At 41.7% G+C, this 576,716-nt stretch overlaps 17 protein-coding genes, 3 long non-coding RNA genes and 3 pseudogenes across 34 annotated transcripts in view; 8 read left to right on the top strand and 15 right to left on the bottom strand.

Annotated features, from left to right (window-relative positions):
* LOC117504538 overlaps nucleotides 1–21,473 on the top strand; it is a 38,711-nt gene extending 17,238 nt beyond the window's left edge. The window contains exon 2 of the long non-coding RNA XR_004558817.1: nucleotides 20,619–21,473. This is a non-coding gene — a long non-coding RNA (uncharacterized LOC117504538). The remainder of the gene's footprint in view (nucleotides 1–20,618) is intronic.
* The window catches only part of efnb3b (ephrin-B3b), a 126,450-nt gene extending 73,043 nt beyond the window's left edge, over nucleotides 1–53,407 (bottom strand). Inside the window, exon 1 of the mRNA XM_034163984.1 lies at nucleotides 52,336–53,407. Coding sequence (XP_034019875.1) covers nucleotides 52,336–52,484 — 149 coding nt within the window. The 5' untranslated portion in view covers nucleotides 52,485–53,407. The remainder of the gene's footprint in view (nucleotides 1–52,335) is intronic.
* Nucleotides 53,408–65,665: 12,258 nt separating this feature from the next.
* On the bottom strand, nucleotides 65,666–82,835 carry wrap53 (WD repeat containing, antisense to TP53). Of its 2 annotated transcripts, XR_004559008.1 has the most exons (12): nucleotides 82,654–82,835; nucleotides 77,468–77,927; nucleotides 77,164–77,335; nucleotides 76,664–76,759; nucleotides 75,045–75,153; nucleotides 73,676–73,764; nucleotides 71,299–71,522; nucleotides 69,911–70,122; nucleotides 69,703–69,806; nucleotides 69,404–69,547; nucleotides 68,087–68,729; nucleotides 65,666–65,688 (listed from the first exon to the last, which is right to left on the bottom strand). XR_004559008.1 is itself a non-coding variant. In XM_034164559.1 (11 exons), exons 2-11 carry the CDS (start codon nucleotides 77,745–77,747, stop codon nucleotides 68,510–68,512), a joined length of 1,650 nt encoding a protein of 549 aa, XP_034020450.1. In that variant the 5' UTR covers nucleotides 77,748–77,927; nucleotides 82,654–82,835; the 3' UTR covers nucleotides 66,060–68,509. The 2 variants fall into 2 exon arrangements, 1 of the variants encoding a protein (XP_034020450.1); XM_034164559.1 differs by lacking the exon at nucleotides 65,666–65,688 and having other exon boundaries at nucleotides 66,060–68,729.
* Nucleotides 82,836–84,284: 1,449 nt separating this feature from the next.
* LOC117505458 lies at nucleotides 84,285–86,666 on the bottom strand. The gene is made up of 2 exons (XR_004559084.1): nucleotides 85,660–86,666; nucleotides 84,285–85,550 (listed from the first exon to the last, which is right to left on the bottom strand). It is a non-coding gene; the product is annotated as an uncharacterized LOC117505458 (long non-coding RNA).
* Nucleotides 86,667–87,948: 1,282 nt separating this feature from the next.
* On the bottom strand, nucleotides 87,949–117,683 carry gigyf1a (GRB10 interacting GYF protein 1a). Of its 4 annotated transcripts, none has more exons than XM_034165115.1 (25): nucleotides 117,465–117,683; nucleotides 110,598–111,205; nucleotides 110,417–110,480; nucleotides 104,929–105,058; nucleotides 104,640–104,735; nucleotides 104,377–104,494; nucleotides 103,227–103,335; nucleotides 102,463–102,662; nucleotides 99,660–99,889; nucleotides 99,450–99,576; nucleotides 99,074–99,262; nucleotides 98,604–98,758; nucleotides 96,230–96,398; nucleotides 95,889–96,112; nucleotides 94,634–94,734; nucleotides 93,421–93,521; nucleotides 93,270–93,340; nucleotides 92,784–92,921; nucleotides 92,371–92,583; nucleotides 92,067–92,284; nucleotides 91,806–91,963; nucleotides 90,170–90,333; nucleotides 89,806–89,850; nucleotides 89,162–89,174; nucleotides 87,949–88,667 (listed from the first exon to the last, which is right to left on the bottom strand). In XM_034165115.1, the coding sequence occupies exons 3-25, from the start codon at nucleotides 110,449–110,451 to the stop codon at nucleotides 88,606–88,608; spliced, it is 3,066 nt and encodes a 1,021-aa protein (XP_034021006.1). In that variant the 5' UTR covers nucleotides 110,452–110,480; nucleotides 110,598–111,205; nucleotides 117,465–117,683; the 3' UTR covers nucleotides 87,949–88,605. The 4 variants fall into 4 exon arrangements, with proteins under 4 accessions (XP_034021006.1, XP_034021003.1, XP_034021005.1 ...); XM_034165112.1 differs by having other exon boundaries at nucleotides 89,030–89,174; nucleotides 117,465–117,682; XM_034165114.1 differs by having other exon boundaries at nucleotides 89,030–89,174; nucleotides 95,946–96,112; nucleotides 117,465–117,682.
* A 3,674-nt stretch (nucleotides 117,684–121,357) lies between these two features.
* Nucleotides 121,358–122,328, bottom strand: ufsp1 (UFM1-specific peptidase 1 (non-functional)). The gene has a single exon (XM_034164471.1). The coding sequence runs from the start codon at nucleotides 122,161–122,163 to the stop codon at nucleotides 121,438–121,440; it is 726 nt and encodes a 241-aa protein (XP_034020362.1). The 5' UTR covers nucleotides 122,164–122,328; the 3' UTR covers nucleotides 121,358–121,437.
* Nucleotides 122,329–133,393: 11,065 nt separating this feature from the next.
* On the bottom strand, nucleotides 133,394–140,397 carry LOC117504592. The gene is made up of 3 exons (XR_004558834.1): nucleotides 140,278–140,397; nucleotides 135,127–135,214; nucleotides 133,394–133,632 (listed from the first exon to the last, which is right to left on the bottom strand). It is a non-coding gene; the product is annotated as an uncharacterized LOC117504592 (long non-coding RNA).
* On the top strand, nucleotides 140,171–149,830 carry epoa (erythropoietin a). Of its 3 annotated transcripts, XM_034164074.1 has the most exons (6): nucleotides 140,474–140,481; nucleotides 140,675–140,758; nucleotides 146,617–146,747; nucleotides 146,884–146,970; nucleotides 147,143–147,307; nucleotides 149,258–149,830. In XM_034164074.1, the coding sequence occupies exons 2-6, from the start codon at nucleotides 140,737–140,739 to the stop codon at nucleotides 149,408–149,410; spliced, it is 558 nt and encodes a 185-aa protein (XP_034019965.1). In that variant the 5' UTR covers nucleotides 140,474–140,481; nucleotides 140,675–140,736; the 3' UTR covers nucleotides 149,411–149,830. The 3 variants fall into 3 exon arrangements, with proteins under 3 accessions (XP_034019967.1, XP_034019965.1, XP_034019966.1); XM_034164076.1 differs by lacking the exons at nucleotides 140,474–140,481; nucleotides 140,675–140,758 and adding an exon at nucleotides 140,171–140,392; XM_034164075.1 differs by lacking the exon at nucleotides 140,474–140,481 and having other exon boundaries at nucleotides 140,642–140,758.
* A 1,215-nt stretch (nucleotides 149,831–151,045) lies between these two features.
* Nucleotides 151,046–169,736, bottom strand: pop7 (POP7 homolog, ribonuclease P/MRP subunit). 2 transcript variants are annotated; one of them, XM_034164078.1, is made up of 2 exons: nucleotides 169,730–169,736; nucleotides 151,046–151,614 (listed from the first exon to the last, which is right to left on the bottom strand). In XM_034164078.1, exon 2 carries the CDS (start codon nucleotides 151,597–151,599, stop codon nucleotides 151,144–151,146), a length of 456 nt encoding a protein of 151 aa, XP_034019969.1. In that variant the 5' UTR covers nucleotides 151,600–151,614; nucleotides 169,730–169,736; the 3' UTR covers nucleotides 151,046–151,143. The 2 variants fall into 2 exon arrangements, with proteins under 2 accessions (XP_034019969.1, XP_034019968.1); XM_034164077.1 differs by lacking the exon at nucleotides 169,730–169,736 and adding an exon at nucleotides 152,937–152,995.
* Nucleotides 157,593–171,138, top strand: LOC117504589 (dynactin subunit 1-like). 5 transcript variants are annotated; one of them, XM_034164073.1, is made up of 32 exons: nucleotides 157,593–157,722; nucleotides 159,851–159,916; nucleotides 160,199–160,393; nucleotides 160,802–160,883; nucleotides 160,986–161,017; nucleotides 161,365–161,385; nucleotides 161,948–161,971; nucleotides 162,314–162,400; nucleotides 162,823–162,969; nucleotides 163,738–163,761; nucleotides 164,162–164,359; nucleotides 164,482–164,686; nucleotides 164,758–164,836; nucleotides 164,912–165,071; nucleotides 165,158–165,262; nucleotides 165,355–165,546; nucleotides 165,655–165,771; nucleotides 166,328–166,480; nucleotides 166,572–166,732; nucleotides 166,845–167,013; nucleotides 167,107–167,175; nucleotides 167,271–167,483; nucleotides 167,619–167,780; nucleotides 168,577–168,708; nucleotides 168,818–168,943; nucleotides 169,095–169,237; nucleotides 169,326–169,492; nucleotides 169,638–169,756; nucleotides 169,832–170,027; nucleotides 170,111–170,184; nucleotides 170,258–170,347; nucleotides 170,415–171,138. In XM_034164073.1, exons 2-32 carry the CDS (start codon nucleotides 159,875–159,877, stop codon nucleotides 170,550–170,552), a joined length of 3,822 nt encoding a protein of 1,273 aa, XP_034019964.1. In that variant the 5' UTR covers nucleotides 157,593–157,722; nucleotides 159,851–159,874; the 3' UTR covers nucleotides 170,553–171,138. The 5 variants fall into 5 exon arrangements, with proteins under 5 accessions (XP_034019964.1, XP_034019960.1, XP_034019962.1 ...); XM_034164069.1 differs by lacking the exon at nucleotides 162,314–162,400; XM_034164071.1 differs by lacking the exons at nucleotides 161,948–161,971; nucleotides 162,314–162,400.
* Nucleotides 171,139–172,140: 1,002 nt separating this feature from the next.
* On the bottom strand, nucleotides 172,141–176,380 carry fam113 (family with sequence similarity 113). Its single transcript, XM_034165051.1, has 7 exons — nucleotides 176,304–176,380; nucleotides 176,097–176,176; nucleotides 174,457–174,689; nucleotides 173,941–174,091; nucleotides 173,620–173,866; nucleotides 173,480–173,536; nucleotides 172,141–172,364 (listed from the first exon to the last, which is right to left on the bottom strand). The coding sequence occupies exons 1-7, from the start codon at nucleotides 176,374–176,376 to the stop codon at nucleotides 172,141–172,143; spliced, it is 1,065 nt and encodes a 354-aa protein (XP_034020942.1). The 5' UTR covers nucleotides 176,377–176,380.
* Nucleotides 176,381–183,258: 6,878 nt separating this feature from the next.
* Nucleotides 183,259–215,041, bottom strand: rpgrip1 (RPGR interacting protein 1). Its single transcript, XM_034165050.1, has 30 exons — nucleotides 214,944–215,041; nucleotides 210,749–210,880; nucleotides 208,413–208,466; nucleotides 208,210–208,327; nucleotides 207,893–208,098; nucleotides 206,073–206,175; nucleotides 204,573–204,710; nucleotides 204,242–204,347; nucleotides 204,098–204,121; nucleotides 203,869–204,015; nucleotides 202,414–202,487; nucleotides 201,923–202,143; nucleotides 201,098–201,174; nucleotides 200,965–201,015; nucleotides 200,683–200,862; nucleotides 200,490–200,607; nucleotides 200,223–200,386; nucleotides 199,792–200,137; nucleotides 199,003–199,163; nucleotides 198,538–198,773; nucleotides 197,681–197,796; nucleotides 197,253–197,467; nucleotides 196,534–196,646; nucleotides 189,783–189,849; nucleotides 189,596–189,653; nucleotides 185,916–186,001; nucleotides 185,626–185,815; nucleotides 185,460–185,544; nucleotides 184,095–184,222; nucleotides 183,259–183,726 (listed from the first exon to the last, which is right to left on the bottom strand). The coding sequence occupies exons 2-30, from the start codon at nucleotides 210,834–210,836 to the stop codon at nucleotides 183,533–183,535; spliced, it is 3,864 nt and encodes a 1,287-aa protein (XP_034020941.1). The 5' UTR covers nucleotides 210,837–210,880; nucleotides 214,944–215,041; the 3' UTR covers nucleotides 183,259–183,532.
* LOC117505192 (E3 ubiquitin-protein ligase TRIM39-like) lies at nucleotides 214,100–219,383 on the bottom strand. The gene is made up of 7 exons (XM_034164761.1): nucleotides 218,603–219,383; nucleotides 218,422–218,517; nucleotides 218,074–218,307; nucleotides 217,408–217,549; nucleotides 217,273–217,299; nucleotides 215,150–215,295; nucleotides 214,100–215,064 (listed from the first exon to the last, which is right to left on the bottom strand). Exons 1-7 carry the CDS (start codon nucleotides 219,158–219,160, stop codon nucleotides 214,633–214,635), a joined length of 1,635 nt encoding a protein of 544 aa, XP_034020652.1. The 5' UTR covers nucleotides 219,161–219,383; the 3' UTR covers nucleotides 214,100–214,632.
* Nucleotides 219,384–227,263: 7,880 nt separating this feature from the next.
* On the bottom strand, nucleotides 227,264–299,572 carry LOC117505404 (tenascin-X-like). Its single transcript, XM_034165049.1, has 59 exons — nucleotides 299,445–299,572; nucleotides 298,743–299,000; nucleotides 297,984–298,241; nucleotides 297,235–297,492; nucleotides 295,080–295,337; nucleotides 294,327–294,584; nucleotides 293,625–293,882; nucleotides 290,658–290,915; nucleotides 289,909–290,166; nucleotides 289,208–289,465; nucleotides 287,001–287,258; nucleotides 286,246–286,503; nucleotides 285,497–285,754; nucleotides 284,796–285,053; nucleotides 284,049–284,306; nucleotides 283,291–283,548; nucleotides 282,587–282,844; nucleotides 281,838–282,095; nucleotides 281,137–281,394; nucleotides 280,391–280,648; nucleotides 279,642–279,899; nucleotides 278,940–279,197; nucleotides 278,182–278,439; nucleotides 277,433–277,690; nucleotides 276,502–276,759; nucleotides 275,743–276,000; nucleotides 275,007–275,264; nucleotides 274,257–274,514; nucleotides 273,773–274,012; nucleotides 271,694–271,951; nucleotides 270,245–270,502; nucleotides 265,270–265,527; nucleotides 262,531–262,788; nucleotides 261,776–262,033; nucleotides 261,013–261,270; nucleotides 260,188–260,439; nucleotides 259,440–259,697; nucleotides 258,679–258,936; nucleotides 257,990–258,241; nucleotides 257,243–257,500; nucleotides 256,482–256,739; nucleotides 255,672–255,923; nucleotides 253,775–254,032; nucleotides 252,953–253,204; nucleotides 252,205–252,462; nucleotides 251,444–251,701; nucleotides 250,751–251,002; nucleotides 250,004–250,261; nucleotides 249,193–249,444; nucleotides 242,688–242,945; nucleotides 238,321–238,572; nucleotides 237,560–237,817; nucleotides 235,491–235,748; nucleotides 234,742–234,999; nucleotides 234,094–234,351; nucleotides 230,167–230,424; nucleotides 228,417–228,431; nucleotides 227,572–227,648; nucleotides 227,264–227,433 (listed from the first exon to the last, which is right to left on the bottom strand). The coding sequence occupies exons 2-59, from the start codon at nucleotides 298,918–298,920 to the stop codon at nucleotides 227,365–227,367; spliced, it is 14,211 nt and encodes a 4,736-aa protein (XP_034020940.1). The 5' UTR covers nucleotides 298,921–299,000; nucleotides 299,445–299,572; the 3' UTR covers nucleotides 227,264–227,364.
* A 650-nt stretch (nucleotides 299,573–300,222) lies between these two features.
* Nucleotides 300,223–310,365, bottom strand: LOC117505403 (C-type mannose receptor 2-like). Its single transcript, XM_034165048.1, has 8 exons — nucleotides 310,285–310,365; nucleotides 307,378–307,420; nucleotides 303,683–303,853; nucleotides 303,312–303,542; nucleotides 303,122–303,221; nucleotides 301,241–301,485; nucleotides 300,347–300,454; nucleotides 300,223–300,236 (listed from the first exon to the last, which is right to left on the bottom strand). Exons 2-8 carry the CDS (start codon nucleotides 307,409–307,411, stop codon nucleotides 300,223–300,225), a joined length of 903 nt encoding a protein of 300 aa, XP_034020939.1. The 5' UTR covers nucleotides 307,412–307,420; nucleotides 310,285–310,365.
* A 4,397-nt stretch (nucleotides 310,366–314,762) lies between these two features.
* On the top strand, nucleotides 314,763–344,830 carry si:dkey-183c6.8 (protein O-GlcNAcase). 4 transcript variants are annotated; one of them, XM_034164467.1, is made up of 18 exons: nucleotides 314,763–314,960; nucleotides 322,369–322,420; nucleotides 323,717–323,814; nucleotides 323,943–324,073; nucleotides 324,164–324,335; nucleotides 324,433–324,531; nucleotides 333,774–334,043; nucleotides 336,111–336,197; nucleotides 336,314–336,783; nucleotides 336,890–337,064; nucleotides 337,225–337,281; nucleotides 338,496–338,581; nucleotides 338,668–338,772; nucleotides 340,183–340,274; nucleotides 340,819–341,008; nucleotides 343,683–343,842; nucleotides 343,938–344,077; nucleotides 344,159–344,830. In XM_034164467.1, exons 1-17 carry the CDS (start codon nucleotides 314,921–314,923, stop codon nucleotides 344,072–344,074), a joined length of 2,421 nt encoding a protein of 806 aa, XP_034020358.1. In that variant the 5' UTR covers nucleotides 314,763–314,920; the 3' UTR covers nucleotides 344,075–344,077; nucleotides 344,159–344,830. The 4 variants fall into 4 exon arrangements, with proteins under 4 accessions (XP_034020358.1, XP_034020359.1, XP_034020357.1 ...); XM_034164468.1 differs by having other exon boundaries at nucleotides 343,938–344,083; nucleotides 344,161–344,830; XM_034164466.1 differs by having other exon boundaries at nucleotides 344,155–344,263.
* Nucleotides 344,831–349,022: 4,192 nt separating this feature from the next.
* Nucleotides 349,023–367,976, bottom strand: LOC117505402 (annotated as a pseudogene).
* A 15,971-nt stretch (nucleotides 367,977–383,947) lies between these two features.
* LOC117505401 (urea transporter 2-like) lies at nucleotides 383,948–388,368 on the bottom strand. The gene is made up of 4 exons (XM_034165047.1): nucleotides 388,111–388,368; nucleotides 387,627–387,816; nucleotides 386,547–386,675; nucleotides 383,948–384,131 (listed from the first exon to the last, which is right to left on the bottom strand). Exons 1-4 carry the CDS (start codon nucleotides 388,235–388,237, stop codon nucleotides 383,948–383,950), a joined length of 630 nt encoding a protein of 209 aa, XP_034020938.1. The 5' UTR covers nucleotides 388,238–388,368.
* A 37,748-nt stretch (nucleotides 388,369–426,116) lies between these two features.
* syt4 (synaptotagmin IV) lies at nucleotides 426,117–434,546 on the bottom strand. The gene is made up of 5 exons (XM_034164476.1): nucleotides 434,406–434,546; nucleotides 430,854–431,473; nucleotides 430,432–430,755; nucleotides 428,154–428,274; nucleotides 426,117–426,779 (listed from the first exon to the last, which is right to left on the bottom strand). The coding sequence occupies exons 1-5, from the start codon at nucleotides 434,437–434,439 to the stop codon at nucleotides 426,460–426,462; spliced, it is 1,419 nt and encodes a 472-aa protein (XP_034020367.1). The 5' UTR covers nucleotides 434,440–434,546; the 3' UTR covers nucleotides 426,117–426,459.
* A 17,816-nt stretch (nucleotides 434,547–452,362) lies between these two features.
* On the top strand, nucleotides 452,363–457,370 carry LOC117505400 (annotated as a pseudogene).
* Nucleotides 457,371–487,759: 30,389 nt separating this feature from the next.
* Nucleotides 487,760–499,756, top strand: LOC117505399 (carbohydrate sulfotransferase 12-like). Its single transcript, XM_034165045.1, has 4 exons — nucleotides 487,760–487,859; nucleotides 488,249–488,385; nucleotides 499,174–499,387; nucleotides 499,509–499,756. Exons 1-4 carry the CDS (start codon nucleotides 487,760–487,762, stop codon nucleotides 499,754–499,756), a joined length of 699 nt encoding a protein of 232 aa, XP_034020936.1.
* Nucleotides 499,757–506,098: 6,342 nt separating this feature from the next.
* Nucleotides 506,099–518,908, top strand: LOC117504661 (annotated as a pseudogene).
* Nucleotides 518,909–539,904: 20,996 nt separating this feature from the next.
* Nucleotides 539,905–565,460, top strand: LOC117504660 (carbohydrate sulfotransferase 12-like). Its single transcript, XM_034164155.1, has 6 exons — nucleotides 539,905–539,959; nucleotides 545,260–545,376; nucleotides 545,771–545,943; nucleotides 559,337–559,477; nucleotides 564,190–564,497; nucleotides 564,619–565,460. Exons 1-6 carry the CDS (start codon nucleotides 539,947–539,949, stop codon nucleotides 564,857–564,859), a joined length of 993 nt encoding a protein of 330 aa, XP_034020046.1. The 5' UTR covers nucleotides 539,905–539,946; the 3' UTR covers nucleotides 564,860–565,460.
* The last annotated feature ends 11,256 nt before the right edge of the window (nucleotides 565,461–576,716 follow it).

Below are 576,716 nucleotides of genomic sequence, written 5' to 3'. Positions count from 1 at the left end.
ATCCACTGACAGATTTTCTTGGTTCTTCTTCTTTCAAGTTTATTGGCGGATTGCAACCCAACACGGTGCATTACCGCCACCTACTGTGGCGGACTTTGTTCGAAAGTGATGCATTTTTTTTTAAATATATTCTTAAACCAAGCTGTTCTTAAACTAAGGTTCCAGTGTATTTAGAGAGCAGCAGATTTGTGCTTGTGCTTTGAACGACTGTACATAAAGTGAGTGGATCCAGAGTATCTTTGCTAGCCAACATAGTTGTTGTTTGAAAAAGGAAATACAGTCTGGCAATATTGACAAAATAAAAGGAACAATTTTAAGGAAGCACTGAAACACCACCAAAAGAAATTTAATCAAATTTTGCAGGACTGAAGGACTACTTTCCGACTAAATTCCTGAAGTAGAATTTCAGCTGTGATCACTCAACCTTGATGGTCTGAATCATGCAGATGTTTTTAAATTTTAATAATGGAGTATGACCTCATTATTCAAAGGGAACAAATCTGTACAATTTTTTCACCAGTTCTCAGGGCGAGGCAAATGTAACTCATCAAGCATCGGCAATGAAAAGTTTAATTTCATCAGGGCCGTTTTGTACCGTCATCTTTGCAACCAAATCCTCGTGTGTCAGTTACGTGTCTCAGCTGTGTGAGCTTACAGCCACAAACCTGCTGGGAACTAAGATGTGAGTTTTATCTGTTGCCGTGTTGCTGCTGGCACACACCGGAGGGGGAAGTGGAGAAAGCAGAAGGAACAGTGTAGGAACTTTAGCCGAGGTGGGCCCAGAGGCCTGTTGGAACTCCGCTGTTCCATTTCTCATTACCGAGGTCAGCCGGGGTTATCAGGCACTACTTAGGCTTGGGAAGCAGGCACTCAGCTTCACTCAACAGGTCCACGCACGAATGCTTCCCCTTCCTGCCAGCCGCAGACAAGCAAGCACATGTGCTCGCGCCGTTTATAGAGCAGGAACTATAAACACGCAGGTGGTTCCTCAGGCGTCTCCAGCAACACCTAAACAGGGAAAATCTATTCAGACGCTCACATGAATGCCCTCCCGCAAAACACAAAAAAGGTTTCCCTAAACACATCCACCCACATCCAAAGTAACAGGCCTGCTTCTGCCAAAGTGCCAACGCCGGAGCGCACCTGCTTTTAAAAACACACACCTTTTGCTTCCTGCGTGACGCATTCATGAACACAATCTGATGGTACTCTGAGTCACAGCTGAGCCGCACTGCAGAATGGCTAAACTAACACACACACACACACACACACACACACACACACACACACAGTGTAGAGATATGGTGTGCGATATAACGCCACTGGGCAGGGGTTCTGAAAAAACAAAAACAAAAAACAAAAATGCTAAAAGAAAGGAAAAAAGTGGAAAATACTGAACACGTCAAAGCAAGAGATGTAGCAGCAACAAAAAATTAGAACGTGCTGAAAGAAACATGAAACAAAGAAAAAACAATCAGGAAACAAAGAGAAAACAGTCCACTGCTTTCAAAACAAATACTGTGAAAAAGAGCACAACACCATAAGAAAAGTAAAACAGAGATCGAAGGATAACACTCCAGAACAGTAATGTAGAAAGAGTTAATTCCAGCTCCTTCATGGAGAACAACTCAGACCCTGAGCAAGTCTATACTCTTGAAAGGAATGGGTCGAGTGTTCCCTGATCTCATCATGGGGTTGAAAAGAAATATAGTGTGGGATACCAAAATCCACACTTTCCTTCTCCTCTGCGGGGCACCTTCTTTGCTGACAAACTACTAGACTCAGACAGCCACCAGTCGCGTTCATGCAAATATTAATGTGATTTATGGAGATATACAATCAACCCGTGTGTATTCTCTGCACTGAATATCCCATTCAATTGAATGGGAAAATGTCCAAACTTTAACATAAAGCATCTTTTTTTGCACAGTAAATTTTTAAGAGGCATTTGTGATTGTAAGTCTGTATTGCAGTTCTTACCAAAGGTTTCCCAAAGTAATCCCTTGCCCATATGATTATATCAGCTATTGATGAATGACAGTTCTTGAAGCACTGCTGTCTGAGGGATCGAGTGTTCAGTTTAGTCTTGTGTCCTTGCGCTTTACGCACTGAATTTCGTCCAGATTCCTTAAATCGTTTCATGAAATTCTGCAATGCAGATAAACAAATGTATAAATGCAGATACCTTCCACATCGTGATGATTTACACATTGTGCTTTGTGTGAAGGATTAGTTTAGAGCTTACTACACGGATTTTGACCAAACTTTACAACCACAAATCCCAAATGTACATTCAGCCAACAGTTAAGGAAAATGTGAAATCACTTTGGTAAGGATCAGTCAACGATTAAGGTCAGAACTCAAAGGTGAAATTTGTTGCCCCGTGTTAATCTATAGGGACATGGCTAATTTCACAGAAATGAGCTGAAACTGTGCCGGACACTTTGTGAATCCGGCAAACACGGCAATGCTCTGAAACTCACTTTCACGAGAGACGTGGAGAACAAAGGAGGGAGCAAGGGGGCACAGCAGGGAAAATTGAAGTGAGGCTTACTTACAAACGACTTTATACACTTCATCTGTGACCACATCTAAATAAATCATCCTGTTCAGAAACAGCCCTGAGCAACATTTTCACTGCAGAAACCCGCCCCGTCTCTGTGCGTCTGTCTGTTTTTAGTCCTCCTCACTCCTCTATCTCCTTCCCTTTTTCTCAGTCCTTGACAATAGAGCCATTCATGTGGCCACACTTTGAAACATGCCATGGTGGGGGGGACTGGAGGAGGCCAGAGGTGACACTGTTTGGGGAGAAGGGGAGGAGGAGGAGGAGATAGAGAAAGTAAGAAGGGGGGAAGCTTTCCTCGTCTTTCTTTCACCGCAGCTCTTTTATGAGCACAGAAACATCATTTTCTCAACCCAAGCGCCACCCTGCCGCGACCTCTGAGCTGTGCTGAAAAGACTCAAGTGTCAGTCTCGCTGACCTCCTCTCTGACCTCTTACACCTTCCATTTCTCGCCCTTGATTCCTCCTCCCAAAGCCCCTTCCAGCCAACCTCTTCCCCAGTCTTGTAATCTACTGACAAGCATCTTAATATTTTGTGATTAGAGTGCAATTTAGAATAAATTGTTAAAACCTAGATCCTCTCTGGGTTAATGCTGCTCTGTCCTTGGAGATGGCCGGTCCACTAGCATGTCGTCTGCATATTTACCGGGTTTTGCCAGCATGTGAGACAGCTCAAACATTTCCCAGATTCCACAGCAGAAACCGGAGTCGTGTCCAGACCAAAGTCGGGCACGCAGGTGTAGCCGGCAGGGAGACAAGAGAGAGAGTGTGTGGACACAAGAACACAAAGACGAGGGAGGGCAAAGGAGCGAAGTACAGACTCCATGAGAGCGGGAAAGGAAAGAACAAAAAGATGGAGGTACATTAGGGAAAAAACAATGTAAAGACGACAAAAAGGTTTCTAGAACATCGCCAGTAATCAAACCTCTGGGAGGTCTACTTTCCTTTTATGAATGCGTCACATCACAGAAATCCCCTAAAAATACCCAAAAAATAAACATGGGTACCGAACTGATCTAAAGGTTTGCATGATGATGATGATGATGTCTTTAAGTCGAGTCACGCTGTCTCAATGTAAATTCCTGTTAGCGTTGGGCTTTCTCTTGGCTTTGAGCAGATCCATTACCGTGATTTTTACAATCTGGTTCACTCCTTGAGGTTTTTGTACCCACAGTTGAATTTTGTTTATCCAGTCTAGTCTTCTTCTACAGTCTTTTCTTCCTCTTCTTCCATAGCGTTTATTAGGGGTTAGTAACCTGCTGGTGCTTTACCACCACTAACTGGAAGGGAGTGTGCGCAAGTAACCGTCTCTTCCATCTTACCACACATTTAACTGACACCTCGTGGTCGGAAGTAAAACACAATCACGCCACCCCCCTTTCTTTGAAGTGTACAAAACTACAATGCCACACAAAGTGGAATTAATGAGAGCTATATAAAAAGTACTGTTTGTTTATTTTGGAAAAAGGAAATGAATACATAAATAAAGAAATAGCAGCACTCTTGATTGCAGGTAGGTTTTTTTTTTTTTAAACTTGATGCGTTGCAAAGATGTTCAACTGTCAAGCATATATACTGGATTGACTTTAATGTACTTGAAGTGTACCACACGCCAGTGCATTATCTTGGGAAATACAAGTATCAGATCAGGATTCTGCAGATACTGCTTTGGAACAGGGGGAAAAAATACTTTAAAAAAATTGATATGGGCCTCTAAAGTGTTTGTTAATAAGGCATCTTTAGCAGAACTTTAAATAAAATAAATATCATGCTTTTTTGAAACGCCCCAAAATGTTTAGTGGAGCTAACTTGTTGCATTTTATTATTATTACATTATTAAATTAACATTGACACAATTTACGTACGATATCAACATAAGTCATACCAGTCTAAAACTGGCACGGGGGTGATTTAGACTGGTGTATTACAAGAAAGCTGGCCATATTTCTTCAGGCTTTTTTTTTTTTTTGGACTAACGCATCAACAATTTAAAAAGTTGTCCCATTAACTGTTGTGCATTATTTCCAAAACAAATTTTTCAAAAATGGATTTCTCAAAAATGAAGCAACTGTTAAACATAAGTGAAGCACTTGATCACCAACAGTGTTTTAGAAGGACTTGGTTTGTAAAAGTTGAACCTATCAACAACATATTGCAGAACACAAACTCCAGTAAAAATGCAGCTGGAAATAACTCTGTTAATGAAACATCGAACAATTTTGGAAAATGTCGTAATGTCGCTGGGTTCTTTAGAAGTACTGCCTCCGCCCTGCTGCAGTCCGCCTTCACAGTTAAAAAATAAGTTACAATTGTCATGGAAGAGACACGGTGACAAAACAAATACATAAAGGTAACGCGAAGAGAACATAGAGGCTGTACAGACTGTAAGAACACCAACTGGTGAAAACGTGTGAAAGATAGAAGGCCGCCAAGGGAAGGACGCTACCGAGGATGGAGCACAAAATGAAATCATCCGCTGTGGGGGTTTTGCCCTTGAGCTAACCACATCCCAGCGTGAGCAAGAAGCCAAAGAGAAACAGACAGCAAAGGACCAATCTATTAGGGAATAATAAATGACGGCAGTGTTTGGTGCCGCGGCGAGGAGATTTACGGCGAGCCGCGTGCATAAAGCTGTCTGTGCTAATCTCATGGTATACGCACTGTAATCACACACAGGGGCCCCCCGAGTGCTCCCCCACTTTCAATGTACACAAGCTGTCACGCGCACACACTACAGAGCGCCAAACCGATCTGCTATGGGAGGCGTATGCGCGCTGTAAGACAAGCGTGCACCCACTGAGCTGCAGCACCTGCAGGCGGTCTAGTAGCTGTCTAAACCAAATCTGCTGGGGCTCATTTGGCGGACAGGTGCTTTCCAACGAATGCCAGAAGAAAATGCCCCTTTTAAACACATCATCATTTGAGCTCCTCCACCAATGTTCAAACCTCATTCCCGTTCAAACCCGTCAAATGCAGACGAATATCTGAATTTGGTGCCTTCCCTTTAATGGTTTTTCCAGCATGTGCGCCTTTGAGTGATTAAAAAAACAAAAATGAAGCCACTCAACATCTTGACATGTAAACTTATCTCACTTCTGACAGACATTTTTTACTCTTTTCAGGAAAAATATTATTTCAAGCTTCAGCTTTGGATTAAATCACTCGTTACTCTGTAGATTTGTTACAGTGGACCCACGCTGCAAAGGGACTGCAGCGGTGATCGTTTTCCACTGTTGTTCTGCAGCAATCACAACGTACTCCACTAAACGCTGTGCAGCCGAGACACATCAATGACATCCACAATATAAAACATATGGCTGGGTATTTTTTAAAAGACACAAACAGGAATTCGCCTCATGGATCCATCTGTCTTCAACACAGGATTGGAAATGCACAACCCCAAATCAGAAAAACTTGCAAAAGAAAAAAAGTTACAAGTTACTAAAAAAAGGTGTGCCAGCTTTTTTTTTTTTCCAAAATGACCCCAAACAATTTTGATGATGGACAGTATTTTGCACCTAAATGATACTGTCCCCGAAAACTGTGTGCTGATATAATTTGTCTAACCAATTTTGTGTGACTATTTTCAGGTGAAATCGACAAAAGTTTTGTTGCAGCTGAAAAATATTGTATCTTTATCAGATAACTGAATTTTCCAGATATTATTACTAATTTCCTTTTAATGTTGACAAATGATGCCATCCTAAATATCTTTTCAGAAGTATTCCAGTGAGCAGAGTCCTTCGAGTTTTGGACACGACTGCATAGGAGACCAATTTCAACATTTTCTCTTATATATTATGATAAAATGCTATGAGACTACAACTCCATTGATGACACACACAAACTGCCCGAAATATTCTGTTGTGTCCATATAGAAGTACTGTTGAAAGTAAGTGTTTGCTGTTCTGATATGTTCTGGGTGGTCTCTCTCAAAATACATAGGGGTCCTTTAAAAAAAAAAAATCTGAATGCTGAGCCGCCTGACCACAATACAGTGTGTGATGCCTCTGAGCCCAGAAACATTGATGCTACCTCTGGAGAGGTTAACATAAGGCTTCTTTTTTGCATACCAAATTTTTTAAGCAGCATTTGTGACTGTAACACTGTATTGTTGTGCTTGACAAAGGTTTCCCACTATTATGTCCATATGGTTATATCAGCTATTGATGAAAACTGTTCTTGATGCAGTGTCATCTGAGGGATCAGAGATCATGGGTGGTCAGCATACACCCTTTTCCTTTATGCACTAAAATTCCTCTATAATCCTTGAATCATTTAAAGATAATATGCCCTCTAGGTTGAGAAATATGCAAATGTCTTCCAATTTTTGTTGAGGAACATTGTTCTAAACATTGCAATAATTTTTTCACATATTTGTTAACAAAATGGGGAGTCTTTGTCCACCTTTGCTCCTGTAAGACTTAGCCTTTTTCGGATACTGCTTTTGTGCCAGACCACGATTACAATCACCTGTTGGCATCACCTGTTTGAAATAACATCATTATGTAATGTTTACCTCCACTTTTACCTCATTCCTAGCACTAAATTGCCCGTGTCCCAACCTTTGCTGGAATGTTTTGCATGTCTGAATACAGGATTGAATGTACTAACCACCATTATCACAATCAAGTGTTCATCTATTTTGCACATGTCATTTTTAGAATGTAATACGAGGGCTGTCAATAAAGTTACGGTCCTTTTAATTTTTTTCAAAAACTATATGGATTTCATTCATATGTTTTTACGTCAGACATGCTTGAACCCTCGTGCGCATGCGTGAGTTTTTCCACGCCTGTCGGTGACGTCATTCGCCTGTGAGCACTCCTTGTGGGAGGAGTCGTCCAGCCCCTCGTCGGAATTCCTTTGTCTGAGAAGTTGCTGAGAGACTGGCGCGTTGTTTGATCAAAATTTTTTCTAAACCTGTGAGACACATCGAAGTGGACACGGTTCAAAAAATTAAGCTGGTTTTCAGTGAAAATTTTAACGGCTGATGAGAGATTTTGAGGTGATTCTGTCGCTTTAAGGACTTTTCACGGTGCGAGACGTCGCGCAGCGCTCTCAGGCGGCGTCGTCAGCCTGTTCAAGCTGAAAACCTCCACATTTCAGGTTCTATTGATCCAGGACGTCGTGAGAGAACAGAGAAGTTTCAGAAAAAGTCGGTTTCAGCATTTTATCCGGATATTCCACTGTTAAAGGAGATTTTTTTAATGAAAGACGTGCGGACGGGTCCGCGCGTCAGGACGCAGCCGCCGCAACGCTCCGCCACAGGAAAAACACCTCTGTTGAAAGCCTTAAGGACAAGTTGGAACATGTCCTGCCTGTTAAACAATTTCTCATATACTCACTCCACTGAAAGCCATCAAAAGCCGCCTGGATTTTACAAATGGTTATCAACACGGAGGTGTTTTTCCTGTGCCGCCGCACCGCGTCGGCTGCGTCCCGACGCGCGGATCCGTCCGCACTTCTTTCATTAAAAAAATCTCCTTTAACAGTGGAATATCCGGATAAAATGCTGAAACCGACTTCTTCTGAAACTTATCTGTTCTCTCACGACGTCCTGGATCAATAGAGCCTGAAATGTGGAGGTTTTCAGCTTGAACAGGCTGATGACGCTGCCTGAGAGCGCAGCGCGACGTCTCACACTGTGAAAAGTCCTTAAAGCGACAGAATCACCTCAAAATCTCTCATCAGCTGTTAAAATTTTCACTGAAAACCAGCTTAATTTTTCGAACCATGTCCACTTCGATGTGTCTCACAGGTTTAGAAAAAATTTTGATCAAACAAAGCGCCAGTCTCTCAGCAACTTCTCAGACAAAGGAATTCCGACGAGGGGCTGGACGACTCCTCCCACAAGGAGTGCTCACAGGCGAATGACGTCACCGACAGGCGTGGAAAAACTCACGCATGCGCACGAGGGTTCAAGCATGTCTGACGTAAAAACATATGAATGAAATCCATATAGTTTTTGAAAAAAATAAAAAGGACCGTTACTTTATTGACAGCCCTCGTATATCCATGTAAATATGACATTTTCTTGTTATACTCTGTTTAACCAGCTTTAAGAGGGTTAACGCACAGTTGGGGGTGGTGTTTCAAAAAATATAAATAACATGAAAGTCACCTTGAGCTATTAAAAAAGTTCTGGATATGCATCCAACACAGGATCTAATCAACTCTTTCCTTAGCCCAGGGTCTATATTTTGGTCTCTGGAGTAAAGCTACAAATTTCCTATACATTTTAAACAAACTCTGCAATATCTTAAACTATCCTTGTAGTGAATAAGACATGGCCATAATTTGTTTAATTTTCAACTTCAAACATAGTTTGAGGTTAATCACCGTGGACTTTTTCCATGCAGACACTGCACTGCTCCACATCTATCCCACAGATAGCTTTAAAATATCCATAACCATTATTACGCCTTCATTAAAGAACCATATACCCCAGAGAAGTGCTGCAGAAGTGGTCTTTGACTGTGTGTATCGAGCTTGAGGGTGATAGAGACACATTTCCAAGAGAGAGAGAGAGAAAGCCATAATGTAAATTGATGAGTGTTTGAGTTTCTGTTGAAGGCAGGGCCCAGGAAGCTCTGAACACTTTACTGCAGTTGAAACAGTGAGTGGATGTGAGATTGATGATGGTGATTGGGGGGGGGGGATTCTTGGATACAGAGTTTTTTTGTGGTAAGTTTTTGCTCAGATTGGGTAATATTGTAACAGCTCAGAGGGAGAGGTAAGCAACTGTGAAGAGGAGCAGTGAGAACAAGAAGAGAGGGGTGCAAGGTTGATGTCAAGTCAGGGAACGCTGGAAAACCCTCCGGAATGTTGTCGGCAAGGAATGACGACGACGATAATAGTTTCCATATGGTGTGAGAGGGAGGGCGGAGGGAAACGAGGTGTTGGAGAGAACTTCAGAGCCACAAAGGCATTGATAAAGCAGAGAGAACAAGAACAAAATGGGACGTGGGAGTCGGTAGATAAGGATAGAGTTTGAGACTTTGAAGGTGTCCCTATGTTCCTGCGCCTAGAATGTCATATCCAGCACATCTCAAGCCTGGTGTCACCATGGAGACGAGGTGTGGTGGCATGCTGGATGCTTGGCATTTGCAAATAAGGCGTGTGCAATCCCGCAGCCAACTATGGAGATGCTCTTGCTGCGTTCCGCACGCGACAGTACAGCACAAGCCAGATGCTGCACAAAGCCAAAACCCGTCGTGGCGCATTACCGCCGTAAAGCAAAACTACAGCGAACGAAGAAGACTTCCCCCTTTGAATAATACTGAACAACGCTGACAAATTCAGGTCAACAGAAACTTTTCTCAAGCAAACATCCAACTCTCTCTCCTTTCTGTCATCTCTTCCTCATTTGCATTCCTGTTCTATTTTTTCATGTTTCTCAAGCTTAGAACACTTGCTCGCAGGTTCTTTTGACTCCTCAAAACATTGCTCGAATTCACTTCAGTATTCAACCTCCAGCTCCTGCTCTCTTGTGTCTCACAAGCTCCTTTGCTCCATTTCTAATTCCTTCACTTTTCTGCACCTTAATGTTCCTCATACCCCAGCCTACCATATGCCGCCTCAGTCATTCACTGGGGTTTTTGCTGATCTTAGTTAACTTGTGCAAAAGTAGACTACAAACAAAAGTACTAATTACAGGCAAAACGTTGCATTAAACAAGAAATGGTTCAATGTTAACGTACAAATAAGCAGAGTTTGTGGGAGTATTTAGTGCAGAACAAAATAGCATATATCACCATCCTTGTATGAGCAGCATTGGTGCCTATGTCAGGTTTCAGTGCAACATTACCAGAAAACTATATTATTTACATACACACACACACACACACACACACACACACACACACACACACACACACGCACGCACAAAAACACTTCCTCCATTAACATCATGTGTTTTAAAACTGATGATAAAACACACAAAAAAATATTATGACAGAGTACAATGTCTGCCATTAGGTCAATTTAAGTGTTAGCTAAATGCTACATAGCCAAGCTCATTCCACTCGACTTTGTAAAGAAAGGTTATTTGCCCAGGAGACAAACATTTTATGCATTTAAAAAATGTTAAACACATGTATGTGTATTTATATTTATGATGTTATCTGGTGAATGCTGCCACACATAATTAGCTCCATTTTCAGGGTAGCTATATGCTATCCAGCTAAGCTAGCCGGGCTAATGTTAATCCCCCCCAAAATGAATTAAATTCCAGTTTTGCTGAGGTCACACTGGATATTAAAATGACATATCTTCAAAAATGTTAATAATGGCATTTTCTCAAAAATGATCTGCTTATGATATTAAGAATATTTTAACTGGATAACTGGATCAGTAGTATCAGAGCAGCGAAAGTTTGTTGTAACAGTTATGTTCACTTAATAACATAGACCTTTGTACAGTGTACAACCAGTAATTATAGTGTATATTTAGTATAAAACTGCACTGGAACTAGTTAGATTACGCATGTTTTTTAAATTTTATTTAACCTTAATTTAACCAGGTTAGTCCCACTGAGATTGAGATCTCTTTTACAAGGGAGACCTGGACAATTCTAAAGTTTCCAATCCACCTAACTTTACTTGCAAGTGACATTCAGCGGAAACTTGCTCTGCAAGTACTGTCTTGAACAAGCAATCCTTCTCATTTGAATATATAGAGTATGGAATACTATTTCTGAAATTACCATAGTTTTGCAGTCTTTGTATGCTTTTTCACTTTTTGGTATCTGGTAACACCAATGCGGTTTCATTATCAATGTGGACCCAATCATCACACCTGTAAATCAATGGTCACATGATGAACACCTTATTTGCTACAAATTAATTGTATTTTAATAATGTTTGACCTGCAGTGAAACTGAACCTGAACTAAGGTTGCGGCCGATCCGGTATGGGGATCGGCTTCCGATACCGACGTAATTCAACTATCGTAAAATGCCGATCCAACCCACAACATTTTCCGATACGTGAGGAGCCACTGTGAATCCTCACAACTGCTGCAGTTTCCTCTCTGCTTTGTTTGCTTTGCATCGGCAGATATCCAAATTCAGGTATTGGGATCGGAAGCGAAAAATTGTGGATTGGTGCATCTCTAACCTGAACCCCTCATTTTGGTGTTCTACCTCACACCTATTGCCCCATCTCTTTATCTTATTGTCCTCACTCCAAAACCACTGTAAAAATTCCATTTCCTCTTGCTTCTGTATCTACTTTTCCTGCCACCCTCCCACTTTCCCAGTTGTCAGCATGGGCTCTGGATGATTTGCGGCAGTCTGGATTGGTCCCATTAAGGTGGTGTAGTGGAGGTGTGTGGTGATGGAGCACTGCAGGTCCTGACAATTCTGTGTGAGCGAGGGAGAGATTTAGTGGGCCCCCCAGTCCACAAATGAGTACACTCACGCTTGTGCCCCTCCCAGCAGAGGCTGAAGGGGACCCTTGAGACATGCATACAATATAGACCCCCAATAACTCCCAGTGAGGTCTTTAGTCACTAAATGCGTGGTGCTTACGACGACATACATGCACGCACACATGCATGGACAATGTCAGTTCGCATTTATGCTTAACGCCTGAAGAGTCTTTGAGCTTTAACTCATTCGCTCCAACTAGCTCGCTAATTTAATTAGGTCATGGCAGGCTCAAGAGGAAGGGAGGTTGTAATGCATGAAGTGGCGCTCTTTCCCATACCATCGTCCAACGGTTGTCCCTGTGGGAGGGAAAGCGAGAGGTGAGACGCTGACCTCCCATGGTGTGGGTCGCCCACATTTTCAAAACCCAGCTTTTCTCTCTGAGTGCATCCACATGCGTTCATGCGTATAGGTGTTCGCCGACAGTCCAACTTCCCCCAGTCTGTGACATGTGCAGGCCTGTTCTGTGTGTGAAGCTGAGACTGTGCGTGAAGCTGAGACTGTGCTCAGGAGGGGCCAAAGGGTGCGCGGAGCCTGAAATTTTAGCTAAAGGTGACTAAACATAAGCTCATTCAGGCCACAGTGTCAGGAGAGCAGTGTAATCCATAGGAGGTCCCAAGGGGCCGTAGAGTATGCACAAGGTCAATGCCATTCGCTTGTTTTCTTAGCCATCATATTCTCAAATTAAAGCTTCTAAAACATAAGTTTTAAAGCTTTTCCCCCTTTTACAAACCAACCTTAATTCACAGAAGGATAATTTCAAAGTTTCGTCCGATTTTCCTTTTTGGGATAGTGTGACATTCGCAACACTTTCACACATATTTCAGCCCATGTAGAAAGTGCAAATCCTTCAAGTACTGAGAGTACCTTCAAGAAAGCCAAAGTGATAATAGCTACAATAAGAATGGAATAAAATCAAGTGGAGCTGGTGAAGTCAGCTTTGGACTTCAGGAAACGGTAATAGCATTTTCTTTCCCCAACATTTTATTGAATTTAACTGAATAAGCAAATGTGGCTAACAATGACACATTAAATTTACTTATAGTTTATAAAGTCACTTACATTTTCAGTTGGCTCTTTATTCTGTGTACTTCATAGTAGTTTACTTTTATGTCCAATTAACTTTAAAAACTATTAATTTTATGTTTGCTTCGCAATGTTAAGTTGCCCCCGCAACCTGATCCCGGATAAGTGGTTGAAGATGATGATGATTACAATGATGTTAAGTTGCTGTAGCATTTACAGCATTTTAGCTATATGTCTATTTGACTTTATGGGAACTGGACATAAGCATCAGCCCAATTGGCCTCTTAAGCCTATAAGGAGTCACTTTACAATTAACTTTATCGTACTTTACCTTTATGTCCAGTTAGCTTTATATTTGGTTAATTTTATACTGGCTTACATATATTACATATGTTAAGTTGCTGTAGCTTTAGATTCTGTTTATAGCACTTTATTAACTTTATAACAGTTTACCAATATGTCCAATTAACTTTATAGTTAGTATATATCAGTTTAGATTTATATCCAGTTAGTTTCATATTAGCTTATCTATGTCAAACTGGCTGTGATACATTGGCGGCCTGTCCGGGGTGTACCCCGTTAAGTTGGTGAAGCTTCATTGTTCTGTTAACAATGAAGTTAGTGCTGCTTTTGATACTGTTGACCATAAAATTTTATTACAGAGATTAGAGCATGCCATAGGTATTAAAGTGGTTTGAATCATATTTATCTAATAGATTACAATTTGTTCATGTAAATGGGGAATCTTCTTCACAGACTAAGGTTAATTATGGAGTTCCACAAGGTTCTGTGCTAGGACCAATTTTATTCACTTTATACATGTTTCCCTTAGGCAGTATTATTAGACAGCATTGCTTACATTTTCATTGTTACGCAGATGATACCCAGCTTTATCTATCCATGAAGCCAGAGGACACACACCAATTAGCTAAACTGCAGGATTGTCTTACAGACATAAAGACATGGATGACCTCTAATTTCCTGCTTTTAAACTCAGATAAAACTGAAGTTATTGTACTTGGCCCCACAAATCTTAGAAACATGGTGTCTAACCAGATCCTTACTCTGGATGGCATTACCCTGACCTCTAGTAATACTGTGAGAAATCTTGGAGTCATTTTTGATCAGGATATGTCATTCAATGTGCATATTAAACAAATATGTAGGACTGCTTTTTTGCATTTGCGCAATATCTCTAAAATTAGAAAGGTTTTGTCTCAGAGTGATGCTGAAAAACTAATTCATGCATTTATTTCCTCTAGGCTGGACTATTGTAATTCATTATTATCAGGTTGTCCTAAAAGTTCCCTGAAAAGCCTTCAGTTAATTCAAAATGCTGCAGCTAGAGTACTAACGGGGACTAGAAGGAGAGAGCATATCTCACCCATATTGGCCTCTCTTCATTGGGTTCCTGTTAATTCTAGAATAGAATTTAAAATTCTTCTTCTTACTTATAAGGTTTTGAATAATCAGGTCCCAGCTTATCTTAGGGACCTCATAGTACCATATCACCCCAATAGAGCGCTTCGCTCTCAGACTGCAGGCTTACTTGTAGTTCCTAGGGTTTGTAAGAGTAGAATGGGAGGCAGAGCCTTCAGCTTTCAGGCTCCTCTCCTGTGGAACCAGCTCCCAATTCAGATCAGGGAGACAGACACCCTCTCTACTTTTAAGATTAGGCTTAAAACTTTCCTTTTTGCTAAAACTTATAGTTAGGGCTGGATCAGGTGACCCTGAACCATCCCTTAGTTATGCTGCTATAGACTTAGACTGCTGGGGGGTTCCCATGATGCACTGTTTCTTTCTCTTTTTGCTCTGTATGCACCACTCTGCATTTAATCATTAGTGATTGATCTCTGCTCCCCTCCACAGCATGTCTTTTTCCTGGTTCTCTCCCTCAGCCCCAACCAGTCCCAGCAGAAGACTGCCCCTCTCTGAGCCTGGTTCTGCTGGAGGTTTCTTCCTGTTAAAAGGGAGTTTTTCCTTCCCACTGTCGCCAAGTGCTTGTTCACAGGGGGTCGTTTTGACCGTTGGGGTTTTTACGTAATTATTGTATGGCCTTGCCTTACAATATAAAGCGCCTTGGGGCAACTGTTTGTTGTGATTTGGCGCTATATAAATAAAATTGATTTGATTTGATTTAATTTTGTAGCAGCTTACTCAACTCAACCTTCGCTTCTAAAGCACGGTTAAAATGACAACAGTTGACCAAAGTGCTGTACATAATAAAAAAAATGGGCACCAAGTTACCCCAATCGTAAATATATTAATTAAAAATAACAAAATTACAACAGGCAATAAATCAGACAAAAGACAAAGTAAGATAAAGAGCAAAAAGTAGTAGGAAATAATTTAATTTGATTTAATTTTATTCACAAAGCACCAAATAACAACAAAGCTGCCTCAGGTGCTATGCATAAATAAGTAAGTTCTAACCTTACCAACCCCTAGAGCAAGCACACAGGTGACAGTTGTAAGGAAAAACTCCCTCTGATGATACTGCGGAAGAAACCTCAAGCAGACCAGACTCAAAGGTGCTACCGAAAGACTACAAATAAGGTAAATTTGTCAGCATTAAGCAACAGAAAAAACAGAAGAAATACTAAGGTGAAACAGAGATGTAACTGCTCATTTAGGAAACGCCAGAGAAAAGAAATAGGTTTTCAGAGAGGCTTTAAAAGTCTCTAGGGACAGGGATGATCTAATATTAAAGGGGAGACTATTCCAGAGCCTGGGGGCAGCCGCTGCAAAGGCTCGGCCACTACCAGTATGTAAATTTAGAGGTGTTTAACTTTATGTCCAATTAATTTTATATTCAGTTAAGTTTATATTAGCTTATATGTCAAGTTGCTGTCGCTTTATATTCTGTTTATAGCAGTTTACCAACATGTCCAGTTAACTTCATGGCAGTTTATCTTTACGTCAAATTAGCATTATATTCTGTTTATTTTTGATAGTTTACCTTTAAGGTCAGTTACGTTTATATTCAGGTTATGTTCAGTCCTGCTTACATACTGTTACCATTAGAGTCAGTTTGGCAAATAGCTACTTACAGATTCCGTTAGCTTTGCAGCCATTTAGCTTTAGATGCTCAGTTAGCTTGAGTTTGACTAAGATTGTTCGTTTTACATTCAGTTCATTTGTAGATTAGCGTTGCCAGTTAGCTTCACTGCTTTACTGCTCAGATTTAGTTTGTAATTCTCAATTCAGTTAACTTCATATTCACTTTGCTTTTTTGTGAGCTTTACTGTTATGTGCTGAGTTTTAGAAATGTAATTTTTGATTCAGTTAACTTTTCAGTGAGCTCTGCATTAGTTTCGTGGGCAACACAGTGGTGTAGCGCAGTGATTGTCAACTGGGGTGCCGCGGCACCCTAGGGTGCCGTGATCGATCATCAGGGGTGCTGTGGGCAATTATCAAATATCACCATTATCAGGTGTATGTGCTGTAAAAGTGTGGCAGATGATGTAATGCTCTTTTATTCCAGTAGATGGTAGCAAAGCGCTGTACTATAGTATAACAGACATACTTGCGCACATAGCGTTGTGCGTCTCCATGGTTATGGGTTGCTGACTACAGCGTGAATCTCAGCTGCTCACGGAGCATGGCTCCTCTGGGGAAGGAGAAACCGCGTTGGCTGTGGAGGTGTGCTGGGAAGGCGGCCTGACCTCCGTTGATGTCACCGTGGTCAATCTTGGGCCTTTTCGCTCACAACTGGGTTCGCTGAAGGCAGCCTCTGCGCTCCGTGAATATTAGAGTGGCAGATTATTGTGAATAAAAGTGTCGACACGTCTAAAAAAAACTCTTGAGATCAGAGCACAAAATGCTTGAGGATTTTCGAAATGTGGTGTTTTCTGTATCGATTTTCTACTGCGATAATTGGGTTTTGCGCAAAACCAGAGGTAATAGAATTATAATATTATTTTGGTTGGTGGTGTGCCGCAGGATTTTGTAAATATAAAAAGGGTGCTGCGGCTCAAAAAAGGTTGAAAATCACTGGTGTAGCGGTTAGCTCGCTTGCCTCACAGCAACATGCCTGTGGGTTTGATACCGCAAAAGACCAGTTCTCTTGTATGCGTGTTCTTCCCATGTCTACATAAGCTATTTCCCACCAATAAAACATGCAAGTTGGGGTCATGTGCAACAGGATGGTGGCAGGACTGACACTCAAGTCACTGTAACAACATTCACCAAACCGACACCACATGATGGTGTCATCACTATTAAGATGAGTAAACATGCAAGTGAGCGTGCACAATTCGATCTGATCTTATCCATAAACAAAACTATAATTCCAGCATGAGCCACATTTTGTTTACAGTATTCCTAGTAATGGTTTGCTATAGCAGAAACAGAAATGCTAAGGATGACGCTAGCACATGGTAATAAGGTGAATATTCTACTCTAAAGAAGGTCTTCCTAAGAGTATCACCTCAAAAATGTGTGTGTCTGTCAGCAGGGGCCTTGTGTATCTGCTGCAAGGCTTAATCTGCCATTCTAAATGGAAGCCTGGCTTCCATTCAGTTTCCACACAGGCTCAGAGCCGCGCTACCCGATTCCCAGAATCTCAGCTCCGCCAACTCCAGTGGAACACATCTTGAAGCGATTTGGGACTGAAACCCCCCCCCCCCCTCTCTTTTTTCCCTTCCTCTTTCCCCCTCTAACCCTAACACCCCCTCTCCCTCCCGTTCTTGGATGAAGGAAGGTTTAAAGGCTTAGGGAAACGCGCTGGAGCGGCAGTCCCGGCTCGACCCAGGGGCTGTGGAGCCCTGCGGTAAAAATCAACAGTTACCCTGCCGCAAGAGGTGAGAATGTGGAACGCGGAGGGAGGAAAACGGCCGTGAAAGTAGGACAGACGGGGTGCAGGGGATGCTGGAGGCGGTTTCGATTGCAAACAGACACATATAAGTGCAATCACGTGCATGTGCGTATACGGGCAGACATTCCCGCACACAAACACATTGAAAGAGAAAGCCTCCGGGTCATCAGAAATCCGCTTCACTCCCGTCAGGATATTGAAGTGTGTCATGCCAATACTGCAGCGCTGATAGCTTCGCCAGAACGTGTGCACACATTATGCGTGCACGTGTGTGTGTGTGTGTGTGTGTGTGTGTGTGTGTGTGTGTGTGTGTGTGTGACAGAGGTGTGTGGGTGTGTGCTTGAGCACACCCACTCGCCACTTCACTCCCACTTTATTTTCAAAAGAGTGTCTTTTTCAAAAGTCGCCCGGGTATTTTCAAGGGGCCGGTCTAATTCATGCAGGTGAAGTGTTTTAAAGTTCCACACCCGTGGACCCGTGAGGCTCCAAGAATACACAACAGAGGTGTTGAAACAGCCCCCTCCCTGCCCGCCTCTCGCTTTTATCACAAATTCCATCTTTTTGTCCTTCACTTTCCACCCAGTCCCTCAGCTGCTTCTTCTGGCTGCACTGTGTCTTTTCTACCTCTCATCTGTTGTTTGCTCCTTCCACAAAGAAAATAGTTGATTAACTGAACAGGGAAAATAATAGTCAACTACTGAAGCAACAATGCCAAATTTTGCCTTGTGACAGCTTCTCAAATGTGGCTGATGATGTAAATTTGCTCTTTTGTTTCACAGACCGGTTTTACACAAAAAGGATAAACGGCATACGACACTTTTAAATGTGTTAGAATCACTCAAGTTATAAAGATGTGGTTTTAAACTCGAAAACAAAGAAACAGAAACAGAAGAAACAAAGGTTGATCATGTTTTTAGGTTAATATCTCCATAGATGTTTCCTTTTTGACTTGTAAGAGCAAAGGAGAGCACATTTGAACTGTTTAATTGCATTAAATTAGCAATTATCTGATTTTCAACTGTTTTTAGACAATGCTTTAAAGCTACAGTTTGCAGAATTTGGCGTCATCTTGTGGTGAGGTTGCAGATTGCATTGTGTCATCATCACCTGTCACCCCTTGCTTCATTTCACATTTTCACTTCTTTGGTGATGGGGATTAATGCCTCCCTCCCTCTCGTAATAAACAATGAGAGTTCTTAAACACGCTAGTCTGCACTAGCAACCAGTAGGCCACGTAGAGGGAGCAACCACTGACACTGCATCTTTTTTCTTCAGTTTTCCATCTGCACCGCAAAATACAAAAGGCAGCGCAAATACGCCCCTTTAGGGCTACTGTACCAACATGGCAGTGCAACACGGCAACCTCCATGAGGGGGCGCACTCCCATGCACTAATGAAGGGCTCATTCTAAGCTTATAAAAATACATTGAGTCGTTGTTGCTATGTTCCCTTTATGCAAATAGACGCCCATAAATCCTGCACACGGCCGCTTTAAATCTGATTAAAAGGGATCTGACACCCGACACTTGCTAGTTTTAAAAGCCATAAAACCAAGAGTTCACTGGTTTAAACAGAGCATGTTTACAGTCAATAAGGTAAACATTTTAAAAGAAAGAAAAGTAATTTGAAGTTGTCTCCTTGTGATCTAAGAAAATGTGGGAAGCACTTTTCTTTTGCCATCTTCTAACCCATTATAAACACTTAATATTAAAAAGTGAAGCGGTGGGTGGATGAAAGCTCCGAGTGCAACCGAGTTCAAATGAAGCTGATTTATGTGACTGTACAACACAAGCAACAATCAAATAAGCACCGCAGCTCATGTGCTCAATATTCTTTTATATATTAAAATCAAGATTAAGCGTAGATTTAAGGCATAAGCGTACAAAAACATCAGAAGTTCAACAGGTATTTTAGTTTTTCCAAAATATGACGTATTATTTGATAAGTATTATAATGCTCCTTTGAGACGGGGCCTTGACAGATATTTCTGCGTGTTTTAGATCCACTGGCTTTTTGACAGTAACTTGAAGACGTCTCTTTGTGATGTGTGATAAATGTGATCGGTATTTATTTACAAGGACACTATTTTCTAACATTTTGTAGTCTTTAATTACAAAAATAATAGAGATTAATCAGCAATGAAACCAATCGTTAACTGCAGGCACACCGCTGCCACTCTACCTTCCTCCCACTCTTTTTCTCACCTCTGAGTGTGTGTGTGTGTGTGTGTGTGTGTGTGTGTGTGTGTGTGTGTGTGTGTGTGTGTGTGTGTGTGTGTGTGTGTGTGTGTGTGTGTGTGTGTGTGTGTGTTTGAAGCAGAGTGTTTGTCTCTAGGGCTGGATGATTGACAGTTGAGAGAGCCAGGCTGCTCTCTGGTGACAGATAAGGACTTTGACTCTATTACTCACTGGGTCTCTCTCTCTCACACACACACACACACACACACACACACACAAGGTCCCATGTTGCTCCCGCAGTTCGGCAGGAAGCAAACAAACTTATTTGCATTAGGAATTGGTGTGTAAAATAAATTTAAAAAATCGGATGAATCGAGGAATAAATAGACAGCGGGCACAGCTGGGGATGAGGATGACTGATCTGCTGTGGATGCGTGCGCGTGCACCCCGCCTCCCCCGCCCAACCAAGAAACGCCCCACGCACCCTGTTGAACACAGAATCACACAGTCAAATATACATGAAAAGACTCTACAAAGCACAAATCATTATGGTAATCAAAAATGAAAGCCTCTAAAAATACCGCATTGTCCCTCCCTTTTGTTTCAGAGGTACTCTGGAGAGACACCCCCCACCCCCACCCCACTACCACCACCACCACCACGCTGACAGCAAGAAGAAACACAAAGTTTCCATCTGAACGTCTCCCTTTACAGCCACCTAAATCTCTGGACACAACACGTCTCCTTTCATCAAAGAGAGAAATTGGACTGGTTTGAATTGGCTGCATGTTTATGCTAAATGGGAGAGGAAAAAAAAAAATCTGAGTGATTCCCTCACTGACAGCTCAAGATGAGAACAAGAGAGACGGAAGACACAATAAACAGGTGCAACATCAGATATGAAGAAGCAAAAAACAGGAAACGAAAAACAAAGAACATCCAACCCTTGTGTAAGCTGGTGCAAGAGTGAAAAATCAGATGGAAACTTGGGAGGGAATGACAAAACAGATGCAGATTAGTGAGGGGGGATGAAAGAGTGCGAGCTGTCCCGCTGTGTTACAGGTGTACGTGCAGCACGGAGATGGAGAAACGAAGAGAGAGGAATAATTAGTCCCCCCGTCCCCTGGCAGAGGAGCGCAGCAGGTGAAAGGACGAATAAAAGGGGGGAAAAACAGGGGAGAGATGGAGAGATGGAAAGCGAGGAGTGTTGGAAGCAAGGACACGGTGACATTGTAGGCAAAAAAGAAAGGTTCAAGAATGACTAAATGGATGGCGGGCTCAGCGTGAGAGACGAAGAGAAGAAAGGAGAGGAGGGCAGCCTGGAGGACAGAGGTTTAAAAATGAGGAGGAGGAGCAGAAAACATCCTTTGTCATCTCTTCTCAACAACAAGAGTGAAAAGGAAAGATGCTTTTACCGGCACCTCTCGGCTAACAATAGCACCATGCCTCCTAATCAGAGTGGGAAAAAGAACACCACACGCCTTCATTTCTTATTTCTTACATTTAACTCCATATACAAGTTATGACTTTATTTGTTCTCTGTGCAGCGTATATCTACAGCAAAAATGCAGACAAGTGAATGAGTGAATGAGTCAGTCAGTCCATCCCAGCCAGCTTGTGTTATTAACTACAAAAATAAAAAATAAAAACAGTAACTGCAGTCATCTTAGAAGTCATCAAATCATGACCAGATTTGACAGTGATTGACATTGATGCCCCGCATCAAACAAACAAAACAACTTTGTTTTGCCTACGGAATATCTTATAGAATTCTCTGTCAGTTTCTTTCATTTTCAAAGCCTCGGTCTACTGGCCACCCATCAACAGTCATCAACACGCCATGTCAACGCAACAGTGTTCGGTATGAATTGAAGCATGGAATTCCAGCAATTCCCAGAAAGCATTTATCTCTGAAAAAAGGAGTGTTTCCTTGGCAGTATTACTAAGTGCCTTGCCTTAAAGAAAGAACCCAAGGTATATAAATTACCCTTAGATGTTAGGTCTAGTCAGTTTGTTTACTATACTAGTACCACATAGTAAATAACTCCTCCTAATTGAAATGTAGTATCATCAACAGAAATAAACAGTGAAAGTAGTATAAAAAGGCATGAATAACAATAATTATGCTGAGGTTCAGGAAAATACAGTTTGATTTATTTTATCACCACACTACTGACTATTAGACCACTCAGAGGATTGGTTGCTAACAAGGTTTTAAATATGGCTACAAAAAACAATCCTGTCCATCAACAATGGCTCCACTCCATTTTTCACGATACAAAAATATCACACTTTCTCTCTGCCTTCACATGCCATGGATCTAAATTGCTTTAACTGTGCTAATGATGGTCTAGCTTGATGTGGGAGGGACCCTCTCCTCCTCCCACTTGAGGTTAGAGGTCAAGGGTCATGCTTGAGTGCTGATGGTGCATCCAGCCAGACAAAGCGGATTAACACACATATGGAGTGAGCGATGGTATGTCACCTCCCACCTCCCAGTTTGTTCCCAAGACTCCCTCTCATTGGATGAGACAGGATCATGTGTTGCAAGCTGTAGCAACGGGAGGTCAAGGCCTCCAATGTGCACGCGGTCAGTGGTCAAACCGCCTGTTGTTGCGGGCGCGGTGGAGTCAGTATTCATCACGAACAAATTGCAGATAAACACCAGGTGTTGTTTGATGATGTTGATTTTTTTCATTCTTCCTCTTGTGTCCCTTAAATCAACATTATCTTATCCATAAACTACTGCATAATCCCTCATCCTGACACCGCCAAAGCCATTGATCTATGAGAGCAAATCAATTTATTCTCCAATACGACTCATAAGAATCTCATCTGTGACAATTCATTTTAGCACATTTAAAGACATGATTAAATCCAGCTTTGAATGCAAACTGCATCTGCCATCATTAAATAATGTAACAGCTCTTAACGTGGAAATTGTCCACTGACTTTCCCAACATGCTGTGCTACCTACAGCACAGGATTAAGGTTTTCAAGATTTGTTTAATCTATGGGCCATAGTATGCTACATGCTAAACACCAAATATCCAGTTACTGGAGGCCCAAAAATTGCTCTAATCTCTCCATCTTCAGCACTGTGTGATTCAATCTAACCATTTATTGGCAATCGTGTTAAGACCTTTATCCTAACTTTATAGAAAGTACATCCCACACAACAGTAACAACCCATCTTTTATCTCCCTGATGTCAATCTTCAGCTGTGTGAGGTCTTTCTTCTGATCTGGTGTCAGTGGGCAGCACTGCCAGGTTGTTTAGAAGTGCTATCTGCCCCCTGATGTGCTGCAGTCTGTCATTAGGCCTACTGACTGCCAGGCCTGCAAACTCGCACTGGCATCAACGCCCGCGCATCACTTACAAAAAACAACTTCCACATGCAAACACTTACAGGCACAGATACATCCAACAGGAATCTGGAAGACGGTGAAGAGCTAGCGATGATCCTCCTGCCACCCTTATCGGCACGTTGCGTTCTGCCGTAGCCATGCACAATGTACGGTCATTAATCATGATTCTCATTAATTATCTAGCCACACGGCTGGCTAATTAACACATCAGCTCAAGCTGAACTAATTCAAAGTGCTAGCTCACCTCCCACTCACAGACAAGGCTCCCCATCCCACGCAAGAAAACAACTCCAACCAGTCACTGCCCAAAGTTCAGTTCCTGTCAGCTACAAGGCGCACATTGAAGAGGGCTTCAAGATAAAGAAAAATCAAGATACTCTTGTACTGCAACACATTATAGTCAGTGATGTTTAGTGTTTAGATCACCAGTTACATAGTTACTTTTTTGCCATTCCATCTCCTCAAAGAGGGTTTTTGTGGTCAACTTTGTGCACATAAGGAAGAGGCAGATTTGTCCTTTTTTGGGGGGGGGGACAAGTGACTACATCATTGGGGTGATGTCCATTGACAAATGCATGGGATGGAGCAGCAACTGATTAGCACGATTCCCTGGAAGGCCCCTGGTTTACGGTGGCCCATACCCGATTCTCATTGACCTTTAGGAGTTGCATGGGAAAAGCATCTGCCATAAAACTTATAGCAAATCAACATGCAGATCTATAATAGCTCCTCTGTAGTCATCCTGAGCAAAATGGGAAAGCCCAAAGGAAATTAGTTTAGCTTCTACTGCTGGTAATATGAATATGACCCTCAACTGGACTAAGTGAGTTTAGCAAATGGGTGGATGACGCTTATAATACGCCACAGAATATCTTCTGTCAATACAGAAGGAAATTAAGCATCTGCTGGTTAATTGAGCCAAAACAAAAATCTCCACCAAGGACATTATAGTTGCCCCCCTCCTCCGCCTCATTTGTGTGGTTGCCTCTAACAGGGCTTTACAGGACTGAAAACTTAAATTTTAATAAGAATATTCAATTTTATTGCTAATGTGGCTAATAACATGTGACTCTGCCTTAAAGTGAAGGGGATGGAGGGCAGTTTTGGCAAACAGATTCTTCTTTTCTAGTTAATTTCTATGGATGAATAATTGGGCTAAAAACCAAATATTACAATTTGATAGACTGGGATCTTCAAAGCACAAACGCCACAATTAATCACATTAATTCAAGCCAAATTCTAAGCTCTAAACATTACACTCCGGTGTGCTCTCCATTTGCATGCTACTGATGATGAACAAATGTGGCTATTACAAAATTATACAAAACTGTTGTAGTGTTGGGGGAAAAAAAGACAGAACATTGAAGGTTTCCATTCAATTCAGTTAAATTTACATAAATAGAACACCCCCGAAGGGTCTCTTTCTGCTGTTAGTCATCTGTACCTCTTGCTTTCCATAAATGAACGATGTTAACCTTGTGAGCAATGAGCTACGTTTTCAGATAGAGAAACTGGGCTCTGTATTTTTGTGGTACAAGAGCTCATGGAGCATGACTTGCAGTACAGACCAAGACAGAGAACAATGGTAAGGCCTCTGACCAGACTCCAACGAGGGCTGATAAGAAAATTGCTTGAGCAGTAAACAGGGATCTGTAACATTCCTACAGTATGACATCAAGGGATGCAACCAATCTGCCATCAGCAGTGTACTCGCTGGGCCGCTGTAGTCCCGCTGGTCCTCTCTGTTGTTCCGCCTCCCGTCTTTGCATCACCACTTCGAAGACATACAGCATTTGTGGTCTCCATACACTCTTGTAACCTTTCCCCTTTGACTCTTCCAGATACTCCTCGATCACAAGACACACCACCCACTCCGCCCTGCCTGTGTTCCTTTCTTCACCTCTCTAACAAACATCGGTTCAAATATTTCTACCTTCACCATCTCTACTCCTTGCAACCATATAATTCTGCAGTGCTCCCTCTCATTCATGTCATGCACGTCCTCCATCGTGTACCAAGTTTTATTCACCTTCTCTCCCGTGCATACCTCAACCTCTTCATGTTTGAATCAAGCTGCTCCCTTCATATCTACAGACAAGGTCTATGGGCACTGATTTCTTCTGTCAATCTGTCCATCACCACTGCAAAAAAGAAAAGGTTCAAATCCCATCATTGATGCAATCCCACCTCTACCCTGAAGTCATCCTTCATTCCTACTGTATACCTCCCTGTCACACTATCCTCATATATATCCTGCACCATCCTCACATACTTCTCTGCCACTCCCAACCTCCTCACAAAATACCACAAAGCTCTTTGCACTTTTTAACCAGACAGAAAAATCACGTCAACTGAACTTGCCGATTGTGATTTGTCAGGGAATTTCTTCCACTTAAAGTAAATGTGATGCCACCCAGAGCACAAGGTAGGTGTCGCATCCTACTGAGACCTGCGGTCAACTCAAGTGGTTTACATGTGGTATTTAGCTCCTTTAAGATCCCACAAGGGCTGGGGATGGAGGGAGAAATGTGCCTGAGGGCAAAATGAAGTGGAATTCACACTCCAATGTGGAATTATGATGTTTCCACACATGAAGCCTTTGAATAATTTACAGCATTCGATGGTTTAAAATTACTCATCCCAGGAAAGTGTGTGCATCGCCTGGACTCCGGTGCACATTTAGTCATCGCCTTCCCCAATCTCTTGATTAGTGCATCACTAAATACAGCCCTCCCCATTTCATTCCTTCTGACAGGCAGTACGCTGTGTAATTACGTCCCCTCCTGAAACCAGGGCAGTAATCTCACACACTTGTCTGGCCATTATTATAGAGGATCTGGCTTTTCTCTGCCCGCACACCCTGGCCCCTCCCGACCCCCCGCACCACACTCTCTTCAACTGCTTGTTCTTTCAGCTGGACTCTCAATTCTTTATCTCAACTTCTTCATATCTCACTCTCTCTGTGGGCCTGGTCAGGCAAAAAAAAAGACAAAAGCAGAGAGAAAGAAGTGTTCTGACATTAACGAGATTGCCCGTTAAGAAAGGGAGGGAGGTGGAAAATGGAGTGGCTGTAATTGGGAGGTATCTGAAAAGGGGAGAAAGAAAAGACAGAATTAGGTTGCCATCCAGCGCATGTGTGTGTGTAGGTGTGTGTGTGTGTTTTCGTGCAAAGCTGAAGCAGATGGGACTAAATACAAAGTGAGAGAATGACTTTTTGAATTTCTCGAAAGGTGTTAAAGGTCAGACACACTTATCAATCAGGTCCAAACAAAGACTCCTCTCGCTCTTTCTTGGTCTCTCTTTAGAGGCAGAAACATCTTTACAGTAATCTCTGGAGACGTCTCCTCCTGGCACATGTTGCTGGTTTACTGTCACAGAAAGGCATTTCAGTGCTTGTTGTGCGCACCGTAAGACGCATCCTGCCTCAACAGTCTGGGCCTTTTCCAACATAATCACCTTTTGCATCCATGCAGATAAAAATATTTACCATTAACCCTTTCTTTAAGACTCAAGAAGTGGCGTTTCCGTTTCAGTGTGGATACCAAGAGTTTGCATTTACTAATGTACAACCATGTCCCAATACATGCACGCCTGTGTGTAAATCATAACCCTGGCGTGAGATGGTCTCCGTTTCATTATTATGCCAGATGAGAATACATTTTGCCAGATTTGATGACCCAGTGAGCTGCCAACTGTAAGATACCATTTGAAGCATGTTTGTAATCCACAAGCCATACAATTAGGTTTAAACACATGAACTAAAACAATAGTAAATGCCTTTTAAAACTGAAGGAATACAGTCACAAGTGCACACAACTCTAGAGAAAGTACTTTTTCAGTGCACCAGAAGCAGGCGCTTCTTATTTCTCTCTCCATTTCTTTCCACAGACGTGACGTTTTGCTCAATTTTATGATCATTAATATCAACCAAAATCAGACTTTGAACCAGAATTTTATTTTTTGGTGGAAATGTGCCGAGCATGAAATGAACCCAATTAGACTTCAGAAAAGGAGGAAGACATTCTAACTTTTCTGTTTTGTGTTTTGACAATGTTCAGTGATATTACACGCACGCTAACGCTTTAGACCAAGCTCAAGCCTCAAAGTGGAGACACACACACACAGACACACACGGCTGGGTGTGGGCAGGTTTATTCCAGTCTATAACTCTGGAAGAAATGTTGGAGGGATTACGTCGGAAGCCCACAGAGAGGTAGATGGAGGAGCAACGGGTGGGATGGAATGATGGAGATGAGGTGGAGAGGAGGAGGAGCTGGGGAGCAAATGGCGAAGACGATAGCGAGGCGGAGTTAGGCTGAAATTAGATAGAGGAGCATGATGACAGATGAATAAAAGCAGGCCAAGCTGGTGCTATGAAACAGTTAATACCACGGTTTATACAGCGGGATGGATTATCTCTACCTCCAACCCCGCTTCACTCTCTCCATTGTGTGCCACTATAGACCACTATGGAAGCACCAGTGTAGGGAGGAATTGACAGAATCTCCCTCTTTCTCTCACTAAATTAATAATATGAAGCTCTCTATCCCCCTCAGTCTGCTTTATCCTTTTATTTGCCCCCATCTCAGAGTCTTCCTTGATTCCATTATTCCCCTGGCTGTGTGCTATAGGCGTGTGATGGTATTCAAAGCCAGCACACCAAACTGAGCATGAGAACTTTCTGCTGGGGAGAGGCTGCAGGGTATAAAAGAGAGCGAAACGGTGCGCGTTTGACAAAGGAGAAACAGGGGGTGCGAGACACAGGTGAGGAGGAGAGCGAGCGAGGGTAAGAGGCTCGCACAAAAACGTGAGACGGAGCCGAACGCAGCGCCTGAGCTGTGAGGCAAGACCAGAAAAATCTGACTTTTCTAAAAAGAGCAATGACACATTCTCCTCTTTATTCCTCCCCTTCACCAGCTCCCTCACTCCTGCCAGTGGATGCCTTTAATCAGACTGTCAGTCAGCGGAAGATGAGCGTAAGAGAATGGGGCTTAATCCAGTATGAGATACACAAGATAACACAGCTGTTAAAACCATCAGCCGCCTGCCAGATAACAACCCCATCACCCGCACTACGTTTGCTGCTTCTTTTCCTTGTTGCTCACTTGGCAGCTAATCTCAGGCCTTTAATGGCAAAACGAACGCTTGTTAAAATCACAGCATCTCTCCATCGGTACGACTCTCGATTTCTATTTATTTCTGAAGACCGTTATCCTTTTGCATCATCCTCTCGTTCAGGGGTATTACGGATAAGCACAACTGTAAAACTAACCGTGAAAAACGTTTTCTGATCAACTGGGATGAAATTTGAAATTGATACAGGGGAAGTCAAATTAATCGAGACCTCAGCCGGTGACAATGACAAATAAAGCTAGAGGGGCACTCAGAGTGTATATACACACACACACCTCTGAATTCTTTTCCGTTATATCACCTTTATGATGTCATAATGCAGGCATCAACGGAAAACATCTCAGACGTTAAAAAGCAAAGCAGAGAAGCAATAGCTGAATAAACAAACAGGCCAACCCAAATGGCCTGTTTAGATGTGTAACTGATGCATTAAAATAATAAATCCAATCATCTCCCATTCAAAACATCAGACTGAAATTATTTTTCTTCATACACATCTTCATATAGTGGGCTGTGATTGTGTAACGTTTCATTCAAGCCCACTAACCGGTATATGGGGTGTTGAAAACAAAAACAAAACAAAAGTGGGTAATACCTATAACCCCACTACCTGTAACCACCCCTGCCCTCCAAATTCTATAGAAGCATAGAAATACTTAAAAACGTGGGGTCACCCCCAAAATTTAGTCAACTCTTCTTGGACCCAAGGGGCACTTCACCACAAATTGCAAACACCTTTTGATTTATTGTTAACACATCCATCAAAAGTCCAAAACTTTCAATGACATATGACCTCAAGCCTCACTTTAATGTATGTTTAATGTATAAAAAACCCGACAGAATTGTGGGGAAAAAATATTTTGATACTCAGCCGTACAGACTCGTTTGCTCAGCCTGACTGCAAAAACACAGGGGACAGTGAAAAGTAGTGAAAATGCAAATGTTGAAAAATTAAAATCTTGCACTGTAAAAGGATCCTAATCAACACCATAATTTTAATAATTTTTCCTCTTGATTAGACTGAAGAATCCAGTGTTTCTTGGAGGTGAGCTGAAAGCATTTTGAGAAATTAATTAAAATGTCATTAAGTGTTCCATCTCGCCAAAGTATGCAACCAAAGTCCACATCCAATCAGCATCAAGTTTTAATGGCTTGTTCTTCTTGATGAGGCTGATAGTTCAAAACTCAAATGGAATTAAAGTTAGAACTTTAATTAAAGTTGTGAAACAAATTCACCTGTAACTTTAAATATTACAGATGTATTTCTTCCATGCAGAATTTACTGATGATTTCAAATTATATATATAGGATTAGGGCAAAACAACCATATGACATCATGGAAGCAACAATGGCCGACCCTCCAAACCGGTCTGATTATTGGTGAGAGGAGAAAGAGAGTGTGAAGTGAATACTGAAACAAAAAGAGTGATAAAACGGCACTCAAGGTGGGCTGACCGGTTTAATGGAGGTGAAGAGTGAACGCTTGTCTGAGCACTGACAGACGTTTAAACTAAACAGACGTTTAACAGACAGATAGACGGAGCGATAAATGGTGAGAAAACCAGGAACTAATGGAGGGTGACTGAGGGAGCAGGGCTTCTGTCACCACCTGCAGAAGGCGATGGAAACAGCGGCCGGGTTTGAGACGGCGCGGCTAAGGACTGAAAGATAAGATAGGGATGCCCGCCATTCATCACACTCACGGAGAGCTGACATTTAGCTCGGCGCGCGTCTTTTTAAGGACTGGAGATCACAAACAGTGACCGAAAAGAAATTTTGTCTTTTGTAATGTCTGCAGCTCTTTGTCCTGACTTGTTGTTGTCATGTCCATCTTTATATTTTGTTTTCTTGGCCCGACCTCCCTCGAAGAAAAAAATGAATATCTCAAAGCGACTTCTGAGGTTGGACTGTGATTGTTGCTGGATTGCGTTGCTGACTGAAGTATTTTGACACTTGTGTACATGGCCGAAAACACGCCTGCTGTCCCCCGGTGAGAAACAACGCGACGCGATAGAGAGAAGACGTAGAAGGGTTTTGGAAAGAAAGGGGGCTTATTGGGGACAAATGGAAGGCTGAAGATAAGCATGGGAGCACAAAATACATTTTGGGGAGAAAGCTGCACTGTCCACTTTGCTGTAATAGGACAGGCGGGCAGGGTGACTGACAGGCAGGTGGCAGAATGAGGGTGATGAAAAAAAAGAGAGAGGTAAGGAAAGAGGAACAGGAGAGAAGACGATAAGAGGAGAAAGAGAGAGGGTCTGTAATCCCCTTACAGACAGCTTTGTTGAGTGATTGACAGCTCAGCGCGTGACAGAGTCCAAACACAGGGGTGGCGGTGTGGGGAAGGGGGTGTGGCCGTCGTGACTGGAGGGATTATCTCTCTCCAGGGTGGCAACTCCCCTACCCGCCCGCCCCCATCCTGCGATAGGGTCAAGTGGTCCAGGCTGGTTTGTGTTGTTCCTGCACTCTCTTTTCATGCTCGCAACGAGACTTCGCTTTGTCTCGCATAATTGTGTTGTTTTCGAAATAACGCTCAATGCGATGACGGGGGAAGGCAGGGGGGCGCACACACAAACCCACGCAGGGCATACACACAAGAAGCGTGCACCCACGCATGACGCATGCCTGACAGGCGCAGACAAAAATCACACTTGCACGCCAGCACATCACACATAAAACGCTCTCTATTAAGCATGAAAGGGCATCATCAGGGTACAGAAGCACTTAAACAAGACCTTGAGTGAATTCTTTTGTTCTAGTTAAGTACCACCATAATGGAGTTAGCTCGCCCGTCGCAAGAGTGATTCAATTTAAGAGGAACCATAAAGAGAAACAAAGAAGAATTTGATTAAAAGAGATAACGCACAAAAAAAAGAAACAATGTTGAATTGCGACACTTATACAGTTTGGATGATAACAGCATTACTGGCCATTTTGCAGCTACTTTAATCCATTTAAGAAATCAAATAAAAATGAAGCGGTAATATGATTTAACACACAGCTCCAGAGTGGGTTTGCTGCAAAGCTCAGGTGTGGATACAAACAGTCATGTTGGACTGTCAAAAAGCCACTGTGTCTCCAACAAAAGTCATAACTTTCTGACTCACAACAGCTTGCATCACTTTTGCACACTGATTAGTGATCTGATAACATGGTTGTTTCTTATTCACTCGATTATTTCCTTGGATGGAGTGGAGAAATAGGCTCAAATGACAAATGGATCACAAATATGACAACAGCGGCGCGATCTTTTCTTGAAGGACACGTCAGTTCATTGTTGAAAACATACTAATAGAGGCTATAACAGGCTGGTCCAACATCATCACCACATACATAAGACACAGTTAATTTTCCACCTTAAGCTACCTGCCCTTCCACACGGCTTGAAAAGACATTTATACCTGACATACTAAGTTTTTGTAGAGCAGCTGGATGAGTGGATAAGGAGCTGGCCTGCCAATACGTATACCTGGTTTCCAATCCTGCTCACGATACATGTCTTCGTCCTTATGTTTTCAACCCTGTTTGTTTGTTTGTGAACAACCTGTAACCCACAATTTTTCATATATTATGATTTTTTTAACAGAGGATTCATATCCTGATAGGCAAGAAATGATTCAATTTTCAAGTTCTTAAGTCAGGAAAAATCTTGGAAAACTGGAAAAAAAAAAAATCCCTATCCTTTAACATTGAAGGAATTTTCAAAAATTCATAACTCTGACAAAAAAGATCAAATTCCTTTCATATTTGAGAGCATTATGCAGGATGGTATCCTTTATGGACTAACAAGGTTTGATCCAGATCTGATCTGGACCAGTGGTGAGCACAGTTCCGCTAATCCGCTAAGCGCTAATTAGCAAAGCTAACTTTTTCTTTAGTGATCGTTGGTCGCTATTCGCTTCACAAACAGAATTTTCAGTTTTGCAAATGCCTTTTTTTTTTTTACAAATGAAAAATTACACATTTACAAATACATTATTTGTAAAAACCAACACACAAGTTACTGTAACTTGTGTGTTGGTTTGTATGATGGCAGCGTTCTATGACAGGGGAGGGGGAAGTGATTGAGAGGAGACTCATTTCCAATAATGCCTTTTAGTGTGAGTGTCTGTTAAAGCTCAAACCTTCAGACTTAGTGCATTACTTTAAAAGATATGTGCAATATTTGTAAAATTGACAGAGTTGCCATTAATGTTGATAAACTGCCCAGAATTAGTTTTGTTTATAAATGAAACCATGAGTGAAAAGTGCTTGCATTTGATGTCTCCTGCGCACTGTCTGTGTTGTTGTATGTTAAAAGTAAATGATACTTCTTTTGACAGCAGCGGGCCGGGTGCATAAAGAGAAAACCTGTAGCTTATTGTTTGTTTTGGGTTTGTGATCGCCTTTGATTTTACGCCCCTGCAGTGCTTAAACTCAAAACTGGCTCATCAGTAGCCTACAATGTTCTGAGTCAACACTAAAAGTTAGCGGTTACCTGTAACTTCTGCTAAAATCTTTAGTGGTTTATTGGTTTGGCATTATAAATGTTAACTTTTCAGTTAGTGGATTAGCGGTTATCGAAGCAAATTTTTCAGTTACCTGTGCCCACCACTGATCTTTGTGGCCATTTAAATTTAACATTAAAACCCCATTTAATGTATATTTACATTATGTCTTAATCAAAAGTGCCTCAATCACACTCATTTTTGTGGTATGGATTTACCTACACCACCAAAATTAGATGGTGGTTCCAATTTTATGCCTTTTTGTCTATCTTCCAGTCATCAGTTGGAAACCAAGTGCCAAAAAGCAATGACAAATTGTGCACAGCAGAGATAACCAATGTATCTAAAAACAAAACAAAACAAAAAGAAGAGTTCAGAAACCAAAAATGTTGAAAGGAAAAACCCTGACAACACCACAAAAAAACTTTGATTCAAGTACAAGAACTAAATGCATACTCCTGACATTTGATCACATCTAATTTAGCTTATGAAAAGTCACTTCTAACAGGAATTTGACCTTGAAAATTTTTTCCAAGATAAAAAAAATTGTGCAATTGGAAACTAGTGTAGGCAGAGGTTTATGCACTACGAGCACGGCGCTCTAGTCTACATTGTCTCAGTCCACTGAGCTGTAAATGTGTACCGGCCTTGTCTGGGGAAGTAACCTGCATTGGACCGGTATTCCATTCAAGGCGAGCCGTAGGCTCTCATCCACTTGACACAATTTGGAGATAAGCAGTGGCACTAACAGGCCTCAGGGGCTATTTCGGACGTACTTCTTCTTCTTCTTAGCTCACACTCTGTCACAGTGTTGGATATGTCATCAAGGAATGTAATAAGAGCGGGTGCATACTGCATAACTCAAATTGGCTGCCTGAACTCGCCCTTGTAGACCAGCTAGGTAGATGGAGCGTAGCCCCCTTATGGCGTTACGGGATTAGCAAGTTCAAAACAAGCTTTACACGCCAAATGAAATGAAGCCGACAGCAGCAGTTTTGGCAAAAGACACACAAAGTAAGGAATCAATTGAACACTACAGCTGTGAATGCAATGAACTGACACAAACGTAAAACCATAAACCCAAATGGTTCTCAATGCACAATTCATGCCATGGCAACAAGTGTCTCACATACATAAATACTTAAAAAAAAAAAAAAAAAAAAAAACATGTCTACTTACAAAACACACACACACGATATAGGATTGGACACATGCAGCACAGTGACCTAAAGTCATGCTGTCCATCCATCAAAAATACAGACACAGAAAGACTATCAAAAAGGCCACTTTTTCTCATGTCTCCCTCTTTCCCCCATGGACCAGCAGTCTTCTGGCTTGCTGTTTTTTGTGAGGCGAGAACAGAGAACACAGAGGTAAGAATAGAAGGATGAAAGAAAGGGAGAGAAAGATAGGAAGGAAGGGCTCTCCATCTGATTTCCCCCTTCCTGTGGTGGGGGACCTGCAATACAGCCACACTCCAATGGAGAGAGAGAGAGAAAAAAAAAAAAGGCGGCCAGAAAGGGAAAGTTGCTGCAAAGGAGGCCCGCTGGACCAGCTAATGAGGATCGGAATTGATTTCTCCATATCTGTAAAGGAGTGACATATCTGCTCTCAGGTGCAACGAACAGCTTTTGTCATTGATTAATCTGCCGCTCATTTATTTTCATATTTTATTGTACAATTGTCAAATATAGCCAGCAATAAAACACATTTCCTCAGAACCTAAGGAATCCAGAAGCCAGACACTCAGTTGGTCTTTAAACAATCAATCAAAACAACTCTTAAATTTAGTGAGATTAATCTCATGAAGTAAGAGTTTAAAATTTGGTTAATTTGGTTTAATTCCACCCTCCCCGGGTTCGATCTTATGGTGTAAAAATCTGCCCCACAACAGTGACTCCAAACTTCCTGATCGTGGACAATGTGTTGACAGCACAGACCTTTTCAAAACAGCTCCTCGAGACAAAGCACAGCACTGAAATTCTTGCAGCAACGACATGTTCCATTTACCTCGGAAGCCGTAAATCAAGGCTGGGTATGGCATCACACCCGAGGTAAATGCGTTCCAGTTTCCACACAAACACCACAAGTTGGAAAAGAAGCCAGACACCTCCAATAATCTGGAGCATAGAATACAACAGAAATATGCCGTCCATCAAAGAGACCTCATGGAAAAGGACAGATGGTGCAGAAGTTACATTCACGTTTCAATGTCCTGCTCGATTTGTAGCGCGGTTTAGCCGCTCTACCAGGTTAGCCAATATTAGCTGCACCAGTTGATAGCACATTATGCGGCATTTCATGCATTAAAAATGTAGCAACATGTCCACACACAGGTGTAGGACAGTACTTTACGCACAATTTATTGAACTGGACACAAACAACACAAAAACAAAAAAACCTTACAGCGAAAACTACGGCTCTCGGTACTGTTGAATCTCAGCGCTAGAGCCCGACCGACATATCGGCCGATATAAGCCCTTTTCAAAGTACTCACTATTGGCCGAAATTTTGCCGATAGAATGCCAATATTTTCTCATAAACAGAACAGTTATTGAAATAATGTTTGTGTCGGCAATGTAAAATGTCCTTGCACCGTTTGTCCAGTAGATGGAGCGCTGACTCCATTCAACTGAGAGCTGCTTACACCCCTGCTTAAATGTGTTCATCACCGGCACCCGTAGTCGCCATCACACTGCATTGATCAGCTGACAAATGCATACAAGTAAGTTTATAAGGATCTATATCCTTATCCTGAACCTATATCTAAGCTGCAGCAACAAGAGGAAGATCAAATGTATTTCACAACTCTTTTTAAGGATATGTATTTGCTTATTTCACAAAGGTTTAATTCTTGATTGCATTTTTTTAACTTGAAAATTCTTCTGTTATTAAGTTAATCAATATGAGGACAAAGCTTCAGCTTTTAGCTCATACCTTTTTTTGTTAAGGGTCCAAAAAAGAACGTTTTATTCATAAAAAAAAAAAATATAATAATATCGGCTGATTTATCGGCTATCGGCAAATCAGCCAATTTATCAATTATCAGCATTTTTTTCACGCAAATATCGTCATCGGCATCGGCCTCAAAAAAATCCATATTGGTCAGGCTCTACTCAGAAATATATATATATAAAATCTTTAACAGCAGCCATCTTGGATTGTGAACAAGTTAGCGAGTCTGAACATTGACTGTGGTGGGCATTCTGGAGGGGTGCAATTGGAAAGACAACCTCGAAATATAACTGGGACGCAACATAACACAGTAAGGAACAGTGATCACCTAAATATTATTAAAACAAGAGGACAGGAAGCAATGACACCATACCGCAAATCCCCAAAGTAACAGAATTTTTGAAAAAGGCTGCTTTTTAAATTTTGTATGCTCGCTTATAGCTGGTGTACTCAAGTTTAAAATTAACTTATCTCAAATAAAGCAAAAGTTGCAAATCTTTAGGCTGGCCACTAGCTACACAATGACGTTAGGGGCGACTGAGAACTTCTGAGCCTCACCCACAAAAAGTAGGGCGTGGTTGGCCATCTTTTGTATTCTGAGAAACCAACATTCCTCGAGAATATGTGATTTTCGACTCACTGGGTGCAATGTTGGGAACTGCTGTTTTCTCTGAATGGAAAAGATGAAGATCCACACCCTACCGTTTCTGGGTCGGGCTCAAAATTTCTCAATCCCCCCTCGTATGATGCGACTGTGATGCTCATTAATTCAATGTAGAAATATATTTCAGAAGAACTGCAGCAAGCAGCAAACACATTACTATGTGCGTCTGTGTCTGCAAGCAGGAGCTGTGGACTGTGCACAGTCCTCCCCAGGTTTGCCTATCAGTGCCTGATGCAGCGCTCTGCTGTGGCAGGAATTTAAAAAATTCCGGTCACACAAAAGATGCAATTATTTCCCATGTCAGATGAGTTTCTGTACACATGATAAGTGCCTGCAGTGTGCCAAATTGTAATAGAGATTACTGGGTGTTTTCGTGGATAATAACAAACTGCCATACAGTGAGTGGCATCTGGAGAATTTTTTTTTATTCCTTGAACGATGACCAAACCTTACGCAATGAGCGGCAATCTGCTCATTCATACGTGTGCGTGGAATGAAACCAGGATGCAGGCCAGGCTCCGGCTGCTGGTTGTCCCCGAATTATGATGAGACCATGGTGACAGGTAATCATGTTTCACCACCCCGGCTTCACGACAGACAACCTGTTTACTGTCGGACACCGATTACAGGTAAGAGACCAAAAAAAAAAAAAGCCACGAGAGGGGAAAGAGACAAACGATGAGCACAAATAAAAAACAGGAATAAAGTTTACTAGCTCTAACCATCTTGGATATGGAGTGAATAAAATTTACAAGGCGAGGGAGAAAGTGAGCAAAAAAGGGATGAAGGGGTAGTGCTGAGAAGTGAACCGGTTCTGCAGACGGTGAGGGTAAAGCTAGAGAGCGCGAGTGCGCGTGAGGGCTTTTAGTAGAAGCGCTGGGAGGGGCGCACTTTCCTTCATTGGGAACAGAGGGAGGGAGACGAAGTGGGGAGCAGTGAAGGAGGAGTGCATGGAAGGAAGGAGTGAGCAAGCGAAATGTTACTGAAGGAGAAAGACGCAGTGGGGGGGGGGGGGGGGTGTTACCTCTGAGGAAATTTGAGACCTCTGCTTGGATTTCTTCCAACACTGCCAGCAATAACATTTTTCATCTGTACACGCGTGATTATATGTGCGCGTACATACGGGCGCTCGTGTGTATGCATGCCTGTCTGTCAGTATGTGCATGGCAGCGCGAGAGAGTGAAACCGCTACAAAGCCGCTCTGCCGCGCGGTCTGAATCGCGCTTTATACCCGGAGCTGAGGTATCAGATGATGGCATGTCGATGGGGCAACAATCCACTTCACTGCTCCTTCCATGCAACATGGATCTTGTTAGAGAGACTCGTCCGCAAGAACAAAGAGCGCTGCACTCCACATGCTGCACAAAATGTTTGCAGGCAGACGGCTGGTTGTACTCGGCCATAAATCATTACTTCGGGATGTTTTATCTCCAAAACATCCAGATCTGGAAAAAGTACAACAACAGCCTTGTTTTAGTGGGACAGTCCAACAGGGGAGTTCACCCATTCTGGGTTCGAGGCTTACATTTTCCACTTCAGACTGAAATATTTATTAATCCTTCAATTAGGTTTCAAACATGAAAATCGTCCAAATGTGATGATGCCTTCAGGGTTTTTTTTTCTTCTTTCCACTTTTAACTGCGGAAAGAATAAAAACCTGCATACTTTTGGCATAAAGTATTGAGGAACTTTCGGCCAAATGTCAAAACCAACCAATATATGGATTTCAGATTCCTTCACCATGTACTCACAAACTCAAGAACTTTTTTTCACACCTACAATGTGCTCCTTCCACTAAAATGTACTGGTTGGCTACTGTTCATGTATTGTTTGCTGGTGCTTTCCAAAATTCCTCCAAGAAACACCCAGTGCAGGGACTCTGTGTGTTCTCAAAGGTTTTCCTCGCCTTTGGGAAACCGTAGGCGTGTACTTTGTAAAATACAGTGTCAATAGAGACAAATAGATGATAAATACATCCGCTCTTGCTTCTGCAAGCAAAAACTACCAAACAGTACATGCTACCATGTTGTAACTTATCTAATCAAAAGGGCATATAATTAAGACAGACTCATTCAAATTTGGTCAACCTTGATGCACCAAACACAATTATGTGATATCCTAAAGGTGTATCTGACAATTGCTGGACGGTTTGTGGGTGCTGGATTGTTGATGAATTAGGAGCAAGTGTGGTCGTCAGTGGGACAGTTTCTACACAAACATTTATCAAATGAGAGGAAAAACAAACCATAAGAAGTCACAAACCCACACAACCCTCCAGAAAGGATTTTGTATGAATGGAGCTGAAGCTGACACTTCCTCCTTCTCTGTCTCGCTCTCTCTCGTAGCTTGAAATGAGCTTTCTAATTTATTTCATTTCCTAGGTCTTTCAAACCTATGTCTGGTGACCACCAAGGGCACAGCCTGAAAGTTTTCTCATTACTAGTTCTAATATAACCAGTATTCATTGCATAGAGTGATGTTCAAGGCCAGGCTTCAGCACACCACCACAAGCTACTAGAAAAATAGAATTCTTTGGAGTGAGTAGAGGTTAAAGTTTAAGTAGAAATTAAGTAGAAATTCATTTAAGCAGAAATTTTTTGTTTTACAAACTCTGTATTCATTCATGCTGTTTAAGTCATCATTTTTTGGGGGGGATAAATTCTACTTCTACCTCATGGATCATGAGCTCACTTAATAGAAATGTTTAGAATGATGATACTTTTGCAGAAGAAAGAAGAAGGTCCGTGTCTTTAGAGTTGAGGTACTTTCTATTTTACCATATGGCTCTGAGACTTGGACAATAACCAGTGACCAAATGGATCTTTTGTACTACATCTCTTCAGATGATACCTGGTTTACCACTGGAAGGACTTTGTATCAAATGAGCTGAATAGATGTTTCTTTCAAGAGTTTGGTATAGACCTGTTGACTGACTGGGGAGTTGGCATCCAGTACCCGAAATAGTTCTGTAGGGTGGTGGATGTGGTGACCCATAGAATGAGGGCATACTCCCAGACCTGACCTACTTCTTCTTGACTAATGTCCATTGGCAAGCTAGAATTTGGTGCACTAAGTAAGGCAGGCATTGCATTCAGAGTTTGGAGACAAGTCCCCCTACCCCATTCCCCAAAAAACACTCACACTTTACAACTTAGATTTTTTGATGGGGGGAGGGCACAAATGCTTTCAGTGCATCTGCTCAATACACACCTGAACAAGTGTTCTACACCACCAACATGTAGCGCAAAACCAATTTCTCCATGATGACAATGAGGTGTGATTGTTACCTTTGAAACACAGATTTTTGTCAATACTCTGGCACAAATAAAAGATTTTAATCGCAAAACCAATTTGGCATGATGCATTTCAACCCAGGAAAAGGGCTCAACCCCAACAACTTTCAAAACCAGAGCCATCCAAAACAAAAGAATTAATCTTAATCATATATTCCCATCTTAATCATGCATTTCCAACATCCAACCTACTTAAATTATATTTAATGCGGGTCTGGGAAATGGGGCATGATTTTCCCTACTTAGCTAGCCAAGGTCAGTTTCCCTATAGACTGAAATAGCTATGGTCTAATGCCAAAGCCAGATGGACTACGCTCACAGAACGGTCTTTTAACTCCTAATTAGAAATATGCGTGCGCACACATGCACTTACAAGCATCCGAGGAAAAAGTGTGAGGCCTGGAAAAACAATCAAGGTGCCAAGAGTAAAGAGTGGAGAATATTACAAAGATGTGAGGTGGAGAAATGTGCTCTCACACATGGTAATAAATGTCATTAATTATTATTAAGCCACGTTTTAGGGGTGACTGGCTCGGCACACTGGCTGGGACAGGGCTGAACAAAGCCCTTCCAAACCCTCTCAGCATTAGAATCGCCTTAAAACCAAAATATTTCGGAGCAACAGGTCTCCACATCACTCACGAGAGAGCCCAAGCCTCCACAGGAACCCCCCCACCCCCAAAAGCCCACACAAATCAAAGCTGTGTACTGCTTTGTAGTTTAGCAGTGAATAGTTGCTCTACTTTGTTCCCAGGCTCCTTGCAGGCAGGGTGATTCATATGTGCTTACTTTTGCAGCTCCGCACTTCTGTAAATCTCTGGGCAACAGCTTCTCATGCCAAAAATATAAATGCAAAATGAGATATTTAAAGAAAGCGCCACCTGTAGCCGATTCATCCTTTGTAAAGCAGCTACTGGCTGTGTACATTCAATTTCTGGGGGCGTATCTTTTGTTTGAAGGCGTGGTTTTGCTATTTTTCCAATGTAAGCGGGAGGCAGGCCCCCTAGGGGCATGCAAAGGCACTGCAGGGTGGTTGCGACAAATTGCAGCAGAAAAACAACAAAAAGGTGAACTCAAAACAAATTCAAGAGTAATTTATCTCACAAAGATAGCATGACTCCGCTTCAAGTGGGACATCAGAGATGTAAATATTATGGGAGGTGTCAGTAATGAGGAATGAGAGGTCGGCTCGACTGTACGCGAGCAGGAAGAAGGCAGTCGCGGCGGTGACCTACAGATCATTAGTCACTGGCTCGCTGTCTGGGCTGCGTCACATCAGCCGGCCCAATTGTCAAACCCGACTGCACTCCCAAACCATCCATCTCTCTCTTCACTCGGCCTCCCTCACCGTGTTCCCCGTCTGACCCTGTCAGCTCCCCGGTCGCCTCCATCCCGTCTTCAGACTCACCCCGACAACACCCACTTCTTCTGTTTCTGCCCTACTGCTCGGATTGCTCTGAAATGTTTGCCAAACTTCAGCTGTGACATGGTGCAGCTGTCTGCCAAAAAAGTGGACTTAAGTGTATATACACACACACACACTTCTCCTTAACATTCTGCGACAAAACCCATCACGGGCCGGCATCCAATCAAAGTAGCGAGTCGACGTCGGTGCGCAGACAGCGAGTGCGGAATGATGGAGTTTGCGTGTTGACAAAAGTGACAAGAACGCTAATGCTGATACTGGAATGAATTGTGCTTCTCCGAGGAAGTGACAGCGATAAGAGAACAATACGCCGGCCTTCTGTTTTGCATTTTACAAGCCGTGTGTCACCGCGAGCCGGTCAACATGCAAAGAAGAGCTCCGCCTTAGTGTAGCAGAAAAGGGAGTGCAGGGTCGAAAACGTGCACACGCCTGATTCTGTGCAGAATCACCACAGCACCTGGACAATGCCACATTTAACTTTATACCCAATCCTTGTTGTACTTAAAGGGGCCATATATTATAATCATATCATTTAAGAAGTGTGCGCATGTGTGTGCATGCACATGTTCCACTACTCTTGCCACAAAGCTTGGGCCAATTTCCTCCAAACTTGCTGTGTGCATGTCTCTTGACCCCAGCATTGCTCTTAAAGGGATCGTTTTGGTGAAAGTCAAAGTCTTTGGGGTCAAAGATCAAAATTTGGGTTTATGTGTACATATGTTCCCCTGCACCTTCCAGGTCCTTTGGCTGATTTCCAACAAACCCGATTTTTGGATGACCTCAGAATTGGCCTTAAAGGGTTTGTTCTGGCAACAGCAAATTTGCACCCTGAAATGCGCCATTAGTTGATATTTGGAACTTGGCTAGCATGCAATTTCTTACACGTTCCGCTTGCTATCATCCCATTAGTGTGGAATTTTGTTGGCGCCTCTGTAGTCACTGCAGTATAAACCCAACCACAGGAGGGAAGCATGGAGAGATGACGGAGGAAGAGCTGCGATTGTGTACACCCAATCCGGCTTGCCATCCAATGCGTGTTCTCACCTGGGAGGGAGTCGACCTGGCCCGGTCCAAGGGCTGCCAGAAGGACTGACTGGATGATCCTGCTTTGGCGGGGTGGTGTGCTGTGAAGCAAGCTAATGAGGGGCCCATGAGCATCTCTCTCTCGCTCTCTCTCTCAATCTCTCTCTCTCTCTCTCTGTGTGTGTGTGTTGGCAGACTTTGTCAAAGGGCTGAGCTACGGGTTCACTGACACCAGGACATGTGACCCCTTCAGACCTTTTGCCTGGATTAGCGATGCACTACCAATGCCTGTGCCTGCGTTAATTTCCAGGAAAGCAAGTTGCTCATTTCTGCTTGTGTCCCAACATTCTGAATTAGCGCAGTCAGCCGCACACTAATCTCTTTCACGCTAATCATCAGCACTTTTAACAATTACCAAAAGCCCAAAGTCACTTCTTAAGCCCAAAGGGACTGTTGGAATAAATTAGTTCTTTAGCTAGCCCCAGCATATTTACAGCAGCGCTTTATAGCCTTTATGATGTTGATGAATGTACACTGCCCCAGCCAAATAAACTTATAATCGAGTGATAAAATAATGAATGAATTCCGAGTGGAACAACAGACTGTGACGCCTGCCAATTTCCTTGCCTGCACATTATGTGTGTGCATGTGGACATCTTCCAGCCTGTTTTTAGCATCTAGCGGCTGCTGTCTCCAAAGTCACTTGAGAACCTCAGCAAAAATAAATTAATAAAACCCCACTATTTTTAGACAGTTTTCCAGAAAAGCTCAAAGCTGGTGGAAAGGTAACTTGTACATTTTAGGTTTCCACCATTTTCTTCACAGCACATCCTCTTAATTACTGTGTTAATGTACTGCAGCAGTTTTTTTCTATTATTTTTAATCATTCTAGTGCTGTACTGTGTTTCTCCCCATCATAGATGCAACATCTGGCGTACACCCAGAGACAACACTGGCCAGATTTACAGATGTATACTGACATGGAGTGTTTGACTACCGGCAAACTGTAACTGCAATTAGCATTACCATATGTTGCTATGCTAACGCTGGTTAACAGTAAGTGTGAAGGTCAACCACAGATATCTTAACCACATATACTAATCCCAACACATGGCTACACCAACGCCAGTTAGTATTAGCATATGGAGTAACACCAACAGTGGTTAACAGTAAAGGTGCCCTGACACTTGCACGACTTTGATCCTTGCACTTGCACACACTCTGCCATGCAGGAGAGTAAACTCATTGCAAACCATTGTAAACTGTGTGCGGCTTCGTGCAGGTGTGCAAAGAAAATTTTGAAATGTTCAAAATCTCCATCATGTATTAATCACGCGAACTTCACAAGAACATTGCGCAAGTGAGTGTGAGTACGAGTGATTGCGTCAGCGCACCACATCACAGTTCATTACAACTCGTCCTAACAATTACGACAAGATGTTAATTCTGTCATAAACATAATTTTACAGCTGCTCATAAGAAGGAATGAACATGCAACTGTTTTACCAAGCCATTACAATGTAAACATTACAAATAATTACCTTTTAGACGGTTCCAAATGCTTTCTCCACCTCATTAAGCGCACGAGAGAAAGAGAGCGAAAAGGATGAAATGGTCCTCTGTGATTCCGGAAGCGATTAGAGGCATTTTCAACAGCCAAACTCTGAGAGAAAATGATTAATCTGATATGAAATAATTATTTTATATACGCAGCATCCAGCGCACAAAGCGCAGCGTCCAGTGGAACAAAGCACGGCATCCAGCTGGGAACACAGCAGGTGGGATCGTCACGATGAAGTACGTGCAAGTGAGTCGTGCTTAACAGTGCTATTCCACAGAGCGCCATTGTACTATGATCACCTACGATCCAAAAAAAGTGCAAAACAGGATGAAATGGCTTACTCTAGTTTAGCTCTTAACAGGCTGCCTCATAAAATGCAGACCTGGCAAAACATGTCCGAAAACAAAAGAAAAGGAGCTGTGTCCTCAGCAAGAACCACGACAAATGCTGCTTGAGCTTAAAATTTATACCCCCGATGAGCATAATCAAACAAGTTTCAAGCTGTAGTCACTACGAATACCTGCTTAAAGAAGTTCGAACATGAGTGAATTGACCTGTTAAAACTACATATACTAGGGCTTTCTTGACAAAAACGTCTTTATTCACAGTGAGCTTTTTTCTTCCGTCTGCTCGGCGTCCTCCCTCTCGACTATGGTGGGTGAGGGCAGCATTGTGGGGGTTCTGACAGTTCTCTGTTTCACAGACGGTAGGTAACGCCGTAGACGGCACAAAAAAAACCAACAAGATAGTCCTCTGATCTGCAGGCATTGTTTCCCACTTGTGCTTCCTCACGATTCACGGGAGCAGTCAGCTAAAGGTGTTTTGAAATTTCCCCTGTTGACATGGTGCTCTAAAAACTTCTGCTTGAAGACGGATATTCCACAAATCGCAATGCTTTATTTTTTGTGCAATGGTTAACCAGAACAATGACATGCGAGTCTTGCACATCGAATCATCGGGAGATGCCTGCTTTACAAGCTTACACAGAAAACCAATGGAGACGAGGGAAATCACTCTGCATGGCTGCAAACCGACAAATTTCAATAAATTTAAGCAAAATTGTCCCAGAAAACAGAGAGTGAACACCCTAAACTTGAAAATCGGCATGCTGACACCGAGACTGCAACAACCTGGCGTTGTGTCATGTTTCCATTGTTCAGGGAGAGCCCAGAATACCCGGAGGTTACCATGTATTATCAACAATTTCCATAATTGGGATGAATTTTTTGATCAGTTCAAAAACTGCATCCGGATTTCAAAGATGGTGCCGATTATGCCCGTAACTCTTATGTATGCCAAGTTTGCTCAAGATTGACAAAGACGGATCAAGAAGTTACTATGATGCTTCAAAACGTGACCGGATTTGCTTTTGGGATTAAAAGGGAAGGAACGGCGCTTTGTAGAATAGCCCCATAACAGTGGTTAACACTAACGGCTGGGGTTGAACACAGATTACATAACTACTTACACGAACCATAACACATGACTGCATATGCCACACCAACTGGCATTAGCATATGGGGTTGCAGTTAATGGGTCAACCATGGATAGCATAACCACAAATGCTAACCCTAACGCACAACCACGTGCGCTAATGCTAACTTCTCATTTTCTTTTATACAGCACGTTGGAAGACAAAACACACCACGTCAACATAGTGTCTAATATAAACCGCTCGACATCTGTAGATATGGTAATTTACAAGAAAACTTTCAGACTGGAAGACGTTAGAGTTTTATTTGACAGACATACCATTAATAGGACCAAAAATGCCAGAGACATTTAATCAGTGAGTGAATTTTTCATTGAAAATATGGGTAGAAGTTGCACAACATCTTCAACTCCAGAGAGAGGTCAAACTACTCAAACGCCCGGCATATGACCCTGACTATAACGCGGCACTGTATGACTCTATACACAGACAATGAGTTTTTTGCTGGTATCACCTCTTTATGCACAATAAGTAAAAAATGGACACTAGCCAGCTTTGATCACTTGTGTCAGCTTTGATCACTTGTAAACAGGACTTTTTTGGATACCTACAGCTCTGTGTTTTTGTAAAGGGGTTAAAGGTTCCGAGCAGAGAACTGTCAATTATTATTCAGCTGTTTGTTGATGCATGTAATTCCAGCCGTATCAAAGGACTGATAGGCAAGTTGTACAATGACATTACATCTTTAAACAAACATTCCACTGTCTACACTGGGCAAAAGAACTGGACATTGAAATAACAGAGGACATGTGGCTGAACGCCTGGATGACAGTCATCCACTAATTCCTTGGTTTGTAGAGACTTCTACTGGAAAAATATCATACGCTTTTTTTATTACACCAAAACAAAAAACTAAAAAGACTGATACTCAGTTAGGGTGCTGGAGGGAATGTGGAGAAACCGTTGATCACACCCATGTGTTTTGGTTGTAGCCTCTTAATCAGAGTTTTTGGAAGGATGTGGCAACAATAATGACAAAGGTTCTGGGTTTTCATTTTGGTATTACATTCACTCTTTTATACCTGGGAAATTACTCTGAGGGATTAGGTAAAGATGATGAGTACCTCCTTAAAAATTCCATTAGTTGCGGGTAAAAAGCCTGTCACAAAGTACTGGCTTCAAGAAGAGATTCCTACTTTAGGAGTTTTTATTGGTATTGTTAAATATTTACATCTTCTTGACCAGATGACTAAGAGCTAGGGGAGAAAAAGTGGGGGAAATGGTCCATTTACAAAGCTGAAAGCAGTGATTTTCCATAACTGCTTAATATACATACTGTATATTCCATGACCTCGCACTACTTCTCTCTTTTCTTTCTCTCTTTTTTTTTGCAATGTGAAAATGTTTCATAAATAAAAAGTGGGGAAGAAGAAAGCATGAATATGAAATTTTAAGAGCAGCGCTTGCTGACTATGGTATGAACTCATGTGACGTATGTCACAAAGTGGGAAACAACCTACGTATTTGAGGCCTAATTTTGTTTAGAGGAACGTTATATTTACATGCACTGCTGTAGAGTTGTAGAAATGAGGATTTTCAACATAAAGGCACAATCATGTTTAACTACAGAAGGCAAATATAAACTGCCGCTGCACAACACGGCCCCTTTAATGCTCCTTTACACTTGCAATAAAGGGCCACATGCATCTGTCAGAGGTAGGAGGGGCGGGAAGAGCTGCCCAAGGACCATGTCAGTGCGTGACGCGTCGGCATCTGCCAGCAGGAATTCTGTCCGTGTGCACATTTATATTTTCATTGTCACGGACAAAATGCGTTTCTCCCTGTCCATCTGCTGGCGTACTACGCTGGAGGATTTGGGAAGAGAAAGCGAGCAAGTAATTCCAGCCTCTGGCCGTTTTGGCGTCCTCCTCCTCGCCTTCATTCTGCCACATCAGCTGAAACCTCGTTTCACAGCTCCTGTTGCTCTCAGCTCGTAAACGTGGACGTGCTCCTCTCTTTCGTTGAAAAGGAGAAGGAGAGAGGGGAGGTGGAAGGAAAGAAAGACGACGTGAGGCTTTCGCCTACTGCTGGCTAGCTCAAGCAATACGGTTTATTCTCCCTGCTTCTTTTCTTCGATGCGTTCTTCTGAAGATGCGTGTGGGCTTGTCCACACAGTTTAGAAGAACCTAGGAGCTGCATGCATTATTCATAAACAGGAAACCTGTGAGTTGACTTCAACGGAAGAAAGCGGGTTTGGAGTTTGAAACACGCAAACAGTCGCTAAACGCTTTGATACGGCGCCCCGTTTGACCTACTAACACTTATTCCGCCGCTCCTCGTCGAGAAGACTTCCAGCAGAGGCTTTTCTTTTCTTCTTCTTCTTTTTTTTTTGGAGGCAAAACACTTAGCCTAGTTAGCTAGTCTTTTATCTGGTGCCAATTAATGAATTACTGAGGAACAGGAAAAGGGGGGGATTAAATTTTAATGTGGATCTTAGAGAGAATAGTTGTATTACAAGTCACCGCTAGCGGCGAGCGAGGAGACGCCCACCCTCAGAAGACATTTACAATAATCTACAGGCGCTTATTAAAGAATTAAGAGAGAGAAAGAGAGAGGCTGCGTTAAAGGCAGGCACTGGACTCATGCACTTTAAAAAACAAACAAAAAAGCCCAAACCTCCTATCCTGTATGTGTTGGGGGTCACCTGCTTCCACCTGAAACTCCGGAGCAGTAATGCGAGATTTGATCTTTCATTAGGGCTGCCGTGTAAGGCCGATAATCGGAGGTGCTGAGATAAGGATAATGCATGTCCATGGTGGGGGGGTGGTGGGAGAATCTCTTCCCAAGGTGATCGTTCCGGTTCACTCTCTCTCTTCCACAAGCACAACCCGAATTGGCACTTGAGACCTAACCAGTATTGATTTACTGAGAGTTGGGACTGTGTCTACTGATCGCTTCTGGTTATCTTTCACCTGTCGGCACATTGCTTTGTTTGCCCCCCCCGTCACTGTTCTTCCTGTCGGGCCAAACTCATTTCAGTCCAATGGTGGTGCAGAAGGGATCATCTGAAGGAAAATATTTGTAATATTTGGTGGAGGCATTCCAAGTCCTTTGGAAGAGAGAGATGGTGGACAGTAAGACCCTTCGGCTGCTCCTTTGTTTGCAGGCAGCAAATCCGAGGTGGATCTGCATGATGAACAGGCACAAGGTTTTACACCGGATGCCCTTCCTGTCGCAACTCCACATTACATGGAAAAATGTGGCAGGGGTAGGATTTGAACCAGGAACCTTCCGCGCTGAAACCAAGTGCAGTAACCACTTGGCTACTATCTCTGCTGCCAAAATCACCAACAATTCTCAGCAAGACCAAAAGACAAAAACAGCCACGTGGGCGTGCTCACTGGTCAAAAATATTGGTTTTATAATCCAGGGGCTTCGTCATTGCGGTAAATTCTGAATCTAATGAGCAACAGCTAGCCAAACTAGTCTTTTTCTCAACTTTTACATTCCCCCCCCCCCCCCCCCCCCCCCCCAGTGCAATAACAGTATTAGTTTCTGTAAGTAATTTGCTCAAGAATTTCAAGTTTTGTGGGTTTTTGCGCCAACAATTAAATGATTGTTACTCAACAACAAAATTACTTGACAACTATTTTGATAATTGATTCATCTTTTTTTTTTTTTTTGAGTTATTGTTAATGTACAAATTCTCTGAATTTAGATTTTTAAAATGTGGACATTTTCTGGCTTATTTCACTTTTTATTTTTGTTTTTTTACTCCTATCTGACAGTAAACTGAAAAACTCAAGAGTTGTAGACAAAACAAGCCACTTGAAGGCATCACCTTGGACTCTTTAAAAGCATTTTCTGACATCTTATCTTACATCTAACAACCAATTAATTAATTAACTGAAAAGATAATCACGATTAATATATTTGGTAGCTGTAGCTCTAGGGTTCACAAACTGCACAGAGTTGGAGATCATGAAAAATAAAATAACTAAATCCACAAAGGTCCGTCTTTTTGTCTTTTCACAGCAAAAACTTTACAACATGCAGAATTTACATTTGGGTCGACTATTTACTCTGCTGGTTCACGTACATTCTCATCACAAGTACCAACGGCCACTTGGAACCAGACTGGGTCTCGCCTTTTCAGGTGGACCATGGTCTGTACCAGAGACTGCGTGTGTGTTCCCACCTCGCTACATGAACTAAACTCTAAATAAATGGAACAAACACAGTAGGTGTGAAAGCACCCAAATTTTAGTGGTGGCATTCTCTGGCGATGCCACTCGAAGTGTGTAACCTTGTAACCTTGTGTCTGCCTTGATCTCGAGGTAACTATGTCTGTACGTTAGCAACATCACCTTGAGTACACTGGGCTCATGGATGGGAAAAAGTGACTCAATTTTGATTTAGATCAAATTTAGGACAAATTTTATGAAAATTCAGATATTTTATTATCAGTGCACACAACTCTTTAAAAGCCCTTTTTTTCTAAATGTGGGTCTTGCTTTATGACATCACAAAGATGTGATGTGCAAAACAGAATTCTAACCGCCCTCCTTTGTCTGGTTCATCGACTAACCATTGAGTTGCAGTTGGAATGAGGAGCTGTTAAGTAGTGCATCAGGCAGGTGAATCCTTCACTGCTCCCACGGGTGCCTCCTTTACCACTCCACCTGTCACTCCTAACGTATTTGGGCGCCTCAGTATCACCGCTGTAATGCTATAATTAGTAGATGAATGTGACACATGTTTCCAATTTGCTACATCTGGCCACTGCACCGGGGACGTGACGGAGCGAGATAGAGATGGAGACAGACGGAGAACGGCAGGGAGGGAGAAAAGGATGGAGGAGGAAGCGGGGACAGACAGGAGCAGGAAACGGAGGCGGCGCCGGAGACGCAGAAGAGGCCGATGAGGACCTGAAGATTGCTTACAGATGCACGGGGGGGAGCAAGCGCGCAGGTGGATGGGGAAACATCAAAAGCGGTACATACGGCAGCGGCATAAAGGTTAAAAATGTGACAGTCCATTTGCTGCATGGACGTGAACCATGCACTGCACTGATACACACTACTGCATCTGCTTGCTTTTTTTTTTCGTTGCCTCATTTCAGAAGTACAAACCAGATGCGTGTGGCCTCGGGATTATGTCCTTGGAAGGCATGTACTATTTGGACACGCGTGGGCTCGTACCATGTTTTAGCCTACAGCCAAATACAAGTTCTGCCCCGAGGCCGAATCTAAAGTACTACTGAGCAGAAACAAGTGCATGGAAATGTGTGAGAAAATAAACACAAGGAATGCCTAATCTGACTAGCAAAGCTTCATGAATAAGCACGCACATCAGTGTGGAGGGGGCGTGGCTGCTGTCTGTGGAACGGAGCAAAGCGGGCACACCAAAACAGACAGCACACCAATCTGTTTAAAAAACAGTGGGTGGCTGCTTTATCTTTTTTTTCCTGATTAACACACAAAACAATACAACTTGCTGGCTAATTTGTGAAGCAGGGGTGGCAAACCGGTGGACAGGGGGTTGGATAAAGCCTGCAAACCTGGTGTATACAGCTCATGGCATACCTTTAATGACCTGTATGAAAATATACCTTCTGAACATAAAACTGGAAAATGTACTGGTATACTGGTTGTTTATCTTGGTCAAATCCTCAGGTGCATTTTCGGAACATTATGGTAAACCAATAAGGATCTCACACACACACAAAATGTAGTTAGCAATTGTAAATCAATATTCGGTCATTCCGACTGCATACAAAGGCTGCAGTTCAATGCCAGAACTTTCAGAGGCACAATCAGACAAAACTGTTCCTGAAACCATTTCCAAAACAGGAGAAGAAACATCATCTGCTTTGATAGTTACTCAAAGTAGCTTGCGCCTTTTTTTTTTAAATCATTCTGTTTGACTTCAGCTTTGACAAGCTCACACTCAAATCCTAGCAGCCAGGAAAACAACAGAAAAATGTTTTTGTATGACTGCTGGAAAACCATTCTACTTGCTTCCATCTCCATCTCTTTGTTTGACCAGTTGAATTAGCGTCATAGTGGTTGAAATGACCAAATTCTCCCCAAGAAGCTAAGTCCATCCATGGGGGCTTCACCATATGCATGTTTCCAATTTTGTCAAATCTACCAGCCTCTGTATTGGCAGCAGGAAAAGTCCTTCAACTCCAGATTGTCTGGGGAAACTTGTCAGAAAACTGAAGCACGGTGTGAGTAGAAGCCCCCCCACTCACTGCCATACAAGCTGCCTTGTTATTCCATGGCTCCCCCCTGACCCTTCCACCACCAGGGCCCCTATTCAGACACAGGGAAATTGGCAGAGGTGTGAGGAAAGCGGTGTAGACCATTAAGGCCTGGCGACCAAGGGGTGTTTAAAATGTCATTTCCTCAGCTAATGCTTGACACCTCCTCCAGAGAAAAGCAGGAAAAAGAAAAACATGCAAATGAGTGCAGCACAGTGAACAGACATGGAGGGGACTTGAGGCCTGGACTTAAATCAAGGTCATCCAGCAACACAAGTCTGTATTATCAGCGTGCACAACATGTGCCTTACAAGTAAAACAGCTGGATTATCTACAAAAATATGCACCACAAAAAAAAAAAAAAAAATCCCCAAAAGAACAGCTGCAGGGAGCAAAGGTCCATCTAATTACAGAGTATATATATATATATATATATATATATATATATATATATATATATATATATATATATATTGCATTGCACTATGAAAAACTGGTTATTTTGGGGAGAAATCAGTAATCATGAAAAACCAGAAACTCTCAGAGGAAGACCTGCAGGAAATATTGAACTTTATGGTGTTTTGCATGAACACTTTGTGGTGCACACAGTGTTGCACTGATCACATAATATTAATAAAAAGTATTTCTCTTTTTTTTTTTTTTTTGCAAAGAGGTCATTAAAACCTGCAACCAGGCAGATAGTAAAAGCGTTTCTACCTTTCGTTCTGGGAGTTCCAGTAGATGGGCTCCATATTGCTGGCTGTTGTACCCAGTAAATCCAGTAAGAATACCAGCAGGATCCACAATCCGTTCCCACTCCCTCGCCACGCCATCTCAACCCTGACCAACACAATATTCAGTCCCATTTAAAAGAAATGGGGGTGTTTTTGTTTCCTCTAATGCGCTTGGGTGTGAACAAATTTCTTAAAAACAACCGCAGTCAGAAGGTGAAGCTGGACGTGATCATCGATTCGGAGCTCCAAAAATTCAACAGATAACCGAGCGCAAAGGAGAAACTTGTCCAAATCCGTGCGTCTGGATCGACGTCTCCAACAAACACACAAATGGCTTCTGCGCGCGTCCACGCTCCGACTATTTCGCCGTCAATCCCATAGCTCTCCTGATTATTTTGTCCTTTCTTGTCCAAGCAGAAGTCCAGCAGGTCGGGTTTGGAAGTTCTCTCTCGCCACCCAGCCAGCAGCAGCTACCCGGTGCGCGCTAATTGTCTTTCTCCGAACAATGTTCCCTTGTTGTCTGCGCCGAATCCGCGTGCGTCCTCTCTCCCATTACCCAAGATCTACCTTCCCGACATGTGCGTGAAAGAAAAGAAAGAAAGAAAGGAGGAGGAAAGACACACACACACAAAAAGTCAGCGTGATGGAGATCTGGCGTTTAAAGAGACGTCAGAGGTGTCACTCGTGCCCACGGCTCCATCCTGGTGAGGGACGTGTTGGTGTAAATCCACGCACGCATCCCGCAGCGGAGGAACGATCCTCCTCCCCATTAAAAAATATATATATCAATAAATCCTCAAAAAAAAAGAAAGAAAGAAAGAAACAGCGCATGCGACGATGTCATGAAAACACCACGTAGGTTCAAACTTATTAAGTTGATAAAATAATAATCAAAAGAAAAAACAAATAAAACAAAGCGTTGCGCGCGTCAGTCCCTCCTGGCGGTGCGCGTCATTTGGACTCGCTGGATCTCGTCCGTCTCTGAATCAAAATCCCGCAGGTTTGAGCGCTGACAGACCGACCGGCTTCTTTCGCAGGAGGAGGAGAGAAAAAAAATCCCCATCCTCCGAGTGGCAGCAGGAGCGCACTGACGGAGCGCTGCGCTTCCAGGCTGATCCGGGAAGGGGGGGACGGAGGCGGAATGTGCGTCCCTTTCAGCGCCTCCTCTCTCCTCCTCCTCTGAGTTTTAGAGCCCCCCCGCCGGACTCGGCCCTCTGGACCTCCTAGCGCTCCGATCTTCCTCCTTTCAGATGCTAAAGGAGAAGCTCCCGCCTTCTCCACGCGCTTACAAGCGGTGCGTCCTCGTCCGCGCCATGCGGCGGTTGAGCAACAGCGCCCTCTGGCGGGCCTCGCGTGTGGCTGCACTGTATAAAGGAGCTGAACTGGCGGGCAGTGGGCCGGATATGGTCCTCACTTTCAATCAAAGCGGCCCACAGTTAAAAACTGCATATAGTAAAATTGACGGCCCTAAAATCTGTCCGATTTGAACCCTGTTGTAAATCCAAGGCTTAAAATGGTGCATTTTCCTGCTTCCGAGTGCACCTCTTAGTTTCGCTCATATTGGAACCATTGCGACCAAGCAATGAAGATGCAACCACCAATGACTGACTCTTCACCACCTTTAGCAAGTTTCTATTGCACAATGATGATGTCAGAGTGTCCATGATGCATATTACAAAATGGCTGACGCACATCCAAAATGTCCTTGTATTTGGCATGACTATATGATCTTTTTATAGCTGTCTAATTGATAAAACCATCTTAGCTTTTTTTTACAGCTGTCTAATTGATAAAACCAAAGTATTTGCATCTATTTGGACAGCAAGACAGAACACTGATTTGTTGTGTGACACACAGACATACACCATAAGATTTTTACATACCGCCTTGAACGCAACGTGAGCACAACACCCGCTTCTCACTTCACTTTGCAGCCAATCACATAACCACTGATTCACGACAGGCTAAGACTGCCCATATGGAGCCGGCCTCTACTCAGAAATAAAAGTTTGAGCAGTAAGAAAATCTAGGCTCTTTGTTTCAGATGTTGCATGTGATCTGGTCGAAGATCCCAGCACTGCTAGATGACACTCTGTTTCAGTGTAGGCACCTTTCAATACAACATCTAAACTTTGAAGTCCCGTTTCCTGTCCAATTCTTTTTGAGATCACTCACCACATAAAAGAACCTAACAATGACCATACATAGCTAGCTCGCTGCATTTAGCACCATCATCGTTACACTTCGCCGCAGTGAACACAGCTGGATAACGTCAAGCATACGATGATAATTATAATGGTCACTGGATCTCCCACACAGCAATTTTAATCTAAGTATATTTTTGGGATATACCTTGTAGCACCCCTAGATCAATAACAAACTCCTTTTTAATTCATAACCTGGTGCACCCATTGGAATCCAATAAGTACACCCCTTCGGCTGCTTCCTTGTGTCACCACATCAAATCCGAGATAGACCTGCATGTTGAATTGGCACAGGTTTTACGCCAGCTGCCCTTCCTGATGCACCTCCACATTACATGGACAAATGTGGCATGGGTGCGGTTTGAACCAGAAACCTTCTGCACTGAAACCAAGCACACAAACCACTTGGCCACAACCCCTGCTGGCCTATTGCAAACCAAGTAGTTGGTAAAAATGCAGGCACTGACCTTTGTTTTTGTGCAGGTGTGAGGGCAAGTCAAAGAACCTCCATGGTCGCCTTCGGGGAACAAGTAGCTGACCTGAAAGAAAAAGCACAACGTCAACAAAAAGGCATCACATGTGAATTCAACAATGCAATAAACAACGCTGGCAGCATGAAACAGTCTGTCTGGTTTAGGACTGAACCAGCACTCACAAGGCCAGTTCTCTAACCTTCAGGCCATCACTTGCCCAAATCACTGTGCACCTCAGTAGTCTACATCCTACAGTCTAAACAAAAAGAAATGGCCACGCTCTCCTCACAATCAGACCCTCACTGCTTGTTTGACAGATCAGAAGAGTCCTGGCATCAACTTCAAAGTGACCTCAGCTGCCTGACAAAGTACAGGACGACCCCAGTGACAAGCCCGCTGAGGGCCTCATGCACCCCAGTGTTTATGCTGGGGCCCCAATCACCAAAAGTCATACCCACACAGGACATTACCAAGAGGGCTGGAGATGGATATAACTTTGGCTGTACTGCCCCCATGTGACAGACTGCGTGCACAAACGAGTCAGAAGACAGCAGTGCAAAAATCATCATGCAAATCAAAAACATGATCCATGCAAAAGCTACACTCTGACATTGACATGCTGTGAGCCCCCCCCCCCCCCCACCCAAAAAAAACCTGCACTCAGCAAAATACAAAATGTTGCTATGCTTCCTCCTTACAAACAGTGCATTCGTCTGCTGATAGCTTCAAGTATGAGGTTTCATTTGGAGATTTTACAAGACTGAAACACCAAAAAACATTGTTTCAAAAGGATGAGTGACAGAAAATTGTGCAGTGTTAAATTAACACTGCAGTGAGTGGATATGGTGCCATTCACAACTTTAAAATCAACTCTTTGCATTAAATCAAGTTCACCAAAACAAATAGTTAATTTACACAAGAGTCAATTTAAAATGATGCTAAAGTTGAGAAAGTAAACAACACTTACTGTCTGAGGTAAAAAAAAAAAAAAAAAACCAGGAATACAAGTTTCAGTTTCCATAGGAGAGCGGTTTAACTGCCAAATTAATGACCGGGGTTCAAGCCCAGGTGTGTCAGATTGAGGCTGCCCATGTTCTTGGACAAGACACTTCATCTGCATTGTCCCAGCTATAAATGGGTACTGCCATTGGCTGGGAAATAACATGTGCTGGAATATCATATCTCATCTAGAGACAGTAGCAGACTCATCTGCTTCCTGCGACAGAAAGTGTAGAGAAAAGCCAGGCCTACCTGAACATTTAGTCAGTTTTAAACACGGCACAAGAACAGAGCAGAAAATTGCGGCATGAAGAAGCAGCAGCATGATATACCATGGGTGAGGCTCAAAAATATTGAATTAAACCAGAGAATCTGTAATATACAATGATCCAAACATATTTAATGAAACTGGAGAATTTGTAACAAAAGCAAGAGAATGTTGAATGAAACCCAACCATGTTTAAGGACACTGGAGAATTTGAAAGAAATACTTGGTAATATCAATAGAAAATAAAGTACATTTCATTAAACTGAAACATGTGGAATGAAAACCTGAAAATATTGAATGAAAGTCCATCCTATTTCACAAAACTAGAATATTCTAAATGAAAACATGAGAATATTGAATTAAACAAGTACTAGAGTGTTGCTCATGAAGCTCCATGGGTTCTAGATTGGGTAGTGTTGATAAAATACATAGGTAACATTGTTCAAGGGTGGTAATAAATTATGCACAGTTTCTCTAATGACTTTAACTGACAGTGCAGGAAATTAACATGAGAAAATTTTGTGAATAATTGTATTTATTATTTGGCACATTTTGTCAATGTAATGTTTTACAACTGGGAAAGTTGACATATTTCCTTTGTTCCAAGGTTATCTGGTTATCAGGGACTGATTGATGGTGATATCAACATCCATTGTTCACTGTTGTCACCTAATATCCATAATTACTCCAAAAATATTAGTCAGGCAGAAAGCTGGTAGGCTGGTGCCTTGCTCAGAACACTTCAGTAGACACAGAGTGACCATCTTAAACAAGCATCTGTAATCCAAAAGCCAGTCTGTATAGTAAGACAAAAAGCCTAAAACATTTCCTTTGTAACGCAAAATTACTATACTTCTGAGAAGATAATTGCAGTTCTCGAAATCTGAGGGATAACAAATGCAACAGAGAGAATTTACCAGACTGGTTGGAACAGGAAAAGATTCTGTTGACTTGTAGAGGCCTTGGCAGGGCACATGATTGAGTTTCTCAATCCCGGCAGGATGATGATACCCCCTACAGCTGAGCTGCCAAAATGCAGGCAATTGTTTGAAGTTGGCATGTCCGTATTATTTCTTCATTTGTTAGACCAGAAAAATGTTTTGCAAGACTTTCCCACTTATACATGCTAGTTAACTAACATGCATGTATGCATGTGCAATACGTCCAAAACACAAACCTGGGTGTCACACGGTTAAAACGCCACAAAGGTGACGGTGCATAATCACAAAGGGCCATAGATTCCCGTGGTGGTGCCAATACAAAGACCTCAGTCAGGCAAACATGCACCCTGATGGGAATGAAATTTGCACCGAGTGCACTACAGAAATGAGAGGCGATGTCGGTGCACGGCAACCTTGATCGCATGGTGGCTGATAGATCTCTGCAGCACGCCTTTATCCTTCAAGATCTGTCTGTTGCTATGAGCTCCCTTCTCTCACACTGTGGCAGCAAAGGCGAGTCCTCATATCTCCCCACAATAGAAGAGGCAGCGACACCATGATTGGGGAAGGCGCGGGAAACGAAGAGATGAAGGTTGTACAACTTAGGATGAGAAGCTGACACATGGAACTTGCAGAGTAACTCGCCGATTCTGCATCAGTTGACATCTGTATGTGATATTTACACATCATCTGTGGGTGCTCCACGAGCTACAAAAATCGCAGCTAATTTTTATGTTAAACCTTTGAAGTCTCGCACAGTAGCAGGTGGAAACAGCACGATGGGCTCAGTTTCTTCACAATGTCCGAAACACAGGTGTTTCTAACATTACAGGACTAGTGTTTCGAGTTTGCTGTGAGTAATATCATTAAGAATCTTCTGCAAAAGGAGGCAATTTCACTTCCACTTTCCCATAACCACAGGCAAGTGTGAACAGACCAATCACAAGGTGCGGTTCATGGTTTAACACGTTTCTGCTTCAAACTGCACTCCAGTCATCATCTATCGCAGCGACAGATATCTGAAGCTTTAGTACAACAATCATTTCCACATAAATTCAGCATTATTTCATCATATTAGGCAGCAGAAGCAATCAGAGCGCCGCAGCTTAACAAGCTGCTAGCTGATGCGTTCACTGTGCATTGGACATTTTAAAGTGTCACGGAATTTCATGTCATTTCTGCTTAAAACTAACTTTAGAATGATTTAAGAGGTTTTACCTTTATCATCTGATGGTTAATAATCCCATTAATCCATTTGATTGCGTTGGGTGAAGAGACTCCGTCTCAGACGTGCTGCTGCAGTCCAAAATGACGCATGTGCAGATGCAAAAGGCGGACCGATTTTTAGGGGCGGACTGTTCAGTCTGCAACACTGGCCATGGCTGGGAATGTAATCTCTGATGGACTGGCATTCTATCCTGTAGGCCTGTATCGGATTTGCTTTGCCTACTGGTCTGAAGGCAGGAGATATATTGTTCAATCTAAAGAGTTAACAAATTTAGTCACATCAACTGTACTTCACTTTAAATAATTTCATAACCTGGTAGAGATGGTTAGGATGCTTTGTTAATAGCCAACCATATACAGTCAACAAAAATATAAATGCAACACTTTTGGTTTTGCTCCCATTTTGTATGAGATGAACTCAAAGAGCTAAAACTTTTCCACATACACAATATCACCATTTCCCTCAAATATTGTTCACAAACCAGTCTAAATCTGTGATAGTGAGCACTTCTCCTTTGCTGAGATAATCCATCCCACCTCACAGGTGTGCCATACCAAGATGCTGATTAGACACCATGATTAGTGCACAGGTGTGCCTTAGACTGTCCACAATAAAAGGCCACTCTGAAAGGTGCAGTTTTGTTTTATTGGGGGGGGATACCAGTCAGTATCTGGTGTGACCACCATTTGCCTCATGCAGTGCAACACATCTCCTTCGTATAGAGTTGATCAGGTTGTCAATTGTGGCCTGTGGAATGTTGGTCCACTCCTCTTCAATGGCTGTGCGAAGTTGCTGGATATTGGCAGGAACTGGTACACGCTGTCGTATACACCGGTCCAGAGCATCCCAAACATGCTCAATGGGTGACATGTCCGGTGAGTATGCCGGCCATGCAAGAACTGGGACATTTTCAGCTTCCAAGAATTGTGTACAGATCCTTGCAACATGGGGCCGTGCATTATAGTGCTGCAACATGAGGTGATGTTCTTGGATGTATAGCACAACAATGGGCCTCAGGATCTCGTCACGGTATCTCTGTGCATTCAAAATGCCATCAATAAAATGCACCTGTGTTCTTCGTCCATAACAGACGCCTGCCCATACCATAACCCCACCGCCACCATGGGCCACTCAATCCACAACATTGACATCAGAAAACCGCTCACCCACACGACGCCACACACGCTGTCTGCCATCTGCCCTGGACAGTGTGAACTGGGATTCATCCATGAAGAGAACACCTCTCCAACGTGCCAAACACCAGCAGATGTGAGCATTTGCCCACTCAAGCCGGTTACGACGATGAACTGGAGTCAGGTCGAGACCCCGATGAGGACGACAAGCATGCAGATGAGCTTCCCTGAGATGGTTTCTAACAGTTTGTGCAGAAATTCTTTGGTTATGCAAACCAATTGTTTCAGCAGCTGTCCGAATGGCTGGTCTCAGACAATCTTGGAGGTGAACATGCTGGATGTGGAGGTCCTGGGCTGGTGTGGTTACACGTGGTCCGCGGTTGTGAGGCTGGTTGGATGTACTGCCAAATTCTCTGAAACGCCTTTGGAGACGGCTTATGGTAGAGAAATGAACATTCAATACACGAGCAACAGCTCTGGTTGACATTCCTGCTGTCAGCATGCCAATTGCACGCTCCCTCAAATCTTGCGACATCTGTGGCATTGTGCTGTGTGATAAAACTGCACCTTTCAGAGTGGCCTTTTATTGTGGGCAGTCTAAGGCACACCTGTGCACTAATCATGGTGTCTAATCAGCATCTTGATATGGCACACCTGTGAGGTGGGATGGATTATCTCAGCAAAGGAGAAGTGCTCACTCTCACAGATTTAGACTGGTTTGTGAACAATATTTGAGGGAAATGGTGATATTGTGTATGTGGAAAAAGTTTTAGATCTTTGAGTTCATCTCATACGAAATGGGAGCAAAACCAAAAGTGTTGCGTTTATATTTTTGTTGAGTGTATATATCATTATTACCAATAGTTTAAAACACTTAGAAACTGTTTTCTATGACCAATGCACAAAAATCACCAAGTTTCTTCAACACAGCCTACCATGAAAAGAAAGAAAGAAAGAAAGAAAGAAAGAAAGAAAGAAAGAAAGAAAGAAAGAAAGAAAGAAAGAAAAAACTTGGAAACATCACAAGTTGACTAGAATGACTAGAATGAGGACCGTGAGGTCTAAGCCCTGAATCAAAACCCAGTCCTCTCAAGTAGATCAAGTCAATATTCTTTTGGAAAACACCTGGAATGCATCTTTCCCCCACTTTGGCTTTGGTTTTCATATCCTGTGTGTGTTTTCATTGCTTCTCCTTTGTCTCCTGGTTTATATGATCAACATAGTGCCTCTGTGCACCTCCTAATCTCCTTCTTGAGCTCCATACACAGCTCCTCAAACTCCTCTTTCCCCCCAGACATCAATCCGCTTCCAGCTTTCCCGACCCCTGATACCACTACCCCCACTGCGGTGTGGTTGGTTACAGAAAGGTGGAAGTAACAGACAGATGTGGTCCACTCAGGACAAGACCTGCCCATAATGCCCGAGGACAGGTAGAAGAAGCGGTTAAGCCTTACTGCTCGATCTTTCCCTGGAGTAAAATTATACAAGCAATTACTCTTTCAGGGCCTCACGTACCCCGCTAACCCGCCAAGATTGCATCCAATCTGTCAGGGACAGCTGTGATAGTGGATGCCTAAAATACTTCAATAGGATCACCTTCATAATAACTAGGTATTGCAATCGCTGGAGGGAATGTGTGTGCCGCAAGAAGAGGTGAAGAGTTGAAGGATGTCAGAAGCACGCAACTACATATCTTGAAGTCATACATATATATAACTGTGAGAGAAATATTAATGCAAATGTACGAGTCAGCAATGACATCAGATGGAAATATGCAACATTGTGTGCGTCTCCACATCTGGAGTAAATAGAAGGAGATCTGACTCCAGAGTAGAGTGAAACCTCGGCGGAGCACGTGGAGGAATGCGGGTGCCAATTATTTTTGCTTCTAATGTAAACCAGAGAACAAGGACGCGTCAATCAAAACCGCTGCAGCGCCTTTTGGAATGGAAATGGGATGTATTCATAAGCGCACGGCTATTTTGGCAGCTGATGAAATGTGCTGGATAGGACTTACAAATATATCCCTGCAGATTCAGGCTTTGTGCGCGGAACAAGTCAAACAAGTCAACTGAACTTCAGTCTGGTCCGTCTTTGGAAACATTGTGATAAGGACGTAATGCCTGTGAATAATACGAGTTTAAATTGTGACACATACAGACTGACAGTTATATTCACACTTTCTGGATTCAGCGCCAATTCTCTTATTACTAAAACAAAAACTCAAAAAGCCTGTCTGGCTTAATGCCAAAAACTACATTATTTGTTTTAAAAGGAAGCCTGGTCAACTCTTCAATGCATACTCACAAACAGGAGATTCAGTAAATTGGGAGCCTGGAGACTACTCTTTTCTGTCCAATAAAGGAAGTTCTCCATCTTCTCATGCTCCTTATTCTACACCAACTAGGGCTGGACATTTCAAAAACCTATCATAGCTTCTAGTAGGAGCTTTTCTTCATTCACTGCTTAAAAAAAAAAAGCAGAAAATTAAGATGACTTTAGTGCTGGATAAATATTCCTTAAATTTGGATATGCCTATACCTTTGCAAGAGAATGAGGGGTCTAAAACCCAATCCCAATACTCTCCCTTCACCCTAGACCCTCTCCCTTCACCTTTGGGAAAGGGCAAATGGTAGGGCGAAGAGACAGTATTGGGATTGGGCCTACGTCTTTATGGTCCTGGTGCTTGGATGGTTGTAAGAGTTGTATGCTAACCAGTGAGCAAAGGCAACTGCTGGATGTCTTTGGTACTAGGGGTCTTTAGAGGATCCTTGTGTACCACTGGATCGGTTGCTTATGGAAACACAGAAGAAATGAATCACTTGCATTGTGAAGGACCGTCACATATGACATCTTGGCCAAGGTGGGTATTTCTCAGGGCGTGATCCACCAGGCAGATGCCTTCATGATATTAAAACTTTATATGATTTCATTTAAGACTGTTCAGTTGATGCATAAAGCAAAAAAATAAATTACCTTTCAGAATTCAAGAATATTTTATGCAGAGAGAAGGAATGTGTAATTTAAGACAGGGCTGGGCAACTTGTTCCAGAAAGGGCCAAGAGGGTGCAGGCTTTCTTGATGACTGATTAACTGATTCAATCTGCTCAAAGTGATATTAATCAGTGAAATCACCTGGTGGAGTCAGTGGCTGCAAAGAAAACCTGCACCCTCTTGGCCCTTTCTGGAACAAGTTGCCCACCCCTGATTTAAGAGGTTTGTATTATTTTTAAATTGCTGGCGCTAGGAGGACTAGGAGGTGCTTCTGTGTATCCATTTGTGCCCCCCCCCCCAAAAAATAATTTACCATAGAAACTCAAGCAAAGTCCAGATATCAACCGGTTCAAATATTTATACAAAATGGTATTTTCTAGATATGTATTAGATGAATGTGGGTGAGTTGTGTTATATGTAGATGCTGTTATATTGGAACCTTGTTTTTTTGTTTTAGTTTGGTTAGGGAGCTATTTGGAGAAATATTTGACTTCTTTTATCTGTACCTGTGTGCTGCTATTGATCAGATTTGGATATAAATGTCTATGATCAGGCATATATGCCTGGTTTGATTTGACTTTATACAGGGTGCTGCTTCTGCCTATGCCTTTAGGCACCATGTATTTTCTTTATTTTCTTATTTCTTTTCACCTTTGACTATTCTGTTATGAGTTTGGTTGTTTGTATACGAGTGAATTTCTGCATGGGTGTTTAATAAATTCAAATTCATGTTGAGGACCTCAGTGGCTGGGGAAGGCGAAGTGTATACCCGCATTCTCCAAATGCCTACTTTCAAGGTGGGAATATACCAATTCTGTGCCTGGATGGTTGCCATCCAAGACAGTACCGTAGTGTTGTGGATGTGGCAATAAACAGAAAGTCAGTAGCTTTGTACCAACATGTAGGAAAGCATTCTTGTGTTCATGAATTATGCACTGAAAGAGAACTGCTGGATGGGTGTGTTTAATTTTAATTAACACAGCTGAGTATTTTTCACAAGAATATCCAAGTCAAGAGATGTATCAAATAAAGTGGCAGTTGTGTATATAACGTATATAATCTATTAAGTCTAGATAAAGCCAGATGTAACGCCCCTCACACGCTGGTGTGCCAGAGGTGGGTCAGAGTGAAGACCTGCGCTAAGCAGCTGTCAAACAGATTCACAGGGTCTCCAAGATAAAGGAGCCGTGTCCCTTTGACATTTTGCAAAATGCCATGTATAACATTCCCTAAAAGCTACAGGAAATCTTTTCCCTTCACACCGTCTTCTGTAAAGCCTTTTCCTTTCAAAATCAGCATGAGAGTGCCAAACCAAAGAGCAGTCTAGACATTTTAACATCAGAGCTGTGGACTTGTCTTTTACTCCATGCTAATTTACTTCGGGGGTGTCACAGTTCCGAGCGTTTGCTTGAGTGCTTCCCTGTGGGATGAGGAGATTCAACAGGCAGCCAGGCATTTGAATAATTGTTTTCAAATGTCTTTCTTAATATCAACATCTCTCGTTGTTGGCATTCTACACTCCTGTGATGAGCATCAAAAGTGTCGAGTGTTTGTCTAATGGAAAGCACTTATGCAAGGCCATGGAGACTCGGTCAGATTGCGACACAAATGGAAGAACAGAACGCAGAAACACTAAACACTTCACGGACATTTGCATATTAATTGCAGAAGCAGCAAAGCTCGACTGCAGCCACGTCGGGATAATGGCTTTACTGTCTGTGTGCCAGCAGTAATGTTTGATTTTACATGGTTTTAATCAAGGTTGGCTGTTTTGTTTTTGACAGATACAGATGTGCAAACTGTAAGTCAGCATGTAGCATTTTGTCTTTGGCAGGTTTGATACACCTCAGAAGTAAAAACTACACCAAGCAAGACTTCTTTTTTAAAATGTGTAGGGCAAACTATCAATAATAATGTAACATGAACCAACAATGAAAAATTTATTTGGCTCTTTTAAACTGACTACAGTAGCAAAGAGGGCGTGAACATCTGGAACATCTCGTAGTGGGACATTAAGTTTTATTGTGTGATCATTGAGTATTTGACATCGCAAGAGTTAATTCATGCATGAGTCCATGTCAATATGACAGAATTTAAGAGAGAGAAAGTGACCTTCAACTACAACCCCCAAGAAAACATTGAGTTACAACAGCAGAGATTTGGGAGCATTCTAAATAAAACAAAATGGAAAAGGCTTTTGTGAGGCAGAGGTCATGCTTTCATTTGCTGACCAGAAGGACCAGTAGACTAAAGGTGCCTTGACACTTGCACGCATTTTGGCTTCGCACTCCCACGCACTTCGTCGTGACAATGCCACCTTCTTTGTTACCAGCTGGATGCTGTGTATATAAAATAATTACTGCGTAGCGGTTTAATAATTTTCTCAGAGTTTGGCTGATGAAATCACCTCTAATCACTTTCGGAATCACAGAGGACAATTTCAGTTGCAATTTGTGCAGCTGAAACGCACACTGGAGTCAGAATCTTGCTTGGACTGGGAGTTGGCTGCTCACATCCAACGTTTGTCCAGAGTATTTTATTAAAAATATCTCAAATATGATGACTTGCTGTGCAGTTAATTGTACTGTCAATATGCACTGTACCATAGGTCAATCCTACTGTATTTCTGTTGAGTGAAATATTTAGTATTATTAACGTTAGCACATGGCTTGGTAACATTAAATCCACTAATGTGCACCGGTTACTAAAGCAAAATGCAGGTCATACTTTTTCAAATCCGCATCCAAGTGATCAATTATGAAACCCATCCAGTCCCCAAAAATATGCTTTAATTCAACAACCAAAGCAGTTAGCGTGTAAGCCCTAGCTTAGCAGTTTGGGAAATTGGAGACAGGTGGGCATGTCGGGGCTTTGTCCTGCTGACCAAGCCCATTCTCCACCTCTTTATCCAATTATGGGTTGATCGGGAGTGAGGCGGAGTCAGGCACTGCCAAGATGTCGACAACTGGAGCCGCCCCATTTGAGCTTTAAAACAGCTATTAAGAAAACCTGTGGGTGAAGTCAATGAGGGTTTGTCTAACACACACACACACACACACACACACACACACACACACACACACACACACACACACACTAAAATCAACCAAAATTATTTCACCTTCTGGTGTTTTTTGTAGGAGGGGAAACAGAGATAGCATTTCTGGACAAAAGGCTCAGCCCAAAACCTGAGTACGACAGCGCCCTCTCAAGGGTAAATGCCCAGAACAGTTGACAAAATGGGTTGTTTCATCCTGTTAACACCCACCCTCACAAGTCAGTAATTACTACGGCTTCCGAGTCATTGAATACCAGTCGTATTTAGCACCACCAGAATTATATTCCGAAGAAAGAACCCACCCGAATAATTTTCAAGAATATCACAAAAAACATCTGAGAACACTTTCTGCTAAAAGAGACTATACTGAAAATTAAATAGAAAAAGAAAGGGGGGGGGGGGGTATTAATTCCAGAAAGGCATCTTTCCATTGGGCCCTCAAAATGAGAATACAAATTCTGTTGACTCTGCAGGACAACTGTATAAACACACATACACAAACAAACCTCACACCGAGACAAAGAAAGTCTAGACAACCATACGGCCAAGTAACAATCACAACACCGTTGGATTATTTATGACCCATGTTTGGCATTTTCTCACTTGCCTGCAATTTCCCCCTTTGTCTTTGTGCCTAGTTTCTTCTCCCAATGCACGGATGGTTGCTAAGCAACCACGCACAACACAACAGTGCAGCTCTCCAACTTGGCACTCTGCGTGATGTGCCCCTGTGGTTTCAGACAATCAAATACATGAGTGTGCATTCATGCAAAATGTGCACAGAAGGGAAAAGAAAAAAGTAGTGAACGCTATGAATAGTTTCCATGTCATAAGCGAAAGCCAACAGTCCCTTTTAGCTTTAAAGAGCTGCCTCTTGACTCGAGTGCAACAGCGTCTGGGATTTATTACAGGGCATCGAACTGTGAACTGCCTTCAGCAGAGCAAAAATGAGGAAGGCTACGAACCTGTGGGGAGATTCTTTTAATGGGCTCCATCTTGAATAAAGACCATCATAAAGCCACCTGTTGCAGACACCGCTGCACATAAATGTGACGTTATGAAAAGGCATCAATGGCTGCGAATGAGTCATGGTAAACCGTTTAAGGCCTGGTCACACGGCACTAATGAAGGGCAACGGAGCCCAAATGAAACAAGAAATCTGGACTTTCGTTGACATCGTTTAACCTTTGCTCAGCTTCATTCCTGCAGCTAGCACTTTATCAGGATTTTAAATTGTCGAAAAATTTGAAGGAATGCCGCCGAAAACCTCAATTCGTCTGTATTTCATTTTGCTGTAGCTCTTGATGGTTTCTTATTGTTTGCTTAGTTTTTGTAACATTGGCGTTTTGGTCGACTTCGTTTACACTTTGTTCAGCCTCACAAGTCCGACATATTGAATGAACACAAGGACATCTGAACAAATCAATAACTAAAGCCTCAACCAGCTGAATGTTTTCATACAGTAACAATAGCGTTAACATTTTATCAACTATGTGCCGATGTTTCAAATGTTTATGGCTAACCTGCATGTGGGTGTGGCCTTCGTTTCAATGGTGGACAGCACCATCTTAAGGTGCATTTACTGCCACCTACCGGCCCGGTGAGTGATCGCTGAGATTTTACAAACTTTTAGCCATCAGTCACATGAACATGAATGTTTCATTTAAAGCATCGATGGCAACGTTAGCTTCAGATTAATTTTGTTCCTCTTTTGTGCTCTTGATTCCCAAGCTATTCGGTGATGGGAAAAGTAAAAGCTCATTTGTCCACCTTTTCTCAATGATTTGTGATTTTGTGCCTTTTTTTTTTTTTACTTCATTCAGGAATCTTCGTATACCGCGTGACCGGGCCCTTAGGAAAAAATTTGTGCAGCTTACGAATAACAGCTACCACGCAGTAAGTACTATGGCTTGGCAACAAAATGTTAGGTCCAAGAAGGAAAAACCTGAATCGGTGGAGACTTCTCAAATGTGTCTTTCCACACAAGACTTTGGCTGGAGCATGTTGAGCTCCTTCTGATCAATCCACCCTACCTGTAAAGAAATCCAAAACAGACTCCATAAATGGTAATGCTAGCATTGAGCAAATCACCATCATACATTATTGCAAAGGTGTGCTGCAATGGGACTGCGCTAACAGGTTCAAATGCAATCTGAATGCAAACCGCAGGACAAACAAGATATCAGTCCTCACTCATGCCATCACACCAATTACAAGATTTTGAGGCGACAGTAATAAAGTCAGCTGCTCATATGTTCAACAGTGACAAACATCATGGCTTTACAAAAATATACATTATGTAGGCATGCACACTGGTTAGAAAAATAAGGTTTAAAAAAAAAAGTCAGGAGATCCTGTCGTTTACAAAAGTGAAGCTCAGGAACAAATGGCACTTATTGCAACAATGGCAATTAGGAATCTCGGATTCGTGTTTACACACAACACCAACGCTTTTCAGTCAACCAAGCTCAAATGTGGGTGCATTCTCAGCTAAATTAAAATGATGAAATATTAAGTATATATGACAAAGAAAATTAACGATCTGTTAATCAAATGAAAACTAAGAAAGACAGGACACAAAACCTTCCCTCTGCAACCCCCTTAAGGTCCTAACCTGAATAAAATAGGACACAAAGTGTCCTTGTTGCATTAAAACATTGTTCCAACTAATTTTCAAACCTCAGAGGTTGAATTTGTACTTGACTATGTACGCTTTGGGTTTATAACTTCAAAGTAAACTGGCATAAAAAAAACAAAAACGAACTGTTTGACATCTACAAACTTCACATAACACACTCCTGAAATAAATATCACATGGCAGGGATAATTCAACTGTCAGCTGGTTGGACTAACAGGGTTTTAGGTGTCCACCGCTGCCATGCCGGGCTCCTTGTTTGCCCCTGCAGCAGAGCTCAGCGGGCCGGCCCACCACAGCATCAAGGCGTTGTCCTGTCGGACCTCCTGCAGTGACATCACAGCTTCATCTCCCTCAGTGTCGGAGGCTGAGTCCCCGTCACTGGGCCACGGAAACTGCCGCTGCCCGCTGGATGTAGCCAACAATGGCATGAAGGGGTGAATACTGAACAAGTGATGGATGGAAACACACACAAAAAAGGGAAAGAGGCAATTAAGACTCAGCACCAGATAACGCCATGTTTTCTGTCAATTCTGTGACTATTAAGAGGAAATCTTGGAGGCAGCGCCACATTATTGCTCATCAAATAGAGGTCAAGCTATCAAAATTAATCATGCCAAGCCAATACATTGGAGCTGTAGAAATTTTCACTTTCAGTGTGTGAAATTTTGTCTTATGTAATGCGTGATTAAGTCTGTTCTAGCTGTGCCACAAAGATACTGTTCAATAGAAGGCTCAAGCCGAAATGAAAGTCTCCTCCAAGAGCACTTAGACTGATTTATTTAAACTTTATTAACAATTAAGTTAGTTTACCAGCATTATTTCATTGCTATTTTGAGCATATGGCAGATTGTTGAAATTCCTGTAGCTGCTGCCCTATTCACTCTCATTCAATACTTCAACTAATGTAAAATCAATCACCAAAGGTGAGAATAAAACAATGTTTTGATATTGCCAGGGTTGCAAAAAATATAATTGATAATATTCAAGATGATGTTTTGCAGGCAAAAAATTACAAAGCTGTTTTCAAACATATACATAATTATCATCTACTATGGCTTCTTATCACTGCAACACACCAATTAAGTGACACAGAACTGTCGTATAATTCGTAATACCTGATGCCGTTGGTGCAGTCCCAATGGGCCTTGAACCTGAGTCGAGGCTGCAGTGGCTCCTCACTTCCATTGGGAGGAGCTGTTTTGGTGTCCCAAACAGACACCACTCCCTCCGTGTCTCCGCTCAACAGGTACCTGCCCGAGCTACAGGCGCACAAGGCAACACCCGCAGAAAATTAGAACACAAGTGTTGAAGAGAAGGCCAAGGAATAACTGACTGTATGATTTGACATTATGCCTCCTTTACAGTCATGTCACCATTCACACACACTAGGGTTTCTGTTTGGAGACAAACTTACAGGTCCAAATCAAAGTAGATGCGCTGATTTGTGGCCACATTCCTCTTGAGGGAAAACAAAACCTCGCCTGGCTCTCTGAGGTCCCAGCACAAGATCTCTGGATCCTACACACGCACAAATCACAATCGATGTATGTCTTACACCACTGTGTTGTTTAGAAATATTACCCACATTATCTTCTCTGTAGTGTGTGAGTGCGCGTGTTCACCTTGCGCCCTCCAGTGTACAGGTAGTGGCCGTCGGGAGAAAAGAGCAGATGGGTGAGTCCTCCATGGTGACGGGTCGGCAGCAGTGCCAGCAAGGTGCCGTCCTGGCAGGAGTAGAGGCCGGCACAGCGGGAGTAAGAGCCACAAGCATAAACCGAGTGGCAGGGGCTGAAGCCAAAGCAGGAGATGATGCCGCTTTGGCCCTGCTTCTTCACTGCAGTCAAGACAAGGGACAGGAATTTGGAAGCAGTTTTAGCCTTTTACAGGTTAAATAAAAAAATAAAAATACACAAGTAGGTCATGTCGACTCAACAGTTGATTTTGTCCAGCTTGTGGATTCCTAAATATCAACAGAAGGAATACAGTCATATTTAAGATGCAGTGTTCAGCCCCTCTTCTGGCTGCTAAAAAAATAAGTTAATTTATTTTAGATTTTTTTTTTTTTTTTACACTGACCAGAAACACTGACCAAAAAAACAACATGTGCCTGAAACGATTCTGTGATATGTGACCAGGAGGAGGAAGACAAGAGGGGCAAAAAAGAAAAAGAAAAAAGAGCAAAGGTCTGCTCATTTATCAAGAGGCATGCACACATGCACACACACACTTAAAATAAACACACAGATGACTGGCACAGTAACTTTCACTCAGTAATGAAACAGTATCATTATTATCCCTCTCTAAGGGTGTACTTACACTATGCATTCTGGAGTGCACACAAGCGCGCTGCAACCCCCAAAGTCCAGTTTGTTTGACTAATGTGTGCTGTGGGTTGTGGTCTGGGTCACTGTGCCCCTTTGCAGAGCGCATGCATCCAATTAAAAACAAAAACAAAAAAAACTTAGCTGACAAATAACTATAAGCCACAGAAGAAAAAGTGACTGCAGTAATGAATCTGTTGTTTCAGAGCTGATGGTAACATTCATTATTATTCTCTTGTGCTATTTGGTCATAATAAATGTTACTTTAATCCTTATATAAAACTTAGCTTGACCCCGTGACGCCCACTCCCCCGCTCGGGCACAGTCACCTGGGCCAAGTGTGTGCACACCTGAAGCATCATACCTGTAGTGCTCAGCCTGTATGTGTATTCAGGGCATAACCACAAGGGTGTGCTTAGTGCTTACACTGCTAAAGACTGAAGCACTGTTGGATTACTGAACACCTTGAAGTGAAATTCATATTTCTTTAAATGTAATTTTAGAAATATTAATCTCCCCAAACATGGTTAAAGAAGCTGAACCCAAACTTTGTGGTCAACAACTTGCAAAGGGACACCAGTGAATCATGAGGGTGACTGACGAACCACACAATCAGATGAAACAAATGTAAATAATCTTGTGCTTTAAAAGGAAAGTAAAGTGGACTTTGTCCGTGGCTGAATTCTGACCTACAGTGGGTCGATCCTCGCAGTCTCTCCCGGGCCGCTCGGTGTAGAAGACTCTGACAGTTTTGTCGAAGCCGCAGTAGAGCTGTGTGCCATCAGGGGAGAAGCACAGGGAGTGGGCTGCGGTCAGCTCGTCCAAGTGATTGTACGGCCGGAAACTGGCTCTCACCTCCCCGTAAAATGCATCCCACACATGGACTGGGTTGTCCCGGCTGCTGCTGGCTATACTACGGATGATTGACAAAGCTTATATTGTAGGCAGGAGGGAGAGGTCAGGGAAAAATGATGGCTAAAAATAAGGTGGACAGAGTTAGCAGCAATAAGGACATCCTGACTATGAAAAAGGCTGAGAAAAAGCGAGGAGAAAATACAATGAACTGATGCAGTGAATGCTGAGGCTCTTGATTAATTCATTTTCTAAACTCAACACACACCACAGTGCATCAACACGCCAAAACAAAACACACAGCAACATGCTATGCCTCATTATAGAGACAAGACCGCGGCCTAGTACATGATTATTGATTTAAACCAGAGCCAAAAACAGAGGCAAGTCTTTTAAACTGTAATTATTGAGTGCTGAGCAAATGCCGAAATATCACTGCAGCTCAATTAGACAAAGGAAATTGGTCCTTGCTACTGCTGCCGTGTTCTTTCGTGGCCCCTCCGAGCCACTGTTTTATTCCAGAGCAGGGTGATGGCCAATTATAATGCTAGCCTGCTGCTATCTTGGCACAGTGCCGGGAACTCGGCGCAACTTAAACAAACCGTAACAGGGGCCCTTATTCCCTCACTGCAGGAGGGGCATCGGCAACACATGGCGTTTGGCAGATGGAGGATTCAAGGAGCAGAGGGTAAGAGTGAGAAACAGAACACGGGAAACGAAGAGGAGGAGGGAGGGCTAACAGGAAAACAGGTTTAAAGTAGATGCCTTTAATGATCGCACCTTAACCTTTCATCTGGATGAAGTGCCAGCTGCAGCCGTTAACAGCGTGCAGCCCAGATTTGTCCAGCCACCTGCCTTCATCCGTTTTATGAAACAATGATCTGAAGAAGACCTTCTGTTTGCTCCAAAGGGTGTCCTTATCGTCTTAACAGACAGCTCCTTTACCTCCCGCAGAAGGAAACACAGCAACCTCTCCCTGGTTCTTTGTACACATCAGTCAGTCAGCAGTGTATCGAATATCATGTTGTTTACACAACTCCACACCCGCATCTGGACCCCATCCTTCCTACTGTAGCTTGATCAGAGGGATCTCTCAGAGTGGACGATGATGGGAGCTTGGGGTATTCAAAAAGGAAACTACTGGCAACTTGACTCCAAGCTCATTAACAGGTCCCTACCTCTCAGCACGACACGTAAACCATAATCCACACATTTTATGCCAAACTGCGCACACAGTGAAAGAAATTAAAAAGAGATAAAGCAGTAAGACCTGAGTCAGGGAATTACATGGCCCTTTAGGTGTTGTTTGAACACTGGGGTGCTGTTAGATGTCTGATTTGTGATGAAAAGCGCTGTGGCCAGCCAACAGTGGTGGATTGAGGCAGAAAAAGAAAGCTTCAAAATGAGACCTGAGAAAAAAAGCTTTAGCGTTGTCTTCCGCCACCAGCAGCGGCCTCCTGCGAGTGTAAATCCCACAGCGATCAAAGAATGAGCCCGACAAACGAACAAAACATCATCTATGGGTGATTCTTTAACTACGGGCACTATTGGCCTTGTAAATGTAATTTCCACCACACCATTGCCTTACAATATAAAGCGCCTTGGGGCAACTGTTTGTTGTGATTTGGCGCTATATACATGTGCTATGATGTCACTGTTTCTCTCCATAGAAACTACCCAAACAATCTTTCATACAAACTGTTTAAAGGGACATTACAGTGTTGTGGTGGAAATTACGGCAATAGTGTGGGACAACTACATTTTGTTTAAAAAAAAATCACAACAGTTGTATGACATTGAATATCCCAATTATGTTTTGATTATTTTATTCAGAGATATTTTAAAACATTAGAAAAAACATTTCTTTACCATTCATTTTTATCATTGAAGATCAAAAGTCTGGGTGTGGGACAAGCACAAAACGGCAATATTTGCATATAATGATGCTGAAAAAAGGTGAAAAAGTCATCATAGACTACTAGAACAAATTTCTTAACACACTTTCATTGTAAAGATAACTATAAAAAAGTGTGAAATTTCCCCTTTTTTCTGTTTTTCATACAATATGATCAAAGGACATAATAAGTGCCGTAGTCTAAGAATCACCCCTATATTCTAAAAGTCCAGCAACGGGCAAGTTGACATGCAATGCTCATGTGAGGTTTAGATTTGGAACAATGTCATAACATTTCTCCAGCAGTTCACTGAACTCACAAACAGGTGTGAGGATCCAGAGAGCTCATCTTTGGGTACCAGCAGTAGTCATAGATGGTATCACCCTCTGCCATCCTCAGAGCTGGACTCTGCAAGGAGGAGAAACAGGACACAGTCATGCATGCAAGGACTGAAGCACACAGTATTAAAACAGAACACATCACATAATCAACGGGAGCTGCCACTGCAGCCTTGCTACTCAATCTCAAACTAATAGCTAAGTAGTCCATATTAAAGCCCCGTTGTTGCAGTAAAATTCCATTTTAAAAACTTAGTGACACCATGTCAGAAATAAAACCAAAAAAGCACAATTTTATGTCCTTTTCATAAAAGCTGTGAGGGCTCACTAAGAAAGATGGATTATATTTCAATTATGGCTGTTCAGTGATCCCATTCCGACAGTCTATTATGTTATTAAGCAATTGGACTGGCACTTGATATTTAAAAAAAAAAAAAAAAATGTGAACAGACACTAAGACTCTGCACCCTATTTTTCCTGAAGCATTACTTACGATCTCAACAAGGCAGACTTGACTCTTTTGTGCAAAAATTAAGGAAGCTAGACTCCTGTGTTGTTAAAATGATCTTTTTTTGGGTCGCCATAGGAGGTCAAGAGTATCCATCTCATCTTGTCCTCTGCATCTTCCTCTGTCACTCCAACCACCCGCATGTCCATAAACTTGCTCTTTGGGGTGCTTTCGGTCCTGTGTTTGTCCATTAGCAAAAAAAAAAAAACACAACACCTGGAAAAAGCAATAAAAAATAAACTGTCCTGATTTGGACCAATCTTGAAATTGAGTGTCAACTACAACCAAAGTGATTTGATTTTGAAGGGAGAGAGAAGATATATATATAAAAAAAAGTTAAAACTCAAGGTCACATGCCAAAGACAAATCTTTGACCCAGTGCTTTAAAAAAAAAAAAAAAAAAAAAAATATATATATATATATATATATATATATATATATATATATATAGCTGACATTTCGAATCAGGGATTCAGCCGGTAAAAATTGTGCTCAGCACAATGGGTCTTGTTTTTCCATTTCCACGGGCCATTTGCCACTCGATTCACAGTTTGTTTAATTATATGTGATGAATCATCATCATGGGTTGGGGTAACATACAAACCTTGGTATATGTACTTAAGACGGGCCCTCACCACCCCCCACCCATAACACATTTTTTAGACTTACGTAACCAATACTAAAGGTGTGACTTACAGTTCAGAGAACACTGTAATATGTCACGAATAACCCTTAGTCTGCTGTGCTTTTATCATCTGATTAATGATGATTATTGTATCCTTGCACAAATAATGACTCAAAAACATTAGGAATCCCTCATGTGAAGTCATTTTTATGCTTACCATCTCAGGAAGTAGGTCCCACTTGGAGCCATAGACTTCTGGCGGGACATTGTAGACACGCAGCACGTTGTCGGCACTGTTGGTCAGGATACAAGAACCATCGGGAGCCCTGTGTTAGGAGAACGGGATGGATGACAGCGCATTAACAGCTGTGAACTAAAAATCAGCATGTACCGAGAGCAAATCTAAATCAACTTCACAGAAACTATTTTTATTTAACACGGCTCTCCAAGTCTGAATTATTAGCACAATGGTTCCAAACTTTTTCTGCACCCCCCCAAACACACACACACATAAATGCAAATCTTTTCCATCAAAACCCCACTGGAATTTATTTCCAACATTGTAATTTATACAAAACTACAACTTCTCTTTGAACAAAGCAAAATTAAATGACAAATCACCTTCACAGTGGAAATTAGCAGCGACATGCATCTTGAATAGAGCAGCGCAGTCTCATTTGAACCACTACATAATTATCGCAGGATTTGACCACATATGGGGAGAGCTGACATGAACACGGCAGAGAATCCCCGGGCAGAATGTGGGAGTTTCAGCCCAAGCCATTCAGCCCGCTCGATAAACTTAAAAGCATACTCGCTGTCACCTAGCAGACCTGCTGGTTTAAAATGTTATCGCTGAAACCCCCATCCTCCAAATGGTTTGTGCTGACACTCCCACACTCTGCCTGGGGATTAGTCTCTTCCCATAAACAGCGTCAATTCTAACGGGAAAATGGTGTACTGTTTTGTTTTTGGCTGCAATCACTGAAGCAGTCATAAAAAGTGCCATTTTTTTTGGTTCCCAGTGGAGAAGGGAAGATGAGACAAATGGGAGATGTTTTGTCAGTAAGTGTTAGCCTATACAGCTAACCAGAGTAGCTGTGTTCTCTTGCCTGTACAACCAACCGCCTTAAGAAATTTGAGCTCCAGATCATAAATAAACTGCAACACATGTCCACTTTCCACTGCACATTTTCTTTGCATTTTCACTTTGTTTGTATGTAATTTGCCCAAAAACTCAGAAAGTGTCGTGTTTCTGTCCCTGGAAGTTGAGAAATTACAACATATGCATCATATTTTACCCCTTTAGCGCCTGCCCTCAAACAAGACTGTGCTGCCCAATTACATACACAAAATATGTCCACGTTATGCGAGCAGTACTCAAGCATGACCATCATCAGTGTTGCCAGATACAGCTGGTGATTTCCAGTCTAAAAGCTCTGTAAAAAAAAACTACCAATATGTACACACAACTACAAATTATAAAATATTAGTTATTCTGTATAACTATATATATTTACAATATTGTAACTAAACACGCATAAATATTTTAACTGTCCCGGCTGCTTAGTGTATCAATAAAAAGCAACGCAGCCAAAGCATGCATAAAAATCCTACGGCAACAAATTGTCCCTCATTTATTTGCCTTGCCATACCCCCACTGTAATACCGCTGCACCCCTCCACTTTGAAAACCACTACATTAGCATATTACTAGAGACTCTGGATTAAATGTACCATTTAATGTTACTTTTAAACTTCGACTATCACATTTATGGAATAAACAGTTTTTCTAAATGTGACTAAAGACTGGACATTAAATATAAAAAGTGATCACCATTTGCAGCCTTTAAGGTAATTTTCTTCAAATCTGGAGAACTCAGTCCAAGAACCAGTCAACATGAAGGGGTTTTGGGTAAAATCAAGGCCAAGTCTGCAAGTACAAGAAGGACATGCTAAGAAACCATTCTCAATCCTCGGTTTGATTTGTGCAATACTTTGTGGTAGCTATAAACTTCAAAGCTCTGAATGTGCTGGTTTATTGAGTGGTAAAAAAAATATTAACTTACATATTTATAGGCTCAGCAATAAATAGATAAGTAAATTCATAATACTGGACCAATTTTGTAGAAGAAATCCAATGTCGCTCTTGCTACGTTGCACAGCCTTCACGTGAATTGAAGCAACATGGAACTTTCAAGTTCAATATTTATGAAGACAAAAATTTCAAAAGCGACACCTAAGCTTAAAAATAAATAATCACACCCCAGACAGACACCAGCTTTACATTTGCTCTGTGGATTCAATGATTAAAAATTAGCGGCTTCCTTCACTTACTGCTGCCGCTCACTGTCTGAAGAAGTGTTGTTGTTGTGATGATCCTCTTCTGGTTGCGTTTCTTCTTCTAAAGGTGCATCATGGCCTCCATTCTGATGGCATTCTAATTCACACTGCAAACTCCCACTTGCCTCCTCCCCTCGATTTTCCTCTTCACACTGCAGGAGCGCTCCTGTTCCAGTAATTTATACAAAATTTGTACAGGATTCTGACTTGCACAGACCAAGCACAATTCATTCTTTACTCTTCAAATGGATTATGAACTGCAATCTTGAAAACAATGAAAACAAATGTGGACTGGCACCTTGTGTTGGTGAGGATGGGTCTTGCTGCTGCAAGCCCACCTGCGTTACTGCTTCTCTGTGGATTTTGATGGGCTCAGCATCCTGTTCTATTCCAAGTTCCTCTTCATCAGGTCTGGATCGCTTGGCCAATGGAGGGCCCCACTGCTCCGACGTCTCTCCCAACACTCCATCAACCTCAGCTAAAGGTACCACAGTTTGCGGTGGCTCATTATCAGCTTCTGTATCCTGTCCTGTACCGGTCACCCCCACTCCTTCAGCACTTCCAACTGAGTCAGACATGTGTCCCTCAGTCTCTTCTGTCAAACCTTCTGCCCGTTGTCCAAGTGCTGATTCTGTGCCCTGTGTCGGATGATTCGCTGTCAAACGTGGGTGAGGTAAGTGCTACTAGGATAGTGCTTCTTCCTGCAGTGTAGGCGTTTGAGTCTGCTGGAGGGTGAGGACATTACAGCACCAAGCTTACTGATGGGAAAAAAGGGAGACAAGACAAAATGAGTGACTGAAGGAAGCAAGGATACAGGCAGAACAGAAAAACACCGAAGAAGTCAGCATGTCATCACACCTGCATCGCCTCCTAAGCAATTCAGTACAACCACCTTTACAAAAGGTAAAACAAGTAGTTCACAAGCACACAGTACAGGCAGCTTTGGAAATCTCAGACTTTCAGTCCATTCTGTGACACAAGTGAGTCATCCTATTTTTTCCCCAGCACCTTGAGTAAGAAATAAGGTAAACATAAGATCACCAGCAACAGCAGAGTCAAAATTGGCACTGTGGGACTGGATGCACTCTAAGAATGACTATAGGAGAAAATGTCTGAGAGGAAAAAATAAATTCACACAAGATTTTTGCTAGCAAAAGTGACCTTTAGAGTATAATTTTAAGTTAACCGAGATGTAATGCATGCAGAGGATATGCAGTGATAATCCAAATGTGACCATTACGATTTAGGATCACTTTATTTTCAGCCATTTCTCCCTCCTTTACACCAGGTATACACGGGGTCCAAGCCCCCTACATGGACCGGGAGCTCCAGTGAGGACCATGTGACTCAAAAGATGCAGCTGAAAGACGTGGGCCCGACCCGCATAGCCACATGGGCAATACTGCTGTCATGCCAACTTTGCCTTTAAGAGGACTAAATTTAACTAAAATGGCCATACTTTTCCAGTATGTACAACCCCTGGCAAAAATTATGGAATCACCGGCCTTGAAGGATGTTCATTTAGTTGTTTAATTTTGTAGAAAAAAAGCAGATCACAGACATGACACAAAACTAAAGTCATTTCAAATGGCAACTTTCTGGCTTTAAGAAACACTATAAGAAATCAGGAAAAAAAGATTGTGGCAGTCAGTAACTGTTACTTTTTTAGACCAAGCAGAGGGAAAAAAAAAATATGGAATCACTCAATTCTGAGGAATAAATTATGGAATCACCCTGTAAATTTTCATCCCCAAAACTAACACCTGCATCAAATCAGATCTGCTCGTTAGTCTGCATCTAAAAAGGAGTGATCACACCTTGGAGAGCTGTTGCACCAAGTGGATTGACATGAATCATGGCTCCAACATGAGATGTCAATTGAAACAAAGGAGTGGATTATCAAGCTCTTAAAAGAGAGTAAATCATCACGCAGTGTTGCAAAAGATGTTGGTTATTCACAGTCAGCTGTGTCTAAACTCTGGACCAAATAAAAACAACATGGGAAGGTTGTTAAAGGCAAACATACTGGTAGACCAAGGAACACATCAAAGTGTCAAGACAGAAAACTTAAAGCAATATGTCTCAAAAATTGAAAATGCACAACAAAGCAAATGAGGAACGAATGGGAGGAAACTGGAGTCAACATCTGTGACTGAACTGTAAGAAACCGCCTAAAGAAAATGGGATTTACATACAGAAAAGCTCAACGAAAGCCATCATTAACACCTAAACAGAAAAAAACAAGGTTACAATGGGCTAAGGAAAAGCAATTGTGGACTGTGGATGACTGGATGAAAGTCATAGTCAGTGATGAATCTCGAATCTGCATTGGGCAAGGTGATGATGCTGGAACTTTTTTTTGGTGCCGTTCCAATGAGCATTCTTTTGTTTTTCATGATTCCATAATTTTTTCCTCAGAATTGAGTGAGTCCATATTTTTTTCCTCTGCTTGGTCTAAAAAAGTAACCGTTACTGACTGCCACAATTTTTTTTTCTGATTTCTTATAGTGTTTCTTAAAGCCAGAAAGTTGCCATTTGAAATGACTTTAGTTTTGTGTCATGTCTGTGATCTGCTTTTTTTCTACAAAATTAAACAACTGAATGAACATCCTCCGAGACCGGTGATTCCATAATTTTTGCCAGGGGTTGTATACTGAATAACAGCCTTTGCTCCCTAAATGTATGCATGCATGTATTTTAAGTCAATTCTTTCCTTCTACCCCCATTTGTGGCACCCTCTAGCAACCTGCATCTATCAAACTTAGCAAACAGCCATGGCTTGCTATGTATCATTGTGCAAAGTTTCATATTTATCATGTAATGCAGGGAAAATATCCAAGATTTTCTGTTTTGACTGCTCCTCGCAGTAGGTTCTCCTTTATAAAGTTGGTAGCTTTTGACCTACCAAGCTCATTTTAATAACTTAAGCTCCTAATGGTCTATAGATTCCACTAGCAAAGACTGATGTCGACTGAAGCGACGACTTGGGATGAGATAGATTTTAAAGGTTTTACATATTTTACAATACTGCGTAAAAATGGAAAAGCATAAGTTGGTGTGGCCTATATCATTTGTCACACTTTAGAAAATTTATGGATATATGAATTTTGATTGTGCAATGATTTTTTGGGGGGGGAGTTGTGGTCAAAAAAAGTTAAGAAAATGCATTTTTCTTCATTACAGCACCACCTGAAGGCACAAAAAAAGCAATTTTGCTGTGGCCCTACCTTGTGCTGGTGTGTATCATTCCTGAGAATTACAACTTGATAAGTTGAATGTGTGCACCACACCCACTTTTCTAATTAAAAAGGCAATAGGCCACACCCCTTTCAACAATCATGATGTACTTACACATTTCAAGTAAGACCTGTAGCCATTTTTTTATATAAACTGTAGCGACTGATGGCACCCCCTAGTGTCAAATCAAAACTATTTTAATCAGGTTCCCTCTGTCTTATTCTGCAGCAGCCACATGAGATTGTGCAGATACCATTACAATGCGAAGTCCAACTTCCTGTGTCACGTGTTTGTAACAGGACGTTAATCCTTTGTCAGGTAGGTTAAGGGCCATCAAGCTCATTTTAAGTCAGTACTTTAATGTTTCCCATAATTCCCCTGGCAGCCCCCTGCGCTTCTCAGAATGCACCGTGGTGCCAGAAGAGTTCCAGTGTCCCACAGCGCATATAAACAATGGCTAGCAAGGACGTGGATGGCAGTGATCCAATGAGTTCACAGGCGATTATGATGATGACCCATTCTCCCACGCTGAGAGTGTTATCTAGAGGAAGTGTAGCACCTATGATGGACTTCTGCTGTGCCCCGATGTTGTCTTGTTGTCCATACTTTACAAGGTTTGTTTACATTGTGCCCTGAAACAGAACTCTGCTGAAACTGACCTCTCGCATGAGTCACGAACCGAGAGATGGTGTGAGAATCACAACTGCAAAGCAGCGAATAAAGTAAGCTGAGGTCCAGTAGACTCTGTGTGCAAAGTTTAGTGTTGATGAGAGTAGACTGGGTTGCGTCTCTAAAAGTCAGTTTTGCAAATTTTGCTGATTTGTGGAAAAACTATCTTGGTGCAAATGGGGGTGGTCTAACTCAGGAGAGCCAGCCTGAGCCAGTAAACGCATCCACATAAACCACTTGAAAGTACGATCTACGGTTTGAGAGTTATAGCGCAAAATGTAAATGTGAGGCTATAGCGCCTCCATAAGTGGATTTATTTAATTGTTGGCCGTGGCTACGGGTACGGACCCATATCTACAGAGACCGTTCTAAAGATACGGAGCAATAAAGCAATAAAAGTCATTACATACCCGTAAACAAGTCAGCTGGTCTGAAGATTGTAAAAGTCCAAGTGTAGAAAGTCTTACTTTGCTGTAAACAGGTCAAGATGTCCAGTTATTACTGTTGTTCCAAGGGTTGTTTTATCGCATCCATGATACGCATGCGGTCAGGGTTAGGGGAAATCTCTTGACCGTATTTCTCTTGGGTCCGTACCTTTAGAGGTCCCGCAGAAGATACAGATGCACGTATCCTTAGCCACTTCATTAATTTTTTGTGTCCCGAGTTACAAGCAGGGTTTTAAACCAGTTCTGAAAGTGACACCTCTCCAGCTTGTATGGTCTGGGCTCTATGAAAATACATAAATAAATAAATAACCAAACGAAAACAATAGGGTTCCCGAGCTAACAAATATTTTGCTGAAGTTACTGTCGTCGCCGCTGTTCATCTGGAAAGGTGCCGTTTGCTTTTCATATATCGTTTTGAGCACTGAGCACATTTCCAAAATGACACAAGAAATCACCAAAAAATAAAAGTACTTCTTTTACTCATATTTGGAGTCAGTCTGGGTTATCTTGGGTAAATTGCCGCCTGCTGGGACAGGGAACAGCTGTGCTTTGCAACCGCTGTCTCCAGCCTGAATACACATCCTACAGTAGAGCAACTTTCAACCTTCTTTTGGTTGTTTTAAAAGGAGCACTGAAACGTTAAAAACTCAAGATATACTGCAAGGACAACGTAAGCTCGATGGCGAAGCACGGTATTTTCCACCAACTTCCAGATCCAACCACAGTTGTGAAAGTTCCCAGATGTCCCCTTTCCATAATTCTTTAGCATCTGTTGCCTTTGGCTCACTTGAGATCAAGTGAGAAAAGAGAAATCCTCTCTTTTAGCACTACTGTTAGTCCAAGCAATGTCAAGTTTTGAGTTTTATGAATAAATGGCAAATATCACATATCTGTTTTACCCTTCGAGCTTGTTGATATGGCGCGCAATGCAATGTGGGAAGTAAGTCCGTCTTTTTCGAGTAGTTTAGCATAACTTCAAAATATCGGTAAATACATGTCAAAATATCTACACAACAATCCAAATTGCTCATGAAAATACGGACAAAACGGCTAAAATGTTTACTCGAACTGAGAAAAATATTCGCGTTAGCTCGTCAGCTAATGCTAACAGCCTGTGCTTCGGCTAGCTTACCGTTCGGTAGTATTTGTAACTGTTCGTACTTTTCTGTTGAGTGACGAAAAACTTTCGCCTCACCGCGAAGACCTCGAATCATCAACTCTTCGCCGTCTTTGGGCTTAAACTTTTTTTCTTTCCAACTAGCTCACACTGAGAAAACACAACACACAGCGAGCAGCCGTGCGTTTAGAAGTATCGCGAGTCTTCATCTGCGGGTTTATTGATATGTATCGCGAGATTTGTTAAAATCACTTTCACTGAATTTTGTCAACACGTAGCTTTACTAATAAGTGCATTATTCACGTCATGCCTGCTAGTTAAAATTTTTTTAAAATAATTTAAAGCACTATTCCAACTATTCCACTTTGGTAAGTCCTGAGTCTTAAAAAGATTGTAGTTAAAATATGACATAGTGGTGTTGTCATTAAAAAATAAAGATTACAAATTTAACATTCAAATTGTTAAACTTTTAAATTTGTAATAAGTGAGCTATTGCTTTAAGTGGAAAGACAGCTGCAGTTAGCCCCACCTCCTCTAAACACCAAATTATTTTTTTAAATTGCAGTATAATCCAGGCAGATTTCTCTTGTGTTCATGCCTTTAACATGAACTCTACTGGCCCTGCACTTGGCCACCTCCCCTTTGTGTAATGTCAATGTGTTTTTTCTATACCAGAAATAAGAATTCAGGAGTTGGGGAATTAACTTGCCACTTGTTCTTGAATCCCCCATATTATTCTATTTACATTTTCTAATTACAGCAATTTCTTTCTTGTGCATCCAGCTGTGATAACAGTTTTTGCAAAATAAAAGTCACTCCCATCATCAATCAATCAAGATGGAAAAATTCAATACAGTCAACTGCTGCTAAATACAATTTTATTTAGTACTTTTTGTTCTTCAAACAAAACCAAACGTATTTACATATTTGCCAACTGCTCAATTTTCCATAAGCGGTTTGATTACATGTACACTGTTAACATTCAAAGATGTAATTAAAGCAAAGGACCTCAGCTGACGGGGTAGAATTTGCATTTGGTAACATCTGTTTGGGCACAAATGCTCCAATGACTGGAGCTGGCAGCATTGCCACAACTTGAAAATCAACTTTATACCAGAGGACAGACCATGACAAGACCTTTTTGCAAGCAATCATCAGACGTTTGGGCAAAGGAAGAAAAAAAAAAACAACAAAAAAAAAAACATCACCATAAAAGGCCATGTCATACAGTAAAAAAAAGAACTGCACACAATTGTGGTTTATTATTTAAGACAGAAAGCTATCAGATATACTATATATCAAATATACTTTGAAAATCATTTGAAAAACCTTGAGTCAGAGACTTGACAGCATACACTTGGTTCAAGTACAGCTCTCTATTTCAGCTACTCATTTAAATGCAGTTAACCATTTAACAATCAACACTCAGGCTAATCACATTTACACTGCTTTAGCAGAAAATCCTCCTAAAACCTCAATCTAAACCTATACAGAAACAATCAAGTGCAAGTGAAACTTTAAAACCTGCATACTTTGTTATTGTGGCTGCAAAATGAAAATAAGTTTTTTTGTTTTTTTTTTTAAAAAAAAAGCACCTACCACACAAGTAAAAATGTTCAAAATTAGATACAATTTTCTTGATAAGGTTTTTCTTCCCCTCCTCTTCCAAGTAACATGCAACTGACTGGTTGATGTTGAATGTATTCAGTGCAATCGACCAGGTCACAGTTCATATACAAGCCAAAGTCATTATCTCAAAAGTATAAAAACATCAAAGTCTACCAAAGAGGAATTTGAAGGAAAATGTCCATCTTTGTTCAATCTGTCACTCCGGCTTATGTGATTACTTCAATATATGCCAATAATGGTCAATGTTAACCAAACGCCAACAAGTATGCACATTCCACCCAGTCAGCTCAGCTCCATGCAGCACAGACTTCAGCCCTTTATGGAGCCTGCACCTTCAGCAATCATCAAAACAGGAAATATGAACAAATCCACTCATTTTAATAAAGAAAAAGAAAAAAAAAAAAAAAAACTCCCCCCACCACAAGGCCTGTTTGCCAGCAATTCTGTTGCTACGGTTCTTCGCAAACAGGAAGTGGAGAGTTCGACTAGGTGGTTTACAACTTACAATTCTTCAAAACTAAAAAAAAAAATTCCACTTTGTCATCCAGGAGTGGCTGAATAACACAATTTAAGGCATATTGAACAAAGAAACAACACAAAACTCACAGACAGAAATCAAAGCAAAACTTTTACATTATCTACAATGCACTCAAAGTTTGTGTTAATGAGCGTTGATGCTCGAGCGCATCTTGCCCTATTTGATTCAGACGTTGTTGGTTCAGAGCAAAGCCGATTGGAAACATGTTTGTATTGCTGTGGGTGTGCATCGTAGCGTGTCTGCAACTCTTGTTAATCTGTCGTGCGCGTATTTGAGTCAGTTAGAGTTCATCCAGTTTCAGGATTTTTATTTTTCTTCTTCTTCATTGGCTTAGTTGTAACTCAGCCATGTCCGCCAACACTTTTGGCAGGTTTCTTGTCCAGCTGGCACAACAACCTTCGCACAGCTTCCTCCCGTCAGGTTAACGCTGAAGCGGATGATGACATCCTGGCTGACATCGTGCCACATTAATGCTGCAGAAGGGTTTATCTCTGAGAAAAAAAAAAAAGAAAGTCTGACCAAAATCCCAATTGAACACTTCCACCACAGGTTGGGTCCACAGGTGATGAACCCGTACGGTCGTCTGACAACTGTCCGACTGATAATGCCGAGGGTCTGCCAACCCAGAGTCCAAAATGAAGTTTCTTCAGGATGAAGTTCAAAAGTGGGCATTAAGGTCATCTGGTGCGTTGGTTGGCTGTTGATCCTCTTGGTAGAGGGCAGCAAATAAAGCACAGCCAGACACCTAAAACAAAAACCACACAAAATTTGCCATCACCACATGATTGAACACTCACCACAGCACCCCAAAACGACCAAAACTCATGCAACAACACAGCATTTAAACATCCTACCAAAGCCAATGTTCCTCTTCAGCTGTCATTCTGCTGCTCCAGAGTCCAAGTGTCCTTTCCAACACTTCAAAGCCTTTATGTGTTGATCACACACTCATGACATGGCAACGTCCACTTGGTTGCCCCTCCATCAGTCCCTTTATTGAGTTCAACACCTCAGTCCACTTATTTTTCCCTTCCATCCCAATAACTCCAGGTTTACTGGCAAGCAGTCACAAAGAGTTCATCTCAAAAAAATAGAACATTTTCTCAAAGAACATTCACTCCGTTTCATCAATGTCTATTTTCCTTCATGTTTGCAAATTTTTCTGCTTTGAAAAGTAATACAAAAATATGTTTATATACAGGAGGAGCGAGAAGATGAGCTTCTCTATAGTTTATTTTTTTCAGTTTGGGAATCTTTTCGGTGACGTTGCCACAGTCGCAGCAATCCTCCTGTTGTAATTGTGCTCCCATCCCCGAAATGGTACCTCACAGCTTGAATGAACAAAAGTGCATAGGTGAGTTGGAGAGGGCAGGTTGTGAGTGCTTCCGAGGGCCTGTAGTCGCTCCCTCAAGAGTTCCCTTCGGGGTTTCGCTTAGCCCCCCACCCAAGCATTCCATTGGCCACGAAACAGAGCTGCTCCTCTGTGTTTCTGCCTCAGCAATGTGGCTGATCACTAAGTCCTCTGGATTCACAAAAAGTACAGTCCGTGAATCTTGTCTATGTTGCCCGCCACTCTTCATTTAAAAAAAAAAAAAAAAAAAAAATTTCAATGTCCATATGGCAGAAGCGCACTTGCAAACCCCACCCAACTTCTGTGGGAATCATAAGAAAGAACAAAAAAAAATGCGCCCACAAATATCCATGTGGTTTGTAAACAACCAAAACTCCATTGTGGAATAGAAAGTCCTTTCTTTTAATTCTTAGTCACCATTTGTACAACCAGGATTGTAGAGGCAGTGTTCATCTGTATCCATCCAAAGTTTTTTTTTTTTTTCCTTCTCCATCTTTTCTTATTTAAAAAAAAAAAAAAAAAAAAAAAAAAAAAAGACCTTGCTAAACTCAAGCTTTTTTTTTTTTTTTTTTTTTTTCCATTTTGAAATCCGAGGGGGAAAAAAAAAAATCTGTTATCAGCATGTTTTTTTCTTTTTTCTTTTTTTTGGAATACATTCAATATTTTCTTAAGAAACAATACACACTTCACATGACGATAATGAAACAAAAACGAAAAATTCAGGAAAAAATACACAACAAAAATAGCAGCCCAAGTGCTCATCATCTCAGTCGAAATACTTTAAACTTTGTATATATTGTATATATTCATATATATTTTTCATAAAAAACAAAACAAACTCGTCATTATCAAATTGCAACAACGAATAAGTAACAATATGCTAACATCATGCACCCTTTTGTGCAATAGCACATTAAGATGCTGTAAAATGTTTGTTTGTTTTTTTTGTTTTTCCAGAGTCAGAAATGCGACACCTTTCATTCACAAGTTTTGAGAGCTGACAAAAAGGCAACGTGATCACACCTCAGGAAATGAGCTGGACTAACCTTCCGATGGACTGCCCCCAAAACCGAACTAGAAATATGAACTATATAAAATTACATACACTGTGCTGAGCACAAATGTACGTCACACCCACTCTCAAACAAACAACAAAGTCTCAATGGCCACGCACCCGATCCAAATTCTTAGGCACAAGTGTGCATTCACACGTATATTTAAAAAAAAAAGCACATTTATGTAAATGAGTACCTGTAATCTAACACATGAATACACAGTCGCATTTAGATGATGATCTGCCGCGTGCATTCTCACCCCTACAGGTCACGATGTGGCCAACCAGATGGAGGCGCTAAAAGAAATTAACTGGTGGCGGTGGTCACGCGATGAGCGCAAAGCTTTTACAAACTGATGCATTTGTTTCATCGGTATGGGGATGATGAGCTGGTGAGAGAAAGGATGTGTTGTGCGATTGCCCTCTCTCTCTCTCATTCATTCATAACATACATGCATACATACAGATGGAGTCCCTGTTTGGAGAAGGGACTCGTATCAAAATATGAGAACAATTACTACCATCTGAACAATGAGGGAAAAAAAAAAAAAAAAAAAAAAAAAAAAAAAAATGGCCTCTTACGTTTCATACATCTTGGTAAGCAAAAAAAAAAAAATCATTGTGCAGACTGGTATATTACTTAAACATCCATCACTCACACTCATTCATACACATTCACAAAAATATTCACTTCTATAAACTAACCCCACTTCTTTGATTTTTTTGTCATTTTTCTTATTTTTTTTAGGCAAGTGCAAATCTTCAAGTTTCTTATAATCCATTTTCAATAGCTTTACTTTATATATGTATATATAAACGTAAAAAAAAATGCTAAACAAGAGAAATATCAACAGTGTTTGTCTTTCGAGAAAGGATTTGCTCTGTGATAAGGTTTCAAACTAAAGGTCCCCCTGACGTTGAAAACTTAACATGTCGGACATTCGCCCCTCACGCATTCTTTCGGCGCCCGCTTCCAGTTTCCACACGTGCACGCAATTAACATGCAAGTACATGTTCCATTCACACGCGCGCTCACATACACACACACACACAGAAAAAATTATTCAAATCCCCTCTCAATAAAGTGCATTAGTTCAGTGTAAGGTGCTTAATCTTGAGTGCCAGAGGATACCCATCTAGAGTCTAAGCTCACCCATCCTCCCCTGCTCGAGTGATCCACTGGTGCAGCAGGGAGCCCTTTTTGCTATCTGGAGGGAAGGAAAGGGCTGGTTTCCGCCCTGCACTACCCCTCACGTTCTCGTGCTCCCTTCCTAACACCCCCCAATCCCCCTGCCCCATTCACCCCCCTGTTCCCCTAACAGTGCACATTCGTCATCAGGTTTGTCTGATTAAAAGACAGAAGGCCTCAGGTAGCTATTGCTGCGCTGCGTAACATCAGTAATCCTCCACCATCTCCATCTCATTCAGGCAGTCGCCCACATTGTGGAATGAATACCCTGCAGGTAGAACGAGGGTGGGGGTCAAGGAGGGCAGAAAGAGTACAGTAAGATCGGATGAGAGTGAAAATGCAATACAAATCATTTGTTCCTTTTTTTTCTCCTGGGAAGAGCCATTCCATTCTGGAATTGTTGAGCACACACCACTCCACAGAGACGGCACTCACTAAAGTGGTGAATGATTACATTTAGCATATGTTTTTGTTTTTCAAAATGTTGGTTTTTATGATCTGTTTGCTTTTGGTGTTCCGACATACCTGACTGATCGGAATTTTTTTAATTGCTAATTATTTTATTACTAATCCCTGTTACAGATTAAATAAATACATAAATAAATAAATAAATGTGGTGAGGTTGCATACCTAAGATGCTGGGGTCAGAGTGCAGCATCATGGGCTGTTTTTTCTTCATCTTTCCCCCCTGGTTGTCATAGAGACCAGCCTTGCTCAAGTGGCTGGCCTGGAACATGGACTGCAGGGTGTTTGGGTTCATACCTCGCATTGAATCCTAAGAAAATCAACAAGACAAGAACATTTACAAAAGAGATAATAAAAGTGTCGGAGCCTAAACAATTTCACTGTCATCACTGGCTGTTGGCTCACTGTGGCTCTACAGCGTACGTACCACACTGATTCCAGAAAGAGCCAAGAGGGTTCAGCTTTTCTTTACAACCCCCCACTCCACCAGGTAAAGTTCACTGAACATCACTTTCAGCAGATAGGTTAGGTTTATCGGTCTTTTCTGGAATTCCTTTGACACCATTGCAGTGTCCAACAGGTAGAATGCACAAGGATTCATGCTCTTTGCTTTATTTTGTGATAAGCAAAATGCATATTCAACCATTTCACAAAAATGGGAATAGTTCTTAAACTAAATGAGTAGACAGTATACTGTGAAGCAACCACAGATTCTTCTTGAAATGTAGTTGCGTGATGCGATGCAGCAGTTTATACAAAATATATGGTGATCCACTGAGAACAGATTTACATCAACACAGTTAAGAATATCCCCACACTACCTACAGAGTATCTACTCAACAAGCAGCAGTGACAATTTCTATAGAGTCAATCAAGAAAGAAAGGAGAAAAAAAAAAAAACACTTTTTTTACTCATAGTAGGTGTTCTTGTTACAACTAACCTGCAGAGGGAAGTTCATGTTCAAGCCAGCCACTTCTTTTGACAACTGCAACACATTTAGAAAGAAGGATGTTACACTGTTAATAAAACACAGATATTAAGGCCACTGATAGTATTTTTAAACATAATCATCACTCATTATTGCAAGCCACACCTGTGTATAACCAACAGAATATTAATTCTATAGACCGTAAATTAAGGAACAATATTTTCAAACACTGACTGGAAGAATGCCCAGGATTTATGAAGAAGGGAAGGAAAATATACGAGTTTTATTTTTATGCACCTCCATCTTAACACAATCACATCATGATAAGTACTGAGAGGTTCTTACCAACACCCAGTCCGTGTGGACATGACCTCACCTGCTGCTGCTGTCTCTGTTGGTTGGCTTTCTGTTTGGCACGTCGCTCCAGGAACTGTTTGGCGAACTCTTTGGCTTCCACTGTGTCTCCTAGGTAGGACCGGATGAAATCCAGCACTGCATAGGGAGACTCCACCTCCTTCAGGTAAGCCACAATTGTGGCAACTTAATAAAGACAAACAGTTTAAATTAACAGTTCTGCCAAGTATACAAACTGAGATTGAGAGAGACTTTAAATAAAATATGTTTGGATTACTATATTTTTCAGACTAAGTTGCAGGGGAGTATTTGTCCCATCTGTCCAAAAATGCATCATGAAGAGGAAAGAAAAAGTTACAATGCTCTAAGTTGCATTTTTTGATGAAATGTGATTCCATCTCATGTAAAAAGAATCTAAATATATTTAAGTGGAGCATTATTTATTACACAAACACTGTGCTAGCAATCAGAAGCTAATGATCTTAATGTTATTGCAAAGACATGCTAAAATGTGAGTAAACTGCTTTTTGTCACCACTTGAACAGACTATAACGGCTGAGGTGAACATGCAATGTAATTAAATATCTGAAAACTTGCCGCATTAATCATTTGTAACCAAAGTCACTTTAGATTTGGCTTGCTAACCTGCCGGTGCTGTTTTTGTCTGAGTCCGACCAAGTGTTGTGTCTAGAAGTATGAAAGTTATATTCCGTCTTTTTAAGCATGTTTCTTTCAGTTTGAGAGCAAGATTTCTTAAATTTTATTAATTCTCCAAGACACAGGCTGTGTCCCATTTCAGCAGCTGAAACCTCAGGATACATTCCTCAGCAGCATAAGTCACGTGGCACGACAAGGCTCTCTTATTTTGAAGGCTGCGTGGAATGTGGCCAATGTATACATTAATTTCCCCAGAAATGAATGCCATCTCAGATGCATCCATTGTGGGCCAAATAATCCCATGAATCATTGCGCAATCAAACACAAAACAGCTGGTAAATTTAAAAGACACCTTAAGGCTCCATGTGTACAATGTAAATAAGTACAAATACGTGCTGAAAAAGATTACTAAACTATGGGTTACGCTCACTCTGCTAGTTTGTCACGTGCAGCTGTCAAGGTCTGCAAGGGATGGAGATGTACAAATACTTACAGACCTTTGTGTGCATCAAAGCAGATTGTCTGGAACAGTGGAAGAGGGCAATGTCCAAAAACCCATAGACTAGAGCTTATATCAAAGCAAAGTGAGATAAGGCAATGTCCAAATCATTTATGGAGCTGCATGCATGTCAGAACCCCCCACCCCCCCACAACCAAACACTGTCGCACTTTAGTATATGCACCCTTATTTCCTTCCTTCCTTCCTTTCCCATCTTTGATGATATTGATGCCTTTAATCAAAGACAAAGCACTGGTTACCTAGCAACTATTCACCAAAAACAGAGTGGGACTGGGGATTGCCTAGCAACTGTACTGTCAATAAATAAATCAAAATGCAACATATAGTCTGGAAAATATAACACTCAAAAGAACAGTTCTAAGGTCAGAATAAGTCAAAAGAATTTTTTGTTTCCTCTCCATGTTGCACCAACATCTATGCTAATTTGAGGTAGTTTTCACACCCTTTGTAACACTAAATACATCAATTTTAAGCAGCCTACCGTCCAGTGAGGAGGAGGAGTTGTTGGCAGAGGTGTTGAGAGCGTGCAGCATCTGTTCACACCAGGTGGTGAAGCCGTCCTGAGGCTTCATGCCCTGCAGAAGCTTCAGCAGCTTCTCCTCATCCTCTGTGCGCTTACGACGCAGCATGTACTGATCACTGCGGAGAACGCGACAAGATTAAGGAAAACATTTATTAAGTCCATCAAACAAATGCCCCCGGCACCTTTAAGATAATGAATGCTGCCTGGAGGGCAGGTCACCTGAGTGATGGGCTGCTCCGACTGCTCTTCAAGCCCAAGTTGTTGTTGCTGCCACGGAGGCTGGCCTGGGTTTTTATGGCTTCGTCCCACATGCCCATGCTCCCTCCAGAGCCTCCACTGCCAGCCTTACCATCCATACTACCAGGCCCGCCCCATATGCCAACACCATCCACCCACTGGCCTCCCATAGAGGAACCCCCTACTGACATGCCAGAGTGCTAGAAAGGAAGAGCGAAATCAGACAACACATCACTGTATTCTACAACTTGTGGGCAACATCAAATTTTAAAGTGCTTAAACTCACGCGGTCTCTCTGTTGCTGGGCTCTCTGTTGCTGCTGCTTCAGAAGCCTCTCCGCCTCCTGCTGCATTTCCAGCAGAGCCAAAGTGGAGGGCTTCCCTGCCTTCGTAAGCCCAGAAGAGGGCGCTCCGCTCCATCCAGAGCCACCTGCACCAGGACCCTGCTGTTGGGGCGTCTGCTGCAGCAACTTCATGATCAGATCCTGCTGTTGACGACACTGCAGGAAGGCAGACGTAACAAGTTGAAAATTTAACAGGCGGCAGGCTTCTATTACTTCTGGTTGAAATGTATAACAACACAGCACCTGATGAGCTAATTTACTATTCAAATATGCATTTTTATACCCCATATATCATAACACCAGGAAGTGGAGGCTCGCTACCCAAAGCAACAAGTACAAGTGAACAGTCGTCTCACCTGCTTGCGCCTGAAGAGTTCCTCCTCTTCTCTCCGCTTTTGTTCCTCCTGCTGCCTGCGCTTCTCCTCCCTCCTCTTCCGCTGCTCCTCCTCCTCACGTTTCGCCCTGAGTTCAGCGTCTCGCCTCTCCTGCTGGAGCTGAACGGGAAGCAGTGCGCACACAATATCAAATCAAAAGCACAAACAGATTACAATGAGTAAACCGGTCACTTCAAACACAACACATTTACCACATCTGTTAGCAATCTGTATTTTTGTCTGGGAGTAACAGAGTGCTTCAACTGATTTCAGTTTAAATATTTAATGTTAAACTCAGTCGATTCCAACACAATGGACCAGAACAACACTAACACAGGGCATCAAACAAAATAAATACGCACAGGATTTAAATTAAATCAAAAGAATTCTGTGTAAAATGTAAGCGATGATTCTGCACCATGAAGTGAAAAACTGCAGGATACCAGAGAGGGAAATTATTAAACTCACCTTTTGAAGCTGTTCGAGAGTTGGACCCTGAGTTGAAGGATTCATTAAGTCCCAAAGACTGGCTTCACCGCCTGAAATCAAAATTAAGTTATAATACTGGTTTATGTGAGGCACACTCGGTACCATGTGTGTGTGTCTCCAGAGTCTGTACCTGTCGGCTGTGAAGCTGAGGTATGCATGTCCCACATGGACCCTGTATCTGGCACTGACATCGACCTGTTCACCGAAGGCATCATACCCGGCTCACTGCACCTAAAATGAACAACATCAAGATCCAACACATAAAAACAGCCCATTGAGAACTAAACAGATGTGCAATTCACAGTTCTACAATGAAGGTAGAGATGCTTGTGGTTCCCAACTTGGACCAGCATTTGTAGTTTCACAGTCAAATCACAGTACAATTATTTTGAGATACATCTAGGAAGCTACTGCGTGAAATAAGCTGGCGTCAGAAGGGTTGAACCGAGCGCACACATCGTGATCGGATTGCATCCGGTTGGTTCCTATCAATCATGTTCATCTTTATATATTGAACGATAAACGGACACTGTAACCCTAAGTGGTATGTCATCAAAGGCCTGTTTCCACTGCAGGAACTTGTGGGCCATTTCAGAGATCCAACACCTTTGCGCATCTACTCCGCAAGGGCTACTCCTGAAAATGTTTTCTGAACTTTTGCAGGATGAGGCAAGTCCTTGCAGGGTTTGTAATTCTGAGCAGCCCTGAAATGCCATTGTGCGTTCCCCAATGTTGAATGATCCGACTCACACACAAGAAGACACCAACAACACCAAGTGGAATTTTTGAAGGTAAAAGTAAGCAGAAACACAATGGAGAGAAAAGGCAACAGATTGACTGATGAGGAGGTATGTAGCATGAATGAGGTTCAGCAAATACTCAAATCCTCCAGGAAGAATGTGAAAATTTACATGAGCACACCTCGACACCCGTGGAATTAAACACCCTGTGAAACCGTGCCAAGAGAAAAGCTGAAGCAGGATGACGAGAGTCTGAATGACCGGAAGAACCAAAGCGGCTCAGACCACAAATCCAACGGAACATTGTGCCACAGACCCTCATGTACAAAAAAACTCACTGCTTTTTGTTCATAACAGCCATTTCATTGGAATGGATGTTGCAGTCAACCAACATTCTCACTTCAATTGCGTCCTTTACTGAATTAAAGCAGTGCTGCAATTCTGCCCGGTTTCATCCAGCAACTGAATATGAATTATATCTATTCTGGATTTGTTTTGGGGGTTTTTTAATGATTACTGCATCAGAATATTCATTATCATGATATTGTGAACATTGATATCCCTCCACCCACCTCTACAAGTAGAGACCCAACCCCAAAATACCTGTTTATGAGCTGGAATATCTGCTGCTGCTGTAGCTGCTGATAAAGAGCTGCTGCTGCCATCTCCTGTTGCTTCTTCAAGCGCTCCTGGTCCATGTTTCCCTGTGGGGGGGAAATCAAGAATTCAAGGACTTCGAGCTCAAGATTCCAAAACAAAGCTTTAAATGTAAAATGGACAATAACTGAGTTGCACATCTTAGGCTATTCCGTTACCCTACAGAGTTAATGAACCATTTTTTTTTTTTTATTTATTTATTTGTTGGGGGGGGGGGGGGGGGGGGGGGATTTTAAGACCTATACAGAATGGAGGTGAGGGCTGCAGTTTCTGTGGCTCCTGCTGACACATTAACTGGATCCCTAGTGACCTAATCCACTCAGAAGGGCAAAACAAGATTCTGCCACATTTGTAAGCTATAAAAAAGAAAACAAAAGAAAAACATAAATTAACAGCCCAATCAGTGTTACTCGATTTCACCACAACAGACTATACCTGAAATTAATACCCCAGCTCTCTACATCAGCTTAGCTTAAATGTTACAAAATTGCTCCAAACATTACAGGTTCTTGAAAAATTCCTTGTTGTGCGCAAAGAGGTACTTTGACAATCTTACTCTTATCTATTCAAATTTAAAAGATAATTGCGTGGGAAGGGGCCGTTTCATTGACAGGATTCCTCTCATGTAACTCCACAAAGCTGGAGATATATATTACACAGCATAAGCTAAAGTCGACAACATATTAAGAAGTCCGCCTGCCCAAAGCCTGTTCAAGAAATTAAATTGACAATAAGATCAACTTTCAATATTATAAAAGAAGCAGGCATTATGGGACAAAACCTGTAACTTCTACAGTTACAGCAGTCTAGTGTGTTCTTTGGTAATCTCCTCCATGCATGTGTTCAATTATATATTTATACTATTTCTTTTCCAGTCAGAAATAGCTCCAATATCTTCATGCTGAAATGGATCTAAAGACAATGACATCAATGTAGGTTTGTCAAAACCAAAAATAGCAGCCAGCAGCAGGTAGTGGCAATTTGTCTTTAAATCCAACATTTAACAATTTCCTACATTTAAGAGCACAAAACAAGTGCTGAAAAATACACAAATATAAATAAAATCTGTTATTTTCTGAAACAAAATCAGCATGAATTGTTGAAAGTAATCCCCAAGCACAGCAGTCTGACATGTTTGTAGATATTCCCTCTCCTCTGTATCCTCCCCTCCCCATCCTCTATGTTGGCTGAGCTGACTCACAGTCCCGGCGGGCCCCCTGGTGGGCTGCGGGCGCTGCGGTGGTGGCGGCTGTCTCACCAGCAGGGGCGGCGGGGATGGCCCTGGGGCAAAAGGTACACGGCCCCACATCTTGATGACATCCCCCAGGGGCTGAAAGCCCTCGTCACAGCCCCGCTTCACCAGCAGGGTCATGATGAAGTAGCCAGCCTGGAACCACTCGCACATCTCAACCGTGGTGAATGGACCTGGAAGAAAGTGAGCAAGACAAATCATGTACCCAAACAGGTACAAACTGGGTGCGAGGGGGAGATTGCATGTGAACATATACTTTAAAATTAATAAAAAATAATACACAAGTGTACCTTGGATCTCTCCCTGTGGGTCTTTGTAGAACCACTTCATAGCAGCCTCATGTGACAGCGGGAGAGCAGCAGCAGTGTTCCTGGTCTCCTGCTGCTGCTGAAGAGCCTGGGTAAAATGCTCCTCCTCCAAAGAGGTGTCCTGCAGAGAGGCCACCAGCTTCTCTGCCTCCTACAGAGAACAGGAAAAATAGGACTATGTAGTAAACTTAGAAAATAAAAGGCAAAAATGTCTCATGAAATCAAAACAAAATGAAATGAAAAATGTTGAATGGACAAAGCATACCCATAATAGTTAGCTATGGAATATTTTCAGATATTTTCACATCATGCACACCACTGATTAATATAAGCTTCAGAGCCTCTCTCATCCTGCTGGGAGATATCCTGGAAAATGTGGTTCTGAACTACAGTTTCATCAAATTTCATGGTCAGCAGCATGCAAAAGGGGAGCTGTGTCATAAGTGTTCCAGTCAGGGCTGTGAAATGAAAATTGTGAAATCCGAGGAAAATTTGCAGGGGGTCTGGGGGCATAGGCTCCCAGGAGCTGAGGTCTCGGGCCCTGTGGGATCCCAGAAACCAAATTAATTTTTCATCTAATGATACATTTTCATCATCTCCTGGAACAAAAAAAAAAAAAAAAACCACAATCTCAAAATTCGTGCATATTTAAATGACCCTGTATTCAACCTTTCAATTGAACAGTCAATGATCATGTTGAAATAACAGAATATGATGTGGAAGTAGGACCTGGAATAATTTTCCTTTTAATTTTAAACAAACTCAGAACAATTAAACTACATGAAATTCATCAAGACTGAAAAGACTTTAAAGCATTTCAAAAACCACAGCTAAAACTTGGAGAATATTTTGAAAATCATGGTAAAGTATCAATAACATACCTTATAGTAAAAAAGCCACAAATTCTTGTGTAAATTCCTGTAAATCCACTCAAAGCCAGCGTCTTTTTCCCATGAAAAAAGTCTACATTAATAAAAACTCACATTCTTGTGTAAATTCATGAAAATCCATTCAAAGCCACAGTCTTTTTTCCAATGAAAAAGTCTAGATTAATGGAAAAAAAAAGTCACAATCTTGTCTAAAATCCAGTTTGAACAGCACAATGTTTATTTTCCAGAGAGAAAAATTCTTAGTGTTTACAGTTCGCTTTTCCCATTTCTTTTATCTTTCAGGTGTGTTGATGAAGCCAACGACAATTCCACGGATTCTTGTCCTTATCAGACTTTTTCCAAACAGTGTTTCTTGCCATCTTATCTCCATGTTGTCAGTCCTTGTTCATGTACATCTTGTTCCAGTAACCCATTTCCCCATCAGTGTATCCTGGTTCCTCAACAACTTACGCGGCTCCTGTTAACCCGGGTGACGTCCAAGTCGGTATGGCTTTATTTATTTGTCTCATGCTAATGATTTCAAGGTAGGCTGGGGGAGTAGCATAGGGGTACAGCCTGGGGACCCTTACTGGATGTGTGTCCTGACGGGGGTTTGAACCCACAACATGTTGTTCCAAAGGCAGGAATTCTACCACTACACTATCCAGCTGCTACAAATGTGCACCAGAGAGGCCAGCACATGGTAGCAAGAGGCAAGCTGGGGCAGCGTACACAGAGACACAACCACGTGTCGGGAATCATGTAAGAACATCCCCAAGTCCTGACGGGAGACGCTGCCAAAGGTGGTTGAGAACCTGTGGAACCTTCAAATTCTAGACAAAACATATGCTGGCCAACCAAACAGACATAGTTGTGGTTGACAAGGGAAAGAAGACCACAGTTGTGATCGATGTGGCAATCCCAGCTGGCAGCAACATCAGAAAGAAGAAGCATGAGAAAACAGAGAAGTACCAAGGTCTGAAGGAGCAACTGGAGCAGGTAAGTGTTCCCAGTGGTAATAAGAGCACTAGGAGCTGTAACCCCCAAATTGGAAGAGTGGCTCCAGCAGATCCAGGCACAACATCAGAGATCTTCTGTCCAGAAGAGTGCAGTCCTAGAACAACTAAGATACCGCACTGAACTGTCAAACTCCCAGGCCTCTGGTAGAGGACCCCAGCTTGAGGAACACACACCAGCTTGAGGAACACACATACCACCCTCCCCAGGGGGGGTGAGAGGGAGATTTATACACACATATACATATATATATATACATACACACATATACATATATATATACATACACACATATACATATATATATATACATACACACATATACATATATATATATACATACACACACACACACACACGTTCCAGCTTTCGCCTCAAAATATTCGTACCACTGAACTCATAAACATTCATTATTTGTATAATGTTACACAGTCCACACACTTTGACAATGAGCATGCTGTTTCTCTAACCTGCTGCAGGTGTTTCATGCCCTCATCATCCTCGGGGTCTCCTCCAGATGGAGGGTGGAGAGAAGGAGCAGAGGAGGGAGGTGGGGGAGGCAGGTTGGAGGAGACGGGGGCACTGGGGTTCTGCTGGGCCTTGGGCCCCCCGACTGGAGCCAGGTCTGGCAGAAAATCAACAGCAAAACTTCAGTGAAACAATAGCAGTATTTTTAGCCTTTCTATTTGAAAGACTTCATTGCTTGAAGTGAGCAGCAGAGTCTCCGGCTGGCTCTGTGCCTTGATACACCAAGACCAGCAGGTCAGTAAACAAGATATTAAATGACTCAGAGCTAAACATATTGCATGACTAAATTTCCTCTATCGTACACTCTGTGTCCTGAGACTGAAAGCACTTGGCTGAAGGTGAGAGGCCACCAAATTATAAAGTCACAGTGCTGCTGACGAAGTAAAACACAGAGACATTAAATTACAAAAACCTTCACTTGGCGTACTGCTGGCTTTAACCGAGTGGCTGTTGCAGAGCTGAGGGCTGTCCACCACCGGGCCGGCGGCAGTGGGCTGGGGTTCCACGGCTGCAGAGGTACAGTGGGAGGGAGGCGAGGATGATGGTGATGCTGGCTTTGCCTCATCGTCTCCCACAACTGAGCCAGAGTCTTTACTTTCTAATAAGACAAAAGGAAGGACTTAAAATTATTATTTTTTTAATTCACTTTATTAATCCTCACTTTGCATAATTTGAAAGCTAAAAATGCATATCTGGGATCCGTTTCATGAGAACACATCTCATATTTAATAACAGGGAATTCACCACAAGACTTCAATGTTAAAATATAGTCCTAAAACTGGACTCGCCTTTGACTTTATCACCTGCAGTGTTGCTCCCTTCTGTGTCTGCAAGGCTCTCCTCTTCCTCCTCCTCCTCCTCCTCAATCCCCTGGAAGTCCAACTCCTCCTCCAGGATTGTCTCCTTGCCACCCTTCTGAGAGAAATACAGAGTGGAGAACAAACCTCAATTTCGGCACTTGTGGTTTATAAGATGTCTGAGGTCACAGAAATACACACCTTGATCGGCATGAAAGCCCCAGAGGAGTCAAAAGTGCCCATCCCCCCATCCTCCTCATCCGTACACCACTCTGGGAGACCGTCCCTGTCATCCTCCAATCCATCGCTGCCTGCACGCCGGCGACCACTGCCGTGACCCTCCGAGTCTCTAAAGTCAAAATCAAATTTTCTGCGACGACTCTCACCGGGACCACTGTGATCCCGCCAGCCTGCTGAGCGCGGACCACCATCTGGCCAAAACAATGATTAGAAGAATAATCAGAGACTTTACAGACGGTACGGTTAAAGTACAGAAAGAAATGGTCATAAACAGGGTTGTTACAACTGCTTAATCAGACGCATAAGCCTTAAGATCTCGTCCTCACAAAGGTCGACAAATTCTAAGAAAGCAAAGAACAAGTAGTCGTATTAATATCTTGAGCACCCAGGCCTTTGAGCGCGCTACTCATCTTTGGCAACTGGGTCATATGACAGAAATTTTTAAAGCACTCAAAGGAAATGCATGTGTATCAATCAGACACCCAACAGCATAGATCTTAACTGAAAACCACATCTGCCCCCGACCCAAAAAAAAAAAAAAAAACACATTCTTGCATTTTATGATCACTTTCAACATAAACTGTTGGTGGTATTACTCAAACAGGGATTATTTACCACGCGCTACATCTGCCACACACACAGCTGTACCAATGTCAAAACGAATACGTTAATACAAACCGGTATTTTTAGTATTATTTTTTTAAGTATTAAATACTGTTGATGGAGTACAAGTAAGTAAGCAAAGTTTATTTGTATAGCACCTTTCAAGATAAAAATCACAAAGTGCTTTACAGGAAATTTGTTGAAAAATGATATAACAGTGGCTAAAAAGCTACTTAGAAAATAGAAAACAGTTTGTTCAGATAAATAATACTAAATCAGAATTGTGTAATATTATGTGTGGAGTACCACAAGGGTCGGTACTTGGACCCAAACTGTTTATTTTGTATATCAATGATTTTGTGAATATATCTAATGTACTTGGTAGCATTTTATTTGCTGACGATACAACATTATTTTACTCTGGATCACATATACAGGAAGTAGCACAAGTGATAAATACAAAGTTGGAAAAAGTGAAATATTGGTTTGATATAAACAGAGTGTCACTTAATCTTAATAAAACAAATTTCATATTGTTTAATGACTGAGTTTAAAAAACTGATGTGTCATTAAAAATAGATGGAATGGACATTCAAAGGGTAAAAGACAGGAAATTTTTAGGAGTTATGATTGATGAAGATTTTACATGGAAGTCACACATAAATTACATAAAAGGAGAGATAGCGAAAGCCATTGCTGTTTTGCATAAAGTTAAATATTCATTAAATAGTTACGGATTATTAACATTGTACAATTCATTGATTGGTCCATATTTGACTTATTGTGTAGAAATCTGGGGATCAACATGTACAACTTTTACACAACCTTTATTTATTTTGCAGAAAAGAGCTTTAAAAGTGATTGGCAACAGTCGATTTAGAGATCCATCTAATCCATTGTTCATAAAGTATAGGGTACTTAAATTTCATGATTTAGTTGATTTGAAATTACTACAAATAATGTACCAAGCGAATAACAATACCTTACCAATAAACATTCAAAATATGTTTGAAAAAAGAGTAAGTAGTTATGATTTGAAGGGCATAGAAGTCTTTAAAAAAAAACAAGATTCAGAACCAAGATAAAGGAACGGAGTATTGCAGTGAATGGTGTAATATTATGGAACAACCTCAACAAAGAAATCAAAGAATCAAGGTCGCTTAAATTATTTAAAAAACATATTAAACTTGATGTATTTCGTAAGTATGAAACTATGAAATAAGTCAGTAGGCTGTGAAAAGCCAAAAATGTAATATGTTAATAATGTTTAGAATGTAATCTATTAGGGATGTAGTCTTTTAAATAATGACTAAAATTAGGAAAGAAGTCGGTGGCATGTGACAAAGTCATAGAAATGCAATGATGTCGATTGATGATGCTTTGCAAGATTGTATTGTAAAAAAGGGGCAGAATATATAAGACTTGTTCTTCCAAACTGCTCCTTTTTGTTTAATGGTTTGTAATGTTTTGTTAATTTTGCTTTTCTATTTTTCTTTTAAATGAATGAAATAAATCCTCAATAATAATAATAATAAAAAAAAAAATAATAATAATAATAACAGGTGGTTTCAATCCTCTTCACAAACGTCGGCGTCTGTCTTTCTCAGAAACAGCAACCTCTATGTAGGATGTGGCTATTACGTGCACTAATATGCGCCGCTTGCAGTAATTCTACAATTAGCTCACACTAAATTTGCTTAGAATGGAAGCACCCAACCTTTGATATTTCCATGATGATATTTTAATATGCCACAGACTTGAAGCTTGTGAAACATTGTCAATATGTATACACATTACACTAGCACCGTGTTATTCCCCACTAACCTTTAACCGGAAGAGCTTGTGGGACTTTTAGCTACACTGCACATGCTCTTGCTGAGATTGCGCCTTTGCTAATTCTTACATTCTTTGTGACAGGAGAATACAGACTATTAAAAATGTAATACTATAAACAAGAACAGTTGCTGTGTTGCATTTACTGCTACAAGATCACTCTTGGGTAAATTTTAGCTGCAGTTGGATCAATCACAGTTTAGGCTCAGCAGCGATCCTCAAATAACCAGTTTCAGACAACCAGAAATAATGCAGTCAATTCAAAGCACTTGGCTCCCTGTCTGTAAAATACGGTTCAGTTCAATATAAGTGGACGTATTTGACATACCATCCCTGCGGGATCCAGCGAGTCTCCAGTTGTTGCCTGGCTCTCCTTCATCCTCCTCCTGCTCCTCTCGGAGAGTACGCCAGTTATCACTGTCGGCCCGTGTGTACTCTTTCCTCCCCGGCCCCCCTGGACCGGCCGACTCCTCAAAGCCAGGACGCCCTACCTCCCGACGTAGCGGTTTCTCAAAACGTCGCTCACCCCTGAAGAATCAAGGGAAATGGAGAAAATCAAGTGTGTGGCATGATAAACAGCAAATCCTCTCAAACACAATGGCATACTTTGGGATCAAGCAACTTGCAACTTGATTTTCAACTGTTTTGAAGGTGGGGGAGGGGAGACTTGAGTAATCTGGCTAATAAACCACATTTCATTTTGAAAGAACTCAGAATCAAATGAAGTGAAATTGAAGACAACTACATAGATGAAAACATAACATTTCAGCTAATAAGTATAATGGTTCATAATATATATTAGTACAAATCTCTATAAGAACTGACAAGAATTCATTTCTGATAATGGGTACTGTTCTTAGACAGCCCCGTCAAGTCCAAATTCTAGTGCTACAATGCTGCGTTTCACCCACAGCAGCAGGAATAGTAAATCATCTCAAATCAGTGAAGCCACACCCAATCCTGAAATAGTCTGACTATCAGCAGTGGGAGGGATCAGATCAGTTTTACATTTTAAGTATACTTGTGACATTATGTAAGAAGGCCTGCAGTGTCTGTGGTGCTGAAGAGTCATTATTATACTGCTTTCATTACCGGTCGTCCCAGCTCTGGCTGCGGTGTATTTCTCGGACACTGCGGCCAAATCCCACCTCTGCATCTTCAATACTTCTTTGGTAGAATCCACCTTCGCCGCGGCCTCGGCCTGTTCACAAACACAAAAGCAGACAGCATGTGTCTGCACTCAATGCATTCTTCATTAGCATACAAAACAGTAGTGTACAACATATGGCTACACTCGTATGCTAAGGTGGTGTATGATTTTATATTTGCAGCGATAATGAAATCTGCAAATCACTTCTACTGTGAGAGACTGGTGTTTTGAAGATGGCACATGGACTATTTGCATAGCAAAAGGCTGACACTTCACAACTGCTATGTGGTGTATTGTCACCCCCCATTTTCAAAAGGAAGCTTCCTCCAGCCCCCCCCCCCCAGTACACAAACAAGAAATTGTTTCAATCAGACAAGGTGTTCTTTAGCTATAGTGTAAAACAAAGCATTTACTGACCAACACCCACCCAGACAGATGGGGTGAAAACAGAATAACACCCCACCACCATCCCCCACCCCCAGGTTTGTTGAGCAGAGTCATAAAAAAGTATGCAATAAGCCAATCAGGATGTTGATTTTGTTTATACATTTATGTAGTTGAACACGTTTTACCTCCAAACTTTGAATTTCACTGAAGTCACCAAAATGTCTTAATTTAACTCCTCTCTAATTCTATCAAACAAATGACACGTAGCCTCACATAAACGTGCACAGGCAAGTCAGACCTACACACACTGTTCTTCTTCTTCCAGCTTGTTTCCTCGGCTGTTCTAAACCGGATGGCTGGTGTTTACTTTGGCCACTTAGGGGCGCACAGCGCTATGTGCACAAGGTGAGTGCATAAATCCAGTGGTTTTAGTCAGGTGTGGCCACACAAAAGGACGACTATTTAGACAGGCCAAGGGGAAGAGTGTTCCATTAAGATGGTGGAAGAAAGAGAGGAAACAAACACTTCTGTGGTTGGTTTGACTAAACTGTTTTACTTTCCCTGGAAATGGTCCACTGGAATTTCAGCCAAGGGCTTCACGCAGCATTTTTTTTTTTTTTTTTTGGGCTGCAGTTGGACTTGTCTGTTTTAGTAACCGTGGATTAAATCAATGCTGTGTCTAAACTCTTTGTTCTGCAGCTTTACCTCGACCACCTCGAGCAGCCCCTCGTCCTCGGACCACTCCGCTCGGGGCAGCGCCGCACGCCCCTTTTCCCATGAGCCGCATAACTGCCACACTGTTCACAGACATTGAGAAGTTCCTCTGCAGGAGGAGAAAGCAAAGAGCATGAGGAAGGAATGTAAGGAATGCCATCTTATTGCCATATTTGTCACATGACCAAATAGCTTGCTTGAGGACAGACAGCAATGGAATACAAGTTGAAATTTGCATGCACATGTCAGAAGACCTGCTCATCCTCGGTGAGCGGCACCAGTGCCAGTGGCTGCATGGGCTCATCTTGCAGAATAGCAGTAAACTCCTTATCCTGCATGTCCTCTGGGACCTAAAAACAGCAGCAACAACAGCTCAGTAGGAAACGCTGGCTTTTCAATCTTGCACAAGGGCAGCTACAAGAATGAGCAACAAATGCCTGAAAAGTGTTTTTGTTTTTTGTTTTTTTAAGTAGAGATGTTGCCGATGCAAACAACTCAGTGGAATTAAAGACAATACAATGCACTGCACATTTCCACACCAACCTTGTTGTCTTTGATATAAAGTGCTAACATCTCCTCTCGGCCGTAGCGGTACTCGGCCAGCTTGTACTTTGGCATGGCGGGGGAAGGAGGGGGGGAAGTGACACTCCCCCCACTGGACAGTGCACGGAGCCTGAAGAAAAAGTAATGCACCAATAAGCATTTAGATTTATTCACTTTTTTATGTATATAAAAAAATAATAATACAAGAGCGGTAGAATCAGTTGCATCATTTCCGCAGCAGGTGCCGTTCTGGAATTAGGCTCTTCTGAGAGCCCTCTAGTGGGTTCCCAACAGCCTTATTAAAAAAACAAAACATTACCTACAGTTGGTTTCTCGCATTCAGTGGAGACTACCAATTTTCCACCTACACATCATTATAACGACTTGACAGCAGATTAAAATACTTTTATTTTCTCAATATGACACAGACAAACTCCCCCCCCCCCAAAAACAAAGCATGTTTGGTAATGCGTTGACATGTTGGCAGTACGTGGCAGACTGAATGCTCCATAGAACGTTACACCGATACTGCCATACTGGATTTGACACAGTGCACGCTGGGATCATCTGGGAACAAACAAAGCATTGTCTGCCTACTCTAACATGTTGTAGACATTGTGATCCTCTGGTATGATCAAGTCATCAAGTCGTAAAACCCAGTTGAACCTAATCAATGCACTCATTTGTCATGCCAGTGTGTGCTTGAGGCTTAGAGTGAAATGCGTGGTGTTGTTTGTTTGTTTTTTTTTATTTTTTCCTTTTACACAATGTACCATAACTTCAGCTTGCCAGTGAGCTGGTAACAGCAACATTTGGAGAACGATGGTTGTAATCAGTCAAGCCCCACAACAACACGGAGGATATTATATATATATATATATATATATATATATATATATATATATATATATATATATATATATATATATATATATATATATATATATATATATATAATAACTTCTTGCCGGCGAGCCGATGTCGCAGACTGAACAGCCCCCCCCTAAAAATCGGTCCGCCCTGCCTTCACTGCACATGCGTCATTAGTGGTCATCACCGATTCTGCTCGTTTCTGCTTAAAACCACACTCCAGTCATCCAGTCACGCCACTGTTTACACGTGCTGTGAGACAGTAGAACTCTGCTGGCACCGCGGTGCATTCTGGGAAGTGCAGGCAGCTGCCAGAGGCATTATGGGAAACTATAACACTGAATTTAAGGATTACCAGTGCTATGTGGATTAGTGTTTGTCCAAACGTCTTGTAAGGAATCTTTTTTTTTTACCTCCACCATTAAAGAAACAGGGATATTAGAAAAGGTGAATTGTAGCCTGAGCCTATAAACTACAAGTGTATAGTTTTCCAACATACTGTTTAAAAAAAAAAAAAGAAATAAATAAAGAAATCTTGACTTGAGTCTCCCTCTAGCCACTGTATAAGAACAAAGGTCAGAAATAATGATAGAATACTTCTCAAATGAATGTTGGTAGAGGTGATGGGGGCAGCATCTAATAACATAGGTTTTGCGGGGTGGGGGTTCTGTAATAACTCAGCTATCCAGTTCAGTAATAACTCAGTCATCCTGCCACACAGGTCTCCTTGAAAGCATTTTGGCTCAACACAAATGTCATTTAGTGTTCCAATCTCAAAATTTCATTTTAAAAAGCTATTACGAGCGGGCTAGCTTCCAAGCCCTGCTGCTTAACAATGGCCCCATTCACTTGCCTCCACATAAAGTGTCACAAGCCTTCCATCAAAACCATATGTAACACAAGGATGTGTATGAGACCGTGGCATGTAACATGTAGAGGTAATAAAGACAGAAAGTCATATCATTAAAGACAAGCTGGCAGCATGAGGAATATCAAACCAAAAATTAAAAAACATTAAATAAATAGATAAAATGAAAACAGTGGAGTTGATCACTGAAATACACTGAATAAGACTGGAGTTGAGGAAACATGACAGTGAGGTGGGAGAAAGTGTTATTTGCATAGTACTATCCACTCCCCTCATATTTATCTCAATCCTACCTTCATGCAATGTAAAAAGCACCAGCTTTGCAGCACAAGGTTTGGCCTGACAAATAGTTGCAAAAAGACTTTCTGCAAGTCTTTGTGAATGGAACAAGTCATTACATGTCTGCCACATCTGTTACCAACCCTGCCCTTGGAGATCACGTACCCTTCCAGCTTTCAATACACCTGATTAGTCAGGTATTCTATCTGTCAGCTCTGGTCTGGATAAACATACTCCACTGAGGTCTCAGTAATTAAGGTAAGCCACAACATATGCAGGACAAATGATGTCCATGACCAGTTGGGTGACAACACCATGCATTTACAAGATGAAATAAGGTCAGAAAGTTACTTTAAGAATGCCTTCAGGTATACTCCATGAGCCACAAAATTAATAAAGGATAATCCATAGTATTGTGCATAATGCCTAGATTTTCTGTAGATACAGTATGTGGTTTTTCTTGTATGTCAAGCAAGTACCACTTTGAATGATAAGCCATTTCAATAACTAAATTAAAGTGACAAATAAATACAAGTATAAGACTTGGCACACTTCTACTTTTCTTGGGCCGGGCTGATCTGTCCGTAGTGGGCAATAATCAGCTTGAATTGTTTAGTAGGAATCAGCACGTGTAGTGGCTGCAGAACGATGAAGTAGAGTAGCCAGTTCCTTCTTTGTTACCTTACAGCTCTCAAACTGAAATGTTAGGTACCTTGAGAGGCAAAAGTTACAAGTTCTCGCTGAGACTTGAACCAATGACCTCCCCCACAGGTCAGTGCTCCAACCACTACTCCTCTACTTTTGCAAAGTACATTTACATGACAGCAAATCTATACGCTGTGGTGATTATCACAAAAGTACTGCAAAATGATACTTTTATATTTAATATTATAGATAATGAAGAACACGAATGAATGATTAAAGGCCCCCGGACACTTGCACGACTTTGATCTTGCACGCACTTCGTCGTGACAATCCCACCCGCTGTGTTTCGTTCCACTGGCTGCCACGTGTTGTGTGCTGGATGCTGCATATATAAAATAATTATTTGGTAATTAATCATTTTCTGTCTGAGTTAGCTGTTGAAAACGCCTCTAATCGCTTCCAGAATCTCAGAGGAGCACTCCAGTAGGTCTGCTTTTCTCACGTGTGCTGAAAGAGGTGGAGAAGGCATTTGGAGCAGTCTAAAAAGATAGTTATTTGTCATGTTTATATTGCCATGGCTTGGTAAAACAGTTGCATGTTCTTTCCTTCTTGTGTGCAGCTGTAAAAGTACATTTGTGATAGATTTAACATCTCGTTATAATCGTTCAGACAAGCTGCGATGCACTGACGCAATCACTCACACTGTTCCCTTCTTTACTTGAAGTGACGAGCTGCACGTAGTGCTGGTGAGTTGATCACACAACGTTCACTACCACTTAACATTTGTTGCACGACATTTATGCGTCAAAGATATTTTAAAAATTTCAAAATTCTCTCTGCGCAACTGCCCGTGCCGGCGCCCCTCTCACGTTCAGTCTACACCAGTCAACAACAACTTTACTCTCCTGCATGACAATGCACCCAAGTGCGTGAATCAAAGTCATGCAAGTGTCAAGGGGCCTTAACTTTGGGTCAATGCACCAATGTTTCAAACAAACAGAACTCGGGTCTTCGTGGAAGGTGTGGGTGAAGATGAAGGCATATATATATATTATATATATATATATATATATATATATATATATATATATATATATATATATAAATAAAAACATCTGGAAGTACCCAAAACACCTATTGGTTGATCAAAAGAGTTGACAAAAATAACTTTTCATTAGATTTTTGGAATTTGATACTGTAGTCCTTTTATTTTGGGCATATTTTTTTCCATCCCACAGTGTCCATCCATAATGCTACATGTTGTTCCTCACTGTGGGAAGGTAAAAAACATGTTGACCTAAGTGTGATGAAGACCTACCCACAAGCATACTCTATAATGACATACGGCCTTTTCAATTGCATGTAAATCCTTAAAATTTGTTGGCAATTTACCCTTAATAAAGTTATTACTGTAAAATATGTGGTCTATAATTTCACTGATCATTTTTGATGGTCTGTATGTCCCACAGTGTCTGTCCGTCACATGCACATTGTCCCACAGTGTCCTTCCATCACATTCTCTACGTAAAACTATACCCCTTCCAGAAAAACCTCTTGCATGAGGCTTGGGCACTACACAAGGCATGTTTCAAACACAGTTAGCTTCTTTCTTCTGTTTTTGTTTTTACAGCAAGTGAAATAATGGACCTGTTTTTTAAAAATCACATTGTTTCCCACAATGCTGCATGGTGCAACAACTGGCATCAATGAAACTGTGCAGGTAGTTTGCATAGTTCCATACCTATTTGGAAATGTGTCTTTTGATCATCTGTGAATAAAAACAGTTTTGTGGGGCAGGGATCAGCATTTTGGCAAAATATTCCAGTTTTTGGGCCTTTTCATGCAAAAGAGCAACCAGAATTTTATTCAGAGAATAAAGATTGTTTAAAAAAAAAAAAAAAAAAACTACATTATCAAGACCCGAGTGGTCCAGACTTAAAAACAAATACATGTTCCACTTGTTTTGAAGATTTTTTTTTTCACTGTTGCTGTTACATTTTGATGCCCAGCTTGGTGAACACGCTCATACTCAAGTTCACATACAGTATTGTTCTAAATATAAGACCTTTTAAGTACAGTACATCTGAATAAAAATGGGCCTTCTTACATGTATGGTCTAGACTTGTACATGTTAATACATCAGCAACACTAGGTAGCACCATATACCTGTGAAACAAGTGTACCATCCTGACAGACTAAAGAATATTGCTAGCAAGTGTTGTGTTTTTATGACCATATGCAATGTATGCTTCCTGTTCACTGGTTATTGCAAAGAAATCTTCTATACCAACCCCTCCTTTTTGATTTGATGAAAACACTCAGATTACACACTCAACAGCATGCAACCTTCAATATTAGGGGAATGCACGCAGCAGGCATCATATAACTCTCAAGCAGTCAAGAAATACAGCGCAAGTGTAATGTTTGGGCATACACACTCTAGGCCCCGTTGCCTTGTACCATGCCTATGATCATGATTCCCCTCCCCCTCTCCCCTGCTGGCTGCACTCACATTGCACAACATACTTAGGGCCTGAGCACATGTACTTCATCACAACGTGACTTGTTTTGAGAAAGAGCACTCCCTGACACCCCAATGGCCAAACTGTTAGTGCACTTGCTTCCAAAGCAGAAGGTTCTCATTTCAAGACAAGTCATACACATTTTACATGTAATGTGGACTTGCCTCAGGGACGGCATCTAGCATAAAATATTTGTCAAATCAACATGCAAATCCATATCGGATGTGTTGTGGCAACCACAATTGAAAAAGTGAGAAGATGAAAGAAATTACTACTCTGCTTAAATAATACAAAAATTGCTTACCATTCTGGGCCGAAGTTAAGAGTCTCAGCAGTCATTATCCTTATGTCCACACAGAATTGAATATCTGAGGATATAAAACAGACAAAAATAATCCCATAGATTTACTTTTGTTTTGTTTTTTACTGAATAGCAAAGTGTTGGAACATGACCATCCATCCACCAAAGACTCAACATTCCTTACCCTGTCCAGGTGATCGGAGCAGGCTGGACTGGGCTGGACCAGGTGAGAGCTGGCTGGCTTTAGTTAGGCTTGGGTGACTAGAAGGCTGAGTGGTGCTTAAGCTGTGGTCACAGAGCTCCCCAAACACACAGACACAAAGAGAGTAGCTGCCAGTTTCAGGTGTTTGAGGAATATCAGGTTTTCAGGCCCTAATTACGTAAAGGAGGAGGTCGGTGATTGTTTGGAGAACAGAAGCTCCTGCTACTCACAGCCGAAAAAAGGTTGTCAAACATAAAAAAAAAAGAAACTAAACGAACCTCAGAAATTGACAATGAAAGAAAATAAAATACTCTTGCTAGTAATGTTTTTGTTGTTTTTTTGTTTGTTTTTTTTTAAACAGCAGTTATTTCTCACATTAATGTTAAAAATATAAACCAACTCATCAAAAAAGTAATACAGGAAAGAAACGACAGCATAAACAATGAAATGGGCTGCTGGAACAGCTGCGACGCGCGATCCTCTTCTCCCTTCTCTCCCTCTGTGCCTTTTTTGTCTCGCTCCGGCTGAAATGTGGATTGACGGAGACCCGCTAGGTAACTCCTATTTCCTGTCCTCCTCACTTTGCACCCCTGTGGGGGAGGAAAACACAGTTGGAGAGACGCAATCAGAGAAATACAGCAAGACTGAAAAAGTATGGTAGTAGCGTGAGCTTGATTAATGAACTAACAACGAGGCGGACGTTCGCAGCTTGGCAGTCTGCCTGTGTTGTCATAGGAAATTCAGAGCCATTCCACTTTCCGCTGTGGAGGCTTAAAAGCGTATTTAAAGCAATGTGCTTCTGAACCAAACAAATCTGCTGAATATGATTTACCATAATGTGCTTATCAAGAACACTGTTGTATTCCTTCACTGAAATAAAGCCAGTACTCCTTCCAACGTTCGTGAATTTAATCACCTTCCAGAAATCTACAGTCAACTTCAGTGATTTTGTGAACCAGCATCTTCTCTTGACATGCATCTGGTGGTGGATTGCCCCTGACAATGTCATGGAAACGAATCCAATATCCAGGCAACAGAATGCCATAGGGGATATTTTTAAAGCCTCTCTGAAACACAATCACTCACCAATATTTTTTTTCTCCGCTGGAAACCGAATGACATAAATTACATACAAAAGCCTTTAAATGACAATTACAGATGTGCAACTCATTAAAGAAGAATTATGGAGTCATTTATTCCTTGAAATAAATTCAACAATCATTCAGTACCTATTCTTGGGCTATGCAACTGATTGAGTGAATGACTGAATAACAGAAGGTGTGTGTGTGTGTATATATATATATATATATATATATATATATTACATTTTGTAGTATATTTTACTGAAGTAGTGCAAAAACAAAACAAAAAAATGTATAACTTTAGGTTGTCTCAGGTAGTGCCACAAACAAAACAAAAAACATTCCTTTATGTGTTCCTTGTAAAGATAACAAAGCTCAAGTATGTTACTATGTGCATCTACATAAATTAGCACAGTTTTGTAAGATTCCAACTTGTGATAGTATATGGCACAGTGCAATCCCATCACATCTAATGCTGCTCAATTACATTTTCCTTTGGCCAGCTTTCATTTTTATTACCAATAGTAATGTTGCATCATGGTAGGCTTTCTATGGCTCGATCCTAGTGAGATGCTATGAAGCGGTGGTTCTTCATCCGCTTCAAAGCAAAAACCAGTCAGGCATTGGGTGTATGTGGCGGCTTGGAGTTTAACAACAGTTAAATGAATATGGGAAGGGCCTGTGTGCAGTGGTAGTGTGCGTTTATGTGTTAACTGTATGACACAAAGACAGCACTGTTGGCACGGATACTGTTGCAAAGGAGTATCTAGTCTGATCTCATTTTTAAGAATGAGGACCTTTATTACTATGATTTTTATTTATTGCATGAATACATACAAAAAATTTTGTCCTCTATATTTAATCCATCACAATAATGGTTTGACATAATGCAACCACTGGAAGCAGTGGGCAGCCACAGCCCAGCACCTGGGGACCAACTACAGATGTAGAGTCATAAAAATTAGCATTAAAGTCTCAATTTTTTTTTTTTTTTTTTTGGACAATCCAATTTATGAGATATCCTTGCTACACAGTAGGCGTTGGTATGTGATATCATAAGTTGTATTCATTCGTTCATTTTCAACCACTTATCTGGGTTGAGGTGACATCAAAGTAAGAAGCTTATCCCACACTTTCCCTATCCTCAGCCAAGTCCTGTAACTCTTCCCGGGGGATCCCAAGGCATTCCAAGTCAGCTGGGAAATATAATCTCTCCAGCATGCCCTAGGTCTTTCCCACGGTGTCCTTATGGGTGGACATACCTGGGATATGACCGGAAGGCATTCTCATCAGGGACCGATCCACCTCAACAGGCTCCTTTCGATGCGATGAAGAAGCAGCTGCACAGCTCTACTCTGAGCCCCACCGTGTGGGCTCACCACCTGCAGGGAGTCTGCAGAGGGTCTAGTGTGCTGCTTTTCGGGCAGTGGACAGGGGTAAATGCCCACACGGACTGACCACAAGCTGTAGCACTGATAAAATATTTCTCACGCAACATATTCACTGTGGTTGTTGTGTTCCAGTATTAAGCTGTTCCTGTTCCTTGTACAGTGATTGGTAAGGGAAAGGAAGTCAATGACACACTGCCATAAAGAAATTCTCCCATTAATGTTCAGTCACCTAAATGATGCCAGATGGACCCTCTTCTTCAAGAAATATTTTGACAAACTCATCTGAAATAGAAATAAGGATTAATAGCTATTATGATTATGACCAATTATACCGACTGAACTAATGTTATGATTCTGCGCTCACCAACGTGAACATTAAAGGAGAATTCTGGAACACTTGTTACCACTAAATTATTATTATCGTGATGCGCTCATTATGTAATCCTACCACACTCATGCAAAGCTTGATCACTAGTGACTTAAAAAAAAAAACAACTTAAAAATACTTTTCACTGAAAAATACCCAAGTATTTTTCTTAACAATACCCAAAGACAGGATAACTCAGTTTCAGCATTACTAACCTCCAAAGCACCAACTGTATAGTTCCAAACAATATTTTTGGGTATAAGCAAAAATTTTATTTGCCTATTTAATGTCAGAATCCCTCCCATTCATCACTGACAGATCTCTGGGTGCATGTGGACATACTTTTTTTTTTCCTTTTTTCAAAATAAATAAAAAGAATAAATAAATAAAATAAAAATATATTGGAAGGTAGAGGCTAATGTCAGACTCATTTTTTATGGCAGTCAAAATCTGTGGAGCAGTTGTCACATTCTGACGTCTTCTGGAGAAAGCTTTGTCTGCTAACTTTAACTGAAGCGGACAGCAAGACTTTTTGACATCATGCTGTTGTGAGATGACCGTCAGTAAGATATTCAAAACTGACATCTACATAAATTGATGTTTAGTTGTATTTCCATCTAAGTTATTAACAAAATATTTCTGGCCCGGTGGTTGCTGTGTCCATGTTACAGAGAAATGAAAAGCTACAAACCCAGTTATAATGTGTGGCTGCCCTTCTGAACTGAATCAACAATCGGCTATATTTTTGTAGTATATGATGAGGAAACACGGGCATAATAGATCGTGCCTGTGACACCAAGCTGAAAAACCGATCGGACATTTTTCAGTTGAATGCAACAATGTTGCAAGGGCTTTGCCCTTCCCCATCTATGAATGTATTTCACAAAAATATGAGGAGAAAGTCATGAATTTGGACTGGGTATGTGCGCAAGGATCCTTGAAGTTATAGTAACTATAAACAACTTGAAAACAGCGGGTATTTCTTTGCTTATTACACAAGTACAACAGATAAATTAGAAACAAGAAACTGGCACCAGTGTTCAGCGGGTTTTCATTCAGACAGTCACAGAAGTCTAAAACTCCTTCAGAATTGTCTTGGTGGCTTTTCTCATTTGTGCCTTTCATGTACTTTCACTCAGTTTTTGAGAAGTGCGTACTGCAGACAGATTTACATACAGTACCATATTGTATGTATTAATGAGTGAGATAAAGTGGCATCCAAAACATATTCTGTGTCTTGGAAATGTTCATGTATATATCCCGATTGCCTAAAGAAAACTGACTGCAAAAATTATGATTTGTGTTTCACAATCAGTCTGTCCAATTATTTATGGGCTCTGAAAATTATGGGACTGTGTATAAAAGTGAATGTAATGTTGAAATGTTAAATCCCAGGAATTAAATTTAAAATTCTACTAGCAAATCTTGATTAATTTTAAATCCACTGTGGTGTATACAGGAAAAATGATAAACATTATGTCACAACCCAAATGCTCATGCACATGACTGCAGTATTACAAGACATATTTTTTTTTTAACCATATCACAGTTTTTCCTCACAATAATTGCAATGTCAATTTCTTCAAATTGTATAGCCCTAATTTGAGTTATTGGTTACACAAATTATAAGCAGATGTGGTTGAAGTTACACACAGCTCAAAATGAACTTGTTTGACGGTTTATGTCATTTTCCAAGCCTAGGTCTGGGGGCAACCGTGGCCAGCGCTGCTTGTTGATACCAAGAATGGTTTTCAACTGTTTCATGAAAAGGTGTGTGCAAACCTTGCTCCCAAGAGATTATATAATGCCGTGGTACATACAGTGAAGTAATAAGTGCAGCTACACAATCTTGAAAAGAGACACAGTAAGTGACAAATACGGGTTACCAATTGCACTGGCTGTGCATGTTTGCACACCATTTCTGTGGAGCCACATCACTAAGACCTGAAGGTACAATCAATGGTTAAAATGGGTAAAACAGGAAAAAAAAAGCCAATAAAGAAGGACTAGTCTCATCTATGTAAAATTTGGAGGCTTTAGAACTGCTAGTACATTTTGGGAGGTGGAAATAATGTCATGACATTTAAAGACTGTGCGACTTCCGGTGACTGACAACAAACAAGTGTGACTTGATAGGATGGGAGCTTTCAACGGATCATCAAATCTCCCTTTGATAAATAAATGTCTGAGCTCCTTAGGGCAGGGTGCATTACAAAAATAGCTGAAAGGGGTCATGTTGTATAGGAAGCGGCTATTCGCACGTAGCCATATTAATAATTCAAAATTGTATTGTACGTATCGCAACCTTGTTACGGTTAGCAATTGCAGACGCTTAATATAGTTTAGTAATATTCATAAATAGCAAATACATGTACAAATATATAGCCTCATGATAACGTGACCTTAATGACCAATGAGACAGATGCTAAGCACCAACAGAATTTCACTACACACAAATGGCTATGTACAGGATAACCACCACCTACTGTATACCATTTTACCAAGCTAATTATACAATCTCAACAAATGCCAAACTTGAGACTGGAAACAGACACTTTACCAACAGGCCGTGGCTACAGGTACAGACCCGTATCTAGAGAGACCGTTCTAAAGATACAGAGGGTACTCCCCGGTGACGTCATGTTTTACCGACCAATCAGAATGCGCAAATATGTCCGTACCCGTGCGCACCTGTCATTATTGTATGTGTCGCCTAAGGCTTAAAGCCTATGAAACAATCCCTGTAAGCCTTAACTTTCACAGTCCACTAATGCTACTGTATACAAAATTCAATGGGAGCGGTGCGAGTTTGGTAGTTGGAATTTTTTGCCCCCATTTGACCCATGCATGCGCAGATGCATTGCGCACTTCGCTTGTTCTCCTCGGTCCGTACCTTTAGCAGTCCCAAAGATGATACGGATGTACATATCCTTAGCCACTTCGTTACCGATACGAGTTGCCATCAGTTGATTGATATTAACAAACCAATGGCTAAATAACAGCTACAATCTCAAAATATACAGTACTGTGCAAAAGTCTCAAGCTCCACTTTTCTCCATTACTGCAGACAGATCTGTTTGTTTTTGGACGGTGACATATTTGTAGTCTGTACACAATGGAATTGAAATTAAACAAAGTAGAAAAGGATTTTAATAAGGAAACAAATCAAAGCAAGGCTCGAGTTTCCCATGTACCATATTAATAAATTAAAACACACACACTTTAAAAAATGTTTCCTGTTTCTATATAGAAACAGGACAAACTATTACTTCTTGTTCATACTCATTTAGAATTGCCACAACTGAACCTCAGGCTGTGCAAAGACCTGTCATGTTTACTAATCTGGGCCAAGGTCATTTTTTTGCAGATTGAAGTTTATTACACATTCCAATGTGCACTTCAAAACACAGCAACGTGTTCATATATATATATTAGGTGCACAAGCAAAACCCGATAAAGACGGGAATGGATGGCTATCAATTTCAAGGAATATATCGAAGCACTCCAAGTTGTTTTAGCATCGACTCTGCTAACAGCTGGTGTGGATGAACACGCCACCTGCACAGCGTCTCGCTTCGAAGTTAAATGCAGCCAATCGTGCGAAAATATACCCGACAGCAGTGTTTAAAACAGAACAGCAACTTCGGATTCTATAAGAAAAGGATGTAGTTGGCCGATCGCAGAGGCCTGGTCGGTTCGAATGACAGCAGATATGATGGCGGAGGGGGCGGAGTGTTGTGCCTGGCCTGCTCCGCCAGTGTGCCAACGACCACCTCGGTCACAAACCAGGGCTAACGCAGCGTCAACAAAGCACAAACACAACCAACCACCATTGGCTGTTTTCTCAAAAAATCCGACACAATTTAGCGAAAAAGGTGTTTTGTTTTTTAACCACTTCTACAGGGCCTCGCCACAAACCAACTCAATCGGGGGCTGCAGTTTAGCACGTTAGCTAACATTAGCCTGATAGCTTAAAAAAGGCGAGCAGCAAAGAGGAACCACGACTTACCTTCACTGTTTAAGAGCTACCACACCATCGCATGCATTGGTCTCTTAAAACACTGTAAACTTTGTTTTAATTCGACAGACTCGTACTCTTCACAAAGTGGCGCTTTGTGTTTTATTTATTAATTTTCCTCTCCCCCTGTGCCTCCAACGGTCGCTGCTGCGTATCAGTGTGTGTCTGCTGCTGCTGCTGCTGCTGCTCTTGTTTGTGTTTTAGAAACATGGCTGTCCGTGTCCACACCACGTGACTGCACACTGACAGGAGCAGAACAAACACACCCCTATTTACTGACACAGGCCCACTTAAAAAAATAGAAAAAGAAATCCTCCAATGCTACAACGACAGCTATCGAAGGATTAACTATAAAGAAGCATTGATTGGAACTTTATCTTGCCTCGTGACGATGATGTTTGAACAATCCTCCAAATCCGCTCATTTCATCCAGGGGCGTAGGCTGATTTTTTTTTTTTTTGGGGGGGGGGGGCTGTTTTCTGAAGCAGATTCTTCATGACAAACACAAATCTTAAAAGAATATGGCTAAATAATAATTAATATCATTCACCATTGGTTCAATTTTTGAATTACCCACAGCCATCCTCACCACATCACCAAGGCAGCAGTTAATTCTACATTATTATTTGGCAGTGGCTATTTTGCCGAATCCGGCAAACACGCACCTAGCGCTATTTGACCGGCTCTCCTCACCGATTGGCTATAGTTCAAATGACATCGCAGAGTTTATTTCAACAGTGTGGACTTCTGTATTTTCGTCTTTATTCTGTCTTGAATTTGCAGGTTTTATTTATCATCCCCACCCAACACAGAAAATTACACAGACTGCAAAAAAATTATTTCCACCGTGTGGCGAAAAGCACTGGTGGAAATATTTTTCGCCACACAGTGGAAATAATTTCGGCCACAGCTATGCTACATTTTTGAGCTGCTTTTAGCATCCGAGAATCCCTCAAGCTATTTCCACTGCGTGGCGAAAAGCGCCGGTGGAAATCATTTTGGGTGCATTGGTGGAAATAATTTTCGCAGCACAGTGGAAATAATTTTGGGCATGGCTATTCCACGCTTTTGAGCTGCTTTTAGTGTCCCAGAATCCCTCCACCAGTAGGTGACTTTCTACTCCGATTCAAATGACTTTATGGCGCCCAAAAGGACATGTAAAGATGAAAAATTTGCACCAACACTCAATGCCGAGGGCGCCGCAACACGCCGCCATGTTGAAATACCCTCTGCGATGACGTCATTTGAACTAGCTAATCAGCAAGGAGATCCGGTCAAATAGCGTGAGGTGCATGTTTGCCGTATCCAGCAAAATATCCACTTTGTTATTATTTTATTGTTTGTGTCATCATAGCCATATACAATTATTAACATCAGTATTACATCAATGGCAGCACTGTTGCCTCACAGCAAGGAGGTCATGTGTTCACTTCCCACCTGTGGCCTCACTGTGTGGAGTTTGCATGTTCTCCCCGTGTTTGTGCAGGTTCTCTCCAGGTGCTCCCGCTTCCTCCCACATCCAAAGGCACACAGTGTAGGTGGATTGGACACTTTAAATTGTCCGTAGGTGTACATGCGGGTGTGAGTATGTTTGTTTGTTTATATGTGGCCCTGTGACAGACTGGCGACCTGTCCAGGTTGTACCCACCTTATGCCCTAAGACTGCTGGGATAGGCTCCAGTGCCCCACGACCCTTAATTGGAGTAAGCAGTTGAAGATGAGTATTACATCAACACCAGACAAATGATCCAACCAACCTGTCTTCTTTTGCATCTTATCCTTTGACCTCACATTTTTATGTTATTACCCATGGTGCTTCTCCATGATTTTTAATGCAACTGCATTTCCCTCCAGAGATTGATAGTCATCTATCTGTGACAAGAGGCCCTTGTTTTTATTTGTTAAGTATTCTTATTAATATGCCATTATATGTTATAAATAAGAAAACTAGTGGGAGAGGCTGCACATAGTTTCATTGATGTTTCGAGTGTTTCAAACCAGTGAACCACTTTCTAAAAGTTTTATTTAGGGTTTCAAGAGAATAATTCCTTAAAATTTTTCCCCCTTTAGTTTGTCCAAGCATTTCTAATTATTAATTTTATAAAGTAATCATTACATTTTTTTTTTTTAATGTTTTGAACTATTGAATCAATTTCATTTCTGGCAAAACAGTGAATTGATATATATATATATATATATATATATATATATATATATATATATATATACACACACACACACACATGCATTTCGAAGGTTTCTTAGTGTGTCAAGTGACTTGGTTCAACAAGTTCATTTAGTTGTCTAAATAAACATTCAAAAAATGTTTTTCATTATATTTTGAAATTGTTATTGCTTTAGATGTTTTCTTAAATACTCAAAGTTCTTTTAACATATTTTGTTTCTAAGCCAACTTTCTTCATTTTTGCTCATATGCCATTTTAATAGTTCTTTGTTATGTCTTGTACTATTATGCACTTTGTAAAAGTTGTTTGTTCGGAGCTATACCAACAAATCTGATTCATTACTTCCAGAAGCAATTGTGCCATTTCATTTTTCAAAGGTGTGGTAGAGAATAATTTGCAGAAGCAGTTGTTACATTTAGCTTTTTTGTTTTTTTGCAATGTGAACCAATGAATCATTTTCCAAAGCAATTTAATTTACAAGTATTTCAAAACTGAATTACATTTCCAAACCAATTTTTTTTTAGCATTACGAGCATTTCAAAAGTGTCATTTACCGTATGAAAATGGAGTATTTCCTGAAACAACCATTTCATTATTTCAGCATTTTGAAACGGTAACTCGTTTTCAGATGCAATTGCTACATTTAGTTGCAAAACACCAAATCATTTTCTCCCTCAATTATTTTAAATAGTATTTCAAAACAATGAATTACCTGAGCAATTTAGTTTACTTCAGCATTTTGAAAGCACCAACCTACTGTCCACTAGATGTCAACAACGTAACTTTTCAAGTGTTCTGAAATGACAAGTCCTAATAAATTGTTTTAATTTTGAACATTTTAAAAGTATTTCAAACCCAACCCTCCATCAGCAACATCATTCATATCTGAACATGAGCTACTACATGTGTATGTTCATCAAAGTTTCTGATCATGTCTTGCATATGTTTTAGGATGCTCACTTTGATATTTAAGGGTTACCCAAGGTCATGAATCATAGTACTAACAGACTGATCACACAGGACACAAGTGTCATATTATATATATATATATATATATCAAACAGTTATCAAATATGAACATTATAAACATTCCCTAATAAGCTTTAGAAAATGGAACCGTGCACCATGTCCTTTCTCTATTTATCTTTGTCTAACCTGATTATTTTTATTCATTCTGCCCATCTTTGTAACTTCACATATTGATCTCGATGTTCTCATTTCTGCCAGATCCACCTTCTCCAGCACTCCTTCACTGCCCACATCTCAGCTCCAATACAGCCAAGCTGGTAGACACAGTGACATCTTCAAATAACATTTTTTTCCCCCACATAAAATCTTAAAATTATTCAACATAAATCAGAGAAAAAAAACATGTTAATCTCACCACAGAGAAGTATTAAAATTTAACTTGATAAATATGTAACTTAAAACTGGCAAACATGATTTATTATTTTGTAATTTACCATCAGCAATTCGTCAAATACTTTGTCAAAACAGTTTATCCACAACATGGCAGTAAAGTTGGCTTTGAAAAGGATTGAACCTGTACTGGATGAACTGTGCAAGTGGAAATGCTGGGAAAAAAACAAAACAAAAAAAGTTGCCAATAATACAACAATCTGGACCTTTAGCAACAACCACTACTGTAATGCAGATGTCACATTTTATAATACACAACAAAGCATTCAGCATTTTGTAAGCTTGTGGCTTGTGGACTGTATTTGGCCCCCAAGCTGCTCATTTGAAGCCACTGATTGAGGCTATTTGAAGTATCTTTGTCAATTCATTCTCATTTTTCCAGCAGTTTGGGGCAGACATAGGTTGTAAAATGAAGACTGGTCCAGAGAAGACAACCGTTTCCACGTCACCCACTGCTGTCTCTGCAGATCTGTCTTCTCCAGCGGATGGCCGTAGTAGTGAGGGTCAACGACCAGCAGGTAGCTCCCCTCGCCCCCACTGCACACCCCTAATACCGCCTTGGACGAGTTGTCTCTATCCCCTCCCATCATGGCAGGAGACCCATGCTTCTGAAAGTGTTGATGGAGTTCTGCCACAGCCACGTGCTCCAGCTCGGCTCCTCCGCCCCGGACATGGACTATCCTACAGGGGACATCATAGAAGTAGTCAAGAACTAGGGAGGCTTCAAATGTGCCGATCCACTCCTTGGAACCAGAAAAAGAGGCTGGCTTGTCACCCATTGTGACCAAGGCTTGTTGGACTTGGTGCAGGCTCGGTGGAGGCCTGTCCCGCTCCTCCTGTGGACAACAGTTAGACCTGATCCAGGAGGCCAGAGTCTGAACAGTCCGGTACCCACACCCCCAACCTCTGTCGTCAAGGCCATCGCACCCATAATGAAAGTACACATATTCTCCTGTTACAAAAGAACACTTCACTGGATCTGGAACTGGATTAGGAAGGCCAGTGTGGACAGTCTTTGATAAGGACTTGGACCAGTTCCCACCTTCAGCTGGATCTCCTCCCCGGTCAGCCACATTCCTCTCCATTCTTCAAATCAGCTTTCAAGACAAGAAAACATTTTCGGATTTAAATGTCTTTTAATAATTAAAATGTTTCCAACAGCTGAGTTGAAATCAGACAAACGCGAGTCTACTTGTCCGACTCCAATAAACGTCCCTCCACACACGAACACAACACTAGAGTTCCGCATTATTACATTTTTACTAAAATGAACTTATTACAGTTGAAATTAGTTTAAACGGTTTACGAATAAATATAGTATTGTTTGGTTGTGTGAGTGTAATATATATATATATATATATATATATATATATATATATATATATATATATATATATATATATATATATATATATATATATCGATTAAAAAAAAGCGGGGGTGTGGGGTGGAAGAAGCAGCACACTCTCAGGAGCGCCACTAGCTTAGCTTAGCTTATGACAAGCTAAACGTGGACGCTCTCGTTATGGCCGAACAACTGTCCAGTTTCTGGGTATTCTGTGTTAGTACGCGCCCGTGGCCGACGTGCTTGATGAATTGCTGCGCAAAAAGTAGTTCAAAGAAATTAAGATAACTGAAGCTTAGAGTGCCCGTAATAAATATTTAAGAAGTTTATGAGCAACTGCACATTGTAAACATCGACACGATGGCGCTTGATGCGGAGAGTTCAGAAAGATACGATTGGAATGGTCTGACCATTTACAGTTGGCGATGAAAGACTTGGGTGTTAACTTTGTGTTAAAGTCGTTACAAGAAGCTGCACTGAGAGAGATCTATCTGGGAAGAGACACGGTCTCTGTGTTGTCGCTCCAACGAGAGCGGCACGCTGAGCAGGGTGGTGAAAATAGTCCGGCGAGCTCAATCTGTGAGCGCGAGCTGTCCCAGTTCCATAATGGCAGAAATGTCGGTCCAATGAGAGCAGCACTCTGAGCAAGGCGGAAGCAGCAGTCAGTGTGTCAACAGCGCCGCCATATTAGGAAGGTCGAACGGTCCTGTGAAATCATATAACTTGTAGATGTTTGATTAGTTATGCAAATAAATATACAATCAATTTTTGTCGCAAAACGAATATTTATAAATTTCATAATTTGTTTTCGACACACTGAAAGAATAAAATTTTTTATTATTATTATTATTATTTATGTAACCTTGAACAGAATTCTATGGTGACAACTTCTGGACATCATGGTTTTAGCTTTTACTGACTTTTTTTTTTTAAACATCTTGTTTTGTGCATTGATTGGTATGTTGGCAAACCAGCCTCTGCTAGCATGTACAAAAACATGATTAAATACAAAATCAAATTTCTTGTACTCAGCAACTCACCTAAAATGTATTACGTATTTTCAAAAGAGAAAAATAGGCAAGTTTTTCTTTATGAATATTAGGTACTTACCAACTTGTCATCAGTATTAAGAGTTCCAGGCACTTTTGTACACGGTGAAGCGTCAACAACAAAAAGCAATTCACTACCATTTAGTTTCAGCTATGCAACAAAGGTGGAAAGATGACAAAGAACTAAATAAATAAATAATACATGGATCAAGATACAAACGTTTATAAAACTTAATTTAGTGTAGACACGCACACATCCAAGAAATCATACTCAAATCAACAACAGTTGGGAAATCCAGAAATACATTTTCTTAGCCTTTTTGTTGAATTTTACACATTTCAGTTCCTCATCAACTGAAAATTATATTTTGACACCATCTATAAAATAAATATAATTGCACATTTGATTTTGATTTACACAAATTAATGTGACAGTTTTAGTGACAGTTATAAAACGCATGTCTATACAGTAAAAGAAAGGGAAAAACATAAATTAATGATTTAAGGAAAAGACAACCAAATTCATGTATCTGTCAAGAGTAAAAAAAAAAAAAAAATGACAGTTTAATTCAAAGTGGACAAGGACAAACTGGTTTCTTGGAGTTTAGGAATGACCATAGACATACATATACACACACACGCATGACAACATGACAGCTTTTTGAAATACATCTTTATCTAGTTTCAACAGATAAAACAGAGGACTAACAATAAGACGTGCTCATTGTTGTGACTGAATTAAACAGAAATGTTTTATGGCGCTAGGTTGTGCATGTTGGAATGTCGGAGGATATTTTCAACCACTTATTTAGTTGAAGTTCCTGATGTGGACAGTAGGTAGCTCCATTGTAGCACAAATTGGCTTGGCAGAGCTGAAAAAAGAAACAAAATTAAACGTCGTAGATGGGCTCCTGTGGAAAATCCAATCATCTGTAGATTATAATTTTGAACATTTACTGTTTTATGAACAATATGATTGAATATATTTGTTGAATATAGTTTAATGACACATTTACTGCTTAATTATCCAGGTTTAGGAGCAGTCCATTGAAATTTATTCCAAGAAGCTGGTACCATTTTTTTTTTTAACTGAAGTTCCCATTCGCATCTTTACAAGGAATGTGACAGTGAGAGTGCATCTGCAGAATGTTATGACAAAAGGTAAATCAAATGTATGAACTCATCTAAAAAGCCCTATAGAAGTTGCGCTTAACTATGTTTTACATTCACTACATTTCATGGCAACAGCGCCTGGTATCACTTTAAGATAGAAGAGTGAAAGAAATTGTCTAGCATGGTTTTGACCTGTAAAGTAATTTGAGGATATTGCAATCATATTTCAAAACAGCTGATCAAACTGCAAAATTGCACTTTCTTGTATGAAACTGAAAAGTGGTCCTGAAATAGGGTGTATCAAGCTGTACGTTGGAGGTTTTGCCTCCTGATGTACGGTGCATCCAGAAAGTATTCACAGCACTTCTCTATTTCCACATATTTGTTTTTATGTTATAGCTTTATTCCAAAATGGATTAAATTATTTTTTTTTTCTTCAAAATTCTGCACATAATACCCATAACAACACTATTAAAAAAAAGTTGTTGGGTTTTTTGTTGTTGTTTAGATTTTTGCAAATTTCTTAAAAGCCAAAATAAAATAAAAACCCAATAAAACTAAAAAATCGCATGTAGGTAAGTACTCACAGCCTTTGCATTAAGCTCAAAATTGAGCTCAGGTACACCCTGTTTCCACTGATCATACTTGAGATGTTTCTACAGCTTAATTGGAGTCCACCTGGGGTAAATTCAGTTGATTGGACATGATTTGGAAAGGCACACATATGTCTACATATAAGGTCTCACAATTGACAGTGTATGTCAGAACATAAACCAAACATGAAGTCAAAGGAATTGTCTGTAGACCTCCGAGACAGGATTGGCTCGAGGCACAATTCTGAGGAAGGGCACAGAAACATTTCTGCTGCTTTGAAGGTCCCAATGGGCACAGTGGCCTCCATCGTCCATAAATGGAAAAAGTTCAGATCCACCATGACTCTTCCTAGAGCTGGCTGCCCATCCAAACTGAGCAATCAATGGAAAAGGGCCTTAGTCAGGGAGGTGACCAAGAACCCGATGGTCACTCTGTCAGAGCTTCAGCATTCCTCTGTGGAAAGAGGAGAACCTTCCAGAAAGACAACCATCTCTGCAGCAATCCACCAGTCAGGCCTGTATGGTAGAGTGGCCAGACGGAAGCCACTCCTTAGTAAAAGACACGCGGCAGCCCACCTGGAGTTTGACAAAAGGCACCTGAAGGACTCTCAGATAATGAGACACAAAATTCTCTGGTCAGATGAGACAAAGATTGAACTCTTTGGTGTGAATGCCAGGCGTTATGATTGGAGGAAACCAGGCACCATCCCTACAGTCAAGCATGGTGGTGACAGCATCATGCTGTGGAGATGTTTTTCAGCAGCAGGAACTGGGAGACTAGTCAGGACTGAGGAAAAGATGAATGCAGCAATGTACAGAGACATCCTGGATGAAAACCTGCTCTTGACCTCAGACTGGGGCGATGGTTCATCTTTTAGCAGGACAACAATCCTAAGCTCCCAGCCAAGATATCAAAGGAGTGGCTTCAGGACAACTCTGTGAATGTCCTTGAGTGGTCCAGCCAGAGCCCAGACCTGAATCTGATTGAACATCTCCGGAGAGATCTGAAAACGGCTGTGCACCGACACTCCCCATCCAACCTGATGGAGCTTGAGAGGTGTTGCAAAGAGGAACTGACAAAACTGCCCAAAGATAGGTGCACCAAGCTTGTGGCATCATATTCAAAAAGACTTGAGACTGTAATTGCTGCCAATGGTGCATTATCAAATTACTGAGCAAAGGGTGTGAATACTTATGTACATGTGAGTGCTTATTTTTTTTAATTTTGAATACATTTGCACTGTTGTTCCACCAGCAACATGAAATACTATGTCAAGACCTCTGCACCCTTTTTTCGCATCACATGGTTGAATGCATTGCGTGGCTCCACTATTTGCGTAATAATGTTGATTTTTTGGGAACATATACCTAGTGGAGAATGTAATGTAAGGTCTAGTTTGGAGTCCAGGCCTTCTGCTTCAACCAGGGTTACAAACACGAGTAGTTTTGAGTCGCTAAATAGGTCTTGGATTTCATTTACACCAATTATTAAGAAATACAAACACTATGGTACTTGTGGTAAAACTACAGTATCTGGCATAGGAAATTCTCAAAAACTCGCTGATCGTCTAAGAAAGATACTTTTGAGGGAAGCCACCAAGACACCCAAGGCAAATGTGAAGTTGTTACAAGCTTCTTTGGGTGTGATTAGAGAAACTGTGCATTGTGCAACTTTTGATTGTTGCATCACCACTGAAGAAAATATCAACCTTTGCATGGGTGCTCATGTGTCCAATTAATTCAACTCAGTTCGACATTACATTGAAATGCATTGAATGAGATAAGAAAAAAAGTCTCTCAGCAATGGAGTCCTACAGATATTTAAAACTATAGCAATATAAATCTGCTTTTGGTCCTTGGGGAAAAAAAAGAAGCAAAAACTGCTTTCATTACTACATTGTTCATACCATTTGGATGTAAAGAACCTCAAATTAATAGCAACAAGTTGCACTTTGTCCTCACATTTAAGGAGTTTTCAGATTTATGCATTGCCTCTTCTGCCCTTTTGAATATCCAAAAACTCAAAAAGCAACTTAATTATGATGGCATTTTCCTAAAGATCCATGAAAATTTGCTGGTTGTGTTCATGTTGCTTTTTTGTAAACTCTTGGAGTATTGATTGTGAATGTAGTTTTGCATCTCGAGTTGGCTGCCTCAACTAGCTTGAAATCCTACATGTATTCTCTACAGTAGGGTGACCAAATGTCCTGTTTTCGTGTCCTGTCCTGGCTGTCCTGAGTTTTTTTTTTTTTTTTTTTTTTTTTAGAAAGTGATGAAAATGTCCTGGTTTTCATTGTTTTTCACTGGGCCATTAAATTGACCAGCATTCGAGTATCATTTGAGTATCTCATTGCCAAGCCGAGTATACTAGTTTTCGGTAATCAAAATTTGGTCACCTTACTCTACAGGCACTTTTCAGATGGCTTTCCCCTTAGCATGTGCCTCCTCGTATCTAACCGTAACCAGGCATCAAAATTTTTCCACTATTATGGAAAGTGCTCGATGTCCCAGTAATAGCCACAACAGTCATATCTACACCACATGTTCCATTAGCTCTCTTTGCACCTCACCATGATCTTCTGATGTGTTGGCTCTTAGGTCTGTCAGATCTCTTTACTGAGGAACATCAGCCCAGGGACTCACACCAGATGCTCAGTTATCCAGTTATCCCAGGTATTGGTATTTTCTTGAGCATCTGATATGGGTGGAGAAGAGGTATAAGTATGTTGGCATAGAAAAATGATAAAGTGGTGTATATATATATATATATATATATATATATATATATATATATATATATATATATACATACACACACACACACACAGAGAAAATATGGGTCAATACATTGTATTGTGACTGGAGACGGAATGAAGTGTAAGTTTGCTGTTTGAATGGCAATGTAGCCAAAAAGAGGTGTTGTGTTCCATAACAGTCCATCCAATGAGACAGCTAGTAAGGCAATTAAGGTAAACTTGAGATTCATGTAAGGAAAACAAATGCAGTTTAACTTGTGCACAAATCAGGAATTGCTTCTGCTGTAATGTCCGGGTTACATTTGAATACATTTTGTTTATGTAATTGGAGATGGGCAACATAGACCAAAATTTCAAAAGCATTATTTCTTTTTTTGCAACAACTGTCATATTGTTGGTTGAATAAGTATTATTATCATTTAAATGTATTTGATAAAGGATTAGTAACTCAGGCAAATGAGTAATGTCAAAAATATGCAGACTCCCTTTCCACCTGTCCAAACGTGCATGCCTGCTTTTGTGGATATTATGTTTCAAGAGCTTTTGGTGAAATTCTGTTGTACCTGCATTAATTCTTTTGTAACTGCATTAATGATAAATTCCACCAGGTGGCGATATTGCTCCATTTCAAGAACCTTGGGACACAATGTTGACCAAGCTGTTCCTGATAGCAGTAGATATCTCAGGAACATTTATGTGGTCTTAAATTTGTTTCTCTTGGCTCTAATGTAACATTTTGTCAGAAACTAAAGCACTGCCATAGAAACAGACAAAAACAACAAAATTCACCCATTTGAGATCTCAGGCACCAAAGAAGCTACAGAGCATATTTTGGGTTCAAATAACTCTATTTATATCACTAACATTCTCAAATTTGGATAGATTGACTCTCTTCATCTTCGCGGGTAATACTGTGATCTTTGGAGAATCAATGGATGCTCGGATGGCAGCACTTGAGAAGATAAGTGAGGAGTCAGAGTGCATGGGTTTGCAACTGTCCTAAAATATGACAAAGACTCTCCAGACTCTCAATGACTTCCTGGACGTGACCCTTAGAAGTTAATCTGTATATGGTGAAAGTGTCGACCTTGTTGAGAGTTTCATTTATCTCTTCAGTGACATTCGTGTCTCCGGGTCCCTGACCTTAGAGACAGAGCGACGCCTGGAAAGAGATGGACAGATAGTCTTTATTGTCATTGCACACAATTGTGCAACAAACTTTGCAGTGCAGTTCCTGATCAACAGTAAAACCATCCATCCACATACATCAGAGAAGGAAAAGAAAAAGAAATAAAAGCATAACAGAATTATAACCCCAATTCCAATGAAGTTGGGACGTTGTGTAAAATGTAAATAAAAACAGAATACAATGATTTGCAAATCTTCTTCAACCTATATTCAATTGAATACACCACAAAGACAAGATATTTAATGTTCAAACTGATAAACTTCATTGTTTTTGTCCAAATATTTGCTCATTTTGAAATGGATGCCTGCAACACATTTCAAAAAAGCTGGGACAGTGGTATGTTTACCACTGTGTTACATCACTTTTCCTTCTAACAACACTCAATAAGCATTTGGGAACTGAAAACACTAATTGTTGAAGCTTTGGAGGTGGAATTCTTTCCCATTCTTGCTTGATGTATGACTTCAGTTGTTCAACAGTCCAGGGTCTCCGTTGTCGTATTTTGTGCTTCATAATGCACCACACATTTTCAATGGGCAAGAGGTCTGGACTGCAAACAGGCCAGTCTAGAACCCGCAGTCTTTTACTACAAAGCCACACTGTTGTAACACGTGCAGAGTGTGGCTTGGCATTGTCTTGCTGAAATAAGCAGGGACGTCCCTGAAAAAGACGTTGCTTGGATGGCAACATGTGTTGCTCCAAAACCTGGATGTACCTTTCAGCATTGATGGTGCCATCACAGATGTGTAAGTTGCCCATGTCATGGGCACTAACACACCCGCAAACCATCACAGATGCTGGCTTTGAACTTAGCTCTGGTAACAATCTGGATGGTCTTTTTCCACTTTTATCCAGAGGACATGACATCCATGATGTTGGGAAAGTGTAGGGACACGGACCCACAACAGGGGCGCAAAGGAACCGGACAATGGATGAGCCAATAAATAACAATTTACTGTTGTAAATGTGCACAACGGAATACAGACAGAACCAGAATTTGGATTACAGACAATTACACAAAGATGACGTGTGGGCAGGCTCAAGGATAGGAGAGCACCGTCCAGAGAAGAGCCGGACCCCACACGATTTCCACTGCCACCGGATCTGGAAACACACTGGAGACGCCAAGTCCTGAGTCCCCAGGTGGCCACCGTCTTCAGCTGCCGGATCTGGTACTGCAGGCAGGATACAGAGAAAACAGCTTGAGGTGAGTGTGTGAAGACACACCCAGTAAACAGTCTTTAGTTTCCAACGGAGGGAAAACCTCCACCTCCAATCCAGAAACCCGGCACGTGCAGTATTAGTGAGTACTTATCGAAGTTTGGCGTGTGGAGCCAAACCCAGCCTCCAGCTGCAAGCACTCACAGAAACGACTGCAAACACTACAGAAGCAAAAACTGTATGTGAAAGACAAAAAACGGCTGAGCAGTTTACCTATAGGTAGACGATATCTCGGCAGTGAGGTGGAGATGTCTGGCTTTTATGGGATGGTTGATGATGATGAGTGGTGATGAGTGACAGCTGGTAAGGGTGATGAGTGACAGCTGTCACTCCGGTGGCTCCTGCGTGGCGGCAGCGCCCTCTCGTGCCCAAAGCCCGCACTTCGGACAGGGCGCCCTCTGGTGGTGGGCCAGCAGTATCTCCTTTTCTGGCGGCCAACACAACACATGATTTCCAAAAACAATTTTAAATGTGGACTCATCAGACCACAGCACACTTTTCCACTTTGCATCTGTTCATTTCAAATGAGCTCGGACCCAGAGAAGGCAACAGCATTTCTGGATGTTGTTGATGTATGGCAGAGGTGCCCAAGTTCAGTCCTCGAGATCTACCTTCCTGACACTCTTAGGTGTCTCCCTGCTCCAACACACCTGAATCCAATGAAAGGCTCATTAAAAGCCTGCTAACGAGTCTTTCATTAGATTCAGGTGTGTTGGAGCAGGGAGACACCTAAGAGTGTCAGGAAGGTAGATCTCGAGGACCGAACTTGGGCACCCCTGAGTATGGCTTTTGCTTTGCATGGTAGAGTTTTAACTTGCACTTGTAGATGTAGTGATGAGCTGTGTTAACTGACAATGGTTTTCTGAAGTGTTCCTGAGCCCACACGTTAAGATCCTTCACACAATGATGTCGGTTTTTAATACAGTGCCGCCTGAGGGATCGAAGGTCACGGGCATTCAATGTTGGTTTTTGGCCTTGCCGTTTACGTGTAGAAAGTTCTCCAGATTCTCTGAATCTTCTGATTATATTATGGACTGTAGATGATGGAATCCCTAAATTCATTGCTATTAAACATTGAGAAACATTGTTCTTAAACTGTTGGACTGTTTTTTCATGCAGCTGTTCACACAGTGGTGATCCTCATCCCATCTTTGCTTGTGAATAGCTGAGCCTTTTGGGGATGCTCCTTTTATACCCAATCATGACACTCACCTGTTTCCAATTAACCTGTTCACCTGTGGAATGTTCCAAACAGGTGTTCTTTGAGCATTCATCAACTTTCCCAGTCTTTTGTTACCCCGTCCCAGCTTTTTTGAAACGTGTTGCAGGCATCCATTTCAAAATGAGCAAATATTTGGACAAAAACAAAGTTTATCAGTTTGAACATTAAATATCTTGTCTTTGAGGTGTATTCAATTGAATATAGGTTGAAGAGGATTTGCAAATCATTGTATTCTGTTTTTATTTACATATTACACAACATCCCAACTTCACTGGAATTGGGGTTGTACAAAGAGGTAGAAAGAGGCATTCTAGATATAAACCGTTTCACAGTACTGCAACAATTCCTGCTCAGTTTTGTTAAATATGATTTGACAAGTTGGGGGGGAGCAGAGTTCAGGTCAATGATCACGTTGAGGACTCCAGTGAGTAGACAAGGCCAAGAGGATGCTGACGCGTCAAAGGCTGAGGCTCACTGATGGTTAATTTCGAGAGGTGGGGGTGAACCTGTTGTCCCCATGAAAGAGAGGTGAAAAGTTGAAATGGAACATTCAGCCTGCCAGCTGAAGCAGTAAGAGATGTGACATGACAGTGAAAATAGACAGAGCAGCCAAATGTGTGGAGAGGAGAGTAAAGTAGGCAATACAAGTGATGAGAATTCCACTGGATAACAGAAGGCACGAGGCAACTTGGACAGAAAAAAAGGGGAGCAGAGTCAGGAATTCAATTTCCATTTTCAAACAAAATCATTTTCCAGAGAAACTGTTTCATTTTGAGTGTTACCAAGGGAGACTTTTTGAGTCACATGTTGTGATTCACTCGTTTGACACAGTGTTCCAAGTATTTTGAAACAGTGGCTCATTTTGTCAATAAGGATTTCATTTAGACTTCTGGCTACAAGGGACCGTGTGTGAGTGCCGCACTTCACCACATCCACAACACCACAGAACTGCCTTAGGTCTTGCATGGCAACAGCCAAGGTAAACAATCCTCCCTCCTCACCTCTCAAAAAGTACCCATCTATCTATTAGGTGTCCCCTTGGCTTTCTCTAGTCGTTTGGGTCCTCAGCATTTGGGTCCTGAGACACTTATGTACTGGATCTTGCATAGACAAACACAATGCGCCATGTTGCCAAAATGTCAAAGCTGATGCTCTCTCACAATGCAAGTGATACTCCTCATCTTAGTCTCCCTAAGTAACTGAGTATTTGGCATAAAGTTATCACAGCGGTACACAAGGATCCTCCAAAGAGACCCAGTGCCAAACACATTCCATTATCACCTGAGGTTACTGGTTCGTGTCCAACTGTATTGGCTTCACTAAACACTTATCACAACAGCAACATCATAGCTCCTAGCAGTCTGATCAGCAGAGTCTAACACTTTTGTTTTTGTTTTTTTTTTTTACAAAAATCAACATAGGCTGCAAAGACGCACAGCCAATATTCATGATACTGCTCTGTGAGTACTCACAGGTCGAGATTGTGTTCTGTGTTTGACTTGTTTGATGCCAAGACAGACTGGCCTGGGACTGATCGTAAAGCAGCTAGAGCTGAATGTGATGAAGAATAATCCTTGCAAGCACCTTCCCCGGCACAGTGAGCACTGTCATACCCCTATACAGTAGTTGTTACAATCTATGTGGTCACCTTTTCCTTTCCAAATTGGGGAAACAATTCTTTTCTTCCAGTCCGTAGGGATGACTTTTAAGAACAAACGCACTTGTGGATACACTAAAGTGCAGCATTTTCAGAAAGGCTAATGGCTGCCTTTCCAAGAAATACCAACTAAACATTGTTGTATTGTTGGCCAGTAAGTAGGTCCTCTTGAGTAAATTGTGAGACCCCAGTGATGAGGTTCCTGTGGTCATCATGAAGGATTGCAGTAATTATCATCAAAGTGATAAGGCTCTCGTCACTGGGTGCCTGTAAACTCTGAAACAATGATCCCATCCTCGGCAGTGGCTCCTGCCTCGGCTTCCTCACAGTTGGTCACCCATTCTTTCATGACAACTTCCTGTCTTGTGTCGCGCCAGAGCAGTAGACCTAGCTGGCTGTAGTCCCAAAACTACGGGACGAGAATGAGAAACACATACACATCCATATAAAAGATGTTTGTCAACAATAACAGCCATCTTGTTTTGGATTAAAAAAAAAGACCTGTTGGGTCATTTATGGCCCCCCTTAGATTTATTTAGGGAGTTGTGTTCATGGGGTCAATGAGGTTAGGTATTTCGGATATCCCCCATATCTCCTGTCATAAATCAGCCTGTAGTCAATGATAGCGTCCGAATCCAACCAAGGAGTCACTGTGACTGGACTCTCCTTCCCCCACACTCCGCACGTCCCTCACCTCCCACCCCAGTCCCCCTGTTCTGGCCATGAAGCATGGCTCACAGCACGTACCTCGTCTCCCGTCTTTCATGTTGGCTCAGACATAAGCAAACAGCCCTTTGAGCAAACAGTGCTACAATCTGTCAACATTTTCCTCACCTAAGCACTGGATTAGCTGTGTAGTTTTAAAGCAGATTTATAGTGAACCGTATGTTGATATGTGCACATGTGGATATACATGCAGTAATGTGCAAAAAAGTTTGACACATCCTATATTTGTAGTACCCACCACGTGCACACCCCCCCCCCCCCCAGAGTGCCCAACCAAAGCCCATGTTATGTATACCAGCAAATTTTCTTATAAACTGCAGAAGACCACCTCAAATAATCTTTTTTATCACTTATGTTTTGTTAAAGATAAAAGTTGGTTATGTATTTGACATATTTCTTGTTCTTTGCAAACATCAGATGGCCATTTTTTAATGATGAGGCAGAATAAACACACTAAAAAAATTGCTGAGTACTACACACAAACTGACTTACATTAAATCTCTATAAATTAGTATATTTTCAAGCTAATGTCATTGTTATTTACAGTAATCTAAACTTTCTGTAAGAGGTCCACCCATTTAATATTTAATAATACTAAAATACCAAATAGTACCAAAATTATTTAGAATAATAAAGAGTAAGAAACATAAAAGAATATCCAAATAATCACAGTGGGTCAAGCCCCTCTGACAGGCATCAATTTTATTTCCCAAAACCTTGTTCCTGTTCAGACTCAGGTCAAATGAATTTTGAGTCAACCATACTATAATTTTACAAAAATATAATTCCAAATGTTCATCAGATCATTTTTCACTGATGGTGAAGAACATACTTTGTAAATCTACAAAGTAACTAGTTTTTTTTTTTTATCTGAAAACATCTGTTCCTTTCTTTAATACATTACATTTGTTTTGTTTCAGATAAACACATTTAGCAATCAAAACACTCCAGGAATAAGGAAATGGTCGGCACCTTTTTTAAAACTGTAAATAATAATATCAGCTATAACTGTCATTTATGATGAAATAGGCCCATGAGAAATTGTAATATACATAATACAAACTAATGCACATATCCATATTGTAAACACAAGCATTGTAACAATGTGAACTTCTGAATTTAACATGTCAGTTCATTGGGTGCACGTTGGCTGATGATAATGCACGTGCAAACATACCTTGACTTCTTTTGAAGAAACCTCGGCTTTTCATGGGACGGCCTTCCAGGAAATTTCAATACATTTCCTTTACTGTGGCTCCACCGGGCTGTGGGACTGCAAACATACAGAACATAAATATGTCTGCCTGAAGAGGTCAGCTCAGGTGTGGTAGCATGTGCCGATACCTCATCCCGCTGCATCCATGGCAGAGGAGCAACTGCCAAAAAAAAAAAACCTGTTGCTGTGAATATACAACACAGAAACAATGGCTACTTCTGCAGCGTATAATTATTTAAAGTTTGACCACAATACTACAAACCGGAACAACAAAATGAATAAAATATTGTGTGCAACCAACGGTACTGTCGACTAGCTATAGTCATACAAGCTAATATTTGAAGCGAAACTCGACTGTCCCCTTCCTTAAAAAAAAAAAAAAACTTTAGTTAGTTAGTTAGTTACATAGGTAGGCAAGTACATAGGTAGGTAGGTCAGTGGATCAATCAACAGCTAGATTGAAAGGTTGCCTACTGAGAGATCTAAAAAGGACATCCTCTATTTATTTCAAGACTTCCCCAGATAACAAATGCTATGTTTTTTAAAGTATCCTGACGCAGAACTTAGCCGTGCCTTTGAGATTTATCCAAATTGCTGTCTTGAACTTCTTTTACGAGACGTTGAGCGGTCATTGTCACAAAAGGATTTTGTGTACTATAAACAGCGGTAAAGTCTGTCAGCACCAACAACAGCCTTCGAAGGTTTGATGACATAAAATCTAGGTTATTTTTCAGTCATGAAAGAGAAAATGAGATAATTCAGAAATTGCATTACTCAAAACGGTAAACATAGTAAATTTATTAAAGAAAATTGCTTGTTTCGGAACATCAGAAAGAAAAACGTTCAAGGGTCTCAGAAGTCCACTGGACAAAGAAAGACTGACCCAAAAAGACTGTCTAAACCAGATTTCAGAGAAATTTATTGAATAGATTTTTTTTTTTTTTTTTGTTAAATCAGGATAACAAGGACAACAATTTTTATCCTTCTGGGGGGCCAGGGGTTTTTTTTACAGTCAATAAAGGTCAATGAAAAACTTTATGTAGGTAGACAGTAATTCAAGGAATCTATATGTAGTGTCAAGGAAAAAGCTACTGAGCAGTTTTTCAGCTATAAATTGAGGTGTGCAAAATGTCATTTTTGGGCTTATGGGGGCCTCTTGGAATGGCTGAAAGACAATGAGATTGTTTTTGTTTGTTTGGTTTTTGTCTGCCAGCGACCTCACATAGGGATTGAATAAGAAAGTCCAACTTACCACGACTGGATATTGACCGAAGGAATGTCTGTACCAAACGTCAGAAAAATTAATTGAAACGTTTTTGAGAAAAATCAGCGGACGTCAATTTTTAACCTTTACAGAGGGTCATGGGGGTCTTTATAAAGAGTCAAGGTAAATAAAAATCTTTGTGTAGGTTGACTGTGATTCAAGTAATCTATATGTGGACTTATTAAAAAAAAGTTACTACTGTAGTTTTATAGCCAATAAATAAATAAATAGACACATTCAAAATGTCATTTTTGGCCTTTTTAGGGGAGCATGTGGGCGCTTGGAATGATTCAAAGGCAATGTCATTTTTCTTATCTGTTGGCGGTCTGAGGGAATCTTCATACAAAATTAAAGTTAATAAACTTTTTTTTCAGCAAATAAAACAAATAGTGGAAAATTTGCCTCATTTCTTTTTCTTTGCCTTTCTTGGGGTGGGGTGGGGGGGGGGCAGATAGATTCAATCAAAAATCAAGCTTACTGTGATCAGACAGTCCCCCAAGGACTGTTTGTGCCAAATGTCAGAGAAATTCTATGAATAGTTTTTCAGGAAATTATGAGACAGCTCATTGCCTTGAATATTGATGGCATTAGCCCTATGGACCTTGGTACGAAGGACTAATAAATGAAATTATGACTTAATTTAGTGAGTCACCGTTTTGAAATAGCAAAATGGTAAATTAACCACTTGCTTCATAATTTTTTTCTTTAAATTTGACACAAATAATTGTTGATTCACACTGAAATGCTCAAAATATTAAAGGAACCAGTTGCTTCATAAAACACTCCTTTTTTTTCAAAACAGCTCATGAACCAATTGTGGTTTTACTTGCTCAACATAATCATTAAGGAACTATTTGCTTCAAAAGCACTTGATTCAGTTGATCAGACTGTTCTCTGGGACACCCTGAGAATTTGTTGGATCCTCGAGAACTTACTGAACATCCTAGCCAGCCTACACACAGACACTGTGAGTCCTGTGTGGAGTGAGCTTTTTTGCCAGTGCAAACTGGTGTTTCTCAGGGATGTGTTCTGGTTCCTACACTGTTCAATGTTTGCATGGACTGGGTGTTGAGTAGAAGCAAATCTGTATGTGGTGAAAGTGAAAGTGTTGAACTTGTAGAGACATTCGGTTATCTCGGCAGTGACGTTCATGTCTCTGGGTCCTCAGCCTTTGAGAAGAGCTCATGAAGTCATGAGGTCACTGGGCAGAGGTGTTAGACCAAGCTGATATATCTGCAGGGAGACGAAGGTCCAAGTCTTTAGGGATCTGGTTCAAACAGTCTTGCTGAATGGTTGTGACACCTGTACACTAACTGCAAATGAAATCATTACGGTACTGTCAATAAAAGTGATTATTTCAAAATGCTTGAAACACTGAATGAAACAGTTGTTTTAACACATTATTATTCAGTGTTCAAAATTCTGGGTCAAACCCAAATGGCTATGTACCTGCAGTTGTCTGCAAATACTTTCCAGTATTGCCAAAGATTTGTCAATTTTAGCTGTGGTCGTACGGTGCATCTGTAAAGTATTCACAGCTCTTCACTCTTTCCACTGTTATGTCACAGCCTTATTCCAAAATGGAGTAAATTAATTTTTACCAAAAAAAATTCTACTTACAACACCCTCAAAATAACAAAATTATTATTATTTTTTTTTTTTTATGTTTACAAATTTATAAACCTGAATCTGACTGAACATTTCTGGAGAGACCTGAAAATGGCTGTGACAGACACTCCTCATCCAACCTGATGGAGCTTGACAGATGCTTCAAAGAGGAATGGGCAAAGCTGCCCAAAGATAGGTGCACCAAACTTGTGGCATCATATTCAAGAAGGCTTGAGGCTGTAAATGCTACCAAAGATCCATCAACAAAGTATTGAGCAAAGGGTGTGAATACTTACGTACATGTGATTTTGTCATTATGGGGTGTTGTGTGTAGAATTTTGAGGGAAAAATTAATTTAATCCATTTTGGAATAAAGCTGCACCATAACAAAATGTGGAAAAAGTGAAGCATTGTGAATATTTTTGGGATGCACTGTATTTTAGAGTTGAAACTTTTACAACTGCAAGTTTTAAGGCTCCAAAACACAATGGATTATTAGCAAATGCGTTATTTTTCCAATGACAAGTCTGCAGATAAAAGCTCTAGAGTGTTGTTTCAACTGTTATGTATCACCTGAAGCTCAGTTAAATCAATCACATAAAGAATGGAGTGAGTGACTGAGCACAATGGAAATGGGTGATGGAGGCCAACTGTGGTAACATACAAATGAAATGCATAAAGATCACTCACTGGATTTACTGGATTTTTGTGGAGCCAACCTCAAGGACATGCAGATCATGGCTCTTTGGCATTGGCTTTACTTTTTTCTGACAGTTATTCTGAGGCCAAAATCTTAGGAGCCCTAATAGTCTGTGGGCTACATAGGTTATTCACTACCACCTGTGGTGACAAAAAAATTGGTCACCTATCTATATAGACTTGAAAAAAGTATGATAGCTATCCCAGGGTTGTAGGTGTACCCAAGTGGAGGTCAATGAAGGATGACACAGAGCCAAAATTTACAAATGCCCCAATCATGGTAAGAAGTATACCACATTATTTGTCTGATCATAGGGATTCCAAAAAGTCATTCTTTAGAGGACTATCTTTGACTGAATGTTGTGGAGTTACGGGGTAAAAACAGCAAAAATGTGAAAGGTCCGTTTAATTTGGTACAGTTGCTCAAATTTTGTTAAAAAGTCATTCAAGTTATTGTTTGAGCTAATAGGATTAATCAATGGAATAGTTTTGAGCATGTTGAAGGCTTGGTCTAGGAATCTAAAGGTCAACGTCCATTAGATTCTTTGACGTATGTTACCCCGTAAAGTGATAACTACAAAACACAGATTGTGCAGACCATTCAATTTGAGAACCCTGTGAACTCAACCAATAATTTGTATCACTTTTTTTTGTAACCAAAACTGGAGCAACTTTAACTCCTGAACCCTGTAGAAACTGTAATTGAACTTTGGTTCCATTTTTACCCTACCATTTTTCCATAACCTAACAACATTCTATGATCTGACAAATCATGTGATATCGTCCTCAGTATGAATGGAGCGTTACTACAGCTACTACCCTGGAATGGCTATTGTACTTTTTTAACCCAAGCCCAATAGATAGGTGACCAAAATGCCATATCAGAAGTTTTGTCACCCTAGGTGGTAGTGACAGTCATTTTCAAGAGTCTGGCCCAAGGCCTACAAATGCCCCAATTTATCCAGAGCTCCTTCTAAAGCTGCTTGTTAAGATGTAGGAGTATATTCCATTTTTGCTTTGCTATGTATACTTCCTCACATTGATGTGGGGTCAAAAAGTGTTCACTGTTGTGTCTCGCTCAAGCGCAATCAAAGACGGATCCTGCTGACCTTTCGTTCAAAGCGAACTGTGCCACTTGATGTCGGGATTCTGAAGGTTTGCAGAGGTAATTAAGCGGGCAGGGGTATGCACTCTGAGTTCCTGTCTAGTTATCACTGCAAAATGGTCTACAGTCATTCTGAACATTATATAAACATGCAGTCAAGCACAATTAATTTTCCCTCCCTCCATTTGTTGGGAACACGTTTCTGAAAATGATCCCAACAATACATGAGAAGATGAGACATTATTTAGGGACAAATGTTTCATAAACAGGGATGTTCTGTTTTTCGGACAACAATGAAAGAAAAACTTTTTTTGACTTAAGGGAGGAGGAGGTGCAGATTGTCATCTAGGAAACAATGCCAACTTTAATTTCAGTCATAGATTAAAAGAAAGGAAAAAAAAAATATCAAACGGGATCAGATTTGAGAAACACCTACCGGATAAGTGCAGGAGATCCACAAAAGAGCTTCGTTTCCAATTAATAGACGGACCTGAGGGGTCAAACCGCGAGGACCCCGGGGGGCTCTGCGGACACCGCCATGGAATTAACCCGTGAGTTCCGCTTTTTTTCCCCTTTAACCTCGCTTTACTTTTAGTTGTGTTAGCGGGGCTGTATTTAGGGGGGCAGGTGAGGGAGAGAGGTTGATGTTTAATCGCGCGGCGCCGCGCGTAAAAAGGCGCGTGCTTCACCCTGATCACGTTGCCGCGCGCGCTCTCTTTAGGGGAGGCGATCGCGAAACGCTGCGTGGCCGCACTTTTGTTCCACGCGGACTGCGCACACATCAGACGAGCTTTTTTTTTTTTTTTTTCTGCGTGTGTGTCACACACACACAGTCGGATTTGGACTGGAGAAGTTTTCCCACCATGCTTTTAAAACATGCGGCACCTGTTTGCGAATGTTGCAGAAAACGGGCAGAGGTAAGAGCGCGCGCACCGCTTATGCCATGCTTTCCTGCAGGGTCTGATTTGTGCTCGGTTCGAAATCCAAAATCCACGTGAGGATCGCTCATGTGCGAATGCAACTTTGTAGACAGCTGCACAAACTGCGAGCCCTCCTTTGATCTCTTTGAGTGGAAAAGCAGGGAGCGCTTTATTAACACTGCTTTGATGCCGAAGGCACTAAATCACGTGGAGTTGGGGGTTTGACTCCCATGCTAATTTGTATTTGCTCCAATGTAAACAATGCACTTTCCAAATTACATTGTGGCAATCAAGATTGTGTGTTTGACAGCAATTACAACTTGCTGAAAAGTGTGACCACACTTTTGACTGGTAGTGTATATACACTACATGTATATATGCTATATGTACTACATGTTAAATATTACTGAACATATTTTTTCAAACAGGTATGCATACTTTTTTTCAAACACAAGTTGAAAAAAGTATGCAACTGAAGCATCCAACTGAAATTTTCAAAAACTGAGGCAGGGTTTGTCTCCTCCAGTCTTTGTACCACTACCATGCCTATGACTACAAAGAGTTTTTGTAGTAAATAGGCTGCCCCATTCACTCGTTCATTGTTTGCTAACTTCAGCAATTTGCAAACAAAGCAAACTGATAAGTACAGCACTCAAGAGGTCTGATTTCTAACCATGTTTACTAGGGTTGTTTAAAAAAAAAAGGTGAAAAATCTTTTTAAAAATTTTAAAGCAAATATGTGAAAATATATGTTTTCATGAAACTGAAGAATTTGTTTTAATTGTAGAATTAACTAAATCTGGTAGTTTCTGGTTATTTTTAAACAGGTTTGAATTTAAACAAGTTTAAACAATAATTTTATTATTAATGGTGTAGTGCCCTTTGATTTTCCACAAAATTGTAAAAATTTTACTTTGCTTAGAAAGCTAGCGGTTAATAAAAATCACCTTTTACTTCTGTGCTATATGCCTATATCATAAAATTACACTTAATATTATGGCCGGGAAAGGTGTATTTCTATTTATGTATGTGTTTTGTTTTTTTGGGGTTTTTTTTTTGGGGGGGGGGGGGGGGTATAGATATACATATTGGGCAAATGAGTTTATTCCATCTGTTCTTTAACCCATATGGGCCAAAATCTTAAATTGTTTCCAGGTGAGGTGTATTTTGATCTTTATTGGAATACTAAGGAACAAAAATATAGTGGCGCTGGTAAAGATAAAAATAGTTAAAAAAAAATTCCAAAGGGACTTCACCTTTAAATAACCATCAGAAAATGCCTGTTGTCATGGACAGGCTTGTGCAAATATAAAGCATTATTATTATTACTTCAATGAGGTTTGTACCTCGATAATGGTTTAGTTTCTTGTAATAAAGCAAAAATATAAAATTTTTCTTGCAATGTTTAGAAATTTTAAATTTTACACGTGATATTTAAAAGTAACACTGCATTTATCAAAATCAAAAGTAAATTCATCTTTTGCATAGTGCTATAATCCTATGGAGGAAGTGTTCTGGGGTTTCTTTTCTTTTTTTAACACGTTTGCAGGGAAAATGTGTCCCGTCATTCTCTTGCAGCGTGATACAGCAGAGTGAGATGTTTTAGGACCATGGAATGTGAAAGCTGAATCTGCAGTTTCTGGCACACTGATGCACACTTTAGTCAGCAGCAAAGAGCAAGAGGTTATCTCAGGCTGACAGCGATGAGGGAATCCAGTCAACCTAGGCAGGAAGTTATGTCACACTTAGCTTTACTACCCCTCATGCTTTTGTGGGAACACGGCGGAAAAGCACGTAAAAAGCCTTCCGTGACGTATCTACTTCAAATCCTCGATGGTCGTGCTCCAGTTTAACACCAGCTGTAGCACATGACACAGGCTTTTCACACGAGCGTCCCAACACCTTCTCAAAGTCACATGCTGACAGTGGAGCGTGGTGTTATCCAAATGCCAGCCACTCAAGGGCTTCTACTTTAAAATAGCAGCGTGACTGATGGTGGCAGACAAAGCTTTTGCTTGGACCACAGTCCTGGAGGAGAAGTTCCATCGCTGTGGTGAGAATGTGGTATGTGTTGAGGTGTATAGACACTCCAAACTGTTGCTGTCATGTCAGCGGTTGGCAGCGAGAGGGGTAAGGTCACCAATGACCCTTGAGCTGAGTCACGTATACTTTTTTAAAGAGGACGTGTTCTGCAATATGGGAAAAGCAAATGCACAGAAACAAAATCCATAGGTGCTGCCACTTGTTAGCCATTTTTAAACAGGTAAAAACTTGATACACCATGGTATGGGTACCAGCTGGGATGAGCCAATTACATTTAAGGTTGCTTGGTACATATAGTTGCATATCCCCCCCAGCAAATCCCTTCCAGTCTTTCTTCGAGGAACATTGCTTTTAGACATTTCTATAATTATCTTCTGCATTTGTCATTATTAGCTCTAAACTGCCACGTCCCAAATTTTCTTGGAATTCGTTGCACGTCTGAAATGCAGGAATGAATGTACATTAACAAATGAAATGAAGATGACCACATAAAACATGAAATATCTTTGGTACTGACTGCAATGGAATAGCAGTCAAAGTAAATGTGGGAATCAATGTATTTTTTATTTGTATTTTCCATATCATTCCAACTTGTTTTGATTTGGGGTTGTAGTAAATAGCTCACTTTATGTTAGTTGTCTCTCCCACACATTTGTTTTGGATGTTTGGCCAAATTTAGATTTTTTTTTTTTTTTTTTTTCTTTGGCAGTGACTGATATTTGCACTTTATATTGACACTTAACAGCACACACTGCACTGCGATTCCAACTGCAATCACGTGATTTGGATGAAAGTCTGCACTTTTTCACCTTTTGCTCACATTCAGTTCTAAAATTACTGCAGTTGAAAGTAAATAATCTAAATAGCCCAAAATATAGTTCTTATACACAGTAGCTGGTACTTGGCATGGAGAACAGTGTGAAATGTGTACGTAAATCTCTTTGATTTTAAGTATTTCTGTTGTGCGACAATGTCAAACTACATCACCTCCACTGTGTCTATGTCCAACATCGTGTTTTGAAAAAGACTATGAAATATGTAATTTTTAAATTCTACTGAAGGTATTTGGACAGTGACAATTTTTGCTATTCTGTTAAGGAAGTAAATATGTGCCATCAGAGTTTTTATTTGAATTTTTAAGGTTGAATGTTTTTAGCATCAAAATCAGTTTGAAGTTGAATATCTAAGGTTGAATTTCTTTACCATCAAAATATTCAGCCTCAAAAATTCAACCTCGAAAAACCTCAACCAAAAAAAATAAATAAATAAATAAAATAATAAAATAAAAAAATTCAACCTCAAAAATTACAAAAGCAGGGAGAAGCAATCGATACCTGTCTCAATCATCCAATGTTTATGGAAGTAAATCTGTGATGTTGGATTATTGAGACGGATCGATTGCTTCTCCCTGCTTTTCTATTTTTTGAGGTTTAATTTTTTTTTTTTTTTTTTTTTTGATGAATTTTTTTGAGGCTGAAGTTTTTAAGGCTGAATAATTTGATGCTAAACAAATTCAACCTCAGAAATTCAACTTCAAACTCTGATTTTGATGTGAAAAACATTCAACCTTAAAAATTCAAATTCAAACTCTGATGGCACAGATTTACTTCCATATTCTGTCTCTGCACACCACCACAGTGGAGCTGAAATGAAACCATCAAGATGCACTACGAGTGATGTTTGCTGGTTTAAATTCATATATCGGATTCAAAATTTTGGAACTACAGCCATTTTTATACAGCGTGTCTCTGTTTTCAGAGACCATAAGTAATTGGACAAACCAAATATAAGGATTTTTATACAAATTTCACTCCAACAACCCAGTTTTCTTTGGCCAAATCACTGAATCTCTCCTGGACTTCATTTACATCAGTCATTCAGAAACACAGACAGTCTGATACTGCATGGGAAATCTGCCTGGAGGAGGCAAATCTCAAAAACCGAGTCACTACACACCAAGGAGACAAGTGAGGGAAGCCATCAAGACTCCCAGACAACTCTGATGGAGTTACAGTAACCGTAGCTGCAGTGGGACAAACTGTGCACACAGTGCAACTTTTGACTGTCATGCCACCCATCAGAGATTCCTGAAGGAGTGGCACAGATCATTTTTACACAACAGATCAAATCTCATCTTTTGTTTCCCATGTGCCTTTTGGCAAGCTGTAACTGTCATTTCTCTGTGCCACTCTACTGTTATGCTGTGTGACTGGTGACGCAACACACAGAAGCTGCACCTTGCACAGTTCAGAGCTCCCACTCTTTTTAAGAAATCATTTTCCAAGAGTTTATCCTGGCAATTCAGGACAGCAGTTGCTCACTAACAGTCATTATTTAGCGGTAGGCCCAGTCCTGACGCATTCAATTCTATTTCCACTGATGAAGTGTGTCAGGTTAATTCCAGGTAATAGTAACATCCATCACTCCAGCGGGATCATCTGCCCTCTTTCTGTTTGTCAGGAATAGCTCTGGTATGCTGTAAAAATCTGAGCCTGTACATTTTCTGCATATCATGAGCGCGTGGGCCTAAAAAGTTTTATTAAGTTTATCCCAGTAACTACGTCATCCAGAATTAAATGAAACATAATATATTTTAAAAAAATATTATAATAATCAAGTGTCATACTTTTCAGTCATCTTTCATTTGGTTATTTTATTTATGGTCCTGTAGAAATTACATAAACTTAGAAACGCTCTTTGTTTGTCCATCCTGGTAAAGAGCACTTGTAAATGTGATGATTTGTATGAACAACAGTCCTGATATTTATTTATAACCTCTGAAATTGGAATCATTACAGATACAAATATTATTCATCGTTTCGCCACTTCATAAGCTTGTATTAGTAGCTGTTGCGCAATGAGTGTACAGAGAGAGACAACAAAACTTTTCTTCCAGTGTTTTGGGACGATACTTGTCTACTAAATGTGAGCAGACACTGTTTACACTGCCAGTACAACAGTATCATCTTTTGCCTGAAGAGCTTCAGCACCACAACCTGCAATGACAATAATGACGGTTCTTCTTCTTCTTCTTCTTCTGTAGTTTCACCACTTTTGCAGTCTTAGTGGGATTTGTGCTGGAGATGCCCAACATCCTTGCAAGAAGTTAAGCCTTATACAACTACTCAAATTAGCCGGCCCACCGAGACAATGTTGTGCCCATAAATCCTCAGAAAAGACCAAGCACCAAAGACATCTAGTCACTGAAGGGTGGTGCCCACGTCCAAACCTGTGGGTGGGAACCTGGAATATCCTTTCCCTTAGCAAGGATGTCCTACCACAGCCCTCAGATACATTGGGATTCAGCAAAACACTTCCTTTTACTCTCTATTGGTCAGATCCCTTCAAATCTTCACCACAGCTTCACCTCTGCTTGAATCAATACATGCTACGGGTTTCTCCAAGATACTGACTAGTATAATAGCCTGAACAAGTGAAAGATAATGTCAACATCAAACCTTGCTACATAGGGCTGAGGTCGCAGTAGCCAGTGGACACAAAGTTATGAGAAAAAAGCATTCAATTTAGGACTACAAGGACATAGTAGGGGGTGTCAGTCTTGGGTAGCAAATCTGCCATACTGAGTACGAGATCATACTCAATATCAACCATAGTATACTGACAATTATCAAGTGTTAGGACAACAGGTCAACCCTTGACATCATAGCACAACATATGGTTTGGAACTACTTTCATGACTTGTATCACATTGTCTCAACTTTTGTGTCCAATCTCATTCTTTCACTGTCACAACCTATTGTGTTAATGCTGATCTGTTCTGATGCTGTTTATCGACATTTGTGCAATGGCAGGACTACTTACCTTGCTGTTGATGCTGTTGGAGTGGACCCGGCCAGGCCTCCTGTCCCCGCTGAGGCCCATCTGTGACCTGAGGGTCCTGGACCATTTTATTAAAGAAGCACGAGACGCAGAAATCGCTATGGTAAGACGCAAATAAAAAAAGCACAGAGATGGTCTTTGACCGGAGTAGTTCAGTGATAAGAACTTGACGTGTACAAATATGCATAATGAGAATCCTTTTGACATTCCTAACACGAGTTTCTGCCTTACTTACGCAGAGGTCATGTAGGGAAGGATGTAGCCTGTCAGAGTCAGTCACTGTGCCTCAAACCACAGTCGATTTTGATGTCTGGGAGAACAAAAATGTAAGTTACAATTGATATTAAACATATATTCAATGCTTTTCAGGGTATAAAATGTGCAGTTTCAATCAACTTTGGTTTTTAACTTCTGATTATTTCTAACAGTGTACTAATTACGAGCTGTTCCATATTCTGATTAAAAAAAACTCTTGCCCTCTTTTTTGGGGGGGACAAGGCGTTGGATCAAGCCCAGGAGGTGCAGTCGGGGTTGTGGTTTTTAAACCAGGCCCTCAGCTTGCTCCGCACCTCAGTCACCAACACAGCACTGCACAGTCACATAGACAACTCCATCAGAAACCTGCAGAGCCTCAGTGGTGTGCTGCGGAGCCTCAACATCCAGGTGAGTCGCAACAAGTTCAGAAGTACAGGGTTAGAATTCTAATAGTTAAAGTACCTGAGTTTCTAACATGATAAAGTGTCTCAGTATAGAAACAGAGTTGCATCAGGTAGAATATCCAGCATAAAACTTGCACAAAAGTCCAACATTTATCAGTCCAGGACCTGCTGAAGGGATCCTGAGTAACTGGGAGCAACCGAAGGACAGGTCAAGTCTAGGAGCATGCGGTGATGCCTTGCACAGTGGTATCCACCAAACGGTGGAGTCGTGCGTTTCTCAGACAGCAAGTAGACAGGCAGACAACTGGTTCATCCACACATCTCGAATATAGCATCCGTCTGTTGGAGCTAGGTGAAATGGGTGCGTCACCTTTCCTTTTTGAGTTGCTGGGTTCCTCAGTGTGAAGATATCCGTGTGCTGGACCACACCCACATGACCAAAACATAGCTAACATTTCTTCATGATGCAAGATACTTTTCATCTGAGCCTCCCAAAGTAACCCCTCAACTGACACAAAGTCATTCCAGTGGGACCCAAGAATCCTGTGTAGAGTCCTGGTACCAATGGCATCCAGTGAATGCCTTAGATCAGGGGTAGGCAACCTGTTCCAGAAAGAGCCATGAGGGTGCAGGTTTTCTTTGCAGCCACTGACTCCACCAGGTGATTTTACTGATTAATATCACTTTGAGCAGATGGAACCACTTAATCAGTGAAATCACCTGGTGGAGTCAGTGGTTGCAAAGAAAACCTGCACCCTCATGGCTCTTTCTGGAACAGGTTGCCTACCCCTGCCTTAGATCAATGGTTAGTGTCCAAATCTTACAAACTTACACAAATACAGGAGGAACCAGGACCCAAAAGACTTGTACCTTCCTTCTCCAAAGGTATAGGCATCACCAAACAATTCAGAGATAAGTGAATGTCTCTGCGAGTTTGACACTTTTACCGCACACAGATACCCCACTAATGGACGACTGCAGGAAGTCACTGAAAGCCTGGATTTTTATCTTGATCTAGGACAGTTGCAAAACTATAAGCTCCACCCCCTCAGTGCTGCAATAAGGGTATCCACTGATTCCACAGAGACAAAAGCAAACAAATAAAACAGGTCAAACTGTCCCAGTACCACCATAGTTTAAGATTCCAATCAGAACTCATTCAGCATTCATTGGTCCTAGAGCCACCCAGTCTCACAAGATCCTGATCTTCCTGAAAATTACAGTACATGGTATGGCAGGCCAAAAACTTTCATCAGATTTTGAGGATACCAAAATTCATACCACATCTGAATTTTGTTTAAATGTTCTTGAATATCTTGGCTCCACCTCTTCTTTAATAAATCTTTTGCTCCATTAATATTAGGTTACCCAAAAGTGGACATATAGGCACTTTTGTCATCTTATGTTAAAACTGAAAGTAGTTGCACATCTTTTCTAATTAAAAATGTTCAGAAATGTATGCTGTCCTACTGCCATCCTCTTTTTGCTGATCTTATTTCACCACATCAACTTTGGGGCAAATAGCCTCTTTAAAACTTTGGAAAATCTACCCCAAGGACAATGCTGGCAGTTGTCGATTTTTGTGATAACTAAAAGTAGACCACCACCAAATCTCACAATTTAAAGTTTTTTTGGAAATGTCCTGGCTCTGGCTGTTTGCTTCAGTCTTTTTTCTTTCTGTATCAACACAACCACTCAACCTTTTCATTGGATTTTGTGAAAACTGCTAATCATAAGATCCTATGGTCACTTAAGATTTTTTTTAACTGGATAAAACATTTAATGAATTAAACAATTTTCCCCAACCTTGAAAACGTTGTGGTTGACTGGAAGTGGAACTATGGCATTAACTTTTCAGACTTAATCTGAATAAAAGGGTTGGGGCCAGGAGCATTTTGTGTATTTAAATTAAACCTGAGTTTACCTCTAAGTAAACCTGAGTGCTTTCTTTCAGGAATATACCCTGCCAGCAAGTGCAGCCGGGGGCGAGGGCACATGGAAGGTTTCCTCTGCCACAGACTTGCTTCAAGTCCACAACAACTTCCTCCGAGGCAAAGTGCGCCTCCTCCTTTCGGGTGCACCAGCTTGTCAACAAGAGGTCAGCTGATGGTCCAACATCCCGACCGTTGGTGAGGCGGATTTGTGTTTCCGAAAGCAAGAGGAAAGACTCGACACTGTTTGCCTGCTCTTTGTCGGATGTAAGCGCTTGCAATGTGAAGATTCAGCTGTCCTTGTAGAAGTGAAGGAAGTTGAAGGGTAACGACAGTTCCGGCTAGGCCTTGAAATGGATACGAGAAGACTGCACCTTAGAATGGACAAGTAAAACATGGACGTTGTGAAGACACGCCGACCAAACACGAGGCCTTTGAGAAACACTGCTTCAATAGCTGTTTTACTGGCACTCTTTCGCACTTTGTGTGTGCATGTTGTTTGTATGTGAGTAAGGTTTGTATGTCCCCCAAGTTTGACCCTACACCTTTTGTTGCAGACATTTGTTGAATGGGCCACCAACTGCACCTGAACATAAGAAAAGTGAAATATCCACGACACACATTTCCAATTTCAAATTCTTATTTACAAGATGCAGATACTATTTATATAAATGTTCTACTTTTATGCTTTTTTGAGATTTTTAGTTGCCGCTTTCACTTTTAACACTGAACATTTGGTGTCTTCTGATGACGTTTGTAATGGCATGCTGCTATTTCCTTTATATGTACAGACAGTGTCCTTAATCAAGATAGACTATTTACACTTTTAATTTGCTTTCCCCCTCCGGAATAAAAGAGCAACAGAGTAAGGGGGACTAACAAATATCTGACGCAGGTCTTGACATCCGGTGAAAAATTGCCCACAACTTCACATGAGCACCAAATCAGTTTCGTGATCACTTTTGACGAGTTACTGCCGCAAACATTACCTTCACAGTTCACATCCTGTACAGCATAATTACAAACACTGACATGAACAAAAACAGCGTATGCCCCCTTCCTCTGTTGTTCCGTCATCAACCAGCATGCACGCAATCAGTCCTGGGAACTTGGGTCTCTGTCTAAATGGATATGCGACAATTTCATTTGAGTTAATTGTTCTTCCTTGTTGTTTCCCCATGTTTTTGTCACATCACTGAATGTGCAAGATGTTTTTAGTTTGTTTGTACATCTTCTTTCCTGTTTTTTTTTTTCAATCTTGATATAATTTGCTATTTAAGTACAAACTATTATTCTCAGATAAAGAAAGTGTAGATGTTTGTTCACTTTGTGCTCTCTGTTCGATTGTGACACTACTGTAACAGATGTGTTTTGTCGTAAATGACTTCCAAAGCAATTCTTGGGTCTCTGGCACAAAACATTTCTCATGCTGAACAAGTTTTATTTTATGGACAAAATCAAATTTTTGCCAGAGGAAAAACCTGACATAGCCGTGTGCAACTAAATACAGACATCTAGTGGACATTCACATGAAAGTAGAAACTTAAAACTTGGCATTTGTAGTTAACTTTTTGTTTTACAGAGGTAAAAATGAAAAAATATAAACAATTGCACACAAACCATTACAAGACATAATTCAAACATCGAGAAGTTCTATATTAGTTTATGGTAACATTTTTCAAACTTGTTGTGTCAACATGCAAATACAAGACAACACAGATACACCAGTTTCGACAAAATGGTCAAGATAACTGCCCAACTGTGAAAACAGTTCACCAACAGTTGTACAGCCAACACACTGGAAACTTTTGTACTTCTCTCAACAGCCATCTACTACTGTCAGGTTTCCAATCACCCAAAAAAGGTGGGAAAATGTTTGTCCACTGCACCACCCAACAAGGAAGCCACATTACTGTATGTCTGGGTAGAAAACCTTGATGTGAATGGCTGAGTTGTTCCGCGTACGTGTCATGGGTTCCCTTGCCTCATCGGGGTCTTCTGGCTCCAGATCGTCCACAAGCTCCACTGTGGAAGTGTTGGCTGCCAGCTGAAGCGCCCCCTGGCTGCTGGCCTGAAGCTGAAGGGCGATGTTGATGGCTCTGTTAATAGCCAGGCCCAGGCCGTGCACACAGATCTCCCTGTGGCCACCACCTTCCAGCAGCTTCTGGCAGCGTGCAAGCTGGGCTCTGAAATCCGTCTTCATGTTAACATAGACGTCATTTCGTCTCTTTGGAAGTTTACGTGGGAGGCGTTTTCTCAACGTGTATTCAACTGGGTCCATCTCTGTAGCCGAGGAGGTCGTGTCAGTGTGCGCCGGGGCCACCTGCGGGATGACAGCCATCACTGGGTTGCGTGATTCTGTCATGGTATCGTGTGCACGCTAGTAGCTTGCAGCAAAAGGAAAAACAAATGTTACTCTTGATAACCTACAGATAATAGTGAGTATGCACCATTATAAAGACATTACTTTAACTGATGCATTGTTAAATTTTTGAAGATCCCGGTGACACGCTGTGTTAATAGCTGGCTGGTTAATATTTCTCCTGACACTGACAATGTCGCTCTCTTTCAGCATTTTTTATACAAGCACCTGTTTGACAAACCAGCACACAAGATCACATTAAGTATTCCAAAGTTTTACATGGTTTTCAATAACACTATGAATTTACCAACAAAGATGACTGCTGTACAATGAGTTACTGAGAACAAGTTTTAACAGCACCAATGGTGAGAGACCCTTTCATAAAAACAAAACATCAGTAGCACAAAAATATATACCAGGAGAGTGGAGGTGGAGGACAATGTCCGACTTTTGTTATAGTGACAGAAGTCACAATCTGTAGGTAGATTTCAGATTCTGTAGTCTGCTGCCTTGTGTGGAAATCTCATGGTAATTTTATTTGAAGTGCACAGCAGCGGGAGTTTTAAACGCTACACTGCTGTCAGCTAACCACCATTAAAATGACAATAACTGCTTGTGTGAGAGAATAACAGCATCAAAGTGCTGCAAATGCACTGAAATGACAATTGCCATCCAAATTAAAGGAGATTTAGCAGTATTTTTCATTAATGTTAAAATATTACTGGCTTGGTGGAATTTCTTGGCCTAGCAGCCTGCAAAGCCTGTACTATCGTAAGGGAAACACTGAACTGTCTGAGTACACCTGACTTCATTAATAACAGTGGCTGGAGCAGAAATGGCGGTTAGATTGGGCAGTGCAGAAACATTCAGGCATAATTCAACAATGATTGCAGATTTTCCAGATACTAATATGCATCAGGTATCAGGAAGAGCATCCAGCGTAAAACTTGTGCCAATTCATCATGCAGATCCACCTTGGATTTGCTGTGGCGACCCTGAGTGCAAACAAGGGAGCAGCCGAAGGGACATATATACATATATATATATATATATATATTGATGTTCCCAAACGATTTAACCTCAGACCAACCTCAGGCTTCTTTGCGATGTATTTTCTGCAAAATTTTTGATTGTGTTTTTTTAATCTTATACTTATTGACTTCATGGTCCAAACCAGACCATGTAAACGCCGTTCATATGCAATAAACATCTACAGTATGAGGCTACGCAAACATCAGCTAGCAATCGTGACTAAGTCAGCATCGGCGGATTTCTTGTTCCTAATATGTCCCGTAAATGTAACTTTTTTAAAACGACACACCTATGATGAAGATTCTTACCTCAAAGTGATAAATATATTTGACGAATTCAGCCTACTTTCCTTTTCGCCAATTCATTCATTCTTCTTCCTTCACTTCAAATGTCCGATGAACGTGAGCGTCTCGTTGTACAATGCATACTGCCACCTACTGTTTCGGAGTGTGGCGAAATACTTTGGAAAACTCGGCAGAAACACAATGGATTCAAGGATGAAAACAATGAATGTGCCACATTAAACAATACTTTTTTTAAAAGGTTAACTGGATTGAGTAGTTATATACCCCAACTCTGATTTAGAAAGGATTCCAAGCTCAGATGAAGTCATTACCAGTGGGAGGGGATATTGGGTTTGATTGTCTTGGGGCATATTTATGATGTAAGGATGGCTCTTGTTAATGTATACACCCCTAATTGGGATGATGAATCCTTTTTCAGATTTTTTTTTTCCATGTTGCCAGATCTGTCTGTATATGATCTGATCATGAGAGGGCATTTTAACCATTGAATGGATTCTTCTTAAGGCCTTTCCTCCTCTAACTCAGCCCTCAATCAAAATCAACCAAAGTGATTGTAGCCTTTATCAACAAGTTTAGCACTGTCGACCCATTATGGGTTTTTTTTTAATCCAGATGTGAGACAATATTCTTTTTTTTCGCGTGTACATTGTTCCTATACTCGCATAGACTCCTTCTTAGTGCCTAACAACAACCTACTTTCATCTATTTCAGGTTGTAAATATGATTCCATCTTTGTGTCGGCCCATGCCTCCGTCTTAGTGAACGTTCCTTTCCAAAAATGTATTAAAGCAAGACCACCACAGTGCCTCAACACACACCTGCTCCTAGATAATGACTTTAACTTTGCCTCTAAGTAGATAGACTTTTTTCGTGGTTAGTAAGACTCCAGAAGTCACGTTATGAGAAACAATGAAGGCTTTTATAAGGGGAGAAATAATCTCTTATAAAGCCTATCAGAGAAAATCTAGGAGAGAGAAATTAGCCAGGCTATCTCGCCATATTGCGCTTCTGAGGGCTCATGTATAAAGACTTGCACGGATTTCCTACTGAAACGTGGCGTACGCCAAGACACAGAAAATGGCATAAGCACAAATACATCCAGATGTATCAAAGTGTGCATACCCATGTATCCAAGCAAGTTCCATTTGTACATCGCAGTAAACATGGAATTGAGTGTACATGCGCACGCATTAAGCTCCTCCCTTTCCACGCCCCAATTTAAATATGTAAATGTATTTAAGCAGTTTGATTGTGTTATTTGCCAGTACCATAAGTGTGGAGTGTAGTGTGTTTGATGACTTCCGCCATCATCTCTGTGTTGTTGTAGGTAAAAATTGAAGCACTCTGTATGTACAAAGTGTGCACATGCACAAAAATGTGGCGTACTGCTGTCTCCATGCTCCTGTTCAGATATATCAAAAGTAAAATGACTGTGGAAATGTGTGGTGCGTCATGCAAAAATCCTGGTTGGTGTACGTATGTTTCTACAGCTACTGTGCCATCTGGGAACCATTTATAGTGTGAAAACAAGAAGTCATCAGAGTGATGTGCAGATCAGAGACACTGATGAACATTTAACACACCCACATGTTTGCAGTAATATGGATGGATATAAAAGCACGTGCAAAGTGATGAATAAAATAGCACTAACAATGACTGCGTTAGCATTGTTGTAGGACCTTGCAAATGGTGCAATCCAATGTGAGCGTGTACTTTGGGAACGCAAGGATTTACTTGCAAACGCAAATGATGGTAACAGGCTCATAAACCAATTTAAATTACCAAGGCCACTGTTACTGGGGTTGCACACAGAACTGCAGCCAGCCCAGAGCACAATACGGTGAGGACCCAGGAGTTGTCTGTGCCCACACAGGTGCTGACCACGCTGGGCATCCTGGCATCAGGGGCATTCCACCGTGAGCTGGCTGACTGGTCGGGCGTGTGCCAGTCAACATTGAGCCAAGCCATGCCAGCTGTATGGAACACAATTATCGAAATGTCATCCAGGTACATCACATTCCAACATTACAGCACATTTTGCAGTGAGAGCCGGTTTCCTGAATGTAATCGGAGCTATTGACTGCACACATATTGCCATAAAGGTGCCATCACATGATGAATTTGTTTTTGTAAATAAGAAACATTGTCATTCCATCGATGTTCAAATCATATGTGGTGCAGAAATGCGCATCAGGTTGGAGGCTGGCACGGTGCATGATGGTGAGCTGCTTGGTCGTTAAATAGTGGATTTGTGCAATTGTTCTGAACAAAAACCAGCGCGGGAACATTTGGGCATGTGCGCATTCAAATGTTTTTTGTTATTGTTATTATGATTATCAATGTCTTTTTTTTTCTTGATAGTGGAACTAGAGAGCTTCTTAACAGGCCCCCAACTGTGTTCAGTATTTGTCAATAAAAGTGTGTGTAATGTTAATGTCACATACTGTCAGCCAGCATGCATCTAATATCTTTTACCTTCAGTGTATGCGCTGCACTGAGCTCAGCATTTACTTTTTACATTGCAGTGAGCTGCATTAGAGAACAACGGCCGAGCCACGGCTGTCATTTTTGCATAATGTCTCTAAAACTTCTTTAATTTTTACACAAAACAACACAAAGACAGTGGCGGACATCATCAAACACACTACACATCACACTTATGGTACCGTCAGCACGACACAACCAAACTATTTAAATAAATTTGCATATTCAGATGGAGGCAAGGAGCCAGGGGTCGTCTGTGCCCACACAGGTGCTGACCATGCTGGCTATCCTGGCATCATGGGCATTCTAGCGTGAGCTGGCTGATCAGTTGGGCATGTGCCAGTCAACTTTGTGTCGAGCCATGCCAGCTGTGTGGAACACAATCATCCGAATGTCATCCAGGAACATCACATTCCAACATTACAACGCATTTTGCAGCGAGAACCAGTTTTCTGAATGTAATCAGAGCTATTCACTGTACACATATTGCTATGAAGGCACCATCACATGATGATTTTGTTTTTGTTAATAGGAAACATTTTCATTCTATCAATGTTCAAATCATGTGGTGCGCAAATGCGTGTTAGGCTGGAGGCTGCACGGTGCACGATGGGGGGGATTGCTTGGTGGCTGAATAATTTATCCGTGTAACTGGTCCTAACAAAAACCAGCACGGACACATTTGGGCGTGTGCACATTCAAATATGTTTGGTTTTCACTATTATCATTAATATGTTTTCTTTTTCTTGATGGTGGAACCAGAGAGCCTCTTAACAAACCCCGACTGTGTTCAGTATTTGTTAATAAAAGCTTGTGTAAGTTAATGCCACATACTGTCACACGCCATGCACCTAAGATCTTTTTACTTCAGTGTGTGTGTGCAGCTCAGATAAGCATTTACACACACAAACATACTTACGCCGGGGCCACAGCCAGGGACAGACACAGACTGCAGCGCATTGTGGCCTCTGCTGAGAAGGTGATCGGCTGTAGCCTTCCATCTCTCCACGACCTGCACGTCTCCAGGACTCTGGGCTGAGCAGGTCGGATCACAGCTGACCCTTCTCACCCTGCACACGGTCTGTTCAAACCACTCCCCTCGGGCAGGAGGCTACGGTCCATCCGGGCCAGAACCTCCCGCCATAAGAACAGTTTCTTCCCCTCTGCCGTTAGACTCATGAACTCCTCATAACTCAGTCACCTTAAGCTTAACTCTGTCACTTTATCATTTTATCACGGGTCACTTTAGACAGTGTACTTTGGTTTTTAATTGCACTCCTCCCACTGCACTGTTTTTTCTGTTTCTCTGTTTTTCTGTTGCACACAGCCTTTCATATTTCTTTTTTTTATCTTATATTTTATCTTATTTTGACACATATGTTATATTTTATCTTAGCATTTTATCTCTTCTTAATGTTGCACCATTGTACCGAAGCAAATTCCTAGTCTGTGAATCCTGTTCACTGGCAATGGCAATAAACTTCTTCTGATTCTGATTTAATTTCCATTTTACATTACAGTGAGCTGAGAGAACAGCAATTTAACCACAGCATTCATTGTCTTTGCACCCTATCTCTGACAGTTCTTTCATTTGTATACACAACAACAACACAGAGACGATGGCGGAAGGCACCAAACACACAATACTCCACACTTATGGTGCTGTCAACATGACACAACCAAACTATTTGAATAAATTTGCATATTCAGATAGAAGCGTGGCCAGGGAGGAGTTTGGTGCATGTGCGCTAAATTCCACATTCAATAGGATGTACAAACTGAACGTGCGTGGATTCATGCATGCGCACACTTTGATACATCCGAATATATTTGTGCTTACGCCTGATACAGGGTTTTGGCATACTCCAACTTTTAGTAGAAAGTCAATGCAAGTCTTTGTACATGAGGCCCCTGGCCTAGATGGCTTTCCAGCAGAATTCTATAAATTTTGTGGAAGCAGCTGGCCCCATTTATACTAGAGACATTTACTGAATCTTTTAGCACTGGTATACTCCCCGAACCATGAATCAGGCTTGGATCTCACTGCTTTAAAAAAAGGGTTAAAGATCATATCATCCCATTAGCTTGTTAAATGTTGACTTCAAACTTCTGTCAAAGTTGCTGTACAGCAATGACACGCATTTCCACTCCCATACAACAGGCGGCAGTGTGTAGTACTAGGTTAGGTTTTAAACTGTTTTTTAGCAGGAGAAAGAAGATTATTCATCTGTCAAAACTAAGTGATATAAACAGCTGGAACAAAAATATTCTTGATTGTTCGGATTTGTGTGTCTGTCTGTTCCAGGTACGTGACAAAACATCGCTGGTTGTTGGTAGAATGTTGTCGAAGCTTTTCTGTAAAACTTTCGGTTATTTGCTAACACCATAATAGCATTAGCTATCAGAGTAACGCTGTATTACTTCATTTAAATCGGCTTCTTTAGCGTCGTTAATGTCACTGCAACAACTCTGTCACCGAATACCATAAGTGTCACTTATTAAGGGTAAGAAATAATGTAGTTTTACACGTCCACGCAGCATTACGTATGTTGTTAGCTAGCTGTATAATCAGCTAGTTTGCTAATTCAAATATCGCACTCTTAAACACACTCTTTCCTTTTACTTTTTGTTTCTAAATAACGTCTGTGTCACATCTTGATAATGTCTGCATAGCAGGCAGCTCAGTAGGAGACGGGTTACTAATATGTGGACGTGGGTTCGATTCCCGGCCATGTCCGCGGGTCTGTGTCGTCTTATTTACGCAGACCTTTAAAAGTTATGATTGTGTCCTGCAGGGTTTAATCCACCATTTGTGGTTGCTGATTCAGCCAAATCTCACAAGTCTTTGACTTCATGCGAAAGGCCAAACAGCTTGTTTTAATCTTTTGTGACATATGAAAGGAACCTTCGCCCTCTAAAAGAAGGTCCAGATCCACTCACATTAAGTAGCTGGCCACTGGTTGAAAAAATTGGTTGAGAAAAGAAAAGATTGATTGAGAGTTCCTGATGTCTGAGGACAAAGTTATTTTGTGGGTTGAGAAAGCAAGGCTACCACCTCCTGTATTTTAAATGTCAGAATATCAACTGTGGGTTTTGATCATATGTACAAGTCTGACCAAAAGCATCCAAATGAATGACAAATGAATCCAAATTGAAATAATACAGTATGTGGGAGAAACGGCAACACTGCAGCTTCCAAGCAGGGGTGTTACAGAAAGCATTTGCATGCAGCTTCTAAACTCTAGAGGATCTTTTTTTCTTGCAATAAGGAACGGTCTAAAAAAACGTAACTTCTGACTAACCTGTTGTGAATGAAGCCAAGTGTCGACCACATGTACCTCCCTTTCACAGCTCAGATTGGCTTACATTTTGCTATGTCTCAGTGGGATCACAGTCTTCTTGGTTCCTTCAAAGTGATGAAAGCAAGAAGCATTAGTGCTTGATTGCATTATATATGTATTTTTTATAGAAAGTCTAATTCTCAGATCTTCTTAATTATGGCTATGAACAGCCGGCATTCTTACACCCTGCGGGTGAGTAGTGTGAATGTTAATTTATCACTTTATAATAGTGGGAAAAAATTATGAAATAAGAAAGTTGTGTGCCACTCACCATGCTGTTTTGCATAATTTCTTCAAACTGGTTTAAATGCAGTTCTGGCACATTCCGGACATCTCACAGATGATACAAAGTCATCACCCTGATGTTTATCCAATAGAGATGTGTCTGTTCCTTTTCATCTGAAGAAATATGTCATCAATTTCATAAATCGGCTGCTTGGCTCACTTTATTCAATAAAGTTCTGTGTTGGGATGACCTATGTTTTAATAGAGTGGGGAATCAGGTTCTCGCAGTCCCAGTTCACCCTGAGTGAGCATCTTTGTATGAGCAACAAAGACTTTTTTTGTTGTGGGAAGACTGTTATGCTCCATGCCATGTGACTGAGGTCAGGAGTTATTTTGTGAAAATACCACTGCCTCATATTTTTAATATGTAACACTTTATAGCTGGAGTTGGAGACACTGTGGCACAAACACATTGCTGTCTTTCTCCAGTTAAGTCATGTGCAGTTTGCTATTTGTGACAAATATGATGTCATCTTCACAATAAATTTGGTACTAATGACCTGTTGAAGATTACAGAGCTCTGCTGGATATCATAGTCAAATCCTCAGCCTTTGAGATTGAGAGACTCCTGGCTGGATAGTTGCCAGTTCTGTGGTGGATGCAGCAATGTGCTGCTCCAGCACATGCTGTCAGACTCAACCCCACCTGTTAAATATCAAAGATAAAAAACGACGATGACCCATAGTGTAATAAACAAAGATAATGACCTCTTCTGTTGACTTAATGTAATTGATAACTGTCCTTTTATTTCTCATCTTATTTTTTCTTCTTTCGCACTCCTGTTCCTGCATTCCCCAAATCAAACAGCTGACAAGCCCAATAATCAGCAAAATGAGCAGTGGAGGAGTGGCAGAGAGCGGCAAGCCTCCAAAGGTATATCATTTATTTATCTGTTCACAGAAAATGAACACAAAAAGAAAAGCTAGACACTCTGTGTTAAATCCTGTGATTTGTAAAATTGTCCTGAATCTATCTTGGAGGTTAAAATTGTCATCTCATCTCTCATTTTCACCTTCTTTCATCTCCCCTGAACAATCAACCAAGAAGCACATTACCACCTCCATTTTGGAGGCAATCTTGAATCTGTTCCTAAAAGAATACACAGAGAAATTATGATCACCTTGCTGTCTTTTATTCCCTTTATTCCTCTTGCAGATTGGTTCCATCGTGGAGGTGACAGGGAAGGGTCAGCGTGGTACTGTCGCGTACATTGGTGCCACCCTCTTTGCCACAGGGAAATGGGTGGGCGTCATACTGGACGAGCCCAAAGGCAAGAACGACGGCACTGTGCAGGGCAAACGATACTTCACCTGTGAGGAAAACCATGGCATATTTGTCAGACAGTCACAGGTTAGTGAAACAAAGGTTGGTGTGTGTGTGGTTAAGATGTGTGCACTCAGGTATAATTGTATGCATTGCTAATAATTAAATCCAAGTACATGCTGGGATGAAGGTGAAATTTTTGGTTTTTGCCTGCTTTGCTGAAGGCAGAGGAGGTCGAGGAAATGCTTTACTGTGTCCATGTGTATGCGATGTCTGGACAACTTATATCTAGATAAAACTTGGTACGCAAGGTCACCTCACTAATATCTCACCCAAGTTGGACTGTAGTCATATTTTGATTGTAATTGTGGCAAACTGCAGATTACAACTTGGACAAGTTTTCAGTTGGGCTTAGTGAGCAGGTTAGGGTCAGTATCACCCTTGTTCCTTTTATTCCATGTGAATCCTGATGGCACCTGGTGCGTCTATTGCTAGATCCAGGTGGTGGAGGAGGGCTCCAGTGCCCCATCACCAGACACGCCAGAGACTGGCACTGCCAAGATCCCCAAATTAAAAGGTGAGCGTGCACAATGAGCTGTGGCAGAGGCTTAAAAAAATGACTGTACTGAGTTACCTACACGACACACTGTAGTAATAATTCTTCTTTGATTTCCTCCAGATATGTCTGAGACTCCTAAAACAGGCAAACAGGTAAACAACCATGATTTACCACTCCTATTTTGGAAAATTTGTGCCATCGATATGATCATTGTAGGTTTGTGTGCATGATGCTCTGTGGATTTGAATAATGTGGTTTGTCCTTATTCAGCCTGACACAGGATGGGGAACTGGGATAAGAACTTGGCTAAAGTCAGACAATAGAAAAGCTGTTAAATCAGTTTGACCTTTACTTTGTGCTGCTGCATAGAGGCTTTTTATTATTATATTTTATAAGTCCACTCTCCTCCTTTCCAGTCAGCAGTTTTCTTTTTCATATGTCATCTTCTGGGCTTGATGTGTGATTTTTATTTTTTTTTTCTCTGAATACCCTTTTACAGACACCCGTGACCCTTAAGAAGGTAGAAACATTTAAATTGAGCACTTTTGCTGTAATTCACCCCACCACCGGAGTAGCAGTCTATTTTCTGTTCTAACTTTTAGGCTTTTTTTTCCCCCACTTTTGCATGCCATATAAATGACACTGTTCTTACTGAGACACAATTTTCACTTTTTCTCTCCTGGTCTTCTTTTGTAATCACTTTTTTTATTATCATTTTGCTTAAGACATCACCACAGTCAGGTGGCAGAGTCCTAAATCTTATACAACGTGGTACTTGTGTTGTTTCTCTTGTGTGTGTCAGTGCAGTTTTGCCACTGTTTGTGTTGTTGCATGGGTTTATGATTCCATTTTTAAGACTCGAGTCACCAAAAATCGCCCAATGATGCTGCAGATATGGTTGTGAAGGAGGCAACAATGCATGCTGTTGTCCATACTGTGATCACCTGATTTAACCAAACAGTGGGTGGGCTATTTTTATGTGCTTAACTCCTGCCTCACTTTCCTACTGGATGCATGCATGTGTGTGTGTGTGTTTGTCCTTGTATGACCTCTGCAACTCTCTTCCTCCTCCTCTTCTGCAGTCCTCTACCCGCAGATCTGCAAAGGTGAGCTTATCTGTGGGAGACAGGGTGGGGTCAAAGGGCATCAAGATGGATAAATCTAATTAATGTTATAAACCAAAAGTGAGGAGCTGCTGAATACAGTCAGCATTGCATAGACTAAAAAAAACAACTTGTTTTGAGAACTGGTGTCACTTTTTGTTTACTTTAGATTTTCATATGAAAATATTGATAGTGGGATGGTTAAAAGTGAATGAGAAAACTTTACCTTCCAGGTTTCTGTGACTTCAGATCAACTTTGCTGCTGATACATTTGGGTTTTTTTTTTTTTTTTTTTTTTCGGATGAGGCCTGAGTCCTAACACTCTCTGTGCTCACACTGTGACAGTGGGACACACCGCAGCGTCTGGCGTCAGCTACTTCCCTCCCCTCTCTCTTGCTCCGCCCTTCCAGTCGCATCGGTTTGTTGCTCAGGGTACGCTCGGCTGTATTGGTGTACTGCCTTTGTGCCGTTTCACAGCAAGTGGTGAAAGGTTTGGTCACTGGGAGCTGGTGAATTTGTTGCCTTTGGCAGCAACGTCTGGTTTCCAACAGAAGATCTTAAGTTGGTGTTCAACATGTGGGTCACTCACCTTTAAAAGACACTGGGGAGAACAAATGTTAGAAAAGCACAAGTCAAGAGGATTAAACAGAAAGTGGAGTGTTGACTTTTCCATTAGTCTAGTAACATCTTAATACGTAATTAATGTGTATGTGAATGCTCACTTATTGTATTTAACGTGACTGCATGAATACGTCTCACTCACATTTTTACTGTTTCCTTTCCTCCAGCTCTTCTGGCCTCCTGTCCGTTCACTTCTCCTGTGTGAAAAAGCAAACATATGTTTTTGTTAACAGGCGTCTCGTGAAAACCTCTCATCCTCTGTGTCCGGCGACATCAGTGAGGCCGGCCTGTCCTCCCACCAGGGAGCTCTAGGGGGCCCCGTGGTGCCACAGCCAGGCGGCTCGCCTGCAGCAGTAGCAGTTGTGGCTGGTCCGAGCAAGGCAAGTCTCCAACAGCAAACTTTATTTAGCTTAGTTTGAAAAATCTACTCCTTTTTTTTTTAAATGATCAAACATTTTTGATTTTATGAATACAAATAGTGAAAAAAAAAAAGTGACAGGGAGGCAGTTCAAAAAAAGTTTGACAGCTCGAGAGCATCAAGTTTATCAATGAAAATGATTGTTTTTAAAGTGTGATTTGCATTCTAAATTTGGATTTTGTGCACCTCCTGGCAAAATCCTGCATGTCCGTGGTGCTATCTTCAAAATGCAAAAAGCAGTTTCAGTCAGTCTTGGTTGATGAAATCAGTGCGTCACCCTCCTGCAAGACAAGTCAGATATCAAGGTCAAATCAGAAATGATCATCTGAATGACATTTGTGACCATATGTCTGTAACTAGATTGAGTGCTAAAGGGTTTTCTATCTGCTTTCCTGAAAAAAGTGCCGCCCCTCTGTCAGTGACGTCAGGCCAAGCTGAAGCGTTAGCTTGTAACAGTGAGGTGCTGCACTCACCTGGATGCCTTGTTGTTTGTTTTGTCCAAAGTCAGAGTTGTAGTCCTCTGAAAATCAAATATCAGACATGGTTTTGCTCTTTACGCCTCCAGATTTGAGCTTCCAGTCTGGAATTCCTGTAACAATACAGAGAGTCATATCTGTCTCCTTTATAGACTTGAACAAATCCCCTCAGCTTTCTGATCTTTGTCACTATTTTATTATTATTATTATTATTGTTAACATTTCGGTCACATTTGTTGTTTATGTTCGACTAGGAGGATCCTGGAATTGCCAAGCAGGTAGTTTTCTGACGCTGCATTGCGTGCTGGTGACATCTGGCACAAGTTCACTAACAAACTTAAAACACCAGAGAGGAAAATGACTTTTGCACAACTTCGGTTTTTGTGGCACTTTTATGTTGTATTTCTTGATGATGATGCATGATTTAACTTCCCAAAATATGGAATGCAGTATTTTCAGGGCTTCATGCTTTCAAGTGTTTCTGGCTGAATTTCCACTTGTGGTTAATTCAGAGGTTTAATCTACTTCATTAAGTAATTGTAACTAATTTTTTGGTGGTGGGCCATGCTTACTATCCTCACAGCTTGTAAAGAAAATCGAATGTATTTAAACTGCAGATTCATTCACCGTCCAGTACTCTCTTGCTCATCTTCTCCTCCAACCATTCACCTCTCCCAGGAGGAGGAGTCGCTGCGAGCTCAGGTGAAGGACCTGGAGGAGAAGCTCGAGACGCTGAAGATGAAGCGGGCCGAGGACAAGGCCAAGCTGAAGGAGCTGGAGAAGCACAAGATCCAGCTGGAGCAGCTTCAGGAGTGGAAGACCAAAATGCAGGAACAGCAGGCTGAGTTGCAGAAACAACTCAAAGAAGCCAAGAAGGTACTTTGAAACTTCATGCAATGTTTGATAGTTTTACTTAAAACAACAAAATAAAACACCATATTCATGAGATTGAAAAGAGCACCTGGACAGTTTTATGTTCTATCTCCTTCTCATCCCAGGAAGCACGTGAGGCACAGGAATCCAAGGACCGCTACATGGAAGAGATGGCGGACACGGCAGATGCCATAGAGATGGCCACGCTGGACAAGGAGATGGCTGAGGAGCGAGCAGAATCCCTTCAAGTGGAGGTGGACTCGTTGAAGGAGAAGGTGGAGGAGCTGTCCATGGACCTGGAAATCCTGAGACACGAGATAACAGAGAAAGGTGTGTGGAAAAAGAACAGACGCATCGTCTGAACACGCTACATGTTATTCACTTCCTTTTCTGTCCTGTAGGTTCAGATGGAGCAGCCTCGAGTTACCACGTCAAACAGCTGGAGGAGCAGAACAGCAGACTAAAGGAGGCGCTGGTCCGGTCAGTCGCATGCTTGGGGGTTAATGCTTGCTAAAATTTAAAGGACACTTCTCAAATTTTTCTCTTCATCCTCAGGATGCGCGACTTGTCGACCTCAGAGAAACAAGAGCATGTGAAGCTTCAGAAGCAGATGGAGAAGAAGAATTCAGAACTGGAGACGCTGAGGACTCAGAAGGAAAAGCTGCAGGAGGAAGTCACACAGGCCGAGACTATGATAGATGAACTTAAAGAGCAGGTACATGGCACCTGACAGAGGGGAAAAAGGACGACGGCTGGGAGTTTGAAGAGTGTAATGTAGGTGTGTGTCTGTACGTGTGCCAGGTGGATGCGGCTCTGGGGGCAGAGGAGATGGTGGAGACCTTGACTGAGAGGAACCTTGACCTGGAGGAGAAAGTCAGGGAGCTCAGAGAAACAGTCACTGATCTGGTGTGTGTGTGTGTCAGCATTTAACATGGTACAGAAAAAGCTTTTCATTTTTAATCTAACCGGCCTGTTTGGGTGGTGTTGGGGGCCTGTAGGAGGCCATCAATGAGATGAATGATGAGCTCCAGGAGAATGCCAGGGAGACAGAAATGGAGCTGAGGGAGCAGCTGGACCTGAGTGCGGGAAAGGTGAGAGAAGCAGACAAAAGGGTGGAGGCTGCCCAGGAGACGGTGGCCGACTACCAGCAGACCATCAGCAAATACCGAGATCTGACAGCCAGGCTGCAGGTGAGTCAGCAGACAGAGTGCACTGGAATCTGATGTGCACATTTACATTTTGGTTTCAAATCAAACTTGTGGATCCCCTGAGAATGCTTCCCCCTCCCCCCACGTTAGGAAGCCAACAGGGAGCTGACGAGCCAACAGAATGCAAACGTTGAACAAGTGCAGCAACCTCCTCCAGAACTGTTCGACTTCAAAATCAAGTTTGCAGAGACGAAAGCTCACGCGAAGGTAAGACACCTGCAGGTCATCCCGCCCAGACCGCGACGGCATTTTCACACCAATAGACAGGTGTAAGGAGATTTTTTTTTTTTTTTAATGCCAGTTATCAGATTTTACTTAGTGTTTTACAAAATGGAACTCAGGATTTTAAAACATGAGTGTAGGTGTCTTATTATTAATCTTTTCTTGACTGAGAAATTGTTTGCAACACCACAATAAATAAATGATCATGCAGGTCCACACTTTAAGAGAATGAAAGATGACTCTCCTGTAGTTTCTGCAGGCATCCATCAACAGATTTATACCACACGATTTTTGTATTTATTAATTCATTCTTTTTTTGTTATACGGCTGCATTTTAATTCTAGATAGCTCTTTGATTTAAAGCGTGTGCGTATATCCATCTATATAACCAAAACTGAGTTTTTATTATTTATTTTGTATGTGGTCTGAGAGTTACTTTTTTTTTTTTGCATTTTAACATTGAGAACCGTAAATTCAGTTCTCTTAAAATGTGGCAGAAGTTGTTGCATTTACAGTTTTTTGTTTTTGTTCCCCTCCTCAGGCCATTGAGATGGAGCTGAGGAAAATGGAGGTGGCTCAGGCCAACAGGCAGGTGTCTCTGCTCACCTCCTTCATGCCAGACTCTTTCCTCCGTCATGGCGGAGACCACGACTGCATCCTGGTGCTGCTGCTCATCCCCAGGCTCATCTGTAAGGTGTGTGTGTTTGTCAGAAGCCTAAAAACTGCTTTACAAATGTATATATTTTTTACCTTTTTATTTGAATTTGGTCTTGTGTCCTCTGCAGGCCGAGCTGATCAGCAAACAGGCACAGGAGAAGTTCGACTTGAACGGGAACTTGGTCCAGGGGCCGGTGCTCAGAGGGCCGGCAGGAGAACAGCGCAGCTTTGCTTCGGGGCTGGTTTACTCCCTCTCACTGCTGCAGGCCACTCTGCACAAATACGAACAGTAAGCTGCTTCGTCCCGACTGACACGTAAAATACACATCAGAAGGCTTTTGCCAATGAAAGCAGAGGAACTTGACATATCTGATTTGTTGCTCCTCCCTCTACACTCTCAGGGCTCTGAATACATGTAGAGTGGAGGTTTTCAAACGCATGGGTACGCTGTACTCCGAAATGAGCTTCCACGAGCGCTCTCTGGATTATTTAATTGACCTGCTCCACAAAGATCAGTTAGATGAAACTGTGCAGGTGGAACCTCTGACCAAAGCCATCAAGTACTATCAGGTATCACTTTTTACACAGGAGGGTCAAATCTGTTATTTAAAAGGTGCAGTTTGGCAGCATCCAGTTATAATAATACTCACTGCTGTTTTCCAGCAATTATACAGCGTTCACCTGGCGGAACACACTGAGGACTGCACCGTGCAGCTTGCTGATCACATTAAGGTGCATGGAGCTTGGGCAGCTTTTCTTTTTTTTTTTTTTTTTTTTGTAATATGACATGAACATTATCCTGACCATCTGCATCATCTCGCCCACAGTTTACCCAGGGTACTCTGGACTGCATGGGAGTGGAGGTCGGCCGCCTGCGAGCTTTCCTGATGGCGGGCCAGGAGAGCTCCAGTCTGGCTGTCCTCCTCAAAGACCTGGAGACTTCCTGCTCTGATGTAAGACAGTTCTGTAAGAAGGTTCGCCGTCGCATGCCCGGAACAGATGTGGTCGGAGTGCCGGCGGCTGTCAGTTTTGGACCGCAGGTTTGCACATGTACACACTTGCTGTGTGACTGTAGAATAATGAATGTTTTGTTGCGGCGCCCCCTGCCTTTGCATGTAGAATATTTGCAGTAGTTTAACTGTGACATTTCCCCGACTCCCCGCCTGACCCTGCAGGTGTCGGAGATGCTGACTGAGTGCAGGCGCCAGCTGACCCGCGTGGTGGCGGTGCTTCAGGAGGTGGCTGCAGCTGGCGCTCAGATGGTGGCTCCTCTGGCTGAACAGGAGGGGCTCAGCGCCCTCAGACTGGAAGATTGTGCCTCAAAGGCAGCAGAGCAGGTCGAGTCACAAGCCGAGTTATATGTCTGAACCGCCGCAGATAAACACTGGGTCACTGTGATAGACTCTCTCATTGTTAGATTAATTTGATATTTAAATTCAGAATTAATAAGCATAGATGGTTGTTATTATTAGTGTAAACACCTTTGAAATCAACATGCAGGTTGTGGCTTTTAAAGGATTAATCCCATAACTCCGACATGACAGGAGCTTTTAGCCACATTGTAATTATTTTTATCAAATTCCTTGACAGTCTGGGATGTTACATAGTGCTTACACTGACACCTATTAGTATGTTATAGTCTAGGTAAAGGCCTGCCAAGGGAGCATACGCAGTCAATCAATAACCAACAGTTGTCCCTCATCTGAGGGAGTGTTCCCAGCACTAGAGGCCATTGATTACAAGCAGATGAAGTACAATGTGACTTGATCATGATTAATATGTTGTTGAAAGTAAACCTTAAAACTATTAATGTAATCTTATAGGTCGCAACTGTAAATACTGCTGCCAAATAGTCTTCCGGGTCAACAATTTTAGATACCGGAGTTCTTGGCGGTATCTGCATTATGGTAAATGTCCACCAGGTGGAAATATTGCTCCATTTCAAAAACCTCAAGTATAGGCTGCTGTAGGACAGCGCCATCGACAACCATCCTGCTGCTTATATTAGTAGATGACTGTATGAAATTTAAACAAAGTCGAGGGTTGTGCATCGAACACACATGCACCAGTAAAAACATGGTTACATTGAGAATGCCATTTTTGAAATTCAACACGATTTTTATTTTTTGTCAGGTTTATGGGTCAAGTGACGTGAATGCTCCAGAGTGTCTGCGTCAGTCCTGCAGCTCTATCATTGCCACCATGAATAAGATGGCCACAGCAATGCAGGAAGGAGAGTATGATGCAGACAAACCGCAGGGAAAGGTATTTCTGTTTTTATGCCATGTTTTTCAAATAGCTATCAGTTTTAGATTTAGGGGGTAAAAAGCAGAGTTACAGGTTACCTAATATTTTGGATATATCCTGTGGTTAGATACCTCCAGTGGAAATACGAGCAGCCACGCTCAGGGCTGAGATGACCGATGCCGAGGGTCTCGGAGTGAAACTGGAAGACAGAGAAACTGTCATCAAAGAACTCAAAAAGTCACTCAAGATAAAGGTAAAGTGCAAATGCCTGGAACACTTCAGAAGCTTTGATGCATTTATCCCGAGTCTCTCAGACAGACATGAATTACGGAATTCATTGTAAAGACTGAAGACTCACCCCGTCCTTCCTGTCTTCTGTCCAACCGTGCACCTCTCGATCTCAGGGCGAGGAGCTGAGTGAGGCAAACGTTCGGCTGAGTCTGCTGGAGAAGAAGCTGGACACTTCCACAAAAGATGCTGATGAACGTGTGGAGAAGATCCAAACCAAACTGGACCACAGCCTCGTCCTGCTGAAAAAGAAAGAAAAGTTAAAGAAAAAAACAAAAAAAAAAACCACCACTTTTCACATTTTCTTCAAACTGCTGCCTTCATTCTGTCTTCTCTCTCAAATTCAGAGAATTCGAGGAGACGATGGATGCTCTGCAGGCTGATATTGACCAGCTGGAGGCGGAGAAGGCTGAGCTCAAACAGCGCATCAGTAACCAGTCGAAGATGACCATTGAAGGCCTGCGAGGACCAGCCACTTCTGGAATTGCCTCCATCGTTCAGGGATGTGCAGGAGGTACGTTTTTCTTTACTTTGCAGTTCTGGAAATTCCACACATCAGGGTGTGTATTAACGTTGGTTTGGAGCTCCTCTTGATTATTGCAGCGATTGTTTGTCGCCAGGTTAGCATGTGAGGTGGTGTTGTCCTGTCTTCCCTCCAGGTGGCTTATCTTCTGTAGCAGGACCAGTGCAGGTGGTGGACTCTCCTCTCCTCAGGCAGCAGCTGGACGCTCAGAGGCTGGGCATCAAACACCTCAAGAATGAAAACAACAGGCTCAAGGCATGACGTTTGGTTAAATCCCACCACCGTTGTTTGTACCTGCTTCCTGTATTTACTGTGATATTTCGTGAACAGGCGGAGAAGATGAGAGCCCAGCTGGCCTCGCTACCTCCGCTCTGTCCCCCAAAACTGCCACCCATGTCCAAAGAAAGTTCTCTGCCTCCAGCGGGACTGAACACGGGTCTGTACCGGAGGACTGACCAGCTGCTAGCCACCCTGCTCAAGCTGAGTGCAGAGGTGAAAGTGGTGGACATAACCGGGAGGACAGCAGGTGGGCGCACACTTGTCCCACAGAGTCAAGACACCGCCCCACTTTATAGGTCTCATTTTGTTTCCCTCTCTTTAAACGACTAGTTAGCGCCAGTGCCCAGCTGTTGGAGCAGACGGCTCGACTGCAGTGTCTCAGCGACGCTCTGGACAAACTCCAGGTGAAACCACAAGTTTGAGCTCAGGTGGTTTTTGTCACAACAGTTGTGTTCTAACAGTCTTAATTATTTTCAGGGAGAAATAGCTGAAAACATCGTCTCCCATCAGCCTGGTGCAAAGGCTTCGTCCGACTTCGCCACCTTCCCATCGTCTTTCTTCCTTAAGGTACTTCACACCTGTTCATCTTCAAACTGGTGTAAAAACAGCACTTTTTAACTGCGCTGTTCCTCAGGCCAAAGAAGAGAATTGGAGCGGTACAGTGTTTGTGGGCCGTGTTGCCATCCCCTGCACCCGCGGCCAGGAGCAGCTGCACCGCCTCGTCCTATCACAGCAGCAGCTCCAGCAAGTGCACCGCCTTCTGTCAGCCTAACGCAGTGCCTCCAACACATCATGGCGCTTCTTCTTCCACGATTCCAAACTTATTCCCATCGGAGCGTTTGACGTTCTCAGGAAGATTTGTCCCAACATTTCCTACTGTTAAAACAGCAGCACAAACACAAGCCTGCTCATAAAACTACTTTGAAGAGTCTAGCTAGTTTGGGGTTCATCACTTATGTTTGCACGAGTCTGAGACAAGTGGGATCTCCCCCCCCCACCCCCAATCTTTACTTTCAAGTTTCTATTATGTATATTTGCTGTAATTCTTGTTCCTGCATGGAATTCCACTACATTAAGTTCGTGTTACTTCTAATTCTGATGTCTTAGCATGTAGCGCCATGTGTCAAGCTAATAGTATCTTGTCTCTTTTTTGCTTTTCTGTCTCAAGTTAATCCAACATCAGTCAGTGCTTTATGTACCAACGCTGGACACACTGCTGAAATCTGTCACTTTTGTACTACAATTCGATAATTTATGCTAGCACCAGCGTCTTTGATCTCAATGCCTTTTTGCTCCCTTTTGCTTTTCATTTCCACAGTTCTGGTGTATTTAAATAAAAACATTGAAAATGTATTGATCATTACTGCCCTGCTGCTGTCATAAAATCTGGTCATTTCACAATAAAGTGGATGCTGGGGATCTGCTAATTGACTAGCGATCACTCAAGTCAACAGTTGCCTAAACTGACTGTTACAATTATAATCTTTACTTTGCCCAAAATGCATCAGCGAGGAAAACTAACTTCATAGCTTTGGACAATTTTTTTCCCCAACTTCTAAGAAATGCCAAGGTCCTACTGCCATCAAATTCAACATTAACATTAAAACTGGGAGGCGTGCTTCCTCAATCTCTTGTACAGCTAATATTTGCACCCCCCCACATAAAAGTAAAACCAGAAATTAGCTGTAATTTTGTGATCCCACAGAAATTGCAGAAACTTGCACTTCAACACAAAATAAGCTTTGTGGTACAGAATTGAATAAATGTCTTGTGTAAAGTTTGGGAGCATTATACTTTGAGTTTGTTTTATTCATGTCCCTTTCAAAACCGCTGCATCACTTGTACATTTATTACATAAGTTTCAAACATTTTGGTCTCTGGAAACTTGATATTTCATTGTTCCAACACTAACTCTCCAAGTTATGCATGAAGTGGGCTAAACCAGAATAATGTGAACAGGACCTTTTATTTGCATCATATCACTAAACAACCCAAGACTAGATTAAAACCATTTGAACCATTTTCACTTAAACAGGCTCCAGCCACAAGAATGTGCAACATTGTAGTCATAGTGACTGGGCCTGTTAACACTGTATGGCTCGCGATGACGTCTGCGGTGGTGGCGGCGGCTTCTCATCACGTACTGCTGCTGATTCATGTAGGACATTTTTCTGGGAGCAGGTCTGCAGTCAAAACCTGAAAAGCATCAACTCTGGTTTACTTAAAGCTCTTCAGGGAATAAACAAAAAAAAAAAATACTCAAAATTCAAACCAACAGCAAGTTTTGGTGGACGGTTTATCTGCCAGAAAACTAAAAGTGTGTCAGATCAGAACCACGTGAAGCATTTTCAAAGTGAAGGTCACGTATCAGCACTCAGCCTGTTCTTACCGCTGCTAACCCAGCTGTCGTCGTGGAACGATGGGTGGCGCTGCGGGTGGTAGATAGGCGGGTAAGCTGGTGCAGTCTGAGGGTGACGGTGCCACGGCTGCTGCTGCTGCTCCTCCTCAAAGCTCAGATACCCAAAGGCTGGAAAACCATCTCTGCTGAACTCGTCCCTGTTGTCATCCTCTGAGGGGTACCACCCTGTCAGAGGACATGCATCAGGATCAGACAACAGTGACCACTATACACACACACACAAAACAAACAAACCCTGAAATCCAATTTTAAAGGGAGAAACATATTAAATAATCCTATGATGGGGCGAGAAATGATTAAACACCCATCACCTGTGAACCAAGAAATAAGTGTATTTTTACAGACAGCATGTGTTATAGACTAGTTAGGTGGGAGGCAACTGTCATTCATGTGCATATCTCGAAATGCTCCTGCAAAAGGAGACACGAAGATGTTTCTGTGTAGGCTCTTAGTTGTCCAGGTGGTTTCCATAGTAGAGAAGCTTGAATCTTCGACTGGACTGGGTTGCTTGAAGCGAGGACGTTTTGCTTCAAATCGCAGAAGCTTCCTCAGCTAAAATTCTTGCTCTGGTAGTCTGACTTCTGTCTTGACTCTTGTAGAGAAGAATAAACAGAAGCCACAAAAGCTGGAGTTTTAAACCTAACCAGACCCCTCCTTCCGAGAGGTAGACTGCTATAGTGACTAAACAATAGTTCTAATTAGCACCTATTGTGCTCTAGTTAGCACTCTCCTAATGACAGGGCAGCTGTTCCTCCTAATGATGGGATGGACGCCTCTCATTCACGTCATCAGGAGGGTCGTCTGTCCCATCATTAGGAGGGACAGCTGCCCTGTCATTAGGAGGGTGGACATAACCACCAACCCAGTCCAGTCAAAGATTCAAGCTTCTCTACTATGAAACACAAAGACTGTAGACACTGTATGAAGTTACCTGCCCCCTCTTAAAAAAATCCCACATACACTTTAGGTGTGTTTAAAGCCCAAAATAAAGAAAGATATGAACTTAAATGGGAACTCAGAGCTGCACCTGATTATTTTCAGTAAATGAATTGCCAACTATTTGGATGGGAAGAAGAAAAAAAAAAAAAATCACCATAGAATTTTAGAAAAGTTGATTTCCACCTCCCAATTAACTTAATGAATTGAGAAAAATAACTGAGATTACTCAATAATAGTTGCAGCATTCATGGCTTGTAACATTTATTCATTCACTCCTTTCCTGTACCCACTCACTCTAACTGAGGGTCGGGCCAAATGTCTTTGATTAGTTCATGTCTCACCTGCATGTCTGTTGGCGTTTCTGTAGGCCGGCTGATGATCAGAAACATTGATACATTCTGAGAAACACAAATCATCATCAGCTTACATTCAAGTCACCCATCAGTGACGTATGAGATCAGCAGAAACGTCTCCTCCTTACCAACAGTGGTCACCGAACAGTGCATTACCACGCCCCAGGCCTCTGCAACATGCTGCAGGAGGAGGGACGTTATTTTGCGGTGAGCAAAGGCGTTCCAGTGGACCCCATCATTGGACCGATGCTGCAGCGAGAAGCGAAAATGAAAGTGGGAGTCTAACACATCTACGCCATAAGCGGCAGCCAGAATGCCGCTGTCAAAGTTGGCCTCGATGACGTCGTTACGGAGGCGGGGAACCATATACTCAATCTGACATGGAGGAGAAACATGAGAATGGAAAAGGAAAAAAAAAAAAGAAGCAAAAACATTTCCAGTTGACATACCTCAGGCACCAGGAAGCCCCCTCTGATCCTTTCACCCAACGGCATGGCGAGGCTCCATATAACCAGTGTTTCCTCAGGTAAAACCTCTTGCAGCTCACAGAAGAACTTATGGAGGTTTTCCTTGTAATCGTCATTCCAGCTGGAATTGTACCTACAAAAATCCACCGTACGGACTCAGAATTACTATCATAGGGCAAGAGAAGGTACGGGGTTTGTCTGTTTTGCAATCAAAGGACATGTGAGTGTAAAGTCACTCAAAATTTAATCTGTCTTAGAAATTCTGTGTGTGCAACATAAATTACATTTTATAACAAAATATAACGAGTGTTCAGATTTTATTAGTGAGTGTGGAAAACTTTCTGGACCGGATACTGCATGAAGTCAAGTTTTTGTCAACATCTTTGTGACTTAACTCAGTTAGCAAACAACCTGACAACCTGTTGACCAGACTTTCCAACTCCAACTGGTATATCTTCACTTTAGTTTTTAGAACACAGTCCTTGTGAACTCACCCACCTGGAAATATCCCAAACACAGGAGTTGATAATGAGCACGTCTGGTTTCAAACCCTGGCGGAAGTCTTCCATGACGCTTTGCATGTACTCAGAATAGACTCGGGTGAGAAAGTAAAATCGGACTAGGTGGTGGTCAGACTGGTACTGGCGCACCTCCTGGTATTTTGTCCCATTGTGCATCTGATTCAGACAGCCGCCTTCCACCAGGCAGTCCTGCTCAAAATTCATCTCACCCTGAAAGACGATGACATGAGGTATGTCTCACTTAGGTGACAACAACAACAAAAATTTTAAGCCTATGACAGTTTTTTTTTTAAGTTTCCTTGGCAAGGACCAATTCAATGTCCGTCTGTCAAAGATTCCATTATACGTATGACAAAATTATAGAATCTATCATCTTGAAAGGACTCGGTGAAGATACGCCAATTAACTGACCCAACCTTCAATCGGACAGGACAGCAGTCTGTCGCAGGGCCACATATGGACAAACAAACATTCATATCCGCACATACCTACAGACAATTTAAAGTTTCCAATCCACCTAACCTGCAAACCTGCATGTCTTTGGATGCAGGAGAAAGCTGGAGCACCCGGACAGAACCCACACGAACACAGGGAGAACATGCAAACTCTACACAGAAAGACCACAGGTGGGAATCAATCTTATGACCTTGCTGTGAGGCAACAGTGCTAACCACTAAGACACCATGCTGCCCCCTGATCCAACATATCAATCCAAAAATCAAACTTTTGCAGGTCATGCTGAACACTGCCATCTGTTGGACATGTTGAGGAAAAAGTCTTACTACCACATGCATGATGGAAATTTGGAGCAAGTTGGCTGGATGTTTTGAGCACCCACTTTGCTTTGATTAGGATTGAGGATGGCAGGTCATTTGGGGTGAGGCACCTGGTCAAACATTCAAAAGCTTTGAGAAAAATAGTTGATTTCAAGCAGGCCAAAGTTTCACAGAGTGGAGCGCTATTGATGATGTGCAGGGACAATGACCAGATGGAAAAACTGTGCAAGTGACTAAAATTTTGTCAGAGCGCAGGTTGAAAAACTTCACAGGAGGCCTCGAATCAGGGCAGTGATATCTGGCGTTTCTGTTGGTGTACCCACAGATGAGATGTTACAGGAGGTGTGTGGAGCAAATGTGATGTCTGCCAAATGGATGGAGAGGTGGTTGACAATACTTCTGTCATGCTGACATTTGAAGTAAAGGTTCCACCCTCCACTCAGATGCTATAATTGTCAGCACTTTGGTCTTGGAGCAGTTGTATGTAAGCGCAAACAGCGACATGGACGGTGTGCAAACCAGCATGAATATGGGAAATGTGAGGAGGGTGCAGCAATAAATTGCTGCAACTGTAGAAGCCGTGAAGCCAGCAAGACAACAGAAAAGGTGCAAGCTGTCAAACATGAACAGAGTATTACATACGCAGAGGCTGTGAAGAACACGGCGAGCACTGCAGCACCACAAGAAATTTAAGAATGACTTTTACTTTTGTAGTGCATTAGGTGGCTATCTGCACCCAAATCATGACTGTACAATCACAAAATAAAAAAGAAGATGGAAATTGGCATAAAAAGGAGGTTGTCAATTTTCTTTCATTTCCTCGTCTGGGTGTTGCTCGTACCTTTCTCTTGAGTTGTTTCACAGAGAGATACTTCTCCTTCTGCAACAGAAGCACAAGATCCTTGTACACCGATCGTTGAACTGAGTACAAGATAGAAACCAGATCCACTTTAACAATCGGACATGAATCCGTCAAGACTTTTGGAAAGTATCTGGTAAATCTCTGCATGACAAAACTTTAAAACTTTTAAAAAGTAGTAATACTCACTGGAGTCTCCCAGCACCACAACAAACTTGTTATGTAGCAGCATTCTGGCCTGCTGGTGGGTGACACATTTCATATTTTCCCTCTGGTCATAAGGAAGAAAAACAAACAAACAAAAAAACAAAACAAAAACGGACGTTTATAAGTGAAGGAATCAATTACGTCACTTTCAGGAGGAAGAGGGGAAAAACGAGTTAACACAAAACTGCAGAAATTGAATAATTAAATAGTTTTTAAAAATGTGTTCTTCACGAATTAACGTTACAGATACTTACCATTTTAGGTTTCAGTGACAACTTGTAACTTCTTTAAAAAAAATAGCTAACACCAGCTTTGCTAATATTCGCAAACACAAACTAGCGCAATATAATTTTATTTTAAGTCGGTCTTACTTAACTCGGCTAACTCGTGGCTCCACTTTACTAAATCTAATATTAGGCTAAAACAACAACAACAAAAAAAATCAAACTACAATCTTAATTTTGTACGTAACGATAATTGATCTTTGCCGCTTCTCGTCGGAAAAAGGTGTCGCTCATCAACTGACGCTTTTAAAGACTTTAGTAAATTGCAAAGTTGTTGGAAAATTTCTGGCTGCAACGTTCAGATTTAATTAAGATTTTAGTTTCTGTTATCACGGGAGATTGTGGATATTTACATTTAACGTATGACGTGCAACCAGAGCGTTGGATAATTACTGTGCAAAAAAAAACAACAACAAAAAAAACATTTAAATATTGAGACATTCGTTTTTTGACCGTAGAATTTATGAGGACCTGAATGCAGCATTTTCTAATTTGTCCATAAGATGGCAGCAGAAACATCTGAGAAAAAAAAAAAAAACTGCGTGAAGAAAGAACGAAAAAGCAAAATAGAAAATATATTTAAAAAATAATGTATATATATCAGTTATCACCTTTTACAGTTTTTACGGTAGGTTTTCTATTGTATTCAACTAATTACAATCGTTTTATGATTGAGTGATTTTTAATTTCGAAAATAAGAATGTTCTGTAAATCGATAATTGTTTATTTTGACATATTAGCTTTTTGTTGGACTGGGAAATTTTGGGCATATTTCAGATTGTACTGTTTGGTTGACTCGCTGATGTATAAAACTCAAACACAAAACTGAAACACAAATTCTTACCGTGCATAAATGTTTTGGATAGCACTATGTGTTGGTAATATTTAGCAAAAAAGTGCTACAATAAAGTATACATTAATTAAAAATGTCCTGTAGAAAAATATCTTAATCAAAAAAATGAAAATGGACAGGGGAATAAGAAATTTAAAAAGAATAAATACAGTGTTAGAATGACTATAAACACTCATTTTTACATTGTTTCAGTTCTGTATATTTTCATTCACCCCCCCCCCCCACACACACATTTATTTTTAATATTAAAAAATTTAATTTAATTAAATTTTGATTTAAAATTTAATTTAAATCTAATTTATATAAACAAATACATTCGATAGCTATCAAATATTAATCACTCAATTTTTTCCCGCATAATATTTTTTATTGTTGCAAAACCTAAAAATTACTTATGAACGACCTGTAATACCAAATCTTAACCAGAAGGTGCCACCAAAACCATTCTGCAAATACTGTAAATAAACGCACAAGGTTAAAGTGAATTACAGTTTTAGCGTTCAGCTAGCGTTTAGCTTGTGATGAACTACACAGATTTAAATAAACTTAAATATTGTGGTCAGTGTGGGTAAAATACATATTAAAATCTTATTATGAAACCACAGTGATGGAGAATATTCGACTTTTATGTTTACGAAGACTACTTGAATGCAACATCTCGGCTCCACGACTGCTTTGTTCTGATTCGGCCAATAACAGGAAGTCTGAAGCTGTGACGTCCACCCGAGGCAAACCACTAGTGTGGAGTTCAGTGAGGCAAACTTACCGTTTTAGTCAATTTGCACTGTGATTGGTGAAAACATTGTCACATGACAGACGTTTGCAATCATGACCATAGACATTATACACATAGACGCCTCATGACTTGCTGCAACGTAATCCGGCGTCGCCGCCATATTGGATTGGTCTCTTCACAAGAGGCCAGCACTAGAGTCAAACGGAGCTGAGGGTGGGATTACCTTTGAACAATAATTTTGGTTATTTTACCATCTGTAATATTATGTCATGGTAGCAAACGGTAAAAAATGTTCATTTTGTAACAAAACCTGGTAAGCGAAGTACAGGAAATTAAAGTGATGTTCTCTCTCTCTCTCTCTCTGTGTGTGTGCGTGTGTGTGTGTGTGTGTGTGTGTGTGTGTGTGTGTGTGTGTGTGTGTGTGAGAGAGAGAGAGAGAGAGAGAGAGAGAAATAAATTCAAATTAACATTTAACATTAACAAAATAACATTTACATTTACTCTGATGGACTACCCTGCAGTGGGGAATAAGTTTCATTACACTAGAAGTCTTTCAGAAAGCGCTGTAACTAGGTTTAAGGATATGATTCCTTCTTTATGTTCTCTAATGTCATATACCAACACAGAGCAGAGTAGCTACCTAAACTCTGTAAGGGAGTTAGAGTATCTTGTCAATAGTTTTACATCCTCATTGAAGACAACTTTGGATGCTGTAGCTCCTCTGAAAAAGAGAGCTTTAAATCAGAAGTGTCTGACTCCGTGGTATAACTCACAAACTCGTAGCTTAAAGCAGATAACCCGTAAGTTGGAGAGGAAATGGCGTCTCACTAATTTAGAAGAGCTTCACTTAGCCTGGAAAAAGAGTTTGTTGCTCTATAAGAAAGCCCTCCGTGAAGCTAGGACATCTTTCTACTCATCACTAATTGAAGAAAATAAGAACAACCCCAGGTTTCTTTTCAGCACTGTAGCCAGGCTGACAAAGAGTCAGAGCTCTATTGAGCTGAGTATTCCATTAACTTTAACTAGTGATGACTTCATGACTTTCTTTGCTAACAAAATTTTGACTATTAGAGAAAAAATTACTCATAACCATCCCAAAGATGTATCGTTATCTTTGGCTGCTTTCAGTGATGCCGGTATTTGGTTAGACTCTTTCTCTCCGATTGTTCTGTCTGAGTTATTTTCATTAGTTACTTCATCCAAACCATCAACATGCTTATTAGACCCCATTCCTGCCAGGCTGCTCAAGGAAGTCCTACCATTATTTAATGCTTCAATCTTAAATATGATCAATCTATCTTTGTTAGTTGGTTATGTACCACAGGCCTTTAAGGTGGCAGTAATTAAACCATTACTTAAAAAGCCATCACTTGACCCAGCTATCTTAGCTAATTATAGGCCAATCTCCAACCTTCCTTTTCTCTTAAAGATTCTTGAGAGGGTAGTTGTAAAACAGCTAACTGATCACCTGCAGAGGAATGGTCTATTTGAAGAGTTTCAGTCAGGTTTTAGAATTCATCATAGTACAGAAACAGCATTAGTGAAGGTTACAAATGATCTTCTTATGGCTTCGGACAGTGGACTTATCTCTGTGCTTGTTCTGTTGGACCTCAGTGCTGCTTTTGATACTGTTGACCATAAAATTTTATTACAGAGATTAGAGCATGTCATAGGTATTAAAGGCACTGCGCTGCGGTGGTTTGAATCATATTTGTCTAATAGATTACAGTTTGTTCATGTAAATGGGGAATCTTCTTCACAGACTAAAGTTAATTATGGAGTTCCACAAGGTTCTGTGCTAGGACCAATTTTATTCACTTTATACATGCTTCCCTTGGGCAGTATTATTAGACGGTATTGCTTAAATTTTCATTGTTACGCAGATGATACCCAGCTTTATCTATCCATGAAGCCAGAGGATACACACCAATTAGCTAAACTGCAGGATTGTCTTACAGACATAAAGACATGGATGACCTCTAATTTCCTGCTTTTAAACTCAGATAAAACTGAAGTTATTGTACTTGGCCCCACAAATCTTAGAAGCATGGTGTCTAACCAGATCGTTACTCTGGATGGCATTTCCCTGATCTCTAGTAATACTGTGAGAAATCTTGGAGTTATTTTTGATCAGGATATGTCATTCAAAGCGCATATTAAACAAATATGTAGGACTGCCTTTTTGCATTTACGCAATATCTCTAAAATCAGAAAGGTCTTGTCTCAGAGTGATGCTGAAAAACTAATTCATGCATTTATTTCCTCTAGGCTGGACTATTGTAATTCATTATTATCAGGTTGTCCTAAAAGTTCCCTAAAAAGCCTTCAGTAGGTTCAGAATGCTGCAGCTAGAGTACTGACGGGGACTAGCAGGAGAGAGCATATCTCACCCGTGTTGGCCTCTCTTCATTGGCTTCCTGTTAATTCTAGAATAGAATTTAAAATTCTTCTTCTTACTTATAAGGTTTTGAATAATCAGGTCCCATCTTATCTTAGGGACCTCGTAGTACCATATTACCCCATTAGAGCGCTTCGCTCTCAGACTGCGGGCTTACTTGTAGTTCCTAGGGTTTGTAAGAGTAGAATGGGAGGCAGAGCCTTCAGCTTTCAGGCTCCTCTCCTGTGGAACCAGCTCCCAATTCAGATCAGGGAGACAGATACCCTCTCTACTTTTAAGATTAGGCTTAAAACTTTCCTTTTCGCTAAGGCTTATAGTTAGGGCTGGATCGGGTGACCCTGGACCATCCCTTGGTTATGTTGCTTTAGACGTAGACTGTGGGGGGTTCCCATGATGCACTATTTCTTTCTTTCTTTTTTTGCTCCGTATGCATCACTCTGCATTTAATCATTAGTGATCGATCTCTGCCCCCCTTCTCGGCATGTCTTTTTCCTGGTTCTTTCCCTCAGCCCCAACCAGTCTCAGCAGAAGACTGCCCCTCCCTGAGCCTGGTTCTGCTGGAGGTTTCTTCCTGTTAAAAGGGAGTTTTTCCTTCCCACTGTGGCCAAGTGCTTGCTCATAGGGGGTCGTTTTGACCGTTGGGGTTTTTCATGGTTATTGTATGGCCTTGCCTTGCAATATGGAGCGCCTTGGGGCAACTGTTTGTTGTGATTTGGCGCTATATAAGAAAAAAGTTGATTGATTGATTGATTAACATTCCAAACGTGTTCCTTGACTAAATTATAAAATTCATTTATACATTTATCTATATGCCATACCACTTTGTTAAAGAGCATAAGACAAAGTATTTTAGCATGAAAGTACATATTTGTAATGTATGACAGGATCCTGTATCGTAACTGAATCTTTGCTGTTTCCAACAAACCAAACCGTAGGAAAGTCGGGTAAAAATTCGGGGAGTTACGGTTTATTGTACTTGGGGATACACCTTCTGCAATACAAATAAATACACTGGGGGCGCAATAGGGACCCATCCAAGATGGCGGCCGTACTGATACGCCAGCTCCAATTAGTAGCTGCAATCCATGAGGCGTTTATGGATATAATGTCTATTATCTTGACAGCCAACGCCATTTAACTTCTTTCCTTTTTGTCTAAAATCCACAGAATTAATGTTTGAAAATCATTTCAAACCTTTAAATGCCATTTTTATGAGATGTTTGGTGAGATATGCATCGTTTTGAACAGAGTATCAATACTTCATTTGTTTTTAAATAAACCCCCAGAAACACCACTCGTTTTTGTTTTTTTGTTTTGTTTTTTACATATTTGTTCCCAAAACCACAGTAAAAATGGAAGGAATGATACACTGATTCATAGATTTTTTTTTTTTTCCTTTCTTTTCATATTTGTATTAAAGACTTACAGCAAAAATGTGTAAATAGTGGCCACCCGTTAACTATGCTCACTACCTGGAAAATAAACCGTGCACATGCATGTTTCTGTCGTATCAATGACACTTGAGATAAAACACTTCAGTGTCGGCCATTGCACAGCTGCATCATAGAGACACTGAAACACGTGGCTTATACTACAACTCATACCACCATTTTCTTTTCAGGAAGTAGCATTTTTGAGTCGAAGTTGGTATCCAATCTTTTTGGATGGAATAAACTCTGCCGAATCCTGGAAAATGGATACCAATCTCAAAAAAAAAAAAAAAAGAAAAAAAAAGAATTGGAAAAACTTACTTAGGAATGTATCCTAAATTGGCAAAATTTCATAGTATTTTAGTGTTTCAGCTACTGCCCTTTGCTAATGATGTTGTCCTGCATGTGCAATCTGATCTTATACTGCTCTCAGTTAATGTTTCCACATATCAAGTTTATCATGTTTAAGAAAAGCAAAAGCAGCAGGACATGATTGATGTTTGTTTAGTACATAAAAATCTGTGTTCTCTCAGCAACGAACATGCATGTTGTTATTATGTGGATGCTGAATATTTGTCTTTAAATCTTATTTTGATCAAATTTGTCTTTTGGTCTAATGTTCATTTATGTGTTGGTCATAATTTTAGAAACATAATCTGGACATCAGATTACATGCACCGTTTGTTAGTAGTTTGTTCCTCATAAGAGGTATTTCATGACAACTGTCAAATATATAAATTACAAACATTCGTTATAACTTCTTAATTAAATGGCATACAACATGTAGACGTGACAAATTAAGATGTTCATTGTGTATACTCAACATTTTAAGAGTAATAGGATTTTTGTCATGATGTTATTCAGGAAACTACAGAGAAATGTTGAATGCTTTACCTAAAACATGTCGTTTATCTACCGTATATGTTTCTTGTCCATTGAGAAGCTAAAAATTAAACTGTTAGTTTGGTATCCTATTTTTCCATAAACTGAACCATTTGAACAAGTTAAAAACAATACTGATATACTTCTACTCAAAAATGTTGGTTAACCTTTTATGAAGCCACTTTTCATGACTTCTGTTTAGACTATATAACGTGGCGATCATGTGGTACAAGATTTACTGTGAACAGAAACTTGACATTTCAACATTTCAACCATACTATTCGGGTGCAGGTCCCGTCTTTTGCAGTAAAGGTCTAAACTGTAATCCAACAGTTCCATCCTGTTCTGTAGTCAACAATGGTCCTATACTGACCCTAAGCATGGGGGAAAGATCCATCTCTTCCCATGGGAGGAAGGGAGCCGAGCATTAAGATCTAAATACCCTGTGGGACATGTTGGGTATTGAGGGGAAGTGTGAACCCTGTATCCTTGAGGGGATGGTACCAAACTGGGAGGTGGCTACTGACAGAGTCAGCAATCATTATGAGTACAATATTTAGATCCATTATGCATGTTCAAAAAATATGTGAAATAAATAACTTTAAACCATAATATATTATTTCATTCATTAGAAGTCATCCTCATAATCTATCGCTTGTATGTCGTCTTTCTTCTCATCTTGCTCCTCTTCCTCCAGCTTGTCCTCCTTCCTGGTTTGGGTTTTCTTGTGAAACTCTCTGTATATCCCCGTCAGAGCTCGCGCTGCCTCAAGAGACACTTTCAGATTTCCAATCACATTCTTCTCTTCGTCCACACTTACAACTGGAAGAGACACCACACACACAGTCGGAAACAATTCAATTGTACTCATGTACAAACGATCATTTCATGACCATATGGTGCATCCAGAAAGTATTACCAGTGCTGCATTTTTTCCACATTTTTTATGTTACAGTCTTATTCCAAAATGGATGAAACTCATTTTTCCCCTCAAAATTCTACTCACAATGCCCCATAATGACAATGTGAAAAAAGTTGTTTTTTTAGATTTTGCAAATTTATTTTAAAAAAATTTCACATTGTCATTATGGGGTGTTAGGGTTAGGGTTAGAAAACTGACACACAGAGACAGACTTCACAAATAAAATGTGTTCCACAAACTATTGCACAGTCTAACGTGCAACACCTACCGTCAATTTGTCGCTCGATGACATCATTTCCTGTAAGAAGTAGCTCCTGCAGGTTGAGGAACGCTTGACCGACATCCACGCACTCCTCGTCATCGTCCATTGGCTCACTGACGACTGTGAACTTCAACCTGTCGCACATGCAAGACTTAAATTGTATGGTAATGCTATTGCTCTTAATCTCTTAAGCCCCATTTACAAGATACTATTGTGTGCCATCATGTAAAATGGGTCATCTCCCTCAGATTAAATATGTTACATTAAAATCATTCTAAGTCGAACTCCCCCAAACACGCAGTTTAAGATTCCATAGAGAAATCCTTATCTGGACTTCAATATCTAGAGGTGTGCGCAATACCCTGACCTACGCTCTGTGTGATGCCCACATAGATGGGACAGCATCACAAGAGTTACTAAACTCCACAGTACATTTTTAGCAGGTGTGAGGAAATATGGCCAGATATGTAGATGTTTGTTTATTTTTTGTCGATATAGCATAAAATGTGCTCGTAATATCTGTTTGTCTTTATTTGGGATTTGAATACGAGACTTCTCACTCAACTGGAAAATGCTCGACCAGGCGAGCCAAATGGGAATCCCAACTAGCCAAGCTTGTAGGAACACATTATAATCTGGATTTCACCTTGCTACGTAAGCATCTCTGGTAAACTATGGAGCTATGGCACAATGATACTTGTTGGTAAATAACTGATTTAGCAAACTTACTGGGTGTTTATATATATATATATATATATATATATATATATATATATATATGTGTGTGTGTGTGTGTGTTTATTTGAAATGCATATTAATGAACATAGTTACATGTAAATATGCCACACTATAGCAAGATGCTAATTTCCATCCGTAGTCCCAGTAACATAGAAACAGACTAGACCACACAACATACCAAAATAAATTAATCATGACAGAAAAACAATTAAAACAGAATACACATACAAATATCTACAACTCAAAGTAACAATAATTGATAGATAATAAGTAGCCGACAGGTGGAGGAACCAAAACTGTATTGAACAATGAACCATATTGAACAATGAGGGTGTTAAATCAACAGCAGACGTGTACAGTAGTACCACCACCAGTGGGTAAATTGTCACCAAAAGCACCAGAAATATATATTAAGTAATTATAAAATAGAAGAATGTGTTAACAGTCGCACCGTGAAATTTTAAGTCGTACCTATATTAACTTGCGGAAAATTTGTACAAAGAAAACCTCTTTAATGTGGATGAAATTATTAAAATTTTTGAAGTTAGTGTGGTGGTCCAACTCTGCTGGCTAAAATAGCTAATTGCTGTTGAATATCTGCACATAATGCAGAAATGGCAGAAATGACAGTACCTGCCCTGGTTGGGATCGGTGCCCTCTAACATGGTGTAAAGATAATGTCTGAGAGGAGCCGAGTGGGAACTATCGACATAGATCACTAACAGAGAGGGGGAGAGAATTTCAAATCAGCATTCAAGTGTGAAGTCTGTGTACAATCATGAAGCTGGTCTGTTCTCACCTCGTGTGAAGTTGTAATAAATCTGCTCCCCCTTGGCAGGTTTGCGCAGGGACATGGGCGTTTCTGTCGTTTCCATCGGCACGCCCAGCAGCCGATATTCTACAAAGACACGCTGCACTGACTCGTCAAGCGCCACCCGTGAGGATGGTTCAAACGTCAATGACAGGATTTCGACTGTCAGCTTGTCTCCCTGAAACACAAATTAGATCATCAAAGTGAAAACGGATTCACGATGGGAACATTATAACAGCGCAGTGTTGTTAACATTCACAGATTTTTTTATTTTTTACCTTTCTTGTTTTTGGCTTTGGAGGAATTACGACAATATCGCTTTGCGAGGAGCTGGACTCTAAAACATCACTGCCATCTGCTGCCGCTAAATAGATAAGTAAATAAATAGGAATTCCATTTATAAAAACACAGGTTTTGATTTAATTCAAAATTGCTTTGTTGAACCCAAAATGAAATGAAAATGAAAATGAAAATCTTGCAACACTGTAGAACAACAAAATATTTAACACAAGATATGTTATTATACTCAACAAAAATATAAACGCAACACTTAGTTTTGCTCCCATTATGTATGAGATGAACTCAAAGATCTAAAACTTTTTCCACATACGCAATATCACCATTTCCCTCAAATATTATTCACAAACCAGACTAAATCTGTGATAGTGAGCACTTCTCCTTTGCTGAGATAATCCATCCCACCTCACAGGTGTGCCATACCAAGATGCTGATTAGACACCATGATTAGTGCACAGGTGTGACTTAGACTGCCCACAATAAAAGGCCACTCTGAAAGGTGCAGTTTTGTTTTATTGGGGGGGGATACCAGTCAGTATCTGGTGTGACCACCATTTGCCTCATGCAGTGCAACACATCTCCTTCGCATAGAGTTGATCAGGTTGTCAATTGTGGCCTGTGGAATGTTGGTCCACTCCTCTTCAATGGCTGTGCGAAGTTGCTGGATATTGGCAGGAACTGGTACACGCTGTCGTATACGCCGGTCCAGAGCTTCCCAAACATGCTCAATGGGTGACATGTCCGGTGAGTATGCCGGCCATGCAAGAACTGGGACATTTTCAGCTTCCAAGAATTGTGTACAATTGTGTTTTTCTTTCAAAAATTCTTGAAAGGGTAGTTGTAAAACAGCTAACTGATCATCTGCAGAGGAATGGTCTATTTGAAGAGTTTCAGTCAGGTTTTAGAATTCATCATAGTACAGAAACAGCATTAGTGAAGGTTACAAATGATCTTCTTATGGCCTCAGACAGTGGACTCATCTCTGTGCTTGTTCTGTTAGACCTCAGTGCTGCTTTTGATACTGTTGACCATAAAATTTTATTACAGAGATTAGAGCATGCCATAGGTATTAAAGGCACTGCGCTGCGGTGGTTTGAATCATATTTATCTAATAGATTACAATTTGTTCATGTAAATGGGGAATCTTCTTCACAGACTAAGGTTAATTATGGAGTTCCACAAGGTTCTGTGCTAGGACCAATTTTATTCACTTTATACATGCTTCCCTTAGGCAGTATTATTAGACGGCATTGCTTAAATTTTCATTGTTACGCAGATGATACCCAGCTTTATCTATCCATGAAGCCAGAGGACACACACCAATTAGCTAAACTGCAGGATTGTCTTACAGACATAAAGACATGGATGACCTCTAATTTCCTGCTTTTAAACTCAGATAAAACTGAAGTTATTGTACTTGGCCCCACAAATCTTAGAAACATGGTGTCTAACCAGATCCTTACTCTGGATGGCATTACCCTGACCTCTAGTAATACTGTGAGAAATCTTGGAGTCATTTTTGATCAGGATATGTCATTCAAAGCGCATATTAAACAAATATGTAGGACTGCTTTTTTGCATTTACGCAATATCTCTAAAATTAGAAAGGTCTTGTCTCAGAGTGATGCTGAAAAACTAATTCATGCATTTATTTCCTCTAGGCTGGACTATTGTAATTCATTATTATCAGGTTGTCCTAAAAGTTCCCTGAAAAGCCTTCAGTTAATTCAAAACGCTGTAGCTAGAGTACTAACGGGGACTAGAAGGAGAGAGCATATCTCACCCATATTGGCCTCTCTTCACTGGCTTCCTGTTAATTCTAGAATAGAATTTAAAATTCTTCTTCTTACTTATAAGGTTTTGAATAATCAGGTCACATCTTATCTTAGGGACCTCATAGTACCATATCACCCCAATAGAGCGCTTCGCTCTCAGACTGCAGGCTTACTTGTAGTTCCTAGGGTTTGTAAGAGTAGAATGGGAGGCAGAGCCTTCAGCTTTCAGGCTCCTCTCCTGTGGAACCAGCTCCCAATTCAGATCAGGGAGACAGACACCCTCTCTACTTTTAAGATTAGGCTTAAAACTTTCCTTTTTGCTAAAGCTTATAGTTAGGGCTGGATCAGGTGACCCTGAACCATCCCTTAGTTATGCTGCTATAGACTTAGACTGCTGGGGGGTTCCCATGATGCACTGAGTGTTTCTTTCTCTTTTTGCTCTGTATGCACCACTCTGCATTTAATCATTAGTGATTGATCTCTGCTCCCCTCCACAGCATGTCTTTTTCCTGGTTCTCTCCCTCAGCCCCAACCAGTCCCAGCAGAAGACTGCCCCTCCCTGAGCCTGGTTCTGCTGGAGGTTTCTTCCTGTTAAAAGGGAGTTTTTCCTTCCCACTGTCGCCAAGTGCTTGCTCACAGGGGGTCGTTTTGACCGTTGGGGTTTTTACGTAATTATTGTATGGCCTTGCCTTACAATATAAAGCGCCTTGGGGCAACTGTTTGTTGTGATTTGGTGCTATATAAATAAAATTGATTGATTGATCGATTGATCCTTGCAACATGGGGCCGTGCATTATCCTGCTGCAACATGAGGTGATGTTCTTGGATGTTGGCACAACAATGGGCCTCAGGATCTCGTCACGGTATCTCTGTGCATTCAAAATGCCATCAATAAAATGCACCTGTGTTCTTCGTCCATAACAGACGCCTGCCCATACCATAACCCCACCGCCACCATGGGCCACTCGATCCACAACATTGACATCAGAAAACCTCTCACCCACACAACGCCACACACACTGCCATCTGCCCTGAACAGTGTGAACCAGGATTCATCCGTGAAGAGAACACCTCTCCAACGTGCCAAACGCCAGCGAATGTGAGCATTTGCCCACTCAAGTCGGTTACGACGACGAACTGGAGTCAGGTCGAGACCCCAATGAGGACGACGAGCATGCAGATGAGCTTCCCTGAGACGGTTTCTGACAGTTTGTGCAGAAATTCTTTGGTTATGCAAACCGATTGTTTCAGCAGCTGTCCGAGTGGCTGGTCTCAGACGATCTTGGAGGTGAACATGCTGGATGTGGAGGTCCTGGGCTGGTGTGGTTACGCGTGGTCTGCGGTTGTGAGGCTGGTTGGATGTACTGCCAAATTCTCTGAAACGCCTTTGGAGACGGCTTATGGTAGAGAAATGAACATTCAATACACGAGCAACAGCTCTGGTTGACATTCCTGCTGTCAGCATGCCAATTGCACGCTCCCTCAAATCTTGCGACATCTGTAGCATTGTGCTGTGTGATAAAACTGCACTTTTCAGAGTGGCCTTTTATTGTGGGCAGTCTAAGGCACATCTGTGCACTAATCATGGTGTCTAATCAGCATCTTGATATGGCACACCTGTGAGGTGGGATGGATTATCTCAGCAAAGGAGAAGTGCTCACTATCACAGATTTAGACTGGTTTGTGAACAATATTTGAGGGAAATGGTGATATTGTGTATGTGGAAAAAGTTTTAGATCTTTGAGTTCATCTCATACAAAATGGGAGCAAAACCAAAAGTGTTGCGTTTATATTTTTGTTGAGTGTATGTGATCAAGATACAGCAAAATTCACTGATACTTGAAATTATTTTGATGACCTGAATGTTGACGTTACTGAATAATTACCATCTTTTATCATCTCTTCCTCTCCATCCATCGACATTTGATCTTCAGAAAGAAGGACCTGAGATAAACAAACAAAAAGATTTAAGGCTTTCCAAAACACTACATCACTAATTCATTGTAATTGTATTATAATTTGTTGTTTATAAAAATGCAAAATGAATAAAATGGATATTAAATGAATGCCGACCTGAGGCTTGGAGTCACTGACAGAGCTTCTTGTATCAGGTGATTGGCAGACAGATCTTTCTGAAGAACTAAATAAGAAAATAACTGTTGACTACATTCACATTACTTAGAATTTTGTATGTAAATGTCAGATTAAGACGAAATTAAGCTATCACAAAAGTGATGAAGCAGCCAAGTAATAGTTGATGTGTTTTCTGGTGACCATCCGTCAAAGTGGATTAGCATGTAGCCGGTGAAGACGTTTGTGAGTAAATAGCTCATTTGTATTCACTGGGTGAGGTGACTACCCAGTTAGTCTTGTAATTTTAAAGTACACATTTTTGTATGATTAGCAACTGAGGCACCAAGCTAGCGCCTCTCATTTCAATAAAATCTTAATTTAAAATGCGCCCACAGCATTAATCAAATACTGAAAGCAGTAAACAAAGATGTTTGGAAATGAGAAGAAAAAAATCAAAAATTCCTAATTTGCTCACAAATTGTAATTGGACTTAAATGCATCTAAATCATTGTTTAGAATCCAAAATGTGAGCCAATCCTCATAAACACCTTTAAAAATCATGATAAATTATGAGATCACTTAAATGGACCAGGAACTACAGAAGAACCAGAGTCAAACCTGATTTCCTATCTGTGACATCTTACTGTATGGAGTGTTGTGTGGGCCGCTGAAGAGGAGGTACTGCTGGCCCACCACCACAAGATGGCGCCCTGCTTGAAGTGCGGGCTTCAAGCACGAGAGGGCGTCGGAGCGACCGGGAGTGACAGCTGTCACTCATCATCCGTACCAGCTGTCACTCATCCACTACTCAACACCAGCACCATAAAGGCTGGACTGCAACTCCACCTCCCTGCCGAGAAATCCGCTACCTTGGAGGTAATCGTTCTCTGCGGTAATTATCTGAGTGTTTGAACACTGTTCTGTGTGCAGCCGTTTTTCCTGTGGATACAGTCTGAAGCTGGGTTGGTGGATTGTGTGAGCGCGACGTCTTCGCCTCTCACTCCTTCCAGGGAAGTGACTGACAGGAGCTGCACGGGTGATTCTGTATTGGAGGTGGAGGTTCTCCCTCCCTACTGAACACAGTCTGTGGGATTACTGAGTGTGCGTACTCAAACTCACCTGTGCTGTTTCTGTTCTCTGCCAGCAGTACCAGGTCTGACAGCTGGAGACGGTGACCACCTGGGGACCCAGGACTTGGCGGCTCCGGTGTTCTTCAGGTCCGTTGGCGGTGAGGGCCGTGTGGGATCCGGCTCGGTTCTGGACGGGCGTCTCCTATCCTCAAGCCTGCCCACACGTCACCCAACGTGTAATTGACTATAGGCCCAAAGTGATTGTTGTCTGTATTCCGTTGTGCACAATTTACAACATTAAATTGTTACTGTTTGGCTTATCCATTGCCCGTTCTTTTACGCCCCTTGTTGCGGGTCCGTGTTCCTACACTTTCACAACAGGATTTCTCGGCCAGCGTCATGGATCCCGAGGGGCGTCAACCATCGCTTGAACGGCCAATGGAAGAGCGAGGTGCACAGGCGCCAGCAGGAGCCGTGTTAGGTGAGCTGCAGCACTTTTACTGCTCGGTTGGACTTAGTTACCGAGCAGAGCATTATTCTCAATCGAAGGATGGAGGCTCTCACCGCCCAGGTGGAAGCGCATGCTCAGGGCGCTGCTGCAGCACCTCCTCCTGCTGACCGAATGCCAGAGACAGACATTCCACTTGTCGTTCAACGAACCCCCCCACCTTCCCCTGAAGCATACATAAGCCCTCCGGAGCCGTACGGAGGCTGTGTGGAGACGTGCGCGGACTTCTTGGTGCAGTGCTCGCTCGTCTTTTCACAGCGTCCCGTCATGTACGCGTCAGACGCTAGCTGGGTGGTTACGTTATAAATTTGCTTCGAGGAGAGGCACACGCCTGGGCTACGGTGCTCTGGGAGCAGAATTCACGGCTCCTAACGATTTACACTGAGTTTGTGAGGGAGTTCCGACAGGTGTTCGACCACCCTCATAGAGGCGAGACCACTTCAAGCGTGCTGCTGTCGATAAGACAGGGGTGTCGAAGCGCAGCGAAGTATGCAGTCGACTTCCGCATCGCGGCAGCGCGAGCCGGCTGGAATGCTGTTGCGCTCCGCGCCGCCTTTGTAAACGGACTGTCGCTGGTCCTTAAGGAGCACCTGGTGGCGAAGGACGAGCCGCGGGATTTAGATGGGCTTATCGACCTGGTTATACGGTTAGACAACCGATTAACAGCACACCGACGGGAGCGAGACGAAGGGCGTGTTCAGGCACAAGCCGTCCCTCTTCCTCCCGGGTCCGAAAGGGAGCCGACTTCCCCACGCTCCACAGCCAGGGCTCTCCACGTGACGACAGCTCCCCCTGCTGACGTTGCTATGGAGACGAGCAGGGCCAAAAAGCGATCAGATCAGAGAAAAAGGAGGCTGATCCGTGGAGAGTGTTTTCTCTGCAGCTCAACCGAGCACACACAGAGAGAATGCCCCAAACGGTCAAAACAGCAGCACTCGTCCTTAGAGACTGGGCTAAGGGTGGGTCACAATACCCACGCGGGGAGACCCCGAAAATCGGCACGTATCCCAGTCACGATCCTGAGTGGGGATCTAACCCTTCACGCCCCAGCACTGGTGGACACGGGGTCGGAGGGGAATCTGCTGGATAGCAGATGGGCAAAGGAGGTTGGGCTCCCTCTAGTGGCCTTACCATCACCATTGTCGGTGCGGGCACTAGATGGCACCCTTCTTCCACTAATCACACACCAGACACAGCCCGTGACTTTGGTTGTATCTGGGAATCACAGGGAGGAGATTGTATTTTATGTAACACCTTCTACCTCCCGAGTGATTTTGGGTTTTCCATGGGTGTTAAAACACAATCCCCGGATTGACTGGCCGTCTGGGGTTGTGGTTCAGTGGAGCGAAACCTGCCACCGGGAGTGTTTAGGATCCTTGGTTCCACCCGGTGTGACAGCTAAGGAGGAGGTTTTAGTCCCCCCCAATCTGGCGGCGGTGCCAGCTGAGTACCATGACCTTGCTGACGTCTTCAGCAAGGATCTGGCACTCACGCTGCCCCCACACCGTCCGTACGATTGTGCCATTGATTTGATACTGGGCGCTGAGTACCCGTCCAGCAGGCTGTACAACCTCTCACGTCCGGAACGCGAATCAATGGAGACCTACATGCGGGACTCGTTAGCTGCTGGGTTGATCCGGAACTCCACCTCACCGATGGGTGCTGGTTTCTTTTTTGTGGGCAAGGAGGACAGCGGACTCCATCCATGCATTGATTACAGAGGGCTGAACGAGATCACGGTTCGCAACCGATACCCGTTACCTCTGTTGGATTCAGTGTTCACGCCCTTGCATGGAGCCCAAATTTTCACAAAATTGGATCTTAGGAATGCTTATCACCTGGTTCGGATCCGGGAGGGAGACGAGTGGAAGACGGCATTTAACACCCCGTTAGGTCACTTTGAGTACCTGGTCATGCCGTTCAGCCTCACCAACGCGCCCGCAACGTTCCAAGCGTTGGTTAATGACGTCTTGCGGAACTTCCTGCATCGGTTTGTCTTTGTATATCTAGACAATATACTCATCTTTTCTCCGGATCCTGAGACCCATGTCAAGCATGTACGTCAGGTCCTACAGCGGTTGTTGGAGAACCGGCTGTTTGTGAAGGGCGAGAAGTGCGAGTTCCACCGCACTTCTTTGTCCTTCCTGGGGTTCATAATCTCCTCCAACTCCGTCGCCCCTGATCCGGCCAAGGTTGCGGCGGTGAGAGATTGGCCCCAACCAACAAACCGTAGGAAACTGCAACAGTTCCTCGGTTTTGCAAATTTCTACCGGAGGTTCATCAAGGGCTACAGTCAGGTAGTTAGCCCCCTGACAGCCCTGACCTCCACAAAAGTCCCCTTCACCTGGTCGGATTGGTGCGAAGCCGCGTTTACGGAGTTGAAACGCCGGTTCTCGACTGTACCGGTTCTGGTGCAGCCCGATCCCAATCGCCAGTTTGTAGTTGAAGTGGACGCCTCTGACTCAGGGACAGGAGCCGTGCTATCCCAGAGCGGGGAGTCCGACAAGGTTCTCCATCCATGTGCCTACTTTTCCCGCAGGTTGACCCCGGCTGAAAGGAACTATGACGTCAGCAATAGGGAACTTCTTGCGGTGAAGGAGGCTCTGGAGGAGTGGAGACACCTGTTGGAGGGAGCATCGGTACCATTTACAGTATTCACGGACCATCGGAACCTGGAGTACATTCGGACCACCAGGCGTCTGAACCCCAGGCAAGCCCGCTGGTCGCTGTTCTTCGGGCGTTTTGACTTCCGGATCACCTACCGCCCCGGTACGAAAAACCAACGATCTGACGCCCTGTCCTGGGTGCATGAAGAGGAGGTCAAGACCGAGCTGTCAGACCCGACGGAAACCATCATCCCCGAGTCCACTGTCGTGGCCACCCTCACCTGGGACGTGGGGAAGACCGTCCGGGAGGCCCTGACACGGAGCCCGGACCCGGGGACAGGTCCGAAGGACAAAATGTACGTCCCACCAGAGGCCAGGGCTGCGGTCCTAGACTTCTGTCACAGTTCCAAGCTCTCCTGTCATCCAGGGGTGCGAAGGACCGTGGCAGTGGTCCGGCAGCGCTTCTGGTGGGCATCTCTGGAAGCCGACATCCAGGAATATGTCCAGGCCTGCACCACCTGTGCCAGGGGCAAAGCTGACCACCACAAGGCCTCCTCCAGCCTCTGCCCGTGCCTCATCGCCCCTGGTCTCACATCGGCCTGGACTTTGTCACGGGCCTCCCGCCGTCCCAGGGCATGACTACCATCCTCACGATAGTGGACCGGTTCTCCAAGGTGGCCCACTTCGTGGCCCTCCCGAAGCTCCCGACGGCCCAGGAGACTGCAGACCTCCTGGTTCACCATGTCGTGCGTCTGCATGGGATTCCATCGGACATTGTCTCGGATCGTGGTCCTCAGTTCTCCTCCCAGGTCTGGAGGAGTTTCTGCAGGGAACTGGGGGCCACCGTAAGTCTCTCATCTGTGTACCACCCCCAGACGAACGGGCAGGCAGAGCGGACGAACTAGGAACTGGAGCAGGCCCTCCGCTGCGTGACCTCCGCGCACCCGACGGCCTGGAGTGACCATCTTGCCTGGATCGAGTACGCTCATAATAGCCAAGTTTCATCTGCCACCGGCCTCTCCCCGTTTGAGGTGTGTTTGGGGTACCAGCCCCCATTATTTCCGCTAGTGGAGGGAGAGGTCGGGGTGCCCTCGGTCCAGGCCCATCTGAGGAAGTGCCATCGGGTGTGGCGTACTGCCCGCTCTGCCCTGCTCAGAGCCCGGACGAGGGCTAAGACCCATGCAGACCGCCGGCATTCCCCGGCCCCTGCATACCAGCCCGGGCAGGAGGTTTGGCTATCCACAAAGGACATCCCCCTGCAGGTGGAATCCCAGAAGCTAAAGGACAGGTACATAGGACCTTTTACCATACTCAAAGTCCTCAGTCCGGCCGCAGTGAAGCTGAAGCTCCCAGCTTCACTGCGGATACACCCCGTTTTTCATGTGTCAAGACTCAAGCCCTGCCATACCTCACCACTGTGTGCCCCTGGACCGGCGCCGCCTCCTGCCCGGATCATCGACGGGGAGCCCGCGTGGACAGTACGCCGGCTCCTGGACGTCCGTCGAAAGGGCCGGGGGTTCCAGTATCTGGTGGACTGGGAGGGTTATGGACCCGAAGAGCGCTCCTGGGTGAAGAGGAGCTTCATCCTGGACCCGGCCCTCCTGGCCAACTTCTACACCCGTCACCCGGACAAGCCTGGTCGGGCGCCAGGAGGCGCCCGTTGAGGGGGGGGTCCTGTTGTGTGGGCCGCTGAAGAGGAGGTACTGCTGGCCCACCACCACAAGATGGCGCCCTGCTTGAAGTGCGGGCTTCAAGCACGAGAGGGCGTCGGAGCGACCGGGAGTGACAGCTGTCACTCATCATCCGTACCAGCTGTCACTCATCCACTACTCAACACCAGCACCATAAAGGCCGGACTGCAACTCCACCTCCCCGCCGAGAAATCCGCTACCTTGGAGGTAATCGTTCTCTGCGGTAATTATCTGAGTGTTTGAACATTGTTCTGTGTGCAGCCGTTTTTCCTGTGGATACAGTCTGAAGCTGGATTGGTGGATTGTGTGAGCGCGACGTCTTCGCCTCTCACTCCTTCCAGGGAAGTGACTGACAGGAGCTGCACGGGTGATTCTGTACTGGAGGTGGAGGTTCTCCCTCCCTACTGAACACAGACTGTGGGTTTACTGAGTGTGCGTACTCACACTCACCTGTGCTGTTTCTGTTCTCTGCCAGCAGTACCAGGTCTGACAGCTGGAGAAGGTGACCACCTGGGGACCCAGGACTTGGCGGCTCCGGTGTTCTTCAGGTCTGTTGGCGGTGAGGGCCGTGTGGGATCCGGCTCGGTTCTGGACGGGCGTCTCCTATCCTCAAGCCTGCCCACACGTCACCCAACGTGTAATTGACTATAGGCCCAAAGTGATTGCTGTCTGTATTCCGTTGTGCACAATTTACAACATTAAATTGTTACTGTTTGGCTTATCCATTGCCCGTTCTTTTACGCCCCCTGTTGTGGGTCCGTGTTCCTACACTTTCACAACATGGAGATCCTTTCCTTGATTCACTTTATTAATAAACAGCAACTTACTCGCTCTCAGGCGGGCCAGACAGTTTACTCAGTCTTAGTTCAGGTTTCATGTTTTTTTCCGGCCCGATGATGGTCAGGCGACCTCTTGTGGGCTCTTCTTGAGGTATTTAGCTCCGCCTGGACATCCTGGGAGCTTTTCTGTTTGACAGGTGGAGGCCGAGGCTGTAAATAGATCAAATATAATATAAAATGGACCTTGTGATTGGGGGAAAAACATTTATCTGTGAATATATTACTTTGAATTACATAAAACTGCAGTTTAGCTTTAGCCTTCTTCTTGACCAATTTGGTTCCTCTTGGTTCATTTAGCAATTTCTATGTTAAAATCATGAATAAGTGTTACATTTTTGAACAACTGGTATTTAAAAAAAAAAACTGTACCCTTTAACACATACATCAAGATTCTGCAAACTGATATTTGCAACTAACTCAGTAAAATTGACACACGTTGGTAATACATGGCTTTTTTGAGATACCTGAGTCACCTGCTTCCTTTTACTTTCCTTAGACTGATAAAGAGACAACTTAATAATTTGTTTCAATTGGTAATACCTCAATTAATTAAGTTCTTTGAAATTAAGTTAGCAAGTTAGAGTTGATCTAACTTACAAACTTAAGTTCTTTGAAATTAAGTTAGTTTTAAAGTACTTAATTCATTCAGGTGTTACCAGTTGAAACAATTCAATTAAGTTGGTTCAACTATTGCCTTTTCTAATTTAGGATACATTCACCAGAACATTAATTTCCATCATCGTTCAATAATTTCACCTTTATTCTGGGCTTGGCCACAGGCCTCTGTGTTGCTTCCATGTCCTCTTGCCTCTCCATCATCTCACGGCTTTCCATTATCCTTTCTCGCGTTTCCAAACCTCTTCCCTGACCCATTAGTTCATCTGGTGGTGGTTGGAAAGGGTATTTCCATTTTATAATCACTCTGACCATACCCCGAGGTCCACCAGCTGGATCCCTCAGGACATAGTCACCTGGTGGGACACAAGTCCGCTGATTAAAACATTTTCTAATTGGGTCATTTCTAACACTAAGGTAATGCTAAATGTAAAACAGACAATATTTTAGTAGAATGCAGTCTGATGTGTTCTAAATACTCCACTATCTTAGAAAGTTCTTATTTTAAGATTAAATACATTTAACTACTATAAATGTATGTTTTAACCTATTTGTATTTTCTGTCCTACCTCTGATCTCACGTCCTGTAGCGAGGGCTCGGAGTGGTATTGGGGTCTTGGCCAGGTAGGCTAGTGGTATCTGGTCATCACTGTCGTCAATCACGTACACCCACAAACTGCTGGACCTGGGTGAACGTGTGGTTAAATATCATAATCATACTTTGAATTATATGACTCTAGAGTTGATAAAATCAATATGAAGATCTTTTTGACAGGGATTTCATCTGCACTGTCCCAGTCCACAAATCTATTTATATCTATTTATTTATAATTGGTACCAGGCTTTGCTAGGGAAAAAACCTTTGCCAGACTGGCGTACCATGAAGCCACGGAATCTGGGGCTAAGCATTGCCACCACGTACTTCTTCCTTCCTACCCAGATAATTGTTTATTACAGATAATGGAACAATAAAAACTTACAGCTGAGAACAGTAAAGAAACAACTACAAAGTCCACTGTGGTTTGACTATTCTATCTGACCTATCAAAAAGCATGATTAGGATTAATAATTTAGCGCAGCATGGGGGATACGGCACACACAGATAAATCACCAGACTTATCATATAGGGTTGAAGGTTTTACTGTCATTAAATTAAAATACGACAGAACAATATCTTTCCATAAATCTGCTCTTCTCTGTCAGATTTACCCATCTTCTTTATTGGTCCCACTGTCCATTTTGTAGTATGTCTCCCTTCCTTGACCCATAGTCCACCCCACCATCATGAGAAATAATTCATAACTTTTGCAAACTCTTTGCTAAACAGACAAAGTTACGCCAGGGTTCACATAATCTCCATGGTGGGGCTAAGAATCAGGTATAACAAGTACATTAGCAGAAATGTCTGTTTGCTAGGCTAATATACCTCAGGTAGTGCAGCACATCCGTTGTTATCGCCAGTAGGTAGCTGGTGGCATCGTTGAATACCGGGTTGGCACTGGAATGGATTGTTTGGGAAACATGAGGTGGCAGGTCGTACAATCTGTAAGTCAGGTAGGCATCAGGAAGTAGTCCTGGATAGCGTGAACTCAGGCTCATGCAACGCTCCAACACGACCACCAGTTCATTTGGTATCCCTCCACCGTAGTCATGAATCCTTTGCTGTAAATCATGTCACAAAAACATACACAAGTCAGAGGCATCCTGTGAATAATAACTTGAAATGATCTCTGACAGATTGTACAATTGCTTTGGGGAGGCCCAGCAGGATTCTGATGGGTAATGCTAAAATAGGTTTGTTATACAAAGGACAGTTGACACTTATCAAAAATGAAAACCTACAATGTAGAATGAGATGAAGGTTACTCCATCTGTTATTTATTATTATTACCTCATGTCCATTGTCCTGCCACCCGAGAGAAATCGGCACATGACTGCTCTGTTTCATGGTTGTCCTGTCCACTTTTCTCTCCACTACAGTGACCAGGGGGTCTGCAGGTGGGAACAGACGTGCCCAGAAATCCACAACACCAATCATTTCACCCACTGAACCTTTGGGAGAGGGATGCAAAAATTTGTGAAGCTGCCATAGCTGCCACTCAGCCATCTCGTGGGATCTTCCGTACTTTAATTTGGACAAGACTGGACCACAAGCATATAGGCAGCACACCATGACGCCACAACAGAGCAACAGCAGTAGCAATACCGGCCCAACAGTGTGCTCACAACTTATGTTTCCAGCATGAATCTCAGCCGCCCTTCAACAGATATGTCTCATATTAGACGTGATGGTCCTGTATAGGCTGGGCCAGTATATACTTAATTTTTGTTAAGATTGGACAACAACCCTAAAAGTTATTGGAGTTAAAAAAAAACTCAAAGCATTAGCTGTGACTGGGAAGTGATTTGAGAGTGATGACAGAAAACGCAAAAGTTGACAATTCCCACTTTTCTAATCACAGCCACAGAAGCTGATATACACCTCCTTCAGGGTGTGTCTTGGTGGCTTCCCTCACAGTAATTCAGTTTTTGAGAACACATTTACTACAGACTACCATATTGTTTTCATTTCTTAATTATTTATATAAATCAAGTCAGAGACATATCCAGTGACGTAGTAATGTTTGTGTATCTATCCCCTCACTTATCTGAAAAAAAGCTAGCTGTAAAAATGTCTCACCTATGATTTTGACACTTCCATTGATGCATTGTCCTCTCTTCTCAATTGCAGGCATAAGTGACATCATCCCACTCCCGTGGGTCACAAAGCTGACCCCTCCTGAGGCCTGGTGGAGTTCCACATGGAGCCCTGACCCCTGACCTCCCAGCCTGGCCACATCGCTGGCTGTCAGAACGTAGCGGGATGTGAAACTGTAGCTAGGTTGACAGCCTGACGCGAGAGGAGTGGAGTGCACCTCAAAATCAAGGAGGGTGTAAGTGCAAAAAGTCACAAGGTCTTTGCTTCCAGCATCTTGTGAACAGATGCAGCCCATAGCCCTGAGACCTACTGGGGTGAACGTGGCTGCCTTGAAGTACAAAAAGCAACATGCTAATTTAAGGAGCGGTTACATTTTGAAAACTTGGAGATCAAGTGTCTGCTTTGTCTCGAACCTTAAGGTGGATCTCCAACAGCGATTCTCCAGCTCTCAGCTGTGAAAAAGTCATGTCGTCATCAGTGGGTTCTGCCACGTCCTGACCTCCACCGGACCAGATGTACTGCATTGGTATGGTCCGTTTATAGTTAATCGGTCTGTATGCTAGGTCTTGCAACTTGGCTGTTGAGTATAAATAGAAAAAAAAAGGGTGGCTGGATGAAAATTCCATTGTTCAGCTTGTAAATGCTTTACGTAATTACACGAGTAAACATATTGTCCGTACTTTGCAAAGTGTTAATCTCAAGAGCTCTTTTTGACAAAAGCTTGTCTTTCTCTGCCATCCTTTTCCCGCTCTCCTCCCTCTCTCGCTTCAACTTCCAGGTAACTGTTTTCAGTTCTTCCTTGAGGAGGAAACTGAATTAGAACGAACTATCAAAAGATGCAATTCAGTGCTTGACGTAAATTCGTTGGCGTACTCGCAGGTCTTCACTGATTCGGTGCTCCAGCAGCAAAAGGTTTCTGGTCTTCTGTAATTCCAGCACCATCTCAGCCAGCGATGCCTGAGTGTTTTCCAGATCTGGAGATGAGTTGTCCACCTTCCCGTCAGCAGAGAGAAATCGTAGTCTCTCCCTACTCTCCTGCTGCAGCCTGAATGCCTGTAATTGGCGGAAGAGCGTGGAAAAACCCCCATAATGAAGCAGTTGCATAAAGCTGAAGCAATGCATGAATATGCAATGAAGTCTTATGGTAGTCCAGACCTTTATCTGCAGAAGGGTTTCACTCAGATCCTCAACACTCATATCAAAAGCCTAAAAAAAGAGATTACAGAAAGGCTGACAAACTGCCTTTCATTTTAACATGATTAAATTTGGTTAATTCTTTGTGTCGTACCTCTGTGACAGAGTCCAGTTGCTGCTGCAGAGAAGAAACCTGCTCTCGGTGTTGGAGGATCTCCTTTTGTAGATGATCTTGTTTGTCAAACAAGTAAATAAAAACAAACCCAAAACATAAAAACAAAGCACAAGCTATCGAGTTTAAGCGTTTCCATTTTTTCCACAGTTTTATCATAAATTTTGATTTGATAATGGATTTTAAACTCTAAATTGGGGCTGTTTAGCATCCTAGCACAACAGCTACGCCACTGGGGGGCTATTGTAGTACATATTATCATGGTTGGTTGTATTGTTCAGAGAGCATGAGTTTTAAATTGGCCTTGGTGTGTTTTGTTGCAGCAGGAATATTTGTGTATTGATTTTCAGACGGCTAAAAGTTTAGCAATAATAATATTTTTTTTTATCGGACACATATATTTTGTTTGTGTCATTTTAACTTCATTGTGGTGGGGGACAAAATCATGTCCCTTTCCAAATGCTTATGGACCTGAGTGTATCTTTAGCGAGCAGTTTGTCAAAGTCGTTATACAACATCCTGGCCACAAACAAGATCAAATGTACCTACAAGGTTGGTAATCACGTACATAAAACTGGTATCTTGTTTTAAATCTCTGACCAGCACTATTTGTTGTCATCAGATCCAAAATGGCCGCTTACTGCAATGTCATGCTAATCCTGAGAATGGATAGATGGGTAGTGATACAACATATATTAGTTTTTGTTTGGTTGGTTGGTAAATTTACATTTGCTCAATTTGTCAAAATCTAAATTATGAAAAACAAAAAAAAAAACAAAAAAAAAAACAACAACCTGGGACTCCTACCGCTTTCTCGCTTCCTCTCCTTCTCAAGTAGATCCATCTCTTGTCTCAGGTTTGCCTCCTGCTGTTCCACCTTGCGTCTTTCCTCCCTCTCCACTTTCAACATTTCCTCCAGTCTCTGGATGTCCATCTGACAATTTTGTTCTCTTCCATTCCCCCTCTGTTGGTAGGGTCCACTGTCCTTGCACAACTGGCCATTGGGGATTCTTTGGACAGAAAAGGTACTAGAAAAGCCGAAACATGGAAAGAAATAAAGACAATGCTGTAAGACATTGCAGTCATAATTTGCATTGCCAATATTGGCCTATTAAAATTTTATATATCCTGATAATTGTATTTAAATCTGGTTTGCATTTTCATACAGATCATGTGTGATGCCACATTACATTATGGGTAAATGACAAAATACCAAATGGTACTGTGATCTTGTTTCAACTATAGTGGAATTTTAAAGATATTCATTCTATCTTATTGGTTTGTTTTGGAGCCCTTACCTCTCCAGTAGAGTGTTGTAGTTTTCTTTTAGAAGGTCCCTCTCTCCCTCCAGGTCTGAGATTCTGTCCTGGAGCTGAGAGAGGTGTTACCACATTTCTGTATGTTCTCATATTTGTGAAATATCTACCATGTATAGAAAATGCATTATGATGTTCACAAATGTATTTGCCAATAATATGCAGATATTTCATTCAAACTCTAAAATTGAAATAACACATCAACTCAACAGGGAGTATGGTTCAGGTTATGGGGGTGACGACGACCCCTAATTAAGAGTTGAAGAGTTGGACCCCTCCAAAAGAGGTAAAGGCAACAGTTTGAAACATTTTGGTGTCCTGCTTGCCTATAATTGCTGTAAATGTGTATTACAATCTTGCAATATTTATTAATGTTCTCATATTCATTCATATTCTTGTAACATGTTTTCAGACAACCTATCATGGACCATAATATTTCTTTGTGTTAGTTTAACATCTTGTCTGTCTTTCTCATCATTCCAATGGCAAATTTAAGTTCATGGTCCAGCTAAAATTTGCCTTATCCGAGTTTCTGAATGTTAGGTAACTTTAACTAATGCTTCGTAAGGCACCTCTTTTACTTCTCTGTGGTAAAATATGGGGTAAGTATCAAGTGTCCACAAATACTGTTAATGAGTTATCTGTACAAAGGAAATAACAGCACTTGAGACTTCTATCATAGGTACCCCAGAGGACTAAAGACCTGCTTAAATTTAGGGTTGTGTCATTTACATTAATATGCAAATATATGCAACATACAACACTGAAATTTCAGCAGGTCTTCTAGTTCTTTGGGGAAATCTATGGTGTAAGCATCAAGTGTCTGTCATATACTGTTAATGAGTTCATAAACTGTTAATTTTACAGTATTTGCATTTATATACAAACATTTGCAACAAACAACCCTAAGGAGCTCTTTTAGTTCTCTATGGTACCTGTGGTGAAAGTATCATGTACCCACATGCACTGTTAATGAGTTATGTGTCCAAAGGAAATAATTTGCCTTCATGTGTAAAAATGTGCAAAAAACAACCCTAAAATTTAAGCAGGTCTTCTACTTCTCCGGGGTTACCTATAGTGTAAGATTCAAGTGTCCACATATACTGTTAATGAGTTATGTGTCCAAAGGAAATATTTGCATTCATGTGTAAAAATATGCAAAAAACAACCCCAAAATGTAAGCAGCTCTTCTACTTCTCCGGGGTACCTATACTGTAAGATTCAAGTGTCCACATATACTGTTAATGAATTATGTGTACAAAGGAAATAACTTAAATTTTAATCAATATGCAAATATATGCAACAAACAACCCTAAAATAGTAGTAAGTATTTTAGTCCTCTGGGGGATACCTATGATATAAGTCTCAAGTGTTGTTATTGATCACACGGTGTCGCTGCTTTTGAGTGTGTAAAATGTGTGCAGAAAGGTTCCACACCTTCTCCTGTGTCTGCACGGACACAGCGGTGGTGCTCAGCCGTCCCTCCAGCACCAGCACCCGCTGTCTCTCCTGCTTCAGTTCTTCAGTGAGCTCCTCCACCTTCTCCAGCAGAGCTCCTTGACTCTCCCTCAGTGACCTCTGACTCTGGGGAGGAAACGAAGGAGCTGTGATTAATCACACAGCCCAATCTTTGCAATGGTGATGTGTGCTTTCTCCTGACTTTTACCTCCTGCAGCTGATTTTCATACGCCTGCAGAAAAAAGTCAAGCAAACATTACAGCTGCACAGAATATGTAAAAAAAAAAAAAAAAAAAAAAAAAAAAAAAAAAAAGCAGAAGAAGAAGCAGCAGCAACAGGGAATGCGTTTGACCTGCTGGAGGGCGTTGAACTTCTCCTGGGACACCCTCAGGGCAATGCTCTTTTCTGAAAGCTGCTTTTGCAGATGGATCAGATCAACATTCTCTCTGATAGTTATTCTGAAAATAAAATGTTTTCAATCAGGTTATTATTATATGCAATTAAAAAAAATTTAACCAACCTTTGCGCAGTGCTTTACATTCAACAGACATGGGTGAGTTTTAATTGCACTTGAATTATGTACCATTATTCAATTATGCTCATTTAAAAGTATACCTGCACAAATAATGTTTGACCAGTGTAACCCTACCATAGTAGAGTAATATTTGCAGATGTATTTCCACCTGTGTCCGTCAACCTGTTGCCTTCTCATCTCCCTCACAGTTCCTTCCATTTCTCGCTCTCTTTCTTTCAGTGTTTCTCCAAGGGCTTTGACAGTCAGCTCCAGCTCCGCCACCCTCGTCTGTTGACCGTCTGTCACACTGAGGACATGTGCAGGTGGCGCAGGAGGACGGGTGGACGCGGTGCAGAAGGTTCAAAGTGCAGAATGGGAGTTCGGGAGAAAAATGTGTCCAAGGTCAAGAAAAAGAGAATGAGAATATGGCAAAAAAGGCCAAAAAGAAAGAAGATGACACACGTTCAAAAAATTATTCCTTTATATAAAATACTGAGCATCAAGTATGAATATGGATATCATTGTGAAAAAAAAATACATAAACTATTTTAGAATAGTTTAATACCAGTTCAGGATAAATAATAGAAGTTGACTTCATAGTATACATTAATTAAACACAATTAATTAGTAACCATTATATTTATTAGTATTATTTCACTTTTAGTGTAATCTTAAACACTTTGTCTTTCAACTGAAAATCTAATTACATGTAAAAAATATAAAGCTAGTATACTTTTCTGAAGTATACACATATACCAGATAAAAGTATATTCAATAGTACAAATGTTTTTGAAGCACCATATTGGCCCAAATGTAAAACAACCTAGATCTTAAGATGACTTCATATTTTTCAGATGTGTTTTAAAGAAAAAAAAAATACCATCCTATATTTGGGCAACTGGTTCTTTTCATGTTGAACATCAAGTATCTACTGTCATATAAACCCATACTTTCCCAAAACTACCCCAAGTACATATAACATGTACATTAGAATTTTCACTTTAAAAGCATCTAATTTTGAAATAGATGAAACTGAAATAAACTTGTTTTGTACCCTGCAGTAACACTAGAATGCAAGATACTGTATTTATGTTGTGTGCCTGTGTGTGTGTGTGTGTACACATTAACTCAGAAAGAGGTGAGTAAATTTTACCACACAAGGAAGGAGTGTTACTTGGGTGAATGTGTCTGGATGATTATCATTGAGAGCATATCGGTCAAAGGTCAAGGTACGCAAAGACTGCTCGGCTATTTCCCAGGTATTTCTGCAACCAACAGGACTGCAAGTCGACACAAAGCTCATATTAATCACAAAATAATTTGTAATCAAATGGTCACGCTGAGATCATGAAATAACACATCACTATACACAAAAAACTAAAAAATATTCAGTGGATATCTGCCACTAATCAGGCTGGATTAATAAAGTCTGGTGTATAGTTCTTGATAGTACTCCTCCTGTATTTTGAAATAACTGTCACACTCTGCAGTGCAGTATTATGAGCATGCGAAGATTATGCATCACTCCTCCCGTGTGTTTTATTGTGAAGGTTTTGGTTAACTGAGAGATTGTATTTAAGACAGCGGAGTGGAAAAGGACAGCGTGCGAGTGTCAGATCGCCAATTAACGAAGTTTCAGTTTGACTTGCACGAAACAGTTGCCACTTACAGTTTTTCCATTTCTGTTCTGGTGTCTTCCAGTGTAGAGCTGCATTGCGGCGGCGCTGTTTGGGGCGCCCTTCTAACCCCGCCCTCTCCTTCCATACTTTTACCTAACAACCAAAAGATGAGTATTTTTTTCCTTTCTAAAAAGTAGACTTGCATAACTTGCAAAACAGCATTACGCTCTAGTCTGACTGCACACCATTTTAGCATATAAACGCTTGCACATAATTATATTCGAGGTATATCGACAAATGCATTTAATGTGTCATAAATGCACTGCAATGTGAATCATTTAGTCAGCAATTATGAGATGACTTGGGAGAACTATAATTAGGATCACAATAACAGTATTTGTACAGCAATTTCAAAGTGATTGTTAGAAAGTGCATCAATAGAAGAATCATTTAAAATGATTCAAATGAAGAAAAAATTAGTTTTAACTTATAAATATATTAACTGATTTTAGTAGACATAGAATTAAGTTATAGAATGTGCTTAAAACACCATTAACATAGAAATATAATTCATTATTTGCACATGTCTAGTTCAGAAAGAAAACTATGAAGGCCCTATCTTGACAATGTCCAAAGTGTGTATTACAAGTTCATTTGGGCGTGGCCAACTCCGGTTTGGAATAGTGGTTGGTGCCCAGGGGTTTGAATTTGTGTTTATTCTCCCTGTGTCAATGTCACTTTAGTGGATTTAATTAAATTGTGGCATATTCGAAATGGCAATTTGAATATTTCAAATTGTAAGCTATAAATAACGGCACTAATTTCAAATTATGATTCCTCACAACTGAAATAAAGGTCATTTATCAGGACACAGAAGAGATTTACATTTTTGACCGTCAAAATTGAATACTACCTACAACTGACTGTGGCATGCTTGGCACCTTTCTCCGTTGAGGATGTCGAGGATTTATTCATTTTTAGTCTTATGGTAGCAGGGCTGGTACTTTTTGGCTTATGTGCTGCCCTGATCTACCTTAAAATTGGCAAGACGGCAGCATCAAGAACCACAGCCCCTCGCTTGTCCGTGATGATTAACGAGGTTGGCAAGGCTGCGATGACTCTTGAACTCAGACGCAAATTGGATGACCTCTTGGAGCAAATGCGTGCCTTGCAGTTGAAGTTGAAGATTTCAGAGGCCGGTGAATATTCTTAATTCATAATTGGGATTTGGTTGTGCAAGTGGAACTGTTAAAAAGTGCTTTTCACTGCTCAAACCATAACATTACAGGCTTATCAAGCCTGAAGGTCAAATTGCCCGACTGCTTTCCTCCAGAGGAATTGTTTTCGGCCAGGGGAACATTGGCTGTTTCTTATCTCAACTCACAAAGACAATAAACTGCTTCTCACAGGACTGAAGCATGCTCCATTCCCTCTCCCCACCTGCCTCCTATCCCCCATCAACACTCCCCTCTCCGGTGCCTGCTAACGTCACTCCTTTCCCCTTTGGCGGGGGTGGTGCAGTTGTAGCTGCAGCCCCCGTTCTTCCCCCCAAGTTGATGGCGGCGCATCTCAGGGTTGCTGCGTGGCCTTCACCCACTTGCCTCAATTCGGATAACGGACTTCTTCAAACTTAGTGCACATAAACAATGTCAAATGTGTATGTGCTGTCTTTAATTCTGATGTGTGCCATTATTACGGTAAACAAGTAATAATTGTGGACTAATTGTTGTCTGAGGTAACTGGAGTGTAAACATAATTTCTCCACTGTGAGATCAATAAAGTATATCTCATTTCATATCTCAACTAACTGTGGCATCATGACAGCAGCAAACACACACACACACACACACACACACACACACACACACACCTTTGCAAATCTTGCAGTGTGTGCGTCCTCCCAGGTCCACAATGTGCTGCTTAGCCAGGCTAAGTTTGTTTTGCAGCATTTCCTTTTGGCTCTCGAGCTTGGACACGTGGGCTTCCAGCTCCTCAATGGTGTCCTCCATTTCCCTGTCTTTAGCTCCACCTGATCCAGGACTGGCTTGTCGCAGACGCATCAGTCTGGTGCACATCCTGGGGTGTTGGGACAGGTTACACAGTTTACACGTGTTCGTGACACGTACCCATTTCTCACCGAATGGCCAAACGTTGCAGAGGTGTGACTGCGACATGTTGACCTGTCACCTGCGTAGCTTCTGCTCCTGCACACGTGCGTGCTGTCTGAGCATGCTGTTCTCCTCCTGCAACCGGAGACAATGGTCTTCCAGGTGCCCCCTGGGAAAACGAAATATGCGCTGTGGATCTGCGGGATACAAAAATATACTGACTGAGAACATACCTAGGTGAGACCAAATGAATTTGTACAATGTTCAGAAATGTGTGTTTACCTTTTATTTTCATGACCTGGTTCTTCTTCCATGGTTTTGTATCATGCAGAGTATCTAAGGAGACGACAGGAACATTACATACGCCCTGATTTTATCAACAGCTGTCCTTTCAGACAGCTGCTGACGAGCAGATCCATATGTAGATCAAACTACAACGTCCATAATGGTACATTAAACACACATAAAGTACAAAAATACATTACAATATACTGTAAGTGTGTACATCCTGAGCAAAAATCACAATGCAGCCGCTCTGCCCCAGAACTACACTTTGCCAGCTTTTTATATACAACCCCTGTCAAAAATTATGGAATCACCGGCCTCAGAGGATGTTCATTCAGTTGTTTAATTTTGTAGAAAAAAAGCAGATGAAATGGGATTTACATACAGAAAAGCTAAACAAAAGCCATCATTAACACCTAAACAGAAAAAAACAAGGTTACAATGGGCTAAGGAAAAGCATTCGTGGACTGTGGATGACTGGATGAAAGTCATATTCAGTGATGAATCTCGAATCTGCATTGGGCAAGGTGATGATGCTGGAACTTTTGTTTGGTGCCGTTCCAATGAGATTTATAAAGTTGACTGCCTGAAGAGAACATGTAATTTTCCACAGTCATTGATGATATGGGGCTGCATGTCAGGTAAAGGCACTGGGGAGATGCCTGTTATTACATCATCAATAAATGCACAAGTTTCCATTGATTTTTTGGACACTTTTCTTATCCCATCAATTGAAAGGATGTTTGGGGATGATGAAATAATTTTTCAAGATGATAATGCATCTTGCCATAGAGCAAAAACTGTAAAAACATTCCTTGCAAAAAGACACATAGGGTCAATGTCATAGCCTGCAAATAGTCTGGATCTTAATCCAATTGAAAATCTTTGGTGGAAGTTGAAGAAAATGGTCCATGACAAGGCTCCAACCCGCAAAGCTGATCTGGCAACAGCAATCAGAGAAAGCTGGAGCCAGATTGATGAAAAGTACTGTTTGTCACTCATTAAGTCCATGCCTCAGAGACTGCAAGCTGTTATAAAAGCCAGAGGTGGTGCAACAAAATACTAGTGATGTGTTGGAGCGTTCTTTTGTTTTTCATGATTCCATAATTTTTTCCTCAGAATTGAGTAATTCCATATTTTTTTCCCTCTGCTTGGTCTAAAAAAGTAACTGTTACTGACTGTCACAATTATTTTTCCTGATTTCCTATAGTGTTTCTTAAAGCCAGAAAGTTGCCATTTGAAATGACTTTAGTTTTGTGTCATGTCTGTGATCTGCTTTTTTTCTACAAAATTAAACAACTGAATGAACATCCTCCGAGGCCGGTGATTCCATAATTTTTGCCAGGGGTTGTAACCGAGACAACCCCAAAACACAAGCAGGACATTCCCAAAATATGAATATGGAATCCAAAATGGCCACCAAATGACAGTGTTCCATTAAAATGTTCAAAGGTTGCATCATAGACACAAATAATGGAATATTAACAAAACATAATTTATTTGCTGCCATTTTTTAATGTTATTTGGACTATCTGGCTTGAAGCCAGTTCTTACTTTTTTGGCAACATCCTAGTTGTGTTTTGGGGTTGTTTAAAGAACCTAAAAAAGCAGTTTGGTTATCTTCTAGAGGGGTTCAAAGTGCGTGGTCCAATCCCAGACTATGTTTCCGTAGCAGCTTGCTCTGCTCTGCATTGTGTTGTGTGTTTGACTCCTCCCACTCGATACGATTCATGATCTATGGCATGGGAGGGGGACGCTCTGACCAGTCTGGCCTGAGTGGCCAGAGCATCCTTTGGCTGTCAGGGGAGCAAGTTGTATTGTTGTTTTGCAGATATTTATTTCCATTTTGATTACCAGTTTCCAAGTTATTCTCCTCTAAATGTGTCAGAGCATGATGCCCATACTGATCCTCCATCCAAAGCTATTTTGACTAAATCTGAGTGAAGATGAGTGAATGTAATCCACAAACGTTTGGGGGGCATGTGGTTAAACAGGAGATTGTAAAATTTGATCTGATGAATATTTTCTAAGTTCATGATACACAGACATCAACCCCTACCAAGCTGAACATACGCTGTTTTTCTGAGCAACATTAAAAACAAAATCACATTCAACATCTTTAGTTTCTACAGAAAATGTAGTGAAATTGAAATCACTCCACAACAGATTGCTGATCACCTCAGATCAGGAAATAAACTTGCCTATATTGGTTATTGTGTTTATGTAATTTCATGATTAAACTATCTATATCATGATAAAAAACCAATGGTAACATTCAAAGTACAAAAACACATTTTAAACTAAAGCACATGCAGCAATATCTGCCAACAGACCTGGCACCGTGGGCATCAGCCCTCCCCTCATCTGTCCCACATCTCTGACTGGGAGATCCCCGGCTGTCCCGTCCACCACTGGTGACATCACACTGCTTGCTTAGACTCAGTCAGTCAGGACACTCCAGTTTTCTAGGGTGAATAAAACAAAAACATAATTTATAGCAGTGCATCATCTGCAAATAAATGAATCTCATAGAACTAAAAAGATTTTTTTCTGTTAACAGTTCCTTTGACACTAAATTAAATCAAACAAACCTTTAAATTTCCTATTTATTCAGTGCTGAAACACTAGCACACTACATGAAGCAAGCCATTCAGCTCCATTCACAAGCAGATGTGAATTGTGGCAACCCTTTTTGAAACAAGAAATCAAGTAAACCAAGAGCAGGAAGTCCTAATAAACAAAGAACTACTGTAAACATCCTTCTAACAGTGGAAAGTCACATTATAGAGTGAGCAGAATTAACTGGTAAGGTTAGACCATACTTGTGTAAAGCACCATGAGGCAACTTTGCTGTGATTTGGTGCTATACAAATGAAAATAATTGCAGGATGCTGCAAAGCAGGAATCAAAAGTGAGTCAAATTTGCAAAATGCAGTGAATATGCATTGTTCCTTGAGGACATAGCGATGAATTTGTTGAATGTAAGCATGTGTAAGGACAACTTGGAAATGTAAATGAACAAAAAACTCCCAAGTGGAGTACCTCGTAATATTAAACTGGTTCATCATCAGAACAGGAGCAAGTGACATTTCATGCATAGTACAGAGAGTAAAGGGTTTTATAGAGAGCTCTTTTATGCATACGGGAATAGACCGTTGTAACACTGTTTGGTACATGCGCACAGAGTACTTCGCAAGTCACTCATGTCAAATGCCATGGGTAGCAGTGCCTTTTAATGTGGGCATGCATCTTCTGTGTAAATACATGGACATGACTGAATCTATGGATAACATTGCGACAAATGCCTGTAACTCACCCAGATGAAGCCGTTTCATCCTGTTGTAGCCGTTTTTTTGGACTGTGAGTGATCATAGTGCAAAGTGCCCTGTGGAATAAGCTGGGAGATCTGCTCCTTGTATGTGTTTTCGACGAATATGGCCCCCCAAAAAATTCATGCCCCCTATGCCGACAGCGGAGGTGGGAGCTCACGCTTAGTCACGTGAGATTTACACACTACTGAACATGGGCAATGAGAATGTAACAACAGTCTACTGGTGTGCAGAAAAAGTCTACGCGATAAGTCCAATTTAGTGGCTCAAGAGACATTTTTTAAAAGGTCAGTTTTTATGGAGTAAAGTACAAAATCAAATATAAATGTATATTTGACAAACATTTGTTACATTTGGTGCTTTATTTTCTGTTTTCTGTGATTTTGACGATATCATTGTCTGTCATTTTTATTTTTTGTATTTTATATATGTCATTTTATGGACATATTTATTTGGTATCACTTTGTGGTTTCCTCTGTAACTTGAGTATTTTACATGCATGATTTTTTTTTTTTTACCAAATAAAAATCAAACCAAACTTTGGAAGTTGGTGGTTTTTAATTGTTATTGTTCAAATTTACAAATTATGAACAAGTAATAAATGGAAGCAACAGTTTTGTATTTACTAACATAATAGACTGATTAAGATAAACCAAATTCTGAGAGGAATGCGATTAGCCTCAGATGTTCACCCTTCATAGACACAGTCACAAACCATATCCATAAAATATTTAACTTACCGCTATCTTCTGAACATCTAATTATTCATCAGGTTCTTCATTCTTCCTTTGCAGTCGACATTAGACATTAATTTGAATTCATCTTTATCCAGCTGTTTTCCCCAACTCATATTAGCTTGTCTGTTATCAGGTGTGCTAGTTGAATTTTTAGCAAAACAGTAATAAGTGGATACTTCAAAAGTAATAAATATGTTTGCTCCTTCCCTTCAATGGCGTGTTTGTCAGTGTACAGTTTGTAAGACTCCAAGTCTTTTTCAGAGCTCCATCTGCCACAACGCTAATCCCAACTGTGTGCTAATCTGATTAGCATTAAGAAAACGGTACTGTCTGAACAGGCGTCTGCAAATGTGACCGAGTTCGACTTTTTCAAATTCACAACCTACAGATTACAGTTTTCAGTCATTTTAAACCAGTTTGCTGGAAGATGTAATTTTGACATAATCTGTGGCTAATTTTGGTAGTCTATTCCCTTTCAGGAAAATTTCAGGAAATCATGACTTATGTCATGTTGTATCTAATAAATGATTGTATACTGTGATTCTCTAAGAGGTATTCCATCATCAAGGGCCTTGTTTGCTAAGAACTTGTAGAGGGGGAACATTCTACTGTAGGTCTACCTCTACATACAGTATGTCAAGTGATCGTCTCATCACTCAGTGATCCGTGGTCATGGTAATGTACAACATGGCTTTGTACAATTGCAAAATTATTTTATTATACCTTTTAAATAAAAACAAGAAAAATCAAAAGTAATCTTGATTAGCATGCAACAGAACTGTTTTGAAATATTAAAACTAGACTTTCACATTGTTTAGCATAGTACTGAAAAGAAAATAAAATCACGTCACTGATATCTTAATACTTTACAGTCACAGCTACGATGAATTGGGTTAACACATTCCTTTGTAATTTCTTTTTGAACATGACACAAGACTGAGTTACTGCTCAGAAAAATAATAAATGAATCACAAAGATGAGGGAAAATGTTGACTGTTTCCACCAGTTATTCAAGGAATATGATTTTTTTTTTTTCATCCCACAAGCATGACGGCGGCAAGTTGGAGTGCTGTGCATACAATGAAGTCAGGAAAAACCTCACTCCCCAGTGCCAAAAGACACTCGAGATATACACTGGAGCCTGTGGGTTTTAGCCTCATGTTAGAGCGGCTGCCCCAGGATGAAGTCACAGGACAAAAAAAAACACATTCTGACTGGATGACAAAGCTGGAATTCATTTTGAACTGCAGTACTGTCACAGGGAGGTCCAATCCTGTCTTTATGTTTACCACATGGCTATGTAAAGTTTTAATACAACACTTACATCATAAATAAATCATTTAAAGATCTAGTTTCATGAGGATTAAGTTTTACTTCTGTTGCAATGCGAAACCCAGATCCTAACTTGGTGAATGGTCTTGTGATTGGGATGAGCTCAAAGGTGTTGGGAGATAAACATGAAATCTCCCAAGGTGAAATCCATATTGAAATATGCAAGTAGGAGCTGACCTTATTGCGCATTGGTCTTGTGAGCGAGAAGTCTGGTGTTTGACTCCCACTGGAAGACACCAAGATGTATTACACAACACTGATATAAGACGCTAACCTACCTTGTTAGTGTGTCATTGTGAAGAATGCAACTCTTAATTACTGGCCAAATGGCATATTTCAGACATTTATGTCAGTAGCCATGTAAGCACAACTTTCTGGGTCCCATGGTGCCCATATTGGACCAGCGACGCATGTGTTCCATGCAGCATCGAAAGGTGGACAAACTTGAAAGATGTTCTTGGAGGATGTTCCCAAAACTGACCACCACAGGGTGCTGTGAAGTTGAAATTTCTGCTGTCTAGCGACCCTGCAAATTACAGTCTCCTAAATGGTTTAGCCCTAGGGGAACGGTTTAACTTCTCTGAAAAGCATAAAAAGTTTGTAAATCTGAACAATACCTCAAGAGGCACGTGACGGCTTTACACACACATCCAGCTGATCTTGGTCCAGTTCTTAAACATTCCTCCTTCTCATACTGCGTGGACCACAGACATGAATTTGCACAGCATTCCTGACAAACTGAACATGCATTTTCAATTGTTGCATTTGAAGACCTGGACACTGGACTACATGAGTGGTAAGAAGACTAAAGATGCACTTTTATATTGTAACATTATCTAACTCCATATCTCCATCTATGCTATTTACAGGACGGATGACGAGTGGTGATTTGTTGTTGCCGTGGTCGCTCATTTCTGGATTAAAATAGGGAAACATTGTGTCGGTGAATTGAAACTGTGTAAAGGAATAGATATATGACTTGGTCTTTGCATTGTAGAAGGACACTGTCCCATCTTCATAATCCAAAAAGATACCAATAATCTGAGGCCTCTCTGAGAGACACAGTAGCTCTGCCTGTGAAGCACATGCCCGGTATTCATGACCACTCCTCAAGCAAATAGCCCAATAACCTTCTTCCGGGCACAGTGTGACCAGACCCTTCCTGTTGACCGACTCTCGAGCCACACCCAAGTCCCACGCTGTCTTCTCACCAACGTCAACCTCCCAGTAGTGCCTCCCTGTGGTGAAGCCCTGTGTAACAAAAGACATCCATCTCACAACTTGATCTTTAGAAACAACAAGAGAATTTTCTAACACATAGTAGATCTTTACGAACTGTGGTGGCAAGCACACATGGTGCTGTATCAAAGCGTTCCACAAGGTCCAGCAGTTTCTGCTCAACTTCTCCATCTGAGACTTGTTGCAAATCCTCCGACAGAACAAGCCAAGGATTTGCAGTTCTGGGGTCCAGATGAATATCAACTGGCAGATGGATACAGAGTTTGTATCATTTCATGTCATACATGGTTGAAGTTTCACTAACTGAAGCTGGGGTTACCCACCTCTGTATAAGCATTAACAACTGAACCAACGTTAGCTTGTTGTTAGCTTGGTAACTATGGGATAGGTGGGCATGCTCAGCCTTCATTCATTCAGGTCATGGGTCTTGTCCACACTTCACTGCTTTACCCATTTAGAAAGCATCCAGAAAGAATTCAGAGTGCTGCACTTTTTCCACATTTTTTGTTATGTTACAGCCTTATTCCAAAATGGATTAAATTATTTTTTTCCTCAAAATTCTACGCACAACACCCCATAATGACAAGGTAATTTTTTTTATTTTTGCTAATTTATTATTAATAATAATAATAATAATAATAATTTAAAAAAACTAAAAAATCACATGTACATAAGTATTCACAGCCTTTGCCATGTACATCCTGTTTCCACTGATGATCCTTGAGATGTTTCTACAGCTTAATTGGAGTCCACCTGGGCTAAATTCAGTTGATTGGACATGATTTGGAAAAGCACACACCTGTCTACATATAAGGTCCCACAGTTGACAATCAGAACACAAACCAAGCATGAAGTCAAAGGAATTGTCTGGAGACCTCCAAGACAGGATTGTCTTGAGTCACAAATCTGAGGAAGGGTACAGAAACATTTCTGCTGCTTTGAAGGTCCCAATGAGCACAATGGCCTCCATCATCCATAAATGGAAAAATATGGATCAACCAGGACTCTTCCTACAACTGGCTGCCCGTCTAAACTGAGTGATTGTGGGAGTAGGGCCTTCACCAGGGGGGTGTCCAAGGATCCAATGGTCACTCTCTCAGAGTTCCAACATTCCTCTATGGAGAGAGGAGAACCTTCCAGAAGGACAACCATCTCTGCAGAAATCCACCAATCAGGCCTGTATGGTAGAGTGAACAGACGAAAGCCACTCCTTAGTAAAAGGTACATGGCAGTCCGTCTGGAGTTTGCCAAAAGGCACCTGAAGGACTCTCAGGCCATGAGAAACAAAATTCGCTGGTCTGATGAGATAAAGAATGAACTCTTTGGCATGAATGCCAGGCATCATGTTTGGAGTTAACCAGGCACCATCCCTACAGCGAAGCATGGTGGTGACAGTATCATGCTGTGGGGATGTTTTTCAGCAGCAGGAACTGGGAGACTAGTCAGGATTGAGGGAAAGATGAATGCAGCAATGTACAGAGACATCCTGGAAGAAAACCAGAGCACTCTTGACCTCAGACTGGGGTGACAGTTCATCTTTCAACAGGACAATGACCCTAAGCACACAGCCAAGATATCAAAGGAGTGGCTTCAGGACAACTCTGAATGTCCTTGAGTGGCCCAGCCAGAGCCCAGACCTGAAACTGATCGAACCTCTCTGGAGAGATCTGAAAATGGCTGTGCACCAACACTCCACATCCAATCTGATGGAGTTTGAGAGGTGCTGTAAAGAGGAGTGGACAAAACTGCCCAAAGACAGGTGCACCAAGCTTGTGGCATCATATTCAAGAAGACTTGAGGCTGTAATTGCTGCCAAAAGTGCATCAACAAAGTAATGAACAAAGGGCGTGACACTTATGTACATCTGATTTCTTAATTTTGTTTTTTTATTAAATTTGCAAAAATGTAAAACGTTTTTCACATTGTTATTATGGAGTGTTGTGAGTAGAATTTTTGAGGTGAAAAATGAATTTACTCCATTTTGTTATAAGGCTGCAACGTAACAAAATGTGGAAAAAGTGAAGCGGTGTGAATACTTTTCAGATGCACCGTATAAGTTGACTAGGAGTTCGGTGAAGTCAAGCATTGCTAAAATGGCAAAATCTGTAGTGCCCACGCTATCAGAGTGCTAATCGTGGTCTTCAGAAAACCTATGGGTGATGTGGTGGAGGGTTTGTCTAGTATATATGCAGTCAACGGCAATATCAAGCCAGACTATACCTGCATAATTCTGCATTTTCTCATGCTCTGTAAGACAAAACATACAAACATCAAACAAGCTCCTGATACAGTTTAACACAAAGACTTATGAATAAGAGATGTTGAAGAAGATAATATTGAAGAAAATGACTTGACCTTGGAAGGAAAGCTGTTTCAAAACTGACTGCAGCTCTTGCTCAGTGTTGGCCACTGCCCTCCTTATAGTCCCCACACATGTAAGTGAATGCACATCAGCGTGGGCCGCAGTGGGCGGAGGAGAACTCAGTGAGGGAAACCTCTAATAAAAACAAGTCGCAAAAGAATAAGAAAAATGTAGAAGTGGCTGAGATATGATACAAGAGTCAAAGATGGGAGAAGGTGAGAATAGATTTATGACAAGAAAGAAAGGGAACAAAAAGGATCCGAACACAGATGTAAGCTTTGCATTTCGGCAGACAGTTTGGTGTAAATTTGAAATATATGCTGTAGATTTGTCCACAATTTTCCCAAAAGGTGACATTCCCAAAAGTAGTTCACGCAAGGATTTGATGACCAATCTGGTACTACTTTCCTATTAGGTATGGATGAAAGCAACAGCCACCATATATACATCATATAGTTTGCAGTCAGTTCTAACTCAAGATTTAATCATCATAAAATATATTCTTTGATTAATATTAGGCAGAGGTTGAGCTAGGTAATTTACACTCACCCAGTTGATAAAATGGCATATCAAGCAGGGTAACATGGCTATCTAGCAGGTAGCCAGCTCAAAAACAGACTTTTGAGTATGTTTTAAACAAATATATATTCTGTTGTAACCTGCAGTATACAGAGGTGGTCGTCTGTGTGACAAAGCTTCTCCATTTCGCTCTTTCTCCTTTCAAGCTCAGTGACTTCCAGCTGCAGCTCGGCAATGATCTTCTCTGCTCGTTGCTCCGCTGCCTTCTGCTGCCTCTGTATCATCTCAACCAGCTCAGCTTGGCTTCTCTCCATGAGCCGAATCAGTGTGGAGAAGACTTTCCTACTCTGGTTAATGTCCCTCTTGGAGGATTCCTGATCATGTTGGGAATAATCACAAAACGCAATTAAAAGTCAAATATTTGCAAAGCGGCAACCAAGACCCAGAACTCCAAAGACCCAGAACTCCAAAGCAGAGGAACCACTTACTTTGCTGAGCTCCACACAACATTTAATCTGCCCCACTTTCTGCAGTCTCTCCTGGATCATCTGCTTAACTTCACTTTGCATCCTTTTCATCTGAGCCTGCACACATCACACATCAGTAGCGCAACTTGTACTACACTGTAAATCACCAATCTGATTTTTTAATTGGCGTTTGGGACGTTACCTTCTTCTGCTCGCTCTCCCTCTCTACGGCGACGGTGTCGTGGCAGCGATGGTCACTTTCAGTACACAGCACACATACGCATCTCTGGTCGCTCCTGCAGAACAGCTCCAGCAGCCTTTGGTGCATTTTACACATCCGGCTCTCCAATGACGTCACAGGGTCAGTTAGCTTGTGGGTCTTCAAAGTAGCCACCCTGGTGTGAGGCTCCAGGTGGCTCTCGCAGTAAGATGTCAAACACATGAGGCAGGACTTCACGGCTTCTGCGCTCTTTCCAACACACACGTCGCAGTACACGCTGCCAGATTTTGCTGCGTTTTGCTTCCTTGCTTGGATCTGCTCCGCCATTTCCTTGGCGAAAGAGTTCTCGCAAAGCTCCGGCCGCCTCTCGAAGGGTCGCTGGCATTTGGGGCAGTTGATTGCAAGACCACTATCCCAGTGCGACGCAATACATGCCGAGCAGAAGCTGTGACCGCAGGGGATGGAGACGGGTTCGGAGAACACATTCTGACATATATAACAGTGAAACTGCACATCTGACAGGAGAACGCCGGAAGCCATGACCTCAGAAACAACCAGAACACATCAGTCAAAGTAAAGTACAAACTGACTACAATGACACACAAAACTGGAGATCATGATACTAACAGTTCCAGCTCAGCTTCAAAGATTTCTTCCTGACAGTTTTAGTAGATTCAGCTGAACTTCCTTGTCGGCGTCTTTGCATGTGACAGTTTACTGACCAAAGTCCAAAAGGTCACACGGCAGGAACTCTGCAATGTGAAAGTCACTCTGCACATTTGCCTACAAAGAAACACACTAAACACCAAACAATAACTTCACATTTCTCTGTAATACAACACACACATACCCACAGTGTTAAAATATGTTGCATTCCAGCTCCAAAATACCTCACAAGTAGAAGTGCCAATCAAGTTATTGTAGCTGTGCAGTTAACCTGCAGTGAAGTGAATGGCTTGACTTTGGTCTTACCTTGTCGGAAAACATGACCTGTTGATCAAAGGCTTTAGTGGTTGTGAAGCCAAAACTCCTCCCATTTTTTTTTTCTTTTAACCGCATCCTGTCCAGAACTGACTCATAACGTTTCAACTGCATTTTCACAAGTGTTTTTCCAAAGAAGAAAGTCAGTATCGCATGCAAAATAAAACGGGTTCATTTGCATTGTATTTGGTTATATAACAGTTGTTTTTGTTACAATTTCTGAAAAGACTAAATTTCAAGGTTCTGCTTTTTATCCAATACACCATTCACCACTTACAGGGGTTGGAGCCTCCCTGGTAGAGCACAACCTGGACAGAGCGGTCATTGATTCGCCAAAGCCGCGTGTCTCTCGAAGTGGTAGGAAGCCGGATAACCCGGCAGGAGTGCATGCAAACACTGGAAGAACATGCAAACTCCATGTAAACCGAGGACCTGCTTGATGTGAGGCACCAATGCAAACCACTGTACTACCGTGCTGCCCACGGTAAACAAACTTTTTGTATTACAGTGGAAAATACGTGATCAATCAGCCAATCATACATGACTGATATTGATTTAAGCAAAAGGGGTCGAGGATGATGCCTCAATAACCGTAAATAAAAATAAGTTCTATCAGCTTCCACCTTTTCTCATGAGGGGTTGGGACCCCTCATGAGAAAAGCAGATGTGAGATGGATCTGCATGGTGAGGTTACATGGAGAATGGACAGGGGTGGACTTGAACTGCTTGGCCACCAGACCTGCCTGTGCACCAAACAAAAATGACAATGTGGAAATAGGAGGGAAAAAATTCAATATACAATAGCAAAACTAAAAAAAAAAAAAAATACAACAAAACCCCCCCACAATCATCACCAATTACTGAGCAAATATCCATTTAACAAAGAAAAACAGCATAGCTGCTAAGTCAACTTGTAAAACAAGATTTTTTTTAAGCTGCTTGGAAAAATCATGATTCATGAGTCGATCGTTAAAGCCGAACAAAACATGAACGTCGGTAAAAGCACAAACTCCCACATTTGAGATTTAACAATTACACTTATTAAAGCAAGTTAACTTTGGTATGAAAAATATTTTACATATATTTTACTGACATGTGTCATAGAGCAGCAGGAAATATTAACATGGGAGAACAACAAAGATAATCCGTGCACTGTGGATGTGCTGGCAGCGTTACTCTCACTCTCTGGCCACGCAGATGATGCCATACGATCTTCACCACCAATTGACTGAACCCATACTCTGGATTTCTTTCTTTGTTGGTGTAGTACTTTACTCTCACAGTGCACAACAAATGCTACTAGGGATGGTGTACAAAGTAAAAGAAAACCACTAACAGTATGTACTCTGAGGATATCCATATGTGCTTTAGCCGGCACATCTTCTGGTATCATGACCCATATTAGCACACACTAAAGTAAGTCCCTTTGGCGTCTCCCTTGTTTCACTTGGGGTTGCCACAGCAGATCCGAGGAGGATCTGCATGTTGATTTGGCACAGCTTCTACACAAGATGTCCTTCCTGACACAACTCCATATTACATTGAGACAAGGCATAGGTGGTTTTGAACCTAGAATCTTCTGCAATGGAAACAAGTGCACTTAACCAAACCTTGCCTGGGTTAACAAGGTCCACGTCAGTTGTTGGAGAACCAGGACATCTTCTTCTTCTTCTTTGTCTTTCGGCTGTTCCCGTTAGGGGTCGCCACAGCAGATCAATCGTTTCCATCTCACCCTGTCCTCTGTATCTTCCTCTGTCACACCAACCACCTGCATGTCCTCTCTCAGCACATCCATGAACCTCCTCTTTGGTCTCCCTCTTCTCCTCCTGCCTGGTGGCTCCATCCTCAGCATCCTTCTCCCTATATACCCTGGGTCCCTCCTCTGCACATGTCCAAACCATCTCGTCTCGCCTCTCTGACTTTGTCTCCAAACCGTCCCACCTGAGCTGTCCCTCTGATATGTTCTTTCCTAATCTAATGATTCCTTCTTTATGTTCTCTAATGCCATATACCAACACAGTGCAGAGTAGCTACCTAAACTCTGTAAGTGAGATAGAGTATCTCGTCAATAGTTTTACATCCTCATTGAAGACAACTTTGGATGCTGTAGCTCCTCTGAAAAAGAGAGCTTTAAATGAGAAGTGCCTGACTCCGTGGTATAACTCACAAACTCGCAGCTTAAAGCAGATAACCCGTAAGTTGGAGAGGAAATGGCGTCTCTAATTTAGAAGATCTTCACTTAGCCTGGAAAAAGAGTCTGTTGCTCTATAAAAAAAAGCCCTCCGTAAAGCTAGGACATCTTACTACTCATCACTAATTGAAGAAAATAAGAACAACCCCAGGTTTCTTTTCAGCACTGTAGCCAGGCTGACAAAGAGTCAGAGCTCTATTGAGCCGAGTATTCCTTTAACTTTAACTAGTAATGACTTCATGACTTTCTTTGCTAATAAAATTTTAACTATTAGAGAAAAAATTACTCATAACCATCCCAAAGACGTATCGTTATCTTTGGCTGCTTTCAGTGATGCCGGTATTTGGTTAGACTCTTTCTCTCAGATTGTTCTGTCTGAGTTATTTTCATTAGTTACTTCATCCAAACCATCAACATGTCTATTAGACCCCATTCCTACCAGGCTGCTCAAGGAAGCCCTACCATTATTTAATGCTTCGATCTTAAATATGATCAATCTATCTTTATTAGTTGGCTATGTACCACAGGCTTTTAAGGTGGCAGTAATTAAACCATTACTTAAAAAGCCATCACTTGACCCAGCTATCTTAGCTAACTATAGGCCAATCTCCAACCTTCCTTTTCTCTCAAAAATTCTTGAAAGGGTAGTTGTAAAACAGCTAACTGATCATCTGCAGAGGAATGGTCTATTTGAAGAGTTTCAGTCAGGTTTTAGAATTCATCATAGTACAGAAACAGCATTAGTGAAGGTTACAAATGATCTTCTTATGGCCTCGGACAGTGGACTCATCTCTGTGCTTGTTCTGTTAGACCTCAGTGCTGCTTTTGATACTGTTGACCATAAAATTTTATTACAGAGATTAGAGCATGCCATAGGTATTAAAGGCACTGCGCTGCGGTGGTTTGAATCATATTTATCTAATAGATTACAATTTGTTCATGTAAATGGGGAATTTTCTTCACAGACTAAAGTTAATTATGGAGTTCCACAAGGTTCTGTGCTAGGACCAATTTTATTCACTTTATACATGCTTCCCTTAGGCAGTATTATTAGACGGCATTGCTTAAATTTTCATTGTTACGCAGATGATACCCAGCTTTATCTATCCATGAAGCCAGAGGACACACACCAATTAGCTAAACTGCAGGATTGTCTTACAGACATAAAGACATGGATGACCTCTAATTTTCTGCTTTTAAACTCAGATAAAACTGAAGTTATTGTACTTGGCCCCACAAATCTTAGAAACATGGTGTCTAACCAGATCCTTACTCTGGATGGCATTACCCTGACCTCCAGTAATACTGTGAGAAATCTTGGAGTCATTTTTGATCAGGATATGTCATTCAAAGCGCATATTAAACAAATATGTGGGACTGCTTTTCTGCATTTATGAAATATCTCTAAAATTAGAAAGGTCTTGTCTCAGAGTGATGCTGAAAAACTAAGTCATGCATTTATTTCCTCTAGGCTGGACTATTGTAATTCATTATTATCAGGTTGTCCTAAAAGTTCCCTGAAAAGCCTTCAGTTAATTCAAAATGCTGCAGCTAGAGTACTAACGGGGACTAGAAGGAGAGAGCATATCTCACCCATATTGGCCTCTCTTTATTGGCTTCCTGTTAATTCTAGAATAGAATTTAAAATTTTTCTTCTTACTTATAAGGTTTTGAATAATCAGGTCCCATCTTATCTTAGGGACCTCATAGTACCATATCACCCCAATAGAGCGCTTCGCTCTCAGACTGCAGGCTTACTTGTAGTTCCTAGGGTTTGTAAGAGTAGAATGGGAGGCAGAGCCTTCAACTTTCAGGCTCCTCTCCTGTGGAACCAGCTCCCAATTCAGATCAGGGAGACAGACACCCTCTCTACTTTTAAGATTAGGCTTAAAACTTTCCTTTTTGCTAAAGCTTATAGTTAGGGCTGGATCAGGTGACCCTGAACCATCCCTTAGTTATGCTGCTATAGACTTAGACTGCTGGGGGGTTCCCATGATGCACTGAGTGTTTCTTTCTCTTTTTGCTCTGTATGCACCACTCTGCATTTAATCATTAGTGATTGATCTCTGCTCCCCTCCACAGCATGTCTTTTTCCTGGTTCTCTCCCTCAGCCCCAACCAGTCCCAGCAGAAGACTGCCCCTCCCTGAGCCTGGTTCTGCTGGAGGTTTCTTCCTGTTAAAAGGGAGTTTTTCCTTCCCACTGCCGCCAAGTGCTTGCTCACAGGGGGTCGTTTTGACTGTTGGGGTTTTTAGGTAATTATTGTATGGCCTTGCCTTACAATATAAAGTGCCTTGGGGCAACTGTTTGTTGTGATTTGGCGCTATATAAATAAAATTGATTGATTGATTGATTAATCTTGTCCATTCTTGTCACTCCCAAAGAGAATCTCAACATCTTCAGCTCTGGGAAATGCACCACTGGAACAAGACATACATGGACAAGGACTGGACAGGCGTGACCAAGTGGTTAGTGCACTTGGTTTCAGTGTGGAAGGTTCCTGGTTCAAACCTCATCCCTGCCACATTTCTCCATGTCATGTTTATTGCATCAGGAAGGGCATCCGCTATAACACGTGCCAATTCAACATGCAGATCGACCTTGGATCTGCTGTGGCAACTCCAAGTGAACACAAGGGAGCAGCCAAAGGGGCATACTTATATAAAAATGTGGTAAATTCTTTGTGTTCATATCACCACACAAACTAATGCAAGTTTGTCATCATTTATTGTCAGATACAAGATAGTGCGACACTGTACATTTACAATGAATTAAGATTAAGGGTCAACACAAAATAAAAGACTACACAATTACCTGAATAATAGCAGTAATATTCAATACTTCAAGTTGTACAACCTTACAAAGAAATATACTATATATATATATATATATATATATATATATATATATATATATAGTGAGGAAAATAAGTATTTGAACACCCTGCGATTTTGCAAGTTCTCCCACTTAGAAATCATGGAGGGGTCTGAAATTTTCATCTTAGGTGCATGTCCACTTTGTTTTTAATCATTTATTTGTATGTTACTGCTGCAAATAGGTATTTGAACCCCTACCAACCAGCAAGAATTCTGGTTCTCACAGACCTGTTCATTTTTTCTTTAAGAAGCTCTCTTATTCTGCACTCTTTACCTGGATTAATTACACCTGTTTGAACTTGTTACCTGTATAAAAGACACCTGTTCACACACTTAATCAATCACACTCCAACCTGTCCACCATAGCCAAAACCAAAGAGCTGTCTAAGGACACCAGGGACAAAACTGTAGACCTGCACAAGGCTGGGATGGACTACAGGACAACAGGCAAGCAGCTTGGTAGAAGACAACTGTTATTATTTATTAGAAAGTGGAAGAAATACAAGATGACTGTCAATCTCCCTCGGTCTGGGATTCCATGCAAGATCTCACTTTGTGGGGTAAGGATGATTCTGAGAAAGCTCAGAACGACACAGGAGGACCTGGTCAATGACCTGAAGAGAGCTGGGACCACAGTCACAAAGATTACATTAGTAACACATGATGCTCTCATGGTTTAAAATCCTGCAGGGCAGCAAGGTCCCCCTGCTCAAGCCAGCACATGTCCAGACCCGTGTGAAGTTCACCAGTGACCATCTGGATGATCCAGAGGAGGAATGGGAGAAGGTCATGTGGTCAGATGAGACCAGAATAGAGCTTTTTGGAATCAACTCCACTTACCATGTTTAGAGGATGAGAACAACTCCAAGAAAACCATCCCAACCGTGAAGAATGGGGGTGGAAACATCATACTCTGGGGGTGCTCTTCTGCAAAGGGGTCAGGATGACTGCACCGTATTGAAGGGAGGATGGATGGGGTCATGTATTACGATATTTTGGCAAACAACCTCCTTCCCTCAGTAAGAGCATTGAACATGGGTCATGGCTGGGTCTTCCAGCATAACAATGACCCCAAACACACAGTCAGGGCAACTAAGGAGGGGGTCCATAAGAAGCATTTCAAGGTCCTGGAGTGGCCTGGCCAGTCTCCAGACCTGAACTCAATAGAAAATCTTTGGAGGGAGCTGAAACTCCAAACCTGAAAGATCTAGAGAAGATCTGTATGGAGGAGTGGACCAAAATCCCTGCTGCAGTGTGTGAAAACCTGGTGAAAAACTACAGGAAACTTTTGACCTCTGTAATTGCAAACAAAGGCTACTGTACCAAATATTAACATTGATTTTCACAGGAGTTCAAATACTTATTTGCAGCAGTAACATTCAAATAAATTATTAAAAAATCGTACATTGTGATTTCTGGATTTTATTTTATTTTGTTAGATTATGTCTCTCACAGTGGACATGCACCTAAGATGAAAATTTCAGACCCCTCCATGATTTCTAAGTGGGAGAACTTGCAAAATCGCAGGATGTTCAAAAACTTATTTTCCTCACTGTATATATATATATATATATATATATATATATATATGAATGAATGAATGAAAACCGTTTATTTCGAACATTTGATACAACAACAATTACAAGATAGATCAGTAAAGACAACAACAAAAAAGTTCCTACTGTGTACCCAACATGTCCGAAAAGGGGTAGGGTGAAGCATCAGCTTATTTATCCCTACCCCTTCTTCCCCTCAACCAGTAATACCCTTTGCCACATATACACATAGATTCCTACACACCTAAACCGATATCAATATATATATATATATATATACATATATATACACATACACATACATATATACATACACACATCAACATACATACACATATACATATATACACATATATATACACAAACATAAATATACACCTACACATACCTACTGACATACAAAATACTATATATTTACAAGCCGAAGCAAAAAACAAAAACACCCTAACCCTCATTACCCTTCCTCCTCCCTATACCCAGAAAAAAACATATTTTTGTACCGCTGTTTGAACTGGTTCATGCTTGGACATTGCTTGAGCCCCACTCCCAATCTGTTCCACATCCTCACCCCACAGACAGAAATACAGAAACCTTTTAATGTTGTTCGTGCCCACTGATGCTTTAAATTAAATTTCCCCCTCAGACTGTAATCCCCTGATCTGTTAAAAAACATATTTTTAATATTTGCTGGAAGTAAATTGTTTATTGCTTTATACACAATTTGTACTGTTTGAAAATGAACCAAGTCTGTGAATTTTAAGAATTTGGATTGTAAAAATAGTGGATTTGTATGATCTCTATAGCCAGTATTATGAATAATTCTTATAGCTCTTTTCTGCATTACTGATAGTGATTGTGTTGTACCTTTATAAGTATTACCCCATACCATACCCCATATATATATATATATATATATACACACGTATATATATACACACGTATATATATATATATATATATATATATATAAATAAATAAATAAATGTACAAACAATTTACAATTTACTTTGTGAAAAATAAAATCCTTGAGGTTTTTTTTTTAACATATTTCAAGTAAAACTATTCAATAGTGACCATAGAAAAAGAACATTTTGTCATTGCACCTTCAGTCTCTGGTTCCATTTTACCCCGTCTGTGATCATCTAGTCTTCAGTCTTAACAGACTCAACCTTCAGCAACACCAGCTGTGACAAGCCATACCGTCTTAAGAACTAGAGTTAAAAACAGAACAGAAATGTGACCTCTGAAGACTGAAAATAAACCCACTTTGTACCGTTTGTGTATGAATAAGAACAAAAAAAAATAAGAAAACATGACATGCAAACAGCTGAAAGAGTGGGAATTGTTACCTCCTTGACCAAAAACTGGATGTCTGAATTTGAGACGTGATGGAATGTCTTCAGGTTGATACGCAGAGCAATGACATCTGTTGACATATATCCAAAATATGGGAAAACACCCACACAGCTTATTTTCATTTTGTATCCATGCAGTTAGTCTGAGTATATACAATTTTTGATGCTTTATTAGCAATTTCATATTATATAGTTCATTGGCAAGTGGGCTTTTGGTACCACTTAAGGGTATTTAACAGCACCTATAATCCAGCCTCAGTATACCACAGCCTATGAAAATAAATTAACAAAGCAGATGGTGATCTTCCCATAGGGGGAGCTATAGCTAGATAAGGACCAATTAAAGATTACATAGGACAGTCAAAATTTAACCATCCTCTAATCATGTTAAAATGTGTGCCAGATTGTCTGATCACAAGGATTTCAAAAAGATATAGTCAGCACTAATTTCCATTTCAAGAATGATCAAAAATTATATTATTGCTCCAATTTTTGTAAAAAGTGATGCAGGTATTATTGGTTGAGCCAACAGGGTTGAAGCAGGAATAGTTTGCACTGTTCGTTACGCTTAGTTATCATGTTATGTGGTCATGTGATGTATGTCACATGTTTTTGAGGTATCACACTGGGAAGTCTATCATATGTTTTCATGGTGGGTGTGTTATATTGAGGGTGCTTTCAGTAATGTTTAGTCTAATTTGGTTGTACCGATGAGGTCAAAAATGACTGTGGACCCATGGACAAACTTATCTCAGTAATCACTACTGAAATTTGTTTTTCTGTCAAAACACACAACAGATAATGCACAAGTGTAGAACAATCCATCTGGAATCACTTACGCATTTCTGAAGATGCTGTTGTGTTTAGAAAGGATGCCGTTGTTCACATGAAATAAGCAAAAGATAGTTTTAGAAACACTAGTGTATGATGAAAACATACACTCAACAAAAATATAAACGCAACACTTTTGGTTTTGCTCCCATTTTGTATGAGATGAACTCAAAGAGCTAAAACTTTTTCCACATACACAATATCACCATGTCCCTCAAATATTGTTCACAAACCAGTCTAAATCTGTGATAGTGAGCACTTCTCCTTTGCTGAGATAATCCATCCCACCTCACAGGTGTGCCATACCAAGATGCTGATTAGACACCATGATTAGTGCACAGGTGTGCCTTAGACTGCCCACAATAAAAGGCCACTCTGAAAGGTGCAGTTTTGTTTTATTGGGGGGGGGATACCAGTCAGTATCTGGTGTGACCACCATTTGCCTCATGCAGTGCAACACATCTCCTTCGCATAGAGTTGATCAGGTTGTCAATTGTGGCCTGTGGAATGTTGGTCTACTCCTCTTCATTGGCTGTGCGAAGTTGCTGGATATTGGCAGGAACTGGTACACGCTGTCGTATACGCCGGTCCAGAGCATCCCAAACATGCTCAATGGGTGACATGTCCGGTGAGTATGCCGGCCATGCAAGAACTGGGACATTTTCAGCTTCCAAGAATTGTGTACAGATCCTTGCAACATGGGGCCGTGCATTATCCTGCTGCAACATGAGGTGATGTTCTTGGATGTATGGCACAACAATGGGCCTCAGGATCTCGTCACGGTATCTCTGTGTATTCAAAATGCCATCAATAAAATGCACCTGTGTTTCCTTGTACATAACAGACGCCTGCCCATACCATAACCCCACCGCCACCATGGGCCACTCGATCCACAACATTGACATCAGAAAACCGCTCACCCACACGACGCCACACACGCTGTCTGCCATCTGCCCTGGACAGTGTGAACCGGGATTCATCCGTGAAGAGAACACCTCTCCAACGTGCCAAATGCCAGCGAATGTGAGCATTTGCCCACTCAAGTCGGTTACGACGACGAACTGGAGTCAGGTCGAGACCCTGATGAGGACGACGAGCATGCAGATGAGCTTCCCTGAGACGGTTTCTGACAGTTTGTGCAGAAATTCTTTGGTTATGCAAACCGATTGTTTCAGCAGCTGTCCGAGTGGCTGGTCTCAGACGATCTTGGAGGTGAACATGCTGGATGTGGAGGTCCTGGGCTGGTGTGGTTACACGTGGTCTGCGGTTGTGAGGCTGGTTGGATGTACTGCCAAATTCTCTGAAACGCCTTTGAAGATGGCTTATGGTAGAGAAATGAACATTCAATACACGAGCAACAGCTCTGGTTGACATTCCTGCTGTCAGCATACCAATTGCACGCTCCCTCAAATCTTGCGACATCTGTGGCATTGTGCTGTGTGATAAAACTGCACCTTTCAGCGTGGCCTTTTAGTGTGGGCAGTCTAAGGCACACCTGTACATTAATCATGGTGTCTAATCAGCATCTTGATATGGCACACCTGTGAGGTGGGATGGATTATCTCAGCAAAGGAGAAGTGCTCACTATCACAGATTGAAACTGGTTTGTGAACAATATTTGAGGGAAATGGTGATATTGTGTATGTGGAAAAAGTTTTAGATCTTTGAGTTCATCTCATACAAAATGGGAGCAAAACCAAGTGTTGCGTTTATATTTTTGAGTGTATATTACTAGAACCAAACAATAAAATTACACACCAGTTTTTGTAGTGAGGGTGACTCCACTGCTGCTGAGATTCCCAAAGAGCGTGTAGAGAGTGAATGTGTATTCGGTTGAAGGAGCGAGCTCAGAAACTGAGATATTTACAGATCCAGCTCCATCGGGTGCTCTGATCTTTGTCTTGATATCACCATACTGGAGGAGAAAGGTCGTGGCCCCGTGGCTTTTTTCCCACTGCAGGGTGATGCTGGTGTCATTTCGCTGAAGCATTATAAAGTTTTGTGGATTTACGGGAGCTGAAACAGAAAACAAGAAGAGTGCATACACTCCTGTTGAATGCCAGCAAACTTAAGATTGCCTGTTGACAATGTCACAGTCCTGTGTTCGTTTAGACATGGAAAAAATGAAGAGTGGGTCAGATCAGACGTTGAATTCATCTTATAATTGTTGTGAAGGCTAAATTGACTCAGTTTAAAACATTTGATAAATTCAGACAAAAAAACAAAATGAAGTAGCTGCGACATCATCTGGCTCCAGTAAGCTCTCCCACAAGGCTTCTGATTTTATAAACTTTTGCCCCACTGAAGAACAAACTCTTACAAAACAAAATTGATTTTTCAGTTATCAGAAAATACTGGGTCGTATAAATACATCCATCCATCCATCCATTTTCTTCCGCTTTATCCGGAGTCGGGTCGTGGGGGCAGCAGCTCAAGCAAAGCCGCCCAGACCTCCCGATCCACACACACCTCCCCCAGCTCCTCCAGGGGAACCCCAAGGCGTTCCCAAGCCAGCCGAGAGATGTAATCCCTCCAGCGTGTCCTGGGTCTTCCCCGGGGCCTCCTCCCAGTGGGACGTGCCCGGAACACCTCTCCAGCGAGGCGTCCAGGGGGCATCCGAAAAAGATGCCCGAGCCACCTCAACTGACTCCTTTCGACGTGGAGGAGCAGCGGCTCGACTCCGAGCTCCTCCCGAGTGACCGAGCTCCTCACCCTATCTCTAAGAGAGCACCCAGCCACCCTGCGGAGGAAACTCATCTCGACCGCTTGTACTCGCGATCTCGTTCTTTCGGTCATGAGCCAAATCTCATGACCATAGGTGAGGATTGGAACGTAGATCGATCGGTAAATCGAGAGCTTTGCCCCCCTACTCAGATCTCTCTTCACCACGACAGTCCGATACAGCGGCCGCATCACTGCAGATGCTGCACCGATCCATCTATCGATCTCACGTTCCACCTTTTTCCGGTGGAGAACCATGGCCTCGGATTTGGAGGTGCTGATTTTCATCGTATAAATACAGCCCCTTCTTATTTTCAACACATCTTCAGTGAGGTGACCACACAATCTACATTTTGTTTTTACAAAAATTTAAACATGTAAAACCTTGTAAAATTAACAAATCAGAAGCCAATCATTGAAATCTTATGAAATTTGGTGAGCAGTGTCTGCCATCCACAGTGAGGCAAATAAGTATTTGATCCACCTACAAAGAATGGAGAGGTCTGTAATTGTTTTTTATCATAGGTACACTTGAAATGTGAGAGAATCTAAAAAAAAAAAAAATTCTGTAAATCACATTGTATGATTTTTAAATAATTATTTTGCATTTTATTGCATAAAATAAGTATTTGATCACCTACCAACCAGCAAGAATTCTGGCTCTCACAGACCTGTAAGCTTTTCTTTAAGAAGTCCTCCTATTCTGCACTCTTTACCTATATAAATGGCACCTGTTTGAAGCCGTTATCTCAATAAAATGCACCTGTTCACACACTCAATCGTCACACTCCAACCTATCCACCATGGCCAAGACAAAGAATTGTCTAAGGACACCAGGGACAAAATTATAGACCTGCACAATGCTGGGATGGGCTACAGGACAATAGACAAGCAGCTTGGTGAGAAGGCAACAACCTTTGGCGTAATTATTATCAAATAGAAGAAACACAAGATGACTGTCAGTTGTCCTCAGTTTGGGGCTCCATGCAAAATCTCGCCTTGTGAGGTAAGGATGATTCTGAGAAAGGTCAGGAATCAGCCCAGAACTACACTGGAGGACATGGTCAGTGACCTGAAGAGAGCTGGGACCACAGTCGCAAAGATTACATTCGTATCACACAGTGCAGTCATGTTTTAAAATCCTGCAGGGCACACAAGGTCCCCCCGCTCAAGCCAGCACATGTCAAGGCCCCTTTTGAAGTTTGCCAGTGACCATCTGGATGATCCAGAGAAGGCATGGGAGAAGGTCATGTGGTCAGATGAGACCAAAATTAAGCTTTTTGGAATCAGCTCCACTTGCCGTGTTTGGATGATGAGAACAACCCCAAGAACACCGTCCTAACAATGAATCACGGGGGTGGGAACATCATTTTTGGGTGTGTTTTCGAAGGGAGGATGGATGGGGTCATGTATCGTGAGATTTTGGCAAACAACCTCCTTCCCTCTGGAAGAGCATTGAAGATGGGTCATGGCTGGGTCTTCCAGCATGATACACAAGACAAACAAGCATGACAAACATACAGCCAGGGCAACTAAGGAGTGGTTCCAAAACAAGCATTTCAAGGTCCTGGAGTGGCCTCGCCAGTCTGCAGACCTGAACTCAACAGAAAATCTTTGGAGGGAGCTGAAACTCGAAACCTGAAAGATCTGGGGCCTCATGTGCAAAGCGTGTGTATGCACAAAAACATGGCATACGTCTGTCTCCACACTTGTGTTCAGATGTATCAATAGTGAAATGACCGTGGAAATGTGTGGTGTGTCAAACAAAAATCCTGGCTGGCATACGCACATTTCTACACCTATTGTGCCACCACTGACAAATGGAGGTGATGCTGGGAACCGTTAATAGTGTGAAAACAAGACGTCATCAGCGTGATGTACACATCAGGGACACACTGATGAACATTTAACATACCCACGTGTTTGGAGTTATCTGGATGGATATAAAAGCATGCGCAAAGTGATGCGTAAAATGGCACTAACAATGATTGTGTTAGCGTTGTTGTAGGACATTGCAAATGGTGCAATCCAACGTGAGCGTGTACTCAAGGAACGAGAGGATTTACTTGCAAATGGCGATAATTGGCTCATAAACCAATTTCGATTACCCAGGCCACTGATAGTGGAGTTGTGCACAGAACTACAGCTGGCCCAGACCGCAATACGGTGAGGAGCCAGGCGGTGCTCACACAAGTGCTGACTATGCTGGGCATCCTGGCATCAGGGGCATTCCAATGGGAGTTGGCTGATCGGTCAGGCATGTGCCAGTCAACCTTGCGCCGAGTCATGCCAGATATGTGGAACGCAATCATCCGAATGTCATTCAGCTACATCACATTCCAACATTACAGCGCATTTGCAGTGAGAGCCGGTTTCCTGAATGTTATTGGAGTTATTGACTGCACACATATTGCTGTGAAGGCACCATCACATGATGAATTTGTTTTTGTTAACAGGAATCATTTTCAGTCCATCAATGTTTACGTATTATAAATATATTGAGGGATTTTTGGTATCATAACACCATCCCATTTCCCAGCAATTTCATAAATTCAAAAGTAGTAAAATGAACCAGTCAGATGTGTCAACCCCAAACAATATTGACATACAAATTTTTGCTGTATGATGATGATGCATTTTGATTCAACAATCAATTTACGCAAAATAGCTTTTAATAGTTCGTAGTGCTATGAAATTTTTGCTTTTATGTGACTTTTTTATTTTATGTTCTGTTCTTATTCGTGTTAATTTCATTGCTTGTTTTTAGTCTTAGGCACTTTGGTCACCTTTTCGTTGTTGTAAAGGGCAACAAAAATTAATGTTGACTGATTGATTTATTATTGATTGATAGACATAGAAGATGCTCATTACATTCTTCAGTGACTTTGTTTTGAACTTTGTGCAGGAAAATCTTGTCAAAAACTACAATGTGCACCACCATTTTAATGAAATACCCCAACTTACCAGTGAGTGCAGTGATGTTTACTCCACTGCTTCTGATGTTCTCAAACACACTGAAGAGGGTGAATGAGTGTGTAGTTCCAGGACTCAGATGTGAAACAGTGAGATTTACTGGTCCGGTTTCGTCTGGTGCCCTGATGTTTATCTCAGTGCCATCATACTGGACAATATAGGTGACATTTCTGTTTGTGTGAAGCCACTGCAGAGTGATGCTGGTCTCATTTTGGCCTGTTGACCTGAAGCCTTCTGGAGTCAGAGGAGCTGAGAAAGAAACAAAACAGCACTTTAATTTATCTTACAACATTGAAGCTTTGTAAGTACTTTTTGCCCGTTTCCCTGCTCTTCATCGACTAATCATTGACATCTATAATAAAGATTACACACTGATGAAATACATTTTACCTATCATTGCTTGGAAAAAAAACAGTTTTTGAGTGAAAATAGCTCGAGCCGATGTGACTGCCCACACCACCAAAATCATTTCCATTGGTGTACCACAGGGTTTACTGGTCAGACCACACAAAGTAATCACATTCACAATTTATCTCTGGGTTTTTCCTTTTTATGTAGGTGATATTCATGTGCTGTTTCTCAGCTACAAGATCACTTTAATCATCTTCACCACTGTTTAGTATGAAGCATAGAACTTACCAGTCACTGCAGTAATACTTTGTCCACTGCTTTTGATTTTCTCAAACACAGTGAACAGAGTGAATGAGTATTTAGTCTCAGGATTGAGAGATGGAACTGTGAGAGTTATGAGTCCAGGTCCATCTGGTACAATTATGTTTGTCTCTGAAGCGTAATAGTGGACAATATAGGTGACATTTCTGTTTGTGTGGATCCACTGCAAAGTGATGCTTGTTTCATTTTGTCCTGTCAATCTGAAGCCATCTGCATTCAGTGGAGCTGAGACAGAAACAAAGCAGGAGTTCTGAAACATTGTCTGCAAAAAGAACCACTGTTTTTTTCATATTTTATTGTTGTTTTGGTTGCCTGCTGTTCACCACATATTTAAATGCCACTGATTTTATGGCTGATGTCATTAAAAATTATCACATATTTACAAAATAAAGCTTATGGAGCGCTGGACTCCTAGAAAATCACATGGCCAATTTGCACGTTATTTATTGATTAGAGTAAAATGTGTCCAAGCACATGGTATTGCCCAGAGCCTCTTAAGAGATTTCAGTGGTGTACCTCAAGGTTTAGTTCTTGGACCTCAAAGTCTTAGTCAAAATGGATCATCTTTGTCCATTTGCTGCAGATCATAAATTTTAATGCAGTGCTACTCACACGAACAATAAAAGTCTTGTTCATTCCTTAGCAATATTCTATGAATTTGATGCAGGAAAATGTGTATCTGCAATGTGCATGTTCATATTAATGAAACAGCTTACCAGTAACTGCGGCAATGTTTACGCCATTACTTCGGGTGCTCCCAAAAACACTGAATAAAATGAATAAGTATTTTGTTCCAGGACTGAGAGATGAAATGGTGAGATTTAGTAGTCCAATTCCCTTTGGTGCACTGACGTCTCTCTCTGTCCCATCATACTGGACAATATAGGTGACATTTCTGTTTGTGTGAAGCCACTGGAGTGTGACGCTGGTCTCATTTTGTCCTGTTGATCTGAAGCCTTCTGGATTCAGAGGAGCTGAGATGGAAACAAAGGAGTACTTTAATTTATCATTCAAACTGAACTTTGATGAAGTCAGATGAAGCCCTTCTGGAAATGCAGTTCCTCGACTGACCGTATGAGGCTGGCTCCAAAACAGAGAAACTACCCATAGGACTGGAAATAGTCTGGAAAGTCTGGAAAGATAGTTACCTTCTCCATGACAAATGTACAAGGGGTGAATTTTCTTCTAACCAACTTTCTGATATATCCAAAATATGAAAAAACACCCAGATAGCTTGTTTTCATTTTGTATATTTGTATATTTAACTATCCATGCAGTTAGTCTGAATACATACAATTTTTTATGCTTTATTAGCAATTTGATATTATATAGTTGTTCCACTGGTAAGTGGGCTGTTGGTACCAATTAATGGTATTTAACAGCACCTATAATCTAGACTCAGTATGCCATAACTTATAAAAATAAATTAAAAAATAAATAAATAAATAAAGCATGTGGTGGTCATCTCAGAGGGGGAGCTATAGCCAGATAATGGTCAATTAAAGATTACGCAGGCGGGTCAAAATTTAACCATCCTCTAATGATGTTAAAAAGTGTACCAGATTGTCTAATCACAGTCTGGACCAATTTCCATTTCAACAATGATCGAAAATTATATTATTCCTCCAATTTTTATAAAAAAAAAGTGATGCAAGTATTATTGGTTGAGCCAACAGGGTTGAAGCAGGAATACTTTGCACAGGTCGTTATGCTGAGTTATCATGTTATGTGATCATGTATGTCACATGTTTTTGAGGTACCACGCTGGGAAGTCTATCATACGTTTTCATGGTGGGTGTGTTATACTGAGGGTGCTTTCAGTAATGTTTAGTCTAATTTGGTTGTACTGATGAACAACTAGAACCTTGGTCATTATTAATTGCTGAAATATTTTGATAGGCAGATCTTTGTCGCAGCTGGTGTGCAAGCAGACATCCCACCTTTTCCCCATGTTCATAATATCCACATTTTGACTTGGAGATCAGATATTCAGCCTGCTGAGTAGATAAAGTATTGTATTCAGTTTGTAAAAGAACATGTTTCTTCACCAGTTCTGGCAGAGGAGTATGACTAAGTTCCCTGTCCAGAAGCAAAATTGCTTCATTTAGACCTTTTGATAGAGTGTCTGGAATTATCATTTTAATACTTAACGGGGCGTGATCTGAAAAGACAGAACAGATTAAGAAAAACACATATTGTCTTAGTTGTTTTACCAACCGAACTAAGAACTATTAATATAATACTAGACTAAGTATACACTTTACTGCACAATGCAAGATTTCACCTGCTTTGAGAGAGAAACCCCCATCCTGATAAATATATTTTACTTTGAGAAACTAAATTCTGAAATATCAAAATTATCTCTCAATTTACTCTCGAAGTACAGCTCTTCAAAGCTTAGTAACAAAATTGCGTTGATGACTGAAATGCTAAATTTAAGATCCCAAGAAAGAAAAAATAAGCTCAGTAATCTGTCTTTCAAAGTTGATCCATTATTTTGGTGTGCCAAATATTGTAAATACCAAATTTGAGATGATTATGCAGATGCAGTGTTCTACCACAGGCCATGCTTCTTGGACCACGTATAGTAGCTGTTGTAAAAATGCAAGTCAGGTTTGTTTCTTTTTATGGAGATGATGCAAGCGGCATTTGCTATTTGCACAATGTTTCCCTTTCTCTGTAAGAAGAGGCCTACTGCATTATTCAGTGATCCTATTTTGAACTTGAAGGAAAATGTTAAAATCTACAATGTGCATGACTGTTTTCATGAAACTCTACGACGTACCAGTGATTGCAATGATGCTTTCTCCCCTGCTTCTTATGTTCTCAAATACAGTAAAGAGAGTGAATGAGTATGCAGTTCCAGGAGTGAGAGATGAAACTGTGAGATTTACTGGTCCAACTCCCTCTGGTGCACGGACGTTTTTCTCTGTACCATCGAAATGGACAATATAGCTGACCGTGCTGTTTCTGTGAAGCCACTGCAGAGTGATGCTCGTCTCATTTTGTCCTGTTAATCTGAAGCCTTCTGCATTCAGAGGAGCTGAGATGGAAACAAAGCAGGACTTTATTATACAACAATGTTGGGAAACTAATGTTATTCTAAGTCCTGTTGTTTTCAACTTATCATTAGCTTTTCCACTGTCACAGGCCTGGTTTAATTATTGATATCTAGGAGAAGGAAGATATTCATGAAATAATGCTCATGGAGTAAAAACATGAGATGGCTGAGTTGTAAAATGAATGAATGAATGAATGAAATTATTCCATGCACACAGAATCATCCACACCATCATAAAACATTGCAGTGGTATGCCACAGAGCATGCTTCTTGGACCACATACAATAAGTGTTGTCAAAATTTAAGTCAGGCTTTATCATTTTTAAGGAGATGATACAGTTGTCATTTACTATCTGCATAATACATTACTGTCTTTGTGAGAAGTTGCCCATTACATTCTTTAGTGACCTTGTGTCGAACGTAGGGAAGGAAAATGACAAAAACTACAATGTACATGACTATTTTCATAAAATGCCACAACTTACCAGTGACTGCGATGATGCTCACTCCCTTGCTTCTTATGTTCTCAAATACAGCGAAGAGAGTCAAAAAGTATGCAGTTCCAGGACTGAGAGATGAAATGGTGAGATTTACTGGTCCAATTCCCTCTGGTGCACTGACATTTTTCTCTGTACCATCGTACTGGACAATGTAGCTGACCATGCCATTTGTGTTAAGCCACTGCAGAGTGATGCTGGTCTCATTTTGTCCGATTGATTTGAAATCTGCATTTAGAGCTGAGAAGGAAACAAAGCAGCACTTTAGTTTACCGATCAACCCTATTTGGAACACAAGCAATGCTGTTGTGTGGGCCGCTGAAGAGGAGGTACTGCTGGCCCACCACCACCAGATGGCGCCCTGCTTGGAGTGCGGGCTTCAAGCACGAGAGGGCGTCGGAACTATTGGAGTGACAGCTGTCACACATCATCAACACCAGCTGTCACTCATCAACTCCATCCTCCATAAAAGCCGGACTGCAACTCCACCTCCCTGCCGAGAAATCAGCTACCATTCAGGTAATTTCTCTGCTATACTTAACTCTGACTTAGAGTCTGAACTTCTTTGCAGCCGTTTTCCTGTGGTGTGCCTTATCTGAGGGATTGCCGTTTGGTGTGATCAGCGACGGCTTCGCTTCACACCCCAACCAGATAAGTGGTTAGACAGGAGCTGCACGAGTGTGTGATTGGAGGTGGAGGTTTTCCCTCCTGGAGGATTCAAACACCGGAGGATTGCTGGGTGTGTATTCACACACCCACCACTAACTTTCTGTTTCTGCCAGCAGTACTGAGTCTGACTGCTGAAGACAGTGGCCACCTGGGGCACAGGGCTTGGCGGCTCCGGTGTTCTTCAGATCCGTTGGTGGTGGAAGCTGTGTGGGATCCGGCTCTTCTCTCGCCAGACGTCTTCTATCTTCGAGCCTGCCCACACGTCACCTTGTGTATAATTGACAATCCACAATATTGTTATTGTCTGTAATTCGTTGTGCGATTCACAACATTAAATTGTTACTTTTTGGCTTATCCATTGTCTGTTCATTAACGCCCCTTGTTGTGTGTCCGTGTCATGACACCTTCCCAACAGGATTTCTCGGCCAATGTCATGGATCCCGAGGGGCGTCAACCAGAACTTGAACAGCCAATGGAAGAGCGAGGTGCACAGGCGCCAGCAGGAGGCGTGTTAGGTGAGCTGCAGCAAATTCTAACCGCTTTCACTGCTCGGTTGGATTTGGTAACCGAGCAGAACGTTATTCTCAATCGGAGGATGGAGGCTCTCACCGCCAGGGTGGAGGCGCACGATCAAAGCGCTGCTGCAGCACCTCCTCCTGCTGGTCCCATGTCAGACACAGACGTTCCACTGGTCGTTCAACGACCACCCCCCCACCGTCCCCTGAAGCATACATAAGCCCTCCGGAGCCGTACGGAGGTTGTGTCGAGACGTGCGCGGACTTCCTAATGCAGTGTTCGCTCGTCTTTGCACAGCGTCCCGTCATGTACGCGTCAGACGCTAGCCGGATGGCTTATGTCATTAATCTGCTTCGAGGAGAGGCACGCGCCTGGGCTACGGCGCTCTGGGAGCAGAACTCACGGCTCCTGACGTCATACGCTGGGTTTGTAAGGGAGTTCAAACAGGTTTTTGATCATCCCAACAGAGGCGAGACCGCTTCGAGCGTGCTACTGTCAATGAGACAGGGGCGCCGGAGTGCAGCCGAGTATGCAGCCGACTTCTGCATCGCGGCTGCGAGGTCCGGCTGGAATACCGTTGCACTCCGCGCCGCCTTCATAAACGGACTGTCTCCGGTCCTGAAGGAGCATCTGCTGGCTAAGGAGGAACCGCGGGATTTTGACATGCTTGTCGACCTGGTTATACGCTTAGACAACCGCTTAGAGGAACACCGTCGGGAGCAGGGCGGGGGGCGTGACCGGGCACGAGCCGTCCCTCTTCCTTCCGGGTCCGAAAGGGTGCCGTCGTCCCCATGCTCCACAGCCAGAGGGCCCCGTGTGGCAACAGCTCCCGCTGCTGATGAAGCTATGGACACAAGCAGGGCCAAAGTGAAACCAAATGACAGACAAAGGAGGCTGGCCCGCGGGGAGTGTTTTTTCTGTGGCTCTAGTGGTCATATACAGAGAAACTGCCCCAAACGGTCAAACTACAACACTCGTCCTTAGAAACTGGGCTAAGGGTGGGCCATAACAGGCACGGGGGGAAGCCCCGTAGATCCGCACGAATCCCAGTCACGATCCTTAGTGAGGAGTTAACCCTTCACGCCCCAGCACTCGTAGACACAGGGTCGGAAGGGAATCTGCTGGACAGCAGATGGGCAAAGGAAGTAGGGCTCCCTCTGGTGGCTCTGCCTTCACCTCTGAAGGTACGGGCACGAGATGGCACCCTTCTTCCATTACTCACACACCAGACACAGCCCGTGACATTGGTTGTGTCTGGGAATCACAGGGAGGAGATTGTGTTTTATGTAACACCTTCTACCTCCCGAGTGATTTTGGGTTTTCCATGGGTGTTGAAACACAATCCCCGGATTGATTGGCCATCTGGGGTTGTGATGCAGTGGAGCGAAACCTGCCACCGGGAATGTTTAGGATCCTCGGTTTCACCCGGTGTGACAGCTAAGGAGGAGGTCAAAGTCCCCCCAATCTGACGGCAGTACCGGAGGAGTACCACGATCTTGCTGACGTCTTCAGCAAAGATCTGGCACTCGCCCTTCCCCCGCACCGACTGTACGATTGTGCCATCGATTTCATCCCGGGCGCTGAGTATCCGTCCAGCAGGCTGTACAACCTCTCACGTCCGGAACGCGAATCAATGGAGACCTACATCCGGGACTCCTTAGCTGCAGGGTTGATCCGCAACTCCACCTCACCGATGGGCGCGGGTTTCTTTTTTGTGGGTAAGAAGGACGGCGGACTCCGTCCATGCATCGATTACAGAGGGCTGAACGAGATTACGGTTCGCAATCAATACCCATTACCCCTGTTGGATTCGGTGTTCACGCCCCTGCATGGAGCCCAAATATTCACCAAACTCGATCTTAGGAATGCGTACCACCTAGTTCGGATCTGGAAGGGAGACTAGTGGAAGACGGCATTTAACACCCCCTTAGGTCACTTTGAGTACCTGGTCATGCCGTTCGGCCTCACAAACGCCCCCGCGACGTTCCAAGCGTTGGTTAATGACGTCTTGCAGGACTTCCTGCATCGGTTTGTCTTCGTATATCTAGACGACATACTCATCTTTTCTCCGGACCCTGAGACTCATGTCCAGCATGTACGTCAGGTCCTGCAGCGGTTATTGGAGAACCGGCTGTTTGTGAAGGGCGAGAAGTGCGAGTTCCACCGCACTTCTTTGTCCTTCCTGGGGTTCATCATCTCCTCCAACTCTCGTTCAACGACCCCCCCCCCCACCGTCCCCTGAAGCATACATAAGCCCTCCGGAGCCGTACGGAGGTTGTGTCGAGACGTGCGCGGACTTCCTAATGCAGTGTTCGCTCGTCTTTGCACAGCGTCCCGTCATGTACGCGTCAGACACTAGCCGGGTGGCTTATGTCATTAATCTGCTTCGAGGAGAGGCACGCGCCTGGGCTACGCCGCTCTGGGAGCAGAACGCACGGCTCAGTGAATGTTATCAATCTGATTTTTGGCTCCTGTGCTATTTTTGGTTCTTAGCTCTTGCACACTGCCACCCTCATACTGTTTCTCCATCTCTGTAGTGACACCTCCCTCCATCAGCTCGACTGGAGGCCACCTGGACCCCGGACCTCGCACCATTCCACACCTGGGAACCCTATTTGCATACCGGATCCACTTGGGGCTGCGACCTCCAGTTTCCACCGCAACGCGGACCGGGTCATCACTCGGCTAACCTCCAAGACTGAACTCACCATTCCCACAGCATTTGTTCCTGTACAATAAATCTGGATTTCTTTTTCCATTCAGCCTCCCTGCTTTGGAGTCTAACCCAGGCTTTTGGGGATCAAATCCATAACAGTTTTCATGAAACGCCACAACTTACCAGTGACTGTAAATGATTCAAAACTACAGTGTTCTTGTTTTAAAGCTGAATAAAATATATATATATATATATATATATAAAAAAAAAAAATTCTCGTGACGTACCACAGGCCATGCTTCTTGGACCACATATAGTAACTGTTGTAAAAATGCAAGTCAGGTTTGTTTCTTTTTATGCAGATGATGCAGGTGCCATTTGCTATTTGCATAATGTTTCCCTTTCTCTGGAAGAAGATGCCTACTGCATTCTTCAGTGATCCTATTTTGAACTTGAAGGAAAATGTTACAATCTATAATGTGCATGATTGTTTTCATGAAACTCCACGACGTACCAGTGACTGCAATGATGCTTTCTCCCCTGCTTCTTATGTTCTCAAATACAGTAAAGAGAGTGAATGAGTATGCAGTTCCAGGAGTGAGAGATGAAACTGTGAGGTTTACTGGTCCAACTCCCTCTGGTGCACTAACGTTTTTCTCTGTACCATCGTACTGGACAATATAGCTGACCCTGCTGTTTGTGTGAAGCCACTGCAGAGTGATGCTCGTCTCATTTTGTCCTGTTGATCTGAAGCCTTCTGCATTCAGAGGAGCTGAGATGGAAACAAAGCAGGACTTTATTATACAACATTGTTGGGAAACTAATGTTATTCTAAGTCCTGTTGTTTTCAACTTTTCATTAGCTTTTCCACTGTCACAGGCCTGGTTTAATTATTGATATCTAGGAGAAAGTGTTGTGTGGGCCGCCAGAAGAGGAGGTACTGCTGGCCCACCACCAGAGGGCGCCCTGCCTGAAGTGCGGGCTTCAGGCACGAGAGGGAGCTGCCGCCACGGACACAGCCGGGGGTGACAGCTGTCACTCATTATTTCTTGACAGCTGTCACCCATCTACACTTCATCATCCCACTCCATAAAGACCGGACGTCATCTCCACCTCGTTGCCGAGATATCGTCTACCTTAGGAGGTAACCTTCTCAGCCTGCATATCCAGATAAGTGGTTACTCAGACACTGCACGAGTGTGTGTTAGAGGTGGAGGTGGAATTCCCACCGTTGTTGTTACTGGGTGTTCACACACCCACATCTGATTGTCTCTGCTCCTCGCCAGCAGTACCAGATCCGACACGCGGAGACAGTGGCCACCTGGGGTGTTTGGGATTTGGCGGCTCCAGTATTCTCCAGGTTCGGTGGCGGAGGAAATCGTGTGGTTCCGGTTCTTCTCAGGACAGACGTCCTCTATCCTCAAGCCTGCCCACACGTCACCTTTGCTAATTGACTATTGTACATATTCTGTAATCTGCTGTGTTTGGTTGTGCTTTTCACAACAGTAAAGTGTTCATATTTGACTCTTTCATTGTCCGTTCATTTACGCCCCCTGTTGTGGGTCCGTGTTGCTACACTTTCACAACAGGATATCTCGGCCAGCATCATGGACTCCGAGGGGCGTCACCCAGCCATTGAACGGCCAATGGGAGAGCAGGGTGCACAGGCATCTGCAGGAGGCGTGATTGGTGAGTTGCAGCACATCCTCACCGCCTTTACAGCTCGGTTGGATCAGATGACCAAGCAAAACATCCTCCTGAACCGCAGGGTGGAGGCTCTCTCCGCACAGGTGGCAGCGAGCGCTCAGGGCGCTGCTGCAGCTCCTCCTCCTGCCGACCCTGTGCAGGATATGAATGTTCCAGTGGTCGTTCAACAACCCCTCCCACCATCCCCTGAAGCATACATAAGCCCCCCAGAGCCGTACGGAGGTTGTGTGGAGACGTGCGCGGACTTTCTCATGTAGTGTTCGCTCGTCTTTGCACAACGTCCCGTCATGTACGCGTCTGATGCTAGTAAAGTAGCTTATGTAATTAATCTGCTTCGAGGAGAGGCACGCGCTTGGGCTACGGTGCTTTGGGAGCAAAATTCACGGCTCCTTCATACGTACACTGGGTTTGTGAGGGAGTTCAAAACCGTGTTTGACCACCCTAACAGAGGAGAGACCGCTTCAACTGTGCTGCTGTCAATGAGACAGGGACGCCGGCGCGCAGCCGCTTATGCAGTCGACTTCCGCATTGCGGCTGCGAGGTCCGGCTGGAATAGCGCTGCGCTCTGCGCCACCTTCGTAAACGGACTGTCGTCGGTCCTGAAGGAGCACCTGGTGGCCAAGGACGAACCGCGGGATTTGGATGGACTTATTGATCTTGTTATACGGTTAGACAATCGGTTAGAGGAACGCCGTCGGGAGCGAGACGAAGGACGTGGCCGGGCACGCGCCGTCCCTCTCCCTTCCGGGTCTGAAAAGGTTCCACCCTCCCCACGCTCCACAGCCGCAGCGCTCTGTGGGGCAACAGCACCCCCTGCTGGTGTTGCTAGGGAAACGCGCAGGGCCAATATAAGATCAAATGACAGAATGAGGAGGCTGGTGCACGGGGAGTGTTTTTTCTGCAGCTCAAAGGAGCATATACAGAGAAACTGCCCCAAACGGCCTAAACAACAACACTCGCCTTTAGAGACTGGGCTAAAGGGGGGTCATAACATGCACGTGGGACACACCCGTATTGCCACATGACTCCCAGTTACAATCCTAAGTGGGGATATAACCCTTCAAGCCCCAGCACTGGTGGACACGGGGTCAGAAGGGAATCTGCTGGATAGCAGATGGGCTAGGGAAGCAGGGCTCCCTCTGATGGCGCTTCCTTCACCATTGCAGGTGCGGGCACTAGATGGCACCCATCTCTCCCTTTAATCATGCACAAGACACAACCAGTAACTCTGGTAGTGTCTGGGAATCATCGGGAGGAGATCGAGTTTTTTGTGACTCCTCCTACCTCCCGAGTGATTTTGGGCTTCCCTTGGATGTTGAAACACAATCCCCGGATTGATTGGCCGTCTGGGGTGGTGGTTCAGTGGAGCGAAACCTGCCATCGGGTGTGTTTAGGATCCTCGGTTCCTCCTGGTTTACAGGCTAAGGAGGAGGTCAAAGTCCCTCCCAATCTGACAGCGGTGCCGGTTGAGTACCACGATCTTGCTGATGTCTTCAGCAAGGATCTGGCCCTCACCCTTCCTCCGCACCGTCCGTACGATTGTGCCATTGATTTGATACCAGGCGTGGAGTTCCCGTCCAGCAGGCTGTACAACCTCTCACGACCTGAACGCGAATCAATGGAGACCTACATCCGGGACTCATTAGCTGCCGGGTTGATCCGAAATTCCACCTCCCCGATGGGTGCAGGTTTCTTTTTTGTGGGCAAGAAAGATGGCGGACTCCGTCCATGCATCGATTACAGGGGGCTGAATGAGATTACGGTTCGCAATCGATACCCGTTGCCCTTGTTGGATTCCGTGTTCACCCCCCTGCATGGAGCCAAAATCTTTACAAAATTGGATCTTCGGAATGCGTATCACCTGGTTCGGGTCCGGAAGGGAGACGAATGGAAGACGGCATTTAACACCCCCTTAGGTCACTTTGAGTACCTGGTCATGCCGTTCGGCCTCACTAACGCCCCCGCAATGTTCCAAGCTTTGGTAAACGATGTCTTGTGGGACTTCCTGCACCGATTCGTCTTCGTATATCTGGACGATATTCTCATCTTTTCCCCGGACCCTGAGACTCATGTCCAGCATGTACGTCAGGTCCTGCAGCGGTTGTTGGAGAACCGGCTGTTTGTGAAGGGCGAGAAGTGTGAGTTTCACCGCACTTCTTTGTCCTTCCTGGGGTTTATCATCTCCTCTAACTCCGTCGCCCCTTATCCGGCCAAGGTTGCGGCGGTGAGAGATTGGCCCCAACCTACAAGCCGGAGGAAGCTGCAACAGTTCCTCGGCTTTGCAAATTTCTACAGGAGGTTCATAAAGGGCTATAGCCAGGTAGTTAGCCCCCTGACAGCCCTGACCTCTTCTAAAGTCCCCTTCACCTGGTCGGATCGGTGCAAAGCCGCATTCAAGGAGTTGAAATGACGGTTCTCGACTGCACCAGTGCTGGTGCAGCCCGACCTTAGCCGCCAGTTTGTGGTCGAAGTGGACACCTCTGACTCAGGGATAGGACCCGTGCTATCCCAGAGCGGAGAGACCGATAAGGTCCTTCACCCGTGTGCCTATTTTTCCCGCAGCTTGACCCCAGTTGAACGGAACTATGATGTTGGCAATCGAGAACTCCTTGCGGTGAAAGAGGCTCTTGAGGAGTGGAGACACCTGTTGGAGGGAGCGTCTGTGCCGTTCACGGTTTTCACTGACCATCGGAACCTGGAGTATATCAGGACCGCAGGCGGCTGAACCCCAGGCAAGCCCGCTGGTCACTGTTCTTCGGGCGTTTTGACTTCCAGATCACCTACCGCCCCGGGACCAAGAACCAGAGATCGGATGCCTTGTCCCGGTGCATGAAGATGAAGTCAAGACTGAGCTGTCGGATCCACCGGAGCCCATCATTCCGGAGTCCACTATCGTGGCCACCCTCACCTGGGACGTGGAGAAGACCATCCGGGAGGCCCTGGCACGGAGCCCGGACCCCGGAACAGGGCCAAAGAACAGACTCTACGTCCCACCAGAGGCAAGAGCTGCTGTCTTGGATTTCTGTCGCGGTTCTAAGCTCTCCTGTCATCCGGGGGTGCGAAGGACCGTGGCAGTGCTTCTGGTGGGCGTCCCTGGAGGTACGACGTCCGGGAATATATCCAGGCCTGCACCACCTGTGCCAGGGGCAAGGCAGACCACCAGAAGGCACAGGGACTTCTTCAGCCACTTCCTGTGCCTCATCGCCCCTGGTCCCACATCGGTCTGGATTTTGTCACGGGCCTCCCGCCGTCCCAGGGCATGACAACTATCTTCACGATAGTGGACCGATTCTCCAAGGCGGCCCACTTCGTGGCCCTCCCGAAGCTCCCCACAGCCCAGGAGACTGCAAACCTCCTGGTCCACCACGTCATCCGTCTGCATGGGATACCTACCGACATCGTCTCTGATCGTGGTCCCCAGTTTTCCTCACACGTCTGGAGGAGCTTCTGCCGGGAACTGGGGGCCACTGTGAGCCTCTCGTTCGGGTATCACCCGCAGACCAATGGACAGGCAGAACGGGCCAATCAGGAATTGGAGCAAGCCCTGCGCTGTGTGACGTCCGCCCACCCGATGCCCTGGAGTGAACATCTGGCCTGGATCGAGTACGCACATAACAGCCAGGTGTCCTCTGCCACCGGCCTCTCCCCATTTGAGGTGTGTTTGGGGTATCAGCCCCCGTTGTTTCCCGTGGTGGAGGGAGAGGTCGGTGTGCCCTCGGTCCAGGCCCACCTGCGGAAGTGCCGTCGGGTGTGGCGCTCCGCCCGTTCTGCCTTGTTAAAGGCCCGGACGAGGGCGAAGACCCATGCAGACCGCCGGCGGTCCCCGGCCCCTGCTTACCAGCCCGGGCAGGAGGTGTGGCTATCCACAAAGGACATCCCCCTCCAGGTGGACTCTCCAAAGCTCAAGGACAGGTACATTGGACCGTATGAAATCCTCAAAATCCTCAGTCCGGCCGCAGTGAAGCTCCGACTCCCAGCTTCACTGCGGATCCACCCGGTTTTTCACGTGTCAAGAATAAAACCCCACCACACCTCGCCCCTCTGTGCTCCCGGACCGGCGCCGCCTCCTGCCCGGATCATCGATGGGGAGCCGGCTTGGACCGTGCGCCGGCTCCTGGACGTCCGTCGGATGGGCCGGGGGTTCCAGTATTTGGTGGACTGGGAGGGGTATGGACCCGAAGAACGCTCCTGGGTGAAGAGGAGCTTCATCCTGGACCCGGCCCTCCTGGCCGATTTCTACCGCCGTCACCCGGACAAGCCTGGTCGGGCGCCAGGAGGCGCCCGTTGAGGGGGGGGTCCTGTTGTGTGGGCCGCCAGAAGAGGGCGCCCTGCCTAAAGTGCGGGCTTCAGGCACGAGAGGGCGCTGCCGCCACGGACACAGCCGGGGGTGACAGCTGTCACTCATTATCTCTTGACAGCTGTCACCCATCTACACTTCATCATCCCACTCCATAAAGACCGGACGTCATCTCCACCTCGTTGCCGAGATATCGTCTACCTTAGGAGGTAACCTTCTCAGCCTGCATATCCAGATAAGTGGTTACTCAGACACTGCACGAGTGTGTGTTAGAGGTGGAGGTGGAATTCCCACCGTTGTTGTTACTGGGTGTTCACACACCCACATCTGATTGTCTCTGCTCCTCGCCAGCAGTACCAGATCTGACACGCGGAGACAGTGGCCACCTGGGGTGTTTGGGATTTGGCGGCTCCAGTATTCTCCAGGTTCGGTGGCGGAGGAAATCGTGTGGTTCCGGTTCTTCTCAGGACAGACGTCCTCTATCCTCAAGCCTGCCCACACGTCACCTTTGCTAATTGACTATTGTACATATTCTGTAATCTGCTGTGTTTGGTTGTGCTTTTCACAACAGTAAAGTGTTTATATTTGACTCTTTCATTGTCCGTTCATTTACGCCCCCTGTTGTGGGTCCATGTCACTACACTTTCACAACTGAAAGAAGATATTCATGAAATAATGCTCATGGAGTAAAAACATTAGATGGCTGAGTTGTAAAATGAATGAATGAATGAAATTATTCCATGCACACAGAATCACCCACACCATCATAAAACATCGCAGTGGTATGCCACAGAGCATCCTTCTTGGACCACATACAGTAAGTGTTTTCAAAATTTAAGTCAGGCTTTATCATTTTTAAGCAGATGATACAGCTGTCATTTACTATCTGCATAATACATTGTCTTTGTAAGAAGGTGCCCATTACATTCTTCCGTGACCTTGTTTCGAACTTAGGGAAGGAAAATGGCAAAAACTACAATGTACATGACTATTTTCATAAAATGCCACAACTTACCAGTGACTGCGATGATGCTCACTCCCTTGCTTCTTATGTTCTCAAATACAGCAAAGAGAGTGAATAAGTATGCAGTTCCAGGACTGAGAGATGAAATGGTGAGATTTACTGCTCCAATTCCCTCTGGTGCACTGACATTTTTCTCTGTACCATCGTATTGGACAATGTAGCTGACCGTGCTGTTTGTGTTAAGCCACTGCAGAGTGATGCTGGTCTCATTTTGTCCGATTGATCTGAAATCTGCATTTAGAGCTGAGAAGGAAACAAACCAGCACTTTAGTTTACAGATCAACCCTATTTGGAACACAAGCAATGCCTTTTTGTGATGGAATTAACTAATTAATTTGTTTGTTGAGTCTTCGTCAGCTATCGAATCACCATTATTGTGGTTTCATGAACTATGTCAGTTAAAAAGAATCCATTATCATAAAGCTCACAGAACACTGATCTCAGAAAAACTACAATGTGTATGACAGGTTTCATGAAACACCACAACTTCCCAGTGACTGTGAATGGTTCAAAACTACAGTGTTCTTGTTTTAAGGCTGAAAAAAAAAAAAAAAAAAAACATTCTCTTGACGTACCACAGGCCATGCTTCTTAGACCACATATAGTAACTGTTGTAAAAATGCAAGTCAGATTTTTTTTGTTTTATGCAGATGATGCAGGTGTCATTTGCTATTTACACAATGTTTCTCTTTCTCTGTAAGAAGATGCCTACTGCATTCTTCAGTGATCCTATTTTGAACTTGAAGGAAAATGTTACAATCTATAATGTGCATGATTGTTTTCATGAAACTCCACGACGTACCAGTGATTGCAATGATGCTTTCTCCTCTGCTTCTTATGTTCTCAAATACAGTAAAGAGAGTGAATGAGTATGCAGTTCCAGGAGTGAGAGATGAAACTGTGAGATTTACTGGTCCAACTCCCTCTGGTGCACTGACAATTTTCTCTGTACCATCGTACTGGACAATATAGCTGACCATGCTGTTTGTGTGAAGCCACTGCAGAGTGATGCTCGTCTCATTTTGTCCTGTTAATCTGAAGCCTTCTGCATTCAGAGGAGCTGAGATGGAAACAAAGCAGGACTTTATTATACAACATTGTTGGGAAACTAATGTTATTCTAAGTCCTGTTGTTTTCAACTTTTCATTAGCTTTTCCAATGTCACAGGCCTGGTTTAATTCTTGATATCTCGGAGAAAGAAGATATTCATGAAATAATGTTGCCTAATAATGAGATGCCTGAGTTGTAAAATGAATGAATGAAATTATTCCATGCACACAAAATCACCCACACCATCATAAAACATTGCAGTGGTATGCCACAGAGCATCCTTCTTGGACCACATACAATAAGTGTTATCAAAATTTAAGTCAGGCTTTATCATTTTTAAGCAGATGATACAGTTGTCATTTACTATATGCATAATGCATTACTGTCTTTGTGAGAAGGTGCCCATTACATTCTTCAGTGACCTTGTTTAGAACTTAGGGAAGGAAAATGTCAAAAACTACAATGTGCATGACTATTTTCATAAAATGCCATAACTTACCAGTGACTGCGATGATGCTCACTCCCTTGCTTCTTATGTTCTCAAATACAGCGAAGAGAGTCAAAAAGTATGCAGTTCCAGGACTGAGAGATGAAATGGTGAGATTTACTGGTCCAATTCCCTCTGGTGCACTGACATTTTTCTCTGTACCATCGTACTGGACAATGTAGCTGACCGTGCTGTTTGTGTTAAGCCACTGCAGAGTGATGCTCGTCTCATTTTGTCTGATTGATCTGAAATCTGCATTTAGAGCTGAGAAGGAAACAAAGCAGCACTTTAGTTTACAGATCAACCCTATTTGGAACACAAGCAATGACTTTTTGTGATGAAATTAACTAATTCATTTGTTTGTTGAGTCTTTGTCAGCTATCGAATCACCATTATTGTGGTTTCATGAAATATGTCAGTTAAAAAGAATCCATTATCATAAAGCTGAAAAAAAAAAAAAAAAATTCTCGTGACGTACCACAGGCCATCCTTATTGGACCACATATAGTAACTGTTGTAAAAATGCAAATCAGGTTTGTTTCTTTTTATGCAGATGATGCAGGTGTCATTTGCTATTTGCACAATATTTCCCTTTCTCTGGAAGAAGATGCCTACTGCATTCTTCAGTGATCCTATTTTGAACTTGAAGGAAAATGTTAAAATTTACAATGTGCATGACTGTTTTCATGAAATACCACAACTTACCAGTGACTGCGATGATGCTGACTCCACTGCTTCTTATGTTCTCAAATACAGCAAAGAGAGTGAATAAGTATGCAGTTCCAGGACTGAGAGCTGAAATGGTGAGATTTACTGGTCCAACTCCCTCTGGTCCACTGACGATTTTCTCTGTACCATCGTACTGGACAATATAGCTGACTGTGCTGTTTGTGTTATGCCACTGCAGAGTGATGCTCGTCTCATTTTGTCTTATTGATCTAAAGCCTTCTGGATTCCCAGGAGCTACGATGGACACAGGCAGTACTTTACTATGCAATAGTGTTGGGAAAATTCCACATTTTCTGGAAATACATGTGTTCTTTTATTGCATTTCATCTGCTATTTCAATGTGACAGCTCTGGTTTAATTATTGATGTCTGTGAGTCAGATAATATTCATGATATAATGTACATGGAATAAAAATATACCATGGCTGATTTGTAAATTAACGACAGAGATTAGTGAAATGATTCCATCCAAACAGAACCACCAACACCCATATAAAACATTCTCGTACCACAGGCCATCCTTATTGGACCACATATAGTAACTGTTGTAAAAATGCAAATCAGGTTTTCTTTTCTTTTTATGCAGATGATGCAAGTCTCATTTGCTATTTACACAATGTTTCCGTTTCTCTGGAAGAAGAGGCCTACTGCATTCTTCAGTGATCCTATTTTGAACTTGAAGGAAAATGTCAAAATCTATAATGTGCATGACTGTTTTCATGAAACTCCACAACGTACCAGTGACTGCAATGATGCTTTCTCCCCTGCTTCTTATGTTCTCAAATACAGTAAAGAGAGTGAATGAGTATGCAGTTCCAGGAGTGAGAGATGAAACTGTGAGATTTACTGGTCCAATTCCCTCTGGTGCACTGACGTTTTTCTCTGTACCATCGTACTGGACAATATAGCTGACCATGCTGTTTGTGTGAAGCCACTGCAGAGTGATGCTCGTCTCATTTTGTCCTGTTAATCTGAAGCCTTCTGCATTCAGAGGAGCTGAGATGGAAACAAAGCAGGACTTTATTATACAACATTGTTGGGAAACGAATGTTATTCTAAGTCCTGTTGTTTTCAACTTTTCATTAGCTTTTCCAATGTCACAGGCCTGGTTTAATTCTTGATATCTCGGAGAAAGAAGATATTCATGAAATAATGCTCATGGAGTAAAAACATTAGATGTAAAATCAGTGAATGAATGAAATTATTCCATGTACACAGAATCACCCACACCATCATAAAACATTGCAGTGGTATACCACAGGGCATGCTTCTTGGACCACATACAATAAGTGTTATCAAAATTTAAGTCAGGCTTTATCATTTTTAAGCAGATGATACAGTTGTCATTTACTATATGCATAATGCATTACTGTCTTTGTGAGAAGGTGCCCATTACATTCTTCAGTGTCCTTGTTTAGAACTTAGGGAAGGAAAATGTCAAAAACTACAATGTGCATGACTGTTTTCATGAAATGTCACAACTTACCAGTGACTGCGATGATGCTCACTCCCTTGCTTCTTATGTTCTCAAATACAGCGAAGAGAGTGAATGAGTATGCAGTTCCAGGACTGAGAGATGAAATGGTGTGATTTACTGGTCCAATTCCCTCTGGTGCACTGACATTTTTCTCTGTACCATCGTACTGGACAATGTAGCTGACCGTGCTGTTTGTGTTAAGCCACTGCAGAGTGATGCTCGTCTCATTTTGTCTGATTGATCTGAAATCTGCATTTAGAGCTGAGAAGGAAACAAAGCAGCATTTTAGTTTACAGATCAACCCTATTTGGAACACAAGCAATGACTTTTTGTGCTGAAATTAACTAATTAATTTGTTTGTTGAGTCTTTGTCAGCTATCGAATCACCATTATTGTGGTTTCATGAAATATGTCAGTTAAAAAGAATCCATTATCATAAAGCTCACAAAACACTGATCTTAGAAAAACTACAATGTGTATGACAGTTTTCATGAAACGCCACAACTTCCCAGTGACTGTGAATGGTTCGAAACTACAGTGTTCTTGTTTTAAGGCTTAATAAAATATAAATTAAAAAAAAACCCAAAACATTCTCGTGACGTACCACAGGCCATGCTTCTTGGACCACATATAGTAACTGTTGTAAAAATGCAAATCAGGTTTGTTTCTTTTTATGCAGATGATGCAGGTGTCATTTGCTGTTTGCACAATATTTCCCTTTCTCTGGAAGAAGATGCCTACTGCATTCTTCAGTGATCCTATTTTGAACTTGAAGGAAAATGTCAAAAACTACAATGTACATGACTATTTTCATAAAATGCAACAACTTACCAGTGACTGCGATGATGCTGACTCCCCTGCTTCTTATGTTCTCAAATACAGCGAACAGAGTGAATAAGTATGCAGTTCCAGGACTGAGAGCTGAAATGGTGAGATTTACTGGTCCAACTCCCTCTGGTCCACTGATGATTTTCTCTGTACCATCGTACTGGACAATATAGCTGACTGTGCTGTTTGTGTTATGCCACTGCAGAGTGATGCTCGTTTCATTTTGTCCTATTGATCTAAAGCCTTCTGGATTCCCAGGAGCTGCGATGGACACAGGCAGTACTTTACTATGCAATATTGTTGGGAAAATTCCACATTTTCTGGAAATACATGTGTTGTTTTACTGCATTTCATCTGCTATTTCAATGTGACAGCTCTGGTTTAATTATTGATGTCTGTGAGTCAGATGATATTCATGATATAATGTACATGGAATAAAAATATACCATGGCTGATTTGTAAATTAAATGACAGAGCACTGGACCGTATGAAATCCTCAAAATCCTCAGTCCGGCCGCAGTGAAGCTCCGACTCCCAGCTTCACTGCGGATCCACCCGGTTTTTCACGTGTCAAGAATAAAACCCCACCACACCTCGCCCCTCTGTGCTCCCGGACCGGCGCCGCCTCCTGCCCGGATCATCGACGGGGAGCCGGCTTGGACCGTGCGCCGGCTCCTGGACGTCCGTCGGATGGGCCGGGGGTTCCAGTATTTGGTGGACTGGGAGGGGTATGGACCCGAAGAACGCTCCTGGGTGAAGAGGAGCTTCATCCTGGACCCGGCCCTCCTGGCCGATTTCTACCGCCGTCACCCGGACAAGCCTGGTTGGGCGCCAGGAGGCGCCCGTTGAGGGGGGGGGTCCTGTTGTGTGGGCCGCCAGAAGAGGAGGTACTGCTGGCCCACCACCAGAGGGCGCCCTGCCTGAAGTGCGGGCTTCAGGCACGAGAGGGCGCTGCCGCCACGGACACAGCCGGGGGTGACAGCTGTCACTCATTATCTCTTGACAGCTGTCACCCATCTACACTTCATCATCCCACTCCATAAAGACCGGACGTCATCTCCACCTCGTTGCCGAGATATCGTCTACCTTAGGAGGTAACCTTCTCAGCCTGCATATCCAGATAAGTGGTTACTCAGACACTGCACGAGTGTGTGTTAGAGGTGGAGGTGGAATTCCCACCGTTGTTGTTACTGGGTGTTCACACACCCACATCTGATTGTCTCTGCTCCTCGCCAGCAGTACCAGATCTGACACGCGGAGACAGTGGCCACCTGGGGTGTTTGGGATTTGGCGGCTCCAGTATTCTCCAGGTTCGGTGGCGGAGGAAATCGTGTGGTTCTGGTTCTTCTCAGGACAGACGTCCTCTATCCTCAAGCCTGCCCACACGTCACCTTTGCTAATTGACTATTGTACATATTCTGTAATCTGCTGTGTTTGGTTGTGCTTTTCACAACAGTAAAGTGTTCATATTTGACTCTTTCATTGTCCGTTCATTTACGCCCCCTGTTGTGGGTCCGTGTCACTACACTTTCACAACTGAAAGAAGATATTCATGAAATAATGCTCATGGAGTAAAAACATTAGATGGCTGAGTTGTAAAATGAATGAATGAATGAAATTATTCCATGCACACAGAATCACCCACACCATCATAAAACATTGCAGTGGTATGCCACAGAGCATCCTTCTTGGACCACATACAGTAAGTGTTTTCAAAATTTAAGTCAGGCTTTATCATTTTTAAGCAGATGATACAGCTGTCATTTACTATCTGCATAATACATTGTCTTTGTAAGAAGGTGCCCATTACATTCTTCCGTGACCTTGTTTCGAACTCAGGGAAGGAAAATGGCAAAAACTACAATGTACATGACTATTTTCATAAAATGCCACAACTTACCAGTGACTGCGATGATGCTCACTCCCTTGCTTCTTATGTTCTCAAATACAGCAAAGAGAGTGAATAAGTATGCAGTTCCAGGACTGAGAGATGAAATGGTGAGATTTACTGCTCCAATTCCTTCTGGTGCACTGACATTTTTCTCTGTACCATCGTATTGGACAATGTAGCTGACCGTGCTGTTTGTGTTAAGCCACTGCAGAGTGATGCTGGTCTCATTTTGTCCGATTGATCTGAAATCTGCATTTAGAGCTGAGAAGGAAACAAAGCAGCACTTTAGTTTACAGATCAACCCTATTTGGAACACAAGCAATGCCTTTTTGTGATGGAATTAACTAATTAATTTGTTTGTTGAGTCTTCGTCAGCTATCGAATCACCATTATTGTGGTTTCATGAACTATGTCAGTTAAAAAGAATCCATTATCATAAAGCTCACAGAACACTGATCTCAGAAAAACTACAATGTGTATGACAGGTTTCATGAAACACCACAACTTCCCAGTGACTGTGAATGGTTCGAAACTACAGTGTTCTTGTTTTAAGGCTGAAAAAAAAAAAAAAAAAAACATTCTCTTGACGTACCACAGGCCATGCTTCTTAGACCACATATAGTAACTGTTGTAAAAATGCAAGTCAGATTTTTTTTGTTTTATGCAGATGATGCAGGTGTCATTTGCTATTTACACAATGTTTCTCTTTCTCTGTAAGAAGATGCCTACTGCATTCTTCAGTGATCCTATTTTGAACTTGAAGGAAAATGTTACAATCTATAATGTGCATGATTGTTTTCATGAAACTCCACGACGTACCAGTGATTGCAATGATGCTTTCTCCTCTGCTTCTTATGTTCTCAAATACAGTAAAGAGAGTGAATAAGTATGCAGTTCCAGGACTGAGAGCTGAAATGGTGAGATTTACTGGTCCAACTCCCTCTGGTCCACTGACGATTTTCTCTGTACCATCGTACTGGACAATATAGCTGACTGTGCTGTTTGTGTTATGCCACTGCAGAGTGATGCTCGTCTCATTTTGTCCTATTGATCTAAAGCCTTCTGGATTCCCAGGAGCTACGATGGACACAGGCAGTACTTTACTATGCAATAGTGTTGGGAAAATTCCACATTTTCTGGAAATACATGTGTTCTTTTATTGCATTTCATCTGCTATTTCAATGTGACAGCTCTGGTTTAATTATTGATGTCTGTGAGTCAGATAATATTCATGATATAATGTACATGGAATAAAAATATACCATGGCTGATTTGTAAATTAACGACAGAGATTAGTGAAATGATTCCATCCAAACAGAACCACCAACACCCATATAAAACATTCTCGTACCACAGGCCATCCTTATTGGACCACATATAGTAACTGTTGTAAAAATGCAAATCAGGTTTTCTTTTCTTTTTATGCAGATGATGCAAGTCTCATTTGCTATTTACACAATGTTTCCGTTTCTCTGGAAGAAGAGGCCTACTGCATTCTTCAGTGATCCTATTTTGAACTTGAAGGAAAATGTCAAAATCTATAATGTGCATGACTGTTTTCATGAAACTCCACGACGCACCAGTGACTGCAATGATGCTTTCTCCCCTGCTTCTTATGTTCTCAAATACAGTAAAGAGAGTGAATGAGTATGCAGTTCCAGGAGTGAGAGATGAAACTGTGAGATTTACTGGTCCAACTCCCTCTGGTGCACTGACGTTTTTCTCTGTACCATCGTACTGGACAATATAGCTGACCATGCTGTTTGTGTGAAGCCACTGCAGAGTGATGCTCGTCTCATTTTGTCCTGTTAATCTGAAGCCTTCTGCATTCAGAGGAGCTGAGATGGAAACAAAGCAGGACTTTATTATACAACATTGTTGGGAAACGAATGTTATTCTAAGTCCTGTTGTTTTCAACTTTTCATTAGCTTTTCCAATGTCACAGGCCTGGTTTAATTCTTGATATCTCGGAGAAATAAGATATTCATGAAATAATGTTGCCTAACAATGAGATGCCTGAGTTGTAAAATGAATGAATGAAATTATTCCATGCACACAAAATCACCCACACCATCATAAAACATTGCAGTGGTATACCACAGAGCATCCTTCTTGGACCACATACAATAAGTGTTATCAAAATTTAAGTCAGGCTTTATCATTTTTAAGCAGATGATACAGTTGTCATTTACTATATGCATAATGCATTACTGTCTTTGTGAGAAGGTGCCCATTACATTCTTCAGTGACCTTGTTTAGAACTTAGGGAAGGAAAATGTCAAAAACTACAATGTACATGACTATTTTCATAAAATGCCATAACTTACCAGTGACTGCGATGATGCTCACTCCCTTGCTTCTTATGTTCTCAAATACAGCGAAGAGAGTCAAAAAGTATGCAGTTCCAGGACTAAGAGATGAAATGGTGAGATTTACTGGTCCAATTCCCTCTGGTGCACTGACATTTTTCTCTGTACCATCGTACTGGACAATGTAGCTGACCGTGCTGTTTGTGTTAAGCCACTGCAGAGTGATGCTCGTCTCATTTTGTCTGACTGATCTGAAATCTGCATTTAGAGCTGAGAAGGAAACAAAGCAGCACTTTAGTTTACAGATCAACCCTATTTGGAACACAAGCAATGACTTTTTGTGATGAAATTAACTAATTCATTTGTTTGTTGAGTCTTTGTCAGCTATCGAATCACCATTATTGTGGTTTCATGAAATATGTCAGTTAAAAAGAATCCATTATCATAAAGCTGAAAAAAAAAAAAATTCTCGTGACGTACCACAGGCCATGCTTCTTGGACCACATATAGTAACTGTTGTAAAAATGCAAATCAGGTTTGTTTCTTTTTATGCAGATGATGCAGGTGTCATTTGCTATTTGCACAATATTTCCCTTTCTCTGGAAGAAGATGCCTACTGCATTCTTCAGTGATCCTATTTTGAACTTGAAGGAAAATGTTAAAATTTACAATGTGCATGACTGTTTTCATGAAATACCACAACTTACCAGTGACTGCGATGATGCTGACTCCACTGCTTCTTATGTTCTCAAATACAGCAAAGAGAGTGAATAAGTATGCAGTTCCAGGACTGAGAGCTGAAATGGTGAGATTTACTGGTCCAACTCCCTCTGGTCCACTGACGATTTTCTCTGTACCATCGTACTGGACAATATAGCTGACTGTGCTGTTTGTGTTATGCCACTGCAGAGTGATGCTCGTCTCATTTTGTCCTATTGATCTAAAGCCTTCTGGATTCCCAGGAGCTACGATGGACACAGGCAGTACTTTACTATGCAATAGTGTTGGGAAAATTCCACATTTTCTGGAAATACATGTGTTCTTTTATTGCATTTCATCTGCTATTTCAATGTGACAGCTCTGGTTTAATTATTGATGTCTGTGAGTCAGATAATATTCATGATATAATGTACATGGAATAAAAATATACCATGGCTGATTTGTAAATTAACGACAGAGATTAGTGAAATGATTCCATCCAAACAGAACCACCAACACCCATATAAAACATTCTCGTACCACAGGCCATCCTTATTGGACCACATATAGTAACTGTTGTAAAAATGCAAATCAGGTTTTCTTTTCTTTTTATGCAGATGATGCAAGTCTCATTTGCTATTTACACAATGTTTCCGTTTCTCTGGAAGAAGAGGCCTACTGCATTCTTCAGTGATCCTATTTTGAACTTGAAGGAAAATGTCAAAATCTATAATGTGCATGACTGTTTTCATGAAACTCCACGACGCACCAGTGACTGCAATGATGCTTTCTCCCCTGCTTCTTATGTTCTCAAATACAGTAAAGAGAGTGAATGAGTATGCAGTTCCAGGAGTGAGAGATGAAACTGTGAGATTTACTGGTCCAATTCCCTCTGGTGCACTGACGTTTTTCTCTGTACCATCGTACTGGACAATATAGCTGACCATGCTGTTTGTGTGAAGCCACTGCAGAGTGATGCTCGTCTCATTTTGTCCTGTTAATCTGAAGCCTTCTGCATTCAGAGGAGCTGAGATGGAAACAAAGCAGGACTTTATTATACAACATTGTTGGGAAACGAATGTTATTCTAAGTCCTGTTGTTTTCAACTTTTCATTAGCTTTTCCAATGTCACAGGCCTGGTTTAATTCTTGATATCTCGGAGAAAGAAGATATTCATGAAATAATGCTCATGGAGTAAAAACATTAGATGTAAAATCAGTGAATGAATGAAATTATTCCATGTACACAGAATCACCCACACCATCATAAAACATTGCAGTGGTATACCACAGGGCATGCTTCTTGGACCACATACAATAAGTGTTATCAAAATTTAAGTCAGGCTTTATCATTTTTAAGCAGATGATACAGTTGTCATTTACTATATGCATAATGCATTACTGTCTTTGTGAGAAGGTGCCCATTACATTCTTCAGTGTCCTTGTTTAGAACTTAGGGAAGGAAAATGTCAAAAACTACAATGTGCATGACTGTTTTCATGAAATGTCACAACTTACCAGTGACTGCGATGATGCTCACTCCCTTGCTTCTTATGTTCTCAAATACAGCGAAGAGAGTGAATGAGTATGCAGTTCCAGGACTGAGAGATGAAATGGTGAGATTTACTGGTCCAATTCCCTCTGGTGCACTGACATTTTTCTCTGTACCATCGTACTGGACAATGTAGCTGACCGTGCTGTTTGTGTTAAGCCACTGCAGAGTGATGCTCGTCTCATTTTGTCTGATTGATCTGAAATCTGCATTTAGAGCTGAGAAGGAAACAAAGCAGCATTTTAGTTTACAGATCAACCCTATTTGGAACACAAGCAATGACTTTTTGTGCTGAAATTAACTAATTAATTTGTTTGTTGAGTCTTTGTCAGCTATTGAATCACCATTATTGTGGTTTCATGAAATATGTCAGTTAAAAAGAATCCATTATCATAAAGCTCACAAAACACTGATCTTAGAAAAACTACAATGTGTATGACAGTTTTCATGAAACGCCACAACTTCCCAGTGACTGTGAATGGTTCGAAACTACAGTGTTCTTGTTTTAAGGCTTAATAAAATATAAATAAAAAAAAAACCCCAAAACATTCTCGTGACGTACCACAGGCCATCCTTATTGGACCACATATAGTAACTGTTGTAAAAATGCAAATCAGGTTTTCTTTTCTTTTTATGCAGATGATGCAAGTGTCATTTGCTATTTGCACAATGTTTCTCTTTCTCTGTAAGAAGAGGCCTACTGCATTCTTCAGTGATTCTATTTTGAACTTGAAGGAAAATGTTAAAATTTACAATGTGCAGGACTGTTTTCATGAAACTCCACGACATACCAGTGACTGCAATGATGCTTTCTCCACTACTTCGTCTGTTCTCAAATACAGCTAAGAGAGTGAATAAGTATGCAGTTCCAGGACTGAGAGATGAAACTGTGAGATTTACTGGTCCAACTCCCTCTGGTGCACTAACGTTTTTCTCTGTACCGTCGTACTGGACAATATAGCTGACCGTGCTGTTGCTGTGAAGCCACTGCAGAGTGATGCTCGTCTCATTTTGTCCAGTTGATCTAAAGCCTTTTGGATTTACAGGAGCTGCAATGGACACAGGTAGTACTTTACTATACAATATTGTTGGGAAAAATTACATATTTTTTGGAAATATATGCAGTTTTATTGCTTTTCATTAGCTATTTCAAAGTGACAGTCCTGGTTTAATTATTGATGCCACTGAGAAAGATGATATTCATGAAATAATGTTCATGGAATAAAAATATAACATGGCTGATTTGTAAATTAACAACAGAGATTACAGAAATGATTTCATTCACACAGAACCACCCACACTGACATAAAACATTCTCGTGATGTACCACAGGCCATGCTTCTTGGGCCACATATAGTAACTGTTGTAAAAATGCAAATCAGGTTTTCTTCTTTAAATGCAGATGATGCAAGTGTCATTTGCTATTTGCATGTTTCCCTTTCTCTGTAAGAAGATGCCTACTGCATTCTTCAGTGATCCTAGTTTGAACTTGGTGAAAGAAAATGTCAAAATCGACAATGTGCATGACTATTTTCATGAAACTCCACAACGTACCAGTGACTGCAATGATGCTTTCTCCTCTGCTTCTTATGTTCTCAAATACAGTGAAGAGAGTGAATAAGTATGCAGTTCCAGGACTGAGAGATGAAACGGTGAGATTTACTGGTTCAACTCCCTCTGGTGCACTGATGTTTTTCTCTGTACCATCATACTGGACAATGTAGTTGACAGTGCCGTTTGTGTGAAGCCACTGCAGAGTGATGCTCGTCTCATTCTGTCCTCTTGATCTGAAGCCTTCTGGATTTAGAGGAGCTGAGATGGAAACAAAGCAGGACTTTATGATGCAATATTGTAGGGAAAATAATGTTTTTTCTAAGTCCTGTTGTTTTTCAACTTTTCATTAGCTTTTCCAATGTGACAGGCCTGGTTTAATTATTGATATCTAGGAGGAAGAAGGTATTCATGAAATAATGCTCATGGAGTAAAAACATGAGATGCCTGAGTTGTAAAATGAATGAATGAAATTATTCCATGCACACAGAATCACCAAGACCATCATAAAACATTCCAGTGGTATACCACAAAGCATGCTTCTTGGACCACATACATTAAGTGTTGTCAAAATTTAAGTCGGGTTTTACCATTTTTAAGCAGATGATACAGTTGTCATTTGCTATATGCATAATGCATTACTGTCTTTGTGAGAAGGTGCCCATTACATTCTTCAGTGACCTTGTTTTGAACTTAGGGAAGGAAAATGTCAAAAATTACAATGTGCATGACTATTTTCATGAAATGCCACAACTTACTGGTGACTACAGTAATGCTTGTTCCACTGCTTCTGATGTTCTCAGACACAGTGAAGAGGGTGATTGAGTATTTAGTCCCAGGACGGAGAGATGAAACGGTGAGATTTAGTGGTCCAGTTCCATCTCGTGCACTGATGTTTTTCTCTGTCCCATCATACTGAACAATATAGCTGACAGTTCTTTTTGTGTGAAGCCACTGCAGAGTGATGCTGGTTTCATTTTCTCGTGTTGATCTGAAGCCTTCTGCATTCAGAGGAGCTGAGATGGAAACAATGCACCACTTTAATTTACCATTCAAACCAAACTTTGATGGAGTCAGATGAAGCCCGTCTGGAAATGCAGTTCCTCAACTGACCGCATGAGGCTGGATCCAAAACAGAGCAATTCCCCATCGGACTCCATGTTAAAATGTCCAACTTTCCAGCAGAAACAACATGTTTACAGCGTGGTACAAAAACTGTTTTGGTCTCAAAAGACATTTACCTCCTTTATGATAACTGTAGAAGCGGTGAATTTTTTTTCTAAATTGTCAGTTTAGCACATTTTAAGCCATAAAGCTCTGTAAATTTGGGAGTGTGGTCTCTGAGTGACAGGGGGTCAGCGTCTTTAACTCAGTGTCTGGTCAATGTGGCTGTTTGTGGAGGATTGTGTCTGTTTGTTCTGAATATTTTTTAGCGAACACTGGGTATAATCTGGCTTGTTCTGTAGTAAAACTAGGATCATCTAGGAGGTCTTTGTTGCAATTCTTGTGCTGAGTGAAATTCTCATCGGATTTAATGTTGAACGCTTTTAACAGATGTTGGTAACTTCATCCGTTACGTAAACTTGATGCATGATGTCTGAGAAAATAAGCGGCTCATAACTTTTAATGTAGACATCAAAGTAAATCGTTAGGAGAACCACCGCAATGTCCACAAAAATATGATTTAATAAACACTCAAACCCAGGTGAGGTGGTTCAGACTCAAAGAGGGGGGTGTGTTCAGGTGTCTTTCATCACACATGGATCTACACACGATCAACCCTTTTACGCATTAGTGAGTACATCATAACGCTGCTCTGAACATGGTGATCCCCAGAACATGGCCCAGATATGAGCTACATATGGGCTGTTTTGGGTCTCTCTCGACAACCTATGAGTGATGTTATACAGGTTTTACCCAATATACGAGGTCTGTGAGAAAAGTATAGGATCTTTTTATTTTTTTCAAAAACTATATGGATTTGAATCACGTGCGATTACATCAGACATGCTTGAACCCTCGTGGGCATGCGTGAGTTTTGTCACGCCTGTCGGTTACGTCATTCGCCTGTGGGCAGGCTTTGAGTGAGGAGTGGTCCACCACCCTCTTCGGAATTCCTTTGTCTGAGTTCTTCCTGAGAGACTGGGGCTTTGCTTTATCAAAATGTTTTCAGAACCTGTGAGGCAGATCGAAGTGGACACCATTCGAGAAATTCAGCTGGTTTTCGGTGAAAATTTTAACGGCTGATGAGAGATTATGGAGTCTTACTGTTGCTTTAAGGACTTCCCACAGAGCGGGACGTCGCGCCGCACTCTGAGGTACCATCGTCAGCCTGTTTCGAGCTGAAAACCTCCAAATTTAAGCCTCTGCTGACCCAGGACGTCGTGAGAGAACAGGGAACTTTCAGAAGAGGTCGGGATCAGCAGTTTATCCGGACATTCCACTGTTAAAGGAGATTTTGTAATGAAAGACGTGCGGACGGATTGGCGTGTCGGCAGGCAGCCGGCGCGGCGCACCGCCACAGGAAAAACACCTCTGTTGGAAGCCTTAAGGACAAGTTGGAACATGTCCAGCTGTTAAACAATTTCTCAGATACTCGCTCTACTGAAAGCCATCAAAAGCCGCCTGGTTTTTACAAATGATTATCAACACGGAGTTGTTTTTCCTGTGGCGGCGGGCCACGCCGGCTGCCTGCTGACACGCCAATCCGTCCGCACGTCTTTCATTACAAAATCTCCTTTAACAGTGGAATGTCCGGTAAACTGCTGATCCCGAGCTCTTCTGAAACTTCTCTGTTCTCTCACGACGTCCTGGGTCAACAGAGGCTTAAATTTGGAGGTTTTCAGCTCGAAACAGGCTGACAATGGCGCCTCAGAGCGCGGTGCGATGTCCCGCTCCGTGGGAAGCCCTTAAAGTGACAGTAAGACTCCATAATCTCTCATCAGCCGTTAAAACTTTCACCGAAAACCAGCTGAATTTCTCGAATGGTGTCCACTTCGATCTGCCTCACAGGTTCTGAAAAATTTTGATAAAGCAAAGCGCCAGTCTCTCAGGAAGAAGTCAGACAAAGGAATTCCGACGAGGGGGGTGGACCACTCCTCACTCAAAGCCTGCCCACAGGCGAATGACGTAACCGACAGGTGTGAAAAAACTCACGCATGCGCACGAGGGTTCCAGGTTGGCTGATGTAATCGCACATGATTCAAATCCATATAGTTTTTGAAAAAAAATAAAAAGGTACATTATTTTCCTCGCAGACCTCGTATATAGTACATGATTCAAAACCGTTTGGAATGCAAGGAATGTATTTTGTCATAGATTTAATTCATTAATTAAATTGTTTTCCGAGCATTCGCTGGATATCTGACATCACTATCCAGAAAGAATGAATTATGTCAATTAATAAGAACCCAAAGTTATAAAATCAAGTTCATAAAACACTGGTCTCAGAGAAACTACAGTGTGCATGACAACCTTTCTAAAATGCCACAACTCACCTGTGATTGCAGTGATGCTTACTCCACTGCTGCTGATGTTTTCAAACACAGCAAAGACAGTGAATGAGTATTTAGTCTCAGGACTGAGAGATGGAACTGTGAGAGTTATGGGTCCAGTTCCATCTGTTACATTTATGTTTTTTTCTGAACCATCGTACTGGATGATGTAGCTGACATTTCTGTTTGTGTGAAGCCACTGCAGAGTGATGCTGGTGTCATTTTGTCCAATTGATCTGAAGTCTTCTGGATTCAGAGGAACTGAGAAGGAAACAAATTATTATACAACACTGATTTAAAAACAAGCAATGGATTGTTTTTCTTTTTTTTTTTCTTTTTTATTCTTCGTTTGTGTTTGCACATTCTTCGACAGGCATTTTACCATCACTGTGCTGGCGAAATGATTTATGTCAATGATCAAGATGACTTTTGTGAAATACATTTCATGGAGCTTTGGCCTGATGAAAAAAAAAACAAACAGTTTGATCTGTAAACTAATTTGTGAGATGAATGTAATTGGTTCAAGCAGATGGCATCACTGTCACCAGTAGAAGAATGTCCATTGGTGATCCTTGTCAATATGTATGTCAGGCTTGTTCATTTTATACAGATGACATTTGTTTTCTGGATAAAGTCAGGCTGTTCACCAACTAAAGATGGCTTCACCCATCTTGGATTTGATCTTAGGGCCCTGTCCCACTGGGGAGAGGATTAATTGCGCATGAATTGAGTACACAAATTGTGGGTGTTCGTTATCGTCCGCGATAAAAATGGCCAAAAATGACAAATGTCTCAGTATGAATTATGGATATATTAATAATATATAGCGAATATATGATGAACAATCACGGTTATATAACGCATGTAGTGAGGAAACTGATCCGACACATTGAGATTATCATGGCAGTATTACGGGTGTATTATGAATGCATTGCGCACGTGTTGCGCGTGCACAGCATCTACATTGCGGTCATAAAAGAAGCTCACTCGGGCCGTCGGCATCAATATTCACACCAACAATACAGCCTCTGGAGCATTTCCTGGACTTTACAAGTTGATCACAGAGTTAATGTTCATGTTGTCATGTGAAGGTTAACTGTTCATGAGTTTGGGGAGCGGGAGGGGGGGAAGCCGCTAGGGGTGTGAGACGGTGTTTTTTTTTTTTTTGAGATTGTCACAGTTGTGGCTAAACAGCAACTCTTCCTTTTGTTGGTGTTAAATAAAAGTCCTGGATTGCAGCAGCTATTACGTCTTTGTGGATCTACACAGCCGGACCGGCACTGACTGGCAGGTATGTCGCTTTCTGCAACACTTAGGGTTTACGTGACGTGTTTGTTATGCATTCACAGATTGCCCGCAAATCAGCTGCAAAGCAGATGTAATAAAAACGCTTTATTCGTGGCCAATCTGTATGCATTTGCTACAACATATTTTAGTTTGTGATGTGGACATGATGGGCACGATATATATCTGTTTTACACACTGTCCCGGTCCGCTGCCAAGCCGCAAATCCCTGTCAGTTGCGGATATCAGCGGTTAACGGCAGATATACAGCGCATAGAGTGAGTATGTATTGTGTATGAATTGAGTATATATGGAGTATGTGAAGCGGATATCGTCCGCATTCAGATTTTTGAACAGCTCAAAAATCTTGGCTGCGGACATGCGTGCCTCTGCGGATGATTACGGACGTGTTCGGATGACGGCCGACTCATACAGGCATGTTACACGGATATTGCGGATGTTTGGCGAATATGGGCCAATTTTGTGCTCAATCCATACGCAAATCCTCCTAAACGCCAGTGGGACAGGGCCCTTAGACTAAACTGCTGTCAGAAAACATATTTACACAATTATTTGATGCAACTGTTGGCAGATAAGAATCCCCCATCACACACTGCAAGAAAGTGCAGGAACCAGCCTGACACAGCAAATATTATCATAATCGGTCAGCAGTGTCAGAAGGCAGCCAGATTACCTCGTCCACACCTGTACGATGGCATCCAAAGTGCATATAGACAACAGGTAGATGACACAGACTGCTGTCGGACAGCCATAAAAGGCGCTGAAGACTGCCTGATGTCCAAACGTCTGAATGGCAAACATGGGCCAGAGTGGGAGGGAGCACTGTGTTCCTCACGAGCACAGTCCCTGCTGGTACTGAACATCGGAGTACAACCAACATATGGACTGGACTCACGCCATATGTGTCAAAGCCGGCATAGTGCGGTCACTCACTCAGTCACGCAATCACATCTGCGCTCATCCTCTCCATCAAAGTGCTACAGACCTCACGTGCATGTGCGTGTGTGTGTAGAGCAGAGCTGGACTGATGACGTAATCCTAGCAAGCTGCTGGTCACTGCTGGCAAGGGGCCATGCTGTCCCATGCTTCAGACGCAGCTTTTCCAGGGAACTTGAATTTCTTTTTTTGTGTTTTGGCTCACTTCAGCAACACAACGCAACTCTGTACACTGCAATAGTTGGATTATCACATGGGAGTTATTTTTGCGTGGCTGATTGTAGCACACAGCAGCCGGGTGAGAGGATTTTAACGACAGGCTGCGCTCTCGGCTCCACGTTAACCCTGCGCTGTGAAACACTCATCAGCCATTTTTGGAGGTGAGATTCATGTTTAATAATGCTGTCATGGCCTTGCAAAATAGTTCCATGTCATATTTCCGACAGAGTTAGAGGGTGATGATATATTACAGCGGTGAGATCTGTTCAGCTCCAAGCCTAACGTGTGCAATGACGCGTTACTGCGCATGAGACGACGGAGAGGCGGAGCTGCCCATGTTATATTCAGATGTGATGGAGACAATAGTTCACATTCTTTACGTCACCCATGGTAAGGAACAGACAAATATCTGTACTGTAAGGTCTATTGTGGATGTAACAGCCTGTTCAGATTTGCAGCGGCATGCGCACAGTAGCGCAGGTTGCTTTCGGTTTGATAGCCGCTTTTCACAATCACTGTGCATGTTAATAATTCATAACTATTATAATGAAGAAGTGTGCCACATACATTTTAACAGTTCCTTTGTGAGTGTGTGTGGGGGGCATGGACAATATTATACGTGGCACGTGCAGATCATACCGGCAGGCTTTGCCATGCCAGATCCATCTTGAGGTTCCCTCGTACGCGCTCAAATCATTTCAGATCCAGTTTTGCCGACATATGAATATGTCAATTGTGGCATCACACTTGGGGCTCCCACCTCCCAAAATAACATGGAAATTTGTACATTTTTTTTTTAAGTCTGGTAGATTATTTATATCTCATTTCAACCAGAAAAACAGACACTGTAAATAAATACAAATGTTTATTATAAATGCAACAGGAAATAATTTAATAATGACTGCAGTGATTGTAAAGTAGGCTTTCTGTGACATAAACCTCCTTAATGGTCATTTCAACTTGTAATTTTGCCAAAATATGTAATTGCCTTTAATGTTGTTATCAGGACAGAGTCATTTCTAAAATATGAATGTGAGCACAATAAGTGGAGAGCTTCTACTTGTGCAAATGTCTTTTGACTTTGATTTGTGGACATTTTTAATGATCCGTTCATTTATTGTTAAAATATAAAATGAAGCAGCTTTTTAAAAAATAATAGAGTTTTGCCGGTAATCTACAGATGTCTCTTGAGCTTGAGTACCGTTGGCTGTTGGATAGTGTAGTTTTAAAATGACTGGAATTGGTAAGTGGCATACTCTCCGGTATTAGTTGCATGGTTGTCTTCATGCTATACTTTTGTGCCACTGATTTGGCCTACAGTGTTTTTGTCATGGGTTGAAAAGGTTTCTGCAAAGTAAAGCATCTACCATATTTTCATTGTTGCATGTGAATTTTCTGGGAGCTAGCTTCTGTCCTTCAGCCTAGCTGCTGTTTTAATGTAACTTCACGTATACTAATACGAGCTTGTTTATACTGGGTAGGTTTCCTTATGGACCGCAAAGCCTACAGGTTCCACTCCCCCGTCTGGACCTGATGATGGACTGTCAACTTCAACAGAGATTGTGGTAGGAGGCGTGAGGCTATGCAGCCAGTGCATGCTCATGTAGACTGCTGTGTTCTGTTTTGGTTTTGTTTATGCGTCTAAACTGTACACAAACAACATGGGGGCATGCGGATTATATGAAGGGTGAATCTTGCAGCTGCTGAATTTGGCAGTACAGGCTCATATCCGATACTAAATAGAGGGAGGAAAAGTGAACTCTTGCAATATACTTGGGAGTTGGGAGGCAATAATCTGCTCCTTATTATTGTTAAGAGAACTTTTCTTTCTTAATAACAAGGAGTCACAATCACTTTTTTTTTTTTTTTTTTTGAGTGACTGTGACTTAAAGTTGTCTTATTTACTGTTAAACAATACACAGTAGCTTGCATATGATACTTTTGGCTGGATTTAAACATTGTTTATTCCTGGTTTATGACCTGATTAAATTTCTTTGTTAAATTAGGTTTTCAGATGCCAAAAAAGAAATATCTTTGATCTTTGTATTTTTTAATCACTCTTTTAAATTTACTGTTGTATAGTGTATTTTGCAATTGGTGCAAATTACTTACTTACATTCTGACACATTTCTCACATTTATAGTGGCAAATATAGAATATAAATGATCAGATGGAAAGAATAGATCTATTTGTTGTTATGGTGTTAAAAATGTTAATAATAATATGGTGTTAAAAATGTTAATAATAACATAATAACCGGGGTGCAACGCACGGGGCTGATGACGGGCAAAAAACACAGTCTACCCACTTCAAAAATGTAGACTACACCACTGTTTTACAAGCGTCCTTATATCTTCAATTAGGACGTCCTACTTGGCGGATGCCATTGTTCAACTTACCATACAGATGACGAGTGAGGACTTCATTATTTACTTTGTCCCGAAGAGAAACCACAATGTCTTATCACGGCCAGTAACAGCAATGGTCATTTTAATTTTAATAAAGTGCAACAACTCACCAGTAACTGCAGTAATGCTTGTTCCACTGCTTCTGATATTCTCAGACACAGTGAAGAGGGTGATTGAGTATTTAGTCCCAGGACGGAGAGATGAAATAGTGAGATTTACTGGTCCAGTTTCATCTGGTGCACTGACATTTTTCTCCATCCCATCATACTGGACAATATAGCTGACAGTTCTTTTTGTGTGAAGCCACTGCAGAGTGATGCTGGTCTCATTTTCTCGTGTTGATCTGAAGCCTTCTGCATTCAGAGGAGCTGAGATGGAAACAAAGCAGTACTTTAATTTATCATTCAAACCAAACTTTGATGGAGTCAGATGAAGCCCGTCTGGAAACGCGGTTCACTGACTGATCGCATGAGGCTGGTTCCAAAACAGAGCAATTACCCATCGGACTCCATGTTAAAATGTCCAACTTTCCAGCAGAAACAAACATGTTTACACTCTGTTATAAAAAACTGTTTTGGTCTGAAAAGACAGTTACCTCCTCCGTGATAACTGTACAAGGGGTGAATTTTTTTCTAACTTGCGAGTTTAGCACATTTTAAGCCATAAAGCTCTGTAAATTTGGGAGCGTGGTCTCTGAGTGACAGGGGGTAAGCGTCTTTAACTCAGTGTCTGCTCAGTGTGGTTGTTTGTGGAGGACTGTGTCTGTTTGTTCTGAATATTTTCAAGCAAACACCTGGTATAATCTGCCTTGGTCTGTAATGAAATGTCTTCGTGGATCATCTAGGTCTTTGTTTCAATTCTTGTGCTGAGTGAAATTCTCATCTTATTTAATGTTGTACACTTTTAACAGCCCCCGCGACCCGACTCCGGATAAAGCGGATCAAAATGGATGGATGTAAACTTCATCCATTAAGCAAACTTAATGCATTATGATTGAGAAAATAAGCGGCTCATAACTTTTTATGTAGACATCAAAGTAAATCGTTAGGAGAACCACCGCATTGTCCACAAAAATATGATTTAATAAACACCCAAACACAGGTGAGGTGGTTCAGACTTGAAGAGGGGGGCGTGTTCAGGTGTCTTTCATCACACATGGATCTACGCACGATCAACCCTTTTACGCATTAGTGAGTACATCATAACGTTGCTCTGAACATGGTGATGCCCAGAACATGGCCCAGATATGAGCTACATATGGGCTGTTTCGGGTTTCTCTCGGCAACCTATGAGTGATGTCACACAAGCTTTACCCAGCACATATACAGTACATGATTCAAAATCATTTGGAATACAAGGACTGTATTTTGTCATAGATTTAATTAATTAATTAATTAATTTGTTTGCCGAGTATTCATTGGCTATCTGACATCACTATCCAGAATGAATGAATTATGTCAATTAATAAGAACCCAAAGTCATAAAATCAAGTTCATAAAACACTGGCCTCAGGGAAACTACAGTGTGCATGACAACTTTTCTAAAATGCCACAACTCACCTGTGATTGCAGTGATGTTTACTCCACTGCTTCTGATGTTCTCAAACACAGCAAAGATCGTGAATGAGTATTTATTCTCAGGAGTGAGAGATGGAACTGTGAGAATTATAGGTCCAGTTCCATCTGGTACATTTATGTTTTTCTCTGAACCATCGTACTGGATTATGTAGCTGACAGTTCTGTTTCTGTTAAGCCACTGCAGAGTGATGCTGGTCTCATTTTGTCCAACTGATCTGAAGTCTTCTGCATTCAGAGGCACTGAGATGGAAACAAAGCAGCACTTTAGTTTATCAATCAACCCCATTTGGAAGACAAGCAATGTAATTTTGTCATGGAATTAATTAATTTGTTTGTTGAGTATTCATCAGCGATCTGAGCATCATTATTCTGGTTTCTGAAATATATCATTTAAGAAGAATCCATTGAACATTGAGGTTTTGTAATTACTGTTTGTCTGATCTTCATTGACTAATCATTAATGCCAATAGCAAAGATTACATGTTGACATCACATAATTTTTGTGAGGAAAAAACAGCAGTTCTTCAGTGGAAATAGTTCAAGCAGATGGGACTGCCCACACCACCAAAAGAACTTCCCTTGGTGTGCCACAGGGTTTACTGGTCAGATCACATTGTAATCGCATTCAAAATGTACAATGTATGTAAATGTTTGGGCACCACTGATGATTTCCATGGTTTTCCTTTATAAATCATTGGTTGTTTGGATCAGAAATTTCAGTTACATATATCATATAGCACACAAACATAAGCATAAATTTGGGCACCCCAACAGAAAAAAAAATACATCAATATTTAGTAGATCCTCCTTTTGCAGAAATAACAGCCTGTAAAGGCTTCCTATAGCTTCCAATGACAGTTTGGATTCTGGCTGAAGGTATTTTGGACGATTCTTTACAAAACATCTCAGGTTTGTTGGTTTGTTGCTGATTCATGAGCATTGCCAATATTCACTGGAATCCATGTGACCCTCAACTTTAACAAGATTCCCAGTGCCTGCACTGGCCACACAGCCACACAGCATGATGGAACAACCTCCAAATTTTACTGTAGGTAGCACGTGTTTTTCTTGGAATGCTGTTTTCTTTTTCAGCCATGCATACCACCCTTTCTTATGTCCAAATAACTCAATTTTAGTTTCATCAGTCAACAGCACCTTATTCCAAAATGAAGCTGGCTTGTCAAAATGTGCTTTAGCATACCTCAAGCAACACTGTTTGTGGCATGTACGCAGAAAAGGCTTCCACTGCATTACTCTCCTTTACAGCGTCTCCTTGTGAAAAGTGCACTGTATAGTTGAATGATGCAGAGACACTATCTGCAACAAGATAATGTTGTTGTTCTTTGGAGGAGGGCTGTGGGTTGACTATGACTGTTCTCACCATCCTTCGCTTCAGCATATCTGAGATTTTTTTTACCTGCCACTTCGGATGGTCTTCCAATTTAGCTTTTTGTATCCTTCCCCTAAACCATGATGTTGAACAATATTATTTTCAAGTCATTTGAGAGTCGTTTAGAGGCTCTGATGTTGCCACTCATTAGAAGAGATGCAAAGAGGAAAAACATTTGCAAATGGCCACCTTAAATACACTTTCTCATGATTGGATTCACTTGTGTAAGGAGGTCAAGGGTCAGTGAGCTTACCAAACCAATTTGGTGTTCCAATAATTAGTGCCAAATGTATTGAAATCAATAAAAGGACAAGGGTGCCCAAATTTATGCACATGCCTAATTTTGTTTAAATAATTATTGCACACTTTCTGAAAATGCCAGAAACTTCATTTCACTTCTCAAATATCAGTGTGTTCGTCTGCTATATGATATATTTAACTGAAATTTATGATCCAGACAACCAATGATTTATAAAGGGAAATCATGAGAATTATCAGGGGTGCCCAATCTTTTACATACAACTGTATCTCTGGGTTCTTCTTTTTGATGCAGATGACATTCATTTGGTGTTTCTCAGCAACAATCAGCACCACTCTTTAGTAAGAGCTTGATGAAGGACGAGGTTATTTATAATCAAAATATACATTTTTAATGAAAGCATATAACTTACCAGTCACTGCAGTAATACTTCGTCCACAGCTTTTGATGTTCTCAAATACAGTACAGAGAGTGAATGAGTATTTAGTCTCAGGAGTGAGAGCTGAAATTGTGACATTTATGAGTCCAGTTCCGCCTGATAAAATTATGGTCCTCTGTCTACCATCGTACTGGACAACATAGGTGACAGGTTTGTTTATGAGACACCACTGCAGTGTGATGCTGGTCTCATTTTGTCTGATTAATCTGAAATCTACATTCAGAGACGGAAAGAAAGCAGCACTTTAGTTTATCAATCAAACCTATTTGGAAGACAAGCAAAGGATTTTAGTCATGGAATTAATGCATTAATGTGGTTGTTTGTTGAGTATTCATCAGCTAACTGGTTTCATGAAATATGTCAGATAAGAAGAATTCATAGTCATAAAGCTCACAGAACACTGGTCTCAGAAAAATGACATTGTGCATGACAGTTTTCATGAAACACCACAACTTACCAGTGACTGCGATGATGCTCACTCCACTGCTTCTGATATTCTCAAATACAGTAAAGAGAGTGAATGAGTATGGAGTTCCAGGACTGAGAGATGAAATAGTGAGATTTACTGGTCCAACTACATCTGGTGCACTGACGTTTTTCTCTGTACCATCGTACTGGACAATATAGCTGACGGTGCTGTTTGTGTTAAACCACTGCAGAGTGATGCTCGTCTCATTTTGTCCTGTTGATCTGAAGCCTTCTGCATTCAGAGGAGCTGAGATGTAAACAAAGCAGGACTTTATTATAAAACATTGTAGAGAAAATAATATTTTTCTAAGAATTGTGGTCTTATAGCTTTTCATTAGCTTTTCCAATGGGACAGGCCTGATTTAATTATTTATGTCTATGAGGAAGAAGAGGCAAATAATGCTCATGGAGTAAAACATGAGATGCTTGAGGTGTAAAATGAATGAATGAAATTATTCCATGCACACAGAATCACCTACACCACCACAACACATTCCAGTGGTATACCACAGGACATGCTTCTTGGTCCGCATACAGTAAGTGTTGTCAAAATTTAAGTCAGATTTTATCATTTTGATGCAGATGATACAGTTGTCATTTACTATATAAATAATGCATTACTTTCTTTCTAAGAAGGTGCCCATTAAATTTTTTTCAGTGACCTTGTTTAGAAATCAGTGAAGGAAAATGTCAAAAGCTACAATGTGTATGACTATTTACATGAAATGCCACAACGTACCAGTGACTGCAATGATGCTGACTCCACCGATTCTTATGTTCTCAAATACAGTAAAGAGAGTGAATAAGTATGCAGTTCCAGGACTGAGAGATGAAACAGTGAGATTTACTGGTCCAAATCCCTCTGGTGCGCTGACATTTTTCTCTGTACCATCGTACTGGACAATATAGCTGACCAAGCCATTCGTGTGAAGCCACTGCAGAGTGATGCTCATCTCATTTTGTCCTTTTGGTCTGAAGCCTTGTAGATCCCCAGGAGCTGAGATGGACACAGGCAGTAATTTACTATACAGTTTTTTGGAAATAAATGTGATATTATGTAACTTTTCATCAGCTATTTCAATGTAGCAGTCCTGGTTTAATTATTTATTGGCTGTGAGAAAGATGATATTCATGAAATAATGTTGATGGAATAAAAATATAAGATGGCTGCAAATTAAAAACAAAGTTTAGTGAAATGATTCCATGCACACAAAGCCACCCACACCTACTTTAAACATTCTTGTGACGTACCACAGGGCATGCTTCTTGGACCACAAAAAGTAAATGTTGAAATAATTTGTCAGGTTTTTTCTTTTTATGCAGATGATGCAGGTGCCATTTGCTATTTGCACAATGTTTCCCTTTCTCTGGAAGAAGATGCCTACTGCATTCTTCAGTGATCCTACTTTGAACTTGAAGGAAAATGTCAAAATCTACAATGTGCATGACTGTTTTCATGAAACTCCACGACGTACCAGTGACTGCAATGATGCTTTCGCCCCTGCTTCTTATGTTCTCAAATACAGTAAAGAGAGTGAATGAGTATGCAGTTCCAGGAGTGAGAGATGAAACGGTGAGATTTACTGGTCCAACTCCGTCTGGTGCACTGACGTTTTTCTCTGTACCATCATACTGGACAATGAAGCTGACCGTGCTGTTTGTGTGAAGCCACTGCAGAGTGATGCTCGTCTCATTTTGTCTTGTTGATCTGAAGCCTTCTGCATTCAGAGGAGCTGAGATGGAAACAAAGCAGGACTTTATTATACAACATTGCAGGGAAAATAATGTTATTCTAAGTCCTGTTGTTTTTCAACTTTTCATTAGCTTTTCCATTGTCACAGGCCTGGTTTAATGATTGATATCAAGGAGGAGGAAGGCATTCATGAAATAATGCTCATGGAGTAAAAACATGAGATGGCTGAGTTGTAAAATGAATGAATGAATGAAATTATTCCATGCACACAGAATCACCCACACCATCATAAAACATTCCAGTGGTATGCCACAGAGTATGCTTCTTGGACCACATGCAGTTAGTGTTGTCACAATTTAAGTCAGGTTTTATCATTTTTAAGCAGATGATACAGTTGTCATTTACTATATGCATAATGCATTACTGTCTTTGTAAGAAGGTGCCCATTACATTCTTCAGTGACCTTGTCTGGAGCTTAGGGAAAGGAAAATGTCAAAAACTACAATGTGCATGACTATTTTCATGAAATGCCACAACTTACCAGTGATTGCAATGATGCTTACTCCACTACTACTTATGTTCTCAAATACAGCAAAGAGAGTGAATACGTATGCAGTTCCAGGACTGAGAGATGAAACGGTGAGATTTACTGGTCCAATTCCCTCTGGTGCACTGACGATTTTCTCTGTACCATCGTACTGGACAATGTAGCTGACCATGCTGTTGCTGTGAAGCCACTGCAGAGTGACGCTCGTCTCATTTTGTCCTGTTGATCTGAATTCTTCTGCATTCAGAGGAGCTGAGATGGAAACAAAGCAGGACTTTATTATACAACATTGTAGGGAAAATAATGTTATTCTAAGTCCTGTTGTTTTCAGCTTTTCATAAGCTTTTCCAATGTGACAGGCCTGGTTTAATTATTATTATTATTATTATTATTATTAAGAAAATGCCTACTACATTCTTCAGTGATCCTATTTTGAACTGGAAAATGTTAAAATCCACAATGTGCATGACTGTTTTCATGAAACTCCACGACGTACCAGTGACTGCAATGATGCTTTCTCCCCTGCTTCTTATGTTCTCAAATACAGTAAAGAGAGTGAATGAGTATGCAGTTCATGCAGAAGATATTCATGAAATAATGCTCATGGAGTATAAACATGAGATGCCTTAGTTGTAAAATGAATGAATGAAATTATTCCATGCACATAGAATCACCCACACCATCTTAAAACATTCTAGTGGTATACCACAGGGCATGCTTCTAAGTAAGTGTTGTCAAAATTTAAGTCAGGTTTTATCATTTTTAAGCAGATGATACAGTTGTCATTTACTATATGCATAATGCATTACTGTCTTTGTGAGAAGGTGCCCATTACATTCTTCAGTGACCTTGTTTAGAACTGAGGGAAGGAAAATCTCAAAAACTACAATGTGCATGACTATTTTCATGAAACGTCACAACGTACCAGTGACTGCAATGATGCTTTGTCCCCTGCTTCTTATGTTCTTAAATACAGTGAAGAGAGTGAATGAGTATGCAGTTCCAGGAGTGAGAGATGAAACTGTGAGATTTACTGGTCCAACTCCCTCTGGTGCACTGACGCTTTTCTCTGTACCATCGTACTGGACAATGTAGTTGACTGTGATGTTTGTGTGAAGCCACTGCAGAGTGATGCTGGTCTCATTTTGTCCTGTTGATCTGAAGCCTTCTGCATTCAGAGGAGCTGAGAGTGAAACAAAGCAGGACTTTATTATACAAAATTGTCGAGAAAATAATGTTATTCTAAGTCGTGTTGTTTTCAACTTTTCATTAACTTTTCCATTGTCACAGGCCTGGTTTAATTCTTGATATCTAGGAGAAAGAAGATATTCATGAAATAATGCTCATGGAGTAAAAACATGAGATGGCTTAGTTGTAAAATGAATGAATGAAATTATTCCATGCACACAGAATCACCCACACCATCATAAAACATTCCAGTAGTATACCACAGGGCATGCTTCTTGGACCACATACAGTGTTGTCAAAATTTAAGTCAGGTTTTATCATTTTTAAGGAGATGATACAGTTGTCATTTACTATATGCATAATGCATTACTGTCTTTGTGAGAAGGTGCCCATTACATTCTTCAGTGACCTTGTTTAAAACTTAGGGAAGGAAAATGTCAAAAACTACAATGTGCATGACTATTTTCATGAAATGTCACAACTTACCAGTGACTGCAATGATGCTTACTCCTCTACTTCTTATGTTCTCAAATACAGTGAAGAGAGTGAATAAGTATGCAGTTCCAGGACTGAGAGATGAAACGGTGAGATTTACTGGTCCAATTCCCTCTGGTGCACTGACGATTTTCTCTGTACCATCGTACTGGACAATGTAGCTGACCATGCTGTTTGTGTTAAGCCACTGCAGAATGATGCTCGCCTCATTTTGTCCTGTTGATCTAAAGCCTTCTGGATTCCCAGGAGCTGTGATGGACGCAGGCAGTATTTTACAATATTGTTGGGAAAATTCCACATTTTTTGGAAATACGCATGTTGTTTTACTGCTTTTCATTGGCTATTTCAATGTGACAGCTCTGGTTTAATTATTGATGCCTGTGAGTCAGATGATATTCATGATATAATGTTCACAGAATAAAACATAACATGGCTGATTTGTAAATTAACGACAGAGATTACAGAAATCATTTCATGCACACAGAACCACCAACACCCACATAAAACATTCTTGTGATGTACCACAGGCCATCCTTCTTGGACCACATATATTAACTGTTGTAAAAATGCAAGTCAGATTTTTTTTGTTTTATGCAGATGATGCAGGTGTCATTTGCTATTTACACAATGTTTCTCTTTCTCTGTAAGAAGATGCCTACTGCATTCTTTAATGATCCTATTTTGAACTTGAAAGAAAATGTCAAAATCTACAATGTGCATGACTGTTTTCATGAAACTCCACGACGTACCAGTGACTGCAATGATGCTTTCTCCCCTGCTTCTTATGTTCTCAAATACAGTAAAGAGAGTGAATGAGTATGCAGTTCCAGGAGTGAGAGATGAAACTGTGAGATTTACTGGTCCAACTCCCTCTGGTGCACTGACGATTTTCTCTGTACCATCGTACTGGACAATGTAGCTGACCATGCTGTTGCTGTGAAGCCACTGCAGAGTGACGCTCGTCTCATTTTGTCCTGTTGATCTGAATTCTTCTGCATTCACAGGAGCTGAGATGGAAACAAAGCAGGACTTTATTATACAACATTGTAGGGAAAATAATGTTATTCTAAGTCCTGTTGTTTTCAGCTTTTCATAAGCTTTTCCAATGTGACAGGCCTGGTTTAATTATTGATATCTAGGAGTAAGAAGATATTCATGAAATAAAGCTCATGGAGTAAAAAAAAATCACCCACACCATCATAAAACATTCCAGTGGTATACTACAGGGCATGCTTCTTGGACCACATACAGTAAGTGTTGTTGAAATTTAAGTCAGGTTTTATCATTTTTAAGCAGATGATACAGTTGTCATTTACTATATGCATAATGCATTACTGTCTTTGTGAGAAGGTGCCCATTACATTCTTCAGTGACCTTGTTTAAAACTTAGGGAAGGAAAATGTCAAAAACTACAATGTGCATGACTATTTTCATGAAATTCCAGAACTTACCAGTGACTGCAATGATGCTTTCTCCACTACTTTGTCTGTTCTTAAATACAGCTAAGAGAGTGAATGAGTATGCAGTTCCAGGACTGAGAGATGAAACGGTGAGATTTACTGGTCCAACTCCCTCTGGTGCACTGACGTTTTTCTCTGTACCATCGTACTGGACAGTGTAGCTGTCCGTGCTGTTGCTGTGAAGCCACTGCAGAGTGACGCTCGTCTCAGTTTGTCCTGTTGATCTGAAGCCTTCTGCATTCAGAGGAGCTGAGATGGAAACAAAGCAGGACTTGATTATACAACATTGTAGGGAAAATAATGTTATTCTAAGTCCTGTTGTTTTCAGCTTTTCATTAGCTTTTCCAATGTGACAGGCCTGGTTTAATTATTGATATCTAGGAGAAAGAAGATATTCATGAAATAATGCTCATGGAGTAAAAACATGAGATGGCTTAGTTGTAAAATGAATGAATGAAATTATTCCATGCACACAGAATCACCCACACCATCATAAAACATTCCAGTAGTATACCACAGGGCATGCTTCTTGGACCACATACAGTGTTGTCAAAATTTAAGTCAGGTTTTATCATTTTTAAGGAGATGATACAGTTGTCATTTACTATATGCATAATGCATTACTGTCTTTGTGAGAAGGTGCCCATTACATTCTTCAGTGACCTTGTTTAAAACTTAGGGAAGGAAAATGTCAAAAACTACAATGTGCATGCCTATTTTCATGAAACTCCACGACATACCAGTGACTGTAATGATGCTTTCTCCCCTGCTTCTTATGTTCTCAAATACAGTAAAGAGACTGAATGAGTATGCAGTTCCAGGAGTGAGAGATGAAACTGTGAGATTTACTGGTCCAACTCCCTCTGGTGCACTGACAATTTTCTCTGTACCATCGTACTGGACAATATAGCTGACCGTGCTGTTGCTGTGAAGCCACTGCAGAGTGATGCTCGTCTCATTTTGTCCTGTTGATCTGAAGCCTTCTGCATTCAGAGGAGCTGAGATGGAAACAAAGCAGGACTTTATTATACAACATTGTAGGGAAAATATTGTTATTCTAAGTCCTGTTGTTTTCAACTTTTCATTAGCTTTTCCAATGTGACAGGCCTGGTTTAATTCTTGATATCTCGGAGAAAGAAGATATTCATGAAATAATGTTGCCTAATAATGAGATGCCTGAGTTGTAAAATTAATGAATGAAATTATTCCATGCACACAGAATCACCCACACCATCATAAAACATTCCAGTGGTATACCACAGGGCATGCTTCTTGGATCACATACAGTAAGTGTTGTCAAAATTTAATCAGGTTTATCATTTTTAAGCAGATGATACAGTTGTCATTTACTATATGCATAATGCATTACTGTCTTTGTAAGAAGGTGCCCATTACATTCTTCAGTGACCTTGTCTGGAGCTTAGGGAAAGGAAAATGTCAAAAACTACAATGTGCATGACTATTTTCATGAAATGCCACAACTTACCAGTGATTGCAATGATGCTTACTCCACTACTACTTATGTTCTCAAATACAGCAAAGAGAGTGAATACGTATGCAGTTCCAGGACTGAGAGATGAAACGGTGAGATTTACTGGTCCAATTCCCTCTGGTGCACTGACGATTTTCTCTGTACCATCGTACTGGACAATGTAGCTGACCATGCTGTTGCTGTGAAGCCACTGCAGAGTGACGCTCGTCTCATTTTGTCCTGTTGATCTGAATTCTTCTGCATTCAGAGGAGCTGAGATGGAAACAAAGCAGGACTTTATTATACAACATTGTAGGGAAAATAATGTTATTCTAAGTCCTGTTGTTTTCAGCTTTTCATAAGCTTTTCCAATGTGACAGGCCTGGTTTAATTATTGATATCTAGGAGAAAGAAGATATTCATGAAATAAAGCTCATGGAGTAAAAAAAATCACCCACACCATCATAAAACATTCCAGTGGTATACTACAGGGCATGCTTCTTGGACCACATACAGTAAGTGTTGTTGAAATTTAAGTCAGGTTTTATCATTTTTAAGCAGATGATACAGTTGTCATTTACTATATGCATAATGCATTACTGTCTTTGTGAGAAGGTGCCCATTACATTCTTCAGTGACCTTGTTTAAAACTTAGGGAAGGAAAATGTCAAAAACTACAATGTGCATGACTATTTTCATGAAATGCCACAACTTACCAGTGACTGCAATGATGCTTTCTGCACTACTTCGTCTGTTCTCAAATACAGCTAAGAGAGTGAATGAGTATGCAGTTCCAGGACTGAGAGATGAAATGATGAGATTTACTGGTCCAACTCCCTCTGGTGCACTGACGTTTTTCTCTGTACCATCGTACTGGACAATGTAGCTGAAAGTGTTGTTGCTGTGAAGCCACTGCAGAGTGACGCTCGTCTCATTTTGTCCTGTTGATCTGAAGCCTTCTGCATTCAGAGGAGCTGAGATGGAAACAAAGCAGGACTTGACTATACAACATTGTAGGGAAAATAATGTTATTCTAAGTCCTGTTGTTTTCAGCTTTTCATTAGCTTTTCCAATGTGACAGGCCTGGTTTAATTATTGATATCTAGGAGAAAGAAGATATTCATGAAATAATGCTCATGGAGTAAAAACATGAGATGGCTTAGTTGTAAAATGAATGAATGAAATTATTCCATGCACACAGAATCACCCACACCATCATAAAACATTCCAGTAGTATACCACAGGGCATGCTTCTTGGACCACATACAGTGTTGTCAAAATTTAAGTCAGGTTTTATCATTTTTAAGGAGATGATACAGTTGTCATTTACTATATGCATAATGCATTACTGTCTTTGTGAGAAGGTGCCCATTACATTCTTCAGTGACCTTGTTTAAAACTTAGGGAAGGAAAATGTCAAAAACTACAATGTGCATGCCTATTTTCATGAAATGCCACAACTTACCAGTGACTGCAATGATGCTTACTCCACTACTTCTTATGTTCTCAAATACAGCAAAGAGAGTGTATAAGTATGCAGTTCCAGGACTGAGAGATGAAACTGTGAGATTTACTGGTCCAATTCCCTCTGGTGCACTGACGATTTTCTCTGTACCATCGTACTGGACAATGTAGCTGACCATGCTGTTGCTGTGAAGCCACTGCAGAGTGACACTCGTCTCATTTTGTCCTGTTGATCTGAATTCTTCTGCATTCAGAGGAGCTGAGATGGAAACAAAGCAGGACTTTATTATACAACATTGTAGGGAAAATAATGTTATTCTAAGTCCTGTTGTTTTCAGCTTTTCATAAGCTTTTCCAATGTGACAGGCCTGGTTTAATTATTGATATCTAGGAGAAAGAAGATATTCATGAAATAAAGCTCATGGAGTAAAAAAAAAAAATCACCCACACCATCATAAAACATTCCAGTAGTATACCACAGGGCATGCTTCTTGGACCACATACAGTAAGTGTTGTCAAAATTTAAGTCAGGTTTTATCATTTTAAGCAGATGATACAATTGTCATTTACAATATGCATAATGCATTACTGTCTTTGTGAGAAGGTGCCCATTACATTCTTCAGTGACCTTGTTTAAAACTTATGGAAGGAAAATGTCAAAAACTACAATGTGCATGACTATTTTCATGAAATGTCACAACTTACCAGTGACTGCAATGATGCTTACTCCTCTACTTCTTATGTTCTCAAATACAGTGAAGAGAGTGAATAAGTATGCAGTTCCAGGACTGAGAGATGAAACGGTGAGATTTACTGGTCCAATTCCCTCTGGTGCACTGACGATTTTCTCTGTACCATCATACTGGACAATGTAGCTGACCGTGCTGTTTGTGTTAAGCCACTGCAGAATGATGCTCGTCTCATTTTGTCCTGTTGATCTAAAGCCTTCTGGATTCCCAGGAGCTGTGATGGATGCAGGCAGTATTTTACAATATTGTTGGGAAAATTCCACATTTTTTGGAAATACGCATGTTGTTTTACTGCTTTTCATTGGCTATTTCAATGTGACAGCTCTGGTTTAATTATTGATGCCTGTGAGTCAGATGATATTCATGATATAATGTTCACGGAATAAAAATATAACATGGCTGATTTGTAAATTAATGACAGATTATAGAAATGATTTCATGCACACAGAACCACCAACACCCACATAAAACATTCTTGTGATGTACCACAGGCCATCCTTCTTGAACCACATATATTAACTGTTGTAAAAATGCAAGTCAGATTTTTTTTTGTTTTATGCAGATGATGCAGGTATCATTTGCTATTTACACAATGTTTCTCTTTCTCTGTAAGAAGACGCCTACTGGATTCTTTAATGATCCTATTTTGAGCTTGAACGAAAATGTTAAAATCTATAATGTGCATGACTGTTTTCATGAAACTCCACGACATACCAGTGACTGTAATGATGCTTTCTCCCCTGCTTCTTATGTTCTCAAATACAGTAAAGAGAGTGAATGAGTATGCAGTTCCAGGAGTGAGAGATGAAACTGTGAGATTTACTGGTCCAACTCCCTCTGGTGCACTGACAATTTTCTCTGTACCATCGTACTGGACAATATAGCTGACCGTGCTGTTGCTGTGAAGCCACTGCAGAGTGATGCTCGTCTCATTTTGTCCTGTTGATCTGAAGCCTTCTGCATTCAGAGGAGCTGAGATGGAAACAAAGCAGGACTTTATTATACAACATTGTAGGGAAAATATTGTTATTCTAAGTCCTGTTGTTTTCAACTTTTCATTAGCTTTTCCAATGTGACAGGCCTGGTTTAATTCTTGATATCTCGGAGAAAGAAGATATTCATGAAATAATGTTGCCTAATAATGAGATGCCTGAGTTGTAAAATTAATGAATGAAATTATTCCATGCACACAGAATCACCCACACCATCATAAAACATTCCAGTGGTATACCACAGGGCATGCTTCTTGGATCACATACAGTAAGTGTTGTCAAAATTTAATCAGGTTTTATCATTTTTAAGCAGATGATACAGTTGTCATTTACTATATACATAATGCATTACTGTCTTTGTAAGAAGGTGCCCATTACATTCTTCAGTGACCTTGTCTGGAGCTTAGGGAAAGGAAAATGTCAAAAACTACAATGTGCATGACTATTTTCATGAAATGCCACAACTTACCAGTGATTGCAATGATGCTTACTCCACTACTACTTATGTTCTCAAATACAGCAAAGAGAGTGAATACGTATGCAGTTCCAGAACTGAGAGATGAAACGGTGAGATTTACTGGTCCAATTCCCTCTGGTGCACTGACGATTTTCTCTGTACCATCGTACTGGACAATGTAGCTGACCATGCTGTTGCTGTGAAGCCACTGCAGAGTGACGCTCGTCTCATTTTGTCCTGTTGATCTGAATTCTTCTGCATTCAGAGGAGCTGAGATGGAAACAAAGCAGGACTTTATTATACAACATTGTAGGGAAAATAATGTTATTCTAAGTCCTGTTGTTTTCAGCTTTTCATAAGCTTTTCCAATGTGACAGGCCTGGTATAATGATTGATATCTAGGAGAAAGAAGATATTCATGAAATAAAGCTCATGGAGTAAAAAAAATCACCCACACCATCATAAAACATTCCAGTGGTATACTACAGGGCATGCTTCTTGGACCACATACAGTAAGTGTTGTTGAAATTTAAGTCAGGTTTTATCATTTTTAAGCAGATGATACAGTTGTCATTTACTATATGCATAATGCATTACTGTCTTTGTGAGAAGGTGCCCATTACATTCTTCAGTGACCTTGTTTAAAACTTAGGGAAGGAAAATGTCAAAAACTACAATGTGCATGACTATTTTCATGAAATGCCACAACTTACCAGTGACTGCAATGATGCTTTCTGCACTACTTCGTCTGTTCTCAAATACAGCTAAGAGAGTGAATGAGTATGCAGTTCCAGGACTGAGAGATGAAATGATGAGATTTACTGGTCCAACTCCCTCTGGTGCACTGACGTTTTTCTCTGTACCATCGTACTGGACAATGTAGCTGAAAGTGTTGTTGCTGTGAAGCCACTGCAGAGTGACGCTCGTCTCATTTTGTCCTGTTGATCTGAAGCCTTCTGCATTCAAAGGAGCTGAGATGGAAACAAAGCAGGACTTGACTATACAACATTGTAGGGAAAATAATGTTATTCTAAGTCCTGTTGTTTTCAGCTTTTCATTAGCTTTTCCAATGTGACAGGCCTGGTTTAATTATTGATATCTAGGAGAAAGAAGATATTCATGAAATAATGCTCATGGAGTAAAAACATGAGATGGCTTAGTTGTAAAATGAATGAATGAAATTATTCCATGCACACAGAATCACCCACACCATCATAAAACATTCCAGTAGTATACCACAGGGCATGCTTCTTGGACCACATACAGTGTTGTCAAAATTTAAGTCAGGTTTTATCATTTTTAAGGAGATGATACAGTTGTCATTTACTATATGCATAATGCATTACTGTCTTTGTGAGAAGGTGCCCATTACATTCTTCAGTGACCTTGTTTAAAACTTAGGGAAGGAAAATGTCAAAAACTACAATGTGCATGACTATTTTCATGAAATGTCACAACTTACCAGTGACTGCAATGATGCTTACTCCTCTACTTCTTATGTTCTCAAATACAGTGAAGAGAGTGAATAAGTATGCAGTTCCAGGACTGAGAGATGAAACGGTGAGATTTACTGGTCCAATTCCCTCTGGTGCACTGACGATTTTCTCTGTACCATCGTACTGGACAATGTAGCTGACCGTGCTGTTTGTGTTAAGCCACTGCAGAATGATGCTCGCCTCATTTTGTCCTGTTGATCTAAAGCCTTCTGGATTCCCAGGAGCTGTGATGGACGCAGGCAGTATTTTACAATATTGTTGGGAAAATTCCACATTTTTTGGAAATACGCATGTTGTTTTACTGCTTTTCATTGGCTATTTCAATGTGACAGCTCTGGTTTAATTATTGATGCCTGTGAGTCAGATGATATTCATGATATAATGTTCACAGAATAAAACATAACATGGCTGATTTGTAAATTAACGACAGAGATTACAGAAATCATTTCATGCACACAGAACCACCAACACCCACATAAAACATTCTTGTGATGTACCACAGGCCATCCTTCTTGGACCACATATATAACTGTTGTAAAAATGCAAGCCAGATTTTTTTTTGTTTTATGCAGATGATGCAGGTGTCATTTGCTATTTACACAATGTTTCTCTTTCTCTGTAAGATGCCTACTGCATTCTTTAATGATCCTATTTTGAACTTGAAAGAAAATGTCAAAATCTACAATGTGCATGACTGTTTTCATGAAACTCCACGACATACCAGTGACTGCAATGATGCTTTCTCCCCTGCTTCTTATGTTCTCAAATACAGTAAAGAGAGTGAATGAGTATGCAGTTCCAGGAGTGAGAGATGAAACTGTGAGATTTACTGGTCCAACTCCCTCTGGTGCACTGACGATTTTCTCTGTACCATCGTACTGGACAATGTAGCTGACCATGCTGTTGCTGTGAAGCCACTGCAGAGTGACGCTCGTCTCATTTTGTCCTGTTGATCTGAATTCTTCTGCATTCACAGGAGCTGAGATGGAAACAAAGCAGGACTTTATTATACAACATTGTAGGGAAAATAATGTTATTCTAAGTCCTGTTGTTTTCAGCTTTTCATAAGCTTTTCCAATGTGACAGGCCTGGTTTAATTATTGATATCTAGGAGTAAGAAGATATTCATGAAATAAAGCTCATGGAGTAAAAAAAAATCACCCACACCATCATAAAACATTCCAGTGGTATACTACAGGGCATGCTTCTTGGACCACATACAGTAAGTGTTGTTGAAATTTAAGTCAGGTTTTATCATTTTTAAGCAGATGATACAATTGTCATTTACAATATGCATAATGCATTACTGTCTTTGTGAGAAGGTGCCCATTACATTCTTCAGTGACCTTGTTTAAAACTTAGGGAAGGAAAATGTCAAAAACTACAATGTGCATGACTATTTTCATGAAATGTCACAACTTACCAGTGACTGCAATGATGCTTACTCCTCTACTTCTTATGTTCTCAAATACAGTGAAGAGAGTGAATAAGTATGCAGTTCCAGGACTGAGAGATGAAACGGTGAGATTTACTGGTCCAATTCCCTCTGGTGCACTGACGATTTTCTCTGTACCATCATACTGGACAATGTAGCTGACCGTGCTGTTTGTGTTAAGCCACTGCAGAATGATGCTCGTCTCATTTTGTCCTGTTGATCTAAAGCCTTCTGGATTCCCAGGAGCTGTGATGGATGCAGGCAGTATTTTACAATATTGTTGGGAAAATTCCACATTTTTTGGAAATACGCATGTTGTTTTACTGCTTTTCATTGGCTATTTCAATGTGACAGCTCTGGTTTAATTATTGATGCCTGTGAGTCAGATGATATTCATGATATAATGTTCACGGAATAAAAATATAACATGGCTGATTTGTAAATTAATGACAGATTATAGAAATGATTTCATGCACACAGAACCACCAACACCCACATAAAACATTCTTGTGATGTACCACAGGCCATCCTTCTTGAACCACATATATTAACTGTTGTAAAAATGCAAGTCAGATTTTTTTTTGTTTTATGCAGATGATGCAGGTATCATTTGCTATTTACACAATGTTTCTCTTTCTCTGTAAGAAGATGCCTACTGGATTCTTTAATGATCCTATTTTGAGCTTGAACGAAAATGTTAAAATCTATAATGTGCATGACTGTTTTCATGAAACTCCATGACATACCAGTGACTGTAATGATGCTTTCTCCCCTGCTTCTTATGTTCTCAAATACAGTAAAGAGACTGAATGAGTATGCAGTTCCAGGAGTGAGAGATGAAACTGTGAGATTTACTGGTCCAACTCCCTCTGGTGCACTGACAATTTTCTCTGTACCATCGTACTGGACAATATAGCTGACCGTGCTGTTGCTGTGAAGCCACTGCAGAGTGATGCTCGTCTCATTTTGTCCTGTTGATCTGAAGCCTTCTGCATTCAGAGGAGCTGAGATGGAAACAAAGCAGGACTTTATTATACAACATTGTAGGGAAAATATTGTTATTCTAAGTCCTGTTGTTTTCAACTTTTCATTAGCTTTTCCAATGTGACAGGCCTGGTTTAATTCTTGATATCTCGGAGAAAGAAGATATTCATGAAATAATGTTGCCTAATAATGAGATGCCTGAGTTGTAAAATTAATGAATGAAATTATTCCATGCACACAGAATCACCCACACCATCATAAAACATTCCAGTGGTATACCACAGGGCATGCTTCTTGGATCACATACAGTAAGTGTTGTCAAAATTTAATCAGGTTTTATCATTTTTAAGCAGATGATACAGTTGTCATTTACTATATGCATAATGCATTACTGTCTTTGTAAGAAGGTGCCCATTACATTCTTCAGTGACCTTGTCTGGAGCTTAGGGAAAGGAAAATGTCAAAAACTACAATGTGCATGACTATTTTCATGAAATGCCACAACTTACCAGTGATTGCAATGATGCTTACTCCACTACTACTTATGTTCTCAAATACAGCAAAGAGAGTGAATACGTATGCAGTTCCAGGACTGAGAGATGAAACGGTGAGATTTACTGGTCCAATTCCCTCTGGTGCACTGACGATTTTCTCTGTACCATCGTACTGGACAATGTAGCTGACCATGCTGTTGCTGTGAAGCCACTGCAGAGTGACGCTCGTCTCATTTTGTCCTGTTGATCTGAATTCTTCTGCATTCAGAGGAGCTGAGATGGAAACAAAGCAGGACTTTATTATACAACATTGTAGGGAAAATAATGTTATTCTAAGTCCTGTTGTTTTCAGCTTTTCATAAGCTTTTCCAATGTGACAGGCCTGGTTTAATTATTGATATCTAGGAGAAAGAAGATATTCATGAAATAAAGCTCATGGAGTAAAAAAAATCACCCACACCATCATAAAACATTCCAGTGGTATACTACAGGGCATGCTTCTTGGACCACATACAGTAAGTGTTGTTGAAATTTAAGTCAGGTTTTATCATTTTTAAGCAGATGATACAGTTGTCATTTACTATATGCATAATGCATTACTGTCTTTGTGAGAAGGTGCCCATTACATTCTTCAGTGACCTTGTTTAAAACTTAGGGAAGGAAAATGTCAAAAACTACAATGTGCATGACTATTTTCATGAAATGCCACAACTTACCAGTGACTGCAATGATGCTTTCTGCACTACTTCGTCTGTTCTCAAATACAGCTAAGAGAGTGAATGAGTATGCAGTTCCAGGACTGAGAGATGAAATGATGAGATTTACTGGTCCAACTCCCTCTGGTGCACTGACGTTTTTCTCTGTACCATCGTACTGGACAATGTAGCTGAAAGTGTTGTTGCTGTGAAGCCACTGCAGAGTGACGCTCGTCTCATTTTGTCCTGTTGATCTGAAGCCTTCTGCATTCAGAGGAGCTGAGATGGAAACAAAGCAGGACTTGACTATACAACATTGTAGGGAAAATAATGTTATTCTAAGTCCTGTTGTTTTCAGCTTTTCATTAGCTTTTCCAATGTGACAGGCCTGGTTTAATTATTGATATCTAGGAGAAAGAAGATATTCATGAAATAATGCTCATGGAGTAAAAACATGAGATGGCTTAGTTGTAAAATGAATGAATGAAATTATTCCATGCACACAGAATCACCCACACCATCATAAAACATTCCAGTAGTATACCACAGGGCATGCTTCTTGGACCACATACAGTGTTGTCAAAATTTAAGTCAGGTTTTATCATTTTTAAGGAGATGATACAGTTGTCATTTACTATATGCATAATGCATTACTGTCTTTGTGAGAAGGTGCCCATTACATTCTTCAGTGACCTTGTTTAAAACTTAGGGAAGGAAAATGTCAAAAACTACAATGTGCATGCCTATTTTCATGAAATGCCACAACTTACCAGTGACTGCAATGATGCTTACTCCACTACTTCTTATGTTCTCAAATACAGCAAAGAGAGTGTATAAGTATGCAGTTCCAGGACTGAGAGATGAAACGGTGAGATTTACTGGTCCAATTCCCTCTGGTGCACTGACGATTTTCTCTGTACCATCGTACTGGACAATGTAGCTGACCATGCTGTTGCTGTGAAGCCACTGCAGAGTGACACTCGTCTCATTTTGTCCTGTTGATCTGAATTCTTCTGCATTCAGAGGAGCTGAGATGGAAACAAAGCAGGACTTTATTATACAACATTGTAGGGAAAATAATGTTATTCTAAGTCCTGTTGTTTTCAGCTTTTCATAAGCTTTTCCAATGTGACAGGCCTGGTTTAATTATTGATATCTAGGAGAAAGAAGATATTCATGAAATAAAGCTCATGGAGTAAAAAAAAAAATCACCCACACCATCATAAAACATTCCAGTAGTATACCACAGGGCATGCTTCTTGGACCACATACAGTAAGTGTTGTCAAAATTTAAGTCAGGTTTTATCATTTTTAAGCAGATGATACAATTGTCATTTACAATATGCATAATGCATTACTGTCTTTGTGAGAAGGTGCCCATTACATTCTTCAGTGACCTTGTTTAAAACTTAGGGAAGGAAAATGTCAAAAACTACAATGTGCATGACTATTTTCATGAAATGTCACAACTTACCAGTGACTGCAATGATGCTTACTCCTCTACTTCTTATGTTCTCAAATACAGTGAAGAGAGTGAATAAGTATGCAGTTCCAGGACTGAGAGATGAAACGGTGAGATTTACTGGTCCAATTCCCTCTGGTGCACTGACGATTTTCTCTGTACCATCATACTGGACAATGTAGCTGACCGTGCTGTTTGTGTTAAGCCACTGCAGAATGATGCTCGTCTCATTTTGTCCTGTTGATCTAAAGCCTTCTGGATTCCCAGGAGCTGTGATGGATGCAGGCAGTATTTTACAATATTGTTGGGAAAATTCCACATTTTTTGGAAATATGCATGTTGTTTTACTGCTTTTCATTGGCTATTTCAATGTGACAGCTCTGGTTTAATTATTGATGCCTGTGAGTCAGATGATATTCATGATATAATGTTCACGGAATAAAAATATAACATGGCTGATTTGTAAATTAATGACAGATTATAGAAATGATTTCATGCACACAGAACCACCAACACCCACATAAAACATTCTTGTGATGTACCACAGGCCATCCTTCTTGAACCACATATATTAACTGTTGTAAAAATGCAAGTCAGATTTTTTTTTGTTTTATGCAGATGATGCAGGTATCATTTGCTATTTACACAATGTTTCTCTTTCTCTGTAAGAAGACGCCTACTGGATTCTTTAATGATCCTATTTTGAGCTTGAACGAAAATGTTAAAATCTATAATGTGCATGACTGTTTTCATGAAACTCCACGACATACCAGTGACTGTAATGATGCTTTCTCCCCTGCTTCTTATGTTCTCAAATACAGTAAAGAGAGTGAATGAGTATGCAGTTCCAGGAGTGAGAGATGAAACTGTGAGATTTACTGGTCCAACTCCCTCTGGTGCACTGACAATTTTCTCTGTACCATCGTACTGGACAATATAGCTGACCGTGCTGTTGCTGTGAAGCCACTGCAGAGTGATGCTCGTCTCATTTTGTCCTGTTGATCTGAAGCCTTCTGCATTCAGAGGAGCTGAGATGGAAACAAAGCAGGACTTTATTATACAACATTGTAGGGAAAATATTGTTATTCTAAGTCCTGTTGTTTTCAACTTTTCATTAGCTTTTCCAATGTGACAGGCCTGGTTTAATTCTTGATATCTCAGAGAAAGAAGATATTCATGAAATAATGTTGCCTAATAATGAGATGCCTGAGTTGTAAAATTAATGAATGAAATTATTCCATGCACACAGAATCACCCACACCATCATAAAACATTCCAGTGGTATACCACAGGGCATGCTTCTTGGATCACATACAGTAAGTGTTGTCAAAATTTAATCAGGTTTTATCATTTTTAAGCAGATGATACAGTTGTCATTTACTATATGCATAATGCATTACTGTCTTTGTAAGAAGGTGCCCATTACATTCTTCAGTGACCTTGTTTAAAACTTAGGGAAGGAAAATGTCAAAAACTACAATGTGCATGACTATTTTCATGAAATGTCACAACTTACCAGTGACTGCAATGATGCTTACTCCTCTACTTCTTATGTTCTCAAATACAGTGAAGAGAGTGAATAAGTATGCAGTTCCAGGACTGAGAGATGAAACGGTGAGATTTACTGGTCCAATTCCCTCTGGTGCACTGACGATTTTCTCTGTACCATCGTACTGGACAATGTAGCTGACCGTGCTGTTTGTGTTAAGCCACTGCAGAATGATGCTCGCCTCATTTTGTCCTGTTGATCTAAAGCCTTCTGGATTCCCAGGAGCTGTGATGGACGCAGGCAGTATTTTACAATATTGTTGGGAAAATTCCACATTTTTTGGAAATACGCATGTTGTTTTACTGCTTTTCATTGGCTATTTCAATGTGACAGCTCTGGTTTAATTATTGATGCCTGTGAGTCAGATGATATTCATGATATAATGTTCACAGAATAAAACATAACATGGCTGATTTGTAAATTAACGACAGAGATTACAGAAATCATTTCATGCACACAGAACCACCAACACCCACATAAAACATTCTTGTGATGTACCACAGGCCATCCTTCTTGGACCACATATATTAACTGTTGTAAAAATGCAAGCCAGATTTTTTTTTGTTTTATGCAGATGATGCAGGTGTCATTTGCTATTTACACAATGTTTCTCTTTCTCTGTAAGAAGATGCCTACTGCATTCTTTAATGATCCTATTTTGAACTTGAAAGAAAATGTCAAAATCTACAATGTGCATGACTGTTTTCATGAAACTCCACGACATACCAGTGACTGCAATGATGCTTTCTCCCCTGCTTCTTATGTTCTCAAATACAATAAAGAGAGTGAATGAGTATGCAGTTCCAGGAGTGAGAGATGAAACTGTGAGATTTACTGGTCCAACTCCCTCTGGTGCACTGACGATTTTCTCTGTACCATCGTACTGGACAATGTAGCTGACCATGCTGTTGCTGTGAAGCCACTGCAGAGTGACGCTCGTCTCATTTTGTCCTGTTGATCTGAATTCTTCTGCATTCACAGGAGCTGAGATGGAAACAAAGCAGGACTTTATTATACAACATTGTAGGGAAAATAATGTTATTCTAAGTCCTGTTGTTTTCAGCTTTTCATAAGCTTTTCCAATGTGACAGGCCTGGTTTAATTATTGATATCTAGGAGTAAGAAGATATTCATGAAATAAAGCTCATGGAGTAAAAAAAAATCACCCACACCATCATAAAACATTCCAGTGGTATACTACAGGGCATGCTTCTTGGACCACATACAGTAAGTGTTGTTGAAATTTAAGTCAGGTTTTATCATTTTTAAGCAGATGATACAGTTGTCATTTACTATATGCATAATGCATTACTGTCTTTGTGAGAAGGTGCCCATTACATTCTTCAGTGACCTTGTTTAAAACTTAGGGAAGGAAAATGTCAAAAACTACAATGTGCATGACTATTTTCATGAAATTCCAGAACTTACCAGTGACTGCAATGATGCTTTCTCCACTACTTCGTCTGTTCTTAAATACAGCTAAGAGAGTGAATGAGTATGCAGTTCCAGGACTGAGAGATGAAACGGTGAGATTTACTGGTCCAACTCCCTCTGGTGCACTGACGTTTTTCTCTGTACCATCGTACTGGACAGTGTAGCTGTCCATGCTGTTGCTGTGAAGCCACTGCAGAGTGACGCTCGTCTCAGTTTGTCCTGTTGATCTGAAACCTTCTGCATTCAGAGGAGCTGAGATGGAAACAAAGCAGGACTTGATTATACAACATTGTAGGGAAAATAATGTTATTCTAAGTCCTGTTGTTTTCAGCTTTTCATTAGCTTTTCCAATGTGACAGGCCTGGTTTAATTATTGATATCTAGGAGAAAGAAGATATTCATGAAATAATGCTCATGGAGTAAAAACATGAGATGGCTTAGTTGTAAAATGAATGAATGAAATTATTCCATGCACACAGAATCACCCACACCATCATAAAACATTCCAGTAGTATACCACAGGGCATGCTTCTTGGACCACATACAGTAAGTGTTGTCAAAATTTAAGTCAGGTTTTATCATTTTTAAGGAGATGATACAGTTGTCATTTACTATATGCATAATGCATTACTGCCTTTGTGAGAAGGTGCCCATTACATTCTTCAGTGACCTTGTTTAAAACTTAGGGAAGGAAAATGTCAAAAACTACAATGTGCATGCCTATTTTCATGAAATGCCACAACTTACCAGTGACTGCAATGATGCTTACTCCACTACTTCTTATGTTCTCAAATACAGCAAAGAGAGTGTATAAGTATGCAGTTCCAGGACTGAGAGATGAAACGGTGAGATTTACTGGTCCAATTCCCTCTGGTGCACTGACGATTTTCTCTGTACCATCGTACTGGACAATGTAGCTGACCATGCTGTTGCTGTGAAGCCACTGCAGAGTGACACTCGTCTCATTTTGTCCTGTTGATCTGAATTCTTCTGCATTCAGAGGAGCTGAGATGGAAACAAAGCAGGACTTTATTATACAACATTGTAGGGAAAATAATGTTATTCTAAGTCCTGTTGTTTTCAGCTTTTCATAAGCTTTTCCAATGTGACAGGCCTGGTTTAATTATTGATATCTAGGAGAAAGAAGATATTCATGAAATAAAGCTCATGGAGTAAAAAAAAAAAATCACCCACACCATCATAAAACATTCCAGTAGTATACCACAGGCCATCCTTCTTGAACCACATATATTAACTGTTGTAAAAATGCAAGTCAGATTTTTTTTGTTTTATGCAGATGATGCAGGTGTCATTTGCTATTTACACAATGTTTCTCTTTCTCTGTAAGAAGATGCCTACTGCAATCTTTAATGATCCTATTTTGAACTTGAAAGAAAATGTCAAAATCTACAATGTGCATGACTGTTTTCATGAAACTCCACGACGTACCAGTGACTGCAATGATGCTTTCTCCCCTGCTTCTTATGTTCTCAAATACAGTAAAGAGAGTGAATGAGTATGCAGTTCCAGGAGTGAGAGATGAAACTGTGAGATTTACTGGTCCAACTCCCTCTGGTGCACTGACGATTTTCTCTGTACCATCGTACTGGACAATGTAGCTGACCATGCTGTTGCTGTGAAGCCACTGCAGAGTGACGCTCGTCTCATTTTGTCCTGTTGATCTGAATTCTTCTGCATTCACAGGAGCTGAGATGGAAACAAAGCAGGACTTTATTATACAACATTGTAGGGAAAATAATGTTATTCTAAGTCCTGTTGTTTTCAGCTTTTCATAAGCTTTTCCAATGTGACAGGCCTGGTTTAATTATTGATATCTAGGAGAAAGAAGATATTCATGAAATAATGCTCATGGAGTAAAAACATGAGACGGCTTATTTGTAAAATGAATGAATGAAATTATTCCATGCACACAGAATCACCCACACCATCATAAAACATTCCAGTGGTATACCACAGGGCATGCTTCTTGGACCACATACAGTAAGTGTTGTCAAAATTTAATCAGGTTTTATCATTTTTAAGCAGATGATACAGTTGTCATTTACTATATGCATAATGCATTACTGTCTTTGTGAGAAGGTGCCCATTACATTATTCAGTGACCTTGTTTAGAACTTAGGGAAGGAAAATGTCAAAAACTACAATGTGCATGCCTATTTTCATGAAATGCCACAACTTACCAGTGACTGCGATGATGCTTACTCCACTACTTCTTATGTTCTCAAATACAGCGAAGAGAGTGAATGAGTATGCAGTTCCAGGACTAAGAGATGAAACTGTGAGATTTACTGGTCCAATTCCCTCTGGTGCACTGACGATTTTCTCTGTACCATCGTACTGGACAATGTAGCTGACCATGCTGTTGCTGTGAAGCCACTGCAGAGTGACGCTCGTCTCATTTTGTCCTGTTGATCTGAATTCTTCTGCATTCACAGGAGCTGAGATGGAAACAAAGCAGGACTTTATTATACAACATTGTAGGGAAAATAATGTTATTCTAAGTCCTGTTGTTTTCAGCTTTTCATAAGCTTTTCCAATGTGACAGGCCTGGTTTAATTATTGATATCTAGGAGAAAGAAGATATTCATGAAATAAAGCTCATGGAGTAAAAAAAATCACCCACACCATCATAAAACATTCCAGTAGTATACTACAGGGCATGCTTCTTGGACCACATACAGTAAGTGTTGTTGAAATTTAAGTCAGGTTTTATCATTTTTAAGCAGATGATACAGTTGTCATTTACTATATGCATAATGCATTACTGTCTTTGTGAGAAGGTGCCCATTACATTCTTCAGTGACCTTGTTTAAAACTTAGGGAAGGAAAATGTCAAAAACTACAATGTGCATGACTATTTTCATGAAATGCCACAACTTACCAGTGACTGCAATGATGCTTTCTGCACTACTTCGTCTGTTCTCAAATACAGCTAAGAGAGTGAATGAGTATGCAGTTCCAGGACTGAGAGATGAAATGATGAGATTTACTGGTCCAACTCCCTCTGGTGCACTGACGTTTTTCTCTGTACCATCGTACTGGACAATGTAGCTGAAAGTGTTGTTGCTGTGAAGCCACTGCAGAGTGACGCTCGTCTCATTTTGTCCTGTTGATCTGAAGCCTTCTGCATTCAAAGGAGCTGAGATGGAAACAAAGCAGGACTTGACTATACAACATTGTAGGGAAAATAATGTTATTCTAAGTCCTGTTGTTTTCAGCTTTTCATTAGCTTTTCCAATGTGACAGGCCTGGTTTAATTATTGATATCTAGGAGAAAGAAGATATTCATGAAATAATGCTCATGGAGTAAAAACATGAGATGGCTTAGTTGTAAAATGAATGAATGAAATTATTCCATGCACACAGAATCACCCACACCATCATAAAACATTCCAGTAGTATACCACAGGGCATGCTTCTTGGACCACATACAGTGTTGTCAAAATTTAAGTCAGGTTTTATCATTTTTAAGGAGATGATACAGTTGTCATTTACTATATGCATAATGCATTACTGTCTTTGTGAGAAGGTGCCCATTACATTCTTCAGTGACCTTGTTTAAAACTTAGGGAAGGAAAATGTCAAAAACTACAATGTGCATGACTATTTTCATGAAATGTCACAACTTACCAGTGACTGCAATGATGCTTACTCCTCTACTTCTTATGTTCTCAAATACAGTGAAGAGAGTGAATAAGTATGCAGTTCCAGGACTGAGAGATGAAACGGTGAGATTTACTGGTCCAATTCCCTCTGGTGCACTGACGATTTTCTCTGTACCATCGTACTGGACAATGTAGCTGACCGTGCTGTTTGTGTTAAGCCACTGCAGAATGATGCTCGCCTCATTTTGTCCTGTTGATCTAAAGCCTTCTGGATTCCCAGGAGCTGTGATGGACGCAGGCAGTATTTTACAATATTGTTGGGAAAATTCCACATTTTTTGGAAATACGCATGTTGTTTTACTGCTTTTCATTGGCTATTTCAATGTGACAGCTCTGGTTTAATTATTGATGCCTGTGAGTCAGATGATATTCATGATATAATGTTCACAGAATAAAACATAACATGGCTGATTTGTAAATTAACGACAGAGATTACAGAAATCATTTCATGCACACAGAACCACCAACACCCACATAAAACATTCTTGTGATGTACCACAGGCCATCCTTCTTGGACCACATATATTAACTGTTGTAAAAATGCAAGCCAGATTTTTTTTTGTTTTATGCAGATGATGCAGGTGTCATTTGCTATTTACACAATGTTTCTCTTTCTCTGTAAGAAGATGCCTACTGCATTCTTTAATGATCCTATTTTGAACTTGAAAGAAAATGTCAAAAACTACAATGTGCATGACTGTTTTCATGAAACTCCACGACATACCAGTGACTGCAATGATGCTTTCTCCCCTGCTTCTTATGTTCTCAAATACAGTAAAGAGAGTGAATGAGTATGCAGTTCCAGGAGTGAGAGATGAAACTGTGAGATTTACTGGTCCAACTCCCTCTGGTGCACTGACGATTTTCTCTGTACCATCGTACTGGACAATGTAGCTGACCATGCTGTTGCTGTGAAGCCACTGCAGAGTGACGCTCGTCTCATTTTGTCCTGTTGATCTGAATTCTTCTGCATTCACAGGAGCTGAGATGGAAACAAAGCAGGACTTTATTATACAACATTGTAGGGAAAATAATGTTATTCTAAGTCCTGTTGTTTTCAGCTTTTCATAAGCTTTTCCAATGTGACAGGCCTGGTTTAATTATTGATATCTAGGAGTAAGAAGATATTCATGAAATAAAGCTCATGGAGTAAAAAAAAATCACCCACACCATCATAAAACATTCCAGTGGTATACTACAGGGCATGCTTCTTGGACCACATACAGTAAGTGTTGTTGAAATTTAAGTCAGGTTTTATCATTTTTAAGCAGATGATACAGTTGTCATTTACTATATGCATAATGCATTACTGTCTTTGTGAGAAGGTGCCCATTACATTCTTCAGTGACCTTGTTTAAAACTTAGGGAAGGAAAATGTCAAAAACTACAATGTGCATGACTATTTTCATGAAATTCCAGAACTTACCAGTGACTGCAATGATGCTTTCTCCACTACTTCGTCTGTTCTTAAATACAGCTAAGAGAGTGAATGAGTATGCAGTTCCAGGACTGAGAGATGAAACGGTGAGATTTACTGGTCCAACTCCCTCTGGTGCACTGACGATTTTCTCTGTACCATCGTACTGGACAATGTAGCTGTCCGTGCTGTTGCTGTGAAGCCACTGCAGAGTGACGCTCGTCTCATTTTGTCCTGTTGATCTGAATTCTTCTGCATTCACAGGAGCTGAGATGGAAACAAAGCAGGACTTGATTATACAACATTGTAGGGAAAATAATGTTATTCTAAGTCCTGTTGTTTTCAGCTTTTCATAAGCTTTTCCAATGTGACAGGCCTGGTTTAATTATTGATATCTAGGAGAAAGAAGATATTCATGAAATAATGCTCATGGAGTAAAAACATGAGACGGCTTATTTGTAAAATGAATGAATGAAATTATTCCATGCACACAGAATCACCCACACCATCATAAAACATTCCAGTGGTATACCACAGGGCATGCTTCTTGGACCACATACAGTAAGTGTTGTCAAAATTTAATCAGGTTTTATCATTTTTAAGCAGATGATACAGTTGTCATTTACTATATGCATAATGCATTACTGTCTTTGTGAGAAGGTGCCCATTACATTATTCAGTGACCTTGTTTAGAACTTAGGGAAGGAAAATGTCAAAAACTACAATGTGCATGCCTATTTTCATGAAATGCCACAACTTACCAGTGACTGCGATGATGCTTACTCCACTACTTCTTATGTTCTCAAATACAGCGAAGAGAGTGAATGAGTATGCAGTTCCAGGACTAAGAGATGAAACTGTGAGATTTACTGGTCCAATTCCCTCTGGTGCACTGACGATTTTCTCTGTACCATCGTACTGGACAATATAGCTGACTGTGCTGTTTGTGTTAAGCCACTGCAGCATGATGCTCGTCTCATTTTGTCCAATTGATCTGAAGCCTTCAGCTTTTGGTGGAACTGTGAAAACAAGAAAAATATATCAGCATAGCATTGTTTCAGTAAGTATATTTGTTTATGTAATCAACATCCATTACATTTAATATGTGATTGCTTCCATCATAAATACTAATTTTCTGAGCTTCTTTTAAGGTTTTTACCTCTTCACGATGATGTGATATGTGCATGTTTTGTCAACAATCTAACTCAAAAATTTATGGACTGATTTTAATGAGGTTTGATGGGGAGGTGTGACACAAATTGTAGGTCGAATTTTGAGGTTGAATAGGAAGTGAATCTGGATGCATTCTTTTAACTACTCTGCATTGCCTCACATTTTATTTTTAATTTTGTCAAACGGCATTTTACTGATACATCAGACTGTTTGGTGTTGAAAGTGCTCTTGTTGGGTTTGTTGTTTGTCCATGTGATGACAACATTGTTCAAAATTGATTTTCATTTTTAAAAAATGTGTAAGGGTTTTTCATTTATTAAGCAAGAGGTTGAAAATGTTTTGATTTGACTCTGGATTACGTTTCTGAATCAGTCCGTAATTATGTCATATTATACCACCCACTGGTGCTGTTACCATCTTGTTTGTAGTTTGGTTAAACAGCACAGTTAAGGATGGGCAAACAGTTCGAGGGACAGTATTCCTCATCACAAACCCAGCAGAAATTAGATTTTATTTTGATGTGGCTGTCGGGATGTTTTTCTTTTCAAGCAAGTAACAGCACTGTTATTTTTAAGTATTTACATGAGGGATTCCTAAAGCTACTATGGGTATTACAGGTAAACAGGTATTACTTGTGATGTAACAGATGAATGGAAAACTCAGCGAGCAGTTATCATCTGACCACCGTCCCGAGTCGGCGAATGATGATGTGACACACGTCTCTTCAACTGTTGCATGGTCTGGTTGGCCCTTATTCCAGTAGCAGAACAGAGAGGTGCTCCCATCAGACCACAGATTTTGTCGGTAAAGGCCAATCCACACAAAGTTATCACCAGATATGTTCGCGATAAGGTCATTTTCTGTTTGGTTTCTTACACTAAGCAGAAAAGAAATACAACACTCAGTCAAAGTTGCACAAAGAGATTTTAAACAAACAATACAAAAAATGAGAATCACATTTCACTTTGTACTATGGATGGTGCAATACTACTTTTTATTGTCCGATAGGATTCCGGTGCTAGAACCTTCACCATCTGCCTATCGTGATGCAAATCTGACAGTTTCCCCTGAGTTCAAACAACTAATCTGTTAAGGAATGCATTTTTCTGGATATACGTTGCTAACGCAGTCATGTAAAAAAACATCAACTCAAACAAATCATACTGCCCGAAAGGACAGTGCGTACAACATTACTCAAATGTCTCACAGAAGACTGATTGGATTGGGTTTATTAATTCATTTATTTTTACTTCCGATATCCTTCCTGATAATTTTGGGCAATATAGAACTGATACAATCCAAAATAGGAGCTCAACACAGCCCTAATTTGCACCATTATTAAACTTTACATGTTTACACTTTAAATGCAATTTTGGTATTTCATAAATAAACTACAATTCCCATTTTAATCAACCAAAGGAGGTATACATGTACAATGAAAGGCACAGCAGAGGCACTGCTCACCATGTGCATGCAAATAATTCTGCTCTAAGATTACAACAGCCATTTCAAGATATAGAAGCAATGGTAATAGCATGACCAATAAACCAGACATTGTTCATTTGTCACTTGAGCTCTCATGGTTGCAGATATGCAGGATATCATTTTTAATGACAGCAACATAATTTCATGATGCTTTGGTGACACCATTATGACATGACTTTTGCCACATAATGACAAATGACAAGCTGATCGTATAAGATTTGGTTTGCCTCTTAAGTGCTATCAGCTGTGGATACTGTGGAAAATGTGTTTTTCTAACACTTTTTTGAACACTTTGACCTATGTTCAAACTGCTGGAGACATTCACACAAGGAATACTGACACCACGTTTCATGAAAATTTGCGACTGGTATATTTACCTTGTGCCCCAGTCATGAAGCAGGGTAAATATACCAGTATTTTTATTTTAATACTTTGATACCATGGTGTCAAATATCACCTCCTGGATCTTTAAAACAATTTATTAAAACAACAGATAAAGCAGATGAAGAGAAAACAGGTCAAATTCAGTTTGCTGTTTTAGTAGGGAGGGGTGTTATTTCAAAAAATTTGGAAATCTATAAATGTTTGCATGGAATATGGAAATATACACGGAATAAACCATAGCAGGATAAATTTTGGGTCATTTGGTTCCAAAAACCCATATGGATGGAGCCAGTGAAGATATCGGGTTCAAAAATCTACAAAAATATCAATGAAAATGTCATATCTTGAGATCTCTGCACCTAGAGACTTGAAATGTGGCTCCAAATGTTGCTTGACCCCAAGTTTATATTCAACTTCTATAGTAACAATAAGCCTATCTGGTGTTTTTTAAGAATAATTGACCAAAAAAACTAATTTTTTATTCTGTGTATATTTCCATATTCCATGCAAACATATTCCATATTCCATGCAAACATTTATAGATTTCCAAATTTTTTGAAATAACACCCCTCCCTAGTTTTAGAGGCCCATTTTTACAGCCCCCCCCCCCCCCCCTCCCGTATTTGCATTAGACACCACAGTACCTTGCCAGGTCTGTGAAATGTTCCCTGCAATAAAGTTGTGCATCAGCCCAGTTCTTTAATATTTCAACCAGCACAAAAGACACATTTCCATTTACTGTACCTGCAAATAAACAGATTAAGAAACATTAAAGAAATGGCTGTGTGGATTGATTTGATCATTGATCTATTATGACTCACTGATGTAACTCACCATTGTAGCACACAAAAAAGTGTTGACTGCTGCAATCTGTGTCATCCCAAGTGCCAAAGTAAACACTCCAACTTAGCAGTATAACACAATGTTGTTGTCCACCGAGATTGTTGGGCTGAGCGGTATACCAGTTTCTGAATTCCATCTCTCCTGGACCGTAGAAGCTGCTGTCGTTCAGGGACCATTTCCAACTGTTGTACAAGTCAACATAGAGACCTATCCAAGCCTTGCCTTTTTAAAAAAGCAAACAAACAAAAAAAACCTCCATAAAATACTACATACAATCACTAAGTACATTGAGTATGACAGGTACATCCGTGTTAAGTGATGCCTGCCAGCTTTGGCAAACTGATCTGTGTTTGTGAATTTACCTGTATAATTTGAAGCAGTCATGTTAACTGCAGTGACATCAGCTGAATTTTCAATGGTGGCTAGGTCAGTATAAACATGTCTGCAAAAGCTTTGAGCTTCGGTCCAGTTTCGTGGTTCGCTCACCAAGAAGTACTGACGAGACTGTGCAGAGCCAACTCTGACCAGGGTTCCTAAAACAAGCATTTACAGTGTATACGTCTGGACAATAATTGTATGAGGTTTGCAACTTGACAACTGATTGATTCCCTTAATTAAAGAGAGAAACTACACATCACATTACAAATGTTTGGACATTTCAGATTTAGGTTTTCTGTTGAGTCCCATCAAACACCACATTTCCATAATTTAACAATGCCTAAACTACTGCCAAAAACTTGCACAACACCTCAAGTTATTTACAATTTTGGCAAACAAGGAAGTGGACTGTGTTCTTCGAGGTACTACTTTATGGTAACCACTGTGGTGTCATCCAGTTTCTTCCTCACTGACGAGATCATTTTAGTCTCAGTTCCATGACTTTTTAAGACACTAAGACAAATAAAAATAGTCACTTTTTAAATTATTCCACTGAAGCGGTGTGATTAAATATGTTTCCACGATCATTTTTCCCAGTCACAAACAAACATTGATTAATCTCAACCAGAGGTCCGTTCCATAAAATAGGTAATCCTGTTTTATGGAACAAACCTCTGGTGAACCAAAGGCCTGCGCTGGATAGTGTCGTATCACAAGTCCAGTTAAAAAAAAGAAGAAAATAAGAAACCAGAGCACTGCACTCAGAGTGCAAACCTCTGCTGACACTAGTTTCCAAATCCACAAAATTTTATCTTGGAAAAAATTTTTGAGGTCAAAGTCCTGTTAGAAGTGGCTTTTCATAAGCTAAATTAGATCTAATCAAAAGTCTGGGGTATGTATTTGGTTCATGCACTTGAATCAAAGTTTTTTGTGGTGTTGTCAGGGTTTTTTTTTTTCAACTTTTTCGGTTTCTGAATTATTTTTCAGCTAATTTTCACAGAATGCTATGCACAATTTGTCATTGCTTTTTGACATTCGGTTTCCAACTGATAACTGGAAGACAAACAGACATAAAATTGGAACCTCCATCCAATGTTGATGGTGTCAGTAAATCCATGACAGAAAAATGAGCGCGACTGAGGCCGTTTTGATTGAAATATAATGCAAAATGCACACCAAATGGGCTTTTAGATATTAAATTCAAATGTCCACAAACTCCACAATCCGAACCAAACTGTCAGGTGATAGTGCCAGTCTGCAGTTCACTTCAAATATGGGAGTGATTGGGGCACATTTGATTAACCCTCTGGAGTCCAGGGTATTTCCAGGGTATTATTGGGCCTTATTGACTACTTTTGGTTTTACCTTCATAATTTACCTTAAAACCTGTTCATTTTGCCTTGTTTGGTATTGTTTTTTTTCCAGCACAACCTCACCTATGTAACTTTATAGTTTTTCTTTCATTCTGACATACTATATTAACACAGTGAACCTAAATTCACACAATTTATTTTTCTTTTTTCTGTGAAAACCATGTTTAACAAACCATATTTATAACTTAGAATGCAAATATAAATTGTAAATTTCAAAAACATGTACAAATGTAGTAAAAAACAAAGTTATGTAAAACTATTTATATTAAAATGCAGGAAATGCTTCAGCCATTTTTTTTGGTATAACTATTTACAATGCAATAAGATGCCACCAAAATCATTTGTGGCACTCAGAAAAACAATTCCAGTCCATCATAAGAACTCTATTCTGTGCTGAACGTCACAGGCCTGCCACTTCCTCCTGTTGTCCACCTGAAGGCAGCGGTGGCGTCTTAGAGGCTTTTTTTTTCCTCTTCTCAATCTGAATGCACGTGGAGTCGGTAGTTTGTCTGTGGTTGACGTCATGCGTTTTCCATCAATGATAAAGGGGAAGACTTTTTTTTCCCACCAGTCAGGTGTGTCAAAACAAGCAGACGGCAATGCGATTCCACAACCAAATATGTGGGTCTGTGAACATTTTATTTGGCTTCGGCTGTGCCTTTCCCACTAAAAGGGAATATCAATCATGGTTTTGTTTCCCCTTGTAATTGCTCTGGACAGAGGAGGAAAGAGTGAGAGAACCTCCTGTTCGAAGCAACTGCATGGAGCGGCACTCCACACATTAACATAATATTCAGGACAAAGCCTGGTGAAAATTATTAATCATTATTCGGGTTTCACTGGGTCTCTCAAGAAAATAAAAAAAACTGATATATAGGTTGATGCCTTCACTTTCAACAAACATTCAGGCAGAAACTGTGGGGAATTTGATGGCAAGATTGCCTAATTTGGTCATGAGACTGACACATATCCACATCGACACAACTCCACTGGGTGAAAATATAATGTAAAATATACATTAAATGGGGTTTTCAATGTTAAATTTAAATGGCCATAAAATCTGTAATCCATATCAGATCTAGATCAAACTTTGTCAGTCCATAAAATATACCATCTTACATAATGCTGGCACATATGAAAGAGATTTTATCTTTTTTGACAGAGTTATGAATTTTGAAAAATTCACTCAATGTTAAAGATAGGGATTTTCCAAGAATTTTCCAGACTTTGCCCTTTGACCTTGAAAACTGAATTAGTTCTTGCCGATCAGGATAAGAATCTTCAGTAAAAATTTCATAATGATGTATGAAAAACTGTGGGCTCCAGGCTGTTCAAAACAGACAAACAAACAAGGGTGAAAACATAACCTCCTTCAACTTTGTTTGCTGGAGGTTTAAAAAAAAAGAACCTTGGGTGAACTTGACAAACCGGTTGTTCATACTTGCTTGTGGAAAGGAAAAAAATTGAAGAATGTCGTTACTGCCTCGAGATAAAGCTCATCTCCAGTGCGGTTGTCTCTGTTCATTGCGGTTGTCTCTGTTCAACAGTAATGCACAAAGAATCCAGTCAAACTTCCAGGTGATAATTCCTGCAACTGCTAGGTTGGTTCACAAGTCTTTGGACAGTGACAATTTTTGGAGTTTTGCCTGTTTGCCACAACAATGGAGCTGAAATGAAACAAGATGGGCTTGTTGTGTAGATTTTCAGATTTAACCTAAGGGGCCACTTAGGAATTACAGCCATGTTTATTCAAAGTATCTACAGTGTGGAAGAAAGGACTTCTTCTCTCAACTTGGAAAAGGTGATTGCATGCAATTACTGTATGTGGGTATTTCACTGCCTTTTGTGCTGGGGATGGTGCCTGTAAGGGACGTTCTTAAGGCCTTGTCACAGCTTGAAGATTTAGTCTAAAAACTCTGCCATATGCCTAATTCTGTTCCAGCTACTTCCTGCTCAGCGATTGACACAGTCTGCCTTCACACTCGATATGTCAAACACTGACTGCATTCCTGCTCTGGGAGTACTCATAGAACACAAGCATGAATACTGTATCAGCGGTGCGTCTTTGCAGCTTATGGTGACTTTCGCATGCAAAATGTTTGACTCAGTTAATCAGACCGCTCTCTGGAACATCATGACATTTGTGGGATCCCCAAGAAGCTGCTGGACATCATAGCTCGCCTGTACGCAGATACTATGAGTGCTGTGAGGAGTGGAGGCAGAGAGAGTTGCCTCAACCATCAGTAGTGTATCTATGTGTTAATAGATCAATGACCAGATGGAAAAACTGAGCGAGTTGCACAAACCTGCGAGCACAAAGATGACCAGTCCATAATCCATCTGGTAAACCTGTAAACAAAAGTGTTTGAGAAGACACACATTAATAACTCATTTAACAGCAACATTTCCTTCCAAAAGTCTCACTTAAGACTATCTGGTTTTAACACCATCATAGTTCAAGACATCCAGTGGCAATCGGGGAAGAGGGGTCATTACCTAACATTAGTTACATAATTGCAAGTTTAAGTCAGCACTGCTATGATGTGTGGAAATAACGCTGTTCTTTGTGTGTCATACAATGCAAATGTACATGTTCCCTACACTCGCTACTACGTAAAAGGATGAGGATTTTGCAATTTTTTTTAATGAAATTTGTTTCAAAACAGTTTTACACTGGACAATGAGACACATTTTCACTAATTTTGTGATTTATAATTATGTTTATAACACTGTTGAATCAGTCGGATTAGTGAAGGTTAACCCAAGAAAAATTGCTTTGTTGCGAAAATTCAATGTGGAATTTCTGCTTTCATATAGAATTTTATCATTTTTAAACCAGTGGCAGTAGTTAGTATTCATAAGTCCTGTCTGATTCATCTAAGGCAGAAACATAGATCCATTCACGGTCACCTTTGCAGACCTTTAACATCATGGTTGCACAGGGCCGTGCTAGCCATTTGAGTGCCCTAAGCACAAATGTTTCTGTGAAGGCTCTCAGTTGTCCAGGTGGTTTCCATAGTAGAGAAGCTTGAATCTTCGACTGGACTGGGTTGCTTGACGCGAGGGCGTTTCACTTCTAATCGCAGAAGCTTCCTCAGCTAAAATTCTTGCTTTGGTACTCTGACTTCTGTCTCGACTCTTATAGAGAAAACTCAAGACAGAGAAGACAAAGTCAAGGCAGACTCTTGTAGAGTCTGTCTTGACTCTTGTAGAGAAGACTCAAGACAGAGAAGACAAAGTCAAGACAGATTCTTGTAGAATCTGTCTTGACAGACTCTTGTAGAGTCTGTCTTGACTCTTGTAGAGAAGACTCAAGACAGAGAAGACAAAGTCAAGACAGATTCTTGTAGAATCTGTCTTGACAGACTCTTGTAGAGTCTGTCTTGACTCTTGTAGAGAAGACTCAAGACAGAGAAGACAAAGTCAAGACAGACTCTAGTCTGTCTTGACTCTTGTAGAGTCATAAGTCAGGGAGAATTCGCGCGTCGGGACGGAGCCGCTAATGGCGCGGGACAAAAAGCAACACCGTGATGAAGCCTCACAGGACATGTTGTGGCATGTCCAGCTCGTCCACAATTTCTCGGATAGTCACACGACTGAAAAGCCACCGAAAGCTGTCTGAATCTTCCGAATGGTGCAAGAGCTGGGCATGTTACAACATGTCCTGTGAGACAAACACGGAGGTGCTTTTGTCCCGTGCCATTAGCGGCTTTTCATGACAAAAACTCCTGTAACAGTGGAATGTGCCGAAAAAGTGGTATGTCCACATCTTTTGCCATTTCTGTAGTAGTCAGACGACGTCCCGGATCAACACAGCATTCAGTTTGGAAATGATCTGGTCGTTTCAGCCTGTCGATCGCCGCTCAGAGCGCGGCGCGCCCTCCGCCATTGTGCGCCGTCTTCAAACCTGTTGTAACACTCCTTAATCTGTGTGATCCCCATAGACTCGTCCCTGAAAGCCGTCTGAATCTTCTGAATGGTTTCCACCTGGCTGTCTCTCACAGTTTCTGGAAAAATTTGATGCAGCAAAGCTCCAAATCGTTCAGACATTTTCCTCACAATTAAAATCCGACGAGGAGGGTGGACCACTGCTCACTCAAAGCGAGCTCACAGGCGAATGACGCAACCGACAGGCGTGAAAAAACTCACGCATGCGCACGAAGGTTCAAGCTTGGCTGATGCAAGCGCACATGATTCAAATCCATATAGTTTTTAAAAAAAATAAAAAGGTCGGATAGTTTTCTAACAGACCTCGTACAGCTGTTGACAAAAAATACTGTACATTATGCATCAGATAAACTATGGAATTTAAGTTCATACAACCAAAGTGTTTGACCATTTTAATAGTGACATACTGAGAGACGATAATAGAGTCTCACTGCACAGTATGCCAGCAGTCTCTTCTCGGTATTTGAATGGCAAATGGTAAAATTCAGTGCTTTTGAATAAAAATAATCTAAAACTGGTGAGGTTAAAAGGAAAATAACTTTATAGTACAAATCGCTGGATAAATATAACAATTTAATTTATTTTTTCATTTTACATTTTTTCTTGATGCCATGCTGGCAGGTGAGGATGAAGGGGGTGGGGGTGGGGGGATATGAAAACAACTGTGACTGGCTGGTGAACTCAGCCACCCACGACCCTGCGAGAAAATGACAGCCGCACTTTGCACCTGATTTTGCAGACTTCCCAGGGATCCTCAGTCGCTGGTTACCACCTGGCTGCTGCAGTTCTCCGTGCGCCCTCCCAACATAATACCAGCCAAACACTTCTCTGATTATGCCGATCCAGGTCCCTGATTTTTTTGGTGCCCCCAGGCACTTTGGTGCCCTACGCACAGTGCGTGATGAGTGTGTGCAGAACGACGGCACTGTTGTTACATAAAATGTCTTCCTTTTACCTAAGCCAAATGTTAGCCTTCAGTACCTAACCTCAGATAAACTGTAATGCAAAGCTGAATTTAGAAACTATCTAACATTAGCATGAACTCTTACATACTTAACACAATCTAATTAAGACAGACTGACAACATGTTCAGCTAATGTTCAGAAATGGTACGGTCCACTTTAGGGATTCTGAAATCATATTACAGGATTCTTCAAGGTATGAATATAGTAAATATATTGCAATATTTCTGCAATGTGAAAATGCTACTGCTTAATTGCTCAAAACTGGTTTCAAAATCCCATACCTGCTAATTACTGTGTTACCTTGAGAACAGGCCTTTGATGTGTTGGAGCTGGTTTCCTTGTACTTAATCACTTCTCATATATCATTGTGAGTCAACCTTGTTACAAGGATGTCAAATATTAACACGACACAGTGCTTTCTTTTTCCTTTCAGTAAAAAAGACGAGACACTTCAGATGAAGTGAACTTGTTCAACAATGAAGGAATAAAAAACAAAACAAAAAATCAGCCCACACTAATCCCGCTGCGGCTTTAAGGAATGTTGTTTGTCTAATACCAACACTGCTTCTTGCTATGCTTTAATGTGCTTAAATGATTTACAGTGTGCACAACTTTCTCCTACCTGTATAGCTTTCTGTTTGCATGACATTTAACTAAAACACATCACGCAATTCACACTTATTTTCACAATTAAAAGATTTTAAGTATACTGCACAAAATATGAGATTTGAATCAGATTTTGCGTAAAGATTTTTTTTCAGGGTGGGGGAGGGAGCATAATCTTGTTGCATACATATATATATACGTACCAATGTGTTGCCCATGGGGATCCATGGACTCTAGATTGGGTAGTGTTTATAAAATAGGTAGCTGACATTTTTCAAGGGTGGTAATAAATTGTGCAGTTAGTGAATCGGAATGGCATGCGAGTCCAGAGTGTTTTTAGACCTTAGACCTCAACAGTTTCTGAAGAACTCAACCTTTTTTTTTCCCTGTTAACTACATAATTAAAAAAAATGTTAATTTACTGTCTTAATGTATTTATATATTGCTTAGGTTCCTGTTATCATATGCAAACTATTACTATATGGCTACAACGCTATGCGCGCTCTGATTCGCTGATTTCTGGTCTGATATTTTCCCATATCAGACCATTACCATGACGATTGGTCTGGATTGCGTGGCAGCACGGTGGCTTAGTGGTTAGCACTGTTGCCTCACAGCAAGAAGGTCATGAGTTTGATTCCCACCTGTGGCCTTTCTGTGTGGAGTTTGCATGTTCTCCCAGTATTTGAGTGGGTTTCCCCCGGGTGCTCTGGTTTCCTCCAACATTTAAAAAGACATGCAGGTTAGGTGAATTGTAAACTTTATAACTGTCCAGGTCTACCTTGCAAAAGAGGTCTCAATCTCAATGGGACTAACCTCGTTAAATAAAGGTTAAATTAAAAATACATTAAAATTAAAAATCACATTTGTTATGAACCAGAAAGCTAAAAACATGATTACAAAAACTAAGTCGGACATGAATGACCAGACCATCTGTTAGCAAGTTCTTCACGGATGTGAAGAAAGTGAACAGGTCTGACTATGAGCCCAAAATTGTCAGCAGCTCTCTCTCTCTCTCTCTCTCTCTCTCTCTCTCTCTCTCTCTCTCTCTCTCTCTCTCTCTCTCTCTCTCTCTCTCTCTCTCTCTCTCTCTCTCTCTCTCTCTCTCTCTCTCTCTATATACATATATATAAACAGGGATAAACATGGTTGGGTAGGATTACTTTGAAATGTAATCCAAAAGTAATCAGATTACAAGTAATCCAAATGTATGTACATACACACATGTAATCCACATGTATTCTTTCAAAGTAATCCTACCCAACCTTGTATATAAAATATCCAAATAATAAACAAATTATTAACCTCACTTGCTCAGTCTGTACGGGAACATGGGATCGAGGTGTTGACAGTACGGACCGAGCAAAGCAAGGTTTGGGTGAAAAACACAGAGGTCTGATCACAATGGAAATAAGAGTTTTCACTTTCTTGTGCCATCCGTGTATTTTTAATGTATTTACAATTATATTATGTACTTACATTGAACTTACTAAAAAGGGGGCCCTAACATTTAAAACCCAAAACCCTGAACTCTCAGTGCATTACAACACAATGTCTCTTGTTTTATTGGTTGGCTAAAATCACTAATTTCTCAGACAATATCTGTCCTATCAACTTTCCAGTTTCATAGGATTCATCCTTAACCAAAAATACATAAGCATACCAAACGGCAAATGTCAGTTCTCCCCGGTTTGGCTGTGATTGAAGCCATACACACGCACAAAGAGGCCACTATACACACACACACACACAAAAAAACTTTCCTCAAAAACAATTTCCTATCATATGTAGATGAGCTTTTCATGCAAGAGTAACAACTGTGAACTCACACTTGAGTTTTCTTTAAAAACATTCACCCATGAACTCATGTTTGTACTTATGCAAAACCTGTTTAAAAATGGGCAAGGTTCCATAGCACTTGTGGATTTCAATAAGTGCTTGGCATTTATTTGTAAGACTTCAGTGGTGATTAGATTGTATTGTTGAGTCATCATATGTTTTCCCTTTTTATTATTTAACCATGGTTCAAGTTTTTGGAAATCCACCCAAATGCACAAGTGTAAAAATGTTAAAGTTAGTAATGGGTGAACATTTTTGATCAAATATGATTTTCATTGTTTCCTAGCAAAAGCTCATCATAATATGATACAGAATTATGGGGTTGCAAAAAATCTATCCGTCTGGCATATTTAAATACTTACAATATTGCAATGAACTCTATATATTGAGTTTGGTACAATTTGCTTCTTACCTAAGCCAAAGCTGCTCTCCTGAAATGTGTCTTTAGGTGAAAAAAGCCAAAAATCATCCTTGCAAGACATGAACAGATCAGAAGGCCTGAATGGGATTGAGGTAATAGTGAAACACTGAGCGTGTGTCACTCTGGGTTAGTGTTCTCGTAACTTATGACATCTGGAAGAACAATGGCATTTCCTCATACCAGACCAACTCTTCCGTCTGTGAGATGCTGCTATACACATACAGAGTTATGAATATAATTAAAAAACGTTTTAATTAAAAAAGATGAATCATGAAATGGTAAGTAAACTGCCATAGAGTTATGCAAACACCATGATCATGCTTGTGCAAATCACAGATTTCATACAGGCAAATGGATAAAGCTGTGCGTATGTATGTGCGTATGTAAGCGTACATAGCTTGCCCACAAAATGTAAAAGAGAATGTTTTCTCGGATTTACAATGCTGTATTAAGAAAAATACTAACCATGGTTAGGATGACTACATATGCTAATGCAACTGTTAATGGTTTGCAGAAATTATAGTTAATGTCTTTGGAACATCACACTAGGCAGCTTGTTAAGAACTGTTTTTTCCAAATTCGGAACATTTCCAAATTACGCAAAATGGTGGCTTTTAATGAGCTAGAGATGACTGTACATGCATTTGTTTCTTCGCGACTTGATTATTGTAACAGTCTCTTTACATGCCTCAATAAGAAAGAGCTGGCCTGCCTGCAGGTAGTGCAAAATTCTGCTGCATGACTTCTTACCCGCACCCACAGGAGAATGCATATTAATCCTGTCCTCAAGTCGTTACATTGGCTTCCTCTTTTTTTTTTTTTACAGGATAAATTACAAAATCCTGGTGCTGACCTTTAGAGCTCTACATGGACAGGCACTGGAATACATTAAGGACCTGATCCAGCCTTATATTTCCAGCAGGAGTTTGAGGTCTTCCAATCAGAACCTGCTGATGGTTCTAAAACTCGAGGGGACAGATCTTTTAAAGCTGTGGCACCTCGCCTCTGGAATGAGCTTCCCTGTTCCCTGAGTTCACTGGATTCTGTGGATGTTTTTAGACAGCAACTAAAGACACATTTTTTAAAACTGCCGTTTTAGTTTCAATTTATTTTATTGTTTTATTTTTGTATGTGTTGTTTTTATTGTCTATTTATATCGTGTGAAGCACTTTGTGACCTTGGTCTGTGAAAAGTGCTATATAAATAAAGCTTACTTACTTACTTATGTTATAGTTAATTGGAATAAGTAGGTATAGAAAATGAATGAACTGTTGAGATAATGGAGTTGCTTTATATTTTGACCTTCAAGACCCCTCCATCCCCCCAAACGTTCACAAAACATGAGTGCTGTTTGTTAAAGTTATCACATTATTCAAAATCAGGTATTCTCTCATTTTTATTGTGAATTTGGTTTGGGGATACACATCAAACATCTACAAAATTCCAGTTTCGTACCTGTACAGGTCGAAATTATGCCATATATTTTAAGAAGCCTTGAAAATAGGTTGCTTTTCAGAAACATTATTTCAGTGTCTGTGGAATAACTTTCATATTCCAATACTGCCCTCTACTGCCCAAAATGTTGAATGCAACTCTCATATGTCCATCCACATTTATATATTTCGTATTTCAGAATGGTGTAGCACAATGTAAATATATTTATATAGAGTGGAAATAATTATTTTTAGCCACCCAAATTACAAAAATTTGAATTGATGTTCACAGCATATCTATATTTTATGCTAGTAAACCTTCATAACTTTCTAAATATTCCAATTTAATTTACATAAGTAAAGTAAGTAAGTCTCTAAAGAAGGAATTTTTCAAAATAACTTGCCACTGTATTCCTTTCTTTGAATTTCCTCCTCCATCTTTAGCATTCAGAAGTCTGAGTTTTTGGTGAGCACCTGAAGGCAACACAAGAGCTGCCGAGCTGGAGAGGAGCAGGAGGAGGAGGAGGAGGAGGAGGCGGCAGACGGAGGAGCACCATGAAGAATATCCCCGCGATCTAAACGGATGGATGGGGAAATAACGTAGTCTTTCCTCATTTGTTAGAGGACGAGTGGAAGGATGGAGGAGGAGAAGCAGTTTCTCTGCGGGGTGGTGGAAGGTAAGAATGCCTGCTGACCTCCTGTCTGATCCACTTGGTTTTGGATGGAGCACTGTTTGACCTATATTTGTCATAAAGGTTTTCCTCACGGAGTCAAAGGGGAGGCATCAGGATGTGATCAGTGACTGCAGATCAAAACTGTCTGCTTCAAAGGCTGCAGGAATTCATAATGTCTGGAGGCACAAAAAATTATGAAGGATGATGTGAAGGAGTGCAGGTGGTGAGATCAGTCATTATTAAAATGGAGGATTTGATGATGATGATGTGAGAGAAATCTTAAATATTAACAATAACTTGAAACACACCATAGAAAGTGATGTGATATATAAAATTTGAACTGTTTCTTGAAATGGAAAGGACCTGCTGCCCACCTATTGTGAGCACACAGGAGAAAACTGGCTTTATATATATATATATATATATATATATATATGTTGTCAAGTGGCCTCTGTGTGTGTATGCATGCGTGTGTATGGCTTTGATCATGGAGAAACTGGGGAGAGCTGACATTTACCATTTGCTATGTTTATGTATTTTGGGTCAGTGATGAACACTGTGAAAAAGGAAAGCTGATAGGAATATTTTTGCTAAAATTAGTGATATTAGCGAACAACAGTGAACAATGGATGTTGTGCTGCAATGCACCATGGTAGTTTGGGGTTTGGGGGTTAAAAATGTTGTTATTGTGGACCGTACACATTAGTTTAACAGTGGTGTTAGTATTCTTGATTTATTGTATTTTTGTAGTTCAATTGGTTTAGCCAGTTTAGTTAAGTGTCATGTTGCCAAAAACATGAGTGGATTAAGTGTCCAATTGCAGTTACCATGAGTACAAATTGTGTGGTACATTTGATGTCTTCCACCACCGTCTCTGTTTGTGGGTGTATAAAAATATAAGTAAAAGCATCTGCCTGCAGCAGAATGCAGAAAAGACAGAAAGCTCTGCGTGCATGTGTATAACTTTGATCACGGACAAACTGGGGAGACCTGATATTTGCTGTTTGGTATGTTTATGTAATTTGGGTCAAGGATGAATGCTGCCAAAACAGAATGTTGATAGGACAAAGTTTTTGGAGAAACTATGGATATTACCTAACAACACTGAACAATAGACACTGATAATTACATTCTGGACTCACACGCCATTCCAGCAGGGGGCAGAAAATCATCTATGTATTAAAAAGCGCATGTGTGTGATTTTATTCAGTAAGTTCAATGTAAGTACAGAACATAATTGTAAATACGTTAAAAATACATGGATGACACAAGAAAGTGAAAACACTTGTTTCCATTGTGGTCCATTTCAAAATCAAATTAAAAAAAGAAAAAGAAAAAAAAATTATACAATACAATAAAACAATAATAATAACAATAATGATAATAATAACAATAATGATAATAATCAGTGTGTATATGATAACAAGAACCTAAACAATTTCTAAATACATTAATACAGCAAATGAACATTAAGACATTTTGTAATTAACAGGAAATATGTAAAAGGGTTGAGTTATTCTTCTAAAAACTGTTGAGGTCTAAGGTTCTAAAAATATTCTAGACTCTGCATAATTTATTACCACCCTTGAAAAATGTCAACTACCTATTTTATAAACACTACCCAAGCCTGTGGATCCCCAAGGGCAACAGACAAGTATATATATATATATATATATATATATATATATATATATATATATATATATATATATATGTGTGTGTGTGTGTGTGTGTGTGTGTGTATAGTGGATTTCCATAATTTTCCTTTATAAATCATTGGTTGTTTGGATCAGCAATTTCAGTTAAATATATCACATAGCAAACAGTGATATTTGAGAAGTGAAATGAAGTTTATAGGATTTACAGAAAGTGTGCAATACTTCTTTAAACAAAATTAGGCAGATGAATAAATTTGGGCACCCCAACAATATTTAATAGATCCTCCTTTTGCAGAAATAACAGCCTCTAAACACTTTCTATAGCTTCAAATGAGAGTCTGGATTCTGGTTGAAGGTATTTTGGACCATTCTTCTTTATGACACATCTCCAGTTGAGTCAGGTTTGATGGTTTCTGAGCATGGACAGCCCACTTAAAATCACACCACAGATTTTCAATAATATTCAGGTCTGGGGACTGAGATGGGCATTCCAGAACGTTGTACTTGTTCCTCTGCATGAATGCCTCAGTAGATTTTGAGCAGTGTTTCGGGTTGTCGCCTTGTTGAAGATCCAGCCCTGGCCCAACTTCAACTTTGTCACTGATTCATGAACATTGTTCTCAAGAATCAGCTGATATTGACTGGAATCCATGTGACCTTTAACTTTAAAAAGATTCCCAGTACCTGCACTGGTCACACAACCACAAAACATGATGGAACCACCTCCAAATTTTACTGTAGGTAGCAAGTGTTTTTCTTGGAATGCTGTGCTCTTTTTCCACCATGCATACTGCCCCCTTGTTATGTCCCAATAACTCCAATTTTCGTTTCATCAGTCCACAGCACCTTATTCCAAAATGAAGCTGCCTTGTCCAAATGTGCTTTAGCATACCTCAAGTGACTCTGTTTGTGGCGTGTACACAGAAAAGGCTTCCTCTGCATTACAGCATCTCCTTGTGCAAAGTGCGCTGTATAGCTGAATGATGCACAGAGACACTATCTGCAGCAAGATCATGTTGTAGGTCTTTGGAGCAGGTCTGTGGGTTGACTATGACTGTTCTCACCATCTTTCCCTTCAGCTTATCTGAGATTTTCTTGGCCTGCCACGTCAGACCTTAACAAGTACTGTGCTTGTGGTCTTCCATTTTCTCACCATGTTCCTCAGAGTGGAAAGTGACAGCTGAAATTTGTGAGATAGCTTTTTGTATCCTTCCCCTAAACCATGATGTTGAACAATCTTTGTTTTCAGGTCATTTGAGAGGTGTTTAGATGCTCCCATGTTGCCACTCATTAGAAGAAATGCAAAGAGGAGAAACATTTGCAAATGGCCACCTTAAATACACTTTGTCATGATTGGATTCACCTGTGTAAGGAGGTCAAGGGTCAGTGAGCTTACCAAACCAATTTTGTGTTCCAATAATTAGCACTAAATATATTCAAATCAATAAAATTTATGTACCTGCCTAATTTTGTTTAAATAATTATTGCACACTTTCTGTAAATACTAGAAACTTTATTTCACTTCTCAAATATCAGTGTGTTTGTCTACTATATGACATAATTAACCGAAATTCCTTATCCAGACAACCAATGATTTATAAAGAAAACTCACGAAAATTATCAGGGGTGCCCAAACTTTTACATACAACTGTATATACAACCCCTGGCAAAAATTATGGAATCACCGGCCTCTGAGGATGTTCATTCAGTTGTTTAATTTTGTAGAAAAAAAGCAGATCACAGACATGACACAAAACTAAAGTCATTTCAAATGGCAACTTTCTGGCTTTAAGAAACACTATAAGAAGTCAGGAAAAATAATTGTGGCAGTCAGTAACGGTTACTTTTTTAGACCAAGCAGAGGGAAAAAAAAAATGGACTCACTCAATTCTGAGGAATAAATTATGGAATCACCCTGTAAATTTTCATCCCCAAAACTAACAACTGCATCAAATCAGATCTGCTCATTAGTCTGCATCTAAAAAGGAGTGATCACACCTTGGAGAGCTGTTGCACCAAGTGGACTGACATGAATCATGGCTCCAACATGAGAAATGTCAATTGAAACAAAGGAGAGGATTATCAAACTCTTAAAAAAGGGTAAATCATCATGCAATGTTGCAAAAGATGTTGGTTGTTCACATTCAGCTGTGTCTAAACTCTGGACCAAATACAAACAACATGGGAAGGTTGTTAAAGGCAAACATACTGGTAGACCAAGGAAGACATCAAAGCGTCAAGACAGAAAACTTAAAGCAATATGTCTCAAAAATTGAAAATGCACAACAAAACAAATGAGGAACGAATGGGAGGAAACTGGAATCAACGTCTGTGACCGAACTGTAAGAAACCGCCCAAAGGAAATGGGATTTACATACAGAAAAGCTAAACAAAAGCCATCATTAACACCTAAACAGCAAAAAACAAGGTTACAATGGGCTAAGGAAAAGCATTTGTGGACTGTGGATGACTGGATGAAAGTCATATTCAGTGACGACTCTCGAATCTGCATTGGGCAAGGTGATGATGCTGCAACTTTTGTTTGGTGCTGTTCCAATGAGATTTATAAAGATGACTGCCTGAAGAGAACATGTAAATTTCCACAGTCATTGATGATATGGGGCTACATGTCAGGTAAAGGCACTGGGGAGATGGCTGTCATTACATCTTCAATAAATGCACAAGTTTACATTGATATTTGGACACTTTTCTTATCCCATCAATTGAAAGGATGTTTGGAGATGATGAAATCATTTTTCAAGATGATAATGCATCTTGCCATAGAGCAAAATCTGTGAAAACATTCCTTGCAAAAAGACACATAAGGTCAATGTCATGGCCTGCAAATAGTCCGGATCTTAATCCAATTGAAAATCTTTGGTGGAAGTTGAAGAAAATGGTCCATGACAAGGCTCCAACCTGCAAAGCTGATCTGGCAACAGCAATCAGAGAAAGTTGGAGCCAGATTTATGAAGAGTACTGTTTGTCACTCATTAAGTCCATGCCTCAGAGACTGTAAGCTGTTATAAAAGCCAGAGGTGGTGCAACAAAATACTAGTGATGTGTTGGAGCGTTCTTTTGTTTTTCAGGATTCCATAATTTTTTCCTCAGAATTGAGTGATTCCATATTTTTTTCCCTCTGCTTGGTCTAAAAAAGTAACCGTTACTGACTGCCACAATTTTTTTCCTGATTTCTTATAGTGTTTCTTAAAGCCAGAAAGTTGCCATTTGAAATGACTTTAGTTTTGTGTCATGTCTGTGATCTGCTTTTTTTCTACAAAATTAAACAACTGAATGAACATCCTCCGAGGCCGGTGATTCCATAATTTTTGCCAGGGGTTGTATATGGGCTTCAGGTTTCTGTGTAGGCTCTCAGTTGTCAAGGTGGTTTCCATAGTAGAGAAGCTTGAATCTTCGACTGGACTGGGTTGCTTGATGCGAGGACGTTTCGCTTCTAATCGCAGACACTACCTCAGCTAAATTTCTTGCTTTGGTAGTCTGACTTCTGGCAGTCCCATCGTTAGGAGGGACAGCTGTCCTGTCTTGGATGTCTGTCTAGGATGCTAACTAGAGTACAATAGGTGCTAATTAGAGCAACTGTTAGTCACTGCCAATAGCAGTCTGCCTCTCAGTAGGAGGGGTCTTGTTAGGGTTAAAACTCCAGCTTTTGCTGGCTTCTGTTTGTTCTTCTCTACAAGAGATAAAAAAAAAAGGCAGAATACCAGAGCAAGAAATTTAGCTGAGGAAGCTTCTGCGATTAGAAGCTAAACAGAACAAGTTTCAAGACTGACCTTATTCAAATACTGACTAACAATGTCTGAACGTTGGGCTGTGCTGTGATTGCAAAACTGTAATTTTTCAAAACTGAAATGACAGAATCTTCCAACTTCATTTATTATTTCACCTCCTGCATTTAACACGTATGAAACTACTTCTCATTAAGATAAATAATTTGTCTGTCAATTGTCCTGCACAATCAGCAGAATACTGGGGTTGAGGTTGGGGTTTGGTGTATATCACAAATGTCTAATCTCACATGCTTACACTGCTAACTGATTAGAAAATTAAAAAAAAATGTGAAAGTCAAATCACTTAATAACAACCAACCAATGTGCATTTAATATTTTCATTATCATCAGCAGTGTTTGTCGGGAATATCACTTCCACGTCTCTATTATCACTTATTTTCCATCTCAGTTCAAACAAGCAGCTACGTGTAAGCTCAGTTACACCTGCTTCTAATTTCTAATGTGTGTGTGATGATAACTGCAACAAGCCAAGACATATCCAGGAGGTGGCAGACAGGTTACATGTAAATTCAACCACACCTGCTCCTAATTTCCATCATCAATACAGCAGGCTGGTCAATGGGACATATTTTACAAAATACATGCTGAGGCTTTTCCACAACCTAGGTGTTGGTGCAAAACCACAGGAATATAGTTGTTTTTAAATTAATTTCATTTATAAAAAGCCAAGAAATATTGTGAAAAATGTGATTGCCCCACAACTAAAATTGAATTCTTCACATGTACTATCTGTATGAATAGAGGACAGCAGAAATGATAAGGTTTGTTTATTAAGGAAAACTGCACTGAACTGATGATAGACTATGAATCATCATGCATTTCTTGCATACGTATGCACAAATGTAACAGCTTCTTGTTGGAGGATTTTGCATGAGAAACAAATATGCAGGCACACATTGCACACAAAAAGTCACACTCTCCACAGACATGCAGGAGGAGAAAGGTTTTTTTTTCCCTTCTCTGCTTGACCCACTTACTGTACACAGTCCTGCAGACTTATTCAAAAAAAAAAAGAAGGGAGGCAGAGGGACTCTGGAGAATGCTTCCATTTCTATAAATAGCATATGTAATGGAGAGCGTAGCCACACATCAATTATGCCTCTGTCAAACATGGAGCAGGAGGCGGAGAAGCTCGTACTGTTTTCTGTAACTGTACAGTCAGCTAATAGTATTCCGTGGCTGGTACCTGTCTACTTTGTGAGTAATTGCTGCAGTGCTGGAAGGCTTAAAACACAAAACAAAAAAAAAGCCTGCTGAACTGCTCTTCGACATGGACTGCCACCAGGGGCGTAGCCAGGAATTCATTACGACAAACGGGGAGGCGGATGGCTCTTGTCCACTAGGTGTCACTATTCCCATGTTTGAAGTATTCTGATAACAGCTGATATGATGCATGTGGTGTACAACTGGGATAATGAAACATTCTCTGAAAAACTAAATTATTTTTCTGCATTTTGAATTCACTCTTTAAATGACAATCTGATGATTTATTTCTTGTTATGCCCAAAACACATCCATGTGCTCTACTTTGTGCTCAGACTATTTGTCATATTAATAGCAAAGTGGGGTTGGACATGCCCCAAATACACTTGCGCCCTGTGCTTTAGACCGTGTGCTATAGGATGTTAAGATAGTATTTAACTAACTAGCGAACATGGTAGCTAACACAGGTCCCTTGTAGGTCAAGTCAAGGCTGGTTTGGCGTGTCATTGCATCCACCACACTACGGCTGGTCATGGGTGGCAAGCACCCAGGCAGATAACCAGTCCTATCCTGGATCAAGACTAAGATCCAGGTTTTCATCACAAACATATCCATGGAATTGTGAAACTTGTAGAGACGTTCACTTATTTCGTGATGTCTGTGGTGTTTTTAGATGTTTATAGATTCACACCTGCATCATTTGTGTTTGCCCATTAACATAAATCAACTTTTATCCTCCAGGATTCTATGGCAGACCTTGGTGTATGGATCAAAGGAAAGTTCTCTTCCAATGGTAAGTCTGTCACGACTGTTTTAAAGTTGAAATCTGGAGTAAACCGGGCGTGTCTGTGAGTGCCATTTTCCCCCCTACAACTGTTCAAGTGGAACAAAGCATCTAAGCACAAGCTGCTCAAGAGTGTGGGCTCCAGGTTTTATTTATAAATTGGCTTAAAAAAAAGTGTGTGATGCAGGCAAATTTGTGCACGGTTGCATAATCTATAGTGTAGGCTGCCCGTTTGTGGAGGTAACTTGCACACCATCTGTCCAGGAAGAAATTGTGGACAGCACAGCGGTCCACCCTCAGAGGACAAGCTTACAAGAGCTGGTCCACTGCCATGGGCAGAAACAGAGCAATGCTCCTCTGCAGTATTTGTGTGTAAATATATGCTAAAGCGGATATTGTTTCACTCAGTGTATACAGCCCTATTCATAATTTACAAGGTCATTTCCTGTGTGTGAGGCATATGGTACGTAGTGATCGATACGCAGGATCAGTTTTCTTGCAGTCTGTTGGTGTTTCCTGCTGTCTGACCCCTCCGACACCTATTGATTCCTCAATTCTTCTCATGGCGACGTCACCATCGCAGTATCTAGATAGCAACTAATCAGATTTACGGAATGAATCAACTCAAAACAGAACAGTATTATCTTGGACATGATAGTATGTAAATGCTAATTTGTAATGCCAGCATCATTAATTTATAATTGCTAGGAAGAGTGTTGGCGTTTGTACAGCCAAAATCAGTGAGTAGGTGAGTTTGTCCACCCCAGCTATCTTGGGTCAGCAATAACTCAAAACATTTTCAACTTCAAAGGGTGTTTAAAGTAGAGTAAACTGATTAAAATCTGGTGAGGCTTGAGGCAGAAGATTAATCGGGAAACCAAATATTTTTGTTTGGCCCTGGCAATATCCCAAATCTGTCTGCCACCTGCTGGATGCGGCTCCCACCTTCACCTTCAGCTGACAACTTAAGCTCGCAACCGTGGGGACAAAGATTTTGTACACTATGATTCTAAACATGGGATGAAATGTAGGACAGAGTGAGAAAGCTATGATGGAATTCAACAGTGACTCGAAGGGTCTGACATTTTTTTGAAACAGTCAAAATATGTGTTTCTGAACACTGCTCTGAAGCCCAAAGGAAAAGGAAGAGATCGCTTGATGGTTGGTTCAGGAATGTGCATCCATATTAAATTATGAATTTCATACATCAAGGCAACAATCAGTGTGAAATCTGTACGGCTGCTGTAAATTTATAGTTGACAGCGGTAAGCATAAACATTTAGTGACATTTAGCATGTCTGTCAGGATGCAGCGTTGGGGTTTGAACACATACCTGTATGGCCCAAAAGATGACCTCAAACATCGGTTGTTGTGGAGGGAGGTCTATTCTCCTGAGGAGGAGGGTAAGACAATCATGAATTAAAACATCAATACTTTTATCTGCTTCATTTGTATTGTTCACAATCAGTTTTCTGGTGACATTTCACCAAAGATTGATCAATCCGTGTAAGTATCCACCTTTTGGCTCCAGCTCAGTTGCGTACTCTGATAGTTGAGGCGGAGTCCAGAGGCCTGAGGTTTGTTTACGCCCTCTCCCCCGGTCAGGACATCGTCTTCTCCTCTTCCTGTGATGTGACGCTCCTCAAACGTAAACTGAGACAGGTATAGAACACACTGACAGTCAATCAGGTAAACCTCTGAATGTTTTTTTTTATCAAATAAAATCTACATCTTCAACTCTTGTCTGTCGAGGTGTCGGACCTGGGCTGCCAGGCGTTCGCCATTCTGTTTGATGACATCGATCACTCCATGTGTCAAGCCGACAGCGAAGCATTTTCCTCATTCGCCCATGCTCAGGTTGCAGTAACCAATGAGATCTATCAGTACTTGGGGGAACCGCCTGTCTTCCTGTTCTGCCCAACAGGTGGGAGTAGGAATGGAGCATTTATAGTCCTTGGAAATGTATTAACATTGACGTGGATGATTTTTAATGTTGGATTCCTCTCACTGGCTTCCTGCAGAGTACTGCGGTTCTCTGTGTTCTCCCAGTGTTTCCAAGTCTTCCTACCTCCAAACTGTTGGAGAGGACCTGCTGCCTGACATAACAGTGATATGGACAGGTGAGTACATGGCAGCACAGACATTTAGAGCTTTCATTAGGATTAAAGAAAAGCCAAAGCTGTGATACCATAGTGTTGCAAATATACGCTGAGATACTTCTTCCTCTTCAAGACATATTATTAGAAAGTCTTTATGAAGTCTTATTTGGAATGATACAGTATTAGATTTCTAATATTAGATTTAGAGGTTAAAGAGAATCTTTCTGTTCTCGACAATGTCCAAAGATTAGTTGACACTCTCTCTCTCTCTGTGCGTGTGTACATGTGAGCCTTATTCCACACTTTGCCTCCTCCACAGATCATAAAAATAGATACACATCCACCCACACACATATGGATGTACAACAGAAACATGCACATCCAAGTATTTACTCGCCTACTCCCTCATTTCACTTTTTTCCAGATTTTTTGCTTCTTTATGTTGAAGAGGGTATGTTTTGGTCTCGACATAAGAGAAACAATTATTTACCCACATCTATGTGTATGTCAGCAGTGGTGGGCACAGATAACCAAAACATTAACTTCGATAACAGATAATCAGATAACTGAAAAGTTATCTTCGATAAAGATAAAACAATAAACCACCCAAAAATGTATCGGAAGTTACAGATAACCGATAACAGATAAATTCCAATATCTCTGGCACATTTACAACTACTAGCAAAACAAATTTAATAGCTTCTAATAATATTAAAAATAACAACAGACCCAAACAATAGGACCACACTTTTTTCTTTCAACATTTGGCCCCTGCTGGAAGCTCTTGTTTATTACAGCCCTCCCAACACAGAGGCACCCTGAGAGCAGCCGTAAAGCCAGCTCTCTATCAATGACAAAGCACCGGTCATGCGGAGGTCTTGAAAAATAAAGTCATATCGAGTTATGGTGTTGATTTATAAATAACATTAATACCAATAGAATAACTCCATTAATGTAAATTCTGTCATTTGTACAAAGTTAAAATATAACATATATCTTTTAATGTTGAATAATGCACTAATTCTGACGTTTTGTAACAAAGACAGATCGCAAAGGATTCTGGGTAAACGTGCCTCTGCTAAACACTGATTGGTTCAGTCATTCATTATGTAAACCAACACGTTAATGTGACGTCTGTTGTGTGTTGGTGTTTAAATGTGCTTTTGTAAAATATTCCATTTTTTTATTTGTAAAAACAGGCATTTTTACGGAACCCTGGAAGTGTCATCTCAAATTTTTTTGCATGTGGAGAGAATGTGCGCATGTTTGCGCACATTCTCTCCACATTCTCTCTTTACAACATTCATTTGATGTTGTAAAACGTGCTTTACAGTGTGCGAGATGATTTTTCATGCAGGAATTTTTTGGACCAAGTTTCAGGTTAATCGTGCATCCTGCATCGTGTAGTGTTCATGGAGTATCAAGCTGCGGTCATCATCTGATGACCACCTCCTGATCACCGATCGTATGGTCGAATGAGAATCAAACCTGTTTTATATATTATTGTGGTCGGCCATCGTGAGGTTATCCTGCTGCTGAAAGCTACAAGCAGCATCCAACCATTCGCACTGTGCCTGTGCAAACACTGCAGAGCTGTCTTGTAATATTATTATTATTATTATTGTTATTTTGCAGTTGTTTTGTTTTTAAACTTCATTTGTAAAAAAAAAAAAAAAGCCATTTGCAAAGCAAAAAAGTTGATTTGACAATCATCTGACATAACCGGGGTCAAAATAAATAGAACACTGCCATCTACTGGTTCCCAGACACTGCCATGAACACTACTGGCCAGTAGATGCTAGATGGCAGTAGAGGCTTTCAAAACAAATTCTAGATAATCCCTGTCTGCTCACATTTAAAATGCGTGGAATTTAACAAACGCAATTAAAAAAAATCAACGTCTATAAACACAGAGAATATATTCAAGAGAGTTTTAGGCACTAGAGTTTAATGCTGTTGTCCGTGGAGCCTGAACAGAGCGTCTGAAATGCATTTGTCCTGTCGTGACGTACTGAGATTACATCATCCTGCCCATAATGCACTGCGAGGCAGAGCATGTGCTCACAAAACCTTAAACATTAGCACATTACTTTAAAACTAAAACATATATCTGATATTTTTACTTTATGAAACTTCAGACATGACAGTAATTTTAAATAACTTGTCAAAAATTAGTTTGGTTAAAATTTCATCATCATCATCATCATCTATTTTATTTGAGCAGAGGATAAGAAATACAGAAAACAGAAAAAAAAACAGAAAATTTAACAATAACATAAAAAACAAAAAACTGAATTTACTATTAACTCAGGACATTGAATCTGCTCAAAAAGGAGTGGGAGGAAGAAAACTTATTTAATCCCACCCCTTTATTCAAATTTAACATAAAGTGCATAGCTGCTTCCCGTCAATTAGATAGAAAATTAAGAAAATAATACATTTAAATACTTGTAAATTCCCACAATAGATACCAACAGCAGCAAGAAAACAATACCAATATAATAAACAAGCGACAAGCACATACCAACAATGGTAAGAAATCAACGATACCAGTTACGGCAAAGAAAACAAACATATGATGCTCATACCAACAATGGTAAGAAAACAACAATACCAATTACGGTAAGAAAGCAAACATATAAAAAACATACCAACAATGATAAGAGACAACAATACCAATTATGATAAAGAATCAAACATATGAAAGAAAGAAACATATAATGCACAAACCAACAATTGTGATACAGAGTCATGAGCCATGAATGTAAAATGGCTTTTATTGTTAAGTCTCAATCATTCTATACCGATCCCAGACCCTCTGTTTATAATGTGACTTGAATTCATGAATGTTTTGGCATTGCTTGAGTCTGACGTCCAAACCATTCCATAACTTTGCTCCACATACAGACACACAAAAAATTTTCCGAGTGGTTCTAACTTTTAACAATGTGAATTTGGCAAAACCTCTAAGATTATGAGCACACTCTTTAACTGAGAAGAACTTTAGAATGTTACTTGGCAGTGACTTGTTAAATACCTTGAATAGAATCTGTAATGTAGAATATTTTACAAGATCATGAAATTTAAGCAATTTTGATTGCATAAAAAGATTATTGCTATGTTCTAAAAATCCAACTTTATGTATGATCCTTATTGCTCGTTTTTGTAGTATAAATAGTGGTTGTGTTGAACATTGATAGTTGTTACCCCACACTTCAACACAATATGTTAAGTATGGGAGAACTAAGGAACAGTATAATGTACGGAGTGCATTATGATCAAGAAATTGCTTTACCTTATTCACAATAGAGAGGCTTTTTGAAATTTTCATTTTTATGTGTCTGATGTGGGCTTTCCATGTTAATTTACTGTCTATTATTACTCCTAAAAATTTGTTTTCAGCTAAATTTTCAATTTGGACACTGTCTATGCATATTTGTAATTTAGATTTAACCTTATAATTACCAAATATCATTGCTTTTGTTTTATTTAAATTTAATGATAATTTGTTACTGTCCATCCATTTTTTTATTTTACTTAGTTCGTCATTTACAGTATTTATAAGTTCATTATAATTGTCACTACTGTAGAATATATTTGTATCATCAGCGAATAATATTAGTTTCAGTGATCTAGATGCATTAAAAATGTCATTAATATACATATTAAACAATTTGGGACCCAACACTGCCCCCTGGGGGACACCACAAGCAATGCCAAGACATTCAGATTTGTAATTTCCCATTTCCACGTATTGGACCCTATCTGTAAGATAACTTTTTATCCAATTTCCTGCAACTCCTCTGATACCATAATTCTCTAATTTGTTGATTAAAATTGAATGGTTAATTGTATCAAATGCTTTTTTAAGATCAATGAATATTCCAACAGCATATCTTTTTCTGTCCAATGCATTAGTAATTTCTTCTATTGCCTCAATAACAGCCATTGAAGTGGTTCTTTTCTTTCTAAAGCCATACTGACCTTCGTTTATTAACTGATATTTTTCTATGAATTTTTCCAAACGAGAGTCAAACAATTTTTCTAGGATTTTTGAAAACTGTGGGAGTAAAGAAATTGGTCTATAATTGGTAAAAATATGTTTGTTGTCATTTTTGTACAGTGGTATGACTTTTGCAATTTTCATTTTTTCCGGAACACATCCAGTTTGGAATGACAAATTACAGATATAGGTCAGAGGTTTTGAAATGTTATTGATGACTTTTTTGACTAATACCATGTCTATATCGTGACAGTCTGTAGACAGTTTGTTTCTGCATTTATTAACAATGTCTTTTATTTCCTGTTCATTTGTTGCTGAAAGAAAAATTGAATTTATGTTTCTTTTTATAGTTTCATTAGACTGCTGAATTCCTGGATTTGGGATTTCAGCTGCCAAATCAGGGCCAACATGTACAACAAATTTATTAAAACCATTCACTATATTATTCATGTTGTAATCATGAACATTTTTATCAATAAAATAATCTGGATATCTTGTATTGGAAGATCCTGGTTTAATTAGGTTGTTCAAAATGTTCCAAGTTTCTTTGATGTTGTTTTTATTTTTTTGTAGAATTTCATCATAGTACAACTTTTTACTTATTCGGATGACTTCTGTTAATTTGTTTTTATATACTTTATATCTTATTTCAGCTTCTTTTGTTTTTGAATTAATACATTTTTTATAAAGGCTGTTTTTTTTTGCAGGCTTTTAATATTCCTTTAGTTAGCCAAGGACATTTATTGTATCTTTTATTTTTATAGTATTCTTTAAGGGGACAATGTTTTTTATACAACATGCAGAAAATATCTATAAAATTGCTATATGCACCATCTACATCTGACTCACTGTAGACTGTACTCCAGTCTTGTGTACTTAAACTGCTGTTGAAGGCATTTATTGTTTCTTCTGTTCTTATTCGTTTATGGACTACTTCTCTGTCATGATTAGTTTTTTTAAAGTCACAGTCATAAACAATAAAAACAGGTAAGTGATCAGTGATATCACATATGAACAGGCCACTTATAACTTGATTTTCAATAATATTCGTAAAGATATTATCGATTGGTTCTCTCCCTCAGCCCCAACCAGTCCCAGCAGAAGACTGCCCCTCCCTGAGCCTGGTTCTGCTGGAGGTTTCTTCCTGTTAAAAGGGAGTTTTTCCTTCCCATTGTCGCCAAGTGCTTGCTCACAGGGGGTCGTTTTGACCGTTGGGGTTTTACATAATTATTGTATGGCCTTGCCTTACAATATAAAGCGCCTTGGGGCAACTGTTTGTTGTGATTTGGCGCTATATAAAAAAATTGATTGATTGATTGATTGATTGATTATTGTGGCACTGTGAGATGTTATTCTACTTGGTTTTGTAATTGCTGGATAAAGGGACATACTATACATTGTGTCAGAAAAAGCATCTATTGATTTCAGTTTTTCAGGATTCAAAAGATCTATATTAAAATCCCCACAGACAAATATATTTTTAGTACTTATTTCCGAGAACATTTTTTCCATTTGTTCATTAAAAATGTCAATACTTGAACCAAGTGACCGATATACACAACTTACAATAATATTTTTTCTCTTTTTGTTGTCTATTTCGACTGTCAGACATTCCATTACTCCATCTATTGTTACTGACATACTTTCTACAACCGTAAACTGAATTGTTTTATGAATATATAATGCAACACCACCTCCTGTTTTGTATTTCCTGTTTACATAATGCAACTCATAATCATCTAAATCAAAATCAATACCTTTTTCCTTTTGTAACCAGGATTCTGATATGGCAATAATACTAAATGGTGATATAAACTGTTGCAAATATTCCTTTATAGAGTTAAAATTAGTGTACAAACTTCGGCTGTTGAAATGTATGATTGACAATTTGTCGTCCGAAGTCGTAACATTTGTATACTGGTCTTGTGTATAGTAATCACAGTTCATATTTATTGAAACAAGAAGGTTGTTGACCGGGTCAGTTTCATTTTCCTGATCTTGTGTGTTGTGCTCAGTATATTTAAATGTTTCCAGTTCCTTTTGTTTAAATTGTAAGATTCTCTGTAACAAATCTGTATCTTTGTTGTTCTTTGGTGTGAATATGTTTGTTGTAATGTTCATGGTGGTGTATAGAGTCTCACATTGTTACCTTTATCTTTCAGTTATATTTGTCAAGCTCTTCTATATTTCTCACCATCATAACTTTTGCTTCTTCTGGTGTACCATTCAATTTGAACCATAAGTTAAAAATGTATGCCTCTGGATGACTTAGGTCATATTGTGTGCATATCAGTATGGTGTTAAAGGAAATGTTTTTTTTTCTTTCAGTTATATTTGTCAAGCTCTTCTATATTTCTCACCATCATAACTTTTGCTTCTTCTGGTGTACCATTCAATTTGAACCATAAGTTAAAAATGTATGCCTCTGGATGACTTAGGTCATATTGTGTGCATATCAGTATGGTGTTAAAGGAAATGTTTTTTTTTTCTTTTTCCTTTTGGGGCTGTTTTTCCTTTGTTTGCAGAGGATTGAGATGCTTTTTGTACAAGCACTTCTTTTGTGTTTGCAAAGGTTATAACTATGCATCTGTTACAAAACTTTTAACAGGTGGGTGCTGAACTAATTTTAAAAATGCTTGTCGCTGTTCAGCTTTGTTTATCGGTTTAAAAGTTATCGGATAAAAATTAATTGAAAGATAATTGGTCCGATAATGGTTTTTAAAGTTATCTAAAAAGATAATCCGATACTGAAAACATTATCTTCGATAATTATCTGTTATCGGATTATCGGAAGTGTGCCCACCACTGTATGTCAGTAGTTAAAGATTTAGACCTGGAACACAAAACATGGCATCTTAATTCAGAGACATCAGAAAGTAATGCTTCATTGTGGTCATCAGAATAGAAGATTGTTAATTAATGCTTAATATCCAGGTTAATGTTGTAATTAAGGTCAAACAGTAATTAAAGTTCATCAAAGCGAGAGTGGGATTTAGGTATGTTTATTAGCAGAAGTGGCATACATATTCAAAACCATGTGTTCATTAATGTGTAACTACAGCAATGAATTGGTGTGTTTTGATTAATTTAGAAATACATTAAAACATGTTACAACATTAGCAGTACTTTAACCTGGTCTATGTTTTGTGTAACATTGTTGAAACTCATTTTAAAACAAATTAATTCCCATTAAAACAAATTAAATCAGTTTCAGAGATTTTAAATTTCCTCGAGAACGGTTTCAAAACATAGAAAGATAAAATATCTCGTTTTGACCAGATTGAAACCTGTTTTAATCTGGCCTGTCTTTGGTGTTAACTTTATCTGTTTGGAAACAGGAGATGTTTAAAACTTAAGCTTTGTTTCTTTTTGACTGGAATTTCATTGATTGTTGAATGTGAATGAGTTTTATTTAACATGTTCCTTTATTTGAAGAAGTTCATGTTGCTACTGAGTGCTTCTGAATACTTGAAAGTAATGACATGTATGTACGAGGTCTATTAGAAAAGTATCCGACCTTATTTTTTTCAAAAACCATATGGATTTGAATCACGTGTGATTACATCAGACATGCTTGAACCCTCGTGGGCATGCGAGAGTTTTTTCACGCCTGTCGGTTACGTCATTCGCCTGTGGGCAGTCTTTGAGTGAGGAGTCGTCCACCCGCTCGTCGATTTTTTTCATTGTTTAGGAATGGCTCAGAGACTGTTGCTTTGTTTGATAAAAATTTTTTCAAAACTGTAAGGCACAACTGAGTGGACACCATTCAATAAATTCAGCTGGTTTTCGGTAAAAATTTTAACGGCTGATGAGAGACTTTGGTCTGGTAGTGTCGCTTTAAGGATGGTCCACGGCGCCTGACGGCGATCTGCGCTTCGAGGCGGCAGCGTCTCGCCGTTTCAAGTTGAAAACTTCCACATTTCAGGCTCTGTTGACGCAGTAAGTCGTCAGAGAACAGAGAACTTTCAGAAGAAGTCGGCGTGACGAGTTTATTCGGACATTCCATTGTTAACGGTCATTTTGTAATGAAAGAACGTGCGGGCAGAGTCGCATGTCGGGCTGGACCCGACCGCGGGGGGTCGCAGCAGGAAAAACACCTCCGTTGGAAATCTTAACGGGCAAGTTGGAACATGCCCAAGCTGTTAAACAATTTCTCAGTTACTCACTTGTTGAAAGCCATTAAAAGCCGCCTGAATTCTACAAATGGTTTTCAACACGGAGGTGTTTTTCCTGTCGCGGCGCACACAGATTTGCCGAGTCGTCACGGAAACGACTCGGCGAATTTGCGCGTACGTCTTTCATTAAAAAAATGTCCTTAAACAGTGGAATGTCCGCATAAATTCCTCATGCCGGCCTCTTCTGAATCTTCTCTGTTCTCTCACGATGTCCTGGGTGAATTAAGCCTTAAATTAGGATGTTTTCAGCTCGAAACAGGCCGACGACAGCGCCTGGAAGCGCTGCAGGACGTCCCGCTCCGTGGGAAGTCCTTACACCGACAGAAACACCCCATAATCTCTCATCAGCCGTTAAACTTTTCACAGAAAACCAGCTTAATTTCTCGAATAGTGTCCACTCGGATATTCCTCACAGGTCCAGAAAAAATTTTGATAAAGCAACGCGCGCCATCTCGAGCAGCGTGTGAAACAAAGGAATTCAGCCGAGAGGGCGGGACCACATCTCACTCAAGGCCTGCCCACAGGGAAATTACGTCACCGACACGCGTGAAAAAACTCACGCATGCGCACGAGGGTTCAAGCATGATTGGTGTAATCGCATGTCATTCAAATCCATATAGTTAAAAAAAAATAATAAAAGGGTCGGTTTATTATCTAAGAGACCTCGTATTTTCTTGTTTACCTTAAAGGTTATCAACCTATTCAAACTATTCAAGCTATTTAACCTATTATTGTGATTCAATCTATTAAATATACTGCTCTACTGGTACTGCTATTAAACTTCAACTGTTACTATACCATATACCATCAATTTCAAAAACCTGGAAATTTACCTGGAAATTTAAAACTGGAAGCAAATAAACAAGAACTAAAGAACAACTGAGTTGTCCATAGCACCCTTCAGTGTGAATGAGCCATTTTTTCAAGTCTGGACACAGAGCTGAGTTCATTTAATTAATTTGACACAGACAAATCTTTGTAAATGGTCATAAGCGTGACATCGTGGTCTGTGGGAACATAAAGACTACAACAGATTCACCTCTGCCAATGTCAGAACCTCTGACCGCATTGCCTTGGCTCCACAGGCAGTAAAGTCATCTCCAAGAAACTGTCTGCGGACTGTCTGGTCGAAGTGGAGTCTGTCCTCCAGCGCCCCCCGCTCATCTGGGACAACCTGCACGCCAATGACTATGACTCCAGACGCCTCTTCCTGGGACCATTTAAGGGCCGAGACCCGCAGCTCAGAAGCTACCTGAGGGGCCTGCTGCTCAACCCCAACTGCGAGTTTGAAGCCAACTACATCCCACTACATACGCTGGGAAGCTGGTACAGAGCTGGGAAAGAGGAAATGAAAGGTGAGGTGGGCGAGGGCGGTTGACAGTTATAAGGAGTTGTAGGAGAAAGTGATGAGCAGATGGAAAGAAGCAGAAGATGTAGTGAGACAATAGATCTCAGATTGTCCTGATCAGGGGCTGGTTTGTAACAAACATTGCCAGACACAAACAGAGCTTCCCTCTGGGAACAAAGGTAAATAAAATTCTGATTAAATTCCACTGAGAAGGTTATTTTTTGCCAATGTCCATTTGTTGGCTTGTTGGCATCATGACTGAAAATCTAATAGAGCAATTTTCATTAGAATTTGAATGAAGGTTGGATCTTAGATGACACAGTAATGGTGAAAATCAGAAATATGTTATTCTGGATGATTAAAAGGTTTTTTTTTTTTTTAACACTGTGGCATCATTATTATTTAAGCTTTAAAAGGCAACTGTTGTCAAATAATCAGAAAGTAATTGTTTACTTTTCGACCACACTCAACCACCTCCCTCGCTTTATTTTTCTTTTGCAGCGGATGTATGACCATGCTAATATCCATGTTATTTATTTATTTCAATTTGCAAAATAATCATAAAGTAACAGTTTATATTGATGTCTGTCACTGACAACAATCAATTTCAATTCAACTCATTTCATTTATATAGTGCCAAATCACAACAGGGTTGCCTCAAGGCAGGCACATCACACAAATAAGGTCTAACCTTACCAACCCCCAGAGCAACAGTGGTAAGGGAAAAACTCCCTCTGAGGAAGAAAACTCAAGCAGACCAGACTCAAAGGGGTGACCCTCTGCTTGGGCCATGCAACAGACAAATTACAAAACAATTCAATTCAGAAAATGAACATACAGGAAATCACACCTGCTCCTAATTTTCCATCATCAAACCAGACTCCGTTACTCATACTGCAGATAGCACACAGACATATGGATTACTACTCCATAAGAAAAATCAAGTTACTTTATATTTGATAGATCTGTTTGTCCTCATTATAGGCTCTTGGCATTTGGAGAGGTAAAAGAGAACAGCATTAATTGTTGCGTTTCATAACTAGAGGGGATGGACTCATCCATTTGTCAATCTACATATTCACTCACTGCATTGTATTCACATGCCTCGCATTTTCCAAAACTGAGGAAATGCATCATTACTGTTAATATCACTTGTATTGTACTGCTGGGTTTTTTTTTTTTATAAAGGAAGGACAACGAGATAACGGCTTTCCAGGCCGTTCATTTAGTTGGCCTATTTCCTACAAAGTGCAGGTCTGATGCCAGACCTTTATGAAAGTGGAACAACAGCCGAGTTTACATCACTTTATTTGATTATTTAGTTTTCCAAATGGTGCCGCAACAAAGGAAGAAATATTATGAGATGAGGGAAAGTAGGCAGAGGAGAAGCAGAGGGTGAAAAATAAGATGAGCAGATTGAAGCCTGTGATGTCGACAGAAACAGAATTTTAATGATGCCATGAGAAGGAGGGGGATGGGGCATTGTGTGGCATGTGAAGTAATGACTGGACTATCTTATTGTGTTCGGAGGATAGAATCTTTTTATTGACACTCAAATTATACTGTATTTAAAAACAGAAACAATTTTTATCCAACTTTATGATTTTGTTGGGCATATTTAACACTAAAATCATCCTCTTTCTCTGTGCACTTTGCAGATGTGCACATTTTAATAATTGTGTTGCAACACAATCTTTTGGAAACCTAAAAGTACTGAATGGAAGAAACCTTGTATTTACACTGTAGACACCTGATGTGGAGTGGGTTTGCCTTATAAATGTTGCCTCATGTACAATAGAGTAGATGGTGTGCGCTTAAATTAGGATGCTACGAGGACAAACTTGAGTTTGGAGTTCTGTGTATATCTGACCAGTGCTAAGCAGTAGCACATATATGTATGTCCTAGGTACCTTATGTGTAGTAGATGCTGGTAACTAGTTGCCATGATATCTGTGTAAATTTGAGTACTAATGTGGGGAATATGTTTTCTTGCTCTGGTTATATTTCACCAGTGCAAGCAGTGGGACATTCAGGTCATCAATACCTCATGTGGGGTGTTGTGCATGTTTTGTAGCAGAGGAGTACGAGTACTGTCCAGACAGAGCTCTTTCTGCTGCACTGCATGACTGGATGGAGGAACTCAACCAACCATTACAAGCAGGTAATGAATTGAGGTTAAGGCTTGTGCATTTGTTGAAGGTGGATATTTGTTGAGCTTCTCCCACTTAGTAACTTTCATGACTTTTTATTGTATTCTACATCTCGTGTTCATTTCAGGCCGGCAGGGCAGGCAGGCTGAGCAGCGATGCTCTGCCGTGATGTCTCGCTCCAAAACTCCTGACAGATCAGACTGCCCTGCATCCTTCAGAGGAACCTCAGCTGTGGCTAAACCCCTTCCCGTCTTCCCCTTGAACTCCAGCTCACCACCTTCCTCACCCACTAAAGCCAAGGGCGACAGAAAGGACAAGAAGAAGAGGTCAAACCAATCTGGTCAACCCAACCACCAGTCTTCAGAATCCAGACCTGGAACACCTTCAAGTGGAAGCCGGGGGCAGAAGGGCCAAGGTCGCGGCCTGTGCGGTGGGAAGAGTTTACTGAGTGAGTCCCAGGTGCAGCTGCTTGTTGGCCTTCACTATTTGCCCCACGAACATGGCCTATCAGCCGAGAAATTGCTCCAGGATCTGACCTGGCTAAAAACAAACTGTCATGTGGTCAGCGCCAACAGCAAGAAGGTACCAGCTGAGAAGGTGGGTGTGGCTTTCCTGCTGATGAAATGTGCATTTATTAAGAGACAGCAAACGGGTCTAAATACGAAGCTGCATAAGTGCAGTATTCCTGTGTACGTGTCCTCAGGTGGAGGAGTGGCGGGGCCGGGCCTCCAGGTTCCTGTCCTTGTGTGAAGACATAGCGCAGCTCCACTGCAGCGTGGTGGGTGGCACCAACAGGGCTGTGCTCTATGACCTTTACCCCTATGTGTGGGACCTGAGGAACATGGCACTAGTGGCAAAGGCCTTTATATGTTGGCTGGGTGAGGACAACTACTCAGACAGTACTGCTGTTGCTCTGAACATACGGTGAAATAATTATGGAAGAATAATGGATTTGTAAAATCCTCTATAGGTTAATGTGCTGTTGCTGTCTTATTTTAATGTTTGTTTCCTTTCACTCCACCCTACCCACTCAATCAGATGGGCGAGTCTTGAATGATGGCTCCACTCTGCCTTCCTGGAGAAACTGCTTCCAGTGTGAGTAGACACGACCTTTAAACCTTTAAAATTAGTTCTCATAACGGTCTTTTCCAAGGATGTTAAGCTTTGGCTTTTCTGTACTGCATTTGCCTGTTGTTTTCAGATCTACATTGGTTCCCAAAGACCGGCAGATTAACTAGTGATTATACATTTTTAGTAGAATGGGAATAATAGTTTGTGATGGCAACCTGTCGAGGGTTATACCTCACTTCTTGCCGACTGTGCGTTAGAATAGGCCCCAAACTCCCACGAGTCTTGACAGGGCATAGTTAGTGGATATATGGTTGATTCTGGTACACAATATCTTCATCCATGTTTCACAGTTTGAAATATTGTGGCGCTTCTTGATGATATATAGCACAATCTAAAGCACATAAACATTTCGCATATAATGTACGCCTGAGGCCTTCTGGCACCCATGCTTAGCAAAGGATTACACAGTGACGTTGATGAGAGTCTACAACTTCACTGAGGATTATATGTCCGGCCAAGGCTGGTACTTAATTCCAGCTAAATGGTCTGGGACAATGCAAGTTAGTGTGTCCAGGAATCAAATCCAAGTCTACATATTGGTTTTCCAACTCCTGTCCCACTGAGCTACATATTCTGCACATACTGCAGCTCATTTTGGGTGCATTCAACTCTACACTGTTCTTTTACACAGTGTAAACTGAGTGCAAAGCTGCTCCTTGTACAAAAGGAGTTTTTTGCCCTCCCCTTTTGTTATGTCTTGGCCTTGGGTTTTTGAGCTTAGGCTTTGAGGGATCAAGGGTTTCAGGCTTTGCTCCTCCATCCTCCTTCCCCATTGTCCAATCCTTCCCACTGTCGCCAAGTGCTTGCTCATAGGGGGTCGTTTTGACCGTTGGGGTTTTTCTGTAATTATTGTATGGCTTTTGCCTTGCAATATAAAGCGCCTTGGGGCAACTGTTGTTGTGATTTGGCGCTATATAAATAAAATTTATTTGATTTTGATTTGACTTATCTCGTGGTTGCTTTCAAAACGTGTTTGCAGTGGTGTGGATTAAGATTCAGTGAGGATCAAACCACCAGATACAAATATATGCTTGAAATATTTATGGTACAAGAAAAAAAAAAAAAAAGCTAAGTCATTTATTTTGAACTAAATATTTTACAGCAACATTTACCCAGCTTTTAATGGTTGTGGTCTTTGTGATGTCATTCGATTGACAGGTGGTTTTTGTATGTCATAGGGTGTGGAAAATCGACGGGGCCAGACCTGCTGGGAGTCGAGTCAGAGCCATGGGTGTTCAAAGGGGGTGTGTCTGGGGAGGTGCAGGTACACAGTGCAATTTAAATGCACTTGTAGTGTCAAATTAACATTATGTGATCTGGTAGAAAAGTAACTTACACTTGGATGTGTAGATGCTTCTCCCAACAGGTGGCAGTAGTGAACTCTTCACTCACCCACCTCCTCTCTTCCCGACCTCTCGTCTGTACAACATCAGGCCTTACCACAGCAAAGACAAGGTAGGACGTGTTTGCACCCACAACACTATGTCAGGGTTCACACCAAGGCATGCTCCATTTCATCTGAAGGAGTTTCAATTCCAATTTTACTTTCATCCATTTGCTCCACTAACTGCAGACTGACACTGTCAAAACCACATTATTAGACTCCATTTACATGACGACAAAGTGACCTAAATTAGATTCTTTCCTCATCAGAATTGGGGGTGTACCAAAACAGAATATCTAATTTAGGTCAGAAAATGTGAAGGTGGCTTTGGGCAAAGCAGAAATGTGATTTAGGCTATATTCACATTACTGATTGAAGTGACCTGAATTGTATTTTTTTTAATCTCCCTGCATGTGACACATATCTGAGCTGTTATGTGAACAGAACAAATGTCATTTTTACATATCAGATATGGCCTTTTTGTGTTGTGCTCACACTATTAGCTAAAGTGACCTGAAACTTTTTTCACTCCATATTTAATTTTTTCATCTGAATAGTTCACACTTTCAGTGACTTACATCTGATATGGTTGTCCTCTCAGTCACAGCACTAAAGGTCAAATAAAAATGTGTTCTCTGAACATACATCATGCAGGAAACATCAAATAAAGTGAAATAAAAACTGGCTCAATTAAAGCCCAAGGCAAAATTGCCCTTTTCAGCATAAAAATGGCCGCCATTTCCAAAAGAACAAATCTATGCAAATAATTTTGGGATGGGAAGAATGTCAATGGCAAATATTGTGCCGTTGTTAAATTAAAAGAAAAGTTATCAGACAGTTTTTGAGAAAATTGGGTCCAAATACCCAAGTTGGCTATTTTCGGCATAAAAATGTCCGCCTTTTCCAAACGGAGATTCTATGACTATAATTTTTTGACGTGAAATATGTCAACAACCCATAATACACCCTTGCCAAATTATAAAAAAGTTATCAGATTCTGACATGTTGCAATAAACAGACGACGATGACGCGCCACGATATAGGGGAACCCAAAAAGTCACATCTGAATTCAGATTCCATACAGCATTCAGATTATTGGCTGATTTTATCTATTTTTGCTTACATAGATCTAGTCTTTTTGTGTGATGTGATCATGTTTAAACAAATTTTTGTGAGGTTTGGCCCAGTTGCATACATGTCCTGGATCTGATTTGCGTAAATGTGTTAATGGGCGATGTGACTGCTCCCAGTCAGCACCTTGACATCCGAGTGTGAACACAACCTTGTTTGAACATGTGCGTCTAGACCTGGTCATTCTTACAGAAAAAAGAAAGAAAAAAAAATGTGAATTTGGATACTTCATCTCATACACGCACGATGCACAGCTCACCTTCCATGCATTAAAATGAAGAAGAAGAAGAAGAAGTAACTTATTTTAAATCTAGAAACTTTTTTCCCTGCATGTGTTAAATTTGTTGTAGTTGGAATTGTATCGGCTGGTGCGTCAACTCCACCTGAGGAGTCAGGGTGGTCCAGAGACAAGTGCTGCTCACCCCGATGTCATAGGAGACAGGTGAGATGAAATATTACTGCCTCCACAGATGTTATCATCCACATCTGCTCGTCTGCTTGGAGTATTACTATTAATATTATTATTAATTAACAATTATTATGAAGTGCAGTGAAGATCCTGGAAGCAGTCTGAATTCAATACCAAGGCATAGATGTGTCATTTTTAAAATAATGTTGACTCGGGTCATTTTGCTGCACATTACTCACCAACGTTTCAATGTTCTTCACAATAAAAGCATTCAAAGGAGACATCAGTGATCTTTTACTTAGAAACTGCAAGTGTTGGTATTGCTGCCAAATACCAAAACCTGACTTGGAAAAGATTTCTTTGATCAGTTTCCTGTCCACATTATGCAACAAAAATACATGTTAGACACTTGACACATTTAGATAAGTGTAAAGAATTATTGTGCCCCGCAATAGGTTAATTTATATTATGAGACTGATCTGGTGAAGGAGTTGGATCAAAGAATTTCATCATAATCAGAGTCAAAACCTCATCCTGTGTTTGTGTGTCTGGTGTAATGCCTGTGTCTTGCCTGTAGGTGTCTGGGACCTTGCTTGGCACTGTGCCCAGAGTACAGCTTCATTCTGGAGGATGAGTTGGGCGTCTGTGGGTGTGTCTTGGGTATCTTGGATGTTCGGTCCTTTGCCAAGCGCTGCCAAGCTACCTGGATGCCGGCCATGAGGGACAAGTACCCACCTAAAGGGGGTAGCACACACTCCAACACAGAGGTGAACATCACAGTCTCACATGGTCACCGAAACAGATAATTCACTTGGTTCAATATTAATTTCATCCTTTAAGAATCATTGGTCATCGCACCAAAACAGCTTGGTGACTGTGTGCAAAAGGGCGAATGGAGCTGGTGGTGAGTGACGGGGACAGTCTGTCCCTGACATATGTGGAAAACGCTGCCGCCTCCATGCTGCGTGTCACCGTGCAACTCACAGTTACATCAGACTTTAGTCAGAGCCCATCCACTGCTCTCTTCCACAGCATGTCTTTCCTGATTCTCTCCCTTAGCCCCAACCAGTCCCAGCAGAAGACTGCCCCTCCCTGAGCCTGGTTCTGCTGATGGTTTCTTCCTGTTAAAAGGGAGCTTTTCCTTCCCACTGTCGCCATGTGCTTGCTCATAGGGGGTCGTTTTGACTGTTGGGGTTTTTCTGTAATTATTGTATGGCTTTTGCCTTATAATATAAAGCACCTTGGGGCAACTGTTTGTTGTGATTTGGCGCTATATAAATAAAATTGATTTGATTTGACGGTGAATGCTCAATTACAGTTACCTCATTGAGTACAGACCAATGGTTTTCTGAGAATTACTGTATTTCTGGGTATATTGTGCTGCTTTCTTGCAGCCTGTGAATAGTCAAACAGGCAGTGCCTATGAACCAATGCCCGGTATAAGTCACAACGCAAAAGTCACCAGATTTTGGGTCATGGATGCAGAATCTCAGGCATCTCTGTATTAAATTTTCAGGCATTACGCCCTTTAAAACTGAATTCTGCAGCAACCTATTCCAGAGAGTTGTGTGCATGGAGGGAGGGAAGTGAGGAAAGCCACCAAGACACCCTGTGGAAAAAAGTGTCTGAAACCACAAAAGGGTATACTCCAGGTTACTGAATGCTCAGGAATCAATTCCCCACACATTTAAAGTGGAACATTTCATGAAGTTTTACATTAGATTTTACATGAGGGTTTTAAATCAAATCAAAATCAAATCAATTTTATTTATATAGCGGCAAATGACAACAAACAGTCGCCCGAAGGTGCTTTATATTGTAAGGCAAAAGCCAAACAATAATTACAGAAAAACCCCAACGGTCAAAACGACCCCCTGTGAGCAAGCACTTGGCGACAGTGGGAAGGAAAACTCCCTTTTAACAGGAAGAAACCTCCAGCAGAACCAGGCTCAGGGAGGGGCAGTCTTCTGCTGGGACTGGTTGGGGCTGAGGGGAGAGAATCAGGAAAAAGACATGCTGTGGAAGAGAGCAGAGATCAATAATGATTAAAAGCAGAGTGGTGCATACAGAGCAAAAAGAGGTGAATAAAAAGAAACACTGGGTGCATCATGGGAACCCCCCCAGCAGTCTAAGTCTATAGCAGCATAACTAAGGGATGGTTCAGGGTCACCTGATCCAACCCTAACTATAAGCTTTTTCAAAAAGGAAAGTTTTAAGCTTAATCTTAAAAGTAGAGAGGGTGTCTGTCTCCCTAATCCGAATTGGGAGGTGGTTCCACAGGAGAGGAGCCAGAAAGCTGAACGCTCTGCCTTCCATTCTACTCTTACAAACCCTAGGAACTACAAGTAAGCCTGCAGTCAGAGCGAAGCGCTCTATTGGGGTGATATGGTACTATGAGGTCCCTAAGATTAGATGGGACCTGATTATTCAAAACATAAGTAAGAATGGCGTGTGTCAAATAAGGCTCTTTAGTGACATCTAGTGGCACCTGTGGGAAAACGCAGTGATGGGTGCATGCTTCCAAAGAGGATTGGATGAAAAAAAAAGTTCACAACACAAATATTCACTCATTTTCTATTTTCCTACCCATTTTTTTATACCCGCTGATTCCAATTAAGGGTCAGGGGCGGGCTGGAGGCCATCCCAACAGTCATAGGGCATTAAACAGGGTACACACTGGATAGGACGCCAGGTCAACAAAAACAACTCCAGTAATAAACATACTGAAGTATAATGGGCGTGAAACACTGCCACCTTACATCTTTAACATCGATCTAGGAGTTATTTTTTTTGGCAGCACGGTGGCTTAATGGTTAGCACTGTTGCCTTACAGCAAGGTCATGGGTTTGATTCCCACCTGTGGCCTTTCTGTGTGGAGTTTGCATGTTCTCCCCGTATTTGCGTGTGTTTCCTCCGGGTGCTCCGGTTTCCTCCCACATTTAAAGACATGCAGGTTAGGTGGATTGGAAACATAATTGTCCACGTCTCCCTTGCAAAAAAACATCTCGATCTCAATAGGACTAACCTGATTAAATAAAGGTTAAATTAAATAATATACGGCTCTGTGTGGTCTTGACATGTGATCAGTTCTGCTTAAAATTTCAAACATATTCCATTGCAACTTCAAAGTGAAACATTTATGAGCTTGAGTGTGACTTTCAAGGTCAAAGGTCATGTCACCAAAAGAAATTTATTCAGCTTCATATTTATATGACTTTTGCTTGAATTTGTTTAACCTGTTAAGGTCATTCCTTATGTAAATCCGGTCCCAAATTTTATATACCTGCACCCAAATTTTGGCCTGCAACCTTGACTTTCAACAAATCTTTTCCCCTCATTATCAAATCACTTTACCTTTGACTTGACTCTTCGTGGACAGATGGACACACAGGATCAAAAACAATGATGTGATATTGTTCTCAATGCTGCTCTCTGGGTTAGAATTTGCTGCAGCTGATGGAGGAGGACCAGGGAGAGTACCCAGACTCGCTCCTCTATCACTTTCCATCCCAGGTGCGACTGGATGCCCTGCCCGAACTTGTGGACATTAGTGTCAGCCGCACTTTGCTCACTGCCATCCTTACCGCACTCAAGGCCAACGGTAAGGAAATGGTCTCTTTTGGAACTTCTGATGTGGTGGGGCTTCCACCTTTTTCTGAGTGCTTTACTTTCAATCGGTGTTGGGTTCTTGTGTAGGTTCTCCGGGTGTGTTCTGCGAGGTGCAGCCAACCGATCATCAGAGGCTGGAGTTCCTGACAAAACTGGGCTTCCTGGAGATCCTCAGAGGAGAAGCCAGGAGCAGAGAGGGAGTGGTGCTGGGGAGGCTGCTCTGACTGCACACAAACATACATGCAGCACACACACACACACACACACACACACACACACACACACACACACACACACACACACACACACACACACACACACACACAGAATGTTAGAAAATCTGTAGAGAAGCAGGCTCTGAAAAACTGTGCAATAGTAATGGGGAGAATCTCAGATTTGTGGGGGATTTAAAAGTAAAGTTTAAAACTATTCCAGAGCTGTACTAATCCTTCTTGGATTTGCCGGCAAAGGATTTCAGGATTTTGTCCGATTTTAGCAAAAGAAGCCAAGAAAAGAAGTTGAGATGCGAGCATGATTTCAGATAGTACAGGATTATTGAGGTTTCCCAAAAATCACAATGTCACAATAAAAAAGAATCAAGTCCCATTTAGTTCCTGAAGCATTTTGGTGCCCGTGTTTATTTCCGAATATCACAACCCCCAGGATGGAATGCCACTCCGATTATTGTGCATGTGGAGTGATCTATGCCTCGGTGGGTGGGGCGGACATGATTAACTCACTTGAGGTTAACTCAGGTGTGCTGTGATGATGCAGTTCCCAGTTGGGATATTGCCCTCATTGAAACTATGAAGAGACTGGAAGCACAGCTGAGCATACAGACTATTTAGGTAGGAAAGATAATGTAGACCAAAAACATTTTCCATGTTAAGACAGCAGAATATGAAAACAGAAGAAATTTAAGGTGGTATAACATCAAACTGTCAAGTATCCCTGTGACTGAAGAGTCTCATAAGACCACCGTGGAGACATCAGCCCTGATTTGAGACTGTCAACAACACCCCCAAGATGGACCGTTTGCCAGACATCTTTGTTGTTGTGAGAGGGAGGAGCTTTAGTCAGAGATCTGACATGCAGACAGGTAACACACACGGATTTCGACTGCAACCACCAGAGCACGCTGTAGTGTAGAAAGTATGACCCTGTTGTACCATTCTTATCCCTACCCCCCCCCCCCCCCCCAACTCCTCCAAGCATTCAAGCTTTTTTGTTTTAAATTTCATGTCATCTGATGACAAATTCCTGCTTTTTCTTTGCCCAAAATCTCCAAGTCCACCATGCTTTGCGACAACTAGGTCAAAACTCTCAGCCAATCACTGTTCGGATTCAGAAATCCATGGCTTGGCCACCTCCTCATCATAGTTGATAAATGTGAATCCAGACCCTCATTCAAGAGAGTGGGCCAAGAAGATTGAGACCACCACGTCCTTATGAGCCCCATCTGGTAAATGTTTTTTTTTCTTAATGATTTACCGGTCAGTGTGCCACGGTTTACACTAGCGTAGATGAATGTTTACACAAAAAAGTGTGGCTTTTCATAAAGTTCATTAAAAGGGTAGAAGCAGCTATAGAAACTGTGAATTTAAGTTAAACAGCACATTTGCCCACAGCTAAGAAAACCGCAACAAAATCCAAACGCATGCAACAATTCATTAAAAGGCACATTTCCGTGCACGTAACTTCACACCACATTAAGTTACGTTGGCTCTAACATGCCGCTCCCTCGCATCGTTTTACATGAAACCCACACGAAAGCGTGCATGTACGTGTGCATAGGTGTGTGGATTTGTATGTGCCAAATATTCCATTAGACAGCTGCGTCATTCCATCCTGCCTTTATTCCGCAGTGCAACAAACACAAAAGTACAATTAAACAGTTTTATGCAGCTTAAAAGCACAAACACGCAATCAAAACTTCAACTGAAAATAACTAAGAATGTTCTTTTTTTAAAATGTAGTGCAGACAAAAAAAAAAAAAAGAAAAAACCTCGTTTGTGGAACTGTTTTATATTTGTAGTTTTTCTTTTTATTAGAACACTTGCTATATCACAGACTAAAAGGCACTTTTGTACATTCATTTTACCACAACATTGTAATGATTGTATTCTTCTGCAATTACTAGTCAAGTTAGCCTACGTAAATAAAAAAAATGTCACATTATAAACACACTGATAGAACTGCATGACAAAGAAAAGCCATCTAGAATAACAATAAAGCTACAGTAGGTTGGATTTCGGGGGATTAATTAGCATCAGTGGAATATAGCATTCATAACCATCTGTTAGCGTACATTTACCCATAGTAAAGATTCAATGCCTTTTCATAAGCTCAGACTAAGCGCTTCATATTTACATGGGAGCTGGCCCATTCATGGAGGCTGCCATGTTGGTACAGTAAGCCAAATGGGATGCATTTGCAGCACATGCAGCACAGCTGGACAACTGAAAAAGACAACGATGACTACTCCAGACCATGTGTGCCGGTTGCTCATGTAAGCTAACAAGCTTGAGAAACATTTTTGTGAAATGGAGGATCATAGATATTGCTGATCACAAAAGAAGGCAATAGGCAAGAATCTTTGTCACCAAAGTAGTGAAAACACAAAGGGAAACAAAGATTTGACTGATAATAGCATAATGTAATCTGTTAATTTACCACTAGATGGCACTAAATCCTACACACTGTAGCTTTAAAGAAAAAGTTTTCATAGATTACACCAAGCTATATAGTATAACATATTTGCAAATTAGTTGGGTGATGGGACTGTATTACAAAATATGTTCGATAAACTTTTCCAATTCTGATTGTCAAGGTGGAGCATAATAATAATAACCAGTTGCCTTTGAAATGGTGACAAGCAGCGAATCTTTCAGCCCATTTCACAGAAATGCTACATCAGAATATTTGCTTGCATTGAGCAAAGTATGTTTTTCCCATGATATGAATTTGCCATTTGTGTTTTTAGGGTAACAAGAGTTAAAAACAAACTGTTTATACTGATGACAGAAAAAAAATATTTAAAATTATTTTATTGAACTTGTTTTCATGCATTAAAGTTTTCTCTCCCTTATATTTTACTGGAACAGTGTTTTTTCCCCCTTTTGCTTAAGCAGAAGCATGTACCCTCTGAATTGCAGTGTGCTAATACATTAAAACTCCACTTACATGTTAAGATGATAACTCAAGGCCAATAAGTGCCATCATCTCATACATCTCCAAATTAAGAGGATATATAATGAGAACAAACTAATTTACATTCGGTGAACTTTGATGCACCAGAACAAAAAGCATTTGTCTGCTTATGTAACATCCCATAGACCTGCCTATCACTTGCTGAACACTAAAACCCTCTGGATAGGTGATGGAAATTGGGTGCCGTTGTGGCTGAAGTTGCATGACATTTGAAATAAGCTCATTTGTCAGTTTCTTTGATTTTTAAAATCCTAGGCTACCAAACCCACCAGACCTGACACACACCGGCAGGAAAGTACAACCCCTGGCAAAAATTATGGAATCACCGGCCTCGGAGGATGTTCATTCTGTTGTTTAATTTTGTAGAAAAAAAGCAGATCACAGACATGACACAAAACTAAAGTAATTTCAAATGGCAACTTTCTGGCTTTAAGAAACACTATAAGAAATCAAGAAAAAAAAGATTGTGGCAGTCAGTAACGGTTACTGTTTTAGACCAAGCAGAGGAAAAAAATATGGACTCACTCAATTCTGAGGAATAAATTATGGAATCACCCTGTAAATTTCCATCCCCAAAACTAACACCTGCATCAAATCACATCTGCTCGTTGACATTGACCCTATGTCATGACATTGACCCTATGTGTCTTTTTGCAAGGAATGTTTTCACAGTTTTTGCTCTATGGCAAGATGCATTATCATCTTGAAAAATGATTTCATCATCCCCAAACATCAGAAAAGTGTCAAAAATATCAATGTAAACTGTGCATTTATTGATGATGTAATGACAGCCATCTCCCCAGTGCCTTTACCTGACATGCAGCCCCATATCATCAATGACTGTGGAAATTTACATGTTCTCTTCAGGCAGTCATCTTTATAAATCTCATTGGAACGGCACCAAATAAAAGTTCCAACATCATCACCTTGCCCAATGCAGATTCGAGATTCATCACTGAATATGACTTTCATCCAGTCATCCACAGTCCACGACTGCATTTCCTTAGCCCATTGTAACCTTGTTTTTTGCTGTTTAGGTGTTAATGATGGCTTTCGTTTAGCTTTTCTGTATGTAAATCCCATTTCCTTTAGGCGGTTTCTTACAGTTCGGTCACAGACGTTGACTCCAGTTTCCTCCCATTCGTTCCTCATTTGTTTTGTTGTGCATTTTCGATTTTTGAGACATATTGCTTTAAGTGTCTTCCTTGTCTTCCTTGGTCTACCAGTATCTTTGCCTTTAACAACCTTCCCATGTTGTTTGTATTTGGTCCAGAGTTTAGACACAGCTGACTGTGAACAACCAACATCTTTTGCAACATTGCGTGATGATTTACCCTCTTAAGAGTTTGATAATCCTCTCCTCTGTTTCAATTGACATCTGTCGTGTTGGAGCCATGATTCATGTCAGTCCACTTGGTGCAACAGCTCTCCAAGGTGTGATCACTCCTTTTTAGATGCAGACTAACAAGCAGATGTGATTTGATGCAGGTGTTAGTTTTGGGGATGAAAATTTACAGGATGATTCCATAATTTATTCCTCAGAATTGAGTGAGTCCATATTTTTTTCCTCTGCTTGGTCTAAGAAAGTAACCATTACTGACTGCCACAATCCTTTTTTCTTGATTTCTTATAGTGTTTCTTAAAGCCAGAAAGTTGCCATTTGAAATGACTTTAGTTTTGTGTCATGTCTGTGATCTGCTTTTTTTCTACAAAATTAAACAACTGAATGAACATCCTCCGAGGCCGGTGATTCCATAATTATTGCCAGGGGTTGTATTCTGAAAAATGACCTCAGCCAATAAACAGCCACAGGAAAAAGGTGTACAATAGTTTTCACTTATTTTCACCAATGGGAGGCGGCGTTACTGATGTATCACACTGCTAATTAGCTGTCCTTCCTCTGGTGAAGCTGCAGTGATGTTGGAACGTTCAGTACTGCGCGGTACAAATGCACGTGGTCCTGATGCGGTACAGGTACCATGTTCGTCACTTGTTACACGTCCGTGCTGTCCCTTTGTGATGTGCTGCTGGCTTCCCGTTGGTTGCAGTTGTGCAGGTTGTGTTCCGGGTCCATGACGCGACCAATCGGATACGATACGCTGATAAACTGCCGGTGAGGAGTAACATCAGTGTAGTTGCCAAAATAGCTGCCCAACTGCATGCTGGGAGTCCCACCTGAGGGGGAGGGGTTATAAATATCATCCGTTTTCTATTATATGAGCTTGGGTGAGAGAAAAAAAAAAAAAAAAAAAAAATCAGAAAACAGCTGCATCTCAAGTTTTGCAACACCTTGCAGCAATTAGAAATTTCACGGAATGATAACTGGTTTCGTCATAACTTTCTAAGGACCGCCCACTTTAACAGTCTTGATTCCTATATCCATGATAATGTTAGTAAAATTGATCCGTCACCTAATTTGATCTGGTCTTCACAAATAAGCGCATCTTAGACCAGTTTAAAATGAGCAGGAATGAGTTTCAACAAGTCCCTCAAAAGGCTGCCCACTTTACTCAGACCATCAACTCCGGCACCCTCAAACAAAATGTTTCACATTTTAATACAATTTGAATGTGACATCTGATAGTTGTGTATTTCAGAGTAGTGTGATTTTGAGTATAAAACATCCAGCATTGATTTTTTTTTTTTTTAAAGCAGACCTGCCAATATTTTATTGACCTCAGTGTTGTAGTGTGGTTCTGTCACCCCCCCCCCCGTCTCTCTGTGAGGATAATAAAGTTATTTAAATATTTAGCAGTCAGGTTGAAGCTTCACATCCTCAGAGCTTTGCGGACATGTGGACATTTGTACTTACATTTCCTAACAGATTGCTGAGGGTGATGTCAGCGTAAGAGGACAGGAAGGCTGCGGACAGAAGACATGGTCCATGGTCACAAACGCTAAAATAATCTAAACCTGGGCTTGTGCATACCCTGTACTTGCAGTGCTTTTTTAGATTACAGTGATGTCATCATGACATCACATACCATGCAATGATAACTGATGAGCATAATGATATCAGCTTTGGTGTTCCTCTCTGGCCCAATTGGTTGAGGAGATATCTTGGAAAATGTGCTTTGACAGGCCATAGTTTTGAAAACATTGACGATGACCTTTGACCAAACTGCTCTAATAGTTAACCATCTGGTGACACTCATCCAAAGAATATTCTCACCAAGTTTGGAGAAAACTGACTCAGCCGTTTCAGAGTTATTTTGAACATAGCGACACGCAGAGTAATGAGCTGAGTCATTCACGTCATCAGGAGAGAGTCGTCAAGGGAGCCATCAGGGGAGGCTTCCGTCCTGTCATTAGGAGAGTGCTAACTAGAGCACAATAGGTGCTAATTAGAGCCATTGTTTAGTCACTAGCCTATAGCAGTCAGCCTCTCGGTAGGTGGGGTCTGGTTAGGTTAAAAAAACTCCAGCTTTTGTTGGTTTCTGGTTTATTCTTCTCTACAAGAGTCAAGACAGAAGTCACACTACCAGAGCAAGAATTTTAGCTGAGGAAGCTTCTGTGATTTGAAGCGAAACGTCCTCACGTCAAGCAACCCAGTCCAGTCGAAGATTCAAGCTTCTCTACTATGGAAACCACCTGGACAACTGAGAGCCTACACAGAAGCAGATTAGAGAGTGTGAAAGAAGACCGATTCAGCACCATGGACAGAAACACAGTGCAGGTCTGAATTATGCTTTAATTTTCATGTAAAGTTTTCATTTTCTGCATTTAAATATAAATTTCAAAAACTAAGAGTTCAGGCTTATACTTGACACTTTCATGTTGTTGGTGAAAGGGTTTTGTTTTGAGAGGAGACAGATTTGCTCTGCAGCTGCGATCACTGGCAGGGTTTTGAGAAACTGACATAAAACCATTAAGGTAGTGTTACCGCAAGCGATGGCGAGGAGGTGAGTCCTCCAGCTGAAGGTGAAGAAGAGCCCGCCCACAGCCATGCAGCTGAGAGTGCCGTTAAATCTGGACAGACCCGAGCAGAGGGAGTCATGATGCACAGCCACAGACAAAGCTGCCAAAGAGAGAGAGAGAGAGGGACTGAGATCGTTACAGGCCTGAGAGATATGAGTCACAGCTGTGCTGAGATCTGGGAGTGACACACAAATTCTGTTGCCAGGCTGCGGTGCCACAATGAGCCGAGTGGTGGCACCAAACACACACACACTACAACATTTTATTTTCAATCAATCAATCCATTTTTTTTTATATAGCGCCAAATCACAACAAACAGTTGCCCCAAGGTGCTTTATATTGTAAGGCAAGGCCATACAATAATTATGTAAAACCCCAACGGTCAAAACGACCCCGTGAGCAAGCACTTGGCTACAGTGGGAAGGAAAAACTCCCTTTTAACAGGAAGAAACCTCCAGCAGAACCAGGCTCAGGGAGGGGCAGTCTTCTGCTGGGATTGGTTGGGGCTGAGGGAGAGAACCAGGAAAAGACATGCTGTGGAGGGGAGCAGAGATCGATCACTAATGATTAAATGCAGAGTGGTGCATACAGAGCAAAAAGAGAAAGAAACACTCAGTGCATCATGGGAACCCTCCAGCAGTCTATGTCTATAGCAGCATAACTAAGGGATGGTTCAGGGTCACCTGATCCAGCCCTAACTATAAGCTTTAGCAAAAAGGAAAGTTTTAAGCCTAATCTTAAAAGTAGAGAGGGTGTCTGTCTCCCTGATCTGAATTGGGAGCTGGTTCCACAGGAGAGGAGCCTGAAAGCTGAAGGCTCTGCCTCCCATTCTACTCTTACAAACCCTAGGAACTACAAGTAAGCCTGCAGTCTGAGAGCGAAGCGCTCTATTGGGGTGATATGGTACTACGAGGTCCCTAAGATAAGATGGGACCTGATTATTCAAAACCTTATAAGTAAGAAGAAGAATTTTAAATTCTATTCTACAATTAACAGGAAGCCAATGAAGAGAGGCCAATATGGGTGAGATATGCTCTCTCCTTCTAGTCCCCGTTAGTACTCTAGCTGCAGCATTTTGAATTAAGTGAAGGCTTTTCAGGGAACTTTTAGGACAACCTGATAATAATGAATTACAATAGTCCAGCCTAGAGGAAATAAATGCATGAATTAGTTTTTCAGCATCACTCTGAGATAAGACCTTTCTAATTTTAGAGATATTGCGTAAATGCAAAAAAGCAGTCCTACATATTTGTTTAATATGCGCTTTGAATGACATATCCTGATCAAAAATGACTCCAAGATTTCTCACAGTATTACTAGAGGTCAGGGTAATGCCATCCAGAGTAAGGATCTGGTTAGACACCATGTTTCTAAGATTTGTGGGGCCAAGTACAATAACTTCAGTTTTATCTGATTTTGTGATTTTCTGATTTTTAAATCTTCTGGATGACAGCAGCACGGCTGCAGGATACACACGTGTTACGTAGGCAAACACAAGGTCACAGTCTGAGTTTCTGCCTGTATCTTTTCTAAATGGACACAGCAGGTCGCTGTCAGACGTAAATGTCCGCGTTGAGAAAAACTATCCAGCAGGGTCGAGAGCGATGACCTTTTAATTTGCCAAAGTGCACATCAGAATAAAACAAACTGGATTCAGCTACAGTGCAACTGTAGGACAAAAACCTCCCTTCAGTCAGCAATAACAGTGAAAAATGAAGAGAAGTAATACTGCTTCTCTTCCACCAAAACATAGCACTAAAAGCAAATGATGAATATGATATTTGAGGGTACTGACATGTGAACGTTTGTTCTAAAGACCAGATTTGGGAATGGACATTGCCACGACACGTCACGTTTGACGACTGACAGGCGGTTATGCTAACTAACATGATGAAAACCAACTTCCTGTATATGCATTCTCTGGTTAATCAATGATGCCAATTCCCAACCTCACCATCTGAAGACGGTGCTAATCACTGACTTACTGCAACAATTAAGGCTCTTTTATGCTCAATGTTACATATGGATACAGACTGAGTTTTCTGTCCACACATACATACATTTTCCCAAATTTGTATTTTCTTAAATCTTAAGCATATGCATGAAACAAAGAAATACCAGAGGAAATCACAGGGCAGTACAGCCAAAGTAGATGTGAGACAACCCTAAGCAAAAGGACACAAACAAGACAAAAAAAACAAAACAAAACAAAAACAGACTACATGTGTGTCCATCCACAAGTACAAGTTACTTAAGTCCTGTTTTTCTTGCACATTATCTCTGAAATGTACTATGCAGCTTTACTTCCCTATTGGTTAGTGCATTACTGATTTTTATCATCACTCTGCCACAACACTAAATGATATCTGGGTTCAAATAAATCATTTTCCTTCCATCAACGTCTGCCACATTTACCTCACTTTGACCTGAACCAATACTTTCTTCAAGTTGTCAGCTTTTTATTGGTGTTCTTACAAAGTTTTGTTGAGCTTCTGTGCCCAGAAATGGACTTCAGTATGTGCCGATTGATTTTCTCATTACCGGGTTTTGTAAAATGCAGTTTAGCAGTCTGGTCTGCAGCACTGACCACACCTTAGTGCCACGTCCTCCATCTGTCTGCAATGCCTGCCTCTTTACACTGCTTTATTTCCTTGTCCTTCACAACTAATCTTTCTTCTATCACTCCTACCATTTTTTCTTTAGAGGCTTGAAGCTCTGAGAACCACCATCTTTTTTTCCCCTCACAGTTCCTTTGTTTCTCGCTCTGCCATTTTCCTTGCCTCCTCCTTCACACACCACCTCCAACTATTTTTCATCCCCACATGAGGGGTCATTAAAGACAAACCACAATGTCTGAGGTGGGCCTGAAAGTGCAACAAACAAGTATGTGTTTGTGTGTGGCGCAGCAAAATGTATGTGCGCATGTTCCACTTTGTGTAATGTTATCAGCGATGAGTCAGACAGCTCAAAAAAAAAAAAAAAAAAAAACACACACCTAGTCTGACTGCATCTTGAACAGAGGAATGTGTATCTTGTTCTGTAGCGTGCATACACAATTATTATTTTTGCATTTTAATTATTGCTTTCCGATCAGTCAGTCAGTTTCTACTTCATTACACCCTTTGATGCACTGTTCCTTTCCTTTGACTTTGCACAGAACAAAATGTTAAGAATATGGAGGAAATCTGCCTGATTATTCACACAGGTGAATCCCCGCCCACTGTCAGGGATCTACATGTCTGTCACGTGCCTACGCTTTGCTTAAAACATGTTTATCCTAGTAAAAGATTACTCTTGACAATACAACATATTTTTCTACATAGTCAGGTCTAAAGTCAGGGCCTTTTCTCTGAAATTTACATGCTGATACAAGAATCTTTTCCTGTTGAGCTCTTTAAATACAGACTTGTACCACTGGCTATTTATCAACCCAACATTCATCATGACACCTGTTGGGGTTGGAGTTACCATGTATTAGCAATGCACAGGACTCCTCTGCCAATCAGGATGTTCAAACATGTATTGTACTTTAATATTACCACCGTTTGGTCTCTATTCTTGGTCAAGATATGTCCTTTCCCAGTCCCTAACCCCTGATGCATCTTTACCCCGTACCAGTCTCAATCCTGCCCTTTGTTGGTAGTAGAAATGAACCATATTTCCCAAGCTCATTGACTTCACTGACACATTGACACTTACCCACCAACATTCCAGCAGCTGAGCCGAGAAGAGCATGGATGACCATCAGTGGTGAGTAGAGAAGAATAGCCCCTAAGATTACAAGAGCAGGCTCTAGAACCCCACAGGCATAAATCTGGCCTACACCAAGCACAATACTGTGCAGCGCCTGGAGGAGAGAGACAGGAGAGACTCTTAAGAGAAGCTATCATATCACAAGAGTGGAAAAAAGTCAGGAAAGACTTATTTCTCCAGTCAAAGACGCCCACTTCACCAGTTAATGTTACTCTCACGATGTATTCAGCAGAGGAGCGTTTCCATGGTGACACAATGGGTGCACCTGCCTGTCGCAGATGCTTACAAGTGATAAATGGTCTAATTATATTGCTGCCTCACAATTCTGTTTGCGCACGAATGCATCTATGGTAAAAATTAAACATGCCGTCACGGTCGTGCAGTTCAAACACCACAGTGAGCGCGCAGAAGTTGAGGACATTAAATATAAATAGGACTGACATCATCATCTCTGGAGAGAAGGAAAGATGGGCAGGAAGACTGAACAAAAAAGAAAAGGAAGGAGGGTGGAATTGGAAAAATATGCATAAAAAGAAGGCATCAAAGACCAGTGACTATATGGCTACGTACCATTTAAATTTAACACAATGCTAAAATACCCTTGGCCATATGAGCATAAAAATAGGAAGCAGAATGTGAGCTTTTGACCTCTTAAAATAGGTCAAATTTAGCCATTTTTGAACATGTTCAAGGTCTGTGTCCCAAGAATTGTCCCTGTGAATTTGAACACCCTGGCAGTAATAGGACTGGACCTATGCTGAGAACAGACAGACAGACGGACGGATGGACGACCTTCGCAAAAACCAATGGCCATATTTTGGCCTCAGGCAAAAATTTCGGACAATATTTTTTATTACTGTATATATACAGCAATATTCAGTTTGAGCACAAGGGTGTCCATAAGTGCACGTGGCACCAGGACACCCTGAGCCGGAGGTCGATAATCGACTTTGTAGTCGTATCATCTGACCTTCGGCCACGTGTCTCGGACACTCGAGTGAAGAGAGGGGCAGAGCTGTCGACTGATCACCACCTGGTGGTGAGTTGGATGCGCTGGGAGGGTAGGAAGCCGGTAAGACCTGGCAGGCCCAAACGTATCGTGATGGTCTGCTGGGAACGACTGGCGGAACCCTCTGTCAGAGAGGTCTTCAACTCCCACCTCTGGGAGAGCTTCTCCCAGATCCCGGGGGAGGTTGGAGACATGGAGTCCGAGTGGACCATGTTCTCCACCTCCACTGTCGATGCGGCTGCTCGTAGCTGTGGTTGCAAGGTCTCTGGTGCCTGTCGCGGCGGCAATCCCCGAACCCGGTGGTGGACACCGGAAGTAAGGGATGCCATCAAGCTGAAGGAGGAGTCCTACTTATCTTTGTTGGTAGGTGGGACCCCAGAGGCAGCTGACAGGTACCGGCAGGCCAAGCGTGCCACAGCCCGTGCGGTCGCAGAGGCAAAAACTCGGGTCTGGGAGGAGTTCGGGGAGGCTATGGAGGAGGACTATCGGTCGGCCTCAAAGAGAATCTGGCAAACCGTCCGACGCCTCAGGAGGCGGAAGCAGCTCTCCACCAGCACTGTTTACGGTGCGGGTGGGGAGCTGTTGACACTGACTGGGGATGTTGTCGGGCGGTGGAAGGAGTACTTTGAGGATCTCCTCAATCCCATCGTCACGTCTTCCGAAGAGGAAGCAGAGACTGGGGACTCGGAGGCGGACTCATCCATTACCCAGGCCGAAGTCACCGAGGTGGTTAGAAAGCTCCTCGGTGGCAAGGCTCCTGGGGTGGATGAAATCCGTCCTGAGTACCTTAAGTCTCTGGATGTTGTGGGGCTGTCTTGGCTGACACGCCTCTGCAACATCGTGTGGCGATCGGGGACAGTGCCTCTGGATTGGCAGACCGGGGTGGTGGTCCCTCTGTTTAAGAAGGGGGACCGGAGGGTGTGTTCCAACTATAGGGGGATCACACTCCTCAGCCTCCCCGGTAAGGTCTATTCCAGAGTACTGGAGAGGAGAATTCAACCGATGGTTGAACCTCGGATTCAGGAGGAGCAGTGTGGTTTTCATCCTGGTCGCGGCACACTGGACCAGCTCTACACGCTCCATCGGGTGCTCGAGGGTTCATGGGAGTTTGCGTGTTTTGTGGATCTGGAGAAGGCATTTGACCATGTCTCTCGGCGCACCCTGTGGGGAGTGCTCCGGGAGTACGGGGTCCTTTGCTAAGGGCTATCGGGTCCCTGTACGACCGCAGCAGAAGCTTGGTTCGCATTGCCGGTAGCAAGTCAAACCTGTTTCCAGTGCACGTTGGCCTCCGCCAGGGCTGCCCTTTGTCACCGGTTCCGTTCATTATTTTTATGGACAGAATTTCTAGGCGCAGCCAGGGTGTAGAGGGGGTCTGGTTTGGGAACCACAGAATCTCGTCGCCGAGTGTGAAGCGTCCGGAATGAAAATCAGCACCTCCAAATTCGAGGCCATGGTTCTCGACCGGAAAAAGGTGCTTTGCCCTCTTCAGGTTGGTGGCGTGTCCTTGCCTCAAGTGGAGGAGTTTAAGTATCTCTGGGTCTTGTTCATGAGTGAGGGACAGATGGAGCGTGAGATCGATAGACGGATCGGTGCAGCATCTGCAGTGATGCGGTCGCTGTATCGGACCGTCGTGGTGAAGAGAGAGCTGAGTAGGGGGGCAAAGCTCTCGATTTACCGATCGATCTACGTTCCGATCCTCACCTATGGTCATGAGATTTGGCTCATGACCGAAAGAACGAGATCGCGAGTACAAGCGGCCGAGATGAGTTTCCTCCGCAGGGTGGCTGGGCGCTCCCTTAGAGATAGGGTGAGGAGCTCGGTCACTCGGGAGGAGCTCGGAGTCGAGCCGCTGCTCCTCCACGTCGAAAGGAGTCAGTTGAGGTGGCTCGGGCATCTTTTCCGGATGCCCCCTGGACGCCTCGCTGGAGAGGTGTTCCGGGCACGTCCCACTGGGAGGAGGCCCCGGGGAAGACCCAGGACACGCTGGAGGGACTACATCTCTCGGCTGGCTTGGGAATGCCTTGGGGTTCCCCCGGAGGAGCTGGAGGAGGTGTGTGTGGATCGGGAGGTCTGGGCGGCTTTGCTTGAGCTGCTGCCCCCGCGACCCGACTCTGGATAAAGCGGAAGAAAATGGATGGATGGATATACAGCAATAAAAAAAAATATGAATAGGGGATAAATTATTGTCTCTGCCCCATAATAATGTATTCAAGGCCCATAATGAGCAAGTTTCATGAAAACTAATCATACTTTTGGACCATGCTAGGAATTCAACAGTTTCAGTTTAGTATTCAGGCAACTGTACTAGTGCAGGATGTAACCGACCAGCCCAGTCTCATGTTTTTTTTTTTGTTTTCATGCTCCTGTGATGAAATGAGTCAAATTTTCGTGACAGGATATTTTTTAACTCACTATTACTAACCCTACTCCCACCCCCAACCCTAACCACCCCCGATGCCCCCACTTCACTTTTAATTTCGTGCAGCCAACACAGAATGAATTACAATGATTTTGTGCTGCCGTTACAAAAATGAGGCACTTTTCGTCACAGTATCACAAACAGATTAATGTATATTTTGTGCTGCTGAATCACGACTTCCTGTGAGACTGGGTTGAACTGAATCTTTCAAATGGTAGTAGAAGCCCCACATTTGGTATTTAAAATAAATAAATGAATGAATGAAAAATTAAAGTTGCTTTTGAAAAAGCCACCTGAACATTCGAGGTGGTGGCCATCTTGAAAAATGGCCACCTTTTTGCCATACTGAGTTTCATAGAATCCCACCATGTGGGTGATCTTGGTGTTCAGAAGTAGGGCTTTGACTCCAAAGAAGTAATGCCTATATAAGCTCATCAAGTAGTTTGTAGTTTACTAGTTGCTACAACTGAGCATTTGACAAAGTTTACAAACAAAAATTCTCATTCAGTGTACTTCTGTAATAAATCCATAATATCAGATGTGTACACTTTGGGAGGCAACATTCTTGACTGCTTAACATACCCTCAAGCAGACAACGATGTCTTTCATAATCTAGAAGCCCACATAACAGTTGCAGAGGTCCGAGAGGCCATGAGTTCTCTACAAAGCTCAAAATCTCCTGGGCCAGATGATCCTCCGCAGAATTCTTCAAAATGTTTTCCAACATACTATCTCCAATCCTGGTGAGAGTATTTAATGATGCGTTTGCAAGTCAGCGACTACCTACTATATTTTCAGAAACTATATTTCAATAACTATTGCTAAAGAAGGACAAAATCCCCTCCACTGCAACAGTTATAGACTCATTTCTCTTCTTAACGTTGACTTAATAATTGTCTAAAGTGCTCTCCACTCGACTCCAGAAGGTCACACTGACACTAATAAACCAGGACCAGACCGGCTTCATTCCAGGACGACAGTCTTTTCACAACACCAGAAGATTATCAAACATTATTTGTTGTTCTTCAGACTCTATCCCAGCTGAAATCATCCTGTCATTAGACGCAGAGAAGGCATTTGACCGCGTAGAGTGGAGCTACCTGTTCTTCACTTTAAACAAATTTGGTTTTGATTCCAACTTCATATCATGGATTAAACTTCTTTATACTTCCGAGTAGCTAGTGGCAATATTAATAGCATAAAATCTAAACCTTTTTCGTTTTCGCGTGGCACTTGTCAGGGATGCCCTCTCTCTCTGTCCTTATTTGCTTGCTGTCGAACCATGAGCCTTGTGGCTACGCAGCCATAGGAAGTTTGAAGGGATATCCCGACTTGGCCTTACCCACAAAGTCTCCCTATACGCAGATGACCTCTTGCTCTATGTCTCCAACCCAAGCTCATCCCTCCCAGCTATTTTGGATATCTTACAACAATTCAGGGAGTTATCTGGCTATGAAATTAACCTGCCTAAAAGCGAGTATCTTCCAATTCATTCTTAAGCGGAGATTCTCCCTTCCACTCTTTTTCCTTAAGAAAAGCAACCCAAGGTCTAAAATACCTTGACATTATCATAACAAAATTACTGATTTATTTGCAAAAAACTTAAAATACGCTTTTGGAGAGATGTAAATCAGATTTAACTCGATGGTCCACTTTACCTCTGTCACTTCCGGGCCGTATCAGTCTAGTCAAGATGACAGTACTTCCTCGCTTTCTCTATATTTTTGAACACATACCGCTGTTTATCCACAAATTGTTTTTTCCATTTAATTATTCAATTAATTCCTTCATATGGTACAACAAAATCTCGCATTAAAAGATCAATTCTCCAACTTCTCAAATCTCTGAGGGCGAGCCTTGCCTGACTTTCGCCGATACTACTGGCATTAATAAAATGCTCTCCTGGAATGTTAAGATTGCCCCCAATAATCACCCGCTATGGGTCAGCATGGAGCTAGCATCCACACCTGTCGCTTTACGGTCAGTGGTCTGCTCACAGCTACCCCTAGCAACCAAACAAAGCACAGAACCCCATTGTTTCCGAGACCTTAAAAATTTGGAATCAATTTAGGAGACAATTTGGCCTATACTTCTCATCTAAACTAGCTCCTTTTTACCAAAACATTTCATTTCTTCAATCCTGTTCTGACGTAGCCTGTGGATCCTGGTCAAACAAAGGTCTGCAAACTATTGATGACCTCTATGTTGACAGTATTTTTCCCTCTTTTACAGACTTATCAAAAAAAAAAAAAACATCACTGTCCCTCAGTCTCATTTATTCCGTTTCTTCCAGATTTGTCATTTTGTACAAAATCAATTTACTCACTTCCCCAATCGCCCCCGGAAACCACGATGGATACACTTCTAATCAAAACAACAAAAATCCCTAACATCAATCTTATATGATACAATTTTGAAGATGAACCCGACACTCCTGAACTCCCTGAGGGCTGCCTGGGACCAGGACCTCAGGATCACAATCTCTGACGAACAGTGGGATCGCATACATAGTCTAGTCCACACCTCCTCTATATGCACTAGGCACAAACTTTTACAGTGCAAGATCTTACACAGGAGCCGTTTCACTAATGCAAGATTAGCTAAAATCTACCCAGATAGAGTCGACTCCTGCTACAGGTGTCAACTGTCTCCAGCTGATCACATGCACATGTTTTGGTTGTGCCCCAGACTTATTGACTTTTGGTGTGCCATCTTCGATACATTAGGAAAGGTCCTTCGTTGTACAATGAATCCTGACCCCCTTGTCACTCTTTTCGGATTGCCCCCAGCCTCTGGCTGGTCTAAATCCTCACAACACATTATTGCTTTCACCACTTTGCTGGCAAAAAAGCTTATTCTGCTTAAAATGAATCTCTCATCTCCACCCACACATAATAGATGGGTTCAAGAAATTTTAAAATGTGTGAGACCCAAGAGGATCAGATTCTCCCTTAAGAGCTCTATACAGGCCTTTCATAAAACTTGGCAGCCCTTTTGACATCATAAAGATACCGTACATATTGATGCTGAAAACTAATGAAATACTGAGTTATTGACCTCTTTTCTTTAAATTATGAGTATTAGTTATTACTCCAATTTTATCCCCCCCCTCCTGTGTGTCTGTCTGCTCCGTCTCTTGTGATATGAATGAGTTGTATTGAGAGGGTTATTGTGTGTCAGGGAAGGGGAACTCGCCTACTGTTAAAATGTTCATTGCATTCTTAAGACGTCCGCTGTTTGATATCAGGACACCCTTGTTTCTTTTTTCTGTACTCTTCCCTCAAATGGAAAAAAAAAAAAAAAAAAAATCAATAAAAAGAATTGGGGGGGGAATCAAATCTCAGACAGACGCGCGCACACACACACACACACACACACACACACACACACACACACACACACACACACACACACACACACACACACACACACACACACACACACACTCGGAAAAGCTGTAACTGCACGTTGTTGCTCAGTGCAACATCTTTGTCACAGTTACTAGCAAAGATGTTTTTATGTTTATCTCAGTGCCAACTGCTGACGCATATCGCTGCAGGCTAGGAAGAGTCTTCATACCTAAGTGTCAATCAAAAGATGAACAGGATGAAAGAGTTTTTTTGTAGTCAGTCCTCTGAATGCTGTCCTCACCTTTGACTATTGCATTGCATGACAGAAAACCTCCCATTGCCATTTTCCCATTTAAATTATATAAAGTTCCAACAGGCTGCAGGTCACTGAGCTCATGTCCAGATTCTGTAGTGCAAAGCAGGTGTGAGTCTTGGACTCTTCCTGAACAGGACCAGTTCATCACAGGATCCATCCTTCCCATCAAGGTGGTCATATTTCTTCTGATGTTTTTGCACAATGAACATTCTGACATTTAAACAAGTCACTTGTGCATGTTATTTTGTTGCCATTTTGAGTGTACAGTGGCTTTTTAATTTTGAGGAAGCTTTGCTATGGACTCGCTAACTTCCAAAATGAATTTTTTCCAATGCAATCAACAAGAAGCCAACAGATCACTCGGGCACTTGAATGCTAATGTTTTAACATGATTAGGAAAGATGTCCGTTAACAGCATCCTTACCTCTCATGCCTGAAGCTGTGTGCTGTTGGGCTCCAGCACCCCAGGTGGTGTTCCAAGGTGAGTCGGGAAGTAGGGATTATCTGGGCCAGTACAGAGGAGGTAGAAAATCACGATGTTGAATGGAAACACAGAGACCGGCAAGTCCCAGCGGTCCAACACTGAAAACAGACCACTGAACAAAAACACACTGGATACACAGAAATCATTTATCATTATATTCTGCATTATTATTATATACTAAAGCAACACCTCCCTGATTGCTACATCAATGTCTTTAAAACATAAATTCCATTTACTTAGACTTCAGTTGTGGCATTTGGGGATTTATTAATGTATTTGTGTTACGTTATATGTCATCAACAGTAGTGCAGCAGATAAGTGAATATTTACTGAGGGATCCTTCCAATGGTGATGCAAGCACCAAATTTGGCACAAATATTCCTTAGAAATTACTCTTTTAAAAATGCTGAGTGGCCACATGAACTTTCAATAGGCGACCAAGAAGGGGTCAATTGAAGAATTACACAGAGGTCAAAATTTAAAAATGCTCCAAACATATTGAAAGATATTCCGTATTATTTGTATGATCATAAAGATTTCAAAAAGGTATAGTTTGGACTGTCTGTGAATGAATGTTATGGAGTTATGGGGTAAAAACAACAAAAACACTGAGAAAGGTCTTAAAGCTGCTCCAATTTTGGTAAATAGTGGTGCGAATCACTGATTGAGCAAATAGGATTAATAAATGGAATAGTTTTGACTGGGCTGTGTGCTTGGATTACAAAGTAAAGGTTAAACAATGTTGGCATTCACCGGATTCTATGACATATGCTACACTGTAATATGATAACTAAGCATGATACATGATGCAAACTATCCCTTTTTAAAACCATATTCACTCAACTAATAATTTGCATCATTTTCTACCAAAATTGGAGCAACTAACTTTTGACCCCTGTACAAATTGAAAGTGACCTTGTTATCATTCTTGCTGTTTTTACCCCATAACATTCATTCACAGATAGTCCAAACTATACCTTTTTGGAATCTTTATGATCAGACAAATAATATGGAAGACATTTCAATATGATTGGAGCATTTTTAAATTTTGACCCCTGTGTAATTCTTCAATTGACCCCTTCTTGGCCGCTTACTGAAAGTTCATATGGCCACTCTGCATTTTTAAAAGAGTAATGTCTAAGGAGTACGTGTGCCAAATTTGGTGCTTGCATCACCATTTAATGCATTTTTTTCAGTTATCCGCTGTACTACAAGAGGAGATGGATCCAGAATGCAAGGCAGTGGATACAAGAGGTAAGGTGCAAAAAAAGGCAGGTGTTTAATGTTCCAAAAATTCAGAAGCAGCAGAGATAACAAAAATGGCTCAGAGATCAAAGTCCAGATAATTCCAAGATAGTGCAAAGCATCTTAAGCAGGACAAAAAGTAGACTCAGCAAAGTGTGACTTACAACCGAGTCTCAATTGCTCACAAAAAAAAAAAAAAAAAAAAAAAAAAGCAGGAGAAACAGGGGAGACAGGTAATCAGCACTAACCGACCAACTAGCACAAACAAAAGGGCAACTTGAATAGCTGTTCACTAATTGAACACGTGTGGTGATTACATGAGGGCAGAACAGAACAAGCAAACAGAAAATCACAAACAACTTATAAGAGACCATAATAACTGTGATCATCAAATTAGAACTTTGACACCAACAAAAGCAACACACCATAAATCTAAAACACAAATCACAAAGATGATAAATGCAAAGAGGAAATCCAAGACATAAATACAAAAGGTGGGACACAGTAAGTGTGAGAGGCGGGGCCCGAACCACGCGCGCCAGCCAAACACGTACACAATCCTGAGTCAGAGTGCAAACGTGGGTCTGGAACTAACAGGAAACCATAATACTAGAAAATCAAAAATGAACGAGAGGATCAAAGTGAAACAGAGAACAAAAGAAATGACACCCGATCACAGAGGGCGGAGCCCACTGACAGAACCTGACACGTGCAGCCACAACAGAGACGGACTACATGTAGCCAAGGACAACAGTAAGAAGACATTCATGCACATATGCATTCCTACATACATACACAAAGATTGGCACCTGCCGGAAGACACAACGACACATCCACACATGAATGCAAGCAGACCAGAAACAGATGACATGCATTCCCACATACAGTAGTGTTCAGAATAATAGTAGTGCTATGTGACTAAAAAGATTAATTCAGGTTCTGAGTATATTTCTTATTGTTACATGGGAAACAAGGTACCAGTAGATTCAGTAGATTCTCACAAATCCAACAAGACCAAGCATTCATGATATGCACACTCTTAAGGCTATGAAATTGGGCTATTAGTAAAAAAAAAGTAGAAAAGGGGGTGTTCAAAATCTTAATCTCCAATTGTTGGACAAATCTCTTAAATTCCATCTCCACAGATTTATCTATTTTATTGGTTTTGAGTGTCTTGGTGGCCTCCCTCTCTTGTCTCTGTTGTGCATAGATGTTCAGTACTATCCATTTCTTAATGGCATGCATGCAGGATTATACACCAAAATACACGTCGCTAACACTCTGAACGTGTACGTCTCACCATGTTGCCGAGCCCAGACAGACTGGTAGAACCAGCCACCAATAGCAGTCTCCAGCCGAGCTGAATGCTACCATCAGCAGAGACACCAACATGCCGTTAAAACCGTGTTGACCTGCCGACACCTCAGCCCTGCATGCACACAGGACATCACAGTAATTATAACCCAGCGGGCCCAATTATGCCAATCCATGTTGACCAATCAACGGACAAAATATGTTGGATTTGAAAACTGGATCAATGTACAAATCTGAACAAGGACTCGAGGGCTTTTTAACATTTATTACAAGCTGAATATCATTGAATAGCTATTCAAAATAATATTTAATTTATAAAAAATGTTAATCAACAAGTAACACATCTGCTGCTAAGTGTAAGTAAATAAATAAAAAACCTTTGGGTTTATGACAGAAATTAAAAAACAGAACAAAAGTCTTAGTTACTGCAAACTACATTTTTCTTTCAAATAAATACAACAACTAGAAGCACTCAGAGAGTGCAAACCTCCGCCAAGGCCATGGGGTCCACTGACGCCATAACATCTACACGCCTGTGGAATCATTGAACCTAAAAAAGTCTAACAATGATGTTCGCTCAGTAGTAAAAAAAGTTTCATCTGCTGTGACTGGATAGCATGTGTCCTTAGTGCTTGGCATCACAGTTTACTGCAAGTTGCACCTTTCCCAGAAGCTACTGTCTCTTTATCTAAAATTGTATATAATAATCATTAGATTATTAATATATAAACAAAAAATAAATTTAAGAAATATTACAATTTGAAAACAAATGCACCCGAACGTGATGACAGCTGCAACTGCTTAATGCTAACTTTTAACATTTGAAAATGCCATAGACATGCTAACGCGTTAGCATCGGGATCCGGATCACCACTAAAATTAATCACTTGTTCCTCTTGTCATTTCCAACCACTCCACAAAATTTCATCAAATCCGTTCAAAACTTTGAGTTATTCTGCTGACAGACAGACAGACAGCCAGACAGACAAACAAACAAACCCGACCGAAAACATAACCTCCTTGGTGGAGGTAACAGCTCAGCCATCATTTCCCCTCCATCCAGCCACCTGTCTTGGTGCATGATAACAGCTGTTAGAGTTGAGGTCAGTACACCTAGACTTCCCAGCAGGCATTGCCAGGGGGAGTCCCAGAAAAGTGCAGCCAGGATAAGAGCACCGCCCAGCGGGTTGTTGGTCAGAGTCACCTGGGCGACACCTCTCAGGCACCACACCACCAGCTGGAGCACAAACAACTTGTCTGAAGACAGTGAGGACACACACGAAATCAGGTTTCCAATAATAATATTTCGGAGAGACAAGTGAAATCAAGCATCAGCAATAAAGATAAAAGGCAGATGTGTACTTTCTGCAGCGCCCCCCCCCCCTCCACTGACCATCATCACCTCTTTCTCAAATTCCAACTTTTGTACAGCAACAAGCTTCAGGCTTTGTACAAATGCAACACTCAAATTATATATAAAAGTTTTAAGCTACATTTAAAAAAAAAAAAAAAATCCGGTATAAAGAGTCAATTTTAACTTAATTTCTTACCCTGGATGGCCTTGTCCACATGCACCATGTCTCCAGTACACAACAGCAGAGTATCCAGCGCACGCCGTCTAAGTCCAGGTGCCGCTTAGTCCAATCTGTTGCTCTTCTGATTTGGGGTCCATGTCCATTCACACCACAGCAGAATGATAGTCTGTCTTTAGTTTTGCGCTGCAATTATCTCAGTTTTTAAAGTTCAACAGCTTCATTTACCCTCAACCAGCAGAATAAAGTCCAAATCATTCTCACTAAAGGAAAGCAAGCTCAGTGTATCCGTCCCTACAACTACTCCTCTATTTTCACATTGCGTAATCACCTCATTCCCCTCTCCCTGTTCTCTTGGCCCCACAGTATTTACCTACTTCCCCCATTTAAGCTACTTTTATTTCAGCATCTGCAAGAGTGTTTATCTTTCCATTATTTGTCAAGCCATGAGTGGGCATTTGTTTTTCTTAAGGTTTATTCATCAGGTGCAAAATATACAAACCCACCTATGATGACTACTGCTGTGTTCTGTGTGAAAACAGAAGTGGAGAATAATAATACGATCATGACATTTTTCTGGTGAAAAACGCAGGAAACTGCCATAATGGAGTCAAAAAATAAACTGGAGCACTGCACTCGTAGAGCGCAAGCCTCAGTTAACACTAGTTCCCAATTCCACAAATGTTTACTGTGGAAAAAAATTTCAAAGTCAAAGTCCTGTTAGAAGTGGCTTTTCATAAGCTAAATTAGATGTGATCAAATATCAGGAGTATGTATTTAGCTCATGCAGTTGAAAAAAAAAGTTTTTTGTGGTGTTGTCAGGTTTCTTTTTTTCATCTTTTTCAATTTCTGAATTATTTTTTTAGATAATTTTCACAGAACATTGGTTATCTTCACTATGCACAATTTCTATGTTACAGTAGAGACCAGAATACAAGGTTAGGACCCAAAATACAGGGAGTCGGAATGAAGAAAGTCAAATCAATTTGATTGTGTAACAAAAAATAAATGTTAAGTGTACAAATCCGTGGAGGGAGAATTGACTGAACAGAATAATGAGTGAAGGAGTTTCCCAAACCCAAACCAGATGATGCACAGAACTAGGACCAGGCGGCCGCGACAGCTGACGGGAATGCTGACAACACAACGAAAAAAGTGTTTGTGCAACCAAAAAAACTGCTAACAGAGTGGAAGATAAGAATGCTGAGGCCAGGCACCACGCAGGTAGAACTGAGTTTCTGGTTACTATAGAGAGGCATGACCGGGGTATAATACAGGTGGCGGTGATTACTGACATGTGCAATGAATCAGCTCCACGACATGGTGCCTGGAGACACAGGAAGGGACGGGGAGCAGAGCAGACACCAAGGCAGCACATCAGTACCCCCCCCCCCCACCAAAGGGAGCTACGAGGCTAACCCAGGTGGGCCCAATAGAAGTCCCGTAGGAGGGAGAGGTCCAGGATGAGGCCCCACAAATGCCAGGAGCACTTCTCAGGGCCATAACCCGCCCAGTCCACCAGATACTGGAAACCCCGACGCTGCACATCCAGAATTGGTTTGGTACCGGTATGCATGGTGTATAGACCAGTCCCTCATTCGGAGCAGAGGAGAATGAGTGGTCCTCCGCATCCATCTACACTACTGCAGCTGGGCTTAGACAGCACAGACAATTCACACTGTCAATGGGGAAACAGTGGAGGTTGATATCCCAAAGAACACTCAAAAGGAGACAACCCAGTAGCTGAGCTCACCTGGGAGTTGTGTGTATACTCAACCCACGGCATCTGACTGCGCCAGAAGGACGGGTGAGAGGATGTGATACACCGGAGGATGGATTCCAGTTTCCATTTAGCCCGTTCCGCCTGGCCGTTGATCTGAGGATGAAATCCAGATGAGAGACTGACCAAGGCCCCTACAGCAGAGCAAAGGTTCTTCCAAACGTGAAGATGAATTGGAGTGGTGGTGGATTAGATGGTCGGTGGTCTCCTGGGCAGATGGCAGCTTGGGCAGGGCCAAGACGTATGCTGCCTTGGAGAATCAGTCCACTATGGTGAGGATGGTGGTGTTGCCACTGGAGGTGGGGAGGCCAAGGGTGACCAGGAGTTGAAAATGGTTGGAGAAGATCAGATGGCAACTGATGAGATGGCTTACTCCTGGCACAATTGGTGCAAGCCTTGATGTACTCCCGCACATCTGACAAAGGGCAACCAGAATTGTTGATGGAGGAGACTGAGGGCTCTCTGGGTTCCGGGATAACAAGCAAATTTGAAGTTGTGAATAAATTGGAGGACAGCAGAACGAGCGGGCGGTGGCACGAAGAGCCACCTGAAAGGTCCTCCACCAGGATCAGGAAGATTCTTCTGGGCCTCCCGGACGACTCTTTCAATGTCCCAAGTTAGAGCTCCCATAACCATCTGGTTGGGAAAGAAGGTGTCTGGTGCAGATGAATGGTCTTGAAATAAAAACTGTCGTGACAGGGCATTGGGTTTAGTGTTCTTGGAATTATGAATTATGATGACCATCATAGCTGTAACAACATGTGCAGCTGTGCGGTGTCCTGCCCCACGCCACTTGCGCCCATGACAACACCATTGTGCTCGTAAGTATGCAAAAGTACTCAAAGTATAAGATATCTGCAGCAAAAATCCACATAGTAAATATGCAAAGCTATTACTAACATTTCTTGGATATGCCTCACGAGGATATTTTAATGTAAAAGCACTGGTGTTTAAAGAGAAAACAATCTTTATCTTCTGTCAGAGCCAGTGCAGCAGGGATTCAAAAGCTTTGTTTTTGCAGGTGGAAACTGCTGTGCTGTTCTTCAACATTGACAGCTCATTTCTCCCTTTTTATTTGCTTCAATAAGCACAGCCAGCTGCCTCAGTCTGACTCGGCTCCTGCTCCATTCCATCAGCCACCAACTGTGAAGATGGGCCAATAAAGGCCTGCAGATGGGCGCGCAAAATGGCAATAAGAGAATGGCATGCAACGACTGGGATGTTATGGTTTGATTGATGAACAAAGTAGCCTTGTTAAATTTGTGTCAGACTAATATTCTTTTTCAGTAATAAATGTGTTTGTGGAATTACTGGTTTTATAAATGCAGAGTATGCCACGTTACATTCTCCGTGTAATGTGGAGTTGCATCATGAAGAGCATCTGGCATAAAAACGTGTGCCAAATCAGAACATGCAGACCTTGCTGTGCAAACCTCAAGCGAAACCAGGGCGAAGCTGAAGGGACTTGCTATAACTGAGGAGCATACTGCACGTTATGATGACAGCATGACACTTGTCTGCAATTGAAGCACATTTAATAAAATGCTAACTACAGTCAGTATTGGTGTGTATGGTTATGAAGTTGCAGATTGCACAATAGCATGCACTCAGTTATACCAGATATTGCCATGTCAATATTCTGCATTTATCCACTGATGGACAACATTGAAGAAAATGATAGCCATAGCTGGCACGAACATATGCAGTCATAAATTAACAGTGACATTAGTATGCGCAGTCATGCCAACAGCCAGTTGATGCAGAAGGGTAGCCTCAAGCTACGGTTGGGTATCGATAAGATTTTAGTGATATCGATGCCATTATCGATTCTGCTTATCGAGCCAATTCCTTATAGATTCCCTTATCGATACCTCTTGTGAATTTTCTGTGTACTAAAAGTAGCCTTTACAGGTTTTCTATGTCAACAACATTTTATTGAGTCTTAAAGTAAATAATATGAAATTGGTCACTGGATCCTTGATCTCTGGACATAAATAAAATAAGTGTAGTTTTTGTAAAAAGCATTTCCTTTCAGACATTTTAGCATGAATGTCTCTCCGTACCTCTGAGCTGAGCTCAGCCAGCTGCTGCACGTCAGCGCAGGAGGTCTCATTTTGAGAGGAAAAAACATTTTGACCGATTGCAGTTTTGTTTGTATTACAACATTTGGAAAGAGGTGTCAATTGATTTTAAACAGTGTTTTGCTTTGAATTATTAATTCCGACTGGACTCTATCGTTCTAACTTGACTCAGCAGACAGCCACGCAGCGTTTTGAGCTGTATGAACAGAACAGAGGACGATTCTCATTTCTTGACTGCAATAAGACAGGAGTCACAGTTAGTGACTCATGATATTTTAATGGCTTTGAGAGGGGTTAAGAAGTGGACTTGCCATTTCTGAAGAGCAGCGAATCAAAGAACTAGTGGATTGAAGCATTGCTTCATTGGCTCACCCTTTAAAGTGGAGTCGCACTGCATAAATAACTGATTACAGAGCCGCTGCAGACCAAACCCTGAATATCTGTAAGACATTATTTCTACATCCATATTACTCAAACTCATAAAAAATCCATACAATTTACAGACAATCCATACAGGTTGACATGTATGCAAATGTGCTGCAATAAGAACAGCTTAATGCTAAACTTTAACATTGAAAATGCCATAGACGTGCTAATGCGTTAGCATCGATCCCATTTTTAAGTTCTAAAATACATTTATCACTGTTTCAGAAGACCATAACAGGTCGGTTTAACATAAAAAAGGTAAATATTACACAGACATATGCTTTTTGGGGTTTATGGGGAAAATTAAGAACCAAGAACCATGAAGCAGCGGGTCGAATCAATGGTTCATTGCTTCAAGCTTCAAAGAAGAGCTGTGGCGTAGAAAAGGTTGATTGCAGACACTGCAGGGGTTCTGTAATCGACGTAGAGACATGACCATTTTCCTGACAAACACCCCCAAAAACAATGGCCACTCTGAAGGACCGATAAGGGAATCGTTAAGCAAAAGGCTAATGATGTTGGTGGATCAAATCATTTCTTAACAATACCCGAAAAAAGAACCGGTTCTCCATACCCAATCCAACCTTAAGCCCGGTAAGCATAACTGCACATGTCAGTGTAAAGGCACCCTGACCCTGGCATAAATTTGATCCCCGCACTGGCACGCAATCTCGCATGCCAGTGAGTAAAAGCAAGTCCCTTGGCTGCTCCCTTCTTTCACTTGGGGTTGACGCAGCAAATCAGAGGGTGGATTCTCCATGTTGAATTGGCACGTTTTACGCCGGATGCCCTTCCTGAACGCAACTCCACATTACATGAAGAATTGGGGCAGGGGTGATGTTTGAACCTGGGAACATTCTGCAATGAAACCAAGCGCACTCACCGTAAACCACCAGTAATTCCCCAGAAAACCCTTAGATAAGCGAAGGGCATGATGCAGGCAGTAATCTTAAAAATCATGTGGATAATGACAATTAGGAGCAGGCACTGTTTTTTTTTTTTCTTAACACTTGGTTGAAAATGCATGGTAAATCAAATTAGCTCTTCGGTTGGTTTCATTTTCCACAGCCTAGGTTTGGTAGCCACCACTATTTGCTTTATAGTAACCCGATAGTGACAAGAGTTTTGCTTTGACGACTTTGGCCCCATTAAAAAGATCAATAGGATCACAGTGTTTGTAACTTGATGCGTAGGCAAAACGCAAACATTCTGCTGTGGTGTGCAAAGCTGAAAAACGTAAACAAATTACGTTTTATTAATCCCGAAGGAAATTATTTTGCCAGAGTGTCAAAACAGTAAATATTGCTTTTTTTTAAGACGATGAGAACAACATGTTACTGCAAAATTCCCAAAAGACACTTGCACAACATGTTTGAGAGTATTGCACATAGCTTTGAGTAACTGAAAACTCATCATTATGTATTCATCCTGCAAAAGGGGAGACATTATCCAGTCTGATTGCCATAGGTAGGAAAGACCTGTGGGGTTCTGCGATTGAATGCAGGAAGAGCAAGTAAAATGTGTGTCTTATGAAAACGTATGACCTTATGTATGTGCACACTGTTTTCGAACAGGAAGCAAAACAAGGAAACACAGTGGCAGATGCCATGTAAATTCCCAGTAGGGTGGAGTTAAGTGATACTCACCTACTATAATTCAAATGCTACTGAAGAGAATCTTAATTATAGTGCTGTCAGTCATGACACAACTCACATTATATTGTGCTCCTACTCTGTGGGATCTTTGACAGCAATGATTGAATTCCAATAAAGTTGGGACATTGTGTAAAATGTAAAAACAATAGAATGATTTGCAAATCCTCTTCAACCTATATTCAATTGAATACACCACAAAGACAAGATATTTAATGTTCAAACAAAAAAAACAACAACTGTTTTTGTACAAATATTTGCTAATTTTGAAATGGGTGCCTGCGATACATTTTAAAAATGCTGGGACAGTGGTATATTTACCACTGTGTTACATCACCTTTCCTTCAAACAACACTCAATAAGTGTTTGAGAACTGAGGACACTAATTGTGAGTGTCATGATTGGGTATAAAAGGAGCATCCCAAAGGTCTCAGCCGTTCACAAGCAAAGATGGACGAGGATCACCACTTTGTGAACAACTGCATGAGAAAATAGTCCAACAGTTTAAGAACAATGTTTCTCAACATTCAATTGCAAGGAATTTAGGGATTCCAACATCTACAGTCCATAATATAATCAGAACATTCAGAGAATCTGTTGAACTTTCTACACATAAACAGCAAGGCTGAAAACTAACACTGAATCCCCGTGACCTTCGATCCCTCAGGCGGCACTGCATTAAAAACCAACATCATTGTATAAAGGATCTTACTGCGTGGTCTCAGGAACACTTCAGAAAACCCATTGTCAGTTAACACAGTTCGTCGCTACGTCTACAAGTGCAAGTAAAACTCTACCATGCAAAGCGAAAGCCATACATCAAAACATCCACAAATGCCGCCGCCTTCTCTGGGCCCGAGCTCATTTGAAATGGACACATGCAAAGTGGAAAAGTGTGCTGTGTTCTGATGAGTCCGCATTTCAAATTGTTGTTGGAAATCATGGACGTCGTGTCCCCTGGACAAAAGAGGAAAAAGACCAGATTGTTACCAGCGCGAAGTTCAAAAGCCAGCATCTGTGATGGTATGGGGTGTGCTAGTGCCCATGGCATGGGCAACTTACTCATCTGTGATGGCACCATCAATGTTGAAAGGTACATCCAGGTTTTGGGACCAACACATACTGCCATCCAAGCAACGTCTTTTTCAGGGACGTCCCTGCTTATTTCAGCAAGACATGCCAAGCCACATTCCTGCATGTGTTACAACAGCTGTTGCTTCATAGTAAAAGAGTGCAGGTACTTGACGACCTGTCACCCACTGAAAAAGTGTGGCGCATTTGAAGCACAAAATATGACACCTGAGGCCCCGAACTGGTTGAACAACTGAAGTTGTACATCAAGCAAGACTGGGAAAGAATTCCACCGACAAAGCTTCAACAATTCGTGTCCTCAGTTCCCAAATGCTTATTGGAGTGTTGTTAGAAGGAAAGGTGATGTAACATAGTGGTAAACATACCACTGTCCCAGCTTTTTTGAAATGGTGTTGCAGGCATCCATTTCAAAATGAGCAAATATTTGCACAGAAACAATCAAGTTTATGAGTTTGAACATTAAATATTATAATATTAGAGACCCTGAACGGGCTTATGACAAATGTGGGGTGTGGAATCCATTAGCTTAGCGGGCGAATTTAGTGCAGAACATCCACTATGGTGATAGTGCAGTTTATTTGCCAAAGAGGGGAATTTCAACAAGCTGAGACTGTGCTGCCTTGCCGTAGTCGTGTCCATTTAAAAAAAAAAATAAATAAAAAAATCAGAGGGATATGCTTTCCCAAACTTAATAGCCATTACTATATGGATGATGTTGAAAATGAGGATGGCCCAGTGGTTGTTCCAGCAATAGCAAGATTTCGGGTCCGCTACCTACAACGCATGGGAATGTCTCAAACCTAAACCTACTTCAAGGCATCTTATATATGCTACTCTGGAACCACCCCTAAACCCAAACAAGTTCAACTGTCAACCCACTGAGGTCCTTAGACTGGGTCTCATTAACATAAGATCACTGTCCTCAAAAGTATGTTGATCAATGATCTAATTATTGATCATCACTTAAATATGATTGGGTTATGTGAAACCTGGCTTAAACCTACAGCTGCCCTCCCCTTAAATGAGGCCTGCCCACCAACATATACATTTTAGTCACGTCCCTCGTGATATGCGAAGCAAGGGGGTGTTGCTCTTATTTATAAATCTAGGTTTAGCCTATTAGCTGATATTAGCTAATATCACTCGTTGAGCATCTGATTCTCTGCCTCTGCTCAGGATAGTTACACATTTCCAAGGTCAGAAGAATAAAAATCAGTCGTATTATTAATCTTTCTTTAACTTCTGGATCTGTTCCTAAATGTTTCAAATCTGCAGTGATTAAACCATTACTAAAAACACAATCTGACCCTAGTGTATTGACAAACTATCAGCCGTATCAAATCTATAATTTTTCTCTAAAATTTTGGAAAAGTGGTGTCACGGCAGCTCGTAGACTATCTTACTGGAGAATAATCTCTGAGCCACTGCAGTCTCGCTTTTAGAAAATATCATTCCACAGAGACAGCTCTCACTAAAGTGGTGGAATGATGTTCTGCTTACAATGGATTCGGACACCACTACGGTTCTGTTGCTGTTAGATCTCAGTGCTGCATTTGATACAGTGGATCATCATATTCTACTTGATAGGATGGAAAATCATTTTGGGATTACTGGGAGTGCCCTTGCATGGCTGACATCATACTTGACCAGTCGTTCTCACTGTGTTTTGTACAGTAACATTACCTCTAACCTTAGTGACATGAAATTTGGGGTTCCACAGGGGTCTGTCTTAGGCCCCCTGCTTTTCTCTTATATAACACTCCTTGGGCACATATTGCGGCGTTTTGGGATTACCTTATACTGCTATGCAGACGATACTCAGTTATACATGCAGATAACTGCTGGTAATCTCGTTCACATAAAATGCTTAGAAGATTGGCTTGCAGCAGTGAGAAGTTGGATGTCTAGAAACTTCCTACTTTTAAACTCTGATAAGACTGAAATGATGGTTCTTGGTCAAGGGAGACATCGGCATCAATTTGACCAGTTAACGCTCAGCCTTGGCTTGTGTGTCATACATCACACTGACAAAGTAAGGAACCTTGGGGTAATTTTTGATCCTTCGTTATCCTTTGGCCTCCACATTAGAATATTACTAGGACTGCTTTCTTCCACCTGCGAAATATAGCGAAGATTCGTCCTGTCTATGGCTGATGCTGAGACCCTGATCCATGCATTTATCTCTTCTAGATTGGACTACTGCAATGTTCTATTTTCTGGTTTACCACAATCTAGCATTAGGGGTCTCCAGTTGGTTCAAAATGCAGCAGCCAGACGTTTGACACGAAGCAGAAAGTTCGACCACATTACACCCATTTTGGCACTACTTCACTGGCTTCCTGTCCCAGTGAGATCAGATTTTAAGGTTCTGCTACTAACCTATAAAATTGTTCATGGACTGGCACCTGCCTACCTAGCTGACCTAATTAAACCTTACGTACCGGCCCGCCGGCTTTACGTTGTCAGGGTGCAGGACTACTTTGTGTCCCTAAGGTGAATAAGAAGTCTGCAGGTCACAGAGCTTTCTCTTATCATGCCCCTGTTCTGTGGAATGATCTCCCTGTGTCAATAAAACAGTCAGATTCGGTGGAGATTTTCAAGTCCAGACTTAAGACGCACTTATTTTCCCCTTTCATACGGCTCGCATACTGGTACAGTTTTGTTTTACGCTTTTTACTCTTTTAATTCATTTATTAGTAATTGGAGCGTGCTGCGGCCTCAACTTTACCTAAATTCTGGGTCTTTTAGTGAAGTTTAGGGCTAGCGGCCGGCAATCACCTTAGTACTTCTCTGTTTTTTGTTTAATGCTGGCAAATTATACAGTATTTTTTGTCTTTCTGATGCCTGATTCTGTTTTTTCCTCTCTAAGGTGCAGCTCCATCCAGAGATGGGAGTTGTATTCGTGTTGGCAATCATCCTGTCCTGTGCGCCAATACCATTTCTTGTATATTCATCCGTGAATTGTTCTGTAATTTATGTTTGTAGCATGGCCCAAGCAGAGGGTCACCCCTTTGAGTCTGGTCTGCTTGAGGTTCCTTCCTCAGAGGGAGTTTTTCCTTACCACGGTTGCTCTGGGGGTTGGTAAGGTTAGACCTTACCTGTGTGAAGCGCCTTGAGGCAACTCTGTTGTGATTTGGCGCTAAATAAATGAAATAAATTGAAATATCTTGTCTCTGTGGTGTATTCAATTGAATATAGGTTGAAGAGGATTTGCAAATCATTGTATTCTGTTTTTGTTTACATTTTACACAACAGCCCAACTTCACTGGAATTGGGGTTGTACAATTATGTTAACTCCGCAGTTAATTTCACATTTAAAATGTTTCTACACTCGAAAACAAAGTGCTTCAGACCACCAAGAATGAGGATGGGTCACAGGAGACTGCAGGATATAACTTAGTAACAACAACATATAATAATATAGCCTTTTATTGTCACTGTACATATACATACATTCAACAGAATTTGTCCTCTGCATTGAACACATCCTAATTGCGGTTAGACACAAACTGGACACTTGCTATTCAGTGTATCAATGCATTTTTAAATGTATACTGGTGAGCTCCTTAAAAACAAAAATTGTGAAAATTGTAAGAAAAAAAAAAAAAAAAAACATGAATAGGAAAGATCAACAGAAGTCACTTAACTGTCAATAAATACACACACCAGAGGTGGGATGAAGTAAGTCATAATGACCACCAATTGTTTGCAAGATGATTTGAGACTTGACTTGGGACTCGCAGATTGATGACTTGAGAATGACTTGTCCCACCTCTGACACACACAATTTTTGATTTCCAAATTAAAATAAAAAATTAAAACACCCTTCATTTTCCCCATTGAAATGTATAATATGGATTGTTATACTTTTCATTTTGTTGACTTATCTTTGATCCTTTACATGATAGTGGAGCAGATAACTAACAATTGTTCATTTCTGGAAACAAGCACCAAAATTGGCACACAGACATTACTCTTTTGTAAAAGCACATGAGCCACCTAAATTTTCCAATAGGCATCCAGGTAGGGGTCAATTGACGAATTACACAGCCGTAAAAATTAAAAAATGTTCCAATCATGTTGAAAACTATACCACATTATTTGTCTGATCATGAAAATTCCAAAAGGGTATAGTTTGGACAATCTATGATGGAATATTATGGAGTTATGGGGCAAAAACAGCAAGAATGGTGACAAAGGTCAATTTCAGTTTGTACAGGGTCAAAAGGTAAAGTTGCTCCAATTTTGGTAAAAAAAAGGTTGTGCAAATTATTGGTTGTGTTGACAGGATTAACAAATTGAGTAGTTACAGTTCTGACTGTGTTGAATGCTTGGTCTGCAAGGTAAAGGTCAAACACTGTTGACGTCCATTGGATTCTATGGCATGTGACATATGTTACCTCGTAACATGACAATGAAGCATGCATGTGCTAGATTTGCTGATTTTCACAGATCTGACAACTTGCTTCTGACGGATTGTTGTTGCTGTGACGCCACTCTGAACTTCACACGGTTGTATACGCTTCTTTTATTTCTGGTTATTAATTGTATCGACTCTGAACGTTATTTAACAACAGTCTTGTTGTGAATCGCTAGCAGTTAGCATTTGCTAGCAGTTAGCATTCGCTAGCTAGGTTGACACCTCCCCTCTCCGTTGTTACTTTTTATAGCTATTTCTTTTCTACCCATTTAATACTTCTGTTCGTTTTTCAGTTGAACTGCTGTGAATTTTAAGTAATTTTTACTCCTGTTTAAAATCTTAGGAGCGGCTAGCATTTTCACTAGCGGTTAGCTTGCGTTAGCTATTTCTGACCCTTGTCAATTTTTAATTTCATTTTTTTACACTCCTGTTAGTTAATTAACTGTTAAGTGTATTTTATAGCTGCTGCTCTGTTAGTTAATTAACTGTTAAGTGTATTTTATAGCTGCTGCTTTTTTTACCTGTTTAATACTTCTGTTAGTTTTTCAGTGTAACTGCTGTGAATTTTAATTCATTTATCTGCGCCTGTGTGAGCCTTAGGAGTGGTTAGCTTATCCATTATTGGTTAGCTCGTGTTTGCTTGGCCACATTTTTGAATTTCTTAGTGCACAAAGTACACTAATAATTCTACTTTACACCCTCCGTAAATCCTGCGTGATGTTGGAAGATAGGGTGGCTCTCAGAGAGCCGTGTCCGTAAGTTAGAGCAGCTTCTTAGCGCAGTGGAGTTAGATGTTATGGGCACTCCAGATGAGGTTAGTGTTGGGCCGGCCAGCGAGCCCATTAGCATCAGCTTAGAAATGCCGGCTGTGGAGGATGGCTTTCGGACTATGGCTAGGCGGAGGAAGCCCCGTAGGGCTTGGTGCCCGGTTGTGGCACCCCGATCACACTCGCCAGTGCGAACTGTGAATCGGTTCTCCCCCTTGGATTTGCCAGATGTGAATTCTCTGAGTCCACACGTGACTTCCACTCCTGTCTCCAGGCCGAAACACCGGACTTTAGTGATAGGGGATTCTATCACCCTCAAAGTCAGGTTACAGACGCCGGCTGACGTTAAATGTATTCCTGGGGCCAGAGCTCCCGACATTGCATCTCATCTTAGGGTGCTGACGCTGCAGAAGGGAAGAAAGATGAAGGAACATGACATGAGATATAGTCACATAGTTATTCATGTTGGCACCAATGATATCAGGATGAAGCACTCAGAGGTCACAAAAATGGACATAGAGAGGACTTGTGACCTTGTCAGAAAGATGTGTCAGCATCGATTAATAGTCTCTGGTCCCCTCCCCTCCCGGGGTACTGATGAGGCGTTTAGCAGGCCGACATCATTAAATAGGTGGCTAGCGCAGTTTTGTAGACAGCAAGGCTTTAGCTTTGATAACTGGCCTTCGTTCTGGGGCCGCCGTGGCTGCTGATGCCGGACGGCCTCCACCCAACTGGGGAAGGTGCCGCCATCTTGTCTGTGGGTAACATTAGGAATCTACAGCAGGCCACAGAGCAGGTGATTAGAGACCCTGCAAGGCTTATGACAAATGTGGGTGTGGAATCCATTAGTTTAGCAGGGAATTAGTGCAGAAAACCCACTATGGTGATAGTGCAGTTTATCTGCCAGGGAGGGAATTTCAACAAGTTGAGAGTGTGGCCTGCTCCCGTAGACGTGTCCATAAAAATCATAGAGGGATATGCTTTGCAAACTTAATACCCATTACTATATTGGATCCATCATGTTGAAATTGAGGATGGCCCAATGGTTGTTCCAGCAATATGAAAGATTTCATGTCTGCTACCAACAATGCGTGTGGAATGTCTCAAACCTAAACCTACTTCTAGGCATCTTATATATGCCACTCTGGAACCACCCCTAAACCCAAACACCTCAACTGTCAACCCCACTGAGGTCCTTAGACTGGGTCTCATTAACATAAGATCACTGTCCTCAAAATCATTGTTGATTAATGATTTAATTATTGATCATCACTTAGATATGATTGGGTTATGTGAAACCTGGCTTAAACCTACAGCTGTCCTCCCCTTAAATGAGGCCTGCCCACCAGCATATACATTTAGTCACGTCCCTCGTGATGCGAAGTAAGGCGGGGGTGTAGCTCTTATTTATAAATCTAGGTTTAGCTTATTAGCGGTTGGGGGTCACAAATATCACTCGTTTGAGCATCTGATTCTCCGCTCAGGATATTACGCATTGCCAAGGTCAGAAGAATAAAAATCAGGCGTATTACTTTGTCACTGTATATGTCACTGGCCCATATTCTGAATTCTTAGATGAATTTGGTGCGTTCATTTCTAACTTGTCAACGAGAGCAGATAACATTCTGATCATTGGTGACTTTAACGTTCATATAAATAAGCCTTCTGATCCCCTCTGCAAATCATTTATGGAAATTGTGGATGCATTAGGATTTCGGCAATGCATTCAGGATTCGACGCACATTAGTGGAAATATCCTGGATCTGGTTCTCGCCTGTGGTATTGCTGTCACGAATATTGACATCATGCCTCTTACATCAGTGGTCTCTGATCACTCACTTATTAAGTTTACAGTTTCACTGCCATGTTTAGTGGAACAACAACCTTATTTATCATTACGGCGATGCATCAACTCCTCAACTAAGACTGAACTAGAAGCTAGATTGCCTGATGTCTTAGCCTCACTTTTGACAAATACCCAGTCAGTAGACAGACTTGTGGATAGTTTAAACTCAGTGCTCAAAATGACACGACATGATTGCACCACCTGTGTTGAAACCACGCTCCACCAAATCGCAGTCACCTTGGTTCAATGATTACCTGCGTGACCTCAAGCATAAAGCAAGCGGTCTAGAATGGAAATGGCGTCGTTCAAAATTAGAAGTATTCCACCTTGCATGGCGTGATGCTATCTTAGACTATAAGCATGCACTAATGGCTACAAAGCTGACCTATTACTCTGATTTGATCAACAAAAACAAGCATAACTCAAAGTTCTTGTTCAACACGGTGGCAAAACTTATTCATGGACAACCACCTGTAGTTCGCTCTCCTTTTACAGCACAAGATTTCCTGGATTACTTTAAGAAAATTAACATTGAACATATCCCAGCATGCCTTAACCCAGCCACTACCCTGCTACTGAGGTGGGCGCCACTACTGAGGTATTACCTAGATTTACAGAATTTGATGGTATCTCTCTAGACATGCTGACGAAACTCGTAACGTCAACAAAAAGCACAACCTGTTTATTTGATCCTATACCAACAAAACTGTTTAAGGACCTGTGGCCCACTCTTGGGCTGATTGTGCTGGAAATTAAAAATGGTAAATGGACTGCATTTATATAGCGCTTTTACATCTGAATCAGACGCTCAAAGCGCATTATAATTATGCCTCACATTCACCCCGATGTCAGGGTGCTGCCATACAAGGCGCTCACTACACACCGGGAGCAATAGGGGATTAAAGGTCTTGCCCAAGGGCCCTTAGTGATTTTCCAGTCAGGTGGGGATTTGAACCCATGATCTTCTGGACTCAAGCCCAACACTTTAGCCACTAGACCAACACCTACTCCTGATCTGCTCCTAAACATTTAAAATATGCAGTGATTAAACCATTATTTAAGAAACCTAATCTTGACCCTAGTGTATTGAAAAACTATCGGCCGATATCAAATCTATCATTTTGCTCTAAAATTCTGGAAAAAGTGGTATCACAGCAGCTTGTAGACTATCTTACTGAGAATAATCTCTTTGAGCCACTGCAGTCTGCTTTTAAAAATATCATTCCACAGAAACGGCTCTCACCGAAGTGGTGAATGATCTTCTGCTTACAATGGATTTGGACACCACTACGGTTCTGTTGCTGTTAGATCTCAGTGCTGCATTTGATACAGTGGATCATCATATTCTACTTGATAGGATGGAAAATCATTTTGGGATTAGGGAGTGCCCTTGCATGGCTGACGTCATACTTGACCAGTCGTTCTGTGTTTTATACAGTAACACTACCTCTAACCTTAGTGACATGAAATTTGGGGTTCCTCAGGGGTCTGTCTTAGGCCCCCTGCTTTTCTCCCTTTATATAGCACCCCTTGGGCATATATTGCGGCATTTTGGGATTACCTTTCACTGCTATGCAGATTATACTCAGTTATATTTGCCGATAACTGCTGGTAATCTCGTTCACATAAAATCCTTAGAAGATTGCCTTGCATCAGTGAGAAGTTGGATGTCTAGAAACTTCCTACTTTTAAACTCTGAAAAGACTGAAATAATGGTTCTTCGTCCAGTGAGACATCGGCATCAATTTGACCAGTTAACGCTCAGCCTTGGCTTGTGTGTCATACATCACACTGACAAAGTGAGGAACCTTGGGGTAATTTCTGATCCTTCATTGTCCTTTGGTCTCCATATTAGAAATATTACTAGAACTGCTTTCTTCCACCTGCAAAATATAGCGAAGATTCGTCCCATCCTGTCTATGGCTGATCCATGACCCTCATCCATGCGTTCATGTCTTCTAGATTGGACTACTGCAATGTTCTATTTTCTGGTTTACCGCAGTCTAGCATTAGGGGTCTCCAATTGGTTCAGAATGCTGCAGCCAGACTTTTGACACGAAGCAGAAAGTTTGACCACATTACACCCATTTTGGCGTCTCTTCACTGGCTTCCTGTCCCAGTGAGATCAGATTTTAAGGTTCTGCTAACCTATAAAATTATTCATAGACTGGCACCTCCCTACCTAGCTGACCTAATTAAACCTTACGTACCGGCCCGGGCTTTACGTTCTCAGGGTGCAGGACTACTTTGTGTCCCTAAGGTGAATAAGAAGTCTGCGAGTCACAGAGCTTTCTCTTATTGTGCCCCTGTTCTGTGGAATGATCTCCCTGCATCAATAAAACAGTCAGATTCTGTGGAGACTTTCAAGTCCAGACTTAAGACGCACTTATTTTCACTTTCATATGGCTAGCATACTGGTGCAGTTTTGTTTTACGCTTAATTCATGTTATTAGTAATTGGAGCGGGCCGCGGCCTCAACTTCACCTAAATTCTGGGTCTTTTATTGAAGCTTAGGGCTAGCAGCCGGTGATCACCTTAGTATTTCTTCTGTTTTTCTTGTTGATTAATGCTGGCAAATTATTCAGTATTTTTGTCTTTCTGATGCCTGATTCTGTTTTTCTCTGTTTAAGGTGCAACTCCATCCAGAGGAGTTATGTTTGTGTTGGCGATCCTCCTGTCCTGTGCACCAACAGCAATTCTTGTATATTCGTCCATGAAATTTCTGTGAATTTTTCTGTAATTTATGTTTGTAGCATGGCCCAAGCAGAGGGTCACCCCTTTGGTCTGGTCTGCTTGAGGTTTCTTCCCAGAGGGAGTTTTTCCTTACCACTGCACACACTCGGAAAAGCTGTAACTGCACGTTGTTGCTCAGTGCAACATCTTTGTCACAGTTACTAGCAAAGATGTTTTTATGTTTATCTCAGTGCCAACTGCTGCATATCGCTGCAGGCTAGGAAGAGTCTTCATACCTAAGTGTCAATCAAAAGATGAACAGGATGAAAGAGTTTTTTTGTAGTCAGTCCTCTGAATGCTGTCCTCACCTTTGACTATTGCATTGCATGACAGAAAACCTCCCATTGCCATTTTCCCATTTAAATTATATAAAGTTCCAACAGGCTGCAGGTCACTGAGCTCATGTCCAGATTCTGTAGTGCAAAGCAGGTGTGAGTCTTGGACTCTTCCTGAACAGGACCAGTTCATCACAGGATCCATCCTTCCCATCAAGGTGGTCGTATTTCTTCTGATGTTTTTGCACAATGAACATTCTGACATTTAAACAAGTCACTTGTGCATGTTATTTTGTTGCCATTTTGAGTGTACAGTGGCTTTTTAATTTTGAGGAAGCTTTGCTATGGACTCGCTAACTTCCAAAATGAATTTTTTCCAATGCAATCAACAAGAAGCCAACAGATCACTCGGGCACTTGAATGCTAATGTTTTAACATGATTAGGAAAGATGTCCGTTAACAGCATCCTTACCTCTCATGCCTGAAGCTGTGTGCTGTTGGGCTCCAGCACCCCAGGTGGTGTTCCAAGGTGAGTCGGGAAGTAGGGATTATCTGGGCCAGTACAGAGGAGGTAGAAAATCACGATGTTGAATGGAAACACAGAGACCGGCAAGTCCCAGCGGTCCAACACTGAAAACAGACCACTGAACAAAAACACACTGGATACACAGAAATCATTTATCATTATATTCTGCATTATTATTATATACTAAAGCAACACCTCCCTGATTGCTACATCAATGTCTTTAAAACATAAATTCCATTTACTTAGACTTCAGTTGTGGCATTTGGGGATTTATTAATGTATTTGTGTTACGTATATGTCATCAACAGTAGTGCAGCAGATAAGTGAATATTTACTGAGGGATCCTTCCAATGGTGATGCAAGCACCAAATTTGGCACAAATATTCCTTAGAAATTACTCTTTTAAAAATGCTGAGTGGCCACATGAACTTTCAATAGGCGACCAAGAAGGGGTCAATTGAAGAATTACACAGAGGTCAAAATTTAAAAATGCTCCAAACATATTGAAAGATATTCCGTATTATTTGTATGATCATAAAGATTTCAAAAAGGTATAGTTTGGACTGTCTGTGAATGAATGTTATGGAGTTATGGGGTAAAAAACAACAAAAACACTGAGAAAGGTCTTAAAGCTGCTCCAATTTTGGTAAATAGTGGTGCGAATCACTGATTGAGCAAATAGGATTAATAATGGAATAGTTTTGACTGGCTGTGTGCTTGGATTACAAAGTAAAGGTTAAACAATGTTGGCATTCACCGGATTCTATGACATATGCTACACTGTAATATGATAACTAAGCATGATACATGATGCAAACTATCCCTTTTAAAACCATATTCACTCAACTAATAATTTGCATCATTTTCTACCAAAATTGGAGCAACTAACTTTTGACCCCTGTACAAATTGAAAGTGACCTTGTTATCATTCTTGCTGTTTTTACCCCATAACATTCATTCACAGATAGTCCAAACTATACCTTTTTGGAATCTTTATGATCAGACAAACTAATATGGAAGACATTTCAATATGATTGGAGCATTTTTAAATTTTGACCCCTGTGTAATTCTTCAATTGACCCCTTCTTGGCCGCTTACTGAAAGGTTCATATGGCCACTCTGCATTTTTAAAAGAGTAATGTCTAAGGAGTACGGTGCCAAATTTGGTGCTTGCATCACCATTTAATGCATTTTTTTCAGTTATCCGCTGTACTACAAGAGGAGATGGATCCAGAATGCAAGGCAGTGGATACAAGAGGTAAGGTGCAAAAAAAGGCAGGTGTTTAATGTTCCAAAATTCAGAAGCAGCAGAGATAACAAAAATGGCTCAGAGATCAAAGTCCAGATAATTCCAAGATAGTGCAAAGCATCTTAAGCAGGACAAAAAGTAGACTCAGCAAAGTGTGACTTACAACCGAGTCTCAATTGCTCACAAAAAAAAAAAAAAAAAAAAAAAAAAGCAGGAGAAACAGGGGAGACAGGTAATCAGCACTAACCGACCAACTAGCACAAACAAAAGGGCAACTTGAATAGCTGTTCACTAATTGAACACGTGTGGTTGATTACATGAGGGCAGAACAGAACAAGCAAACAGAAAATCACAAACAACTTATAAGAGACCATAATAACTGTGATCATCAAATTAGAACTTTGACACCAACAAAAGCAACACACCATAAATCTAAAACACAAATCACAAAGATGATAATGCAAAGAGGAAATCCAAGAATAAATACAAAAGGTGGGACACAGTAAGTGTGAGAGGCGGGGCCCGAACCACGCGCGCCAGCCAAACACGTACACAATCCTGAGTCAGAGTGCAAACGTGGGTCTGGAACTAACAGGAAACCATAATACTAGAAAATCAAAAATGAACGAGAGGATCAAGTGAAACAGAGAACAAAAGAAATGACACCCGATCACAGAGGGCGGAGCCCACTGACAGAACCTGACACGTGCAGCCACAACAGAGACGGACTACATGTCGCCAAGGGACAACAGTAAGAAGACATTCATGCACATATGCATTCCTACATACATACACAAAGATTGGCACCTGCCGGAAGACACAACGACACATCCACACATGAATGCAAGCAGACCAGAAACAGATGACATGCATTCCCACATACAGTAGTGTTCAGAATAATAGTAGTGCTATGTGACTAAAAAGATTAATTCAGGTTCTGAGTATATTTCTTATTGTTACATGGGAAACAAGGTACCAGTAGATTCAGTAGATTCTCACAAATCCAACAAGACCAAGCATTCATGATATGCACACTCTTAAGGCTATGAAATTGGGCTATTAGTAAAAAAAAAAGTAGAAAAGGGGGTGTTCAAAATCTTAATCTCCAATTGTTGGACAAATCTCTTAAATTCCATCTCCACAGATTTATCTATTTTATTGGTTTTGAGTGTCTTGGTGGCCTCCCTCTCTTGTCTCTGTTGTGCATAGATGTTCAGTACTATCCATTTCTTAATGGCATGCATGCAGGATTATACACCAAAATACACGTCGCTAACACTCTGAACGTGTACGTCTCACCATGTTGCCGAGCCCAGACAGACTGGTAGAACCAGCCACCAATAGCAGTCTCCAGCCGAGCTGAATGCTACCATCAGCAGAGACACCAACATGCCGTTAAAACCGTGTTGACCTGCCGACACCTCAGCCCTGCATGCACACAGGACATCACAGTAATTATAACCCAGCGGGCCCAATTATGCCAATCCATGTTGACCAATCAACGGACAAAATATGTTGGATTTGAAAACTGGATCAATGTACAAATCTGAACAAGGACTCGAGGGCTTTTTAACATTTATTACAAGCTGAATATCATTGAATAGCTATTCAAAATAATATTTAATTTATAAAAAATGTTAATCAACAAGTAACACATCTGCTGCTAAGTGTAAGTAAATAAATAAAAAACCTTTGGGTTTATGACAGAAATTAAAAAACAGAACAAAAGTCTTTAGTTACTGCAAACTACATTTTTCTTTCAAATAAATACAACAACTAGAAGCACTCAGAGAGTGCAAACCTCCGCCAAGGCCATGGGGTCACTGACGCCATAACATCTACACGCTGTGGAATCATTGAACCTAAAAAAGTCTAACAATGATGTTCGCTCAGTAGTAAAAAAAGTTTCATCTGCTGTGACTGGATAGCATGTGTCCTTAGTGCTTGGCATCACAGTTTACTGCAAGTTGCACCTTTCCCAGAAGCTACTGTCTCTTTATCTAAAATTGTATATAATAATCATTAGATTATTAATATATAAACAAAAATAAATTTAAGAAATATTACAATTTGAAAACAAATGCACCCGAACGTGATGACAGCTGCAACTGCTTAATGCTAACTTTTAACATTGAAAATGCCATAGACATGCTAACGCGTTAGCATCGGGATCCGGATCACCACTAAAATTTAATCACTTGTTCCTCTTGTCATTTCCAACCACTCCACAAAATTTCATCAAAATCCGTTCAAAACTTTGAGTTATTCTGCTGACAGACAGACAGACAGCCAGACAGACAAACAAACAAACCCGACCGAAAACATAACCTCCTTGGTGGAGGTAACAGCTCAGCCATCATTTCCCCTCCATCCAGCCACCTGTCTTGGTGCATGATAACAGCTGTTAGAGTTGAGGTCAGTACACCTAGACTTCCCAGCAGGCATTGCCAGGGGGAGTCCCAGAAAAGTGCAGCCAGGATAAGAGCACCGCCCAGCGGGTTGTTGGTCAGAGTCACCTGGGCGACACCTCTCAGGCACCACACCACCAGCTGGAGCACAAACAACTTGTCTGAAGACAGTGAGGACACACACGAAATCAGGTTTCCAATAATAATATTTCGGAGAGACAAGTGAAATCAAGCATCAGCAATAAAGATAAAAGGCAGATGTGTACTTTCTGCAGCGCCCCCCCCCCCCTCCACTGACCATCATCACCTCTTTCTCAAATTCCAACTTTTGTACAGCAACAAGCTTCAGGCTTTGTACAAATGCAACACTCAAATTATATATAAAAGTTTTAAGCTACATTTAAAAAAAAAAAAAAAATCCGGTATAAAGAGTCAATTTTAACTTAATTTCTTACCCTGGATGGCCTTGTCCACATGCACCATGTCTCCAGTACACAACAGCAGAGTATCCAGCGCACGCCGTCTAAGTCCAGTGCCGCTTAGTCCAATCTGTTGCTCTTCTGATTTGGGGTCCATGTCCATTCACACCACAGCAGAATGATAGTCTGTCTTTAGTTTGCGCTGCAATTATCTCAGTTTTTAAAGTTCAACAGCTTCATTTACCCTCAACCAGCAGAATAAAGTCCAAATCATTCTCACTAAAGGAAAGCAAGCTCAGTGTATCCGTCCCTACAACTACTCCTCTATTTTCACATTGCGTAATCACCTCATTCCCCTCTCCCTGTTCTCTTGGCCCCACAGTATTTACCTACTTCCCCCATTTAAGCTACTTTTATTTCAGCATCTGCAAGAGTGTTTATCTTTCCATTATTTGTCAAGCCATGAGTGGGCATTTGTTTTTCTTAAGGTTTATTCATCAGGTGCAAAATATACAAACCCACCTATGATGACTACTGCTGTGTTCTGTGTGAAAACAGAAGTGGAGAATAATAAATACGATCATGACATTTTTCTGGTGAAAAACGCAGGAAACTGCCATAATGGAGTCAAAAAATAAACTGGAGCACTGCACTCGTAGAGCGCAAGCCTCAGTTAACACTAGTTCCCAATTCCACAAATGTTTACTGTGGAAAAAAATTTCAAAGTCAAAGTCCTGTTAGAAGTGGCTTTTCATAAGCTAAATTAGATGTGATCAAATATCAGGAGTATGTATTTAGCTCATGCAGTTGAAAAAAAAAAGTTTTTTGTGGTGTTGTCAGGTTTCTTTTTTTCATCTTTTTCAATTTCTGAATTATTTTTTTAGATAATTTTCACAGAACATTGGTTATCTTCACTATGCACAATTTCTATGTTACAGTAGAGACCAGAATACAAGGTTAGGACCCAAAATACAGGGAGTCGGAATGAAGAAAGTCAAATCAATTTGATTGTGTAACAAAAAATAAATGTTAAGTGTACAAATCCGTGGAGGGAGAATTGACTGAACAGAATAATGAGTGAAGGAGTTTCCCAAACCCAAACCAGATGATGCACAGAACTAGGACCAGGCGGCCGCGACAGCTGACGGGAATGCTGACAACACAACGAAAAAAGTGTTTGTGCAACCAAAAAACTGCTAACAGAGTGGAAGATAAGAATGCTGAGGCCAGGCACCACGCAGGTAGAACTGAGTTTCTGGTTACTATAGAGAGGCATGACCGGGGTATAAATACAGGTGGCGGTGATTACTGACATGTGCAATGAATCAGCTCCACGACATGGTGCCTGGAGACACAGGAAGGGACGGGGAGCAGAGCAGACACCAAGGCAGCACATCAGTACCCCCCCCCCCCACCAAAGGGAGCTACGAGGCTAACCCAGGTGGGCCCAATAGAAGTCCCGTAGGAGGGAGAGGTCCAGGATGAGGCCCCACAAATGCCAGGAGCACTTCTCAGGGCCATAACCCGCCCAGTCCACCAGATACTGGAAACCCCGACGCTGCACATCCAGAATTGGTTTGGTACCGGTATGCATGGTGTATAGACCAGTCCCTCATTCGGAGCAGAGGAGAATGAGTGGTCCTCCGCATCCATCTACACTACTGCAGCTGGGCTTAGACAGCACAGACAATTCACACTGTCAATGGGGAAACAGTGGAGGTTGATATCCCAAAGAACACTCAAAAGGAGACAACCCAGTAGCTGAGCTCACCTGGGAGTTGTGTGTATACTCAACCCACGGCATCTGACTGCGCCAGAAGGACGGGTGAGAGGATGTGATACACCGGAGGATGGATTCCAGTTTCCATTTAGCCCGTTCCGCCTGGCCGTTGATCTGAGGATGAAATCCAGATGAGAGACTGACCAAGGCCCCTACAGCAGAGCAAAGGTTCTTCCAACGTGAAGATGAATTGGAGTGGTGGTGGATTAGATGGTCGGTGGTCTCCTGGGCAGATGGCAGCTTGGGCAGGGCCAAGACGTATGCTGCCTTGGAGAATCAGTCCACTATGGTGAGGATGGTGGTGTTGCCACTGGAGGTGGGGAGGCCAAGGGTGACCAGGAGTTGAAAATGGTTGGAGAAGATCAGATGGCAACTGATGAGATGGCTTACTCCTGGCACAATTGGTGCAAGCCTTGATGTACTCCCGCACATCTGACAAAGGGCAACCAGAATTGTTGATGGAGGAGACTGAGGGCTCTCTGGGTTCCGGGATAACAAGCAAATTTGAAGTTGTGAATAAATTGGAGGACAGCAGAACGAGCGGGCGGTGGCACGAAGAGCCACCTGAAAGGTCCTCCACCAGGATCAGGAAGATTCTTCTGGGCCTCCCGGACGACTCTTTCAATGTCCCAAGTTAGAGCTCCCATAACCATCTGGTTGGGAAAGAAGGTGTCTGGTGCAGATGAATGGTCTTGAAATAAAAACTGTCGTGACAGGGCATTGGGTTTAGTGTTCTTGGAATTATGAATTATGATGACCATCATAGCTGTAACAACATGTGCAGCTGTGCGGTGTCCTGCCCCACGCCACTTGCGCCCATGACAACACCATTGTGCTCGTAAGTATGCAAAAGTACTCAAAGTATAAGATATCTGCAGCAAAAATCCAACATAGTAAATATGCAAAGCTATTACTAACATTTTCTTGGATATGCCTCACGAGGATATTTTAATGTAAAAGCACTGGTGTTTAAAGAGAAACAATCTTTATCTTCTGTCAGAGCCAGTGCAGCAGGGATTCAAAAGCTTTGTTTTTGCAGGTGGAAACTGCTGTGCTGTTCTTCAACATTGACAGCTCATTTCTCCCTTTTTATTTGCTTCAATAAGCACAGCCAGCTGCCTCAGTCTGACTCGGCTCCTGCTCCATTCCATCAGCCACCAACTGTGAAGATGGGCCAATAAAGGCCTGCAGATGGGCGCGCAAAATGGCAATAAGAGAATGGCATGCAACGACTGGGATGTTATGGTTTGATTGATGAACAAAGTAGCCTTGTTAAATTTGTGTCAGACTAATATTCTTTTTCAGTAATAAATGTGTTTGTGGAATTACTGGTTTTATAAATGCAGAGTATGCCACGTTACATTCTCCGTGTAATGTGGAGTTGCATCATGAAGAGCATCTGGCATAAAAACGTGTGCCAAATCAGAACATGCAGACCTTGCTGTGGCAACCTCAAGCGAAACCAGGGCGAAGCTGAAGGGACTTGCTATAACTGAGGAGCATACTGCACGTTATGATGACAGCATGACACTTGTCTGCCAATTGAAGCACATTTAATAAAATGCTAACTACAGTCAGTATTGGTGTGTATGGTTATGAAGTTGCAGATTGCACAATAGCATGCACTCAGTTATACCAGATATTGCCATGTCAATATTCTGCATTTATCCACTGATGGACAACATTGAAGAAAATGATAGCCATAGCTGGCACGAACATATGCAGTCATAAATTAACAGTGACATTAGTATGCGCAGTCATGCCAACAGCCAGTTGATGCAGAAGGGTAGCCTCAAGCTACGGTTGGGTATCGATAAGATTTTAGTGATATCGATGCCATTATCGATTCTGCTTATCGAGCCAATTCCTTATAGATTCCCTTATCGATACCTCTTGTGAATTTTCTGTGTACTAAAAGTAGCCTTTACAGGTTTTCTATGTCAACAACATTTTATTGAGTCTTAAAGTAAATAAATATGAAATTGGTCACTGGATCCTTGATCTCTGGACATAAATAAAAATAAGTGTAGTTTTTGTAAAAAGCATTTCCTTTCAGACATTTTAGCATGAATGTCTCTCCGTACCTCTGAGCTGAGCTCAGCCAGCTGCTGCACGTCAGCGCAGGAGGTCTCATTTTGAGAGGAAAAAACATTTTGACCGATTGCAGTTTGTTTGTATTACAACATTTGGAAAGAGGTGTCAATTGATTTAAACAGTGTTTTGCTTTGAATTTATTAATTCCGACTGGACTCTATCGTTCTAACTTGACTCAGCAGACAGCCACGCAGCGTTTTGAGCTGTATGAACAGAACAGAGGACGATTCTCATTTCTTGACTGCAATAAGACAGGAGTCACAGTTAGTGACTCATGATATTTTAATGGCTTTGAGAGGGGTTAAGAAGTGGACTTGCCATTTCTGAAGAGCAGCGAATCAAAGAACTAGTGGATTGAAGCATTGCTTCATTGGCTCACCCTTTAAAGTGGAGTCGCACTGCATAAATAACTGATTACAGAGCCGCTGCAGACCAAACCCTGAATATCTGTAAGACATTATTTCTACATCCATATTACTCAAACTCATAAAAATCCATACAATTTACAGACAATCCATACAGGTTGACATGTATGCAAATGTGCTGCAATAAGAACAGCTTAATGCTAACTTTAACATTGAAAATGCCATAGACGTGCTAATGCGTTAGCATCGATCCCATTTTTAAGTTCTAAAATACATTTATCAACTGTTTCAGAAGACCATAACAGGTCGGTTTAACATAAAAAAGGTAAATATTACACAGACATATGCTTTTTGGGGTTTTATGGGGAAAATTAAGAACCAAGAACCATGAAGCAGCGGGTCGAATCAATGGTTCATTGCTTCAAGCTTCAAAGAAGAGCTGTGCGGTAGAAAAGGTTGATTGCAGACACTGCAGGGGTTCTGTAATCGACGTAGAGACATGACCATTTTCCTGACAAACACCCCCAAAAACAATGGCCACTCTGAAGGACCGATAAGGGAATCGTTAAGCAAAAAGGCTAATGATGTTGGTGGATCAAATCATTTCTTAACAATACCCGAAAAGAACCGGTTCTCCATACCCAATCCAACCTTAAGCCCGGTAAGCATAACTGCACATGTCAGTGTAAAGGCACCCTGACCCTGGCATAAATTTGATCCCCGCACTGGCACGCAATCTCGCATGCCAGTGAGTAAAAGCAAGTCCCTTTGGCTGCTCCCTTCTTTTCACTTGGGGTTGACGCAGCAAATCAGAGGTGGATCTCCATGTTGAATTGGCACGTTTTACGCCGGATGCCCTTCCTGACGCAACTCCACATTACATGAAGAATTGGGGCAGGGGTGATGTTTGACCTGGGAACATTCTGCAATGAAACCAAGCGCACTCACCGTAAACCACCAGTAATTCCCAGAAAACCCTTAGATAAAGCGAAGGGCATGATGCAGGCAGTAATCTTAAAAATCATGTGGATAATGACAATTAGGAGCAGGCACTGTTTTTTTTTTTTCTTAACACTTGGTTGAAAATGCATGTAAATCAAAATTAGCTCTTCGGTTGGTTTCATTTCCACAGCCTAGGTTTGGTAGCCACCACTATTTGCTTTATAGTAACCCGATAGTGACAAGAGTTTTGCTTTGACGACTTTGGCCCCATTAAAAAGATCAATAGGATCACAGTGTTTGTAACTTGATGCGTAGGCAAAACGCAAACATTCTGCTGTGGTGTGCAAAGCTGAAAAACGTAAACAAATTACGTTTTATTAATCCCGAAGGAAATTATTTTGCCAGAGTGTCAAAACAGTAAATATTGCTTTTTTTTAAGACGATGAGAACAACATGTTACTGCAAAATTCCCAAAAGACACTTGCACAACATGTTTGAGAGTATTGCACATAGCTTTGAGTAACTGAAAACTCATCATTATGTATTCATCCTGCAAAAGGGGGAGACATTATCCAGTCTGATTGCCATAGGTAGGAAAGACCTGTGGGGTTCTGCGATTGAATGCAGGAAGAGCAAGTAAAATGTGTGTCTTATGAAAACGTATGACCTTATGTATGTGCACACTGTTTTCGAACAGGAAGCAAAACAAGGAAACACAGTGGCAGATGCCATGTAAATTCCCAGTAGGGTGGAGTTAAGTGATACTCACCTACTATAATTCAAATGCTACTGAAGAGAATCTTAATTATAGTGCTGTCAGTCATGACACAACTCACATTATATTGTGCTCCTACTCTGTGGGATCTTTGACAGCAATGATTGAATTCCAATAAAGTTGGGACATTGTGTAAAATGTAAAAACAATAGAATGATTTGCAAATCCTCTTCAACCTATATTCAATTGAATACACCACAAAGACAAGATATTTAATGTTCAAACAAAAAAAAACAACAACTGTTTTTGTACAAATATTTGCTAATTTTGAAATGGGTGCCTGCGATACATTTTAAAAATGCTGGGACAGTGGTATATTTACCACTGTGTTACATCACCTTTCCTTCAAACAACACTCAATAAGTGTTTGAGAACTGAGGACACTAATTGTGAGTGTCATGATTGGGTATAAAAGGAGCATCCCAAAGGTCTCAGCCGTTCACAAGCAAAGATGGACGAGGATCACCACTTTGTGAACAACTGCATGAGAAAATAGTCCAACAGTTTAAGAACAATGTTTCTCAACATTCAATTGCAAGGAATTTAGGGATTCCAACATCTACAGTCCATAATATAATCAGAACATTCAGAGAATCTGTTGAACTTTCTACACATAAACAGCAAGGCTGAAAACTAACACTGAATCCCCGTGACCTTCGATCCCTCAGGCGGCACTGCATTAAAAACCAACATCATTGTATAAAGGATCTTACTGCGTGGTCTCAGGAACACTTCAGAAAACCCATTGTCAGTTAACACAGTTCGTCGCTACGTCTACAAGTGCAAGTAAAACTCTACCATGCAAAGCGAAAGCCATACATCAAAACATCCACAAATGCCGCCGCCTTCTCTGGGCCCGAGCTCATTGAAATGGACACATGCAAAGTGGAAAAGTGTGCTGTGTTCTGATGAGTCCGCATTTCAAATTGTTGTTGGAAATCATGGACGTCGTGTCCCCTGGACAAAAGAGGAAAAAGACCAGATTGTTACCAGCGCGAAGTTCAAAAGCCAGCATCTGTGATGGTATGGGGTGTGCTAGTGCCCATGGCATGGGCAACTTACTCATCTGTGATGGCACCATCAATGTTGAAAGGTACATCCAGGTTTTGGACCAACACATACTGCCATCCAAGCAACGTCTTTTTCAGGGACGTCCCTGCTTATTTCAGCAAGACAATGCCAAGCCACATTCTGCATGTGTTACAACAGCGTTGCTTCATAGTAAAAGAGTGCAGGTACTTGACGACCTGTCACCCACTGAAAAAGTGTGGCGCATTTTGAAGCACAAAATATGACACCTGAGGCCCCGAACTGTTGAACAACTGAAGTTGTACATCAAGCAAGAATGGGAAAGAATTCCACCGACAAAGCTTCAACAATTCGTGTCCTCAGTTCCCAAATGCTTATTGAGTGTTGTTAGAAGGAAAGGTGATGTAACATAGTGGTAAACATACCACTGTCCCAGCTTTTTTGAAATGTGTTGCAGGCATCCATTTCAAAATGAGCAAATATTTGCACAGAAACAATCAAGTTTATGAGTTTGAACATTAAATATTATAATATTAGAGACCCTGAAAGGCTTATGACAAATGTGGGTGTGGAATCCATTAGCTTAGCGGCGAATTTAGTGCAGAAAATCCACTATGGTGATAGTGCAGTTTATTTGCCAGAGAGGGAATTTCAACAAGCTGAGACTGTGGCCTGCTTCCGTAGTCGTGTCCATTTAAAAAAAAAAAATAAATAAAAAAATCAGAGGGATATGCTTTCCAAACTTAATAGCCATTACTATATTGGATGATGTTGAAATTGAGGATGGCCCAGTGGTTGTTCCAGCAATAGCAAAGATTTCGTGTCCGCTACCTACAACGCATGTGGAATGTCTCAAACCTAAACCTACTTCAAGGCATCTTATATATGCTACTCTGGAACCACCCCTAAACCCAAACAGTTCAACTGTCAACCCCACTGAGGTCCTTAGACTGGGTCTCATTAACATAAGATCACTGTCCTCAAAATTATTGTTGATCAATGATCTAATTATTGATCATCACTTAAATATGATTGGGTTATGTGAAACCTGGCTTAAACCTACAGCTGCCCTCCCCTTAAATGAGGCCTGCCCACCAACATATACATTTAGTCACGTCCCTCGTGATGCGAAGCAAGGCGGGGGTGTTGCTCTTATTTATAAATCTAGGTTTAGCCTATTAGCTGATATTAGCTAATATCACTCGTTTGAGCATCTGATTCTCTGCTCTGCTCAGGATATTACACATTTCCAAGGTCAGAAGAATAAAAATCAGTCGTATTATTAATCTTTCTTTAACTTCTGGATCTGTTCCTAAATGTTTCAAATCTGCAGTGATTAAACCATTACTAAAAAAACACAATCTTGACCCTAGTGTATTGACAAACTATCAGCCGATATCAAATCTATAATTTTTCTCTAAAATTTTGGAAAAAGTGGTGTCACGGCAGCTCGTAGACTATCTTACTGAGAATAATCTCTGAGCCACTGCAGTCTGCTTTTAGAAAATATCATTCCACAGAGACAGCTCTCACTAAAGTGGTGAATGATGTTCTGCTTACAATGGATTCGGACACCACTACGGTTCTGTTGCTGTTAGATCTCAGTGCTGCATTTGATACAGTGGATCATCATATTCTACTTGATAGGATGGAAAATCATTTTGGGATTACTGGGAGTGCCCTTGCATGGCTGACATCATACTTGACCAGTCGTTCTCACTGTGTTTTGTACAGTAACATTACCTCTAACCTTAGTGACATGAAATTTGGGGTTCCACAGGGGTCTGTCTTAGGCCCCCTGCTTTTCTCCCTTTATATAACACTCCTTGGGCACATATTGCGGCGTTTTGGGATTACCTTATACTGCTATGCAGACGATACTCAGTTATACATGCAGATAACTGCTGGTAATCTCGTTCACATAAAATGCTTAGAAGATTGGCTTGCAGCAGTGAGAAGTTGGATGTCTAGAAACTTCCTACTTTTAAACTCTGATAAGACTGAAATGATGGTTCTTGGTCAAGGGAGACATCGGCATCAATTTGACCAGTTAACGCTCAGCCTTGGCTTGTGTGTCATACATCACACTGACAAAGTAAGGAACCTTGGGGTAATTTTTGATCCTTCGTTATCCTTTGGCCTCCACATTAGAAATATTACTAGGACTGCTTTCTTCCACCTGCGAAATATAGCGAAGATTCGTCCTGTCTATGGCTGATGCTGAGACCCTGATCCATGCATTTATCTCTTCTAGATTGGACTACTGCAATGTTCTATTTTCTGGTTTACCACAATCTAGCATTAGGGGTCTCCAGTTGGTTCAAAATGCAGCAGCCAGACGTTTGACACGAAGCAGAAAGTTCGACCACATTACACCCATTTTGGCACTACTTCACTGGCTTCCTGTCCCAGTGAGATCAGATTTTAAGGTTCTGCTACTAACCTATAAAATTGTTCATGGACTGGCACCTGCCTACCTAGCTGACCTAATTAAACCTTACGTACCGGCCCGGGCTTTACGTTGTCAGGGTGCAGGACTACTTTGTGTCCCTAAGGTGAATAAGAAGTCTGCAGGTCACAGAGCTTTCTCTTATCATGCCCCTGTTCTGTGGAATGATCTCCCTGTGTCAATAAAACAGTCAGATTCGGTGGAGATTTTCAAGTCCAGACTTAAGACGCACTTATTTTCCCCTTTCATACGGCTCGCATACTGGTACAGTTTTGTTTTACGCTTTTTACTCTTTTAATTCATTTATTAGTAATTGGAGCGTGCTGCGGCCTCAACTTTACCTAAATTCTGGGTCTTTTAGTGAAGTTTAGGGCTAGCGGCCGGCAATCACCTTAGTACTTCTCTGTTTTTTGTTTAATGCTGGCAAATTATACAGTATTTTTTGTCTTTCTGATGCCTGATTCTGTTTTTTTCCTCTCTAAGGTGCAGCTCCATCCAGAGATGGGAGTTGTATTCGTGTTGGCAATCATCCTGTCCTGTGCGCCAATACCATTTCTTGTATATTCATCCGTGAATTGTTCTGTAATTTATGTTTGTAGCATGGCCCAAGCAGAGGGTCACCCCTTTGAGTCTGGTCTGCTTGAGGTTCCTTCCTCAGAGGGAGTTTTTCCTTACCACGGTTGCTCTGGGGGTTGGTAAGGTTAGACCTTACCTGTGTGAAGCGCCTTGAGGCAACTCTGTTGTGATTTGGCGCTAAATAAATGAAAATAAATTGAAATATCTTGTCTCTGTGGTGTATTCAATTGAATATAGGTTGAAGAGGATTTGCAAATCATTGTATTCTGTTTTTGTTTACATTTTACACAACAGCCCAACTTCACTGGAATTGGGGTTGTACAATTATGTTAACTCCGCAGTTAATTTCACATTTAAAATGTTTCTACACTCGAAAACAAAGTGCTTCAGACCACCAAGAATGAGGATGTGGGTCACAGGAGACTGCAGGATATAACTTAGTAACAACAACAATAATAATAATATAGCCTTTTATTGTCACTGTACATATACATACATTCAACAGAATTTGTCCTCTGCATTGAACACATCCTAATTGCGGTTAGACACAAACTGGACACTTGCTATTCAGTGTATCAATGCATTTTTAAATGTATACTGGTGAGCTCCTTAAAAACAAAAATTGTGAAAATTGTAAGAAAAAAAAAAAAAAAAAAACATGAATAGGAAAGATCAACAGAAGTCACTTAACTGTCAATAAATACACACACCAGAGGTGGGATGAAGTAAGTCATAATGACCACCAATTGTTTGCAAGATGATTTGAGACTTGACTTGGGACTCGCAGATTGATGACTTGAGAATGACTTGTCCCACCTCTGACACACACAATTTTTGATTTCCAAATTAAAATAAAAAATTAAAACACCCTTCATTTTCCCCATTGAAATGTATAATATGGATTGTTATACTTTTCATTTTGTTGACTTATCTTTGATCCTTTACATGATAGTGGAGCAGATAACTAACAATTGTTCATTTCTGGAAACAAGCACCAAAATTGGCACACAGACATTACTCTTTTGTAAAAGCACATGAGCCACCTAAATTTTCCAATAGGCATCCAGGTAGGGGTCAATTGACGAATTACACAGCCGTAAAAATTAAAAAATGTTCCAATCATGTTGAAAACTATACCACATTATTTGTCTGATCATGAAAATTCCAAAAGGGTATAGTTTGGACAATCTATGATGGAATATTATGGAGTTATGGGGCAAAAACAGCAAGAATGGTGACAAAGGTCAATTTCAGTTTGTACAGGGGTCAAAAGGTAAAGTTGCTCCAATTTTGGTAAAAAAAAGGTTGTGCAAATTATTGGTTGTGTTGACAGGATTAACAAATTGAGTAGTTACAGTTCTGACTGTGTTGAATGCTTGGTCTGCAAGGTAAAGGTCAAACACTGTTGACGTCCATTGGATTCTATGGCATGTGACATATGTTACCTCGTAACATGACAATGAAGCATGCATGTGCTAGATTTGCTGATTTTCACAGATCTGACAACTTGCTTCTGACGGATTGTTTGTTGCTGTGACGCCACTCTGAACTTCACACGGTTGTATACGCTTCTTTTATTTCTGGTTATTAATTGTATCGACTCTGAACGTTATTTAACAACAGTCTTGTTGTGAATCGCTAGCAGTTAGCATTTGCTAGCAGTTAGCATTCGCTAGCTAGGTTGACACCTCCCCTCTCCGTTGTTACTTTTTATAGCTATTTCTTTTCTACCCATTTAATACTTCTGTTCGTTTTTCAGTTGAACTGCTGTGAATTTTAAGTAATTTTTACTCCTGTTTAAAATCTTAGGAGCCGCTAGCATTTTCACTAGCGGTTAGCTTGCGTTAGCTATTTCTGACCCTTGTCAATTTTTAATTTCATTTTTTTACACTCCTGTTAGTTAATTAACTGTTAAGTGTATTTTATAGCTGCTGCTCTGTTAGTTAATTAACTGTTAAGTGTATTTTATAGCTGCTGCTTTTTTTTACCTGTTTAATACTTCTGTTAGTTTTTCAGTGTAACTGCTGTGAATTTTAATTCATTTATCTGCGCCTGTGTGAGCCTTAGGAGTGGTTAGCTTATCCATTATTGGTTAGCTCGTGTTTGCTTGGCCACATTTTTGAATTTCTTAGTGCACAAAGTACACTAATAATTCTACTTTACACCCTCCGTAAATCCTGCGTGATGTTGGAAGATAGGGTGGCTCTCAGAGAGCCGTGTCCGTAAGTTAGAGCAGCTTCTTAGCGCAGTGGAGTTAGATGTTATGGGCACTCCAGATGAGGTTAGTGTTGGGCCGGCCAGCGAGCCCATTAGCATCAGCTTAGAAATGCCGGCTGTGGAGGATGGCTTTCGGACTATGGCTAGGCGGAGGAAGCCCCGTAGGGCTTGGTGCCCGGTTGTGGCACCCCGATCACACTCGCCAGTGCGAACTGTGAATCGGTTCTCCCCCTTGGATTTGCCAGATGTGAATTCTCTGAGTCCACACGTGACTTCCACTCCTGTCTCCAGGCCGAAACACCGGACTTTAGTGATAGGGGATTCTATCACCCTCAAAGTCAGGTTACAGACGCCGGCTGACGTTAAATGTATTCCTGGGGCCAGAGCTCCCGACATTGCATCTCATCTTAGGGTGCTGACGCTGCAGAAGGGAAGAAAGATGAAGGAACATGACATGAGATATAGTCACATAGTTATTCATGTTGGCACCAATGATATCAGGATGAAGCACTCAGAGGTCACAAAAATGGACATAGAGAGGACTTGTGACCTTGTCAGAAAGATGTGTCAGCATCGATTAATAGTCTCTGGTCCCCTCCCCTCCCGGGGTACTGATGAGGCGTTTAGCAGGCTGACATCATTAAATAGGTGGCTAGCGCAGTTTTGTAGACAGCAAGGCTTTAGCTTTGATAACTGGCCTTCGTTCTGGGGCCGCCGTGGCCTGCTGATGCCGGACGGCCTCCACCCAACTGGGGAAGGTGCCGCCATCTTGTCTGTGGGTAACATTAGGAATCTACAGCAGGCCACAGAGCAGGTGATTAGAGACCCTGCAAGGCTTATGACAAATGTGGGTGTGGAATCCATTAGTTTAGCAGGGAAATTAGTGCAGAAAACCCACTATGGTGATAGTGCAGTTTATCTGCCAGGGAGGGAATTTCAACAAGTTGAGAGTGTGGCCTGCTCCCGTAGACGTGTCCATAAAAATCATAGAGGGATATGCTTTGCAAACTTAATACCCATTACTATATTGGATCCATCATGTTGAAATTGAGGATGGCCCAATGGTTGTTCCAGCAATATGAAAGATTTCATGTCTGCTACCAACAATGCGTGTGGAATGTCTCAAACCTAAACCTACTTCTAGGCATCTTATATATGCCACTCTGGAACCACCCCTAACCCAAACACCTCAACTGTCAACCCCACTGAGGTCCTTAGACTGGGTCTCATTAACATAAGATCACTGTCCTCAAAATCATTGTTGATTAATGATTTAATTATTGATCATCACTTAGATATGATTGGGTTATGTGAAACCTGGCTTAAACCTACAGCTGTCCTCCCCTTAAATGAGGCCTGCCCACCAGCATATACATTTAGTCACGTCCCTCGTGATGCGAAGTAAGGCGGGGGTGTAGCTCTTATTTATAAATCTAGGTTTAGCTTATTAGCGGTTGGGGGTCACAAATATCACTCGTTTGAGCATCTGATTCTCCGCTCAGGATATTACGCATTGCCAAGGTCAGAAGAATAAAAATCAGGCGTATTACTTTGTCACTGTATATGTCACTGGCCCATATTCTGAATTCTTAGATGAATTTGGTGCGTTCATTTCTAACTTGTCAACGAGAGCAGATAACATTCTGATCATTGGTGACTTTAACGTTCATATAAATAAGCCTTCTGATCCCCTCTGCAAATCATTTATGGAAATTGTGGATGCATTAGGATTTCGGCAATGCATTCAGGATTCGACGCACATTAGTGGAAATATCCTGGATCTGGTTCTCGCCTGTGGTATTGCTGTCACGAATATTGACATCATGCCTCTTACATCAGTGGTCTCTGATCACTCACTTATTAAGTTTACAGTTTCACTGCCATGTTTAGTGGAACAACAACCTTATTTATCATTACGGCGATGCATCAACTCCTCAACTAAGACTGAACTAGAAGCTAGATTGCCTGATGTCTTAGCCTCACTTTTGACAAATACCCAGTCAGTAGACAGACTTGTGGATAGTTTAAACTCAGTGCTCAAAATGACACGACATGATTGCACCACCTGTGTTGAAACCACGCTCCACCAAATCGCAGTCACCTTGGTTCAATGATTACCTGCGTGACCTCAAGCATAAAGCAAGCGGTCTAGAATGGAAATGGCGTCGTTCAAAATTAGAAGTATTCCACCTTGCATGGCGTGATGCTATCTTAGACTATAAGCATGCACTAATGGCTACAAAGCTGACCTATTACTCTGATTTGATCAACAAAAACAAGCATAACTCAAAGTTCTTGTTCAACACGGTGGCAAAACTTATTCATGGACAACCACCTGTAGTTCGCTCTCCTTTTACAGCACAAGATTTCCTGGATTACTTTAAGAAAATTAACATTGAACATATCCCAGCATGCCTTAACCCAGCCACTACACCCTGCTACTGAGGTGGGCGCCACTACTGAGGTATTACCTAGATTTACAGAATTTGATGGTATCTCTCTAGACATGCTGACGAAACTCGTAACGTCAACAAAAAGCACAACCTGTTTATTTGATCCTATACCAACAAAACTGTTTAAGGACCTGTGGCCCACTCTTGGGCTGATTGTGCTGGAAATTAAAAATGGTAAATGGACTGCATTTATATAGCGCTTTTACATCTGAATCAGACGCTCAAAGCGCATTATAATTATGCCTCACATTCACCCCGATGTCAGGGTGCTGCCATACAAGGCGCTCACTACACACCGGGAGCAATAGGGGATTAAAGGTCTTGCCCAAGGGCCCTTAGTGATTTTCCAGTCAGGTGGGGATTTGAACCCATGATCTTCTGGACTCAAGCCCAACACTTTAGCCACTAGACCAACACCTACTCCTGATCTGCTCCTAAACATTTAAAATATGCAGTGATTAAACCATTATTTAAGAAACCTAATCTTGACCCTAGTGTATTGAAAAACTATCGGCCGATATCAAATCTATCATTTTGCTCTAAAATTCTGGAAAAAGTGGTATCACAGCAGCTTGTAGACTATCTTACTGAGAATAATCTCTTTGAGCCACTGCAGTCTGCTTTTAAAAAATATCATTCCACAGAAACGGCTCTCACCGAAGTGGTGAATGATCTTCTGCTTACAATGGATTTGGACACCACTACGGTTCTGTTGCTGTTAGATCTCAGTGCTGCATTTGATACAGTGGATCATCATATTCTACTTGATAGGATGGAAAATCATTTTGGGATTACTGGGAGTGCCCTTGCATGGCTGACGTCATACTTGACCAGTCGTTCTGTGTTTTATACAGTAACACTACCTCTAACCTTAGTGACATGAAATTTGGGGTTCCTCAGGGGTCTGTCTTAGGCCCCCTGCTTTTCTCCCTTTATATAGCACCCCTTGGGCATATATTGCGGCATTTTGGGATTACCTTTCACTGCTATGCAGATTATACTCAGTTATATTTGCCGATAACTGCTGGTAATCTCGTTCACATAAAATCCTTAGAAGATTGCCTTGCATCAGTGAGAAGTTGGATGTCTAGAAACTTCCTACTTTTAAACTCTGAAAAGACTGAAATAATGGTTCTTCGTCCAGTGAGACATCGGCATCAATTTGACCAGTTAACGCTCAGCCTTGGCTTGTGTGTCATACATCACACTGACAAAGTGAGGAACCTTGGGGTAATTTCTGATCCTTCATTGTCCTTTGGTCTCCATATTAGAAATATTACTAGAACTGCTTTCTTCCACCTGCAAAATATAGCGAAGATTCGTCCCATCCTGTCTATGGCTGATCCATGACCCTCATCCATGCGTTCATGTCTTCTAGATTGGACTACTGCAATGTTCTATTTTCTGGTTTACCGCAGTCTAGCATTAGGGGTCTCCAATTGGTTCAGAATGCTGCAGCCAGACTTTTGACACGAAGCAGAAAGTTTGACCACATTACACCCATTTTGGCGTCTCTTCACTGGCTTCCTGTCCCAGTGAGATCAGATTTTAAGGTTCTGCTAACCTATAAAATTATTCATAGACTGGCACCTCCCTACCTAGCTGACCTAATTAAACCTTACGTACCGGCCCGGGCTTTACGTTCTCAGGGTGCAGGACTACTTTGTGTCCCTAAGGTGAATAAGAAGTCTGCGAGTCACAGAGCTTTCTCTTATTGTGCCCCTGTTCTGTGGAATGATCTCCCTGCATCAATAAAACAGTCAGATTCTGTGGAGACTTTCAAGTCCAGACTTAAGACGCACTTATTTTCACTTTCATATGGCTAGCATACTGGTGCAGTTTTGTTTTACGCTTAATTCATGTTATTAGTAATTGGAGCGGGCCGCGGCCTCAACTTCACCTAAATTCTGGGTCTTTTATTGAAGCTTAGGGCTAGCAGCCGGTGATCACCTTAGTATTTCTTCTGTTTTTCTTGTTGATTAATGCTGGCAAATTATTCAGTATTTTTTGTCTTTCTGATGCCTGATTCTGTTTTTTCTCTGTTTAAGGTGCAACTCCATCCAGAGATGGGAGTTATGTTTGTGTTGGCGATCCTCCTGTCCTGTGCACCAACAGCAATTCTTGTATATTCGTCCATGAAATTTCTGTGAATTATTTCTGTAATTTATGTTTGTAGCATGGCCCAAGCAGAGGGTCACCCCTTTGAGTCTGGTCTGCTTGAGGTTTCTTCCTCAGAGGGAGTTTTTCCTTACCACTGTTGCTCTGGGGGTTGGACTTTGCCTGTGTGGGGCGCCTTGAGGCAACTCTGTTGTGATTTGGTGCTATACAGTGGTCCCTCGCTATATCGTGGTTCACCTTTCGCGGTCTCACTGTTTCGCGGATTTTTTTTAGTGCAATTTTGCATGCTGCTTCTTTTTTTTTTTTTGTTAACTGTCTGCTGTGCTTAGTTGCAGCCAAAATCTGGCAACAGGTCCTGAGACTACACTCGCTGTTTTGATGCAGAGCGCTCCAGCAGCGAAAAAAAAGCATGCGCATTGTGTTCTGCGTGTGTCTGTTTATAAGAATCTTCTCGCTCAGAAGAAAAAAAAAAAAAAAAGAGCGCCAACAACTACCCATATCACTTGGAAAAATACACCTGCCCCGAGGTGGAAAAACACACTGCGGAGCGGCGCCACGATGAAGGCACGATCACAGGAATACTGGTCAGTTACTATTAATAATTTCTTATGTGTCCAACCTCGTAGGTTGATCGTTAAAATTAAATTTGTTAGTTCTAAAAGCCATCATAATTATTTATAGGAAAACGTTCTATTTTTATTTCTCAAACAAATGTTTGGGCCTGAAAACAGGTTTTGATCTTTGGTTTCATTCTATATAATACTGGACTTATTTTTCTACTAAGGTTTGAACTTTGAGAGTGTTTACACAGGAGAGAAAAGTGAGAAAATGTGTGTAGTGAGGGGTTTTACAGCATTAAAACATCTATAATAATGGTAAAAAAAAAATAACGCTACTACTTCGCAGAATTCACCTATCGCGGGCTATTTTTAGAACGTAATTCCCGCGATAAACGAGGGAACACTGTATAAAGGAAATAAATTGAATTTAAATTAAATAAACTGACACATGGTGCAAACTATTCCTTTTTAAAACCCTATTAACTCAACCAATAATTTGCATCATGTTTAACAATAATTGGAACAACTTTAACTTCTGAGTCCTGTACAAACTGAAACTGACCTTTGTCACCATTCTTGCTGTTTTTACCCCATAACATTCAGTCATAGATAGTCCAAACTATACCTTTTTGGAATAGTTATGATCAGACACATAATGTGGTATAGCTTTCAATATGATTGGAACATTTTTTAATTTTGACCCCTGAGCAATTCTTCATTGACCCCTATTTGGCCACCGATTGAAAATTCAAATGGCTCGTTATTTGTCTAAAATATATACCAAAAGGTATACAAAGTCAAATTTTGGTGCTTGTAACCAGATTTGAACAATTCCTCTGCAAATATACCGTTATCTGTTGCACTATGACCAAACACATGGCAACAGCCAACACAGATGAACTACAACATCTAGATTTGAGTGAGGGCCCAATGTTGATTCATGGCAAGAAATGAAATTTTAACTGCAAGTTTGTCTTAGGCCCAGTCAGGACTGTGCCTCGCCCCCAAGCCTCCACTTCCCAGTGATGATAGATTGAAATATGACCATTCTGTTACTGCAGCATCAAAACAACCCTACAGACTTAAAACAACACAAAATACTACAAAGTATTCAGGATATTAGAATATTTTAGGAATGCAATGTGTTTAAAAGTAGTTTGGCAATCAAAACTAACTAACATTTGGCTCAATAAGAAGTTCCCACGCTCCAAATAAGGCCAGAAATTACAACCCATATGTACATTTCAAGACACACAAAGTTGAAAACTAAAGGGTGGCTCGGCAGATATGAAATTAGGATTAGAGAAGGTTCTGGGTGTGAGGCTAAAGGCCTGATAGAGGCTTTCTGTGCAGTCCCCCCCCCCCAGCACCATGTCTCTGCTCACGCAGATTTATCAAGCCATCACAAGGAGCCCAAATTGTTGCCAGTACCAATCCTCGACAAATGGCGTCGTAAAGACCACGGCCAGCAACTCAAAGCAGTGCTGAGAAAAAAAAAAAAAAAAAAAACGGTTTAGAAAGAGAAAGGCAGGGAGAGGAGAAAAGGTGAAAAAGATTCCCTTTGTTTCCATGGAGACAGACATTTCTACCCCCCCCCAACACTTCTATTGTGAAATCCCTGAAACATTATTATATATCATATTAAATACCATCAAAGACTGTTAATTCTACAACTGTACATATACAGATGGGTCCATAAGTATTTGGACAGTGACACATGGCTTGAAAGTTTTCCCCCCGTGTACCATCAGCACAATGGAGCTGAAATTAAAGGACTATGTACGAATTAATGTAAAGGTAGTAACAAAAATATTGCATTAAACATAATCGGCGCTGCGGAGACGGTCACTTGTCTCAGCAATGACTTCCACATTTCTTGGTCCTCAGCTTATAGAGTCACGAGGTCCCTGGACAGAGGTTGCCTCAAGATGCTGATATCTTTTCAGGAAGACAAATGTCCATGTTTTAGGGTCCTGGTGCTTCTCGTCTTACTGTTGTCAGACTTGGATGCTATCCAGTGAAGGTGACATTTGGATGCCTTTTGTGTGTTTCTTTGGTAAAACTGGAATGGCAGGCAGAGGCAAAGATGATGAGTATCATTGTGGTGTGAGGGACTATGTCAGTGTTGCTATTTTGGCCATGTAATTCATTTTTCTACATGTGAACCTGCACGCAGGTGTGACAGTACCAAAGACACGCCCGTGTTTTGAATAGGCCTTAAGAAATAGATGGTGTGGGATTGGCCTTCTGCGTGAATGGATGGCATCAAGTAAACAGGGCCGTTCCAAGGTGTGCTGAATGAAGTAATGGTTCACTGTGTGCTTTCATTGTCATTTAATTAACTGTCAGAATAAAGCACACATTGATTTCAAATAATCTGGTGGAGAGCTCAATCAAGGAGTCTCTCTTCTGTTCAGGTTCAAGGGTTTATTTTTGCCTTTTGCTCAAGTACAATGTACAGTGGCACTGGAATACTTGTACGGCTTATTCAGTCAGTCAGTCACTTAAAGGAACAACAAAGATTAAAGAGTCCACATCTGCACGGAAAGAGGAAGTAGGTGTGTGTGTGTGCTCTCTCAATGTGTCAAATATGGTGTATGGCATCTCAAAGCAGAATGTCCTTTTCCAGCAGTCTGATTGCTGCTGGGCAGAAGCTGTTTTAAAACTGCTTCCTATTGGCTGATATGGTGTCTGGTCAGTGGTATCTTAGCTCACGACCAAAGCTTCTTCATGTAAACGGAGCATGACCAGGGTGATGTGGGTCTTTGAGAACGGATCCAAGTGTGTTTCTTCAGCAGTCAGTAAACAGGTCGTCCTTGGAAGGGAGCTGTGCTCCTATGATCCTCTATGCTGTTTTAATGGTCCTCTGGAGGGCTTCTTCTCCTTTACTGAGGTGCTGCCATATCACACAGTAATGCCCCTTGTGACGACGCTCTCGACCAGTCCTCTGTAGACCTGTGAAAGCAGCTCCAGATTTCGTGGTTCCCAGAGACCCAAAATTACAACTACGACGACAGCGGCAGCAGACACACTAATAATGAGGACGCCTTGCGGGTCGACTTAGTCACAGTGCTAAGTGAGCTGCAGTCACTCTGAATGACTATCGGTGAAAGCTGGAACATACCATTCAACGAGGCTTTGCTGGTGAACGAGGTGAAAGCTGGAACATATGTTCGTATGTTACATATGAACGTATGTTCCAGCTTTCACCTCATGAAATATTCGTACCATTGAACTCAAACATTCATTATTTGTATAATATTTATTTGGAAGACTGTTGAGTGCGATTTTTCTTTAATTTTCTCCTTTTAGTTTTTTTGTGTGTGTATAGCCAGCGGGATGCATTCCACTGTGCAATTCATGTGTCGTGTGTTGTTAAATTTCTTTTGAAAATCAATAAAAGACATTGTTCTAAAATGTGAGTAAGCCCAAAGAGATGGTGGTGACTTTTTCTAATCGAGAGAGAGCTGGGTGCACCATCCATCACTTTAATTCACGGGAAGCTGGAGGAGGGGTATAAATATGTGGGCACCATCTTCAACAGCCTGCTGAAATTCCTCTCTGATACAGAGGAGATTCTCAGGAAGTGCCATCAGTGGCAGTATCTCCAAAAGGAACTCAATTCCTTTGGAGTCAGCAAAAACATTGTTAACTTTTTACGTTTCTTTTATAGAAAGTATTTTTTCTCTGTGACCTGCTGGTTTCAATCAATTAGTCTTCACAACAGGAATCGTTCTGAGAGTATAGCCAAGGACTGCTCCAAAATTATTGGACTTCCCATTAGATATCTTTTGACCATCTATGAGCAGCAAGCACTTAGTATGCACATACTCTGCATACTGCATTTGAGTTGCTCCCCTCAGGGGAGTGACATTTGTTCCCAGGGCTGTTCACCTCTTTAATGGCTCAGTCACATAGCACTTAATGAAGGGCAACGAAGCCCAAACAAAACAAGAAATCTGGACTTTGGTTGACATCGTTTAACCTTTGCTCAGCTTCGTTCCTGCAGCTGGCGCTTCGTCAGGATTTTTAAACTGTCAAAATTTGAACGAAGGGCAACGAAAACCTCAATTTGTCCGTGTTTCATTTTGCTGTCTTTCTTGACATTTTTTAATCGTTTGCTTAGTTTTTGTAACAATAGCATTTAGTTTGACTTCGTTCGACCAGCTGGAATATTGTCTCACACAGTGCAGAAAGCGGTTTGTGAGCGCTGCTGCTGCCGCTGCGTTCATGTACCATTGGAAATTACAGGGCATACTCAGCGTGCTGTTTGGATTTTTTTTATCTGGGTGGGGGACAGCTTCAATGGGCTTATATAGAGAAAAATTAATCTTTTGTGTGGATACAATTAATTATTTTGCCACGAGCAACTGCTGAATTTGAAACAAAAAAAGTTGTGTAATTTCTAATGGTACATGAACGCAGCGGCAGCAGCTCCCGCGTGCGCTTATTTTTTTTAAATTAAATATGAGTGTAGGAATGGCAATCCAGCCTTTATGTACATGTGGCAACGGGTACATAATTCAAATGATTATATAAAGAACTGTTCTGGAAGGCAGAATTCACATTGTGGATCAGCTGCAGCTGCTGAAATAACCGCACGTGAGTCAATGTGCGGCGTTCACATAGACTGATTAAATTACTGCTCTGATATATTCATTCATCTTAACACATTTATTCCCCCTTTGGACAGTTTTCTGTTAAAAAATCCATCTATCTATATATACATACAGTAGTGTTCAGAATAATAGTGCTATGTGACTAAAAAAAATTAATCCAGGTTTTGAGTATATTTCTTATTGTTACGTGGGAAACAAGGTACCAGTAGATTCTCGCAAATCCAACAAGACCAAGCATTCATGATATGCACACTCTTAAGGCTATGAAATTGGGCTATTAGTAAAAAAAAAAAAAAAAAAAAAAAAAAAAAGTAGAAAGGGGGGTGTTCACAATAATAGTAGCATCTGCTGTTGACGCTACAAACTCAAAACTATTATGTTCAAACTGCTTTTTTAGCAATCCTGTGAATCACTAAACTAGTATTTAGTTGTATAACCAGTTTTTCATGATTTCTTCACATCTGCGAGGCATTCATTTTGTTGGTTTGGAACCATGATTTTGGTCATTTACTAGTGTGCCTGGGGTCATTGTCTTGTTGAAACACCCATTTGAAGGGCATGTCCTCTTCAGCATAAGGCAACATGACCTCTTCAAGTATTTTGACATATCCAAACTGATCCATGATACCTGGTATGCGATATATAGGCCCAACACCATAGTAGGAGAAACATGCCCATATCATGATGCTTGCACCACCATGCTTCACTGTCTTCACTGTGAACTGTGGCTTGAATTCAGAGTTTGGGGGTCGTCTCACAACTGTCTGCGGCCCTTGGACCCAAAAAGAACAATTTACTCTCATCAGTCCACAAAATATTCCTCCATTTCTCTTTAGGCCAGTTGATGTGTTCTTTGGCAAATTGTAACCTCTTCTGCACATGTCTTATTTAACAGGGGGACTTTGCGGGGGATTCTTGCAAATAAATTAGCTTCACAAAGGCGTCTTCTAACTGTCACAGCACTTACAGGTAACTCCAGACTGTCTTTGATCATCCTGGAGCTGATCAATGGGTGAGCCTTTGCCATTCTGGTTATTCTTCTATCCATTTTGATGGTTGTTTTTCATTTTCTTCCACACGTCTCTGGGTTTTTTGTCCATTTTAAAGCATTGGAGATCATTGTAGATGAACAGCCTATAGTTTTGGCACCTGCGTATAAGTTTTCCCCTCTCCAATCAACTTTTTAATCAAACTACGCTGTTCTTCTGAACAATGTCTTGAACGTCCCATTTTCCTCAGGCTTTTCAAAGAGAAAAGCATGTTCAATAGGTGCTGGCTTCATACTTACATAGGGGACACCTGATTCCACACTGTTTGTTCCACGAAACTGACAAACTCACTGACTGAATGCCACACTACTATTATTGTGAACATACCCTTTTCTACTTTGTTTTACTAATAGCCCGAACTTCATAGCCTTAAGAGTGTGCATATCATGAATGCTTGGTCTTGTTGGATTTGTGAGAATCTACTGGTACCTTGTTTCCCATGTAACAATAAGAAATATACTCAAAACCTGGATTAATCTTTTAGTCACATAGGACTACTATTATTCTGAACACTACTATATATATAGCTTAGTAACGTACTACAGTGATACAGAGTGACCACGGACAGCAGAGTTTTTTTTTTTTTTTTACTTGAGCTAGATGGAGCGCACAGCGTATCGTCAGACAGTGTGGATTCTGATGATGAAAGAGATGATCCCTCATTTGTTCTGGATGAGAAACAAGAGCAGGTGGGTCCACCGACGTGCACACAGATCTCCACAGCTTCTGTTTGCAGTTTCTCCAGGACTCGGGCGCTATGAGCTCTGTCCCAGCGCAGAGTCCTGGAACTCAGAGATGCAGACACATACTGCTCCAGCTGTGGCTCCAGACACGTTTCGTTTAAAGTGTCGAGATCGTTAGCTTCGGTTTTGTTAAGTTCCTCTTTTGTCCCTTTTGCGCTCGTGCTTCGCAGACTATTCAGTGATAAAGCTCTTTCGTCCACCTTTTCTCAATGAATTGTGACTTTTTTTTTTCTTTTTCACCTTCGTTCAGGAATCGTCCTGTGCCGTGTGACTGGGCCATTAAAAATCCTGACGAAGTGCCAGCTGCAGGAACAAAGCTGAGCGAAAGTTAAACGATGCCAAAGAAAGTCCTGATTTCTTGTTTCGTTAGGGGTTCGTTGTCCTTCGTTAAGTGCCGTGTGACTGGGCCATAATCCTTTTTTTTTTCCCTGGCAGGAATGAATTTTGTTTGCAATCCCCTAATAATTTGCGTATAACTTTTTTTACTTCTGAAGCACTTATAATTGTATTGATATTTATTTATTGCAGTATTATTTTATTTTTATTAATTCATTCATTTTTTGTTGTTGCTGGTTGTTTGAAATATTGCTGCTCTTGTCGTTTGAATTGCCCCTTGGGGACAAATAAAGTTTTTTTTTTAATTTGAATTGATATAATCTGTTTTGAGCCATCCTTCAAGAAACAGATTGACAGACAAACTGGACGTCAAAATCAAAATCAAAGTTCAGGATCAAAAACAAGCCATCTGGAACAAAAATCAGGATATATCCTTATAAATCAGGATCAAACATGAATAATCATAAGGATCAACAATGAATGACAATCAAAATTCAACAATGCAGATCAAAGAAAGGTCAATATGAACTAAAAAGACTGGACAGTGGTGGAGGAAGATGTTCCAGGTGCCCTTCTAGTTTAAGACTCTAAAAGAAGGATTCATGAAGGAGCCTAATGCTCTGTGTTTTGTTACTTCAGCATGAAATTGCAGTGTTGATTGAGTTTCCGTCTCTTTCAGGTCGTCCTTGAACATGACACCGATCAAAGTTACTCCGGCCTCCCCTGTGTGAATCCCATAAAAGTTTGATGCCGAATTCAGTTTTACCAGAGTGACGTGATGTTCTTATGAGTCTCAGGCAGATGTTTAAAATCGACTGAAGTGCCTTGACATTGGCATGAATTTGACCTCCGCACTAGTACGCAATTTTGTGTGCCAAAGAGTAAACTTGTCATAAACTGTGAGACACTGTACACAATGACAAGTATTGACATGCAGTGTTTGTGACTAGGTTGAGCAATGTTCACGAGTTCACGCAAGTTGCACGAAATTTATGCATGCCAGAAATTTTGAACATTTAAATTTTTGTTGCACACTAGCACACAGTTTACAATAGTTAATAAGTTTCCTCATTGACATGCAAGATTGCATGCCAGTGCAGGGATCGAATTTATACAAGTGTTACTTGGGAGACTACATATTGGTGAAGTAAGCAAGTAGAAACACATCTCTTCTAGTAACACTCTTTGGTGCACCATGTGAGGTAAATCTGCCTTACAATTGGATATTAGAAAACCATGTGACAGTGAACCAATTCCAATTGGACACTCACATTGCACACGTTATCACACAGCTTCTATGAGGACTACAAGCATGGAGGAGCGCTGGTTCGAAAGTCCGTGGACTGTACTTTTCAGCAAAAAAAGTATGTTTCTATCTAATATCATTAAAAAAAAGTATCATTTAATAAAACTTATATTCCACCGTCATAAACGATAGGGCCAACCCCATTCCGCATACATGAGGTTCCACAGAGACTCGGCTCCCTGCTGCCCAAAATTAGAACTAAAACAACAATCTATATGACGGACTACAAACAATAATATAATTCCCACACATGTATAAACAGTTTTAATTAAAATTAATATTCTGCACTCGAGGGGTGTGGATTCTGTGATTTTCCATTGTGGACATCAGGGGTGGACAACTTGTTCCAGAAAGGGCCAAGAGGGTGCAGGTTTTCTTTGCAGCCAGTGACTCCACCAGGTGATTTCCCTGATTAACTGATTTTATATAACAGATGAGTGGATCCTTGTCATTTGATTGGTGCTTTGTATGTCACATGACATGGATTAATTCATCCCATTTGTGGTGCATTGCCTTTAGAGTGCGGCTTGGTTCCATCGAGAGTGCAAATTTGGTTCCATACGTTTGGTATCATTGCACTCTGCACATGCGCGCACACGTACACACGCACATGCACACGCGCGCACACGTACACACGCACATGCACACGCGCGCACACGTACACACGCACATGCACACGCGCGCACACGTACACACAAAACAAATCCACTCTGCTGCCTAGAGCAGGGGTGGCCAAGTTCGGTCCTCGAGAGCCACCTTCCTGACACTCTTAGTTGTCTCCCTGCTCCAACACACCTGAATCCAATGAAAGGCTCATTAAAAGTCTGCTAACAAGTCTTTCATTGGATTCAAGTGTGTTGGAGCAGGGAGACAACTAAGAGTGTCAGGAAGGTGGCTCTCGAGGACCGAACTTGGCCACCCCTGGCCTAGAGGCTGTTAGCAGGAAGGGAGAAGAAAATCTGGACTCATTTGTGACGTGATTTTTTTTTTTTTGCTGCACTGAGGACGTACACAGTCGACTGAGCTGGTTGCGTGTGCGTGGAGGACAACGACACGATGATTTGATTGAGCAAACTGACGCTGCTACTGCCACACACACACACACACACACGCACACACACGCACAAAATCCACTCCGCTGTAAGCCATCTGGATGCATCATGAAGACCTGTTCACATGAAACGCTGATGTGATTTTTGGCTGGACTGAGGAACTACAGTTTTTTTTTTTTTTTTTTTTTTAATGGAAGTCCGACATCAGTGCACAGCATCACTGGACTACTGTTACAGTGGAACACCAAAATGTCCCTTTTCTGTTTATAATTAATAAAATATCAAATGACATGGATCCATTTTAGCCGTTATATAAAACAAATAATGAATGTTTTTGGGTGATTCTTTAACTACGGGCACTATTGGCCTTGTAAATGTAATTTCCACCACACCATTGCCTTACAATATAAAGCGCCTTGGGTCAACTGTTTGTTGTGATTTGGCACTATATACATGTGCTCTGATGTCACTGTTTATCTCCATAGGAACTACCCAAACAATCTTTCATACAAACTGTTTAAAGGGACATTACAGTGTTGTGGTGGAAATTACGGCAATAGTGTGGGACAACTACATTTTGTTTAAAAAAAAAAATCACAACAGTTGTATGACATTGAATACCCCAATTATGTTTTGATTATTTTACTGATATTTTATTCAGAGATATTTTAAAACATTAGAAAAAACGTTTCTTTACCATTCATTTTTATCATTGAAGATAAAAAGTCTGGGTGTGGGACAAGAACAAAACAGCAATATTTGCATATAATGATGCTGAAAAAAGGTGAAAAAGTCATCATAGACTACTAGAACAAATTTCTTAACACACTTTCATTGTAAAGATAACTATAAAAGTGTGAAATTTCCCCTTTTTTCTGTTTTTCATACAATATGATCAAAGGACATAAGTGCCCGTAGTCTAAGAATCACCCTTTTACATTCTTTCAATGGAACGAACATAGTGAAAGCTGAAAGCTTCATTTAGTGAAAGCTGGAACATACCATGAATGGTATGTTCCAGCTTTCACCTCATGAAATATTTGTACCATTGATCTCATAAACATTCATTATTTGTATACCATCTGCTCAAAGTGATAATCAGTGAAATCACCTGATGGAGTCAGTGGCTGCAAAGAAAACCTGCACCCTCTTAGCCCTTTCTGGAACAAGCTGCCCACCCCTGGTCTACATAAAACAGAGATTGTGACAATGTGTGGTTAAATGACCCGTTGCACAGAGAACGGTCAATTAGATTTTAATCTGGATCTTTAGCCAACACAAAATGAATTTTCCCCTGTCTCTCTCTCTCTCCTGGTATAGAGGGTTTTCATGTGATTCACGTCATTTTGTGTCCCGCGCCCATTCTGGATTACGACGTGGTGGCCGCTGTGATACTTTACGTGCATTTGGCGAACAATTGCAGAAGCTTCAACGTCGGTGTGAAGAAGCCTCACGGCACCGTGATGCTGAGAGAGATCCGCCGTTACCAGAATTTTATTTTATTCTGCAATAAAATTATATAAGAATACATAAAAATAATGCAGAGGATAACAAAGGAACGTTTCCCCTGCCAACTGCTGGAGAGACTGTAGAGAGATCTCAGCAGACCATGGTCACATCTTCTGGTCCTGCCCACTCATTCAGCCTTTTTGGACAGAGGTGGCAGAAATAATCTCAAAGGTAATGGGCTTCGACCTTGACTACTCCCCCACAATGATGTACTTTGGTTATTCGTCTGAAAAGATATCTTCAGATGATGCCTAATCTCTTGAAGATATTACCGGCTTCAGCCAAAAAGTCAATTACAAAATGTTGGCTACAGAAGCAGCCACCCAACAGGAATCTTTTTTTTTCTGTGGTCAAAAATATTAAACTCATGGAACGCATGACCTACTCACTAAGACTTCAGGAGGATCTAGGGAAGAAGCGAAGTGATGGGGAAAATGGTTGGACTTCACTCGAAATGACAATGCTCAGTAATTAGCAACAAGTATGACTTTATGAATAACAATCAATGCTGATTATTTTCCTTTTACCATCCCTTGACCTCAAATGTTCTTTTTTTTAATGTTATAAAATGTTAAAATGTTATAAATAAGTTTTAAAAAAAAAAGAACGCTTCCAATACGGATGCTTATTTACATTGTGGTCCTCGTGCACCGATGCTGATCTGCAAGCTGCCCTTCTAGGTAGTGCCTGGTGAGAGAAATCGCTCAGGACTTCAAGACCGACCTCCGCTTTCAGAGCTCTGCTGTGATGCTCTGCAGGAGGCCGGCGAGGCTGACCTGGTCGGCAGCTTCCTAGTTCACAATATCGCAGTGTGACACTGTCGGCCAGTTTGTTACATCACCACTAAATTCACTATCTGGTATAAGATATGGATCCACTGAACCAATTGCTACACATCTATCACGATAAGTAGCTTTATCGCGAAGATTTAAAGCATCGTAATAACCGTACATTCTCTCCATTTTTCTATCACGCGCCAGCCTCCTTGTAATCCAGAATGGAGACGGCAGCTGTCCTGCAGCAAATCGGTCACGTGATTGAAAACCCTATTTCAAGAACTGTCTCTATGACATTATGAAGCTGAAAACATGCTGCACAGGATGAGCCCATTTGTGAAAACCCCTCTTTTGTCAGCATTATGTGTATTTGACCATGTGTATTTGTATGTGTATTCTATCCTGGTAGAAGTGAGCACTCCTCAGTTTATACCAGTGAAGCAACATCGACAAATGGTGGGTTAAAATGTTACTCTAACACACAGATGAAAACTTCACAATTGTTTGATGGAGTAAAGATGGCAGATTTAGTGAAATGGCTAAGTGACAACAACATACAAAGGTTCAGAATCCAGGCTAAAAATCAAGTAACTAGCACTTAGTTAAGAAGATATTTCAAAAATTAAAGGTTTCTTACTGGTAGAAGATGAGAGCTTCAAATAATGCTGGAAAACTGAACAGGAGTTCAAACATTTGTTAAGCTAGCTGATTATTGCTAATGAGGTGATTATTGTCCGGTGTGACAGTCAGATGACCAGCAAGGGGCGTGGCATGAACCATGATTGACACCAACAGGGGGTGGGGGAGAAGAGGAATGATGTCAGTAAAACATTCCAAAATAAAAGCATCAACGTTGGACATCATACTTTTTTAAAACTAAATAAAGCAATCGCTTTAAAAAAAAGTTTCAGCATTCTCAAACACTAAAAAAATAAAATAAAATAAATAAATAAAATAAAATAAATAATAATAATAATTTGCTGCACAAAGTGATTCACTGTTTTGAAATGCTTGAAATGTTCAGTGAAATAGTTACTTTAGAAAATAATTTCGAAAGGCTGAAAACACAATTAAACACTTTCGTTGGAAAAAGATTCACACCTTCAAAGACTTGAAATAATGAACGAACCAGTTGTTTGAATAAAATGATTCACAGTTTAAAATGCATGTTTTTAAATACTCACAATGCAATTGCTTCAGAAAAAGACCTGCTTGATTGAAATATTTGAAACAACACAAAGGGTGCATCTATCACAAATTACAGAATCCTCATTTAAAAAATGATTCACTGTTTCAAATAATATTGACATGCTAAACTTTGTTTCAGTACATGGTTTATTATTTTAAAATTGTTAGAAATGTGAATGAAGCAAGTGCTTCAGAAAATGACTGTGTTGCAAAATACTGAAAACATTGCAATGGTGATATTACAGATTGGAGAGTGACACACTATTTAAAATATCTTGAAACTCAAAGAACCAATTATTTTACATGATATGAGCATGCTGTTTTTATGAATCAATGTTTTAAAACATTACAAATAAAAAGATTAAATGACAAAAAATGAATTAGCCCAAAAACAATGAAGTCAAGGAATGATGTCCTAAACAATAAATGAAGTCAATATTTACTTCAGTGGTGACACAAAGTAGACATTGGATATTGCTTGGTTGAGAAAATTTATTCACTGTGATCAAAAGGTGACACATGCAATATGAACCAATAGCTCAGAAAAACAACTCATTGTTTTGAAACACTGATATCCTAAAATTAAACATTTGACTCACTGTTTCAAAATGATTGAAACACTAGGATACTGACACCTAGTGAACAATGCGGATTATTTGATTCAGAAAATGATTTTGAAACACTTTAACTGCTGAATGAAAACATCACAGCGACATTGTTTTGGAAAAAGAAGTCAGCATTTTAAAAATTCTCAAAGCTCTGTGATAGTATAGAAATAATGAATGTTTGAGTGCAATGGCAAGAATATTTCACCCAATGAAATATTCTTTCCATTGAATGAATGGAAAAAAAAAGCATTCATTATTTGTTTTATATAACAGCTAAAATAGATCCTTGTCATTTGATATTTTATTCATTTATAAACAAGAGCAAAGGGACTTACAGCTTTCCCGAGCCTTCAGTGTCTGACAAATTCGGTCGTAAGATAGAGATGCCCCGTCTCCCCAAGGTGTCATCCAACGGAGCCTGCTGTGCCCCAGTGGACTCCCGCAAGCCCAGAGTTGCTGCGTCCAACCCGGCCTGTTCCTCCGGCAAGCACTGCTTTCTCAGGACTCCTCTGACTTGCCCTCAAGCCCTCTCGGCGCATCCAGCCTTCCCGTCCATTACCCGGTGAGTCTGGGCACTATGTTGGGCTGCTGTTTGTTTTTAAGCTAAGTGCCATTTCTGTTAGTGTGAGCACACGGCAGCGTGCAATAGCACAAAACATATAGAACCAAAATTGCACACTAAATAGAACCAAAATTGCACGGTAAATGGAACACAATGCCAAATGGTACAAATAATCCTTATCACATGATATACAAACCACCAATCAAATGACAAGGATCTATTCAGGTGTTATATAACAGTTTTTGCACCATCATTGATCAGACAAACTGTCACTGTCATGGCCAGCTGCTGTTCCCTGTGATTTACATTAATTCATTGCTGCTGTTGTGGTTTGTCTCATTTTGCTCTGTCAGCTCATTCAATGCAGGATTGTTCCGAGGAACTAAATTCTAAATTATGCCCCACCTCCTTTCCTATCCTCCTAAACATACCGACGGAGGGAGACCATGCAACTTTTTCTCTTGCTGACCACTGCCATCCTACTGTAAAATCCCATGATGCTGTGTTGCCATGACACCAAAGATGATGTGATGAAACAGATCAGAGATCAGCTTTTATCTCTTTTATGAGGCATCGCCGAGACTGACTTCTCGGCGATGCCTCATGAAAAAGACAGATTCATGCTGTCGATTTCATGCTGTTTTTCTTAATGATGAGCACCTGTGGCCTTTGTTCCATTGCTATGGCAACACATACAGATTACTTTGTTGGCCACTAATTGGTTGAAATTGCCTCGGTGGGGATGTGATTGGCTGCATGGATGGAGGCTGCAGTATATCAAGCTCTTTAATCACCCAGTAAAATTTGACATCTTTGTCCCAACTGATTGGCTTCAATTTGTGGGTGTGGCCCAATGCTCTGGATACAACCTATTCTCAACAACAAATGTTGTGAAGAACAATGTGGAAGACATGACTCTTGTCTGTACAATGAGTGCCAGAACAAATGGTGGTCAAAATTTTGCCCTTTTATGGTGTATCTTTTAGGAATTTGTTGTCAAAGATTACAACTAGAGGGCACTTGGGGATATTGACAGATATGTTGAAAAATGTCCTTTTGCAGTAATGATAAAGGGGAAAAAAAAACCCTGATGATGCTTGATAACAATGAATAAACACAGAATATATCATTTAAACAAACTTTTATTTACAACTAAATTAAGATAAAGTGAGCAGCAGCCGATCCTCTATGTGCCTCCATTCAGCAACTCTCTCCTCCACTATCTGGATTCACTCCAGAATGGAAGATGTTCTTCAATTTCCCATCAAAAAAAAAGGCCCAATCTTACAATATTAAAATGAATAAATACTGGATTTGCCTTGAGAGTATCAATTATAACCCAATCCAGTCAAAAGGGATTTGTTTCAAGTTATTAAATATTACCAGAAACGTGATCCAAAGAACCATCTAAATAATCAAATTCATAGCATTAAAAAATTCTTTCAACATATTTGAAGGAAAACTGTTCACATTGTTTACTCAATAATCCATTTATAAGTGAGAGTTGGCATGCATAGTTGCACAGAGACATCCAAAAAAATGCATTCAATAATTTGTTCAATAAATCTGAAAAAACTATGTGACCTTTTATGTGTGCAGTGACAGTAACTTTGTGACTGTATTTCATAATATCAAATGATACACATTAATATGTCTGTGCTTTAGGCCCATTAAAATGTTGCAATCAGGTAGTTTTGCATTGAGAAAATATTTAATATTAGTGCATCGTTGTAAATGCATTAAGTTCAGACGTTCACACAGAATGAGCTGTTTGATTGGGCATCTTTCGTGGATACAAAGGGGTTACGTCATTAAATCAGTTTAATAGTCTCTCTGTGAGAAGGCTGCTTGTGGAATGACTCATCTCCTCCAACCCACAGTGCTCTGGGGACATGCAGATGGTTTTAAAAAGACAAACACTGCAATTCTACAACGCAAAAGCCAGAAAGAAGATCATTATTTTGAATAATGTCTGCAGGTAATGCAACACATATGTGTACCTTGAGTGACTTGGGACAGTTTAAAATATTAATATGCAAGTTTTGGAAGTGTTTTTGTGAAATTCCTATATGTTGTAGAGTTTTTTAACTAATGTTATTTGCATGGACAAAATCAAAAGGGAAAACATTCATAAAGACAGTGAAACAACTCATTTGTGTGCACATCCTTATCTTGTGTGCACAAGATCATTTCCTTGGAGGAACACATTTCCATTTTGTATGACTAAGTTATGATTGCAAACCTAATATTGTAGGAACAAGTTATTTTGAGCTTATAATTATGCAATATGCACACACAAGATGCTCTGTTATATTGTAGAACTCTATTAGACTTCATGCAAATGTTGTCTCGTGTTGATTGTCGAATTATTTTGTGCACACATTTATTGATTTGAGAAAACGTATTAGCTTGTACACCTAATTTGTATGCACAAGAGTAATAGCATGCTCTTGAGTTGTTATTTTGTATTGCACACAAGATAATTATCTTTCAGGAACAAGTTTTTATCTTGTAGTACTAACATACTTTGTGGGAACAAGTTATCTTGTTCACATAATTACCTTTTGTTCACAAGATACTTATCTTGTGGGAACAACGTTATCTTGTAACCCTGTTATTACCCTATGGGACAGCAGTCTTCATTAATAATTCATTTGGTCCTCTGTTTTGTCACAACCCCTGCATGTTCGCTTTCTCCCACTTTCTTTCTTTGTTCTCCCTCCCTGGTCAATTCTGGTGCATTATGCCTCAGGTTAACGTACAACACTCATCACACACCAGTGATGGCAGGGTATATAAATACTGTATGTCGTGCCTCTGCGGAATAACTCGCAACCTCTATTTCTCCTCAGGTGTCACCACAAAAGAGCAACTTGGAAAAGAAAAGCATATCGCAATCCATCTATCCATATGACACACCTACATTACATTTAAACGTCTTATACTGAAGAGAACATCAGTATTCTAAATCCGAAATTAATCTTCAAATTAATGAAAACACTCTTTAATTTGCTGAGCAGCAGGAATTTATGCATGTGCAGAGAATTGTCAATTGCCACGGTGAGCCAAAACAAAGAGACCGTGGGCCAAATGTGGCCCGCCTGCCCCCAATTGGGTAGCCCTGTTTTAAAGTATTGAGCACAGAAACACTTTGGTTTAGAATCCATCTTTTTGTGATATATATATATATATATATATATATATATATATTTTTTTTTTTTATTTACATGAATGCAGTTAGCTGAATTGATGTACAAGATGAGCCCTTTAAAACCAAATAGTTCAGTCTGAGGGTTAATTCTTAAAAACAAGCTAAATTTCTCTATTCTTAATCTTTTTTTATGATAATGTCTGGTTCAGAAGACTTTTGTACAATTAGCACTTTAAATGTGGCTCATAACCTTTTCCAGCTTTCCCTTACCAAAAAGTAGTACATGCAAGTATGTTTCAAGTATACTTCCAGTTTACTTTTTATATACTTATCAGTACTATTTTTTGGTAAGGGTTAACATTTTTACATCCTTTGACTCTCAAACTCATCCAGCCTATTAGAACTTTTACAAAAGTATCAGTCACCATTTCTGAAAAGGAAAGAGGATTTCGACCAAGACGAATATAATCAGAACCGAAAATCTTATGCGGTTAAGCTGTTCAAACACAATTTCCCTAATTAGAAAAACCATTTCTGGTGAACAGACACAAGACATCAGTCCGTGTGATGAGCAAATATGAATCTGATCATTCATTTATCTTATTATAATCAACCCAAAGCTGGCATGTTTGCATTTTTTGACTTTCAAACATCTAAATTTAATTTCTTTTTCTTTCTTCTGCCCCAATCAGCTGTTAAATGTCTGTTCTGTGAGGGTTCTTCACACCAGCCAAACATTTTAAAATAGATCAGAAACACTGGAGAAGATCAGAATGACAAAATGTGCTGCTTCTTCTCTCTCCCGCCCCAAAAAAGCCTACTGTCAAGCACACAGCATGACTCAGTGAGAGTGGAAGAGTGACAGCATGAGGAATGAAAGAGGTACTTCAAATGAGAACCTTATTAGGACAGGAAGGAAGTGACGGAGGAGAGAAGGGGATGTTGGAAAAATGACAGGAAGGAAAGAGTGAGAAAAGAAAAATGGTAGAGCAGGAGGAAAGGGAAAGGAAAGAATGAAGGAAAGCAGTATGGAAGGTGTGGAAGAAAAGTAAAGAAGGAACAAAGGGAGTGAAAGAGTAAAGAAAAGGGAGGGTGGGAGGAAAGAAGACAGATAAGACTGAAGGTAGAGGAAAGAAAAAGGGAGGGATGGAGGAATTAAAATGGAAAATAAGGAAAAGGAACAAAAAGAAAGACCAAAGGAAGGACAGACAGAAGGTAAAAGGGAAATTACAGGGAAGGAAATGAGGGCTGATGAACAAAAGCTGACAAAAGGAGTAAAGAAAGACAGGACAAAGGAAAGGAAAACAAGATGATAAAAAGGGAGAAAGAAAATCAGTGAAAAGAATAAAAGGAGACAAAAGATAGAAGACAGAAAAGAAAACAAGAAAGGAATATAGATAGGATGAAGAGATGGAAACAAAGACTGAAGGTATGAAAGAAACAAAGAAAAGACCAGAGGAAGGGAATAAAGGAACGAAAAGCAAGATAGGAGGAAAAAGGAGAAAAGTGAGTTCAGGAGAGGTATGAAGTATGTGAAAAAATGAAGGGAAGACAAGTAAAAAGGAAGGCATTTTTTTTGCCAGCTTGCACTCGACCGAGACGGATGCACTTTTCTCTTCTCCCTCCCTCCTTATCTTTCCTGCTTCTGTGGCGTGTTGTCTGTGAGGCTGCAGCTTTGCTCTTCTGGAAACGACAAAAATGGATCTGTGCAATTGACACTATTTTTTCTACAAGACATTCGGGAGTGGAGGACCCGACCTGTCCTGCTGGGACGCATGTGATGGGATACGTGATGGACTCGTGGAGGAGATGGCAGGTCATGTGCCTTTACATGCTTTCTGTGGAGGACGTCGAAGATGTGTACATATTCGGCTTGGTGGTGACCGGCTTTCTGATGTGTGGTGCAGGCACTCTGCTGGTTTACCGGAAAATCAAGAAAGTGGAAGCAGCTTTGATTGGTCCTTCCAGGCTGCCCTATATGATTGATTCGATTGGGAAGGCAGTGGCTGCGCAGTCGGCGGGGGTTAACCGCGCGTTGGAAAACATCTCGAGCAAGATCGCAGCCCTGGAAACCCGCTATGACCGTCTGTGAAGACCACATTCTACATTCAGATGCATTGAGAGCCACTCTGTTCTCAGAACTGTGGAATCTTTCAGGCGTCTGCTAATCTGGCTATTCATTTGGCTTCCCCAAATACAGCTGCACTTCAAGGTCGCTGTGATAAAAACCTCCTCAGAAGATCAACACTTAAGCCTCGCTCCCTGGTCTTCCCCCCTCCCCTCAGCTTCTCCAGCTCTGACGTTAACTGTGTTAGAACTGTCCAGGACTGCTCAGACTGCGCAGGGCTGTTCCCCCCCCCCCTCCAGGATTGTCGGACAAGGCCGTCGACGGCGCCGAACAGGCTGCCTCCGGAGTGTTCTGATAAACTGGTCCTTTCAAATCTCGGTTGTCGTCCTGTGTCCTTGTTTTTGTCTCTGTGATTATTGTTTTTCTGTGCTGATGGGGATTTTTTTCCCTCATTGCCGCTGTGTAATGCAGCAGCTATGAGGGTTTTTTTCTTCTCCTTTTCCCTCGTGTTTTGCTTTTCAATATATGTTTATGTACCGGGCCGGCCTATGTGTGTTGTGTGTTGTGTGTGTGTCGTTTGTTATGGGTCGGTCTTGGTTTGCTCAGCCCTGCTGTTGACCAAGGCAGGGATGTACATCTGGAGCTGGTCCCCGGGCGCCTAATGGCGACTTCTGCTCCTACTGGCAATTAGGATGGGTTAAATGCAGTAGACACATTTCATTGTGCAGGGAACATGTTCTTCTGTGCATATGACAATAAAATTCTTTGAATCTTTGAATCTTGAATACAGAAAGAAATGACAAGGATGAAAGGAAAGAGGAGGAAAAGGGAAGAAAAGAAGGAAAGCTAGACAGAAAAAATTTTATAAACAATAGGATACAAGAATGCAAGGACAGGACAACACAAAGGAGAAAAGAAAGTGGTAAAAAGGAAAGAGAGGAAGATTTAAGGAAAGAAAGACATGAAGGAAATGGAAAAAGGAAAGAACCAATAAAGAAGGAGAAACGCTAAATAAACTTTGAAAAAAGAAATGAGGCGGCATGCTGAGCCAGCAGTCATAAATCCACTTTGCAGATATTAAATACACTCGGACATGATGACTTCACTTCCAGCACTTTGCCACTCAGCACGTACTTTATTACATCATCATCCTTTGAGAAGGACATGATGATGTCATCCCAAGGGTGCTGGAGGTCAACATGCAACTCTAAAACAGGCTTTTACTGTGGATGAAGTGACATCAATAAAACCATCTCAAGACTGACATGTCTTTTTTCCCCCATAAGTCCAAATTTTCTGTGTGCGCGCACCTGCAAGAATAAAGACTACAAAGTCACTTTTGTTCTCAGAACATCTTATCGTATTTTACAATAACATATACACAAGCTGTCTTTGTGCTCACAGTAAAGAGGACAAAACACTTACAGCCTACGGGAAACATGAGGCAGCCAAACACACCGATCCAACGCGCGACCGACTGGTTTTGTCGAACTGACCAAATACAACTTACACACACAAAACAGAACTACATAGAAAATAAACAAATCGACATCTTTAATATCAAATAAATCCATGTTTTTATGGGTTTTTGAGAGGTGCTTCATCCCATTATTATATGATGGACAAGGTTACTACTTATAGGAAAGAGAGCAAAGTGAAGAAGAATAAGTTGAAGAAGAAGAGTAGTGATATTTAGAACATTCCACCCTTGTCATGGTTTTGGTGACAGTTGTTGTTGCCATGTCTTGTGTTACCAGGTGATTTTCATTGGCAGTCTTTGGGATCATTTAAAGCTATCGGGTTGTCTTAGACATGCTCCGGCCTTCCTGCCAAGCCCCAATAACTTCAAACATTAATTGACTGAAGATGATGATGACGATGACTACGACATCATATCAAATGACCCTTCCTGACAAGCGTATCCCAGCCCTCCCTCACTGTCCCTAAAAGTCAAATGGCGAGTGTGCCATTAAGCCCCACTCCTTTGCCATTTCATCCTTCTTGCAGTCAGACCACATCGCGTTTGCTACACAACATCCACCAGCCATTCCTCCTCCTTTCTAATCCTCCGACATGGCATGCCACTTGGCGATTTGCCGACGTGGATGGTCACAGATCTCCCTCCAGTGCTCACCAGGGGTTCCCGCTGCTGATGTTCCCAGCACTAGGCGCCCAAGGACAGAGCTGGAGCTGCGCGAGTTCCCAGTTTCTGAGTCCAGCAGCAGAAGCTCCACACTGGTGTTCCTCAAGCCCTCATCGGAAGGGAGATCAAACACAATGAGATCATTGAACACTGGATTTGGGGTGCGCTTTTTCACATGGGTCTTCTTCTTGCACACACGTTTCTTTCCATGGTACAGGTTGACCTTAATGTATGGGTCTAGAAAAAACAAACAAACAAACAATAATAAGACCAGATGAAGAAAGCAAGTGGTTATAGAATAGCATACAAGTCCTGACTGTCTGCAGGTGCCACATGTGATTGTGTCCACCACTCTACGTAATTCTTTACATATTCTGGATGGCAAACAACCAGACTGACAAAAGATCCAGCCCCACCTTTTGAAATTTACCATCTATCTGCTGCAGGTAGGTAAAATGTGGGCATCCTCTTCACCTTCTACAGCTGATGGGATCTTCAGTAGTCAGACACCTGTATGATGGATCACACCCAGAGAATGGCACCACTTGTCCAAAATATCATGGTTGATCTTCCCTCATGAAGCACATGATACTCCTCATCTGAGACTCCCTAAGAACCTGGCCATTTGACAACCAGTCATTCCAGCGGTACCCAAAGATATCACTCGTATCTTGTATCAAACACATCTCGGCATCCCCTTAGATCACTAGTCAGCACCAAAGACAATGATCCAGTAAAACAAGAAGCACCAGAGCCCAAAAAAACTTGGATCTTTGTTCTCCTGCAAAGGTACTGACATCACAATGTCCAGCCATCTAATGATTCCATAAGTTCTTCCTATTGTATCTGCCAATCTTGAAGGCTGTGGACCCAGAGACATGAATGTCACTACTGACATCAGCAAATGTCTCTACAAGTTCAACACTTCACCGAATACAGATACACTTCTGAGTCTTTGGACTTTGGAGTCCAGAAAGTTAATGAAAGCCTGTATCGCAAACCCAGATACTCTGATTCCTCAGTTACCTTTTTTACTTCTCAGTTGGTGCAATTAAGGTATCCAAGGTATTACTAACATCATCTAAATTAGTGAAAGGCTTAGGAATCATAACACCCTTTTGTGTGGTTCACAACTTTTAATGCGTTTAATTTCAAGTGTTACTGTTTGGACTTCAATTGTTAACAAAGGTGCCTAATGTGACCACTCTAGAAACCCCGTGGTGATAGAAGCCAAGAAGGCACTGTTGACCATTCCAAAGGAGTTACAACAACCCTTGCGTCTTCACTCACATTGAAAAAATAAGCTAAAATAAGCTCAATATAGGCATGAGGCAGATAAGGGTCTATGACTCTTTCTGTGGGACACCAGTCCATTGCAAGATGCTTCTTCAAATAAGGCTGGTTCCCAATTTATATCTGGGTGGGTTGGAACTATGCAGATTTAGTGTCTTTTCCATGAACACAGATACATATCCAGACCAGACATTGAACCCAGAATGACATATTGGTAACCCGACTCCAATCACACTGATCTTCCTGGTCTATGACATTGCTATCTTTGGGATGTCATATGAGAGGTTCTGTCAAGGAAACAGTTGAGTGCGTATTAACCTGTCGGCCCGTTGTTGTCCGATTTTGGCAAGTGGCGCGCCTTAAGGACGACCACGGTCAGGGTATTGGTGGCGGACTGGTAACACAGCGACAGCAGGAGCTCGCCGTGGCCAGACGGCTTCTGTGAAGAGATGATGAAGAGATTAGCGGTTGAGAGATTTTTACCCCTTCATTTTATTTTGTCATCATCTGAAGCAATTGCTACATGTCATGTTTCAAACATGTCAAACCAGCAAAGAATTCCCTGGAGCGTTTGTTTCCTGTCTTGTTTTGAGGAATGCCACACCCCCAGCTTTGTCAATGATTATTCCTAAAGAGAGGCAGCACTGAGATTTAAACAGCAGTCTGCACAACTAAAATCACGTCTGCTTCGTGGTACAGGTACGATAGATGTCTCACTGTGGAAAGCTTTCTTCCTCTGTGTGTTTGGCGTCTCCGTCTTACCAATGCACACACATCCATGTCTGCATCCACACAGCACAATTTGACACCGTCACAGCTGTGATCGCACTTAACAGGATCTTGCGCTTCTTCTCATGGTTTCCATGGCAACTGCAAGTAGCATGTGAGCTGTGCAAATGTGTCATTTTAGCAGACCTCTGGGGACATTTGCATGAAGATCAGAGCGGTTATTGTGAAGAGGTGAAGCTCGTGCACAGGAAATAACCCAGTGATGCATGAGGACTTCTCCATCACAAAATCCAGAAATGACCCAACATACGGCTTCAAAACCAGTTTCAGAGATCACAGGCCTCTCTGCAGCTGAAGCTTATGTTTTCACTGGGGCTCAGAATGAGAGTAAAAAAAGAAGTAATCTTCGAGAGACACGGTGCTTCTGTAGATTACAGAAACACAGGAGGCTTTATGGCTTCAAAAGAATCACAGAGTCACGATTCTCTCACTGGCATTGTGAAGCACATCTGAGAAGATACCGGAGATCACATTTCTCCCGCGAGCTGAGAAATGTGCAAGAACATAAAGTATCTGCTCCCACAATGAATGTGCAGCCTTTCCATTTTAACCTACAATTACACCCACCTGCAAACACACACACGCACATTTTCCTTGATCTCAACCATAGATCCACAGTGATGTCACAATCAGATACAACATGAAAAAAAATGCAGCCTGGTTATAAATATTGTCATATAATTAAGCATAACGCCAGCCATTCTTGAGTTAATTAGAAAGTCTAATTATTCTACTTATGAAATCCTACATGAGATTTAATAGCCAGATATGAAACAATTCATTATCTTGTTGAGAACTGAGGTGTATCTAGGAGGGGGGACTTCAGTTTCAAACCTCTCCCACTGCTTTTTTTGAAACATTAAACCAAACGTACCAGTTGCTTCATAAAATGATTCACGATATTCAAGTGGTCTCATGAAACACCAATGATTCAGTGTTTCAAGAGATGCAAAATGCTGAATGACACAAATGCTTCAGACAATGACTCATTGGTTGAAAACATACAAAACTGGAAATTAAAAACTTTTTGCAAATGATTGAAGTGAAAAACTTCAAATCAAATGTTTGTTTGGAAATAACACTATGAAACAGTTGCTTAAAAAAACACAATTCACACAATAACACAAAAGCTCAAAACACAAAATAAAGCAATTATTAAAAATACTTTGAAAAACTCAAAACACTAAATAAAAATCATTTTTGGAGCAATTACTTTGCAACAAAAGTCACTTTATTAAATGTTCAAAACACTAAATTCTATAATGCTTCTTAAAATGTTGCAATATTTTGAAGCACTTGAATTACAAAATGCTCAAAACACACTCATGTTTAGCATTGATCATTTTTTAATTCCTACCATGGATTTGCAAAACATATAAACTGCATTTTCATTAAAAACATAATTTATCAATTGTAGACGTTGCCATTTTGAAAGCATTATAACAGATTACAGAGTGGTAGAAAATTGATGGATTTGCATTTAGATGAGATTGAGAATACAACCTGGTTTAAATGCCAGCATGTCTTAATTAGAAAATGTTTTCTTTTTTTGATAATGTGACTAATGACTAATGAATGACTTCAGATTCAGTTTGGTGCATTGGTCTAAACTGAGATTAATGGAGTGAGTGTGTGAGTGAGGCACTGTTCCTTGGTTTGCAACAATTCTGTCATTTTAATTATTATTATTTTTATTCTGATTATTTTGGTCAGTTTTATGTGTGAGTGCAATTGTTTGAAACAAATGACAATGTTTGCAAACTGATCTTTTGAAATTGATAGCCAGTGATAAAGTTCCCAATCTTACCTTCACATCCCTCTTGATGATTTCTCGGCTCATCAGAACACGACCCTCTGATAAGTCGATGCCGGACAAGGGGACGAGTGTCTCGCCAATGACCTCATCACGGGAGAATCTATCGAAGCTCAGCACCATAAAGTGAAGAGCCATTTCTGACACTCGGGACAGCGGGATCCCGTAGAAGCTGAATGTCTCATCAAAGGCAGGATCTAAAGTCTTCCTCAGGACTCTGGTCTTCACCCGATGCTTTTTCTCTGGCAAGAGGATCAGCTTGATATAAGGGTCGGAGGTCAGCGACTGGTCATCAGTTGGGGTCAGGCCATGGGCTTCCTGGATCAAACGTCAAGCAATCATCAAAATGTACGAATGCTTTTTAAACTCACTCATAAAAATCAAGTACAAACATCATCTCGGAACAAAAACTTTACCTTAATATGGACAATAAATGCCTTTCTCTCAGACTGGTACTCCAGAGAGAAATGGAGGGTCCCAAGCCCACCATCCCTCTCCTGTCCCCGGGACTGATCCACAGCTGAAGTTGGGGCCTGGCTTGAAACAGTGCGAGTTGGGGATGGGACATCATGGCGGTCCATCACACCAGGTTGTGTGAAGCCTGCATGTGGTGACGGAAGCTCCAGATCTGGTGAGCTTCGTACCTTCTGCTGGTGGTGGTGAAATGGTTTAGTGGTGAAGTTACCATTGAGATCCCTTTTCTCCAAGTCCAGATGCAGAGGCTGTCTGGAACCATTTGTACTGGACACCAGTTTGCCAGCTCCGTTAGGCATCAGTGGTGAAGTGGTGTGGCAGTTTCCATTCACGTCAGTCTTAGCGGTGTCGCCAGTTGTCGTGGAGGCAGGAGAAGCAAACTTCTTCTTCCCACTGAGACTCTCTGGGTAGATGTCAACCCCCTTGAGCATGTGCACAAACTTGTAGGGAGGGGTCTTCTGGGATTTAGTGTTTTTACGTTGGCAACAGATCCAAGCAAAAGCTGATACAGTGAACACAAGACCGAACACACTCATCACAGCAACTCCCACGGGCACAGTCACTGTGGATAAGGACAGAAAAAATAACTTTTGCTGCAAAACTGTATAGAATTGCTTACGTCAAAAGTGCATCATACTGCAAAAATATGTATTTTCCATTCGTTTGTGTGATAGTCTTACTGACATAAGCACGGGAAGAAAACATCTGTTCAACTCTGATAAGCAACATCGTCATGACTGTGCTCATATTGCATGGCTGTATCAACAGCAAACAGCTTCTCTAAGCCCGAGCTTTTGAATATTTGATGGCAATTTTATCAAAGTGCAACTGCAGATCCAGGAAAATATTGTCAAGTTGCAACAACACAGCCGAGGCAGCAGCTCAGTTGGAAACAAATGTTTTTGTCCATGTCGCATGATATGATATAGTAAGTTACGGAGCATCACAATTACGTAAATGTCAGGCCAGTGATAATACAAACACAATTAAAATCATAAGGAACATGGGTAACCCCCCCCACCCCCCATCAAGACCCTCCCAGCTAGAGACTATCGGCACTCATGTAATACTGTAAAACAGATTCTTTTCAGTTTTATGATACTTACCAAGTAAACACGATTTTCCACAAAGCATCTTATGCCTTATTATCCCGTTTTTTCCTTTTAGCCCCACTGTGACCTTGCTATTCCATTGTATTCTTCAACATCTCATTACTTCATGATCTCATCTCTTACCATCCCATTGTTACCTTACTATCCCATGGTACCTGCTACTATATCACTGTGACTATCCCCCTGCAGTACTGTCCCACTGTACCCATTGTAATACTGCAATTTTACCATACAAATGTACTTCTTATTATCTTACTATCCCACTGTATCCAATATCACTTGTACAATCCCCCTGTTCTGACAGGACCATTATTACCAAAATATCCCATATACCTCTTACAATTTCACTGTACGCCTTAAATCCCACTGTTACCTTACTATCCCACTTTACCCCTCACAATATAATAGATTCCTTACAATCCCACTGTACCCCTTACAAAACCACAATTGTCTTACTATCTCCACATCCCTTAAAATTAAACTCTCACTACCCTGTACCTGTAAAATACCATTATTATCTTCCTAATCCACTGTACCCTTACAATTCCAGTGATTCCTTAAGATCCCACTGTACCCCTTAAAAGGTAAATGGACTGTATTTATATAGCGCTTTTCCATCTGCATCAGACGCTCAAATCGCTTTACAATGATGCCTCACATTCACACAGGGGAGGGGGAGGTGATGATGATGGTCTAGTGGTTAAGGTGTTGGGCTTGAGTCCAGAAGATCATGGGTTCAAATCCCCGCCTGACTGGAAAATCACTAGGGGCCCTTGGGCAAGTCCTTTAATCCCCTATTGCTCCCGGTGTGTAGTGAGTGCCTTGTATGGCAGCACCCTGACATCGGGGTGAATGTGAGGCATTATTGTAAAGTGCTTTGAGCGTCTGATACAGATGGAAAAGCGCTATATAAATGCAGTCCATTTACCATTCACACAGACACAGTCACACACCGATGTCAGATTGCTGCCATGCAAGGCGCTCACTACACACCAGGAGCAACTAGATGATAAAGGACCTTGCCCAACGGCCCTTAGTGATTTTGCAGTCTGGCCAGATCTTGAACCGAGCACATCCTCTGGTATGAAGCCCAACGCTTAACCACTCGACTATCACCTCCCCTCCCCTCCTTACAGTTCCAGGATTACACAGTCTGCCTTATGGCCCATGACACAGTTTACTATGCCATTACTCTTTCATCAACAATATGTCCATTGACATTCACTATAAATTATGCTCATGTCCCACTGGACAACATTTCGATTTAAATCTCCAAGCTGGTGAAATCTACATTTTGAAGGAGCTATAAACCTGGAATGAATTTAAGGTCAAACATTGTGCTATATGTCCTTCTCCATGGACAAGAAACATCATCCACATTGTCCCAGGCCACCTAACTGCAAAATGGGCACCAATGTTGTCTGGGGAAATAAAATGAGATGGACTGGCGCCCCACCCAATAGGCACCTCTGCTTCACACTATGATATCCGACTTGTTGGGCTTCAGGGCCACTTAGAATTATTTCTACTGAGGACAAAAGGGACTGCCACATTTTATTTTTGTATTGATGCCAGCAAATGGATTTGCCTTTTCAAAATTCAGAACATTAAGTGTGATAGTGGCACATTATGCGGCTCTTATTCTTCATGGTTTTCTCTCCTATAGAGCAACTAACATCATTATGTGGACTTAATGCAGCAATATTTGCTCTTCAATGCTTCACCTTTTTGTTGCTTTGTGGCGATGCACTGTGACTCGACAGCAATCAGGGAGCGATTTCTCATCCAGCCACAGTTAATGGGTCTATTAGAATGGCATAAATGCAGACAGTTTCGTGCAGTTAAGAAGGACAGCTCAACGGAAAAGCACTCCGATTATCACCCACACAAAGCGGGGTGGGGTTACTCCCTCATCAAACACTATGCCCACAATTTTTTACATCTAGTCAAGTCAAACATATCTTCCTTAGTTAAAATACAAATGCAGCAACATTGTTCAACATGTTCTGACATTATGCTGGATTAATGTGATTTTTAAAATAACAGCATACTAATTTTGCCTTTATTTTCCAATATCGTCTCTATGATGAGCAGATCATTATGTACTGGATTTAACAGTCAAATATAAGTAACAGAATTCCCATATCTGAGCACTGGTCCTCACAACTTGCCATTCTCAAAATATTTTATCTTCCATCCTTCTTTAAGTTCACCGTGGTGTGCCTATTTGAATTTTCCATCACAGCACTTGTGTCCTGGATCAGTTGGATTTCTATGCAACAACATATGGATGTGTCAATGGGAGGGCGGTGAGAAAACGGAACCAAGAGAGACAGAGACAAAAAGAGCTTTTTTGTTTCACAATATTAAAGTTTGACTCACCGAGCTGCGCCCCTTCCACCGACACAGGAGCCATGATTGCTGTCCAAGGTGCTGAAATATCTCCTTTCTCCTCACTTGCAAAGATAAACCCGCTCTCCTGATGATGAAACTCAACAATCCCCCACAATATCACTGAGTATTTTAAATCGTATACAATGCTTTTATCCCCTCCTTCAGCAATTCAAAAGCTGTCTCATTATCTCAGAGGAAAGGATGTTCTGTTCTCTTGACTGCGCTATAAGAGAATCTGTCTGTTTGCGTCTCGGATGCGGCAACACCCTGTTTCTTCTCTGCCTCACACACGCTCACACACACCTCCCTCTCCCTCTCCCCCTCCCTTCCAGTAAGGCTGAGATCATCACTGCTGACGCAGTCGTGACGGAGGCTGCCTGTGAAGTCAGGCCCTGAGTGAACCAGCACAACAGGGCTGCCAATTCCTCTGATAGATTGCTCGTGAGAAATATTGAGTATCTGGCTGGCTCTGTGTGCGCGCGCAGACAATTAATGCACTTCTGTGTCATTGTGCATTCAAAAAGTAACTTTAATAAGGATATATGGAAACATACTTATTTTACATGTTAAGTCTGCACGTATGCCCTGCTCAATGGTGGGCACAGCTAACCAAAAAGTTAGCTTTGATAACCATTAATCCGGTAACTGAAAAGTTATCTTTAATGATGCTAAACCGATAAACTGCTAAAAAATTAATCTTTATTACAGATAACCAATAACTGATAACTTTTTGTATTGATTCGGACGCGGCCACATCAGATTACAATGTCGGCTTCTGATAAACCAGTTTCATTTTCACTTTTCGCTGCTGGGTAAATTCAAAGATCACAAACACATAAGAATGCATGAAAAATTAAGGAATAAAAAAAACAAAAAAAACAAACACTGTCATGTTTGAAAATCAGTAAAACAGAGTATTAGCAGTCACAGTTTATCTCAGTATTAGATAGACCATCATTTCCGAACTAAAAAGCTGCTGCTTATTTCCACACACTTTGAACCCTGCGGCTTAAACAAGCAAAATACATTCATTAATGCATTGATTGGCAGAGTAAAATACATGTAGTAAATATAAATTCTTACCTGTTGGTTTCAGTGGGATTCATCTGAATAAATAATCCACATAAAGTGTCCTTTTTTTAATCTAAAACAGTGTCTGTAAGTGAAGAAAAGTCCCTCTGTACACACAGCTGCACCGTAAGAGCTCCTCTCCCGCATTGAGTCTTGGTGATTAAATTACAGCCACAAAGAAATAAAATAATGTTAAAATTAGTCTGTTTTGTTTTTGTGTTGAACGGACTCACTCACTGTAACATCCAAAGTGAACCTGAATTGCACTATCCACAATGCGTCGATTGGCCAATCACGTTTTGCGATTAATGATGACGTCATCAGTAAGCGACAGGCAGCCAGTCTGCAACAAACAACAGACAGACTAAAATGTTTGATTTTAGGGTTTACATATGTTTTTGATTGTTAAACTTTGCTCACTTTACCAGCAAAATAAATAAATAAATAAAATTATCGGACTGAAAGTTATCAGAACTCAATTTATTGGAAGATAATTGGTCCGATGATGGCTTTAAAACTTATCTAAAGCTAATCCGCGAGCAAAAACATGAGCTTTGATATTTATCTGTTCTCGGATTAATTGAACTGTGCCCACCACTGGCCCTGCTGCCATGTGTCACATCATCCACAACACCACGCAACCACCCAGGCAGACAACAGATCCATCCCCATTGCTGGAAAGTGACCATCTCTCTGCTGCAGCCAGGTGTAACTTCGGCATCCCCTTGACCTTCTCTAGCGGCTGGGTTCCTTAAAACAGAGGCACCACAACCCTACCCAACACTCAGTTCATGTTTGATGTCGACAAAGTAACTACTATGATCTCTTTATTTAATACTACACAATGTCTGTATACACAGTGTATATTTATGTGAAAAATACAGCAAACAGCAATATTTATACCCATGTGTGGCTGTAGAAATGACCAAGTGCACTGATTTGGGTATGCATGCTACAGTTGGAGGCCTCCAGAAGGATTGAGATCACAAGGCCAATTTATTTGTTTTTGAAAACATATCAAATTCAATGAAAAATAATAATAATGCAGTTGTTAACAACAACAATATGTCATTTGAACATCTTACCACTGTCAAAGCAGATGGGATTGAGATCAAAACATGAATGAGTTTTTCATGATTTTTGTGTATACATTGTCATTATGTGCAACAAATGTGTGAAATGCTCCTTATGGAAACTCTCTCTACACCTCCACTGTAGCTCCTTGATCACACACTGACCCTTTAAGTTCCCAGTGAATCACACATTTCTCCTGAAAACAGCAGGTACACACACACACACACACACACACACACACACACACACACACACACACACACACACACACACACACACACACACACACACACACACACACACACACACACACACGTTACAGCCCGTCTCACATGTTGAAAATACTGTTCATTTAGTACATGGAAGTCGGGAACAGTTCCTCTGGATTGTCAAAGTGGGGCAGTGGTCCCCATCTTAAAAAAAAGGGGGGGGGGCAGAGAGTGTGTTTTAGATTTTTAGAATTTTAGAGGAGTCACTTCTCAGCCTCTCTGGGAAAGTCTATACCAGAAAGGAAACTTTGACTGTTAGTCAAACTGCAGATTCAAGAGGAGTAATGTGGGTTCCACCCTGGTCATGGAATGGTGGACCCACTCTTTACCCTTGCAGGGATATTAGAAGGGTCTTGGACCCTTGCAGGGATATTAGAAGGGTCTTGGGAGTATGACCAACCAGTCTACATGTCTTTTGTGGACTTGGAAAAGGCGTTTGACTGGGTCTATCAAGGTGTCCTGTGGGGGTGGGGAGTAGGAGCTGCATCCACATTCTCAGCATTGCATTGGACCCGTTTCTGGTGGGTGTTGGACTCCACCAGGGCTGGTTCTTGTCGACAATCCTGTTCGCAATGTTCATGGATGGCATTTCAATATGCAGTCTGGGACTGGAGGGTGTCCAGTTTGGTGATCTTAGAGTTACATCTCTGCTTTTTGCAGATGATGGTTCTCTTGGCTTCATCAAGCAGTGACCTCCAATGCACACTGAGCTGGTATAAGGCTGAGTGTGAAGTGAATGGGATGAGAATCAGCACCTCCAAATCTGAGACCATTGGAAAAAGGTGGATTGCCCCCTCTGGGTGAGGTGAGCGTTACTGCCTCAAGTGGAGGAGATTAAGTATCTCTGGGTCTTGTTGACGAGTGGGGGTAAGTTGGAGCACAAGACTGATAGTCTGATTTGGTCTGTTACTCTGTTTTCTGGACACTGTACCAGACCTTTGTGGTGAAGAAGGAGCTGAGCCAGAAGGTGACACTTTCAATTCACCAGTGAATTTACGCTCCTGTCCTCACCCATGGTCATGAGCTTTGGGTAATGACAAAAGAATAAGGTGACAGATACAAATGGCAGAAATGAGATTCCTCAGTCTGGTATCTGGGCTTACACTCCTGAACAAGTTCAGAAGCCCAACTGTCTGGGCTGGACTCTGTTTTTTAAATAATTGTATGATGGATTTGCTGTTTGGTTTTTCATGGTTATTTTATTGTGAACATTGATGATGGTGCCCCTTGACAACTTGCTGACATTTAACCAGAAATGCTCAGACACCAGTGTGATCCAAAGAGCATTCCATTCTAATGGCCTAACGAACATAATATCAAACCAACTGTCCCAACAGGTTGTCATCAAAGTTACTATTTTGAGAAGGAAAAAAGATAAATGTGTAAACAGGAGATATGGGATTGAAATAATTGTAAAAAAAAAAAGTGTTTTCTGTATAGAAAACATACTATCCTATAAAATGTGTAATATTATACATAAATAAGGTGACATAGCAGTTTAATCTGTTTTAGGGTTACGGTAGTTTCCGTCTGTTGCTTCTTTTCTCACAAACCTTGCTACCATGTTTGTACATTGTTGTACTTCACCCAACAGATATGGATGCTTTTGATATGGCTCGTGCTCTCAAAGTCTTTGTGGGTGTTTTTGATCTGTGGGAAGTACGTGTTTCTGATGTCTCGGTACAGCGGTCAGGTGGTTAGGAAGTGCAGCTCTGCCTCCCCCTCACGTTCTGAGCAGTGGGAGCACAGTCTGTCTTCTCTGGGGAGCCAGGTCTGTCTGTGGCAGCCTTTCTCCATGGCGAGGCTGTGCTCACTAAGTCTGTATATGGTCAAGGATTTCCTCAGCTTTGGGTTGGTCACATTGCTCAGGTATTCTGCCAGGGAGTACTGCCTGTTTAGGGCCAAATAGCATTCCAATTTACTCTGGTTTTTGGTTGTTTTTTCCAAAGCTTCACATCGATACAGTTGTATGTAAACGTTTGGACATCCCTGATGATTTTCCTTTATAAATCATTGGTTGTTTGGATCAGCAATTTCAGTTAAATATGACATATAGCAGACAAACACAGTGATATTTGAGAAGTGAAATAAAGTTTATAAGGATTTATAAAAAGTATGCAATAATTCATGAAACAAAATTAGGCAGCTGCATAAATTTGGGCACCCCAACTGAAAAAAATACATCAATATTTTGTAGATCCTCCTTTTGCAGAAATAACAGCCTCGAAATGCTTCCTATAGCTTCCAATGAGAGTCTGGATTCTGGTTGAAGGTATTTTGGAAGAAAATTGATGGATGGATGGATGGGTATTTTGGACCATTCTTCATTACAAAACATCTCTAGTTCAGTCAGGTTTGTTGGTTTCCGAGCATGGACAGCCTGCTTATAATCACACCACAGATTTTCAATAATATTCAGGTCTGGGGACTGAGATGGCCATTCCAGAACACTGTACGTACTTGCTTGTCTGCATGAATGCCTTAGTAGATTTTGAGCAGTGTTTTGGGCCATTGTCTTATTGAAAGTTTCAGCCCCGGTGCAACTTCAACTTTGTCACTGGTTCTTGAATATTGTTCTCAAGAATGTGCTGATACTGACTGGAATCCATGTGACCCTCAACTTTAACAAGATTCCCAGTACCTGCACTGGCCACACAGGCCATAGCATGATGGAACCACCTCCAAATTTTACTGTAGGTAGCAAGTGTTTTTCTTGCATACCGCTCCTTGTTATGTCTAAATAACTCAATTTTAGTTTCATCAGTTCACAGCACCTTATCCCAAAATGAAGGTGGCTTGTCCAAATGATGACAACCAATGACTTTAAGGAAAATCATGGAAATCATCAGGGATGCCCAAACATTTACATACAACTGTATTCAAACATACAATAAATGCGAAAACAACAATGTGATCCAAAAAGTATTCCACTCTGATGGGACCTGATAGCATTATTAACATCGGTCCCAACAGGTTTGTTGTGTGGGCCGCTGAAGAGGAGGTACTGCTGGCCCACCACCATCAGAGGGCGCCCTGCCTGGAGTGCGGGCTCCAGGCACCAGAGGGCGCCGCCACCTTATGGGAGCAGCCTGGGTGACAGCTGTCACCCATCACCGGACACAGCTGTTCCACTCAGCACAGAGGTATATCAGGAGGACGGCGTCTCCACCTCAGTGCCGAGATATCGCCTTTAGACGAAGGTAACGTTCTCTGCATTTATATTCTGACTAAATAGCTAACAGATTTGTTAAACCTTTTCAGGACAGCTGAATTGCTTGGATAAGTACTCACCTGCCTGTCATACTGTAACTGGAGGTGGAGGCGGCTTCTCCCCTCTCCGTTGCTGGGTGCTGTCGCATCCACGCCTGTGTTGTTGCTCTCTCCCGCCAGCAGTACCGGATCCGACGAGCGGAGGCAGTGGCCACCTGGGAATTCGGGACTTGGCGGTTCCAGTATTTCCAGGGTTCGATGGCAGAGGAGATCTGGGTGGTTTCGGTTCGACTGAGACGGACGTCTCCTACCTTCGAGCCTGCCCACACGACACCAGCGGATTCGACCCCAAATTGTGATTGTTGTATTCATTGTGCTCGTTTCACAATAGTAAACCTTGTTATTCACCTTCCTCCATTGTCCGTTCATTGCGCCCCCTGTTGTGGGTCCGTGTTCCTACACTTTCACAACAGGATATCTCGGCCAGCGTCATGGACCCCGAGGGGCGTCAACCGACTGTTGAACGGCCAATGGAAGACCAAGGCGCGTCGGCGGCTTCGGGAGGGGTAATCGGTGAGTTGCAGCGGATCCTCACCGCTTTCACCTCTCGGATCGATTTAATGACCGAGCAGCACGTTCTCCTAAACCGCAGGGTGGAGGCTCTCGCCGCACAAGTGGAGGCGCGCCCTTCGGGCGCCGCTGCAGCTCTCCCTCCCGAGGACCCTGCGCGTGAAAGTGACGTTCCACTGGTCGTTCAACGGTCCCTTCCTCCGTCCCCAGAAGCATACATAAGCCCTCCAGAACCATACGGAGGCTGTGTGGAGACGTGCGCGGATTTTCTGATGCAGTGTTCGCTCGTCTTCGCACAGCGTCCCGTGATGTACGCGACTGATGCTAGCAAAGTAGCTTATGTAATAAATCTGCTTCGCGGGGAGGCACGCGCTTGGGCTACAGCGCTCTGGGAGCAGAACTCACGGCTCCTTCATACATACGTTGGGTTTGTACGGGAGCTCAGAACGGTGTTCGACCATCCCAACAGAGGAGAGTCCGCTTCAACCGCGCTACTGTCAATGAGACAGGGGCGTCGGAGCGCAGCTGCCTATGCAGTCGCCTTCCGCATCGCGGCGGCGAGATCCGGCTGGAATAGCACTGCCCTCCGCGCCGCCTTTGTAAACGGACTGTCATTGGTCCTAAAAGAGCACCTGGTGGCGAAGGACGAACCGCGGGACTTAGACGGGCTCATCGATCTGGTCATACGACTCGACAACCGGTTAGAAGAACGCCGTCAGGAACGAGGCGAAGGGCGTGGCCAGGCACGCGTCGTCCCTCTCCCTTCCGGTGCCGATCGAGCTCCGCCTTCCCCACGCTCCACAGCCCCTGCGCTCCGTGGGGTCACAGCTCCCCCTACTGACGAAGCTAGGGACACGAGTAGGGCAACATTTAGGGCACCAGATGCACAGAGGAGATGGACCCACGGAGCGTGTCTTGTTTGTGGTTCCATAGAGCACCATGTGAGAGACTGCCCTGAGCGGCCAAACGCCAAACGCCCGCCCCTAGAGACTGGGCCAGGGGTGGGCCAAAACATTCACGTGGGACACACCCACATTGCTACACGACTCCCAGTCACGATCCTGTTTGAGGATTCAACCCTGAAGGCCCCAGCACTGGTGGACACGGGCTCTGAGGGGAATCTGCTTGACAGTAGATGGGCCAGGGAGATAGGGCTCCCTCTGGTGGCTCTTACCTCGCCTGTGCAGGTTCGGGCGCTAGATGGCTCCCTACTCCCACCAATCACGCATAAGACACCTCCAGTAACTCTGGTGGTGTCAGGTAACCACCGGGAGGTGATCGAGTTCTTTGTGACTCAGGCCACCTCCCGTGTGGTTTTGGGTTTTCCCTGGATGCTAAAGCACAATCCCCGGATCGATTGGCCGTCCGGGGTAGTGGTTCAGTGGAGCGAAACCTGCCATCGGGAGTGTCTAGGTTCCTCGGTTCCTCCCGGCTCCCAAGCTAAGGAGGAGGTCCGAGTCCCGCCCAATCTGAAGGCGGTGCCGGCGGAGTACCATGACCTCGCTGACGTGTTCAGCAAGGATCTGGCTCTCACGCTTCCTCCCCACCGTCCTTATGATTGTGCCATTGATTTGGTTCCAGGCTGTGAGTACCCGTCCAGTAGGCTGTACAACCTCTCACGGCCGGAGCGTGAATCAATGGAGACCTACATCCGGGACTCATTAGCTGCCGGGTTGATCCGGAATTCCACCTCTCCGATGGGTGCTGGTTTCTTTTTTGTGGGTAAAAAAGACGGTGGGCTTCGTCCATGCATTGATTACAGGGGGTTGAACGAAATCACGGTTCGCAACCGATACCCGTTGCCCTTGTTGGATTCGGTGTTCACCCCCTTGCATGGAGCCAAAATTTTCACCAAGCTGGATCTTAGGAATGCGTATCATTTGGTTCGGGTCCGGAAGGGAGACGAATGGAAGACAGCATTCAACACCCCCTTAGGTCATTTTGAGTACCTGGTCATGCCGTTCGGTCTCACTAATGCTCCCGCGACTTTCCAAGCGTTGGTAAACGATGTCTTGCGGGACTTCCTGCACCGGTTCGTCTTCGTATATCTAGACGATATACTCATCTTTTCCCCGGATCCTGAGACACATGTCCGGCATGTCCGTCAGGTCCTGCAGCGGTTGTTGGAGAACCGCCTGTTTGTGAAGGGCGAGAAGTGTGAATTCCACCGCACTTCTTTGTCCTTCCTGGGGTTCATCATCTCCTCCAACTCCGTCGCCCCTGATCCGGCCAAGGTTGCGGCGGTGAGAGACTGGCCCCAACCAACAAGCCGTAGGAAGCTGCAACAGTTCCTCGGCTTTGCTAATTTCTACAGGAGGTTTATTAAGGGCTACAGTCAGGTAGTTAGCCCCCTGACAGCCCTGACCTCCCCAAAAGTCCCCTTCACCTGGTCGGATCGGTGCGAAGCCGCGTTCAAGGAGTTGAAACGGCGCTTCTCGTCTGCACCAGTTCTGGTGCAGCCCGATCCTAGCCGCCAGTTAGTGGTTGAAGTGGATGCCTCGGACTCAGGGATAGGAGCGGTGCTCTCCCAGAGCGGGAAGACCGATAAGGTCCTTCACCCGTGTGCCTATTTTTCCCGCAGGTTGACCCCCGCTGAACGGAACTATGACGTCGGCAATCGGGAACTCCTTGCTGTGAAAGAGGCCCTCGAAGAGTGGAGACATCTGTTGGAGGGAACAGCCGTGCCATTCACGGTTTTCACTGACCATCGGAACCTGGAGTACATCAGGACCGCCAAGCGGCTGAACCCCAGGCAAGCCCGCTGGTCACTGTTCTTTGGCCGTTTTGACTTCCGGATCACCTACCGTCCCGGGACCAAGAATCAAAGATCGGATGCATTGTCCCGGGTGCACGAAGACGAAGTCAAAACGGAACCGTCGGATCCCCCGGATCCCATCATCCCAGAGTCCGCTATCGTGGCCGCCCTCACCTGGGACGTAGAGAAGACCGTCCGGGAGGCCCTGACCCGTGACCCGGACCCCGGAAATGGACCAAAGGACAGACTATACGTCCCACCAGAGGCTAGGGCTGCAGTCCTGGACTTCTGTCATGGTTCTAAACTCTCCTGTCACCCTGGGGTGCGAAGGACCGTGACAGTCGTCCGGCAACGCTTCTGGTGGGCATCCCTGGAGGCCGACGTCCGGGACTACGTCCAGGCCTGTACCACCTGCGCCAGGGGCAAGGCCGACCATAGAAAGACCTCAGGGCAGCTACAGCCACTGCCCGTGCCTCATCGCCCCTGGTCCCACATCGGCCTGGACTTTGTCACGGGTCTCCCGCCGTCCCAGGGACACACCGTCGTCTTCACGATAGTGGACCGTTTCTCCAAGGCGGCCCACTTCGTGGCCCTCCCGAAGCTCCCAACGGCCCAGGAGACAGCGGACCTCCTGGTCCACCACGTCGTCCGTCTGCATGGCATACCATCAGACATCGTCTCCGATCGCGGTCCCCAGTTCACCTCGCACGTCTGGAGGAGCTTCTGCCGGGAACTGGGGGCCACGGTCAGCCTCTCGTCTGGGTACCACCCCCAGACCAACGGGCAGGCAGAGCGGGCGAATCAGGAACTGGAGCAGACACTTCGCTGTGTGACAGCCGCGCACCCGACGGCCTGGAGTACCCACCTGGCCTGGATCGAGTACGCCCATAACAGCCAAGTGTCATCTGCCACCGGCCTCTCCCCGTTTGAGGTGTGCTTGGGGTATCAGCCCCCCTTGTTTCCGGTGGTTGAGGGAGAGGTCAGTGTGCCCTCGGTCCAGGCCCACCTACGGAAGTGCCGTCGGGTGTGGCGTGCCGCCCGCTCTGCCTTGTTGAAGGCCCGGACGAGGGCGAAGACACATGCAGACCGGCGGCGGGCCCCGGCCCCCAAGTATCGTCCTGGGCAGGAGGTCTGGTTATCTACCAAGGACATTCCTCTGCAGGTAGACTCGCCGAAACTTCAGGAACGGTACATCGGACCTTACAAGATCCTCAAGGTCATCAACCCCGCCGCAGTGAGGCTCCAGCTTCCGGCCTCACTGCGGATCCATCCAGTTTTTCATGTTTCCCGGATCAAGCCCCTTCACACCTCACCCCTCTGCACCCCGGGTCCGGCGCCGCCTCCTGCCCGGATCATCGACGGGGAACCGGCTTGGACTGTACGCCGGCTCCTTGATGTCCGTCGGATGGGCCGGGGTTTTCAATATCTGGTGGACTGGGAGGGGTACGGTCCCGAGGAACGCTCCTGGGTGAAGAAGGGCTTCATCCTGGACCCGGCCCTCCTGGCCGACTTCTACCGTCGCCATCCGGACAAGCCCGGCCGTGCACCAGGAGGCGCCCGTTGAGGGGGGGGTCCTGTTGTGTGGGCCGCTGAAGAGGAGGTACTGCTGGCCCACCACCATCAGAGGGCGCCCTGCCTGGAGTGCGGGCTCCAGGCACCAGAGGGCGCCGCCACCTTATGGGAGCAGCCTGGGTGACAGCTGTCACCCATCACCGGACACAGCTGTTCCACTCAGCACAGAGGTATATCAGGAGGACGGCGTCTCCACCTCAGTGCCGAGATATCGCCTTTAGACGAAGGTAACGTTCTCTGCATTTATATTCTGACTAAATAGCTAACAGATTTGTTAAACCTTTTCAGGACAGCTGAATTGCTTGGATAAGTACTCACCTGCCTGTCATACTGTAACTGGAGGTGGAGGCGGCTTCTCCCCTCTCCGTTGCTGGGTGCTGTCGCATCCACGCCTGTGTTGTTGCTCTCTCCCGCCAGCAGTACCGGATCCGACGAGCGGAGGCAGTGGCCACCTGGGAATTCGGGACTTGGCGGTTCCAGTATTTCCAGGGTTCGGTGGCAGAGGAGATCTGGGTGGTTTCGGTTCGACTGAGACGGACGTCTCCTACCTTCGAGCCTGCCCACACGACACCAGCGGATTCGACCCCAAATTGTGAATGTTGTATTCATTGTGCTCGTTTCACAATAGTAAACCTTGTTATTCACCTTCCTCCATTGTCCGTTCATTGCGCCCCCTGTTGTGGGTCCGTGTTCCTACACTTTCACAACAAGGTTGGACAACCAAGGTTCTTTCTCTCTCTCCCTCTCTCTCTCTCGCTCTCTCAATGTGCAGGTGCACAAAGGATTCTGACTTTCTGACTTGTGGACACTCCAACACTCCAGCTCTTTGAAAGCGTTGCTTAAGCGTTACATAAGTACTGATTGGTTACAAAATGGCTTTCACATGATTAACTATTGTTTATGTTATATATATATATATATATATATATATATATATATATATATATATATATATATATATATATATATATATATATATATATATATACGAGGTCTATTAGAAAAGTATCCGACCTTATTATTTTTTCAAAAACCATATGGATTTGAATCACGTGTGATTACATCAGACATGCTTGAACCCTCGTGGGCATGCAAGAGTTTTTTCACGCCTGTCGGTTACGTCATTCGCCTGTGGGCAGTCTTTGAGTGAGGAGTCGTCCACCCGCTCGTCGATTTTTTTCATTGTTTAGGAATGGCTCAGAGACTGTTGCTTTGTTTGATCAAAATTTTTTCAAAACTGTAAGGCACAACTGAGTGGACACCATTCAATAAATTCAGCTGGTTTTCGGTAAAAATTTTAACGGCTGATGAGAGATTTTGGTCTGGTAGTGTCGCTTTAAGGACGGTCCACGGCGCCTGACGGCGATCTGCGCTTCGAGGCGGCAGCGTCTCGCCGTTTCAAGTGGAAAACTTCCACATTTCAGGCTCTGTTGACGCAGCAAGTTGTCAGAGAACAGAGAACTTTCAGAAGAAGTCGGCATGAGGAGTTTATTCGGACATTCCATTGTTAACGGTCATTTTGTAATGAAAGAACGTGCGGGCAGAGTCGCATGTCGGGCTGGACCCGACCGCGGGGGGTCGCGGCAGGAAAAACACCTCCGTTGGAAATCTTAACGGGCAAGTTGGAACATGCCCAAGCTGTTAAACAATTTCTCAGTTACTCACTTGTTGAAAGCCATTAAAAGCCGCCTGAATTCTACAAATGGTTTTCAACACGGAGGTGTTTTTCCTGTCGCGGCGCACACAGATTTGCCGAGTCGTCACGGAAACGACTTGGCGAATTTGCGCGTACGTCTTTCATTAAAAAAATGTCCTTAAACAGTGGAATGTCCGCATAAATTCCTCATGCCGGCCTCTTCTGAATCTTCTCTGTTCTCTCACGATGTCCTGGGTGAATTAAGCCTTAAATTAGGATGTTTTCAGATCGAAACAGGCCAACGACACCGCCTGGAAGCGCTGCACGACGTCCCGCTCCGTGGGAAGTCCTTACACTGACAGAAACACCCCATAATCTCTCATCAGCCGTTAAACTTTTCACAGAAAACCAGCTTAATTTCTCGAATAGTGTCCACTCGGATATTCCTCACAGGTCCAGAAAAAATTTTGATAAAGCAACGCGCGCTGTCTCGAGCAGCGTGTGAAACAAAGGAATTCAGCCGAGAGGGCGGGACCACATCTCACTCAAGGCCTGCCCACAGGGAAATGACGTCACCGACACGCGTGAAAAAACTCACGCATGCGCACGAGGGTTCAAGCATGATTGGTGTAATCGCATGTCATTCAAATCCATATAGTTAAAAAAAATAAATAAAAGGGTCGGTTTATTATCTAAGAGACCTCGTATATATATGTATGTGTATATATATATATAAACACTGCAGCTACTATCAACAGATCTCAGGGTGTATGGGCATCCCTTTTTCTTGAGTATGTTACTGAAGACTAACAGCACCCGACAAGTGAGATAACACATATTAACTTGAGCACCGTCCTTGTACATTGCAAACCTCCCCAACACGAGTTTCCAATTCCACAAATCTTTATCTTGGAAAATGTTTTCAAGGTCAAAGTCTTGTTCGAAGCGTCTTTTCATAAGTTAAATTAGATGTGATGAAATGTCAGGAGTACGTATTTAGTTCATGCACTTGAATCAAAGCTTTTTGTGGTATTTTCTCAAATGGGCTTTCAGTATTAACCCTCTGGAGTCAAATGACGCGCCCTCACGTAAAAAGTCACATGACCTAATTAAGTGGATGTAACACTCAATCTGCTGCACTCTGAGGCTCCCTTTAAATGCGTGTTGAACATGGAGACCTCAACCTTTATAGCACTTTTTAAATTTTGTTAACAGGCCTAGTACACTCAACAAAAATATAAACGCAGCACTTTTGGTTTTGCTCCCATTTTGTATGAGATGAACTCAAAAATCTAAAACTTTTTCCACATACACAATATCACCATTTCCCTCAAATATTGTTCACAAACCAGTCTAAATCTGTGATAGTGAGCACTACTCCTTTGCTGAGATAATCCATCCCACCTCACAGGTGTGCCATATCAAGATGCTGATTAGACACCATGATTAGTGCACAGGTGTGCCTTAGACTGCCCACAATAAAAGGCCACTCTGAAAGGTGCAGTTTTGTTTTATTGGGGGGGGGGGATACAAGTCAGTATCTGGTGTGACCACCATTTGCCTCATGCAGTGCAACACATCTCCTTCGCATAGAGTTGATCAGGTTGTCAACTGTGGCCTGTGGAATGTTGGTCCACTCATCTTCAATGGCTGTGCGAAGTTGCTGGATATTGGCAGGAACTGGTACACGCTGTCGTATACGCCGGTCCAGAGCATCCCAAACATGCTCAATGGGTGACATGTCCGTTGAGTATGCCGGCCATGCAAGAACTGGGACATTTTCAGCTTCCAAGAATTGTGTACAGATCCTTGCAACATGGGGCCGTGCATTATCCTGCTGCAACATGAGGTGACTCAACAAATCAGTGATATTTTAATGATAAATTTGCTTAGGGGATGCCAACTTTCAGACTTGAATGGAACTATGAAGGAGTGAATGGGCCACATCCCTGTACATAACCAATGTAGAGTTATTTGTGTTTCAGAGTAATAACAGATCAGAATTTGAGAACTGAGATGATGCCAAAGAAGAGAACAGGCAGTAATACAAAATCTAAAGTTCTTCAGGTGATTAGAGACCCTGCGGGGCTTATGATAAATGTGGGTGTGAAACCCATTAACTTAGCGGGAAAGTCAGTGCAGAAAATCCACTATGGTGATAATGCAGTTTATGTGGCAGGGAGGGAAATTCGTCTAGTTGAGACTGTGGCCTGTTTCCACAGATGTGTCCATAAAAACCATAGATGGATGTGCTTTGCAAACAATTCCAATGACAACATTGGATGACGTTGAAATTGAGGATGGCCTGCTGGCTGTTCCAGCAACATCAAATATTTTGTGTTTGCTACCTACAACCCACATGGAATGTCTCAAACCTAAACCTACTTCCAGGCATCTTATATGTGCTACTCTGGAACTACCCCAAATCCAAACAGTTCAACTGTCAACCCCATTGAGGTCCTGAGTCTGGGTCTCATAAATATAAGATCAATGTAGTTAAAATCAGTGCTGATTAACGATCAATGAATGAAAGACCTCGGGAGACGGAGACGAACACAGACTGGGTTAATAATTTTACGTACCGGGAAAACACACACAAACCTGGGAGCCAGTTTTCTTGGCAGGCCTTTCAACGGGAGATGGTGAGTGGAGAGCCAAACTTTCTGACCGGGATCATACAACAGAGCAGAGGACCTCTTCCAGTCAGCAGCAGACTTATAAGATTGTGAGGTTCGAAGCAAGGTTCTTTTAGCCCACTCCCAGGTTCGTCGGCAGCGGAGAATGAGACGGAGTGCTGAGGGGACTGAGGAATCTGTGGGTGGAAACAAGGAGGGTTGATGACCATAGAAGACAAGTAATGGAGAGTAACCAGTAGATACAGAGGGCAGGTGATTATGAGCTAAATCGATCCATGGAAATTGTGATGACCATGTGGCTGGCTGCTGTGATGTGAGGATTCAGAGACCTTTTTCTAGTTCTTGGTTGAGACGCTCTGTTTGACCATTGCCCTGTGGATTGTAGCCTGAGGTAAAACTGGCTGAGACCCCGAAAAGACAGAATTCCTTCCAGAAATCAGACATGAATTGGGTGCCTCGGTCCGAAACAATATCCTGGGGGAAACCATGTAACTTAAATACTTGGCTGAGCATAACCTCGGCTGTTTCCTTATCTGAGGGGAGTTTGGGCAGAGGAATGAAGTGCACCATCTTAGACAGTCTATCTACTGCCGTAAGCACTACCGTATTACCCTTGGAGGGTGGAAGACCGGTTACAAAGTCCAAAGTTACGCAAGATCAAGGATGTGTGGGTACAGGCAGTGGCATTAACAATCCGGCTGGCGGATAGTTAGATCACTTATGCATGGCACGATTGACAGGCACTGACATATTCAATAACATCTTTAAGTAACCCAGGGCACCAAAATATCTGCTGAATCACAAACATTGTTTTTTAATTCCCGGGTGGCAGAAGAAATAACTATCATGTCCCCACCTGTCCATGTACCCCCTGAGCGCGGCCAGGACAAAAAGCTTGCTGGTGGGACAACCGGGAGGTACCGGGAACCCATTAGCAGCAGAATGGACAATAGATTCAATTTCCCAAGTGAGAGCAGAAATAAAATGGGACACTGGCAAAATAGCTCCCCGATCAGATGGAGCGTCAACTGGTTCTCCCTGACAGGATAAAGCCTCTGGTTTTCCATTTTTGGAACCCGGTCAGTACGAGAGCATGAAGTTGAAACAGCTGAAAGAGATAGCCCACCTTGCTAGTCAGGCATTAAGGCACTTCGCAGATCACAGATATTCTAAGTGTTAATGATCAGTGGAAACCAAAATGGCACTTGTGCCCCCTCCAACCAGTGGCGCCACTCCTTCAAGGCCACTTTCACCGCCAACAGTTTGCAGTCTCCGATGCTGTAATTACTCTCTGCGGCCATCAGCTTTTTAGACAGGTAGGCACACACATACAGCCTATTTTCGGAGGGGTTACGCTGCGAGATGACCGCATCCACACCAATATCGGAAGCATCGACCTCAATCATGAACTGTCGAGCAGGGTCAGGGAGGAGCAGCATGGGGGCCACAGTAAAGCTCTTCTTTAGAACCCTGAAAGCCTCATCCCACTCCGGTGTCCAGACAAATGATGGGAGGGATGACATGACGTCATATAATGGAGCAGCAACAGTACTAAAATTCAGTATGAACTTACGATAGAAATTGCCAAAGCCCAGGAATCTCTGCGCCTCCTTCCGTGAGGAGGGAACAGTCCAGTCATGCACAGCAGCAACCTTATCAGGGTCCATCTTAAGTTCTCCCTCCACTATTACAAACCCCAAAAACGAAACGGTTGGTTTGTGAAATTCACATTTTTCAGCTTTTATGAACAGGCTGTGGTGCAACAAGGTCTGGAGAAAGGTGCAAACGTTCGGTGTGCGTTTTAGGGTCAGGAGAGAAAATTAGGATATTGTCAAGATACACAAAAATGAATTTGTTCAGGTATTCATGCAGCACGTCATTAACCAAGTTTTGAAAAACTGCGGGAGCATTGGTGAGGCCAAACGGCATAAAGTATTCATAATGTCCTGTGTTAAAAGCAGTTTTCCATTCATCTCCTTCTTTAACCTGGACTAAATGGTAGACATTGCGGAGATCAAGTTTGGTGAATGTTTTGGCTCCTTCTAATAACTCAAATGCTGAGGAGAAAAGAGGCAGTGGATAACAGTTCTTTACGGTAATATCATTTAGCCCACAATAATCAATACAAGAGTGGAGCGAGTTGTCTTTTTTCTCGACAAAAAGGAACCCTGCTTCTGTGGGTGATGACAAAGGTCAAATCAAACCATCCACTAAGGATTCTTGTACGTACTCATTCATGGTGTTGCGTTCAGGAGCCGACAGAGAAAAGAGCTTTTCCCGAGGTGGGCTTGCCCCAGGGAGAAGCTTGATGGCACAATCATAATCCCGGTGGGACAATAATGATTTTGCCTTGCTCTTGCTAAATACAGGTGCCAAATCATGGTAGCACAGTGGCACCCCCGCAAGATGCAGGTTAGAATCTGGCTGAGAACAAACTGCAGGTTAGAATCTGGCTGAGAACAAACAGATTTAGACAGACAGGACTTCTTGCAGGCTGAACCACAAGAAACAATTTCTCCCTCAGACCAACTGAAGTTAGGACTGTGTTGTTGCAACCAGGGATGGCCTAGGATTCGCAGATCAGTCATATTGTCAAATACATAAAAACTGATTAATTCAGAGTGGTTCTCTGACACTGTCATAAAAACTGACTGTGTTTGGTGAGTAATACAACCCAATTCATGGCCATCCACTGTGCGCACCACCAGAGGGCACGACGGGCACGAGAGCTTAAGCAATTTAAGGTACAGATACCTGGCAAGAGAGGACAAAATCAAGTTAGCATCAGAACCAGAATCAACAAAGGCTGACATGGAAGCTGACAAATTTTCAGAGGCCAATTTAGCAGAAATTACGTTTTGTGGTGAGGATGGAATAATAGAGTGTAGACTCACCCGTCAGCCGGATTTTGGCTGCACAGTGGCACCCCTGGCCTGACAATTGTTTATCATGTGTCCAGGGTGTCCACAGTAAAAACAGAGTTCATCTTCATAACGTCGTCGCATCTTGATGGAAGAAAGACAGGTGTGACCCAGTTGCATGGGCTCCTCTGCGCTGAGGTGTGGTGGGTCCACGCTGACATGGCTGGAGGAAGACGTGTAGACGGGAGGTGTAGCGGCGCGTCAATCAGATAACTGGGCTGCACAGCGAGGATGATACTGAAGACACCAGTTGGTCCAGATGGTGAGAGCGATAAGCTTGTCGAGGTATTTGGGCCGATCTATGGCCACAAGCTGGTCCTGTATATTTTTGTCAAGCCCCTGGAAGAAGACGTCATGGAGTGCCATGGGATTCCATTCAATTTTGGCCGGAAAAATGTGGAAGTCGATGGAATAGTCAGTGACTCTGCATCCGCCCTGCTTCAGCCTCATTAGGGTCCTGCAGCTTCATGCCCCGGAGATGTGTGTTGAAAAACCAACTGAAGAGCAGCTGTGAATGCTGGAAGAGAGGCACAGGTGGCAGACTGGCAACCCGACTCAGCTGTTGCGTATCAGTTATCTTCGTCCTGTCGCGCGGTAACTTACATGACATGAGCTCAAAATGTAACTCACACTGAGTAATAAAAGGTCTGATGTCACCGGACTCACCTGAGAAGCGTTCAGGTGGAGACAGCCGATTGCAGTAGTCAGGTTCAGGTACGGAAGCTGGTGTGGCTGCTCATGGCCCCGGTGTAGATGGATTGGTGTTGCCAGTAGCCAGAACAGTCAAAGCCTGATGATCGAGTCTGGACAGTAGCTGACCCATCTGGACGCCATCAACAAGTCCTGGCATTTAGCAAGGTTGGTAAACCCGGAAGAAAGAGTGGTGAGGTGGTCTTGTTGCTGAGCGAGCTGCTTACTGTGGTGGCGTACTGCTAACTGGAATGGTCGGAGTTGGCTGTGTCCATCGTTGGCCAGTTTGTTCTATGAGATGAAACCAATGAAATCAAATATAACCAACAGATCAAAAGAACAAAATAAAACAGAGAATCAAACAAAACTCAAACCCCACATCTCTCGTGATGTGAAGCAAGGTGGGGGTGTTGCTCTTATTTATAAATCTAGGTTTAGTTTATTAGCTGATGGGCATAACAAATATAATTCATTTGAACATCTGATTTTCTGCTCTGCCCACGATGCTATGTATTGCCAAGGTCACAAGACTAAAAATCAGCTGTATTACCTTGTCACTGCATATAGGCCCCCTAGCCCATACTCTGAATTCTTAGATGAATTTGTGGAGTTTATCTCTAACTTGTCAACTAGTGCAGATAGCATTCTGATTATTGGTGACTTCAACAGTCACATAAATAAGCATTCTGATCCCTTCAGGATTCGATGCACATGAGTGGAAATACCCTGGATTTGGTTCTTGCACGTGGTATTGCTATCACAAATATTGACATCATGCCCCTTGCATCAATGGTCATCGAGCACTCACTTATTAGTTTTACAGTTTTGCTGCCTTGTTTAGTGGAACAGCAACCTTATTTATCATTGCGGCAACACTTCAACTCCTCAACTACAACTGAACTCGAAGCTAGACTGCCTGATATCTTAGCCTCACGTTTGGAAAATGGCCAATCAATAGACAGTCCTGTGGAAAGTTTAAACTCAGCACTCAAAACAACACAAGTCATGATTGTGCCACCTATATTAAAACCACGTCCCCCCAAAACACAGTCACCTTGGTTCAATGATTACTTGTGTGACCTCAAGCATAAGGCTAGAGGTCTAGAATGAATATAGCGAAGTTCAAAATTAGAAGCATTCCACCTCACGTGGCATGATGCCATCTTAGACTATTAGCATGCAATACTGGCTACAAAGGGCCAATTACTCTGATTTGATCAACAAAAACAAGCATAACTCAAAGTTCTTGTTTGACACGGTGGCCACACTTATTCACGGGTAACCACCTGTAAGTCGCTCTCCTTTTACAGCACAAGATTTCTTGGATTACTTTGAGAAGAAAATAGATGACATTAGGTTAAACATATGCCGGCATGCCTTAACTCAGCCACTACACCCTGCTATTGAGGTGCGTGCTACCACTGAGGTATTACCGAGATTTACAGAATTCGATAGTATCTCACTAAGCGTTCTGATGAAACCCGTAATGCCTACAAAAACACAACCTGCTTATTTGATCCTATAACAACAAAACTGTTTAAGGACCTGTGGCGCACTCTTGGGCTGACTGCAGTGGAAATTATTAATCTCTCATTAACCTCTGAATCTGCTCCTAAATGTTACTAACCTGTGGTGATTAAATTATTACTTAAGAAATCTAATCTTGACCTGAGTATATTGAAAAACTATAGGCAGATATCAAATCTATCATTTTGCTCTAAAATTCTGGAAAAAGTGGTTTCACAGCAGCTCATGGATCACCTCACTGAGAATAATCCTTTTTGAGCAACTGCAGTCTGCTTTTAGAAAATATCATTCCACAGAGACATCTCAACACTAAAGTGGTGAATGATCTTCTGCTTGCAATGGATTCAAACACACTACGGTTCTGGTACTGTGAGAGCTCAGTGCTGCATTTGATGCCATGGATCACCATGTTCTACTCGACTGGCTGGAGAATCATTTTAGGATTACTGGGAGTGCCCTTGCATGGCTGACATCATACCTGGCCAGTCGTTCTCACTGTGATTTGTACTATGACACTACCTCTAACCTTAGTGACATGAAATTTAGGGTTCCACAGGGGTCTGTCTTAGGCGCCCTGCTTTTCTCCCTTTATATAGCACCCCTTGGGCACATATTGCAGTGTTTTGGGATTACCTTTCATTGCAATGCTTATGATACTCAGTTATACATGCCGATACTTCTTGATAATCTCATCCACATAAAATGCTTAGAAGATTGCTTTGCATCAGTGAAAAGCTGGATGTCTAGCTTTTGTACTTGAGTGAGCGGCTCCGTGCCGACAGGCGAAATCCTCCGCACGTCTTTCATAACAAAATCTCCTGTAACAGTGGAATGTGCCACAAAAGTGCTATGTCCAGCTCTGTTGCCATTTCTGTGGTAGTCACATGATGTCCCGGATCAACACAGCGTTCAGTTTAGAAATTATCTGGTCGATTCAGCCTGTCGATGGCCGCTCGGTGCGCTGCTGTGGGCCGTCTTTAAAAAGGTTTTAACAGTCCATAATCCGTGTGACGCCGACAGAATCTTCACCGATATCCAATTGAATGGTTTCATGGAGCAAAGCGGCAGTCTCTCAGACAAAAGAAATCCGACGGGAGGGGTGGACCAGTGCTCACTCAAAGCCTGCCCACAGGCGAATGACGCAACCGACAGGCGTGGAAAAACTCACACATACGCATGAAGGTTCAAGCTTGGCTGACGCAATCACACGTGATTCAAATCCATATAGTTTTTGAAGAAAATAAAAAGGTCCGTTACTTTTTGGACAGACCTCGTACTGGGCCTCTGACTCTGACTGGGCTGGGTTGGGCCTTCGATTCAGTAATGAGTTGAGGGGCCGAGTGCTAGGTGGTCTGCTACACTGCTGCAGACCACGATGTATCTGCGAATCTGCCATGAGGCCGAGTTGGGCCTCCGACACTCGCAGGGCTGCCGTTGGCTGCCGCAGGCGGGATGTAACTGCTACGCTGCTGCCGCGAGGCCGAACTATCCCTCCGATGCTGTCACGTGGGTCGCCGGTCACTGAGGGACCACGGGCCAGGATGTGCCTACGAGTCCGACACGGACCTGGATGGCAGACCCAGCACTGCCGCCAGCAACAACTCGACAACTTGCCATGACACAACCTTTGCTTAATTTATCGCCACCCTTACCACAAAAATGTCTGCTATCTATTTTATAAACACAACCCAATCTTGAGCCCGTGGCCCGACACGGGCAACACTCAAGTCTAATTGAATTCTCACTTGGTTTCAAACAACAGAATAAACCGCATTAATCTGAACATGATCAACTAACTGAGTTTTGACCTTTTGTGACATATGAAGGACAGGTCTCAGTGAAATAGGAAGTACATAATAAAATTCACAACAAAACAAGACTGACCTGTACAAGGGAAACTGAAGCAGCAGCAAAGGCAGGGAGATTCCAAAAGAGGAACAGGGTTTTTTTTTTTTGTTTGTTTGTTCTAATGGCCTGAAACAAAAAGTGACTGAACCACACGTGGATGCAAAGATAAACAAAAGACTGAGGAAAAGGTCCTGAAAAAAAAAAAACTCTGTTTATAATTACTGATTGGAGACAGGTGTGTGTTTGAGTAAAAGATGTGTTCAGGAGAGCTGGGAGAAATGAATCATGCAACCAAAACATGATGCCACTGTACTTCTTTTTGTTAAATTCAAGGAAAAAATGGGGTTTATCTCACAAAATGCAAATGTCGAAGATGAGTTGTGCACTCAAAGGCTTGGCAACAATGTTTTAATATGACTCAAGAAAAAAAATAAGTTGTCCTTTAATGCTAGTGTTATATTAAAGTGTTCAAGTCCTTCTCTTAATTACAGATAAAACTGAAGAACTACACCAAGTTCTTGTTTGTTCGAGACCCCTTCAAACGTCTCGTCTCTGCCTTTCGAGAAAAGTTCCAGAGGTTCAATTGGTATTTTTATGAAAATTATGCCTGGTATATTCTGCGCCGTTTTGGTCATCTACCTGAACTAACACCTTCTGTCCGTGAGGCATTTACATCAGGTCTGTTCCCATCGTTCAATAACTTCGTTCAGTACCTGCTGGACCCTCAGACGGAGAAGTATGTGCTTTTTGAACCTCACTGGAGGCAGATCCATCGCCTGTGCCACCCTTGCCACATACAGTAATGTCATTTATGAAAACTAATATTTAATCCACTGGATGTATTCGGGACCAAACTCATGCAAAGTAAAGAAGTACAATTTTTCTGCACTACAGTTATGTTTTCCGTTTTTTGTCCTCAGGTTTGATTTTATTGGTCATCAGGAGACTCTCCAAGATGATGCTGAACAGCTGCTCAATCTCTTAAACCTTCAGGATGACATTAAGTTCCCCCCGTCCGATGAAAACATGACTTCCTCCAACATGGTGTGTTGGACTGGTTCAGAACGGTGCCCCTAGAGGACAGAAGGAAGCTCTACCATATCTACGAGGAAGACTTCAGGCTGTTTGGATACGAAAAACCAAATTCTCTGCTTGATGAATAAGTCATACTTCTAAGCCCGACATGCTTATAAGCCTTACATTGTTGGGTAACTTCAACATCACATTAAGAAGCTTGTGGAGCTCTCAGTAAAGCTTTTTTGGTTGATTTGGGCATATTTGGATTTAGTCATTTTTCTACAGCTTTATGATGTGGACAAAACAAGGGATTTTGATTTTGGTCATCAAGAAGTGACTCTGAGTTCTTGAAAACACTGTTTTCAAGAACAACTGAAATTGTTCACTATTTTTGGACTTTTATGGACAAAAGAACTAATCAATTATTTGACTGATTAATCGATTATGAAAATAATTGTTTGTTGCAGCCTAACCGGATATGTCTTTGGATACCACTTTAGTGCTGCTGCTGGACCTTAGTGCAGCTTTTGTGTTGTGTGGGCCGCTGAAGAGGAGGTACTGCTGGCCCACCACCACCAGATGGCGCCCTGCTTGAAGTGCGGGCTTCAAGCACGAGAGGGCGTCATAGCAACTGGGACGGATACCCTGTCTGCTGAGTTGGCGTTTGGTGTGGACTGCGACGGCTTCGCCTCCCACCCCATCCAGATAAGTGGTTATCTCGGGAGCTGCACGAGTGTGTGATTGGAGGTGGAGGTGCTCCCTCCTCACTGAACACTGACTGTGGGATTACTGAGTGTGCGAACTCACACTCATCAATACTGTTTCTGTTCTCTGCCAGCAGTACAGGGTCTGACTGCTGAAGACAGTGGCCACCTGGGGCGCAGGGCTTGGCGGCTCCGGTGTTCTTCAGATCCGTTGGTGGTGGAAGCTGTGTGGGATCCGGCTCTTCTCTCGCCAGGTGTCTTCTATCTTCGAGCCTGCCCACACGTCACCTTGTGTATATTTGACGTTCCACCATATTGTTATTGTCTGTACGTCGTTGTGCGATTCACAACATTAAATTGTTACTTTTTTGGCTTATCCATTGTCCGTTCATTTACGCCCCCTGTTGTGGGTCCGTGTCACGACACCTTCACAACATTTTGGGGATATAAATTATTGTACGAGTATTTTAGACAGAAAATTATTTTGGCATTTCCAGTCAGGTTTGCTCTTGTTTGGCATCATATTTATCCAATGTGTCTTGTATAATAACATGACTTTGAAATTATCTGCAGTGACATGTGGGGTACGTCATGGTTCTTCTCAGAGTTGTGTTCTGAGTTCTTTGTTATTTTTGCTGTATACTCTTAGACAGAGGTGAGGGTGTTGCACGACAGTTGCAAGTTTAAAAAAAATGGTTGATTTAACAAAGAATTTCCACTTCACAAACTTTTTATTCTCTCCACCAACCAAACATTCTCTTTTAAATCATTAAATATTGTTACAACTTCTAATCAGTCTTGCCTTATTACAGTTATACTCATTAAGTTTAAAATTCAATTCAATTCAATTTTATTTAAAATGAAAACAAATTTCTACAACTCAGTCATAAAACAACAAACACAATCTAATGGACAGCTCACGTACTCATACAATTTAATAATATGTATATATGTCGCAGACATGAACGAGCGAAGCTCCTCAGCATCTCACCATGTCATTTAGGTCCTTCATATCTCTTTTTTAGCAAATCCTCCAGGGGAGCATTAGTATGGCTAAAACCTTTGAGGTTTTTAAGCATTTTTCTTTTTTTTGCCTTTCAGCTTCTGGGGGGGCGGGCGGGGGGGAGAGACCAGACCCCCCCCCTCATAATTACAGCCCTCTTAACCCCTTCCACTTTAAGCATTTAAAAAAAAATGTAGATGTAAATTAATATTCAAACTTTCAGCTCGTTCACAGTAGAGCTGTACAATATGGCCAAATTATCATATCTCAATATTGTCATATCATTATGATATACGATATGACTATGATTTCACACAAAGTGCAGCACCAGTGAAAATTACATTTTCTTAAACAAAACAGTAATCCCACACTCATTTTGCACTCATCATAAGGTCAGGATACAGTGCCCTCCAAAAGTATTGGAGCACTTTACGTCAAACATTTTAATTTGTTTATGCCATTTCAAATACAATACATCTTCAACTAAAGTGGATTAGAACTTTTTGTGGTACACAGCCCTACAACATCCAGAGACTTGAGCGTCTCTGAACAAATCTCATCATTCTACAAATCATTGACAAAGCCCTACTTTCCAGCACCCTGGAGTAGACTGTTCATATGTAGATGTGTGTGGGTGTATGTTTACATACATATATAATTGTATTATTTATATGCTTTATATATTATATATGAAATACTAAGCTCAAAATGACGGCAACCACGTAATTTAAGTAATTTAATTTAATTGAGGATGGAATTGGGGGTGGGAGTTAATAAGCTTGTCTTCATCCCACTCCTTTCCAAGTTGATTCTGTTTGTGTTATGTTAATTCATTTATGCCTTTTTTTGTCTGGAGGATGTTCATTCAGTTGTTTAATTTTGTAGAAAAAAAGCAGATCACAGACATGACACAAAACTAAAGTCATTTCAAATGGCAACTTTCTGGCTTTAAGATACACTATAAGAAATAAGGAAAAAAAATTGTGGCAGTCAGTAACAGTTACTTTTTTAGACCAAGCAGAGGGAAAAAAATATGGAATCACTCAATTCTGAGGAAAAAATTATGGAATCATGAAAAACAAAAGAACGCTCCAACACATCACTAGTATATTGTTGCACCACCTCTGGCTTTTATAACAGCTTGCAGTCTCTGAGGCATGAACTTAATGAGTGACAAACAGTACTCTTCATCAATCTGGCTCCAACTTTCTCTGATTGCTGTTGCCAGATCAGCTTTGCAGGTTGAAGCCTTGTCATGGACCATTTTCTTCAACTTCCACCAAAGATTTTCAATTGGATTAAGATCCGGACTATTTGCAGGCCATGACATTGACCCTATGTGTCTTTTTGCAAGGAATGTTTTCACAGTTTTTGCTCTATGGCAAGATTTCTGTGTAGGCTCTCAGCTGTCCAGGTGGTTGTGACGGTGTTTGCTTTGATGTGGACCATGACTTCCCTCCTGAGGTGCTGAAGAAGTGCAGTGAATACACTGAAGCCAAGAAAGTTCTGAAAGCAAATAAAATAAAGTTCCAGACTCCTTATCCTGCGCGGATGCAAATTTTTTATGAAGTCAGCACCCGGATGTTTCAAAATACTTCAGAAGTGACGAGCAACATGGTCTCACGAGGGTTTGCAGTTAATGTAGTGAAACCTGCTGTTGAACTGGTTCGAGAGAAAATCCAGCAGCTGTCCGCCTGGCAGACTGTGAGGTGACGGCAGAACCGGAGTGATGAAGGGAAGCGACTGATGTCATTCGCAAAAAAGACCACCACCGCTGTCAATGCAAGGAGAAACTCCAAGCTTTCAGAAGGCGCTCTCCTACGGCAGACAATTAGCTTTATCATTTTATTAAAATAAAGATGATGATCACGGACATGTAAGTGTTAAAATATTCTTATCCTCACCCTGAGAGACAGTTAAGAGGTTGTTTTTCCACCAGTATGTGTGAGTTCTACAGTGTGTTATTTTATTTAAATATGTCGGGACTTGCGACTTGACAAGTTACCTTCAGTTCGTATTACATATTTTTTATTGAGACATTGACTAAAATGAGGCCACTCTATAGGGCCCCACCACTGATGCAGGAGGGGACATTTCCTGACGGGAGCTTTGGTTTCACAAGGCTCCATTTAAACGAGCCTCTACTTCGGAAACAGCTAGTTTTTTTGTTAAGGTTTTGTTCAAAATTGTTCTTTGCGTGGTACTGTTCTTTTTTATTTTTTGTTGGGAGAGATAATTGTGTATAATTTTACTTAGATAACAGAGAGAGATCTAACAAGTACCAAATATAATATAGATAAATATGAATAAGGGAGAAGTTAAAGTTATTTCTTTTAATGTGAAAGGGATTCTAAACCCAACTAAATGAAGTCAAATATTGTCCAAAATGAAAAAGGAAAATGGGCAGGTGGGACTCTTACAGGAGACACACCTCAGCCCAATGGAACATGAAAATTTAAAAAGAATGGGTTTCTCAAGAGTATATTATTCATCTTATAAGAATGGGCATAAGAGAGGGGTAGCAATATGAATATCACAAAAATACCTTTTGAATTAGTTTCAAAAGTAACAGACAAAGAGGGAAGATTTATAATGGTAACAGGCAAAGTCAACGGTATATTAATAACAATATGCAACATTTATGCCCCCCCCTGGAAGTGACTTTGCCTTTTACAGGAGGATGTTTGATTTAATGATAGAGGCTAAAGGCATTATCATATGTGCTGGAGACTGGAACATCTGTCTGAATCCAAAATTGGACTCATCAAAAACTTCAACTACAACACCTTTGCATAAATAAATAAATAAATAAATGCTCTTATATGTATGTGAGCTCTTTTAGACCTCTGGAGAGACTTTCACCCATCAGGCAGGGTTTATACATTTTACTCAAGCCCCCATGATACTTATTCAAGAATTGATTATTTCTTTGTTTTTAAGAGAGATAGAGAACGGATGAGCAGCTGTGATATAGGACACATTGATCTGTCTGATCATGCTTCTCTCTCCTGCACTGTACATATTGGTGACAGTCCAGGAAAAACATTTCGGAGATTTAATACAAGCATTCGAAATAATCAACAGTTTAAAACTCAAATGAAAAAAAGCAACAGAAATGTTTCTAGAAGAAAATGATGATGGGGAGGTTAACTCAGCTTTTGTATTGGATACATTAAAAGCAGTTATCAGGAGAAAAATTACATCATTTTGTTCTTATGAAAAGAAAAAGAAACAAGACTAGTAGATCTTAATAAGCAGTTAAAAGACTTGGAGACATAACATAAAAAGGAACAAAAAACAGACAATCAATCAATCAATCAATCAATTTTTTTATATAGCGCCAAATCATAACAAACAGTTGCCCCAATAATTATGTAAAACCCCAACGGTCAAAACGACCCCCTGTGAGCAAGCACTTGGCTACAGTGGGAAGGAAAAACTCCCTTTTAACAGGAAGAAACCTCCAGCAGAACCAGGCTCAGGGAGGGGCAGTCTTCTGCTGGGACTGGTTGGGGCTGAGGGAGAGAACCAGGAAAAAGACATGCTGTGGAGGGGAGCAGAGATCGATCACTAATGATTAAATGCAGAGTGGTGCATACAGAGCAAAAAGAGAAAGAAACAGTGCATCATGGGAACCCCCCAGCAGTCTACGTCTATAGCAGCATAACTAAGGGATGGTTCAGGGTCACCTGATCCAGCCCTAACTATAAGCTTTAGCAAAAAGGAAAGTTTTAAGCCTAATCTTAAAAGTAGAGAGGGTGTCTGTCTCCCTGATCTGAATTGGGAGCTGGTTCCACAGGAGAGGAGCCTGAAAGCTGAAGGCTCTGCCTCCCATTCTACTCTTACAAACCCTAGGAACTACAAGTAAGCCTGCAGTCTGAGAGCGAAGCACTCTATTGGGGTGATATGGTACTATGAGGTCCCTAAGATAAGATGGGACCTGATTATTCAAAACCTTATAAGTAAGAAGAAGAATTTTAAATTCTATTCTAGAATTAACAGGAAGCCAATGAAGAGAGGCCAATATGGGTGAGATATGCTCGCTCCTTCTAGTCCCCGTCAGCTCTAGCTGCAGCATTTTGAATTAACTGAAGGCTTTTTAGGGAACTTTTAGGACAACCTGATAATAATGAATTACAATAGTCCAGCCTAGAGGAAATAAATGCATGAATTAGTTTTTCAGCATCACTCTGAGACAAGACCTTTCTGATTTTAGAGATATTGCGTAAATGCAAAAAAGCAGTCCTACATATTTGTTTAATATGCGCTTTGAATGACATATCCTGATCAAAAATGACTCCAAGATTTCTCACAGTATTACTAGAGGTCAGGGTAATGCCATCCAGAGTAAGGATCTGGTTAGACACCATGTTTCTAAGATTTGTGGGGCCAAGTACAATAACTTCAGTTTTATCTGAGTTTAAAAGCAGGAAATTAGAGGTCATCCATGTCTTTATGTCTGTAAGACAATCCTGCAGTTTAGCTAATTGGTGTGTGTCCTCTGGCTTCATGGATAGATAAAGCTGGGTATCATCTGCGTAACAATGAAAATTTAAGCAATACAGTCTAATAATACTGCCTAAGTGAAGCATGTATAAAGTGAATAAAATTGGTCCTAGCACAGAACCTTGTGGAACTCCATAATTAACTTTAGTCTGTGAAGAAGATTCCCCATTTACATGAACAAATTGTAATCTATTAGACAAATATGATTCAAACCACCGCAGCGCAGTGCCTTTAATACCTATGGCATGCTCTAATCTCTGTAATAAAATTTTATGGTCAACAGTATCAAAAGCAGCACTGAGGTCTAACAGAACAAGCACAGAGATGAGTCCACTGTCCGAGGCCATAAGAAGATCATTTGTAACCTTCACTAATGCTGTTTCTGTACTATGATGAATTCTAAAACCTGACTGAAACTCTTCAAATAGACCATTCCTCTGCAGATGATCAATTAGCTGTTTTACAACTACCCTTTCAAGAATTTTTGAGAGAAAAGGAAGGTTGGAGATTGGCCTATAATTAGCTAAGATAGCTGGGTCAAGTGATGGCTTTTTAAGTAATGGTTTAATTACTGCCACCTTAAAAGCCTGTGGTACATAGCCAACTAACAAAGATAGATTGATCATATTTAAGATCGAAGCATTAAATAATGGTAGGGCTTCCTTGAGCAGCCTGGTAGGAATGGGGTCTAATAAACATGTTGATGGTTTGGATGAAGTAACTAATGAAAATAACTCAGACAGAACAATCGGAGAGAAAGAGTCTAACCAAATACCGGCATCACTGAAAGCAGCCAAAGATAACGATACGTCTTTGGGATGGTTATGAGTAATTTTTTCTCTAATAGTTAAAATTTTGTTAGCAAAGAAAGTCATGAAGTCATTACTAGTTAAAGTTAATGGAATACTCAGCTCAATAGAGCTCTGACTCTTTGTCAGCCTGGCTACAGTGCTGAAAAGAAACCTGGGGTTGTTCTTATTTCCTTCAATTAGTGATGAGTAGAAAGATGTCCTAGCTTTACGGAGGGCTTTTTTATAGAGCAACAGACTCTTTTTCCAGGCTAAGTGAAGATCTTCTAAATTAGTGAGACCCCATTTCCTCTCCAACTTACGGGTTATCTGCTTTAAGCTACGAGTTTGTGAGTTATACCACGGAGTCAGACACTTCTGATTTAAAGCTCTCTTTTTCAGAGGAGCTACAGCATCCAAAGTTGTCTTCAATGAGGATGTAAAACTATTGACGAGATACTCTATCTCCCTTACAGAGTTTAGGTAGCTACTCTGCACTGTGTTGGTATATGGCATTAGAGAACATAAAGAAGGAATCATATCCTTAAACCTAGTTACAGCGCTTTCTGAAAGACTTCTAGTGTAATGAAACTTATTCCCCACTGCTGGGTAGTCCATCAGAGTAAATGTAAATGTTATTAAGAAATGATCAGACAGAAGGGAGTTTTCAGGGAATACTGTTAAGTCTTCTATTTCCATACCATAAGTCAGAACAAGAACTAAGATATGATTAAAGTGGTGGGTGGACTCATTTACTTTTTGAGCAAAGCCAATAGAGTCTAATAATAGATTAAATGCAGTGTTGAGGCTGTCATTCTCAGCATCTGTGTGGATGTTAAAATCGCCCACTATAATTATCTTATCTGAGCTAAGCACTAAGTCAGACAAAAGGTCTGAAAATTCACAGAGAAACTCACAGTAACGACCAGGTGGACGATAGATAATAACAAATAAAACTGGTTTTTGGGACTTCCAATTTGGATGGACAAGACTAAGAGACAAGCTTTCAAATGAATTAAAGCTCTGTCTGGGTTTTTGATTCATTAATAAGCTGGAATGGAAGATTGCTGCTAATCCTCCGCCCCGGCCCGTGCTACGAGCATTCTGACAGTTAGTGTGACTCGGGGGTGTTGACTCATTTAAACTAACATATTCATCCTGCTGTAACCAGGTTTCTGTAAGGCAGAATAAATCAATATGTTGATCAATTATTATATCATTTACTAACAGGGACTTAGAAGAGAGAGACCTAATGTTTAACAGACCACATTTAACTGTTTTAGTCTGTGGTGCAGTTGAAGGTGCTATATTATTTTTTCTTTTTGAATTTTTATGCTTAAATAGATTTTTGCTGGTTATTGGTAGTCTGGGAGCAGGCACCGTCTCTACGGGGATGGGGTAATGAGGGGATGGCAGGGGGAGAGAAGCTGCAGAGAGGTGTGTAAGACTACAACTCTGCTTCCTGGTCCCAACCCTGGATAGTCACGGTTTGGAGGATTTAAGAAAATTGGCCAGATTTCTAGAAATGAGAGCTGCTCCATCCAAAGTGGGATGGATGCCGTCTCTCCTAACAAGACCAGGTTTTCCCCAGAAGCTTTGCCAATTATCTATGAAGCCCACCTCATTTTTTGGACACCACTCAGACAGCCAGCAATTCAAGGAGAACATGCGGCTAAACGTCACTCCCGGTCCGATTGGGGAGGGGCCCAGAGAAAACTACAGAGTCCGACATTGTTTTTGCAAAGTTACACACCGATTCAATATTAATTTTAGTGACCTCCGATTGGCGTAACCGGGTGTCATTACTGCCGACGTGAATTACAATCTTACCAAATTTACGCTTAGCCTTAGCCAGCAGTTTCAAATTTCCTTCAATGTCGCCTGCTCTGGCCCCCGGAAGACAATTGACTATGGTTGCTGGTGTCGCTAACTTCACATTTCTCAAAACAGAGTCGCCAATAACCAGAGTTTGATCCTCGGTGGGTGTGTCGTCGAGTGGGGAAAAAACGGTTAGAGATGTGAACGGGTTGGCGGTGTACACGGGGCTTCTGTTTAGGGCTACGCTTCCTCCTCACAGTCACCCAGTCAGCCTGCTTTCCCGGCTGCTCGGGATCTGCCAGGGGGGAACTAACGGCGGCTAAGCTACCTTGGTCCGCACCGACTACAGGGGCCTGGCTAGCTGTAGAATTTTCCACGGTGCGGAGCCGAGTCTCCAATTCGCCCAGCCTGGCCTCCAAAGCTACGAATAAGCTACACTTATTACAAGTACCGTTACTGCTAAAGGAGGCCGAGGAATAACTAAACATTTCACACCCAGAGCCGAAAAGTGCGGGAGAGACAGGAGAAGCCGCCATGCTAAATCGGCTAAGAGCTAGTAGCTACGCTAAGCTAGCGGATTCCTAAAAACACGCAAAGTGAATAATGTGTAAATAATTTAGAGGTGATTCAGCAGAAGGAGTGCTTTAGTTAAGGCACGTAAAGATTACACTGGGAAACAAATCGTAATCTAGATAACTAGATCAATCTAACTGCGCAGATTAAACAGCTAACAGATACAGAAAAACACTGCTGTGCTCCGGAACAGGAAGTGATACAATACCGCAATCACAAAGATAAAGAAAATCAGGAATGAGATAAATATACTGTACTCAAAGGAAATTGAAAAAAGGTGGTATAGGATATTTGCCCTCGTCTAACTCGGGCGAATATCTGTCATTGCGGGTGACTGGGCATGAACGTCGGGCCTCTGAAAATGCATACCACCCTCCAAAAGCATGTTATTGTATTATTCTTCTTCCTCCAAACACAGTGAGTGGAATTAAGACCAAAAAGTTCTATTTTGGTCTCATCTGACCACATAACTTTCTCCCATGACTCCTCTGGATCATCCAAATGGTCATGGGCAAACTTAAGATGGGCCTGGACGTGTGCTGATTTAAGCAGGGGAACCTTCCGTGCCATGCATGATTTTAACCCATGACATCTTAGTGTATTACCCACAGTAACCTTGGAAACAGTGGTGCCAGCTCTCTTCAGGTCATTGACCAGCTCCTCCCGTGCAGTTCTGGGCTGATTCCTCACGTTTCTTAGGATCATTGATACTCCACAAGGTGGGATCTTGCATGGAGCCCATGTCCGAGGCAGATTGACAGTCATCTTTAGCTTCTATTTTCTAATAATTGCTCCAACAGTTGATCTTTTTTCACCAAGCTGCTTGACAATTGCCCCGTAGCCCTTTCCAGCCTTGGGGAGGTCTACAATTTTGTCTCTGGTGTCTTTGAACAGCTCTTTGGTCTTAGCCATGTTAGTAGTTGGAGTCTTACTGATTGTGTGTGTGGTGGACAGGTGTCTTTATGCAGCTAACGACCTCAAATAGGTGCTTCTAATTTGGCTTGGCCTCGTTGAATGGAACATTCCAACTTTCACCTCATGAAATATTCGTACCATTGAACCCATAAACATTCATTATTTGTATAATATATACACACACAGATACATACACACATGCTGAGGCATACATTCAGGTATGGGAGGGGTTTGGAGACGCCATGGAAAATGACTTTTACTCAGCCTCAAAGTAATTCTGGCAAACTGTCAGGTGACTCCGGATAGAGAGGCAGATCTTGGCCCAGGCTGTGTTTAGCAAGGGACATAGAGCTGCTAAACTAGTGTTAATTTTGTAACCTGTTTTCTTTTTTTTTTTATTTGGTCATAGTCTTTTGTCGTTTTTCTATTTGCATGTTCACAATTGGCTGGAAATTTGTTAAAGCAAAGCAGAATAAAATAAATAAGTCAAGACTTTAAATGTTTTTATCAATTTAAATAACCACAGCTTGAGCCACCGTAATTTTAATATAAGGGACACTTCATATTTCATTCTACTTCTTCTTTTGGCTGTTCCTGTTTGGGGTCGCCACAGCAGATCAATTGTTTCCATCTCACCCTGTCCTCTGTCTCTTCCTCTCTCACATCAACCACCTGCATGTCCTCCCTCACCACACCAATAAACCTTCTCTTTGGTCTCCCTCTTCTCCTTCTGCCTGGTGGCTCCATCCTCAGCATCCTTCTCCCTATATACCCTGGGTCCCTCCTCTGCACATGTCCAAACTTTGACTTTGTCTCCAAATCGTCTCCATGACACCTGAGCTGATTGTAAATTGGTTGGTAAATTGAGAGTGCTGCCTTGTGGCTGAGCTCCTTTACTACAATGGTCTGGTACATCAGATGCCACCCCAATCTGGCTATTGATCTCGCACTGTAACTTACCCCCCACATGTGAACAAGACACAGAGATACTTAAACTCTTCCATTTGGGGCAATAACACTCCCATAACACAGAGGTAGCAACCCCTTTTTTTTTCCCAACAGTGCACCATGGTCTCAGATTTAGAGGTGGTGATTCTCATCTCATTGACTTCACACTCAGCCTCAAACCTGCTTAGTGTGCATTGGAGGTCACTGCCTGATGAAACCAACAGAACATTATGGGAAAGAGTAGTAGAAGCTAGGCTGAGACAACAGCTTGTCTGTGAGAAGCAACATGGTTTCATGCTGAGAGAGCACTCTGACAATTTTAACATATAATTTATGTGGATTCATGATATGAATCAGGAAACTGAAAGATAATCAGCCATACATTTTGGTCAACAAATAAACCTGAAACACCCCAAACACGTTGTGGCACATCTGAGACCTGATTCTGTCTGTTTTCAGATGCAAAGCAAAAGCCCAACTGCAATGAGAACTCCAAAAAAATTCCTGCTGCTCCTTAGGTTTGTGACCTGCACACTTCCTGTCACAATACTACTACTGGACCACCAGATTAGATGACAAGACAGGTATAACAAGAAAAAACAGGGTGTCGGGGGGTGGTCGTTGGTGGTGGCACAGATGCATAAGATGATTGTTGTTAAAGGTCCTGCTCAGCACGGATGTGGTTTCCTTGAATAATTATTTACTTTTTTCTGCTCACTGCCTATAAAATATGTTTGTATGTCAAAGGATTAGCAAATGACAAACAGCTGTGTCACTGACTGAGTGGTGACTGAGGTGCCAAGACCTTGCATTGCTATCAGATTCCAGAAAGGGCCAAGAGGGTGCAGGTTTTGGAATCAGTTTGACACCAAAGGAAAAGCCACCTTCTAAGAAGGAATAATTAATAGTTTCAACAAGAGTATCTGATTTACTAAACTCCTAGAAGCCGTCACACACCGAGATATTTTCATTTTCATTCTTCTAGAGGTCAGGAAACAGAGGCAGGAACTGAGAAAGCAGCTGATTACACAGATGTGCAAACTGACAAACAGGCATTTTCCCAGATGAAGCACAATTTGGAAGATCTAACAAGCAAGGAGCTGGAAAACTTAATTGTGAGTGACAAACATAAAATCATCTACTGCTTCATTCCCAAGGTGAGGAACACGTGAATACACACCTACAGCACACAAAGTAGACAAACGGTCTTTCAGCACAGTTCAAGTGATCTCCTAGAGACCTTTCTGAGCTTTCTTGTAAACATGCATGCAACTAAAATTGCAATTAAGTATTTCCACTGTGATGTCAGTAGGTACGAGGGTAGGCTGAAAAGTTCTAAGGCTGACTATGATGCAGTTGTCGAATTGAACAAATTCAGGGTTATTTTTCTACATAGTCTCCCTGTAACTCCACACACTTCTTCCAGCGGTGCTTGAGTGCTTTGATTCCCTTGGCATAGAAGCTTTCATCTTGAGAGTCAAAATAGTCCTCAACGGCAGCCATCACCTCATCATTGCTCCGATAGTGCTTCCCAGCCAAGTTTTTTTTTCAGGTTTGGGAACAGATGAAATTCCAAGGGTGCCAAGTCAGGGGACTATGGTGGGTGATCTACCAGTTCGAATCCACACTCGTGGATAGTGGCCATGGCCACTGTTGACTTGTGAGCTGGGGCATTGTCTTGATGGAACAGCACCCTTTTTGTCAGCTTTCCTGGTTGCTTCTTTTTGACAGCCTCGCGTAACTATCTCAGTAGGTTAGAATAGTACTGTCCATTTATGGTTTGTCCCTTTTCAAGATAGTCCACGAACACAATGCCCTTGGCATCCCAGAAAACTGAAACCATGACCTTCCCCGCAGACAAAACAACCTTGGCCTTCTTTGGAGGTGGTGACCTTGGGTGTTTCCACTGGATTGATTGTTTTTTGTCTCTGGTTCAAAGTGGTGAACCCAACACTCATCCTGGGTAAGAAAACGTTCCATGTAATTGGCTGGCTCCTCTTCAAATTGCGCCAAGTTTGCCTTCGACATGACTAGCCTGGTGCGTTTCTGATCAGGCGTCAGAAGACGTGGCACCCACCAAGCTGACACTTTTGACATTCCAAGTTCTTCATGCAGAATGTGTTCAATTCTCTCACGGGATATTCCCACAGCATCTACTAGCTGATTAATCGTCGATCGTCTGTCGTCCATCACCATTTCATGAACACGGTCAATGTTTTTCTGGGTTGTGGCTGTTGCAGGCCGCCCAGACCTTGGGTCGTCTTCAGGGCTCTCTCTGCCCCTCTTCAATTCAGCTGCCCACTTCTGCACTGTAGATATGGAAGGAGCTTCATCCCCTAATGTAGCAACCATATCTGCATGAATGTCCTTGGGCTTTAACCCCTTCTTATGCAGGTACTTAATCACACCGCGATGCCAGATTTTGTCCATTTTTGCCGTTTCCCTCTACCACAAACTTTCAAACTTGGCTATGAACCACAAACTACCTCACAACCTGGAAGAAAATAACACAGTAAGTCATCAGAAGAGTTGAACTTAATGCATGCCAAGTTTTATTGAAATGGCATTTCTCCTTCTTGGTGAGCCTTAGAACCTTTCAGCCTACCCTCGTACTTCAGAATTGACACGTCATCAGCCCCCCTGTCCATGTGATGGCATAAACACATTCAATGTGGGCCAAAGGGTTGGTTGTTCTTTTTGATGTCTCTGATACATTTTGGGATTTACCACAAGGCAATTAATGCTTGGCCACTGTTTTTCTGGGAGAAAATTGGTCACTGTAGTGACAGTAATTGGAGTAAGTGGGATCAGAAAATGGATAGATGGATGGATGGGTGGATGGTCTGTAATGACACAAACAGCACAACCTCAATAGGCTAATAAGAGATATTTATCATTTTACTGTCAGGGATTTATCTTGGGCTGTCCCACAAACCCAATAAAGATCGGTAACTACAAAACATATAGTGAATGGACTGCATTTATATAGCGCTTTTCCATCTGCATCAGACAATCTGTTTTACAATTATGCCGCACATTCACACTGATGTCAGGGTGCTGCCATCAAAGGCACTCACTCTACACCAGGAGCAACTTGAGGATTAACGACCTTGCCCAAGGGACCTTAGTGGTTTTCTGGCCAGGCTGGGGTTTGAACTGAAGATCCTCTGGTCTTAAGTCCAATGCTTAACCGTGAGACCATCACCTCCCACAAAATATCACCTGAATAAGCTATGGGATGTTCATTTTAGTAATGTTGTTGCCTACTGGTTGGAGAAAAAGCCAAATGAAAATTAGTGGCCTTGACCTACTTTTCCTGGGACATTAGGCTACTATTCCTTCACATGAGTTGAGGGGTTCCATGTGCAAAGGCATGTTGTGTTTCTCTCTGTATATTCCAGTGTGGTGTACTTTAGAAGTGCTACAGTGCTAATCTGAAAGCAATTCTTCCGGAAGACTCAACGGGGTAAAGAGATTTATTACATAAAAATTTGGGTTGGTTTCAGTCGCCGTTGGAGAGGTGGGATGAGCCAAGGTCATCTTAAGTCCTGCCAGTGGAGGAGGAAGTTGGCAAACCCCAGCCCCCATAGCAGACAAGGACCAACTGGTGTTGTTGGGGTGGAAGAGGGATCGCCAGGCAGGGAACTGAAAAACAGCGAGAGATTAGCGAGCTGTTGAAGCTTTTAAAAGGACCTACCTGTGTCTGATTGGTTTGTGATGACTGTTGACAGTGGTATGTGTTTCGGATTGTGTGCGTGGCTGAAGTCAGTAAGGTGACTGTGACAGATGCTAAATTGTTTATCTTCTTGGGGAATTTGTGCTGTGCTTCATTTCCTAAACTGGCCCAGGCATGATCAGCTGATGGATTATTTGTGCCAAATTTGATTCTTGTATCACCATTTGCAGGATTCCACTCTAAATATTCTCTTAGCTGCTGCACTATATATGAGATGCCTCAGTGTTTCTCAATTGCTCTGCTAAGTATTGGAACATTTGGTATTTCACACATTTTAATTTGTTTTTTTCCATTTCAAACACATTTTTTTTTCTAAAATTATCTTCCTTAACTCAAACTGAAAGCAAACCTCTACAACTTGATATAAATGAATTAAAAATATAAAATCCAGTTTCCTGATGAAGTGGTGTCGAGGAAGATTTTCTTATAAAGAAGACCTGAAAGTTCAGCTACAATTTGACAAAGTACATTTGAGATGAAAGCTGAGATTTGATGTTTTGGTGAAACAAACTTTTGTATTTCTTTATATATATATATATATATATATATACACACACACACGCATATTTTTTAAATGAGAACTTATTCGAACATTTTATTCACAGACTTGTAACAGAAGCATCAAATTGCAGCTGCAACACGGACATTGAAGTTTGTGATGACACTGCCACACATCTCAAGAGGAATGAAAAAGAAATTCGGACAATCCCTCTTGAGATGTGTGGAAATGTCATCACAAACTTCAAAGTGCATGTTGCAGCTGTAATCCAAAGAAGAGGACCGTGGATTAAACATGTCATCAATTATTGAACTGTGCGGAAAACAAGAGACAAAGTGGGAAACCTTTGGTATCAATGTTAATTTGATGCTTCTGTTACAAGTCTGTAAATAAAATTTTCGAATAAGTTCTCATTTCAAAAATTTGTGTACGATCCAAAAGTGGTAATATTTTATTGGCCCACCCTGTATTTAGTTGTTTCAGTGTTTCATTTTTGCACGTCGTGCCTTGGGTGATAAAAATATTTCTTTATTGTTATTTCTGCTCTTTACTTAATTAACTGATGTATTTTTCTGTGTCGTGGCCAGGACAATGGTTGTGGCAAAAAGTGACATGACACAAAATGTAACAAATGTTATTTTTCCCCCCCACGATTTGTCTTTACAGTTTTTTTCTTTATTATTAATCTAACAGCCCAGTCACACAGCACACGACGATTCCTGATCGAAGGGAAAAAAGCAATAAAAGTCACAATTCCTTGAGAAAAGGTGGACGAAAGCGCTCTATCACCAAATAGCCTGCGAAGCAAGAGTGCAAAAGGGACGAAAGAGGAACTTAACAAAACCGAAGCTAATGATCTTGACGCTTTAAATGAAACGCGCCAGGAGCCACACCTGGAACAGTATGTGTCTGCATCTCTGAGGTCCAGGACTGGGCGCTGGGACAGAGCTCACAGTGCCTGAGTCCTGGAGAAACTGTAAACAGAAGCTGTGCAGATCTGTGTGCAAGTCGGTGGACCCACTTGCTCTGGTTCCTCTTCCAGAACAAAGGAGGGATCATCTCCATCATCAGAATCCTCACTGTCTGACGACATGCTGCGCGCTCCGTCTAGCTCCAATTAAAAAAAAAAACTGGAGACATTCATCACGAAATGCCCCACGCGTAGTGTTATTTTCCAATGCAAATTGCAGTAATATGTACTTGTATGGGGCGGGTATTTGGTTGAAGCCTTATGTGTTTGATGTAAACTGGGATATACAATGAAAAAAATTGGAGATTGGCATTATATTTATTTAGAGGATGTGACAAACGGTGACCATAAAAAGTCGGTCACGGTCGCCAGCCTTCAAAACAAACACAACCACTGGTGACCTTGAAACAGAGGTCAAGGTCACTGGCCTTCGAATCCATGTGAAGTACTCCTCCAAGGCATGTACCCACCAAATATGAAGGTTCTGCGAGCAATAGGTGCGAAACTATGTTGCGGCAAAGGATTTGACAGTTGTGACTACTGGTGACCTTGAAAAGTAGGTCAAGGTCAGAGGCCTTCAAACCCATGCGAAGTACTCCTCCAAGGCATGTACCCCCCAAATATGACATTTTTGCGAGCATTAGGTGCCAAGCTACGTTGCGGCGAACGAATTGCGGCCGTACAGACGGACAGACAGAGGGAAGGACGGACAGACGGACAACCTGGATGCTATATGCTATATGCCCCGTCTTGTGGCGCAAGTGCCGTGCAGGGCATAAAAAGCCTCTGGTGTGCCATGGTGTTGCTGTATCACTGTATTATGTTCTTAGCCATATATATTGATTTATAACAGAAAACTGTCAAAAGGGGAATAAATATAAGTGTAAGTAAGGCAGAAGGCTAGAGGGTTGGAACGGAAATGGCATAGTTCCAAACTAGAGGTGTTTCACCTTGCGTGGCGTGAAGCTATTTTAGATTATAAGCATGCTTTATTGGCTACGAAGCAGGCGTATTATTCTGAATTGATCAACAAAAACAAGCATAACTCAAAGTTCTTGTTTGATACGGTGGCATTTCTTATTCATGGACAGCCACCTGTTGGTCGTTCTCCTTTTTCAGCACAGGACTTTCTGGACTATTTCGAAAAGAAAATAGAAGATATTAGGTTGAGCACATCTCAGCATACTTTGGTCCAGTCATTGTATTCAGCTACTGAGCTGGGGACTACCACTGAGGTGCTACCTAGATTCACGGAATTTAACAGTATCTCACAAGGTGTGCTGACGAAATTCGTGATGTCTACTAGAAGCACAAATTGTTTATTTGATCCTATACCAACAAAATTGCTTAAGGATCTTTGGCCCATTCTTGGGCCGACTGTGCTGGAAATTGTTAACCTTTGTTTAAACTCTGGATCTGTTCCAAATTGTTTTAAATCTGCCCTGGTTAAATCACTACTCAAGAAATCTGAGCTTGATCCTGGTGTATTGAAAAATTATAGGCCGATATCAAATCTATCATTCTGCTCTAAAATTCTGGAAAAGATGGTTTCACGGCAGTTTGTGGACTATCTTACTGAGAATGACCTTTTTGAGCCACGGCAGTCTGCTTTTAGAAGACATAACTCCACAGAAACAGCACTGTCTATGGCTGATGCTGAGACTCTGATTCATGCGTTTGTCTCTTCTAGATTGGATTATTGTAATGCTTTATTTTCTGGCCTGCCGCAGTCTAGCATTCGAGGACTTCAGTTGGTACAGAATGCTGCTGCCAGACTTTTGACACAAAGTAGAAGGCTTGACCACATTACTCCCATTCTGGCATCCCTTCATTGGCTACCAGTTTCTGCCAGATCGGATTTTAAAGTTTTATTGTTGTTTTATAAAATTGTTCATGGACTGGCACCTTCCTACCTGGCGGACTTGGTTAAGCCCTATGTACCTGCGAGGCCCTTGCATTCGCAGGGCACAGGGCTTCTGTGTGTTCCGAGGATGAACACACAGGGTATACAGCCTTCTCCTACCGTGGTTCGGCTACCGTGGAACGCTCTACCTGCTGTTATTCGGCAGTCTGACACAGTGGAGATTTTTAAATCAAGACTGAAGACCCACTTTTTTAGACCGTCTTATCATTAATTTTTTAATCTGTTTGTGTTTGCTTTGTAATTTCTTTTTATTCTACTGTGTTTTATCTTTTTACTGTGCTTTTCTTTCTTTTAATTTTGATTTTAGATTAATTTGTGTTGTTGTGAATTATGTGAAGCGCCTTGGGGCGACTTTGTCGTGAGTTGGCGCTATATAAATTAATAAATTGAAATTGAAATTAAAGATGATTGAATATATGACAGCAGTAAAGTGATCAGTGCGTGTGAACACCGCGCATTGACTCATATGTGCGATTATTTCAACCAGCTGCAGGTGATCCAGAATGTGAATTTTGCCTTCCAGAACAGCTCTTTGCCACGTGTACAAAAGGGCTGGATTGTCATTCCTACACTCATATTGTTATATTTAATAAAAAATAATAAGCGCATGCAGTAGCTGCTGCTGCGTTCAAGTAACATCGGAATTACACAAGGTAACAAAGGTTAAACGATGCCAACAAAAGTCAACCAAAGTCCAGATTTCTTGTTTCATTCAGGCTTCGTTGCCCTTCGTTAAGTGCTGTGTGACTGGGCCATAAGAAGGAGGGGATCAATAACCAAAACAACAACAAACAAAAACACAGGTTTTAACTCTTCTCCCTGGCAGGTTTTGAGGTCTATTGTGCTGGTGTTTGTCAGTGGATACAGCAGTGTCCAGCGGATCATCATCTATAAATCCAAGGTCCACTTCAGTGTCTGACGAGTGGTCGGACTGCCCCCCCATGAGTCCACCACCATGACAGTCGGGTGGCTATCCAGCACACGGGAGTCCAGAAAAGGAACGGCAGGGCAGCCACAAGACCACCCAGAGTCCACAACCACGGCCAGAGGGCGGTCGTTTTGTCCACCAGAGTGCAAAAGTCATCTGGATTCCCCCCGGCTGGCTCCTCCGCACTGCTGGCATTGACAAGATGCCCACCAGTGGGCTTCTTCCAGCAACCGATATCCCCAGGATTCTCCGGGACTGGCTCATACTAGCAGCTAGCGTCATCAGGCTTCCCCAGGGCTGACTCCTCCTCCCAGCTGACATCCTCGGGACTCCCCAGGGCTGGATGTTAGTTGCAGCTGATGGCACTGGGATTCTTGGGAGCTGGATCCTCCTCACAGCTAACATCATCCAACCGGTGGACGGCTCCAGCAGAGAACAGACTGCCCTGGGCTCTGTGTTAGGCAGCCCTCCCAAAGTCCCGCAATTGCTTCATGCTGGGACCAGGACTGCAGGGACGGCGAACTCCATTGAAGTTGAGGTGGAAGACCCATCAGGAGCCATGGCTATCTCCATTGCGGCAGCAGTCAGCTCCACTGGCGGTCTGTTGTCAGCCAAGCAGAGGCCAAACTTGCTCTCTGACTTGAAAGCAAAAGCAGAGGGGGTGTGTCGCTCCACAACCACCCCAAGCTGAAACACAAGGAAAATGTTAGTTCTGTGGCTGCTTTCAAAATTGCCTCAGATGGAGGGGGACGAGTGCTTGGAGACAAGTAACTGCATGTTGAAGGGAGAAGAGTACCTGGTGCCATGAGGTCGGGTCAGTTGTGATGTGTGGTTGTGGGGTGTGGTGTATGGAATGCATGGGGTGTGTTATGTCCATCTGTGGTTGAGTGTAGTGAGAGGGCGTGAGTGTTATGTCTGTCTGTGGTTGCGTGTTGTGTCTGGGTGTGAGTGTTAAGTCCACCTGTGTGTCAGTTGGGGGAGGGGGGAAGGCAAAAGATTGGCTGGGAAAACTATGGAAGGAGAAGCCAGAGTGGAACTTGTAACAGCCGGGGGAGTTCTGGTAGTCCCTAAGGAGGGTTTTCGATATAGGTCCTGGGGGTCAGATGAATATAGGAAGTCCATAGGGTCCTTGATATAAGGACGAATACGCCGTTGAAGGAACAGGTCTTTAATATGACGGAGGTCAGGGTAGGCAGTGGAGATGCCGGGTTCCACGAATGTTATATTAACCACGGTGTCCGGGAACCTACCTGCATTTAACAAAATATCCACATATAGTTCAGGAAAAATATCAAACAGCCAGTCATTGGCTTCAATTAGATCCCATGTGTCCAGTAGTAAGCAATGTTCAGCTAATCCGATAACCGATAATTATCAAAGCTTATGTTTTTGTTTGCGTATTAACTTTTCAGATAAGTTTAAAAACCATCAACGGACCAATTTTCTTCCGATAAATTTAGTTCCGTTAACTTTCAGTCCGCTAACATTTTTTGTTGCTGGGAAAGTAAGCAAAGTTTAATGGTCAAAAATGTTTGTAAACCCTAAAATCAAACATTTTAGTCCCTGTTGTGTGTACATGAGTGGTTTGTGGCAGACTGGCTGTCGCTTGCTGATGATGTCATCATTAAACGCAAGACGTGATTACCCAGTTGACGCAGGGAGCATTGTGGGTAGTGTAGTTCAGGTTCACTTTCAGATTCAGACAACTTTACTGATCCCTAAAAGGGCAATTCTTTTCAGACCCAGTTACCTCAGACAAAAATACAGCAATTAATCCACAATTAATACTAGTTGAACATAATAATGGCACAAATCAGAATTAAAATAACCACACATATACATTTGACTGTTGTACGCTAAACTTTGAAACAGTCTGTCATGCGAATTGAGGCAATGTGAGTGTGGGGGGGACACAGCAGCACGTGCCTACGCAGCCAAGCTTGGGGGGGGGGCCTTGACAACAGCCGCAGAAGGCTGTAAGGGAGCGGCAGACTAAGAGGGAGCCGAATATACGATAAAAAAAGATAAAACTTTATTATCCGTAAAACGGAAAATCGAATTACTTGAACTGCCGAAGCCCCAAGACGTGAAAACACATCAAACATTCATCATAAGACACTCAGCATGAAATAATTTTAAAACTAGTGTGTGGTCTGTAACAATGTGTTCATTTGGTCTCCCTCTGATTTAAAAGTGCGATGGAGTGTGGCACAAATGAGTTCTTGTATCTCTTCCTCCTGTAACAATGCACTCTAAAGCATTTCCCAGAAGGAAGAAGCTCATATTCACGGTTCAGAACATGGGCTGAGTCTGTTGAGATTTTATCCGCAAGTCGTAAGGCTCATTTCCTGCTCAGCTCTGTGAATTTGTTCTCCACCAAGTGGCCCACAATTTTGGAGCAGATGTTAAGAAGCCTCAGTATCCTGTTCTTCAACTGCACTGAGAGGCCACAGAACCACACAGAGCTGCCATACAGCAACATACACTGAATGGGAGCTGTGTAGAACTGGTCCAGAATAACTGGTCTTCAACATCAATTCCTTTCAGGGCAGAAAATTAATGCAGTCTGAGATTGTCCGCCTTGCCCACCTCGTTAATCATGACAGACAGATGTGGGGTTGTGGTAGCGCGGCAGCCGTCTTGCCAATTTTCCAGTAGGTCAGGGCAGCACCTACCATAAAGGCAAATAAGAATAAATAAATCCTCGACGTCTTCCATGGAAAGTGGTACCAAGCACGTGACGTGCCATTTCTCCCAGGCGTCGAGAACATAGCCCGCAGGATAGGTTCCATCTGGGCACGCAGGGTCCCCCAGCCCTGATTTCCTTGTTGAAAAAAATGATGTCAATAGCGTTGCGAGATCAGCTGATCAATTCCATGGTTATTCCAAATATAGTTCGAAGAATTCACAGTCTGGGGAAGTTGGGACTTTGAAGGTTGGGGCAGAGACAGAGACAAAAACACAGAAGGAGAGAAGAGGAGGAGATGTGACTGCCCTCGCCGAAGTCCCAAGATGATTTTGGATGTTACACTGTTACCGTCATCTCGACACAAACAAAATGGACTAATTTTAATATTATTTTGTTTTATTTCTTTGTGGCTGACTGGATAATATATACCCCCAGGGGAACCCGAGAGGGGGGGAGGATGAGGTCCCCAGCCGGACAGATTCAAGGTTAATGAATAACAGCAATGGACAAACATTGATGAGTAGAGAGTGTTGTGTGGAAAGATCTGCAAGAATGAGAAGGGCTTAAAGATCCATCAAACAAAGATGAAATGTAAGGAGCATCTGCAAGCACAACAATGCACAGGTTTAGCGCATGGTGAGACAGAGGAGGAGCTGGGCCAAGAAGCACCCCACAGAGCCCAGAGCCTCCAAGTGGTGAGAACAGTCCCTCCGAACAGGCAGTCTGAGAAGAGAAGGATCAGATGGCCCCAAGCCTCTAAAATAGAGTGGTACATGTTTGATGAGGACGCAGACAAGGTGCCTCTCAACAGCCAAAGGGGATGTTGAGAGGAGGCTTCAGACTATGATGACCATCATAGTGAGCATGGCTGCTGAGAGGTTTGGTGTTGAGGAGGAAAGAGCAGCCAAGCAGCCTTACACCAAGAACCAGAGGGCAGTCAAAATCCATAACATCAGGAAAGAACTGAAAGCCCTGAAGAAACAGCACAAGGCAGCCATTGAAGAGGAGCATGCACCACTGGCAGAGCTCTGTCTCGTTCTCAGAAATGCAGAGCAGAACAACACAGGAGACGGCGGAGGGAGAGGGCTTGGAAGCGGGCTGCTTTCATCAACAACCCATTTGGCTTCATGAAGGGGTTCTTTGGAAAGAAACGCAGTGGACGCCTGGCCTGTTCAAAGGAGAAAGTCGACACCTCCACGACACCTTCAGCAACCCCAACCGAGACCAAGAGCTTGGACAGTGCAAGGCTGTAATTGCACCACCAGAGCCTGCTGAGGCCTTAGATCTGAGGGAGCTACTCCTGAAACAAGTTCAGGAGGTGGTGTGGAAAGCAAGGTCTAGGTCAGCACCAGGACCAAGTGGAACGCCCTACAAGGTCTATAAGCATTGTCCCAAGTTGTGACACCGGCTCTGGAAGATCTTGAGGATCATCTGGAGGAGGGTGAAGCCAGCGCAGCAGAGACTGCGGCCTGCTCCCGTAGACGTGTCCATAAAAATCATACAGAGATATGCTTTGCAAACTTAATACCCATTACTATATTGGATCATGTTGAAATTGAGGATGGCCCAGTGGTTGTTCCAGTAATAGCAAAGATTTAGTGTCTGCTACCTACAACGCGCATGGAATGTCTCAAACCTAAACCTACTTCTAGGCATCTTATATATGCTACTCTGGAACCACCCCTAAACCCAAACAGTTTAACTGTCAACCCCACTGAGATCCTTAGACTGGGTCTCATTAACATAAGATCACTGTCCTCAAAATCATTGTTGATTAATGATTTAATTATTGATCATCACTTAGATATGATTGGGTTATGTGAAACCTGGCTTAAACCTACAGCTGTCCTCTTAAATGAAGCCTGTCCACCAGCATATACATTTAGTCAAGTCCCTCGTGATGTGAAGCAAGGCAGGGGTGTTGCTCTTATTTATAAATCTTGGTTTAGCTTATTAGCTGTTGGGGGTCACAAATATAACTCGTTTGAGCATCTGATTCTCCGCTCCGCTCAGGATATTACGCATTGCCAAGGTCAGAAGAATAAAAATCAGCCGTATTACTTTGTCACTGTATATAGGCCTCCTGGCCTATATTCTGAATTCTTAGATGAATTTGTTGTGTACATCTCTAACTTGTCAACTAGTGCAGATAACATTCTGATCGTTGGTGACTTTAACGTTCATATAAATAAGCCTTCTGATCCCCTCTGCAAATCATTTATGGAAATTGTGGATGCATTAGGATTTCGACAATGCATTCGGGATTCGACGCACATTAGTGGAAATATCCTGGATCTGGTTCTCGCACGTGGTATTGCTGTCACGAATATTGACATCATGCCTCTTACATCAGTGGTCTCTGATCACTCACTTATTAAGTTTACAGTTTCGCTGCCGTGTTTAGTGGAACAACAACCTTATTTATCACTGCAGTGATGCATCAACTCCTCAACTATGACTGAACTAGAAGCTAGACTGCCTGATGTTTTAGCCTCACTTTTGACAAATACCCAGTCAGTAGACAGACTTGTGGATAGTTTAAACTCAGTGCTCAAAACAACACTCGACATGATTGCACCACCTGTGTTGAAACCGCGCTCCCCCAAATCGCAGTCACCTTGGTTCAATGATTACCTGCTTGACCTCAAGCATAAAGAAAGAGGTCTAGAACGGAAATGGCGTTGTTCAAAATTAGAAGTATTCCACCTTGCGTGGCGTGAAGCTATCTTAGACTATAAGCATGCATTATTGGCTACAAAGTGGACATATTACTCTGATTTGATCAACAAAAACAAGCATAACTCAAAGTTCTTGTTCGACACGGTGGCAACACTTATTCATGGACAACCACCTGTAGCTCGCTCTCCTTTTACAGCACAAGATTTCCTAGATTACTTTGAGAAGAAAAAAGATATTAGGTTGAACATATCCCAGCATGCCTTAACCCAGGCACTACACCCTGCTATTGAGGTGGGTGCCACTACTGAGGTATTACCTAGACTTACAGAATTTGATAGTACCTCTCTTGACATGCTGACGAAACTCGTAACGTCAACAAAAAGCACAACCTGTTTATTTGATCCTATACCAACAAAACTGTTTAAGGACCTGTGGCCCACTCTTGGGCTGATTGTGCTGGAAATTATTAATCTTTATTTAACTTCTGGATCTATTCCTAAACATTTCAAATCTGCAGTGATTAAACAATTACTTAAGAAACCTAATCTTGACCCTAGTGTATTGAAAAACTATCGGCCGATATCAAATCTATCATTTTGCTCTAAAATTCTGGAAAAAGTGGTGTCACGACAGCTCGTAGACTATCTTACTGAGAATAATCTCTTTGAGCCACTGCAGTCTGCTTTTAGAAAATATCATTCCACTGAGACAGCTCTCACTAAAGCGGTGAATGATCTTCTGCTTACAATGGACTCGGACACCACTACGGTTCTGCTGCTGTTAGGTCTCAGTGCTGCATTTGATACAGTGGATCAGCTTATTCTACTTGATAGGCTGGAGAATCATTTTGGGATTACTGGGAGTGCCCTTGCAGGGCTGATGTCATACTTGACCAGTCGTTCTCACTGTGTTTTGTACAGTAACATTACCTCTAACCTTAGTGACATGAAATTTGGGGTTCCTCAGGGGTCTGTCTTAGGCCCCCTGCTTTCTCCCTTTATATAGCATCCCTTGGGAACATATTGCGGCGTTTTGGGATTACCTTTCACTGCTATGCAAATGATACTCAGTTATATATGCCGATAACTGCTGGTAATCTCATTCACATAAAATCCTTAGAAGATTGCCTCGCAGTAGTGAGAAGTTGGATGTCTAGAAACGTCCTACTTTTAAACTCTGAAAAGACTGAAATGATGGTTTTTGCTCGAGTGAGTCATCGGCATCAATTTGACCAGTTAACACTCAGCCTAGGCTCGTGTGTCATGCATCACACTGACAAAGTGAGGAACCCTGGGGTAATTTTTGATCCTTCTTGTCCTTTGGCCTCCATATTAGAAATACGAGGTCTGTTAGAAAAGTATCCGACCTTTTTATTTTTTTCAAAAACCATATGGATTTGAATCACGTGTGATTGCATCAGCCAAGCTTGAACCTTTGTGCGCATGCGTGAGTTTTTTCACGCCTGTTGGTTGCGTCATTTGCCTGTGAGCAGGCTTTGTGTGAGCAGTGGTCCACCCTCTCGTCGTTTTTTTATTGCAAATAAATGTCTGAACGATTTGGAGCTTTGCTGCATCAATTTTTTTCCAGAAACTGTGACAGACCTCCAGGTGGACACTGTTCGGAAAATTAATATGGCTTTCAGGGACGATTTTATGGGGATTACACAGATTAAGGAGTGATCCAGACGGTTTAAAGACCACCCACAACTGCTGAGAGCGCGCCGCGCTCCGAGCACCGATCGACAGGCTCAAACCCTGCTGAAACAACCAGATCATTTCCAACGTGAAGGCTTTGTTGATCCGGGGCATCCCATCCTCTCTATGGCTGATGCTGAGACCCTGATCCATGCGTTCATCTCTTCTAGATTGGACTACTGCAATGTTCTATTTTCTGGTTTACCGCAGTCGAGCATTAGGGTTCTCCAATTGGTTCAAAATGCTGCAGTCAGACTTTTGACACGAAGCAGAAAGTTTGACCACATTACACCCATTTTGGCATCTCTTCACTGGCTTCCTGTCCCAGTGAGATCAGATTTTAAGGTTCTACTACTAACCTATAAAATTATTCATGGATTGGCACCTCCCTACCTAGCTGACCTAATTAAACCTGATGTACCGGCCCGGGCTTTATGTTCTCAGGGTGCAGGACTACTTTGTGTCCCTAGGGTGAATAAGAAGTCTGCGGATCACAGAGCTTTCTCTTATCGTGCCCCTGTTCTGTGGAATGGTCTCCCTGCATCAATAAACCAATCAGATTCTGTGGAGACTTAAGACACACTTATTTTCCCTTTCATATGGCTAGCATACTGGTACAGTTTTGTTTTACGCTTTTTAAGCCCAGGTTACACATAGACGGTTTTGTCGGCGGGTAGTACGTAGACCGAAGTTCGCAGTAGTTCCGGCTGTTTTTGCGGTGGAAAGTGGCGGAGCATTTCGCCGGCGTTTTGACCGCCGTACTAGCCGCAAATACACGGATAAAATGCCGCTAAATCCGCCGAATAAAGCGGCGTTTTGACGCCGTAGCATCCGGCACACGTCAGACAATGGGGTTAATACCCAGTTCTATTCTTTACAATCGCAGGTTAAGACGCGCGTGAGAACGGCGGTGTTCTGCTGCCGCCGATAATGCCCTGTGTACCGTTGGTTTTATCCAGGCAAATCCTGCGTTACTCCAGGAACTTTTGCATATAGGCACCGCCCTCAGAGTATAATAGGCTGAAGCAGCAGGGATACATGCCTCTGTCACTGCAGGGGGAGGGAGCTCATCCTCAGCCTTCTCTTCTCCTTTCCTTTCCCCCTCCTCAACGTGTTGCTCGTCTCCACCACAAGCCTCCCCTCTGCTTCTAAACCAGACCTCTTGGTAAGTCCTTGCCGCTGCCAATTTTCTTTGAGGAGGCATACCGGAGCTTCTCTGCAAAAATATCTGGAGCTGGCCGCGAGTGAGAGGCCTGCATGCAGCGCGCTAGCATTTTTATACTGACCGCCACCTATCGGCCGTTTGGAACGCCGTTAACCGGGAGGTGGCGTTTAGAACGGTGTACTGTCCGCTAGCGACGCCATTTTGTCTGTCTATGTCACCGGTTAAAACGCCTTTGAGGACGCCGATGTGGGCCCTTTCGCCGTTTTACACGCCGTTGGTTAGGGATACAACGCCGGCCGCCAATTATGGCGGTGTAAACTGCGGCACTACAGGAAGGGGCAAGATGAAATGGCGATTAAAAGTATGAAACGCCGTTGTTCGCGTTGTCTCCGTCGTCACGCGAATTCTCCGGGAGCGCTCCCGGAATTATTCGACATGTTGAATAATTTTTTCAACAATTCCCGGTAAAGCCGGAACTAAGCCATGCCCCCTAGTGCCAGCGTTAACAATGGCGTTTGATCCTTAAGACAGCCAAAAACTCTTCCGGGACGCTTCCGGGAGCTCTTACCGTCTATGTGTAAACGGGGCTTTACTCTTTTAATTCATGTTATTAGTAATTGGAGAGGGCCGCAGCCTCAACTTCACCTAAATTCTGATCAGCTTAGTATTTCTTCTGTTTTTCTTGTTGATTAATGCTGGCAAATTATACCGTATTTTTTGTCTTTCTGATGCCTGATTCTGTTTTTTCTCTGTTTAAGGTGCAGCTCCATCCAGAGATGGGAGTTGTGTTTGTGTTGGTGACCCTCTGGTCCTGTGCACCAACAGCAATTCTTGTATATTCATCCGTGAATTGTTCTGTGAATTATTTCTGTAATTTATGTTTGTAGCATGGCCCAAGCAGAGGGTCACCCCTTTGAGTCTGGTCTGCTTGAGGTTTCTTCCTCAGAGGGAGTTTTTCCTTACCACTGTTGCTCTGGGGGTTGGTAAGGTTAGACCTTACCTGTGTGAAGTGCCTTGAGGCAACTCTGTTGTGATTTGGTGCTATATAAAGGAAAATAAATTGAAAATTAAATTGAGGAGGACTCCAAGAACATCAGCCAGTTCAGAATAATTTCGCTTCTCAGTTTCGAAGGGAAGATTTTTTCAGCATTGTATCTAAGTGACTGGCTGATTTCGTCCTCAAGAACGGATACATAGAGACCTCCATGCAGAGAGGCGCCATCCCCAGGGTACCAGGGTGCTTAGAGCACACTGGCATGGTCACTCAGCTCCTCAGAGAGGCAAGGGAGAACAAGCGTGATCTGGTGGTGCTGTGGCTAGATCTGGCCAATGCCTATGGCTCAATGCCCCACAATCTGGCCCTTGAAACCCTGGAGAGGCACCAGCTGCAGAAAGAGACCTCATCCTGGATTGCTACGGTGACTTCAGCCTGAGGGTCTCAGCAAGATCAACAACATCTGAGTGGCACAGACTGGAGATGGGACTCATCACATGCCGTACCATCTCAGTGATCCTGTTCGCTCTGGCAATGAACATGATGGTGAAATCTGCAGAACCAGAGTGCAGAGGTCCCAAGTCTAAGTCTGGGATCCACCAACCGCCAATCCGTGCCTTTATGGATGACCTGATAGTGACCACCGAGTCAGTGCCTGGAGGCAGATGGATTTTGACGGGGCTGGAGAGGCTAATGGGATGATCCAGGATGTCATTCAAGCCTGCAAAATCAAGATCCTTGGTCTTGAAAAAGAGCAGAGTGGCAGACAAGTTCTGCTTCTCTATCACAGGAACACCGCTCCCTACCATCTCTGAGAAGCCGATAAAGAGCTTGTGAAAGTTCTTTGATAGCAGCCTGCCGGCAGCTGGAGCTCATTGTGCTGTGGGAAGAACAAATGGGGGAGACCTTTGAGCGGAAGAAGGAGAAGTATGACAACCTAGTCAGCGACTGCCACAGACAAGGCTGGAAGGCTAGGTGCTTGCCTGTGGAGGTAGGGTGCAGAGGATTTGCTGGACAGTATCTGTGCAGGGCCTACACGGCACTTGGCATCAAAGGAGAGAGAGAAGGAGGAGGGCCATCCATAACAACACAGAAGCAGCAGAGAAAGCCTCAAGGTGGCTCTGAATAAAGAGGGTGGATCCGTGGTCAAGTGCTGCTAGGGTACAAGTTGAGGCCTGATCAACCTCAGATGGGTCACCTGAGAGAGGGTGTCTGATGTTCGAAAGACCGGAAACACCCAGTGACCTCAGGTACCTCACTGATGATGTGCCCTGGCTACGCATCAGAAGATGTTTCATGACAAAAAAAAAAGGGGCCAAGACTCGGTGGGAGAGAGCTCTCATGGCGCAGCTGTGTTACAGAGGAACTTTTCTTCACCATTTTAGACACCATTTTGGATAATCGGGACGCTTTATGTGGATTATTTTCTTCATGAATCCAACTGAAACTAACAGGAAAGAATTTATATTTACTACGTGTCATTTACTTTGCCAATCAATGCATTAATAGACATATTTCGGTTGTCTAAGCGACAGGGTTCAAAGCGAGTGAAAAAAGCAGCAGCTTTTAGTGCGTAAATGACAGTGTATCTAATACTGAGATAAATTGTGACTTCTAATACTGTTTTACCGCTTTTGAAAGAACATGACATGACAGTGTTTGGGGTTTTATTTTTTTATTCATTTTTCGTGCGTTCTTTTTGTGTTTGTGATCCTTGAATTTACCCAGCAGTGAAAAGTTAAAGTGAAACTGGTTTATCAGAAGCCGACAACAGGCCGATTAGCAGAATCCCAACAGCTGTGTGTGTGCAAGGCAGCTTCTATGTGTGCCTTCAGTCATCTGACTGATCATTTTAATGCATAATTTATGTGGATTCATGATTGGAATCAGGAAACTGAAAGATAATCAGCCATACATTGTGGTCTACAAATCCACCTGAAACACCCCAAACACGTGGCACATCTGAGACCTGATTGTGTCTGTTTACTGATTCAAGACAAAAACCCAACCGCAATGAGAACTCCAAAAAGATTCCTGCTGCTCCTCGGGTATGTGACCATCACACTTCCTGTCATGTATTACTACTGGAACACCAAATCACATGACAAGACAGGTAACAAGAAAAAACAGGGCGGGGCGGGGTGTGTGGGTGTGTGTGTGTGCAGATGCATAAGATGATAAGGTCCTGCTCAGCACGGATGTGGTTCGTTTGAATAATTATTTACTTTTTCTGCTCACTGCTGTAAGATATGTTTGTATGTTCAAGGATGGGTACATGGTAAACAGTTGTGTTATGTGACGTGACTCACATAATCGTGACTGAGGTGCCACTCCTTAAAGCAAAAGACACCACCAAAAAAGGAATAATTTATAGTTTATTAGTAATTTAGGGACAAGAACATCTGATTTACTAAACTCCTAGAAGCCGTCACACAGAAACATTTCCATTCTTCTTGAGGTCTGGAAACAGCGGAAGGAACTGAGAAAGCAGCTGAATACACACGTGCAAAACTGACAAACAGGCATTTTCCCAGATGAAGCAGAATTTGGAAGATCTAACCAGCAAGGAGCTGGAAAACGTCATTGAGAATGATGAACATGAAGTCATCTACTGCTACATTCTCAGTGCCCCTGTCCATGTGATGGCGCAAACACATTCATCGTCGGCCAAAGGGCTGTTCTTTTTTATGTCTCTGATGCATCTTGGGATCACCCACCAGGCAATTAAAGACTGGCCACAATGACATACTTTTTCTAGGGGAAATTGGTCAACTTGGTCTGTAATGGCTTCACCTCCAGTGACCCTTAATTGGAGTAAGTGGGTACAAAAAATGGATGGATGGTCTGTAATGACACAGCACAACCTGAACAGGCCAAGAAATATCATTTTACTGTCAGGGATTCATCTTGGGATGTCCTAAAAACCCAGTGAAGATTAAAAACTACAAAACCATTGTATCACCTGAACAAGATGTTTGATGTTTATTATAGTAATGTTGCCTTTTGGTTGGAGAAAACACCAACTGAAAATTGATGGCCTTTTTCCTGGGACATTTGGCTGCTATTACCTCGCAAGAGTTGAGGTGTTCCATGTTGTGTTTTTCTCTCTAACTGTAACTGTGGTGCACTATAGATCTGCGATTTGTGCTAACCCGAAAGCAATTCCACCAGAAGACAACATGTTAAAGAAAGTGATTCATTACATAAGTTACTGCAGAGTTACGAATCTGATTCGACTTTATTCCCCGTTGGAGCGGTGGGATGAGCCAAGATGAGCTACAGTCCTGATGATGGAGGAGGGAGAGGGCAAACCCCAGCCCCCATGGCAGACAAGGCCCAACTGGTGGTGGTGTGGCGGCAGAGGGATCACCAGGCAGGGAACTGAAAAACAGCGAGAGGTGAAATGTGTTGAAACTTTGAAAAGATGTGCCTGTGCCCGATTGGTTTGTGATGACTGTTAATGGTGGTATGTGTTTAGGATTGTGCATGTGGCTTTAGTCAGTAAGCTGACTGTGATAGATGCTAAACTGTGTCTTCTGGGGGAATTTGTGCTATGTTTCATTTCTCGAACCTGCCCAGCCATGATCAGGTCCTAGTTTGGTGCCGCTGGGCCTAACTGCGTCAAAATCCGATTGTGATGGGAAAATTACTGCATTGCAAATATATATTTTGAAGGAGCTGTTTGTGGACTGCAAAACATCCTGTTGTGTTTACAGTGATGGGTATCCAGGGAAAAAAAGAGTCTTTTGAAAATAACGACAACTTTATTTACAGCTATGTACACAGAATCCACCTGTTGCTTATCCGTCTTCTCCAACACTAAGAACTCCGTCAGAGGCAGATCCAGCCTTTAATAGGGGGTGAGGCCCCCTACTGGTTTTCTTCTGGACACCACACATACTTTCTTGCGTCACTGTTTGCACAGGTGATGTGTACAAACGGGAAGAGGCTGACGATTGTCTTGAACCAGATCAAGCCAGATCAAGATACTGACATTCAGATACTGACATTGCTCCTAGCTATAAGTTCACTTTCTTGAATCAACTCCCAAAACCAGAGCAACAGGTCAGTGTTAACGAACTTCAAAACTTACATACTCACAGGTTCTTTCTTATGTATTGTCTGAAAGCGAGTTTCAGTCTCGTTGGCAACCTTTAATGTAACCAAAGTTAGGACACATTGAAGGATAAATTCAGGTTTGCTTTGGGGGTTTTTTTCAATGCAGAGTACAGCAAACAATATAATAAATGCAAAATCAGGCAACAGAAATAACAAATATGCAACAAAATACAGTGCAAACATCTCGGGTAAGATAGCCAGGGCAAACCAGCAAAACATTTTTGAATTATAAAATGCAAGAACATTAATAACATTAATGTTAACATTATTTAACCAAGCTTCAGAAAAAAAACATTTTGATTGATGATTTACTGCCACCTGCTAGAAAGGTGTGCGAGTCCAAAATGTAATTAGCAATGTCAGCTAATACTCATTGCTTCTCCAAAACTATTAGTCCAATCAGTGCTATGTTTTGGTCCCGTTTATCCTTAATCCAAAACAGCATGTCAAACAGCAAATGACAACTGTGCTCTGTTTGTTCCTTGTCAAAGTTGCACACACGCACGCACGTGGTTTTAATTTGAGAAACAAAGACTGTGCCTGAAGACATTGAAACCACAAAACATTTCACTCATGGTAACAACATGAAACTTAAGTCACTCATGGTAATACAACCCCAATTCCAATAGAGTTGGTGTTATGTGGGCCGCCCAAAGAGGAGGTACTGCTGGCCAACGCCAGAGGGCGCCCTGCCTGTTGTCGGGTTTCAGGCACCAGAGGGCGCAGTTGCCATCCAGGAGCCAGGACTGACAGCTGTCAGCAATCAACATCATCATCACCATAAAAGCCTGGAGGAGACACCACATCTCTGCTGAGATATCAGCTTACCACGCAGGTAACCTTTCTCAGCCGTTTTTATGCCGTTCGCACATTACTTGCTACTGAGTTTGCAGTCGTAACCTTTGTATGCTCGCAGCTTGGAGCTGGGTTTGTGGAGGTTGGAGGGAGTTGGCGTTTCCCACTCCTCACTTTCCTGATCATTAAGCATACTATTGGTACTGCACGTTCTCAGCGTTCCTGTTTCTGGGAGTGGTAGATTTTCCCCTCAGCTGACTGCTTACTGGGTGTCCACACACCCACCATTAACCTGTTTTTGTTCCTGCCAGGAGTAACGGATCTGACAGCTGGAAGCAGAGGCCACCTGGGGACTCAGGACTTGGCGGCTGCAGGTCTCCGTTGGCGGTGGAACCTTGTGGGTCCCGGCTCTTCTCTGGATAGGCGTCTCCTACCCTCGGGCCTGTCCACATGTCACCTGTTGTATTTTGTGATTGACTGACTAAAAGCAGTATCTGACCTGTTGTGCACATTTGCTGCAATAAATTGTATTTATTGGCTTATCTATTGCCCGTTCATTTACGCCCCCTGTTGTGGGTTGTGCATTACACTTTCCCCAACAGGATATCTCGGCCAGCGTCATGGACTCCGTGGGGCACATACCATCTGTTGAACGATCAATGGAGATGCAAGGTGCACAGGCTCCAGCAGGAGGCAGATTGGGTGAGTTGCAGCAAATATTAACCACCCTCACTACTCGGCTGGATTTGGTGACCGAGCAGAACATACTGCTCGATTGTAGGATGGAGGCTCTCACTGCTCAGGTGGAAGCGCGTGCACAGGGCGCGGCTGCTGCTCCTCCCCCTGCGGACCTGTTGCTAAACAGAGACCCTCCAGTGGTCGTTCAACGAACCCCCCCCCCTTGAAGCATACATTAGCCCCCCGGAGATGTACGGAGGTTGTGTTGAGACGTGCGCGGACTTCTTAATGCAGTGCTTGCTTGTCTTTGCACAGCGTCCCGTCATGTACACGTCTGACTCCAGCCAGGTGGCTTATGTCGTTAATTTGCTTCGAGGTGAGGCACGCGCCTGGGCTACGGCACTTTGGGAACAGAGTTCATGGCTTCTAACCACTTACACTGGGTTTGTGAGGGAGTTCAGACAGGTGTTTGATCACCCGAATCGAGGCGAAACTGCTTCAAATGTGCTGCTGTCAATACGGCAGGGGCGTCGGAGCGCCGCTGAGTATGCAGTCGACTTCCGCATCGCGGCAGTGAGGGCCGGCTGGAATACGGTAGCGCTCCGCGCCGCCTTTGTAAATGGACTGTCTCCGGTCGTTAAGGAGCACCTGGTGGCTAAGGACGAGCCGCGGGAATTAGACGGGCTTATCGACCTCGTTATATGGTTAGACAACCGATTAGAGGAACGTCGACGGGAGCGAGGCGAGGGGCGTGGCCGGACACGAGCCGTCCCTCTTCCTTCCGGGTCCGAAAAGGCGCCGCCTTCCCCACGCTCCAAAGCCAGAGCGCTCCGCGTGACGACAGCTCCCCCTGCTGATGTTGCTATGGAAACGAGCAGGGCCAAGATAAAATCAGAAAATAGACAAAGGAGGCTGGTCAGTGGGGAGTGTTTTCACTGCGGCTCGAAGGAGCACACGCAGAAAAACTGCCCCAAATGGTCAAAATGTCAACACTCGCCCTTAGAGACTGGGCTAAGGGTGGGCCATAACACACACACGGGGAGTGCATGTAAATCCGCACGAGTCCCAGTCATGATCCTCAGTGGGGATTTAACCCTTCATGCTCCAGCACTTATCAACACGGGGTCAGAGGGGAATCTGCTGGACAGCAGATGGGCTAAGGAGGTAGGGCTCCCTCTAGTGGCCCTTCCTTCTCCAGTGAAGGTACGGGCACTCGATGGCACCCTTCTTCCATTAATCACACACCAGACCCAGCCCATAATACTGGTTGTGTCTGGAAACCACGGGGAGGAGATCGTGTTCTTTGTAACACCTTCTACCTCCAGAGTTATTTTGGGCTATCCATGGATTAGTAAGCACAATCCCCGGATCGATTGGCCATCTGGGGTTGTGGCTCAATGGAGCGAAACCTGCAACCGGGAGTGTTTAAGATCCTCGGTCCCACCTGGTGCTACTGCTAAAGAGGAGGTTCGAGTCCCTCCCAATCTCACGGCGGTGCCGGCTGAGTACCACGATCTTGCTGACGTTTTCAGCAAAGATCTGGCACTCACGCTTCCCCCGCATCGACCGTATGATTGTGCCATTGATTTGATCCCGGGCGCTGAGTATCCGTCCAGCAAGCTGTACAACCTCTCACGCCCCGAGCCCGAATCAATGGAGACCTACATCCGGGACTCTTTAGCTGCCGGGTTGATCCGGAACTCTTCCTCCTCGTTAGGTGCTGGTTTCTTTTTTGTGGGCAAGAAGGACGGCGGACTCCGTCCATGCATTGATTATAGAGGGCTGAACGAGATCACGGTTCGCAACCGATACCCGTTGCCCCTATTGGATTCAGTGTTCACGCCCCTGCATGGAGCCAAAATATTTACAAAATTGGATCTTAGGAATGCGTATCACCTGGTTCGGATCCGGAAGGCAGACGAACAGAAGACGGCATTTAACACCCCGTTAGGTCACTTTGAGTACCTGGTCATGCCGTTCAGCCTCACTAACGCCCCCGCAACGTTCCAAGCATTGGTAAAGGACGTCTTGTGGGACTTCCTGCATCGGTTCGTCTTCGTATACCTAGACGATATTCTCATCTTCTCCTCGGATCCTGAGACTCATGTGAAGCATGTACGTCAGGTCCTGCAGCGGTTGTTGGAGAACCGGCTGTTTGTGAAGGGCGAGAAGTGCGAGTTCCACCGTACTTCTTTGTCGTTCCTGGAGTTCATCATCTCCTCCAACTCCGTTGCACCCAATCCGGCCAAGGTAGCGGCGGTGAGAGATTGGCCCCAACCGGTAAGCTGAAGGAAGCTGCAACAGTTCCTCGGCTTCGCAAATTTCTATCGGAGGTTCATCAAGGGCTATAGTCAGGTTGTTGGTCCCCTTACAGCCCTGACCTCCCCAAAAGTTCCCTTCACCTGGTCGGATCGGTGCAAAGCCGCGTTTAGGGAGTTGAAACACCGGTTCTCTACTGTGCCAGTTCTGGTGCAGCCCGATCCTAGCCGCCAGTTTGTTGTGGAAGTAGATGCCTCTGACTCAGGGATAGAAGCTGTGCTGTCCCAGAGTGGGGAGTCCGATAAGGTTCTCCACCCCTGTGCCTATTTCTCCCGCAGGTTGACCCCGGCAGAGCGGAACAAGACGTCGGCAATCGGGAGCTCCTGGTGGTGAAAGAGGCCCTGGAGGAGTGGAGACACTTGTTGGAGGGAGCTGTGGTTCCATTCACGGTTTTCACTGACCATCGGAACCTGGAGTATATTCGGACCGCTAAGCGTCTGAATCCCAGGCAAGCCCGTTGGTCTCTATGTTTTGGACGTTTTGACTTCAGGATCACCTATCGCCCCGGGACCAAGAACCAGCGGTCAGATGCACTGTCCCGGGTGCATGAAGAGGAAGTCAAAATGGAGCTGTCGGATTCACCTGAAAACATCATCCCGGAGTCCACTATCATCGCCACACTGACGTGGGACGTGGAGAACATCGTCAGGGAGGCCCTGACGCGTCACCCGGACCCTGGCGGTTGACCACCAAACCGGTTGTACGTCCCACCAGACGCTAGGACTGCAGTTGGACTTCTGTCACGGTTGTAAGCTCACCTGCCATCCAGGGGTGCAAAGGACCATGGCAGTGGTCCGGCAGCGGTTCTGGTGGGCGTCTATGGAAGCCGACGTCCGGGAGTATGTCCGGGCCTGTACCACCTGTGCCAGGGGCAAGGCAGTCAATCAACCGGAGAAGGGACTCCTCCAGCCGCTGCCAGTGCCTCGTCGCCCCTGGTCCCACATCGGCCTGGACTTTGTCACGGGTTTCCCTGTGTCCCAGGGAATGACAACCATCCTGACGATAGTGGACCGGTTCTCCAAGGCGGCCCACTTCGTGGCCCTCCCGAAGCTCCCGACGGCCCAGGAGACTGCAGACCTCCTGGTCCACCACGTCGTACGTCTGCATAGTATCCCTGTGAACATCGTCTCGGATCGTGGGCCCCAGTTCTCCTCGCAAGTCTGGAGGAGCTTCTGTATGGAACTGGGGGCCACCGTGAGCCTTTCGTCCGGGTACCACCCACAGACCAACGGACAAGCAGAGCGGGCCAATCAAGAGCTGGAACAGGCCTTGCGATGTATGACCTCCATGCACCCGACGGCCTGGAGTCAACATCTGGCCTGAATCGAGTACGCTCATAACAGGCAAGTCTTGTCTGCAACCGGCCTCTCCCCGTTTGAAGCGTGTTTGGGGTACCAGCCCCCATTGTTTCTGGCTGTGGAGGGAGAGGTCGGGGTTCCCTCAGTCCAGGCCCACCTCAGGAGGTGCCATCGGGTATGGCGAACAGCCCGCTCTGCCCTGCTGAAAGCCCGGATGAGGGCGAAGAGCCATGCAGACCGCCGACGCGCCCCGGCCCCAGAATATCAGCCCGAGCAGGAGGTCTGGCTGTCAACAAAGAACATCCCGCTCAACACGGAGTCGCCAAAACTGATGGATATATCGGACCATTCAAGATCGCCAAAATCATCAGTCCAGCAACAGTGAAGCTGGGAGTTTCAGCTTCACTGCGGATCCATCCAGTTTTCCATGTCTCCAAACTCAAACCATACCACACCTCGGAACTTTGCACCCCCAGACCAGCGCTGCCTCCTGCCCGCATCATCAATGGCGAGCCTGCGTGGACAGTCCGCAGGCTCCTGGATGTTCGCCGGAGGGGTCGGAGTCTCCAGTATCTGGTGGACTGGGAGGGTTACGGACCTGAAGAACGCTCCTGGGTGAAGAGGAGCTTCATCCTGGATCCGGCCCTCCTGGCCGAGTTCTACCAGCGACACCCCGACAAGCCTGGTTGGGCGCCAGGAGGCGCCCGTTGAGGGGGGGGGGTCCTGTTATGTAGACCCTCGGGCCTGCCCACACATCACCTGTTGTATTTTGTGATTGACTGACTAAAAGCAGTATCTGACCTGTTGTGCACATTTGCTGCAATAAATTGTATTTATCTATCTATTTATTTATCTATTTATCTGTATCTATTGACCGTTCATTTACGCCCCCTGTTGTGGGTCCGTGCATTACACTTTCCCCAACAGTTGGGACATTGTGTGAAACATAAATAAAAACAGAAAACAATGATTTGCAAATCCTCTTCAACATATATTCAATTGAATACACCACAAGGACAAGATATTTAATGTTCAAACTGATAAACTTTGTTTTTGAGCAATATTTGCTTAATTTGAAATGGATGCCTGCAACACGTCTCAAAAAAGTTGGGACAAAAGACTGGGAAAGTTGATGAATGCTCAAAGAACACCTGTATGGAACATTCCACAGGTGAACAGGTTAATTGGAAACAGGTTGTCATGATTGTGTATAAAAGGAGCATCCTCAAAAGGTTCAGCCGTTCACAAGCAAAGATGGGGCGAGGATCACCACTTTGTGAACAACTGCGTGAAAATCGTCCAACAGTTTCAGAACAATATTTCTCAATGTTCAATTGCAAGGAATTTAGGGATTCCATCATCTACTGTCCATAATATAATCAGAAGATTCTGAGAATCTGGAGAACTTTCTACACGTAAGCGGCAAGGCCGAAAACCAACACTGAATGCCCGTGACCTTCAATCCCTCAGGCAGCACTAAATTAAAAACCAACATCATTGTGTAAAGGATCTTACCGCATGGGCTCAGGAACACTTCAGAAAACCATTGTCATTTAACACAGCTCATCGCTATTAAAACTCTACCATGAAAAGCGAAAGCCATACATTAATAACATCCAGAAATGCCGCCTCCTTCTCTGGGCCCAAGCTCATTTGAATTGGACAGACGCAAGTAGAAAAGTGCGCTGTGGTGTGATGAGTCCACATTTCAAATTGTTTTGGAAATCATGGACGTCGTGTCCTCTGGACAAAAGAGGAAAAAGACCATCCAGATTGTTACCAGCGCTAAGTTCAAAAGCCAGCATCTGTGATGGTATGGGAGTGTGTTAGTGCCCATGGCATGGGCAACGTACACATCTGTGATGGCACCATCAATGCTGAAAGGTACATCGAGATTTTGGCGCAACACATGCTGTCATCCAAGCAACATCTTTTTCAGGGACGTCCCTGCTAATTTCAGCAAGACAATGCCAAGCCACATTCTGCACATGTTACAACAGCGTGGCTTCGTAGTAAAATAGTGCGGGTACTAGACTGGCCTGCCTGCAGTCCAGACCTGTCGGCCATTGAAAATGTGTTGCGCAGTATGAAGTGCAAAATACGACAACGGAGACCCCGGACTGTTGAACAACTGACGTACATCACGCAAGAATGGGAAAGAAATCCACCTACAAAGCTTCAACAATTAGTGTCCTTAGTTCCCAAATGCTTATTGAGTGTTGTTAGAAGGCAAGGTGAAAGTACAGAGTGGTAAACATACCACTGCCCCAGCTTTTTTGAAATGTGTTGCAGGCATCCATTTCAAAGTGAGCAAATATTTACAAAAAAACAAACAATAAAGTCTGTCAGTTTGAACATTAAATATGTTGTCTTTGAGGTGTATTCAACTGAATATACAGAGAAAAGGATTTGCACATCTTTGTATTCCATTTTTCTTTACATTTTACACAACGTCCCAACTTCATTGGAATTGGGGTTGTAGCAACATGACTCTTATCTAAACTGACTAAACCAACTGAGCAACAAAAATACAACAAATTAAGAACACAAACAACACTGTTAAACTAACATAAACCACAATAACATTTAAAACCTCAAAACCCTGAACTCCCATGGTCCATTGCACCACAGCATCCACTGTTTACTGGTTCGCTAAAATTGCTGAGTTCTCCAAAAATGTTTGACCTATAAACTTTCCATTTTTGCAGCAATCATGCTTGACCCAAAACACATAGGCATGCCAAATGGCAAATGCGAGTTCTTCCCGGTTTTTGCGTGATTGAAGCCACACACACACACACACACACACACACACACACACACACACACACACACACACACACACACACACACACACACACACACACACACACACACACACACACACACACACACACACACACACAGGCCACTTGGCTATTATAATGTAGATTAGATGGGTTAAATATTTAATGACTGACTGCATGATCCCAGATTTCTCCATTATTCAAAACAGCTGTTAGAACATGCCGTAAGGTCAAATTTAGTCTATATAAAAACAGTTGATTTTAGATTTCAACTGCACAATTTTAGGAAAATCTGTCCAACCAGAGCTGCACCTTTCTGGCAAGAGACAGTTCTGTGATCAGAGCATTGAAAGGAAGAGGAGGAGAAAATCTTGCACACTGTCATCAGTGTCCATGGGTGTGTGCAGTCATCTCAGATCAGGCTTATCTAAATGAACTGTCACTTTGGTTCGAACAACAGAATAAACCACATAAGTGTGGACACGATCAAGTGACTGAGCTTTGACCTTTTGTGCCACATGAAGGACAGGTCTCAGTGAAACAGACAGTACATAATAAAACTCACACCAAAACAAGACTGACCTGTACAAGGGAAACTGAAGCAGCAGCGAGCGCAGGCAAACTGTTTTTATTGGTTTTGTTTTGTTTTAAATGGCCAAAATGGATTGCGGAAAAAACAAAACCCTGTGTATAATTAGTGATTGGAGACATGTGTGAGTGTTTGAGTAAAAGATGTGTTCAAGAGAGCTGAGAAAAATTAATGATGCAACCAAAACCTGAAGCCCCCATATTTATTTTTGCTAAATTTGAGGAAAAATGGGGTTTATATCACAAAATGCAAATGTAGAAGATGAGTCGTGCACTTAAAGGCTTGGCAACAATATTTTAATATGACTAAAGTAAAAAAAATTAAATTGTCCTTTAATATGACTGTTATATTAAAGTTTTCAAGTCCTTCTCTTAACGACAGATAAAACTGAAGCACTACACCAAGCTCCTGTTTGTTCGAGACCTTCTGCCTTTCAAGACAAGTTGCAGAAGTTCAACTGGCCTTATTATAAACGTTATGCCTAGAACTCAGTCACATGGGTGTGCAGCCAGTACATTCTGAGTGCCAGTCCCAAGCCCAGATAAATGAGGAGGGTTGCATCAGGAAGGGCATCCGGCGTAAAACAAGCCAACCCATCTATGCAGACTAAGAATCGAATTTCCATACCGTTTCGGTTGAGGCAAGGGTTAACAACGTCCGCCACTGGTGCTGTTGCCCAACAGGGTGCCGGTGGAAACTGAGCTACTGCTGGGCCAAGACAATGAAGAAGAGATGGATGTGCTGAGGGAGGACATGCAGGTGGTTGGTGTGACAGAGGAAGATACAGAGGACAGGGTGAAATGGAAACGATTGATCTTCTGTGGCGACCCCTAACAGGAACAGCCGAAAGACAAAGAAGATAAACGTTATGCCTGGCATATGTTGAGTCTTTTTGGTCATCTACCTGAACCAAAACCTTCTGTGCGTGAGACGTTTACATCAGGTCTGTTCCCATCATTCAATAACTTCGTTCAGTACCTGCTGGACCCTCAGACGGAGAAGAACGTGCCCTTTGAACCTCACTGGAGGCAGATGCATTGCCTGTGCCACCCTTGCCACATACACTAAGGTGATTTATGAAAACTAACATTTAAAACATTGGGTGTATTAGGAAGTAAACTCATGCAATGAGAAGAACTACAATTGATTCTGCTCTACAGTTATGTTTTCTGTTTTTGTCCTCAAGTTTGATTTTATTGGTCATCAGGAGACTCTCCAAGATGATGCTGAAGAGCTGCTCAATCTCTTAAACCTTCAGGATGACATTAAGTTCCCCCCGTCCTATGAAAACATGACTTCCCCCAACATGGTGTTGGACTGGTTCAGAACTGTGCCCCTAGAGGACAGAAGGAAGCTCTACCATATGTACAAGGAAGACTTCAGGCTGTTTGGATATGAAAAACCAAATTCTCTGCTTGATGAATAAGCCACTTCAACATCCATTTTAAGATGCTTGTGGATCCTCTCTGTAAAGCTTTTTAGGTTGATTTGTATATGTTTGGACTGAGTAATTTTTCTCCAATTTTAGGATGTGGACAAAATAAGGCATTTTGATTTTATTTATCATGAGATGACTCTGGGCTCCTGAAAACACTCAATGAAATTGTTCAGTATTTTTGGACATTTTAGGCTTGGCCTCATTGAATGGAACATTCCAACTTGCACCTCATGAAATATTTGTACCACTGAACCCATAAACATTCATTATTTGTTTAATATACACACACACACACACATACATACACATGCTGAGGCAAAGTAGCCTCAAAGTAATTCCGGCAAACTGTCAGGTGACACAGGACAGAGAGGCAGATCTTGGCCCAAACTGTGTTTAGCAAGGGACATAGAGCTGCTAAACTAGTGTTAATTTTGTCACCTGTTTTTTTTTTTTTATTTGGTCATAGTCTTTTGTCAAAAGTCATTTTAGTTTTAGTCTTTCACATACCATTTTTATTTTGTCATGTTTTAGTCAAAGAAAATCTGTTCATTTTAGTTTTAGTCAAAAAAAGAACTGAATGTATTTTAGTCGAGACACTTTAGTCGTTGATAAAAAACATTTCTGTTTACCATTTCAGTCAATAAATTGTTTCAAAAAGTGCTGTTGTGGTGCAGGTCTTTTGAAATGAAACATCTGTTGGGTCTCGTTTTTCTATTTGCATGTTTTCATAACCACAACTTGAGACACTTTAATTTTAATATAAGGGACACTTCATATTTCATTCTACTTCTTCTTTCGGCTGTTCCTGTTTGGGGTCGCCACAGCAGATCAATTCCATCTCACCCTGTCCTCTGTCTCTTCCTCTCTCACACCAACCACCTGCATGTCCTTCCTCACCACAGCCATAAACCTTCTCTTTGGCCTCCCTCTTCTCCTTCTGCATGGTGGCTCCATCCTCAGCATCCTTCTCCCTATATACCCTGGGTCCCTCCTCTGCACATGTCCAAATTCTGACTTCATCGCCAAACAATGACACCTGAGCTGATTGTAAATTGGTTGGTAAATTGAGAGTGTTGCCTTGTGGCTCAGTTCCTTTACTACAATGGTCTGGTACAGTGTCCACAAAACATCAGATGCCACCCCAATCTGGCTATTGATCTCGCACTGTAACTTACCCCCCACTCGAGAACAAGACACAGAGATACTTAAACTCTTCCATTTGGGGCAATAACACTCCCATAACACAGAGGGAGCAATCCTTTTTTCTTCCAACAGTGCACCATGGTCTCAGATTTAGAGGTGGTGACTCTCATCTCATTGACTTCACACTCATCCTCAAACCTGCTTAGTGTGCATTGGAGGTCACTGCCTGATGAAACCAACAGAACATTATGGGAAAGAGTAGTAGAAGCTAGGCTGAGACAACAGCTGGTCTGTGAGCAGCAACATGGTTTCATGCCGAGAGAGCACTAAGGATGCAATGTTTGCCCTGAGAATACTGATGGAGAAGCAGAGAGAAGACCAGAAGGAGTTAGTGTGTTTGTGGATTTAGAGAAAGCTTATGACAGAATGCTAAGAGAAGAGTTGTGGTAGTGTATGATGAAGTCTGGAGTGATTTGCAGGTCAGATAGTCAGGGAATAAAACTCCAACCCTCAACCACCTCTGTGTTTGCTCAGTTCAGTGTTGATGCAGTATTAAAGCTGCACTCAGCCACTCTGTCGCTTTGGAATCAGTCCATCTCAAACCGTAGGGTTTTAACTACCTGTGTGTGTGTGTGTGTGTGTGTTTGTGTGTGTGTGTGAAGTAACGTGCAGCTGCACAATAAAGGAGTCTGACTTGTGGACACTACAGCTCTTTGAAAGCGTTGCATGATACGGGTGAGTAGAGAAACAACAGGCTGCTTTTTCTCTCTGCTGTTCAATACTGAATCTATTTGTACAAAGATCGATAATTTACCTGTTTTTGGGAGCGCCATCATCCCCCCCCCCCACGTTTAACAAAGGGCAGCTGAAAGGTCTCTCTGCTGCTCCACTTTTATCTTTTGCTTTCCATTGTTCTTTGACTTTATGCTGTAACTTAAGTATTTATTGCTTCCAATATGGTTTTCACATGATCTGAAATAAAGTTAACTATGAATGTTATAACCTTTTTTTTTTTAAAAAAAAAACAAAAAAAAAAACATTGTGTGTGTGTATATATATATATATATGTGTGTGTGTGTGTGTGTGTATGTGTGTGTATACAGTGGTGGGCACAGTTCAGCTAATCCGATAGCAGATAATTTTCAAAACTAATGTTTTTGCTATTGGATTAGCCATGGAGATACAGACCTGGAATGGACGTGCGCACCTCAAGCTATTAGCGTCGCTCAAGACAGGGCAGTACCATTGCTAAGGGTGGAGATGTGCAGATCATAAATAATAAACTGACCGCTGGGGAAATTATGACAAACTGTGCTGCGTTTCTCATTCTATTGTCCTATTTTTAATAAAAGTAGGCTTGTTTTAAAGTCCTTTAATTGCTCTTTATAATGAACCCGTACATGCCTGGGTAGAAAAAAAAAGTTTTATGTAAAGTGTGGAAATTTGGGGAAAAATATGCCATTCTGTTCATTTACTGTTGTTTTTTTCCTGTCATCATAATTCTCAATGGCTTTTTATAAATGAAGCCTTGTAAGTTGGATTCAAGCTGATTAAAAGCTCTAATGAATCCATACATGCATGGATAAAAAATCCTTATTTATTAAAATATAAATCTGAAGTATGCCTTGCCATTGTGGTCATTTACCTTGCTTCGTTTTCCACTGTAATATTATTGCTAGTCTTTTAATGACAACAACATATATATGATTTTTACGAACATTTTATTACAAGTAGATATAAAGCCATTCAGAATTTATGACTTTTGACCCTCAGTCAGGGTAAAAAGTACAATCCCCATCCCCTTCAACCACACTGTTAAAATTTAAATGCCGCCTGTGACCACCATGTACATATCATATTAAACAACTGCAAGTGTATATATATATATATATATATATATATATATATATATATATATATATATATATATATATATATATATATAACATTTTTGTGTCCGTATCTGTATTCATGTGAACACAGCTTAATGAAAACATTAAGGCTATTATACCGTTCATTTTAGTGCAGTTGATGGCGAAGCACTGGCTGCTTTTTTCCTCTCATTTCGCTTCTGTTTAACAGGTGCCATAACTGGCTCAAGGCGCTCTCTCCACCCTTAGTAATGGCGCCGTGCGGCATGCCACAAGTCACGTGACATCCATTCCAGGTCTATATTTCCATGGGATTAGCTTTTCAGATAAGTTTTAAAACCATCATCGGACCAATTATCTTCCGATAAATTTAGTTCCGATAACTTTCAATCTGATAAAATTTTTTTGCTGGTAAAGTTTAACGGTCAAAAACATTTGTAAAGTCTAAAATCAAACATTTTAGTCCATTTGTTGTGTTTTTAGCAGACTGGCTGGCTGTCACTTGCTGGTGACATCATCATTAAGTGCAAAACGTGATTGGCCGCTCAACGCAGGAAGCATTGTGGGTAGTGTAGTTCAGGTTCACTTTGGACCTTACAGTGACTCGTCCTATCGACACAAAAACAAAACAGACTAATTTTCACATTATTTTATTTTATTTCTTTGTGGCTGTAATTTAATAACCAAGACTCGGTGGGGGAGAGGAGCTCTCACTGCACAGCTGTGTGTACAGAGGGAGGGACTTTTCTTCACGTTTAGACACTTTTAGATTTTTAAAAAGGACGCTTTATGCAGATTATTCATTCAGATGAATCCCAGTGAACCTAACACGTAAGAATTTATATTTACTACTTCTATTTTATTCTGCCAATCAATGCATTAATGGATGTATTTCGGTTGTTTAAGCCGCAGGGTTCAAAGTGTGTGGAAAAAAACCAGCAGCTTTTAGCTCGTAAATGACAGTGTATCTTATACCGAGATAAACTGTGACTTCAAATACTGTGTTTTACTGCTTTTGAAAGATGATGACAGTGTTTGGGATTTTATTTTTTATTTATTCATTTTTCACATTTTCTTTGTGTTTGTGATCCTTGAATTTACCCAGCAGCCCCTGCGGCACTTAAAGCGAAACTGGTTTATCAAAAGCCGACAGTGTAATCTGATGTGGCCTCGTCCAAATCAATACTAATAGTTATCGGTTCTCGGCTATCTGTAATAAAGATAATTTTTTTAGCAGTTTATCGGTTTGGCATCATAAAAGATAACTTTCCAGATATCTGATTAATGGTTATCAAAGCTAACTTTTTGGTTAGCTGTGCCCACCACTGTGTGTGTGTGTGTGTGTGTATATATATATATATATATATATATATATATATATATACACACACACACACACACACATACATACCTTGGAAAATATTCAAGGTCAAAGTCCTGTTAGAAGTGACTTTTCATATGCTAAATTAGATGTGATCAAATGTCAGGAGTATGCCTTTCGTTCATGCACTTGAATCAAAGTTTATTTGTGGTGATTTTGGGTTGTTCCCCCCAACTTTTTTGGTTTCTGAATTCTTTTTCAGATAATTTTGCAGAGATAACATTGGTTATCTCTGCAATGCATAATTTGTCACTGCTTTTTGGCACTTGGTTTCCAACTGATAACTGGAAGACAAACAAACATAAAATTGGAACCTCCATCCAATGTTTGAGGTGTAGGTAAATCCATAACAGAAAAAGTACAGTGATTGAAGCACTTTTGGTCATGCAAAATGTACACCAAACAGTCTTTTCAATATTCAATTCAAACGTCCACAAAATCCACAATCTGGGCCACATTTGATAAAGATATAATGCAAAATATACTTAAATGGGATTTTCAATTTTAATTTTAAATGGCCACAAAATCTGTAACCCAGATCAGACCTGGATCAAACTTTGTCAGTCAACAAAGGATACCTTTCTACACAAAGATCTCAAATATGAATGAAACTCCATCTTTTTTGACAGTTATGAGTTGTTGAAAATTCTTTCAGTGTTAAATGATTGCAATTTTTCCAATTTTCCAAGATTTTTCCTGACTTTGACTATCAATATGCAATCAGTATGAATCCCCTGTAAAACAAAACAAAAAAACTTCATAACGATACATGAAACATTGAGAGTTATGGGCTGTTCACAAACAACCAAACAAATAGGGGTGAAAACATAACCTCTGCCAAATTTTACTGGTGGAGGAAATAACAATTAACAGAAATATAATCCCTTAATTGATTGGTCATGCGGAGGAATAGCCTAACTGGTCTGAATTTTTCCTTTTTGATGGCGGACATGGTGACAAACGGAACAAGAGCAAACACAGATTCCTGACATCCACCAATCTGGATCTGGATCACCTCCAAAATTCAGTGGAGTCTTCCATGCCCTATATGTATCTGTGGTGCAAATTTAGTGAGAATCCTTGAAGTAGTTTTGACGTAATCCTTCAAAACCTATATAAAGTGAAATTTGATCCAGAATCCAGATCACCTCCAAATTGTAATGGAGTCGTCCATGGCCGAATATCTATCTGTGGTGAAACTTTAGTCAAAATCCGTGCAGTAGTTTTGAGATGTAATCTTGCTGAACAGGCAGTAATACAAAATCCAAAGCCAGGGACTGTCCAAGGTCATACACAGGTGGACAATAAACAGGTGTGATGGTTAGCACAACATTTACCAAGAACAGGCCGGAGTTTGTGATATCACATCTAACACAAGCTGGGTTTCCATTACAGATTGTGCAACAGCTGAGCAGAATTCTCAGAATGCTGACAAACAGAATCGCAAAATGTCTGTTTTTCCATGAGGTGAACATGACTGCTGGGTTCTGTGATCTGGTGAGAACTGTAATCTCAGCTGGAACGACACAGAATGGAAAGGAACAAGAAATAAGACTGTCACCCGATAAAGGAATAATTATCATTTTAGACACTTACAAAAAAGTCTTTGGCTGCCTGTGATTCGTTCAAAAAACATAAACATGCTCAATCTGTGCATTTATTAACCCCAACATCTGAGGCATCACTTTGGGGTAAAAATAACCAGCCTTCACTTGGAATATTTTCACAGTCGTTGCACTCGCACAAGTGTGTGTGCAGGGCAGCTTCTCTGTGTGTTTTCAGTCATCTTACTGACTATTTCAACATATAATTTATGTGGATTCATGATATGAATCAGAAAACCTAAAGATAATCAGCCATACATTTTGGTCAACAAATAAACGTGAAGCACCCCAAACACCTGATTCTGTCTGTTTACTGATTCAAGGCAAAAACCCAACAACAATGACAACTCCAAAAGGATTCCTGCTGCTCCTCGGGTTTGTGACCTTCACACTTCCTGTCACATATTACTACTGGATCACCAGATTACATGACAAGACAGGTATAACAAGAACAAACAGGGCATGGGGGGGTGGTGGTGTTTGGTGGTGGTGCTGCAGATGCATAAGATGATTTTTGTTTGAGATCCTGTTCCTGCTCAGCACGGATGTGGTTGGTTTGAATAATTATTTACTTTTTTTATGCTCACTGCCTGTTTTTATGTCAAAAGATTAGCAAATGACAAACAGTTGTGTGACTAAGGTGCCAAGTCCTTGCACAGGTATAAAACAGATTCCAGAAAAGGCCACGAGGGTGCAGGTTTTGGAATCACTTTGACACCAAAGGAAAAGACACCTTCATCGAAGGAATAATTTATAGTCTAGTAAATTAGGGACAAGAGTATCTGATTTACTAAACTCCTAGAAGCCGTCACACACTGAGACGTTTTCATTTTCATTCTTCTAGAGGTCAGAAAACAGCGGCAGGAACTGAGAAAGCAGCTGATTATACAAATGTGCAAAACTAGCAAACAGGCATTTTCCCAGATGAAGCACAATTTGGAAGATCTAACCAGCCTGGATCTGGAAAACTTCATTGTGAATGACGAATATGCCGTCATCTACTGCTACATTCCCAAGGTGAGGAACACGTGGATACACACCTACAGCATTGCTGTAGGTGTGTGGGTATTGATAAGATTTTATCAATATCAATGCCATTATCTATTCTGCTTATCGATCCGATTCTTTACCGATTCCCTTATCGATACCTCTTGTGAATTTACTGTGTACTAAAAGTAGGCTTTACAGGTTTTCGATATCAACACCATTTTAAATTGGTCACTGGATCCTTGATCTCTGGACATAAATAAAAATAAATAAAATCTATAGTTTTTCTCAAAATTTCCTTTCAGATATTTTGGCATGAATGTCACTCCATATAGCAATGAGCTGAGCTCAGCTGGCTGCTGCACAGCGCAGGATGACTCATTTTGGGAGGGAAAAAAAAAGAAACATTTTGATCGATTGCAGCTTGTTTCTATTACAACATTTGGAAAGAGGAGTACAATTCTCGTTTCTTCCTCGCAACAAGACAGGAGTCCCAGTTAGTGACTTTAATTGGCACAAAAGTGACTCACGATTGACATATTCAGGGATGAAAGTGGTGGAAAAACAAAAAAAGCTGAAACACAAAACTACCCCACAACACCACCCACATGAAAATTGTTGAATTCTAGACCCTCTGAAATCCAATCGGGGGCGGTGTCAGGGGTGCGTTCCAGCGCTGCCGGGCCGCTCCCCTGTTGGTTCGTCATGCTGGCCCAGTAGCTCTGATGGCTGCCCGCCCTGGCCCCTGTGCCCTTCTGCCTTTTTCTCCTGGTTTCTCCTGGGGCCCTGCGTCCTGGACCCATTTCTGTTGTTGCTTGCGGTCGACCGTATGGCTTCTGATGTGCCGGAGTGGTCCATGTCATATGGTGGATCTGTACTTTTGTCTTGGCCCAGCATACCAGCCACAGTAGTGATTGAATATTTAGCTGTGATCTGGGTCTCTGTGCGTGGATGGTTGTGTGTTTGTGGGCGTCACCACAATTCAGTTTTGGGTGTTCTCAAGAGGATCAAAACTCTGGTGTCCTAGATTCGGGTATGGATGATCACTAATTAAACAACAGACTGTTGCTGTCACTACTTGTCCATGTGTGGTTGTTTGTCCTGGTATGTTGTATGGTTGGGGCCCCGTCTCCTCGGTGTCTCACTTCACAGCTATTGCCTTCATCACTTGTCTTTCGTCCTTGTCTTTCTTTGTGTTGTTTTGGTGGTCGGCCCTTCCTGATAGAAGTTGGCGGTATGGCTTTGAGTAGGATGTTGTTGTTGGGAAAGTGTAGGTACACGGACCCACAACAGGGGGCGCAAATGAACGGACAATGGAGGAGGTCAAATAACAACACTTTACTGTTGTGAATGGGCACAACAAATACAACAGATTACAACAATGGACAAAAAGCCAAATCACAAAAGGTGTCGTGTGGGCAGGCTCGAAGATAGGAGACGTCTGTCCAAAGCAGAACCGGAACCACACGATTTCCTCCACCACCACACCCCGGGAATACTGGAGCCGCCAAGTCCCGAACTCCCAGGTGGCCACTGCCTCCGCGTGTCGGACCTGGTACTGCTGGCGAGGAACAAAAAAACAATTAAATGTGGGCGCGTTTGCACCCAGCAATCCGCACGGCAGGAAAACTACCTCCACCTCTCGTTGGAAAAGGAGTCTGCTATACAACGCACAAAAGTCACAAAAGGTTACTGTCACACAGTCAGCTGAGAACGTTACCTTCCAGGTAGAACGATATCTCAGCAAAAGAGGTGGAGAGGTCGTCCTGCTGATGTACCCCTGCTGATCGGATGATTGGTAACAGCTGTTGCAGGTGATGCGTGACAGCTGTCACCCTGGCTGCTCCTGTGAGGCGGCTGCGCCCTCTGGTGCCTGGAGCCCGCACTCCAGACAGGGCGCCCTCTGGTGGTGGGCCAGCAGTACCTCCTCTTCTGGCGGCCCACACAACAGTTGTAGCCTGATTGGGAAGGGCGGATGGGGGTGACACACGCACACCACGTTCACTCATGCACTACATACCTTCTGTATTGCAAGAATAAATTGCATATATGTGTATTAATGCTCATAAATGGTTCTGCCAGTGTGGCATTTACCATTACTATATATGCAGACGGGGGGGGTGCAGAGATGTGAATAGCTTATTGCTAACTTTAATATTGAAAATGCCACAGACACGCTAACGCGTTAGCATCGGTCCCGTTTTTAAGTTATACAATATAGCTATCAACTGTCAGAAAACCATAATAGGTCAGTTTAACATAAAAAAAGGTAAATATTACTCACAGAAATATGCTCTTCGGGGTTTTAGCAGGGACAAATTACGATAAATTTAAATAAAACAAAGAACCAATGAAGCAGCAGATCGAAGCACTGCTTCATTAATTAAAGGTTCAAAGCAAAGCCGCGCTGCAGAAAGGGTTGATTACAGACCCGCTGCAGGGTCTGTAATCAATATAGAGAAATGGTCATTTTCCTGACACCCCCAAAAAGAATGGCCACTCTAAAGGACCGATAATGGAATCGTTAAGCAAAAAGGCTATCAATGTCAATGGATCGAATCATTTCTTAACGATACTCGAAAAGAACTGGTTCCCAATACCCATCCATATAGAGCACACAAAGTAGACAAACAGCCTTTCAGCACAGTTAAAGTGATCTCCTGGAGAACTTTGAGCTTTCTGGTAAACATGCATGCAATTAAAATTGCAATTAAATATTTCCGCTGTTAAGTCAGCAGGTTTTTCGGAATTGACACGTCATCAGTCCCCCCTGTCCATGTCATGGCGTAAACACATTCAGTGTTGGCCAAAGGGTTGGTTGCTCCTTTTGATGTCTCTGATACATCTTGGGATTTACCACAAGGCAATTAAAGATTGTCAGGGATTCATCTTGGGATGGCCCAAAAACTCAATGAAGATTGATAACTACAAAAACATAATGAATAGTAAATGGACTGCATTTATATAGTGCTTTTCCGTCTTCATCAGATGCTCAATCTGCTTTACAATTATGCCCCACATTCACACTGATGTCAGGGTGCTGCCATCTAAGGCACTCACTATACACCGAGAACAACTTGAGGATTAAGGACCTTGCCCAAGGGTCCTTAGTGATTTTCCAGCCAGGCTGGGGTTTGAACTGAAGATCCTCTGGTCTTAAGCCCAATGCTTAACCATGAGACCATCACCTGCCACATAATATCACCTGAACAAGCTATGGGATGTTCATTATAGTAATGTTGGTGCCTACTGGTTGGAGAAAAAGCCAAAACAAAATTGGTGGCTTTGACGTACTTTTCCTGAGACATTAGGCTACTATTCCCTCACATGAGTTGAGGGGTTCCATGTGCAAAGGCATGTTGTGTTTCTCTCTGTATCTTTCAGTGTGGTGCACTTTAGAAGCACTACAGTGCTAATCTGAAAGCAATTCTACCAGAAAACTCAACAGGGTAAAGAAAGTGATTAGTGACATAAAAATTTGGGTTGGTTTCAGTCGTTGTTGGAGAGGTAGGATGAGCCAAGATGATCTTAAGTCCTGCCAATGGAGGAGGAAGGAGGGAAACCCCAGCCCCCATGGCAGAAAAGAACGAACTAGTGATGTTAGGGCGGCAGAGGGATCGCCAGGCAGGGAACTGAAAAACAGCTAGAGGTCAGCGAGATGTCAAAGCTTTTAAAGGACCTGCATGTGTTTGACTGGTTTGCGATGACTTCACACGGGCGCACCAAAATAAACTTTAACGAATTACATTATTTGGAATGAATGCCACTTCAATCGGAGGCACCAGTTTAATGTAGTGAATAAGTAGTTAAGCCTCGCAATGTCTTACTGGCCTCACAGAGCACCAAAAATATGTAGCGAAAGTATTGTTAAACTCCCAAATTGAATTAAATTGGTCTTGACCTCATTTAATGAGTCACCAAAATAATTAACAATTTTAGGGGTTAATAATTATTATTTAATTGGAATAATATCTAAATACCTCAGCGCACCACCTATTTAAAGCATAGGTACTTTATATTAAACATTATTAATCAGTCTCAATTTAATTAATCAGTCTCTGGTCTGAAAGTTTGAATTCTATGATACGATTGACTAAGGGTTTCCTTCTGAACACAAAATGAACCACAGCAGAAATATTTATATTTTATTTACAAGTATCCAAGAAATGAATAGTTTACTGGCATTTTTGTGGACAGTGATTAAATATGTTCATTTATGGACACAATTTCCTTACTCATGAGACGCTGAAAGAATGTAGAGAGATAAAGCTTAAAGACTATGTAAATAAATCTGATTAGAATTTAGGGATGAAATTTGAAGTCAATTATTATTAAGAAAATTATTAAACAATTATATGAATATGTTTAAAAGAAGCCACAGAGCATCCATTGACAACAAAACCCTTTTTCTGGACCCTTTAACTGGGTCACTTGGCTGATCCATTGAAGAAATGGCTCGGCTGAACCATCTGTCCGTCATTGATGTTTTAGGCTCTTTGCAGCATGAGCTCACTTGGGTCAGGGGTTAAACCGGTGGCCTCCCCAGGCGGTCCCAAAGGCTTCGTGTCGTCTGGCTTTACCAACAGGATGGCTGCTTGCAGTCAGGTCGGCAGCTTGCTGGACCCCAGAGTTGGAAGGCGTTTGTTGAAAATGGGTTCTGGTAGTTTTTAAAAAGTTTTTTGGAGCCAGATTAAAAGCCTTTGTGAATTTAGAAAAAAAAGTTAAAACTTTAAGAGCAGCGTTGTACAATACAGAAAAGGAAAGTCGCTTTTCTGTAAATTCAATGATTTAATTCAATTTATGATTTCGAAAAGTTCAGATTAAAGTTCTCTTAAAAAATCGAAAGACTTGACAAACGTGAAAAGTGTCAGGCTATTAATTTGTAAAGAGGTTATCAAGGAATAACAACAAATGAATGCCACATGATAGCTCAGCTTGGCTAGCATGGGGCCTTGTTGACCCATAAATAACGTTAAGCGTTTTAAGAATAGAGAGAGAGAAGAGAAAAAGGCAGAAGTGTTCCAAGAAAGTTGAGAGAGAGAGGTTTGAGAGCAGAAACTCTGTACTAACTTTTTAAAGGGGACTTATGTCATTAAACTCCGCCCGTTTAGGGTGTGTAATTTCACAGAAAACTTCATGTGCAGAGAAAGGCAGACAAAGAAATGATTCAATTATTGAAACACATTAACTATTTTGGCATAGTATTTGTTCTAAGACATTTTTGGGATGAATATAACATTATTAAAGGCTTAAACACATCCAACACACACCACTTAGTTAACAGAATATTCCATTATCAAAACATGGATAAGTCAGAAACATCACATTTAAACACAACAGCAGTTCCAAGGAACACATGTCAATTAAATGGAATACATGCAAAGCATTTGCTTGAATAATCAACACAGACAACATTAAATGTTTATATATGGATAAAAGAACACTGATGCAATTTTATTTTTATTTTAAGCAAAATTCTTTTCCTTCACTTAGACCTAGAAATAATAGCTGGTTGTCAAGGCTCAAAGTTTATGGCCACATCTTATCATGGAAGAGATCTTCCTGCAGTGTCTGGAGAGGTTCTGACCTTGGCGTGAAACCATAAAAGGTCGATTCGCCTGGCCTGGGGAAGTTCAGATTCTGATGTGATGCAATTATAATGTCATGTAATTCATAGTGACAACAAGCAAGGGCTCCTTTGAAGAACTCTGAGTTACAGTTCTGTAGTGATGTGGAGCAAGAGTTGGGGCCCACGGAGATGTCTCCAGATGGACCAAGGAATTTCCCAGTTTGGAGTAAAACACAGTCTGTCCTCAGTTCAAAACCTCAGGTTTTTTTTGAGAAAGCATTAATGTATTTTTTTAATTAGAGCAAATCGAGGCCATGCGCTACATGACCGTTAACGGTGGTCTGTGTTTAGGATTGTGTATGCGGCTGAAGTCAGTAAGCTGACTGTGACAGATGCTAAATTGTGAATCTTCTAGGGGAATTTGTGCTGTGCTTCATTTCCTAAACTGGCCCACGCATGATCAGCTCCTAGTTTGGTGCCGCTGGGTCTAATTACATCAAAATCCGATTGTGATGGGAAAATGATTGCATTGCAAATAAATATTTTGAAGTCGCTGTTTGTGGACTGCAAAGAACATACTTTCCTGCTTCATTGTTTGCACAGGTGGCGTGTACAAACGGGAAGAGGCTGATGATTTCCTTGAACAAGGGGAAGCCATATCAAGACCTCATGTCCATACATTCCGACATTGCTCAGAGTTATAACTTCCCTTACTTGAGTCATCTCCCAAAACCAGAGCAACAGGTCAGTGTTAATGTACTTCAAAACTACACTGTTACACACTCACAGTTTGTTTCTTGGGTATTGTCTGTTTTAGTCTAGTTGGCAACCTTTAACGTAACCAAAGTTAGGACATACTGAAGGATAAATTCAGGTTTGTTTGTTTTTTCAATGCATAGCACAGCAAACAGTACAACCCCTGGCAAAAATTATGGAATCACCAGCCTCGGAGGAGGTTCATTCAGTTGTTTAATTTTGTAGAAAAAAAGCAGATCACAGACATGACACAAAACTAAAGTCATTTCAAATGGCAACTTTCTGGCTTTAAGAAACAGTATAAGAAATCAGGAAAAGAAATTGTAGCAGTCAGTAAGGGTTACTTTTTTAGACCAAGCAGAGGGAAAAAAATATGGACTCACTCAATTCTGAGGAATAAATTATGGAATCACCCTGTAAATTTTCATCCCCAAAACTAACACCTGCATCAAATCAGATCTGCTCAGTCTGCATCTAAAAAGGAGTGCTCACACCTTGGAGAGCTGTTGCACCAAGTGGACTGACATGAATCATGGCTCCAACATGAGAGATGTCAATTGAAACAAAGGAGAGGATTATAAAACTCTTAAAAGAGGGTAAATCATCACGCAATGTTGCAAAAGATGTTGGTTGTTCACAGTCAGCTGTGTCTAAACTCTGGACCATATACAAACAACATGGGAAGGTTGTTAAAGGCAAACATACTGGTAGACCAAGGAAGACATCAAAGCGTCAAGACAGAAAACTTAAAGCAATATGTCTCAAAAATTGAAAATGCACAACAAAGCAAATGAGGAACGAATGGGAGGAAACTGGAGTCAACGTCTGTGACCGAACTGTAAGAAACCGCCTAAAGGAAATGGGATTTACATACAGAAAAGCTAAACGAAAGCCATTATTAACACCTAAACAGAAAAAAACAAGGTTACAATGGGCTAAGGAAAAGCAATCGTGGACTGTGGATGACTGGATGAAAGTCATATTCAGTGATGAATGTTGAATCTGCATTGGGCAAAGTGATGATGCTGGAACGTTTGTTTGGTGCCGTTCCAATGAGATTTATAAAGATGACTGCCTGAAGAGAACATGTAAATTTCCACAGTCATTGATGATATGGGGCTGCATGTCAGGTAAAGGCACTGGGGAGATGGCTGTCATTACATCATCAATAAATGCACAAGTTTACGTTGATATTTTGGACACTTTTCTTATCCCATCAATTGAAAGGATGTTTGGGGACGATGAAATCATTTTTCAAGATGATAATGCATCTTGCCATAGAGCAAAAACTGTGAAAACATTCCTTGCAAAAAGACACATAGGGTCAATTTCATGGCCTGCAAATAGTCCGGATCTTAATCCAATTGAAAATCTTTGGTGGAAGTTGAAGAAAATGGTCCATGACAAGGCTCCAACCTGCAAAGCTGATCTGGCAACAGCAATCAGAGAAAGTTGGAGCCAGATTGATGAAGAGTACTGTTTGTCACTCATTAAGTCCATGCCTCAGAGACTGCAAGCTGTTATAAAAGCCAGAGGTGGTGCAACAAAATACTAGTGATGTGTTGAGCGTTCTTTTATTTTTCATGATTCCATAATTTTTTCCTCAGAATTGAGTGATTCCATATTTTTTTTCCCTCTGCTTGGTCTAAAAAAGTAACTGTTACTGACTGTCACAATTTTTTTTCCTGATTTCCTATAGTGTTTCTTAAAGCCAGAAAGTTGCCATTTGAAATTAATTTAGTTTTGTGTCATGTCTGTGATCTGCTTTTTTTCTACAAAATTAAACAACTGAATGAACATCCTCCGAGGCCAGTGATTCCATAGTTTTTGCCAGGGGTTGTATAATAAAAAGCAAAATCAGGCAACAAAAATAACAAATATACAACAAAATATAGTGCAAGACCCTCTGCTTGGACAGCCAAGGCAGACCAGTAAAACATTTTTAGTCATAAAATGCAAGATGTTAATAACATTATGTAACCAAGCTTCAGAAAATAAAGTGGTTTTGAGTTGTAGAACTCGACTGCACACATCCCACTGATAATCATCTCTAATGGCCCCTTCACACATATCACGATTGATTCCAAATGGCACATGAAGGAGGATTCGAATGGCACTCATGAAAAATTGGAGCTGCCTCGAACAGAAGTCGCCACATCCATTTGGCCACAGCACATACACTCTGCATTCGTGTGTCACTCGCGCCGGAAACACGTTCGAATGGTGAGCAATATGAGGTCGCACTGAAATCTGATCGCTTTTGCAACATCCGCATTGTTTGTTTTTAATTTTCACAATGTCATGAAAGCCTGTGCACACGTGGTTCGCAGTGGCGTGTGGAGAGGTTATGTTCTTCATGGCACGATATGTGTTCTCCAGCTGTGAGCTGCTCCGGACAGGTAAGCGGTGAACAAATCGTGATGTGAAGAAGAACATCACCTCGCAACACACCACCACGATGCACATGTATCGGCATGCTCTCCTGACATGGTAAAAAATAAAAACACATCATCACCTTTGCAATGCATTCAGCAGCGCCTTAGTGCGCACGGCAGACTCCATCAGTCAGGCTGCCCCATGTGAATATATCTGTCTGATCATGTGAACGGTCAGCTGGCGATCCAAATGTACTGTTCACCACGTGAGTTAGAGTTAGTGATGGGCACAGTTGCGCTAATCCGCTAATTATCAAAGCTAACTTTTTTGTTCGCGAATTAGCTTTTCAGCTAACTTCCAAAACCATCAGTGGACCAATTAGCTTCCAATAAATTTAGTAATAAACAAGTCATGTTGCTATTACCATGAGTTCAATTTTGAGTGGTTTGAATGTCTTCAGTCACTGTCTTTGGTTGTCAAATTAAAACCACCTGCTTACAGCAGCTGTGTGTGCGTGCATGCGTCTTGCTAATGACTTTTTGGACTCACGCCATTCCAGCAGGGGGCGCTAAGTCATCTTTATATTAAAAAGTGGGTGTGGTGAGTAATTTTAAGTTCCATGTAAGTACATAATATCATTGTAAATATGTCAAAAATACATGGATGACACAAGAAAGTGAAAACATTTCCATTGTGGTCCACTGTAAAAATCAAATGACAAAATACAAGTAGAAATAAAATAAAACTGCACACATCAGTGGTGTCCTGCTGGTTGTACTACAGCACTCAGTTTGGAAAAATGTGCAAAAACATAGTTTTAGTGAATTTTATTGCTCATTTTATGACTTATTTTAAGTAGCGTCTCTTTTTGTTTTTGCACTTTGTAGATGGTTCCTATGCTTACGTTTCTGCTTGTTCAGATCAATGTTATTTTTCAGGTGTGAATATATTTTTTCTGTGAATATCTTTCTAACTTTAGCGGAGCATCCAGGGAAGTTTTCTGTCCTTCCTGAGTTTGACACCTACATTACTATTTGAGGGTTTGTGATAAAGAAACTGAAATATGTAAACTACTTAAAGTGAAAAAAAAATAGAAAAGGAGAATGGCTGGTGCAACACAAGCGGGTGCAAAAAAGTTTATTAAGGTGCCAAAAGCACTGAAGAGACTAACGTTTCGATGTAAAAATTACATCTTCGTTAGAGTCCTTGAAAGGTCTGGTATGGTTAACGCCCCTTTATGCATGATGACACCTGGCCCTGATTAGTATTATGGCTGTACCATCCATGTCTTTCAAGGACTCAGAGGAATTTTTATATTGAAACGTTCGTCTCTTCAATGCTTTTGGCACCTTAATAAACCTTTCTGCACCCACTTCTGTGTTGCACCAGCCGTTCTCCTTTTCTAGTCTAAGTCTATCCTGACCTGGCTACACCGGATTGTTGTGTTTGACAGAAGCACGGGGAGCTTTCCCTTTTTGCATTGAAAAAAATATATATTTTGCATGATTTTTTGGATGTTTTGTGAGATATTTTTTCAGTATTAACATTTTGCAATTCACAGTTTGTGGACAATTCACAATTTGCAGCAGATTCATGTTTTGGGGTTTAACATCAGCTATCACTGAAATATAATGTTTGATCAGTAGTTTGGGACAGTCACCCCCCTGCTTTGCAGCAGGAACAGAGAACATTTCTAATGGCTGCAGACTGGATGACTGCTCTCAACCCAATCAGAGAGATGTTCAGATTTTCTGGAAATCAGAAGATTAACAACAACCAACCTCATATATGTATTTTTGTCAGTGTGGAGCAGCGGTGTCCAAAGTATTCCAGAAAGGGCCAAGGAGGTGCAGGTTTTTTTGCAGCCACTGATACTCTCTGCTCAAGAGTATGAATCATGTGTTTTCGTGCTCCTGACCAAGTAACTGTCAAATCATGTATTTCTTTTCACAAATATGGGAATGATAATCAAAAATGCGTAGTTTTATGTAAAACGGTATCAAAATTATCCACCGGCTTAACGGCCGGCTTTGGTGGGACCCACTACAATTTCTCTTCATTGGGCCAAAAATTCCTGGCGGTGCCCCTGTTCCAGCTCATTATACAAGCTTTGTTTAATTTATTGCCACCCTTACCACAAAAATGTCTGCTATAAATTTTATAAACACGACCCAATCTCGAGCCTGTGGCTCTACACGGGCAACACTTAAGTTTAATTGAATTCTCACTTGGTTTCGAACAACAGAATAAACCACATTAATCTGAACACCATCAACTAACTGAGCTTTGACCTTTTGTGACATATGAAGGACAGGTCTCAGTGAAACAGACAGTACATAATTGCTTGTTTGTCTGTTTTAATGGCCAGACAGACTGAACCGTATGTCCATATGAAGATGAGTCATGCACTCAAAGGCTTGGCAACAATGTTTTAATATGACTCAAGTAAAAAAATAAATTGTCCTTTAATGTGAGTGTTATATTAAAGTTTTCAAGTCCTTTTCTTAACTCCAGATAAAGCTGAAGCACTACACCAAGTTCCTGTTTGTTCGAGACCCCTTCACCCGTCTCATCTCCGCCTTCAAGACAAGTTGCAGACGTTCAATTGGCCGTATTATGAACGTTATGCCTGGGATATTCTGCGTTTTTTTGGTCATCTACCTGAACCAAGACCTTCTGTGCGTGAGGCGTTTAGATCAGGTCTGTTCCCATCATTCAGTAACTTCGTTCAGTACCTGCTGGACCCTCACACGGAAAAGGACGTGTCCTTTGACCCTCACTGGAAGCAGATGCATCACCTGTGCCACCCTTGCCACATACAGTAAGGTCATTTATGAAAACTAAGATTTAATTCACTAGGTGTATTCGGGAGTAAACTCATGCAATGAGAAGAACTACAATTGATTCTGCACTACAGTTATGTTTTCTGTTTTTTGTCCTCAGGTTTGATTTTATTGGTCATCAGGAGACTCTCCAAGATGATGCTGAAGAGCTGCTCAATCTCTTAAATCTTCAGGATGACATTAAGTTCCCCCCATCCTATGAAAACATGACTTCCCCCAACATGGTGTTGGACTGGTTCAGAACTGTGCCCCTAGAGGACAGAAGGAAGCTCTACAATATGTATGAGGAAGACTTCAGGCTGTTTGGATATGAAAAACCACATTTTCTGCTTGATCAATAAGTCATGCTTATAAGCCTTACGTTGTTGGAAAACTTCAACTTCCACATTAAAAGCTTGTGGATCCTCTCTGTAAAGCTTTTCTGGTTGATTTGGATACATTAGGATTTAGTCATTTTTATACAGGTTTAGGATGTGGACAAAATAAGGCATTTGATTTTGGTGATCAGGAAGTGACTCCAGGCTCTTGAAAACACTCATTGAAATTGTTCACTATTTTTGGACTTTTTATGGACAAAACAACTAATCAATTATTTGACTGATTAATCATTATGAAAATAATTGTTTGGTGCAGCCTGACTGGCTATGTCTTTGGATACCACTTGAGTGCTGCTGGCGTAACATTAATTTAAATAGTTTGTCTGAAATTAGTTTCTTTAAAACTTTAACCATAAGTTAAAACTGTATGCCTCTGGATGACTTGGGTGATACTGCCGGTGAGTTGTAGGGTGTCAAGAGAATTTTTTTTTTTTTGGCTTTAAAATCTTTGATATCAGACTTGTTTATTAATTGTTAAAGCTTTATTCACGAAGCTTGCAAAAATATGTTAAACCTTTAAACCTCTCCAGGAGTGTAAGCCTAGACACCCGAGTGAGGATTCTGATTTCTGCAGTTTGTATCTGTGACCTTATTCTTTTGTCATTACCCAAAGGTGAGGATGGGAGTGTTAATCCACTGGTAAATTGAAAGTGTCTCCTTCTGGCTCAGCTCCGTCTTCACTACAATGGTCTGAAACAGTGTCCAGAAAACAGAATATCGATCTCGTGCTCCAACTTAACTCCACTCGTCAACAAGACCCAGAGATACTTAAACTCCTCCACTTGGGGCAATAACTCTCTCTTATCTCAGATTTGGAGATGTTAATTCTCATCCCATTCACTTCACACTCGGCCTCAAACATTTTCAGTGTTCACTGGAGCCAAGAGAATCATCATCTGCAAAAAGCAGAGATGCAACTCTAAGGTCGCCAAATTGGACACCCTCCAGTCCCAGACTGCATACTGAAATGCCATACATGAACATCACGAATAGCATTGGCGACAAGAGCCAGCCCTGGTGGAGTCCATGACCCAAAGAAATGGGTCCAATGCAATGCTGAGAATGTGGATGCAGCTCCTACCCCCCCCTCCCCCATCCCCCCACAGGACACCCTGAGGGGCCCAGTCAAACACCTTTTCCCAGTTCCACAAAGGAAATGTAGACTGGTTGGTCATGCTCCCAAGACCCTTCTAATATCCTTGCAAGGGAAAGAAATGCTCCACCATTCCATGACAAGGGTGGAACCAACATTGCTCCTCTTGAATCTGCGGTTTTACAAGGGAACATCTAGAATTGGAACACACTCTCCAGTCCCCTGTTTTTTGTTTGCTTAATGATGGAGACCACCAACCCACGTTGCCAATCCAGAGGTACTGTCCCCGACTTCCATGCAATATCATATAAGCATGTCAGCCATAATAGCCCAACAACATCCAGACTTCAGCATCTCTGAACAAATCTCATCATTCGACTATCGACCAAGCCCTACCTTCCAGCACCCTGAAGTAGACTTTACCAAGGAGGCTGAGTAGCGTGATGCCCCTGTAATTGGCAAACATTCTCTAGTCCCCTTTTTAATTCTGAGGACAACCACTGCAGTTTGCCACTCCTTAGGCACTGTCCTAGACCTCCACACAATGTTGAAGAGACTTCTCATCCAGGACATCCTTCCACACCAGGGCCTTCAGTATTTCTGGGTGGATCTCATCAACCCCTGGGGCTTTGCCACTGCAGAGTTGTTTGACTAAGTCAGTGACTTCCACCAGGGAAATTGATGATGATCCCTCATTAGCTTCCCACTCTGTTCTACTACAGATGGCGCTCCAGTCTGATGCAGTAGTTCCTCAAAGTGCTCCTTACAGCGCCTGATTACCTCCTCAGTTGAGGTCAACAGAGTCCCATCCAAACTGTAAACAGCTTGGATGGTGTCAGAGTGGGCGGGAGCCCGTCACCAGGAGCTGCTGGACCCGCAATGCAAACTCCCAGACAAGGCTTTGGTGTAGGAGAAATCATGTTCTTTATTCCAGGCTTGGTTTCGGTACACATGTAATCAGTCAGCGTGGCAGAGGTACAAACAGGATCAGGCTGAGACGCAGTCACAAACGAGCAGGGTTCAGAGGCACGAGCAAACTCAGACATCTGGAATGAAGCAAAAGGCATGGTCGAGGTAAACAGAGCAAGGTTCAGAACACGGCAAGACAAAAACAGGACTGTGAAGGGCGCTGGAAAGTGTACTAAGACAACAATCTGGCGGGGAAGTGAAGGACTGTGGGGTTTAAATACAGGTGGACTAATTCGTGAGAAGCGAGGGGCAGGTGGTGTAAACGAGGTGCACGTGAGGAACAATCTAGAAGGGGGTGTGGCTAGTGAACAAAGATAAAGCACAGACAAGATTGTGAGGAGGGGAGTACACAAACTGAAGTGATGTAATTCACAAAGATACGTGAGCTGGTGCAAGAGTTGGAGTGAAATGGGAACACAGAATCAAAGTGAGGAAAAACATAATTGCAGGTGCAGGGCGTGAAGTGAACATAAATAACCGGGCATGAGACGAGGAACGAAGACATGATGGGAGGTGCGGAGTGGAAACAAATGCCAAAAACAGAACAGAGCTAAAATGGAAATCAGGGACAGAAAATAATGCAATAGCAAACCAGGCATGATAAACACCAAGCCAAAACTGAACTGGAACTAACTAAGAAAACAGAGTGGTAAACCAAACCAACAGTAAAACCTGACACCAAAGCACAACAGATAATATAACAAATGAGAAGAACAAACATAAACAAATGGTAAACAATGGAAACTCAAACTGGCTGAACTGAACTTGAACAGAACAATGGCTAAAGTATGAAAAGTAACAAAGTGATAAGAAAAATATAACAGAATAACTCATGATGAAAATAATTATCGATAAATCAAAGCCGAAGCAGATGGAAAACCACAACAAGGGGAAAAACAAGGGCTCAGGGCCCTGACCCGGCCAAATCCCTGACAGATGGTTCACCATTTTTTTCTCCTGTGGTGCCTCACAGATCGCCAGAAGCGACTGTCCTTCTCCGTGGTTACTCCGAACTCCACCCTCACCCGCTGCTTTTCCTCCCCTACAACAGAGGCTGCCACCCTTCAGGCCTGTCAGTACCTTGCAACTGTCTCTGGAGTTGTCCAAGATAGCATAAACTAGAAGGACTCCTTCAGTTGAACAGCTTCCCTGACCGCTGGTGTCCACCACGGTGTTTGACGGTTGCTGCCCCTTGAGGTACTAAAGACCTTCAGGCCACAGCTCCCCACTGCAGCTTCAGCAATGGAAGCTTTGAACATTGCCCATTTTAGTTCAATGCCCCCAATCTCCATAAGGATGCCAGAAAAACTGGAGGTGTGAGTTGAAGATCTGTCAGACAGTGGGCCCCTCCAGACGTTCCCAGTACTATCTGTTTGGGCTTACCAAGTCTGTTCAAAGTCCTCCCCCACTCTCTGATCCAACTCGACACCAGATGGTGATCAGTTGACAGCTCTGCCCCTCTCTTCACCAAGTGTCCAGAACATATGGCCTCAGAAAAGATGATACAATCATAAAATCAATCATCGACCTTCGCCCGACACAGTAAAACATTTGACAAATGGTTACTTAAAAAAAAAAAAAAACTGTGGCAACAAAGCGACACATATCATTGAATAAATTCTGGTTTGGGAATGCCTCGGGATGCCCTGGGAAGAGTTAGAGGACTTGGCCTAGGACAGGGAAGTGTGGGTTGACTGCTTGGTCTTGCGGCCTAGATCCAGATAAGCAACAGCAAATGAATGAATGAATCTATGTGTGTGGTGACCAAGCACACATGCACATACACACACCCCAAAAAAGAATTTGCTCTTTTATAAGCACAATGTGTCTGTCAAAGCTTTTTGATGAGCTCATCTTGTTGTTCTGCTGTTACACATGAAAAATACACATCCATCATCTTCTCCCTGTTCAGAACAAGACTGCCAGCCTGCATTCATGCCCTTCATACCATTCCAGTTTTGTTGAGATGCAAAATAGATTACAATGGCTTTTTGTTGAAACTAGACCACTTTGGTCTTAAAATGTTTCTAAAATAAAGTTACAACTCATTTCTTGTGCTGGAGAAACTTTGGTCTTACTCAGCCAAATTATTTTTAACTGTTCTTTTTTTTTTAATTGAGCTTATAATATCAGATAATTAACCTGCACTTACATCTTTAAAAAAGCCCACCTGAAAGACTGTTTTTGAATAACCATATGATTGATTCGATCATTTTTATTATTTTTTTTTGCTGTTTGGTTTTTCAGGGTCATTTTATTGAGTATTGATGATGGTGCTGTTGTTTTTATCTGGTTTTTCAGGGTCATTTTATTGAGTATTGATGATGGTGCTGTTGTTTTTACCATGATGAATTTATTTGCATTGTTGCACATTGTGGTTTGGCTTTAAGTGTGAGATTTACTTTTGAGTAAGGGCCCAATGAGGATTAGAAGCTGCCTCGACAGAAGCTAACAGAGATCCCAATAAATAAAACATTTGCTCAAAAATGGGATTCGGTGTTCTGAAGACAACTTGCTGATATTCAAAGACAACAATGTGATCTTCTGATGGTGTCTGATGGTGTTACCAACATAATCAGCTGTCCCAACAGGTTGGACACTTAAGTTTCAATTTTGAGAAGGAAATAAGTGGTGTCTGAAAAACACCTCTCTCTTTCTCTCTCTCACTCTCACACTCACTCAAAAACTTTTGAACGGATTTTGATGAAAGTTTGTGGTTGGAAATGACAAGAGGAACAAGTGATTAAATTTTAATGGTGATCCGGATCACGATCCGGATACCGATGCTAACACGTTAGCATGTCTATGGCATTTTCAATGTTAAAAGTTAGCATTAAGCAGTTGCAGCTGTCATCATGTTCGGGTGCATTTGTTACCTCAGCCAAGGAGGTTATGTTTTCGGTCACGTTTGTTTGTCTGTCTGTTTGTCAGCAGGATAACTCAAAAGGTTTTGAACGGATTTTGATGAAATTTTGTGGAGTGGTTGGAAATGACAAGAGGAACAAGTGATTAAATTTTAGTGGATCACGATGCTAACGCGTTAGCATGTCTACGGCATTTTCAATGTTAAAAGTTAGCATTAAGCAGTTGCAGCTGTCATCATGTTTGGGTGCATTTGTTTTCAAATAGTAATATTTCTTAAATTTATTTTTGTTTATATATTAATAATCTAATGATTATTATATACAATTTTAGAGAAAGAGACAAAAAGAAATAGATCACTGTGCCAAGGAGGGAATCTCTTTAGGGTCAGTGACCCTATGGCCTTGAGAAGTGTTTCATAAATGTTAAAAAATTCATATATTTGCAGTTTAGTTGAATAATAAATTGAATTTTGTCTATAAGCACATGCAATATCAATATCAGTGCTCAGATGACAGTAGCTTCTGGGAAAGGTGCAAGTTGCAATAAACTGTGATGCCAAGCGCTAAGGATACATGCTATCCAGTCACAGCAGATGAAACTTTTTTTTACTACTGAGCAAACATCATTGTTAGACTTTTTTAGGTTCAATGATTCCACGGCGTGTAGATGTTATGGCGTCAAAGACCTCATGGCCTTGGCGGAGGTTTGCACTCTGAGTGCTTCTAGTTATTGTTAGTATGGAAAACTCCAGAACAAGCTGTGGCCCAGACAGTATGCACCGCCCACCAGACCCAAGAGAGATAGGGAAAGACAGCCCAAGCAGGAAAAACTCAACAAGAGAAATCACACACAGACAAAACCAAAATAACGGAACTAAACAAGATTAAACAAAGCAAACATAACACAAGTCTAGATCATGACAGAAAACTGAACTAGTTCTTGCTTATCATGATATGAATTTACAGTAAAACTTTCATAACAATGTGAAAAATTGTGGGATCCAAGCTGTTCACAAACAGACAAATAAAACGTCAGTGATGCATGGACAAGTCTTGTCGAAAGGTCTTTTTGCTCTATTTGGTTTTTACCAGTTGGTGGATTCATCACAGTTCATACAGTTGTGCTCATAAGTTTACATACCCTGACAGAAAAATGGAAAAGTGACAAACAGCCATGAATGCCACAAATACATCACATTCAGTCACGTATCGTCAAAAATCCACCAAAAAAAAAAACCAAAAAAAAAAACTAAACATACACACAGTTTGGTTTATATGTTTGTCTTTTGGTTTGTTTATATGTGAAGGATAAAGGATTTATATGCAGTTGTGCTATTAAGTTTACATATTCTGGCAGAATTTTAGATTTTCTGGCCATTGTTCAGAGAATATAAATGATAACACAAAACTTTTTTCACTCATGGTTAGTGGTTGGGTGAAATCATTTATTGCCAAACAACTGTGTTTTTTCATCATAATGACAACAGAAACTACCCAAATGACCCTGATCAAAAGTTTACATCCCCCTGTTCTTAACACTGTGTGTTTCCCCCTTTAGCATCAATGACATCTTGGAGTCTTTTGTGGTTGTTGTGGACGAGGCTCTTTAATTTTTTCTGATGGTGAAGCTGCCACTGAGTATGTCTTGGACATCAATTATGAAGAAATACAAACAGTAAGGCACTCTATGGTAAATCTGTGTGGAGTTATACAGCTTCATGATGCATCTTTTCTAAAAAAAAGACCTGATGGTTTAGCTACAAATTTCCAGAAGGTAAATCTGAGATGCAAACCTAGATTTGATTTGTTTTGGTGAAAGAATATCCTTCTCCGGTCTAACCCCACTATGAAGCTGAGAGTGGTGATGCAAAATGCAGAATTTACACTGTGCACAATTTCTCCAATCACAGCCAAAGAAGCCTTGAACTTCTTCTGGGTTGTTTGGGTGTCTTGGTGTCTTTCTTCACTCTTCTCCTTCTTGCACATTCAGTTTTTGAGAACTGTTTACTCCATGCAGATTTACTATCGAGTGCCATACTGGTTGTATTACTTCATAACTGATGTAAATAAAGTCCAAGACATATTCAGTGGCAGCTTCACCATCACAGAGCCTCGTGCACAACGACCACAAAACACTCCAAGCTGTCAGTGATGTTAAAGGGGGTAACACACAGTTATAATCACTGCCCAGTGTTTTAGTTCTGTATGTTTTATAAATAATTTACAAGAGATCACGATTTCTTCCACACAGTAGTTGACCTTTTCATGGTATCACGACACACACTGAAAAATATGATTCCATATGGGCTTCCCAATATGACTACCATGATTCACAATACAGCATTACACCTCTGATGATGCCATTTTTTTTTTTATCAAAGTCTGCACTGTTCCCCTGTATATTCCATCAGGATGGATGTTGACAGACAAAATCTTGTACGACTGGAAAGAATTAAATCCTTTCTTCACCTGTTCTGGGGTGTTGCAGTGACAGCAAGCAAAGATATGCTGAGCAAGTCGGGGTCATTTGCTGGGTGATGTCGCAATTTAACAAATGAACACGGGAATCCTGTGAACTCTGTGCATTCTCTTGGGAACTGTACTGTCATTACTGCCATTTAGAACAACAAGTTATAGACAAACAGTATGATGACAGTAATGTCATCCTTTGTAATGTGTTACACCCAGTACAGTTATTTGTCAGTGGTTTTTGGTTTGTTGTCACGGTTCCTTCTCAGCATCCTCATAGTTGTCTGGTTGAAGTCTGAATTCCATCTTGATTGTCTGTGTTCTGTCTATCTGGTGAACCAGCATTGCCCTCTTCTGGACACATAAGAGTTATGAGAAAAATGCAGAGAAACGTCTGTAGAATTAATAACTGTGATATTTTTTCTTCTGGGGCAGGTGGCATGTTGCCACATTGGGTTGGCTCTCACTGCGGTATTGTATCACTTCCTGTTCCGGAGCACAGCGGTGTTTTGCTGTATCTGTTAGCTGTTTAATCTGCACAGTTAGATTGATCTAGTTACCTAGATAACGATTTGTTTCACAGTGTAATCTTCAGGTGCCTTAAATAAAGCACTCCCTCTGCTGAATCACCTCTAAATTATTTACACATTATTCACTTTGTGTGTTTTTAGGAATCCGCTAGCTTAGCGCAGCTACTAGCTCTTAGCTGGTTTAGCATGGCGGCTTCTCCTGTCTCTCCCGCACTTTTCTGCTCTGGGTGTGAAATGTTTAGTTATTCCTCGGCCTCCTTTAGCAGTAATGGTACTTGTAATAAGTGTAGCTTATTCATAGCTTTGGAGGCCAGGCTGGGCGAATTGGAGACTCGGCTCCACACCGTGGAAAATTCTACAGCTAGCCAGGCCCCTGTAGTCGGTGCGGACCAAGGTAGCTTAGCCGCCGTTAGTTTCCCTCTGGCAGGCCGACTGGGTGACTGTGAGGAGGAAGCATAGTTCTAAACAGAAGCCCCGTGTACACCGCCAACCAGTTCACATTTCTAACCGTTTTTCCCCACTCGACGACACACCCGCCGAGGATCAAACTCTGGTTATTGGCGACTCTGTTTTGAGAAATGTGAAGTTAGCGACACCAGCAACCAGTCAATTGTCTTCCGGGGGCCAGAGCAGGCGACATTGAAGGAAATTTGAAACTGCTGGCTAAGGCTAAGCGTAAATTTGGTAAGATTGTAATTCACGTCGGCAGTAATGACACCCGGTTACGCCAATCGGAGGTCACTAAAATTAACATTGAATCGGTGTGTAACTTTGCAAAAACAATGTCAGACTCTGTAGTTTTCTCTGGGCCCCTCCCCAATCGGACCGGGAGTGACATGTTTAGCCGCATGTTCTCCTTGAATTGCTGGCTGTCTGAGTGGTGTCCAAAAAATGAGGTGGGCTTCATAGATAATTGGCAAAGCTTCTGGGGAAAACCTGGTCTTGTTAGGAGAGACGGCATCCATCCCACTTTGGATGGAGCAGCTCTCATTTCTAGAAATCTGGCCAATTTTCTTAAATCCTCCAAACCGTGACTATCCAGGGTTGGAGAGGAAATGGCGTCTCACTAATTTAGAAGATCTTCACTTAGCCTGGAAAAAGAGTCTGTTGCTCTATAAAAAAGCCCTCCGTAAAGCTAGGACATCTTACTACTCATCACTAATTGAAGAAAATAAGAACAACCCCAGGTTTCTTTTCAGCACTGTAGCCAGGCTGACAAAGAGTCAGAGCTCTATTGAGCCGAGTATTCCTTTAACTTTAACTAGTAATGACTTCATGACATTCTTTGCTAATAAAATTTTAACTATTAGAGAAAAAATTACTCATAACCATCCCAAAGACGTATCGTTATTTTTGGCTGCTTTCAGTGATGCTGGTATTTGGTTAGACTCTTTCTCTCAAATTGTTCTGTCTGAGTTATTTTCATTAGTTACTTCATCCAAACCATCAACATGTCTATTAGACCCCATTCCTACCAGGCTGCTCAAGGAAGCCCTACCATTATTTAATGCTTCGATCTTAAATATGATCAATCTATCTTTATTAGTTGGCTATGTACCACAGGCTTTTAAGGTGGCAGTAATTAAACCATTACTTAAAAAGCCATCACTTGACCCAGCTATCTTAGCTAATTATAGGTCATCTCCAACCTTCCTTTTCTCTCAAAAATTCTTGAAAGGGTAGTTGTAAAACAGCTAACTGATCATCTGATGAGGAATGGTCTATTTGAAGAGTTTCAGTCAGGTTTTAGAATTCATCATAGTACAGAAACAGCATTAGTGAAGGTTACAAATGATCTTCTTATGGCCTCAGACAGTGGACTCATCTCTATGGTTGTTCTGTTAGACCTGAGTGCTGCTTTTGATACTGTTGACCATAAAATTTTATTACAGAGATTAGAGCATGCCATAGGTATTAAAGGCACTGCGCTGCGGTGGTTTGAATCATATTTATCTAATAGATTACAATTTGTTCATGTAAATGGGGAATCTTCTTCACAGACTAAGGTTAATTATGGAGTTCCACAAGGTTCTGTGCTAGGACCAATTTTATTCACTTTATACATGCTTCCCTTAGGCAGTATTATTAGACGGCATTGCTTAAATTTTCATTGTTACGCAGATGATACCCAGCTTTATCTATCCATGAAGCCAGAGGACACACACCAATTAGCTAAACTGCAGGATTGTCTTACAGACATAAAGACATGGATGACCTCTAATTTCCTGCTTTTAAACTCAGATAAAACTGAAGTTATTGTACTTGGCCCCACAAATCTTAGAAACATGGTGTCTATCCAGATCCTTACTCTGGATGGCATTACCCTGACCTCTAGTAATACTGTGAGAAATCTTGGAGTCATTTTTAATCAGGATATGTCATTCAATGCGCATATTAAACAAATATGTATGACTGCTTTTTTGCATTTACGCAATATCTCTAAAATTAGAAAGGTCTTGTCTCAGAGTGATGCTGAAAAACTAATTCATGCATTTATTTCCTCTAGGCTGGACTATTGTAATTCATTATTATCAGGTTGTCCTAAAAGTTCCCTGAAAAGCCTTCACTTAATTCAAAATGCTGCAGCTAGAGTACTAACGGGGACTAGAAGGAGAGAGAGCATATCTCACCCATATTGGCCTCTCTTCATTGGCTTCCTGTTAATTGTAGAATAGAATTTAAAATTCTTCTTCTTACTTATAAGGTTTTGAATAATCAGGTCCCATCTTATCTTAGGGACCTCATAGTACCATATCACCCCAATAGAGCGCTTCGCACTCAGACTGCAGGCTTACCTGTAGTTCTGAGGGTTTGTAAGAGTAGAATGGGAGGCAGAGCCTTCAGCTTTCAGGCTCCTCTCCTGTGGAACCAGCTCCCAATTCGGATTAGGGAGACAGACACCCTCTCTACTTTTAAGATTAAGCTTAAAACTTTCCTTTTTGCTAAAGCTTATAGTTAGGGTTGGATCAGGTGACCCTGAACCATTCCCTAGTTATGCTGCTATAGACTTAGACTGCTGGGGGGTTCCCATGATGCACTGAGTGTTTCTTTTTATTCACCTCTTTTTGCTCTGTCTGCACCACTCTGCTTTTAATCATTAGTGATTGATCTCTGCTATCTTCCACTGCATGTCTTTTTCTTGACTCTCTCCCCTCAGCCCCAACCAGTCCCAACAGAAGACTGCCCCTCCCTGAGCCTGGTTCTGCTGGAGGTTTCTTCTTGTTAAAAGGGAGTTTTCCTTCCCACTGTCGCCAAGTGCTTGCTCATAGGGGGTCGTTTTGACCGTTGGGGTTTTTCTGTAATTATTGTATGGCTTTTGCTTTACAATATAAAGCGACTTGGGTCGACTGTTGTGATTTGGCGCTATATAAATAAAATTGATTTGATTTGATTTCTCGCAATCTACCTGTGGGGCATATGCACTGATGACATTCATTATCACCCCTCCAGCTTCACACTTCTGGCCCTGTCAGGAATTTGCATAACCTTCAACACACTCTCAATCTACTCTTCCTTTTGAATGATGCAAACACCATTTTTCCTCCCATCCCACAGTGTAATACTGATTAACATGACATTGATTAATATTTATATTCAATCACACACTTTGAAAAGATTACGGAATTGAAAATGTCACATTGATTAGAGTGCATATTTGCCAGCTTTCTGTTACACTGGTGTCACTGGAAATGGAACTCCGCAAAATCAGCATTAATATAGCAAATATTTGCAACAGTTAAACTGGTCTTGTGTTAAAATGTGTATTTCATTGCAGATACCAAAAGGAGACAAGACTATGTGATGTGAATCTGACTCATTCATTATCAGCCGTCAGGAAACTCTGGAGAACTCTGAAGAACTGTTGGACGTGTTGCACCTGAAGAACGTCATTAAGTTCCCTCCTGCCTATGCCAATATCACTTCACCCAATTCAATAAAAAATGGTTTGAGGGAATGCCGCTAGCAACTAAGAAGAAACTCTAAGATTTCTGAAACAGACTTCAGGTTTTTGGCGATAACCGACCAGATTATTTAATTAATGAATGACATGAAATCACAAACAAATGTGACTTCATGACCGTTACTGAGAAGAATTGTCAGGGTCAATCAGACGTTGCCCTGGTAATAACGACCAGCCTTCAGTGCGACTTCACAAGGCAAGAATTACATTGAAATTAGACCAAATTTTGCATTTTTAAAGAAATGCAAGAGATTAACATGAATGTTAATCTCTTGCATGATGCAGTTGCAGAGTATAAGCATGCACTATGGACTACAAAGGGGGTTTACTATTCAGATTTGATCAGTAAAAATAAGCACAACTCCAAATTTTTGTTTGATACTGTAGCATTTCTTATCCATTGTCGGTCACCTGTTAGTCCTTCTCCATTTATAGCTCAAGACTTCTTGGAGTACTTTGAGAAGACATTAGTTTGAGCATATCTAAACATGCTTTGGCTCAATCTCTGCACCCTGCTGTGGAGGTGGGAGTTAATAATGAGGTGACACCTAGATTTACAGAATTTGATACTATTTCACTAGACGCGCTAGACTTAGACTGCTGGGGGGTTCCCATGATGCACTGAGTGTTTCTTTCTCTTTTTGCTCTGTATGCAACACTCTGCATTTAATCATTAGTGATTGATCTCTGCTCCCCTCCACAGCATGTCTTTTTCCTGGTTCTCTCCCTCAGCCCCAACCAGTCCCAGCAGAAGACTGCCCCTCTCTGAGCCTGGTTCTGCTGGAGGTTTCTTTCTGTTAAAAGAGAGTTTTTCCTTCCCACTGTCGCCAAGTGCTTCCTCACAGGGGGTCGTTTTGACCGTTGGGGTTTTTACGTAATTATTGTATGGCCTTGCCTTACAATTTAAAGCGCCTTGGGGCAACTGTTTGTTGTGATTTGGCGCTATATAAATAAAATTGATTGATTGACCTTTCTAATTTTAGAGATATTGCGCAAATACAAAAAAGCAGTCCTACATATTTGCTTAATATGCGCATTGAAGGACATATCCTGATCAAAAATGACTCCAAGATTTCTCACAGTATTACTGGAGGTCAGGGTAATGCCATCCAGAGTAAGGATCTGGTTAGACACCATGTTTCTAAGATTTGTGGTGCCAAGTACAATAAGTTCAGTTTTATCTGAATTTAAAAGCAGGAAATTAGAGGTCATCTGTTGTGAAAGTGTAGGAACACGGACCCACAACAGGGGGCGCAATGAACGGACAATGGAGGAAGATAAATAACAAGGTTTACTATTGTGAAACAAGCACAATAAGTACAACAATCACAATTTGGGGTCGAATTTGCTGGTGTCGTGTGGGCAGGCTCGAAGGTAGGAGACGCCCGTCTCAGTCGAACCGGAACCACCCCGATCTCCTCTGCCACCGAACCCTGGAAATACTGGAACCGCCAAGTCCCGAATTCCCAGGTGGCCACTGCCTCCGCTCGTCGGATCCGGTACTGCTGGCAGGAGAGAGCAACAACACACAGGTGTGATGCGACAGCACCCAGTAACGAAGAGGGGAGAAGCCACCTCCACCTCTTGTCAATGCACAACAGGAAGGTGAGTACTTATCCAAGCAATATAGCTTTTAGCAGTCAACAATCCTGAAAAGGTTTAACAAATGATTAGCTGGTTAATCAGAATAAGAATGCAGAGATACTACCTCAGTCTTAGGCGATATCTCGGCACTGAGGTGGAGACGCCGTCCTCCTGATATACCTTGGTGCCGAGTAGAAACAGCTGTGTCCAATAATGGGTGACAGCTGTCACCCTGGCTGCTCATCTCAGGTGGCGACGCCCTCTGGTGCCTGGAGCCCGCACTCCAGGCAGGGCGCCCTCTGGTGGTGGTGGGCCAGCAGTACCTCCTCTTCAGCGGCCCACACAACAGTCATCCATGTCTTTATGTCTGTAAGACAATCCTGCAGTTTAGCTAATTGGTGTGTGTCCTCTGGCTTCATGGATAGATAAAGCTGGGTATCATCTGCGTAACAATGAAAATTTAAGCAATGCTTTCTAATAATACTGCCTAAGGGAAGCATGTATAAAGTGAATAAAATCGGTCCTAGCACAGAACCTTGTGGAACTCCATAATTAACCTTAGTCCGTGAAGAAGACTCCCCATTTACATGAACAAATTGTAAGCTATTAGCTAAATATGATTCAAACCACTCCAGCGCAGTGCCTTTAATACCTATGGCATGCTCTAATCTCTGTAATAAAATTTTATGGTCAACAGTATCAAAAGCTGCACTGAGGTCTAACAGGATGAGCACAGAGATGAGTCCACTGTCTGAGGCCATAAGAAGATCATTTGTAACCTTCACTAATGCTGTTTCTGTACTATGATGAATTCTCAAGCCTGACTGAAACTCTTCAAATAAACCATTCCTCTGCAGATGATCAGTTAGCTGTTTTACAACTACCCTTTCAAGAATTTTTGAGAGAAAAGGAAGGTTGGAGATTGGCCTATAATTAGCTAAGATAGCTGGGTCAAGTGATGGCTTTTTAAGTAATGGTTTAATTACTGCCACCTTAAAAGCCTGTGGTACATAGCCACCTAATAAAGATAGATTGATCATATTTAAGATGGAAGCATTAATTAACGGTAGGGCTTCCTTGAGCAGCCTGGTAGGAATGGGGTCTAATAGACATGTTGATGGTTTGGAGGAAGTGACTAATGAAAATAACTCAGACAGAACAATCGGAGAGAAAGAGTCTAACCAAATACCAGCATTACTGAAAGCAGTCGAACATACGAGGTCTAGTAGATAATAAACCGACCCTTTTATTTTTTTTAACTATATGGATTTGAATGACATGCGATTACACCAATCATGCTTGAACCCTCGTGCGCATGCGTGAGTTTTTTCACGCGTGTCGGTGACGTCATTTCCCTGTGGGCAGGCCTTGAGTGAGATGTGGTCCCGCCCTCTCAGCTGAATTCCTTTGTTTCACACGCTGCTCGAGACGGCTCGCGTTGCTTTATCAAAATTTTTTCTGGACCTGTGAGGAATATCCGAGTGGACACTATTCGAGAAATTAAGCTGGTTTTCGGTGAAAAGTTTAATGGCTGATGAGAGATTATGGGGTGTTTCTGTCGCTGTAAGGACTTCCCACGCAGCGGGACATCGTGCAGCGCTTCCAGGCGCCATCGTCGGCCTGTTTCGACCTGAAAACATCCTAATTTAAGGCTTAATTCACCCAGGACGTCGTGAGAGAACAGAGAAGATTCAGAAGAGGCCGGCATGAGGACTTTATGCAGACATTCCACTGTTTAAGGACATTTTGTAATGCAAGACGTGTGCGCAAATTCGCTGAGTCGTTTCTGTGACGACTCTGCAAATCTGTGTACGCCGCGACAGGAAAAACACCTGCGTGTTGAAAACCATTTGTAAACTTCAGGCGGCTTTTGATGGCTTTCAACAAGTGAGTAACTGAGAAATAGTTTAACAGCTTGGGCATGTTCCAACTTGCCCGTTAAGGTTTCCAACGGAGGTGTTTTTCCTGTCGCGACCCCCCGCGGTCGAATCCGGCCCGACATGCCACTCTGCCGGCACGTTCTTTCATTACAAAATGTCCGTTAACAATGGAATGTCCGAATAAACTCCTCATGCTGACTTCTTCTGAAAGTTCTCTGTTCTCTGACAACTTCCTGGGTCAACAGAGCCTGAAATGTGGAAGTTTTCAACTTGAAACGGCGAGACGCTGCCACCTCGAAGCGCAGATCGCCGTCAGGCGCCGTGGGCCGTCCTTAAGGCGACACTACCAGACCAAAATCTCTCATCAGCCGTTAAAATTTTTACCGAAAACCAGCTGAATTTATCGAATGGTGTCCACTCAGTTGTGCCTTACAGTTTTGAAAAAATTTTGATCAAACAAAGCAGCAGTCTCTGAGCCATTCCTAAACAATGAAAAAATCTACGAGAGGGTGGGCGACTCCTCACTCAAAGACTGCCCACAGGTGAATGACGTAACCGACAGGCGTGAAAAAACTCTCGCATGCCCACGAGGGTTCAAGCATGTCTGATGTAATCACACGTGATTCAAATCCATATGGTTTTTGAAAAAAATAATAAGGTCGGATACTTTTCTAATAGACCTCGTAAAGATATGTCTTTGGGATGGTTATGAATAATTTTTTCTCTAATAGTTAAAATTTTATTTGCAAAGAAAGTCATGAAGTCATTACTAGTTAAAGTTAAAGGAATACTCGGCTCAATAGAGCTCTGACTCTTTGTCAGCCTGGCTACAGTGCTGAAAAGAAACCTGGGGTTGTTCTTATTTTCTTCAATTAGTGATGAATAGTAAGATGTCCTAGCTTTACGGAGGGCTTTTTTATAGAGCAACAGACTCTTTTTCCAGGCTAAATGAAGATCTTCTAAATTAGTGAGACGCCATTTCCTCTCCAGCTTACGGGTTATCTGCTTTAAGCTGCAAGTTTGTGCGTTAAACCACGGAGTCAGGCACTTCTGATTTAAGGCTCTCTTTTTCAGAGGAGCTACAGCATCCAAAGTTGTGCTCAATGAGGATGTAAAGCTATTGACGAGATAATCTATCTCACTCACAGAGTTTAGGTAGCTACTCTGCACTGTGTTGATATATGGCATTGAAGAACATAACAAAGAAGGAATCATATCCATAAACCTAGTTACAGCACTTTCAGAAAGACTTCTAGTGTAATGAAACTTATTCCCCACTGCTGGGTAGTCCATTAAAGTAAATGTAAATGTTATTAAGAAATGATCAGACAAAAAGTGGTTTTCAGGGAATACTGTTAAGTCTTCAATTTCTATGCCATATGTCAGAACAAGATCTAAAGTGTGGCTAAGGTGGTGGGTGGGCTCATTTACATTTTGAGCAAAGCCAACTGAGTCTAATAATAGATTAAATGCAGTGTTGAGGCTGTCATTCTCAGCATCTATGTGGATGTTAAAATCACCCCCTATAATCATCTTATCTAAGCTAAGCACTAAGTCAGACAAAAGGTCTGAAAAACCACAAAGAAACTCACAGTAACGACCAGGTGGACGATAGATAATAACAAATAAAACTGGTTTTTGAGACTTCCAATTTGGATGGACAAGACTAAGAGTCAAGCTTTCAAATGAATTAAAGCTCTGTCTGGGTCTTTGATTAAGTAATAAGCTGGAGTGGAAGATTGCTGCTAATCCTCCTCCTCGACACGTGCTTCGAGCATTCTGACAGTTAGTGTGACTCGGGGGTGTTGACTCATTTAAACTAACATATTCATCTTGCTGTAACCAGGTTTCTGTAAGGCAGACTAAATCAATATTTTGATCAATTATTATATCATTTACTAACAGGGACTTAGAAGAGAGAGACCTAATGTTTAATAGACCACATTTAACTGTTTTAGTCTGTGGTGCAGTTGAAGGTGCTATATTATTTTTTCTTTTTGAATTTTTATGCTTAAATAGATTTTTACTGGTTATGGTTGGTCTGGGAGCAGGCACCGTCTCTACGGGGATGGGGTATTGGGGGGATGGCAGGGGGAGAGAAGCTGCAGAGAGGTGTGTAAGACTACAACTCTGCTTCCTGGTCCCAACCCTGGATAGTCACGGTTTGGAGGGTTTAATAAAATTGGCCACATTTCTAGAGATGAGAGCTGCTCCATCCAAAGTGGGATGGATGCTGTCTCTCCTAACAAGACCAGGTTTTCCCCAGAAGCTTTGCCAATTATCTATGAAGCCCACCTCATTTTTTAGACACCACTCAGACAGCCAGCAATTCAAGGAGAACATGCGGCTAAACATGTCACTCCCGGTCCGATTGGGGAGGGGCCCAGAGAAAACTACAGAGTCTGACATTGGTTTTGCAAAGTTACACACCGATTCAATATTAATTTTAGTGACCTCCGATTGGCGTAACCGGGTGTCATTACTGCCGATCTTACTGACTTTTGCTCAGCCTCAAAGTAATTCTGGCAAACTGTCAGGTGACTCTGGACAGAGAGGCAGATCTTGGCCCAAACTGTGTTTAGCAAGGGACATAGAGCTGCTAAACTAGTGTTAATTTTGTCACCTGTTTTTTTTATTTGTTCATAGTCTTTTGTCAAAAGTCATTTTAGTTTTAGTCTTTCACATACCATTTTTATTTTGTCATGTTTTAGTCAAAGAAAGTCTGTTCATTTTAGTTTTAGTCAAAAAAAGAACTGAATGTATTTTAGTCGAGACACTTTAGTCGTTGATAAAAAACATTTCTGTTTACCATTTCAGTCAATAAATTGTTTCAAAAAGTGCTGTTGTGGTGCAGGTCTTTTGAAATGAAACATCTGTTGGGTCTCGTTTTTCTATTTGCATGTTTTCATAACCACAACTTGAGACACTTTAATTTTAATATAAGGGACACTTCATATTTCATTCTACTTCTTCTTTCGGCTGTTCCTGTTTGGGGTCGCCACAGCAGATCAATTCCATCTCACCCTGTCCTCTGTCTCTTCCTCTCTCACACCAACCACCTGCATGTCCTTCCTCACCACAGCCATAAACCTTCTCTTTGGCCTCCCTCTTCTCCTTCTGCATGGTGGCTCCATCCTCAGCATCCTTCTCCCTATATACCCTGGGTCCCTCCTCTGCACATGTCCAAATTCTGACTTCATCGCCAAACAATGACACCTGAGCTGATTGTAAATTGGTTGGTAAATTGAGAGTGTTGCCTTGTGGCTCAGCTCCTTTACTACAATGGTCTGGTACAGTGTCCACAAAACATCAGATGCCACCCCAATCTGGCTATTGATCTCGCACTGTAACTTACCCCCCATTCGAGAACAAGACACAGAGATACTTAAACTCTTCCATTTTGTTGTGAAAGTGTCGTGACACGGACCCACAACAGGGGGCGTTAATGAACGGACAATGGATAAGCCAAAAAGTAACAATTTAATGTTGTGAATCGCACAACAACGTACAGACAATAACAATATGGTGGACTGTCAATCATACACCAGGTGACGTGTGGGCAGGCTCGACGATAGAAGACGCCTGAAGAGAGAAGAGCTGGATCCCCACACAGCTTCCAACACCAACGGAGCTGAAGAACACCGGAGCCGCCAAGCCCTGCGCCCCAGGTGGCCGCTGTCTTCAGCAGTCAGACCCGGTACTGCTGGCAGAGAACAGAGACAGTCCAGATGAGTGTGAGTTCGCACACTCAGTAATCCCACAGTCTGTATTAAGTAAAGGAGGGAAAACCTCCACCTCCAATCACACACACTCGTGCAGCTCCTGGTCAACCACTTATCTGATTTGGGGTGTGAGGCGAAGCTGTCGCTGTCACACCAAACGCCAATCCTCCAGATAAGGAAAAAACTCCAGGAAAACGGCTGCAAATAGAAGTTCAGGTTAAACACACACAGTGTCAGGCAGCAGAGAAATTACCTGAATGGTAGTTGATTTCTCAGCGAGGAGGTGGAGTTGCAGTCCGGTCTTTGTAGTGGTGGTGATGGGTGACAGCTTGTGTTGATTAATGACAGCTGTCACCTCCAGCAAAGCCGACGCCCTCTCGTGCTTGAAGCCTGCACTTCAAGCAGGGCGCCATCTTGTGGTGGTGGGCCAGCAGTACCTCCTCTTCAGCGGCCCACACAACACATTTGGGGCAATAACACTCCCATAACACAGAGGGAGCAATCCTTTTTTCTTCCAACAGTGCACCATGGTCTCAGATTTAGAGGTGGTGACTCTCATCTCATTGACTTCACACTCATCCTCAAACCTGCTTAGTGTGCATTGGAGGTCACTGCCTGATGAAACCAACAGAACATTATGGGAAAGAGTAGTAGAAGCTAGGCTGAGACAACAGCTGGTCCGTGAGCAGCAACATGGTTTCATGCCGAGAGAGCACTAAGGATGCAATGTTTGCCCTGAGAATACTGATGGAGAAGCAGAGAGAAGACCAGAAGGAGTTAGTGTGTTTGTGGATTTAGAGAAAGCTTATGACAGAATGCTAAGAGAAGAGTTGTGGTAGTGTATGATGAAGTCTGGAGTGATTTGCAGGTCAGATAGTCAGAGAATAAAACTCCAACCCTCAACCACCTCTGTGTTTGCTCAGTTCAGTGTTGATGCAGTATTAAAGCTGCACTCAGCCACTCTGTCGCTTTGGAATCAGTCCATCTCAAACCGTAGGGTTTTAACTACCTGTGTGTGTGTGTGTGTGTGTGTGTGTGTGTGTGTGTGTGTGTGTGTGTGTGTGTGTGTGTGTGTGTGTGTGTGTGTGTGTGTGTGTGTGTGTGTGTGTGTGTGAAGTAACGTGCAGCTGCACAATAAAGGAGTCTGACTTGTGGACACTACAGCTCTTTGAAAGCGTTGCATGATACGGGTGAGTAGAGAAACAACAGGCTGCTTTTTCTCACTGCTGTTCAATACTGAATCTATTTGTACAAAGATCGATAATTTACCTGTTTTTGGGAGCGCCATCATCCCCCCCCCCCACGTTTAACAAAGGGCAGCTGAAAGGTCTCTCTGCTGCTCCACTTTTATCTTTTGCTTTCCATTGTTCTTTGACTTTATGCTGTAACTTAAGTATTTATTGCTTACAATATGGTTTTCACATGATCTGAAATAAAGTTAACTATGAATGTTATAACCTTTTTTTTGAGAAAAAAAAAACATTGTGTGTGTGTATATATATATATATATATATATATATATATATATATATATATATATATATATATATCGTATTTTCCGGACTATAAGTCGCACTTTTTTACATGTTTTGGCCGGGGGTGCGACCTATACTCCGGTGCGACTTATAAATGAAAAATATACCGGTAGGATCTCAATTAATTTACTGTAACAAAACAATTTTACGTGACAGAGTCGATCTATGTTTTAAAATGGCCACCGGAAAAGGAAATGCAATGCATCATGGGCACTGTAGTATGACGGCCATCCTATAGTTCACGCTGGTCGCGATAACCAATCAGAGGACAGAACTTTGGATGCGTATTCCTCACCTCACCCACAGCGTGTGAAGCTGACGAACACGGTGCTTGCTGTTAGTCCGGCTTGGCGAACAGAACAGCTTCAACCCTTGGATATCAATGTGAGCAGAGTGTTTAAGTTGACGCTGAGAGCTGCGTGGGAGTATTGGGTGAGCGACGGTGGAGGATTAGCGTGTGCACTTGGAAGGAGCTGGCGTCGATGATTGTGAAAAGCGTTTGAAGCAGACGAACATGGTGTTTATTCCGGGACGGCTAACAGCTTCAACCCTTGGATATCAGTGTGAGCAGAGTTGACGCTGAGAGCTGCATGGGAGCGCTGAGCGACGGCGGAGGATTAGCGTCTCCACTTGGAAGGAGCTGGATCGACACCGCTGGGAGGTCATGAGCTGCGCAGGTAGGTGCTGCATGGTTCGGCTCGCAATGTGGTCCGCAAAATACAAACATATCCGTAGGTAAAATGCAGCTCACGAGAGGGCACTCGAGGCTTGTGTGACTGTTCCTGCGACTTCTGACTACCATAGAAAAATAAAAATTTTAACGTTACTGATAACATAACAAGACAACGGAGAAGGCCCGAAAAAATGCCACCAAAAAGAAAATCATACTCTGCAGATTACAAGTTGCGACTGGTGAAATATGCATCCGTCACAGTATTATCATCTGAACTTTTCATGTTAACATACCTGTATGTCCATGGGACTTATAGTCCAGTGGACCTTATTTATGGTTTATTTTTCTTTATAATGGATAAAGTGGCCGGTGCGACTTATACTCCGGTGCGACTTATTTATGGTTTGTTTTTCTTTATAATGGATAAAGTGGCTGGTGCGACTTATACTCCGGTGCGATTTATAGTCCGGAAAATACGGTGTATATATATATATGTATGTGTGTGTGTGTGTGTATACAGTGGTGGGCACAGTTCAGCTAATCCGATAGCAGATAATTATCGAAACTAATGTTTTTGCTATCGGATTAGCCATGGAGATACAGACCTGGAATGGATGTGCGCACTTCAATCTATTAGCGTCGCTCAAGACAGGGCAGCACCATTGCTAAGGGTGGAGATGTGCAGATCATAAATAATAAACTGACCTCTTTTTTGGCACTAGCGTCACCATTTCTTAATGGATTTTAATAAATGTAGGCTTGTTTTAAAGTCCTTTGAAAGCTCTTTCCAGTGAACCTATGGATGCATGGGTGAAAAAAAAGTTAAGATAAAATGCAGAAATTTGGGGAAATTATGACAAACTGTGCTGCTTTTCTTGTTCTATTGTTGCTATTAGTTAAGAATTTTTAATAAAAGTAGGCTTGTTTTAAGGCCCTTTAATTGCTCTTTATAATGAACCCATACATGCCTGGGTAGAAAAAAAAGTTTTATGTAAAGTGTGGAAATTTGCAGAAAAATATGCCATTCTGTTCATTTACTGTGATGTTTTTTCCTGTCATCATAATTCTCGATGGCTTTTTATAAATGAAGCCTTGTAAGTTGGATTCAAGCTGATTAAAAGCTCTAATGAATCCATACATGCATGGATAAAAAAATCCTTATTTATTAAAATATAAATCTGAAGTATGCCTTGCCATTGTGGTCATTTTGTTGTGAAAGTGTAGGAACACGGACCCACAACAGGGGGCGCAAATGAACGGACAATGGAGGAATCAAATAACACTGTTTTTACTGTTGTGAAAACAGGCACAACAACACAGCCGATTACAATATTGAGACTGAGTCCAATAACAACGGTGTCGTGTGGGCAGGCTCGACGATAGGAGACGTCTGTCCAAGTCGAACCGGAACCAACCCGATTTCCTCTGCCACCGAACCCCGGGAATACTGGAGCCGCCAAGTCCCGAATCCCCAGGTGGCCACTGCCTCCGCTCGTCGGATCCGGTACTGCTGGCAAGGAACAAAAACAGTCAGGTGTGGATGCGGCTGCACCCAGTAACACGGAGGGTGGAGAGTCCACCTCCACCTCTCGTTAACAACGATACAGGAGTGTAGGAAGGTGAGTACTTATCCAAAAGTTGTTCAGTAGTCAGCTGTCCTACAAATGCTCCACAAGAAATACAACAATGGTTAGTTATATGTATGGGCAGAGATTGTTACCTCTTTGGTCAGGCGATATCTCTGCAAATGAGGTGGAGATGCCGTCCTGCTGATATACCTCCGTATTGATTGGGATCAGCTGTCTCCAGTGATGGATGACAGCTGTCGTCCTGGCTGCTCCCGTAAGGCGGCAGCGCCCTCCGGTGCCTGGAGCCCGCACTCCAGGCAGGGCGCCCTCTAGTGGTGGTGGGCCAGCAGTACCTCCTCTTCAGCGGCCCACACAACACATTTACCTTGCTGCGTTTTCCACTGTAATATTACTGCTAGTCTTTTAATGACAACAACATATATATGATTTTTACTAACATTTTATTGCAAGTAGATATAAAGCCATTCAGAATTTATGACTTTTGACCCTCAGTCAGGGTAAAAAGGACCATCCCCATCCCCTTCAACCACACTGTTAAAATTTAAATGCGGCCTGTGACCACCATGTACATATCATATTAAACAACAACTGCAAGTATATATATATATATATATATATATACACACACACACAGATTTTAACATTTTTGTTTCCGTATCTGTATGCATGTGAACGCAGCTTAATGAAAAGAACTTATGGAGTTGAGTTATAGTCTCAGAATATGGATATTAAATTGCGACATAACGACTTTAAAATAGACATTTGTTTACATAATTACTCTACATTAAGGCTATTGTACAGTTCATTTTAGTGCAGTTGATGGCGAAGCACTGACTGCTTTTTTCCTCTCATTTCGCTTCTGTTTAACAGGTGCCATAACTGGCTCAAGGCGCTCTCTCCACCCTTAGTAATGGCCGCCGTGCGGCATGCCACAAGTCACGTGACATCCATTCCAGGTCTATATCTCCACGGGATTAGCTTTTCAGATAAGTTTTAAAACCATCATCGGACCAATTATCTTCCGATAAATTTAGTTCCGATAACTTTCAATCCGATAAAACATTTTTGCTGGTAAAGTTTAACGGTTAAAAACATTTGTAAACTAAAATCAAACATTTTAGTCCGTTTGTTGTGTTTTTAGCAGACTGGCTGGCTGTCACTTGCTGGTGACATCATCATTAAGTGCAAAACGTGATTGGCCGCTCAACGCAGGGAGCATTGTGGGTAGTGTAGTTCAGGTTCACTTTTGATGTTACACTGACTCGTCCTATCGACAAAAACAAAACAGACCAATTTTCACATTATTTTATTTTATTTCTTTGTGGCTGTAATTTAATCACCAAGACTCGGTGGGGGAGAGGAGCTCTCACTGCACAGCTGTGTGTACAGAGGGAGGGACTTTTCTTCACATTTAGACACTTTCAGATTTTGTAAAAAGGACGCTTTATGCGGATTATTCATTCAGATGAATCCCACTGAAACTAACAGGTAAGAATTTATATTTACTACGTCTATTTTATTCTGCCAATCAATGCATTAATGGATGTATTTTGGTTGTTTAAGCCGCAGGGTTCAAAGTGTGTGGAAAAAAACAGCAGCTTTTAGCTCATAAATGACAGTGTATCTTATACTGAGATAAACTGTGACTTCTAATACTGTGTTTTACTGCTTTTGAAAGATGATGACAGTGTTTGGGGTTTTATTTTTTATTTATTCATTTTTCACATGTTCTTTGTGTTTGTGATCCTTGAATTTACCCAGCAACCCCTGCGGCACTTAAAGTGAAACTGGTTTATCAGAAGCTGACAGTGTAATCTGATGTGGCCGCGTCTTAATCAATACTAATAGTTCTCGGTTCTCGGTAATAAAGAAAATTTTTTTAGCAGTTTAGCGGTTTGGCATCATAAAAGATAACTTTCCAGTTATCTGATTAGTGGTTATCGAAGCTAACTTTTTGGTTAGCTGTGCCCACCACGAGGTCTGTTAGAAAAGTATCCGAGCTTTTTATTTTTTGCAAAAACCATATGGATTTGAATCGTGTGATTGCATCAGCCAAGCTTGAACCTTCGTGCGCATGCGTGAGTTTTTTCACGCCTGTCAGTTGCATCATTCGCCTGTGAGCACGCTTTGAGTGAGCACTGGTCTGACCCCCTCGTTGGATTTTCATTGTGAGGAAAACGGCTGGAGCAGCGCTGCATCAAATTTTTTCAGAAACTGTGAGAGACAGCCAGGAAAATTCAGATGGCTTTCAGGGACCATTTTATGGACATCACACAGATTAAGGAGTGTTAAAGCCGGTTTAAAGACGGCGCACAATAGCGGAAAAAGTAGGAAAGGGGGTGTTCACAATAATAATAGTGTGGCATTCAGTCAGTGAGTTTGTCAATTTTGTGGAACAAACAGGTGTGAATCAGGTGTCCCCTGTTTAAGGATGAAGCCAGCACCTGTTGAACATGCTTTTCTCTTTGAAAGCCTGAGGAAAATGGGACATTCAAGACATTGTTCAGACAAACAGCGTAGTTAGATTAAAAAGTTGATTGGAGAGGGGAAAACTTATACGCAGGTGCAAAAAATTATAGGCTGTTCATCTACAATGATCTCAAATGCTTTGAAATGGACAAAAAACAGAGACGCATGGAAGAAAATGGAAAACAACCATCAAAATGGATAGAAGAATAACCAGAATGGTAAAGGCTCACCCATTGATCAGCTCCAGGATGATCAAAGACAGTCTGGAGTTACCTGTAAGTGCTGTGACAGTTAGAAGACGCCTGTGTGAAGCTAATTTATTTGCAAGAATCCCCCGCAAAGTCCCTCTGTTAAATAAAAGACGTGCAGAAGAGGTTACAATTTGCCAAAGAACACATCAACTGGCCTAAAGAGAAATGGAGGAATATTTTGTGGACTGATGAGAGTAAAACTGTTCTTTTTGGGTCCAAGGGCCGCAGACAGTTTGTGAGATGACCCCCAAACTCTGAATTCAAGCCACAGTTCACAGTGAAGACAGTGAAGCATGGTGGTGCAAGCATCATGATATGGGCATGTTTCTCCTACTATGGTGTTGGGCCTATATATCATATACCAGGTATCATGGATCAGTTTGAATATGTCATAATAATTGAAGAGGTCATGTTGCCTTATGCTGAAGAGGACATGCCCTTGAAATGGGTGTTTCAACAAGACAATGACCCCAAGCATACTAGTAAACGAGCAAAATCTTGGTTCCAAACCAACAAAATTAATGCCTCGCAGATGTGAAGAAATCATGAAAAACTGTGGTTATACAACTAAATACTAGTTTAGTGATTCACAGGATTGCTAAAAAAAGGAGTTTGAATATAATAGTTTTGAGTTTGTAGCGTCAACAGCAGATGCTACTATTATTGTGAACACCCCCTTTTCTACTTTTTTTTACTAATAGCCCAATTTCATAGCCTTAAGAGTGTGCATATCATGAATGCTTGGTCTTGTTGGATTTGTGAGAATCTACTGAATCTACTGGTACCTTGTTTCCCATGTAACAATAAGAAATATACTCAAAACCTGGATTAATCTTTTTAGTCACATAGCACTACTATTATTCTGAACACTACTGTAATTTATGTGGATTCATGATATGAATCAGAAAACTGAAAGATAATCAGCCATACATTTTGGTCAATAAATTAACCTGAAGCATGCCAAACACCTGATTCTGTCTGTTTACTGATTCAAGGCAAAAACCCAACGACAATGACAACTCCAAAAGGATTCCTACTGCTCCTCGGGTTTGTGACCTTCACACTTCCTGTCACATATTACTACTGGATCACCAGATTACATGACAAGACAGGTAACAAGAACAGGGCGTGGGGGGGCGGTGTTTGGTGGTTGTGATGCAGATGCATAAGATGATTTTTGTTTGAGATCCTGTTCCTGCTCAGCACGGATGTGGTTGGTTTGAATAATTATTTACTTTTTTGTGCTCACTGCCTGTTTTTATGTCAAAAGATTAGCAAATGACAAACAGTTGTGTGACTAAGGTGCCAAGTCCTTGCATAGGTATCAAACAGATTCCAGAAAAGGCCACGAGGGTGCCGGTTTTGGAATCAGTTTGACACCAAAGGAAAAGACACCTTCTAAGAAGTAATAATTTATAGTCTAGTAAATTAGGGACAAGAGTATCTGATTTACTAAACTCCTAGAAGCCGTCACACACTGAGACGTTTTCATTTTCATTCTTCTAGAGGTCAGAAAACAGCGGCAGGAACTGAGAAAGCAGCTGATTATACAGATGTGCAAAACTAGCAAACAGGTATTTTCCCAGATGAAGCACAATTTGGAAGATCTAACCAGCCTGGATCTGGAAAACTTCATTGTGAATGACGAATATGCCGTCATCTACTGCTACATTCCCAAGGTGAGGAACACGTGGATACACACCTACAGCATTTTATCAATATCAATGCCATTATCTATTCTGCTTATCGATACGACTCTTTACCGATTCCCTTATCAATGCCTCTTGTGAATTTTCTGTGTACTAAAAGTAGGCTTTACAGGTTTTCGATGTCAACACCATTTTAAATTGGTCACTGGATCCTTGCTCTCTGGACATAAATAAAAATAAATAAAATCTATAGTTTTTGTCAAAATTTCCTTTCAGATATTTGGCATGAATGTCACTCCATATAGCAATGAGCTGAGCTCAGCTGGCTGCTGCACATCAGCGCAAGACGACTCATTTTGGGAGGGAAAAAAACCCATTTTGATCGATTGCAGTTTGTTTGTATTACAGCATTTGGAAAGAGGTGTCATTTGATTTAAACGGTGTTTCACTTTGAAGTTAACAGTTTCAAGTGGATTCTCTTGTTCTAACTTGACTCAGCAGAGAGCGGCGCAGCATTTGGAGCTGTGTGAACAGAATGGAGTACGATTCTCGTTTCTTTCTCACAACAAGACAGGAGTCCCAGTTAGTGACTTTAATCCACACAAAAGTGACTCACGATTGACATATTCAGGGATGAAAGTGGTGGAAAAACAAAAAAAAACCTGAAACACAAAACTACCACACAACAACACACGCATGAAAATTGTTGAATTCTAGACGCTCTGAAATCCAATTGGGGGTGGTGTCAGGGGTGTGTTCCAGCGCCGCCGGGCCGCTCCCCTGTTGGTTTGTCGTGCTGCCCCAGTAGCTCTGATGGCTGCCCTTCCTGGCCCCTGTGCCCTTCCGCCTTTTTCTCCTGGTTTCTCCTGAGGCCCTGCGTCCTGGACCCATTTCTGTCGTTGCTTGCGGTCGACCGTATGGCTTCTGATGTGCCAGAGTGGTCCATGTCATATGGTGGTTCTGAACTTTTGTCTTGGCCCAACATACCAGCCACAGTAGTGATTGAATATTTAGCTGTGATCTGGGTCTCTGTGCGTGGATGGTTGTGTGTTTGTGGGCGTCACCACAATTCAGTTTTGGGTGTTCTCAAGAGGATCAAAACTCTGGTGTCCTAGATTCGGGTATGGATGATCACTAATTAAACAACAGACTGTTGCTGTCACTACTTGTTCATGTGTGGTTGTTTGTCCTGGTATGTTGTATGGTTGGGGCCCCGTCTCCTCGGTGTCTCACTTCACAGCTATTTCCTTCATCACTTGTCTTTCGTCCTTGTCTTTCTTTGTGTTGTTTTGGTGGTCGGCCCTTCCTGATAGAAGTTGGCAGTATGGCTTTGAGTAGGATGTTGTAGCCTGATTGGGAAGGGCGGATGGGGGTCACACACACACACCACGTTCACTCATGCACTATATATCTTCTGTCTTGCAAGAATAAATTGCATATATGTGTATTAATGTTCATAACTTCCTTTTCTCTCAAAAATTCTTGAAAGGGTAGTTGTAAAACAGCTAACTGATCATCTGCAGAGGAATGGTCTATTTGAAGAATTTCAGTCAGGTTTTAGAATCCATCATAGTACAGAAACAGCATTAGTGAAGGTTACAAATGATCTTCTTATGGCCTCAGACAGTGGACTCATCTCTGTGCTTGTTCTGTTAGACCTCAGTGCTGCTCTTGACACTGTTGACCATAAAATTTTATTACAGAGATTAGAGCATGCCATAGGTATTAAAGGCACTGCGCTGCAGTGGTTTGAATCATATTTATCTAATAGATTACAATTTGTTCATGTAAATGGGGAATCTTCTTCACAGACTAAGGTTAATTATGGAGTTCCACAAGGTTCTGTGTTAGGACCAATTTTATTCACTTTATACATGTTTCCCTTAGGCAGTATTATTAGACAGCATTGCTTAAATTTTCACTGTTACGCAGATGATACCCAGCTTTATCTATCCATGAAGCCAGAGGACACACACCAATTAGCTAAACTGCAGGATTGTCTTACAGACATAAAGACATGGATGACCTCTAATTTCCTGCTTTTAAACTCAGATAAAACTGAAGTTATTGTACTTGGCCCCACAAATCTTAGAAACATGGTGTCTAACCAGATCCTTACTCTGGATGGCATTACCCTGACCTCTAGTAATACTGTGAGAAATCTTGGAGTCATTTTTGATCAGGATATGTCATTCAATGCGCATATTAAACAAATATGTAGGACTGCTTTTTTGCATTTGCGCAATATCTCTAAAATTAGAAAGGTCTTGTGATGCTGAAAAACTAATTCATGCATTTATTTCCTCTAGGCTGGACTATTGTAATTCATTATTATCAGGTTGTCCTAAAAGTTCCCTGAAAAGCCTTCAGTTAATTCAAAATGCTGCAGCTAGAGTACTAACGGGGACTAGAAGGAGAGAGCATATCTCACCCATATTGGCCTCTCTTCATTGGCTTCCTGTTAATTCTAGAATAGAATTTAAAATTCTTCTTCTTACTTATAAGGTTTTGAATAATCAGGTCCCATCTTATCTTAGGGACCTCATAGTACCATATCACCCCAATAGAGCGCTTCACTCTCAGACTGCAGGCTTACTTGTAGTTCCTAGGGTTTGTAAGAGTAGAATGGGAGGCAGAGCCTTCAGCTTTCAGGCTCCTCTCCTGTGGAACCAGCTCCCAATTCAGATCAGGGAGACAGACACCCTCTCTACTTTTAAGATTAGGCTTAAAACTTTCCTTTTTGCTAAAGCTTATAGTTAGGGCTGGATCAGGTGACCCTGAACCATCCCTTAGTTATGCTGCTATATAGAGAGTGTTTCTTTCTCTTTTTGCTCTGTATGCACCACTCTGCATTTAATCATTAGTGATTGATCTCTGCTTCCCTCCACAGCATGTCTTTTTCCTGGTTCTCTCCCTCAGCCCCAACCAGTCCCAGCAGAAGACTGCCCCTCCCTGAGCCTGATTCTGCTGGAGGTTTCTTCCTGTTAAAAGGGAGTTTTTCCTTCCCACTGTCGCCAAGTGCTTGCTCACAGGGGGTCGTTTTGACCGTTGGGGTTTTTCCGTAATTATTGTATGGCCTTGCCTTACAATAAAAAGTGCCTTGGGGCAGCTGTTTGTTGTGATTTGGCGCTATATAAATAAAATTGATTTGATTTGATAAATGGTTCTGCCAGTGTGGCATTTACCATTACTATATATGCGGACGGGGGGGGGGATGTGAATAGCTTATTGCTAACTTTAATATTGAAAATGCCACAGACATGCTAACGCGTTAGCATCGGTCCAGTTTTTTATTTATAAAATATAGCTATCAACTGTCAGAAAACCATAACAGGTCAGTTTAACATAAAAAAGGTAAATATTACTCACAGACATATGCTCTTTAGGGTTTTAGCAGGGAAAAATTAAGATAAATTTAAATAAAACAAAGAACCAATGAAGCAGCAGATCGAAGCACTGCTTCATTAATTCAAGGTTCAAAGCAAAGCCGCACTGCAGAAATGATTGATTCCAGACCCGCTGCAGGGTCTGTAATCAATGTAGAGAAATGGTCATTTTCCTGACAAACACCCCCAAAAAGAATGGCCACTCTAAAGGACCGATAATGGAATTGTTAAGCAAAAAGGCTATCGATGTCAATGGATCAAATCATTTCTTAACGATACTCGAAAAGAACTGGTTCCCAATACCCATCCCTATAGAGCACACAAAGCACACAAACAGTCTTTCAGCACAGTTAAAGTGATCTCCTGGAGAACTTTCTGAGCTTTCTTGTAAACATGCATGCAATTAAAATTGCAATTAAATATTTCCGCTGTTAAGTCAGCAGGTTTTTTTGGAATTGACACGTCATCAGCCCCCCTGTCCATGTGATGGGGTAAACACATTCATTGTTGGCCAAAGGGTTGGTTGTTCCTTTTGATGTCTCTGATACATCTTGGGAGTTACCACAACGTAATTAAAGATTGGCCACACTGTTTTTCTGGAAGAAAACTGGTCACCTTGGTCTGTAATGGCCCCAACCTCCCCAGTGAACCTTAATTAGAGTAAGTGGGTACAGAAAATGGATGGATACTCTGCAATGACACAAACAGCACAACCTCAATAGGCCAAGAGATATTTATCATTTTACCGTCAGGGATTCATGTTGGGATGGCCCAAAAACCCAATGAAGATTGATAACTACAAAAACATAGTGAATGGTAAATGGACTGCATTTATATAGCGCTTTTACATCTTCATCAGAAGCTCAATCTGCTTTACAATTACGCCCCACATTCACACTGATGTCAGGGTGCTGCCATCTAAGGCTCTCACTACACACCGAGAGCAACCTGAGGATTAACGACCTTGCCCAAGGGTCCTTAGTGATTTTCCAGCCAGGCTGGTGTTTGAACCAAAGATCCTCTGGTCTTAAGCCCAATGCTTAACCATGAGACCATCACCTCCCACAAAATATCAGCTGAACAAGCTATGGGATGTTCATTATAGTAATGTTGGTGCCTATTGGTCGGAGAAAACGCCAAAACAAAATTGGTGGCTTTGACCTACTTTTCCTGAGACATTAGACTACTATTCCCTCACGTGAGTTGAGGGGTTCCATGTGCAAAGGCATGTTGTGTTTCTCTCTGTATCTTTCAGTGTGGTGTACTTTAGAAGCGCTACAGTGCTAGTCCGAAAGCAATTCTACCAGAAGACTCAACAGGGTAAAGAAAGTGATTAATGACATAAAAATCTGGGTTGGTTTCAGTCGTCGCTGGAGCGGTGGAATGAGCCAAGATGATCTTAAGTCCTGCCAATGGAGGGGGAAGGAGGGAAACCCCAGCCCCCATGGCAGACAAGAACGAACTAGTGATGTTAGGGCGGCAGAGGGATCGCCAGGCAGGGAACTGAAAAACAGCTAGAGGTCAGCGAGATGTCAAAGCTTTTAAAGGACCTGCCTGTGTCTGATTGGTTTGCGATGACTTCACACGGGTGCACCAAAATAAACTTTAACGAATTACATTATTTGGAATGAATGCCACTTCAAACGGAGGCACCAATTTAATGTAGTGAATAAGTAGTTAAGCCTCGCAATGTGTTACTGGCATCACGGAGCACCAAAAAATATGTAGCGAAAGTATTGTTAAACTCCCAAATTGAATTAAATTGGTCTCAGCCTCATTTAATGAGTCACCAAAATAATTATCAATTTTAGAGGTTAATAATTATTATTTAATTGGAATAATATCTAATCACCTCAGGGCACCACCTATTTAAAGCATAAGTACTTTATTTTAAACATTATTAATCAGTCTCAATTTAATTAATCAGTCTCGGGTCTGAAAGTTTGAATTCTATAATACGATTGACCAAGGGTTTCCTTCTGAACACAAAATGAACCACAGCAGAAATATTCATATTTTATTTACAAGCATCCAAGAAATGAACAGTTTACTGGCATTTTTGGGGACAGTGATTAAATATGTTCATTTATGGACACAATGTTCTTACTCATGAGAAGTTGAAAGAAAGTAGAGCGATAAAGCTTAAAGACTAAGTAAATAAACCTGATTACAATTTAGGGATGAAATTTGAAGCCAATTATTATTAAGAAAATTATTTAACAAATATATGAATATTTTTAAAAGAAGCCACTTTGCATCCATTGACAACAAAACCCTTTTTCTGGACCCTTTAACTGGGTCACTTAGCTGATCCATTGAAGAAATGGTTCGGCTGAACCATCTGTCCGTCGTTGATGTTTTAGGCTCTTTGCAGCATGAGCTCACTTGGGTCAGGGGTTAAACCGGTGGTCTCGCCAGGCGGTCCCAAAGGCTTCGTGTCGTCTGGCTTTACCAACAGGATGGCTGCTTGCAGTCAGGTTGTCAGCTTGCTGGACCCCAGATGTTGTGTGGGCTGCTGAAGAGGAGGTACTGCTGGCCCACCACCACCAGATGGCACCCTGCTTGGAGTGCGGGCTTCAAGCACAAGAGGGCGCCGGAGCCACTGGGAGTGACAGCTGTCACTCATCATCAGCACCAGCTGTCACTCAGTCAACTCATCGCCATCACCATAAAGGCCAGACTGCAACTCCACCTCCTCACCGAGAAATCAGCTACCTTGGAGGTAATTTCTCTGCTGACTTACAACATTGAGTAATAATCTGAACTTCTTTGCAGCCGTTTTCCTGTGGTGTTGCCTTATCTGTGGGATTGGCGTTTGGTGTGATCAACGACGGCTTCGCTTCACACCACAACCAGATAAGTGGTTAGACAGGAGCTGCACGAGTGTGTGACGGGAGGTGGAGGTGCTCCCTCCCAAAAGAACACAGACTGTGGGATTACTGAGTGTGTGCACTCACACTCACCTGTGCTGTTTCTGTTCTCTGCCAGCAGTACCAGGTCTGACAGCTGGAGACGGTGACCACCTGGGGACCCAGGACTTGGCGGCTCCGGTGTTCTTCAGATCCGTTGGCGGTGAGGGACGTGTGGGATCCAGCTCAGTTCTGGACGGGCGTCTCCTATCCTCAAGCCTGCCCACACGTCACCCAACGTGTAATTGACTATAGTCCCAAACTGATTGTTGTCTGTATTCCGTTGTGCACAATTTACAACATTAAATTGTTACTGTTTGGCTTATCCACTGCCCGTTCTTTTACGCCCCCTGGGTCCGTGTTCCTACACTTTCACAACAGGATTTCTCGGCCAGCGTCATGGATCCCGAGGGGCGTCAACCATCGCTTGACCAGCCAATGGAAGAGCGAGGTGCACAGACGCCAGCAGGAGGCGTGTTAGGTGAGCTGCAGCACATCTTAACCACTTTTACTGCTCGGTTGGACTTAGTTACTGAGCAGAGCATTGTTCTCAATCGAAGGATGGAGGCTCTCACCGCCCAGGTGGAAGCGCATGCTCAGGGCGCTGCTGCAGCACCTCCTCCTGCTGACCGAATGCCAGAGACAGACATTCCACTGGTCGTTCAACGAACCCCCCCACCTTCCCCTGAAGCATACATAAGTCCTCCGGAGCCGTACGGAGGCTGTGTGGAGACGTGCGCGGACTTCTTGATGCAGTGCTCGCTCGTCTTTTCACAGCGTCCCTTCATGTACGCGTCAGACGCTAGCCGGGTGGCTTACGTTATAAATTTGCTTCAAGGAGAGGCACGCGCCTGGGCTATGGCGCTCTGGGAGCAGAATTCACGGCTCCTAACGATTTACACTGAGTTTGTGAAGGAGTTCCGACAGGTGTTCGACCACCCTCATAGAGGCGAGACCGCTTCAAGCGTGCTGCTGTCGATAAGACAGGGGTGTCGGAGCGCAGCTAAGTATGCAGTCGACTTCCGCATCGCTGCAGTGCGAGCCGGCTGGAATGCTGTTGCGCTCCACGCCACCTTTGTAAACGGACTGTCCCTGGTCCTTAAGGAGCACCTGGTGGCGAAGGGCGAGCCGCGGGATTTAGACGGGCTTATCGACCTGGTTATACGGTTAGACAACCGATTAACAGAACACCGACAGGAGCGAGACGAAGGGCGTGGTCAGGCACAAGCCGTCCCTCTTCCTCCCGGGTCCGAAAGGGAGCCGACTTCCCCATGCTCCACAGCCAGGGCACTCCATGTGACGACAGCTCCCCCTGCTGACGTTGCTATGGAAACGAGCAGTGCCAAAAAGCGATCAGATCAGAGACAAAGGAGGCTGATCCGTGGAGAGTGTTTTCTCTGCAGCTCAACCGAGCCCACACAGAGAGAATGCCCCAAACGGTCAAAACAGCAGCACTCGTCCTTAGAGACTGGGCTAAGGGTGGGTCACAATACCCATGCGGGGAGACCCCGAAAATCTGCACGTATCCCAGTCACGATCCTGAGTGGGGATCTAACCCTTCACGCCCCAGCACTGGTGGACACGGGGTCGGAGGGGAATCTGCTGGATAGCAGATGGGCAAAGGAGGTTGGGCTCCCTCTAGTGGCCTTACCGTCACCATTGTCGGTGCAGGCACTAGATGGCACCCTTCTTCCACTAATCACACACCAGACACAGCCCGTGACTTTGGTTGTATGTGGGAATCACAGGGAGGAGATTGTGTTTTATGTAACACCTTCTACCTCCCGAGTGATTTTGGGTTTTCCATGGGTGTTAAAACACAATCCCCGGATTGATTGGCCGTCTGGGGTTGTGGTTCAGTGGAGCGAAACCTGCCACCGGGAGTGTTTAGGATCCTCAGTTCCACCTGGTGTGACAGCTAAGGAGGAGGTTTTAGTCCCCCCCAATCTGGCGGCGGTGCCAGCCGAGTACCATGACCTTGCTGACGTCTTCAGCAAGGATCTGGCACTCACGCTGCCCCCACACCGTCCGTCCGATTGTGCCATTGATTTGATACCGGGCGCTGAGTACCCGTCCAGCAGGCTGTACAACCTCTCACGTCCGGAACGCGAATCAATGGAGACCTACATCCGGGACTCGTTAGCTGCCGGGTTGATCCGGAACTCCACCTCCCCGATGGGTGCTGGTTTCTTTTTTGTGGGCAAGAAGGACGGTGGACTCCGTCCATGCATTGATTACAGAGGGCTGAACGAGATCACGGTTCGCAACCGATACCCGTTACCTCTGTTGGATTCAGTGTGCATGCCCTTGCATGGAGCCCAAATTTTCACAAAATTGGATCTTAGGAATGCTTATCACCTGGTTCGGATCCGGGAGGGAGACGAGTGGAAGACGGCCTTTAACACCCCATTAGGTCACTTTGAGTACCTGATCATGCCGTTCGGCCTCACCAATGCGCCCGCGACGTTCCAAGCGTTGGTTAATGACGTCTTGCGGGACTTCCTGCATCGGTTTGTCTTCGTATATCTAGACGATATACTCATCTTTTCTCCGGATCCTGAGACCCATGTCAAGCATGTACGTCAGGTCCTACAGCGGTTGTTGGAGAACCGGCTGTTTCTGAAGGGCGAGAAGTGCGAGTTCCACCGCACTTCTTTGTCCTTCCTGGGGTTCATAATCTCCTCCACCTCCGTCGCCCCTGATCAGGCCAAGGTTGCGGCGGTGAGAGATTGGCCCCAAACAACGAACCGTAGGAAACTACAACAGTTCCTCGGTTTTGCAAATTTCTACTGGAGGTTCATCAAGGGCTACAGTCAGGTAGTTAGCCCCCTGACAGCCCTGACCTCCACAAAAGTCCCCTTCACCTGGTCGGATCGGTGCGAAGCCGCGTTTAGGGAGTTGAAACGCCGGTTCTCGACTGCACCGGTTCTGGTGCAGCCCGATCCCAATCGCCAGTTTGTAGTTGAAGTGGATGCCTCTGACTCAGGGATAGGAGCCGTGCTATCCCAGAGCGGGGAGTCCGACAAGGTTCTCCATCCATGTACCTACTTTTCCCACAGGTTGACCCCGCCTGAAAGGAACTATGACATCGGCAATAGGGAACTTCTTGCGGTGAAGAAGGCTCTTGAGGAGTGGAGACACCTGTTGGAGGGAGCATCAGTACCATTTACGGTTTTCACGGACCATCGGAACCTGGAGTACATTCGGACCGCCAGGCGTCTGAACCCCAGGCAAGCCCGCTGGTCACTGTTCTTCGGGCGTTTTGACTTTCGGATCACCTACCGCCCCAGGACGAAAAACCAACGATCTGACGCCCTGTCCCGGGTGCATGAAGAGGAGGTCAAGACCGAGCTGTCAGACCCGACGGAAACCATCATCCCCGAGTCCACTGTCATGGCCACCCTCACCTGGGACGTGGAGAAGACCGTCCGGGAGGCCCTGACACGGAGCCCGGACCCGGGGACAGGTCCGAAGGACAAATTGTACGTCCCACCAGAGGCCAGGGCTGCGGTCCTAGACTTCTGTCACGGTTCCAAGCTCTCCTGTCATCCAGGGGTGCGAAGGACCATGGCAGTGGTCCGGCAGCGCTTCTGGTGGGCGTCTATGGAAGCCGACGTCCGGGAGTATGTCAAGGCCTGCACCACCTGTGCCAGGGGCAAAGCCGACCACCACAAGGCCCAAGGCCTCCTCCAGCCTCTGCCCGTGCCTCATTGCCCCTGGTCTCACATCGGCCTGGACTTTGTCACGGGCCTCCCGCCGTCCCAGGGCATGACTACCATCCTCACGATAGTGGACCGGTTCTCCAAGGTGGCCCACTTCGTGGCCCTCCCGAAGCTCCCAACGGCCCAGGAGACTGCAGACCTCCTGGTCACCCATGTCGTGCGTCTGCATGGGATTCCATCGGACATTGTCTCGGATCGTGGTCCTCAGTTCTCCTCCCAATTTTGGAGGAGCTTCTGCAGGGAACTGGAGGCCACCGTAAGTCTCTCGTCCGGGTACCATCCCCAGACGAATGGGCAGGCAGAGCGGACGAATCAGGAACTGGAGCAGGCCCTCCGCTGCGTGACCTCCGTGCACCCGACGGCCTGGAGTGACCATCTGGCCTGGATCGAGTATGCTCATAATAGCCAGGTATCATCGGCTACCGGCCTCTCCCCGTTTGAGGTGTGTTTGGGGTACCAGCCCCCATTGTTCCCGCTAGTGGAGGGAGAGGTCGGGGTGCCCTCGGTCCAGGCCCATCTGAGGAGGTGCCGTCGGGTGTGGCGTACCGCCCGCTCTGCCCTGCTCAAGGCCCGGACGAGGGCTAAGGCCCATGCAGACCGCCGGCGTGCCCCGGCCCCTACGTATTAGCCCGGGCAGGCGGTTTGGCTTTCCACGAAGGACATTCCACTACAGGTAGAATCCCAAAAACTAAAGGACAGGTTCATTGGGCCATTTTCCATACTTAAAGTCCTCAGTCCGGCCGCAGTGAAGCTGAAGCTACCAGCTTCACTGCGGATTCATCCAGTGTTCCATGTTTCACGAATCAAACCCTACCACACATCAACTCTCTGCACCCCCGGACCGGCGCCGCCTCCTGCCCGGATCATAGATGGAGAGCCTGCCTGGACCGTGCGCAGGCTCCTGGATGTCCGTCGAAAGGGCCGGGGGTTCCAGTATTTGGTGGACTGGGAGGGGTATGGACCCGAAGAATGCTCCTGGGTGAAGAGGAGCTTCATCCTGGACCCGGCCCTCCTGGCCGACTTCTACCGGCGGCACCCGGACAAGCCTGGTCGGGCGCCAGGAGGTGCCCGTTGAGGGGGGGGGTCCTGTTGTGTGGGCCGCTGAAGAGGAGGTACTGCTGGCCCACCACCACCAGATGGCACCCTGCTTGGAGTGCGGGCTTCAAGCCCGAGAGGGCGCCGGAGCCACTGGGAGTGACAGCTGTCACTCATCATCAGCACCAGCTGTCACTCAGTCAACTCATCACCATCACCATAAAGGCCGGACTGCAACTCCACCTCCTCGCTGAGAAATCAGCTACCTTGGAGGTAATTTCTCTGCTGACTTACAACATTGAGTAATAATCTGAACTTCTTTGCAGCCGTTTTCCTGTGGTGTTGCCTTATCTGTGGGATTGGCGTTTGGTGTGATCAGCGACGGCTTCGCTTCACACCCCAACCAGATAAGTGGTTAGACAGGAGCTGCACGAGTGTGTGACGGGAGGTGGAGGTGCTCCCTCCCAAAAGAACACAGACTGTGGGATTACTGAGTGTGCATACTCACACTCACCTGTGCTGTTTCTGTTCTCTGCCAGCAGTACCAGGTCTGACAGCTGGAGACGGTGACCACCTGGGGACCCAGGACTTGGCGGCTCCGGTGTTCTTCAGATCCGTTGGCGGTGAGGGACGTGTGGGATCCGGCTCGGTTCTGGACGGGCGTCTTCTATCCTCAAGCCTGCCCACACGTCACCCAACGTGTAATTGACTATAGTCCCAAACTGATTGTTGTCTGTATTCCGTTGTGCACAATTTACAACATTAAATTGTTACTGTTTGGCTTATCCATTGCCCGCTTTTACGCCCCCTGTTGTGGGTCCGTGTTCCTACACTTTCACAACACCAGAGGTGGAAAGCGCTTGTTGAAAATGGGTTCTGGTAGCTTTTAAAAAGTTTGTTGGAGCCAGATTAAAAGCCTTTGTGAATTTAGAAAAAAAGTTAAAACTTTAAGAGCAGCATTGTACAGTACAGAAAAGGAAAGTCGCTTTTCTGTAAATTCGTTATGATTTCGAAAAGTTCAGATCGAAATTCTCTTAAAAATTCGAAAGACCAAATGAACCTGAAAAGCATCAGGCTATTAATTTGTAAAGAGGTTATCAAGGAATAACAATGAATGAATGCCACGTGATAGCTCAGCTTGGCTAGCATGGGGCCTTGTTGACCCATAAATAAAGTTAAGCGTTTTAAGAACAGAGAGAGAGAAGAGAAAAAGGCAGAAGTATTCCAAGAGAGTTGAGAGAGAGAGGTTTGAGAGCAGAAACTCTGTACTAACTTTTTAAAGGGGACTTATGTCATTAAACTCCGCCCGTTTAGGGTGTGTAATTTCACAGAAAACTTCATGTGCAGAGAAAGGCAGACAAAGAAATGATTCAATTATTGAAACACATTAACTATTTTGGCATAGTATTTGTTCTAAGACATTTTTGGGATGAATATAACATTATTAAAGGCTTAAACACATCCAACACACACCACTTAGTTAACAGAATATTCCATTATCAAAACATGGATAAGTCAGAAACATCACATTTAAACACAACAGCAGTTCCAAGGAACACATGTCAATTAAATGGAATACATGCAAAGCATTTGCTTGAATAAGCAACACAGACAACATTAAATGTTTATATATGGATAAAAGAACACTGATGCAGTTTTATTTTTATTTTAAGCAAAATTATTTTCCTTCACTGAGACCTAGAGATAATAGCTGGTTGTCAAGGCTCAAAGTTTATGGCCACATCTTATCATGGAAGAGATCTTCCTGCAGTGTCTGGAGAGGTTCTGACCTTGGCGTGAAACCATAAAAGGTCGATTCGCCTGGCCTGGGGAAGTTCAGATTCTGATGTGATGCAATTATAATGTCATGTAATTCATAGTGACAACAAGCAAGGGCTCCTTTGAAGAACTCTGAGTTACAGTTCTGTTGTGATGTGGAGCAAGAGTTGGGGCCCACGGAGATGTCTCCAGATGGACCAAGGAATTTCCCAGTTTGGAGTAAAACACAGTCTGTCCTCAGTTCAAAACCTCAGGTTTTTTTGAGAAAGCATTAATGTATTTTTTTAATTAGAGCAAATCGAGGCCAAGCGCTACATGACCGTTAACGGTGGTCTGTGTTTAGGATTGTGTATGCGGCTGAAGTCAGTAAGCTGACTGTGACAGATGCTAAACTATGAATCTTCTAGGGGAATTTGTGCTGTGCTTCATTTCCTAAACTGGCCCACGCATGATCAGCTCCTAGTTTGGTGCCGCTGGGTCTAATTACATCAAAATCCGATTGTGATGGGAAAATGATTGCATTGCAAATAAATATTTTGAAGTCGCTGTTTGTGTACAAAGAACATACTTTCCTGCTTCATTGTTTGCACAGGTGGCGTGTACAAACGGGAAGAGGCTGATGATTTCCTTGAACAAGGGGAAGCCATATCAAGACCTCATGTCGATACATCCCGACGTTGTTCAGAATTATAACTTCCATTACTTGAGTCATCTCCCAAAACCAGAGCAACAGGTCAGTGTTAATGTACTTCAAAACTACACTGTTACACACTCACAGTTTGTTTCTTGGGTATTGTCTGTTTTAGTCTAGTTGGCAACCTTTAACGTAACCAAAGTTAGGACACACTGAAGGATAAATTCAGGTTTGTTTGTTTTTTTCCAATGCATAGCACAGCAAACAGTACAACCCCTGGCAAAAATTATGGAATCACCAGCCTCGGAGGATGTTCATTCAGTTGTTTAATTTTGTAGAAAAAAAGCAGATCACAGATATGACACAAAACTAAAGTCATTTCAAATGGCAGCTTTCTGGCTTTAAGAAACACTATAAGAAATCAGGAAAAAAAATTGTGGCAGTCAGTAACGGTTACTTTTTTAGACCAAGCAGAGGGAAAAAATATGGACTCACTCAATTCTGAGGAATAAATTATGGAATCACCCTGTAAATTTTCATCCCCCAAACTAACACCTGCATCAAATCAGATCTGCTCGTTAGTCTGCATCTAAAAAGGAGTGCTCACACCTTGGAGAGCTGTTGCACCAAGTGGACTGACATGAATCATGGCTCCAACATGAGAGATGTCAATTGAAACAAAGGAGAGGATTATCAAACTCTTAAAAGAGGGTAAATCATCACGCAATGTTGCAAAAGATGTTGGTTGTTCACAGTCAGCTGTGTCTAAACTCTGGACCAAATACAAACAACATGGGAAGGTTGTTAAAGGCAAACATACTGGTAGACCAAGGAAGACATCAAAGCGTCAAGACAGAAAACTTAAAGCAATATGTCTCAAAAATTGAAAATGCACAACAAAGCAAATGAGGAATGAATGGGAGGAAACTGGAGTCAACGTCTGTGACCGAACTGTAAGAAACCGCCTAAAGGAAATGGGATTTACATACAGATAAGCTAAACAAAAGCCATTATTAACACCTAAACAGAAAAAAACAAGGTTACAATGGGCTAAGGAAAAGCAATTGTGGACTGTGGATGACTGGATGAAAGTCATATTCACCACTCTGCATTTAATCATTAGTGATCGATCTCTGCTCCCCTCCACAGCATGTCTTTTTCCTGGTTCTCTCCCTCAGCCCCAACCAGTCCCAGCAGAAGACTGCCCCTCCCTGAGCCTGGTTCTGCTGGAGGTTTCTTCCTGTTAAAAGGGAGTTTTTCCTTCCCACTGTAGCCAAGTGCTTGCTCACAGGGGGTCGTTTTGACCGTTGGGGTTTTACATAATTATTGTATGGCCTTGCCTTACAATATAAAGCGCCTTGGGGCAACTGTTTGTTGTGATTTGGCGCTATATAAAAAAAAATTGATTGATTGATTGATGAATGTTGAATCTGCATTGGGCAAGGTGATGATGCTGGAACTTTTGTTTGGTGCCATTCCAATGAGATTTATAAATATGACTGCCTGAAGACAACATGTAAATTTCCACAGTCATTGATGATATGGGGTTGCATGTCAGGTAAAGGCACTGGGGAGAAAATCTTTGGTGGAAGTTGAAGAAAATGGTCCATGACAAGGCTCCAACCTGCAAAGCTGATCTGGCAACAGCAATCAGAGAAAGTTGGAGCCTGATTGATGAAGAGTACTGTTTGTCACTCATTAAGTCCATGCCTCAGAGACTGCAAGCTGTTATAAAAGCGAGAGGTGGTGCAATAAAATACTAGTGATGTGATGGAGCGTTCTTTTGTTTTTCATGATTCCATAATTTTTTCCTCAGAATTGAGTGATTCCATATTTTTTTCCTCTGCTTGGTCTAAAAAAGTAACCGTTATTGACTGCCACAATTTTTTTTTCCTGATTTCTTATAGTGTTTCTTAAAGCCAGAAAGTTGCCATTTGAAATACTTCTGCTTTTTTCCTACAAAATTAACTGAACTAACAACTGAATGAACATCCTCCGAGGCCGGTGATTCCATAATTTTTGCCAGGGGTTGTAGAAATTTACTTTATTTTACAATTGAAAGGCTTTGTGTTTGTTCAGAAGGAAATTGGTGAGCAAGTGATACGCATCAATCGTTAGTGTATACCACAGTGGATCTTCCCAGCTGTATTTTATCAGTGGGTTTTCTGTTCCTTTAATTTACAATCTAACACTATGTTTATTTCTTTTGGAAACATTTCTCAACACTCAGCCCCACCTCTGTATTTACAGAAAATGGATCAGTCCATTTCAGCTGTCCTCTGAGCTGGAAAAGTAATCTGATCTGATCTGAACAAACTGGTGGCTGTTAAACGGAAGCATAGGGGCCGTCCACAAAGTGCAAAAATAAAAAGAGACACACACACACAAAAAAAACATTCAATAAATTCAAGTGTGGTATCACCAAATTTGCTTAAGACATCAATGGTCTCCTGCTGGTTATACTACAGCACGCAGTTTGGAAAAATGCCTTTTTAAAACATTAAGAGAATTTTTCATTATTTAAATTTTCAATAGCATCATTTTTATAATGTGTGGTCACACAAAAGTGACTGCACACATCAGTGAACTCCTGCTGGTTATACTACAGCAATCAGTTTGGAACAACATGCAAAAATGTAATTTTAGTGAATAAGTGAATTTTATTGGTCATTTTATTATTTAAGTCGCGTTTCTTTTTGTTTTTGCACTTTGTGCAGTTCCTACGCTTACGTTTCTGCTCGCTCAGATCAATGTTATTTTTTCAGCTGTGAATATCTTTTTCTGTGTATATCTTTATAACTTTACTGGAGTCTCCAGGGGAGGTTTCTGTCCTCCCTGAGTTTGACAACGACGTTACTGTTTGAGGGTTTACGATCAAGATTTCCTGCAGTAATTGATGCGTAAACTGAAATCTGTAAACTACTTAAATTGAAAAAAAAAATTATGAATGATATTCACGTTCTGCAATTAACAGTTTGCAGATAATTCACGATTTGCAGCCGATTTGTGTTTTGGGGTAAGCATTAGCTATCACTGAAATATAATATTTGGTCAGTAGTTTGGGACAGTCACCCCCTGCTTTGCAGCAGGAACAGAGAACATTTCTAGTGGCTGCAGACTGGATGACTGCTCTCAATCCAATCAGAGAGATGTTTACATTTTCTGGAAATCAGAAGATTAACAACAACCAGCCTCATATATGTATTTTTGTCAGTGTGGAGCAGTGGTAGCCAAAGTTTTCCAGAAAGGGCCAAGAGGGTGCAGGGTTTTTTGCAGCCACTGATATTCTCTGCTCAACAGCATCAGTCTTGTGTTTTTGTGCTCCCAACCAAGTAACTGTCAAATTGTTTTTCTTTTCACAAATATGGGAATGATAATCAAAAATGTAATTAAAATGCATAGTTTTATGTAAAACAGAATCAAAATTTTCTGCCGGCCTAACAACCGTTTTTGTTTTGGGGACCCACAACAATTTCTCTTCATGGGGCCCACAATTCCTGGCGGCGCCCCTGTTCCACCACCAAAAAAATGTTTATAAACACAACCCAATCTCGAGCCTGTGGCTCTACACAGGCAACATTCTGTTGGGAAGGTGTTGTGACACGGACCCACAACAGGGGGCGTTAATGAACGGACAATGGATAAGCCAAAAAGTAACAGGTGACGTGTGGGCAGGCTCGACGATAGAAGACGTCTGGCGAGAGAAGAGCCGGATCCCACACAGCTTCCACCAGCAACGGATCTGAAGAACACCGGAGCCGCCAAGCCCTGCGCCCCAGGTGGCCACTGTCTTCAGCAGTCAGACCCGGTACTGCTGGCAGAGAACAGAAACAGTATTGATGAGTGTGAGTTCGCACACTCAGTAAAATCCCACAGTCTGTGTTCTTTTGGGAGGGAGCACCTCCACCTCCAATCACACACTTGTGCAGCTCCTGTCTAATCACTTATCTGGTTGGGGTGTGAAGCGAAGCCGTTGCTGATCACACCAAACGCCAATCCCACAGATAAGGAAAACACCACAGGAAAACGGCTGCAAAGAAGTTCAGATTATTACTCAATGTTTTAAGTCAGCAGAGAAAATTACCTGAATGGTAGCTGATTTCTCGGCGGGGAGGTGGAGTTGCAGTCCGGCTTTTATGGAGGATGACGTAGATGAGTGACAGCTGGTGTTGATGATGTGACAGCTGTCACTCCACTAGTTTCGGCGCCCTCTCGTGCTTGAAGCCCGCACTCCAAGCAGGGCGCCATCTGGTGGTGGTGGGCCAGCAGTACCTCCTCTTCAGCGGCCCACACAAAACACATTCAAGTCTAATTGAATTGTCACTTTGGTTCGAACAACAGAATAAACCACATTAATCTGAACACCATCAACTAACTGAGCTTTGATCTTTTGTGACATATGAAGGACAAGTCTCAGTGAAACAGACAGTACATAATAAAACTCACACCAAAACAAGACTGACCTGTACAGGGGAAACTGAAGCAGCAGCAAACGCATGCAGATTCCAAAAGAGGCAGGAGGGGTTTTTGTTTGTTTGTTTTAATGACCAGGAAAAAAAGACTGAACCTCATGTGGATTAAAGACAGACAAAAGACAGAGGAAAAGGAGGTGAAAAAAACATGATGCCCCTGTATTTCTTTTTGTTAAATTCAAGGGAAAATGGGATTTATCTCACAAAATGCAAATGTAGAAGATGAGTCGTGCACTCAAAGGCTTGGCAACAATGTTTTAATATGACTCAAGAACAAAAATAGTTGTTCTTTAATGCTAGTGTTATATTAAAGTTTTCAAGTCCTTCTCCTACTTACAGATAAGGCTGAAGCACTTCAAGAAGTTCCTGTTTGTTCGAGACCCCTTCAACCGTCTCCTCTCTGCCTTTCGAGGCAAGTTTCAGAAGTTCAATTGGTATTTTTATGAAAATTATGCCTGGCATATTCTGCATCATTTTGGTCATCTTCCTGAACCAACACCTTCTATGCATGAGGCATTTACATCAGGTCTGTTCCCATCATTCAATAACTTTATTGAGTACCTGCTGGACCCTCAGACGGAGAAGAACGTGCCCTTTGAACCTCACTGGAGGCAGATGCATCGCCTGTGCCACCCTTGCCACATACAGTAAGGTCATTTATGAAAACTAAGATTTAATACACTGAATGTATTAGGGAGTAAACTCATGCAATGAGAAGAACTACAATTTTTCTGCAGTACAGTTATGTTTTCCGTTTTTTGTCCTCAGGTTTGATTTTATTGGTCATCAGGAGACTCTCCAAGATGATGCTGAACAGCTGCTCAATCTCTTAAACCTTCAGGATGACATTAAGTTCCCCCCGTCCTATGAAAACATGACTTCCTCCAACATGGTGTTGGACTGGTTCAGAACGGTGCCCCTAGAGGACAGAAGGAAGCTCTACAATATGTACGAGGAAGACTTCAGGCTGTTTGGATACGAAAAACCAAATTCTCTGCTAGATGAATAAGTCATACTTCTAAGCCTTATGTTGTTGGATAACTTCAACATCCATATGAAGAAGCTCCTCTCTGTAAAGCTTTTCAGGTTGATTTGGATACATTTGGATTTAGTCATTTTTCTACAGCTTTAGGATGTGGACAAAACAAAGCATTTTGATTTTGGTCATCAGGAAGTGACTCCGGAATCTTGAAAACACTCATTGAAATTGTTAACTATTTTTGGACTTTTTATGGACAAAACAACTAATCAATTATTTGACTGATTAATCAATTATGAAAATAATTGTTTGTTGCAGCCTGACTGGCTCTGTCTTTGGATACCACTTTGGTGCTGCTGCTGGACCTTAGTGCAGCTTTTGGGAATATAAATTACTGAATTTTAGACAGAAAATTATTTTGACATTTCCAGTCAGGTTTGTTCTTGTTTGGCATCATATTTATCCAACTGATCCCAATGTGTCTTGTATAATAACACGATTTCGAAATTATCTGCAGTGACATGTGGGGTATGTCATGGTTCTTCTCAGAGTTGTGTTCTGAGTTTGTAGTTATTTTTGCTGTATACTCTCAGACAGAAGTGAGGGTGTTGCACAACGACAGTTGCAAGTTTAAAAAAAATGGTTGATTTAACAAAGAATTTCCATTTCACAAACTTTTTCTTCTCTCCACCACCACCAGTGTTGACATTCTCTTGTGTGCCTGTTATACTGATTAAATCTAATCACTCAAACATTCTCTTTTACATCATTGAATATTGTTGCAACGTTTAATCAGTCTTGCCTTAATACAGTTATACTCATTAATTTTAAAATGAAAACAAATTTCTCCAACTCAATCATAATACAACAAACACAATCTAATGGACAGCATAAGTACTCATACAATTTAATAATGTGTACAGTAGTGATCAGAATAATAGTAGTGCTATGTGACTAAAAAGATTAATCCAGATTTTGAGTATATTTCTTATTGTTAGCAAATCCAACAAGACCAAGCATTCATGATATGCACACTCTTAAGGCTATGAAATTGGGCTATTAGTAAAAAAAGTAGAAAAGGGGGTGTTCACAATAATAGTAGTGTGGCATTCAGTCAGTGAGTTCGTCAATTTGTGGAACAAACAGGTGTGAATCAGGTGTCCCCTATTTAAGGATGAAGCCAGCACCTGTTGAACATGGTTTTCTCTTTGAACGGAAAACAACCATCAAAATTAATAGAAGAATAACCAGAATGGCAAAGGCTCACACATTGATCAGCTCCAGGATGATCAAAGACAGTCTGAAGTTACCTGTAAGTGCTGTGACAGTTAGAAGACGCCTGTGTGAAGAATCAAGATTCAAGAATCCCCCGCAAAGTCCCTCTGTTAAATAAAAGACGTGCAGAAGAGGTTACAATTTGCCAAAGAACACATCAACTGGCCTAAAGAGAAATGGAGGAATATTTTGTGGACTGATGAGAGTAAAACTGTTCTTTTTGGGTCCAAGGGCCGCAGACAGTTTCTGAGACGACCCCCAAACTCTGAATTCAAGCCACAGTTCACAGTGAAGACAGTGAAGCATGGTGGTGCAAGCATCATGATATGGGCATGTTTCTCCTACTATGGTGTTGGGCCTATATATCGCATACCAGGTATCATGGATCAGTTTGGAGATGTCGAAATATTTGAAGAGGTCATGCTGCCTTATTCTGAAGAGGACATGCCCTTGAAATGGGTGTTTTAGCAAGACAATGACACAAGCACACTAGTAAATGAGCAAAATCTTGGTTCTAAACCAACAAAATTAATGCCTCACAGATATGAAGAAATCATGAAAAACTGTGGTTATACAACTAAATACTGGTTTAGTGATTCACAGGATTGCCAGAAAAAGCAGTTTGAACATAATAGTTTTGGGTTTTTTAGAGTTTGTAGCATCAACAGCAGATGCTACTATTATTGTGAACACCCCCTTTTCTACTTTTTTTTTTTTTTTTTACTAATAGCCCAATTTCATAGCCTTAAGAGGGTGCATATCATGAATGCTTGATCTTGTTGGATTTGTGAGAATCTACTGAATCTACTGGTACCTTGTTTCCCATGTAATAATAAGAAATATACTCAAAACCTGGATTAATCTTTTTCGTCACATAGCACTCCTATTATTCTGAACACTACTGTATATGTCGCAGACATGAACGAGCGAAGCTCTTCAGCATCTCACCATGTCATTCACAACCCCAATTCCAATAAGGTTGGGATGTTATGTATAATGTAAATAAAAACAGAATACGATTGGCAAATCCTCTTCAACCTATATTCAATTGATACACCACAAAGACAAGATATTTAATGTTCAAACTGATAGATTTTTGTTTGTTTGTTTTTGTGCAAATATTTGCTAATTCTGAAATGGATGCCTGCAACACATTTCAAAAAAGTTGGGACGTGGCAACAAAAGACTGGGAAAGTAGATGAATACTCAAAGAACACCAAATTGGAAACCAGTGAATGTCATGATTGGGTACAAAAGGAGCATCCCCAAAAGGCTCAGCTGTGGGGTGAGGAGCACCACTTTGTGAACAACTGCATGAGAAAATAGTCCAACAGTTTAAGAACAATGTTTCTCAATGTTCAATTGCAAGGAATTTAGGGATTCCATCATCTCCAGTCCATAATATAATCAGAAGATTCAGAGAATCTGGAGAACTTTCTACACGTAAGCAGCAAGGCTGAAAACCAACATTGAATGCCTGTGACCTTCGATCCCTCAGGCGGCACTGCATTAAAAACCCGCCATCATTGTGTAAAGGATCTTACGCGTGGGCTCAGGAACACTTCAGAAAACCACTGTCAGTTAGCACTGTTCATCGCTACATCCACAAGTGCAAGTTAAAACTCTATCATGCAAAGCGAAGGCCATACATCAACAACATCCAGAAACGCCGCCACCTTCTCTGGGCTTGAGTTCATTTGAAATGGATAGATGCAAAGTGGAAAAGTGTGCTGTGGTCTGATGAGTCCATATTTCAGATCGTTTTTGGAAATCATGGACGTTGTGAACTCCGGTCAAAAAAGGAAAAAGACCATCTAGATTGTTACCAGCGCAAAGTTCAAAAGCCAGCCTCTGTGATGGTATGGGGTGGAGCTAAAACAACTAATTGAGTTAATTGATTAAAATCGATTATTAAAATAGTTGTCAACTAATTTAGTCATTGATTAGTTGCTAAATAACTTTGTTTTACCGCAAATGTTTTGTTTCTTCCATATAATCAACAGAGCTTTGCTTTGAATCTTGAACCAATGAAGGAGTGCTTCGAGCTGCTGCTTCGTTGGTTTCATTTGTTTTATTTCGCTTTATCTTAATTTTTCCCAACTACAACCTTAAAGAGCATATATCTGTGAGGAATATTTACCGTTTTTATGTTAAACTGACCTGTTATTGTCTTCTGAAACAGTTGATAGATGTATTTTATGCTAATGCCGATGCTAATGCATTAGCATGTCTATGGCATTTTTAATGTTAAAGTTAGCATTAAGCTGCAGGCATTTCAGCATGTTTGTGCATTTGTTTTCTGTATAATAATTCATTTTGTTGTCATAAGAGTCAAATGTATTACAAATTATATTTTTTATTTATTTTATTTATATATTAATAATAATAGCAACAATAATAATAATAATACTAACTAATAATGCTACAATACAAATTTAGAGAAAGAGACATGAGTCACATGTTGCACATATGAGTCAGGCTACAGTTTTTGATTTAGGTTTTATGGTTAACTGGTTATGCTAATTGCTCATTTGCAGCAACAAAAATAACTTTTTTTCACCATATATTTTATAACATATGTTTCAATGTTGTTTTATGACAACTCAGCACTTTGATAAAGCAATGCCATTTGAAATAATTATTTTTGTTCTTTATTATAAACTGTTTTATTCTTTATTATTTTATATTTCAGCAGCCAAGGGACATTTGACGGTTTGTTGATTTTCAAGTATTTTAAGTTTTCAAATAATATTCTGTTTTTAAATAAAGTGATGGAAGGAGAGAAAAATTGTTCCCTGGCACATTTTAAAAAAATTCCCCGTTAATCCGATTCACCGATTAATCGAGTCGAAACCCCATTCAGATTCATCGATGATCCAAATAATCATTTGTTGCAGCCCTAGTATGGGGGTGTGTTAGTGCCCATGGCATGGGCAACTTACACATCAGTGATGGCACCATCGACGCTGAAAGATACATCCAGGTTTTGGAGCAACACATGCTGCCATCCAAGCAAAGTCTTCTTCAGGGACGTTCCTGCTTATTTCAGCAAGACAATGCCAAGCCACATTCTTGACATGTTACAACAGCGTGGCTTCAAAGTAAAAGAATTTGGGTGCTAGACTGGCCTGCCTGCAGTCCAGACCTGTTGCCCATTGAAAATTGTGTGGTGCTTTATGAAGCGCAAATTACGACAACGGAGACCCCAGATTGTTGAACAACTGAAGTCGTACATCAAGCAAGAATGGGAAAGAATTCCACCTACAAAGCTTCAAAAATTAGTGTCCTCAGTTCCCAAGCGCTTATTGTTATTTGAAGAAAAGATGATGTAACACAGTGGTAAACATACCACTGTCCCAGCTTTTTTGAAACGTGTTGCAGGCATCATTTCAAAATGAGCAAATATTTGCACAAAAACAATAAAGTTTACAAGTTTGAACATTAAATATCTTGTCTTTGTGGTGTATTCAATTGAATATAGGTTGAAGAGGACTTGCAAATCATTGTATTCTGTTTTTATTTACATTTTACACAATGTCCAAACTTCAATGGAACTGGGGTTGTAGGTCCTTCACATCTTTTATTGAGCAAATGCTTCAGAGGAGCATTAGCATGGGTAAAACCTTTCAGCTTTTTAAGCATTTTTCTTTTCTTGCCTTTCAGCTTGTGGGGGGACTCCGCTCCCCAGAACCCCCTAATTACAGTCCTCTTAACCCCTACCACTAAGCATTTTTTTAAAATGTAGATAGTGTAATGTAGATAGATTAGTATTCAAACTTTTCAGTGAGTTCACAGTAAAGCTGTATAAGATGGCCAAATTATATCTCAATATTGTTATACAGTGAGTTCACAGTAAAGCTGTATAAGATGGCCAAATTATATCTCAATATTGTTATACTAATATGATATACGATATGACTGATTTCACACAAAGTGCAGCAACAGTGAAAATTAAGCATTCTTAAACAGTAATACCACACTCATTTTGCACTCATCATAAGGTCAGGATACTGTACCCTCCAAAAGTATTATTCAAATACAAGAAATACAAAAATTATAAAGAAGAAAAAATTCTAAAATTCTCTTCCTCAGACTCAAACTGAAAGCAAATGTTGAAAATACCTATAAATAATAATCAGTTTTATTGCCAGTTTTCTTCAGACAACTCAGGGAATGGAAACGTGAACATTTCCAAGTCACTGAATATGTTTACATCAATCATGAAGAAACACAAAAGTTTCTTACACCAAAACATTAAATCTAGGCTTGCATCTCGACACCACTTCATCAGGAAGCTGGATTTTCTTTTTTTAATTTATGTATATCAAGTTGTAGAGATTTGCTTTCAGATTGAGTTTAAGGGAGATAATTTAAGATTTATTTATCTAAAGTTGTGTCACTGGTGTGTCACTCAGAAAGCAAAATTAAGATGTTCTTTAAAAGTAAATCCTTCAGAGAGCAAAATTAAGAGGTGACACTGGTTTTATACAGAACAGAGGAGGAGTAAATTACATGTATTTCTTTCAGCCTTCACATTATATCTTATGAATCAATAGCTGCCTGCTCATTTAAAATCACTGGAGAAACATGTATATATAAGTCAACCCAAATTAATGTAGAAATGCTGCTTTTAACAACCTGGACCTAATTTCTAGCACAAAATATGTTTGTTTTCTCACCAATATAACTCTGGTGTCATTAGGAGTCCACAGGTCAACCGATGTGTTCAGTTCAAATCTGAGTCAAACATTTCTTGTTTGATGACATCTCTTCAACTAAGGTGGATTAGAACTTTTTGTGGTACACTGCACCAACTACTAGACAGGAGGGAATGAGCAGTCAATATGTCACTGATTTCAAAATGCAACTCTTGTCAACCAGACATGCGGCGCCATGACATATCAATCATCTGTGTCCAATCAGCTTTCAGGGGATTCCTGCGCAACCTTGGCCTCTGCTATAGCTCCGCCCATGCCAGGAAGTGTTGAACAGTATGATTGGCCACATAATCTCATAAGGCAACTAGATTATGAAGAGCCTCTGTGACATCTTGATTTCAATGGGACTAATATGGATAAAGGTTAAATTCAATTAAAAATGAAATATGACGACTTTTCACATTAGTTCTAGTCATCACATTTCAGAGCTTGGCATTGTCAGGTTAAGAAGAAAAACAAACACACACACACACACACACACAAAGACTTTCCAAAGATTGGCTGAGAAAACTACAGAAGGTGAAGTTGGAGCGGAACTTGTAACAGTCGGGGGAGTTCTGGTGGTAGTCCCTAAGGAGGGTTTGAGATATGAGTCCTGGGGGTAAGGTGAATATCGGACGTCCATAGGGTCCTTGATATAAGGAGGAACATGCCGTTGAAGGAACAGGTCTTTAATATGAATGAATTAATTAATTTATTTATTCATTAACAAACTCATAAAAAGAACAACATACAATGAACCAGTGTGGCTGAAAGGGTGAAGGCAGAAGCACGCTTATAGATACCCTCCTCTTATACCATAAAAAAATAAAGTAAAGAATGTACACATATATCAATATATATACTCATAACAACAATACAAAAGAAATGTGCACAAACAAAACAACTCAGACAGTGCACCAGAATTTTAAAACACAACCAAACAAGCAACAGTGCATAAACCCAAGTGCAACAACAAAACGGTAAACCTAATTTTTCAAACTATAACGGTTAAGTATATTATTTTTGTAAAGCCTTTTAAAGTTGACTAAAGTACCAAGTAATTTAATATTATCAGGACAATTATGCCAGATATTAACACCCTTAACAGAAGCACAATGACTTTTTGCAGTAATTCTGATCCTTAGTTTCTCAAATAATAATGTCCCTCTCAAATTGTAGCAGAAATCACTCATTTTAAACAGATCCTGGACATGTTTAGGCAAGAGTTTATTTTTGACTTTATACATAATTTGAATTGTGATATACTCAACCAAGTCCCAGAATTTTAAAGTTTGCAAACCAGCAAATAACAGATTTGGTGGCTCACAACAGGGCTTATTACTGATAATTCTTATAGCTTTATTTTGCAACAGAAATATTGGATTAGTATTAGTTCTATATGTATTTCCCCAAACATCAACACAGTATGTCATATATGGAACAAGTAATGTATGACACTAAATGGCCAACGAAAGTTGGGAGAGGAAGTCTTGTGCTTTATGCAGAATTGCAATGACTTTTGGGATTTTAGATGTAACATACGAGGTCTGTTAGAAAAGTATCAGAACTTTTTATTTTTTTCAAAAACCTGATGGATATGAATCACGTGTGCTTGCATAAGCAAACCTTGAACCTTCGTGCGCATGTGTGAACTTTTTCACGCCTGTCGATTGCATCATTTTCTGGTAAGCAGCCTTTGTGTGAGGTGTGTGTCGTGCGCTCTGCGTTTTTTCATTCCAAGGAAAAAGACGGAACGACTGGAGCAGCGCCGCATCAAATTTTGCCAGAAACTGGGTGACAGCCAGGTGGAAACATTCGGAAGATTTTATCATCAATATAAACACCAAGAAATGGTGTATTGTTTACAATTTCAAATTCAATATCATGTAATAATTATTTTTTGCTTAGGTTCCTGGACTTATTACCAAATATGATAGACTTTGTTTTCCCAAAATGGAGCAATAATTTGCTTGAATCGAACCACTGTTTAAATTTATGGACTTCATTCTCCATTGTGTCCAGGAGCTGTCCCAAATGATTCCCACTACAAAATACAGTTGTATCATCAGCAAACAAAATATAACTTGCAGACTTGGAAACCAAACATATATCATTAATGTACAAAAGAACCAGGAATGGCCCAAGGACTGAACCCTGGGGCACCCCACATGTAATCCTCAAAAAGTGTGGACACACTGATACCTATTGTGTAAGATTCAAGATTCAAAGCTTTTATTGTCATATGCACAATAAAGAAACATGTTTCCCTGTGCAATGAAATTCTTACTTTGCTGCCCACACTGCATGCCCAAATATATAATATGAATAAGTATAAAATATCGAAATATAAGTGGGAAAAAAATGAAATAACATAAAATAAGCATGCTGGTAAGAACAATAGAATATAACAAGCAATGTAATAAAAATGTAATGTAATAAAAAGAAATATACAATGTAAGAAGGGAAATATAAAATATGCTTGTGTAATGGCCTACATGATATGTACATGATAGAGCATCAGTGTGCATTCAGCAGTAAATGGTTTTGTGCTATTACGGGCAATTGAGTCAATGGATTCAAGTTAACAGGTATTGTAGTGCAACAGAATAAAGTGTCTGTAATATAGTAAAGTGTCCAATAGAAGATAAAGTGACCAGTGATAGACGGACTCTGCCCTTGGGGGGGGGTTCAGCTGTTTAACAGTCTAATGGCTGTGGGAAAGAAGGAGTTCTTGAACCTGGTGGTTCTGCATCTCACAGTCCTGAACCTGCGGCCTGACGGGAGGAGTGTTTATAGTCCATGTTGGGGGTGAGTGGGGTCGTTGATGATCGAGACAGCTGTCCTGTGGACTCTCGGGTTGTCGATGCTCTGCAGAGAGGGTTGTGGGGTCCTGGTAATCTTTGACGCAGTCCTTATCACTCTCTGCAGGCGTCTGCAGTCCCACACAGTAGAGCTGCCATACCACACAGTGATGCAGGTGGTCAGGACTGACTCAATGATGCAGCTGTAGAAGTTACTGAGGATCTTGGGTGCAATCCCAAATTTCCTCAGCCTCCTCAGGAAATACAGCTGCTGCTGAGCCTTCTTCACCACCTGTGTGGTGTTGAATGTGCAGGTGAGGTCATAGCTGATGTGGACCCCCAGGTACTTGAAGTTCCTCACCCTCTCCACCTCAAGACCTCGGATGAAAAGCGGCTGGTGAGGCCTCCTCTCCTTCCTCGTGTCTACTATCATCTCCTTGGTCTTGTCTGTGTTGAGGGTGAGGTTGTTGTCTCCACACCACTTCACCAGACTGTCCACCTCCCTCCTGTAGGCCGCCTCGTCTCCGCCAGTGATGCATCCTATCACGGCGATGTCGTCGACAAACTTGATGTGTAAGTAGCTTGTTATCCAGTCATGTGCCAATCCCCTGATACCATACATCTTGAATTTGTCCAATAGCAAAGTATGATCAGTAGTGTGAAATGGTTTCTGTAAATCAAAAAAGACCCCTCCAGTATATTGCTTTTTCTCAATCGCGTTGGAAATTTGTTCAACAAAATCCATTACTGCCAGTGAAGTAGTGCGATTTTTTCTAAAACTGTATTGCTGCTCGCTAAGGATATGATGTTTGACTAACTAATCATTTAACCTCATTACAAATACCTTTTCCAGGATTTTAGAAAATTGTGTTAAGAGGGAGATTGGCCTTGGAGATTATTTGAAAAAAACGAGGTGGCTACGGGTACGTACATCCGTATCTTCTGCGGGACTGGTAAAGGTACAGACAGAGGTTCAGAGTGGACGTACGTGACACCGGTGGGAAATACACACGTGGAACAAGACGTGAAGCTCTTAACAGACACAGAATATTTTACGTCCACTAATGCTTCAGCTGAACTGTGCTGTTTCTTTTTTCTCCCTTGTTTCAGAAGCCATAACTGGCAACTGTCTTATAGTGTTAACGGTGGTTAGCCTGTAAGCTCACCGTCTGCTGTAAATTAAGAAATTCATCAAATGTAAATGAAGAAATTCATCAAAATATCGACGTAATCGACGAAGGTGTTTTGCTTCTTTCATGATCCATCCACGTCAAGTTCCAAGCGCTGTTTTCTTAGCGAGGCGGAAAGAACTGTACGTGACACTGGACCTTTATCCGCATATGGTACGGATACGGACATAGTTGCGCATTCTGATTGGTCGGTAAAACACCCTCCATATCTTTTGAACGGTCTCTGAAGATACGGGTCCGTACCCATAGCCACAGCCTTGAAAAGAACATGTCACCAGATTTGAACACTGGTATCACTTTAGCTATTTTCATTTTGAAGGGAAATTTTCCAGTCATTAATGACAAATCACAGATATACGTTAAAGGCGTAAAAATACAATCAATAATATTTTTACCCAAAAACATATCAACGTGGTCACTATCAGTTGATTTTTTTTCTCCCTTCTGTTTATGAACTATGTCAATCTCTTTTTCATCCATCCTTTTAATAAACACTGAATCCAGAATTGTTTTGCTGTAATCCAAAGACCACATTTTAGAAGACACAATTGACGTTGCTAAATGTTTACCCAAGTAAACAAAATAACCACTAAAATGATCTGCTATAGCTTTCTTTTCTTTAACAATTGTATCAGTATTTGTATTAAAAAAGCGGGATATTCTTTAACAACTTTTTTCTTACTAAGAATTTCATTAAAAAAATTCCAAGTACTCTTGTTCGATAATACCTGTGCTAATTCTTTATTTTATGTTAAGAAAGCATGATCAAAGTGATCAAACCGAAATAACAATCAGTACAAAATTAAAGACAACCCACCATCCAGAATCACGAGCAATCATAAGCGGAAACAAAACTGACTGAACAAAAGATCTAACCACAGACACAAAATCAGATCAACAGAACAGAGAGCAAACTTTCCTGATATGAATCAGGAAAACTGAAAGATAATCAGATATACGTTTTGGTCTACAAATAATCCTGAAACACCCCAAACACATGGCACATCTGAGACCTGATTCTGTTTACTGATTCAAGGCAAAAACCCAACTGCAATGGCACAAAAAGATTCCTGCTGCTCCTCGGGTTTGTGACCTGCACACTTCCTGGCATATATTACGACTGGAAAACCGGATCACATTACAAGACAGGTAAAAAGAAAAAAAAGGGCGGGGGGGGGACGCAGATGCATAAGATGATTTTTGTTTAAGATCCTGTTCCTGCTCAGCACGGATGTGGCTTGTTTGAATAATTTACTTTTTTCTGCTCACTGCCTTTAAAATATGTTTGTATGTCAAAGGATTAGCAAATGACAGTTGTGTCACTGACTCTCAGAGTCGTGACTGAGGTATGTTTACCGTTGTGTTATATCACCTTTCCTTCGAACAACACTCAATAAATGTTTAGGAACTGAGGACACTAACTGTTGAAGTTTTGTAGGTGGAATTCTTTCCCATTCTTGCTTGAAGTACAACTTCAGTTGTTCAACAGTCCGGGGTCTCTGTTGTCGTAATTTGCGCTTCATAATGCGCCACACATTTTCAATGGGCAGCAGGTCTGGACTGCTGGACTGGACTGTTTTACTATGAAGCCATGATGTTGTAACACGTGCAAAATTTGGCTTGGCACTGTCTTGCTGAAAAAAGCTCAGGGGTTCATTACCCCTGTCCATGTGATGGTGCAAACATATTCATCGGGTTGTTCCTTTTGATGTCTCTAATGCATCTTGGGTTCACCCACAAGGCAATTAAAGACTGACCACACTGACATACTTTTTCTGGGGGAAATTGGTCCCTGAACAAGATGTTCGATGTTCATTATAGTAATGTTGGTGCCTTTTGGTTGGAGAAAACGCCAACTGAAAATTGATGGGCTACTTTTCCTGGGACATTTGGCTGCCATTACCTCACAAGAGTTGAGGTG

The sequence above is a fragment of the Thalassophryne amazonica genome, chromosome 23 (genome assembly GCF_902500255.1).
Source record: "Thalassophryne amazonica chromosome 23, fThaAma1.1, whole genome shotgun sequence".
NCBI lineage: Eukaryota > Metazoa > Chordata > Actinopteri > Batrachoidiformes > Batrachoididae > Thalassophryne > Thalassophryne amazonica.
Note: the sequence above shows the minus strand (reverse complement) of the source record. Positions and strands in the feature narration are given on the sequence as shown.

Bases quoted from the DNA above. Each gene is read 5' to 3' on its own strand.
- wrap53 (XM_034164559.1), bottom strand. From the start codon at position 77,747: ATGTCTGACTCAGTTGGAAGTGCTGAAGGAGTGGGGGTGACCGGTACA. The intron at 75,154-76,663 runs GTGATCACTTTT...CTCCTAACACAG, and splicing joins TACCTTAAAGGCTGCAAATG to GGCTCCCGATGGTTCTTGTA. The intron at 70,123-71,298 runs GTCAGAATTCAG...TCTTGACTGCAG, and splicing joins CGAGGATCGACCCACTGTAG to TGAAGAAGCAGGGCCAAAGC.
- gigyf1a (XM_034165112.1), bottom strand. From the start codon at position 110,451: ATGACTGCTGAGACTCTTAACTTCGGCCCAGAATG. The intron at 99,263-99,449 runs GCGAGTCCAGTT...CTTTTGTCTTAT, and splicing joins TGCAGGTGATAAAGTCAAAG to TAGAAAGTAAAGACTCTGGC. The intron at 93,341-93,420 runs GTACAGACTCTG...TTTTGATTTCAG, and splicing joins CTCAGCTTCACAGCCGACAG to GCGGTGAAGCCAGTCTTTGG.
- ufsp1 (XM_034164471.1), bottom strand. From the start codon at position 122,163: ATGGAGAGGAATGTGGCTGACCGGGGAGGAGATCCAGCTGAAGGTGGG.
- epoa (XM_034164074.1), top strand. From the start codon at position 140,737: ATGTTGCAGAAAACGGGCAGAG. The intron at 146,748-146,883 runs GTAAGACGCAAA...TTACTTACGCAG, and splicing joins GAGACGCAGAAATCGCTATG to AGGTCATGTAGGGAAGGATG. The intron at 146,971-147,142 runs GTAAGTTACAAT...GGGGGGGACAAG, and splicing joins ATGTCTGGGAGAACAAAAAT to GCGTTGGATCAAGCCCAGGA.
- pop7 (XM_034164078.1), bottom strand. From the start codon at position 151,599: ATGACAGAATCACGCAACCCAGTGATGGCTGTCATCCCGCAGGTGGCC.
- LOC117504589 (XM_034164073.1), top strand. From the start codon at position 159,875: ATGAGCAGTGGAGGAGTGGCAGAGAGCGGCAAGCCTCCAAAG. The intron at 161,018-161,364 runs GTAAACAACCAT...ACCCTTTTACAG, and splicing joins CTCCTAAAACAGGCAAACAG to ACACCCGTGACCCTTAAGAA. The intron at 168,944-169,094 runs GTAAAGTGCAAA...TCTCGATCTCAG, and splicing joins AAAAGTCACTCAAGATAAAG to GGCGAGGAGCTGAGTGAGGC.
- fam113 (XM_034165051.1), bottom strand. From the start codon at position 176,376: ATGAAATGTGTCACCCACCAGCAGGCCAGAATGCTGCTACATAACAAG. The intron at 174,092-174,456 runs GTGGGTGAGTTC...GGATTTTTGTAG, and splicing joins TGTGTTTGGGATATTTCCAG to GTACAATTCCAGCTGGAATG. The intron at 173,867-173,940 runs GTATGTCAACTG...CCTCCATGTCAG, and splicing joins GGGGCTTCCTGGTGCCTGAG to ATTGAGTATATGGTTCCCCG.
- rpgrip1 (XM_034165050.1), bottom strand. From the start codon at position 210,836: ATGTCACCAGTGGTGGACGGGACAGCCGGGGATCTCCCAGTCAGAGAT. The intron at 189,850-196,533 runs TGAAACCTGAAC...TTTCTTATTTAG, and splicing joins CATCGGGCCGGAAAAAAACA to TTCTTCAGAAAGATCTGTCT. The intron at 183,727-184,094 runs GTAGGTGTTGCA...TGTCTCTTCCAG, and splicing joins CATCGAGCGACAAATTGACG to TTGTAAGTGTGGACGAAGAG.
- LOC117505192 (XM_034164761.1), bottom strand. From the start codon at position 219,160: ATGGCTTCCGGCGTTCTCCTGTCAGATGTGCAGTTTCACTGTTATATA. The intron at 218,308-218,421 runs GTAAGTGGTTCC...CAACATGATCAG, and splicing joins GTTGTGTGGAGCTCAGCAAA to GAATCCTCCAAGAGGGACAT. The intron at 217,300-217,407 runs GTCAAGTCATTT...TTTGTCTTACAG, and splicing joins GAAACAGCTTTCCTTCCAAG to AGCATGAGAAAATGCAGAAT.
- LOC117505404 (XM_034165049.1), bottom strand. From the start codon at position 298,920: ATGGTCAGCTACATTGTCCAGTACGATGGTACAGAGAAAATCGTCAGT. The intron at 287,259-289,207 runs GTAAGTTGTGGC...TTTCCATCTCAG, and splicing joins AAGCATCATTGCAATCACTG to CTCCTGTGAATGCAGAAGAA. The intron at 283,549-284,048 runs GTATGTCGTGGA...CATCCATCACAG, and splicing joins AAGCATCATTACAGTCACTG to CTCCTGGGAATCCAGAAGGC.
- LOC117505403 (XM_034165048.1), bottom strand. From the start codon at position 307,411: ATGGATTATGGACTGGTCATCTTTGTGCTCGCAG. The intron at 303,222-303,311 runs GTGAGTTACATC...GTTTATTTGCAG, and splicing joins CTTTTTTGTGTGCTACAATG to GTACAGTAAATGGAAATGTG. The intron at 300,455-301,240 runs GTAATACCTGTT...TTGTTTTCACAG, and splicing joins ATTCATCTGTTACATCACAA to TTCCACCAAAAGCTGAAGGC.
- si:dkey-183c6.8 (XM_034164467.1), top strand. From the start codon at position 314,921: ATGGAGGAGGAGAAGCAGTTTCTCTGCGGGGTGGTGGAAG. The intron at 337,282-338,495 runs GTGAGTAGACAC...TGTATGTCATAG, and splicing joins CTGGAGAAACTGCTTCCAGT to GGTGTGGAAAATCGACGGGG. The intron at 341,009-343,682 runs GTGAACATCACA...TCTCTGGGTTAG, and splicing joins GCACACACTCCAACACAGAG to AATTTGCTGCAGCTGATGGA.
- LOC117505401 (XM_034165047.1), bottom strand. From the start codon at position 388,237: ATGGACATGGACCCCAAATCAGAAGAGCAACAGATTGGACTAAGCGGC. The intron at 387,817-388,110 runs GTAAGAAATTAA...CACTGTCTTCAG, and splicing joins TGTGGACAAGGCCATCCAGG to ACAAGTTGTTTGTGCTCCAG. The intron at 384,132-386,546 runs GTGAGACGTACA...CTGTGTATCCAG, and splicing joins TGTCTGGGCTCGGCAACATG to TGTGTTTTTGTTCAGTGGTC.
- syt4 (XM_034164476.1), bottom strand. From the start codon at position 434,439: ATGGCTCCTGTGTCGGTGGAAGGGGCGCAGCTCG. The intron at 430,756-430,853 runs GTAAAGTTTTTG...CGTTTGATCCAG, and splicing joins CATTTATTGTCCATATTAAG to GAAGCCCATGGCCTGACCCC. The intron at 428,275-430,431 runs GTAAGATTGGGA...ATCTCTTCACAG, and splicing joins TCATCAAGAGGGATGTGAAG to AAGCCGTCTGGCCACGGCGA.
- LOC117505399 (XM_034165045.1), top strand. From the start codon at position 487,760: ATGAGAACTCCAAAAAGATTCCTGCTGCTCCTCGGGTATGTGACCATC. The intron at 487,860-488,248 runs GTAACAAGAAAA...GCTGAATACACA, and splicing joins CAAATCACATGACAAGACAG to CGTGCAAAACTGACAAACAG. The intron at 488,386-499,173 runs GTGATGGCGCAA...TAACAGGAACAG, and splicing joins TTCTCAGTGCCCCTGTCCAT to CCGAAAGACAAAGAAGATAA.
- LOC117504660 (XM_034164155.1), top strand. The intron at 545,944-559,336 runs GTGAGGAACACG...TTGTTTGCACAG, and splicing joins TCTACTGCTACATTCCCAAG to GTGGCGTGTACAAACGGGAA. The intron at 564,498-564,618 runs GTAAGGTCATTT...TTTTGTCCTCAG, and splicing joins TGCCACCCTTGCCACATACA to GTTTGATTTTATTGGTCATC.